At 42.9% G+C, this 576,716-nt stretch overlaps 3 protein-coding genes across 6 annotated transcripts; 1 reads left to right on the top strand and 2 right to left on the bottom strand.

Annotated features, from left to right (window-relative positions):
- The first annotated feature begins 5,600 nt into the window (after nucleotides 1–5,600).
- Nucleotides 5,601–7,421, top strand: LOC135549222 (anaphase-promoting complex subunit 13-like). Its single transcript, XM_064979250.1, has 2 exons — nucleotides 5,601–5,699; nucleotides 7,296–7,421. The coding sequence occupies exons 1-2, from the start codon at nucleotides 5,601–5,603 to the stop codon at nucleotides 7,419–7,421; spliced, it is 225 nt and encodes a 74-aa protein (XP_064835322.1).
- Nucleotides 7,422–15,491: 8,070 nt separating this feature from the next.
- On the bottom strand, nucleotides 15,492–257,696 carry LOC135550803 (rho GTPase-activating protein 32-like). Of its 4 annotated transcripts, XM_064981925.1 has the most exons (23): nucleotides 257,204–257,696; nucleotides 182,453–182,554; nucleotides 135,092–135,200; nucleotides 122,115–122,206; nucleotides 121,591–121,675; nucleotides 80,075–80,161; nucleotides 75,110–75,247; nucleotides 66,389–66,481; nucleotides 64,833–64,955; nucleotides 64,226–64,303; nucleotides 60,365–60,446; nucleotides 33,130–33,279; nucleotides 30,985–31,087; nucleotides 29,431–29,575; nucleotides 27,491–27,573; nucleotides 27,038–27,145; nucleotides 24,422–24,567; nucleotides 23,944–24,145; nucleotides 23,555–23,694; nucleotides 23,347–23,421; nucleotides 22,329–23,195; nucleotides 18,701–19,335; nucleotides 15,492–18,611 (listed from the first exon to the last, which is right to left on the bottom strand). In XM_064981925.1, the coding sequence occupies exons 2-23, from the start codon at nucleotides 182,527–182,529 to the stop codon at nucleotides 16,464–16,466; spliced, it is 5,766 nt and encodes a 1,921-aa protein (XP_064837997.1). In that variant the 5' UTR covers nucleotides 182,530–182,554; nucleotides 257,204–257,696; the 3' UTR covers nucleotides 15,492–16,463. The 4 variants fall into 4 exon arrangements, with proteins under 4 accessions (XP_064837997.1, XP_064837998.1, XP_064837999.1 ...); XM_064981926.1 differs by lacking the exons at nucleotides 64,226–64,303; nucleotides 64,833–64,955; nucleotides 66,389–66,481; ... (5 more) ...; nucleotides 182,453–182,554; nucleotides 257,204–257,696 and adding an exon at nucleotides 62,975–63,031; XM_064981927.1 differs by lacking the exons at nucleotides 60,365–60,446; nucleotides 64,226–64,303; nucleotides 64,833–64,955; ... (6 more) ...; nucleotides 182,453–182,554; nucleotides 257,204–257,696 and adding exons at nucleotides 57,719–57,793; nucleotides 58,419–58,466.
- Nucleotides 257,697–271,490: 13,794 nt separating this feature from the next.
- On the bottom strand, nucleotides 271,491–459,458 carry LOC135550804 (protein turtle homolog B-like). The gene is made up of 20 exons (XM_064981929.1): nucleotides 459,168–459,458; nucleotides 410,252–410,443; nucleotides 397,503–397,649; nucleotides 365,471–365,622; nucleotides 340,361–340,478; nucleotides 333,890–334,031; nucleotides 324,953–325,098; nucleotides 320,833–320,975; nucleotides 319,740–319,880; nucleotides 319,471–319,590; nucleotides 318,433–318,583; nucleotides 314,940–315,063; nucleotides 310,226–310,401; nucleotides 309,605–309,831; nucleotides 306,866–306,950; nucleotides 304,856–305,020; nucleotides 304,660–304,705; nucleotides 286,861–288,540; nucleotides 275,734–275,864; nucleotides 271,491–274,646 (listed from the first exon to the last, which is right to left on the bottom strand). The coding sequence occupies exons 1-20, from the start codon at nucleotides 459,229–459,231 to the stop codon at nucleotides 274,432–274,434; spliced, it is 4,365 nt and encodes a 1,454-aa protein (XP_064838001.1). The 5' UTR covers nucleotides 459,232–459,458; the 3' UTR covers nucleotides 271,491–274,431.
- Between the last annotated feature and the right edge of the window lie 117,258 nt (nucleotides 459,459–576,716).

Genomic DNA, 576,716 nt, shown 5'->3' on the forward strand with positions numbered 1-576,716 from the left:
CTCCTCTCTCTCTCTCCCAACTTTTCCATCGCCTTCTAGACAGTCTCTGGCTCTTCAGAGAGAGTGTGGGGAGCTGGCACAGGACGTACTGGACTGGGGACATGCACTTCAGGACAAGTGTGCTGCAGTATTCTCATCGCTACCACCTCTCTCTGGAATCTTTCATCGAATTCCTCCTCCGACTCCCATACAGGCTCTGGCACTCTCTGCTCGACCGCCAGCTCTATGTGCCCCTCCCAATAATCTTGGCGTTTCTTTGGCAGCAGACTGACGACACGCTCCTCGTGGCGAGTGCGAGGAACCAGCACAGGACATACCGGGCTGAGGAGGCGCACTGGAGATCTGGTGCGTGGAGCTGTCACATATGGCACCGGACTGATGACCCGCTCTTCAGCTTGAGTTGCCGCATACTTCTAGCCAACTCCATTCTCCGGAATCATTCCTCACACTGTTCCATTGACTCCCATTCGGGCTCTGGCATTATCCTTGGGTCGACTGACCACTTCTCTATCGTCTGCTCCATGTGCTCTGGCTCTCCCCGCAGCTCAGCCAGCCAGCCACCCCTTGCGCCCCCAAAAAAAAAATATTGGGGTTGTCCTTGGGCTTTCTGTGGACACGAACCCTGGCGTCGTTGCTCTCCTCCATTATTACCTTCCATCTGCCGCCAAGGAAGGGTCTCGCATCCACCCAACACTTCTTCCCATGTCTAAAACTCCTTTACCTCGTGGATACGCTGCTTGGTCCTCTTTTGGTGGGATATTCTGTCACGGCTGTCGTAAGAACGGGATCAAGGCGCAGCGGATGTTGAGTTCCACATATTTCATTCAAAGAGAAACTTAAACAAAATACATTAATAAACTAACAACTAAACGTGACTACATTGGTGCACAAACACAAAACGATATCCCACAAACACAGGTGGGAAAATATCTACTTAAATATGATCCCCAATTAGAGACAACGATTACCAGCTGCCTCTAATTGGGAATCATACAAAAACACCAACATAGAAAATATAAACTAGAACACAACATAGAAATTATAAACTAGAATACCCTCTAGTCACGCCCTGACCTACTACACCATAGAGAGACAAGGGCTCTCTATGGTCACTGCGTGACAATAAAGCTGGTTGAGAGAATGCCAAGAGTGTGTAAAGCTGTCATTTATCTAACCTTTATTGAACTAGGCAAGTCAGTTAAGAACAAATTCTTATGAACAATGACGGCCTACTGTATATTTTGATTTGTTTAACACTGTTACTACATGATTCCATATGTGTTATTTCACAGTTTTGATGTCTTCACTATTATACCACAATGAAGAAATTAGTACAAATAAAGAAACCCTTGAAAGAGTAGGTGTCCAAACTTTTGACTGGTACTGTAGTTGTGGTGGCAGCTGTAGAGAAGTACTTGGGTGTACGATATTTAACGTCAGAGGAGTTAGAGGGTGTGTTGAGTGGTGGTGTTCTGTCCTTTCAGGATGTTGGCCTGAGGTAGGACTAGATAGGTTTAAACAGTGGAGTAGGGTGGTGGGTTTTTAATGAGTGTAGGTTTAGATGATGGTAGTCTATTTGTTGATTTATTTCCCTTTTTCCAAGCAAAGTATAAGAAAATTATACTCCAGGCTAGTTGGTGGCGGTAATGCAACATTTATTGGACGCCAACTGCAGATAAACCATCGAAGAAAAAGCCAATCCCAAAAAAGAAGCAAAAGAACACCAACTGACCCACATTGTGGATGGAGTGAGGAAGCCCACTCCATCCATTCTATAGGTTTTTGATGAAGTTATCCTGTGAGAGCCTTCGTTCCCCAACCCATGCAGTGTGAGAAATGCAAAATATATGGTCATGTTTCAAGTATATGTAGATGGGAGGGGTATCATGTGCCAGCTGCAATTGTGGTGGTAAATGCTGCAATTGTGGTGGTGAACATGCAACTGAATTTCTGAAGTGTCCTTTTAGAATGAAGGAATCGGAGATATCAAGAATAAGAGCTGTCCAGTATGTTTCCTATCCGGAGGCAGTGAGAAGAGTGGAAGAAAGGAGTGAAGTTGAAATAATGGCAGAAGGAGTAGACACCAGAAAATATTCCATGTCAACAGGGGAATCCTGACATGTTGCATGTTTAGGTGAACTTTGTTGCATTGGTTGTCAACTGCACAGTGCAAACCGAGGAAATCTGAGAAAATAGGCATCGTTGTGAGTGCGGATTAGTTTTTTGGGGCATTTAAAAACAAAAGTGTATTTTGTATGATGTCGGGTTCCCCACACCCTGAAATTGATTATTTTGTTTTGTTGTCGTTTCAACACCCCGTACAGTGGGTGGCAGCAATAAACCAATAAGTGTTTGAGAGGAACCTCATGAGGGAAGTGGCAGGATATGATTGGGGGTCGGATAGACAAACACTGTTTATGTTGTATATGTTCAGGTCATCTTTGGATTATAGGTGCTTTGTATATGCATCGGCAGCCAAAATGGTACTACAGCGCCTGGATAGGATACAGTCAAGGGCCCTGAAATTGTGTGTGGGTGCCTTCAGGATGACACCTGCTAAGGCATTGAAGGTGGATAGTGAGGAACTGCCACTAAACTTGAATTAGCTTACTGGGCGAGGTTGAAAGGGAGTTCAGAAGGACATCCTGAGGTCATGGAAACTGGGGAATGCTGGGAGTGAGGAGTGGTAAGCAGAGGTTGTATGTGTGGACAACTGCTTAGAAAGTGGTATACAATAGACTTGGGGAGAGAGAGAGGGTCAGCAATTGCATTGGGGAACGTTTCGCCGTGGCTGTTTCCGAAACCAAGTGTAAATGTGGATATGATTGAGGGTTGGACATAATGGGGTGAGGATGTGAGCCGGTGTGTGGAGAGATATATAGAGAATCGGTCTTATTTGATTGTAAGGATATATACAGATGGTTCAAAGGATCCAGTCAGTGGTAGAGTGGGGGGCAGGGGTGTACAGTATATCCTAGAATTCAATGTTAGAGTAAGTAAGCTGTTAACTAATTATGTGTCAGTTTATGCGACCAAGTAGATAGCCGTGATTATAGGTTTGTGATGGATGGAAGAGGTGAAACCACTTGTTTGATCTGCTCTGATTCGGCTGCAGTGTTGAGTAGTGTGAAGACGGGGAGGTTGGGTAGGTGACACTTGTTTGTGGAGATGGTGCTGCTAATGGGATTGGAGAGGATGGGAGTGGTGGTAAACTTTTGCTGGGTTCCCGCCCATGTGGGTGTGGAGGGTAATGAGAAGGCTGCTGTGGTGGTTAAGAGAGGTGAGGAGAGAGGGGGTAGATATTCAGGTACTGCTGGGCCGCAAGGAAGTCAAGTCTGATCTGGGCAAAAGGGCTCGATCTTTAGCAAAAGGGAATGGGATGCTAGTAGTAAGGGGAGGAAATTTTATTGCGTGCAACGGTCAGTTAAGGAAGAGGTCTGGACCAGGGGATGTAGGAACAAAACAAGCAAAAGTTGCAGTAGAAGACAAGGACCGGTCCAATAATGCATTTCTTATTGGACTGTGTTTTGTGGACAAGGAGATTAATTTGGGAAATCCATTTGTAATATCGAGGACTGTGAAGAAAGCAGGTGACTAGAAGCAGCCTTGTTTTTTTGTGTCGATGAAGAACAGAGGAAGCGTGCACTGGATCTGGCAAAATTGTCCTTGTCAGAAGTAATGTATTGATCTTCGGAGCAGGGAGCCTGCAGAAGGCTTTATATCTGGAGTCTTGTTGAATATAGATGAGGAGTACCTTAGTCAGAAAATCCCAGGAGTGGTCAGTGCATGTCGCCTGACCCATATGGTAAATGGAAGAAAGGAGAAAAGCCTATCAATATTATTGCTGTTTGAGGAGACTCTATCTGAATGTGTGAAGCTTGGATGTGTGAGGTGTGCGGTCAGAGCATTTGTGTCCAAACCATTACAGTGTGGGAATTGTAAAGGATATGGTCATGTGTCAAATGTTTGAAGACTGGGGAAGTACTGTATTTCTAGAATCTGTAATTGGAAAATGTTGCAACCGTGGTGAGGATCATACTCCAAAAACGTTTAGTGCCTTTTTAGGGTGAAGGAGGTTGAGGTGTCAAGGATTAGGGCTGTGGAGCAGATCTCCTATGTGGAGGCGGTGAAGAGTCAGAGAGGCAACAGTGTTGAAGATATGGCAGTGGATGCATTGCAACCAGTTGCTAGTGTTTTAAGGCAAATCGAGTGATCTGGATACACTCATTGTGAAGAAAGTGGATTTTGTGTGGTCAATTTCTTTTTCGAAAGATTGTATGATATTTCATACGGCCCTAGCCCTCACTCTCCGATCCAACAGGTCCCAGATGTGCTGAATGAGATTGAGATCCGGGCTCTTCGCTGGCCATGGCAGAACACTGACATTCCTTGCAGGAAATCACGCACAGAACGAGCAGTATGGCTGGTGGCATTGTCATGCTGGAGGGTCATGTCAGGATGCAGAAAGGGTACCACATGAGGGAGGAGGATGTCTTCCCTGCAACGCACAGCGTTGAGGTTGCAGGCAATGACAACAAGCTCAGTCCGATGATGCTGTGACACACCACCCCAGACCATGACAGACCCTCCACCTCCAAATCGATCCCACGCCAGAGTACAGGCCTGGGTGTAACGGTCATTCCTTCGGCGATAAACACGAATCCGACCATCACCCTTGGTGAGACAAAAGCGCAACTTGTCAGTGAAGAGCACTTTTTGCCAGTCCTGTCTGGTCCAGTGGAGGAGGGTTTGTGCCCATAGGTGACGTTGTTGCTGATGATGTCTGGTGAGGACCTGCCTTACAACAGGCCTATAAGCCCTCAGTCCAGCCTCTCTCAGCCTATTGCGGACAGTCTGAGCACTGATGGAGGGAGTGTGCGTTCCTGGTGTAACTCGGGCAGCTGTTGTTGCCATCCTGTACCTGTCCCGCAGGTGTGATGTTTGGATGTACCGATCCTGTGCAGGTGTTGTTACATGTGGTCTGCCACTGAGAGGATGATCAGCTGTCCGTCCTGTCTCAGGCTTCGCACAGTATGGACATTGCAATTTATTACCCTGGCCACATCTGCAGTCCTCATGCCTCCTTGCAGCATGCCTAAAGCATGTTCACGCAGATGAGCAGGGACCCCGGGCATTTTTATTTTGGTGTTCTTTGGAGTCAATAGAAAAGCCTCTTTAGTTTCCTAAGTTTTCATAACTGTGACCTTAATTGCCTACCGTCTGTAAGCTGTTAGTGTCTTAATGACCGTTCCACAGGTGCATGTTCATTAGTTGTTTATGGTTCATTGAACAAGCATGGGAAACCGTGTTTAACCCCTTTACAATGTAGTTATTTGGATTTTTACGAATTATCTTTGAAAGACAGGGTCCTGAAAAAGGGACGTTTCTTTTTTTTGCTGAGTTTACCATAGAAGCAGCTCCACTCAGTATTATATTTTCCATAGATATTTTACTTTAGCTAGCTAAACATTTTGTTGAGACTTTGGGCATGCCACACCAGAACTCTGTTTGACAGGTTGTCTGCAACACAACAAATAAGGATACTTAATTGTGCAATCGTCACACTAGTCTATTAGCTACATTAGCGATAACATTCCGAGATGGATAGTGAAGTTCAGAGAGATGGCAGGGTTCTTGGCATAACAGATGATGCTTGGAGGGAAGACTGTCTAACTTATGAAGATGTCACTATCCCATTGGTAAGGAAAGCCTTTCAACAGTTACGTGTCTGGTAAGGTTTAGTTAGCTAACGCGTTACATATGTAGCTCAATGATTCATGAATAGCTAGCATAGCTATACAAGTCATACACCAGTTTTTATTATTTGTTCCTCAATCCAAATTACTGATGGCCAGTTATAAAGACTTGCCTGCCTAGGCTACTATAAACCCCCAAAGTATATTTTGGACTTCCTACCTAAAGCTTATACTAGGGGCACTGTAGCTAATGTTTCATGGACAACTGGTAACTGCCAAAATAAAAGGAAACACCAACAGTGTCTTACATTATTAGGGCATTGGTCCACCACGAGCCGCCAGAGAAGCTTCAATGCACTTTGGCATAGATTCTACAAGTGTCTGGAACTCTATTGGAGGGATGCAACACCATTCTTCCATGAGAATTTCAATCATTGTGTTTTGTTTATGGTGGAAACCACTGTCTCAGGCACCACTCCAGAATCTCCCATAAGTGTTAAATTGGTTTGAGATCTGGGGTGTATTCATAAGGTCTTGCAATGGAGACCGTTTTACTGTTCAGAACCAAATGGAACAAAACGTGGAGGGAATTTGACCAATAGAAATTATCGTTTTCATTGCAAAATGTTTTCCATTTGGAGTAAATGTTTTTTTTTTTTTGCAAAAGACTAAACGTTTTGCAACAGAATCGGCGTAATGAATACACTTATGGTGACACACTCCCTTTAATAAACCCCCTATGCTCCTTTGAGGCCCCTCTTTCAAAAGTCAAGCCACTGAGCTTGTCAAGCCATGGTAGCCAAAATAATTGGCAACTGGGCATTTTTATATGGGATGTTTTAATTGCTTAATTAATTCAGGAACCACACCTGTGTGGAAGGACCTACTTTCAGTATACTTTGTAGCCCTCATTTACTCAAGTGTTTTCTTTATTTTGGCAGTTACCTGTATAAACAGCTAGTTTAGTTCATTTTTAAAGATTTGTACCTTACCTTTACTTCAGCTCTGCATTGCTAAATATGTAGCTACAGTTCCCTGTGTGGATATCTTCCTTACAGGGTACTAGTGTAGGTAGCTAAGAATTTAACTAGTGTTTGACAACGTTGTGCCGCTGGAGGTTCGAGCCCTGCTTGGCTGCAAATGGAGGCATTATTCAGACTAGCCCTCAAGCACGATTGACCTTACATTTAATCCACAAATTGCCTAACAGATGCATATTACCAGTGTCTTCTCTCCCTGTTGGTACCCAATAGAGCAAATGCCATTATTTACCTTTATTTAACCAGGCAAGTCAGTTAAGAACAAATTCTTATTTTCAATGACGGCCTAGGAACAGTGGGTTAACTGCCTGTTCAGGGGCAGAACGACAGATTTGTACCTTGTCAGCTCGGGGATTTGAACTTGCAACCTTCCGGTTACTAGTCCAACACTAACCACTAGGCTACCCTGGCATGAGTCCTTTCTTACCTGCTTTCAGAAATCAGTTCATGAATAAAGTGCCTTTTAGGAATGTCTGATACTCATACTACTGTATAAGCCTGGACAATACTACTAGTTTGCGCTCGTGTGGTTAAGGCTTTTTTTACTTCCCTCCTGCAGAGTGAACTGCCTGAAGCTGAGCAAGACAATGGAGGATCAACAGAGTTGGTGAAAGAACAAGAAATTAAGTGGTCAGATTTAGCCCTTCAGATCCTGCACAAGAATACAACCAACACTGAGACTTAGCTACTCCTTAAATCAAGGGTGAGCAATTCCAGACCTCGAGGGCCTGATTGGTGTCACAGTTTTTTCCCAGCTAACACAACTGACTCCAAAAATCACCGAATCATGATCTTCAGTTTATAATGCAATTTTATTCATCAGCTGTGTTTGCTAGGGATGGAGAAAAAGTGACCCCAATCAGGCCCTCGGAGTTGCCTAACTCTGCCGTAAATGGATGCTGTGCCTTTTCCAATGTACCCGTGGTTGAACAGTTGTCTGTTTTCTGTATTGTCAAAATAAAAAATAAATTTATTTATGTAGTATTTTGTCATTCATGTCGAACGACCCACTTAAACCCATAATTAAACCCATAATTTCTTTCAGTTCAATAATCAAACCTGGATTGCGGCATCCCTGGACTATTTTTAGATTTTCTTCTTGACCTGACAGAAATAAATGTATTGTAAATGGAGTATAATGATGCAAAATAAACAGAAAATATAATTGTATACATCCACCCTCCAGTCAAAGGCAATGCATATTACAAGTGTGACAAATACAGGTGGCAAATACATAGGCATACCTTTGTAATTGGCTCCTTGCCTCTGGCATCAAACAGGGAAAATGCAATTACTGGTAGGTTCACAGAAATCTGTATGCCAACACAGCATTTAAGTGTTTATCATTAGTTCTACAGCCAAGACATACCAGGGAGCTTTTTGTTATGTGACATAGGCTCACAGGAATACATAATCTCCATCAAAAGTAGCATTGAACGTTCTACACTGCGATATTGGGAAAGGGGCTTATCTTGTCAGTTGTACAACTGAATGTGTGTTCCGCATTTAACCCAACCCCTCTGAATCAGAGGTGCGGGGGGCTGCCTTAATCGACATCCACGTCTTCGGTGCCCGGGGAACAGTGGGTTAACTGCCTTGCTCAGGGGCAGAACGACAGCTCTTTACCTTGTCAACTCGGGGATTCAATTCAGCAACCTTTCGGTTACTGGCCCAACACTCTAACAACTAGGTTACCTGGCACCCTACTGACAACATAGACACATGCTGAGTTATTTCCTGAACAATTTATTTTTGCTATATTCAACAATATAATACTCCATTTACTGACACAGATGTTTTCACATTCAAACACATTGTTTAGCCATTTACTGTGCCCCATAACAAAAGAGAGACAGGAATATTCAGTTTGTATCCATTTGAACATGTAGGGGAAAAGAGAACACCGTCACAAGCCAATGGGGGTTGCAACATATGGTCAAAGGCAATGTTCTTTCAAATTTATTCAGGCACAGTAATTTTCCGGTCTGCTGAGCGGCAAACTTGACAGAAAATTCAGTGAACTTACAGCAAGCGTTTATTGTGAACACTGAGGCTGTACCCCCTTTAAGTTAGTTTTAACTGTAGCCATGTAGGCTACTATGGTTATTTGATCATAATGTAGGCCCACCGTACCATCAAAAACAGAGAAAATGCATCCCATAACATTTTAACATGGAAATAGCTGTTCTATCATTAAGCCTACAGTAGCAGCAAATGTGTAGTGTTCAATGTAGGCTTATATTCCATGAGACTTTTGAAAGAAAAAAAATGCAGGGCTTGACTACCTGTTAATTTTATTTTTTTATTGAACCTTTATTTAACTTCATCCACTTGTCCTTTTATACAAGGTCGTGACTGAAAATGGTGTTGTTTGATGCAAGAAACCAAAATGAAATGCATTATTATTATTACAGAGAATCAGACAAATTATGCTGCCCTCTGCCTATTGGCTACTTAGTGTCACGCCCTGGCCTCAGTATTCTGTGTTTTCTTTATTATTGTGGTTAGGCCAGGGTGTGACATGGGTGATTATGTGTTGTCTTGTCTAGGGGTTTTGTAGATTGATGGGGTTGTGTTCAGTGTAGTATTCTAGGAAAGTCCATGGTTGCCTAGAGTGGTTCTCAATCAGAGGCAGGTGTTTATCGTTGTCTCTGATTGTGAACCATATTTAGGCAGCCATATTCTTTGGGTATTTTGTGGGTGATTGCTCCTGTCTCTGTGTTTTACACCAGTTAGGACAGTTTTGTTTTTACCACGTTTTCTTATTTTGTATATTGTTCACGTTATGTTTATTAAAGATGTTCAACCATAACCACGCTACATTTTGGTCCTCCTCTCCTTCCCAGGAAGAAAACCGTTACACTCTTGTAAGACTCTTGTAGGAAGCAATCATTCCCCTATTGCTGACGACAAAAGACATTTAACTGGGCTAATAACTCACTAACAAGCAAAGGATACGAACGAAATGCGCACACGTGACTACATGCAGCTCTCGCTTTGATCTAAAAACAAGCGCATCTACTCACGACCGCTCATGCTGTAAACACAATCCAATTCAAAGTAAATGGCACAGATGTATGGTAATTTTCTATTTGCATATAGACCTACTGCAGCTCTGATTGTTTATGCCGCACTGGTCTGTGTAGAGTACAGGCTGAGTAGTGCGTGTCAATGCAATAGAATCCTACTCGGATGCATTCTGCCTACAACAAAATCTCTTGCATAGTTATTTTGTTTCGGTCTGCTGTATTGAAAGTGGCTAATATTGCGTTGATTCGATCACAATTGCCACAGTAAAGAGAAACGTTAAGTGTTAACATGGAAAACTCTAGAACAGTGGTCACCAACCTTTTCTGAGTCAAAATGCAATCCGAGATCTACAGATATTTTGTTGCATGACTTAAACGTACACCTATGCAACATTAACCAATTAAAAACAGTACTGTAGCAATGAGGTTTGTGCAGTAAGCTATAGGCCCAATACATTGTCACTGTGTAACAGTACAACTGCATATTAGTTACGCTTGAATTGCCTTGCCAATGCATTGTTGTTCGTGACACTTTTTTTATATTATATTTAATAAAAAAAAAAATTGAGGTAGGCTATAATCACACTGGTAATATATCTGTTGTTGTATTACTTGTGAGGCACAGCTGAGTGAGCATATATTTAAATATTTTGCTGGGCTGATGGTGCTCGCATCTGATGGTCAATTTTAACTGAGGGAGAGCAGCAGATTTCAGGTCCGCCTCTCACCACCCTCTGCTCTCCCTTTCCTCCACTGACCAAAAAGGGACACCGTCTTCCAGCCGATGGTGAAACTCGAGTCACATCGCATTATTTCTGCCTCATGCACAAATTCATGTTGTTACCCCTATGAGAAAAGTTAAATATTATTCGATATTAAAACACCCAAGCCGCTAATAATAACGCAATCCTATAGATACACTTTCCTAATCATTCATTATTGCTGCAGTGCTTGTTTTAACTTGTTTTAAATAGGAAGAACACGCATTTTATGGTTCATAAAAGTGTTGAATACAAAGTGTTGACAGTGCTGAGTAAGAACTTAAACATGAACTCACTCATAAAAACAGCCGCTCTTTACTGTATTCGTTGACAGTCTCTAGTTTTGGTTTTAAACGTTTTGAAATCTCACAGTATCAATTTTGCTTTTTTAAAACGCCTTCTACCTTACTGCAGACACCGTAATCTGAGCCACCCGATTGGCCAGCGGTAGTTTTATAGTGCTCTCTGGACCCGCCAGAAAGGCAGAGTTTGCACCTTCACACACATGAAATGGTTCAACATGGTAACAATTCGCCTACCCGACGGGCAGGGCAGTTGAATCGGGTGTGCCAACAGCCCGAGACGAATAATACACATTTGTAAATAAACACAAGGGTTAACGTTTTTCTTTTTACGTAAATGTTTGGCAATTGACTAGGAATGCTTTGGAGATCGACGTGACCACTTCTCTAGAAAGTTGGGTGAAATTCAATCTCGTGCTTCTCTCTGTGGGTTGATATTTCCCATAGGACGGCGCATTGTCATTGTAAAATAAGAATTTGTGCTCTATCCAACAGCTCGCCAGTGTTGCCAATTTAGCGACTTTGTCTCTATATTTAGCGAGTATTCAGACCCCTCTAGAGACACTGTTACGGATACCAGTATCCTGTGTGTTTGTATCCTGTGTTCTTTTCTCTCCTTCTCCCCTCACAGGTGAAAATCATCATTCCCCAATCAGTCACCAATCCAATCATCAATCAGAAGACACTACTCCTCCTGTTTCCTACCCTATCACAGTTCCTTTCCCTTGGTTTAAAAACCCTGTCAGTTGTTTGCTCTAAAGCGCAATTTCTCTGTAAATGCCATGTCTGTAGGTCTCTGTGTTTCACGCTCTCTTTGTGTATTAACCTCTCTTTTGTTTGAGCACCTCCATAGCACTTTGTCCTCACCTGTGAGTATAGTTTCTGGTTATGGTGTTTGTTTGCTGGTGGGGAAAAGGGGAAACAAGACTAGTCGCCCGTGGGCATACACTACCCGTAGGTAGACTTTGTTAAATACATTAGTTAGAACTGGGCGGACCACCCACTGTATTTTTGGTTAGTTAGTTAGCTGTTGTTAAAGTAGACTAGTTTAGGTGTGTTTTTGAATACTTATTGTTTCTTTCCTTGGGTCCAGCTCAGCCCCTTTTCCTGCTCCCACCCCCATTACCGTGTGTTTTCAAATAAACCTGGAGTTTGACGGTAGATTTCAGTTGTCGTGGTTATTTCGTACACTTTGTCACCTATAATTTGCATGAGTTATGTTACGCGTCTCATTACCACCCCCCCCCTAGACTGTTGGGCCAAAAGGGATTCGTAACAGACACACACAAAAAAAATCGACGGGACAAATCTAGTGACCTTTTTCTGGTGTCATTGGAGACTGACGAAAGCACTTATCGTTCTTACTTTTCTCAACGAGCAGCGGGTGCTGCCGTGGGCCCCACCCTGTCCCAAAGCACTCAAAGGCGGCAAATTAATTGCGCATGCGGGAAGCTGCCGCTGGCTAATGTAAAATGTTCTTTGTCTAAAATAAATCACTGCATTTGACTCACACAGCCTCAGTCACTTACTCACCTTGTCCACTGTGTGTGTGCCTCTGTGACATAAGCTAAACATCTAGCTGGCTAGCTCATGTCTGTCTAAATTGTACACTTAATACAGAAAGGCGTGGGAATCAAACCCTGACTTCAAAGGCTGGTGGAAGCCGTTTATTGATGATACACGGACATACTGCCTGTATAAGGCTTATTTCTACACCAAACTTAGTGATGTAAAAAAACACATGACAACTCAGACAGTCAAAAGGCAAAGCCTTATAACAGTTCCACCCAAAACAAGCTGCAATTTATGGTTTAAAAAAATTTACTCTGCAAAAAAGGCTGAGGCCACCATGGCATTCATTGGCTATTGCTGAACACGGTTCCATGTTGGCATGTGATCACATCGGAGAAGCATGTAGAGCTGCTTTCTCAGACTCCACTGCTGCTAACCACTTCAAAGTGCACAAATTATTAATGGTGTTCAAGCATCATACTTTCTGAAAAAGTTGGTCGCAGATGTGGGTGATGTAAGTGTTTCTAAGTACCTGGAGGTAGTGACACCAAGCAGACAATTGTATCAACATTTCTGGGGCTTGAGTTGGAGGGAGGATGCCAAATGTATAGCCCGTGCTGTTGTGGCTTTCCTCGAAGTGTTGTCTTAAAGAGAAACTTCTGTGGATAGGGACCGACAATGCCTCTTATGGGGATTAACAATGGGGTCCATAAAGTGCTGAAAGAGGAGTATGGCCTCAAATATCTGGTTCTTATTTGCTGTGTGTGCCACTCTCTGCAGCTTGCTGTAAGTCGTGCTTCCAATGACACCATCCCCCGTAGTGTGGAGTACTTGGTACGAGAGACTTATAACTGGTTCAGTGTCTCCAAAGCGCAGGGGGGCCTACAAGGCCATATATGAGACCAACTTTGGGGAGAAACCTTTACAGATAACCAAGGTGTGTGCCACACGTTGGCTCTCCATTGAACCCGCGGTTTCATGCATTTTGAACCAGTGGGAGGAGCTTAGGCTGCATTTCGCAGTCACCAAGTCCAGTGAACACTGCTACATGGCTGAGGTTTATACTCCATGTACAGTGATCCTCAAAACATATTGTATCTGACTTTTTTGAAGTCAGTGCTGTGTGAGATACAGTTGGCCATCAAGGCTTTTGAGGGAGAGCAAGTAGATCCTCTTAAGCTACTTGACAGCTTGGTTAGCCTGATCAAGTCTGAGCAGCAGGGTGCTGAATCCACTGGCAAATGTTGATGTACTCAAAGGGCCAATAGATGGATACCTAAGTCCCAAACCGTACCATGGTTACCTTTTTGAGTCAAAGGCAGCTGAGCTCCACCTTGCGCCTGAGGAAGAAAACAATGTCCGAAAGCGGTGTGTAGACTTCACCATCTCCTTCACTAATGAGTTGAGGGTGAGACTGCCAGACAACATCAAAGCATTGCAGTATGTGTCAGTTTTCAATGTGGAGGAAACTCTAAAGCGCGATAAGAGCCCTGGAGAAATAGAAAGAATAGCCAAGCTCCTTGGCTACTCCCCTGCAGAGATAGACAAGATTGTCCAGCAATGGCATGCCATCCATCTTAGTAAATGGAATGAGACAAAAAACACACTGGGCTTCTGGAGTGAGATTTGGAAGTTCAGGGTTGCAGCTGATATCAACCCATTTCAAGAACTTGCCATGGCTGCTGTGTTTGTGTTGTCCTTGCCACACTCAAATGCTGAAGTCGAGAGTCTTCAGCCAGATGAGTGTGGTAAAAAGCAAACTTAGAAATCAGATGTCCTTGCAGACCCTTAACTCCATCCTGTACATTCAATATGGACTGAAGCTGTCTGGTGAGGCTTGCTATGAGCACCAGCTGCCTGATAATGTTTTGCACCTCATTTGCATATCACATCCTTACTCATTTGAGTTAGCTCCCTCAGTTGCTGGACCTGTCATAGAGAGAGAGCCTTGACCAAAATGACGATGACCCACTCTTTCTGTGAGCCAACACAGCCTGTGTGTGTTGGAGGGGAGTCTGGAAAAAAACAATTAACCTGAATTAGGGCCAGACTAGTTACCATAATTTTCTCAGATTGCCATTGACAGTTGTTTCTATTGTCTCTTTTTGGTCCATTTAGATGGTTAATGTAGATTGCATACAAAAAAAAATGTTATGGTTAAAAATATTGTTTTACTGTGACTTGTTGTAGGCTCCTTAGTGGACCATAAGGTTAAAAACCAAACTAAATAACAAAAAAATAAAATAAAAAACTATAACTCCTCCAGCGTGTCTCTTTTGGGTCACTTTTGCCAGTCCCAAGCCCAGATAAGAGGGTTGGAATTGTGACATTTTCCTTACTGAGGAGTCGGCAACACTGCAGCAGATACAGTGCGGGTATAGTCAACTACATGATTAGATTATTATGAACAAAAGAGCGAGATTATTTTTATTTGTCAAACAGCAGCCAAGCATCATGTTACCAGAATAAGACCCTCAATATTGGAAAGAAACAAACTCACTGGACTTTCACCACCCTGTGAAGTTCATCATTTATTTGTAGCCTAATAAACTGCATGCTTTCCCGAGTTGTAGTGGGAGGCCCACACACACACCATATCACTGGGTGACTCCACATGTACTTCTAATGGTCATTCTATAAATATTTGTGCATAAAAAGGCACTTCCACTTCTCGCATAATTAATTTTACAAATACAACACACCTTGTCTAGTGTACTTTGTTTTGTCGACATTTGGAAAGTTTACCAACAAATTTGATGTTTCCATCAGTACGTTTATCCAACGTACTTTACTCACATAAAAAAGTTAAATGGAAACCTGGTTTAAGAACTGCATTTGAAATTGAATGAGATTCATCCGAATCCTCTGTCAATTTGACTGTCTGTTGACAAATTGCACTGAAAGCAGACAGTTGATTCCGGAAAGGTTATCCCACTTTTTTTCTTCTTCAAAATGATCCCAAACATTTATGCTTTAAAATGACTTTATGGTTTTCGACTCTGGGAACATATAAAACAATATTTTTCACATACTCTGAAAATGAGTATATACATTATTAAAAAATGTACTGTAGTGAATTCACTTGCTCGAGCTGAGCAAGCATTTCAATTTGTGTGAAGTGTTGTAGAATATCAGTTTCTTCGAAAGAACACATTTTTCATAACTTTATTAAGTTAGTCCATTGAAGTTCTTTGCAATTGGCAGAAAAAAACAAGTCTACAAAACAAAACACATTGTAAAATAATAATTATTTTACAGCTTCCAAGGTAACATTGTCATTCTCATAACCAATCGTTAGCCCATACATGAGCAGGAATGCTTTCACGATCAAAAAGACTGCCAAAATGTTTTGTCCCTCTTACAATGAAGAACACGCCTCTGTACCAAAAAATTCCATTAGATTTAAATTCACTCTGCTTTATAGCAAAAATACATAAAATCTAAGAATGGTACAGTCAGAGCAAATAAAATATGAACATAACCCTACTGTACTAGGTGAAAGTACCCTGTGTCGTTCTAGTACTCTTGGGCCCGACCCCAATTCAGAGATGTTTGAAGACTGAAACATATTGCACAGCCATGTGTACAGAGACAGGAGGGAGGTCACGATGATTTAAACAGATTTTCTCCCACAACAACTTGTACTGTAACATACAGAAAGTACAATGGATACAGTGGTACATAGAACTGTTCTGTAAGTGATTGAAGAGTACATGCATTTCTAAAATGCAAACCTTCATCCCTGTTGTGCTGGAAATCAAACAAAAAAAGATCTATTTTTACACATTTAATTTTTTTTGCAATTCTGGTTTCACATACCTTTTGTTTATAATATCATAAACATTTCTATGATCTGCCACCATTTCAATGAGTCATGACCACGTGGTTTCTTAGAACAATTGAAGAAATTATGGTTAATTCAGTACATTCTGTAAAAAGTATTTTATAATTAGATTTTTACAATTCATAAAAAATACAGGGAAGAAAAACAATGTGAAACGGTCCAACAACAGTCCACTGTCCTGCAGAGGCTGTGGAACTTTGAATCTCGAGTTGAGTCACTTATTTGCTTCCTAAAACCTGGGCAAAAGTTTGTTTGACACATTTTTCTCACGTCTCTTCTTCATTCTGCATGTATTTCTGTCTCGGGCCTCTGCAGGGCCAGTTCAGCTGGGATGAAGGCACCCTGGCCCAAGGCAGTGGAGTACGATCTGTTGCTGTGGCTGGCCGTGAAGCCAGGGTTGGTGGGGAAAGAGCCCGAGGAGCCCCCACAGGGGTTTTGCATGGGGGCCTGTGGCTGAGGTAATGCTGCTGGGTGGTAGTCATCCATGTTGTCGTAGTGGGACTGCACCGTCATGGTGCTGTGTCTCTGCTGCCCACCGTGGGGCTGGTATGAGTATTCTCTGTCTGACTTGGGCATGGCGGCTTGGCTGTAGTGCTGCTGCTGCTCTCGGACGCATTGCGACCGCTCAGGCTTTGGAGGGGCCTGCGCTTTGACGGGGGCCGACTGTTGTTGCTGGTCATTTTTGTCCTGGTAACCAACGGGTGTTTTGGCCCTGTTCGGATGCCGGTCTGGATCGGACAGTTGGTAGCGAGGTTGGAAGCTCCGAGCTCCATCCCCTGGGTCGTGTCGACTGGGGTCCTGCTGATGGGACTGGTTGCGGGGTGGGTGTTGGACTTGGTGCGAGTGGGAGGCCTGGCAGGTCCTGGAGCTGCTTTGTTTGTCCCCAGTGGCGGTACCCTGACAGTGGTTCTCTGTCTCCATGTACATGAGGACGTCAGGGTCTGTCACCAAGTGTCGGGGAGCGTGCTGGGAGCCTGGCGGTACGCCGCAACACCCATCTTTACTCTCGGCAGACATCAGCACGGATTTGCTGGGGTCTGACTTACTGCGCAGGTGTAGGGTTTTGTACCCCTCCAGGTCGCCAGGCATGAACAGGCCTAAGTTGTCATACTGAGACATGACAGGACCCCTGACCGTCTGCCTTGCCCGGCTCTCCCTGCGGATGGAATGCATCCGGAGCCTTTCCGAATCCTCGGGGTCCCAAGCAAAGTAGAAGGCGGCTCCCTTGGAGCCGTGGCCCGGGGGCACATCTCTGCTGAACAAGCTTTGCTCCTTTCCAGGTGGAAGGACAGGGCGGGACAGGTAGTGGTAGCCGCCTGCCTTGCCCCCCGACCGGCTGAGGGTGGGCCCCAGGTCCCGGCTGCTGAACGAGTGTAAGTGCCGCAGCCGGATGGTCCCATAGGGGTCCACATCGTAGTAAGGGGTGTCCAGCGGGTTGGCACCAGGCGAATAGGGGCCGTAACGGTACTGCACCCGGCCATTCTCAAAGTAAGGCTGGAGCTGGGTGACGTGGTAGTCGGCCTGAGAGAACTGTTGCGGCTGCTGCTGATAGGCCTTGCACTGGTAGAAGGGCCGCTGGTAGTACAAGAGCTCGTCGTCCGGAGGAACCTCGGTCCGCTGGATGGGCACTGAACGAATGTTTGAGGGCACATGTAGCGAGTGCACCCTGCGGATGGCGGAGTAGACTGGGGCTCCCTCCATGGGACCATAGCCTGGGCTGGGGGAGATGTATTCGCCCCTCCTGGGGGGCCCGCGGTGCTTCATAGACTGGTGGTAGGACCTGGAGTGAGCATGGGTGTTGTAGCGGTGGTCCGTGCGGGTACTGTAAGGTATCTGAGGCTCCGACTTGGACACGTAGGAGAGGTGTGACGGAACACTGTCTGGCCGGTAGTGGTATGAAGGTTTCCCCACGGGAATGGCCCGTTGGTGGTAGTAGGCCTCCTTAGGAGGCTCCAGTAAGGCAGCCTCTCCCTTGGTGTGGTAGAGGTAGGCTGACTGGTGGGTGGAAGACTTTAGCGCGGGAGGATGGGTGAGGGCCTCTTCAGGGGTGGAGGCCTCTGCCAGGATGTTGTGGAAGATGGCAGGGTTGGTAGCCTCTGTGTGGCTGAGCACAGCAGTTGCCAGTTTGCTCTCAATGGAGCGGACGGGAGGCGTTGGCGGTGTTGGCCCATGGGCATGATGGCGGGTCGCAGGCTCCATGCGGGGCTCTACTGGCTTTATGGCCTCCCATGGTCTCTCCACTTGCTCGGCTGGGGTGGGGGCCACTCTGGTGTTAGGCTGGGGATGGGGCTGTGACTGGGCCTGTGGGTGAGGATGGGACTGTATATGAGGCTGTGATTTAGGAGGAGGCTGAGGCTGCAGAACTGCCACTGGCTGCTTCAAAGGTTTTGGAAGAGTTGGCGACCAGACGCTATCATTTACATGGACCTGAAAATGAACCAAAAACAATTCCAGTTGGCTATATAGTTTCTATTTCAAAGATATGCTGCAAATAAGACACATTTTAGGCAATTTACCTCAGGAGCAGGCTGTGGCAGGACACCCATCTCCTTGCTGCTGGGAGTGGTGGTGGAGGATCCAGTGCTGCTGACCGCTACCTGGCCCATGGCGGGCTGCTGCCTCTCTGGACACCTCCGAGTGGGGGACACATTGGCAGGTCTGGAGGGAGTGGTGATACATGGGTGGTGGGGGGATGCTGGTGGGGTGAAATCTATATCCTGTCTGGCTCTGGGAGGAGTGGAGGGGGACTTAGCACTGGCGGACGTACTGATTGACTGAAGGCTGGCTGACTGGCTTGGCTGTTTGTCATTAGGGGTGGTGGGAGGGAGAGAAGAAGAAGGGGGTGGTGGGGTGGTGGTGCTTAGGGTTGGGTTCTGGGCTACTCCTGTTCTGGGTCCCTTCTTGAGGGAAGTCTGGGGGAACAGGGCTGTGGGAGGGGTCCAGTCAAGGGAGTGTGAGGGCACCTTGGGCCTGATGGGGGACTGGGTCTGGGAGGACCTCTGGGTCAGGATGGAATACTGTTGGGCGGACTCTTCCAGGGCCAGCATGTGGGCAGAGTTCTTCTGAGGGGGCAAGGGAGGAAGAGGGGACACGGAGGGGGAGCTGAGAGGGCTAGGGGTACCCTTTGGAGAGTCCAGGCTAGCTACGGCTCCTGAGAGGGGGAAAAAACAGAAGGGAACTGCAGTGTGAGGAAAGAGAGAAGAGAAAGTATGCTAGAGGGAAAGAAAAAAGGCAGGCTTGGTCTTCAAGAATAGGAGAGAGGGGGAAGAGTTAAGCATGGCACTCGGGGCAACATAATGTGGAAAAAGTTCTCTGAGCTGAAATCCATGCAAGGTGCATGAGGTGGGGAAACTAAGCCTAGAAACAAAACAGGCATCATCGATCAAAGCATTATCAAACATAGACCTTATAATCTAGAAAGAAACATGACAATCATATATTTAAAGGGACAGTTCACCTAAATTACATATTGGTTTCCGTACCCTGTAAGCAGTCTTTAGACATGACCTCCTTGTCCACAGACTGCTTACGGCAGGGGTGTCAAACTCAAATACCCAGTGGGCCAAAATGTAAAACCTGAACAAAGTCACGGGCCAACATTGAACAAATTAACCTTTTAATATGGACCCAAACAAGTTTTGCTTTAACATTGAATATGGAACAAGCATCGCTTATTACCATACAATATATAATTTAATAGTGGAGACATGCAAAATCAAATTTCAAATGAAAAAACACATCAATGGCATTCATTTATTAAATAAATAAAATTTAAATAAAAAATTGTATGCCTCTTTTCTATTTGCAGCCTTCTGATTTAAATACCAAAATAAACTTTTTCCACTGGCTAATAATTTTACAAATAAAATGATAATAAATCAATCAACCATTCAAGCCCATGCCTTGTAGCAAGAAAAAGTGCATAAAGAAAACGTTAATAATTGCACACTGGTCTAATCTGATGTGCCCAAGCCAGATACCTGGCATCTCTTCTTGGATGCTAGTTCATCAATGTCTGGGCTCAAGCTCTGAGCTGAAGAAATCCTCAGTATCGAGCGAAGATGTTCATCAGTCAGACGTCTCCTGTGAGTTGTTTTGGTCATCTTCATCGAGGAGAAAAGTTGCTCGCATAGATAAGTGCTGCCGAACATGGAGAGCATCTGAGCAGCTTGGGTGCGGAGCTGAGGCATTGTGTCAGGGATGAACCGTGGAAACTGTGCGGCGCCCACAGCATCATACTTTGACTTCAGCGTGTCGTTGCACTGGAGTTCAATCAGCTCCATTTGGATGTTGGTTGGTGCATTTTCCACATCAACTGCGAAGGGATTACTAAGCAGTTCAAACTTGCATTTCTGGGCATCAAAGTCGGCAAATCGGCGGCTAAACTCAGCGGCGAGAACACTGAGTTTTTCAGCAAACTGTGCGCATGGGAACACGGCGGTAGAGATCTGCGCTTTTATGGATTGGCAGCAGGGAAAATGGCAAGGGTTTCCTTGCAGCATCTGATTCTCCCACAGGCACAGTTTAGTTTTGAAGGCCCTCACTGCAGCGTACATGTCTGTGATGATGCGCCCCCGCCCCTGAAGCTGCAGGTTCAGCGCATCGAGATGGCTCGAGATGTCACAGAGAAAGGCCAGCTCACACAGGAACTTTTGCTCCCGGAGCTCTGCTGTATCCTTCCCTTTGGTTTCCAGGAATTGACATATTTCCTCACGCAGCTCGAAACATCTGTTCAGTACTTTTCCTCTGCTTAGCCATCTCACCTCTGTGTGATACGGCACGTCTGCGTATTCCGAACCACACTCCTCCAGAAAAGATTTAAACTGGCGGTGATTTAGACCTTTGGCTCTTATAAAGTTAACTACCTGTGTTACTGTGGTCATAACATGTTCCATCTTTAGGGCTTTGGCACACAGTGCTTCCTGATGTTTGATGCAGTGGTAAACAGTTAGCTCACCTGCACAGTTCTCTTCCCGCATCTTCTCCCGAACCATGCCCACCAGTCCACTCTTTTTACCGCACATCGCTGGCGCACCATCTGTCGTTAATCCAATGAGTTTATCCCACGGCAGCTTTATTTCAGTTACACATTTGGAAACCTCCTCAAAGATTTCCTTTCCTGTGGTTGTGCCATGCATTGATTTGAATCCTAATAGCTCCTCCGTAACACACAGATTTGAGTCCACTCCACGGATGAAGACTGACAGCTGAGCAGTATCAGATGCGTCGCAGCTCTCATCCACAGCGAGGGAGAACGCAACAAAATCTATTCCCTTTTCCATCAGCTGGTCATACAGATTGGTGGCAAGATCACATGTGCGATCAGCTACTGTGTTCCTGCTCAGGCTCACGTTTGAAAATGCTTGTTTTTTCTCTGGGCATACGAGGTCACAAACCTTCATCATGCACTTTTTCATGAACTCTCCCTCATTAAAGGGCCGGGCTGATTTTGCGATCTCTGCTGCCACTATATAACTAGCCTTTACAGCAGCCTCGCTTTGTGATGTGGCTTTTTTAAACATATTCTGTTGTGAAACCAAGCTTCTTTTCATCTCCTCTACTTTCTGGCTCCTTTGAGTCATGTCCAGGTCCTTGTATTTGTCATGGTGTTTCGTTTCATAGTGTCGTCTAATGTTGTACTCCTTACTTACAGCCACGTTGACTCCACAAACAAGACAAACAGGTTTGTCTTTTACATATGTAAACAGATATTCTGCCTCCCACTTGTCCAGAAAGCTCCTGTTTTCTGCCTTTCTTTTCGCCATTTTTGGAAAGGGTTAGCTCGCTGACAGTTGTAGCGTCTATGTTGCTATGACTACTGTCACAGAGGAGAGAGCGTTTCTGGGTCCTGTCCTGATTGGCGCGCGAAAACAGCAGAGCATTATGGGATTCGTAGTATTAGTGGTGAATGCGCTGTATAATACCGGCGGGCCAGCTCTAGTAGTAATTTGGTATTGTCTCGCGGGCCAAATATAAATTACCCCGCGGGCCAAATTTGGCCCACGGGCCAGAGTTTGACACCCATGGCTTACGGGGTAAGGAAACTAATATATAATTTTGTAATTTGGGTGAACTATACCTTTAACATAAAAAAATAAACAAAGTGAATACAAATTCAATGTAGCGGCTGTATGCATCACTGACCTGGCTGTTCCTGGCTACTGGTTGCTGAAGGTTGCTGGGCAGTGCTCTCTTCTGTTGAGACTTGGCTCTCAGTGTTGATGTCATTGTCGAAGGTGGAGAGTTTACAGTGCAGCTCCATCTGGAAGGCCTCACTCAGCGACGGCTCCCCTGTCCTAAGCAGCACTGAGCCCATTAATGGAGGAGAATCCCTGGGCTGTCCCGAGGAGGGGGATGGGGGCTGGGGAACAACGTAGTTTTCTGTAAGCCTACTGGGAAACGCCCTGGCAAATGGCTCTGAAATGGCTAGAATGGTCGTCTTAAACTTTATAGGGGAAACAGCCTGTAACGGTTTGTCTGGGAAAGACACGGAGCAGGTCAGCTTCTTGCTTTCAGCTTTCTTTCTCGTGGCCGGGCTGAGGTCGGGTGACAGGAAGGGGAAGGTGAACGTCCCCGGGAAGGAGGGTGAGACAGGCACCGAGCCATTGTCAATGCTGCCTTGGCTCCTCTTTAGACTGGTGCTCTCACCCGCCGCGCCCATGGCTACATCACTCAGCCCGAGGGGGAAGGAGAAAGAGCCATCATGCAGGCTGCACTGGAACGACATGGGGTCAAAGTCCAACGAGGCCATGCCGATGTCGGGGAGGCTAAGGTCCACGTCTTCGTTGGCCAAACACGGAGGCGAAATGAGGGCGGGCACGCAGATGGGCCCCTCGTCCCCGTTGCTGTCCCCTCTGTCGTGGGTGGGGCCCCTGCTGTGGTCCTGGGTCAGGTTGTCGTAGAAGTTGCATTGCTGCCAGGTGTGGCTGTCCAGCAGGTCCCCATTGAAGGAGGCCGAGAGGGCATCGCTGCTGGAGCGGGGCCGCCGTGGACGGTACACCTTCGACTCTCCTATGGGGGTCGGGGAAATCATCAATTCAAAGACAAGTCACATTTTTTATTAGAGAAAATTATCTACTACTACATTACTACTTGGACCATAGCACAGACTGCCACTCAAGAATAGGCTCAGTCAGCCGAGAGGTGCCCCATGGAACATTACCTTCAACGTTGTGTAGCGAGGTGAGTGACTCCTCGCTTTTGGCCGATCGGAGCGTCCCAGTGTCCCCTCTGCCTCCTGAAACACACCAGACTGACATTAGTTTACATACATTAGGACAATCAAATATATATCCTACTTCAGTCTATTTGTGAGAAGGGTCAGAGAGTGATGGGTAGAGTTTGGGTGGAAAAAGGAAAGGGAATCTAACCTGCCATGGCCTGGAGTTCGTTGGGTTCGCTGGGGTTGCGGTGCAGCTTGCGCTTGGACATGGACGAGGACTTGCCCAGGTTGAAGAAGGAGCGCCAGCTGCCCACCGGAGACTTCTTGGACTTGATTGGGGGCCTCTTTCTGTAGGGGGTGAATGGAGAAAAGGAAAAAGTGATTTGGGACAACAAGTAGTCCTATGTCCTTTTGTAATCTGTGCTTAAAGAACACGACTCATATTTATGAAACAATATAACTATGCGTTCATGGTTTGATGGTACGACATTCCCATTTAAGTAGCGTGTCATTTATGCTTCCTCCATTTCCATGCTTTATACCTCATAGACAAACATCGTCTGTTAGAAAGATACCAGGGCCTCAGGACGTTCATACCTCTCAGTAGGGAACTCGATGATGGTGTGGAACTTGCCCTGCAGGGCTGCAGGGCCCTGCCCCACCTCAATGTACTTGCTGTCGGCTGTGACTGGGGAGTTGATCTGGGCCTGGGTCCGGGCCTGGGCCTCCTCCAGGGTCAGCAGCTTGGTAGAGGGGGATGACACCAGCAGGGACTTGGGCCGCGACAACGAGTTGTGTCCTAGGGGAGGAATTATCATCATGTACACTATGTTGTGGAAGAGACAAATGACTTGCATAAATGTGATTGTTCTGAGTAAGCTACTTTTTCTGAATGAAAGGAAACTTTGGGCCAGGGAAGACTTGGGTCAGGTAGATTCTATATGCACACAATTTTCTTGTGCATGACAAATTATGACAAAGAATCGCCACTGGCATATAAGAATCCTCCAGATTCATTTAGCACCACAGCACATAGATGAGTATAGATAACCTCCCAACAGATTGACATGCATACCTGCTCCCTCCCGTATGAGCGAGCTGAGCTTGGGGTTGAAGAGGACGTCTACGTGGTTCAGTATGAACTCCACCACCACCGACTGGATGCGGACCTCCATGAAGGCTGCCGTGCCGCTGAAGCAGGCTGACTCTATCTGCTTGGACCTGTGGAGACCGGTAGGGAAACAACACGGGGGATCGGCCATGGGGAAAGTCAACCAAATTCAAATGGTTTTCAATAAAGACTCATGCTTCAACAAAAAGGCAGAAGGGATGTGTTTTTGTGGCTTAAATTAAGTCATAACAGGCATTGTTGGTACAAGACTATAGTAGCAACTATAGAAACTTAGAGCAGTGGTTCAAGGTTTTTATAGTCCCGCACCCCTTCAAACATTCAACATCCAGCTGTGTAGCACCAGGTTCAGCGCACTCTCAAATGTCGTTTTTTTTGTGCCATCATTGTAAGCCTGCCACACACACACACACTAAACGATACATGTATTAAACATAAGCATGAGTGTGAGTTCATCATCACAACCCAGTTCATGGGAAGTGACAAAAATCTCTTATAGGACCAGGGCACAAATAATATTATTATTTAGCCATCTTACATATAAAACCGTATTTGTTTATCACAAATTATGAATAACTCAACACAGGTTAATGTGAAGGGTATGCTTGAAAGGATGCACATAACTCTCCAATACAACCCAACATTGCAGAGAGTCTCAGTGTTAAATAATTTTCCACACACAATCTGTGCCTGTATTTAGTTTTCATGCTAGTGAGGGCCGAGAATTCACTCTCACATAGGTACGTGGTTGCAAAGGGCATCAGTGTCTAAACAGCATGATTTGTCAAGGCAAGAAACGGAGTGCAGCCCTATCCAGAAATCGAACAATGGATTCTGATTAAATTCAATTGTCACAGAACCGCTTGTTGCAATTTCGATGAGGCTCTCTTGTTCAGATATCGGTAAGTGGACTGGAGACAGGGCATGGAAGGGATAACGAATCCAGTTTGTGTCGTCCGTTTCAGGAAAGTACCTGCATAATTGCACACCCAGCTAACTCAGGTGCTTTGTTATATCACATTTGACATTGTCCGTAAACTTCAGATTATTTGCACACAAAGAATAATACAATGATGGAAAGACCTGTGTGTTGTCCTTGTTAATGCAGACAGAAAAGAGCTCCAACTTCTTAATCACAGCCTTAATTTTGTCCAGCACATTGAATATAGTTGCAGAGAGTCACTGTGATCCTAGATTCAGATCATTCAGGCGAGAAAAAACATCACCCAGATAGGCCAGTCGTGTGAGAAACTCGTCATCATGCAAGCGATCAGACAAGTGAAAATTATGGTCAGTAAAGAAAACTAAGCTCATCTCTCAATTAAAAGAAAGTGTCAATACTTTGCCCTTTGATAACCAGCACACTTCTGTATGTTGTAAAAGTGTTACATCATTGCATAATGCAGAAAATACACAGGAGTTCAGGGACCTTGCTTGAACAAAGTTAACCATTTTCACTGTAGTGTCCAAAACGTCTTTCAAGCATTCCCTTGGTAGCAAAAGCCTCTCGGTGGATGCTGCAGTGTATGCAATTGGCGTCGGGAGCAACTGCTTGCACGTGCGTTACCACTACTATGTCTCCCTGTTATGGCTTTTGCGCACCATCAGGGCAGATACCAACCCATCTTGACCACCATAGTCCAATTGATGTCACAAAGCTGTCCAGTACTTTAAAAATATCCTCTCATGTTGTCCTGGTTTCCAGTGGTTTGCAGAAGAGGATGTCTTCCTTAATTGACCCCCCATAAACATAACGGACATACACCAGGAGCTGTGCCAGGCCCGCCACGTCTGTGGACTCATCTAGCTGTCATATATATAATTCACTGGCTTGTATGGGAAGCAGTAATTGTTTCAAAACAGCTCCTGTCATGTATGTCACTGATGCGTCATGAAACAGTGTTGTTTGTATTGTTTTTTTGGGCCTTTTCCCCCAGCACTGTCCTAGACCAGCATTGTCCTAGCCTCCGCGGCAGCAAGAAGAATTAAGTCCTCCACAACAGTATGGGGCTTGCCTGTCCTAGCCACTCGGTAGCTCGCTTCTATACCCTTCTTATTAATGGTATCTGTTGCTTTTATACATGTTTTACTACTCGAAAGTCGTCATTTTCTCGCTCAAAAAACTCCTGTGGCGTATATTTCAAAGGGTCATGTTTTTTTGTCATGTCTGCGCAAGAGTGAAGGTTTCCACAAGAGAGTGACAGTTAATGTGATTGGATGTTAACTACTTGACTAGGCTACCTGTATTTGACATTGTGTTATTACTTCGCTGAACACTTGGTTTAATTGTATTTTTTTGCAGTGAAACGAGGCTACTCAGGCGAGAAAAAAACCTCACCCAACTGTATAGCCCGTTGGAAAATATTTAATGTACCGTTGATAAAAAAAACAAAAACATTTTAAATGTGAATCACATTTTTATTTGGCGTTCCCAAGACGGCATTGCATACCCCAGTTTGGCAATACCTGACTTAGAGCAACTTCATGTACTCAATCTATCAATAATACTGAGATATGAACAATAACATGACTTTTAACAAGACAGTAACAAAGTTGTCTGACCTCAGTAGGTTGGGGGCCCAGACGATGGCCAGGTTCTTGCTGTGCATGTTGGTAACGTAACTGAAGGTGGCCAGATGAGACAGGTGCCTCATGAGGAACTCCAAAGTCCTGGGAACAGGATGGAGGATGAAGAACACAATTCATTTACACCAGTTCTACTTCATAGAGCCTCATTAGCTTCAGTAGTACTGTGCTATTGTTATAAAAACAGGCAGTGTATTTCTGAACCAGGTGAGGTGTTCTATGACTACTTCTATGAACTTCTGACCTAATTGTATAATCATACCATTCTAGAGCTTTATGAGTGTAATATAATAACCATCCACTATGTTTTTATAACACACATATTGTATATTATGACACCCTTCTGATGCAAAAAATATATATTGACATCCTGTTACGGAGACAGTACTGTGTGTGTTCCTGCAGGGGGCAGCCTGGCTCTGCTCTAACCTGTAATGCGGCGGCGGCAGCTGCTGGATGACATCATGTATTTTGATGAGCCGCTCCTCATCTGTAGCTGCGGAGACGGCCTCCTGTGGAGCGGAGAGGAATGAGGAAGACTGAGGGGAGGATGGAGGGAGTAGAGTGGTACGGGTCAGTGCCTCTGGGTTCAGAAGTGCTTACTGTTTGACACCTCCACCAAGTTAGTCGGCCAGGGGTGGTGCAGAGAGGAGGCACTTGCACAAAGCTTGGCTGAACCAAAGGGGCATAACGCTGCCTGCACTCCCTCCTCCACCCTTTCCTTCCCCGCTCTTCCATAGCAACCAGCAAACATTTACACACAGACTATTTGGTTTGGTGAGGGTTTTGATTTCAAGTCAGAGAGAGTGTGGTTTGTCTTATTTGTAATACTAGTTTAAAGTGGATGCCATGTGCTTAGGTTTTGGAGCGGGGTTCCTCCAAAAGTGTAGTGTTTGGTGAATTGAGAATGAGATCACTGAGGGGCCATGACTACCATGATATTTTGATTATTACAGTACTTATTACCCCTTAGATGAGTGACACTTGAACCTGGAAAGAGTCTTGAACATACCCCCCGCAGAGATAGAAAAATATACACTGAACAAAAATATAAACTCAACATGTAAAGTGTTGGTCCCATGTTTCATGAGCTGAAATAAAATATCACAGAAATGTCCCATATGCACAAAAAGCTTATTTCTCAAAAATGTGTTTACATCCCTGTTAGTGAGCATTTCTCCTTCATCAAGACAATCCATCCACCTGACAGGTGTGGCATAAAAGAGATGCTAATTAAACAGCATGATTGTTACACAGGTGCACCTTGTGCTGGGGACAATAAAAGGCCACTCTAAAATGTGCAGTTTTGTCACAACACAATGCCACAGAAATACAAGTTTTTTTGTATTTTACCCCCATTTTCTCCCAAATCTGGTCTCATCAATGCAACTCCCTACTTAGGAGGCGAAGGTCGAGACATGCATTCTCCAAAACTTGACCCACCAAACCGCGCTTCTTAACACCAGCCGCACCAATGTGTCAGAGGAAACACCGTCAACTGACGACCGAGGTCAGCCTGCAAGCACCTGGTCCGCCACAAGGAGTCGCTAGAGTGCGATGTGCAAAGTAAAGCCCCCCCCCCCGGCCTAACCGGGAACGAACCCGCGTCTGTAGTGACGCCTCGAGCACTGCGAGGGAGTGCCTTCGAGCGTTTTGCCACTCGGGAGGCCTTCAGATGTCTCAAGTGTTGAAGGAGCGTGCAATTGGCATGCTGACCGCAGGAAGGTCCACCATATAATTTAATGTTAATTTCACTACATAAGCCTACCACAATGCCAGTTTAGAGAATTTCGCAGTACGTCCAACTGGCCTCACATCCGCAGACCATGTGTATGGTGTAGTGTGGGCAAGCGGTTTGCTGATGTCAACGTTGTGAACAACGTGCCCCATGGTGGCAGTGGAGTTATGGTATGGGCAGGCATAAGCTATGGACAACGAACACAATTGCATTTTATCGATGGCAATTTAAATGCACAGAGATACCGTGACGAGATCCTGAGGCCCATTGTCGTGGCATTCATCCACAGCCATCATCTTGTGTCAGCATGATAATGCACTGCCCCATGTCGCAAGGATCTGTACACGATGCATATCTGTATTCCCAGTCATGTGAAATCCATAGATTAGGGCGTAATGAATTATTTGAATTGACTGATTTCCCTATATGAACTGTAACTTAGGAATTGTTGCGTTTAAAAACATTTTCAGTACATTTTGGACATGGAAATTCGACTCCAGCTCTGGACTGTGCGAAACCTAATAAATACCATCTAGCAACATGTTAGTGTGGGAAAGCGGGATTTGTTTATTTTGGGTGGAGAAGGACACTCAGGGAGGGTGCCTACGCTGTGCCAAGAGAAGGTGCTTACAGAGAATTTCTCGTAGAGCTGATAGGTGAGCAGGGGGTTGGGCAGCTCACGAAAGTAGAGCTTGCACAGGGAGCCTACACAGTGGATGTCCTGGATGTACACGTCTTTAGTCAGGTCGGGGATCTGCTCTGAATCAAACTCATGCCTAGTGGAGGGAGGGAGAAAAAGAGAGAGAGAGAGGGAAAGAGAATTGAGAGAGACATACATAAACCAAGTTTTTATCCACAGTTTTAAGCATGTGAAGTCTTGACATAGATCTTTTTATGTCAGTAAAATAAATAATGTGAGAAATGGAAGTGGAAACTCATTTATGCGTAAATATCTATATAATAACCACAATATCGAAGTAAACACAATGATTATGGTGTGTGGTCCTCCCACTACGACTCAGGAAACCATGCAGTTTACTAGGCTACAGATGGAATGAGTTATGATGAACTTCAGCGTGGTGAAAGTGCACAGTAATGAGCTTGTTGCTCCTTTTCAACAAATATTGAGGGTCTTATTCTGGTGACATGATAATCAATGCTTGACTGCAATTGACAAATATTCTCACTCTTTTTCCATAATAACCTTATGTAGACTAGTCTACCCGCATCTGCGAGCTGCTGGCACGTGCCAAGACCAGATGGGCACATTTCCTATTTATCGCAACAGTTTTTGTGGACACCAGGAAATGGCGGAGCTATTTCTGTATAGTGCATCTTTAACAAATGGAAATGTTGATTTTGAGGTGGTTCTTAAATCTCAATCCTGAGCTAAACCATGTAAATACTTATTGCCGGGTAAGGGTTATACTTATTAAAGGAGGGGGAAAAAGACAAGAAAGCCCCATAAATACAAAAAAATATATAAATTTCAGGGTTGGCCTCGAGGCGCCAAACATTCCATCCTCTTCCCTGTCCAAAATGTTATTGTTACAGGGTGAGCCGACATCGGGGTTCTCGGTTGGCGGAGTGAAAATGTCAGTTACTTGGACTGTTTCAGAGGACAAAACGAACAGCACAAAAATGTGATGGGAAAAGAAGAGTTTGGGCTCATCTTTTTCTACAAGATATGGTCAGTCAATAGGTTGACGAGGGACTTCCACACGCACGCACCCACACACATTGTTGTCGAGGGATGCCCACTGTGCCTACACAGAGGAAAATCCACATATCGCATGCGAAGGAAAAGATAATGGGATTTTTTGTTTACAGGGCCAGTAATCTTTGATGGAATTTTTTATGTGATGTATCTTTGGGAGTTGGGTTCCACCCCTTACTTCATGTGACGAGAGTTGTATTCATTGAACATGAACTGATATTGATTGAGTACAATGGCACCTGGTAGTCAAGGTCCATGGTGTTAACACGCTTTGTTTTCTCTCAATACCGAGGGATAAACAAATTCTCAGAAGTTGATGGCGGGTGTACACTTGAGATCACTTCTATGAATGCCCTATGAGGCAGACCCATGTTTAACGGATAGTGCTGCCAAATTTGTGTGTGTTTGACTGTGTGTGTGTGTGTGTGTGTGTGTGTGTGTGTGTGTGTGTGTGTGTGTGTGTCTAACCGTAGTTTCTGGATGTTGGAGGCGATTCCAGAGAGGCGGTACATGCCGTCCACCACGCCATGCTTCTCAATGAACTCTGTGCAGCTCTTGAGTACCTGGGGAACTGTAGAAGCAAACAAACACCACAATGTCAGAGAGTGAGAGTGTGAGAGAGAGAGAGGGAGAGAAAGACACCTTTAAAGGGCATCTCTACTTCAATCAATAGATGTGCACCGGAACACTGCAATAAATGTGCACCCTTTAATAATGTATAGACGCTTCCTTTCTAAAGAGCGTGCATATATTCTTCCTCAAGGGAACACCAGCTACGAGTGGTTTTGGACTGAGAGAATATGTGACGTTGTCTGATAAAGAAAAACACAAACTTCTGTTGAGTGTCCGAGATCAAGGCCCCAAAAGGGTCCTTATTTCCTTTCTCCATCACTGCAGCATAGCAAATCAATATCTTACCAACACTGGCTGTTTGTGAAAAAACACCTGCTGTTTCACCTTTGTTACTTCCTCTGGCCAGTGGTCAGCACAGAGCAGAGAGAGCAGTAGACTCGGTGGCTATCTGGATAAGATCATCAGATAACAAGTCATGGCCTGCTGCAAGGGCAGAGAGAGACACAGGGCGAGAGACAGGGCGATAGAGAGAGAGAGAAACTCTACTTGGAGGAGTTGAGACATGAAAAAGGGTAAAGCCAGAAAAGTTAACTTCTCTATTACAATAAAATAAATGTCTCAATGTGTTTTGGTGTCCATATGACCCATTCTGTTGGACCAAACCTCAAATGCAAATAGTTAGTTGAAACTTCTTGTCAGGGAGGAAGATGTGATCTCTGAACTTTGTTGGCGTGAGGCAGGGAGAGGTCATTTCACTCTTGCAAAAATCTGTCCAAAATAAGTCCAATGCATTTCTATGTGCTTATTTTGGACCAAAACTTGATGCTTGACCTCCCACCTTTGGGATGACTCCCACTGTTAAGGCGGAAACCTGCATCTCTTCAGTATATACAGATCGCGGGTGTAAATGGGAAGGTGCACAACAAAGCACAGAGGAGCGAAAGAGACAAGACCAAAAATACAACACGAGAATAAGCAGACAAACGCTTATAAAAACAAAAAATAACAAAACCTTGATATACAGGGATTTGGAATATTGTGTAAAAAAAACATTAGAATTAATCAAATGTATTTGATATATCGCCCAGCCCTACATGGGGCCGTGCATTATCATGCTGGATCATAAGGTGATGGCGGCGGATGAATGGCACGACAATGGGCCTCAGGATCTCGTCACGATATATCAACATTCCAGCAGTCAGCATGCCAATTACATGCTCCCTTAAAACTTGTGACAAAACTGCACTTTTTAGAGTGGCCTGTTATTGTCTCCAGCACAAGGTGCACTAGAGTGATGGTCATGCTGTTTAATTACCTTCTTGATATGCCACACCTGCCAGGTGGATGGATTATCAAGGCAAAGGAGAAATACTCACCAACAGGGATGTAAACAAATTTGTGCACAAAATGTGCCACTGTAATGCAGCTATACAGCACTGTGGTGGGAGCCCATTTGAACAGAGTAGAAGAGGGAGGGGAATGGGGGGAGAGGAGGTTGTTTGGGTGGTAGTAGTGCAGGCAGACAGAACAGACAGCTCAGGATGGATTTGGGAGCAAACAAAGCATGTGTTGCCAGATCCCTCTGGCTCCAGATCAGTAGAGAGGAAAAAATCTCCCTGTAACCACGCTACTGACCTGACCTTTACACCCTCTAAGTTGCCACGGTCGCCGTAGCAACCCTCCTAGGGCGCAGAGGGTGGTCGTGTTCATTCTGCATGCACGGACCGCAAAGCTGTAGGGCGTGAGTCAACAACAGCCCAACCCTGCTCTAGCCTCTACCGGAGTTGAGCTAAGCCCTGCTATACAGCCACTGTTAGGTGGCGACGAGTCGGACCCTTGTACCATAGTGTGAGTGACCATCATGCACAAAGGGTAACCGTAAATCCTGAGAACACCTCTCAGTATTTTAGTGTTTGCATGTGTGCGTTTCAAGCCTTCAATACCACAGTTGAGGTCAAAGCTGAAGAACTTCCGCATTTATGTGTCAGAGATTGAATGTACCTGTGTGTTTGTGAGAGAGAAAGAAAGGGAGTGTCTCACCATCGTGGCCCGAGTTGAGGAGGTGCTCCCCAAGGTCACAGCCAAACACCCTCTCCCGGAGGATGCCCCGCTGCTTCAGCTTCTGCTTGGTGGGCCTGGACTTCATGAAGGTGCGCAGGAACGTGATCAGCTTCCCGTGCTTCTTAGACACTGCCAGGAAAGAGAGACACACACATACAATATGTTTAACACACAATCACATGTTCAGCTGGTGTTGACCATCCATGTAACGTGAAATAACGCATTTAAAATGGTGAGCTGGCAAAGTGATGCAAACATACCAGTAAGGTGAGCTGCAAGACGTTGCTTTCATTAGATTATTGATTATTTTTAATCCAAGGTTATGCTGCATTTATGATCCAAGGTTCAATGGAAACATTTAACAGACCAGAGGTGTGTGTGAATAAGCCAGTCCCAACCAATACATTTTTTTATTATTCTAATGACTGTACTCAGCTTCATTCCTCAATTTAAATTTGAGGGCAACTGCAAACATCCTCCACTAGAATCACCACCTCAATATGAAAGACAAACCAAAACCCCTCATTAAAGACAATGGGTCTAGAAAAAGGTCTAAGCCTTTCAAAGTATGGGCCCAGTTGCTTTCTCCATTTGGAAAATTGTGAGAAAAAAACCTCAGCTTTCAGAGAGAACAATGGAGTTGGCATGCCTGCAAACTTTTGTTCACAAATCCTCCAATGCAAATTGTAGACCCCAGAGTCAAATTTCCCCTGAAAAAGTGGAGACACATTCTCCAACGGAGCAGAAATAAGCCGGCTGTATCGTCCGACAAGTTGGGGAATCAACTTTCCCTCTACAGCAAGGCTGCCTAATTCCAGTCCTGGAGGGCCAAAACATTTAGGTTTTTTGTTTCTACCTGGTAGTTAATTGCACTCCCCTGGTGTCCCAGGTCTGAATCAGTCCCTGTTTAAAGGGGGAAGATTAAAACCAGAAGTGTTTCAGACCTCCAGGACTGGAATTTGGCAGCCCTGCTCTACAGACTACAAACAAAATACGTAACCCTATTCCAGGGACAACTTTTCTGAGTGAGTCCACTCTCTTCACCACATAAATACCGAAAGTACTTTCATTTGTGTTTATATTGAGTACGAGAAGCACACCGCTTCTAAATCATGAACCATACTTTCTGCATTGCTAAATTCTCAGCTGATTGGAGCCAGAATTCCCCCTATGAGAAAGATAAAAATTCATTGGTGCTGAATCCCACCAAACTGCTGAGGCAGCTTTGTTACCAACCGTTGAGGCATCAAAAGGGCTTTGCATATCATGTAGGGCTGACAGAGCAATTGTATCAGCTTACATCAGCTGTCACTGTTATTTAGGAACCCACATCAACAGAAGCTGATGGGAGCGCAGGCCTGCAAGGCAAGAAAGACGTTCCAGTGTTGTCTGAAGACTTCTCTGCTCAATGTCAACTCTGCTGACAGTGAAGGGGCAATTCCAGAGACGCTCTTCGGAAAATCAAACTGATTGTGGGACAATGACGGGGTCATTGTTTAAGCTGTCTTATTTCACTGTAGAGCCTCTAGCCCTGCTCAATATATGTAGAGCCTCTAGCCCTGCCTAATATTGGGCTAGAGGCTCTACAGTGAAATAAGACAGTAATCACTAACCAGGACAGTAATGAACGAGGCATATTGATATTAGAGAGAGGCATGCTTAGCCAAGTGAACATATGGGTCCAGTGAGTGGTTGGGCTGACTGGAAACACGTCGAGTCAGACAGTTAGCAGGCCGATGTCAACACGCTAACAGTTAGTAGGCCGGGGCTAAACAAGTTAGCAGTTAGCAGACCGGTGCTGGCAAGCTAACAGTTAGCAGACTGGGTTAGCAAGCAAGCAGTTAGCAGGGGCTAGCAGTTAGCAGACCGGGGCAGGCAAGCTAGCAGTTAGTAGACCGGGGCTCGCAAGTTAGCCTTTGGGAGAGGTCGCGATGGGGGTAAGTCTGTTTTTGCCTCTTCGTGCGGTGACGTCGATAGACCAGTCGTGGAGTTAGTAGGGTTCCAAGTAGCTCTAGGTAGCTAGGAGGTTAGCAGAATGGGCCTTCAGCAGGCATCACGCCTGAGGGGCCTGTTGGAATTGTCGTTGAAGATTATGTCAGTATTCCAACCGTAGAGGATCGGCGGGATTCCGTGCCCCGTACTGGCAATAGAAGGGGTCCGGATATTGTAGCCCAGGAGTGGGCTTCAGTGGTAGCACAGGAGCCCTGTCCGGGCTAGCTTCAGGCTAATTGGTGCTTCCTCCGGGATGGGAATGCTAGCTAGGAGTGCTCACCAGAATTGCGGTTAGCTAGTTGCAAAGATCCAGATGAAAATGTTTGGAGTTTGCTGTAGGAATCTGGGCATATGGAGAGAAATAGGTCCATTATGCTCTGGTTTAAGTCACGTTGTTTGAACTGGCGAGAGCTTTCCAAGCTAAAGGTTAGCTGATGACCGCTAGCAATTGTTTGCTAACTGATAGCTGGTAGGTTGTTAGCTGGCTAGCTTCAGTTGAGGGATTCCAGATCCGAGGTAAATATAAATACATTTAGAAGTTAAGGTTTAGGAAAATATTTTTAAAAGATATGCGAAGAAAAAGATGTACACAAGGGACATGACAGGACAAATATATAATATATATAGAATAACCAACCATGTTGTTCCACCTCCTACATATGCGATGACATCACCTGGTTTAAACATCTCTAGAGACTATATCTCTCTCATCATTACTCAATGCCTAGGTTTCCTTCCAATGTACTCACATCCTGCCATACCTTTGTCTGTACACTATGCCTTGAATCTATGCTATCGTGCCCAGAAACCTGCTCCTTATACTCTCTGTTCCTAACGTGCGAGACGGCCAGTTAGTATAGCATTTAGCCATACCCTTATCCTACTTCTCCTCTGTTCCTCTGGTGATGTAGAGGTTAATCCAGATCCTGCAGTGCCTAGCTCCTCTCCCACTCCCCAGGTGCTCTCATTTGTGGACTTATGCCTTGGTTTCATGCATGTTAACATTCAAAGCCTACTCCCTAAGTTTGTTTTACTAAATGCTTTAGCACACTCTGCCAACCCGGATGTCTTAGCCGTGTCTGAATCCTGGCTTAGGAAAACCACCAAAAACCCTGAAATCTCCACCGCTAACTATAACATTATCCCCCAAGATAGAACTGCCAAAGGGGGTGGTGTTGCAATCTACTGCAAAGATATACAGAACTCTGCAGGCTTACTATCCAAGTCTGTACCCAAACAATTTGAGTTTCTACTTCTAAAAATTCACCTTTCCAGAAAAAAGTCACTGTTGCTGCTTGCTATAGACCTCCCTCAGCCCCCAGCTGTGCCCTCGATACCATATGTGAATTGATTACCCCCATCTATCTTCTGAGCTCGTGCTACTAGGTGACCTAAATTGGGACATGCTTAACACCCCGGCCATCCTACAATCCAAGCTTGATGCCCTCAATGTCACACAAATGATCAATGAACCTACCAGGTACAACTCCAAATCCGTAAACACAGGCACCCTCATGGATGTCATCCTAACTAACTCGCCCTCCAAATACACCTCTGCTGTTTTCAATCAAGATCTCAGAAATCACTGCCTCATTGTCTGCATCCGTAATGATCTGCGACCAAACAACCACCCCTCATCACTGTCAAACACTCCCTAAAACACTTCTGCGAGCAGGCCTTTCTAATTGACCTGGCCGGGGTAACCTGGAATGACATTGACCTCATCCCGTCAGTAGATGATGCCTGGCTATTCTTAAATAAGCATGCCCCATTCAAAAAATTTAGAACTAGGAATAGATATAGTCCTTGGTTCACTCCAGACCTGTCTGCCCTTGAACAGCACAAAAACATCCTGTGGCATTCTGCATTAGCATTGAATAGCCCCCGTGATATGCAACTTTTCAGGGAATTTAGGAACAAATATACACAGGCAGTCAGGAAAGCAAAGGCTGGCTTTTTCAAACAGAAATTTGCATCTTGTAGTACAAACTCAAAAAAGTTCTGGGACACTAAAGTCCATGGAGAATAAGAGCACCTCCTCCCAGCTGCCCACTGCTCTGAGGCGAGGAAACAATGTCACCTCCGATAAGTCCACTATAATTGAGAATTTCAATTAGCATTTCTCTATGGCTGGCCATGCTTTCCACCTGGCTACACCTGGTCAACTGCCCGGCACCCTCCACAGCAACCCGCCAAAGCCCCCACCATTTCTCATTTACCCAAATCCAGATAGCTGATGTTCAGAAAGAGCTGCAAAATCTGGACCCCTACAAATCAGCCGGGCTAGACAATCCGGACCCTCGCTTTCTAAAATCTCTTTTGTATCATCTGAGATTCCCAAATATTGGAAAGCTTCCGCGGTTATCCCCTTCTTCAAAGGGGGTGACACTCTAGACCCAAACTGCTACAGACCTATATCTATTCTACCCTGTCTTTCTAAAGTCTTCGAAAGCCAAGTTAGCAAACAGATTACCGACCATTTCGAATCCCACCGTACCTTCTCCGCTATGCAATCTGGTTTCAGAGCTGGTCATGGGTGCACCTCAGCTACGCTCAAGGTCCTTAAACGACATCATAACTGACATCAATGAGAGACATTACTATGCAGCCGTATTCATCGACCTGGCCAAGGCTTCGTTTCTGTCAATCACCACATTCTTATTGGCAGACTCGACAGCCTTGGTTTCTCAAATGATTGCCTCGCCTGGTTTACTAACTACTTCTCTGATAGAGTTCAGTGTGTCAAATCGGAGGGCCTGTTGTCCGGACCTCTGGGAGTCTCTATGGGGGTGCCACAGGGTTCAATTCTCGGGCGACTCTCTTCTCTGTATACATCAATGATGCTGGTGATTCTCTGGTACACCTCTACGCAGACGACACCATTCTGTATACTTCTGGCCCCTCTTTGGACACTGTGTTAATTAACCTCCAGACGAGCTTCAATGCCATACAACTCTCCCTTCCATGGCCTCCAACTGATCTTAAACATAAGTAAAACTAAATGCATGCTATTCAACAGATTACTGCCCGCACCTGCTCGCCCATCCAGCATCACTACTCTGGACGGCTCTGACTTAGAATATGTGGACAACTACAAATACCTAGGTGTCTGGTTAGACTGTAAACTCTCCTTCCAGACTCACATTAAGCATCTCCAATCCAAAATTAAATCTGAAATTGGCTTCCTACAGTGGGGAGAACAAGTATTTGATACAGTTCCGATTTTGCAGGTTTTCCTACTTACAAAGCATGTTCTACTGTATTATTGATTATGTTTTGTTTATTCCATGTGTTACTGTGTTGTTGTATGTGTCGATTTGCTTTATATTGGCCAGGTCACAGTTGCAAATGAGAACTTGTCCTCAACTAGCCGACCTGGTTAAATAAAGGTGAAGTAAAAAAAAAAAAACATTCATATTTTCAAGCATGGTGGCGGCTGCATTATGTACTGGGTATGCTCGTCATCAGCAAGGACTAGGGAGTTTATAATAAAAATAAACAGAATAGAGCAAAGCACAGGCAAAATCCTAGAGGAAAATCTGGTTGTCTGCTTTCCAACAGACACTGGGAGACAAATTCACCTTTCAGCAGGACAGTAACCTAAAACACAAGGCCAAATATACACTGGAGTTGCTTATCAAGACGATATTGAATGTTCCTGAGTGGCATAGTTACATTTATTTTGCTAAATCGGCTTGAAAATCTAGGGAAAAAAATAATGTAAAAAATAATAAGTGCTAATATTGTACAATCCAGACATGCAAAGTTCTTAGAGACGTACCCAGAAAGACTCACCAAAGGTGATTCTAACATGTATTGACTCAGGGGGTTGAATACTTATCTAATCAAGATATATTTGTGTTTTATTTTTCATATATATTTATATTTTTACAAATGTTTCTTCCACAATAACGTTATAGTATTTTGTATAGATTGTTGACAATGAAATCCATTTTAATCTTTGGAATCAGTAAAGGGGTGTGAATACTTCCTGAAGGCACTGTAGTGAGCAAGCTGAAGACCAGCATGCGGGTTAGTGGATCAGGGTGATGTAAAACTTTCCCAGCGGTTGCTGAAACCTTCTTATATCATGGTATGCATTTGAAAACCTAGAAAATGGCTGAGTCATAGTCAGCGGGGCAGAGAGCTGCTCCTCGGGTGGTTGGACACAGTGGAAGTCCCCGCGGTCCACAGCAAGTCAATTAAGAGCCAGCAGCCTCACCCTGAGATTTGCATGTGGAACTCTCGGATGCCAGAGGGGGAAATTTATGTGGAATTTTGATAGTTTGGGGAGAATTATTATTATTATTGTGTGGTTGACCGTAATGATATTTCACAATGCTCATACAGTTAGAAAATATTTTTACGACATTTTGAAAGGCAAACGTCATTAATTAGGACTTTTAACGTGGTGTAAGGAGCAGTATGAAATTATGCCAACATAATGCAGACGGAGGTAAGCAAACACGCGGGTGCTCGCGTGGACATGCACACACTCCGGTCAGAGTCAACACAAAGCAGCTACTGTCTGTTCTTTATCTTTACAACTTTCACAGTTAAGTGCCACTGTATAGGAAGCTAACAATAACATTACACATTGCACTGCATAGCTATCCTCTCAGTCAACATTGATCATTTCTCAAAACAAGAATAGACTGACAAGTTTCAGAAGAAAGTTCTTTGTTTCTAGCCATTTTGAGCCTGTAATCAGACCCACAAATGATGATGCTCCAGATACTCAACTAGACTAAAGAAGGCCAGTTGTATTGCTTCTTTAATCAGAACACCATTTTTCAGCTGTGCTAACATAATTGCAAAAGGATTTTCTTGTGATCAATTAGCCTTTTAAAATTATAAACTTGGATTAGCTAACACAACATGCCATTGGAACACAGGAGTGATGGTTGTTGATAATGGGCCTCTGTACGCCTATGTAGATATTTTAGTTTCCAGCTTCAATTGTAATTTACAACATTAACAATGTCTACACTGTATTTCTGATCAATTTGCTGTTATTTTAATGGACAAAAAAGGTGTTTTTCTTTCAAAAACAAGGATTTTTCTAAGGGACCCCAAACTTTTGAACAGTAGTGTATTTGTAATAAAGCAGCTTTCTTAACAACATTTTTGCTTCCCCTTCCCCTACATTTATGGAACATTCCCAAGATTATCCAGTGAAACATTTGGATCAGGATATCAGTAGGAAATATAAGCATCTGAATAAAACTATATATATTTCTGGCCATTTCTGGCCATATTTCACGCCATGACTGCTGCTGAACTAATGTGGAGAGGGAGAAAGAATAACAAAGGGGGAGAAGGACAGAGATGGAGACAACAGAGTGCGAGAGAGACAGCGAGTGAGAAGAAGTGGAGCCAAAGCTTGGACTGCGAGCTATCAAAACTGTTGAGATTGCAGGAGCGCACGTGTGACAGGCGATGGAGGCCCCAGTGCGCTCAGGGACCAGATGCGTGGTAAAGTAACCGTTACTCGCGTGTCTTGTAATCCAAGATGGCGTAGCAGTCAGACGTCTTGTCGTGTCCCTTGTATATACTGTTTTTTTTCATATTTTCTTCGCATTTCTTTTAAAACATTTTGCTAAACCTCAACATCTAAATACTCTCCTGCAACCTGCCTCACCCAATGTAGCGTGGATCTGCTTTTTTTTCTAAAATATTTATATTTACTTCGGATCTGGAATCCCTCAACTGAAGCTAGCCAGCTAACTACCAGCTATCAGGCAGCAAACCATTGCTAGCGGTCATCAGCTAACCTTTAGCTCGGAAAGCTCTCGCCAGTTCGACCAACGCGACTCTAACCAGAGCATAACGGACCTATTATTTTTATCCCCGGATTCCCACCGCAAACGGAACAATCACATCTGGATCTTCACAACTAGCTAACTGCAACCTCGGATGATTACTCCTGGCTAGCTTTTCCATCCACTTAGCCTGAAGCTAGCCCGGCCAGAGCTCCTGTGCTATCACTGAAGCATACTCCTGGGCTACAATATCCGGACCCACGACAAGTCTATCGATGTCACCGCATGAAGAGGCATTAACAGACTTAACCCCATCACGACGTCCCCCAAAGGCTAACTTTCGAGCCGTTGCTATCTGCTTACTTGCTAATTCGGCCTGCTAACTGCTAGCTTGTTTAGCACCGTTCTGCTAACTGCTAGCTTGTTTAGCCCCGGCCTACTAACTGTTAGCTTGTTAGCACAGGCCTGCTAACTGTCTGAATCGCCGCGTCCCCAGCCAGCCCAACCACTCACTGGACCCATATTTACTTTCAATCTCTTTTCAATTTTTAATTCGATTATACCTTCCGGTAACCTGCCTCACCCAATGTTATACGGAACCGCTATTATTTTTAGAACACATTCAAGAACATCCAGAAGCTATCCAGCTAACTAGCTACAAGCTATTTAGTCATTGTTAGCCACTGCTAGCGGCTATTACCTTCTGCACAGCCAGCCAGTTTTTGTTAGCTGGATAATACTCGCCGGTCTAGCTTCCCTGTCCCATCCACCGCTGCCCCCTGGACACTGATCACTTGGCTACGTAGCTGATGCATGCAGGACTGTCCATTAATCACGGTACTCCATTCTGCTTGTTTATGTTTTATCTGTCGGCCCCAGCCGCACTCAGGCTCTGTGTGTAGTCAATCCGACCCTCTCGGCCTATTCAACACCATTTTACCTGCTGTTGTTGTGCTAGCTGATTAGCTGTTGTTGTCTCACCTACTGTTTTAGCTTGCTCTCCCAATCAACACCTGTGATTACTGCATGCTGTATGTCTCTCTCAAATGTCAATATGCCTTGTATACTGTTGTTCAGGTTAGTTATCATTGTTTTAGTTTACAATGGAGCCCCTAGTTCCACTCTTCATACCCCTGATACCTACTATGTCCCGCCCCCCACGCATGCGGTGAACTCACCCATTACAACCAGAGATACAACCTCTCTTATCACCACCCAGTGCCTGGGCTTACCTCCGCTGTACCAGCACCCCACCATACCCCTGTCTGCGCATTGTGCCCTGAATATATTCTACCATGCCCAGAAATCTGCTCCTTTTATTCTTTGTCCCCAACGCTCTAGGCGACCAGTTTTGATAGCCTTTAGCCGCACCCTCATACTACTCCTCCTCTGTTCCGCGGGTGATGTGGAGGTAAACCCAGGCCCTGCATGTCCCCAGGCACCCTAATTTGTTGACTTCTGTGATCGAAAAAGCCTTGGTTTCATGCATGTCAACATCAGAAGCCTCCTCCCTAAGTTTGTTTTACTCACTGCTTTAGCACACTCTGCTAACCCTGATGTCCTTGCCGTGTCTGAATCCTGGCTCAGGAAGGCCACCAAAAATTCGGGGATTTCCATACTCAACTATAACATTTTCCGTCAAGATAGAGCTGCCAAAGGGGGAGGAGTTGCAGTCTACTGCAGAGATCGCCTGCAAAAGTAATGTCATACTTTCCAGGTCCATACCCAAACAGTTCGAACTACTAATTTTAAAAATGACTCTCTCCAGAAATAAGTCTCTCACTGTTGCCGCCTGCTACCGACCCCCCTCAGCTCCCAGCTGTGCCCTGGACACCATTTGTGAATTGATCGCCCCCCATCTAGCTTCAGAATTTGTTCTGTTAGGTGACCTAAACTGGGATATGCTTAACACCCCGGCAGTCCTACAATCTAGATGCCCTCAATCTCACACAAATCATCAAGGAACCCACCAGGTACAACCCTAAATCTGTAAACAAGGGCACCCTCATAGACGTCATCCTGACCAACTGGTCCTCCAAATACACCTCCGCTGTCTTCAACCAGGATCTCAGCGATCACTGCCTCATTGCCTGTATCCGCTACGGATCCGCAGTCAAACAACCACCCCTCATCACTGTCAAACGCTCCCTAAAACACTTCTGTGAGCAGGCCTTTCTAATCGACCTGGCCCGGGTATCCTGGAAGGACATTGACCTCCTCCCGTCAGTTGAGGATGCCTGGTCATTCTTCAAAAGTAACTTCCTCACCATTTTAGATAAGCATGCTCCGTTCAGAAAATGCAGAACTAAGAACAGATATAGCCCTTGGTTCACGCCAGACCTGACTGCCCTCGACCAGCACAAAAACATCCTGTGGCGGACTGCAATAGCATCGAATAGTCCCCGTGATATGCAACTGTTCAGGGAAGTCAGGAACCAATACATGCAGTCAGTCAGGAAAGCAAAGGCCAGCTTCTTCAGGCAGAAATTTGCATCCAACTCCAAAAAGTTCTGGGACACTGTGAAGTCCATGGAGAACAAGAGCACCTCCTCCCAGCTGCCCACTGCACTGAGGCTTGGTAACACGGTCACCACCGATAAATCCATGATTATCGAAAACTTCAACAAGCATTTCTTAGCTGGCCATGCCTTCCGCCTGGCTAATCCAACCTCGGCCAACAGCTCCGCCCCCCCGCAGCTACTCGCCCAAGCCTCTCCAGGTTCTCCTTTACCCAAATCCAAACAGCAGATGTTCTGAAAGAGCAGCAAAACCTGGACCCGTACAAATCAGCTGGGCTTGACAATCTGGACCCTCTATTTATGAAACTACCGCCGCCATTTTCGCAACCCCTATCACCAGCCTGTTCAACCTCTCTTTCATATCGTCTGAGATCCCCAAGGATTGGAAAGCTGCCGCAGTCATCCCCCTCTTCAAAGGGGGAGACACCCTGGACCCAAACTGTTACAGACCTATATCCATCCTGCCCTGCCTATCTAAGGTCTTCGAAAGCCAAGTCAACAAACAGGTCACTAACCATCTCGAATCCCACCGTACCTTCTCCGCTATGCAATCTGGTTTCCGAGCCGGTCATGGGTGCACCTCAGCCACGCTCAAGGTACTAAACGATATCATAACCGCCATCAATAAAAGACAGTACTGTGCAGCCGTCTTCATCGACCTGGCCAAGGCTTTCGACCCTGTCAATCACCATATTCTTATCGGCAGACTCAGTAGCCTCGGTTTTTCTGATGACTGCCTTGCCTGGTTCACCAACTACTTTGCAGACAGATTTCAGTGTGTCAAATAGGAGGGCATGCTGTTCGGTTCACTGACAGTCTCTATGGGGGTGCCACAGGTTTCAATTCTCGGGCCGACTCTTTTCTCTGTATATATCAATGATGTTGCTCTTGCTGCGGGCGATTCCCTGATCCACCTCTACGTAGACGACACCATTCTGTATACTTCCGGACCGTCCTTGGACACTGTGCTATCTAACCTCCAAACAAGCTTCAATGCCATACAACACTCCTTCCGTGGCCTCCAACTGCTCTTAAACGCTAGTAAAACCAAATGCATGCTTTTCAACCTTTTCGCTGCCTGCACCCGCACGCCTGACGAGCATCACCACCCTGGATGGTTCCGACCTTGAATATGTGGACATCTATAAGTACCTAGGTGTCTGGCTAGACTGTAAACTCTCGTTCCAGACTCATATCAAACATCTCCAATCGAAAATCAAATCTAGAGTCGGCTTTCTATTCCGCAACAAAGCCTCCTTCACTCACGCCGCCACACTTACCCTAGTAAAACTGACTATCCTACCGATCCTCGACTTCGGCGATGTCATCTACAAAATAGCTTCCAACACTCTACTCAGCAAACTGGATGCAGTTTATCACAGTGCCATCCGTTTTGTCACTAAAGCACCTAATACCACCCACCACTGCGACCTGTATGCTCTAGTCGGCTGGCCCTCGCTACATATTCGTAGCCAGACCCACTGGCTCCAGGTCATCTACAAGTCCATGCTAGGTAAAGCTCCGCCTTATCTCTGTTCACTGGTTACGATGGCAACACCCACCCGTAGCACGCGCTCCAGCAGGTGTATCTCACTGATCATCCCTAAAGCCAACACCTAATTTGGCCACCTTTCGTTCCAGTTCTCTGCTGCCTGTGACTGGAACAAATTGCAAAAATCGCTGAAGTTGGAGACTTATCTCCCTCACCAACTTCAAACATCTGCTATCTGAGCAGCTAACCAATCGCTGCAGCTGTACATAGTCTATCGGTCAATAGCCCACCAATTTGTACCTACCTCATCCCCATACTGTTTTTATTTATTTACTTTTCTGCTCTTTTGCACACCTATATCTCTACCTGTACTTGACCTTCTGATCATTTATCACTCCAGTGTTAATGTGCAAAATTGTAATTATTCGCCTACCTCCTCATGACTCTATTTTTTCTTATTTTTTTCTACTGTGTTATTGACTTGTTAATGGTTTACTCCATGTGTAACTCTGCTATGTTTTATCTTGGCCAGGTTGCAGTTGCAAATGAGAACTTGTTCTCAACTAGCCTACCTGGTTAAATAAAGGTGAAATAAATAAAATAAAAAACTAACATCACAGCAAACATCACGCTCCCTCTCGGATGCTGGCCCACACATCAACTGCCATATCCCAATCCATTAGGCTGGGTCGTTTCAAGGGATGCGTGCAGGCCAACCGTAGGTGCAAAACCACAATGTAGAAATTAGTTTGAGGTGCATTGTTTGAAACTTCTCTGAACTGATTTGATAACGTTATGCATCTACCTTTTGCTGTACTGTATTGAGATTGTTGCCAAGATAACAATGACAGGTTATACTGATGCCATGACACTAAACCCTGCATTTCCAAGTACAGTACAACGGATATCAAGTCTGTCGATTGATATCTTATCTACTTGCAACATTAGTCCAACAATACTACTGGAGAGGGATGTCGAGGAATCCAACTATTATGTCAACTTCATGCTCTATTTAGCAGAGCCTTTTTGCAACCTGCTCATGTTCAACAGGCTTGACCACTCCATTTACCTGCTCAATTACCCTCCATCCCCCCGTTTACAACCACATCAAGCACTTTTATAGAGGGGGGAGCATTGTTCTGCCATGAGCCAATGTTTACATTCTTCACCAAGGCAGGTCCTATGGTATTCCATGGGGAAAACTGATATAGAATATTTAGAAATGACACCATTGAGAGATGACAACAGTAACAGTATAATATGGACCTATCCAGTTAGCCCCCCAAAAAGCGTTAATTGCCAGTGGGAGCAATGTTGTGTCCAAAGCAAACAGTAGAATTGCATCTGCCATTAAATGTGGTCCTGGGAGACAGTGATCTCTGTTTGGGTATGAGAGCGCTGGAGCATGTCACAGCCAGGCCAGAATGGCTGATTGTTCTAAGCTGAATACCCCATTGGAGTAACAGAGAGTTCTGGCTGAGAGAGGGATGACATCAGCCAAAAGTGTGTGGTCTCACAGGACAACTATGCAAATGGTCCTTTAAGTCAACTAACAAATAGAGCAATATTTGTCTTGGGGGACCAGAGTGAGTTCATTCTGACGTCTTATTTTCAGGGAGTCCACATGAAACTGCTTTATAAGACATCCATCTCAGCCTTTGTAAGATAAGGTTGATGACATGCAAACTACAAAGCCCAATAGACCTCGAAAGGATCAATGTGGTATCTCAAAGCTATGAATCAATTTAATGCATGTCATTATATGATGTAATTGCCATGACTCACAGGAGATATCAAGGGTGTAAAGAAAACGCAACACTGTTCTTGTGAGCATAAGGAAATTCCGAAGGAGTCTTAACATAAATAGGTCTGCCTATAGGACACTTAAACCTAACTGCTGTTGATTATTATCAGACCCTCACAAATGACAGTCATTGAAAGCATGAGCAGTTTCAACCTGAGACATAGTTGTCTATTTCCCTCCCACTGAGTTTAATTAATCATTTTAGAGCAATTGCCAAAGGAATGTTAGGGCTGATTTGAGTTTCAACAACTGTGCTACTAGACGTAATTACATGACTGCCCACATCACGTAAATCGAATAAAAATAATTTCAGAGAAGATCAACAAAACGGCTTGAACTTTCATCGATTGACAACATAATTTCAGAATTTAGGTGAGAAAGCAGTGAATAAGTGACAAATAAACTGAATTTAGGGGCAAAGACAGTTCTAACCCGCCAGATACAATTGAAATACACACTATACTAGGCTACAAATTAAATCCCATACAGTAATACATTCTACAGTAATACATTCTTACCTGCGTTTCAGTGGGATTCTCCCTTTATGACAGGACTTTAAATAGGGGATCCAAGGTAAACTGTAGGCATTTCCTTACAGATGCTCGTACTGTGACTCCTTATAATTTGGTTAATACGACTAATTATTTCAAAAGACACCGCCGACAAAACTTCACTTGACAATCACAAAATGTAGGGCTACCCATGGACAGTGAATAGTAGTCAAAAATAGGATTAGGATAAGTGTGCTTCTCACTCCTCAGCGAGTCTACTATGAGTTCAATCGCCCCACAAGCAAACTTTCGTCACAGCATTCTTTCCTTTCAGTTAAACCAGCCCCCTCCCGTGTCAGTTTACAACCCAACTAGACCATTGAACTGAGAAGAGGGTTGCTGCGAACGGAGTGTGGGCGTGTAGAAAGGAGAGTAGCAGGCATGTGGAAAGGAGTGGGTGTGCCGAAAGGAACGATTTGGGCTTGTGGAAAAGACAAATAATTGTACATTTTCAGTTATAAAACTGATGATTGTTTATTTTTTATTAAAAGCACTTATGATGTGCTTACTGTGACTGTCACCCTGATAAATCAAATAAAATGGTATTGGTCACATATACATGGTTAGCAGATGTTATTGCGAGTGTAGCGAAATGCTTGTGCATCTAAACTCAGCAAAAAAAGAAATGTCCCTTTTTCAAAGATAATTCGTAAAAATCCAAATAATTTCAAAGATCTTCATTGTAAAGGGTTTAAACACTGCTTGTTCAATTCACCATAAACAATTCATGAACATGCACCTGTGGAACAGTCGTTAAGTCAAGCTTACAGACGGTAGGCAATTAAGGTCAGTTACAAAAACTTAGGACACTAAGGAGGCCTTTCTACTGACTCTGAAAAACACCAAAAGAAAGATGCCCAGGGTCCCTGCTCATCTGTGTGAATGTGCCTTGGGCATGCTGCAAGGAGGCATGAGGACTGCAAATGTGTCCAGAGCAATAGATTGCAATGTCCGTACTGTGAGACGCCTAAGACAGCGCTACAGTGAGAGAGAATGGACAACTGATCGTCCTCGCAGTGGAAGACCACGTGTAACAACACCTGCACAGGATCGGGTACATCCGAAAATCACACCTGCGGGACAGGTACAGGATAACAACAACTGCCCGAGTTACACCAGAAACGCACAATCCCTCCATCAGGGCTCAGAATGTCCGCAATAGGCTGAGAAAGGCTGGACAGAGGGCTTGTAGGCCTGTTGTAAGGGAGGTCCTCACCAGACATCTCCGGCAACAACGTCGCCTATGGGCACAAACCCACCATCGTTGGACCAGACAGCACTGGCAAAAAAATGCCCTCCACTGATGAGTCGTGGTTTTGTCTCACCAGGGGAGATGGTCGGATTCACGTTTATCAACGACGGAATGAGCGTTACACTGAGGCCTGTACTCTGGAGCAGGAACAATTTGGAGGGTGAGGTTCCGTCATGGTCTGAGGCGATGTGTCACAGCATCATCAGACTGAGCTTGTTGTCATCTCAACGCTGTGCATTACAGGGAAGACATCCTCCTCCCTCATGTGGTACCCTTCCTGCAGGCTCATCCTGACATGACCCTCCAGCATGACAATGCCACCAGCCATATTGCTCGTTCTGTGTGTGATTTCCTGCAAGACAGGAAGTGTTCTGGCATGGCCAGCAAAGAGCCTGGATCTCAATCCCATTGAGAATGTATGGGACCTGTTGGATAGGAGGGTGAGGGCTAAGGCCATTCACACCAGAACTGTCTGGGAATTTACAGGTGCTTTGGTGGAAGAGTGGGGTAACATCTCACAGCAAGAACTGGCAAATCTGGTGCAGTCCATGAGGAGGAGATGCACTGCAGTGCTTAATGCAGCTGGTGGCCACACCAGATACTGACTGTTACTTTTGACTTTGACCCCATCTTTGTTCAGGGACACATTATTCCATTTATGTTAGTCACATGACTGTGGAACTTGCTCAGGTTATGTCTCAGTTGTTGAATCTTATGTTTATACAAATATTTACAAGTTAAGTTTGCTGAAAATAAACGCAGTTGACAGTGAGAGAATGTTTCTTTTTGTTCTGAGTTTAGTTCAGACAATGCAGGAATATCAACAATTCCACAACAACTACCTAATACATATACATCCAAGTAAAGGGATGGAAGGGGAATAATAAAGGTATATTCCCAAAAAAGTATGTATATTCATGCATGTGTGTGTATGTATGTATATACAGTTGAAGTCGGAAGTTTACATACACTTAGGTTGGAATCATTAAATCTCATTTTTCAACCACTCCACAAATTTCTTGCAAACAAACTACAGTTTTGGCAAGTCGGTTAGGACATGAAGTAATGTTACCAACAATTGTTTACAGACAGATTATTTCACTTATAATTCACTGTATCACAATTCCAATGGGTCAGAAAATTTACATATACTAAGTTGACTGTGCCTTTAAACAGTTCGGAAAATTACAGAAAATTGTCATGGCTTTAGAAGCTTCTGATAGGCTAATTGACATAATTTGAGTAAAATAGAGATGTACCTTATGGATGTATTTCAAGGCCTACCTTCAAACTCAGTGCCTCTTTGTTTGACATGGGAAAATCAAAAGAAATCAGCCAAGACCTCAGAAGAAAAATTGTAGATCTCCACAAGTCTGGTTCATCCTTGGGAGCAATTTCCAAATGCCTAGAGGTACCACGTTCATCTGTACAAACAATAGTATGCACGTATAAACACCATGGGACCACGCAGACATCATACAGTCTCCTAGAGATGAACGCACTTCGGTGCGAAAAGTGCAAATCAATCCCAGAACAACAGCAAAGGACCTTGTAAAGATGCTGGAAGAAACGGGTACAAAAGTATCAATATCCACAGTAAAACGAGTCTACGAGCATTTCGCTACACTCGCATTAACATCTGCTAACCATGTGTATGTGACAAATAAAAATTTGATTTGATTTGATATTGACATAACCTGAAAGGCCGCTCAGCAAGGAAGAAGCCACTGCTCCAAAACCGCCATAAAAAAAGCCAGACTACGGTTTTCAACTGCACATGGAGACAAAGATTGTACTTTTTGGAGAAATGTCCTCTGGTCTGATGAAACATAAATATACAAATAGAACTGTTTGGCCATAATGACCATGGTTATGTTTGGAGGAAAAAGGGGTAAGCTTGCAAGCCAAAGAACACCATCCCAACATGAAGTACGGTTGGCAGCATCATGTTGTGGGGGTGCTTTGCTGCAGGAGGGTCTGGTGCACTTCACAAAATAGATGGCATCATGAGGCAGGAAAATGATGTGGACATATTGAAGCAACATTGCAAGACATCAGTCAGGAAGTTAAAGCTTGGTCGCAAATGGGTCTTCCAAATGGACAATGACCCCAAGCATACTTCCAAAGTTGTGGAGAAACGGCTTAACGACAACAAAGTCAAGGTATTGGGAGTGGCCATCACATATCTCTGACCTCAATCCTATAGAAAATTTGTGGGCAGAACTGAAAAAGCGTGTGCGAGCAAGGAAGCCTACAAACCTGACTCAGTTACACCAGCTCTGTCAGGAGGAATGGGCCAAAATTCACCCAACTTATTGTGGGAAGCTTGTGGAAGGCTACCCAAAATGTTTGACCCAAGTTAGACAATTTAAAGGCAATGCTTGCAAATACTAATTGAGTGTATGAAAACTCCTGACCCACTGGGAATGTGATGAAAGAAATAAAAGCTGAAATAAATCATTCTCTCTACTATTATTTTGACATTTCACAGTCTTAAAATAAAGTGGTGATCCTAACTGACCTAAGAAGGAATTTGTATTAGGATTAAATGTCAGGAATTGTAAAAACTGAGTTTAAATGTACTTGGCTAAGGTGTATGTCAACACATGTACGTATAGAATAAGAATATGTACATATAAATATATGGATGAGCAATGACCGAGCAGCATAAACAAGATGCAATAGATGGTATAAAGTACAGTACTCATATGGGATGAGTAATGCAAGATATGTAAACATCAGTATTAAAGTGGCATTACTAACTGACTTGCCTGGTTAAATAAAGGTAAAATAAAAATTTGGATATAAAAATATCTTTATGGAACAAAAGGAACATTTGTTGTCGAACTGGGAGTCTCGTAAGTGAAAACATCCGAAGATCATCAAAGGTAAAGGATGAATTTGATTGCTTTTCTGATTTTCGTGACCAAGTTACCTGATGCTAGGTGTATTTATTGTTTTGTTATGCTATCGATAAACTTACACAAGCTCTTGTATTGCTTTCGCTGTAAAGCATAATTACAAAATCTGAGACGACAGGGTGATTAACAAATGGCTAAGCTGTGTTTCGCTATATTTCACTTGTGATTTCATGAATATGAATATTTTCTAGTAATATCATTTGACTATTGCGCTATGCTATTCAGCGTTGCTGATGACAAATATACCAGATGCGGGGTGGGTGGTTCTAAGAGTTAAGTTCATGTTTAAAGTATCCCTATGTTTCTGTTATTACGGTGCTATCACTCTGTTATTAGTACGCCTGCGCGTTAGTCTCACCGCTGATGGACCTGGCCTGAGTGCAATGGCAACCATGTACTGTGGAAATACGGTTTAGTAAACGTTGTTAAACTGGAACCTAGTCCTTGTGTAATTTTAGGTTAATGGGGATAGGGGGCAGTATTTTCACTGTGGATGAATTGCGTGCCCATAGTGAACTGCATCCTACTCTGTCCTAGATTGCTAATATTTGCATATTATTATTACTATTGGATAGAAAACACTCTGAAGTTTCTAAAACTGTTTGAATTATGTCTGTGAGTATAACAGAACTCACAGTGCAGGCAAACTTCCAAACAGGAAGTGAAAGTCTGAATACATGTCTAATTTCAAGTCATCGCCTATCCACTTCCAAATAAGATATGGATCTGGTAGTACTTCCTACGCCTTCCACTAGATGCCCTCATTCAGTAGAACGTGGAATGGAGCTTCTGGTGTGAACTTTGACCGAATGGGAGGGGAAATAGTCACTGTCCCGACAGAATGCCATTTTCCTGTGGCGCATTTGTCTGCGAGTGTCACCATCGTTCCATTTGGCTGCAGATGAAAACGTATGCTCCGGTTGGAACGTTATTGGATATATATGAAAATAACATCCAGAAGATTGATTCTCTACTTAGTTTGACCAGTTTCTTCGACCTGGAATATATATTTTTGAAGTTTTCGTCCGAGTTCTCCTGGACCAACGTCAGCTTTTGGGCAAGTGAGCTGAAAGTGCTAGCAAATGCAGCAAATTGGACACTAGTATTGGACATTATGGAACAAAACAACGATTTATTGTAGAACTAGGACTCCTTGCACTGCATTCTGATGAAAGATCATCAAAAGTAAGGTAATATTTATGATGTTATTTCGTATTTCTGTTGACTCCAATATGGAGGAGAAATATATTTACGTCTGAGTGCTGTCTCAGATTATTGCATTTACGTTTAAAAACAATCTGACACAGCGGTTGCATTAAGAACCAGTGTATCTTTAATTATATGTAGAAAATGCATCTTTAGTCAAAGTATATGATGAGTATTTCTGTTATCTGGCTTAGCTTTCTATAATTCCTCCGGATATTTTGGAGGCATTTCTGAACATGGCGTCAATGTAAACCGAGATTTGTGGATATAAATATGCATATTATCGAACAAAACATAAATGTATTGTGTAACATGTCATATGAGTGTCATCTGATGAAGATTTTCAAAAGGTTAGTGATTCATTTTATCTCTAATCCTGCTTTTGTGACTATCTTTGGCTGGGAAAAATGGCTGTGTTTTTTTTGTTGATTTGGTCTAACATAAATATATGTTGTGTTTTCGCTGTAAAACATTTTAAAAACCGGACATGATGGGTAGATGAAAAAGATGTTTATCTCTCATTTGCTATATTGGACTTGTCAATGTGTTAAAGTTAAATATTTCTAAAGATTATTTTTGAATTCCCTGCGCCACCTTTTCAGCTGAATGGGTCATAGTAGGTGCGTGAGCACCCTCATTCCGCATCCAAGAGAATGAGGGCTGAAGTTTCTGAGACAATCTCCCCCAATCATTCCCCACAGGCCCAAACTACACAAGGTATCTGTGCCTCACATACTTTCACAGACCAGAGCATATGTGTTGGGAAATTGACCAAAGCCCCATTGGGAAAAGCATGACAAATATTACTGTCTCCTTCACACATTCCCCATTCTATCTCTCACTTTGCTTCTCTCATAGACACATCCAGCTCTTGTCTTGGCTCGCTTGCGCTCCTCACAGCTGCCCAAGTCACTCGATTGGTCCCCAGACAGGAAGCCAGCTCCAGCCCAGGGAGGAAGTAGGAGATTCAAAGAGTAGTGGGGTCAGAACATCTGGACAAACACCTGCCATACTAGGGCAGTCAGGCTGGAGAAAACAGCAGAGCTGAACACACTGTTGCTTAGACTTCAGTGTTTAAGTGTGTAGGGAGTTTTTCTAACCACGTGTTTCTACACCTCAGACTTCAGTGTTTAGGTGTGTGGATGACAGCACTTTGCGTCTCTCAGACTTCAGTGTTTAAGTGTGTGGATGACCAGATGCGAATATGCATATAATTCTCAGACTTCAGTGTTTAAGTGTGTGGATGACGTGCGATTTCTCTCAGACTTCAGTGTTTAAGTGTGTGGATGACGTGCGTCTCTCAGACTTCAGTGTTTAAGTGTGTGGATGACGCGTCTCTCAGACTTCAGTGTTTAAGTGTGTGGATGACGTGCGTCTCTCAGACTTCAGTGTTTAAGTGTGTGGATGACGTGCGTCTCTCAGACTTCAGTGTTTAAGTGTGTGGATGACGTGCGTCTCTCAGACTTCAGTGTTTAAGTGTGTGGATGACGTGCGTCTCTCAGACTTCAGTGTTTAAGTGTGTGGATGACGTGCGTCTCTCAGACTTCAGTGTTTAACTGTGTGGATGACGTGCGTCTCTCAGACTTCAGTGTTTAACTGTGTGGATGACGTCTCTCAGACTTCAGTGTTTAAGTGTGTGGATGACGTCGAACGTCTCTCAGACTTCAGTGTTTAAGTGTGGATGAATTTGCGTCTTCTCAGACTTCAGTGTTTAAGTGTGTGGATGACGTACGTCTCTCAGACTTCAGTGTTTAAGTGTGTGGATGACGTGCGTCTCTCAGACTTCAGTGTTTAAGTGTGTGGATGACGTTCGTCTCTCAGACTTCAGTGTTTAAGTGTGTGGATGACAAATCTCAGACTTCAGTGTTTAAGTGTGTGGATGACGTGCGTCTCTCAGACTTCAGTGTTTAAGTGTGTGGATGACGTGCAATGGCTCCAGACTTCAGTGTTTAAGTGTGTGGATGACGTGCGTCTCTCAGACTTCAGTGTTTAAGTGTGTGGATGACGTGCCTCTCAGACTTCAGTGTTTAAGTGTGTGGATGACGTGCGTCTCTCAGACTTCAGTGTTTAAGTGTGTGGATGACGTGCGTCTCTCAGACTTCAGTGTTTAACTGTGTGGATGACGTGCGTCTCTCAGACTTCAGTGTTTAAGTGTGTGGATGACGTCGTCTCTCAGACTTCAGTGTTTAAGTGTGTGGATGACGTGCGTCTCTCAGACTTCAGTGTTTAAGTGTGTGGATGACGTCGTCTCTCAGACTTCAGTGTTTAAGTGTATGGATGACGTCGTCTCTCAGACTTCAGTGTTTAAGTGTGTGGATGAGCGTCTCTCAGACTTCAGTGTTTAAGTGTGTGGATGACGTGCGTCTCTCAGACTTCAGTGTTTAAGTGTGTGGATGACGTGCGTCATCTCAGACTTCAGTGTTTAAGTGTGTGGATGACGTCCGTCTCTCAGACTTCAGTGTTTAAGTGTGTGGATGACGTGCGTCTCTCAGACTTCAGTGTTTAATTGTGTGGATGACGTGCGTTCTCAGACTTCAGTGTTTAAGTGTATGGATGTCTCTATTTCAGTGTTTAAGTGTGTGGATGACTCCTCAGACTTCAGTGTTTAAGTGTGTGGATGATTTACGTTTCAATCTCAGCGGACTTCAGTGTTTAAGTGTGTGGATGACTTTAGTCGTCTCTCAGACTTCAGTGTTTAACTGTGTGGATGACGTGCGTCTCTCAGACTTCAGTGTTTAAGTGTGTGACTTCAGTGTTTAAGTGTGTGGATGACTCAGACTTCAGTGTGCGTCTCTCTCAGACTTCAGTGTTTAAGTGTATGGATGACGTCGTCTCTCAGACTTCAGTGTTTAAGTGTGTGGATGACGTGCGTCTCTCAGACTTCAGTGTTTAAGTGTGTGGATGACGTGCGTCTCTCAGACTTCAGTGTTTAAGTGTGATGGATGACGTGCGTCTCTCAGACTTCAGTGTTTAAGTGTCTGGATGATTTTTCGTCTCTCAGACTTCAGTGTTTAAGTGTGTGGATGACGTGCGTCTCTCAGACTTCAGTGTTTAAGTGTGTGGACTGACGTGCGTCTCTCAGACTTCAGTGTTTAAGTGTGTGGATGACGTGTCGTCTCTCAGACTTCAGTGTTTAAGTGTGTGGATGACGTTCTCAGACTTCAGTGTTTAAGTGTGGATGACGTGCGTCTCTCAGACTTCAGTGTTTAAGTGGCTGGATGACGTGAACACACGTCTCTCAGACTTCAGTGTTTAAGTGTGTGGATGACGTGCGTCTCTCAGACTTCAGTGTTTAAGTGTGTGGATGACGTGCGTCTCTCAGACTTCAGTGTTTAAGTGTGTGGATGACGTGCGTCTCTCAGACTTCAGTGTTTAAGTGTGTGGATGACGTGCGTCTCTCAGACTTCAGTGTTTAAGTGTGTGGATGACGTGCGTCTCTCAGACTTCAGTGTTTAAGTGTGTGGATGACGTGCGTCTCTCAGACTTCAGTGTTTAAGTGTATGGATGACATGCTTCTCTCAGACTTCAGTGTTTAAGTGTGTGGATGACGTGCGTCTCTCAGACTTCAGTGTTTAAGTGTGTGGATGACGTGCATCTCTCAGACTTCAGTGTTTAAGTGTGTGGATGACGTGCGTCTCTCAGACTTCAGTGTTTAAGTGTGCGGATGACGTGCGTCTCTCAGACTTCAGTGTTTAAGTGTGTGGATGACGTGCGTCTCTCAGACTTCAGTGTTTAAGTGTGTGGATGACGTGCATCTCTCAGTGTTTAAGACTTCAGTGTTTAAGTGTGTGGATGACGTGCGTCTCTCAGACTTCAGTGTTTAAGTGTGTGGATGACGTGCGTCTCTCAGACTTCAGTGTTTAAGTGTGTGGATGACGTGCGTCTCTCAGACTTCAGTGTTTAAGTGTGTGGATGACGTGCGTCTCTCAGACTTCAGTGTTTAAGTGTGTGGATGACGTGCGTCTCTCAGACTTCAGTGTTTAAGTGTGTGGATGACGTGCGTCTCTCAGACTTCAGTGTTTAAGTGTGTGGATGACGTGCGTCTCTCAGACTTCAGTGTTTAAGTGTGTGGATGACGTGCGTCTCTCAGACTTCAGTGTAACCCTTCATCCAAGTCAGACAGTTTGCAGATGTCCTTTAAACTTGAGTTAAAAAGGCTAAAAACTATTCGGAGCTTTCAAAAGTAACTTTTTTTCCCAAATGCAACTCAATACAGTGGTGTATCCAACTGCAAAGGATCTCCTTCAATCTGCTCACTCTCTGAAATTTCAGAGGTAGAAATCTCAACCCAGTTCGCCAGCTAAAAGGACAGGAACCATTTTCTATGCAGGGGAGCTGGTGAGTGTATGTTTGAACATGTCAGGGTTCCTGTTAAGAATGTAGCCATTTCAGTGACCATGGAGAAGACTTGGCTCCTTACTGTTGCAGGACAAAGCTTAACGCTCCAAAGGATCCTTTCATAGCACCCGTCTTAAAGGGAGGACTTGAATAAATCAAGCCAGTCTAGACCCCAGCCACAGCCACACCCGAAAGTCTTTCAAGTTTAATCAAACAGAGTAGACAACTACAGCTGGCTGGTAACCAGATAGGGGGAACACTGAAGAGGTCTGAAGAAAAAAAAGCAGCAGGATCAACTCCTCAAAAAGAACCCTGATAAACCTAAATAATAAAAGGTAAATGACACAGCAACACATTCATTGGAAATAGTCTAGTAATCAGCTAATTAAGTCTAGTGCGAGTGAATCTGATAAAGGAGGGTACGTTACACTCTGACAACAGTGCTCAGGTTAGAGAGTAAGTGGATTTAGCTGTTCAAGTGAGTTTCCACGCATCAAAGAGAAGGTTCCTAAAGTATTTTTATAAACTTGATCAAAGCACTTGTGTTACATCATAGTGTGCACCAAGAACTAAGAATGAACTGCTGACTCTGGTCCTAGTGTAGTGGTATTATAGAGACTTGGTGAACAGACAGAGAAAGACAAAGTGCCTCAGCAGCGTGTCGTGTGCGTTAGTAGTGGGTTAGCTCTGGGGTGGTTAAGGCACACGTAGGGATGGACACATGTGTCTACCTGAGCTCAGGCTGTAGAAGTTTAACGGGTCGGTCACCCATGCACTGTCCTGCTTTACACTCTCCATCTCCAAATCTGTATGCCATTCACACGAACGGATGGATAGGCAGGAGAAGTGGGTAGGAACGGAGAGGGAGAGATCGTCCTGTTAGAGCAGGAACATGGCAGGAACAACAGCTTTTTTTCTGTTTCGAGACTGTCACTCAGTCAGATAGCTTGGCATCTGACACTTGTTGGAAGAGGCACAAAAGGACATTACGCATTATGTGTGCATTGGTTAAAGTTCAATTAATAATAATAATTAATATACAGGACATGAACCTTTCATAGTACATCATTGGGCAGTGAATACTACAAAACTTTGTTAGCAAATAAAATTATTTTCACTGTAAAAATTGGTGTCAGCCAGTACAAAGTATCATTAAGTGTTGCAATGACTATTGAATTTGACAACCAGGTGTGGAAGGAGGAAAATCAGTGTGGGTAAGAAAGGTGTGTGGCCCTTAAGTGCATCCTTTCTTCCTCCCTCCTCTAATCTGTGATTAAGCATGATTAGATAAGTGAACCCAAGGGCTCCATCACATGGTTTTCACCTGTCCAGTAATTTCTAATCATTGACTACTTCAAGGAAAGAAAGAAGGATGCACTTGAACGGGGCCTGTGTTTGTGAGAGGGATAGGGGGTGTATACCAGCACGCACAGGGTGGGAAGAGACTCCAGGAGGCAGGCCGTAGACCAGAGCAGGGGATTGCTGAAGTAGGGTAGGGGCAAAGGGGATGACAGTGAAATAAACAACAAGCTTAAACATGCATGGAGCAGAGTGAAGCCGTGCAAAAAACGACATGCAAATTTCAGGTGTTTGACCAATATGGAAACCCAATGAGTGGAGATCTAAAATGGGTGGGCAAGCAAATAGGAGCCATTTCCACAGAGTTGACTTTCTTTGTGTGCATTCAGGACAGTATAACAGATACAGCATGATGCATTATTTTATTTGCATAACACACAATCTAATATGCTTAGAAACATTGGCTTTACATTTTGTGCACCAGATAACATTGGGCCATAACCCCTAACAACATCTGAGACGGCATGATTATGGTGATGATGCTATTCCTCATTACGGATCCTATGGGGATCCTATGGGGTGTGTTGTTTTTTTGTCACCACTTCCCTGTATCCTTTGCCTTGATATTGTTCCCAGTAGGCCTTGCATGATTCTGCTCCTACCAGGCCTCCCACCTCAATTCCAAAGGGTTGGTTCTGACACTGAGTCATTGGGTGATTCACCCCTTGAATTAGAAGGGAATTTTTCAAGACTGATTTAGATAGGCTTAAGGTGTCTGTGGCTGATCGAGAGAGTACATGGGGCTGAGTCCAAAATGGTACCTCATTCCCTACATAGTGCTCTACTTTGCTCTGGCCAAAAGTAGAGCATTATAGGGAATGGGATGTCATCTCAGGATATAAGATATGAATAGGATGGGATACCATGGAAAGGGCTTGGCAGCCGGGTCATTCCGAAACATGACATAAGCTGCACTTTTCACAATCCATCTAAAAGTATTACCCATGTAAGAGGGGGTCAAAGTCCATGCATGATAGAGTTTCTATTATGCCTATCAGAATGTCGTGGCTGTACTTTCTGATTGTGATAGGGCTTTATGGTACACTCACGTGTTGAATGGCCGTGTTTGTTTTTGGACACTCATATGAGTGCGCTAGGTGGCTTATCTGTTTGCTCTGGCTACCTATAGATCAGCGATACGTGTTTGCATTGGATTAACATTGACATTGTGCAAATAGAGACATGAGACGCGAGTTTAGATGGTTATTCAAGAGCACGATAACTATGGATTTCATTTTTCAAGTTGTGAAACGTTGAGTAGTGGGAATTCTCACTGGACACTTCATACCAATATAAGATCATCACATTCAACTAAAGAGATCCATATTATGATCTAGGTCTTGTGTTTTTATTTTGCAGTCTAGTGTTGTGTTGAATACACAAGTCTCTTCAATCAATCCCTAGGTCTATACCGTCAATAAACTTTCCTTTTGGATTCACCCTATTGTATTGTGGAGTCAGCCCTGAAATGCATTTAAAAAGGCCAGTTAACATGAGAAATGTTTGGGTTGGTTGTGACTTCACTCATTCAGTGGTCTCTGCAATGACATGATAGGTGTTCCCTCACATTGCTCTGTGCTTTAGCCTCAGCTGGCCTAGTTGCCTGAGACAGACCGACACTTGTGTATAGCATCACCCTTACTCCTCCCCAGAGTGGCACTAGCACCTGCTGCAGCTCAGTCACCATGACACACCACACATCCCATCCACATCATCATCACACCACACACTTACAGACGAGATCACAGTTGGGAATCCCCCCCAATCTCACCAGACATTATCATATTCTAACGTTGATATGCATTTTCCATAACCAACTGCTTCCTGCTGTCATAAATATCAGATATATCTAGTTAGTAGTTTATAGTTAATAATGTCAAAATCACAACACATTTTTGATAAGAACTACTATATACTTTATCCACCAAAAACAACATAGCACCCAGTGGGAGCGAATGCTAGGAGAGTCACGGATGCCTCACTGTACCTGGTTTTGGCACAGAGAGGAAATACAGTACCTGGTTTTGGCAACGAGTTGGTGACGGACTGCGGCACCTTGTCATTTATCAGCTCCACACACTCACTGGGAAAGAAGCCAACCTGGGGAGAGAGGACAAAAAAAAACTTTTTACACACACACACAGAGAGAGAGCACAAGAGTGAGCAGAGAGGATGAGTGTGTGTGAAAATGAATGAATGAGTGAGTGAGAGCAGTACCACTAAAGACTGATAAACAGCCTTCAGCCACTTATATCAATATGTCTCTACTGTGCATCTGGCCTTTGTTGGAGACCTCTCTCTGGATTATGGAGTCCATAGGCAGTTGGTATAAACACATACTAAAAGGTTGGTGTGAGACCCAGGATGCCACTTGGAAATGTGCTGTGCTCGTTGCGGTGTTCAGTCAAGATCATGTGCTTAATTAGCTGCCCAAGCTATGGCTTTTAGGAATGGTCTGTGCCAGCTGAAGCGGAGGTAAAGGCCGGAGGGTGAGTGTGTGTGGGGCAATGTGTGTGTGAGACTGTGTTTACATGCTGTGTGTGTATCCCAAATATTTTATATCAGAAGAACATTTCCTTCTAGTCTATAATTGGACACTGGACAGAAGTCAAGAGCAGACTGTGATAGTTTAAAATCTCTACAGCAAAATATCCTTGTCGGACACAGATGTTAGTGCATCAGGTAGCCTAGCGGTTATGGCATTGGGCCAATAACCGAAAGGTTGCTGGCTCGATTACCCGAGCCAACAAGGTGAAAAAAAGCAAGGCACTTAAACCCTCATTTGCTCAAGGGGTGCCATACTACTATGGCTGACCCTTTAAAACAACACATTTCACTGCACCCATCCTGTGTGCGACAATAAAACATATATTTCTTTATATTATTTTTCAAATGAACATGAGTAAAACAAATTATTTCTAATTTAAAACAACTGATCCTTCCAGTGCAAATAGACATAGATGCCTCCAGGCTAGGGATGGACAGGTTTATTTGAATATGTTTAGGAATTGACGGTTTACTAACCCAACTTTACACAGGCTACTGTTTGGCCGTAAGGCCATGCCAAATAATTGAAGGATACCCCACAAACCAACCGTAACCTTCTCTTGTGAAGGCCAGACGTAAGAGAGAGAACAATGGCTAAACCTGGTCTTAAGTTCCAATGCTTCATCCCCCTGCCCAACCCCCCTCCACGCCACTCCGCCAACCACCAGAATGCCCGGCATCAGAACATTCCAGGCATTCCCGTGATTGGCAGATAGCAGGTTGATTGCCATGTCGGACTCCGCGAACACTGGTAAATACAACACAACTCACTAATAGCCTAACACATAACACACAGCTATCTGTGCGGGTCGCTACAATGTAATAAAACAACACACTTTTGAATGTAGTTTATATGATGTGTGCCCCATGAAATAGGCTTCATATACACGTAGCTTGTTTTGTCGGCCAAGGAAAGCGGCACCACAGTCAGACTCCATGTGTAGCAAGTGAAATGACGGATCACTAATACAACGCAAGATGGAATTAAAATTACGAAATTAAACATTAGCGAAGTGAGAAGGAGTGGGCTACAACAAGCAACCAAAATCGCAGCTAAATGTAGACTCAATTAGCCAGTGTAGCTAGCTTACTTTACACGGTCAAATGGGATGATAAATAACACTGTGGTTTGCTACAAGTTAGCTAGTGTATCAAGTCTGACGAGCTAGCTATTCTATCTTGTCCCTTTCCATTTCACACATACCTTCCCCTCCCCTGCAGCAGCAGAGCTCACACATACCGTCCCCTCCCGGTATGCTCAGGTTAAAAACACATGTAACATTTTTTTTTTACAAAATTACAAAAATAAAAATAAACCATGTATTTCGAATATATGGAAAAATGCATGATATTATTAGAATAGTAAAATTATTTCTAACGCCCATCCCTGCTCCAGGCTAAACTGTCTTCCTCAAGTCTTTGTGAGTGTTAAGAAATCTCCAGGCTGTATAATAGAATAATATAAATCTCCAGGCTGTATAATAGAATAATATAAATCTCTTAGGCTGTATAATAGAATAATATAAATCTCTTAGGCTGTATAATAGAATAATATAAATCTCTATGCTGTATAATAGAATAATATAAATCTCTATGCTGTATAATAGAATAATATAAATCTCTAGGCTGTATAATAGAATAATATAAATCTCTAGGCTTCACTTAATGAGTTTGGAGGAAGACATGATATAAATATTTTTGCGTGCTTTAATGAAGACGTGGGAAACTGCCAAACCAAAGCCATTCCCAGCAGAGCAATTTGACAAAACCCTTCTCTGTCATTATTGACTAATCATCTAGTCCCATCTCTGATTTACAAATCTTAACATGTGCGATACCTAACAAATCAGAGACCAGACTACACTAATAGACACTTTTAAAGAAGTATCTATTTGCTTAGGAGTATGTAACCTACACGCTTTGCAAAATAAATGGCTTCCATCTTGTAGTAAATGTGACTGATAAGAGGGTTGAATGTGACTATCATAGGGATCCAAGGTCCAGCTGTCTTGCAACTTACAAACAGTACTATGCTATATAAAGATGTGACGCATGCAGAGCACTCAACGAAAGAAGCTCACCCTTTCCATGGTTGGATTTTCTCTCTCCCTCTTTCTCTTTGGACCCTCCAGCTTTCTTTCTCCCCCCCCTCTCTCTCCTTGAGGCTCTGCAGGCAGGCTGATGTGTTGTGTCATACAGAAAGACGTGAGCTGCCTACCTGACCTTAAGCCACAGACTGACTCAGACTGCCTGTAGGATGACTGACTGCCCTCCGGTGGAGATAGCAGGGAGGACATTGACATTTGCTTTGTGCTAGCAGATACACAATCCAATCAATGCTCCACCATCTAGTGGAGCATTGACATACAATGGCATTTCCCCAAAATCCAGATTGGTTTCAAGGACCAACATTGTGTGTAATAACCTAGTTATGACATCATTGTTGAAGACCAAACATCATGGTATGCACCAGACCATGATTCTTGGTAGGAATGAGTGCCATGATTCATAATAATGAAAAAATAGACAGATAATACCTTTGACAAAACCAAGGAATCTTCATCTACTTGATATTCCAAAATCACACACAAATAATGTTCCCTCTCTTTAAAACTCAGCATATGCACCCCTACAGTACAACAAAGCAACAGGCAACAACCACCTCCCCAAGTTCCTAATTGTCCTTCTGCAGCGTTTAATAACAACTTGTTGTGAAGGCCCATCCAACATGGCTGCCCTCCCAGCTGGCCTGTGTCAGTATTTTTCCCCCGGGGCAGCGAGCGGCAATGTTATGGGTCAGCTATGACCAGAACACTGCTAGGGGTCAATGCTAAGGGCACAGGAAGTTCAGCTGGATTAGATCAACAGACAACACAAGATCAGGCTTTATTGTGACAAAGAAAGACTATTGATCACTTTAAATGGAATACTGGAAAACGTAGCTAGGCTAATATAATCACATCACATCGAGAACAACCACTCTGTGTACCCATTTTGTATGATACAATGAGTATAGTATGTCTGTCTTTAACTGATGAGATAGTCCATAGAGAAATGTTTAACCCAAATGAACAATGAGCTGATTTGGTCTTTTGTATATGGATAAATATAGTATAATTAGCTAAAAGGCCAAACCAAATGTGACTGAAAAGAGAAATTGATAGACACCAAAGCACAATAAAAATCCTGGCCTTGTGGAGACTACAGTAGATCAGTAGACAGAAGATGGCTTGGCATCCACTCATCTGTGCGCAACTTATAAACACCCTAGGTTCTAGACTGCAACACAGTAATTGTTTGTTTGTGTGTGTATGTGCTTCTGGGTCACAAACCTGAAAGCTGTGCTTGCCCCTCCACCATGTGGTGTCCTCTTTGGGGGGCATGTCAATCACTGACACAATGTCCCCAACCTGTCAGGGGAGGGAGAGAGATAGGAGGGAGAGAGAAAGGGGAAGAGAGGAGAAGAGAGGGATAGCTGGATCAGTCATTGCTAAAGAAGGGACTCACTAGTCATGCTGTGAATACATCTGTGGGGAAACATCATCCTACATATAGAGGTGGTGGGTATTATTTGCTAAGAAACGTTTGGGAACCACTAACTGCATCAGAGAGTATTTGTACAGAAGAATTGCATGTTCATTCAGATGTGTGAAAAGTAGTGTGTGAAAAGAGTCATGGAGAAACAACTCCCTTGGAACAACAATGTATTGGGGCATCTGTAGAATAGTAAATATGATGCAGATTACCTGCCATACAGCAAAGAACAACATAATCATAAAATATGTATGATTATTTATCACTGCTTCCAAGCACAGCCATTTATCCATGACATTCCCATTTGTATCTGCACATATGTCCATGTGAGTGTGTGTACATGCATTTGTATGTGCACGTGTTGTGTTTAAATGCGGTTCAGCTCTCCCTGTACTTGGCGGTCACCTCGAAGGAGAGCTCGTCGGCGGCCTGCGCGATGTAGCGTTTGATGACATGGGCGGCGGCGATGGCGGGTACATTCATGGAGGACTCCTCATGGACCAGTAAGTGGTTGCCCTTGTTATCAACCTGGAACACACACACACAATCAAGTTAGTGTCATATTTACTGTCTGTCACTGCACACATTACACTGGGTTGGTGAGTTACTGTTCTATTATACAAAGGTTGGGGCTAATCCTGGACGCTGACTGGTTAAAACTGCATTCCAGCCAGTGTTTATTCTACAAGTTACCACCAGCTAAAGCTATGACGTTTAAATGCCTATTTACTCTGTTCCATCTCACTGCGCAATCCACTGTCTCATCAGCCCAGCCAGGCAAGTTATAAACTTGATCTCCACTGTAAAAACAATCTAGACAATATATCCCATTTATTTTAGACTAGCAATTGGCAATTGTCTCTGACATTTGCAACATTGTTTCAGTATTGAAATTCGATCTCCAGCTGTCTCATAGTAGTAAACGTGTAGATGTCAGGAGTCGGGATAAAACAGACGGAGGGAGATTTACTCAGCCAGTCAAAGATCATGAAGAATCAGCATAATTTTTATGGATATATATACAAAGAAATGTCAATAGAAAACAGGTCAAATGAAACGAAGTGCAGCTACTGTAGTTTGCAGTCTTTCCAGCTTCAGTTTGAAGTAATTGTGTTAGCTGTGTCATTGGCTAGCGCCTCTGAACAACATTGTCCAACATTGTCCTGAAATAGCGCATCATTAGCTCATTGTATCCAAATAAATGTCACTAGAAAACAGCTTTAACAAATGCAAATTGCAGCTACTTTGTTGTTATTCTGACTAAAATGTTTGACGTAACTGTAAGTTAGCCATAATTGGCTAGCTAGTAAGCAAGGGAGAAGAATGTTGCCAGCCAGTATGGAAATAGAACATTTAGAACAAATGACTGGGTAGTGTCCATAGATACAGAACTTGGGTAGACGGCTTGGATAGCAACCCTAGATTTGTGTTGGACCTATATCTTGTGGAAGGATGACATAGTATGAATAAATCCAACAAAATAACGTTTTTAATGAAAACATATAAATCATTATTTGAATACGTTGGTACCCCGTCTAAGGCCTAACACTCATTCCAATATACCCAAACACCAGCTTCTCGGGCATTATCACTTAATTACGTGTGAGTGAATAAGGAAAGAGAGGAGCAGTAAGCATGTGTGCATGCAAGAAAATGGGAAACTACAGTATATGTTATGTGTGGTGTATTTGTGTAGAGCATGGCTCTCCAACCGTGTTCCTGTAGGTTCACACTCCAAACCCAGTTTTAACTGACCTGATTCAGCTTATCAACAAGCTATTTATTAGAAGCAGTTGCTAATTAATAATTTAGGGTTGAAGTGTAAACCTAGAGGACAGTAGCTCTCCAGGAACATGTTTGGAGAGCCCTGGTCTAGTGTGTGTGGGAGATTGATGGACAAACAGACACAGACAAGACAGACAGCATGAGACACACAGAGATAAACCTAGACAGAAGCTCACCTCCATCCACGTGAGGGCGGGCCCACAGTTGATCTTGTTGTCAGCAATCGCTGAGAAGCGGGAGAGGTAAGCCATCAGCATCTGGGAAACTGCCTGTGAGAGTGGAAACCAGGAACAGACAATGGGTAAAACACTTAAATAAAATACTAGTTCCACACAGTGTTGAATGACCTACAGCTACTAAAAAGGTAGTGTACAGTACCAGTCAAAAGTTTGGACACACCAACTCATTCAAGAGTTATTCTTTATTTGGGCTGTTTTCTACATCGCAGAATAATAGTGAAGGCATCAAAACTATTGAATAACATGTGGAACTATGTAGTAACCAAAAGTGTTAAACACAAGAAAGTATATTTTATATTCTTCAAAGTAGCCACCCTTTACCTTTATGACAGCTTTGCACAATCTTGGCATTCTCTCAACCAGATTCATGAGGAAGTCACCTGGAATGCATTTAAATTAACAGGTGTGCCCTGTTAAAAGTTCATTTGCGGAATTTCTTTCCTTCTTAATGTGTTTGAGCCAATCAGTTGTGTTGTGCCAAGGTAGGGTTGGTATACAGAAGCACAAGCAATGGACAGACAGGTGGAAATCGGTCCTTTGGTCTGATGAGTCCAAATTGTTGATTTTTGGTTCTAACCGCTGTGCAGAGTAGATGAACGGATGATCTCTGCATGTGTGGTTCCCACCATGAAGCATGGAGGAGAAGGTGTGATGGTGCTTTGCTGGTGACACTAAGGGATTTATTTTGAATTCAATGCACACTTAACCAGCATGGCTACCACAGCATTGCTGGTAGCCAAGTATTAATCTAACAGTAAATGTAATGTCTCAAAACATTGCAGTTGTAGCCTGTGCACTCGCAATGGCTGATGTGCATGTCACACGCTCTGTATTTAAAAGCCATAACAAATATAATGGTTGTAAAATAGTTGCTATAGAGAGAAAATTTATGTCTACAGAAAGCTTAGAACCTCCTCTCTTCAACAGTGACAACAGCTGTGTTTTTCCCGCAATTGGATTTTGAAATGTTGTAGCCTACAATCAGAATACTTTATTTTCTCCTGGAATGCAGGGGGAGAGGGAGTGAGTCTCGCTCATCAGAGAAGCAGGCCACAGCGAAACAGGCACGGGGCAGGGCAGAGACTTTAATTACAGGAATCATAATTAAGGCTCTGAATGAATAAAAAAATGTGTTAGGAGCACTGGTGCGCTCAACTTAAAAAAGTTAGAGGAGCACCACATAAAATGTAGGAGAAAATATATATTTTTTAAATTGATTGAGATACAACCTACATGAATTACAACCTACTACTTTTGAAGCAAATGTTGTGCTCTGTCAACTAATATGTAACCCTGTAAATGCATGCATTTATTATAAAAGCTAAAATGTTGATACAAATAGCTGTCATTGAAATTACAAAGCAATATTAGGTTTCTACATGGTGTAAAAAGCACTGTTTCCTATTGAGATGCATTGCATTGAAAATTGTACACGGTCTCTTTAAGAATGTCAGTGACGTTCTGAGTGACAACATGCAAATCGGTCATTTATTTTTATTTATTTACAATTTATTTAACCAGGTAGGCTAGTTGAGAACAAGTTCTCATTTACAACTGCGACCTGGCCAAGATAAAGCATAGCAGTGTGAACAGACAACAGAGTTACACATGGAGTAAACAATAAACAAGTCAATAACACAGTAGAAAAAAGAAAAGAAAAAGAGAGTCTATATACATTGTGTGCAAAAGGCATGAGGAGGTAGGCGAATAATTACAATTTTGCAGATTAACACTGGAGTGATAAATGATTAGATGGTCATGTACAGGTAGAGATACTGGTGTGCAAAAGAGCAGAAAAGTAAATAAATATAAACAGTATGGGGATGAGGTAGGTAAATTGGGTGGGCTATTTACCGATAGACTATGTACAGCTGCAGCGATTGGTTAGCTGCTCAGATAGCAGATTTTGAAGTTGGTGAGGGAGATAAAAGTCTCCAACTTCAGCGATTTTTGCAATTCGTTCCAGTCACAGGCAGCAGAGAACTGGAACAAAAGGCGGCCAAATGAGGTGATGGCTTTAGGGATGATCAGTGAGATACACCTGCTGGAGCGCGTGCTACGGGTGGGTGTTGCCATCATGACCAGTGAACTGAGATAAGGCGGAGCTTTAAATAGCATGGACTTGTAGATGACCTGGAGCCAGTGGTTCTGGCGACGAATATGTAGCGAGGGCCAGCCGACTAGACCATACAGGTCACAGTGGTGGGTGGTATAAGATCCTTTAGTAACAAAACGGATGGCACTGTGATAAACTGCATCCAGTTTGCTGAGTAGAGTATTGGAAGCTATTTTGTAGATGACATCGCCGAAGTCGAGGATCGGTAGGATAGTCAGTCTTACTAGGGTAAGTTTGGCGGTGTGAGTGAAGGAGGCTTTGTTGCGGAATAGAAAGCCGACTCTAGATTTGATTTTAGATTGGAGATGTTTGATATGAGTCTGGAAGGAGAGTTTACAGTCTAGCCAGACACCTAGGTACTTATAGATGTCCACATATTCTAGGTCGGAACCATCCAGGGTGGTGATGCTAGTCGGGCGTGCGGGTGCAGGCAGCGAACGGTTGAAAAGCATGCATTTGGTTTTACTAGCATTTAAGAGCAGTTGGAGGCCACGGAAGGAGTGTTGTATGGCGTTGAAGCTCGTTTGGAGGTTAGATAGCACAGTGTCCAAGGAATGGCCGGAAGTATACAGAATGGTGTCGACTGCGTAGAGGTGGATCAGGGAATCGCCCGCAGCAAGAGCAACATCATTGATATATACAAAGAAAAGAGTCGGCCCGAGAATTGAACCCTGTGACATAGAGACTGCCAGAGGACAGGACAACATGCCCTCCGATTTGACACACTGAACTCTATCTGCAAAGTAGTTGGTGAACTACTTTATGATCATTGAACTCCTGAAGAAGCTATTCCTTTTCCATTCTTTCTGTGCCCCCAAATGTTTGGGAGCATTTTCACTTTTGGATGAATAGCGTGCCCAGAGTGAACTGCCTCCTACTCTGCCCCAGATGCTAATATATGCATATTATTATTAGTATTGGATAGAAAACACTCTGTGGAGTTTCTAAAACTGTTTGAATGATGTCTGTGAGTATAACAGAACTCATATGGCAGGCAAAAACCTGAGAAAAATCCAACTAGGAAGTGGGACATCTGAGGTTTGTCGTTTTTCAAAGCTTGGCCTACCGAATACACAGTGTCTATGGAGTCAAGTTGCACTTCCTACGGCTTCCACTAGATGTCAACCGTCTTTAGAAACTTGAATGAGGATTCTATTATAAAGGAGGGGCTCATGAGACCTGTTTGAGTCAGTGGTCTGGCAGATTGTCTCAGGCTCGTGATGCACGCTCCCGACAGAGTTAGCTCTCGTTCCAGTGCTTTTCTTCAGACATAGGAATTCTCTCGTTGGAACATTATTGATGTTTTGTGTTAAAATCATCCTAAAGATTGATTCCATACATCGTTTGACTTGTTTCTACGACCTGTAACGGAACTTTTAGAGTTTTTGTCTGGACGAAGTGCTCACGCCTCATGAAGATGGATTACTGGGCTGAACACGCAAACAAGTGGCTATTTGGATATAAATGATGGACTTTATGGAACAAATCAGTCAGTTATTGTCGAAATGGGATTCCTGGGAGTGCCTTCTGATGAAGATCATCAAAGGTAAATTAATATTTATAGTGTTATTTCTAACGTCTGTTGACTCCAAAATGGCGGATATTTCTCTGGCTGGATTGGGCTCTGAGCGCCCTTCTCAGATTATGCTTTATCCGTAAAGTAAAAAAAAAAAATTCTGGCACAGCAGTTGCATTAAGGAGAAGTGTATCTTTAATTTTGTGAATAACACTTGTATCTTTTATCAATGCTTATTATGAGTATTTCTGCAAAATTGCCGGATGTTTTGGAATCACGTAATCACGTAACGCGCTAATGTAAACTGAGATTTTTGGATATAAATATGCACATTATCGAACAAAACATACATGTATTGTGTAACATGATGTCCTATGAGTGTCATCTGATGAAGATCATTAAAGGTTAGGGATTCATTTTATCTATATTTCAGCTTTTTGTGACTCCTATCTTTGGCTGGAAAAATGGCTGTTTTTTTGACTTGGCGGTGATCCAACATAATTATGTTTTTTGTTTGTTTTTTTTTCGGACACGATGGGTAGAAGTTGATATTTTATTTGCTGTATTGGACTTGTTAATGTGTGAAAGTTACATATTTCTAAAAAATATTTTTGAATTTCACGTGCTGCCTTTTCAGCGGAATGTTGTCGAGGGGTTCCGCTAGCGAAACGCCTGCGCTAGAAAGAATATACTGGTAAAGTTACAAGGTTGTTAACTTGCTAGATAATGAGGTAACATGACTTAACAAGGTGTTAATGGCCCACAAGTAGTTTAAGAACGGCTCATGACATGGTTACTCACTTTTTTCTCTAGGATACTCAGAAATAGCGATACAGCAAAGCATAACCTTTACAACAATTATTATCTGGGCAAAAAAACATTTTGCACAGCTAAATATTTAGGAGCACATGCGATCAAAATGGCCACACTAGAGCCATGATCATGAAGAAAACGCACTTTACTGTTTGACCAAATCATGGTTAGAGCCTCCTAAAAAAATAGGACATTTGGAGTGAAGTGACCATGTAGAATGTGCAGCTCACACCGAAGCGACCAATTAAACATGACTTGCAACAGCCAAGTAAAAGGGCCACAAAATACAACTAAATTATCGCAGTCTGGAGCCCTGGTGTGTGTGTCTGACTTGAGCATAGGCCAGAAAGACATGTTTGACTTAGCTCATAATGTAGCCAATCCTAATGATATTGAAAGGAGGTTGTTTCTAGTTTTTCATTGGCAACTTCTTGAGTAATGCACTATAGATGAGAGAAAGCGAGAACAAAAGGAAAGACTGAGTGGTGAGCGCCTAGCAGAGGAAATCAAACACTCCACTGGAGGCCGTTTGGAGAGGAGAGGGGAAGATGGAGAGGTTAGAGAAGGGGAGAGGAGCGGGGAAGAGGGAGGGGTTAGAGAAGGGGAGAGGAGTGGGGAAGAGGGAGAGGTTAGAGAAGGGGAGAGGGGGAGAAGGGGAGAGGAGTGGGGAAGAGGTTAGAGAAGGGGAGAGGAGCGGGGAAGAGGGAGAGGTTAGAAAGGGGGAGAGGAGAGGGGGAGAGGAGGGGAGATGGAGAGGTTAGAGGGGAGGAGGGGAGAGGGGAGTGGGGAAGAGGGAGGGGGGTTAGAGAAGGGGAGAGGAGTGGGGAAGAGGGAGAGGTTAGAGAAGGGGAGAGGAGCGGGGGAGGGAGAGGTTAGAGAAGGGGGGAGAGGGAGGCGGGGAAGAGCGGGGAGGGAGGTTAGAGAAGGGGAAGGAGGGGAGAGGGAGAGGGAAAGATGGAAGAGGTTAGAGAAGGGGAGAGGAGCGGGGAAGAGGGAGAGGTTAGAAAAGGGGAGAGGAGAGGGGAAGATGGAGAGGTTAGAGGAGGGGAGAGGAGCGGGGAAGAGGGAGAGGTTAGAGAAGGGGAGAGGAGAAAGGTTAGAGCAGAAGGAGAGGACAGGTTAGAGCTGAGCTCCTAAGAGAAGAGAGGAGAGGAGTAGGTGAGATTGGAGAAGGGGCGAGGAGAGAAAAGGAGAAGGGATACGTTAAAGGATAGGAGAAAAGAGGAGAGGTTAGGGGAGGAGAAGAGAGGTTGGAGAAGAAGAGAAGAGGTTAGAGGAGAGAAGAGCAGAGAAGTGCAGAGTGAGTCAGAGAGAAAAAGAGCAGAGCAGACCATTGAGGTGGTGGGCATGGGGCCAGGCCAGACGTGGAGCCAAATCCTTTCCTGACCCTCTCCGGGAGGTTCCAGCCCGCTGCCTGCCACATTGATTCCAGTACATGAGCTGGCACTGTGCGTACCCAATCAGAACAGAGTCCACCAACACACATACACAGAGGCCGAGTGTTATAGCCCAGAGGAAGGGGCCTAATGGGCGCAAGCTGACGACACATGTACATGACACAGACAGCTTAGCCCTGGTTTTAAAAGGACCATAGCCTCGGAGCATTTGTTTTCTTTCCACAAGATGTGTAAACATTTATAACCAGATCAGCCCCAACTTTACCCACAGCCAGGACAAATCTGGCCACGAGGAAACGGTGAAAAAAAGGCAATTTTATATGTGAAAGATAGCAAGACGTGTAAAATGACAAAGCATGTCAGAGGTTTAAAAAATATGTTTTTCATTAGAGACTTCACTGTGGCACAACCAGACAAAACAATGGCTAACGAGCTATCAGATCTGTCCAAATATTTAAATGAAGGACATATGTCACCTTGAGGGAGTTCAATAAAGACGAAGCTGTCAAGGATCTCTGGTTAAATCAAATTAGTTTCTAGTCAACCCTCATTTGTCAAATGTCACAGGGAGGGAGAGTACGTTGAAACTGACGCCATATTTAGACTCAATGACAAAGCAGGCCGCTGACTGAAAAAAGAAAAATAACAAAATCTGCTGAAAATAAAGCCCTGACATTCAAGTTATGAAAATAGTAGCAACAGTGCTACAATACTAAGAACTTGATTTAGAAGGTAAGTAAGCATCTGGTATAGAAGGCTTTCTGTACAGAGCAGCAGAGGAGGGCCTTGCATGGCCAGGTCTGGTTTGGGCTTAAAGGCTATAAAGGATAAGGAAAGGAAAGCTTTTCTTTGATGACCTGGATGCTTTCCTTGTTGGGGCTCCATTTGTTGGTTACTGTTGGTGATGAATACCCTGGCGCTTCCCACAAGACTTGTCCTATTCAGCGCACTAATCCAAAAGTGAGCCTTCTCCTCTGAGTGTCAGACAGGGTATGTGCCCCAAATGGCACCCTAGTCCCAATATAGTGCACTACTTTTGACCAGGGCTCATAGGGCTCTGGTCAGAAGTAGTGCAACATGTTGGAAATAGGGTACCATTTAGGACTCCGCCAGACCCTCTCTTCAGCCCCTCTCCTTCTTGTCAACATGACCAAGAAAACATAGACCAAGAGGGCTAAGACTCCAGGAAGACAAAGACTAGAGACCATGTGGTACCACAACAGTAAAGCCAAGCACAACCTCAAGGCCTTGAAGAGAAGGGAGGCTGGCTGGCTAACTGAATCAATAGGGAGACTGATTGGTTGATTAGCAGTGAGTTTCCTGATTTCGCTGAATATTCTTACCAACTTTGTACAGATTTTCTCTAAGTTCGTTTAGACTTAACGAGTCATGGAAGATATTGTATAAGGTAATGTCAGCTCATTTTGAACAGGCAATCTAGCTCCCCAAGTACTGGCCTACAAAACAGTGACAATCAAGTATTGGAATGCGCAAGCAATATGTTAGTTAGCATACTAGCTAGGCTAACACTATCCAAATACCTGCAGTAGTTAGGTACCAAAATATGCGCTTCAAAGAGGGGTCAGCAAAACAGCCTCTCGACAATAGTTAGTGACATTTTAATTCATGCCAATTTTCTCCTACCCCAATTAATCCTATAAGGACCTATGTGTATTAAATGCCTGAAGGCTACAATCAAATAATGACTGCTGTCTGAAATTACTGTACGCCAACTCTCTGCTATTACTTGTCCCAGCAGCCACGGACACGGATTAAACTGAAAGGTCCGACATCTCTTTCCTCCAAACACGACTGAGGTATTTCCACAGCCTTTTTTTGTGAAAACCCTAATAACCTGTTTTACCAGTAGTTTTTAGCACTGAACATCCCACTACAGAAGGACCTGTGCTTTCACTGTGGGCGTAGTAATCTGACCTCCTGAGATTAGTCAACGCGCAGCCCAGTGTTTCACATTACACTTGGGACAGCTGGAGAGAGAGGTTGTGTCTCAAATGGCACCCTATGCCCTATAAACATGTTGTGCACAAATTTTGAGCAGGGCCCAGATCTCAGATCTGGTCAAAAGTAGTGCACTATGTAGGGAATAGGGTGTCATTTGGGATGCACAGCAAAGTGGTGACTGTGAAGCCTAGTCAACCTACCTTTGTGGGAGTCTCTTTTTAGGGGCAGAGAGCATGAGTACCAGGGCCTTTTTCCATTTACTGAAGGACTGGATGATCATATGGGTAAGCATTAACAGCCACTCCATACTTCAAAGCCCATCAATTTAGCTGTGAAAATGTGCCACAGTTCAAGAGGGCTTTCTCTGGGAAAACAACTGTAAACAGAGTGAGCGAGTGAGAGTTCCTATCGCAGCCCAGCAGGATGGAGAGGTTTTCTAAAAACATAAAACAGACGATACAGCTGTGTCCTCTAAACACCAGGCCATTAGACAGAACGAAAAAAGAAAGAAAAAAAAACCTTGGCACAAATGGACACTAACAAATTTAGCCCATGAATCAGCCTGCAACGAACATGAGTTTGTAAAACAAGCAAATACAGCATTGACATTGTGCAGGTATTTCACTCTAGGACGGACATGGACGCAAAACTGTTCTCAAGTCACCCGTCCTTTGCCTCTTGCTTCTGTCTGAACACCATAATCTTGAAGGGGAAAGAAAAAATAGTCCTTAAAGTCGTGAGCTCTGAGGCGGTATTCAAAGTGGGAGACTGGGAGAGACCATTTGAATGGGGATATAGAGGTGTTGGGTGGGGTGGGGCACATTGGCTGTACTGAGAAAGACCGGGTATCTTACCTCGGCACGATCCCTCAGACTGTCGAATCGAGGCAGCTCAGGCAGCTGCGAGAAGCGGCGGTCATAGATGCAAAGGTGCAGGTGCTTGTCCAGGACACGGAAATCCTCATAGCTGCGCTTCACAATCCAGCTTCGGCTCTGCGGAGCAAAAATAGCAAGAGTGGGAAAGTGGGAAAGAAAAGAGAGAGAGAGGACGTTTCAAAACACAGGGGATATGCATGAGGCATGAGCCCCTGGCTGCTTTACTAGCCTGGTAACAGATACCCTCTGGGTGCCCCTCACGCCCAAATTCACAATCCACTGCTGGGACGGAGTTGCAAGAGGGGGAGTCTATGATTTTACGAGGGGGGTCGGACAGGGGATATTACCTTCCTAGCTATAATCCTGCTACAGTGACTCCCCACAGAATACTCCACTGTGGGACAGGGACCAGACATCTGTATGGTTCCAGATGTGGTATGGTTGTGGTTGCCCCAAGCAGAGCACCAGTCTGCCAATGTAAGGCAGTGCCAAAAAAACTGATTAAAGGATGGATGGTGGATAGCTGGCGGGAGGGATTGGAGAAGGGGATGAATCCAAATGGCTGGGATTATTAAGAGAGGCGGGTCAAATCTGGTGGAATTAAGAGAGAGTTGGACATTATATCCTTCTCGTCTCAACAGGGGAACATTTTAATCTGAAAAGGGGATCTCCTTCATTGGATGATGAACCCGGAATCTAGTACAGAACATCCAGTGAAAAACAACCCAGCTTTAATTATATCAGATTGGATGTACTGCTATTATTCAAACCAGACATACAGTTGAAGTCAGAAGTTTACATACACCTTAGCCAAATACATTTAAACTCAGTTTTTCACAATTCCTGACATTTAATCCTAGTATAAATTCCCTGTCTTAGGTCAGTTAGGATCACCACTTTATTTTAAGAATGTGAAATGTAAGAATAATAGAGAGAATGATTTATTTAATCTTTTATTTATTTCATCACATTCCCAGTGGGTCAGAAGTTTACATACACTCAATTAGTATTTGGAAGCATTGTCTTTAAATTGTTTAACTTGGGTCAAACATTTCGGGTAGCTTTCCACCAGCTTCCCACAATAAGTTGGGTGAATTTTGGCCCATTCCTCCCGACAGAGCTGGTGTAATTGAGTCAGGTTTGTAGGCCTCCTTGCTCGCACACACTTTTTAAATTCTGCCCACAAATGTTCTGTGGGATTGAGGTCAGGGCTTTGTGATGGCCACTCCAATACCTCGACTTTGTTGTCCTTAAGCCACTTTACCACAACTTTGGAAGTATGCTTGGGGCCATTGGCCATTTGGAAGACCCATTTGCGACCAAGCTTTAACTTCCTGACTGATGTCTTGAGATGTTGCATTCAATATATCCACATAATTTTCTCCATCATGATGCCGTCTTTTTTGTGAAGTGCACCAGACCCTCCTGCAGCAAAGCACCCCAACAACATGATGCTGTCACCCCGTGCTTCAGGGTTGGGATGGTGTTCTTCGGCTTGCAAGACTCCCCTTTTCCCTCCAAACATAACAATGGTAATTATGGCCAAACAGTTCTATTTTTGTTTCATCAGACCAGAGGAGATTTCTAAAAAAAGTACGATCTTTGTCCCCATGTGCAGTTGCAAACCGTTGTCTGGCTTTTTTATGGAGGTTTTGGAGCTGTGGCTTCTTCCTTGCAACAGGCTGGGAAGACTGAATCTGAAATAGGTAAGCAGCTTGGTTTGAAGAAATCAACTGTGGGAGCAATTATTAGGAAATGGAAGACATACAAGACCACTGATAATCTCCCTCGATCTGGGGCTCCACGCAAGATCTCACCCCGTGGGGTCAAAATGATCACAAGAACGGTGAGCAAACATCCCAGAACCACATGGGGGGGCCTAGTGAATGATCTACAGAGAGCTGGGACCAAAGTAACAAAGCCTACCATCAGTAACACACTATGCCGCCAGGGACTCAAATCCTGCAGTGCCAGACGTGTCCCCCTGCTTAAGCCAGTACATGTCCAGGCCCGTCTGAAGTTAGAGGGAGTTGAAAGTCCGTGTTGCCCAGCAACAGCCCCAAAACATCACTGCTCTAGAGGAGATCTGCATGGAGGAATGGGCCAAAATACCAGCAACAGTGTGTGAAAACCTTGTGAAGACTTACAGAACACATTTTACCTCTGTCATTGCCAACAAAGGGTATATAACAAAGTATTGAGATAAACTTTTGTTATTGACCAAATACTTATTTTCCACCATAATTGGCAAATAAATTCATTAAAAATCCTACAATGTGATTTTCTGGATTTTTTTTCTTCTAATTTTGTCTGTCATAGTTGAAGTGTACCTATGATGAAAATTACAGGCCTCTCTCATCTTTTTAAGTGGGAGAACTTGCACAATTGGTGTCTGACTTAATACTTTTTTGCCCCACTGTAGATACTTTTGTACCCGTTTTCTCCAGCATCTTCACAAGGTCCTTTGCTGTTGTTCTGGGATTGATTTGCACTTTTTGCACCAAAGTACACTCATCTCTAGGAGACAGAACACGTCTCAGGCGTCTGGAAATTGCTCCCAAGGATCAACCAGACTTGTGGAGGTCTGCAATTGTTTTTCTGAAGTCTTGGCTGATTTATTTTGATTTTCCCAAGATGTCAAGCAAAGAGGCACTGAGTTTGAAGGTAGGCCTTGAAATACATCCACAGGTACACCTCCAATTGACTCAAATGATGTCAGTTAGCCTATCAGAAGCTTCTCAAGCCATGACATCATTTTCTGAAATTTTCCGAGTTGTTTAAAGGCACAGTCAATGTAAAGGCACAGTCAAGTTTATGTAAACCTCTGACCCACTGGAATTGTGATAAAGTGAAATAATCTGTCAGTAAACCATTTTTGGAAAAATTCCTTGTGCCATGCACAAAGTAGATGTCCTAACCAACTGGCCAAAACTATAGTTTGTTAACAAGAAATTTGTGGAGTGGTTGAAAAATGAGATTTAATGACTCCAACCTAAGAACATGTAAACTGCAACGGGGTAATAACTTTGCATGTTTTATTGGTATTGCGAGTAAATCCAACAGGCATCATGCTCTACAGAATGGAACAGCTCCTAAATCGTCCACCATATCTAGCTTACCCGCTTGAACTGTGCTGGCTTGCCCTGGATAGCTAATTTTGGAATCCATTGATGAAGTGATCAATTTGCCGAAGCTATTTCTGGAGTACAACACGAGAAGTCGATAACTCCATACGTTAATTTAACTGATGATACATCAGAGGGGTAAATACATCAGAGGGCGGCTGGCACATGACAAAGCAAGGCTTTTTTTAATCTGAAGAAGAGGGTACTGAATCCAAAAGTGACAGGCAAATACAGTTGTGATGTAAACCTCAGGTAATGTCCCAAATGGCACCCTATTCCCTAAATAGTGCACTACTTTTGACCAGAGCCCTATGGGCCCAGGAGAAAAGCAGTGCACTATATAGGGAATAGGTTGCCATTTGGTACATGCGCTCGGTCAGCACCGGGCACACATGACTTGCCTCGCTAGGTCTCTGATGAGAGGGTAGCGTAACTGCCAAGTTGAGTAAAAGATTTGGAGGCACGGATGGTATGCCAAATATCTTCTCCAAGTTGTGTGTTTTGTTGCTACTCAACACCTCATGAGCATCATGGATGAGTCCAAATGGTGTGATTTCAGTGTCGCTCTCCTTTCCCACGAGACCCTTCTATTTAGTTGTTTGGTTGTTTCAGCTTCACTGTTCCCACAATTTTAATCATGACCAAATGGGTTTTCAGAAATGACTGAAAATGAGCCAATCACCTACTAGCTAACACATTGGACATTCATTTGGTGTTTGACAAGATTCCAAAGACAGAGGCTTTCCATGTGACTGTGTATTTGTGAGAGTGTGTATGCAAATGTGAGATAGAGTATGTGTGTGGGTACCAAAAGCTTGGACACACCTAGACATTCAAGGGTTTTTCTTTATTTATACTATTTTCCACATTGTAGAATAATAGTGAAGACATCAACACTATGAAATAACACATATGAAATCATGTAGTAACCAAAAATGTGTTAAGTCAAAAGTAGCAAACCTTGCCTTAATGACAGCTTTGCACACTCTGGCATTCTTCTCAACCAGCTTCACCTGGAATACTTTTCCAACAGTCTTGAAGGATTTCCCACATATGCTGAGCACTTGTTTGCTGCAATTCCTTCACTCAGCAGTCCAACTCATCCCAATCAATCTCAATTGGATTGCGGTCTGGTGAATGTGGAGCCCAGATCATCTGATGCAGCACTCCACCAGTCTCCTTCTTGGTCAAATAGCCCTTACACAGCCTGGAGGTGTGTTGGGTCATTGTCTTGTTGAAAAACAAATGATGGTAGCCATGCTGGTTAAGCGTGCCTTGAATTCTAAATAAATCCCTGACAGTGTCACCAGCAAAGCACCCCCACACCTGCTCCTCCATGCTTCAGTGGGAACCACACATGGGGAGATAATCTGTTCACCTACTCTGCATCTCAGAAAGATACGACTGTTGGAACCAAAAATCTCAAATTTGGACTCATCAGACCAAAGGACAGACTTCCACCGGTCTAATGTCCATTGCTCGTGTTTCATGGCACAAGCAAGTATCTTCTTATTATTGGTGTCCTTAAGTCATGGTTTCTTTGCAGCAATTCGAAGGCCTGATTCACACAGTGTCCTCTGAACAGTGTAAAATATATGTTCATTTGTTTAACACTTTTTTGGTTACTACATGATTCCATATATGTCATTTCATAGTTTTGATGTCTTCAGTATTATTCTACAATGTAGAAAATAGTACAAATAAAAACAAATAAAAATGAGTAGGTGTGTCCAAACTTTTGACTGGTACTGTATATGAGAAAGCACTGATTGAGGACACCGCAGCATAGCATAGCACCCAGATGATTACTCGGTCATACCTGGCAGTAGATCTGGACCAAATACTGCAGCTCCTTGGACTCAAAGCCATTCCGTGTCACTTCACTCTGTTCATCCGCAAGGGCCAACTGGAATACAGAGAGAAAGAGAAAGGTGAGCTCTTGGTGTTTTGGGTCAAATGGCAGAAGGGCGTAGATGTGGACAAATGACAGAAAATTCTGTTTAAATAATCCTTTAACCTTTCTCTAACCCCCCTTCTTTCAAGCTAGAACACCATCCCTCACAGCCCCTGACAATTAAACACAGCCCAGTGCTCCAATTCACAAAGCTTCTGAAAGTAGGAGTCCATTTTAGATCAAAATGAATATGATTATACGAACAGGTGGGAACATATCCTAGATCAGCACTCCTACGCTTTGTAAATACGAGCCCTGTACATTTGAACCTCAATCCTTTTTTCCCCTTCTCGCACTTCTCTCCACTTCTCCTGCTGTAGGACACAGAGAAGATGAACGTAATACCTGAAAGAGGTTGTTGTGGATGACAACAGAAAAGCTTAGAGTCCCAAGCCAGCCGTCCGTAACTGACATACATGAAGTGCCACAAATGCACTGGCTGGATAGGCTACTTGGACCTATTTATTCCAAATTATTGACTGAAATTAACCCATCAACATAGTGACTACATATACAGTGTGCTTAACTTCTTATTACAGGTGCATACCAGACAATGCACCCTGCACCATTAGCAAACTGTTTTCTATTGGGTCTTGTAGCTTAGTATCCGTTTAACTGCAAGATATTAATTGCCACAATGTTTGTTCTTCAAATTATGTATTTTATTAAAAAAAAAAAAAAAAGACATAAATAGCCCACATTATCTTGAAAAATAAATGAAAGGTTTTGTTTTTCCAGGTTTCCGTTTGCCCCAGTTCTTTAAAGTTCTCTCTCAAAATCACACTTTTTAAATAGAGACATTACATTGGATGTTCTAAGTCCACAACAATGCCTAAACCACGAGACCCTTTTTAAGGTTTGTGAAAAATCCGAGAAATTTAGATTTTTGGGTGTAGTTACCCTAGCTGTTTAGCGGTGGTTTTGCAGCAAAAGTAGAGTTTGTAAAACAAATACCCACTTGATTGATGCAAATAATCGCGATATCATTCTGCCAGGTAAATATAGGCTACTTTGTAGTTAACATTGAATTGAGAAGTTTTTTTTGGAAAGTCTTTCAATCTACCAGAAGACCGTTTTCATTAGCATCATCGCTAACAGCTACACAAAGTGGTAGACATGCGCACAGCACACACACAGACAGGGGCATTCTCGTTGCCTTTTCAGAAAGTTGCAGGAAATACGATTCACTGATGCATTCTGTTCAATACATTTAGTATATTGTTCAATTCCGTGAGGGCCCTAATTATCATATTTGGACCAGAATGAGGCTCTCCGCTACCTATTGTTACTGCAATGATGCTCCACCATCTTCACCGAATGTTCTTATAATTTATTTGCAGATAACTGCAAAAAAAGCAGTGACATACCAGTTGCCTATGCAAATTAGGAAGCCAAATGAACGGCTCTCTCACAGATTCAGTAGGCTACACTGACTGACGAGAGTCACTCACTTTAGCATCACTGTTTGGCAAGCCCCGACATCTTAGGAAAGGAAACCTAGGAAATCCTTTGGTTTACTTGTCCCGATGCGATACCATGCCATATAATTTATTAATGGCAAAGGGATATAGGATATGAACTTTATTCAGTCAGTTCAACACCATTTATAAACTAGTCAACACTTGCTGTTAAGTTATCAAAATGCATTAAATAGCCTTCTATGCGCCACGATTCCGTGTGGCTGGCTATGTGAAACACGGAAAATAAAAGTGTCAGAAAACAAAAATTAGGTTGTGGATTTCGACTCATCATTACCATTACCACTTACATTACATGGGATGTGCAAATTCCCTCCGTGTAAAGAAATTCTACTGCAACCAGAGATCTGTATATAATGTAATGACCTGACTAGATCATAAATGAACAATTGTCCAGACAGAGGCTTGAGTTTGCGAATTGACGGTTTATTAAACCAACTTTACACAGGCTACTGTTTGGGCCGTAGCACACGCCAAAAAGATGACAGATAACCCACAAGCCAATCGTGACCTTCTCTTGGGAAGCCCAGACGTAAGAGAGAGAGAACAAAGGCTGAACCTGGTCTTAACTTCCAATGCTCCAACCCCCCTCCACGCCACTCCGCCAACCACCAGGATGCCCGGCATCAGAACATTCCAGGCATTCCCGTGATTGGCAGATAGCAGGTTGATTGACATGTCGGACCCCGTGAACACCGGGTACTGGTCAGTACAACACAACCACCTCCTAGCCTAACACATAACACACAGCTGTCTGTGCGGGTCGCTACAATAATGATGAGACGCTCGTCTTCTCCCTAACAATGGGAGTCGTCTTAAAGGCAGAAAGCAGGTGACAAGCTTAGGTCCAAAATAAGCCCACAAAAAAGCACTGAGTTAATTTTGTACAGAGTGAAACCTCTCACTTGGCCTCTTCTTCTCTGCTGCATTTCCCTGTCATCGCTCACTTTGTGACTGACAGGTGCCTATACTCTCAATAGATCCCTAGAAGATGCATATAGTTCATTCTAGAGGAAGAGAGGGCTCGACGGACTATCAAATTGAAACTTAAATGAAAAGTAAACTATTTAATATAAAGTGGAAAACGTAGCCAGCTGAAAATGAGCCCATAACTGGCTGATTAGCCAGCGCTAATGGAAAACACTGGTAATACCAACTCGTTTCATGCACACCACCATTGTCCCCGTATCCCAAGAACACAAGGTAACCTGCCTAAATTACTATCGCCCAATAGCACTCACATCTACAGCCATGAAATGCTTCGAAAAGCTGGTCGTGCTCACATCAACACCATCATTCCAGACAACATGGACCCACTCCAATTTGCATAGCGCCCAAACAGATGAATCAATCTCGATTGTACTCCACACTGCCCTTACCCACCTGGACAAAAGGAAAACCTACAGTCGAAGTCTTTAAAACTCGTTTTTCAACCACTCCACAAATGTCTTGTTAACAAACTATAGTTTTGTCAAGTTGGTAAGGACATATACTTTGGGCATGACAAGTAATTTTTTGTTGTTGTTTACTGACAGATGATTTAACTTATAATTCACTGTATCACAATTCCAGTGGGTCAGAAGTTTACATACACTAAATTGACTGTGCCTTTAAACAGCTTGGAAAATTCCAGAAAATGATGGCTTTAGAAGCTTCTGATCGGCTAATTGACATCATTTGAGTCAATTGGAGGTGTACCTGTGGATGTATTTCAAGATCTCAGTGCCTCTTTGCTTGACATCATGGGAAAATCAAAAGAAATCAGCCAAGACCTCAGAAAAATAATTGTAGACCTCCACAAGTCTGGTTCATCCTTGGGAGCAATTTCGAAATGCCTGAAGGTGCCATGTTCATCTGTACAAACAATAGCACGCAAGTATAAACACCATGGGACCACACAGCCATCATACCACTCAGGAAGGAGACGCGTTCTGTCTCCTAGAGATGAGCGTACTTTGATGTGAAAAGTGCAAAACAATCCCAGAACAGCAAAGGACCTTGTGAAGATGCTGGAGGAAACAGGTACAAAAGTATCTATATCCACGGTAAAACGAGTCCGATATCGACATAACCCATAAAAAAAGAGTTAAATCAAAAGTAGCAAACCTTGCCTTAATGACAGCTTTGCACACTCTGGCATTCTTCTCAACCAGCTTCACCTGGAATGCTTTTCCAACAGTCTTGAAGGAGTTCCCACATATGCTGAGCACTTGTTTGCTGCAATTCCTTCACTCAGCAGTCCAACTCATCCCAATCAATCTCAATTGGATTGAGGTCTGGTGAATGTGGAGCCCAGATCATCTCATGCAGCACTCCACCAGTCTCCTTCTTGGTCAAATAGCCCTTACACAGCCTGGAAGTGTGTTGGGTCATTGTCTTGTTGAAAACCAAATGATGGTAGCCATGCTGGTTAAGCGTGCCTTGAATTCTAAATAAATCCCTGACAGTGTCACCAGCAAAGCACCCCCACACCTGCTCCTCCATGCTTCAGTGTGAACCACACATGGGGAGATAATCTGTTAGAGAGAAAACAGGCTATGTGGGGTGGCCAGTCCTCTTCTGGCTGTGCCGGGTGGAGATTATAACAGAACATGGCCAAGATGTTCAAATGTTCATAAATGACAAGCATGGTTGAATAATAATAAGGCAGAACAGTTGAAACTGGAGCAGCAGCACGGTCAGGTGGACTGGGACAGCAATGAGTCATCATGTCAGGTAGTCCTGGGGCATGGTCCTAGGGCTCAGGTCCTCCGAGAGAGAGAAAGAAAGAGAGAATTAGAGAGAGCATATGTGGGGTGGCCAGTCCTCTTCTGTGGTGATCCTAACTGACCTAAGACAGGGAATTTATACTAGGATTAAATGTCAGGAATTGTGAAAAACTGAGTTTAAATGTATTTGGCAAAGGTGTATGTAACCTTCCGACTTGAACTGTATGTAAAAATGCTGTTCATTGACCACAGCTCAGCATTCAACACAACAGGCCCCACCAAGCTAATCACCAATCTGCGGACCATTGGACTAAACACTTCCCTCTGCAACTGGACTACCTGACGGGTTGCCCCCAGGCGGTGAGGGTAGGCAACAACACAGCCGCCACACTTACCATCAATACGGGGGACCCACAGGGGTGTGAGATTAGTCCCCTCCTGTTCACCCACAACTGCGTGGCTGCGCACAACTCCAAGACCATCAAGTTTGCCGATGACACGACGGTGGTAGGACTGATCACTGATGACGATGAGGCAGCCTATAGGGAGGAGATCAGAGACGTGGCAGTATGGTGCCAGGACAACAACCTCTCCCTCATCGTAAGAAAGACTAAGCAGTTGATCATGGACTACAGGAAACGGAGGGGCGAGCACGCCCCCCATCCACATCAATGGGGCTGTAGTGTAGCGGGTCAAGAGCTTCAAGTTCCTCTGTGTCCATATTCGCTAAGAAATTTAACATGGTCAACACACACCCATAAAATTGTGAAGAGGGTGACATTAGCTCTTCCCCGTCAGGAGGCTGAAAATATTTGGCCCTCAAAAGTTATACAGCTGCACTATTGAAAGCATCTTGATTGTCTGCGTCACCACTTGGTACAACAACTGCAAGGCATCCGACCGCAAGGCGCTACAGCGGGTGGTGAGTACGGCTTAGTACATCACTGGGGCTGAGTTCCCTGCCATCCAGGACCTCTATACCAGACGGTCTCAACGGAAAGCCCCAAAAATTGTCAAAGACTCCAACCACCCACACCATAGGCTGTTTTCTCTGCTATCGCACAGCATGCAGTACCAGTGCCTCAAGTCTGGAACCAACAGGATCCTGAAATGCTTCTATCCCTAAGCCATAAGACTGCTAAATAGCTAATCAAATAACTCCCCGGATGACCTGCATTGACCCTTTTGTGCACTAATGCTCTTGCACTGAATCTATGCATATACACTGGACTCTACCCACACACTCACACATACTTACACAGACACTCCTGTCATGACATTGGCCTCTTTGAGTATAGGAACCCCATCCCCTCTCCCTGCCTCCCCCCTTTCTTCCTTCAACTAGGCTGCTGTGGTCAGAGGTCGTAAATTCCTGAGAAGACCTCATGGACACACAGTTATAGAGAGTAGTTTTTCATGGAGACAAGGAAATCCTTCCACCTTACAGAACTTGAGGTATGAACAAATTTCATGTTCCGGAGAAAGTGTAAAAGATCAGTGAAGAATCCAGCTATGAGCTGGTCCGTTTGTCACAACTTGGGAAGCTTATGGGAGACTGTGTGGCCACATTACCATAACGCTGTTTGTATAATAGCCCCAGATATGAGGTTTACATCTAATTGTTGTATAAGATGAATGAATAAGTATGATACTGTTTACACAATTTCACAATGTGATTTGACTGTTTAATGAAGGAAAACTCAAAAAGGGAATAAATCATTAATCAGAAGACTATTAATCAGATATGAAAATACCTGAAGGGTTATATTAGGAAATTATAACTTTGTAAATTTGAATACTTTCCTTGGTGTCCCGACTTCCTAGTTAATTACAGTTACATGATTATTATTTAATCACGTAACACTAATTACTGGAATCTTTTATAAAACTAAGTATTCAATTTAATGATAGTAAAGACATGACAATCCAAAACACTTACACGTACAGACACTACATACGGCCACACACACACATGCATACTGTGTGCACATGCATTCTTCCACATTTTGTTATGTTACATTCTTATTCTAAAATGTATCAAATCTTTTTTTTCCCTCTTCTATCTACGCACATAATGAAAGCAAAAACAGGTTTTTAGAAATGTTTGCATATTTATAAAAACAAAACAGAAACATCAAATTTACACAAGTATTCAGATCCTTTACTTAGTACTTTGTTGAAGCACCTTTGGCAGAGATTATAGCCTTGAGTATTCTTGGGTATGACGCTACAAGCTTGGCACACAATGTATTTGGGGGAGTTTCTCCCATTCTTCTTGGCAGATCCTCTCAAGCTCTGGTTGGATGGGGAGCATCGCTGCACAGCTATATTCAGGTCTCTCCAGAGATTTTCAAATCAGGTTCAAGTCCAGGGTCTGGCTGGGCCACTCAAGGGCATGCAGAGACTTGTCCCGATGCCATCAGACCAGAGAATCTTGATTCTCATGTCCTGAGAGTCCTATAGGTGCCTTTTGGAAAACTCCAAGCTGGCTGTTATGTGCCTTTTACTGGAGTGGCTTACGTCTGGCCACTCTACCATAAAGGCCTGATTGGTAGAGTGCTGCAGAGATGGTAGTCCTTCTGGAAGGTTCTCCCATCTCCACAGAGGAACGCTAGAGCTCTGTCAGAGTGACCATCGGGTCCTTGGTCACCTCCCTGACCAAGGCCCTTCTCCCCGATTGTTCAGTTTGGACAGGTGGCCAGCTCTAGGAAGAGTCTCGTTGGTTCCAAACTACTTCATTAAAGAATGATGGAGGCTACTGTGCTCTTGGGGACCTTCAATGCTGCAGACATTTTTGGATACCCTGCCCGAGATCTGTGTCTTAACACAATCCTGTCTCGGAGCTCTGGGGACAATTCCTGGCTTGGTTTTTACTCTGACATGACCTGTCAACTGTGGGACCTTATATAGACAGGTGTGTGCCCTTCCAAATCATGTCCAATAGAAACAGAATGCACCTGAGCTCAATTTCGAGTCTCATAGCAAAGGGTCTGAATACTTATGTAACTAAGGTATGTTATTTATTTTGAATACATTTGCAAAAATGTCTAAAAATCTATCTTTGCTTTGTCATTGTGGGGTAGTGTGTGTAGATTGATGAGTGGAAAAAATAATTTTATACATTTTAGAATAAGGCTGTAACCTAACAAAATGTGGAGAAAAGGAAGGGGTCTGAATACTTTCCGAATGCACTGTACATGGCTACCTCAATTACCTCTTACCCCTGCATATCAACTCAGTACTGGTGCTCCCTGTATATAGCCATTAGGGTTAGGCGTTATGCTGATTTTCGTACCATTTCTGTAACATACTGGGGTATACAGTATTCCTGGAAGTACACACAAGGGACTCTATGTAAAAATAAATATATAAAACTTTAAAAAATGTAATATCAAGCACAAAACAATTTAGTCAACAGGAGGGGACTGAATGTCTCTGCTGTAACCAAGAAGCTTGATCTTGACATCTAGCCACTAGCAAGTTAGCAAACCAAATGCATAGCTGGAGCCCTGAGCTGGATATATATATATATATTTGACACATCTTAGATTTCTTATAGTTTTTCTTAACTTTAGTGGCGCAGCATACATTTTTTTTACGGTATTGAAAATCATAAATCTTATTTTTATCTTTAATTCTGCATTGTTGGAAAAGGACCCGTAAGTAAGCGTTTCACCATTAGTCTACACCTGTTTATGAATCATGTGACAAATAACACATTTTATTTTATTTGCGCACTGGACCTGACAAACTTATTGATACATACAGTAGTAGGCCAACTTTACCATCAGTTATTTGCAATAATTTTATGCTGTAGGCTAAGTGTCATACATTCACATTGTAGGCCAAACACGTTTTTGTCGAATGCAGGGGGGGACATGGGAATTTCTTTCTAATTTTATGGAACATTCCACAGAGTTGCATGACATTTTCGCATAATTTATAGCTGAGAAAGCTAAGTAGTGAACAAAAACCAGTGGCCTCACTTTCTCAAGCCATTGCTTTGGCATGTGACACCTTACAACACTGACAACATCTATTGCTTAGCTACGCTGCAAGCACAATAAAATAGTTCCATTACTTCAATGCCAATTAGTGACCAAACAAGCCATTGTTTTCTTCCTAATTTAAAGCTACTTGCCTCTATATCTCCCAATCAATCCCTTGTAAATTCCTTTAGGAAGGACAAGCATATAAAGATGTAACACACAGAGGGGATTTAACACGATGTTGCTATTGCAGAGACCATGTTTAACAATCCACCATTGATTGCTAGACTATGTAGTGAATTGTATGGTTTGTGTGTTCCTTCATACACAGTGTACAGACCACAGACATACACAGCACAACAGTCTGTGTTTACCCCCATCATTGCATACAGACAGATTACAGATACACACAAACACAATCAAACTGAATGGCCCCCGCTGTCCTTTGTGCCTGAAGAGGTCTGCTACGTATCCTCCAGGCACCAGAACCCGATCCGCACCTCAATCCATCCCTGTGATTGACATGTCATTATGAAACGAGCTGGGCAATGCGTCCAAGCACTAACCTCCGAGAGCGAGTGAAAAATAATGGTATTGCATGTTTACACAGTTAAACACACACACACTGGGTTTGGTGGGGTCTTTGTGTAACGATGAGCAAAACAAACCTAGACCCTTCAGATTCCCTTATTGCTATGGAGTGGTAGACACAGCAGCCGCTTTAGACAATAGACAGCTCAGCTCTAGCCAGGTTAGCATAGAAGTTGTTAATACACTAATCCAGGTGCAGTGGGACTGGTGCAGGACCAAACCCAACACGGTACACAACAACAGAACAGAACACCGATCAGTAGTAAGCTGCCTTTACCATTCAGAGCAGAAATTTGTGCTGTTGATTTATAGGATAAACAGTGGTGCGCTTTATTTGAATCTGGGGCTGCCACTTGGTTAAATCTACCCTTGAATATGTGTGATACAATTCCAATTATGCCACTTTGACAGTGTTGAGGGCTGAGGGGCCTCCTCTAATGCAGCTGAACTGCTGTGGATATGGATAGTATAGATTGCATACAGCCAATAGGTCAACCCGCTAAAGTGGTGACGGTCATGATGTGGGCTGGCTAAGCTTGACAAACAGACGTGAATCATTTCAAACAGGTCACAAGATCAAAAAACGAGGCCAGGTTCAATATGCACCTCGATCCACACTGTTAGCCCACTTCAAAACAGACACATCATGGAAAAGGCCTCCATATTAGACACAATAGCAACAGAAGCTTACTCAAATGTGACCCAGCATTCAGACAAGGGACTCGAATCATGGGGAAATGCCATGGCTCTGTCAAACAGTCAATTTCACAGTGCGTGGATGGAGAGTCATCCTTGAAAAATGGCAAAAAACAACCATACACATCTATGGTCTACATTTTGAAGAGCTTCATTAGTGTCCTTGGCATTAGCCTCTAAGTTTTGGAATTAAATAACTACAGAAATAGCATCTTGTCAGTTCCACGTGATACGTCAGTAGGTGGTTGTGAGGGCCTTTTCACCTCCATCTATTGAGCCAGCAGGTTTACCGTCTGTACAAAACAATTGTCAAGGCTAAGTGTGGGACGCAAAATAGCAGGCTTGGTTTAAGTACCACTGTAGCTCCAGACGGCTTGGCACAGCCTACTGTTTGCAGCGACTCTTCCTCCCTCTCTCCTTCTTCAGTGTTTTCACTTTTGTTAGCTTCCATTCTTCTCATATCAACTCTCTCTCCCCATTTCTTCATCAGTGTTCTGTGTTTTCACTTTCGTTAGTTACCGCTCCAACTCTTTTTCTCAACCCTGGGGTCTAAAATCTCCAAACTGAAGTGGTACGTTTGCTCAATTAGTTCTACAGACAAAGAACCTTGAGTGAGCTCCAAGCTTGACAAAGAGCTACAGAGGAGAAAGTTGTTTGTTCTTTAAGAGCTTAGAAAGTGTGCTGATCAAACAATGTTCGGGGACGAGGGAGAGAGACAGAAACACACATGGAAGAGTTTTTTGGGTCTCATTAAAGTTGACTTAATGTAAGAGAGATGCTGGAAAACAGCTAACGGTAATCCCCGTCCGGTTTCTGTGGGCTCGTCCAAAAAAATGCATGGTAGTAGGAGAGAACATGACCTAGTTCTTCGTTCTCTGTAAGCAGAGTTCAATAATGCTGCCGCCTGCAGCATGACTAGCAAGAGAGCACGGCTGGGCTCAGGACAATGATACAGCTAGTTCTATATACCAACAGCAAGGCTTTTCTCAGTGCAGGGCAGGGGCAATGAAAACAAACCCCAAATGCAATCCCAAAGAGACAGTCATTTGAGTTGAGCAAAACATACTTCCCTGTTACTGCAGGAAGGTGTTAAGAGTTTGGACTTCTGAACAGAGAAAGGGTGAGTGTTGGGTGGTGGTACATACCAACTCAAGCTGTCATGCACATAGTACACATACAAACACAATTTGTTTCACACGCACGCACACACACAAATGGAAATGGTAGGCTACATGTACAAATGCACTTGCACACACATACACTGTCAAACAGACTGTGTGTCTCTCTCGCACGCACACACACACACACACACACACCCACACACACACACACACACACACCTCATTACCGATGGCGCTCAATGACAGTTCAGTGAACCGGGAGCGACACAGCAAACGGGTCTATTGTTCAGTTGGGATCCCTGCTGCTGAACCACACGTTAAAAACAACTTGTTCCACTCCGTAAAAAAAAGTGACTAATTCCAACACCCAGCCAGTGCATGTCTAGCAGTGAAATACTGACTTGTCCATTAAGACTAAATCCACCAGTGACAGAAGACCATCCACGGTGGCCTTGCTGCAGAGAGAGAGAGAATGTATGTGTGTGTGTGCAGACGTGGGTGAGCAGCTATTACGGCCTTCTAGCTCTGTAGTTTCTGAAGAATAAGCTCAAAGCTAACCCACCTGCTATATTTTAGCCTAAAAAAAGCTTTCACTGACATACAAGGACAAACTCAAAGGACTGTCTCCCAGCACTGAGAAAGGCGAGATAGACGAGAGAGAAAGATATAAAGAGGAAAAGGGAGAGAGGTCCTCTCAGTCAGTACTCACAGCATTAGAGACCCGTTGCCACTGCTTTGGTCATACAGCCTTTTGTTTGTTTCCCTTCACGGTGCCTGCCGGGGGCTGAACGCAGAAAGAGAGCCCCCCCTACTGAACACATACACACACTGAGTCCGTCCTCCCCCTTTAGCCTGGAGTATCCATGTCTCACAGTGTGTGTGTGTCTCAAAGTGGCAGGTTCCCCAGTCCCGCAAGCCTCTGTTCCCCTCGCGTCCGAGAAACAAATCCACTCTCCAGGATACAGAACCGTCTCCTTGCAATATCTCTCTGTGTGTGTGTGTGTGTGTGTGTGTGTGTGTGTGTGTGTGCGTGTGTGTGTGTGGAGTGCAACCCCTCCCTGTGTGGGATTCAGAGAGAGAGGAGGAAGGCAGTGGTAGCACCAGCAGCAACTGTAGAGCAGTGGTTTGTTGGGTTTGGAAGATTCCACGTCGGGACCTGTGTGTTTTTCATCCCATCGGTTTTGTTCTCTCTCTCGCCATCTCTCATCCCAGTGACGTTCTCTAGGTTCCCTTCTCTCCCTCTGTTCTTACTACTTGGTTAGCCCTTCCCCACAGCATATTTTACACTCAATTTGTCAGGCAGAAGTAGTAGTTGACGAAAAAGAGGTTCTCTTTCCTTTCTTTTTCCTGCCCTGCGCTAATCCGCTCTGTCCGTCTTTCAACCACATGCTTTCTCACTCTCCTCTTTTCCTCACTCGCCCCCTCCCCCATATCTCATTGGTACAGTCCCCAGGACAAAGCAAGAGGGTTGGAGAGAGCCAAAAGAAACAGAGGGGAGGGGTGTGTAGATGTGGTGGGGAGGAGGGGGATGCCCTTGCAGGAGAGCAGTTCTTTTCTCCAGCATGTGCAGTCTTTCAATCTTTTTCTTTCCTTTTTCCATTTATCTTCTGGCCTGTGGAGGGGCAGAGGATTAACAGCACAGTGCAGACCCCTCAGTGAGAATCTCCCTATCCCAAATAATAAGCAGAGTTGAGAGGACAGACACACACCAGCCTGTGATCAATCCCCCAAAAACTTGAATTATGCAACATTTACACTTGACTGTACATTTACATTTGTTATAAATTAAGAGATTTTGCAACCATGTTCTTTCGACCAATCGACTGCTAGAAATTTTAGAACATGTATTTTCCCATATACAGTGGGGAGAACAAGTATTTGATACACTGCCGATTTTGCAGGTTTACCTACTTACAAAGCATGTAGAGGTCTGTAATTTTTATCGTAGGTACACTTCAACTGTGAGAGACGGAATCTAAAACAAAAATCCAGAAAATCAAATTGTATAATTTTTAAGTAATTAATTTGCATTTTATTGCATGACATAAGTATTTGATCACCTACCAACCAGTAAGAATTCCAGCTCTCACAGACCTGTTAGTTTTTCTTTAAGAAGCCCTCCTGTTCTCCACTCATTACCTGTATTATCTGCACCTGTTTGAACTCGTTACCTGTATAAAAGACACCTGTCCACACACTCAATCAAACAGACTCCAACCTCTCCACAATGGCCAAGACCAGAGCTGTATAAAGACATCAGGAATAAAACTGCACAAGGCTGGAATGGGCTACAGGACAATAGGCAAGCAGCTTGGTGACAAGGCAACAACTTTTGGCGCAATTATTAGAAAATGGAAGAAGGTCAAGTTGATGGTCAATCACCCTCGGTCTGGGGCTCCATGCAAGATCTCACCTTGTGGGGCATCAATGATCATGAGGAAGGTGAGGGATCAGCCCAGAACTACACGGCAGGACCTGGTCAATGACTTGAAGAGAGCTGGGACCACAAAGAAAACCATTAGTAACACACTACGCCGTCATGGATTAAAATCCTGCAGCGCATGCAAGGTCCCCCTGCTCAAGCCAGCGCATGTCCAGGCCCGTCTGAAGTTTGCAAATGACCATCTGGATGATCCAGAGGAGGAATGGGAGAAGGTCATGTGTTCTGATGAGACAAAAATAGAGCGTTTTGGTCTAAACTCCACTCACCGTGTTTGGAGGAAGAAGAAGGATGAGTACAACCCCAAGAACACCATCCCAACCGTGAAGCATGGAGGTGGAAACATCATTCTTTGGGGATGCTTTTCTGCAAAGGGGACAGGACGACTGCAACGTATTGAGGGGAGAATGGATGGGGCCATTTATCGCGAGATCTTGGCCAACAACCTCCTTCCCTCAGTAAGAGCATTGAAGAAGGGTCGTGGCTGGGTCTTCCAGCATGACAATGACCCGAAACACACAGCCAGGGCAACTAAGGAGTGGCTCCGTAAGAAGCATCTCAAGGTCCTGGAGTGGCCTAGCCAGTCTCCAGACCTGAACCCAATAGAAAATCTTTGGAGGGAGCTGAAAGTCTGTATGGAGGAGTATGTATGGAGGAGTGGGCCAAAATTACAGACCTCTACATGCTTTGTAAGTAGGAAAACCTGCAAAATCATCAGTGTATCAAATACTTGTTCTTCCCACTGCATTGACACACCCTATGTGTTTTAATAAAATTAACTATATGATTGAGCTTGTCTGACAATTTAAGCTTCAGGTTTGATGCGTCAAGAGGTCACCAGAGATCTAGATAACCAGAAGGAATACATTTTTCACCAGACCCAACTATTCTCTCGCTTTTGCAGATTCTGCCATTACTCTGCTGACGTTGCCGGTAATAGGCTACAGGAGGAGTAGGCAACCTTTCTCATGTGAAATGCCAATTTATCTTACCATTTCTACCGATCTGCGTGCCAGTTATGGTTTTCATATACACATTTTTTGTGACAGTTTAATTTATAACGTCTTCGCATCTCAAAATCATTGTTGTGATTATTCAAAATTCTACCCAAATCTAAATGAAAATTATACAAACCTAAAAAGTTGCCATTGCCAACTACTTAAAAACAGCTTACAAAAAGCCAACAAATAAAAACATTGCAGGTAGAAAATGTCCTGACAAAAATATCCTATAAATCATATTGGCTACACATGGCCTGTGTGCAACAAGCTTGAATCAACATTGTATCAACTATTAACTGGGGCGGCAGGTAGCCTAGTGGTTAGAGCATTGGAGTAGTAACCAAAATGTTGCCAGATCAAATCCTTGAGCTGACAAGGTAAAAATCTGTCGTTCTGCCCTTGAACAAGGCAGCGAACCCACTGTTCCTAGGCAGTCATTGACAATAAGAATTTGTTCTTATTAACTGACTTCCCTAAAAAAAAATATATATATATATACACATATACATACACACACACATATACACACACATACACACACATACACACAGGCATTACTAATGAGATATGAGGTAACAACAGGTGTTAAAAAAAATGTTTGGTAGGTGTTAACCTTGTGTTAAGATGCCTATGATTAAAAAACAAAAAGCAATTATTGTGTTGAATTATGCTTGGGAAATAAAGATAGAGATGGTTTTACAAAGGTAGTGGTAATATTTCATTCAGTACAGAACATTGTAGACAGTTTAAATTACCCTATCCTGAAGCTCAACTTTCCCAATACCCAGGAATAAAAGGCAACTCTAAAATGTGCATTTTTGTCACACAACACAATGCCACAGTTCTCAAGTTTTGAGGGAGCATGCAATTGCATGCTGACTGCAGGAATGTCCACCAGAACTGTTGCCAGAGAAGTGAATGTTAATTTTTCTACCATAAGCTGCCTTCAACGTTGAATTTGGCAGTACATCCAACCGTCCTCACAACCGCAGACCATGTGTATGGGGTCATGTAGGCGAGCAGTTTGCTGATGTGAATGTTGTGAACAGAGTCCACATGGTGGTGGTGGGGTTATGGTATGGGCAGGCATAAGCTACAGACAATGAACACAATCGCATTTTACCGATAGCAATTTGAATGCACAGAGATACTGTGACGAGATCATTGTCGTACCATTCATCTGCCTACATCACCTCATGTTTCAGCATAATGCATGGCCCTATGTCGCAAGGATCCGTTCTCATCTGAGTGGAGAAGTGCAACTGAAGCACGAAATGTATCTGATGCCGAGAAGAAATTACAATAATAAGCATTTTACATCTGCGTTTACAAAACGCAGCAAGATATTTCTTGTGCGTTTTACATTTTTTCCTTTGTGAAAAACTCAGAATGCTGCATTAATGCGACCCCTAAATTTACCTTGCCAGTTAATCTAAGTAAGTGGCTGAATTAATAAGGGGCATCATATTGTGTTAGCTTTCTGTCGTGTTTGAGAAGTCAAAGCTCTTTGGATGAGTTATTTGTACAGCTGTACAGTCTCTTACACTGCACCAAGTACGAACAAACAAACTGCTGCCATTGACCTAAGGGAATTGCAGGCGTTTCAAATAATGCAGGGATTCGGTACGAAGAAGCATAAGCAACTTTTTGTTTGTTTGCCAGTGGAGGACTGCAGAGGTAGATGAGGTATTTGGAGTGTCCCTCCCACACAACAAACTTCACATGCTGGTATTTTTGTCAGGCTGTAGAAAAGGAGGCTTTCAAGTGCTGTTAACCTTTGGGGCTACACTGCAGTGCTTCAGAACAAACAGAGAGAAACATTGAAAGATATATTCAATATGACCAACTGGAAGGTAAGCTACTGTTCCAGGGCTCTACAGTGCTACAATTTTGGTAGAATATGCTCCAAAATATTTTGCTGTGCTACCTGGAATTGTAATTTGGAAGCACCACCAAAGAAAACACCCAGATAATAATTGTAATAATTACTTTGCTGTACCGTAGTCTCTTCAATGCCATAGAGAATAGACTGAGGACAGATTCGTGACAGTCCTGTTGAGCCATTACTACAAGGAAAACGGCTTGTTTCTAGACCAAACTTTTCAAATACTATGCTACCGGCATAATTTTTTGTTGTTGTAACTGTACTCCTAACATCTCTTTATATGCGCCTATATTTTTCAACTTAGGAGCACAAATGTCAGCCTGTATGGACTGGACGGAGATCGCAGCAGTAAGTGGATGAGATTAAGGATCGGGAGTGGAGTGTGAAAAATTGCAAAGCTGCTTATGAAACAAATAACATAGCAGTTGACTTACTCATTGTACACGCTGTTACTGCACACACAAGCACAGTGTCACGCAATGACACAAACATAGGCACACAGATGTGAAGGTACACAAAGACATGCGTATGTCAGAGGCTGGTGGAAGTCACTGTAGGAGGATGGGCTCTTTGTAATGGCTGGAATGGAATTAATGGAAAGGAATCAAACACATCCAACATATGGAAAAACATTTGACTCAGTTCTTTTTACTCCATTCCAGTCATTACAATGAGCATGTCCTCCTATAGCTCCTACAATACTCCTCTGGCATACACACGCACACAGCATGTCAAGATAGCACTGAAAACACTAGGACTGTTTCTGCTGCTGTGACGTCACTAAGAGTAGACTACATTGACAGGGCAGGCGGGCAAGCATTCATTGGGGCTAAAAAATTATTTACACCGAAGCTCCGAACAACTCGTCAATATGGTGCCACTGCCCTGTTATGCACGGAACTCTCCAGCAGCATAGTGCTATGCTGACTCTTTTGCAGCATGGTACTTTCCTAGTGTCCCCAGTAGTCACACACTGCAAATGACTGCGGTCTCCGTAATAACCGTTAGAATAGCAAAACTATGTGCTGCCATAGAAATAGAATGAACAGAACGGGCATCCCCGTTCTTGTCAATGATGGCATAATGGATGGCCTGGCGGCCATTGCAAGTGTACCCATAGGAGCAGAGCAGAAAGTAAAAAGCTGGACGTGTACCCATCAAATGTGGCGAACAGTACAGTAAATATAAAATTCACAAAATCAACAGTGTAATGTTAGGATTCAGTCTCATGTCAGTTGACCTTTGGTCTAATAATTTTCCCATAATCTCGAAACTGTTCCCTGCTTTTCATATTTCTTCTGTAAGAAACATTTCAATTTAGCCCTATCCATAGAGGCCAATTCCCACAAGTGTAAACGTTGCGAGTGTATCGTAACCTAATACATCAGATAATAATCACTGAGCTCTATTTTAACAGAGCCGTGCAGCTTTTTTGCCAAAACTTGAGGATTTTACATGTTGTGGTGGACACCTTCAAACACCTTGTTTCCGCGGAGTTGCAAATAAGCTAAATTAGCATGACAAGAACTGAATTAAATGTAAAGGCCTTGAAAATAAAAGCTCAGTGCTCTGTTGACATTTCACAGAGATATGCTTGTTTGTGAGAAATCTTTGAAAAAATAATTTAGCATTATTTGAAAAGTGTATACTTAAATATGAAAATAGCACGTCTAGTCTCAAAATCAATATCCATCATTCCTCTATATTGTTTTATGTCCTGCGGATTCGAGAAGGAAGATGACGAGCTCAACAGGATTGTGAGCCTGTCAGGTAGCCATCATTCTCGCACCACGTTCAGCCTAGCTGACGTAATGCTGTGTGCAATTTTCCTAATTTTGGACTTTTTCTCCCTCTGGCCTCTATTGATTTAGTCACCATAATTTTGGACATCCTACAAGTGTAAAAACATGAGATTTGCCCCATTGGTTTTCTTAGAGGGTTATCTACACAACAAATTATTGAACAAATTGGTCAAAATATTAGTTTTTGATTGGACACCCTAGTCCATGTTACCGCAGAAACGGACTCAACTGCACGAACACCCGGCTGTCCCGCCTTCAGTCAGCTGTTTGTAAAAAAATAAATCAATAAAATAACAGTTGACGGTTATTTTATTTTCATGACGGTCTTCATTCGTAACCGTCAGTTACACAGTAAATGTGCCAGTTCTAGGTAGCCTACATTAGATTAAGCTTTGCAGCAATGCTAAGCTAAGTGCACTGTACAGAAGGGGGGAGTTTCGCATGGGCACAGTTGGAGTGTGGACGTCCCAAGTTGTAGATCATGTACTGGGACAAGGAGACCCCCAGCTCCGCTAAAACCAATGACAACTGTGTGCTTTTTAAGTGATTGTTAAAGATGCACTAAGCAGAAATTGCTCCACCATTTCCTGGTTGCTAAAAATAGTTGACTAATTTCAGTTCACGTGACAAAACAAGCAAGTATAGTGTACATAATCATTATACCATCTAAACTGCTGTGAAATACATTTTCCACATTAACCAAAAATATTGTACTTTCAGCTGTTTGAAGCTGGTGTACAAAACCAAAAGTAAAAGACGCAAGAACAAAACTTAACAGAAAGCATAGAAATAACGCACATAGAACACATCTACTGCTTCGTAGACTTTCAATGAGAATGACAGATCTAAAACACACATTTCTATGTGAATTTGGTCGGGTAGCCCAAAATAGTTACATATTGCAGATTTAACTATTTGGTTGTAATTTCATCATCTCTTGAAAAGCATAGTCAGAACAATAAATTTTGGATTATTCCATGCAAAACAAATGCAACATTTAGCTCTATCATCAGCTTTAGGCATTTACAGCAAGTAACTGCATGCTTTCATGACCAGTAAATATCAACTGATCATGTTGAGGGAGATACGTGAGGGTAGCCTCACGATATGTCAATATTGGATACTATTAGTTGGATATTTGAGTGATACAAAATAAAAGTAAACTATACCTGACAAGTACAAGTGGTTTAGGTTAATTTCCCAAGTTCAACACCATAGTGCCCACAAAGCTCATCACTAAACTAAGGACCCTGGGACTAAACACCTCCCTCTGCAACTGGATCCTGGATTTCCTGACGGGCCTCCCCCAGCTGGTAAGGGTAGGCAACAACATCTTCCACGCTGATCCTGAACACTGGGGCCCCTACGGTGTGCGTGCTTAGTCCCCTCCTGTACTCCCTGTTCACCTACGACTGCGTGGCAAAGCACTACTCCAACAAAATCATTAAGTTTGCTGATGACACAACAGTGGTAGGCATGATCACAGACAATGATGAGACAGCCTATAGTATAGGCAGTGTGGTGCCAAGACAACAACCTCTCCCTCAATGTGAGCAAGAAAAAGGAGCTGATTGTGGACTACAGGAAAAGGAGGGGAAAACAGGCCTCATTAACATCAACAGGATGTAGTGGAGCGAGTCGAGCGTTTCAAGTTCCTTGGTGTCCACATCACCAACAAACTATCATGGTCCAAACACACCAAGACAGTCATGAAGAGGGCACGACAACAATTTTCCCCCCTCAGGAGACTGAAAAGATTTTGCATGGGTCCCCAGATCCTCAAAAAGTTATACAGCTGCACCATCGAGAGCCTCCGAACTGGTTGCATCAACACTTGGTATGGCAACTGCTCTGCATCCGACCGTAAGGCACTACTGAGGGTAGTGCGTACAGCCCAGTCATAGACTCACCCAAGTCTCGGAAGCAAGCGGCACCAATGTGTCGGAGGATACACTGTTCAACTGACGACTGGGGGTCAGCCTGCAGGCCCCCGGCCCCCCACAAGGAGTCACTAGAGCGTGATGAGCCAAGTAAAGCCCCCCCGGCCAAACCCTCCCGTAACCCGGACGATGCTGGGCTAATTGTGTGCCACCCTATGGGACTTCCGATCACGGCTGGTTGTGATACAGCCCGGGATTGAACCTTAGACCGATGCACCTCTCAGGAGGCCGAAATGGCTGGCTTTCTATGAAGCTTGCTCCTCCACTGTCCGATGATTAGGTGAGAATAGCGATTCACCGTTCAGTTTGAACCTATTAGAACCTATTAGAGCTCCTATTAGAGCTCCTCCTTCACTGTCCGATGATTAGGTGATAATAGCGATTCACCGTTCAGTTTGAACCTATTCGAGCTTCACATCTAGGAAGCTGGGACTGTGAGCAGTGTATCCCATTCCCCCCCTCTCTCTCTCTCTCCCGATAGAATCTTTAACAGACAGTGACAATGACCAAAAAACTCTTGGCTGAACTACAACAACCGTTGTCAGGTGGAATCACATTATTTGCAAAACATTTTCGCTTTCTACTTTCAATAACAATTTAATAAAACTCTGCGTTTAACTTCTTGAGTGTACGGGGCAGGATTTTCGTTTTTGGCAAAAAAAAACATAGGCATTTGAAACTGCCTATTTGTCAGGCCCAGAAACTAGAATATGCATACAATTGTCAGATTGGGATAGAAAACACTCTAAAGTTTCCAAAACTGTCAAAATATTGTCTGTGAGTATAACAGAACTGAAATTGCAGGCGGAAACCTGAGGAAAATCAAACCAACAATATACAATATACATTGTAATAAAATTATAAACAATAACAAATAATAATATAAAATGGCAGTAAATAATACAAAATTAATTACAAAAATAATAACAATAAAATGGTAAGTCAATAGTAGAATGTAATGTAATAAATATAAAAATATAAATATGGGAAATGAAACAATAACCTTATAACTAAATAACGGTCATCTTCACCATTACATCACTACTAGAACTATCATCATTACCACTACTACTACCACCACCATCACTAAACTGTTATCATTACCATTACCACCCATACCACTAATAGTAATAACAATAATAGTAATAATAAGTAAGTTACTGCTTACTATGCAGATGTTATTATTCAGTGTCCCTCAGGCTATTTGGCTGCAAGAGGAGCCATTGCGCCTTCGCCCATGAGTATTTTTAGTTTTGCCTCTGGGTTTAATAAGTTCAAATTTGGAGTAAATGTAGTCATTTCTGTGAAATAATGAATCTCTTTGTGAGGAATGTTTATCACAGTTAAGGAGAAAGTGCATCTCTGTCTCTACCTCCCCTGTCATGCAGTGACCCCATACACACTCCTCTTTGGATAGCCATGTCTTTTTATGTCTGCCGGTTTCTATTGCCAATCGGTGGTCATTTATATGTGTTTCTGGGGGGGGGGGGGGGGGGAATCATGATTTTTGTTTTTTGGAAATTTACTGCCAGGGCCCAATTATAGCAATATTGCTCTAGAATATTAATGTTCTGTTGAATACCTTCTTTGGTTGGTGATAGAAGTACCAAGTCATCAGCATATAGCAGGTATTTCACCTCTGTGTCAAATAGTGTGAGTCCTGGGGCTGGAGAATGGTCCAACATGTCTGCTAATTCATTGATAGAAATGTTGAAAAGATTTGGACTCAAACTGCAGTCTTGTCTCACACCTCGACGTTGTGAAAAGAATTCTGTTCTTTGGTTTTTTCTTTTTCTTTTTTTGTGTGCATTTATTAAGTCATACACCTTACCACCAAGCCCACTTTGGAGAATTTTGTAGAATAGCCCTTCGTGCCAAATAGAATCAAATGCTTTCTTAAAGTCAATAAAGCAAGCAAAGATTTTGCCCTCTTTTTTTTGGTGGACGTGTTAATTAATTAGTGTGTGTAAGGTGTATATATGGTCAGTATTTGACATTTACTTATTATTATTATTTTTCTCTAAGAAAGGTTTGAATTCAAAATGCTACAGAAAACCTTTCAAGTTAATTCTTACTCAAATTCCCCTGTTATTATTGGGGTCTGATTTGTCTCCACTTTTGTGGATAGGGAGATGAGCCCCTGGTTCCAGACATCAGGGAAGCAGCCAGAAGTTAAAACCATGTTGAACAATTTAAGCACAGCATTTTGCAACTCAGGTGTGCTGTTTTTCAGCATTTCATTTCTGATGTTGTCTAGACCACAAACCTTCTTTGATTGAATAGATTTGAGCTTTTCATTTAGTTCTTGTTGGGTTATTGGGTAATCTAATGGATTTTGTTTGTCTTTAATGACTGATTCAAGGATGTTCAATTTTTCTTGAATTTCTAATTCTGTTTTAAGTCTTTTTGTGGGATGTTTTTGTATATATTATCAAAATAAGTTTTCCAAATTCCTACATCTTGTATGGCTAATTCTTGTGGCTTTGTTGTGCTTAAATTGTTCCACCTCCCAGAACTGATTTTGGTCAATTGCATTTTCAATTTCATCAAGTGTCTTGTTGGTATAATTCAATTTATTGCGTTTCAGTGTTTGTTTATACTGTTTCAGAGTATTCATATCGTAGCTCTGGGTTGTTTTGCTGCTTTGTTGGTCACGGCCGTCAAAAGTGGACCAAAGTGCGGCGTGGTGAGCGTACATTTTCCTTTTATTTAAAATGTTGCCAACAAAACAACAAACAAAGAAATAACCGTGAAGCTTACAGGGCTATAGTGCCACTAACAAAAGTTAACTACCCACACTGAAAGGAGGGAAAAAGGGCTACCTAAGTATGATTCCCAATCAGAGACAACGCTAGACAGCTGTCCCTGATTGAGAACCATACCCGGCCAAAACATAGGAATAAAGAAACAGAATGCCTACCCAAATCACACCCTGACCAAACCAAAATAGAGACATAAAAAAGGCTCTCTCAGGTCAGGGCGTGACAATGTTTTTCGTTTGACATTTGTCTTTGGTGTTTTCTAATTGTTTTACATTCATTATCAAACCATTTGTCAGAAACATTTCATTTTTTTGTTACATTTCTTTGGTTTTCTCAAATTTGCTTTCAATGCCGCTTTTTGGAATATGCAGTTGATGTTTTGTATAGCTGAATTGACACCATCTTTATTGTTTTGGTATTGTGAGTTATTGAAAAACTGTATAGAGTTCATAATTTCATTTGAGTTCAACGTTTCAATGAATCTCTCTGCACTTGGAGCCCATCTGTACGATTGGTTTATGTTGTAGAGTTTATTGGGCTGTTTTTTAAAATTAATATTGCCGGTTAATTTCTTCAGTAACACGTTGATCTGACTGTGATCTGACAATGGTGTCTGTGGTCTGACAGTGAATGCACTAATGGAGGAGGGGTCAATGTCAGTGATCGCATAATCAACTACACTTGTCCCAAGAGCTGAGCAGTAAGTAAACTGACCTAAAGAGTCCCCTCTGATTCTACCATTAAGCATGAACAGGCCTAAGGCTCGACAGAGATGCACTAACTCCTTCCCATTGTTGTTCAGGATTGTTTCTATTATTTATAAAGGGCTACCATACAAGTGTGTCCAAATATGTGGTGGTTACCTCCAGCATCAGTGTAAATCAGGCTCAGAACCTGTTCTTGCATTGAAATCTCCACAAAGAAGCACTTTACCCCACTGCCTGAAATGTAATGATTTCTGTATGGAGATTGTCAAAAAAACTGATGAATCTGAAGGAGGAGCATAAACTGCACATATGTATACATCATTGTCACAATAGATTGTACCTTTGTTAAGTTGTAGCCAAATGACTGGTACCTTTTTTTATTTCATTCAGTGCTAAGTCTTACTTATGCCAAATGATGATTCCACCTGAGTCTTGGCCCCGTTTAACATTTTTTTTATGTTTGATTGATGGTAGTAAACTTTCTCTATAGCCTGAGGGAAACTGAGTATCTATGTCTCCACAACACCATGTTTCCAGCAGGATTAGGATGTCCTGTCCCTTGATGTTTTTAATCAATTCTGGATTTGTTGTTTTATAACCAAAATGTGAAGAGTATAGGCCCTGGATACTCCAAGAGCTGATAGTTAATGATCTCATTTATAATAAGTGATATTCACTGGTTTGTACATTGAAAAATCAAATAATAATAATTATGTATATGTCCATACACACACACACAAACACAATACCGGTGCCAATAAAATTAAGAATAGTTGTAAACAAATTAATAAGAATGGAATAAGTTTGCACAAAAATAAGTACAATGCAATCTGCAACCGTGTGTGTGTGTGTGTGTGTGTGTGTGTGTGTGTGTGTGTGTGTGTGAATTAAAGGGTCTGTCTAGCTCAGTAGTCTGCATATTAGTTGCAGTAGTTGGCACATCTCTCCAATCTCTGATTGTTCTAGGTGTCTTTTGCCAGAGGTTACCTCAGCATATGTAGGCTAATGATCTGAATGATACATGGTGTGGACTGCATCATGTGGTGTACTTCTCTGAAGGACAGTGTTCTGTCCGACCCTGGAGTAGTGGCCAGAGCTGTTTTGTGATGGGCCAGGTCCAGTAGAGCTGTGTTGTGATGGGCCTGGTCTAGTAGAGCTGTGTAGAGTTGTGATGGGACGGGTCTAGTCGTGCTGTCCTGAGGCGGGTCTGGTCTGGTAAATCTGTGCTGGGCCCGGTCTAGTAGAGCTGTGCTCCGTCTAAGCCATGCCTGGCTCTTTTCTCCTGGGGTTGGTGGAGGTACTGTTGTTTCAGAACGTGGGGCAGGAGAACTCTGTTGCTGGGGTGATGGGTGTGTGGATCCCTGCCAAGTGTTGCATCTTTTAGGTCCTTGGCAAAGGTTCTGATACTGTCCTGATCAAGACGTACATTATCATATAAGTGTTGACATGTCAGAGTGGGGTGGTGAGCCGTTCTGACGTTGAGCAGTGAGGCACAGTCCACAGTGATCTGTTGATTTATTTTGTCGATCAACTTTCCTGGGAAGTCTTTTCTTGGTAGGAGGGTGGACACAACTATATTGGTTGTAGGGAACATAGCCTGTGCCAGTTCTGCCACTCTTCTCACTGCCCCAGATACATTTTCACCTTTAGCATGAAGGTCGTTTGTGCCAGTGTGGATGATGATGTTGTCAGGTGTGTCAATCTTGGTCTGACTGAGTAGCTGCATTGCACTCTCAGCTGTAGGACACCAGAACTTATACACCTTGTGTCTAGGGAATAATCTTTCCTGGACTAAGAACTTCCCATTTGAATCAATTAGGATTGCAGTTGTGGGTGATTTTCTGGGTGGCGCAGACTGGGAGGCTGGTAAGTTGACCTGGGCTGGAGCAGATTGGGAGGCTGGTAGGTTGACCTGGGCTGGAGCAGACTGGGAGGCTGGTAGGCTGACCTGGGCTGGAGCAGACTGAGAGGCTGGTAGGCTGACCTGGGCTGGAGCAGATTGGGAGGCTGGTAGGTTGACCTGGGCTGGAGCAGATTGGGAGGCTGGTAAATTGACCTGGGTTGGAGCAGACTGGGATGCTGGTAAGTTGACCTGGGCTGGAGCAGACTGGGATGCTGGTAAGTTGACCTGGGCTGGAGCAGACTGGGATGCTGGTAAGTTGACCTGGGCTGGAGCAGACTGGGATGCTGGTAGGTTGACCTGGGCTGGAGCAGACTGGGAGGCTGGTAGGTTGACCTGGGCTGGAGCAGTGTCATCAGGCTGTGTGGTGAAGGCCATGCTGGTCTCAGGTTCTGATTGTGTTATGCCAAGCTGGTGGACATGTTCTCTAGATACAGAGGACACAATGACTCGCTGCCGGTTGAGGGTGTCAATGTACCTCTCTTTTTGTTCTAGCTCCTTTCTTGTTGTGCTCAGATGGTCTCTGAGGTCATCATTTGTCTGACTCAGCTTGTCCATTCTGCTTTCTAATTTAGCAATAGATGCTCTGCTCTCCTCCCTGAACTGTTTCATCTCTTCTTTGAGTTTCTGGATAGTGTCCTCCTCTTGAAGCTTGTTCTCTCTGAGTTCTATGACCTCTGCTTCGACTAGAGAGAGGGTGTCGTGGAAACGTTGCATAGCAGGTGTTCTTATTGAAATTGACATGTCCTTGACTCTGTCTGCTGCAGGTGAGGTAGGTAGAGGGACATTGAGGGCTTCCTGCTGGGTCACAGAGACCATTGGGGTCTGCTTTTCTCCATCTCCCTCCTTGACTTTTTCCTCAGTTTCTGAGATGATTTCAGCATCTGCTTTTAGGGCAGCAAACCTATTCTCAAAAGCTTGGAGGCTTGAATCATCGCCTTGTATCAATACAGTTCCATTATTATATAAGTTTACTGTTTGATATGTGTTTCTCTGGTCAGCTTCTTCAAAAATGCTGATCTGACATCCTTGGCTGATGCCCCTCTTTTTTGAGAAAGGAAAATGTTTGCAAATAACCTTTTTCCATATGTTCCCTCGATTGGTATTAAAAATTAAATTTGCTCTTGTTTTGTAACTGGTAAGATCTGCAAACAGGCATTCATGGTTCTGTCCCATCAACAAACCTTTGAAACTTTTCTTAGCTTTCTCTGTTTGGATGTCTGGTGGGTAAACAATTTCCATAGCAACGCTGGTGATGTTTGCTACAATGTTGCAATAGAAGCAATGTTTCTTGTATTATGGTCTCTTGTTTCTTTAGAGGACTGTTTCACTTTGTTGTCCTTTTTCTTTTCCTTTTTCTTCTGTCCTTATTTTGTCCTTATTTTGTCTTCCTTTCTTCTGTTCTTTTTGTTATTCTTTGATAGCTTGCTAGCTTCTTCCAGGAGAGTCCCTAGCAACTGCTTAGCAACAAGTAAACAATTCAGCTAGCAATTCAGCTAGCTAAGATAACTGTACAATTTTATGAAAAATAGTTACTTTTTCAAAAGCCTGTCTTTTTGGTTTGTTGCTTGTTTTGTCTTCTATTGAGTCTTGCGGTTTTCTTTTGATTTTTTCGATGTACTTCACTCTAAAAAACCATTTAAATCTCAATATATACAGGAGCTCATTTTTCAGCAGCTGCTCAATTTGGAACTTCGGAACTCTCTCTCTCTCTCTCAACCTCCCTCTCTCTCTCTCTCTCTCAACCTCCCTCTCTCTCAACCTCTCTCTCTCTCTCTCTCTCAACCTCCCTCTCTCTCAACCTCTCTCTCTCAACCTCCTCTCTCTCACTCTCTCAACCTCCCTCTCTCGCGCTCTCTCAACCTCTCTCTCTCGCGCTCTCTCAACCTCCTCCTCTCGCTCTCTCTCAACCTCCCTCTCTCTCAATCTCTCTCTCTCAACCTCCCTCTCTCTCTCTCTCTCAACCTCCCTCTCTCTCTCACTCTCTCAACCTCCCTCTCTCTCTCACTCTCTCAACCTCCCTCTCTCTCTCACTCTCTCAACCTCCCTCCCTCGCTCTCTCTCAACCTCCCTCTCTCGCTCTCTCTCAACCTCTCTCTCGCTCTCTCTCAACCTCCCTCTCTCTCTCTCTCAACCTCCCTCTCTCGCTCTCTCTCAACCTCCCTCTCGCTCTCTCTCAACTCTCCTCTCTCGCTCTCTCTCAACCTCCCGCTCTCGCTCTCTCTTCAACCTCCCGCTCTCGCTCTCTCTCAACCTCCCCTCCTCTCTCTCAACCTCCCTCTCTCTCAACCTCCCTCTCTCTCAACCGCCCTCTCTCTCTCAACCTCCCTCTCTCTCTCAACCTCCCTCTCTCTCTCAACCTCCCTCTCTCTCTCAACCTCCCTCTCTCTCTCAACCTCTCTCTCTCTCTCAACCTCCCTCTCTCTCTCAACCTCCCTCTCTCTCTCAACCTCCCTCTCTCTCTCAACCTCCCTCTCTCTCTCTCAACTCTCTCTCTCACTCTCTCAACTCTCTCTCTCAACCTCCCTCTCTCTCTCAACCTCTCTCAACCTCTCTCTCAACCTCTCTCTCTCAACCTCCCTCTCTCAACCTCCCTCTCTCTCAACCTCCCTCTCTCAACCTCCCTCTCTCAACCTCTCTCTCAACCTCCCTCTCTCAACCTCCCTCTCTCAACCTCCCTCTCTCAACCTCCCTCTCTCTCAACCTCTCCCTCTCTCAACCCCTCTCCCTCTCTCAACCCCTCTCCCTCTCTCAACCCCCTCTCTCAACCTCCCTCTCTCAACCTCCCTCTCTCTCTCTCAACCTACCTCTCTCTCTCTCTCAACCTACCTCTCTCTCAACCTCCCTCTCAACCTCTCAACCTCCCTCTCTCTCTCTCAACCTCCCCTCCTCTCTCTCAACCTCCCTCTCCTCTCTCAACCTCTCTCCCTCTCTCAACCTCCTCTCTCAACCTCCCTCTCTCTCTCTCAACCTCCTCCTCTCTCAACCTCCTCTCTCCCTCTCTCTCTCTCAACCTCTCTCTCTCTCAACCTCCCTCTCTCTCAACCTCCCTCTCTCTCTCAACCTCCCTCTCTCTCTCTCTCAACCTCCCTCTCAACCTCTCTCTCAACTCTCAACCTCTCTCTCTCTCAACCTCTCTCTCTCTCTCTCAACCTCCCTCTCTCTCTCTCTCAACCTCTCTCTCTCTCTCTCAACCTCCCTCTCTCTCTCTCTCTCTCTCAACCTCCCTCCCTCTCTCTCTCTCTCAACCTTAACCTCTCTCCCTCTCTCAACCTCTCTCCCTCTCTCAACCTCTCTCCCTCTCTCAACCTCCCTCCTCTCTCCCTCTCTCAACCTCTCTCCCTCTCTCAACCCTCCCTCTCCTCTCTCAACCTCTCTCCCAACCTCTCTCCCTCTCTCAACCTCTCTCCCTCTCTTAACCTCCCACTCTTGACCTCCCTCTCTCTCTCTCTCAACCTCCTCTCTCAACCTCTCTCTCAACCTCTCTCTCTCTCAACCTCTCTCTCAACCTCTCTCTCTCAACCTCTCTCTCAACCTCTCTCTCTCAACCTCTCCTCTCTCTCAACCTCTCTCTCTCTCAACCTCTCTCTCAACCTCTCTCTCAACCTCTCTCCTCTCTCTCAACCTCTCTCTCAACCTCTCTCAACCTCTCTCTCTCTCAACTCTCTCTCAACCTCTCAACCTCTCTCTCAACTCTCTCTCAACCTCTCTCTCTCTCAACCCTCTCTCAACCTCTCTCTCTCAACCCTCTCCTCTCTCAACTCTCTCAACCTCTCTCTCTCAACCTCTCAACCTCTCTCTCAACCTCTCAACCTCTCTCTCTCTCAACCTCTCTCAACTCTCTCTCAACCTCTCTCTCTCAACCTCTCTCAACCCTCTCTCAACCTCTCAACCTCTCTCTCAACCTCTCAACCTCTCTCTCTCAACCTCTCTCAACCTCAACCTCTCTCAACCTCCTCTCTCAACCTCTCTCTCAACCTCTCTCTCTCAACCTCTCTCTCTCTCAACCTCCCTCTCTCTCAACCTCCCTCTCTCAACAACCTCCCTCTCTCAACCTCCTCTCTCTCTCAACCTCTCCTCTCTCTCAACCTACTCTCTCTCTCTCAACCTACCTCTCTCTCAACCTACCTCAATCTCTCAATCTCCTCTCTCAACCTCCCTCTCTCAACCTCCCTCTCTCAACCTCCCTCTCTCAACCTCCCTCTCAACCTCCTCAACCTCCTCTCTCAACCTCTCTCTCTCTCAACCTCCCTCTCTCTCTCAACCTCCCTCTCTCAACTCTCTCTCTCAACCTCTCTCTCTCTCAACCTCTCTCTCAACCTCTCCTCTCTCAACTCTCTCAACCTCTCTCAACCTCCCTCTCTCTCAACCTCCTCTCTCTCAACCTACCTCTCTCTCAACCTACCTCTCTCAACCTACCTCTCTCTCAACCTACCTCTCTCTCTCAACCTACCTCTCTCAACCTCTCTCTCTCAACCTCCCTCTCTCAACCTCCCTCTCTCAACCTCCCTCTCAACCTCCCTCTCTCAACCTCCCTCTCTCAACCTCCTCTCTCAACCTCCCTCTCAACCTCTCTCTCAACCTCCTCTCTCAACCTCCCTCTCTCAACCTCCTCTCTCTCAACCTCTCTCTCAACCTCCCTCTCTCTCTCTCAACCTCTCTCAACTCTCTCTCTCTCAACCTCTCTCAACCCTCTCTCTCAACCTCTCTCTCAACCTCTCCCTCTCTCAACCTCTCTCTCTCAACCTACCCTCTCTCTCTCAACCTACCTCTCTCTCAACCTCCCTCTCTCTCTCAACCTCTCTCAACCTCCCTCTCTCTCTCAACCTCTCTCAACCTCCCTCTCTCTCTCAACCTCCCTCTCCCTCTCTCAACCTCCCTCTCCCTCTCTCAACCTCCCTCTCTCAACCTCCCTCTCTCAACCTCAACCTCCCTCTCTCAACCTCCTCTCTCAACCTCCCTCTCTCAACCTCCTCTCTCAACCTCCTCTCTCAACCTCCCTCTCTCTCAACCTCCTCTCTCAACCTCCCTCTCTCAACCTCCTCTCTCAACCTCCCTCTCTCAACCTACCTCAACCTCTCTCAACCTCCTCTCTCAACCTCTCTCTCTCTCAACCTACCTCCTCTCAACCTACCTCTCTCTCTCTCAACCTACCTCTCTCTCTATCAACCTACCTCTCTCTCTCTCAACCTACTCTCTCTCTCTCTCAACCTACCTCTCTCAACCTCCCTCTCTCTTCTCTCAACCTACCTCTCTCAAACCTCTCTCAACCTACCTCTCTCTCTCTCAACCTCAACCTCTCTCTCAACTCTCTCTCTCTCTCTCAACCTACCTCTCTCTCTCTCTCTCTCTCAACCTACCTCTCCTCTCTCTCAACCTACCTCTCTCTCTCTCTCTCAAACCTCTCTCTCTCTCTCAACCTACTCTCTCTCTCTCTCTCTCTCTCAACCTACCTCTCTCTCTCTCTCTCTCTCTCAACCTACCTCTCTCTCTCAACCTACTCTCTCTCTCTCTCTCTCAACCTACCTCTCTCTCAACCTCCCTCTCTCTCTCTCAACCTCCCTCTCTCTCAACCTCTCTCTCAACCTCCTCTCTCAACCTCTCTCTCTCTCTCAACCTCTCTCTCTCTCAACCTCTCAACCTCCCTCTCTCTCAACCCCTCTCTCTCAACCTCTCTCTCTCTCAACCTCCCCTCTCTCAACCTCTCTCTCTCTCAACCCCTCTCTCTCAACCTCTCTCCTCTCTCTCAACTCCCTCCTCTCAACCTCTCTCTCTCTCTCAACCTCTCTCTCTCTCAACCTCTCTCAACCTCCCTCTCAACCTCTCTCTCAACTCTCTCAACCTCTCTCAACTCTCTCAACCTCCCTCTCTCTCTCAACCTCCTCTCTCTCTCAACCTCCTCAACCTCTCTCTCTCTCAACTCAACCTCTCTCAACCCTCTCTCTCTCAACCTCCCCTCTCTCTCAACCTCCCTCTCTCTCAACCTCTCTCTCTCAACCTCTCTCTCTCTCAACCTCTCTCTCTCTCTCAACCTACTCTCTCTCTCTCTCAACCTCCCTCTCTCAACCTCCTCTCTCAATCTCCTCTCTCAACCTCCCTCTCTCAACCTCCCTCTCTCAACCTCCTCTCTCAACCTCCCTCTCTCAACCTCCTCAACCTCTCTCAACCCTCTCTCAACCTCCCTCTCTCTCAACCTCCCTCTCTCTCAACCTCCCTCTCTCTCTCAACCTCCCTCTCTCAACCCTCTCTCTCTCAACCTCCCTCTCTCAACCTCTCTCTCTCTCTCAACCTCCTCTCTCTCTCAACCTACCTCCTCTCTCTCTCAACCTCCTCTCTCTCTCAACCTCTCTCTCTCAACCTCCTCTCTCTCTCAACCTCTCTCTCTCTCTCAACCTCCCTCTCTCAACCTCCCTCTCTCAACCTCCCTCTCTCAACCTCCCTCTCTCAACCTCCCTCTCTCAACCTCCCTCTCTCAACCTCCCTCTCTCAACCTCCCTCTCTCAACCTCCCTCTCTCTCTCAACCTCCCTCTCTCTCTCAACCTCCCTCTCTCTCTCAACCTCCCTCTCTCTCTCAACCTCCCTCTCTCTCTCAACCTCCTCTCTCAACCTCTCTCTCAACTCTCAACCTCTCTCTCTCAACCTCCTCTCTCTCAACCTCCTCTCTCTCAACCTACTCTCTCTCAACCTCTCTCTCTCTCAACCTCTCTCTCTCTCTCAACCTCCTCTCTCTCTCTCAACCTCTCCCTCTCTCAACCTCTCCCTCTCTCTCAACCTCCCTCTCTCTCTCAACCTCCCTCTCTCAATCTCCCCTCTCAACCTCTCCCTCTCTCAACCTCCCTCTCTCAACCTCCCTCTCTCAACCTCTCTCTCAACCTCCCTCTCTCAACCTCCCTCTCTCAACCTCCCTCTCTCAACCTCCTCTCTCAACCTCCTCTCTCAACCTCCTCTCTCTCAACCTCCCTCTCTCAACCTACCCTCTCTCTCTCTCAACCTCTCCTCAACTCAACCTCCTCTCTCTCAACCTACCTCTCTCTCTCAACCTCCCTCTCTCTCTCAACCTCCCAACCTCAACCTCCCTCTCTCTCTCAACCTCCCTCCTCTCTCAACCTCCTCTCTCAACCTCCCCCTCTCTCTCAACCTCCTCTCTCAACCTCAACCTCTCTCTCTCTCAACCTCCCTCTCTCTCTCTCAACCTCCCTCTCTCTCTCTCAACCTCCCTCTCTCTCTCAACCTCCCTCTCTCTCTCAACCTCCCTCTCTCTCTCAACCTCCCTCTCTCTCTCAACCTCTCTCTCTCCCTCTCTCAACCTCTCTCTCTCCCTCTCTCAACCTCTCTCTCCCTCTCTCAACATCTCTCTCTCCCTCTCTCAACATCTCTCTCTCCCTCTCTCAACCTCACTCTCTCCTCTCTCTCAACCTCCCTCTCTCTCTCAACCTCCCTCTCTCTCTCTCAACCTCTCTCTCCCTCTCTCTCTCTCAACCTCTCTCTCTCTCAACCTCCCTCTCTCTCTCAACCTCCCTCTCTCTCTCTCTCAACCTCTCTCTCTACCTCTCTCTCTCCCTCTCTCAACATCTCTCTCTCCCTCTCTCAACATCTCTCTCTCCCTCTCTCAACATCTCTCTCTCCCTCTCTCAACATCTCTCCCTCTCTCAACCTCTCTCCCTCTCTCAACCTCTCTCCCTCTCTCAACCTCTCTCCCTCTCTCCCTCTCTCAACCTCTCTCCCTCTCTCAACATCCCTCTCTCCCTCTCTCAACATCCCTCTCTCAACCTCCTCTCTCTCTCAACCTCCCTCTCTCTCTCAACCTCTCCCTCTCTCTCAACCTCTCCCTCTCTCTCAACCTCTCCCTCTCTCTCAACCTCTCCCTCTCTCTCAACCTCTCTCTCTCTCAACCTCCTCTCTCTCTCAACCTCTCCCTCCTCTCTCTCTCTCCCTCTCTCTCAACCTCCTCTCTCTCTCTCAACCTCTCTCTCTCTCTCAACTCCCTCTCTCTCTCTCCCCTCTCTCAACTCTCTCAACCTCCCTCTCTCTCTCAACCTCCTCTCTCTCAACCTCCCTCTCTCTCTCAACCTCCCTCCCTCTCTCAACCTCTCCTCTCTCAACCTCTCTCAACTCTCTCTCTCTCAACCTCTCTCTCTCAACCTCTCTCTCAACTCTCTCTCTCTCAACCTCTCTCTCAACCTCTCTCAACCTCTCTCAACCTCTCTCAACCTCTCTCTCAACCTCTCTCTCAACCTCTCTCTCTCAACCTCCTCTCTCAACCTCCCTCTCTCAACCTCCCTCTCTCAACCTCCCTCTCTCAACCTCCCTCTCTCAACCTCCCTCTCTCAACCTCCCTCTCTCAACCTCTCTCTCTCAACCTCCCTCTCTCTCTCTCAACCTCTCTCTCTCTCTCAACCTCCTCTCTCTCTCTCTCTCTCTCTCAATCTCTCTCTCTCTCAACCTCCCTCTCTCTCAACCTCCCTCTCTCAACCTCCCTCTCTCTCAACCTCTCTCTCTCAACCTCTCTCTCTCAACCTCTCTCTCTCAACCTCTCTCTCTCAACCTCCCTCTCTCTCTCAACCTCAATGCTTAGCTATGAAATGCCAAATCACATTTACTCCTGAGGTGCTGACCTGTAGCACCCTGTTCAACCACTGGGATTATTATTTGACCCTGGTCAAATGTTTAAACATCTTCAAGAACGATCTGGTCTTAATGGCCATCTGCTGATGTACAAGGGCTTATAAATACATTTGATTGATTTATTTATTGAAAACAGTGATACATGCCATCTGAGAATGACAGGATTTGACAGGATTTGTTTGCACAGAAGTCAGTGTGGAAAACTTGTTCTTTATCCAATGTTGATTTTGAATGATGCAAATTATTTTTGTATTACCACTGTGAGATTGTGCTGGTTGGTGGAGCTCCTGGTGGAGAGGGAGAGTGGAGAGTCAATGCAGGATTCTGCCAACCACGATGCTACAGTATATTCCTGGAGTATCTCTCCTGTGCTAACAAGTGAGACAATGCTGACCTCTACTTGACGTGGAGAAGTATTACATCAACATTCATCATCACATACCAATCAGAGGGGATAAGTTACCAAGCTACTTCTGAGACACTATAACAGGATTCAGATGGTTCTTGTCCTCTTCCAGTGCTTGCAGATCTGTCCGTGCATCATTATCCATCTGTGTGTGTATGCATCGTGATTCCTGTGTGTGTGAGTGAATCATGATCTGTTTGTGTGTGTATCGTGATTTTAGTGTGTGTGTTCCATTATCGAGCAAGCCACACCACAACAGTGGAGCTCTGGGCTCCCCGGTGGTATTGCAGCACCTTCTGTGTGTGTTTCGCCTCCGCCTGCACTGGGAGGGAGCCATTGAGCCAAGCTCAGATAATACACCTCTCCTTTCACCATATGGAGATGCACTCAATAGAGGTTAGGAGTCAGCAGAGGTGGGAATTAGGCATTATGTATAACGGGTTTATGATGTAATATACATTGGGTAATAGTGCAGATGTGACTGGTGGAAATACCTCTCATGCTATCCATGCAGATTTGGTGTTTAATTTGCGAAAAACATTTTGATATAAAGGCATTGGATTAGGTTAGACGATTTGTATTACTCGCTGCTCCCCTCCTATTCTCAGTTTAGAATGGATGCTGAATATTTTTGCACAGAGTCAACAGAAACCAATATCAGATTTTCTAAGGAGAAATGCTTAGTAAAGCCCACCAGAAAAAAACAGGCTAACTTGCCAACTATTAACACAGGGTCGAGCTGTGCTGACAAGAAGAGACAACATAGCTAAAAATAATAATAGCATCCTCACCACATATAGCCTATTCCACCAGCATACACCAGAGTTCGACCGATAAATTAGGGCCGATTTCAAGTTTTCATAACAGTAATCGGCATCTTGGACGCCTATTATGGCCGATTACATTGCAATCCACGAGGAAACTGCATGGCAGGCTGACCACCTGTTACGCGAGTGCAGCAAGGAGCCAAGGTAAGTTGCTATCTTGCTAGCATTAAACTTATCTTATAAAAAACTATCAAGCTTAACATAATCACTAGTTAATATCATCAACTATGTGTAGTTACTAGGTTAACCAGCTTGTCCCACATTGCATATAATCAATGCGGTGCCTGTTAATTTATCATCAAACCACAGCCTACTTCGCCAAATGGGTGATTTAACAAAAGCACAATCGTTGCACGAATGTACCTAACCATAAACATCAATGCCTTTCTTAAAATTAATACACAGAAGTATATTTTTTTAAACCTGCAAATTTAGTTCAAATAAATGCATGTTAGCAGGCAATATTAACTAGGGAAATTGTGTCACTTCTCTTGCGTTCATTGCAGGCAGAGTCAGGGTATATGCAACAGTTTGGGCCGCCTGGCACGTTGAAACTAATTTGCCAGAATTTTACATAATTATGACATAACATTGAAGGTTGTGCAATGTAACAGCAATATTTAGACTTATGGATGCCACCCGTTAGATAAAATATGGAACGGTTCCATATTTCACTGAAAAAATAAATGTTTTGTGTTTGAAATGACATTTTTATTATATTATAATTAAGTCTATGATTTGATAGAGCAGTCTGACTGAGCGGTGGTAGGCAGCAGCAGGCTCATAAGCATTCATTCAAACTTTACTGTGTTTGCCAGCAGCTCTTAGCAATACTTGAAGCACAGCGCTGTTTATGACTTCAAGCCTATCAACTCCTGAGATTAGGATTAGCCCATGTTTAGCCCAGGTCCGCTAACTGCTACCTTGTTTAGCCCCGGCCTACTAGCTGTTAGCTTGTTAGCACAGGCCTGCTAACCGTCTGAATCGCCTCGTCCCAAACACTCACTGGACCCATATTTACTCTCTTTCTCTTTTCGATTTTTAATTTGTTTATACCTTCCGGTAACCTGCCTCACCCAATGTGATACGGAATCGCTATTATTTTTAATTTTTAGAACACACTCAAGAACCTCCAGAAGCTAACTAGCTAACTAGCTACAAGCTATTTAGTCATTGTTAGTTTTTTTAACCTGGATAACACTCACCAAATCCAGCTTCCCTGCCCCCTGGACACTGATCACTTGGCTACATAGCTGATGCATGCTGGACTGTCCATTAATCACGGAACCTCATTCTGCTTGTTTACGTTTTATCTGTCGGCCCCGTTGCCTAGTCAACGCCATTTTACCTGCTGTTGTTGTGCTAGCTGATGTGCTAGCTGTTGTTGTCTCACCTACTGTTTTAGCTAGCTTTCCCAATTCAACACCTGTGATTACTGTATGCCTCGCTGTATGTCTCTCTCAAATGTCAATATGCCTTGTATACTGTTGTTCAGGTTAGTTATCATTGTTTAAGTTCACAATGGAGCGCCTAGTTCCACTCTTCATACCCCTGATACCTCCTTTGTCCCACCTCCCACACATGCGGTGACCTCACCCGTTACAACTAGCATGTCCAGAGATACAACCTCTCTCATCATCACCCAGTGCCTGGGCTTACCTCCGCTGTACCCGCACCCCACCATACCCCTGTCTGCGCATTATGCCCTGAATATATTCTACCATGCCCAGAAACCTGCTCCTCTTATTCTCTGTCCCCAATGCTCTAGGCGACCAGTTTTGATAGCCTTTAGCCGCACCCTCATACTACTCCTTCTCTGTTCCGCGGGTGATGTGGAGGTAAACCCTGTCTGTGTCATGTACATGTGTCGTCAGCTTGCGCCCATTAGGCCCCTTCCTCTGGGCTATAACACTCGGCCTCTGTGTATGTGTGTTGGTGGACTCTGTTCTGATTGGGTACGCACAGTGCCAGCTCATGTACTGGAATCAATGTGGCAGGCAGCGGGCTGGAACCTCCCGGAGAGGGTCAGGAAAGGATTTGGCTCCACGTCTGGCCTGGCCCCATGCCCACCACCTCAATGGTCTGCTCTGCTCTTTTTCTCTCTGACTCACTCTGCACTTCTCTGCTCTTCTCTCCTCTAACCTCTCCCTCTTCCCCACTCCTCTCCCCTTCTCTAACCCCTCCCTCTTCCCCGCTCCTCTCCCCTCTCCCTCTTCCCCACTCCTCTCCCCTTCTCTAACCCCTCCCTCTTCCCCTCTCCTCTCCCCTTTTTAACCTCTCCCTCTTCCCCACTCCTCTCCCCTTCTCTAACCCCTCCCTCTTCCCCGCTCCTCTCCCCTTCTCTAACCTCTCCATCTTCCCCTCTCCTCTCCAAACGGCCTCCAGTGGAGTGTTTGATTTCCTCTGCTAGGCGCTCACCACTCAGTCTTTCCTTTTGTTCTCGCTTTCTCTCATCTATAGTGCATTACTCAAGAAGTTGCCAATGAAAAACTAGAAACAACCTCCTTTCAATATCATTAGGATTGGCTACATTATGAGCTAAGTCAAACATGTCTTTCTGGCCTATGCTCAAGTCAGACACACACACCAGGGCTCCAGACTGTGATAATTTAGTTGTATTTTGTGGCCCTTTTACTTGGCTGTTGCAAGTCATGTTTAATTGGTCGCTTCGGTGTGAGCTGCACATTCTACATGGTCACTTCACTCCAAATGTCCTATTTTTTTTAGGAGGCTCTAACCATGATTTGGTCAAACAGTAAAGTGCGTTTTCTTCATGATCATGGCTCTAGTGTGGCCATTTTGATCGCATGTGCTCCTAAATATTTAGCTGTGCAAAATGTTTTTTTGCCCAGATAATAATTGTTGTAAAGGTTATGCTTTGCTGTATCGCTATTTCTGAGTATCCTAGAGAAAAAAGTGAGTAACCATGTCATGAGCCGTTCTTAAACTACTTGTGGGCCATTAACACCTTGTTAAGTCATGTTACCTCATTATCTAGCAAGTTAACAACCTTGTAACTTTACCAGTATATTCTTTCTAGCGCAGGCGTTTCGCTAGCGGAACCCCTCGACAACATTCCGCTGAAAAGGCAGCACGTGAAATTCAAAAATATTTTTTAGAAATATGTAACTTTCACACATTAACAAGTCCAATACAGCAAATAAAATATCAACTTCTACCCATCGTGTCCGAATTAAAAAAAAAAAAAAACAATTATGTTGGATCACCGCCAAGTCAAAAAAACAGCCATTTCTCCAGCCAAAGATAGGAGTCACAAAAAGCTGAAATATAGATAAAATGAATCACTAACCTTTAATGATCTTCATAGGACATCATGTTACACAATACATGTATGTTTTGTTCGATAATGTGCATATTTATATCCAAAAATCTCAGTTTACATTAGCGCGTTACGTGCAGTAATGACTTGATTCCAAAACATCCGGCAATTTTGCAGAAATACTCATAATAAGCATTGATAAAAGATACAAGTGTTATTCACAAAATTAAAGATACACTTCTCCTTAATGCAACTGCTGTGTCAGATTTTTTTTTTTTACTTTACGGATAAAGCATAATCTGAGAAGGGCGCTCAGAGCCCAATCCAGCCAGAGAAATATCCGCCATTTTGGAGTCAACAGACGTTAGAAATAACACTATAAATATTAATTTACCTTTGATGATCTTCATCAGAAGGCACTCCCAGGAATCCCATTTCGACAATAACTGACTGATTTGTTCCATAAAGTCCATCATTTATATCCAAATAGCCACTTGTTTGCGTGTTCAGCCCAGTAATCCATCTCCATGAGGCGTGAGCACTTCGTCCAGACAAAAACTCTAAAAGTTCCGTTACAGGTCGTAGAAACAAGTCAAACGATGTATGGAATCAATCTTTAGGATGATTTTAACACAAAACATCAATAATGTTCCAACGAGAGAATTCCTATGTCTGTAGAAAAACACTGGAACGAGAGCTAACTCTGTCGGGAGTGTGCGTCACGAGCCTGAGACAATCTGCCAGACCACTGACTCAAACAGGTCTCATGAGCCCCTCCTTTATAATAGAATCCTCATTTAAGTTTCTAAAGACGGTTGACATCTAGTGGAAGCCGTAGGAAGTGCATCTTGACTCCATAGACACTGTGTATTCGGTAGGCCAAGCTTTGAAAAACGACAAACCTCAGATGTCCCACTTCCTAGTTGAATTTTTCTCAGGTTTTTGCCTGCCATATGAGTTCTGTTATACTCACAGACATCATTCAAACAGTTTTAGAAACTCCAGAGTGTTTTCTATCCAATAGGAGGCAGTTCACTCTGGGCACGCTATTCATCCAAAAGTGAAAATGCTCCCAAACATTTGGGGGCACAGAAAGAATGGAAAAGGAATAGCTTCTTCAGGAGTTCAATGATCATAAAGTAGTTCACCAACTACTTTGCAGACAGAGTTCAGTGTGTCAAATCGGAGGGCATGTTGTCCTGTCCTCTGGCAGTCTCTATGCCACAGGGTTCAATTCTCGGGCCGACTCTTGTCTTTGTATATATCAATGATGTTGCTCTTGCTGCGGGCGATTCCCTGATCCACCTCTACGCAGTCGACACCATTCTGTATACTTCCGGCCATTCCTTGGACACTGTGCTATCTAACCTCCAAACGAGCTTCAACGCCATACAACACTCCTTCCGTGGTCTCAACTGCTCTTAAATGCTAGTGAAACCAAATGCATGCTTTTCAACCGTTCGCTGCCTGCACCAGCATGCCCGACGAGCATCACCACCCTGGATGGTTCCGACCTAGAATATTTGGACACCTATAAGTACCTAGGTGTCTGGCTAGACTGTACACTCTCCTTCCAGACTCATATCAAACATCTCCAATCTAAAATCAAATCAAGAGTCGGCTTTCTATTCCGCAACAAAGCCTCCTTCACTCACGCCGCCAAACTTACCCTAGTAAAACTGACTATCCTACCGATCCTCGACTTCGGCGATGTCATCTACAAAATAGCCTCCAACACTCTACTCAGCAAACTGGATGCAGTTTATCACAGTGCCATCCGTTTTGTCACTAAAGCACCTTATACCACCCACCACTGCGACTTGTATGCTCTAGTCGGCTGGCCCTCGCTACATATTCGTCGCCAGACCCACTGGCTCCAGGTCATCTACAAGTCCATGCTAGGTAAAGCTCCGCCTTATCTCAGTTCCCTGGTCACGATGGCAACACCCATCCGTAGCACGCGCTCCAGCAGGTGTATCTCACTGATCATCCCTAAAGCCAACACCTCATTTGGCCGCCTTTCGTTCCAGTACTCTGCTGCCTGTGACTGGAACGAATTGCAAAAATCCCTGAAGTTGGAGACTTATCTCCCTCACCAACTTCAAACATGTGCTATCTGAGCAGCTAACCAATCGCTGCAGCTGTACATAGTCTATTGGTAAATAGCCCACCGTTTTTCACCTACCTCATCCCCACACTGTTTTTATTTATTTACTTTTCTGCTCTTTTGCACACCAGTATCTCTACCTGTACATGACCATCTGATCATTTATCACTCCAGTGCTAATCTGCAAAATTGTAATTATTCGCCTACCTCCTCATGCCTTTTGCACACAATGTATATAGACTCCCCTTTTTTGTACTGTGTTATTGACTTGTTAATTGGTTACTCCATGTGTAACTCTGTGTTGTCTGTTCACACTGCTAAGCTTTATCTTGGCCAGGTCGCAGTTGCAAATGAGAACTTGTTCTCAACTAGCCTACCTGGTTAAATAAAGGTGAAATAAAAAAATAAAATAAAAAAGGATTACAATACTAATGTGCCTATTAGAACATCCAATAGTCAAAGGTATATGAAATACAAATGGTATAGCGAGAAATAACCAACGCGACATAATTCATATAATAACTACAACCTCAAACTTCGAAACTGGGAATATTGAACCACCAGCTTTCATATGTTCTGAGCAAGGAACTTAAACGTTAGCTTTTTTTTTTACATGTCACATATTGCACTTAAACTTTCGTCTCCAACACTGTGTTTTTGCATTATTTACAACAAATTGAGCATGTATCATTATTTATTTGAGACTAAATAGATTATATTAAGTTAAAATAAAAGGGTTCATTCAGTGTTGTTGTAATTGTCATTATTACAAATATATATATATATATAAATTGGCCGATTAATCGGTATATACTTTTTTTGGACCTCCAATAAATCTGTCTTGGTGTTGAAAAATCATAATCGGTCGACCTCTAGAATACACCACATTAAACAAAGAGGTGGAGTCAAATGACCACTGTCTTCATGAACTGTGTCATCAGAAAAGACTAAGACTGGGTTATACACTCGAAACAACACCACTGTTTTCATTGCAATATCAATATAGTGTATCACAACCAAGGTTGGAACCTTATCTTCCACCACAGCACACCAGACGGTCCAACATTTTAGGAAAACATAGCAGCACCACAGTGCTCTGCTAAGTGTCTGATTACCTGGATTGTGCCAAAGTCCACATTCTCGTAGTGGAAGTGGGCGCACTCAGCCAGCATGGGGAAGTGGCCTTTGGTGAAGGACAGTCTGAAATACAGAGACGGACTGTGGTTAGGATGAAGGCCTTAGGCCTAGAGGTCTGATAGATAATGAAGAGAGTAAAGGAAGAGGGAGAGTGGAGAAGAAGAAAACATAGTACAAGAGAGGGGAGTTGAAATAGGGCAAAAATAGATTAAATCCAGTAGAAAGGGCAAAATTGAAGGAGAGTGGGAGAGAGACTGAGAGAGGGACATGTGTGAGGGTCACAGATAACAAGAGTGAGGAAGAGACAGAAAGAGATGTAGAGCGATATCTGAAGAGAGAAAAAGGTTGCAAGAGAGAACAGGGTGGGAGCCGGAAGAAAGAGAGCAAAATGGAGAGAAAAAGGATGATCGATAGAGAGAGATGTGTGGTAGATGTGAGGAGTTAAGGCGGTATCAGAAGGCCGATAGCAGGGTAAGTCTACTCAGTCAGATGGTTCACTCACTTCTTGACGTTCTTGACCTTCATGCTGGCCGTGCTGCTGCAGGAGCGCAAGAGGGGCTCGGCGCTCAGCACGGGGACCTCGGCACTTCGCGCCTGCATGTTGGAAAGGAAACAGACACACTCGTCAATATAGGACCTGTGACTTCACCTCTGACAAACAACTCCATATGAGTTGACCTGCATGCGAGAGAAACCTAGGGACAGTGCAAACCAAACTAAATTTGTTCAAAGAAACAATTCCAGGATGTAGTGACTGTTGTCAAAGTAGCTACTTAATATTTTTGTATTTTTCATGTTAATTGGATAGAAACAGTGAAAGAGTGGAAGAAAAGTTAGGAGAGTGTATTAGAAGGGCAGTCGGTTGGATTCAAACCTACCAAAGGCAAGACCACTCCAGGCCCCGACTAGCTACGTTTGACACAACATGGTAAAGTCTGACCCCTGACAGAGTCTAATCTGTGACCAAGTGAGGTTAAAACGTACTTGACAACATTACAGCAAGTCATCCTGTGTGGCTAAAGTCAACAAGGGAATACAGAAACACCAAGCTAACAGAGAGAGAGAGAGACCTAAAGAGCAGGAACCCAGACTTAAAAGAAATTGGAAATACAGACATTGTCATCCTACAAGAAACATGGTATAGAGACCACTGGTTGCTCTCTAGGTTACAGAGAGCTGGTAGTCCCATCCACCAAACTACCAGGTGTGAAACAGGGAAGAGACCCAACTCACTATTAAATTCATCAAAAAAGGAACATTTTAATTCTGTATAGAAATTAAGAAGGAAATTATCTCAACAGAGAAAAATGTCCTCATGTGTGCTACCTGTATATCCCCCCACTTTAACAATGACAGCTTCTCCATCCTAGAGGGGGAGATCAACCATTTCCAGGCCCTGAGACGTATTAGTCTGTGGCAACCTAAATGCCAGAACTGGACAGGAACCTGACACTCTCAGCACATATGGGGACAAACACCTACCTGGAGGTGACAGTATTCCCTCCAAGACACAACTATGACAAAACAACCACCAAAAATGGGTCACAGCTCTGTTGCACACTGGGTCTGCACATAGTCAATGGTAGGCTTCAAGGGGACTCCTATGGTAGGTACACCTACAGCTTAACCCTTGGCAGTAGTACTGTAGACTACTTTATCACGGACCTCAACCCAGAGTCTCTCAGAGAGTTCACAATCAGACCACTGACACCCCTATCAGATCACAGCAAAATCAGTCTACCCGAACAGAGCAATACTTAATCATGAGTCATCAAAGCCAAAAGAATCGCACAATATTAAGACATGCTATAGATGGAAGAATAGTAGTGTAGAAACCTACCAAAATAAAACAATTAGGCAACAAAACATTCAATCCCTTTAAGACAACTTCCTGGACAAAACATTTCACTGAAATAGTGAAGGTGTTAACCTTGCAGTATAAAGCCTAAACAGTATATTTGACCTTTCGGCTCCCCTATCAAATCTAAAAATGTCAAGCGGACAAGAAAATGAAAAACAATGACAAATGGTTTGATGGAGAATGCAAAAACTTAATCATAATCATTATTTTTTTTTTCTTAAATCTATCCAAACAAAATCATAAAGACCTAGAAAAAATGCATCAACACCTTCAGGTAGGCTAGTGGTTAGAGTGCTGGGCCAGTAACCGAAAGGTTGCTAGATAGAATCCCCGAACTGATAAGATAAAAATCTGTCGTTCTGCCCCTGAAAAAGGCAGTTAACCCACTGTAACTTGCCTAGTTAAATAAAGGTTCAATAAAAAAATAAAGGGTGAATCACTAAAACAATAAAGAAATACACTACAGAAAAAAAAGGAACATCACGTAAGAAATTAGCTCAACGTAATTGCGAATCCATAGAATCTAACCATTTCCGGGAAAATTGGAACACACTAAACAAACAACACCAAGAGTTATCTATCCAAATCAGAAATGTGAGGGTTAACCACTTCTCCAATCTTTTTGGCTGTAGAACAAACAGCAAAAACATGATGCCTCACGAGTGACAAACAAAGGCAAAGTCATCTCATGCTTTGATGATTTCAAAAAAGCTTTGGACTCAATTTGGCACGAGGGTCTGCAATACAAATTCTTGAAAAGTGGTGTTGGGGGGAAAACATACGACATTATAAAATCCATGTACACATAGTGTGCGGTTAAAATGGGCAAAAAAACATTTATTTCCACAGGGCCGTGGGCTGAGACAGAGATGTAACTTAAGCCCCACCCTCTTCAACATATATACAGTTGAAATCGAAGTATACATACACTTAGGTTGGAGTCATTAAAACCCGTTTTTCAACCACTCCACACATTTCTTGTTAACAAACTCTAGTTTTGGCAAGTCAGTTAGGACATCTACTTTGTGCATGACAAGTCATTTTCCAACAATTGTTTACAGACAGATTATTTCACTGACAATTCACTGCATCACAACTCCACTGGGTCAGACGTTTACATACACTAAGTTGACTGTGCCTTTAAACAGCTTGGAAAATTCCAGAAAATTGTGTCATGGCTTTAGAAGCTTCTGATAGGCTAATTGACATCATTTTAGTCAATTGGATGTGTACCTGTGGATGTATTTCAAGGCCTACCTTCAAACTCAGTGCCTCTTTGCTTGACATCATGAGAAAATTAAAAGAAATCAGCCAAGTCCTCAGGAAAAAAAAGTGTAGATCTCCACAGGTCCGGTTCATCCTTGGGAGCAATTTCCAAATGCCTGAAGGTACCACGTTCAACTGTACAAACAATAGTACGCAAGTATAAACACCATGGGACTACGCAGACGTCATACCGCTCAGGAAGGAGACGCATTCTGTCTCCTAGAGATGAACGTACTTTGGTGCGAAAAGTGCAAATCAATCCAACAACAACAGCAAAGGACCTTGTGAAGATGCTAGAGGAAACAGGTACAAAAGTATCTATATCCTCATTAAAACGAGTCCTATATCGACATAACCTGAAAGGCTGCTCAGCAAGGGAGAAGCCACTGCTCCAAAACCGCTATAAAAAAGTCAGCCTAAGGTTTGCAACTGCACATTGGGACAAAGATCGTACTTTTTGGAGAAATGTCCTCTGGTCTGATGAAACAAAAATAGAACTGTTTGGCCATACTGACCATCGTTATGTTTGGAGGAAAAAGGGGGAGGCTTGCAAGCCGAAGAACACCATCCCAACCGTGAAGCACAGGGGTGGCAGCATCATGTTGTAGGGGTGCTTTGCTGCAGGAGAGACTGGAGCACTTCACAAAATAGATGGCATCAGGAGGGAAATATGTGGATGGATTGAAGCAACATAAGACATCACTCAGGAAGTTAAAGCTTGGTCGCAAATGGGTCTTCCAAATGGATAATAACCCCAAGCATACTTCCAAAGTTGTGGCAAATTGGCTTAAGGATAACAAAGTCAAGGTATTGGAGTGGCCATCACAAAGCCCTGACCTCAATCCCATAGAAAATGTGTGGGCAGAATTTAAAAAGTGTGTGCGAGCAAGGAGGCCTACAAACCTGACTCAATTACACCAGCTCTGTCAGGAGGAATGGGCCAAAATTAACCCAACTTATTGTGGGAAGCTTGTGGAAGGCTACCCGAAATGTTTGACCCAAGTTAAACAATTTAACGGCAATGCTACCAAATACTAATTGAGTGTATGTAAACTTCTGACCCACTGGGAATGTGACAAAATAAATAAAAGATTCTCTCAACTAAAATAAAGTAGGGATCCTAACTGACCTAAGACATGTGAGTTAGGGACCTATGCTAAGACATTTTTACGAGGATTAAATGTCAGGAATTGTGAAAAACTGAGTTTCAATGTATTTGGCTAAGGTGTATGTAAACTTCTGACTTCAACTGTATCAACACATTGGCAAGAGCACTAGAACAGTCTGAAGCACCTGGCATCAACCTACTAGAATCTGAAGTTAAATGTCCAATGTTGGCTGATGATCTGGTACTTCTGTCCCCAACCAAGGAGGGACTACAGCAGCACCTAGATCTTCTGCACAGATTCTGTCAGACCTGGGCCCTGACAGTAAATAATGGTGTTCCAAAAAGGTCCAGTTGCCAGGACCACAAATACAAATTCCAATCTAGCCCTAGAGCACAAAATCCAGCAAAGAGCCATTCAATTCTACAACCACCTAAAAGTAAGCGATTCCCAAACCTTTCATAACAAAGCCACCACACCTACAGAGAGATGAATCTGGAGAAGAGTCTCCTAAGCAAGCTGGTCCTGGGGCTGTGTTCACAAACACAAACAGACCCCACAGAGCCCCAGGATAGCAACACAATTAGACCAAACCAAATCATGAGAAAACAAAAAGATAACTTGACACATTGGAAATAATTAACAAACAAACAGGAGCAAACTAGAATGCTATTTGGCCCCAAACAGAGAGTATACAGTGGCAGAATACCTGACCACTGACACGGTCCAAAAATTAAGACAAGCTTTGACAATATACAGACTTAGTGAACATGGCCTTGCCACTGAGAAAGGCTGCCGCTGGCAGACATGGCTCTAAAGAGAAGACAGGCTATGTGCACACTGCCCACAAAACAAGGTGGAAACTGAGCTGCACTTCCTAACCTCCTGCCCAATGTATCACCACATAGAGACACATATTTCCCTCAGATTACACAGACCCACAAAGAATTAAAAACCCAATCCAATTTTGATAAACTCCCATATCTACTGGGTGAAATATCAGTGTGCAATCACAGCAGCAAGATTTGTGACCTGTTGCCACAAGGGCAATCAGTGAAGAACAAACCCCATTGTAAATACAACCCATATTTATTTATTTTTCCTTTTGTAGTTTAACTATTTGCACATCATTACAACACTGTATAAAGACATAATGACATTATTATTTTGTGTACCGTTTACTGTTCATTTTTTATTTCACTTTTGTTTATCTATTTTACTTGCTGTGGCAATGTGAACATGTTTCCCAAGCCAATAAAGCCCATTGAGAGAGAAGAGAAAGTTTGGTCTTTTTCTAGCTGATTGCAGACAAAAACCGGGAAGGCGATAAGCAGATAAGCATGAGGCAATGAGTTTAGAGACAGGAGCCAGGTGGGCCGGTGTACAGATAGCATCATGTCAGGCCTGCAGTAGCTGTGAACGGGAATGTATAATCGCTTAGCCTGTGTGCCAGTCTCTTTCTATTCTTTCTGCTTTAGCCGACTCCAATGTTATTGCTGTTTGGCATCGAAAATGATTCTGCTTAAGCAAAAACAGAGTGACAAGCAGGCTATTAAGAACTACTCGGAGCAGACAAACACTGGTAGCGACCTCTTCAGTGCTTCCCCAAGGGGAGAGGCTTATCAAGTCTAGCTAATACATTCTCAGAGGTTCAGCTGTACCTATAAAATATTCAACTGTGTCTTGAAGAAGGCGAGGGCTCATCAAGACTTGCTAAATAAAGGAATACAGTGCAGGTGTTGCCAAATTTCACCTGGGTTGTTGGATATTATGCAGTCACCTATGTCAAATTAAGTGACGATGAATGGGAAGGATTCTGCTTATGTATTGCATTTAGGCGTTATCAACATATATTTATTGACTAACTACTGGTAAATTAGTTAGTCAATAACTTGCAGCATGTCCATTTATTCATGTAGGTCTATTTTTTTTTTAAATAAATTGTACTTTCATTTCACCACTGAAAACACATTCTCTTTTGCAATAAGACCAAACCAATGTTCTGTTAACAATGTGCCCTCAGTCAATCGTTGTGGCACGTCGAGAGCTTGGCAGACTTATTTATCGATTCATCCTCTGAATTGCAGGACACCACTGCCTGCCACGCATGTCGGCTCCTGCCATTTGGGCACACTGTGACAGCTAACGCCAACTAGCTTAGTAATTTGAACACTGCGACCCACTGTGACAGCTAACGCTAACTAGCTTAGTAATTTGAACACTGCGACCCACTGTGACAGCTAACGCTAATTAGCTTAGCATTTTTTTATCAAATCAAATTTTATTTGTCACATGCTTTCGTAAACAACAGTTGTAGACTAACAGTGAAATGCTTATTTATGGGCGCTTACCAGCAATGAAGAGAAAGAAAAAAAAGAAATTAAGGGCCCATAGGGTTCGTCAAAAGTAGAGCACTATATAGGGAATAGGGCGCCATTAGGGACCCAGTGTGTCTTCTCCACTGTATAATTTTTTTGTGGTTCCAAAGTGCGAGTGGTGGGGAACATGTCATGTTACCATGGAGACAGCCCCATTTCAGATAGCACCACTGATGCTGCTGAATGCAGCTGAAATAACTGAATTGAACTGCAGTTGAAATAACTGAATGAGTTTAGGTACCATATGATTAATGGAGACTTTGGTATATTATACATTGAGATAATTATACAAAAAAAATGGATTGCTTGAATATGACAAGGATTACATTAATTTATTAATATAATAATAATTTGATTAATATTGAATAAATCTGATTTTAAGTGGTTGGTTTAAACAATACAATGTCTTCATTACAATTATTCTTAAGTTTAGCCAACATATATAATTAATGTACATGCTATTAAGTGCTGATACATCCCCACTACATTTAAAGTTATTTTACATGATGTACAAGAGAGACAAAATCATAATTTCATGAATGGGAGCCAAGACTGGATGTTGTTCCAGCATTTCAGTTTCATATAATGACATTTCCCTAACAGTTAAGACAGTTCATTTAAGGAGACTGAGATAAGACTTTCCAGAGACAACGAGCCCCAACCAATCGAGTCTTTGAAATGACTAAATAATAAGAAGAGCCTGTCTACGGTCCAATATTATAACACAGTATTATTTTCTAAATAAGTGTCATTGTCACGTTCTTTTATGCTGTCATAACTCATTTTTCTGATTTTGTTTGTCTTTCAGGTTCTTGTTCATTGTTGAACTCAATGATGTCTGATTGTTATAGTTGATACACCAAAAAAAAGGGGGAGCCTTGTTATCTAAGAGGTTAATGTTTGATTAGCGTTAATACTGTTGGGATCGCTCGAAGCTAGGATGCATTGATGCGTTGTGTGTGTGTGTCATGGACGCTATATACTGTATGCGCATACAGTGCAATCGAAAGTATTCAGAGCCCTTTACCTTTTCCACATTGTCTTACGTTACAGCCTTATTTTAAAATTGATTAAATCTATATTTTTTCTCCTCAATCTACACACAACACCCCATAATGACAACGCGTTAACAGTATTTTACCATTTTCTGCAAATGTATATTTACAAAAAAACGTATTTTCATAAGTATTCAGACCCTTTGCTATGAGACTCGAAATTGAGCTCAGGTGCATCCTGTTTCCATTGATCATCCTTGAGATGTTTCTACAACGTTATTGGAGTCCACTTGTGGTATATTTCAATGATTTAGAAGAAAAAGAAACGCACACCTATTAAGACGAGGTGCTGGCTAGCGGAGTAGAAAACTTAAATAAAAAAGAGCCGCACTCTAGGAGCTCAGATGCAATAATTGAATTACCAACGTTCCAACAGCCAAGCTGTCTTCATCAGGGTATAATTATTATTTATTATTATTATTATACCCTGATGAAGACAGCTTGGCTGTCGAAACGTTGGTAATTCAATTATTGCATCTGAGTTCCTAGAGTGTGTGGCTCTCTTTTATTTTCAAAATTTCAATGATTGGACATGATTTGGAAAGGCACACACCTGTCTATTTAAATTCCCATGGTTGACAGTGCACGTCAGAGCAAGAACCAAACCATGAGGTCAAAGGAATTGTCCGAGAGCTCAGAGAGAAGATTGTGTCAAGGCACAGATCTGGGGAAGGACACCAAAAAAATGTATGCAGCCTTGAATGGCAAGGTCCCCAAGAAAACAGTAGCCTCCATCATTCTTAAATGGAAGAAGTCTGGAACCACCAAGACACCGCCGGGCCAAACTGAGCAATCGGGGGAGAAGGGCCTTGGTCGGGCAGGTGACAAAGAACCCGATGGTCACCATGAAGGAGCGCCAGAGTTCCTCTGTGGAGATGGGAGAATCTTCCAGAAGGACAACCATCTCTGCAGCACTCCACCAATCAGGCCTTTATGGTAGAGTGGCCAGACGGAAGCCACGCCTCATTAAAAGGCACATGACAGCCCGCTTGGAATTTGCCAAAAAGGCACCTAAAGGACTCTCAGGCCATGAGAAACAAGATTCTCTGGGTCTGATGAAACCAAGTTGCACTCTTTGGCCAAGCATCACATCTGGGGGAAACCTGGCACCATCCCTACGGTGAAGCATGGTGGTGGAAGCATCATGCTGTGGGGATGTTTTTCAGCGGCAGAGACTGGGAGACTAGTCAGGATTAGAGAAGAAACGGTATGAAAATTTTATATCACAATTATAGTGACACAAATTATCACGGTTATCAGTATTATCGTGGTATTAAGCTATTATACAAGCTATTAGCAAGTTAGACAGACAAACCATTACATTTCCCCCCATTCCGAAGTCCCCACATCATGCATTGAGCTAAAAGTTAACTTATCTTGCACTCGCTATAAAGTGGTGGTCACGAAGAAGACTCAAGTGATGTCCCCTTTTCGTAGCGTTTTTTTTGTGCATTTTCTGTAAACAGGGTGACTATCTTTGATTAAGTTTCCCTCAGCACTCTTGTAAAACCCAAAATATGACCACACTTCAGATTTGGTCCTCTTAGAAGTGTTTTCACACGAAACAAAACCCATGCTGCGCCTGCGTCAGACTGTTGCTAACTTTGGTTGATACTGGACAGTATTTACCGTGAGTTTTTCAAACCGCGGTCATCAAACACGGTTTTAATAATTACAATTTGAAACGGTAATACAAACAGTCAGGAATTTTGCACACCTCCCCAATTACAGGTGTGCCAAGCTTGTAGTGTCGTACCCAATCGCTGCTAAAGGTGCTTCAACAAAGTACTGAGTAAAGGGTCTGAATACTTACGTAAATGTAATATTTCAGCTTTTTTATATAACTTTGCAAACATTTCTAAAAACCCTTTATGGCTTTGTCATTATGGGGTATTGTGTGTATAATGAGAGGGGGGGGATGAACAAGGCTGTTCAGTAGGAAAATATGGAATAAGACAAGGGGTCTGAATATACACACACACACACACACACACACACACACACACACACACACACACACACACACTGCTCAAAAAAAATAAAGGGAACACTAAAATAACACATCCTAGATCTGAATGAATGAAATATTCTTATTAAATACTTTTTTCTTTACATAGTTGAATGTGCTGACAACAAAATCACACGAAAATGAAAAATGGAAATCAAATTTATCAACCCATGGAGGTCTGGATTTGGAGTCACACTCAAAATTAAAGTGGAAAACCACACTACAGGCTGATCAAACTTTGATGTAATGTCCTTAAAACAAGTCAAAATGAGGCTCAGTAGTGTGTGTGGCCTCCAAGTGCCTGTATGACCTCCCTACAATGCCTGGGCATGCTCCTGATGAGGTGGCGGATGGTCTCCTGAGGGATCTCCTCCCAGACCTGGACTAAAGCATCCGCCAACTCCTGGACAGTCTGTGGTGCAACGTGGCATTGGTGGATGGAGCGAGACATCATGTCCCAGATGTCCTCAATTGGATTCAGGTCTGGGGAACGGGCGTGCCAGTCCATAGCATCAATGCCTTCCTCTTGCAGGAACTGCTGGCACTCCAGCCACGAGGTCTAGCATTGTCTTGCATTAGGAGGAACCCAGGGCCAACCGCACCAGCATATGGCCTCACAAGGGGTCTGAGGATCTCATCTCGGTACCTAGTGGCAGTCAGGCTACCTCTGGCGAGCGCATGGAGAGCTGTGCGTCCCCCCAAAGAAATGCCACCCCACACCATGACTGACCCACCGCCAAACTGGTCATGCTAGAGGATGTTGCAAGCAGCAGAACGTTCTCCACGGTGTCTCCAGAGTCTGTCACGTCTGTCACGTGCTCAGTGTGAACCTGCTTTCATCTGTGAAGAGCACAGGGCGCCAGTGGCGAATTTGCCAATCTTGGTGTTCTCTGGCAAATGCCAAACGTCCTGCACGGTGTTGGGCTGTAAGCACAACTCCCACCTGTGGACATTGGGCCCTCATACCACCCTCATGGAGTCTGTTTCTGACCGTTTGAGCAGACACATACACATTTGTGGCCTGCTGGAGGTCATTTTGCAGGGCTCTGGCAGTGCTCCTCCTGCTCCTCCTTAAACAAAGGCGGAGGTAGCGGTCCTGCTGCTGGATTGTTGCCATCCTACGGCCTCCTCCACGTCTCCTGATGTACTGGCCTGTCTCCTGGTAGCGCCTCCATGCTCTGGACACTACGCTGACAGACACAGCAAACCTTCTTGCCACAGCTCGCATTGATGTGCCATCCTGGATGAGCTGCACTACCTGAGCCACTTGTGTGGGTTGTAGACTCCGTCTCATGCTACCACTTGAGTGAAAGCACCGCCAGCATTCAAAAGTGACCAAAACATCAACCAGGAAGCATAGGAACTGAGAAGTGGTCTGTGGTCACCACCTGCAGAACCACTCCTTTATTGGGGGTGTCTTGCTAATTGCCTATAATTTCCACCTGTTGTCTATTCCATTTGCACAACAGCATGTGAAATGTATTGTCAACCAGTGTTGCTTCCTAAGTGGACAGTTTGATTTCACAGAAGTGTGATTGACTTGGAGTTACATAGTGTTGTTTAAGTGTTCCCTTATTGTATGTACATATATATACATATATACACACACACACACACACACACACACACACACACATACATATATATATACACACAGTACAGTCAAAAGTTTGGACACACCTACTCATTCAAGTTTTTTTTGTTTGTTGCTATTTTCTACATTGTAAAATAATAGTGACGACATCAAAACTAAGAAAAATCATATATGTAATGATGTAATAACCAAAAAAACATTAAACAAATCAAAATGTATTGTATATATGAGATTATTCAAAGTAGCTTTAGGAAAGAAACACGAGCAATGGACATTAGAACAACAGAAACATGTTCTTTGGTCTGATGAGTCCAAATTTGAGAATTTTGGTTCCAACCGCCATGTCTTTGTGAGACGCAGAGTAGGTGAACGGATTATCTCCACATGTGTGGTTCCCACTGTGAAGCATGGAGGAGGTGGTGTGATGGTGCTTTGCTGATGACACTGTCAGTGATTTATTTAGAATTCAAGGCGCAGTTAACCAGAATGGCTAACCCAGCATTCTGCAGCAAAACACCATCCCATCTGTTTTGCCCTTATTGGTCCTATCATTTCTTTTTCAACAGAAAAATTACCCCAAACACACCTCCAGACTGTGTAAGGGCTATTTGACCAAGAATGAGAGTGATGGAGTGCTGCATCAGATGACCTGGCCTCCACAATCACCCCAACTCAACCCAATTGAGATGGTTTGGGATGAGTTGGACCGCAGAGTGAAGGAAAAGCAGCCAACAAGTGTTCAGCATATCCAGGAACTCCTTCAAGACTGTTGGAAAATAATGTCTCATTCAGCTGGTTGAGAGAATGCCAAGAGTGTGAAAAGCTGTCATCAAGACAAAGGGTGGCTACTTTGAAGAATCTAAAATATATTTTGATTTGTTTAACACTTTTTTGGTTACAACATGATTCCATATGTGCTATGTTCATAGTTGTGATGTCTTAACTACTATTCTACAATGTAGAAAATAGTAAAAATAAAGAAAAACCCTTGAATGAGTAGCTGTGTCCAAACACACAGCAAAATGATCAATTTCTCTGGTTTTACTATTTATAGGTATGTGTTTGGGTAAAATGAACATTTTTGTTTCATTCTATAAACTACTGACAACATTTTTCCCAAACTGCAAATTAAAATATTGTTATTTAGAGCATATATTTGGTCTGGTCAAAAATATGCAGTGTTGTCAGACCTCACAGCTTTCGGGTGTCTTGGTATGCTCTCCACCAGTCTTTCACATTGATGTTGGGTGAATATGCCACTCCTGGCACAAAAATTCAAGCAGCTCAGCTTTGTTTGATGGCTTGTGACCATCCATCTTCCTCTTGATCACATTCCAGAGCTTTTCAATGGAGTTCAGGTCTGGAGACTGGGCTGGCCGTGACAGGGTCTTGATCTGGTGGTCCTCCATCCACACCTTGATTGACCTGGCTGTGTGGCACGGAGCATTGTCCTGCTGGAAAAACCAATCCTCACTCAGAGTCAGGGAACATTGTCAGAGCAGAAGGAAGCAAGTGTTCTTCAAGGACAACCCTGTACGTGGCTTGATTCATGCGTCCTTCAAAGACAAATCTACCCAATTACAGCCATGCTGAAGCACCCGCAGATTATCACCTATCCTCCACCAAGTTTCAGTGGGTGCGAGACCTGGAGAAGCCTACAAGCCACAGTGTCTCACCCCCACTGTGAAATTTGGTGGAGAATATGTGATTCTTTCTCCAGGAGTGGCATAAAGTCACCCAACATCAATGTGAATGTCTGGTGGAGAGCATGCCAAGACACATGACAGCTGTGATTGAAAATCAGGGTTATTCCACCAAATATTGATTTCTGAACTCTTCCTAAGTTAAATCATTAGTATTGTGTTGTTTAAAAAGGAATATGAACTCATTTTCTTTGCATTATTCGAGGTCTGACAACTCTGCATCTTCTTTGTTATTTTGACATTTTCTGCAAATAAATGCTCTAAATGGCAATATTTATGTTTAGAGAATAAAACAAACATTTTCATTTTACCCAAACACATACCAATAAAAAGTAAAACCAGAGAATCTGATAATTTTGCAGTGATCTTAATTTTTTCCAGAGCTGATTATACACACACACACACACACACACACGTTGTAATGGGTTTGTGTGCACGTGTTTGTCTCTGTGTGTGTACATTTATGTAGTATGTAAATGTGTGTGTCTGCCAGTGTTCTCCATCTCACCATGGCACTGATGGTCTCATCCCAGTCAGGTCTTTCTCGGGGGTAGACAAGGCGGGTCAGCTCAGGCACTATGTCATCCTCCTCTGGGTGACGCCCTGGCCTCAGGCCCCTAGAGCAGAGTGAGAGGGAGGGAGGGTGAGGGAATTTGAATTTCAATTAAATATATTGGCTCAATATTAGAGAGCGAGAGAGAAGGAGCAAGAGACTTTCTGCTCTTATCACATTAGCAAAAACACTTTCTGTGATAAGAACCCCACCAGTCCTCCCAGGCAAGTCTTCAGATTAAAAACATACACACCCACACCAGGGTGCCTTAGAAGTTGTGGCTTCCATATTGAGTTGACAATACATGACCATATAATATCAGTGTATGAGTGTCAGTTATAAGGCACCCTGGAGGTTGGCACTTTGATCAGGGTGTGTTAATGGATGCACCATTTACATTAGAGGAGATGTCATAACCTATCAGTGGGCACTGAGAATGAAACTCACATGCACGCGCACAGTGTGTGAAAGACACATGTAGACACATCAGGGTTAGGGCGTAACACTGCTCAGGGGTCCGGGGCAAGTAAAACTAATTGCAGGACAAGCAGATTTTAGATTTAAGTAATTTTATATGTTTTTAATCACGCAAAAAAAAATCACAAAATCAAACAATAAGGCTACTCTGATCAGAATGACGAAGGTGCATAAATATGGAGGAACAGATATGACCTCATTGTTTAAGTACTACCTACAAAGATTTTAAACTACGGTTCAATATGCCAATGAATCAGCACAATACAATTTTTTGTTTTTCCAAATTGCCGCCGCCTTGGAGCTAGAATAAGGATCACGTTTACTGTGCTAACGCAGATACATACAGAAAAAGTTAATGAAAAGCACTATTACACTGCGAACTTAGCAAATGTGGTAAGTACATGGTGGCCACCATCTTTATGCATATCTGCTATTGGATCAAAGTGTCCTCCAGATGAGATGTGTTGCACACTGTCCTCCCACTTGCCCACTGTTTTGACAGATCAAGTGCACAGCCTTGCACAAATGTTTCCCCCTGGCACATTTTCTGGCTAGCACTTGCATTGCCTTCATTGTTGTTTTCCTTACAAATAACAACTTCACATGTGTGCGTGCGTTCCTATCAAAGTAAGTGCCTTATTTTCTGTATATTGTGTTGTTGTTTCAACTGTAGCAAACAGTATGTATGTATTTACAGTTTTATTCACATGTTTTCAAGTACTGGTGCCAATACAAAATACTTTAAGGTTGTACATTTTGTGGTTTCTGTCAGCAAAGAGTGACCTAAATATGACTGCGTGAGTTATGTCAATCGTTCCTCAGTTAGCGCTACTTTTATTTTTTTATTTCACCTTTATTTAATCAGGTAGGCTAGTTGAGAACAAGTTCTCATTTGCAACTGCGACCTGGCCAAGATAAAGCATAGCAGTGTGAACAGACAACACAGAGTTACACATGGAGTAAACAATTAACAAGTCAATAAGAAAAAAAGTAGAAAAAAAGGGGAGTCTATATACATTGTGTGCAAAAGGCATGAGGAGGTAGGCGAATAATTACAATTTTGCAGATTAACACTGGAGTGATAAATGATCAGATGGTCATGTACAGGTAGAGATATTGGTGTGCAAAAGAGCAGAAAAGTAAATAAATAAAAACAGTATGGGGATGAGGTAGGTGAAAATGGGTGGGCTATTTACCAATAGACTATGTACAGCTGCAGCGATTGGTTAGCTGCTCAGATAGCACATGTTTGAAGTTGGTGAGGGAGATAAAAGTCTCCAACTTCAGGGATTTTTGCAATTCTTTCCAGTCACAGGCAGCAGAGTACTGGAACGAAAGGCGGCCAAATGAGGTGTAGGCTTTAGGGATGATCAGTGAGATACACCTGCTGGAGCGCGTGCTACGGATGGGTGTTGCCATCGTGACCAGTGAACTGAGATAAGGCGGAACTTTACCGAGCATGGACTTGTAGATGACCTGGAGCCAGTGGGTCTGGCGACGAATATGTAGCGTGGGCCAGCCGACTAGAGCATACAAGTCGCAGTGGTGGGTGGTATAAGGTGCTTTAGTGACAAAACGGATGGCACTGTGGTAAACTGCATCCAGTTTGCTGAGTAGAGTGTTGGAAGCAATTTTGTAGATGACATCGCCGAATCGAGGATCGGTAGGATAGTCAGTTTTACTAGGGTAAGTTTGGAGGCGTGAGTGAAGGAGGCTTTGTTGCGGAATAGAAAGCCGACTCTTGATTTGATTTTCGATTGGAGATGTTTGATATGAGTCTGGAAGGAGAATTTACAGTCTAGCCAGACACCTAGGTACTTATAGATGTCCACATATTCAAGGTCGGAACCATCCAGGGTGGTGATGCTCGTCGGGCATGCGGGTGCAGGCAGCGATCGGGTGAAAAGCATGCATTTGGTTTTACTAGCGTTTAAGAGCAGTTGAGGCCACGGAAGGAGTGTTGTATGGCATTGAAGCTCGTTTGGAGGTTAGATAGCACAGTGTTCAAGGACGGGCCGGAAGTATATAGAATGGTGTCGTCTGCGTAGAGGTGGATCAGGGAATCGCCCGCAGCAAGAGCAACATCATTGATATATACAGAGAAAAGAGTCAGCCCGAGAATTGAACCCTGTGGCACCCCCATAGAGACTGCCAGAGGACCGGACAGCATGCCCTCCGATTTGACACACTGAACTCTGTCTGCAATGTAATTGGTGAACCAGGCAAGGCAGTCATCCGAAAAACCGAGGCTACATTGTCTGCCGATAAGAATATGGTGATTGACAGAGTCGAAAGACTTGGCAAGGTCGACGAAGACGGCTGCACAGTACTGTCTTTTATCGATGGCGGTTATGATATCGTTTAGTACCTTGAGTGTGGCTGAGGTGCACCCGTGACCGGCTCGGAAACCAGATTGCACAGCAGAGAAGGTACGGTGGGATTCGAGATGGTCAGTGACCTGTTTGTTGACTTGGCTTTCGAAGACCTTAGATAGGCAGGGCAGGGTGGATATAGGTCTGTAACAGTTTGGGTCCAGGGTGTCTCCCACATTGAAGAGGGGGATGACTGTGGCAGCTTTCCAAACCTTGGGGATCTCAGACGATATGAAAGAGAGGTTGAACAGGCTAGTAATAGGGGTTGCGACAATGGCGGCGGATAGTTTCAGAAATAGAGGGTCCAGATTGTCAAGCCCAGCTGATTTGTACGGGTCCAGGTTTTGCAGCTCTTTCAGAACATCTGCTATCTGGATTTGGGTAAAGGAGAACCTGGAGGGGCTTGGGCGAGGAGCTGCGGGGGGGGCGGAGCTGTTGGCCGAGGTTGGAGTAGCCAGGCGGAAGGCATGGCCAGCCGTTGAGAAATGCTTGTTGAAGTTTTCGATAATCGTGGATTTATCGGTGGTGACCGTGTTACCTAGCCTGCAGTGTGCAGCTGAGAGGAGGTGCTCTTGTTCGCCATGGACTTCACAGAACTTTTTGGAGTTGGAGCTACAGGATGCAAACTTCTGCCTGAAGAAGCTGGCCTCAGCTTTCCTGACTGCGTGTATTGGTTCCTGACTTCCCTGAACAGTTGCATATCGCGGGGACTATTCGATGCTATTGCAGTCCGCCACAGGATGTTTTTGTGCTGGTCGAGGGCAGTCAGGTCTGGAGTGAACCAAGGGCTGTATCTGTTCTTAGTTCTGCATTTTTTTGAACGGAGCATGCTTATCTAAAATGGTGAGGAAGTTACTTTTAAAGAATGACCAGGCATCCTCAACTGACGGGATGAGGTCAATATCCTTCCAGGATACCCGGGCTAGGTCGATTAGAAAGGCCTGCTCATAGAAGTGTATTAGGGAGCGTTTGAAAGTGATGAGGGCTGGTCGTTGACTGCGGCTCCGTAGCAGATACAGGCAATGAGGCAGTGATCGCTGAGATCCTGGTTGAAGACAGCGGAGGTGTATTTGGAGGGCCAGTTGGTCAGGATGACGTCTATGAGGGTGCCCTTGTTTACAGAGTTAGGGTTGTACCTGGTGGGTTCCTTGATGATTTGTGTGAGATTGAGGGCATCTAGCTTAGATTGTAGGACTGCCGGGGTGTTAAGCATATCCCAGTTTAGGTCACCAAAAAGAACAAACTCTGAAGCTAGATGGGGGGCGATCAATTCACAAATGGTGTCCAGGGCACAGCTGGGAGCTGAGGGGGGTCGGTAGCAGGCGGCCACAGTGAGAGACTTATTTCTGGAGAGAGTAATTTTCAAAATTAGTAGTTCGAACTGTTTGGGTATGGACCTGGAAAGTATGACATTACTTTGCAGGCGATCTCTGCAGTAGACTGCAACTCCTCCCCCTTTGGCAGTTCTATCTTGACGGAAGATGTTAGTTATAGTTGGGTATGGAAATCTCTGAGTTTTTGGTGGCCTTCCTGAGCCAGGACTCAGACACGGCAAGGACATCAGGGTTAGCAGAGTGTGCTAAAACAGTGAGTAAAACAAACTTAGGGAGGAGGCTTCTGATGTTGACATGCATGAAACCAAGGCTTTTTCGATCACAGAAGTCAACAAATGAGGATGCATGGGGACATGCAGGGCCTGGGTTTACCTCCACATCACCCGCGGAACAGAGAAGGAGTAGTATGAGGGTGCGACTAAAGGCTATCAAAACTGGTCGCCTAAAGCATTGGGGACAGAGAATAAGAGGAGCAGGTTTCTGGGCATGGTAGAATATACTCAGGGCATAATGCGCAGACAGGGGTATGGTGGGGTGCGGGTACAGCGGAGGTAAGCCCAGGCACTGGGTGATGATGAGAGAGGCTGTATCTCTGGACATGCTGGTTGTAACGGGTGAGGTCACCGCATGTGTGGGAGGTGGGAGGAGGTAGCAGGGGTATGAAGAGTGGAACTAGGGGCTCCATTGTGAACTAAAACAATGATAACTAACCTGAACAACAGTATACAAGGCATATTGACATTTGAGAGAGACATACAGCGAGGCATACAGTAATCACAGGTGTTGAATTGGGAAAGCTAGCTAAAACAGTAGGTGAGACAACAACAGCAGGTAAAATGGTGTTGACTAGGCAAGAATGGAGTACCGTGATTAATGGACAGTCCAGCGTGCATCAGCTATGTAGCCAAGTGATCCGTGTCCAGGGAAGCTGGATTGGTGAGTGTTATCCAAGTAAAAAAAAACTAACAATGACTAAATAGCTTGTAGCTAGTTAGCTGGTTAGCTTCTGGAGGTTCTTGAGTGTGTTCTAAAGATTAAAAATAATAGCGATTCCGTATCACATTGGGTGAGGCAGGTTACCGGAAGGTATAAACAAATTAAAAATCGAAGAGATAGAGAGTAAATATGGGTCCAGTGAGTGTTTGGGATGCTGACGGTTAGCAGGCCTGTGCTAACAAGCTAACAGTTAGTAGGCCGGGGCTAAACAAGGTAGCAGTTAGCGGACCGGGGCTAAACAAGGTAGCAGTTAGCGGACCGGGGCTAAACAAGCTGGCAGTTAGCAGGCCGAAACAGCAAGCAAGGAGATAGCAAGGGCTAGAGAGTTAGCCTTTGGGGGACGTCGCGATGGGTTGAGTCTGTTTATTCCTCTTCATGCGGTGACATCGATAGACCGGTCGTGGGTCCGGGTATTGTAGCCCAGGAGTATGCTACGGTGGTAGGTATTGTAGCCCAGGAGTATGCTACGGTGGTAGCACAGGGGCTCTGGCCGGTCTAGCTTCAAGCTAAGTGGGTGGAAACGCTAGCCAGGAGTAATCATCCGGGGTTGCGGTTTAGCTAGATAGCTAGTTATGAAGATCCAGCTGAAAGATGTTCCGTTTGCGGTGGGAATCCGGGGATAAAAAATAAATAGGTCCGATATGCTCTGGTTGGAGTCGCGTTGTTTGAACTGGCGAGAGCTTTCCGAGCCAAAGGTTAGCTGATGACCGGTTAGCTGAAGAACACTAGCATAGCTGGTAGTTAGCTGGCTAGCTTCAGTTGAGGGGTTCCGGTTCCGAAGTAAATATAAATACTTTAGGAAAAATAGCTACATTGGGTGAGGCGGGTTGCAGGAGAGTATTTGGAAGCTGAGGTTTAGCAAAATGTTTTAAAAGATATGCGAAGAAAAATATGTAAAAACGAAAAAAGACGATATATACAAGGGACACGACACGTCTTAGTGCTACACCATCTTGGTCTATGTGTAGCCTACGAGTAATGTAGCCTACATTTTCCGGTTTGGATGATTGTGTTTTGCAGTCGCTACTTCTGTGAATATCTGAAAATTGCATCCAAAAATAAGCTGGTAACATTCAGGGCATAACTTTGTAAGGACTATGTTAGCGCAAAATGTTTGTGAAACAAACAGTGTTGCCAGATCAAACGCTGACTGTTGCATCAATCGAAATTGGACGTTCTACATAAGCTCTCTAATCACAGCGTACACTGCAGGGACTACTGTAGAATGATCACACCCGTTTGTTGGTACGTGTCAAAGGGTTAAGGGGAGAAACCGATTCCAGGGAAGTGATCTCCAACATCAACCAACAGGGCGACAACATCAGTCCCTCTAACCACGTCCACCAATCTGGTCTAGAGGTCAACCGATTGTGACTTTTCAACGCCGATACCGATTATTGGAGGACCAAAGAAAAAGGCGATACCGATTACATTGGACGATTTATTTATTTATATATATTTATAAATATATATATATATTTATTTAAAAATATAAATAAATATATATATATATAAATAAATATATATAAATAAATATATATAAATAAATAAATATATATAAATAAATATATATATAATTATAAATAAATAAATATATATATATAAATATATATATATTTATTTATAAATATATATATATTTATTTATATATATTTATTTATATATATTTATTTATATATATTTATATATATATATTTATATATATATATTTATATATATATTTCTTTATATATATTTATTTATATTTATATTCATTTATATTTATTTATATATATTCATATATATTTATATTTATTTATTCATATATATATATATATATATATTTATTTATATATATTTATTTGTAATAATGACAATTACAACAATACTGAATGAACACTTATTTTAACTTAATATAATACATCAATAAAATCAATTTAGCCTCAAATAAATATAATACATCAATAAAATCAATTTAGCCTCCAATAAATAATTAAACATGTTCAATTTTGTTTAAATAATGCAAAAACACAGTGCTGGAGAAGAAAGTAAAAGTGCAATATGTGCCATGTAAAAAATCGAACGTTTAAGTTCCTTGCTCAGAACATGAGAACACATGAAAGCTGGTGGTTCCTTTTAACAGTCATCAATATTCCCAGTTAAGAAGTTTTAGGTTATAGTTAGAGGAATATTTCTCTCTATACCATTTGTATTTCATATACCTTTGACTATTGGATGTTTTTATAGGCACTATAGTATTGCCAGCCTGATCTCGGGAGTTGATAGGCTTGAAGTCATAAACAGCACTGTGCTTCAAGCATTGCTAAGAGCTGCTGGCAAACGCAGGAAAGTGCTGTTTGAATGAATGCTTACGAGCCTGCTGCTGCCCACCACCACTCAGTCAGACTGCTCTATCAAATATCAAATCATAGACTTAATTATAATATAATAAAAACACAGAAATATGAGCCTTTGATCATTAATATGGCAAAATCCGGAAACTATCACTTAGAAAACAAAATTAATTACGGTCTTGGTTAGGAAGAAATGGTCTTCACACAGTTCGCAACGAGCCAGGCGGCCCAAACTGCTGCATATACCCTGACACTGCTTGCACAGAACGCAAGAGAAGTGACACCACAATATTGCCTGCTAACATGAATTTCTTTTAACTAAGTATGCAGGTGTAAAAAAATATATACTTCTGTGTATTGACTTTATGAAAGGCATTGATGTTCATGGTTAGGTACATTAGTACAACGACAGTGCTGTTTTTGCAAATGTGCTCATCACCCGTTTGGCGAAGTAGGCTGTGATTCGATGATAAATTAACAGGCACCGCATTGATTATTTGCAACGCAGGACAAGCTAGTTAAAATAGTAATATCGGGGGGACAAAATGGCGCCGTAGAGAGAACACTGTGTTTCAGCGAGCTCTCGTGGCTTTCGTAAATTTATATTCTTACATTAATCTCCTAGCTTGAAAAAGTGGTAGAATTGGCTAAATAAGTTACCATATAATGAGTCTTGACGACTATTTCGCAAAAATCTCCGACAACATGCCCAATAGAACTACTAAGAAGTCGACCAAAACCACCACCCCTGTGGATGTGCATGAGGAGCTAGCTAACGTTAGCGAAGCTAACACCATTGCAGATCCTGGCACAATGAACTTGATTATTCAAAGGATGACTGATAACATTACTAAAGTGATCGATGCTAAGATAAGAATGGTCTTGGAAGCAATAGCAGGCCATTCAGCTGAAATACAGAGGGTTGTGGAACGTGTTGAGGCGGAGGGAAGAATTGCTGCAGTGGAAACTTCAACTACATCTATGGACGCTAAGATAAAAGCACTTGAGAAACAGGTGCGCGAAATGGCGGAGCACATTGACGACTTGGATAATCGAGGACGCAGATGCAATATTCGTGTTGTGGGACTCCCGGAAAAATCTGAAGAAACACGTTCAGTAAAATTCTTTGAGGAATGGATCCCTGGCTACCTACAAATGGACACTAAGGCTGGTCGGGTGAAGCTGGACAGAGCCCATCGCTCTCAAGCACCGATACCCGGTCCCAAATCAGCGCCCACGGCCGGTGGTTATAAAGTTCCACAACTTCAACGACAAGCAGCGTGTCATGGATGCGGCTAGAAACATCGGCTCTGATGGTAGTCAACATAAAGGTCCAAAGGTCTCATTCTTCAATAATTACTCCACAGCGGTTGTACGAAGACGCAAAGCGTTTGATGAGGCGAAGGCTCGACTCAGGAGAATGAAGATGGACTACGCACTGTTGTACCCGGCCACATTGAAGATTATGGTCAACGGATCACCTAGAAAGCTTTACACACCTGAAGAGGCTGCTGCGTTTATTGACTCTCTCGGGTAAATAACTTCAAGCTGCACCTCCACAGTATTGAATAACTTTGTTTATTTTTGGTTGAATCTGATCATGAAACAGTTGTGTGAGTCCTCACGTGCTCCGGATCAGTAATATTCGTATCTTTATTATTTTTCTTGCTAAAGTAATAGCCGCTATAGCTCAGGCTGAGATATGTGTGAATCCATATTGGTGCCCAAGCTTGGTTTTTGGTGGAAGAGCCTCAATTTTCTTTTATTGATTTTCTTTTCCATACATATAAAGGATGAGGCTATAGAGCGGCAATGCGGACTTAGGAGTCTACTTGGAGAGTTGAAATCCCCTGCATGTTAGCTAGTGGGAAAACCCCCTTTTGGATCTTTACATGTTTAATTTTTGGGTTTAGTATAGTTCGAGTTCAGGGTTCATATAGTTTGTTTATGCTCAATGAGATAGAGGAGAGTTCAACACATGGAAAAAGGTACCACCCCACTTTTACAGTAGGATCCAGTCTGGATATTGAATGGTCAAGATACAATGGCAGGTAATAGACTGTGTGTATGTACATGGAACATTAGAGGGAGCCATAACCCCATTAAAAGGAAGAAAGTTCTGTCTTTTAAAAAAAAAGAAAATATTGACATTGCCCTGTTGCAAGAAACTCATTTGGATGATAAGGAGCACCTGAAATTACAACAAGGGGGGTTTGGTCAAGTGTTTTTCTCATCATTTACCTCCAGAAGTAGAGGTGTAGCAATTCTGGTGAAAAAGAACTTACCACTTAAGGTCTTGAATTGTGTGAAAGATAAATGTGGTCGCTTTGTTATAATTAATGGTACAAGGGCAGAACATTTCCATAATGAATATTTACTTCCCCCCTGCTCACCCCCCTGATTTCCTCACTAAGGCGTTTCTAGATTTTTCAGAATTAAACTCGGACACTGCAGTGAAAAGGAGATTTTAACTGCTTGCTGAACCCCCTTATTGATAGGTTTCCCAGCGGTATAGCTTCACTCTCTCCTCAAGCTAAGTCACTTAAAGCTATTTGTGATGATCTGGGGTATGCGGATGTCTGGAGAGCCTTTCATCCCTCCAATAGAGAGTTCACTTTTTTCTCTGCACCTCATGGATGTAAGACAAGAATAGATTATTTTTTTATGCCCAGGACGTCTTTGCAGTCTGTTTTATCCACTAGGATAGGAAGCATAGTCATATCTGATCATGCTGAGGTGATCCTGGACATAAAACTCAACGGGGCATTCAATCGGTCAAGACATTGGAGATTGAACACAACCATTCTTAAAGACCATACATTCACATCATATTTTATTACAGAGTTTAAAGCGTTTTTCTTTATTAACTCTCAATCAACAGATAACTCTTCGCTCCTTTGGGAGACCTGTAAAGCGTATGCCAGGGGTCTGATTATGTCATACACAGCTACTAAGAGACGAAAAAAGCGGAAAAAGCAAAACATGTTAGAGGGTGAATTAGGAACTAAAGAGAAGGACTATATTAAAACGCCCACTCCTGCCCTATTAAAGGAAATATCAGTCATTAGATCAACGTTAGAATCTCTCCTAACACAGGACGCTGAAAAGAAAATGAGATTTGTCAGGCAAAAGCTATATGAACATGGCGATAAGCCAGGAAAGTACGTGGCATACCTAGCTAGAAAGAGGGCTGACTCTCAGTCAATTGCTACTATTACTGACCCTGATGGTAATCATTTATATGAAAATAAATTGATAAGTGACTCATTTAAGAAATTTTATACAAACCTTTATGCCTCAGAACTGCCAAAGGATGCACGCAAATAAATGTAGAACTTCTTTTGTAAGATTGAGCTCCCTACAATCTCCGAAGAGCAGAGGTCCCTCCTTAATGCCCCTATTACCAAGGAAGAGATCATGTTCGCAATTAAGAATCTGCAAAATGGTAAGGCCCCAGGACCAGACGGGTTTTGTAGTGAGTTCTATAAAGAGTTCCATGACCTGATCCTTGAGCCATTGCGTGATATGTTTAACCACTCATTTTCAAATGACCAACTTCCTCAAACGCTGAGAAGCCAACATTTCACTTATTCTCAAAAAGGGAAAATGTCCAGAGTCTTGTTCTTCGTACAGACCAATTTCCCTCCTGAATGTGGATAGAAAATTGCTTTCTAAAATCCTAGCCACAAGATTAGAGGACTTACTGCCACTAATTGTGAAAGGAGACCAAACTGGCTTCATTAGGGGCCGTAAGTCATGCAACAATGTTAGGCGGCTTCTTAATGTAATTCAAGCCTACAAACAAAGTGCTGTGGATGGTCTTGTGCTCTCCCTAGATGCTGAGAAAGCATTTGATCGTGTGGAGTGGTCTTACCTATTATTTGCTCTAAATAAATTTGGTCTGGGGGACAACTTTATAAAATGGGTGAAAGTTTTATATGATGACCCTCAGGCTGCTGTCCTTACTAAATGGGCTAAGGTCAAATAGCTTCTCTATACACCGAGGTACCAGACAGGGCTGTCCTTTATCCCCCCTCCTCTTTGCACTCGTTATGGAACCACTGGCCGAGGCCATCAGGGTAACGCCTGCTATACAGGGGCTGCTCATTGGTGATGTTCACCATAAAATAAGCTTGTATGCTGATGATGTCCTGATATTCATCTCTAGTCCCGAGACTTCAATTACATCTCTTATTAATATTATTGAATTATTCAGCGAATTCTCAGGCTATAAGATTAACCTTACTAAGTCAGAGGCTATGCCACTTGGTAGCCTACACTCGGTACCTAATACTTCTCCCCACTTCCCTTTTAAATGGTCTCCCTCAGGTTTCATGTATCTGGGGATATTTGTAACTCCAAAATTCCAGCTAATGTACAAAGCCAATTTTGTTCCCTTGTTTGATACAATAAGACTGGATCTGGAGCGCTGGAACTCTCTCCCGGTTTCTTGGTTGGGTAGAATATCCCTTTTGAAAATGAACATCTTACCTAGGCTACTTTACCCAATTCAAATGATCCCAGTATTACTCTCCAATACAGTAATAAAGGATGTAAATGGATGGCTAAGTTCCTTTATATGGAGTAAAAGCAAGCCAAGACTTAAGATGGCAATATTGCTGCTGTCAAGTTCTATGGGCGGCTTGGACCTGCCCAATATCAGGTTCTATCAATGGTGTGCCCACCTTTGTTATATTTCTGACTGGATCACAAATGATGACTCCTCTATTTGGTCACTGCAATAATCTCGTTACACTTAACACACTCAAAGTATGGAGGTCAGTTCAACGCTTCCTGGGTAGGTCCAAACTAACCTCTGCTCTTACCCCAATTCTTAATAACCCAGATTTCAGTCCAGGATTGCTGGATGCTCGTTTTAACTTATGGCTTAATAAGGGCATACGCAGGCTAAATGACTTATTTGCTGATAAGATTTTGTTGTCATTTGAGCAGATGGTCAAGAAATATCGACTCCCAAAGCAGGACTTTTTCCGCTTCCTACAAGTAAGACATTATATTCTGAAGAGCACCACCTTAATTTGTAATCCTGATATGTCTGTCATTGAAAAAATGCTTTTTCTCCCACAAAGGAAAATGTCTGTAAGTCTGTTTTATGATACTTTAAGGTCCTTTTCTGCTGTCAACACACAGTGTGAAACAAGTGTAGGAGAAAGAATTGTCTGTTACTATTGACGAAGAGACGTGGGAGGACATTTGGAGATATGCAAAAACAATATCTATATGCAACCGTACTAGAGCAATCCAATTAAGAATAATACACAGATTGCATATATCCCCAAATCGCAGACATGCTTTTAGCCCCACTTCCTCTTCCCCTCAGTGTCTTAAATGCAAAACTGATACAGGCACCCAAACACATTACACATTTATGGTCATGTACCAAAATACAAAGATACTGGTCTGGTGTTCTGCAAGAAATTGAAAAGATCCTAGGGGTTGATCTAGAGCTGGACCCAGTTTCTTTATTGTTAGGTCTCCCTAGTAGGCATGTTACTTCTGTGGGTAAAAGGAGGCTTTACAACATCCTTACTTTCGCAGTGAGGAAAAACATCCTTTTACAGTGGATTAGTGATAAGGTCCCTTCTATTAAAGATTGGCATAAGATACTATTTGAATGGGTGCCTCTGGAATATCTGACATGTACATTCCATTCTAAAACAGACCAGTTCTACAAAGTATGGGAACCTTATCTAAATTACCTAGAACCTGATGTATTAGCTATTATGCTGCAAGGATTCACTTAGAATGGCGGGGATCTATGTATTTTAGAACTACACTGTACGTTCCAAGTGTGGAACCTAACCTCTTGGTTTAAACTGAGCTTTTTTTGTTTAATTTCTGTTTGTAAGTTTGTTTAAAATGTATGTATTGAGAGAGGCAATGATGGTGATTTGTTTTTGTTCTGTGTCCCTTGTCTCTGTTCTTGTATCTCTTAATTTGGGTGAAAACTGTGAAATTCCAATAAAAATACTATTACAAAATAGTAATATCATCAACCATGTGTAACTAGTGATTATGTGAAGATTGATTGTTTTTTATAAGATACGTTTAAATACTAATGAGCAACTTATCTTGGCTCATTGCTGCACTCGTGATACAGGTGGTCAAGCCTGCCACGTAGTCTCCTCATGGAATGTCTTCGGCCATAATCGGTGTCCAAAAATGCTGATTACTAATTGTTATGACAACTTGAAAATCGGCCCTGCCGATTAACCGGGGTACCTCGAGTTTGGTCCTCCTTCAGCTGGCAGACCGTGCCCTCTGTCCCCAATTGAGGACCGCCTTACAGCGGGATTTCCGCGATTTCAGACCACCGAGCCAACGGAGGCCCTAGTTGCCCTTCGCAGAAAACCCTATCTTCGAGGCAGCCAGTGCCGGGGGCACCAGTTAGTCAAGCTAATTGAGGTAGTATGTACATGAATGTATAGTTAAAGTGACTCTGCATAAACTTATTTTTTATTTTACCTTTATTTAACCAGGTAAGCTAGTTGAGAACAAGTTCTTATTTACAACTGCGACCTGGCTAAGATAAAGCAAAGCAGTGCGACACAAACAACAACAGAGTACCACATGGAATAAACAAACGTACAGACAGTAACACAATAGGGAAAAAAAGAAAATCTATATACAGTGTGCAAATGGCGTGAGGATGTAAGGCAATAAATGGGCCATAGTAGCGAAGTAATTACAATTTAGCAAATTAACACTGGAGTGATAGATGATCAGATAGTGATGTGCAAGTGATGTGCAAAAGAGCAGAAAAGTAAATAAAAAACTATGGGGATGAGGTAGGTAGATTGGGTGGGCTATTTACAGATGGGCTATGTACAGCTGCAGCGATCGGTTAGCTGCTCAGAAAGATGATGTTTAAAGTTAGTGAGGGAAATATAAGTCTCCAGCTTCAGCAATTTTTGCAATTCATTCCAGTCAGTGGCAGCAGAGAACTGGAAGGAAAGGTGGCCAAAGGGGGTGTTGGCTTTGGGGATGACCAGTGAGATATACCTGCTGGAGTGTGTGCTACGGGTGGGTGTTGTTATCGTGACCAGCGAGCTGAGATAAGGCGGAGCTATACCTAGCAAAGACTTATAGATGACCCGGAGCCAGTGGGTCTGGCGACGAATATGTAGCGAGGGCCAGCCAACTAGAGCATACAGATGGGTGGTATAAGGGGCTCTGGTGACAAAACGGGTGGCATTGTGATAGACTGCATCCAGTTTGCGCAGTAGAGTATCGGAAGCTATTTTGTAAATGACATCGCCAAAGTCGAGGATCGGTAGGATTGTCAGTTTTACGAGGGTATGTTTGGCGGCTTGAGTGAAGGAGGCTTTGTTGCGAAATAGGAAGCCGATTCTAGATTGAATTTTGAATTGGAGATGTTTAATATGAGTCTGAAGAAGACTTTACAGTCTGGCCAGACACCTAGGTGTTTGATGTTGTCCACATATTCTAAGTCAGAACCATCAAGAGTAGTGATGCTAGTCGGGCGGGTGCAGGCAACGAACGGTTGAACAGGATGCATTTGGTTTTACTAGCGTTTAAGAGCAGTTGGAGGCCACAAAAGTAGTGTTGTATGGCATTGAAGCTCGTTTGGAAGTTAGTTAACACAGTGTCCAATGAAGGGCTAGATGTATACAGAATGGTGTCGTCTGCGTAGAGGTGGATCAGAGAATCACCCGCAGCAAGAGCGACATCATTGATATATACAGAGAAAATAGTCGGCCCGAGAATTGACCCTGTGGTACCCACATAGAGACTGCCAGACGTCTGGACAACAAGCCCTCTGATTTGACACACTGAACTCTGTCTGAGAAGAAGTTGGTGAACCAGGCGAGGCAGTCTGAGAAACCAAGGCTGTTGAGTCTGCCAATAAGAATACGGTGATTGACAGAGTCGGAAGCCTTGGCCAGGTCGATGAAGACGGCTGCACAGTACTGTCTTTTATCGGTGGCGGTTATGATATCGTTTAGTACCTTGAGCGTGGCTGAGGTGCACCTGTGACCAGCTCGAAAACCGGATTGCACAGCAGAGAAGGTACGGTGGGATTCGAAATGGTCAGTGATCTGTTTATTAACTTGGCTTTCAAATACTTTAGAAAGGCAGGGCAGGATGGATATAGGTCTATAACAGTTTGGGTCTAGAGTGTCACCCCCTTTGAAGAGGGGGATGACCGCGGTATCTTTCCAATCTTTAGGGATCTCGGACAATACGAAAGAGAGGTTGAACAGACTGGTAATAGGGGTTGCAACAATGGCAGCGGATAATTTTAGAAAGAGAGGGTCCAGATTGTCTAGCCCAGCTGATGTGTACGGGTCCAGGTTTTGCAGCTCTTTCAGAACATCTGCTATATGGATTTGGGTGAAGGAGAAGCTGGGGAGGCTTGGGCAAGTAACTGTGGGAGGTGAGGAGCCGTTAGCCGGGGTAGCCAGGAGGAAAGCATGGCCAGCCATGGAGAGAAACTTATTGAAATTCTCAATTATTGTGGCTTTATCGGTGGTGACAGTGTTACCTAGCCTTAGTGCAGTGGGCAGCTGGGAGAAGGTGCTCTTATTCTCCATGGACTTTACAGTGTCTCAAATCTTTTTGGAGTTAGAGCTACAGGTTGCAAATTTCTTTTTGAAAAAGACAGCCTTTGCTTTCCTGACTGACTGTGTGTATTGGGTCCTGACTTCTCTGAAAAGTTGCATATCGCGGGGGCTATTCGAAGCTAGTGCAGTCTGCCACAGGATGTTTTTGTGCTGGTCGAGGGCAGTCAGGTCTGGAGTGAACCAAGGGCTATATCTGTTATATCTTAGTTCTAACATTTTTGAAAGGGGTATGCTTATTTAAAGATGAGGAAATTACTTTTAAAGAACAACCAGGTGTCTTTGACTGACGGGATGAGGTCAATCTCCTCCCAGGATACCCTGGACAGGTCGATTAGAAAGGCCCGCTCGCAGTGTTTTAGGGAGCGTTTGACAGTGATGTTGGGTGGTCGTTTGACCGTGGACCCATAGCGTATGCAGGCAATGAGGCAGTGATCGCTGAGATCCTGGATTTAAAACAGCAGAGGTGTATTTGAAGGGCAAGTTAGTCAGGAGGGTGCCCATGCTTATGGATTCATATGATAAACAGAGATCTCATGTCAGATGATGTGGAAGTAATATCAGGTTTATCGGCTTCACCTAAAGCCTATTCTCATAGGAAATTGCTAAATACCACCAAGTGCTAAAAGTCAGTATTTGGACTATGTGTATAAAATTCTCAATAATGTATGTGATATCAACAGAGGTATATTTTCTGGGTGTCCTAAATATTGACTGGTTGTCATCAAGCTATCCACTCAAAGAGAAACTTCCAAGATGTCTGCAATTTGGTTCCGGTTTTCAGTCAACCTACCAGGGTATTTACGAACAGAAAAGGAACTAAATCATCCGGGTGTATTTACCATATCTTTACAAATGCTGTAGAAATCTGCTGTAAAGCAGTATCCACACCCATCGAAGGTAGTTATCATAATAGCCATACCTAGAAAGACCAATGTCTGAGCCTTCATATTCATGCATTTCGGACCAAATAATGAAAGACGAGCACTGTAGTTTTGAGTTCCACAAAGTTGGTGTGGTGGTAAGGGGCCAGGGTTCCAGTCTAGAAGCATGGTTTCTACTGCTCCTACAGTTTGCTTCAGTACTGATATTTAACTGATGCCCGGCCCAGAAAGACCATTTCCATTGACGGCCTCAAAGAGAAGTCAGATTTGAACATTCCTAATAAGACACTTTAGTCAGCAACTTTGCGCACAAAACATCCATTGAATTAATCAAATAATTGTCACGAGGCAGATTTTTTGTTCCCATCACTCTCAGACGAAGATATTAACATTTTATATTCATCCAATGTCTCGTGTTTTTGGATGACGTGATGATGTCGTCACTGCACCCTGTGCTGAGTGCTAATATGCATGTGGTGTTGGTCCGTATAAACCAGATGCAACCCAGATAAATGGTCCATGAATCAGCATATGCAAACGTGAGTGGATTACCTTGAAAACAGCAGTCAAACATATTGGACGCAGTCTCCAGTTCTTGTTATACCTCAGTGTATGGAAGAGGTGAAATAAGGACAAGCCGCCTGGTACCGACAACATGGATGGTAAATTCCCGAGGTTGGTAGCGGAATACATAGCGACATCTTCAATTTAAGCTTACAAAATGGTGTGTGCCCTCTAGCCAGGCAAAGGTCATTCTGCTGCCCAAGAATATCAAAACCAGCCTGTTACCGGTGCTTAGCAATCTTTTTTTTTTATGGTGCTTGACCAATGTAATTTTACAGAAAAATTGTCAACGGACTTTCAGCATGCTTATAAGGAAGGGCACTCAACATGCTCAGCACTGCGGCCTCCCGGGTGGCGCAGTGGTTGTCTCATCGCGCACCAGCGACTCCTGTAGCGGGCCGGGCACAGTGTGCGCTAACCAAGGTTGCCAGGTGCACGGTGTACCCTCCGACACATTGGTGTGCGCTGTGTTAAGAAGCAGTACGGCTGGTTGGGTTGTGTATCGGAGGACGCATGCTTGACTTTCAACCTTCGTCTCTCCCGAGCCCGTAAGGGAGTTGTAGCGAAGAGACAAGATAGTAGCTATCTACAAGAGAGAGATACCTATCTACAACAATTGGATACCATGAAATTGGGGATAAAAAAGGGGTGTAAAAAAAATATATATAAAAAAAAAAAAAAAAAACATGCTCAGCACTGACTCAAATGACGTGATTGGCTGAAATAAATAGATATTAAGAAGATTGTGGGAGGTACTTTGTTAGACTTTAGTGTAGTTTTTGCTATTATTGATCATAACCTATTGCTGAGAAATGTAGGTATTATGGACTTACATTCTCTGCCCTTTCATGGATTGAGAGATACCCATCTAATAGAACAAAGAATAAAGCCTGCAGAGTACTCACGCAACCCAATTAAACCTCATCTAGATCTATTATTGAATAATGTGGCGATTGAGCAAGTTAAGATTAAACTGCTGGGTGAAATCCTTTATTTATTTTATTTATCTAGGCAAGTCAATTAAGAACAAATTATTATTTACAATGACGGCCTACTGTGGAACAAGGAAAAGGCATTGCTCTGCTTTCTTGACATCTCAATCAACCAAACAGGTCCTACAGGCCCTATTTTTGTCACACCTGGACTAATGCCCAGTTGTGTGGTCATGTTCAGCAAAGAAAAACATATGCAAATTGCAGTTGGTCCAGAACAGAGCAGCATGTATTGCACATAGATGTACAAGGAGGGCGAATGTATTTATGAGAGGTATTGACATGTTGAATGCACTGAGCTCTCTGTTTGAACTACTGGCAAACAGCTTGGACACCCATGCATACCCCACAGGACATGCCACAAGAGGTCTCTGCACGCACAGTCCCCAAGTCCAGAATAGGGCTGGGCCATATGGGCAAAATATAGCACAGTATTTAAAATTACATTTAAAAAAATCGTTTTTGAATAATTAAAGTTCTACATGAGTAGATTTATGAGTAGTGAATGATCTTAGGGTGGCAACACATGCATAAGTGATTTCAATGAGTCTTTCTCCATTCTGATTGTTTTATACTGTTCAATTCAACTACAACCAAAACAAATTTCAGCACTTTTTTAATTTCAAAATTTCCTGCACTCAATTGCAGTGGTGGAATAAAATACCCAATTGCCATACTTGAGTAAAAGAAAGTTAATAGATAATTAAGTAAAAGTGAAATTCACCCAGTAAAATACCAGAGTAAAACTCTAAACGTATTTGGTTTTAAATATACTTAAGTATCAAAGTAAATGTAAAATATACTTAATTATTATATAATTTCAAATTCCTTGTATTAAGCAAACCAGATGGCACCATTTTATTTTCTTGTTATTTTTTTAATGTATGGATAGCCAGGGGCACACCAACACTCAGACATAATTTACAAACAAAGCATGTGTTTACTGAGTCCTCCAGATCAGAGGCAGTAGGGATGATTAGGGATGTTCTCTTGACAAGTGCGTGAATTGGACCATTTTCCTGTCCTGCTAAGCATTCAAAATGAGTACTTTTAGGTGTCAGGGATAATGTACGATGTAAAAAATACAGTATTTTCTTTAGGAATGTAGTGAAGTAAAAGTTGTCAAAAAAAATAGTAAAGTAGAGATACCAAAAAAAACAACTTAAGTAGTACTTGAAAGTATTTTTACTTAAGTACTTTACTGCCATGTGGCGCTGCATGATATGGGCAAATAATCTAGGACTTATTTTAACCTAAATGTTGCAATTGCGATTTGACTTGTGAATTAGAGCAAAACTGTTGGAATCATGGAAATAGAATGACTATTCTAATTCTAGTTAGAATATAAAAGTGGGCACTTTGAAGACAGTGTTTGAGATGACAACGAATTAAAATGCAGGGAGGCGTTATCATGACAGGGTAGGAACTAAAGTGTTCATAAGTGTTTCCTATGGGACCCTATAAGCTTTGGCTACATTGCATTTCTTTTGATAAACATCAAATGCGCTCATTGAGTGACAGGGGGCGTGGCTAGGTCTGTGTGGAAAGTGGCACAGAGAGAAAGAGCAGAGAGCGATGACTCAAGTAGCGAAGTAAACTATAACAATTGACATTACACATGGCGTATCACATTTAACAAACCAAACATTCAAATACCGGGATAGATGGTAGAGTAAAAAATCCAATACCAGTATATCATAAAATACGGTATGCCGCCCAGCCCTAGTCCGGAACAGACTATGGAAGGTGCACAGTACTAAATAGAGCCAAGACTACATGGAATTCTATTCCACATCAAGTAACTCATACAAGCAGTAAAATTAGATTTAAAAACACCTTATGGAACAGCAGAGACTGTGAAGCAACACAAACCTATGCGCATACGATAGCATACGCACTATACACATGTGGTATATATGTGGTAGTGGTGGAGTAGGGGCCTGAGGGCACACAGTCTGAATGTTTTGCAATTCTTTTTCTTTTTATAAACTGCCATAATTTTACTGGACCCCAGGAGGAGTAGCTGCTGGGGATCCATAATAAATACAAATACAAATGACATGCATGTCAATCTCTCCTGGTTTAAAGTTGAGGAGAGATTGACTGCCTCTGTTCTGGGACCGATGAGTGTCGGAATGGTATGCCAACTGCTTGAACAGACAATTCGGTACCTTCAACACCTCGCATAAAGACGATTGGTCTTTATGTGAGGTGTTGAAGGTACCTAATTGTCTGTTCAAGCAGTTGGCATACAGTTCCGACACTCATCGGTCCAAGAACAGAGGCCAGGAACAAAAAAAGTATTAAATAGAGTCAAGACTACATGGAACTCTGCCACCCTATTATGAAGCATACATAACACGGATATAACTTGACATAACGTGATGCAAGTCAAGCATTCAACGACACATCATTGGTACCCATGAAACTGCCAATTCAAGTTCAGATAGGAGTCGTGATTAAATTGATATTCTTTCAGAAATGCTCATGATACACATACTAGGCTACTTCTAACATTTTTACATCTGAGACAGTAACTAACTACCATGATGATGTAGGCTAGCGTATATTTAAGTGATAATGCTGAGAAGCCGGTGTTTGGAGGATATATTGTCAAACACCGGCTTTGAGGGCATTATCACTTTTATAAAACGGGTTACCACATATTCAAATAACGATTGACATATTTTCGTTAAAATCGTTATTTTGATGAGATTATTCACACTATTTCATCCTTCCACAAGATATAGTCAGGTCGGCTGGTCTATGGTTCTATTGGTTCGGTTGTCATAGACGCGACCCAGTTCAGCCTTTGTCTTTTTGTTCTGTATGTATGGCCACGACCCAGTCGTTAGATCTAAATGTTCTATTACCATACTGGCTGGCAACGTTCTTATCCCTTGCTTGCTAGCTAGCCAGCTACGGCTAACTTACACAGTCACGTCAAAGTGCAGCCTGAATAACAACAGTAGCAGCATTTGCATGTGTTAACTTCTTGACGCTACCCATCCCTTTAGCGGGATAATTGTCATCAACAACCGCTGAATTGCAGAGCGCCACATTCAAATAACATTACTAAAAATATTTATATTCATGAAATCACAAGTGCAATATTGCAAAACACAGTTTAGCCTTTTGTTAATCCACCTGTCTTCTCAGATTTTGAAAATATGCTTTACAGCGAAAGCAATCCAAGCGTTTGTGTAAGTTTATCGATCGCTAGACAAAAGATTATGTACACTTAGCATCAAGTAGCTTGGTCACGAAAATCCGAAAAGCAATCAAATTAATCGTTTACCTTTGATGATTTTTGGATGTTTTCACTCACGAGACTCCCAGTTACACAATAAATGTTCCTTTTGTTCCACAAAGATTATTTTTATGTCCAAAATACCTCCGTTTGTTTTGCGCATTATGTTCAAAGATCCACAGGAAAGAGCGGTCATGACAATGCAGACAAATTCCAAATAATATCCGTAATGTCCACAGAAACATGTCAAACGTTTTTATAATCAATCCTCAGGTTGTTTAAAATATATAATCGATAATATATCAACCGCAACCGTCTTTAACAGTAGGAGAGGGAGAGGCAATGGCTGCCCAAACTCTGTTACGCGAGCAAAACTCATGCGAACACCTGATGCGATGTTATCTTTCTCATTCATTTTTCAAAATAAAAGCCTGAAACTTTGTCTGAAGACTTTTGACACCTTGAGGAAGTGATAGGAAAAGGAATCCGATATCCCTTTAAATGGAGCAAAGGCAGGCTATGGAACATGGATTTTTCAAAATAGAAGCCACTTCCTGGTTTGATTTTCCTCAGGGTTTCACCTGCGGTATCAGTTCCGTTATACTCACAGACAATATTTAGACAGTTTTGGAAAGTTTAGAGTGTTTTCTATCCTAATCTGTCAATTATATGCATATTCTAGCATCTGGTCCTGAGAAATAGGCCATTTACTTTGGGAAGGTTATTTTTCAAAACATAAAATTAGTGCCCCCTAGCTTCAAGAGGTTAAGCAGTTTTCAAGTGGCACATCCATAACAATGAGCTAATGAGGCGCGATTTCGTCTGGAATAGAAAATGTGCTCTCTCGTAAGGACATTGCTGTTCAGAGTAGCTAGCCAACAACACATCTAACTTTTCAAACTGAAGCTGGAAAGACTGCAAACTAGATGCACTTTTTTTCAATTGATGCCAGATGATTCATGATTTCGACTGGCTGAGAAACGCTGCCCGCCTTTCTGTCTTGTCCCGACTGCCGACGCGTTCATTACTATGAGACAACAGGAGATCGAATTTGAATATTGAAACAATGTTGCAAAAGTCAGAGAAACAGACAGCAAGGTTTATACAAATCTACAGCGTTGAAAACTAAATGTTAGTCTAAAAGAAATGTAAGATCATTTCTAAATGCTTTTTAAAGTGGAGATCAAGTTTATAAATTGCCTGGCAGGGTTGATGAGACATTTGATTGCGCAGTCAGATGGAACAGAGTATATAGGCATGTAACATCATAGATTAAGCTGGTGGTAACTTGTGGAATAGACACTGGCTGGAATGCAGTTTTAACCAATCAGCATTAGACCCACACGTTGTATAAAGAATAATTAAACCACAACAAACTCCATTTACATCTACAGGCCTTCAAGATGTTTGACTTCTGAATGACTTTTGGACCAATTTAGTGTATGTGGTGAAAACACAGTCAATCAATTCCAATGTCTTGGCCTGCTGCCTGGTACTAATACTGATCATATCATAATATAATATCATTATATCCTTCTACACCAGCACACACAAAACTGCTGATCCTGTTTCTGTAAACTGAAGGTAGACCAACCAATTTCTGGGAAAGAGAAACAAGCACAAGTCCACCTCTCCTACCTACCCCATGCCACCGCTTGACCTCAAACACACGCAAAACAGACACGAGGGAGAGAGCTAGAGAGAGAGGCCCTGGGAGCAGCAAGCTTCCTGCTGCATTATGACAGAAAGACACCAGCCTATTGGTAAAATCACAACAAGGATGACAACGCCATAAAGGATATCATAGAATACGCCCAGTATGATGCTCGTGGGGCTGTGTCATAGCAGTGCCTCCATTGTCTTGTGACACACACAAACACTCCAAGGAGGTTGTTAAATCAGTCGGGCCAATAAAAGGGGTTAGAAAATGCTTCATGAATCATGCAAACATCTCCAAGGAGGTGGGCCCAGAAGGTCATTAACAGTGTTGATTACAAACCCAGGGCCGGGCCGGGGAGAGACCGAGAGAGGGGGACAGAGGAGGGCCAGGGAGGGAAAGCGAGGGACAGAGAAAGGAGACACAGGAAACTGTCCCGAGACAGATTGAGAAGAGAGTCACGGTTGGTTCAACCTGAGAAGAGGCACACATGCTAAATTGTAATTATTTTTCCTCTATGGCCTATTTATTGCATTACCTCCCTAATCTTCTACATTTGCGCGCACTACACATAGATTTTTTTGATTGTGTTATTGACTGTACGTTTGTTTATGTATAACTCTGTGTTGTTTTTGTCGCACTGCTTTGCTTTATCTTGGCCAGGTCGCAGTTGTAAATGAAAACTTGTTCTCAACTGTCCTACCTTAAAAAAAAATATTTAAAAAACACAAGCACAAACGTGCACCCCCATCCCTGCATGGGGCGGCAGGGTAGCCTAGTGGTTAGAGCGTTGGACTAGCAACCGGAAGGTTGCAAGTTCAAACCCCCGAGCTGTCAAGGTACAAATCTGTCGTTCTGCCCCTGAACAGGCAGTTAACCCACTGTTCCTAGGCCGTCATTGAAAATAAGAATTTGTTCTTAACTGACTTGCCTGGTTAAATAAAGGTTAAAAAAAAAAAAAAAACACACACTCAACACAAAGTCTCTAGTTGCTCTCAGGGGATTGTGATCTTCATAACATTTCACTACCTTGAGTCAGAATATTGTCACAACATGAAATGATCAAATGCATCTGGACCAAATCAAGTGAACCAAATGGCCTCAACTTCAGAAAGCCAAAAGGGTAGGAGATGGGAGGAGGAACCACCCAAGTATAAGTGAGTGGTGGTGCTTTGCTGGACTGCAGCTATATAGGGGGCTGAAGAGCTGACAGTTTGCTCTGACTGGGATGTCACACATCTGGTAAACAGGTCATGTTGTTGTGATTTACAGCAGTGTTCCTCAATCTCCCATCAATGGACTGGCGCCAGTCCATGAGATGTTGCTGGCCGGTCCCTGAGATAGAATTACACTAATTTAGTCAGGTCTAGTGATAGTTTTGATGTAAGCGCTTCCCCTAAGTAGGAAAAATGCTTGCCGGTACCCGGATCAATGACAAATACTGATCTAAAGCTCAAGCCACCAAAACAACTCACGAGTGTGGAGTTGAGTACACAGACTTCGGGCCCTATAAAATCCGTTTAATTATTTTTCCAAATTCTGTTCTATCCTTTTCTGTTTCCTCTGTTTCTGTTTTTTTGTTGGTTGTAATTACCCTTTAATTCTCGTGTGCACCTAGCAAGAGGCTGTTGTTTAGCTGAATATTTTAGGGCACGTGATGGTAGTTTGCAAAACAAAAACCCGCTGAATTGATGCAAATAATCATGATATCATTCTGGTAGGCAAGCAAAGGCTACTTTGTAGAGAACATTTATTTGAGAAGGTTTTTGTGAAAGATTTAAAATCTACCAGAATACCTTAAATTAGCATAATTGCTAACGGCTACGCACCTCACATACATAGGGCTGGGCAATGTGGCCAAAATATCAGATCACGGAATACAACATTTAAAAAAAACTAAATGATATTTGTTTTGAATACTAAATGTTCCAAATTTGCTTTGAGTAGTGTGTGTCAGTACCAGTCAAAAGTTTTAGAACACCTGCTCATTCAAGGGTTTTTCTTTATTTGTACTACTTTCTACATTGTAGAATAGTGAGGACATCAAAACTACGAAATAACACACACGGATCATCAAATCAAATCTTATTTGTCACATACACATGGTTAGCAGATGTTAATGCGAGTGTAGAGAAATGCTTGTGCTTCTAGTTCCGACAATGCAGTAATAACCAACAAGTAATCTAACTAACAATTCCAAAACTACTGTCTTATACACAAGTGTAAGGGGATAAAAATATGTACATAAAGATATATGAATGAGTGATGGTACAGAGCAGCATAGGCAAGATACAGTAGATGGTATCGAGTACAGTATATACATATGAGATGAGTATGTAAACAAAGTGGCATAGTTAGTGGCTAGTGATACATGTATTACATAAAGATGCAGTAGATGATATAGAGTACAGTATATACTTATACATATGAGATGAATAATGTAGGGTATGTAAACATTATATTAGGTAGCATTGTTTAAAGTGGCTAGTGATATATTTTACATCATTTCCCATCAATTCCCATTATTAAAGTGGCTGGAGTTGAGTCAGTGTGTTGGCAGCAGCCACTCAATGTTAGTGGTTGCTGTTTAACAGTCTGATGGCCTTGAGATTGAAAAACAGCTTCTGTCTCTCGGTCCCAGCTTTGATGCACCTGTACTGACCTCGCCTTCTGGATGATAGCGGGGTGAACAGGCAGTGGCTCGGGTGGTTGTTATCCTTGATGATCTTTATGGCCTTCCTGTAACATCGGGTGGTGTAGGTGTCCTGGAGGGCAGGTAGTTTGCCCCCGGTGATACGTTGTGCAGACCTCACTACCCTCTGGAGAGCCTTACGGTTGTGGGCGGAGCAGTTGCCGTACCAGGCGGTGATACAGCCAGCCAGGATGCTCTCGATTGTGCATCTGTAGAAGTTTGTGAGTGCTTTTGGTGACAAGCCGAATTTCTTCAGCCTCCTGAGGTTGAAGAGGCGCTGCTGCGCCTTCTTCACGATGCTGACTGTGTGAGTGGACCAATTCATTTTGTCTGTGATGTGTATGCCGAGGAACTTAAAACTTATTACCCTTTCCACTACTGTTCCATCGATGTGGATAGGGGGGTGTTCCCTCTGCGGTTTCCTGAAGTCCACAATCATCTCCTTAGTTTTGTTGACGTTGAGTGTGAGGTTATTTTCCTGGCACCACACTTCGAGTGCCCTCACCTCCTCCCTGTAGGCCGTCTCGTCGTTGTGTCGTCCGCAAACTTGATGATTGCGTTGGAGGCGTGCGTGGCCACGCAGTCGTAGGTGAACAGGGAGTACAGGAGAGGGCTCAGAACGCACCCTTGTGGGGCCCCAGTGTTGAGGATCAGCGGGGTGGAGATGTTGTTGCCTACCCTCACCACCTGGGGGTGGCCCGTCAGGAAGTCCAGTACCCAGTCGCACAGGGCGGGGTCGAGACCCAGGGTCTCGAGCTTGATGACGAGCTTGGAGGGTACTATGGTGTTAAATGCCGAGCTGTAGTCGATGAACAGCATTCTCACATAGGTATTCCTCTTGTCCAGATGGGTTAGGGCAGTGTGCAGTGTGGTTGAGATTGCATCGTCTGTGGACCTATTTGGGCGGTAAGCAAATTGGAGTGGGTCTAGGGTGTCAGGTAGGGTGGAGGTGATATGGTCCTTGACTAGTCTCTCAAAGCACTTCATGATGATGGAAGTGAGTGCTACGGGGCGGTAGTCGTTTAGCTCAGTTACCTTAGCTTTCTTGGGAACAGGAACAATGGTGGCCCTCTTGAATCATGTGGGAACAACAGACTGGTATAGGGATTGATTGAATATGTCCGTAAACACACCAGCCAGCTGGTCTGCGCATGCTCTGAGGGCGCGGCTGGGGATGCCGTCTGGCCTGCAGCCTTGCGAGGGTTAACACGTTTAAATGTTTTACTCACCTCGGCTGCAGTGAAGGAGAGTCCGCATGTTTTCGTTGCAGGCCGTGTCAGTGGCACTGTATTGTCCTCAAAGCGGGGAAAATTTTATTTAGTCTGCCTGGGAGCAAGACATCCTGGTCCGTGACTGGGCTGGTTTTCTTTTTGTAGTCCGTTTTTGTAGTCCTTTTTGTAGTCCTTTTTGTAGTCCGTGATTGACTGTAGACCCTGCCACATACCTTCCGGAGACACCTGAAACCCCACCTCTTCAAGGAATACCTAAGATAGGATAAGTAATCCTTCTCACCCCCCCTCCCCCTTAATGATTTAGATGCACTATTGTAAAGTGGCTGTTCCACTGGATGTCAGAAGGTGAATTCACCAATTTGTAAGTCGCTCTGGATAAGAGCGTCTGCTAAATGACTTAAATGTAAATGTAAATGTACCTCGTGTCTGAGCCGTTGAATTGAGATTCTACTTTGTCTCTATACTGACGCTTAGCTTGTTTGATAGCCTTGCTGGGGGAATAGCTGCACTGTTTGTATTCGGTCATGTTTCCAGTCACCTTGCCCTGATTAAAAGCAGTGGTTCGCGCTTTCAGTTTCACGCGAATGCTGCCATCAATCCACGGTTTCTGGTTTGGGAATGTTTTAATCGTTGCTATGGGAACGACATCTTCAACGCACGTTCTATTGAATTCTCACACCGAATCAGCGTATTCGTCAATGTTGTTGTCTGACGCAATACGAAACATATCCCAGTCCACGTGATGGAAGCAGTCTTGGAGTGTGGAATCAGCTTGGTCGGACCAGCGTTGGACAGACCTCAGCGTGGGAGCTTCTTGTTTTAGTTTCTGTCTGTAGGCAGGGATCAGCAAAATGGAGTAGTGGTCAGCTTTTCCAAAAGGAGGGCGGGGCAGGGCCTTATATGCGTCGCGGAAGTTAGAATAACAATGATCCAAGGTTTTGCCAGCGCAATCGATATGCTGATACAATTTTGGGAGTCTTGTTTTTAGATTAGCCTGTGGAGCCTATACCCTCTCACTTGGAATCATGTAACCCAAAAAGTGTTAAACATGTCCAAATATATTTTATATTTGAGATTCTTAATTGCCTTGATGACAGCTTTGCACACTCTTAGCACTCTATCAACCAGCTTCACGAGGTAGTCACCTGGAATGTATTTCAAATAACAGGTGTGCCTTGTTAAAAGTTAATTTGTGGAATTTCTTTCCTTCTAAATCCATTTGAGCCAAACAGTTGTGTTGGGGTGGTATACAGAAGACCAAGTCCATATTAAGGCAAGAACAGCTGAAATATGCAAAGAGAAATAATAGTCCATCATTACTTTAAAATGTGAAGGTCAGTCAATCTGAAAATGCAAAGTGAAAACAGCATTGTTGTATGTGCTGCATTTACCATGCAGACTGAACACAATTGTCTCGTGGTCGAGGAACAGAAAATGCGCTCCTTGAGTGACGGGGCGGGTCTTGGTCTGTGGCGGGTCTATATCGCCCAACCCTACACAGACAATTCTTGTTGCCTCTTCAAAATGTTCCAGGAAATACAAATCACAGATGCATTCGGTTTGTGCCTTATGATAAACTTCTGCAAATGTATAAATTGGAACTGCTGAATCCTATTTTAATGTCTGTATTCCGTTATTCCGTCTGTGCTCTCTGCATCGCAGATTTATATAGGGCCCTAAAGACTCCACAGACCTTCTTACATCAGAGACATCAGTCAGGAATTTAAAGCTTGGTCGCAAATGGGTCTTCCAAAATGAACAATGACCCCAAGCATGAGGTCAGGGCTGTGATGGCCACTCCAATACCTTGACTTTGTTGTCCTTAACCTGTTACATCTATGGGGGCGCTATTTCATTATTGGATAAAAAAAAACGTGCCCGTTTTAAGCGCAATATTTTGTCACAAAAAGATGCTCGACTATGCATATAATTGACAGCTTTGGAAAGAGAACACTGATGTTTCCAAAACTCCCAAGATATTGTCTGTGAGTGCCCCAGAACTGATGCTACAGGCGAAACCAAGATGAAACATCAAACAGGAAATGAGCAGGATTTTTGAGGCTCTGTTTTACATTGTCTCCTTATATGGCTGTGAATGCGCAAGGAATTAGCCTGCCCGATCTATCGCTTCCCCAAGGTGTCTGCAGCATTGTGACGTATTTGTAGGCATATCATTGGAAGATTGACCATACGAGACTACATTTGCCAGGTGTCCGCCCGGTGTCCTCCGTCGAAATTGGTGCGTCATCTTCAAAGGCACGTCTTTTTCCAAGCGATTCACAGGAGAAAGTAGACATTCACGAACGATATATCAATGAAGAGATATGTGAAAAACACCTTGAGGATTGATTCTAAACAGCGTTTGCCGTGTTTCAGTCGATATTATGGAGTTAATTTGGAAAACAGTTCGCCATTTTGATGACTGAATTTTCAGGGTTTTTTGGTACCCAAACGTGATGTACAAAACAGAGCGATTTCTCCTACACAAAGAATCTTTCAGGAAAAACTGAACATTTGCTATGTAACTGAGAGTCTCCTCATTGAAAACATCCGAAGTTCTTCAAAGGTAAATGATTTTATTTGAATCCTTTTCTGGTTTTTGTGCAAATGTTGCCTGCTAAATGCTACGCTAGATGCTACGCTAGCTATCAATACTCTTACACAAATGCTTGTTTTGCTATGGTTCAAAAGCATATTTTGAAAATCTGAGATGACAGTGTTGTTAAGAAAAGGCTAAGCTTGAGAGCTAGCACATTCATTTCATTTGTGATTTTCATAAATAGTTAGCGTTACGTTATGCTAATGAACTTGAGGCTATAACTGGATACAGGTTTTTTTCATAGCCAAACGTGAACAAATCGTAGCGATTTGTCCTACACAAATAATATTTTTTGAAAAACTGAACATTTGCTATCTAACTGAGTCTCCTCATTGAAAACATCTGAAGTTCTTCAAAGGTAAATGATTTTATTTGAATGATTTTCTTGTTTTTGTGAAAATGTTGCTGGCTGAATTCTAGGCTTATAACTATGCTAGCTATCAATACTCTTACACAAATGCTTGTTTAGCTATGGTTGAAAAGCATATTTTGAAAATCTGAGATGAGTGTTGTTAACCTCTTTAGGCAACCCGACGCGCTTGCGTCCCACCTTGCCAACAATAAATGCAAATGCGCTACACCAAATGCTAATAGCACTCGTTAAAACTCAAACGTTCATTAAAATTCACATACGGGGTACTCAATTTAAGCTACACTCGTTGTGAATCTAGCCAACGAGTCAGATTTGAAAAATGCTTTTCGGCGAAAGCATGAGTAGCTATTATCTGATAGCAGGCAACACGCCGAAATACCAGAAGGGGACGTAAACAAAGGAATTAGCGTAGCCGGCGCTACACAAAACGCAGAAATAAAATATAAAACATTTATTACCTTTGACGAGATTCTTTGTTGGCACTCCTATATGTCCCATAAACATCACTATTGGGTCTTTTTTTCGATTAAATCGGACCATATATACCCTAAATATCGATCTATGAAAAGTGTGTGATCCAGGAAAAAACAGCGTTTTAAAACGCAACGTCATTTTTTAAAATTAAAAAAGTCGACGATAAACTTTCACAAAACACTTCGAAATACTTTTGTAATCCAACTTTAGGTATTAGTAAATGTTAATAATCTATCAAATTGATCACGGGGCGATGTGTATTCAATAGTTCCACGTCTTGAACTCATGGTCGAAAATTTCTCCTCCAAAACATCCTGTCGGAGACCGGAAGGAATGGACTCTCTCTTACTCGTTTGACCAAGAAACAAAGCCCAGGCAATTGACAAGACTGGCGACATCGTGTGGAAGCTGTAGGACTTGCAATCTCAGCCCTATGTAATTTGGTTTCCCATAAACAATACATGCAAGAGGCGCATTGATACTTTTTCCAGTTTTCAGTGATCAGTTTTTCTTGCGCTTTTCGATGAAACACAGGCTCTGTTATAGTCACAGCCGTGATTTAACCAGTTTTAGAAACGTCAGAGTGTTTTCTATCCACACATACTAATCATATGCATATACTATATTCCTGGCATGAGTAGCAGGACGCTGAAATGTTGCGCGATTTTTAACAGAATGTTCGAAAAAGTAGGGGGTAGGCTTAACAACAAAAGTCTAAGCTTGAGAGCAAATATATTTATTTCATTTCATTTGCGATTTTCATGAATAGTTAACGTTGCGTTATGCTAATGAGCTTGAGGCTATATATAGGATCCCGGATTGCTTGACGCAAGAAGTTAAGCAATTTTGCAACAACTTTGGAAGTATGCTTGGGGTCATTGTTCATTTGGAAGACCCATTTGCGACCAAGCTTTAACTTTCTGACTGACGTCTTGAGATGTTGCTTCAATATATCCCCATAATTTTCCTGCCTCATGATGCCATCTATTTTGTGAAGAGCACCAGTCCCTTCTGCAGCAAAGCATCCCCACAACATGATGCTGCCACCCCGTGCTTCATGTTGGGATGGTGTTCTTTGGCTTGCAAGCCTCCCCCTTTTCCTCCAAACATAACGATGGTCATTATGGCAAAACAGTTCTATTTTTGTTTCATCAGACCAGAGGACATTTCTCCAAAAAGTACGATCTTTGTCCCCATGTGCAGTTGCAAACCGTAGTCTGGCTTTTTTTAAATTGCAGTTTTGGAGCAGTAGCTTCTTCCTTGCTGAGCGGCCTTTCAGGTAATGTCGATATAGGACTCGTTTTACTGTAGATAGATACTTTTGTACCCATTTCCTCCAGCATCTTCACAACGTCCTTTGCTGTTGTTGTGGGATTGATTTGCACTTTTCGCACCAAAGTATGTTCATCTCTAGGAGAACTCTACAAAGAGAGACTACTACACCAATCGGAATTTGACAATCTTTCCAACAAACAAAAGGAGCAGCTTTTGTTTAAATTGAGGCAAAATTTTTATGAACACCGAGAGAAAGCTGGCAAGTTGGTCTCAACAGCTTCGACAATCCGCTGCTAGCAGCACCATACCTGAAATCTGTGTTGCAGTTGATTTAACTTCTACCAATCCCAAAGAAATCATCAATTTAAGCAATTATTTTCTGCTCTTTACTCGTCAGAGGCTCTTTCTTACATCTCGTATGCATGTATTTCTAGACAATCTGGACGTCCCCTGCCTCAATTCAGATGTGCAAACCAACATGGAGTGTCAATAAGTGATGAAGCTACTCTGGCAACCCAGTCCATGCAGAGCAGTAAAGCCCCTGGGACTGATGACTTCCCTATTGAATTTTATTAAACCTTCTCCTCTAAATTATCCCCTATTCTCAGCTCAATGTACAATGAAATCCGTTCTAGTCAGAAACTACCACAGACACTTACCCAGGCGACAATTTCGGTTTTGCTTAAAAAATACAATAATCACCTAGACTGTGGCTCATACCACCCTATAAGCCTTTTGGGCTGTGATTATAAAATTCTCACTCAGGTCTTCTCGTGCCGTTTAGAGACAGTGATGCATAATATAATTAACTCTGACCAAATCAGATATCTCTCAGGTAGGCAATCTTTCTATAATATGCGCCGGCTATTTAATGTAATGTTCTTTATCCTCTACAGCCAGAGGTTGTCATCTCTTGATGCTGAAAAGGCTTTCGACCGAGTTGAGTGAAAATATCCATTTACACTATTAGAGAAATTTGGGTTTGGCCCGTCATTCCTTTCCTGGATTAAGATTTTGTACTGGCTTCTGTTCGCACCAACAATGTTACCTCCAGCTACTTCCCTCTGCACAGGGGGGCCAGGCAGGGTTGCCGTTTCCCCATTTCCTATTTGATATGGCTATTAAGACTCATGCTATTGCCCTGCGGGCGAAGGAGAGGATTAAGGGAATATTAAGGGTCAACATAACTCACAAGGTGTCCTTATTTGCAGACAATCTTTTATACATCTCTAACCCTGTGGAGCCTATACCCTCTCACTTGGACATGCTACAAGGTTTTGGGACATCCTCTGGTTATAAGTTAAACCTAACAAAAAGTGCGCTCCTCCCCATTAATCAGTTGCAGAAGGAATTGGGTACGCCAATTTCCCATTTAAGGTGGAACATCAGGTATTAAAGGTCACACGCTCATTTAAGGCTCTGTTTAAACATAACTTCAAAACAGTCCTGTAGCGCACTAAGCAGGATTTCATAAGGTCGCATTAATTCTGTTAAGATTACTGTACTACCTAGGTTTTTGTACTTATCCCAAATGATTCAAATGTTTCTGCCGAAGTTGATGTTCAAACAACTGGACAGCTACATTTCCAACTTCATTTGGAATAAGTCAAATCCACAAATGAGAAAGGCGGGCTGGGCCTTCCCATAATTTTTTTACACTACTACCGATCAGCAAATATTGTGTTGTGTTGGAAGATATTTGCTGGTTTCTACATTTGAAAACAAGAATGGCCCAACTTGAGCCATCATGGAGTTACAGTCAAGCCTTCCAACTTCTCCGGTCTCTCTCCTGTGCTCCCCAATGACCATGAAGCTTGGCACCCATGTTTTGAACTTCATTGTTAAGAGCTCACTTAAAATCTGATCCCAATTCCTAAGACACTTTAGCCTTTAACATGCAAGTGTCTTCTATCCATTAACATATAAATCATCTCTTCCCAGCCACAGATTGACACAGCATTCCAGTTCTGGCATAGGAATGGTCTGGTGTTTTTTTGTGACCTATTTGTTGATAACACATTTGTCTCAGTCCATAATATTCTCTATACCCACTTTAGACACCTGCAAATTCGCAGCTTTGACAAAAAACATTTCCCTTAATTTCCACTCGAGCAAATTAAGTGTCCAGTTGAGAGGTGCTTAGATCTTAACCCTTATCTGAAGGGCACAATCTCCAGATTATATGACATAATACAGAATATTAATCCACCTTCCTTTGCAAATACAAAATCTGCATGGGAGGCAAGAGAAAGGTGGCGAGATACCCGATGATATATAGCAATAAAGTATTGAACGTATCCATACATTATTTTGCATAAGGCATGAGCTTATTCAGTTTAAGGTTTTGCACAGTCTCCATTTCTCAAATGACAGATTTGCAAAATTATACCCAAATGTTGACCAAGTGCTTGAGATGCCACCAGAGTCCAGCGACTGTGGGACAAATGTTTTGGTCATGCCAATCTTTGAGTGGCCTCTGAGACCCCATTTTTTAGGCACACTCACATATGTGTAATACAACTGTTAGCCCTAACCCAGTCACTGCCATTTTTGGGGTACTTCCCCTAGACCAGAATGCTACCACTCATCAGGCAAATGCAAAATGCCTGCTAGCTCGCTGCCTTGTCCTCTTTCACTGGAAGTCTGCAAAGCCTCCTTCCTTTATGCAGTGGGTTATGGAGGTGATGTCATCTCTGCCTCTGGAGAAGGTTATGTACACTGTGCATGGGTCCCGACAAAAGTTTGATTTAGGCTCTCCACTTATTAATGGGAACCAGGTTGTCTTTTACTTAGTGTAACTTGCATAGTTTCGGTAGAACATGTCTGTTCTAGTGGTGCTGATAAGAATTTTGAAAGAAACAAAAACAATGGAGAAAAAAGTTCACTGTTTCTGATTTTCTTTCCTATTTGCATGCTTTTCAACCGATCGCTGCCTGCACCCGCATGCCCGACGAGCATCACCACCCTGGATTGTTCCGACCTTGAATATGTGGACACCTATAAGTACCTAGGTGTCTGGCTAGACTGTAAACTCTCCTTCCAGACTCATATCAAACATCTCCAATCTAAAATCAAATCAAGAGTCGGCTTTCTATTCCGCAACAAAGCCTCCTTCACTCACGCCGCCAAACTTACCCTAGTAAAACTGACTATCCTACCGATCCTCGACTTCGGCGATGTCATCTACAAAATAGCCTCCAACACTCTACTCAGCAAACTGGATGCAGTTTATCACAGTGCCATCCGTTTTGTCACTAAAGCACCTTATACCACCCACCACTGCGACTTGTATGCTCTAGTCGGCTGGCCCTCGCTACATATTTGTCGCCAGACCCACTGGCTCCAGGTCATCTACAAGTCCATGCTAGGTAAAGCTCCGCCTTATCTCAGTTCACTGGTCACGATGGCAACACCCATCCGTAGCACGCGCTCCAGCAGGTGTATCTCACTGATCATCCCTAAAGCCAACACCTCATTTGGCCGCCTTTCGTTCCAGTACTCTGCTGCCTGTGACTGGAACGAATTGCAAAAATCCCTGAAGTTGGAGACTTATCTCCCTCACCAACTTCAAACATGTGCTATCTGAGCAGCTAACCGATCGCTGCAGCTGTACATAGTCTATTGGTAAATAGTCCACCCATTTTCACCTACCTCATCCCCACAATTTTTATTTATTTACTTTTCTGCTCTTTTGCACACCAGTATCTCTACCTGTACATGACCATCTGATCATTTATCACTCCAGTGCTAATCTGCAAAATTGTAATTATCCGCCTACCACCTCATGCCTTTTGCACACAATGTATATAGACTCCCCTTTTTTTCTACTGTGTTATTGACTTGTTAATTGTTTACTCCATGTGTAACTCTGTGTTGTCTGTTCACACTGCTATGCTTTATCTTGGCCAGGTCGCAGTTGCAAATAAGAACTTGTTCTCAACTAGCCTACCTGGTTAAATAAAGGTGGAAAAAAAAGAAAAAAAAATGTAACTTACTTTTATAGATGCCTTGGTGGATGGATGGTTTGGAGGGAGGAGGGAGGGAGGGAGGGAGTGAAGGGTATGATGGATGGATGTACTGTTTTTGTTATTATATGTGAAACTCTATAAATAAAGTGACAAAAAAAGGAGAAATAAGAAGTGGAATAGAGAGGGACAGAGATGGTATGGAGAAAGACCATAAGAGCAGGTCCTAAGCAGAAAGGTGGAGGTGTGTGTATGTGCCTGAGAGCACCTTACTGCTTTCTTCCCTAGGGGAAGAATATCAATATGCAAGAGCCCTAGACAACACTATGATGTAGATGAAATTTACTGTCAGTCTCTCTCACTGAAAGAGAACACAAACCTGCGCTGTCTACCTCTCCTCTCTTATATGTTGCAATGTTGGGCAAATATCTAATGCATGCTAAACTGATGCTGCCATGGTAACCCTTGCACAGACATACAGGATTTGGACTCAGCACAGAGAGAGAGTGTAGTGGGGCTGAATGGGCTGCTGGACTGTAATCCTCAGAAAGGGACAATTCCAGTAGACCCCCTTGTTAGAGCCAAATTCCCGTACTGTCAGTCTCACTATAAATGTTTATGATTTGCATAAATGGAGTCAGGAAATATTGACGTATTAAATATAACATGAATTATGGAGTATGGTTGATGAACTCATATTTTTGGTATTTAAAAGCAATAGTCTCTCTCTCCTGGGCACACCCCTTTTTTTCTACATGTTCCCCTTCTGGGTTTGGCCGGTGTCGGCAGTCATTGTAAATAAGAATTTTTTTCTTAACTGACTTGCCAAGTTAAATGACCACTAATACTTGGAACTAAGAAAGCTGCTACTAGTCTATACTCTTTTGTTTACCATTTAAATCTGATCGCTTTGACTTTGATCATGGATGGAAAATACATTGTTTTTAAACTATTGAAGCTTTTGAGTCTACTTTGTTTGCTTTGTAAGTGCGTCTTAAAGTGGCATCACATACAGTGCCTTCAGAAAGTATTCATATGGGCGGATCTAGAATGTTGGCTGTCAGAAGTATAACAATGTAAACTTACTTTTAATTAATCTGTCTGGATATTTCAAGACATGACATATGGGTATAGTGAGATACCCAATGGGCTGGACAATTCTCTTCTCATCACTCATCCTGAAAAAATGTATATTAAAAACTTGGAAATCAATTCAACTGCCATCATTAAAACAGAAAAATCGAATTATTTTGTTATTAAAATATTGAAATAGCTTTGGAGAACGAGAAAAACTAAATTGGTACAATTTAAGGCCATTTGGCAAACAATGCAGGCACTAGAGATGGAGGTGTGAGCGTGCAGGTCTGGTAGAGGAGATGAGATGTTTGAGTACGTCTGTTGTGTATGTTTGTATTTGGTGCGTAACTCACATTGTTGCGTTACAGCCTGAATTCAATTTTTTTATTTATAAAAAAACAACATTCAAAATAAAATACAGGAATATCTATTCACACCCCCGAGTCAATACATTAGAATCACCTTTGGCAGCGATTACAGCTGTGAGTCTTTCTGGGTAAGTGTAACAGCCTTGCACACATGGATCAGCATTGGAAATTAACACGTACCACTCACAGGTAGATTTTGTCATTGGCGGGTAAGAATATCTATTTCACCAGCCATGTTGGCAGGTGGAAACAGAGCATGTGGGAACAATTGTTTTTTTATTGTTTTTATTGTCTTTTTTTATCCAAAGCCCACATGTAGAGAAGTTGGTTGTATTGACAAGGCTACTAAAGTGTGACTTTGTCCACGTGTTTCTTGGCCAGTTATATAATTTTGTTCACAGAGCCATGCTACCACATGAAAACAGACACACTGATCTACACACAAAACCCCATAGTGTCAGTGGAATTATGTTTTTAGAAATGTTTACAAATTAACAAAAATGCAAAGCTAAAATGTCTTGAGTCAATAAGTATTCAAACCCTTTGTTATGTCAAGCCTAAACTTCAGGAGTAAAATGTGCTTAACACTAGAACCGCTGGGCGTCGACGGATCCCCATTCAAGCTAATGACTGCAACATTACAACAGTATAATTCATATATTTCATACAGTGCATTCGGAAAATATTCAGACCTCTTCCCCTTTTCCACATTTTGTTACAGCCTTATTTTCAAATGGATTAATACTTTTTTTTTTTACCACAATCTACATACAACACCACATAATGACAAAATGAAAACAGGTTAAGAAATGTTCGCAAATGAATAAACAATTAAAAACAGAAGAACCTTATCTACATAAGTATTCAGACCCTTTGCCATGAGACTTGAAATTGAGCTCAGGTGCGTCCTGTTTCCATTGATCATCATTGAGATGTTTCTACAAATTGATTGGAGTCCACCTGTGGTAAACCATGCAGTACAAGTAAGTTGTCAAAGGCCAAAACAGCAATCATTCACTGTGCGTAACATGAAGCCTTCAAATAGGAATTCAAATGCCCTGAGAAAGGAAATGAGTTCCCAAAACAAAGTACACTCAAAAAGCTGAATTGATGAGCATAGGTTGCTGAAGGTGGGAGGCCGCTTATCCTCTGCCGACCTGTCAAGACGAAAAACATCCTCTCATCATCCCACGGACACACCATGTCGCCACTCTGCTGGTTAGACATTATCACGAGCAAGTGGCTCACCGTCATTTTTCAGATGGAGCTATTCAAGCAGCAGGATTCTAGATCATTGGGAGCAAAGGTCTGGCCTCTGGTATCATCCACAAGTGTGTCACTTGCCACAAGGTTAGAGGGAGGTTAGTTGAGCAAAAGACGGCTGACTTGTGTGCAGACAGACTCGCACCGAGCCAACATTCACCAGCGTTGGACTTAATGTGTTGGACTATGGAAAGACCTAACTCGTCGCACTAGTGGTAGTGCAGACCCCAAGTGCTGGGCGGTACTCTTCACATGTAAGTCTATTGGAGCAGTCCATATTGAGCTCATCGAATCCATGTCCACATCCAGCTTCATCAAGGCGTTTTTTCTCCATCTGTTGTCCAACAAAAGTACTACGCTCTGATCAAGGTACAAACTTTATAGGTGCCAGCAAGGAACTGGGAATCGACACAAATGACTCAGAACTGAATAAATACCAAATAGACAAGGGATGTACTTGGATATTTAATCCCCCACACACGTCTCACATGGGTGGTTCTTGGGAGACACTCATTGGGGTTGCCAGACGCATCCTGGATGGTATGCGGTTTCAGACGGGCTCCACTCCTCTCACGAGGTCTTGAGCACTTATGTCTGAAGTTTTGGCAATAATCACTGCGAGACCCCTAGTGTCAGGGACATCCTGCGATTCAATGTTACTGACACAATCAGCACCTTCTGGATGCTTCCATATGAACAGTGAACAATTTATTTAAAATAAAAAAATCTCTTCTCATATTATATATATATATATATATATATAGTATGGATAGAGATCCATTATCTATATATACAGTGCCTTGCGAAAGTATTCCAATGTTGACCTAAATGACTAATGATGATAAATACAATCCACCTGTGTGTAATCAAGTCTCCGTATAAATGCACCTGCACTGTGATAGTCTCAGAGGTCCGTTAAAAGCGCAGAGAGCATCATGAAGAACAAGGAACACACCAGGCAGGTCCGAGATACTGTTGTGAAGAAGTTCAAAGCCGGATTTGGATACAAAAAGATTTCCCAAGCTTTAAACATCCCAAGGAGCACTGTGCAAGCGATAATATTGAAATGGAAGGAGTATCAGACCACTGCAAATCTACCAAGACCTGGCCGTCCCTCTAAACTTTCAGCTCATACAAGGAGAAGACTGATCAGAGATGCAGCCAAGAGGCCCATGATCACTCTGGATGAACTGCAGAGGTCTACAGCTGAGGTGGGAGACTCTGTCCATAGGACAACAATCAGTCGTATATTGCACAAATCTGGCCTTTATGGAAGTGGCAAGAAGAAAGCCATTTCTTAAATATATCCATAAAAAGTGTTGTTTAAAGTTTGCCACAAGCCACCTGGGAGACACACCAAACATGTGGAAGAAGGTGCTCTGGTCAGATGAAAACAAAATTGAACTTTTTGGCAACAATGCAAAACGTTATGTTTGGCGTAAAAGCAACACAGCTTTTCTTCAGCAGGGACAGGGAAGATGGTTAAAATTGATGGGAAGATGGATGGAGCCAAATACAGGACCATTCTGGAAGAAAACCTGATGGAGTCTGCAAAAGACCTGAAACTGGGAAGGAGATTTGTCTTCCAACAAGACAATGATCCAAAACATAAAGCAAAATCTACAATGGAATGGTTCAAAAATAAACATATCCAGGCGTTAGAATGGCCAAGTCAAAGTCCAGACCTGAATCCAATCGAGAATCGGTGGAAAGAACTGAAAACTGCTGTTCACAAATGCTCTCCATCCAACCTCACTGAGCTCGAGCTGTTTTGCAAGGAGGAATGGAAAAAAATGTTCAGTCTCTCGATGTGCAAAACTGATAGACATACCCCAAGCGACTTACAGCTGTAATCGCAGCAAAAGGTGGCGCTACAAAGTATTAACTTAAGGGGGCTGAATAATTTTGCACGCCCAATTTTTCAGTTTTTGATTTGTTAAAAAAGTTTGAAATATCCAATTAATGTCGTTCCACTTCATGATTGTGTCCCACTTGTTGATTCTTCACAAAAATACAGTTTTATATCTTTATGTTTGAAGCCTGAAATGTGGCAAAAGGTCGCAAAGTTCAAGGGGGCTGAATACTTTCGCAAGGCACTGTACATGCATACATACACGAACACACGCTGCACATATATCAGGGAACATATCGGAATCGGCCGATACTAGCTAACATCGGTCGATCTGCAAAACAGATGTCAAAGGTGATGTGCAAACCTATATAAATGTAGGTACGTGCCGTAATGACGCCACCAAACATTTTGCGCTACATGTGCAACACAGCATTCGTAACCTAGTCCACAATGTCCGCTGTGTGGCTCGAGCAGTCAACAAGTCAAGCAGTCATTTGAAAGAGTAAGAAAAGACCAAATCCATCAAAGCCAAGATAATGGAATTCATTGTCCTTGACAATCAACAGATCTCGGTCGTGGGTGAATTTGGCTTTCGCCAACTGGTCGAGCACCGGTAACAAGCTACAAAGTGCGCTATTTTTCAGATGTTGCACGGAAGACAAGCAGCTGAAAATGACCAGCCAGTCGGGCTTGTGGTTAAAACCTTTCCCAGTACTGACAAAAAGGTCAGGAAAGTAGAACTAACAATTGTCACGCAGGGGACTGCTGGTGTTTTTGAGAACTACTGAACGTAACGCGCCAATGTAAACTCAGATTTAAAAAAAATATAAATATGACCTTTATCAAACAAAACATACTTGTATTGTGTAACATGAAGTTCTATGAATGTCATCTGATGAAGACCAAAGGTTAGTGACTCATTTTCTCTATTTCTGCTTTTTGTGACTTCTCTCTTTGGCTGGAAAAAATGGCTGTGTTTTTCTGTGGCTTGGTGGTGACCTAACAATCGTTTGTGGTGCTTTCGCTGTAAATCCTTTATGAAATCAGACACTGTGGCTGGATTAACGAGAATTATATCTTTAAAATCGTGTAAAATACTTGTATGCTTGAGGAATTTTAATTATGAGATTTGTTGTTGTTTTGAATTTGGCGCCCTGCACATTCACTGGCTGTAGAATCGGCTTCCTATTTCGCAAAACAAATCATGCTGCCAAACATACCGTCGTAAAACTGACCATCCTACCGATCTGACTTTGGTGCTGTCATTTACAAATAGTCTCCAACACTCCACTCAACAAATTGGATGCAGTCTCTCACAGTGCCATCCGTTTTTTCACCAAAGACCCATTTACTACCCACTACTGCGACCTGTACGCTCTTGTTGGCTGGCCCTTGCTTCATACTCGTCGCCTAACCCACTGGCTCCAGGTCATCTACAAGTCTCTGCTAGGTAAAGACCCGCCTTAGCTCACTGGTCACCATAGCAGCACCCACCTGTAGCACGAGCTCCAGCAGGTATATCTCACTTGTCACCCCCAAAGCCAAATACTTCCTTTGGCCGCCTTTCCTTCCAGTTCTCCGCTGCCAATGACTGGAACGAACTGCAAAAATCACAGAAGCTGGAGACTCATATCTCCCTCAATAGCCTTAAGCACCAGCTGTCAGAGCAGCTCACAGATCACTCCACCTATACATATCCCATCCAACTACCTCATCCCCATACTATATTTATCTTGCTCTTTTGCACCCCAGTATCGCATTATCGCATTATGTTGTCCAGGTCGCCGTTGCAAATGAGAACTTGTTCTCAACTTGCCTACCTGGTTAAATAAAGGTGAAATAAGTAAAGGCGTCCGCATACTTTCCATCCGAAAGTTAGGAACAGTTTGTGCATATTATAACGACATTGTGAAGTTTTTGTTCATTTGTCTCCGTCAAGGTTTTTTTCGGGCAAGCCAAAGTCGGTAGCCGAAGTCTACGCTCTTCCATCGGTGATTGGGCAACAGCAGAAATTCTACAATGCCGTGAGTGCTGTCATTTAACGAGAGACGAATAGTTTAAGCAAATGTTTTCACTTGAGAAATATTGCACCAAACATCTGAGTGAAATGTTAAATTAAATGTTAAATTACGCAACTAAGTAGTGATGCACCGATATGACATTTTTTGTCCGAAACGATATTTTCCTTGCCAAAAACCACTATAGATATTTGAAATTTTAACAGCCTTTTAAGCATTATAGTACAGTTAAATAGATAACACATACATGGACGCAGCAGTCTAAGGCACTGCATCTCAGTGCAAGAGGTGTCACTATAGTCCCTGGTTCAAATCCAGGCTGTATCACATCCGGGCCGTGATTGGGAGTCCCATAGGGCGGCGCACAATTGGCCCAGCATCGTCTGAGTTTGGCTGGGGTAGGCCGTCATTGTAATTAAGAAATTGTTCTTAACTGACTTGCCTAGTTAAATAAAGGTTACACACACACACGGACCAAAAAATGATTTTGTTGGCATTTACGCATGTCCCCATTACCGGTAATACAAATCAAAACCTATTTCTTTCACTTACTTGCTGTGCTGTTTCATTGTTCAGTCACTTCATTCTCAACCAGGATTTCATCATAAGTTTCAGCTCTGTTCGTTGCCTCTCTTCCTCGTTGTGCACTGTTACTGTGTCCATTTAAATCTTGTCCAGTTGTGTATGTAACATTGCAATTTGTTTTTATGAATGATTCAGTTATCTTAGATTAATTCTGACAATTTTGAGGCAGTGCCCAACTCGCCAGGGCATCTCAAGTTGGACAAACAGTACTATTGCTACTTTGTTCTCCTTTTTCATGTGAAAGTTTTTTGAGGAAGTATGTGAGCACACTCGTTCGGTTCACCTAACGGAGTTCGGCTAGGCATCAGCCGAACCGAAGCATGCTGACCAGGGTTTGGAACCAAAATAACTTAAATCGTTTTGTTTTGAACAGAACCATTCTGTTTTTTGTTCTGTTCCACTGTTCCGACCAGAAAGTTCTGCACCGTTTCAAATGCAAAAAAAGTAACTTTTTATAATCGTTCCTTTCTATTCCTTTTTTAAACCTCAAATAATAATACATATATAAATATATTTTACATTTAGCTACTTCACCAATGGATAGAGCAGCTTGATATGGGATGGGCAAGCTATGTACATGCATTGGACAGACAAGTGTAGAGATGTGACTGAAAATGTTGTGGGTGAGGAGAGCGCTGGGCATCTTGTTATGACATGCATTATCTGAATTGTACCCACGGAGGAGCGACTTCTATGAAGGAACTTTGAACTTCAGAGATTTGGCTTAAATAACATTGGACCAGAACTAGCCTTTGATCATGACTCAGTTCCATGCCACATACTCTCAGCTGGAGCTAGACCAGGGTTCGCTAGCTAGCGAACAAGCTTGTGTGTGCAGAGCGGCACCATAATTCAAATATAAAACACAATTTGTAGTTAATGTGAAACGTTACCTATTGTATCCTTAACTAGCATTGAAAAAGTTAATTGATTCTTATTAAAAATCTCTCCCCCTAATTCTATCATGCTTGTAACGTCAGTAGCTACAATAGACTAAGCTTCGGAGGGAGGGGAGGGGCAGGTAGCCTACACACACAGGCAAAAATGTCTCTATTTTGTCTGTTCTTTTCTCTGAACCGGTTCCAATCCCTGATGCTGACGGCTTAACAATCAATAGCCACACACAAACAGGCCAGTGTAGCAGGGAGATAGCGGGGTCATCCTATGAAAAGTGCTGGTCTGATGAGAAAGGGAGCCAGCTGAGTATCTGAAAGGGAAGGTAGAGAGAGGGGATGAGTGTCACAATGTAAAGCATGCAGCCAGGCAGTGACTGGCTGGATGACTGGGGAGCACATTGTGCATCACGTGTGTCTGTCAAAGGCAGGCAGAGGAGTGGGTGATGGGAGACACACCAGTCCAGCATCTCAATGGTGCTTCCTCTCCTCTGCTCAGCAGCAGTAGAGTTGTGGATGTGCTTTACCATCTAGCTAGCAGCATGGCTCTGCTCAGAGACAACAAGCCTTCCAAAAACCTCGTTGGGCTAGGTGGGACGCAAGCCAACATCCGGTGAAATCCCAGAGCGCGTAATTCAAAATACAAAATTCGTAATATTAAACATTCATGAAAATAGAAGTGTCTTACATCGTTTAAATTGTTAACTTCTTGTTAATCCAGCCGCTTTGTCAGATTTCAAAAACGCTGTACGGCGAAAGCACACCATGCGATTATCTGAGGACAGCACCCCGCATACAAAAAAAGCAGAGGCGTCACGAAAGTCAGAAATAGCGATAAGATGAATCACTTACCTTTGAAGATCTTCCTCTGTTTGCAATCCCAAGGGTCCCAGCTACATAACAAATGGTCCTTTTGTTCGATGAAATCCTATATATCCCAAAAGAGTCAGTTAAGTTGGCATGCTTGACTGAGTAATCCACCAGATTCCCTCGTTGAAAATGCATACAAACGAATCCCAAAAGTTACCAATAAACCCCACAATACTACAGCCAAAATGGGAGCCAGCTAATTTTTCAAAAAACAAGCATGATACTCTTTCTAAAGACGGTTGACATCTACTGGAAGCCCTAGGAACTGCAATCTGGGAGATATTTCCATTTTAAATGGTGTCACTTCAACAACAACAAAAATTCCCGGATAGATTCTCCTCTGGTTTTCGCCTGCTAGTTATTTTAACAGTTTTGGAAACTTTACCGTTTTCTATCCAATACTAATTATATGCATATCCTAGCTTCTGGGCCTGAGTAACAGGCAGTTTACATTGGGCATCATTGATCCAAACACTGCCCACAAGCCTTAATAAGTTTCAAAGGAAGATTAATAAGTGAGTGAGTGAGTGAGTGAGTGAGTGCTAGAGCTGGGTGATATTGCCAAAATATCATATCCCGGTATTTTTCAGCATTTTATATTTTTGAATAACAATTCTCAATTTCTGCATTTCCTGCACTCATTTGAGAATTTCCACACTGCCACAAAGGGCTGCACGATATTGACACATTTTTTTGCCTTATTTTTAACCAAATGTTGCAATTGCAATTTGACTTGTGATTTAGATCAAAACACCTGATTGAACTGTTGGAATCATGGAAATATGTTTATTCTAACTATAGTTAGAATATAAATAATAGTAGGCACTTTGAATACAGTGTTATTTGACATGAAAATGCCAGGGATACGTTTTTGTGACAGGGTAGGAACCAAAATGATGGTCAGTGTTTCCTAGGGGACCCTATAATTTTTGGCCACATTGACATGTTTTTTTCATGTAGCCAACATATTCATGCTTTGCCTATAGATGTTGATGATACTGTTGCACAAACAACATGCTGATTTAGGCCTACACCAGCACTTTTTTCAGGCTGTATTAGCTATCTGTTTGCTCTGACTCAGTACATTTTTTTAGCTAGCTTACCAACTAATTAGCATTAGCAGCTAACATGACTTGGCTAAAACTTGCTAAGTAAAGAAACACAAACAAAGAGTGGATTTATATTAAGAAGCCAAGTGGAAACAACACTGTCATCAACATTGCTGCATGTGCTGCATTGACCATGCAGATTGAATGCAAGTGTCTCGTGGTCAAGCAACAACAATTGCGCTCGAGCGACGGGCAGGGCTAGATCTGTGTAGAAAGCGGCATGAGGAGAGAGTGGAGAGGGATGACTCAAGTAGCAGTGTAAACTATAGAAATGGACGTTACACACGGAATATCACATTTAATAAACCAAACATTCAAAATACCGTTATAGAAGGTAGAGTAAAAACCCAAACCGGTCTGTGCATCAATACCTGTATATAGTAAAATACAGTATGATTCCCAGCCCTAGTATGGCTCTATAATAGGCTCTGAAAAACTGTGTGAATGCCTTCCTACACTACCCTACAGTATGTGCGTATGCTACATTGACTGGGTTGGAATGTGTAGCTTATGCTATCCTATGCTTTTAAGTGGGAATTGGTCCAGCTGAAGCTGATAGATGACGTAGCTGAAAGCTGATATATTAGCCAAAAGAGCAGAGGTGGTAATGCTGTAGCATGCTAGCTCTGTCATTAAGGAAATATGAACAAGGGTTCCCAGCAGTGATGGTCCGTAATGGCTGCACTGCATACAGCATCAGTGACTCTGGTAAGCCAGTCAGGAAATTGATGATTGCGAACGCGCCCCCTTAACCTAACCTACATCACTCAGGCACGTCTGCCACTGCCTCCCTCTGCCTGTGCTCACACTGGTGTAATTTATCCTTAAAGTGAGGAGCCAGGCAAGCCACACACGAGGTAGCGCAGACACACACATACAAACAAACTCGTGCAGGGCCCTCTCAGTTAGACACCCCGACAACATTACACACAATGTGGAATACAGTCACAGCCATACACGTGTTCAACATTGTAATAAAACACAAACACCAAAAATCTTATAGTAGCCAACTAACATATTACACAGCTATTTGCATGCTGTAACTGTAAGGACACACACACGCTTGTACTCTTACTGTACAAACAAAAACAGATACAGCTCCACCTGCTATAAAACTAGAGTGGGGTTTGAACAGCTTCCCCTGGCCAGATTGCTATGGGACCGACTAGAGTAGTAGAGGTGAGTGTGTGCTATGACGCTAGGTCTTACCTGTCAGAGATGTCATGGCTGGCTGCTGCCGTGGCTCCGAGCAGTCCTAGAGCTGCACTCCCCAATGCTGCCTCCATGATACTGGCTCACTGCAGGAGTAGCCTGCCAGAGAGGGAGGAGAATGTGGAGAGGTAGGTGAAGAGAGAGGGGAGGGAGAGAGATGGTGTGAAGAGGAAGGTAAAGGGGAAGATTGACAAGGGACAAAGATAAGAGAAGATTAGAGAGAAAGAGAAGCAGTTGTGTGTGTGTGTTTGTAGCCTGGGGATTATATCCAGCAAGCAGCAGAAGAAATGCATTTAACCCCCGCTATTCTGGAAGAGCAACTCCAACAAGTTACAATAGATAGCTATGGAGCAGGTTTTCTGTTAGGAAATTGTGGCACCAGACATTTTAAAAAGCAGTATTTTAATTTACCTGACAAGCATATGGGTGTGTAACCTAATTAGGGTGTCCACCCACGGTGGTTAGAATGATAGAAATAACATTTAGAATATGGTCATTCATATTAACAGAACATGCAAGTAGAGGACGTAACGATGCCCGGTCCCTTCTTACCAAATTCTGAAGATAGAATAACTGTCCACATGTACTTTTCCTCAGCCAACAAGACAAGTAATGAGCAGCAAAAGCACTAGCTTATGTCAATCTACTCTCCCCCATTGTTTAAAAGTTAACCTATTCTATTGGTCAGCTTGTCGAGAAAGAAATAGCCTATTCCAAAACAGACTCTCGGATAGTTGCCTTACCGAGACAATAAGACCACACCTTGTGCTGTGGACAATAAAAGGCCACTTTAAGGTGAGTATATTTCAGTGTGTAATAAAGGCCTTTTGTAGGGGAAAACAAATTTTGATTGGCTTAGCCTGGCTCCCCAGCGTGTCGGCCTGGCTGCCAAGTGGGTGGACCTATGCCCTCCCAGGCCCACCCATGGCTGCACCCCTGCCCAGTCATGTGAAATACATAAATTAGGGTGTAAAAAATGTATTCATCAATAAAATCTTTGAAATTATTGCGTTCATATTTCAGTTCAGTATATTTAAGACACCTGGTAATTCCATCAATTACGAGGCTAAAAAGCATTATTCCTGTCTGGTCCAGCGACAGTGGGTTTGTGCCCATAGGCCGGTGATGTAAGGCAGGTCCTCACCAGACAACAGGCCTACAAGCCCTCAGTCCAGCCTCTCTTAGCCTATTGCGGACAGTCTGAGCACTGATGGAGGGATTGTGTGTTCCTGGTGTAACTCGAGCAGTTGTTGTTGCCATCCTGTAACTGCCCTGCAGGTGTGTTCAGATGTACCGATCATGTGCAGGTGTTGTTACACGTGTTCTGCCACTGCAAGGACGATCAGCTGTCCGTCCTGTCTCCATGTAGCGCTGTCTTAGGCGCCTCACAGTACGGACATTGCAATTTATTGCACTGGACACATCTGCAGTCCTCATGCCTCCTTGCAGCATGCCTAAGGCACGTTCACGCAGATAAGTAGGGACCCTGGGCATCTTCATTTTGGTGTTTTTCAGAGTCAGTAGAAAAGCCTCTTTTGTGTGCTAGGTTTTCATAACTGTGACCTTAATTGCCTACCGTCTGAGGAAAAGGGATGCTTCTTTATTTGCTGAGTTTATAGACAGGGAAAACCAGAACCAAATTAATTGAGAGGTACGAGGTATTTGAGGTAGATATGTACATGAAGGCAGGGTAAAGTGACTAGGCATCAGGATAGATAATGGTAAGACTAAAATAAATAACAGTCACAGCAGAATATGATGTGTAAAAGTGTGCGTGGGTGAATATGTGTTTGTGTTGTGCCGGTATGCATGCATATGTAGTGTATGTGAATGTGTGTGGGTTGTGTGTGTGTGTGTGTGTGTGTGTATATAGTCTGAGTGAGCATTCGGTCCGTGCAAGATAGGGTCAGTGCAATTTAATTAACTATTTAGCTTTCTCGTGGCTATTTAGCAGTGTTATGGCTTGGGGGTAGAAGCTGTCTCAGAGTCTGTTGGTTCGAGAGCTGGTGCTCCGATACCATTTGCAGGAAGATCGTCAAGTTAATATTCCGTTTATGGCAGGGGTTCCCCAACTTTTTTGGCCCGCAACCCCATTTTGATATCATCTGAAAAAGGTGATGTAATGTAATCAATGGCCAATGTTTACTTTTTAAATTTGGGCTATGACCGTCTATTACAAATCAGTGTGACAGTACTTTTGACAGAAGGAATTATGGTTTGAAGTGACAAACGCTTCAAAAGGTATTGGGAAGTTGGAAAGCAGTAGCGCTAAGTGAGTAAAATCACTGAGGAAACCAGGAAAAAAAGGCCATATTACAACCTTTGTTGTGATAATTAGGTTGTTTGCTCTATAACCTGTTAGTTCATATGCCTTGCCAATGCCTTGCCCAAGACAATAAGAAAACACAGTGGCAGAAAAATTCAACCACACCTTTGTTTCATCACAAAACCGGAGAGAAACATCTGTCCGGTGAAGTCAGCAAAGCATATTGCATGAAACAGTTACATGACCTTCAGCATAGTTAAGGATTAAGACATTTTCAGACTACTAACCAACTATTGGTTTAGAACCACGGAGAATTACCGCAAGTCGCAAAGAAAACAGGAGCTACCTCAACTACTCCAGAATAATTTCAACTTAAATATTTACAGTGAATTCGGTAAAGTATTCATACCCCTTGACATTTTCCACATTGTTACATTACAGCCTTATTCTAAAATGAAATAAATACAAAATCCTCAATCTACACACAATACCCCATAATGACAAAGCGAAAATCGGTTTTTAGAAATGTTTGCTAATTTATAAAACGTGTTTCCATTTCTACAGATTGATTGAGTCCACTTGTGGTAAAGTCAATTGACTGAATATGATTTGGAAAGGGATACACCTGTCAATGAGGTCTCACAGTTGACAGTGCATGTCAGAGAAAAAACCAAGCCATGAGGTTGAAGGAATGGTCCGTAGATCTCCGAAACAGGATTGTGTCGAGGCACCGATCTGGGGAAGGGTACCAAAAAAGTTTTGCAGCATTGAAAGTCCGGAAGAACACAGCGACCTCCATAATTCTAAAACGGAACAAGTTTGGAACCACCAAGAATCTTCTTAAGAGTTGGCAGTCCGGCCAAACTCGATCAAATGGGGAGAAGGGCCTTGGTCAGGGAGGTGACCAAGAACCCAATGGTCACTGACAACGCTCCAGAGTTCCTCTGTGGTGATGGGAGAACCTTCCAGAAGGACAACAATCTCTGCAGCACTCAGCCAATCAGGCCTTTATGGTAGAGTGGCCAGATGGAAGCCACTTCTCAGTAAAAGGCACATGACAGCTCACTTGGAGTTTGCCAAAAGGCACCTAAAGGACTCTCAGACCATGAGAAACAAGATTCTCTAGTCTGATGAAACCAAGATTGAACTCTTTGGCCTGACTGCAAAGCGTCACGTCTGGTGGAAACCTGGCACCATCCCTACGGTTGAAGCATGGTGGTTGGTACCCTTCCCCTCATGCTGTGGGGATAGTTTTCAGCGGCATGGACTGGGAGACTAGTCAGGATCGAGGGAAAAATTAATGAAGCAAAGTACAGATCGAATATCCCTGGAGAGACCTGAAAATATACGTGCAGCGACGCTCCCCATCCAACCTGACAGTTCTTGAGAGGATCTGCCGAGAAGAATGGGAGAAACTCCCATAATACAGGTGTGCCAAGCTTGTAGATTCATACCCAGGAAGACTCAAGGCTGTAATCGCTGCCAAAGGTGCTTCAGCAAAAAGTACTGAGTAAAGGGTCTGAATACTTATGTAAATGTGATTTCAGTTTTCATTAGTAACACATTTGCAAAACCTTTGACATTATTGGATAGTGTGTAGATTGATGAGCGGGGAAAAAACAATTGAATCCATTTTAGAGTAAGGCTGTAACGTAACAAAATGTGGGAAAAGGGGTCTGAATACATTCTGAATGCACTGTATACATAATCAAAATCACCTATGCTTAGTCTAATACAGTGAAAATTAAAAGATACCAAACATAATTTAGTCCAATCAACATAAGCTAAATATGTGGCTTTTCTTGGTTCTGATGCATGTGTGTGTGTGTGTGTGTGTGTGTATGCAAGTAGAAAAAAACATGTTGGCTGACCCTAGTTGTAGAGAAACGCCAATGCCATCCTCCTCTCTTTCATGTTGACGAAACGGTCTATAACTGTCATACAGTAAACGCTTTTAGCTTTTGTTGTCCTAGGCTACCTAGCTAAATTGCTTGCTCGCTAGCCTAACTTCCTTTCATGGGCAACGATGAGCCAGCTATTTAACATTAGCCCACTACATATTGAACTTTCATCCTCTCAGGCCCGGGGCACATTGTTTGAAGTTATGGTTGGATCAGTATCCCTGTTATAATCATTGGCCAGTACGGAGAATGAAGAAAAACAACAAGTTTAAATCCCTATCTCAATCCATGGCTAATTTAGGAAAGGGACAATTTTAGCTAGCTTGCCACCGGAAGACGACACAACAAGAATAAGACAATTCATGGTGTTTCTGTCAATTACGTTTTGCTTTTGATGTAATTGGTTTGAAGCCAAATCCAAACTGGTTTCCCTTGACACTTTTTCTTGGTGAGCCAGGTCCATTCACAGTTGTGTTCGCTCAGTTTAGATCAACACTGATTGCCTATTTTTTTTAATACTTAGCTTTTTATCAAGGGATGCCAAATGCTCGCTGGCTTTCCTTGCATTCAACACTACAGACAGCTTCAGATAGATGGGCTACACATAGAGACAGAGGGGGCGCTGTGTTCTCCAGTGAGATATATTCAGCCTCTTGCGACTTGAAGGAAAATTATGAAACACAGATGACAAATAAAATATTACACATGTTTTTGTTGGGAGGGATCCTTACTTCCCTTGGCATCCAAGAATGCATACCACTGTTCAAATCATCATCAGGCAATCATTTTGAATGATATTCTGTGTAGAAAATAACATTGTGTAGAAAGGTCGCTAATTTGAATCCTGGAGCCGTCTAGGTAAAACATATGTTGATGTGCCTTGTGCAAAGCACCTAACCCTAATTACTCATTTACAGCCGCTCTGGATAAGAGCATCTGCTAAATTACTAAAATGTATAGTATGTGTGTGATAGAGACCAAAACTGAGAATGTATGTGTGTGTCAATGTGATGGAGAGAATGCATGTGTCACACAGAACATTTATATTATCAAAAGGATTGTGTGTGTAAGAATGGATGTGATGTGCATGACAGAAAATGTGTCAGTGTGTGTGTGTGCTTGCTTGTGTGTGTGCGCCAGTGAGGCAGGCAGGCAGCGAGGGGCCAAGCGGACTGGGCTTCACACAAATACCTGACGCAGCAGAATCCCCATAAAGTGAACGACCTTGCCGGAGGACAGTGCATCTGCTCCTCCAACAGCACCCCATTCCATGGACACAGAATCTCAATACACACTGGATGTCTGGATTAACACCACTGGGAGTACAGAGGGTGAGGGGAGGTGTCGATCGAAGAATGGGACGAACAAAGAAATTCAAATCTCTGCAGATGACTTTGGGAGTACATTGCATTTTGGATAATTAAATATGCAGTGGCCATGCGAAGGCACACTGGTTACTCTTCAGGAAAATCAAAATCAATACTTGGATGATCCCCTCAGTTAAAAGAACGTAATACAATATATTCACAGGGATTGAGAAAGAACTGTGTCAGATGATATTTAGTTGACATCCCTGGTAATACAGTAGGCCTATATTCATAGGGAAAGAAGTGTTAGAAAACATAGAAACCATCTGATTCGCAATTACCTCATCTCAAGTAAGAAGCAAATTTATCTCTGATGTTGTCATCTTTAATTGACGTCCCTGCTAACACAGCAGGCCTATGCAGAGCAATAGTAAAGCATCAACTCCGGCATGGCTCATTGGTCAAAACCTATGGGTAATGGAATGTTTTTTTATTATTGGATGTTTTATTTTATATTTTATTTTATTTATTGGATAAACTTTGATCAGCTCACGCCACTTTTTGTGAATTCTGAAGTCTCTATGTAATCAAAACAAGCACAGATCTCAGAGTTCATAAAGGTCATGCTAACTGACTGATATCTCATTGAAAAAAATGTATAACATCTCCTAAGCCTGTGTTAACCTCAGACCTTATTTTTGGTGTTTATCCCAAAACCCCATTCTTTCCACATTCATTTCCCCCATAGGAAGGGCTGAGCGAACCAGAGGTAACTAATTACTGTTCTTTTAGGACTACAAACTGGTGAGCTCTATACCCATTGAGAAGTGTTTTGAAGCACAGAAACTTCTGGTTCGTAATGACCACCAGTCACTGTCTCAAGTAAGAACGATTTTCTCTGAGATTGTCATCTTCAGTAGATGTCCCTGGCATTTAATCATGTCTGACGAGCCAATTCTCCCCTTCACTCTAGCCCTCTATCCAGCTGGAAATTAGTCAGACCTGACATTTGCATTACGATACCCGCCGTTTGCCATTTAATGAGAAGGAAATCACGCTACGGTTGGGCTAATTGGGTGACTCAAAACTGATCCATACAACCTCTTGTATATTTCTGGCCTACTCACCGCCTTTAGTGCTTTTCAGAGAGCTTAAGATTGTGTTTGCGATCTTATAAACAGTATTTGGGAAAATGTTGTGCGGTTTGCTCTAATCAGACCATCATTCAGTGGAATGAATATAGAAGGTGGGAGGCACAGCTAAAATGCCATGAAGAGAAAATAGTTGCCGTTTCTGAAGCTACTCAAAGATGGCTATTCAAACATTTTAATATTTCAACACACGGACAGGGAAATATCACCAATTAGACAGTATATGGAAATAAATGGCTGCAGCATAGGGCTTACAGTGTTTGATAGGCAATGCAAAGACATGATATGATGCCATCAGATCCTTCACTGTTGATCCTTCTTCGAACAAGCCTCTCCCTGACAAGTGACAGACTAAGAATGAATATCCTGCGATTTCTGAACGTCTCACAAGAAAGAGGGTTGACACCCACCATCTCAGATTTTTCTGAAATTGTTTTGGTTGTTAGAAACAGATAAGATTAGCATTCCTGTGACATTCTGTTGAAATATAATTTGACCTCTGAGAAATTAAGCTAATTGATTGCACCCAAATTGGCCATTTTAATTTATTTGATTAATATAATGAATGAGCATAGTACCTAATATCAGGAATCCAAAGAGATGGTCCAAAGCCACCCACGGACCCTCCAAGCCAACCCACCGCAACAACTGGTACACTGGATGATTTCTCTGTTTGACAAGTAGTATGGAACTGTGGCTGAGTATTGTTTCTTCATCCGATAAATGTATTCCCAGTGAATTCTGTGTTGTCTTTTCCCCTGTTCAGAGAATTTATTTAGGTTTATGTCCCATCTTACAACCTGATATTACTGTGTTTTAACCACTAGATGGTGCTGTTGCTGCTATTCATTTTTTACAGAATTACCCCCCCCCCCCTCATTGCTAAAGGGATAGTTCACCCAAAGCACACAATTATGTATTGGTTTCCTTACCCTGTAAGCAGTATATGGACAAGGTATGACATCAGCCCATGCTTAGGTTTTGTTTAACTGGCCACCGTTTGAAATGCATTTCTTGTATAGCATTTGTGGCATCACTCCAATGCTAGTCAATGGTACATATGAGCTTTTTTTGTGCTTCAATCCCCCCAAGAATCACCTAACTCACTGAGAGTTAGGGATGCACAATATATCGGTGAGCATATTGGAATCGGTCGATATTAGCTAAAATTGCCAACATCGGGCCCAATGTCTAGTTTAATGTCGAAGGTGCAAAACCGATGTCAAAGCTGACGTGCATACCTATGTAGATGACGTAATGACGCCACAAAAATACAGCGCTACACAGAAAAACACTAAGCACATACTTCCAACAACTAAACGAGTTGAAGTCGAGCAGTCATTTGAAAGTGTAAGAACTTTTCAGAGAGAGACAACATCCATTAACTTCTTGACGCTACCCATCCCTTAAGCAGGATAATTGTCATCAGCGACCGCTGAATAGCATAGCACATCAGTCAAATAATATTACTAAAAATATTCATAATCATGAAATCACAAGCGCAATATTGCAAAACACAGCTTAGCCTTTTGTTAATCCACCTGTCGTCTCAAATTTAGAAATTATGCTTTACAGCGAAAGCAATCCAAGCGTTTGTGTAAGTTTATCGATCGCATGACAAAACATTAAGTACACTTAGCCTCAGGTAGCTTGGTCACGAAAATCAGAAAAGCAATCAAATTAATCGTTTACCTTTGATGATCTTCGGATGTTTTCACTCACGAGACTCCCAGTTACACAACAAATGTCACTTTTGTTCCATAAAGATCATTTTTATATCCAAAATACCTCCGTTTGTTGGCGCATTATGTTCAGAAATCCACAGGATTTATTATCCGCAATGTCCACAGAAACATGTCAAACGTTTTTTTATAATCAATCCTCAGGTTGTTTTAAAAATATATAATCGATAATATATCAACCACAAATATCTTTCACAGTAGGAGAGGGAAAAGCAATACCTATCCAAACTCTGTTGCACGAGCAAAACTCATGTGACCACTTGACGCGATGTTATCATTCTGGTTCATTTTTCAATATAAAAGCCTGAAACTATGTCTGAAGACTAACACCTTGAGGAAGTGATAGGAAAAGGATTCTGGTTGATATCCTTTTAAATTGAGCAATGGGAGGCTATGGAACATTGAGTTTTCAAAATAGAAGCCACTTCCTGCTTTGATTTTTCTCAGGGTTTTGCCTGCAATATCAGTTCTGTTATACCCACAGACAATATTTTGACAGTTTTGGAAACTTTAGAGCGTTTTCTATCCTAATCTGTCAATTATATGCATATTCTAGCATCTGGTCCTGAGAAATAGGCCATTTACTTTGGGAACATTATTTTTCCAAACATAAAAATAGTGTCCCCTAGCTTCAAGAGGATTTATAATGCCAAGACAATGGATTTCATTGCCCTTGACAATCAACCGTCCTCGGTCTTGGATGATGTTGGATTTCGCCGACTGGTCGAGCCCCAGTACACTATATGTCAGATGTTGCCCTACCGGAGTTACACAGTATTGTTGAATCGCACATCCATGAGCTACATGCTATGGGCGTCAATGCTATTAGCTTCATGACTGACATTTGGACCAGTGATGTGAGCCCCATGAGCATGCCGAGTCTGACAGCACAGTGAGTGTGTCAACAAGGATATTTGATTACCATCCAAATAGGTCCACAGACGATGCAATCTCAACCACACTAATGTAACCCATCTGGACAAGAGGAATACCTATGTGAGAATGCTGTTCATCGACTACAGCTCGGCATTTAACACCATAGTACCCTCCAAGCTCGTCATCAAGCTCGAGACCCTGGGTCTGAACTTCCTGACGGGCTGCCCCCAGGTGGTGAGGGTAGGTAACAACATCTCCATCCGGCTGATCCTCAACACTGGAGCCCCACAAGGGTGCGTTCTGAGCCCTCTCCTGTACTCCCTGTTCACCAACGACTGCGTGGCCATGCACGCCTCCAACTCAATCATCAAGTTTGCGGACGACACTACAGTGGTAGGCTTGATTACCAACAATGACCGGACGGCATACAGGGAGGAGGTGAGGGCCCTCAGAGTGTGGTGTCAGGAAAATAACATCACACTCAACGTCAACAAAACTAAGGAGATGATTGTGGACTTCAGGAAACATCAGAGGGAGCACCCCCCTATCCACATCGATGGGACAGTAGTGGAGAGGGAAGTAAGTTAAGTTCCTCGGCGTACACATCACGGACAAACTGAATTGCTCCACCCACACAGGCAGCGTTGTGAAGAAGGCGCAGCAGCGCCTCTTCAACCTCAGGAGGATGAAGAAATTCATTCGGCTTGTCACCAAAAGCACTCACAAACTTCTACAGATGCACAATCGAGAGCATCCTGTCTTGGCTGTATCACCGCCTGGTACGGCAACTGCTCCGCCCACAACCGCAAGGCTCTCCTGAGGGTAGTGAGGTGTGCACAACGCATCAACGGGGGCAAACTACCTGACGTCCAGGACACCTAAACCACCCGATGTCACAGGAAGGCCATAAAGATCACCAAGGACAACAACCACCCGAGCCACTGCCTGTTCACCCCGCTATCATCCAGAAGGCGAGGTCAGTACAGGTGCATCAAAGCAGGGACCGAGAGACTGAAAAACAGCTTCTATCTCAAGGCCATCAGACTGTTAAACAGCCACCACTAACACTGAGTGGCTGCTGCCAACATACTGACTCAGCTCCAGCCACTTTAATAATGGGAATTGATGTCAAATATATCACTAGCCACTTTAACCAATGCTACTTAATATCATGTTTAGGCATAATATATTAGGAAAGTTGAGAAATAAATATAGTAGGCCTAGCCTATAGAAAGCTGATGAAATCCTATTTTTAGTAGAGGACATCAACCTGTTTCCTCATGCAATTGCCTAGCCTATAGAAATGTTGTGCACCATGAAATCAGAGTGACAGTGTGAAGTACCAGGCAATTAGCAAGGTCGGTAGGCTACTAATGACCATCAGCAGCATCAGGAGAAGCCTAATTAACGTGACTAAACGGTCACATGGAATGATGGCCTACCCTGGCCAAACACCAACGATGCTGGCCGATTTGCGCCGCCCTATTGGACTCCCAATCAGGGCCGGCTGTGATGCAGCCTGGAATTGAACCAGTGTCTGTAGTGACGCCTCTAGCACGGAAATGCAGGGCCTTAGACCGCTGCGCAACTCAGGAGCCCAAAGTTTCCCACAGTTGTGTCAAGTTGGCTGTATGTCCTTTGGGTGGTAGACCATTCTTGATACACACCGGAAACTGTTGAGCATGAAAAACCCAGCAGCGTTACAGTTCTTGACACAAACCGGTGCACCTTGCACCTACTACCATACACCATTCAATGACACTTAAATATTTTGTCTGGCCCACTCATCCTCTGAATGGCAAACATAACCAATCAATGTTTCAATTGTCTCAAGCCTACACAGATAAACACAGATTACAATCTACACAGATTTAAGTGGATTTAACAAGTGACATCAACAAGGGATCATAGCTTTCACCTGGTCAGTCTGTCATGGAAAAAGCAGGTGTCCTTAATGTTTTATACACAGTGTATATATACAAAAACACACACTCGCACTACATCAACAAAAGTATGTGGACACCTGCTTGTCGAACATCTCATTCCAAAATCATGGGCTTTCCACTAGATGTTGGAACATTGCTGCAGGGACTTGCTTCCTTTCAACGACAAGAGCATTAGTGAGGTCGGGCACTGATAGCAGGAGATAAGGCGTTCCAATTCATCCCAAAGGTGTTCGAAGGAATTGAGGTCAGGGCTCTGTGCAGGCCAGTGAAGTTCTTCCAAAGCAATCTCGACAAACCATTTCTATACGGACCTCGCTTTGTGCATTGGGGCATGCTGAAACAGGAAAGAGCCTTCCCCAAACTGTTGCCACAAAGTTGGAATGCACAGAATAATCTAGAACGTCATTGTGTGCTGTAGCGTTGGAACTAAGGGGCCCAGTCCCAGACCATTATTCCTCCTTCACCAAACTTTATAGTTGGCACTATGCATTCGGGCAGGTAGTGTTCTCCTGGCATCCGCCACACCCAGATTCGTCCGTTTGACAGACGGATGGTGAAGCGTGATTCATCACTCCATAGAACCTGTTTACACTGGTCCAAAGTCCAATAGCGGAGAGCTTTACACCACTCCAGCCAACGCTTAGCATTGCACATGGTGATCTTTGGCTTGTGTGCGGCTGCTTGGCCATGGAAACCCATTTCATGAATCTCCAGACTAACAGTTTTTGTGGTTAAGTTGCTTCCAGAGGCAGTTTAGAACTCAGTAGTGAGTGTTGCAACCGAGGACAGATAAGTTATACAAGCTACGCACATCAGCAGTCCCGTTCTGTGAGCTTGTGTGGCCTACAACTTCGCGGCTAAGCCGTTGTTGCGCCTAGATGTTTCCACTTCACAATAACAGCACTTACAGTTGACTTGGGCAGCTCTAGCGAGGCAGAAATTTGTTGAACTGACTTGTTGGAAAGATGGCATCCTATGACGGAGCCACAATGAAAGTCACTGAGCTCTTCATTAAGGCCCTTCTACTGCCAGTGTTTGTCTTTGGAGATTGCATGGCTGTGTCCCTGATTTTACACAATTGTCAGCAACGGGTGTGGCTGAAATTGCAGAATCCACTAATTTGATGGGATGTCCACATACTTTTGTATACATAGTGTAAGTGTGCTTGTATGTGTACCGTAAATAGTAAGCATTCTCAATTATGCTTTTCTTTTATTGACAATTTAATAAAATAACAAGAATGAACTTTACGTATACTGCAACTGACAATACATGATGCATTTAGGTTGGACATGGTTTTTCAATGGCCCTTTGATTGGTCTATAACCTCCCCACAGATGTAACATGGGGCCTAATCAAACACAGCCATCTCTGACAACAAATCATCAATTAAATCCTTCCATCTCCGCTCATATTGTCATGCAGCAGGTAGCTAGCATTATCATGGGGTTCACTCTGGGGAGTGACCAGGGTTGCATATTTTGGGGAATATTCAGAGATAGAAACTTTGTGGGTATTAACAGAAACATATGGGAATTAAAGGAAATATGCAAATTAATATTAACACCATTTAAATGTAATGTTTTTTGCATTGGATATATTTACCATAGCATATGGAGACCGAAACATAAACCTTTTACCTTATCATAAGTAGACATAGTTACAAATGATTAAATCCTTCCAATAGAAGTTTTTTAAAACTATTTAGTTACGAATCTGACTAAGTGTTGACTTCACATGGGATGATTTCACTGAACAAAAGGGAATATTGAATGATTCCCAATGATCTAATCGCATCTCCCAAAAACATTTAACATATATCTGTGAAATGGTAGTCTAGAAACTAAAGCTTTGGTTGTCTTCCTCTCAGGCTTCCAGTTCCTCTCCCTGGACCACCTCTTGAACATCAGACTCTGGGGCCTCATCGTCACGGTAACTTTCCAACGTTGTTGAGGATGGCTCATTTTTCAGGCTCAAAAAGTCTCAAATTCACCCGGATGGCCACCAATTTTTCAAACTTTGTATTGGTCAGCCTGTTGCGTGCTTTGGTGTGTGTGTTCCCAAACAAGGTCCAGTTGTGCTCTTAGGCAGCTGATGTTGGTGAGATATGGAGGATGGAGGAGACAACAGGAGAAAGAGCCTCAGATCCACAAAGTCCCTTCCACCAGGTGGCTGTGAGATATGTTGGAACGACTGCCATATTGCATCTCCATCCCAAAGCCCTTGCATGGTAGTGTACTTCACCAGACTGTCAAGAACCTTCCTCTTGCCAGCATACCTGGGGACCAACATGTACGCTGCTGCGTTTATGGGCTTCAGGCAGAAGTCTTCACGCTTTTTGAAGCATTTCAGAACTGCAATTTCCTCTACTTGGAGCAACCGTGAAGTGGGCAGTGCAGTACAGATTTCTTCTCTTACATCTGCAAACAGAGTCTGAACATCAGACCGGATGGCATTGTCTCCCTCAATCTGTGCAATGGCTACTGCTATAGGTTTCAGGAGTTTCAGGCTGCTTACCACACTCTCCCAAAATACATCATCCAGGAGGATCCTCTTGATGGGGCTATCTATATCGGCAGACTGTGATATGGCCATTTCTTGGAGAGACTCCTTCCCCTCCAGGAGACTGTCAAGCATGATGACAACAACACGCATACATGCCCACTCTGTGAGTGGGTGTTGCTAGGAAGCTTCAATGTGGTGCTCTAATTCTTCTCACTTTGCTTGGTGAGGTAAATTGCTGCTATATGACCCTTCACATACATAATAATTTCCTTGGCTCTCTTGTAGAGTGTATCCATTGTTTTCAGTGCCATGATGTCCTTGAGGAGCATATTCAATGCATGAGCAGCACAGCCAATAGGTGTGATGTGAGGGTAGGACTCCTCCACTTCAGACCAAGCAGTCTTCATGTTTGCAGCATTGTCTGTCACCAGTGCAAATATCTTCTGTGGTCCAAGGTCATTGATGACTGCCTTCAGCTCATCTGCAATGTAGAGACCGGCGTGTCTGTTATCCCTTGTGTCTGTCCTCTTATAGAATACTGGTTGAGGGGTGGAGATGTAGTTAATTATTCCTTGCTCACGAACATTCGACCATCCATCAGAGATGATTGCAATACAGCCGTCTTTCTCTATGATCTGCTTGACCTTCACTTGAACTCTGCATCCAGCAAATTAGTAGATAAAGCATGTCTGGTTGGAGGGGTGTATGCTGGGCAAAGAACATTCATAAATCTCTTCCAATACACACTGCCTGTGAGCATCAGAGGTGAACCGTTTGCATACGCAGCTCAAGCAAGACATTCATCAGCATTTCTCTGACTACATTCATCCATTGAGTCAGACACTTCTCATTCCAGGAGGACCATGAGCTGTTGCTATCGATAAGATGTCTGATTCAACATTTTCACCTCAAATAGAAGTAGAGGGACTTTTGTCAGAGGTTGCTTGTGAGTGCTGAGGGAACTTTATGTACTTGGTCAGATGATTCTGCATCTTTGTTGCATTCTTCACATATGATTTGGCACAGTATTTGCAAATGTACACAGCTTTTCCTTCTACAATAGCTGCAGTGAAATGTGTCCACACATCAGATTAATGCCACGGGCACTTCCTGTAAAGATTAGGAAAAAAACAAGTAAAACAAACAACAATTCCTTGTACAGATAAAAACCTAGATTAAACTCCTTTGTAAGATAAATGTTTTAAAATGAAACATGTATGGAAACAGGTGAATTAACACTCAGTCGGCAGGCTCAAGCAACCGAAAACACACATGGTAGCAAAAACTAACTAGCAGAAATTGTTAACAAGTTAGAAATGATTTAATCACACTTTGCTGTAGCCTACTATTTACTAGTTAACAAAACATGTATGTCATAAAATATATTCACCCCACCCAGTATTGTAATCAAACCTTACCACAGTTGATGCAAGTTTCACATCAATATTACAAGGTTAGGAAGTAGGAAAGTGACCCAAAGCCTGTCAGAGACCCTAGATGTGTTGTCATGAGAAGCAAAACTGGGTAATAGGCCTACTGTATACCCAACCTGTTTATGGAGAATACCACTGTAGCTATAAATCATGGTTGTGTTACTTTGCTTGCATTTCAAACTGCTTTTCTGGGGTGTTTGATCAAACGATTACGGTTGGGATATGGGAGTTGATTGATGAGAAGCTGGACATCCCCATATTTTCCGTATAGGTCTGCTGTCTCTCTCACAGGTACGGCCATTAAAATACGGATTATAGTTTATCAGCCAGCAAAACCACAAAAATGCTTCATAATGCAATGATTGATAACGTTGATTATCCACCTACTCCGTTTATGAATTCAGAGCTCTCCAGACATGTTCAGACTTGCCTGGATATGTGTTGCTGCAGACACTCCAGCACCAAAACATTGGAAATAAATAGTCTGGTTGATAGAGTCTGATGTGAGGAGGGGTAGGACCTACGCTGACAAATAGATCTGGGACTACTGGCTGACGGGAAGCCGGCTGCCCCAGAAATAACTAAATAAATAAATGAATGGATGACAGAGGGACCAAGTGGAGAGTCTCCCAGGCTTGCACAAAGACCTGCAAGCTTAGTGGATTAACAAAGAGGACCTTCCACTCAAAAAAAATAAGTTTTGCTCCTGGGGCTCCAGTGGTGATTGGGCACTAAAAGGAAGTGTCGTAGAGGTCACACTGTGTGAGCAGCACGGAATCTACCGACCCCCCCCCATGGCACCTACTATAATACAGGAGGAGTGTGTTTCAGCTTTAGTCACAGAATGTCAGCCAACATGTAATTGCAGCGAAAGCTTGTCCACACCTTGCAATTATCTCCAGTACACTCCTCTGGGAGCTTTGACTCGGTCACAGAACGGATACACAGGGAGGGGATGAGGTGATGACTAAACGAAAACCGAGTTAACAACATTTTCATTTTATGAACGCTAAACCCACGCAAGCAATTCATTTGAATAATAGACAATTAAAATGTGATTGAGTTGATGAAGCCCATCAGGTGGAAACAAACATCACAGTCTAGTACAGATTTTAATTATTCAGATTGCCTTATTCTCCCCGTTTCGTCATTGGATAAATTGTGAACTATTAATGAATTGGGATGTCAGCCACCTTAAAACCACTCAGAGGTCAAAAAACACAATTAAAAAAACAACAAAGGTTCGTAAATACCTTCGGTTGCCAGTGAGTGAAATGCATCTTCTTTATGTCCTCTGCAGTGCATCTGTGCAATGGCTCAGCGACTTTGCCTAGAATGACTCATTGCCCCGAGGAGTGTTGTGCAGGGGCCTGTTGCCACTGTGCAGTGGGAATGAGAGGATTTTAGCTGAACTCCGAGTCAGGTCACCACTGTAGGTGACCTGCAAACAGACAAGTACAAATCAATAAGTGATTATTCAATGGCGCCTCGCATACGTTTCCTGGTGCGCCTTGCTGATGTTGTTTGCCAGATAAGCTACATTTGATGCTTGCCTACCACTGTGATATCTCTCACCTGTTTTGATAAAGTATATAACTGGAGATGGGCTACCACCCTCCCTATGGTCACTGATAGGATATTTCCCTGCTTGTTTCTTCCTCATTACCTTCACTCTCACTTTGATTAATGAGGCAGAGCTAGCATGCCAATGCTGATCCTGTTAGTTGCGGGCTAACACTACGCTAGCTCAACAAGCTGGATAAGGACACCTATTTGTAGACAAGCCAGAGACGGCGAGGAGATGCCTGTAGGCATGCCTCCTCTATGAGACTTGGGCGCTGCCATCTTCTTTAATGAGTCACAGCATACAAGATAGAGAGGGGAAAAGTAGGACAGCTGCCGTGAAACTACATGTAAAGAAAAGGCATCCATATTCATGAGTGTTTTTGAAGTGTGTATTTTGATACTCGACATCCCTGGGTTATACATTGTGCATCATGCTTAGGTGTGGGGTCTTTGGTGTGAGGTAATAGCGAGTGCACAGTCAAGGTCTGATTCATCCAAAACAAGAGTTGTGTGGGGATGTTCTGGCACCAGTCACTCGCAGAGCCAACAGCTGAGACAGCACAGCATTCCATTGCCCCCATGCATTCTGAGGGAGCGCCTTGAAGCTAAATCACTAGGTCACCCAAATTCTTGATCACATTTGTCTGGGTTTATATTAGAGGTCGACCGATTGTGATTTTTCAACGCCGATACCGATAATGATTATTGGAGGACTAAAAAAGCCAATACCGATTAATCGGCCGATTTAAATAAAATAAAATATTTGTAATAATGACAATTACAACAACTTATTTTAACTTAATATAATACATCAATAAAATCAATTTAGCCTCAAGTAAATAATGAAACATGTTCAATTTGGTTTAAATAATGCAAAAACAAAGTGTTGGAGAAGAAAGCAAAAGTGCAATATGTGATATGTAAGAAAGCTAACGTTTCAGTTCCTTGCTCAGAACATGAGAACATATGAAAGCTGGTGGTTCCTTTTAACATGAGTATTCAATATTCCCAGTTAAGAAGTTTTAGGTTGTCGTTATTATAGGAATTATAGGACAATTTCCCTCTATACCATTTGTATTTCATTAACCTTTGACTATTGGATGTTTTTATAGGCACTTTTGCCAGTGTAACAGTATAGCTTCTGTCCCTCTCCTCGCTCCTCCCTGGGCTCGAACTAGCAACAACAACAACAACAGCCACCATCGAAGCAGCGTTACCCATGCAGAGCAAGGGAAACAACCACCCCGAGGCTCAGAGCGAGTGACGGTTGAAACGCTACAAGCGCGCGCTAACTAGCTAGCCATTTCACTTCGGTTACACCAGCCTCATCTCGGGAGTTGATAGGCTTGAAGTCATAAACAGCGCAATGCTTGACGCAAAAAGAGCTGCTGGCAAAACGCAAGAAAGTGCTGTTTGAATGAATGTTTACACGCCTGCTTCTGTTTACCACCGCTCAGACAGATACTTAGATACTTGTACGCTTGTATGCTCAGTCAGATTATATGCAACGCAGGACACGCTAGATAATATCTAGTAATATCATCAACCATGTGTAGTTAACTAGTGATTATGATTGATTGTTTTTAATAAGATAAGTTGCTAGCTAGCATTAAACTTATCTTGGCATACTGCAGTCGCGTAACAGGCAGTCTCCTTGTGGAGTGCAACGAGAGAGAGGCAGGAATGTTATTGTAAATATATATTTTTAAAAACTCTGCAAATCGGCGCCCAAAAATACAGATTTCCGATTGTTATGAAAACTTGAAATCGGCCCTGATTAATCGGCCATTCCGATTAAATCGGTCGACCTCTAGTTTACTTCATGCCAACATAGCGACTCATTATGGCTCATTCCCAGTGTACATCATAAGGACACCCCTTAAGTGTGACCAACAGTGTAGCATTGTGTAAATCTGTTTGGGATTTGGGAACCAGGGATAATGAAGGTGATATCTGTGGCGTAGATAGTTTGAGCTGTGACTCCAAACATTCTAAAATATGGGAGATGAAATGGGAGGATGAGACACACAAGGACTGTGCAAATCTCCAGGGCTCTGCCGTTCGGCTCCCACACTGACAACCACAAATCCTCGTGGGCTTCCAGTGCTGTTCAAAAGGTACTGGAAGCTTATATCCCCAACAGCCCTAATATGACAGGACAGATGGAGAAAAGACACTATCTGGCTACTTATCAACCAACTGTTGGCAATAGCTAGCAAGGCAAAAGAACAGAGAGCAGTTTTCATTTTGATAACATTTCATTGTTTTCAGTTGGTTATGCATGTTCCCTGAATACAAATTAGGGGACATATATTCAACATTAGGGATGGGCATTCGGATTTATTTCAGCATTTGATTACTATGATATTCTTTGGGTTATCGGGATGGTCGAAATACATGTTTTAAAGAAAATATATTTTTAAACTTCATTGGAGACTTGCTCGTGACTTGAGAGCACCAGTCCGCTGCGCTCTGACAATCTGTGTGTGGCACAGAGGGAGAAAGTAGCCAAACAGACTCGCGCTAGTAAGAGAAACGTGTTGCTGCCATAGGTTACAAATCATACCATCTGGTAGTACCTTTCTTGACTGCGTCAAATCGTAAAGAAGCTAGCTAGCTACTAGCCAGCTAACGAAAGTAGCAAGGCTAATTGGGGGCTATTTTGCTGCGCTCCCTGTCCAATGTCTACAACAACTCCATTCATTCGAAACAGCCTACCTGTTGGATGATCATTGTAGCCTTCTCATTTAGCCAATTTAATTACGTAATTTGAATTATATTTTGCATTGATTAGAAATCTCCCACTTCACCTGCTACACATGGAGTGTGACTGTAGCCCTGCTTTGATTGACCACAATAACAAGCTACACATGTGAAACATGTCTAGGCCACTGGTGCGTTTTTTTCTTCTTTTTTTTTTAAATGGGGCGGACAAACAAAAACTTTTGTTTTCTTAATGTCAAATGTAATGGTTTATCCTTGAATGCTATGAAGCAATGTAACATAGATCATTTTATAACATTTTAGATAAATATAAAAGGGCTGTTTTTTTTTCAAAAAAAATGAATACTCTCCCAAGTAATCGAATACCAACATCCGTTCCGATATTTGTATAACCGTGCCCATCCCGAATTCAAATGACACTGTTTGGTACCCATGAGCCATTTGGCACTCATGGATAACTCCCACTTACCTAACTTCTTACGGTAGGTTAGCCTGTAGCCTATAGGCCTGGGTGGCCACACATCAGTATCATCACTTGTTTACAAAATTAACCTCTGACGACAAACAAGAGGGAGGAAGTGAGCCTGTAAGCAGTGCGTTCAGCAATATTCAAAGAAAGGAGAGCCTAACCAGGTTAGCATTAGCCGTAATAATGCCAATGAGAATGATAACTGTTCATTTTCAATGAGTGGCGCAGTGCATTCTGGTTCAAGGACCACATTCCTACCAGGAGTGAATGGGATTCAATTGGGCGCTAGCTCAACAACCCATCATTAGGAGAAATTACGTGAACAAGATGCACAAAATTAAAGATAATCTCACATCCCTGAAAATAACTTGTTCTTCGTAATATCATATAGCTTTGAAATCGTGACAATGTACTTTACAGGAGAATAAGTTGTTTTGACTCATTCCTTAACTTTTTAGGAAATACCTGACGAATGGTTTAGAACCATGTGATGCAGCATGACAACATGAACATGATTGGTCAACAATCCCCATGCTCCGAGCATTAAGCATTTCTACATTCATCTTTACTGTTGTTTAGGGTCTAAGAGGGTCTCCATTGTGAATAGTCAGTGAAACACTGTTGGTGCACTTGGGATTAAATACGTAATGGATGCAAGTCACCTACAGGTACAGAATAATGTAGTCTGGCATTGAGAGTCTGGCTTGTAAATGTACAGGATTACTGTCCACCCACAGTTTACCCCTTTGAAATTAATTAATAAAGACGGAAAAATAAAATTTCTGAAGAAACTCTTCCCATGTGTATAAGCATGTGAATAAGGAAATCAAGAGATGGGTTGAAGAATAAAAGGAGGGGGTTGTGCGCTACCGCCGGCCTACTCTAGATTTAATTCAAAAGAAAAGCACACAGAGGCTCGGGGTGAGACTACAGGAACTGAGTCTTCATTCCACTTGAACAGCTCCTTAATTAAGGCCCATGTGAAACAGGATGGCACACAGAGAGCGAGGCTGCAAAATTAGCTCCAGTACCAGTGGAAATCTTGACAGAGGATCTGATAAAGGCAATGCTGCTCTAGTGTGTTGATAAGGCCAGAATGGTTTCTCTTTTTCCATTGCTGGATCACCAAATCTGATCATTAAAATGATTGAAAGCAAACACGTAAAACATAGGCGTAGTTGGAAAAGACCAACAGTGTTTTAATGCACAAACACACACGTCAATGCCTCCAGATCATTGAATGATATATGTTTGCAAGGGGTTAGGGGGTGAAATAGTCATTTAAGCTAAAATATGTCAACATCAAGGGATATGCTGATATGTTGGAGCAGTCAAATGAAAAACAGGAGACACATGAGGGAACAACCCCTCTGCACCATTGTATACAATTCTCGTTAATCTAGCCACAGTGTCTGATTTCAAAAAGGATTTACAGCGAATGCACCACAAACGATTATGTTAGGTCATCACCAAGTCACAGAAAAACCCAGCCATTTTTTTCCAGCCAAAGAGAGGAGTCACAAAAAGCAGAAAGAGATAAAATTAATCACTAACGTTTTATGATCTTCATCAGATGACACTCATAGGACTTGTTTTGATAAAGTTCATATTTATATTGTAAAAAAATCTGGCATTGGCGCGTTACATTCAGTAGTTCTAAAACATGCGGTGATATTCCAGAGAGCTACATCAATTTACAGAAATACTCAAACATTGAAAAAAGATACGACTATTATACATGGAACTTTCGATAAACTTCTCCTTAATGCAACCGCTGTGTCAGATTTCAAAATAACTTTAAGGAGAAAGCAAACCATGCAATAACCTGAGGCCCATTATCAGCAACTATCACTCATGTGTTCCAATGCCACGTTGTCTTAGTTAATCCAAGTTGATTGTTTTAAAAGGCCAATTGATGGTTAGAAAACCCTTTTGCAATTATGTTAGCACAGCTGAAAACGGTTGTCCTGATTAAAGAAGCAATACAACTGGCCTTCTTTAGACTAGTTGAGTATCTGGGGCATCAAAATGTGTGGGTTCGATTACAGGCGCAAAATGTCCAGAAACAAAGGACTTTCTTCTGAAACTCGTCAGTCTATTCTTGTTCTGAGAAATGAAGGCTATTCCATGCAAGAAACTGACAAGAAACTTAAGATCTCGTACAACGCTGTGTTCTACTCCATTCACAGAACAGCACAAACTGGCTCTAACCACAACAGAAAGAGGAGTGGGAGGCCCCGGTGCACAACTGAGCAACAGGACAAGTACATTAGTGTCTATAGTTTGAGAAACAGGCGCCTCACAAGTCCTCAACTGGCAGCTTCATTAAATAGTACCCGTAAAACACCAGTCTCAACGTCAACAGTGAAGTGGCGACTCTGGGATGCTGGCCTTCTAGGCAGAGTTGCAAAGAAAAATACATATCTGAGACTGGCCAATAAAAATATTAAAACGGGCAAAAGAACACAGACACTGGACAGAGGAAGATTCGAAAAAAGTGTTATGGACAGACAAATCTAAGTTTGAGGTGTTCGGATCACAAAGAAGAACATTCGTGAGACGCAGAAAAAATGCTGGAGGAGTGCTTGACGCCATCGGTCAAGCATGGTGGAAGCAATATGATGGTCTGGGGGTGCTTTGGTGGTGGTAAAGTGGGAGATTTGTTGAGGCAAAGGTCTGCAAGGCTGTAATTGCTGCAAATGGAGAATACTTTGACCAAAGCAAAGTTTGAAGGACTCAATTAGTATTTAAATTAAAAACAATTATTTATAACCTTGTCAATGTCTTGACTATATTTCTTATTCATTTTGCAACTAATTTCATGTATATTTTAATGGAAAACAAGGACATTTGTAAGTGACCCAAAACTTTCGAAAAGTAGTGTATATTCTGAATGCCTGTGTGCAACAGACATTCATGGTGCATGACAGATGCCGGGATGGAAAGAAAGATAAGTTGCATTTAGATGGGAACACATTTTAATGCAATCTGTCACAATGCTCTTAAACAGTATATCTCTGACTGATGTAAACTTTTCTCTCTCTATTGTTAACATGAAATCAATACTGGAGTGTGCTGTAGTGTGACAGCCAAATATACTATTTTATCATTTCACACAGCCCTCCACAAGCTGTCGGCCTGATCAAGTGCAATTTCAGTGTTAAGTTTATTGACTCCTAACCTGATATGTATGGCTTCTTCACAGCCCTATTTGTACATACCTTTTTTCAATATTAATTTGCTGTAGAAGGAGAGTCAAGAGTAGAAGCTGGGCGAGAGTGCAGGAGGGGTGCTGACTGTGGTGAAGATGGCTCCCCTGGGAGTGCTACACCGACACATTGTGCTGCTCTGCCAATGTGTTTTGAGAATGACAAGTATGAGGTACATACAAAGTAGATTTCACTTACATTACAATTTTAATTGTTAAGTACACCATTACTTTCGCTGTCAGTTAAGTTTTTAAAAATATTGCCTGAACATTGCAAGGGATGTAGGAACTGCAAGAGGGAGAGTGAAATGCATATTGAGAGTGAGCAAGAGAGACAAATAGAAAGAACTAAAGGGAAGAAAAAGATGTAAAGCACGAGAGTGAAAAAAAGCTTGAGACCAAGAAAGAGAATGAGTAAGATAGCGGGAGGATTCGCCCAGCCGGGCAGCAAATCAATGGACTTTAGTGGAGCAAATGTGGAGAACCGTGCAGTATACCAGGGGGCACTCAGATGGTTTTCACTTGACCAGCCGGTTGGCATGGGCCCGGGGCACAGCGTGCCAGTTAAGTGTTACAGCCTCTGATCAGAGGAACACAGGGAGCCACGCCAAACAACACTCAAGAATGAGAAGAGTAAAGAGAGGCACAGCGACGCTCTTAGCGCACGCTGTAAAGAGGGGGTTGCTCTAGGCATGAAGACCTGGTGTGAAGTTTCTCTGTAAATGGCTTTCAAGCAAAGAGGAGCAGACGTGAGGACTGTTTATTTTACGATGGACTTCCTACTAATTGAAGTCACAGATCCAAAAGATGATGCAATCTCAATTGCATGTCACACTGCCCTCTCCCACCTGGACAAGAGGGGAAATATGAGAGAATGCTGTTCATAAACTATTGCTCAGTGTTTAACACCATCGCCCCCTCCAAGCTCATCACCAAGCTGGGCACCCACCACTCTCTGTAACTGGATCCTGGACTTTCTGATGGGTAGGCCCCAGATGGTGAGGGTAAGCAACAAGACCTCCGCCACGCTGACCCTCAACACGGGGCCTCTCAAAGGAGTGTGCTTCATTCTATCCAGTACTCCCGGTTCACCTACGACTGCGTGGCCACACATGACTTCAACGCTATCAAGTTTGCTGACGACATAGCGGCGATAGGACTGATCATGGACGGTGATGAGACAGCCTACAGGGAGGGAGGTGTGGTTCCATGGCAGTGTGGTTCCAAGACAACAACCTCTGCCTCAACATCAGTAAGACCAAGGAGCTAATCGTGGACTACAGGAGAAAGAGAGGAGAGCATGCGCCCATCCAAATCAAGGGGGCTGAAGCACTTCAATTTCCTTGGTATCCACATCACTAAGGACTTAAATGACTATTTCACCCCCTAACCCCTTGCAAACATATATCATTCAATGATCTGGAGGCACTAAGGACTTAACACACGCAGTCATGAAGAGGGCACGAAAACACCTCTTCCTCCTCAGGAGGCTGTAAAGATGTGGCATTGGCCCCTCAGATCCTCAAAGCGTTCTACAGCTGCACCATCGAGAGCATTTAGACTGGCAGCATCACCACTTACGGCAAATGCACCACCCTAGACCGCAAAGGGCAACGGGGTGGCGCAGACAGCCCAGTACATTGCTGGGGCTCCCTGCCATCTAGGACCTCTATATCAGGCGGTGTCAAAAATGGCCTGAAAAATTCCCAAAGACTCCAGCCACCCAAGCCATAGACTATATACTCTGTTACAGTTCGGGCAAACGGTACCGGAGAGTCGGCTCTCAGATCAAAAGGCTCCGAGACAGCAGCCTATGGCTTGGGGTAGAAGCTAAATAGTTATCTAATGTTTACCCGGGCTACCTGCACTAACTCTATGCACACTCAAAACGACACACCGAGTGCACAAAACATTAGGAACACTTTCCTAAAACATTAGGAACACAGGAACACTTTCCTAAAACATTAGGAACACTTTCCTAATATTGAATTGCACCCCCTTTTGCCCTCAGAACAGCATCAATTTGTCAGGACATGGAATACAAGGTGTCAAAAACAATCCACCGGGATAATGGCCCATGTTGACTCCAATGCTTCCCACAGTTGTGTCAAGTTGGCTGGATGTACTTTGGGTGGTGGACCATTCATGACACACACGGGAAACTGTTGAGTGTGCAAAACCCAGCTGTGTTGCAGTTCTTGACACAAACTGCTGCACCTTGCACCTACTTCCATACCCCGTTCAAAGGAATTTTAATATTTTGTCTTGCCCATTCACACTCTGAATGGCACACATACACAATCATTGACTCAAGGCTTAAAAACCTTCTTTAACCCATCTCCTCCCCTTAAATCCACTTTAATCAGTGTAGATTAACAGTTGATATCAATAGAGGTTTGTAGCTTTCACCTGGTCAGTCTGTCATGGAAAGAGCATGCCATGTTTTGTACACTCAGAGTACACACTATAAACACACACACTGCATACCCACTCATACCGAAACACACACACTTTTAGACTCACCATATGCTGCTGCTACGCCATGCTTCATTTTGCTATTATTATCACCACCATCATCTATTAGAGGTCGACCGACTATAATTTTTCATCACCGATATCGATTATTGGAGGACCAAAAAAAGCCGAAACTGATCAAAATCGGCCGATTTTTATACAGTGGAGCAAACGTATTTAGTCATCCACCAATTGTGCCTGTAATTTCCATCACAAGTACACTTCAACGATTTTTTTTTTTAAATCACATTGTAGGATTTTTTATGAATTTATATGCAAATTATGGTGGAAAATAAGTATTTGGTCACCTACAAACAAGCTACATTTATGGCTCTCACAGACCTGTAACTTCTTTAAGAGGCTCCTCTGTCCTCCACTCGTTACCTGTATTAATGGCACCTGTTTGAACATGTTATCAGTATAAAAGACACCTGTCCACAACCTCAAACAGTCACAATCCAAACGCCACTATGGCCAAGACCAAAGAGCTGTCAAAGGCCACCAGAAACATAAATTGTAGACCTGCACCAGGCTGGGAAGACTGAATCTGCAATAGGTAAGCATCTTGGTTTGAAGAAATCAATTATTAGGAAATGGAAGACATACAAGACCACTGATAATCTCCCTCGATCTGGGGCTCCACGCAAGATCTCACCCCGTGGGGTCAAAATGATCACAAGAATGGTGAGCAAAAATCCCAGAACCACACGGGGGGACCTAGTGAATGACCTGCAGAGAACTGGGACCATAGTAACAAAGCCTATCATCAGTAACACACTACGCCGCCAGGGACTCAAATCCTGCAGTGCCAGACGTGTCCCCTGCTTAAGCCAGTACATGTCCAGGCCCGTCGGAAGTTTGCTAGAGAGCATTAGGATGATCCAGAAGAAGATTGGGAGAATGTCATATGGTCAGATGAAACCAAAATATAACTTTTTGGTAAAAACTCAACTCGTCGTGTTTGGAGGACAAAGAATGCCGAGTTGTATCCAAAGAACACCATACCTACTGTGAAGCATGGGGGGTGGAAACATCATGCTTTGGGGCTGTTTTTCTGCAAACGGACCAGGACGACTGATCCGTGTAAAGGAAAGAATGAATGGGGCCATGTATCGTGAGATTTTGAGTGAAAACCTCCTTCCATCAGCAAGGGCATTGAAGATGAAACGTGGCTTGGTCTTTCTGCATGATAATGATCCCAAACACACTGCCCAGGCAACGAAGGAGTGGCTTTGTAAGAAGCATTTCAAGGTCCTGGAGTGGCATAGCCAGTCTCCAGATCTCAACCCCATAGAAAATCTTTGGAGGGAGTTGAAAGTCCGTGTTGCCCAGCAACAGCCCCAAAACATCACTGCTGTAGAGGAGATCTGCATGGAGGAATGGGCTAAAATACCAGCAACAGTGTGTGTAAACCTTGTGAAGACTTACAGAAAATGTTTGTCATTGCCAACAAAGGGTATAACAAAGTATTGAGATAAACTTGTTATTGACCAAATACTTATTTTCCACCATAATTTGCAAATAAAATCATTAAAAATCCCACAATGTGATTTTCTGGATTTGTTTTCTAATTTTGTCTGTCATAGTTGGTGTACCTATGATGAAAATTACAGGCCTCATCTTTTTAAGTGGGAGAACTTGCACAATTGGTGGCTGACTAAATATTTTTTTTGCCCCACTGTATACATTTGTGATAATGCCAATTACAACACTGAATGAACAATGAACCCTGTTATTTAACTTTAATATAATACATACATCAAATCTATTTAGTCTCAAATAAATAATGGAAACATGTTTAAATAATGCAAAACCAGTGTTGGAGAAAAAAGCAAAAGTGCAATATGTGCCATGTAAAAAGCTAACGTTAGAGTTCCTTGCTCAGAACATGAGAACATATGAAGGCTGGTGGATCAATATTCCCAGTTCTTCAATATTCCTAGTTAAATTTTTTGGTTGTCGTTATTTTAGGAATTTTGACGCGTCGACTATCCCCCATTTGTATTTCATATACCTTTGACTATTGGATGTTCTTATAGGCACTATAGTATTGCCAGCCTAATGTCGGGAGTTGATAGGCTTGAAGTTAAACAGTGCTGTGCTTCAAGCATTACTTAGAGCTGCTGGCAAAACGCAGGAAAGTGCTGTTTGAAAGAATGCTTACGAGCCTGATGCTGCCTACCGCCGCTCAGTCAGACTGCACTATCAAATCATAGACTTAATCAAATAAAACAAAGAAATACGAGCCTTAGGTCATTAATATGGTCAAATCCAGAAACGATCATTTCGAAAACAAAACGTTTATTCTTTCAGTGAAATACTAAACCGTTCCGTATATTATCTAACAGGTGGCAACCCTAAGTCGAAATATTGCTGTTATATTGTACAACCTTCAATGTTACGTCATAATAATGTAAAGATTCTGGCAAAGTAGTTCACAGATCGCAACGAGCCAGGCGGCTCGTGGTTGCACTGAACGAAAGCGAAGAAGTGATAATTTCCCTAGTTAATATTTTGTTAAACCATCACCCGTTTGGCAAAATTGAAGTAGGCTGTGATTCAATGATAATTAATGTGGTGCCTGTTAATTTATATGCAACGCAGGACAAGCTAGCTTTCCTACTAATATCAACCATGTGTAGTTAACTAGTGATTAAGTGAAGATTGATAGTTTTTTATAAGATAAGTTTAATGCTAGCTAGCAACTTACCTTGGCTCCTTGCAGCCACAAGATCCTTATGACACTGCACTCGAAAGGTGGTCAAGCCTGCCACACAGTTTCCTCGTGGATTGCAATGCAAATCGTCCATAATCGGCATCCAAAAAGCCCAATTACCGATTTGTCATCAACCTCTACCAGCTATCCTGATGCCTAGTCACTTCACCCTGCAGTGCCATGTACACTACCATTTAAACATTTGGGGTCACTTAACTTCTTGGAACTCTAGGGGCGCAATTTCATTTTTGGATGAAAAACGTTCCCGTTTTAAACAAGATATTTTGTCACAAAAAGATGCTCGACTATGCATATAATTGCTACTGTTTGAAAGAAAACACTCTGACGTGTCCAGAAATACAAAGATCTTCTCTGTGCGTGCCCTTTAACGTGAGCTTCAGGAAAAACCAAGATGAGATGGCATCCAGGAAATGACAAGGATTTTTGAGGCTCTGTTTGTCATGATCTCCTTATATGGCTGTGAACGCAAGAGGAATGAATCAACCCTCTCTGTCGTTTCCCCAAGGTGTCTGCAGCATTGTGACGTATTTGTAGGCAGATCATTGGAAGATTGACCATAAGAGACCACATTTACCACCTGTCCGCCCGGTGTCCTGCGCCGAAATTGGTGCGCAAAAGTCACCTGCCAGGATTTTTCCAAGGAATACAGAGAGGAAAGCAAGCTTCCACGAACTGCATGTCAATGAAGAGATATGTGAAAAAACACCTTGAGGACTGATTCCAAACAACGTTTGCCATGTTTCGGTCGATATTATGTAGTTAATCCGGAAAAAGTTTTACGTTGTAGGTAACTGCATTTTCGGTTCGTTTCAGTAGCCAGGCGCAATGTAGAAAACGGAACGATTTCTCCTACACACAGACGCTTTCAGGAAACACTGCGCATTTGGCATGTGACTGAGAGTCTCCTCATTGAAAACATCAGAAGCTCTTCAAAGGTAAATGATTTTATTTATTTGGTTATCTGGCTTTTGTGAAAATGTTGCGTGCTACATGCTACACAAAATGCTATGCTAGCTTTGCATACTCTTACACAAATTAGTCCATTTCTATGGTTCAAAAGCATATTTTGAAAATCTGAGATGACAGTGTTGTTAAGAAAAGGCTAAGCTTGAGAGCAAACGCATTATTTTAATTTTATTTGCGATTTTCAGAAATCGTTAACGTTGCGTTATGCTAATGAGCCTGAGGCTTTAGTCACGATCCCGGATCCGGGATGGGGAGTTTCAAGATTAAGAAATGTCCTTGTTTTTGAAAGAAAAGCGCATTTTGGCCATTAAAATAATATCAAATTGATCAGAAATACAGTGTCGACATTCTTAATGTTGTAAATTAATATTGTAGCTCGAAACAACTGATTTTTTATGGAATATTTACATAGGCGTACAGAGGCCCATTATCAGCAACCATTACTCCTGTGTTCCAATGGCATGTTGTGTTCGCTAATCCAAGTTTATAATTTTAAAAGGCTAATTGATCATTAGAAAATCCTTTTGCAATTTTAGCACAGTTGAAAATGGTTGTGCTGATTAAAGCAGCAATAAAACTGTCCTTTAGACTAGTTGAGTATCTGGAGCATCAGCATTTGTGGGTTCGATTACAGGCTCAAAATGGCTAGAAACAAAGGACTTTCTTCTGAAACTCAGTCTATTCTTGTTCTGAGAAATGAAGGCTATTCCATGCGAGAAATTGCCAAGAAACTGAAGAGCTCATACAACGCTGTGTACTACTCCCTTCACAGAACAGCGCAAACTGTTTCTAAAATGGGAAGAGGTATGTCAATGATAGGGTGTTGTTCTGCCTTCTTGACATCTCAGTTGTCCAGACAGGTCCTACAGGCCATAGTTGTCACCCCTGGACTACTGCCCAGTTGTGTAGTCATGTGAGGCAAAGGGGACATAGGTAAATTGCAGTTGGTCCAGAACAAAGCAGCACGTATCGCACTTAGATTTACACGGAGGGAAAGTGACAGTAACACACACATGTCAGCCTCTCTTGGTTCAAAGTTGAGTAGAGATTGACTGCATCACTGTTGGTCTTCACTGGAATCCTTTTATATATCTTGTATTGCAGGGCGGCAGGGTAGCCTAGTGGTTAGAGTGTTGGACTAGTAACCAGAAGGTTGCAAGTTCAAACCCCCGACCTGACAAGGTACAAAGCTGTTGTTCTGACCCTGAACAGTTAACCCACTGTTCCTAGGCCGTCATTGAAAATAAGAATGTTTTAACTGACTTGCCCAGTAAATAAAATTGCAATTTCTCCTGACTTCCACACATAGCCTACAAGCCACTAATGCAGACTTTTGGAACATCTACATTTTAAAAAGTCTAATAAATCCATGTAAATGTCATGACAGTCCTGTGAGGATCCAAATGGGTCAGATCAGCTTGGCAATGTATGACAGTAACCAGACCCCCTCTCACCCACAGAGGGAAGGAGTGAGCTGGTGGGGGGGTTGACAGCTCACACCCTGTAATAAATTAAAGGAAAGGAGAGAGAACATCCCTCTCCAAATTTCACAGCAGAATGTGATTTGTCTACACAGGTCTCCCGCCAAAACTCTAGCGAAACATGGAAAAAATAGAAATAACTTATTTACATAAATACACAGACCCTTAGCTATGAGACTCGAAATAGAGCTCAGGTGCATCCTGTTTCTACAACTTGGGAGTCCACCTGTGGTAAATTTAATTGATTGGACATTATTTGGAAAGGTACACAACTGTCTATATGTGACTCACCACCTGGATTTGGTCTTATGCAGCAACATTTGAAATTGTGTTTTTTACATGGGATAAAAGTAGAGACTCAGAGCTACAAAATGGTATATCATACACTGCATTTTTGAGGAACAATGGGAAAGTAATTTTGTTTTGAAAGTTGATACTCACTTTTGAGAAAATGGCATTTGAATGTTTTGGTATTTAGTAAAGAGCTCTTTTGTCTACACCCATTCAGCATCGTTCACACACTTAACTTCTTGGATATAGGGGGCGCGATTTTAATTTTTGGATGAAAAACGTTCCCGTTTTAAACAAGATATTTTGTCACAAAAAGATGCTCAACTATGCATATAATTGACAGCTTTGGAAAGAAAACACTGACGTTTCCAAAACTGCAAAGATATTGTCTGTGAGTGCCACAGAACTGATGTTACAGGCGAAACCCAGATAAAAATCCAATCAGGAAGTGCCGCATTTTTTGAAACCGCCTCATGCCAATGACTCCTTATATGGCTGTGAATGGGCCACGAATGAGCTTAGGCTTTCTGTCGCTTCCCCAAGGTGTCGACAGCATTGTGACGTATTTGTAGGCATATCATTGGAAGATTGACCATAAGAGACCACATCTACCAGGTGGTCGCTTGGTGTCCTCCGTTGCAATTATTACATAATCTCCAGCTGCTGTATTTTTCCATTTGCTTCTGATGAGAAACCAACTGTCACGACTGATATATTATCGAATAGATATGTGAAAAACACCTTGAGGATTGATTCTAAACAACGTTTGTCATGTTTGTCGATATTATGGAGCTAATTTGGAAAAAAGTTTGGCTTTGTAGTGACTGCATTTTCCTGTCTTTTTCTTAGCAAAACGTGATTAACAAAACGGAGCTATTTCGCCAACACAAATAATCTTTTTCGAAAAAATGAACATTTGCTATCTAACTGAGAGTCTCATCATTGAAATCATCCGAAGTTCTTCAAAGGTAAATGATTTTATTTGAATGCTTTTCTTGGTTTTGTGAAAATGTTGCCTGCTGAATGCTAGGCTTAATGCTATGCTAGGCTATCAATACTCTTACACAAATGCGTGTGTAGCTTTGGTTGAAAAGCATATTTAGAAAATCTGAGATGACAGTGTTGTTAACAAAAGGCTAAGCTTGTGTATCAATATAGTTATTTCATTTCATTTGCGATTTTCATGAATAGAAAAAGTTGCATTATGCTAATGCTTTTTAGTTGAAGTATTTTTCTGTCGATTTCTCAGCCAAGCAGGATGAACAAACGTGACGTTTTTCGCCTACAAAAATATTATTTTTGGAAAAAAGGAACATTTGCTATCTAACTGGGAGTCTTCTGAGTGAAAGCATCTGAAGTTCTTCAAAAGGTAAATTATTTAATTTGGTGGCTTTTCTTATTTTTGTGAAAATGTTGCCTGCTGCCAGCACAGCCTAACATAGCATTATGCCATGCTAAACTTACACAAATGCTTGTCCTGCGTTGGCTGTAACGCATATTTTGAAAATCTGAGATGACAGTGTTGTTAACAAAAGGCTAAGCTTGTGTTTGAATATATTTATTTCATTTGCGATTTACATGAATAGGAAACGTTGCGTTATGGTAATGCGCTTGAGGCTATGATTACGCTCCCGGATACGGGATTGCACGTCGCTAGAGGTTAAGCTTTAGCCTCAACCATTTTGTGTTTCTCTCTCGGAGCGTTCAGAGCTCACACTTGACTCTCTGGCCGGTTATTTGTTTAACCTGTTGAAACTAGGGGCGCAATTTCATTTTTGGATGAAAAACGTTCCCGTTTTAAACAAGATATTTTGTCACAAAAAGATGCTCGACTATGCATATAATTGCTCCACGATTATAAAGATTCGAAAGAAAAACACTGACGTGTCCAGAAATACAAAGATATTTTCTATGCGTGCCCTAGAACGTGAGCTTCAGGCAAAACCAAGATGAGACGGCATCCAGGAAATGAACAGGATTTTTGAGGCTCTGTTTTCCCTTGTCTCCTTATATGGCTGTGAATGCGAGAGGAATGAGAATGCCCTTCCTGTCGTTTCCCCAAGGTGTCTGCAGCATTGTGACGTATTTGTAGACAGATCATTGGAAGATTGACCATAAGAGACCACATTTACCACGTGTCCGCCCGGTGTCCTGCGCCGAAATTGGTGCGCAAAAGTCACCTGCCACTATTTTTCCAAGGGATACAGAGAGTAAAGCAAGCTTCCACGAACTGCATGTCAATGAAGAGATATGTGAAAAAACACCTTGAGGACTGATTCCAAACAACGTTTGCCATGTTTCGGTCGATATTATGTAGTTAATCCGGAAAAAGTTTTACGTTGTAGGTGACTGAATTTTCGGTTCGTTTCGGTAGCCAGACGCAATGTGGAAAACGGAATGATTTCTCCTACACACAGACGCTTTCAGGAAACACTGCGCATTTGGTATGTAACAGAGTCTCCTCATTGAAAACATCAGAAGCTCTTCAAAGGTAAATTATTTTATTTATTTGGTTATCTGGTTTTTGTGAAAATGTTGCGTGCTACATGTTATTCAAAATGCATTGCTAGCTTTGCATACTCTTACACAAATTAGTCAATTTCTATGGTTCAAAAGCATATTTTGAAAATCTGAGATGACAGTGTTGTTAAGAAAAGGCTAAGCTTGACAGCAGGCGCATTATTTTCATTTTATTTGCGATTTTCAGAAATCGTTAACGTTACATTATGCTAATGAGCTTCAGGCTATAACTGTATACAGGTTTTTTTCATAGCCAAACGTGAACAAAACGGAGCGATTTGTCCTACACAAATAATATTTTTTTGAAAAACTGCACATTTGCTATGTAACTGAGAGTCTCCTCATTGAAAATATCCGAAGCTCTTCAAAGTTAAATGATTTTATTTATTTGGTTATCTGGTTTTTGTGAAAATGTTGCGTGCTACATGTTATTCAAAATGCATTGCTAGCTTTGCATACTCTTACACAAATTAGTGAATTGCTATGGTTCAAAAGCATATTTTGAAAATCTGAGATGACAGTGTTGTTAAGAAAAGGCTACGCTTGAGAGCAGGCGCATTATTTTCATTTTATTTGCGATTTTCAGAAATCGTTAACGTTGCGTTATGCTAATGAGCCTGAGGCTTTAGTCACGATCCCGGATCCGGGATGGGGAGTTTCAAGAAGTTAACTCTGGATAACATGAACACAGGCTAACCTGCTCTGCTGGCAACAATTCCATTACGCTTTTTCCCACCAATGTTTATTTACACCGGCCATATTCAACGGGTGTTGTACACTTTAGCTTAAGACATATAGCTACCTAGGTAAACAATGAACCTAGCTAGGTAAACAATGTAAAAGATCACACACACACACAAACGTCACGTAACGCCAGCTAACATTAGCTAGTTAAACAACAATGAACAGTGCCAAATCACGTCGTTACTACCCTGAGTTAATCTGCTGGGAGCTAACCAAGCAGGTTCAATATTAGCTAGCAATGTTAGAGCCTAATGTTAGCTAACAAACAAACAAAGCAAACAACTTTGGTATACAAATAATGTCATACATGTAACGTTAGCTAGGGAGCCAGTAAACTTTAGCTTAAGACATGTAGCTAGCTAGCTAGATAAACAATTAACCAAGCTAGGTAAACAATGTGTAAGATCACACACACACGTCACGTAACGTTAGCTTACAAGCCAGCAAGCTAACATTAGCTAGTTATTAAACAACAATGAACATAGTGCCAAAAAATGTCATTACTGCCCTGCATGAATCTGCTGGGAGCTAACCAACCAAGTTCAATGTTAGCTAGCTAACATTAGGCTCTAACTGGCAAAGCAAACGGTTCTGGGATACGACTAATAACGTCATACACGTAACGTTAGCTAGGGAGCCAGGCAGCTAACATTAGCTAGCTGGGTAAAAGTAGACTTTAGCTTGAAATGAAACCACTGTCAAAATTATAAACGTGTAATATCTGAAAATGTTGCTAGCTGGACTATCTTACCCGTATAAATCATCATGCATGATGGACACGTCTCTATGTCACAGATGCCATGCCACGGTTGCCCTTAGCCTGAAGATGTAATCCGGAGACAGGTGTTTTCTCCATCTCTTTAGCTATCATACTCTAATTCCACTGATTTCAAAACTCAACTCTCCAGAACAGTAGAGAGAAACACTTATGCAGCTCTACTAAACAATACATTAAAAAAGCTGCGTTCGAAAGGATTACCAACACATACTGACCAGCTCAAATAGACAGCCTTCTATATGGCAGACCAATCCGAACTACTATCTCGGCATGTCGAGCCCACTCATTATCTCAGCCAATCATGGCTAGTGGGAACATTGCTGGCATTTTCTGTGGCTTAACCAACAAGGCTCATAATTTAACAATTTTATTTGTATTTACAGATTGCGTACAAGTTTGTTATTAAAACATCTTAGGGATCAGGCCCCTTTTTCTCCATTTCCGCCTGAATGACGTGCCCAAAGCAAACTGCCTGTAGCTCAGGCCCTGAAGCCAGGATATGCATAGCATTTGTACCATTGGAAAGAAAACACTTTGAAGTTTGTAGAAATGTTAAAACAATGTAGGAGAATATAACAATCGATATGGTAGGAGAAAATCCAAAGAAAAACCCACCTGATTTATTTTTTTTGAGACCATCCTCTTAGAAATGCAAGAAAGCTCTGATTGTAAAATAGCTCCCTGGATGCAATGGCTTCCACAGGGTGTCAGCAGTCTATGTTCAAAGTTTCAGGCTTGTAACTTCAAAAACAAATAAGAAAAAACTGTTTTTGTATGAGGACAGTCTTGAAAATCCGTAAGCACCTTCTAAAATCGATTTCCTATTGAACATACTACTTTCAGAAATAAATATTATAGTTTGATTACATTTTAGGGTGTCTGAGGAGTAAATACAAACGCATTTTGACTTGTTGAAACAAAGTTTAAGGGTAGATTTTCAGATCCCTTTCTCTTCAAGTTGAAAGAGTGGATTACTCAAATCGATGGTGCCAACTATACAGACTTTTTGGGATATGTCCAGCCCACGCATTATCTCAAACAATCATGGCTAGTGGAAAGGTTGCTGTCTTTTTCTGTGGATTAACCAACAAGGCTTGTAATTTAACAATTTTATTCATATTTACAGATGACAGAAATTTACTAACTTCTTGGTGACAGGGGGCAGTATTTTCACATCCGGATGAAATGCATGCCCAAATTCAACTGCCTGCTACTCATCCCCAGAAGATATGCATATTATTAGTAGATTTGGACAGAAAACACAGATCATACAGTCTTCAATTTCAATCGATTATTTACGTTAAAAAATACCTAAAGTTGTATTACAAAAGTAGTGAAATGTTTTGGTAAAGTTTACAGGTAGCTTTTGAGATATTTTGTAGTCATGTTGCGCAAGTTGGAACCGTTGTTTTTCTGGATCAAACGCGCCAAATAAAATGGACATGTTGGATATATATCAACGGAATTAATCAAACAAAAAGGACCATTTGTGATGTTTATGGGACATATTGGAGTGCCAACAAAAGAAGCTCGTCAAAGGTAAGGCATGAATTATATTTTTATTTCTGTGTTTTGTGTCGCGCCTGCAGTGTTGAAATATGCTTTTCTCTCTTTGTTTACCATGGTGCTATCCTCAGATAATAGCATTGTTTGCTTTCGCCGAAAAGCCTTTTTTAAATCTGACATGGCTGGATTCACAACAAGTGTAGCTTTAATTTGCCATCTTGCATGTGTGATTTAATGAAAGTTTGATTTTTACAGTAATTTATTTGAATTTGGAGCTCTGCATTTTAATTAGTTAATCATACAAATGTGATTTTCTGGATTTCTGTTTTTGATTCAGTCTCTCACAGTTGAAGTGTACCTATGATAAAAAATTACAGACTTCTACATGCTTTGTAAGTAGGAAAACCTGCAAACTTGTTCTCCCCAGTCTATATGGAATACAAATGGTAGAGAGAGAAATAGTCCTATAAATACTAGATTAACTACAACCTAAAACCTCTTACTTTGGAATATTGAAGTCTCATGTTAAAAGGAACTACCAGCTTTCAAATGTTCTCATGTTCTGAGCAAGGAACTTAAACGTTAGCTTTTATACATGGCACATATTGCACTTTTACTTTCTTCTCCAACACTGTTTTTGCATTATTTAAAACAAATTGACCATGTTTCATTTATTTGAGGCTAAATTGATTTTTAATGATGTATTGTGTTAAGTTAAAATAATTGTTAATTCAGTATTGTTGTAATTGTCATTATTACAAATAAATTAAAATACATGACCGTCCATGTCAGAGCAAAAACTAAGCCATGAGCTCTGAGACAGGATTGTGTTGTGGCACAGATCTGGGGAAGGGTACCAAAACATTTCTGCAGCATTAAAAAGGTCCCCAAGAACACACTTGATCATTCATAAATGGAAGTTTGGAACCACCAAGACTCTCTCTAGAGCTGGCCGCTTGACCAAAATTGAGCAATCGGGGGAGAAGAGCTTTGGTCAGGGAGGTGACCAAGAACCCAAAGGTTACTCTGACAGAGCTCCAGAGCTCCTCTGTGGAGATGGTTGTCCTTCTGGAAGGTTCTCCCATCTCTGCAGCACTCCACCAATCAGGCCTTTACAGTAAAGTGGCCAGACAGAAGCCACTCCTCAGTAAAAGGCACATGACAGCCCACTTGGAATTTGCAAAAAGGCACCTAAGGACTCTCAGAGCATGAGAAACAAGATTCTCTGGTCTGATGAAACCAAGACTGAATTATTTGACCTGAATGCCAAGTGTCACATATGGAGGAAACCTTGCCCCATCCCTATGGTGAAGCATGGTGACAGCGTCATGCAGTGGGGATGTTTACAGCCGCAGGGACTGGGAGACTAGTCAGGATCGAGGGAAAGATGAACGTAGCAACATACAGAGTGATCCTCGATGAAAACCTGCTCCAGAGCACTCAGGACCTCATACTGGGGTGAAGGTTCAGGTTCCAACAGGACAACGACCCTAAGCACACAGCCAAGACAACGCAGGACTGGCTTCAGGACAAGTTTCTGAATGTCCTTCAGTGGGCCAGCCAGAGCCCGAAATTGAACACGGTCAAACATCTCCGGAGAGACCTGAAAATAGCTGTGCAGCAACGCTTCATCCAACCTGACAGAAGAACGGGAGAAGTTCCCCAAATGCATGTGTGCCAAGCTTGTAGCATCATACCCAAGAAGACTCAAGGCTGTAATTGTTCCCAAAAGGTGCTTCAACAAAGTACTGAGTAAAGGGTCCGAAAACGTATGTAAACACAATAGCAGTTTTTTTATTTTTTAATACATTTCCAAAAATGTTTAAACCCTGTTTTTGCTTCATCTGTGATTTTTTTTGTCCTCTGACAAATCAACTGTAAATTTCGGTGTTCCTCAAGGTTCCGTTTTAGGACCACTATTGTTTTCACTATATATTTTACCTCTTGGGGATGTCATTCGAAAACATAATATTAACTTTCACTGCTATGCGGATGACACAGGTGTACATTTCAATGAAACATGGTGAAGCCCCAAAATTGCCCTCGCTAGAAGCATGTGTTTCAGACATAAGGAAGTGGATGGCTGCAAACTTTCTACTTTTAAACTCAGACAAAACAGAGATGCTTGTTCTAGGTCCCAAGAAACAAAGATATCTTCTGTTGAATCTGACAATTAATCTTAATGGTTGTACAGTCGTCTCAAATAAAACTGTGAAGGACCTCAGCGTTACTCTGGACCCTGATCTCTCTTTTGAAGAACATATCAAGACCATTTCAAGGACAGCTTTTTTCCATCTACATAACATTGCAAAAATCAGAAACTTTCTGTCCAAAATTGATGCAGGAAAATTAATCCATGCTTCCGTCACTTCTAGGTTAGACTACTGCAATGCTCTACTTTACGGCTACCCGGATAAAGCACTAAATAAACTTCAGTTAGTGCTAAATACGGCTGCTAGAATCCTGACTAGAACCAAAAAAAATATCATATTACTCCAGTGCTAGCCTCCCTACACTGGCTTCCTGTCAAAGCAAGGGCTGATTTCAAGGTTTTACTGCTTGTTTTACAAAGCATTACATGGGCTTGCTCCTACCTATCTCTCTGATTTGGTCCTGCCGTATATACCTACACGTACGCTACGGTCACAAGACGCAGGCCTCCTAATCGCCCCTAGAATTTCAAAGCAAACAGCTGGAGGCAGGGCTTTCTCCTATAGAGCTCCATTTTTATGGAACGGTCTGCCTACCCATGTCAGAGACGCAAACTCGGGTTCAACCTTTAAGTCTTTACTGAAGACTCATCTCTTCAGTGGGTCATATGATTGAGTGTAGTCTGGCCCAGGAGTGGGAAGGTGAACGGAAAGGCTCTGGAGCAACGAACCGTCCTTGCTGTCTCTGCCTGGCCGGTTCCCCTCTTTCCACTGGGATTCTCTGCCTCTAACCCTATTACAGGGGCTGAGTCACTGGCTTACTGGAGCTCTCTCATACCGTCCCTGGGAGGGGTGCGTCACCTGAGTAGGTTGAGTCACTGATGTGATCATCCTGTCTGGGTTGGCACACACACACACACACACCCCCCCCCCTTGGGTTGTGCCGTGGCGGAGATCTTTGTGGGCCATACTCAGCCTTGTCTCAGGATGGTAAGTTGGTGGTTGAAGATATCCCTCTAGTGGTGTGGGGGCTGTGCTTTGGCAAAGTGGGTGGGGTTATATCCTTCCTGTTTGGCCCTGTCCGGGGGTGTCCTCCTGACCCCTCCTGTCTCAGCCTCCAGTATTTATGCTGCAGTAGTCTATCTGGAGTACTTCTCCTGTCCTATTCTGTGTCTTGTGTGAATTTAAGTGTGCCCTCTCTAATTCTCTCTTTCTTTCTCTCTCAGAGGACCTGAGCCCTAGGACCATGCCTCAGGACTACCTGACATGACTCCTTGCTGTCCCCAGTCGACCTGGCCGTGCTGCTGCTCCAGTTTCAACTGTTCTGCCTTATTATTATTGGACCATGCTGCTGGTCATTTATGAACATTTGAACATCTTGGCCATGTTCTGTTATAATCTCCACCCGGCACAGCCAGAAGAGGACTGGCCACCCCACATAACCTGGTTCCTCTCGGTTTCTTCCTAGGTTTTGGCCTTTCTCGGGAGTTTTTCCTCGCCACAGTCCTTCTACACCTGCATTGCTTGCTGTTTGGGGTTTTAGGATGGGTTTCTGTACAGCACTTTGAAATATCAGCTGATGTACGAAGGGCTATATAAATACATTTGATTTGATCTTTATGGGGTATTGTGCGTAGATTGAGGGGGGGGGGGACAATTTAATCCATTTTAGAATAAGGCTGTAACCTAATATTTGGAAAAAGTCCAGTGGTCTGAATACTTCCTGAATGCACTGTATGTTTTGATTTTTAAGGCTGCATGATGTGACTAATAATGATTTGAAAAAAGTTGCATTAAAAGGCATGAGCTCTGCATTGTGTTTTGTGCAGGCTATACACACTTCATCAGTCCCTCATAAACCAAATTGACAAGAATTTCCCGGCGGAGACCCCTTCCTGTGGCTATAATACCCCCTGAAAAAAATCCATGTCTTTTGCGGACAGTGGCCATTTTGCCCTTGGGCTGAATATAATAATTGTATTTCCCTTCTCCCTGCGTGCTGCAAAACATGGCTCTCTGTCACGTGATCGGGTCTTTCTCACAGGCTACAAGTTAAGACAGACACATTGGGGACGCAACTGTGCGCATCCTTATCCAATTCCGAGGTGCATGTTGAAGATATTGGAAGAACTGTCCACATTTACTTTGTCAGCCAACAAGATGACTAGGCCTAACAAACAGCAAAAGCACTATCCTATGTCAATCTACTATCCCCATAGTACAAAAGTTGACCCATTTTATTCTGTGCGAGAAATAAATATTCCAAACATAGTCTGGAACAGTTGTTGGATGCGATAGATCCCAAATTAATACAACCCCTAGCATTAAAAAAAACATTACGCATTGAGGCAGATCCAACAGATAAGAACGATTAGCTTAAAAATGTTGATAAACTATTAGGCTATTTCTTCACATGATAAGCGCAGCAATGCACACATGGCAGTAGGCTATAAGCGCGAATGTTCCATTAGCGGGAAAACACAGAAGTGACCACAAATGTAATTATGCATGTAATGGCCATTTTAGTTGTGAAACAAACCTTATCAAAACATAGGCCTATGATTTGAAAAAGTCTGAAAAAAAGGTATGCATTGTTTCTGGCCTTACGCTGGGCATCATTCACAAGTGATAATATATAATTCACAAGTAATATGCTAATATTGTCACCCATCAGACTATTCTGGATGTAATCATGTCTTTACTAAATAATATATGTGTGAAATTTGTTTTGATTTATAATGGACCATTATTATGCACTGGTCTCAAAACAAGGGCAGGGGAAAAAAATACATGTAATCTACGCACTTAGTGAATGGAGGACGCTTTTCCCGTGGTTAATTTTCATGCCAGCCAGGTAGGTAGGCTATACTCCTGTTGAAAAGACAAGCAATGTGCATAATATTAAGTTGAGAAATAAATATAGTAGGCCTAGCCTATAGAAAGCTGATGGGATCCTCCTCGTTTTAATAGAGACCATCACTCTCTCCATCTCCTCATGCAATTGCATAGCCTATAGAAATGTTGTGTACCGTGGATTTTCAATTAGATTGCATTGATGTCAGAGTGATTAGAGGGACAATCGAGTGCTGAGTACCAGACAGCTTTTTGGTAGGCTACTAATGACCATCAGCAGCATCAGAGCTTGGAGAAGCCTAGTTAACATGACTAAACGGTCACATGGAATTTGATTAACTTCGACTCGTGACCGCTGGTGTGGCAGTAATACAGTCACCATAACAGCCATATGTGTGACATTTTATGTAGTTCAGTCCTTGACTAGTAATGTTCTGTTCTATGTATTATGTCATGTTTCATGTGGACCCCAGGAAGAGTATCTGATGCTTTTTGCAGCAGCTAATGAAAATCCTAATAAATACCAATACCATATACCCCTGCACAATGATCTGGTACTCCCTGTATATATCTCCATTCTTGTGTATTTTATTCCTTGTGTTACTATTTTAAATGTTTTACACCGCATCGTTGGAAAGGGCTCGTAGGCTGCAAGCATTTCACGGTTTAGTCTACACCTGTTGTATTCCGCGCATATGACAAATACAATTTGATTTTACTTGTAGTGAGATTTCAATTAACCAAGCAGACTAAACCCAGCATCTCTTTGAGTCATTGAGTTCAAGTGATGATATTCTATTTGTTGGTGCTTTAGATCGTACAAAACAGTCAGGGGAACAGGAAAGGGGTTCTTTCAGAATAATGGAATTTCCTCAAATTTGTCTCAATATGGCCATCTGACAAATTAAGACCAAAAGACCAAAGCTAGAAAAGCAAACAGAGTGAGTAAACCAATGAGCGGTCGCTTTGACTGCCTCGGTCAATGATGAATAATTAAATAACTATATTCTAATTACTTTGAGCCACAAATCCATATTAGATAAAGGTGAAATTAGCACTGGTCTCTTCCCTCAGGCAAGGCATTGTAGGCGTACAACTGGCAATTGCTCCAGGATTCCAATCACTTCACATTATGATAAACCAAAGTCAACAACAGCCATGTAAAAATCCCTTCAAAATTGATCAGGAGCCAAACAGTAAGTATAATGGATTACATTGTTAAATACAAAGCAAAAGACCATGAAAATCAACCAGTACATTTGAGAATCAAATGCTGGCTGGGTTGCAGGCCTATTCACTTCAGCTTGAACTCTGTTTCTTTAGCACAGCTTGTGCAGTGCACAAACACACCAAACCAGGCCAACTACAACAAAAAATATGTATGGAGAGAATATGGAATTCATTAACACCTAAAAAATAAATGGGCTAAAAGCAGTCAATAGTGCTGAGCAATTAACCAAAATGTTGGTTATATTTTGTTTTTCAAACAACATGTCTTCAATGAGTGTGTACATACACACTTCAATGAGTACATACACACTAATAATTCAATATTAAACTGATTATGGCAGAAGGCAGAGTATGGCATTCGTCATGTAAACACCTAACTCTGCTTATCTTAATCGGCGTAAGGTCATAATCAAAGCATATGCTGATTAAAACATCTGGTTTTCTGAGCAACCTTTTCTAAATATAGGGACATGTAGTAAACAACTTAAATAGGAGTTCCCTCTTATGCGAGTGAAGTTTGGAAAAACAAGTCTATGCAAAAATAAACTTCTAACACAGTGACCAGGTTATTTTGATTGCCAATTTTCAGCATTAATCAAAAGTCCCATCAGTAGCCTGATTTAAGATGTGTCCATGTATACAGGATTATTAGGGAAATCGTTCTTGCAAAGCATGTAAACTTTTTAAAATTATATTAACCTGAATATCCACAATAATAGCAATTATTTGAATCCATTTAGGGTTTTTTTTCTATTTGAACTCAATGCTCAGTTTCTCTAGAGATAAATCAGATCAAGCCCGAACTGTGAGATAGAGTAGGGAGTTGTAGTTTCCAACTGGCCAATATTCTACATAGTTTAGCACAGATAGTGGTAATTAACTACAATGACCATAATCCATTGCGTGACTACGGTCTGTGTGTTTTTTTTACGCCTGCTACGTTAGGTTAGTGTGGTGCAGACACGGAAAGAAAAGAGAAGATTACAAGATCGAGAGGGTTAGAGAACCATCTCTAGCTGAAAATAGATTATCTAAGTTGGTATCCAGTTGTCATAAAAGTATACCTTATTAACTTTGAAGAACTACTAAAATAGTGATTTTTGTCAGCAGCACCTCTATAGAGAACAGATGACTTATAAACAAATGTAATATACACAACGGAAATATTTCATTAAAGTACAGTAATGTGAATAAATTATTGTTAATAAGTGGTAAGTAGTAATGGGCAGTCTACCCTCAAGGGACTTTTATGAATAGTTGTATTCTGTATTGTTATCGAAACCGAAGTGATTATTTTTTAATAATTAAATCAAAATTATCTCAAAAAGCACTAATTACTCAGCACTAATGCAGCTTTGCACAGTCAGACATTTCCTTTCCCCTGATGGCGATGAGATAAGACTGGGCCCATCAGTTTTGCGATCTCTCCTTGATCGAAAGAAACGTTTTGGAGCATTGACTGGAAAAGAGTGATTGATCACTCTCAAAAAGGTTAGCAAAGGCCCTTTGGCATCAAAAGAAAAAAAACTTGACGTTAATGTGAAAAATATTACAGATGACTCAAAGAATGTGATATCCATGCTGAGAGGGGCTTGGGTTGAAGATTTTACACTGCACTGCTATCCATCTCTGCTTCCCTCTCGTACCCTGCTAGGGATGTCCCGATTCTGTCAGGCGTGGTTTCTCTCAGGATTTAGTACGTGCTTAAATTCTCCCTGTATCATAGGAAGCCGGCTCCAGCATGTTTCTCCAGATGAGAGTATGAAAACTGAAAATGAGCCATTGGTTAAGTGGTGGGTTGGCACAATTTCTCACAGGTCACAGACTGCAAATGACTGTTAGCGCAGCACAAAATCAGCTTAATGTCTGATAGGTGTACACATATTGGTACATTTTGCTGCCGTCTAACTGACCCACATTAACCGGTTAAAAACGTTCAAGATAGTACTTTTTTTAAAACCTTTATTTAACTAGGCTAGTCAGTTAATTAAGAATATATTCTTATTTACAATGACGGCCTACCCCAGCCAAACCCGGACGACGCTGGGCCAATTGTGAGCCGCCCTATGGGACCCCCAATCACGGCCGGATGTGATGCAACCTGGATTCAAATCAGGGACTGCAGTGACACCTCTTGCACTGAGATGCAGTGCATTAGACCTCTGCACCACTCAGGAGCCCAATGACATGACCAAAATAAAATACAAATGTATGCATACAAGGAATGGATATTTTTCATTAAGACCTTAATTGAAACAGGCAACATTAAGAAGCCTATCGGATTATACAGCCAAGATGATTATTAAAGATGCAACTATGATAAAACAGCCAATATTGAATATTGAAAATTAAATTCTACAACAGTAGTAGCCTAGGTTTTCCAATCTAACCTATTGGTAAATTGTACAAAATAGGCTTGTCCAACAATTGGAAAAGTATTGTAGCATCAAACAAAGCTGTTTGAGTAGCTGCGAGCTCTAGCGGCCCGAAAGGTGATATTCCGCTCCACCGAGGCTCTGTGAATGCTATACGAACTAAAATACGTGAAAAGTTAATTCTACAACATTATGAAAATTAACCTATAACATGTTAAATTTGTTCCGACTATCGGTTAACATACCTAGAGCCTGCACAGTCACAAGTGCATTGAGTTACCGAGTGGAAGTTGCGTGTTTGACATATTGCTCATCACTTTGCCAAGTTGTTTTGCGCTTACCTGCACGCCTCCTCTTTAATTTCCACCGAACATAACTGGCACAAATAAAGTGATCGGCATATTACAAGAGAGGCCTTGGGAGGACTAAAACACTTGCTATAATGCATGAGAGCTGTCCTGGGTAGAATTCATACCACATTAAAGTAGAAGATTCATGAGTGGACACAAATAAAAACTGATGAATTACTGTATATTCTCAGATGCCACTCAGTGCCATACACCAGGGAAATCTCTGTTACAAGCAAGCACTGTAGCCTATATTATGCTACAAATAAAAAGGATTGCCAACAATATGTTGCAGTAACTACACAGTAAGACCTCAGGCCTACACAGTCATGGCTTTAGAGAAATACAGTGCAGTGAAAAAGTATTTGCCCCTTTCTGATTCTCTATTTTTGCATATTTATTTATACTGAATGTTAGCAGATCTTCAACCAAAACCTAATATTCGATAAAAGGAACCAGAGTTTATGAAAAAAAAAAAGATAATTATTTTATTTAACAAAGGTATGCAACACCCAATTACCCTGTGTGAAAAAGTATTTGCTCCCTTACACTCACTAACTGGTTGTGCCACCTTTAGCTGCAATGACTGAAAACAAACACCAGATATTTTTGCAGTTCGTTCCGGTCATTGGCAGCAGAGAACTGGAATGAAAGACAACCAAAGGAGGAATTGGCTTTGGGGGTGACCAGTGAGATGTACCTGCTGGAGAGTGTGCTACGAGTGGGTGCTGCTATGGTGACCAGTGAGCTGCGATAAGGCGGAGACTTGTAGATGACCTGAAGCCAGTGGGTTTGGCGACGAATATGAACAGAGGGCCAGCCAACGAGAGCATACAGGTCACAGTGGTGGGTAGTACATGGGGCTTTTGTGACCAAACGGATGGCACTGTGATAGACGGCATCCAGTTTGTTGAGTAGAGTGTTGGAGGCTATTTTATAGATGACATCACCGAAGTCGAGGATCGGTATGATGGTCAGTTTTACGAGGGTATGTTTGACAGCATGAGTGAAGGGTGCTTTGTTACGATATAGGAAGCCAATTTTAGATTTAATTTTGGATTGGAGATGCTTAATGTGAGTCTGGAAGGAGAGTTCACAGTCTAACCAGACACCTAGGTATTTGTAGTTGTCCACGTATTCTAAGTCAGAGCTGTCCAGAGTAATGACGCTGGACGGGCGAGCAGGTACTGGCAGTGATCGGTTGAATAGCATGCATTTAGTTTAGCAGTTGGAGGCCACAGAAGGAGAGTTGTATGGCATTGAAGCTCGTCTGGAGGTTAATTAACACAGTGTCGAAAGAGGGGCCAGAAGTATACAGAATGGTGTCATCTGCATAGAGGTGTACCAGAGAATCAACAGCAGCAAGAGCAACATCATTGATGTATACAGAGAAGAGAGTCGGCCCGAGAATTGAACCCTGTGGCACCTCCATAGAGACTGCCAGAGGTCCGGGCAACAGGCCCTCCGATTTGACACACTGAACTCTGTCAGAGAAGTAGTTGGTAAACCAGGCGTGGCAATCATTTGAGAAACCAAGGCTATCGAGTCTGCCAATGAGGATGTGGTGATTGACAGAGTCGAAAGTCTTGGCCAGGTCGATGAATACGGCTACATAGTAATGTCTCTTATCGATGGCGGTTATGATGTTGTTTAGGACCTTGAGCGTGGCTGAGGTGCACCCATGACCAGCTCTGAAACCAGATTGCATAGCGGAGAAGGTATTGTGGGTATTCGAAATGGTCGGTAATCTGTTTAACAACTTGACTTTCGAAGACCTTAGAAAGACGGGGTAGGATAGATATAGGTCTGTAGCAGTTTGGGTCTAGAGTGTGTCCCCCCCCTTTGAAGAGGGGGATGACTGCGGCAACTTTCCAATCTTTGGGAATCTCAGACAAGATGAGTCAAAAGTTTTAATTTTTGGACGACATGGGTCCCATTATGCCTGTCAAAAACCAAACACTCCTTCGCTCATTCTGCCATGACTGTGCATCTTGCCATTTACACACACCCGCCTACCAAGCTCCTCCTCCTGCCTCACAATAAAGATGAGCTCACCTCTCTGACAAGTGGTTTCAACTTGGTCATATGGACACCGAAAGGCATTGAGACATTTTACTGTAATAAATAAGATACACTTTTCATCTAAATTCCTCAAATTGCATGCAGAGCAGACACTACTAAAACAGTAGAATAAATTACCACTCTCACGGGGTGGTCGCGAGAGTACTCAGGTAGGTGTTTAGGGGTTTCCATTGGTGCTACTACAGTGGAAAGTCCAGACCAGGTCTCCACCGTGCACATTCCCCCCGAATATGCCGATTTGGCTCTCGCCTTCTGTAAAAGGAAGGCGACTCAATTACCACCCCATCGACGGGAGGGATTGTGCGATCGATCTCCTGGTAGACGCTGCATATCCCAGGAGTCACGTGTATCCCCTGTCGCATGCTCAGTTTGTTGCGCCACATACTGCTAGCTGTACTGCTAGCAGCATTTTAGCCAGACTGTTATAATAGCTTTCTAGGCTGTGTTTAATAAATGTGCAATAACCATAAAAACACAATTGAAAACTCAGTCTTATTCTGAGAAATAAGGAAGGCCACTTGGTTTCAACATCTAAACAATGTGGAGAGGCTAGCATGCTGTTCAAACAGTTGGAGACAAACCGAAGGGTGTGTTCACAACAATTCAACTGTTCTACCTTGTTAGCTAGCAAATAGATCCAAGTTGGATAAACTGGAAATATAAATATTATCATCTGGCTACTCACTAGCAGGTGAGCTTGTGCTTGAGAGATGGTTTGTGTTAATTTTCTATAATGCCTGCTAAAAGTTAGTCATTATGGTTAAATTTTTAACAAGCCGGCCATTTTCATAGACTTGAAAGGCAGATCATTAATTATTGAAAAAAGTAGGTTCAACTATTTAAATTAAATAAATTAGTGGTTCTGTGGAAGGCTTATATTTAGCTTAGGTATAATTTCACGAGCCCTTAATTCATTAGATTATTCCTAACTGTTTGAAATGCAGTGTATTTGAACTCTAAAATTGTACAACAAAGGCTATTTAGAGAAAAACATCAAATCGAGACATCGTGAAACGCCCATAAAATTAAAATAAATAAAAATTACAAATTTCATCGAGATATGATTTTTAGGCCTTATCATCCGGCTCTAAAATCGGTCAGATTACGTCATTTGTGGAATGCACCTCTCCTATCCTTTCAGAAAATTCCCTGTGTAACACAGTGCTAATTGTGCATTTTCCCAGGAATGGGAAATGTAGAAATCAATAGACATATCCTTAGTTTTGTATGAATGTCTCTCAAAGAACAGTTCTGATCATTCAACTTCACGTCAAGCCAGAGGAACTGAAGAGATCAGGGCTAGCCTCTAAAGAGCATTCTCATGTGGCTCCATGCTCGAGTGAACATCTTGGTCTGATAAAGTGTTCCATCTATCAGCACCACTGTAAATAAATCTGATCCCTTTGCCAGACTAAGCCCTAAACCAGTGGTCTGCCCCTGGGGTATGACCTGGGACCACATTTTTAACATTTCAGCACTAGCTTTCTCACGTACTCAGAAGATAAAAAAATAATATGATAAGTATAGCCTGACGGCAATGGACTTTTTTTTTTTTTTTTTTTTAAGTATGATAACTATGGCTTATTTTCCCTCAACTAAGAATAGCCTAATTATGAATTCAAGTTTGATAGGGTACTTCAGGTGCACAAAAATACTTAGTCATTCATCAAATAAGCAATGGATTAAACTTTACATTTTGTTCAGCATTTCCCGTGTCGTCATTTATTTTTGTGTAACAAAGAGTAGCTATGGCTGATTTGCATAGCTAAATTGGTCAGTCAATGGTTAGGTTAGTTGTTCTCAAAGTGAATAGAGATCTAATTACTAATCCTGCTATTCAATGCACTCTAGGCTGTGTTATACAAATGGCATGCAACTAGACTGTAATTGTGTTAAGCCGAATGGACTTCACATCAGTAAATGCAGGATGAGAGCTGGTGGACCACTTGGATTTTTGTTCAAACACTAAAATCAAAGCTCTGAGGCTCTCAGTCAATATGTAAGAGATACACAGTGTAGGGCTATCTTGAAACCAGTGTTGTAATGACACATATTCTGAGTCACTATTGAGTTTTAATACAAAAAAGTCCAAGCCGAAGTCCGAGGCATCAGCCCTTGAGTACAAATGAAGTAGGTAGTGATAGTCAATATGGATCATTTCCCATAGTTAGTTACAGTATGTAGGCTATGTATGATACAAATAGCCTAATGCATTTTTCAATCACTTCTTTGTTTTCATACTGCTCATGAGTTTGAGTCCAGCAATCTAGCATCACTGACTTTATCCGACCCATCGGTCTACAGAATCCAAACCAATTCTCTACATGTGTCTGGGATTAGCGGGCTCACTGATATCCAGCCACATCCAGACAAGCTGCCTCATCAAAACAGCACCCGCAGTGGCAGATAACAGGATGGCAACTGACTGAGTGAATGAGAGTGAGGGTGTTTGGCAACTGCAAGGGGCTATGATGACAAACATATTGAATTGCAGTAAAAGCAGGTAGTTTGATATTTTCCATTACAGGGCCATTTGGTTGATAATTTCCAACAGACATAATGGCTAAATTGCAGACAGATTACGGAGGTTGTTTTTAGCCTACAGACACAGAGTACAGAATATCAGATGGCTTGAAACTACCATCCAGCAACCCTGTTTGAGATTGAAGAAGCTTCTAGTTATTACCAGTTCTTCCAAGAACGATGCACACTCCATCCATACCAAATGTAGGTTTTCCAATGGGCTATATATGTTAAAAAGTGAGTGCCATAACTCTGAATTTCTTCCAGGGGTGGAGGGGGAAATATCCTCATACACTCCAATAAGACTGCCACTGGCTTGATGGCTTCTGGCCCTGGAGATGCATTTTAAAACAGCCTATGGGGATGTAGCGCCTCTTTAAATTGCACCAATGCCAAAATCCACCTCGCAGCTTCCTCCAGCCCCTTAGTCACGGCACATCCATTCCCGCGCACAACAAAACACGGCACCATTTGCATTTCAGTCAAATTAGGAGCAGTAGGAAGAATAATAAGCCCTGGTTGTCAGGCTTGGGACTCTTCTCCACTGATGACTCATCGCTCAAATTGCCTCTTCTCCCCACAGCTGAAGGATCAGGCACAGTGTAGCTTGCTTTGAATAACGGTGCTGTTGGAAACCCACTCTGGAAATTACAAAGGAACAGATCCTCTCAGATAAAGCCTTCTATTTGAGTGGAGGGAGGGACTGGGGGAGGAGTTGAAAGGGACCATCACAGGCTCATTCAACTTGAGAAGCGCTTCAGGTGGGAGCAGAGCTGAGCCACTTGTCTTTCACTTCAGGGGGGGGGGGGCAGCCAGTTCCTCTTCATTATTATGAGCACCTTACTTCAACGGTGCTACCATAAGGAAATTATGATTAACCTACTTCTGTAGGCAGTGTCGAGTGCAATCCTATCAAAAGCTACAATTAGAAACCAGGTAATGGCATCGCCACTCAAAAGAAAGAGACCACCCTCCTATGACATACTGACAAGTATCTCTGCCGAAGACTCTGCTGAAAGCTGAGAATACAAAACACATGGAATACCTCGTTCTGTATAGGTGTTTTGAATACACACCAAAAAGTGATAGACGGTAAGGTAGGCTAATAGATGGAGAGTACACTGGGTCAAGCTGGTATGATAGTTCTAAAAGGAGACATAGCAAGTGAGTGAGGAAAGAGATATGATTGTCTTATGGAAATGGAGCGGATGAGACTATTTTCCAATGATGTTCACAAGAGACTTGACTTTCTAAACTCATGACAGAATTTAGGACTAATTTCTCAGCATCATCCTATCCACATTCAAATCTAAGTGTGTGAGTGAGGATGCCATTGCCCAGAGGTGTTGCTGTCCTACAGTTGACCTTTTAGAAGGGAGTGGAATGGATTCCAAACCAGAGAAGGAAAGCCTTCAGACAGAGGGATTACTAATATCCTGGCAGATATTAACAAAGCAAAAGAAGTAGATTTATTTATGACTAATTCCATCATTAACTAACCCAAGTACGCAAATGATTCAGGATACGGGCAGGCTACGAAAGAAGTCCCCAAATTTATTAGCAGAAATCTCAAACACAAAGGAGACTTAAGCCGACTGACTGGGACATTTGACAATTCATTCCTTAAAAAATATCCTCCCATGTTAGGAAACATTAACTTCTTGTTTTCAAACGGTCACCTAATTCAAATCCTCTAGGGCAGCACTATTTTCATTGTTTTCACCAACAGCAACATCAGTACTAGAACTATGTGACAGTCATAACTGGACCGCCGAGGAGAGTTGCCAAAGCATGTAAGCTTATGACAGTCACTTCAGTAGACCTGCCAAAGACAAAATGAAAGTAGCATGTGCATGCCTAAAATACATTGGAGAGTAATTAATATGGCTGCAATGTGCAGTGGCAGCACGTGACAGTCCATTTATCCTTAAGCTAAAACAGATAGAGATTAGAGAAAGTGTGTGTGTGGGTGTGTGGTAGGGTTGTAACTTGGTCTGACACCATGCCCAAACCGGATGCATCGCTTCCGCGAGCGTTGCAAAATAAATTTACACATACATGTTTTTCAATCATTGCACCCACACTGCTTGCGAGCGCCAATGAGCATCTGCGTTGCCAGGCGCTAAATTAGAAGTTGATTCTATTGTTGACACAGAATGCGCTGCAAGTCCCACCTCTCCCTTTGGTTTTTAGAAGCATATAACCACGTGCCATCATCAGGAACATTTACCCAAGTGGGTAATTGAAAGATGAACTGAAGTTGGTTGTGGTAATGCACCTTATTATGAAAGTTAGTTGTCAATCGCCATAAAGTCCAAAGAAGAAAAATAAGCCTTGAAGGAGGAGAGAACTGGACATGAGTCGGTTGACCGTTTGTGTGTGGATTAATTGTCGGAGTAGAGGACCTTGTGCATTTCAGGTAAAATAAACAAGTCGATGTTTATATCCAAGGACAAATTAGCTAGCTAGCTAAATAGGACATATTAGCTAGCAACTGCAAGCTACCTACATTTCCATTAATGTTTAATGCTATTCGACCTGTTTTGATATTTCAACCTGTGTGTCGTGATCGCGTTTGGTGTGGGGGGACAAAATCTATTTGCGCATGGTGAGGGAACAATGTAGGGTTGGGTATTTTAATGTATGTTATGTCTCTCCCTCGTTGCTGGAGATTCTTAATGAGTAATTTCCAACTGCTCTTCTCTCCCTTCTATATCCCAGGAGAAATGGTCACAACTACTTATGACTAGAGGTTGACAAATTAATCGGAATGGACGAATAATTAGGGCAAATTTCAAGTTTTCATAACAAATCGGAAATCGGCATTGTTGGACACCGATTATGGCCGATTACATTGCACTCCACACGGAGACTGCGTGGCAGGCTGACTACTTGTTACGCGAGTGCAGCAAGGAGCCAAGGTAAGTTGCTAGCTAGCTAGCATTAAAATTATCTTATAAAAAAACAATCTTCCAATAAATCACTAGTTAACTACACATGGTTGATGATGTTACCAGTTTATCTAGCTTGTCCTGCGCTGCATATAATCGATGCGGTGCCTTGTTAATTTATCTAATCACAGCTTACTTTGCCAAACGGGTGATTTAACAAGCGCATTCCCGAAAAAAGCACTGTCGTCGCACCAATGTGTTCCTAACCATAAACATCAATTCCTTTCTTAAAATCAACACACAGAAGTATATATTTTTTAAACCTGCATATTTAGTTAATATTGCCTGCTAACATGAATTTCTTTTAACTGGGGAAAGTGTGTCACTTTTTCGCGTTCTGTGCAAGCCGAGTCAGGGTATATGCAGCAGTTTGGGCTGCCTGGCTCGTTGAACTGTGTAAAGACCATTTCTTCCTAACAAAGACTGTAATTTGCCAGAATTTTACATAATGATGACATAACATTGAAGGTTGTGCAATGTAACAGCAATATTTAGACTTTGGGATGCCACCCGTTAGATAAAATATGTAACGGTTCCCGTATTTCACTGAATGAAAACGTTTTGTTTGACCATATTAATGATTTAAGGCTCGTATTTCTATGTGTTATTATATTATAATTAAGTCTATGATTTGATAGAGCAGTCTGAATGAATGCTTACGAGCCTGCTGCTGCCTAACACCGCTCAGTCAAACAGCACTTTCCTGCATTTGCCAGCAGCTCTTTGCTGTGCTTCAAGCATTGCGCTGTTTATGACTTCAAGCCTATCAACAACTCCTGAGATTAGGCTGTCAATACTATAGTGCCTATAAGAACATCCAATAGTCAAAGGTATATGAAATACAAAATGGTATAGAGAGAAATAGTCCTATAATAACTACAACCTAAAACTTCTTACCTGGGAATATTGAAGATTCATGTTAAAAGGAACCAGCAGCTTTCATATGTTCTCATGATCTGAGCAAGAAACTTAAACGTTAGTGTTACGGATACAGTTATCCTGTGTGTGTGTGTGTATCCTGTGTGTGTGTTTCTTTTCTCTCCTTCTCCCCTCACAGGTGAAAATCATCACTCCCCAATCAGTCAACAACCAATCATCAATCAGAAGACACACCTCCTCCAATTTCCGGACCTATCCCAGTTCCTTCCCCATGGTTTAAAAACCCCATTTGTTTGTTCTAGAGCTCAGCTCAGCTCAGCTCAATTTTAATGAGTAAAATTGCTCTTCTCTCCCTTCTATATCCCAGGAGAAATGAATTTTTCTCTGTAAATGCCATGTCTGTAGGTCTCTGTGTTTCACTCTCGCTTTGTGTCGTAACCTCTCTTCTTTTGTTTAAGCACCTCATAGCACTTTGTCATCACCTGTGAGTATTGTTTTTGGTTATGGTGTTTGTGTTTGATTGCTGGTGGAAAAGGGGGAAACCAAGACAAGTCGCCCATGGGCATACACTACCCGTAGGTGAACTTTGTTAAATACACTAGTTAGAACTGGGCGGACCACCCACTGTATTTTTTGGTTAGTTAGTTAGCTGTTGTTAAAGTAGGCTAGTCTAGCTTAGGGGTGTTTTTGAATACTTATTGTTTCTTTCCTTGGGTCCAGCTCAGCCCCTTTTCCTGCTCCCCCCATTACCGTGTGTTTATAAATAAACCTAGAGTTTGACGGTAGATTTCTGTTGTCGTGGTTATTTCGTTCACACTTTTCCTTTGTCACAATAATAATTTGCATGAGTTATGTTACGAGTCTCATTACCATCCCCCCTAGACTGTCGGGCCAAAAGGGATTCGTAACAGTTAGCTTTTTTACATGGCAAATATTGCACTTTTACTTTCTTCTCCGACACTATTATTTAAACCAAACACGTTTCATTATTTACTTGAGACTAAATTGATGTATTATATTAAGTTAAACTAAGTGTTCAGTCAGTATTGTTGCAATTGTCATTATTACAAATAGATATAAAAAATATTTTTTATTTTATTTATTCGGGTGATTAATAGGTATCTGCTTTTTTTAGTCCTCCAATAAATCTGTATTGTAAACTCATAATCGGTCGACCTCTACATTCAGACCACACACTTCAGTTTCACTCAGAGCACTTATTTACAGTACCTTCAGAAAGTATTCACACCCCTTGACTTGTCCCACATTTTGTTGTGTTATAGCATGACACACAATACCCCATAATGTCAGTGAAATTATGTTCCTAGAACTTTTTACAAATTAAAAATGAAAAGCTGAAATGTCTTCAGTCAGTAAGTACACAACACATTTGTTAAGGCAAGCCTAAATAAGTTCACATAATAAGTTGCATTGACTCACTCTGTGCAAATAGTGTTTAACATGATCTTTTTAATGACGACCTCATCTCTGTACCCCACACATACAGGTAATTGTAAAGTCCCTCAGTCGAGCAGTGAATTTCAAACACAGATTAAACCACAAAGACCAGAGAGGTTTTCCAATGCTTCACATAGAAGGGCACCTATTGATAAAAATAAAATTAAAATAAAAAAGTAGAGCCACCTGAGTGGCGCAGCGTTCTAATACACTGCATCGCAGTGCTAGAGGCGCTACTAAAGACCCAGGTTTATTCCCGGGCTGTGCCACAACCGGCCGTGGCCGGGAGTCCCATAGGATGGCGCATAATTGGCCCAGCATCGTCCGATTTAGGGGAAGGTTTGGCCGGTGGGGCTTTACTTCGCTCAGATAAAATACAAAAAGCTGACATTGAATATCTCTGAGCCTGGTGAAGTTATTAATTACAATTTGGATGGTGTATCCATATTCCCAGTCACTACAAAGATAGTCGTCCATCCGAACTCAGTTGCCGGAAAGGAGGGAAACCGATCAGGGATTCCACCATGGGGCTAATGGTGGCTTTAAAAAACAGTTCCATAGTTAAATAGAGGATTCATCAACAACATTGTAGTTACTCCACAATACTAAGCTAAATGACAGAGTATTCCAAAAGATACATCCTTGTATGAATAATGCAATTAAAGTAAAACTGAAAAAAATATGGAAAATAAATTAACTATGGCCTGAACATAAAGAATTATTTTTGGAACAAATCCAACACCACATCACTGAATACCACTCTACATATTTTCAAGCATGGTGGTGTCTGCATCATGTTATGAGTATGCTTGTCATCGGTAAAGACTTAAGTTCCCTCTAAGCTGCGCGTGTGCAGAAGAAAAATCAGCCTGTGCAGTGAAGCACGACATTGAAGTTCACTTAACTAAGTTGGAAAACTCTAGGAAGTTAACACTACCAACATTCCCCTTTAGTGAGGGAATTGTGATCAAAAAACGCAATATTAGCCACTGTCAATGCAACATACCAAAACAAAACAAACTAGTATTCAAAACTATGCAAGAAATTTTGAACTGGACTGTTTACACAGCATGAGCGGTCGTGAGTAGATGTGCTTGTTTTGAGACCAAAGCGAGAGCTGTATGTACAGTAGCCACGTGTGCACATTTGTTCATATCCTTTACTAGTTAGTGAGTTACTAGCACAATTAAAGATAATTTGTCATCAGCAATGGGGGAGTGATTGCTTCCTACAAGAGCACAAAACATGCATATTAATAGACATATTTGAAAAGCAAGTCAGTTAAACAGCTTTTTTTTCCTCTTAAAGGGGCAGTCTTGTATTTTGAGACAGGATTGAATAAGATTAGTAGCCAACAGGCAGAAGATAGCATTATTACAGAGAATCAGACAAATTATGCTTTGGGAATAATAATGCATTATATTTTGTAAAGTGGTTTATTGCATCAAGAGGAATACATATGTAATAATGTTGTTCATTGACTACAGCTCAGACTTCAACACCAATGTACCCTCCAAGCGCATCATTAAGCTCTGGGCCCTGGCTCTGAACCCCTTCCTAAGCAACTGGGTCCTGGACCTGCTGACGGGTCGCCCCCAGGTGGTGAAGGAAGGAAACAACACCTCCAATACACAAGTCCTCAACACAGGGGCCCCACAAGGCTACGTGCTCAGTACCCTCCTGCACTCCATGTTCACCCCACGACTGCATGGTCACACACATCCAACTCAATCAAGTTTGCAGACACAACAACAGGACTAGGCTTGATTACCCAACGATGACGTGGCAGCACACAAGGGAGGTGAGGGACCTGGCGGAGTAGTGCCAGGAAAACAACATCTCCCTCAACAAAACGAAGGAGCTAATCATGGACTTCAGGAAACAGCAGAGGAGCACACACCCATCCACAACGATGGGACCTCAGGTGATAAGCTTTAAGTTTCTCGGAGTACACGTCACTGACAATCTGAAATAGTCCATCCACACAGACAGTGTGATGAATTAGGCGCAACATACCCTCTTCAACCTCAGGAGGCTGAAGAAATGTGGCTTGGCCCCTAAGACCCTCACAAACTCCTACAGATGCATAATAAAGAGCATCCTGTTCGGCTGTATCACCGCCTGGTACGGCAACTGCACCACCCGCAGGGCTCTCCAGAGGGTGGTGCGGTCTGCCCAACGCATCACCGGGGGCACACTACATGCCCTCCAGGACACCTACAGCACCTGACGTCAAATGAAGGCCAAAACATCATCAAGGACTAACACCACCCAAGCCAAGGCCTGTTCAACCCGCTAACACCCAGAAGGCCATCACTAGCCACCTACCACCCAGTTACTCAACCTCTGAACCATAGAGGCTGCTACCCTATGCACATCGACATGGAATCACTGGTCACTTTAATAATGTTTACATACTGTTTTACTCACTTCATGTGTATACAGTACCAGTCAAAAGTTTGCACACACCTACTCATTTCACTTTATTATTTATTTTTACTATTTTCTACATTGTAGAATAATAGTGAAGACATCAAAACTATGAAATAACAAAAAAAGTGTTAAACAAATTTGAGATTCTTCCAAGTAGACACCCTTTGCCTTGATGACAGCTTTGCACACTTGGCATTCTCTCAATGAGCTTCATGGGGTAGACACCTGAAATGCATTTCAACTAAAACAGGTGTGCCTTGTTAAAGTAAAATTCTGGAATTTCTATCCTTCTTAATGCTTTTGAGGCACTCCATTGTGTTGTGAGAAGGAAGAGGTAGAGTTGGTACACAGAAGATAGCCCTATTTGGTAAAAGACCAAGTCTATATTATAGCAAGAACAGCTCAAAAAAGCAAAGAGAAACAACAGTCCATCACCACGAAGATATGAAGGTCAGTCAATCAGGAAAATTTCAATAAGTTTGAAAGTTTCTTCAAGTGCAGTCGCAAAAACCATCAAGTGCTCTCATGAGGACCGCCACAGAAAAGCTGCAGAGGTTAAGTTCATTGGAGTTAACCGCCTGAGAAAACAGCAATTAACTGCACTTCAGATTGTTACTTGAACTCTGAGGTGCAGACGCATCAACATAAACTGTTCAGAGGAGACTGCATGAATCATGACATCATGGTCAAATTGCTGTGAAGAAACCACTAAAGGACACCAACAAGAAGAAAATAATTGCTTGGGAAAAGAAACATGAGAAATGGACATTAGAAAGGTGGAAATCTGTCCTTTCGTCTGATGAGTCCACGTTTGAGATTTTTGGTTTTAAACGCTGTGTCTGAGATGCAGAGTGGGTAAACAGATGACCTCCGCATGTGTGGTTCCCACCGTGAAGCACGGAGGTGGTGTGATTGTGCTTTGCTGGTGACACTGATTTATTTAGAATTTAAAAGGCACACTTAACCAGCATGGCTACCACAGCATTCTGCAGCGATATGCCATTTCATCTGGTTTGCACTTACTGGGACTATCATTTGTTTTTCAACAGGACAATGACCCTAAACACACCTCCAGGCTGTGTAAGGGCTATTTGACCAAGAAGGATTGTGATTGAGTGTTGCATCAGGTGACCTGGCTCGATAATCACCTGACTTCAACCCAACTGAGATGGTTTGGGATGAGTTGGACCGCAGAGTGAAGGAAAAGCAGCCAAAAAGTGCTGCGCATGTGGGAAATCCTTCAAGACTGTTGGAAAAGCATTCCAGGTGACTACCTCATGAAGCTGGTTGAGAGAATGCAAAGCTGTCATCAAGGCAAATGGTGGCTATTGAAGAAACTCAAAAATAAAAATATATATAACACTTTTTGGGTTACTACATGATTCCATTTGTGTTATTTCATAGTTTTGATGTATTCACTATTATTCTATAATGTACAAAATATTACAAATAAATAAAAACCCTGGAATGAGTATGTGTCCAAAATTTTGACTGGTACTGTAAGTATTCAGACCCTTTGCTATCAGACTCGAAATTGAGCTCAGATGCATCCTGTTCCTGTTGATCATCTTTGAGATGTTTCTAAAACTTGGAGTCCACCTGTGGTAAATTCAAATCGATTGGACATGATTTGGAAAGGCACACCTGTGTCTATATAAAAGGTCTCACAGTTGACAGTGCATGTCAGAGCAAAAACCAAGCCAGGAGGTCGAAGCAAGTATCCATAGAGCTCCGAGACAGGATTGGGTCGAGGCACAGATCTGGGGAAGGGTACCAAAACATGTCTTCAGCATTGAAGATCCCCAAGAACACAGTGGCCTCCATCATTCTTAAAATGGAAAAAGTAATCACTAAGACTCTCCCTAGAGCTTCCTAGACTCTTACTAGAGCTGGCTGCCCAACCAAACTGAGCAATCGGGGGAGAAGGAACTTTGTCAGGGAGATGACCAAGAACTCGATGGTCACTGACAGAGCTCCAGAGTTCCTCTGAGGAGATGGGATAAACTTCCAGAAGGACATCTCAGCAGCACTCCACCAATCAGGCCTTCATAGTTGAGTGGCCAGACAAAAGCCACTCCTCAGTAAAAGGCACATGACAGCCTGTTTTTTTTAAATGTAAATGTTCCAATGCGTGCATCAGAGGCTTGTATGCTGCTTGTATGACTGGAGCCTGGAGATGGTCAACATGTTTATAACAACTAATGGTCAATTACAGTGAGACCGCCAGTCTTTTGCATGACAATAATCAGCTGACAAAATTAAACTACCACAGCAATAATCTCACACAATTTCACTGATCTCCTCACTTAGTAACTAAACAACTCTCCCAAACGTAGAGCCGGTGCACTTTTTCCACTCGTGTTAAGTACTTTGACTTTTCAGTGTAATTATTCTATAACTGAGTAAAACCTGCAACCCTAAACACATAGCTAAACACGTAGCTAGGGGGGCACAAATGCATGCCGATGTGATCCCTCACTGAAAACATCAGCATGATAACCTAAGGAAAAACATATAGTGAAGACATGGAACATAGATGACCAATCCTCAATTACTCTAGCTTCTAGATCGTTATATTTTTAAAAAAGAGCAAAAGTATAACTATGAGGGGAGTGTGAATGTTTCTCAAGCCTTGCTAAAAAAGCGAGCTGAAATTCCTGCCAACAGCATGACTGGATGCCTCCCCTGCACAGGGAGCACAATGTCTGGGATTGTGAGTGTTAGTGGAAGATCCTGCTCAGGTATCGGTTCTGTGGCTCTCTAAGCACTGCCACACAGTTTCACACCATGTTGCCAATCCAGGCCCTGAATGAGAATTCCCTTAGTCAATGCTGCCGCCTCATTATTCCCGCCTCTCCATTGTAGGAATACCCTGGCAGCTTTCCAACCTCCCCTCTCAATGCAGGAATTGTTTACGGGGGAATGGAATCCCGTTAGGGAAATCCATGGCATCCTCAAAAGCCGGTGTATGTACAGCCAGGGAGGCTGCAGGGAGAGCGAGTTAGCAGTTCCGTTAATGTGTGGGGTCGGGGCCAGGGACACTGAGCTATGCCAGTTATGTAATTAATGAACATGCAGAGGGGAACCACAATGGGCGCTGCGGCCCACACAATGCTCCTCCAGCAACCGGGGCATCCAGCATTGAGAGGCCGAAGACAAACAAGGAGCCCTTTGAGACTGTATGCGCACTCACAGACATAACAAGTGTACAAAGGAGTGTGGTTGGTTGTGTAATATGAATGCAGGGCTGTTTAGAGCCACTCCATTTTGAATATCTAGAACATCTGATTAAACTCAAGCTTATGTCCACTAGTTTATGCTTGTTTGTTAACACCTTCATTCCTTAATTTGCCTTGGTGGTTGCCAAGCTACCTAGCCAGGTGATGGAAACATTGAGATTATTATTTTTTAAATACAAGTTAGCAATTAGAGGGATAAAAAGGCCGTTATTTACAGAATTGTCTGCTGGTGTCAGCTAGCAAAAAGCAGGTCAATTGAAAAGGGTTGTGTTTAAGTCAGACAGGGTGTTCTCACCTTGTTAGCTAATAGCACCTCTTTTCAGGGCCAGGAAAACATATCAAACGGAAGCCTTTGGACAGAGAGCAGCACCAGAATAGAACAGAAGTGCCCCACAATTCCGAGTGGAGAGCTGACGTAGTCTTTGAAAAAGTGCCATGTCAGGTCTGTTTAGAATGCTGTGCGTGCCAAAGAGTTTCCAAAAGCATAGCACTTCAGTCATTACGACACCAGACAAAACATAGCGTAATTGCGGACGCCACAAAACGCTGAAACTAAGCAGAGGAAGTCCCTCAAGTGATTGGGCTGCCACACAGTTAGGTGAGCTCCTATTGTTGAGGCGCATGTATATCGCCTTGTTGTTCTTTCGTGATCTCTCACTCTCGTTCCCATAAGACTCCTCTCACTCTTTCTGCTCATTTACCAAGTATCTCAGGTCAGGCTGCAATGCGACAGGCCAAGGTCAAGAATCCGTCAATAAATCCTTGTGTCTCGGTGGCTACGCACAATATACCCCCATCCCTCCTATGGCCTACAGGAACCCCGGAGTGCCAGCTAACGAGGCTCTGGTGGCTCCTCTGCACACCTTACTCTCAGCTAACTGATGAGTAACAGCCAGTCACCTGTCTGTCTATCTAACCACGACACAGACACCACTATGAATGTCCTATAATGATTATGCGAGCATCCTGATATTTACCTAAAACTGAAATCACATTTGTTTCACATTTATTAGGGACTGTTACTTAGAGTTCAGTTAATGGGAAGGCTAGATGAGCTGAATGGCCTGTTCTCATAACACAAATGCTTTTAGCTTATGTTTTTACGACAGCAGCCCTTTTAAAATGAGGAACAATCATCTGCTACACAAACATGGCATCTATAATAAATGTAATGGCAAATGTGTTCAGTTGAGAGGATTAGTACCGCTTCTTTCAGTCTACAGGACTGCAGCAGTCAAAACACGATGATACAAAAAGTAGAGCAATGAGGCTGTTGTGTAAAATCACCCACTTGTCTGTCTTTTCTCACAAATGTGACAAGCTTAGACGAGACTGTGCAATGCTCCAAATTGCCACATCCATTTCACAGAAATAAAAAAATTCTAATTTTGACAAAGCTTAGTTTGAGTAATGCTTGTTTGAGAGAAACCTGAACTCACGCTGAAGGGGTTGAAAGTAAGATTTGTCACCATCTAGCCTAATACTTAACCTAAGTCATACCCTGTACATTTTCATTATGTTCTAAATAATCTTGAATAATTTATTATGTTTACATTTGTATTTCTATGGACTAGGCATAGATAAGATCTGTTAGATAATCACACCATGATTCTTGAACCAAAAATATTGAGATCCGCTAGTGGGATGCAAGACCGATATTAAAAAGGAAGCTTGACATTTAGTAGCCTATGTAAAAAAAAAAAAAAAAGGAAAGAAAGACAAGTGTAGTATATAGCCCAAGTGTTCGCTGTTTCTACATAAACAATTAGGGGGCTTTTCCCAGGTAAATAAGAAAATGCAAACAAATGCTTCAAGCTTACTGAAAAAGTCAGACATCTGCTACAATGGCAATGTCTAACCACAAAATACTGATACCTGGAAACAAGTAACCATTCATGGTCATAACACAAATATTAAGAATAAAAAACTTTAAAACCCTTGTTTACTTAGAGAACCTACAGAATGAACTGGCTTTACAATACTAGCTAAAATCTAGTGACGAGAAGAAAAAAAATAGATAGTTACAGTTGAAGTTGGAAGTTTACATACAGCTGAGCCAAATACATTTAAACTCAGTTTAACAATTCCTGACATTTAATCAAAAAAAAAAAAATCACTGTCTTAGGTCAGTTAGGATCACCACTTTATTTTAAGAATGTGAAATGTCAGAATAATAGTAGAAAGCATGATTTATTTCAGCTTTTATTTCTTTCATCACATTCCCAGTGGGTCAGAAGTTTACATACACTCAATTAGTATTTGGTAGCATTTCCTTTAAATTGTTTAACTTGGGTCAAATGTTTTGGGTAGCCTTCCACAAGCTTCCCACAATAAGTGAATTTGAATTTTGACCCATTCCTCCTGACAGAGCAGGTGTAACCGAGTCAGGTTTGTAGGCCTCCTTGCTCGCACATGCTTTTTCAGTTCTGCCCACAAATTTTATATGGGATTTGGGGTGGCCACTCCAATACCTTGACTTTGTTGTCCTTAAGCCATTTTTCCACAAGTTTGGAAGTATGCTTGGTTTCATTGTCCATTTGGAAGACCCATTTGCGACCAAGCTTTAACTTCTTGACTGAGGTCTTGAGATGTTGATTCAATATATCCACATAATTTTCCTCCCTCATGAGGCCATCTATTTTGTGAAGCGCACCAGTCCCTCCTGCAGCAAAGCACCCCCACAACATGATGCTGCCACCACCGTGCATCACAATTGGGATGGTGTTATTCGGATTGCAAAGCTGCCCCTTTTCCTCTAAACATAACCATGGTCATTATGGCCAAACAGTTCCATTTTTGTTTCATCAGACCAGAGGACATTCTCCATAAAGTACGTCTCTGCCTGGCCGGTTCCCCTCTCTCCACTGGGATTCTCTGCCTCTGACCCCATTACAGGGGCTGAGTCACTGGCTCACTGGTGCTCTTTCATGCCGTCCCTAGGAGGGGTGCGTCACTGACGTGATCTTCCTGTCTGGGTTGGAGCCACCCCTTGGGTTGTGCCGTGGAAGAGATCTTTGTGGGCTGTACTCGGCCTTGTCTCAGGATGGTAAGTTGGTGGTTGAAGATATCCCTCTAGTGGTGTGGGGGCTGTGCTTTGGCAAAGTGGGTGGGGTTAAATCCTTCCTGTTTGGCTCTGTCCGGGGGCATCATCGGATGGGGCCACAGTGTCTCCTGAACCCTCCTGTCTCAGCCTCCAGTATATATGCTGCAGTAGTTTGTGTCGGGGGGGGCTAGGGTCAGTTTGTTATATCTGGAGTACTTCTACTGTCTTATCCGGTGTCCTGTGTGTATTTAAGTATGCTCTCTCTAATTCTCTCTACCTGGCATGATGACTCCTTGCTGTCCCCAGTCCACCTGGCCGTGCTGCTGCTCCAGCTTCAACTGTTCTGCCTGCGGCTCTGTAATCCTGACCTGTTCACCGGACGTGCTACCTGTCCCCAGACCTACTGTTTTCAACTCTCTAGAGACAGCAGGCATGGTAGAGATACTCTTAATGATCGGCTATGAAAAGCTAACTGACATTTACTCCTGAGGTGCTGACTTGCTGCACCCTTGACAACTACTGTGATCATTATTATTTGAACATGGTCATTTATGAACATTTGAACATCTTGGCCATGTTCTGTTATAATATCCACTCGGCACAGCCAGAAGAGGACTGGCCGCACTTCATAGCCTGGTTCCTCTCTAGGTTTCTTCCTAGGTTTTGGCCTTTCTAAGGAGTTTTTCCTAGCCACCGTGCTTCTACACCTGCATTGCTTGCTGTTTGGGGTTTTAGGCTGGGTTTCTGTAGAGCACTTTGAGATATCAGCTGATGTACAAAGGGCTATATAAATACATTTCATTTGTAAACTTCTGACCCACTGGGAATGTGATGAAAGAAATAAACTGAAATAAATCATTCTCTCTACTATTATTCTGACATTTCACATTCTTAAAATAAAGTGGTCATCCTAACTGACCTAAGACAGGGAATGTTTTACACTGATTAAATGTCAGGAATTGTGAAAAACTGAGTTTAAATGTATTTGACTAAGCTGTATGTAAACTTCCGACTTCAACTGTACTTCAGCTATCCATCTATGGGGGTGGTCAAACTTGGCACTTTGCATAATGGAAATGAGGCCACGATAACATAGGCCTTGGAGGCATATTCTGGTAATGGGAATTGTAGGGTCTTAATCAAATCTGCAATACGGGGAACGCGGATGGAATCAATGAAAATAAAACAGAATTCAACAATATTCACAAATGTATTGAACTTATTAGTAAGCAATTAACTAAATGTATTGAACAATTATTAAGTTTATATCAAGAGAAATGAATAAAAATGCATCAGTGCATACCCTGCAACTTTCTGAAGAGGCAACGTGAATTCCCCATCTGTGTGTGTGCGGTGTGCACAGCTTTCACTTTGTGTAGCCGTTAGCGATAAAGCTAACGAAAACAAATATTCTGGTAGATGGGAAGGCTTTCCCAAAAACCTTCAATTAAAATGTTAACTATAAAGTAGCCTATGCTTACCTGGCAGAATGATATCATGATTATTTGCATCAATCCAGTGGGTGTTTGTTTGCAAACACTACCATCACACTACAAAAACACAGCACACTGCAAAAAAAAAAATGCCAGACCTCAAATGTGGTCCCCTCATGTGGTTTAAGCATTGGTTTTAGACTTAAAACTAATCAATTTAGTTGTTTTAACAAATAAAAAACCTGGTGAAAAAACAAGGGGCAATGTAAACCTGGAAAAACAAAAACGGAATTTATAGGGCTTTAGAATAAGACAGGTTCGGTGTGCCTCTCCTGATACAAAAGGGGAGGTGATACCTCCACTCAGTATCCAATGCTACTTTAAGAGGACAGGTGGTTAACCATTGAGATCCCTAGTTGTTGGCCAATAATAATGATAAGTGTGTGCTGCACTTGCCACTGGTTCCATTGACCAGTTAATGCAGGCAATTAACATTTTCTCAATTCTACAAGCCTGTTGTTAAATGGAAGCACTGAAAATCTTGAAGACACGACTTGAAAAAAGTTGAGGAAAGATGCCCCTGATCAAAAAAGGTGATACAGGGCAGAGCTCAACATCTTCCACAGAAAGTCTTGTTCCAAATAATTGACAAATAAGAACAGGCCACTGAGTCCATTACATTGGATTTAGAAGGGGTAAACTCGTGATTGGTGTATCCACATATCTCAAATATTGCAAATTTGAGCTGACATGACAAGATTATTTTAGATTCTCCAATGTCATAGAATAATTGAATGTTAATAGAGGGACATGTAGTAGAACAGGCAGTGTGTCCTTTTATTTTAATAAAGCTGAAGTTACTGACAGGGAGAATTTGACAGTCATGTTCCGTGGATTAAACATATTTTTCGAGCTTAGGAAAATAGGCAATTTGTCCAACTTCATAAAAATCTAAATTCAAGCCAACTAAGTCTAAAATCTTATCATTCAATTTACACCACTTCATCTGAGCAGTAGTCTACTCCCAGTGCTTGGACAGTTGGGCTAACAGCTCACTGAGGCGATGACGTTGCATCTTATTTTTCTTAGTATTAAATCAACCATGGCAGAAGGCATACTGAATAGAGGGGGGAATTGAGTGGCTGATACCCTACAGGCTCTATACACACTCACTAGACTCTACCCACACACTACTACACTGACATTCCAACACACACAAACGCATGTTGACGCCACACACACACGCTGCTGCAACTCTGTTTACAATAAACTCAGTAAAAAAAAAAAAAGAAACGTCCCTTTTTCTGGACCCTGTCTTTCAAAGATAATTCGTAAAAATCTAAATAACTTCACAGATCTTCATTTTAAAGGGTTTAAAAAACATTTCCCATGCTTGTTCAATGAAGCATTAATGAAAATTAATGAAAATGCATTAATGAAAATGCACCTGTGGAATGGTCATTAGGCAATTAAGGTCACAGCTATGAAAACTGAGGACACTAAGGAAGCCTTTCTATTGACTGAAAAACACCAAAAGAAAGATGCCCAGGTTCCCTGCTCATCTGTGTGAATGTGCCTTAGCATGCTGCAAGGAGGCATGAAGACTGCAGATCCAGGACAATAAATTGCAATGTCCGTTGCTGTGAGCGCTACAGGAAGACAGGATGGACAGCTGATCGTCCTCGCAGTGGCAGACCACGTGTAACACCTACACAGGATTGGTACATCTAAACACACCTGCGGGACAGGTACAGGATGGCAACGACAACTGCCTGAGTTACACCAGGAACGCACAATCCCTCCATCAGTGCTCAGACTGTCCGCAATAGGCTGAGAGAGGCTGGACTGGGGGCTTGTAGGCCTGTTGTAAGGCAGGTCCTCACCAGACATCACCGGCAATGTCACATATGGGCACAAACCCACTGTTGCTGGACCAGACAGGATTGCTCTTTACTGACAAGTTACGATTTTGTCTCGCCAGGAGTGATGGTCGAATTCACTTATATCATTTAAGGAACACAGAAACCTGTACTCTGGAGCGGGATCGATTTGGAGGTGGAGGGTCTGTCATGGTCTGAGGCGGTAGGTCACAGCATCATCGGACTAAGCTTGTTGTCATTGCAGGCAATCTCAACGCTGTCCGTTACAGGGAAGACATTCTCCTTCCTCATGCGGTACCCTTCCTGCAGGCTCATCCTGACATGACCATCCAGCATGACATTGCCACCAGCCATACTGCTCATTCTGTGCGTGATTTCCTGCAAGACAGGAATGTCAGTGTTCTGCCACGACCAGCAAAGAGCCCGGATCTCAATCCCATTGAGCATTTCTGGGACCTGTTGGATAGGAGGGTGAGGGCTAAGGCCATTCCCCCCAGAAATGTCTGGGAACATGCAGGTGCCTTGGTGGAAGAGTGGGGTAACATCTCACAGTAAGACCTGGCAAATCTAGTGCAGTCCATCAGGAGACGACGCACTGAAGTACTTAATGCAGCTGGTGGCCACACCAGATACTGACTGTTACTTTTCATTTTGCACTGTCCCACAGTTGACAGTGCAAGTCAGAGCTCCGAGGATTGTGTCGAGGCACAGATATGGGGAAGGGTACCAAAAAATTTCTGCAGCATTGAAGGTTTGTTCAGGAACACATTTCATTTCTGTTAGTCACACGTCTGTGGAACTTGTTCAGTTGTGTCTCAGTTGTTGAATCTTGTTATGTTCATACAAATATTTACACATGTTATGTTTGCTGAAAATAAACACAGTTGATAGTGACAGGACGTTTCTTTTTGTTCTGAGTTTATATCCTGATTGCCAAGTCACTTTCACCCCTACCCACATGTACATTGCATTTGGAAAGTACTCAGACCCTTTGACTTTGCCCCCCAAAACAATTTATGTTACATCCTTATTCTAAAATGGATCCAATTGTTTTTTCCCCTCAATCTACACACAATAACGGCAAAATCGGAAATAGGTTTAGACATTTTTGCTAATTTATCAAATTTAAAACATACATAGCTTATTTACATAAGTATTCAGAAGTCTCTGAATGTCATTGAGTGGCCGAGCCAGAGACCGGACTTGAACCCGATCTAATATCTCTGGAGAGACCTGAAAATAGCTTTGCAGCGATGCTCCCCATCCAACCTGACAGAGCTTGAGTGTAACTGAAGAAAAGAATGGGGAAAAACTCCAAATACAGGTGTGCCAAGCTTGTAGATTCATACCCAAGAAGACTAGAGGCTGTAATAGCTGCCAAAGGTTCTTCAACAAAGTACTGAGTAAAGGGTCTGAAAACTTTGTAAATGTGATATTTCCGGGGGGGTTTTAGCAAACATTTATAAAAACCTGTTTTTGCTGTGTCCTTGAGGTATTTTGTGTAGATTGATGAGGGAAAAAACTATTTAATCAATTTTAGAATAAGGCTGCAAAGTAACAAAATGTGCAAAAAGTGAAGGGGTCTGAATACTTTCCAAATGCACTGTACATAATCAATTACTTCGTACCCCTCCACATTGACTCAGTAATAGCACTCCTTGTATGTAGCCTTGACTGTTTTTGTGTTTCTATATAGCAAATGTTTGTCTTACTTTTTAACTCTGCATTGTTGGGAATGGGATTGAAAGTAAGCATTTCACTGTAAAGTCGACACCAGTTGTATTTGGCACGTGACCAATAAAATGCATTTGATTTTTGATTATGGCCCAGTATCATCTTAGTCATTACGGCTGATGTGGCATTGGAAATCCAACAAAGATTTACTAGCGCCAGTCATGTCGCTTGGTAGTTTCCCTTGGTTTTGATCACATGATGTGGTCTTTCAAGAGTAAGGAACTCCTTGTTAGTTAGGGTCAAAGTTTAGGGAAGCCTTGGAAACTTCAGTACATCACGTAAAGATCTTAAGGAGGGCCATTACACTCCACTAAGGACAGTGTTTTGTGCACAAGTTGGTCATAGCAATGCAAGGAATTGTCTAACCATTTCTCATGCACTTCTCCGCCAAAGATTATATATATCAGTGAACGCACTTTGGGAAGCCTAAACATTTTCATTACATTCTGAACCAATTTCACTCTGTAAAATTTTGATGTGCTACTCTCGAGTGCTTTGCAGACTGACTTGCTTTTAGGGTGCGAGACAGATTGATGCCATGGACTAGATTAAACTGTAGGCTATGGATGGAATCTCTACGTAATATCAAAGGGGTATAATAAGGGAAGATAAACAATCATATAAATAACAGGTTGACCATGAGCAAAAAGGCTACTACATATTCATTAACTTGATTAAGCAGAGATGTGTTTTGGATGATTAAAGGAGAAGTTAGCTTTTTTTTTTTACAACCGAATGGCAAGTGTTTGCTAGCACATGTGTAGGTTTGTTTTCTTCTTGTTAGCTTTGATGCATGCTTATGGTATTGATCAGACTGCCCTTACGGAACCAACGGTTATATTTACACAATAATATGATAATTGTGGATAGTCAGAGTAGTATAATAGTTTGTTTAAAACATTTACATGCTTTGCAAGATGAACAATTTCCCAAATAATCATGTTTACATGGACACATCTGAAATGAAGCTACTGATGGGACTTTCGTTGCCTAAACATCGGACCATTAGCATGGTTACTCTATGGATATCAGTCAATGTCATCGCTAAAAAAAATACAATAGTCTTTACAAAGCAGAATGTTGAATAAAATTATATTTACACTTACTTTACCGGTTGTACATGCTGTTTGTCCTTTTTGGAATAGGAGGCGGAGATAGGGTATAAAGAGGAAAGTGTGATTTACCCAACTTTTTGCAGCACAGGGAGGTTCTTTATCTTGTATTTTCAATCGATTGACACAGAGTACCACATTATTAGTCATAATACCCATAAAACCTAGCGGTAAAACAAGGAAATGATTCCAATCGTTTTTTCACCATGCATTTTCCCATTGAGGATTTTAGAAATGCTTAAAATAAGGGCTGTGTATGGTGTAGGCTTCCCCTGGCGTGATATGTTGATAACTGTGTAAATCACTTTAGGACAAAGTGACTCAATATATTTGCCTGCACTTACCCCCCAAAAACGAAATGACATTTAGCTGCTAAGGTGGCTATCACAAAGAACTACAAATGCTATGATGTGGACGAGACTTACGAATCAAGAAAAAAGGTTCTCTCTGGATTAACTATATAATGTTGGCTAAATGTAGTAATGAATAAATTGGGAAAATTTCATTAAAATGGACAATTCTGTGAACTGTCTTGTGCAAGTTTGAAATTGACACAATACCTGTTAGCATGCAGGAGCTTGCAGGGATTTGTAGTCTTGCATGGTCTACTTTTATGCTAATTAACATTTGAGCATAAATCTGAGAGTAAATATTTAATTTCACCTTTATTTAACCAGGTAGACCAGTCGAGAACAAGTTCTCATTTACAACTGCGACCTGGCCAAGATAAAGCAAAGCTGTGTGACAAAACAAATGTACAGTCAATAACACAATAGAAAAAGTCTGTACAGTGTGTGCAAATGTAGTAAGATTAGGGAGGTAAAGCAATAAATAGGCCATAGAGGCTAAATATTAGAATTTAGCAATAACACTGGAGTGATAGATGTGCCGATGATTATGTGCAAGTAAAGATATTTGGGTGCAAAAGAGCAACAAGAAAAATCAATAACAATATGGGGATGAGGTATTTACAGATGAGCTGTGTACAGGTACAGTGATCAGTAAGCTGCTCTCACAGCTGATGCTTAAAGTTAGAGAGGGAGATATAAGACTCCAGCTTCAGTGATTTTTGCAATTCGTTCCAGTCATTGGAATGAAAGGCAGCCAAATGAGGTGTTGACTTTGGGGATGACCAGTGAAATATACCTGCTGGAGCGTGTGCTACGGGTGAGTGTTGCTATGGTGACCAGTGAGCTGAGATAAGACGGAGCTTTACCTAGCAAAGACTTAGATGACCTGGAGCCAGTGGGTTTGGCGACGAATATGTAGCAAGTGGCAGTCGACGAGAGCATACAGGTCGCAGTGGTGGGTAGTATATGGGGCTTTGGTGATAAAACGGATGGCACGGTGATAGACTACAGCCAATTTGCTGAGTGTTGGAGGCTATTTTGTAAATGACGTCGCCGAAGTCAAGGATCGGTAGGATAGTCAGGTTTACGAGTGTATGTTGGCAGCATGAGTGAAAGAGGCTTTGTTGCGAAATAGGAAGCCGATTCTAGATTTAATTTTGGATTGGATATGCTTAATGTGAGTCTGGAAGGAGAGTTTACAGTCTAACCAGACACCTAGGTATTTGTCCACAAGTCAGAACCATCCAGAGTACTGACGCTAGTCGGGCAGGCGGGTGCGAGCAGCAATCGGTTGAATAACATGCATTAAGTTTTGCTATCATTTAAGAGCAGTTGGAGGCCACGGAAGGAGAGTTATGACATTGAAACTCGTTTGGAGGTTTGATAACAGTGTCCAAAGAAGGGTCTGATGTATACAGAATGGTGTCGTCTGCGTAGAGGTGTATCAGAGAATCACCCGCAGCAAGAGCGACATCATTGATATATACAGAGAAAAGAGTCGGCCAGAGGACCCTGTGGCACCCCCATAGAGACTGCCAGAGGTCCGGACAACAGGACCTCCGATTTGACACACTGAACTTAATCTGAGAAGTAGTTGGTGAACAAGGCGAGGCAGTCATTTGAGCAACGAAGGCTGTTGAGTCTGCCGATAAGAATGTGGTGATTGACAGAGTCGAAAGCCTTGGGCAGGTTGATGAAGACGGCTGCACAGTATTGTCTTTTATTGATGGCGGGTATGATATCGTTTAGGACCTTGCGCGTGGCTGAGGTGCACCCATGACCAGCTCGGAAACCAGATATCATAGTGGAGAAGGTACGGTGGGATTCGAAATGGTCGGTGATCTGTTTGTTAACTTCGCTTTCGAAGATTTTAGAAAGGCAGGGCAGGATGGATATAGGTCTATAACAGTTTGGGTCTAGAGTGTCTCACCCTTTGACGAGGGGGATGACTGTGGCAGCTTTCAAATCTTTGGTGATCTCAGACGATACGAAAGAGGTTGGTACAGGCTAGTAATAGGGGTTGCAACAATTTCTGTGGATAATTTTAGAGAGAGGGTCCAGATTGTCTAGTCCAACTGATTTGTAGGGATCCAGATTTTGCAGCTCTTTCAGAACATCAGCTGGCTGGATTTGGGTGAAAGAGAAGTGGGGGGGGGGGGCTTGGCAAGTTTCTGCGGGGGGTGCAGAGCTGTTGGTAGGGGTAGCCAGGTGGAAAGCATGGCCAGGCGTAGAAAAATGCTTATTGAAATTCAATTATTGTAGATTTATCGATTTTGACAGTGTTTCCAAGCCTCAGTCCAGTGGGCAGCTGGGAGGTGCTCTTATTCTCTATGGACTTTATAGTGTCCCAAAACTTTTGGGAATTCGTGCTGCAGGATGCAAATATCTGTTTGAAAAGGCTAGCCATAGCTTTCCTTAACTGCCTGTGTATATTGGTTCCTAACTTCCCTGAAAAGTTGCATATCGCAGGGGCTATTCGGTGCTAATGCAGTACACCACAGGATGTTTTTGTGCTGGTCAAGGGCAGTCAGGTCTGGAGTGAACCAAGCTCTATATCTGTTCTTAGTTCTACATTTTTTGAATGGGGCATGCTTATTTAAGATGGTGAGGAAAGCACTTTTAAAGAGCAACCAGGCATCCTCTACAGATGGGATGAGGTCAATATCCTTCCAGGATACTCGGGCCAGGTCGATTAGAAAGGCCTGCTTGCTGAGGGGTTTAAGGGAGCGTTTAAAAGCAATGAGGGGTGGTCGTTTGACCGTGGACCCATTACGGACACAGGCAATGAGGCAGTGATCGCTGAGATCCTGGTTGAAGACAGCAGAGGTGTATTTCAAGGGCAAGTTGGTCAGGATGATATCTATTTGGGTGCCCATGGTTATGAATTTAGGGTTGTACCAGGTAGGTTCCTTGATAATTTGTGTGAGATTGAGGGCGTCTAGTTTAGGTCACCTAACAGTACGAACTCTTACGATAGATGGGTGTGCAATCAATTCACATATGGTGTTCAGGGCACAGCTGGGGGCTGAGGGGGGTCTATAACAAATAGAGCCAAATATATTGATTAAAGGCACCTTGTCCAGGAGAGATTTACATGGTTATCAAAACATCACACCAAAACATGTAACACAGCCCTTATTTTAAGTGTTTCTAAAATTCCCTATTGATAAAAATAATGGTGTAAAAACGATTGGAACCATTTACCCGCTAGGTTTTTGGGTATTATTACACCTCCACTGTGGGGCTCTATTACACAATATGTAAACCATATGGGAATGTAGTCGACCTAAGCATGTTACCTCACCTGGCAGTTTGATTAGTCACAGTGCGAATTGCATCAGTATTGAAAATAAAAACGATATTGACCAACATACTCTAGGTCAGGTTGCTACACTACTCTGTGGATATTTTGTCTCACATTCCTACCTGTAAAACTACCAACCACACGGACAACCGGTGAAGTAATATTTTATTCACTCTTTTGCCTTGTATTGGTCGTGAGAGTTAACTTTCCTGTTCCAAACGCTAATTTCTGCCTACATAGAATTCTTTGCAATTCAACATTGGGTTCAGGCTAGGACTTTAGATAAATGCAGAAAATCGCCAATCCAAATAAACGTTATACCACAGTAACCATGGTGTTTTTGCTAAACGTTTTTGATTCAGATTTCGGACATAACGTTAAAGTTGTATGTGAAAACAATTTCTAGAGATCCATACTTGGTTTTCCAAAACTCACTTCACTCGTGCATGAAAGGGAAGCTTGCGCTACTGGTTTTGGAACACGCACAGATCAAATACACCGTTGGAACGCCGATTAAACTGTTCACATGTCCTAATAATTAAAAATATTATTCCGAAAACCAGGTTTTTTAAATTGGCGTATGTTTACTTTGATTTTGACATTAATACGTTTAAGAGAGTAATGTGTTTACATAACTATTTCCATACTCGGACTACTGCCTTAATCAGTTTAATATGGAATTATTGGTATTCATGTAAACGTTTGATAACGTTAACTGAAGTGACAGAAATGTTTGTTTACCGGTGTGTTTGATGAGATGTTTTTCGGGTTATCACTCTCGCATTCACCACAGTTTCCTCCTCCTGGTGTCTTCCACGCCAGCTGCAGAAACACAGCTTGATCCCTTGGAGCCAAAACACCGCATTATAAAACAAACCAAAGACGCTAGATATTGTATATAGCTAACGTTAAGCTGGTTAGGTAAATGTTTCCTGAACAACAACGTTACGTCCCATTAAAAAAAATATCGCCTCAAATTCGCTGTCCGTGTGTTCAAAAAATCCCGCTGGAGATGGCTCGTTGGCAATGTTCAAACAGCTGTTATCGTGTTTAAGTAAAGCTAAACTGCCTTAAAAAATGTGATGGTACTTCACAATGAGAAAATATTGACTGAAATTCCCTTTGCAGCCAGTTGAAGGACAGTTTTATAGGTAAACTTTATCAAACTGGAGGCTCGCACTAAAACATTCGAACCACCACTTCCAGGAGAGAATCCGAGGACATCGTGAACGAGCAGAGGCGTACTGTTCGTGACTGTGCGCGCTCTCGTGGAATGAGCGCACGTGGATTAGATTTAACATGCTCGGTCTCTCAGGACATTGCTCATCAATCAGATTGCAATTTTGGAAAACACTAAGTACGTTTGAAACCCAGCTCTGAAACTATAATCTTTGTAGTGTATATTTACTCTACTACTCTGCCATCCTCTGGTGCTTGTCTGTAATGGCATCCTCTAAAGGTTACCATAATTTACACTGTTGTGACAGTACACCACACCAGTGACTGGCCACTACACCAAATTGCCTCAGGAAAAGCTTAGTCTGGGGCCCCAAAAGCAGGTGTCCGGGGGCAAATAAGAGGCATGCTACAGTACAAATGACGGGGAAAAAAACAAATTGATTTGTTACGTTTCTATTATATCAAAATACAAAACATATCTGAAGCAGAGTAAAGGTTACATGAGACTTTAGCATCTGACAATGTAAACTCAATAAATTATGCATAGTCAGCAAGGCATGGGTGAGAGGGAAAGGGGCCTTTAATTGGTACTATTATCCAATACAACACTACATTGGGAAGCAGGGTACACATCTCAGTAGACATGAATTGCTACTTCCCATGAGCCTCTGGCTAATCAATAGCTAAGAAACGCTCAACTCCATTCTCTTATATCCAGGCGAAGTTGAGTTTTGATAACTGATCACAGGATTTGGTAGCAACAACATTGAGTCACCATCAGTCGATTCTTGTAAAAATGTAAATTCTGAAAACGCTTACCTGGACCTATGTTTGTCCTGTACATCTGCGGTCCTTCCGCAGGGTGCTAAAATTCATACTTTTGATAAAAACGTGTATCGAATACAACCACCGACATTTTCCTCATTTGCATTTCTCATACTACTTACTATGTCAATTGAGATTCAATTGGCACATGCACATAGAGTACCACAGTATGAGTCATAATACCTAGCTGTCAAACAGGGAAATGGTTCCAATCGTTATTCGACCATTCATTTTCCCATAGGGGATTTTAGACAAACTTAAAATAAGGGCTGTGTTTCATGTAGGCTTACCCTGGCATGACGTTTTGATAACTGTGTAAAACTTCTATCAATATATTTGGCTCTATTTATTCTCAGAAACGAAAATGCCAATTAGCATTAAAGTCGACATCATGCAAGACTACAAATCCCTGTAAGCTCTTGCACATCCTCTCTTTGACGCCTTTGCTAACAGGTAATGTGTCATTTTAAAACCCAATACCTGTTAGCAAAGGCGTCAAAGAGAGGATATCCATTCTGGAGCAATTAGGGTTAATTGTCTTGCTGAAGGGCAAATCGACAGTTGGCGTGACTCGAACTAGCAACCTTTCGCTAACTGGCCCAATGATCTGACCGCTAGGCTCCCTGCCACAATGTACAGCTGTGTCTGTCGCTATACTGCCTTGAGGGGCCCCCTGGCCTGGGACTGGCGGCTATGCTTCTGGTTGGCTGCTGGTGGTGGTTGAGGGACCAGGGTCTTCCTTATTTATTTTTAGTAAGTTATTTAATATGTTTAATAGTTTAAATTTAGTTAACACACTGCCAGAACTTGAGGTAGGCCTATACAAGAAACAGCCAATGACGCCTTTTGTCCACATTTTAAACAGTCTAATAAATCAATTTAATATATACCATCACATAAATAATATATTGTTTGTAGGAAATTAACAGTAGGAAATTAAAAACTTAGTTTTGAAAGGCCTCTGAAAGCAAAAGTTGGATATTTTATATCAGATGACAAGGTTGAACTATAGCCTAACAGGCACATGGGATTCAGTTCCTTGTGCTTGACTACAAGCATATAGAATGGTGCTGGATTAGATAGCTGCCGTATTACGGGCTCCTGATCAATTCTGCTATTTTGTGTGTGTTTTTTGAGCTGATCTTAACTTATTTTGTACATAATGTTTGCACCATCAGAACAGCAATCACTAACCTCGATTTGGATGAAGATTTTTACTTCAATGAGTCATCATCGCAGGACATACTGCTTACCCCGTACCAGGCCCTAATCTCTGAGATGCATAGAAGAAAGAGGTGACGTAAGGAAGGCCGACGTGCGGGCACTTAGACAAAACTATGTCGCCTCTATCCTCCATTTTATTGGCAAACATACAATCACTGGAGAAGAAACAAGACGAGCTTGGTTCTAGATGATCCCATCAACAGGGCCTGAAGAACTGTAATATCCTTTGTTTCTCTGATTCGTGGCTGAACAAGGACATGGATAATATACATCTATCTGTTTTTTATATGCATCAGCAGGACAGAACTTCAGCTTCGGGTAAGGTAAAGGGGAGGTGTGTGTCTCTTTGTTAACAACAGCTGGTGCACATTCTCTAATATTAAGGAAGTCTCAAGGTTCTGCTCGCCTAGAATACCTCATGATAAGCTGTAGACCATACTATTTACCAAGGAGTTTATCTATATTTTTCGTAGATGTTTATTTACCACCACAAACCAATGCTGGCACTAAGACTGCACTCAACAAGCTGTATAGCGCCATAAACAAACAAGAAAATGTTCATCCAGAAGCGGAGCACCTAGGGGCCGGTGATTTTAATGCAGGGGAACTGAAATCAGTCTAACTGCATTTCCACCAACATGTCACCTGTGCACCTTTACTCCACACACAGAAATGCATACAAAGCTCATTCTCGCCCTCCATTTGGCAAATCTAACCATAACTGAATCCTTCTGATTCCTGCTTACAAGCAAAAACTGAAACAGGAAGCACCAGTGATGCACCCAATACAGAAGTGGTCCGATGTAACGGATGCTAAACTACAGGACTGTTTTGCTAGCATAGACTGGAATATGTTCCAGGATTCATCCGATGGCATTTTAGAGTTTACCACATCAGTCACCATCTTCATAAGTGCATCGACGACGTCATCCCAACAGTGACCGTACGTACATATCCCAACCAGAAGCCATGGATTACAGGAAGCATCTGCACTGAGCTATAGGCTAGAGTTGTCACTTTCAAGGAGTGGGATACTAATCCGGACCCTTATAAGAAATCCTGTTACGACCTCCGACGAGCCATCAAACAGGCAAAGCGTCAATACAAGATTGAATCCTACTAAGCCAAATGCATTCTATGCAGGCTTCGAGGCAAGCAACACTGAGCCATGCACGAGAGAACCAGTTGTTCCAGATGACTGTAGTGAATGTGAGTAAGACCTTTAAACAGGTTAACATTCACAAAGCTGCAGGGCCAGACGGATTACCAGGATGTGTATTCAGAGCATGCGCTGATCAGCTGGTAAGTGTCTTCACTGACATGTTTATTGCTAACATGACTCACATTAACACCATCATCCCAGACACTCTGGAACCATTCAATTCGTATACCGCCACAACAGATCCACAGATGATCTCAATCTCGCAATCTCTATTGCATGCCACACTGTCTTCTCCGACCTGGACAAAAGGACACCTATGTGAGAATGCTGTTCATTGACTACAGCTCAGCTTTCAACATCATAGTGCCCTCCAAGCTCATCACTAAGCTAAGGACCCTGGGACTGAACACCTCCCTCTGCAACTGGATCCTGGACTTCCTGATGGGTCGCACTCAGGTGGTGAGGGTAGGCAACAACACATCCGCCATGCTGACTCTCAACACGGGGGCCCCTCAGGGGTGCCTGCTTATTCCCCTCCCGTATTCACTGTTCACCCACGACTGCGTGGCTGTGCACAATTTCAACACCATCATTAAGTTAGCTGATGACACCGGCGATGTTGAGACAACCTTAAGGGAAGAGGTCAGAGACATGGGAGTGTGGTGCCAGGACAACAACCTCTGCCTCAACGTCGCCAAAGACAAAGGAGGATTGTGCACTACAGGAAATTGAGGGCCGAGCACGCCCCTATTCACATTGATGAGGCTGTAGAAGAGCGGGTTGAGAGCTTCAAGTTCCTTGTGTCCACATCACTAAGGATCTATCATGGTCCTTACTCAACAACACAGTCGTGAAGAGGGCACAACAATGCCACTTTTCCAATCCAGGAGCCTGAAAAGATGTTGCTTGGGACCTCAGATCCTCAAGTTCTGCACCATTGAGAGCATTTTGACTGGCTACATCACCGCTTGGTATGGTAATTGCTTGGCATCTGATTGCAAGGCACTACTGCAGTTAGTGCGTACGTCCCAATACATCACTGAGGCTGAGCTCCCTGCCATCCATGACCTCTTTACCAGGTGGTTTCAGAGGAAGGCCCTAAACATTGTCAAAGACTCCAGCCACCCATGTCATAGACTGTTCTGTCTGCTACCTCACGGCAAGTCTAGAACCAACAGGACCCTGAACAGCTTCTACCCCCAGGCCATAAGACTGTTAAATAGTTAGTCCAGGTAGCTATTTGGTTAACTATTTAACTAACTGCACTGACCCTTTTAGCACTAACTTTTTTACTGCTGCTACTGTTTATTATCTATCCTGTCTAGTCACTTTATTCCTAGTTATATGTGCATATCTACCTCAATTACCTCGTACTCCTGCACATCGTTTCTGTACTGGTACCCCATGTATATAGCCATGTTTTCATTACTCATTGTGTACTTATTATCACTTTTATTAAGTGTTAATACTTTTCTATTATTTCTATATTTTCTTTCTCTCTGCATTGTTGTGAAGGGCCCGTAAATAAACATTTCACTGTTAGTCTCTACACCTGTTGTTTATGAAGCATGTGACACATAAAATGTGATTTGATAAAGCAATATCGAATTGATGTGGATGGTTCTGCTGCTTATGTTGTGAAGACAGCTGTCTACCTGATCTTACATGATTGATGTGATTTTGTTGCTGTCCGACTATTCTAAAGAACAAGGTGTAGCCTAGCTTGGCCTAATTATTTCTTCATAATTTTGACTTTAGCTGCTCGTTGCACATTGCCTTTTATCAATCTATGCACTCCATAATCTGGGTACAGGTATAGTGTACTAAATGATGACTGACGACCATTCAAACATTAATGCATTGATGATACTAGCTACTTTTGAAGTTATTAGCCCTAATTGTAAAAAATAAAAAATAAATAGGGGGCCCCTGAAATGTTTTCATCCACCCTGTGGCGAAAGCAAAGCTCTGCGCCTGGTTGAACCTATCCAATCCTTTGATATACAAGTGCCTGTTGGGGCCATCCTGCTCCATTATCAATCACAGACAACAAGAAACATGTTTTTACATAACAAGTATCCCCCATAAAGCTGCATGGGCTGTCACACATTCTTGATGTCTTTGTCTCGTTCCTCCGTGACTGAATCAGAATTTCAAAAACCCAAAACATACATACAGTGGCAGCTAAGAATGACTTTGCCACTCTGTGCATTTCTGAACACAATTATCCAACTGATTGATTAATTACAATTCATGTTACAGTCATGTGAAGCAGGATGACAAGTTTTCGTTTATGATGGCATGTGTAAGTAGTATGCACTTTCTAAAGCTTTCCATACATTCCTGGGGGAGACATTGGTCTGCCCAGAGAGCACAGAAGAAAGGGTGGTAAAAACAGAAAAACAGTATGACGCAAGGCTTTTGTTCAGCACCATATACAGTACATGTTTGTTTCTCTCTTTCACATAAAAGGAAATGTATCAGGGAAATTCATACCAATAATACCAGAAGATGAGGTGCAATTAACCCTCTGGGTGCCTCTTGTATTTGTGAATTATTTATGCAGAAAAGCTAATAAATAAGTTGTGTCAGTAAACAAAAATATTAAGTATATGTTTGTTCATTGCCAAAATGTCTAACCACAATGTACAGTTTCAGGACAGTTCTACAGTAGACTACAACATTGTTTGTTGGTTAAAAAAAAAATGTTATTCACAAGGTGTGTGAAGCAAGGAGTTAAAAACCTCTTAAGGATCTGCCCCTTTTTTTCAATTTTCGCCTAAAATGACATACCCAAATCTAACTGCCTGTAGCTCAGAACTTGAAGCAAGGATATGCATATTCTTGATATTGTTTGAAAGCAAACACTTTGAAGTTTGTGGAAATGTGAAATTAATGTAGGAGAATATAACACATTAGATCTTTTAAAAGATAATAACAAAGAAAAAAAAGCGTTTTTTTTGTATATTTTTTTTACCCATCATCTTTGAAATGCAAGAGAAAGGCCATAATGATTTTTTCAGCCCAGGCGCAATCTATATTGTACGTGCAAAGTTTTAGACTGATCCAATGAACCATTGTATTGCTGTTAAACATTTTGTATCAAGACTTCCCAAATGTGCCTTATTGGTTTATTTATACATTTTCGAGTTCATAACTGTACACTTTCCTCAAACAATAGCATGATATTGGACAGTGCAGTTAGATTATCAAGAATTTAAGCTTTCTGCCATTATCAGATATGTCTATGTCCTGGGAAATGTTCTTGTTACTTACAATCTCATGCTAATTGCATTTATCTATGTTAGCTCAACCATCCCACGGGGGACCCACCAATCCTGTAGAGGTGTTAACTCACCACCTAAAGCACCACAAAATGGATTGATAATAGCACCAGTTGTTGTCAGAATGTGTGCAATGGAATTACAAAGTCAATATGCCCCACTTATGGGTCTCCAGAAAATGTTACTGTCATCTTTATAGTCTGCTGCAACTCTACTAATCAAATCTTTGCACCTATTGAGAGCTAGAGGCAGAACATATACATTTCACCATAAACAATGTGGCTAAATTGGAAACACACTTACTTTGCTGTCATAAAAACATTAGGAACCCCTAAAATTGTTTTTCAAAGTAGCATTGAATATCTGTTACGTACACATACGCTGTAAAATATCTCTGATTACGCAATCTGATGACGAGAGGAATATAGATTACACATACAGTATATTGTAATCTGCTGCTATACAGAACGCAAATGAACACCTGCATGAAAACGTTCCCTCTTTCCAAAAGCCAATTGAGTCTAAGACAAGATACATGGTTCTTGAGCGGGCCAGCAGTAACATTTGGAGTTGAGGATCTGTGGCAGTCTTGGGAACAGACTGGTATAGTGATGGACCTATTGTAGTGCCACATAGTTATTCATTATTTCCATTGGCCAAGCTAGCCATGTTAGCATATCCCAAGATCAACTTGTCAGGAATGATTCATTGCAGGTAAAACTAAGTAAAGAATTAATTCCAGTGCTTTCCAGTTATGCTTAACAATTTGTAAAACCCTCTATCTTTATCTTAGTCTGTAATAAACCAATGACACTTGCACCCTTTTTTTGTTATTTATTTTGTTTTGTACAGAACTGAAATGGTTTGCCTCAAAGGCATTTCTGTGTCAGTGGAATATAAATATTATTTATTTGTATGATTCTGTTTATCTAAAAAAGCAACAAGTGGATATAAAAATAAAAACAACATTAAATAATACACCATGAAAACCATTGACACCAAATGTATTCTATATTTGTTTGATTTACAATACTGAATAATTAAAACTCATTTGTAGTATTTAGAATAATTCAGTCACTCACATAGAAATCTAGTGGTCTGCTACTTGTCACAATGTACCACTGAAACAGACTGTACACTACTCAGTTCCCACTCACTCTGCAATGTACTCTGTGTATCATATTCTCATGTACAAAAAATATATATGACAAGGTATGCTTTTTTTAAAACATTATTTACACTGCGTTTGCTGTAGTCTTTTGAGTCTAGCACATTTTTCTTTATTTAACTAGGCAAGTCAGTTAAGAACAAATTCTTATTTACAATGACAGCCTAGGAACAGTGGGTTAACTGCCTTGTTCAGGGGCAGAAAAACAGATTTTTACCCAGTCAGCTCAGGGATTTGATCGAGCAACCTTGCAGGTATTGGCTCAATGCGCTAACCACCAGGCTACCTGCCACCCCAAGTAACTAGTAAACCCACAAGGTTGATTGTATTTCATACTGTACATAATGCTTGGCCTCGACTTGACTGTGTACAGTACAGTACTGTGCAGTGTTTTCAAATGTCATTTTCTTGGGGTGGCATGATGCTTTGGTATTTTGTTATACAGCTATGTTTTGGTTTTTACATAATTTGGTGTGAAACTCAGATTAGCATATGGGAGATTACCAGTGTTCTATTCAAAATAACAACATATAATAAGTGTGCTCCACCAGAGGGAGTAAAATTCTGAAAATAATTATTCAAATAAAACACTGTCCTTGAAAACTTGTGTTTTAGCACCAGAGGTTCTTACTCTACAGACCATTTAATGAATTAGGCATAGAACAACCATCAAAGACCAAAATACATAGGGGCTTTAAAATGCTCTGTAAAGCTCTATTCTCTGTTATGAAGTAGTATCATTACTCCTTGGGGAAAGCAAACCACAACCGCGCTCATATCTTAGTTCAAACCAAATAAGAAGTAAGGACCAAACATCTCCTCTTCCATAGAGCAGACAACTATGATGACAGTTCCTCTTACAAGGTGTTACTTTGCCAACCCCTAAGTTGCAAACAATATGATCGATATTAGATGACCTCTGAGTATGGTCCAGATACACCAGAAAAAAAGCTATTGCTATACTTCACAGACAGTATCATGTCATTGTTAACTGTAAAATGTACAGCTGTACAGTTTAGATGTGGGCCACTACATCATGTAACTGCTTGTATATCTCCTGAAGTCATTTACACAAATGCCCCAAATATCTGTGAAAACATAAAGGGAAATCCAAGTTACACATGATTGAGTAGGTGAAGTAATGCACTGTATAATCAGTTTAGCTTTGGTCTTTTGTAGCTCAGTTGGTAGAGCATGGTGCTTGCAAGTGCCAGGACAGTGGGTTCAATTTCTGGGACCACCAAAATGTAAAATAAAATGATGCACACATGACTAAGTTGCTTTGGATAAAAGCGTTTGCTAAATGGCAGATATTATATAATTATTATGATACAGCCAAATCAGAGTGTATTCACACACAACACACAAACGCTTGATTATTACATGTCATACTAATATTCAGAGTCATGAAATGTCCAAAAAATTTATCTATACATATTATTATTATTAAAACATTTAGACTTGACTTGAACTTTAAGAACGCATTTCAGCATTATAAATGGTACATTGATTAGTCCGTGGCATGATTAGGCACCAACTTTTTTTGTCTTATTCGCTGAACTCAGCAAATATATTAGGCTAGCATCATATTTTCGCCAAAGTTAACCAATCGTTGGTCCACAACCCCTTGAATGGGATGTGATTCTATCCAGGCGATGACATTTAAATCATTCCAATTCTCTCCAGAGCCACAGATTTTCAACCTCTGCCCATTGTGATATAGAATAGTACTCTCTGCTTCAAATCCCAACTCTGGGAGAGGTGGATCAATGTATGTGCTTTGATTGCATCTTAATGTTGGCAAAACGCAATTATTTTATTCAAAGGTTCAGGTTAGTCGGTTTTGTGATTTCTAAATCCTTCTCATGTGACACCACTCTGCACTCAAGAGCAACACTCCACTGACTCAATATGGCGATATATGTATAATATTCCCCAAAATATTGATGATTATAATGACCTCTATATTAGTGTTCTTGTTTTTTTACTTTTTATTTTATTTTTTACTTATCCTCTCTTCTCATATATATTAAGTATAGTATATGCATTCCCTCTTTTCACAGCAACATTCAGAAACTTTAACATGCAATGATCTCTCTGCTATACACTATGTACATTTTATATATCCATTGCACATTAAATGGTAAATATATTTATATTTTTAAGAGGGACATTCTACTGCTCCCCTTCCTTCTTGCTTTACAGTATTTTCTTCATGTTTAACTCTTTCAAAAAATCTGCCTGTGTGCACATCTCAAAAAGTATATTTTTTCAGATGTCTCATGTCTTAGGCCTTGGGAAAGCCATTCATTTTTAAATAACTACATTCTGAAAAATAGCAAAGGGCTTATTCCCTCTATCTGGAGATTTATGGTCAATATTTAAACTTTTTTTTTGAATGCTGGTGATTATTAATGTGGTTGCTGAAAGCAAGAGCACTACTGTTATTCTACATACTTATTTCGTTATGAGCTACTTATCAACTTTGGAGAAATGTTTATCATCCTCTCTACATTCAGCTTACATAACAGACACATGTACAGAAACAACAGAATATGACGCACAGAGCCCTTGCCAGCCTTGGGGATATTCTACAAATATCTACAAAGGGTCCGTCTGAGTGGAGAAGGCAAAAGACCAGTTTGCATTATTCAGATTTCTGCATTATTCTGCTGATACTTTAAGGGCCACAATATATTGTAAATGTAAATGTGTAAATATAAATACATTTGAAGTCAGAATTTTACATACACCTTAACCAAATACATTTAAACTCAGTTTTTCACAATTGCTGACATTTAATCCAGGTAAAAAATATGTGTCTTAGGTCAGTCAGGATCACTTCTTTATTTTAAGAATGTGAAATGTCATAATAATAGTAGAGATAATTATTTATTTCAGCTTTTATTTATTTAATCACATTCCCATTGCGTCAAAAGTTTACATACACTCAATTAGTATTTGGTAGCATTGCCTTTAATTTTTAAAAACTTGGGTCAAATGTTTTGGGTAGCCTTGCACAAGCTTCCCACAATAAGTTGGGTGAATTTTGGCCCACAGAGCTGGTGTAACCGAGTCAGGTTTGTAGGCCTCCTTGCTTTCACACACTTTTTCTATGGGATTGAGGTCAGGGCTTTGTGATGGCCACTCCAATACCTTGACTTTGTTGTCCTTAAGCCATTTTGCCACAACCTTGGAAGTATGCTTGAGGTCATTGTCCATTTGGAAGACCTATTTTCGACCAAGCTTTAACTTCCTGATTGATGTCTTGAGATGTTGCTTCAATATATCCCCATAATTTTTCTCCCTCATCATGACATCTATTTTTTGAAGTGCACCAGTCCCTCTTGCAGCAAAGCACCCCCATAACATGATGCTGCCACCCCCGTGTTTCACGGTTGGGATGGTGTTCTTCGGCTTGCAAGCCTCCCCCTTTTTCCTCTAAACATAACGATGGTCATTATGGCCAAACAGTTCTATTTTTGTTTCCTCAGACCAGTGGACATTTCTCCAAAAAGTACCATCTTTGTCCCCATGTGCAGTTGCAAACCCTATTCTGGCTTTAATAGGGCGGTTTTGGAGCAGTGGCTTTTTCCTTGCTGAGCAGCCTTTCAGGTTATGCCGATATAGGACTTATTTTACTGTGGATATCGATACTTTTGTACCTGTTTCCTACAGCATCTTCACAAGGTCCTTTGCTGTTGTTCTGGGATTGATGTGCACTTTTCGCACCAAAGTACCTTCATCTCTAGGAGACTTCCTGAGCGGTATGACAGCTGCATGGTCCCATGGTGTCTACAATTGTTTTTCTGAGGTCTTGGCTGATTTCTTTTGATTTTCCCATGATGTCAAGCAAAAACGCACTGAGTTTGAAAGTAGGACTTGAAATACATCCACAGTTACACCTCCAATTGACTCAAATGATGTCAATTAGCCTATCAGAAGCTTCTCAAGCCATAACATAATTTTCTAGAATTTTCCAAGCTGTTTAAAGGCACAGTCAACTTAGTGTATGTAAACTTCTGACCCACTGGAATTGTTATACAGTGAATTATAAGTGAAATGAACTGTCTGTAAACAATTGTTGGAAAAATGACTTGTGTCATGCACAAAGTAGATGTCCTAACCGACTTGCCAAAACTGTAGTTTGTTCACAAGAAATTTGTGGAGTGGTTGAAAAACTAGTTTTAATGACTCCAACCTAAGTGTATGTAAACTTCTGACTGTGTACTGACCATGATCATTCAATCGGTTTCTTTTTGCTGACTGGGATGATGGTTCAATTCAGTGAAAGAATTGTGCCATTGTAAATCAGAACTGGTTTCTCTCATAAACAAACAAAGCTAAGTGTCAATAAAATATTACTTGAAGAAGTTCCTTTAACTTATGTTTACTTAAAAAGTAAAATGGGTATCTGAAAGAGCCTTAGGTTTTCAAAGATGATAGATACCCTATGATGCTTTTGGTAAACCAGGCCCAGGATAATAGTTGAGATTTGAAACTCTTTGAGTTACCGCGACAATGATATTAATGCCCTAAGGCAGTATTGTTCCTTACCTGAGCCACTACCAATTGCTTTTGTGCAAGTAGTCACCCGTGTGAAAAAGTACTCTACATAAATATCATTTTCATATATGAAATCCAAAATATCCGAAAAAATATATCCGCATATATGTAATTGCATGCATATATTGTCCAATTTATTTAAAATATATACTTTTTCATAATACATTGTGCAATATATGCTATAATTGAATGTAGAATATATTTTTATATATTTAATATATGTTCTATAATAGAATATGTTCCTTGCATTTTGGATTGTCATATTTATATAATTCTTCCGAGGGAGGGTTTGAAAATAAATGCCAACAACTTGCATTGCTAAATAATCAGCAGATACATATTTTTTTGTTAAAAAAATTGCCATAACAAAGCACTTTGATTTTGATTTAACGTGTACATTTTTTTAAATTGAAGCTTACAGTGTCGATAAATCCTGTTGGATCAGCACAAATGAAGGAATATTTCAAAATCATCAGTCTATGAAGGGAATAGTATGCTAATTATTTAAAGTATCAGCCTATACTGTATGTTAACATGCACAGTAATACTTTGATATTAAACTGATTATGGCAGTAGGAAGATTATGCCATAGTCATGTAAACACCTTATTCTGTATATCTTAATCATCATAAGGTCAAAATCGAAGTAAGCATAAGTCGATTAAAACTATTGTTTTCGGGGAATCTTTCAAATTATTAGGACATGTAAACACCTTAATCGGTGTTTCAGCAGTGTATTTGATCTGCATGCGCGAGCACCATCCGAGTGAGCCTCCCTCTTTAGAGCGAGTGAAGTGAATTCAGAATAATTGTTTTTTTGTTGTTGTTGACCTTTATTTAAGGTCAGTTAAGAACAAATTCTTATTTTCAATGATGACCTAGGAACAGTGTGTTATGGGCAGAACAACAGATTTGTATCTTGTCAGCTTGGGGATTTGAACTCGCAGCCTTCTGGCTACTAGTCCAACGCGCTAACCACTAGGCTACCCTGCCAACCCAAATGTATGTATGTGTCTGAGAAGTAGTTTTCACATAGAAACTTTATATGTCCGAACTCAGAATCAAATATGCTTCCCAAAAATAACATGGTCGCTGTGGTAGAACGTTTATTTTGATTGGCGATTTTCTGCATTTATCAGAGTGCCATCAGGCAGTCTGATTTCAGATGTGTCCATGTAAACAGGATAATTAGGGAAATCGTTCTTCTTGAAAATATGTCATTTTTAAAATCAAACTATTATATTAATCTGACTATCCACAATAATCATATTATTGTGTGCATGTAACCGTACTCAATGTCATGTGTTTACAAGTGCAACGTGGGGGATTTACTGATAAATAGAATATCCTGATCCTGCCGACTACGCAATGTAACACTCAGGTTCAGTTTAGCCACAAATTGATAATAAACCATCCAAAAAGTCCTGTACTGTCAAACAAAAGTCAAGAAATTGTGGCCATTTGACACACTTGTTCCTCAGTTGAGGTTTCTCACTTGAAGTCCAACAGAACAGACTGTAACCTGGCTCCATAAAACCATCGTAGAATAACTTTGAGAGTTTCTTCTTTAGAAATTTTGCTCGTCTTTCTTTCAACTCTTTAAGGTACATGACTAGGCATCCACAATATGTAATCTGTTTATGATGTAAAATACATATGCAGGCAAAGTATATAAATTCTACACGGCAAAAAATAAACATAATATGAGCATTGGTATCCATGATTCAGACTCTCTTGGACTCAATGTACACATCCAGCTTAAGAAGCACCAAGATGGATGTTGAAAGGCGTATGGTTGTTTTGCACCAACCTTAAAACATCAAGTATGATCAATTACAGTATAATTTCATATATGTGGTAGCTGTCATTCCTCTGAAATTACTAATCTCTCTGCAAGTAGAAATACCACTTTCAGTTTTGGTGAGTTTGTTAGCACCTGAAGTTGCAACTCTTAAAGGAAAACTCCAAACAAAAACTATATTTTGATATTTGTTTCATTAGTCCATTGTTGACAAAGTGAAGTGACAACAATGAAGTAATGAAACAGATACCAAAAATCTTTTTTTTTTTTTTTTTGGGGGGGGGGGGGTACCTTTAAGTGCCTTTATTGTACAGTATCAATAATATACCCAATGAGGGAAATGTGTTAATATACCCAAATCTAAGTGCCTGCTTTACATAATTCAGAGAAATGTCAAACCAACAGTGAACCAAACAGTTGAACCAAAACACATGAGCAATTGGACTCCAGTGCACAGCAGCTCCTGTGTTCCTACATGTATGGGTGAAACCATTCCAAACACACCTCTCATTTTCTGACTATCACCAGATCAACCCCCCATTGCCATGACAGACACAGCTCAGCCTTGACGAGCCTAGATATGTCTATATCGACATGATAATACAGAACAATTTATAAAAAAGCACCCTTCAATGACAGGAAAACACATTTAAGAAAATAAAAACTTTAGCAGCTCTGCGTAGCCATAATTCCACAAGAAGCTCCTCCATTGATCTTTCCGAAGGAAAATAGACAAGTGTCGACATTCTTCTCATCACAGCCATGTGGAATTCCAAGCACACAAAGACAAAAAGATGCCAAGGCTACAAATAAAGCAAATGGCCACCAAAGGCAGTTACTTTCATGAACAATTGAGAACAAAATTACTAAAAAAGACCCCCAAAAAATAAACAAAACTGAAGGGGGCAACCAGAAGAAGCCCTATAAAGGCCATCATAAGCCCCTTGTTCATCGAATCAGGCCCATATGAATGAAAAAATACTATAGTATACTATGGCACAAAATCCTATCCTCCTCTCATTACAGTACACGTGATGTTTTTATTGATTAAGGAAGTTGTAGTATTTTTGGCATTACTATAGTACTTTTTAAATAGGATATGGAGCCCTCGGAACTATTCACAACGCTACATAAGTATATTAGTACAAGTTAAGATGGCATCAAATAAAGAGAAAAACAAACATTAATTAGCAAAATGGCAAAAGACAAACTTTTGCTCCAGTGCAAACTCCTTCCCAGACGATGACACAACCAAAGTCCAACCTGAATAGTAACTGTATTGTGTAGAGTGTGTGAGGTTGTATGCCTTGAGAGATGTACAGTAGCCTAGAGTGTAGTACCTGTTCTGTTCAAATGGAGCATAAACCCAATGTAATCCCTTCCCCTCACCCTATTCAAAATAGATCTATGAGCTTTTGTGCTTACTTTATGACAGATCTTCCCCATAAGGGGATATACTCACCAGTCCTTTATGGGGTTAAGGGAGAATAAAATTGAATGAATGTTTATAAAGAATAACTAAACTGTACAATTATCTTCTAAACGATTCCAAGAGAATACTTGATGATGGATACTGTATGTCCACAACATATCAAATATGTGAAGCATAACATGCTCCATTTCCCTAATAGCCATTATGAACACTTCAGTTATGGTGTCAAAAGACCAGAGCCCAGGGATAGATTTTTGATCTGCATGATATCATTCTACAACTTATAGTAGACCTACATCGACCTAATCAAATGTTGGTATATATTGTTACTGTCACGTTCTGACCTTTATTTCCTTTGTTTTGTCGTTATTTAGTATGGTCAGGGCGTGAGTTGGAGTGGGCAGTCTGTTTGTTTTTCTATGATTCTGGGATTTCTATGTTTCGGCCTAGTATGGTTCTCAATCAGAGGCAGGTGTCATTAGTTGTCTCTGATTGAGAATCATACTTAGGTAGCCTGGGTGTCACTGTTTGTTTGTGGGTGATTGTCTATGTTAGTTGCTTGTGTCAGCACAGGTCTCATTATAGCGTCTTATTCGTTTATTGTTTTGTATTCAGTGTTCAGTGCTTTCTTTAAAAATCATCATGAACACATACCACGCTGCATTTTGGTCCGCTCCTAATGCGATCGTGACAGTTACCAATTGGATTTTCACATTTGGAGTTATTAAAATTGTGTCAAATTTCAACCAAACCCTGCTAAAATAAGTTATAAGATCATTAAAAAAATACACGCCAATACAGTTGTGTTCAGCTAGCTGAGCCTCGTTGTGGTGCCATGTCCTGTGCTCTGAGGTATATTTTGTAGGATCTGAGTGAGAACCCTGTGTGGATGGGAGAGTCTCTGGGAGGTGATCGAGGGCTAGCAGAGTGAGGCAGGTGAGGATACTCAGGTGAGCAAGGTGCTGTAAACTGAGACCTTACTAGGCTTCATGGACCGTATTTACTATGGGCTACGCCTGTACTGAAGTATAAAGATGAGATAGAAAGTGAAAACCTCAGACGGGTCCTTTTCCAAATGGTTCGAACATTTGTTTCAAAGTAATCTGTTGTAGCACACAGTATTGCTTCCCTCAAATTAAATGTTTTGCACTGGAGTAAAAATTTGGAAACATTGGATAGCCACTGTTTTACTTTCAACTTCTTTTTAAAAAGGAACTTAAATCCATTGATTGATGCTGGGGAATGAGCAACGCTTTAGACTGAGAGGTCATTTTCCAGGTGGGGTTTTGTGGCATTTTGAGGGAAGAGTGTAACCTGACTCCCCCAGTGTCAGAGGAGAGTGGCATGGTCTGGGTCCATGTTATCCATGCTGGCCAAAATGGCCTTCCGGTCCTCCCGGGGCGGGCGGCGGTACAGCAGAGCGGAGAAGCGGGCATACGGGTCCTGTCTGACTGGCCGTTTCTTCTTCTTGCGGAGGTAGAGAGCTTCTTCGGGCTGGAGTACCTGAGAGGTGTAGTCCTGCTGGGTCTGAAAGGTGGAGACACCTGGAGGATGGGGATAGCGACATACAGGTCAGAGGTGAGCGAGCCCTAGGTCAGGATAAGAGGGCAGAGGTGGAGAGTAAGTGTCCTGGGTGCTATCAGACAGACATTGGGACGGAAGGTGAGGCATGCAAAACACACAGGAAACCATGGGTCAGAAAAAAGGGTGGTTGAATTAGAGAATGAGCTCAGTTCCAATCCAAGGCAAATACTTTACACCGTACCACTCACCACACCATACCACCACAATATGGTTATTTGCGCACAATACTCTAGGAGAGTAGATACTTCCCAATCAGCAAAATGTAAACGTTACTCGGGTTACATCATCATAACGTCCCCATCCTCAATAATAATAAATTAACACATTTGGATAGCTACAGTAGGATTTAGGTTTAGCAAATGCGAGCTAGCCAACAGTCCATAAATGCATTTCAATGTCAGATGAATGACACTATTGGTTTGAATGTTTCAAATTCATTAAAGGGCTTCTACAAAGTAGCACCTACATGTTTGGGACCAAAATAAGGTAGTTGTTGGGCAACAAAAAAATTCTTACAATGGTTCAAATAAGTTAATGAGTTAGAAATGCAACATGAATAAGTGAGACGTTCAATTGCATGATTCAAAAGATAAATTGTATTAACTGATCATCTACAGTCATTTGATACCTGTGTAAGTATTATTAGAAATTATGTCATGACTATGGTGAAAGTTGGTGTCAAAGTTAGGTTTCTGGAGAACTGCAGAACTCATTGAGGGAACTACCTTGGTGTTACCACCACTACGGCTGGGTATCAGAGATGGGGAAAATATCACACCATGGTACCTTAATCACACCATAGTGGCGTGCCGCTGAGTAGATAGCATCGTATGATGCATATATGTAATTTGATTGGCGCCTGTAAAAGAGAAAGTCCTTGTTAATCCTGCTGTGGTGAAGTCTCTAAAAATATATATGGCTACTGAAAACAAATCTGAGTCTGCCAGACACAATTTCTGTCATAAGAGCGGTATGCCACAAAATGTGCATGTTATTCAATCATTGTCTTATGTCAGGACCATATAACCACAACGCCAGAGGACTCACCTGTTTTTCTTCTGGACTTGGAGTTGTTGTTGTTGACCACCATCATCTTCTTGGCCTTTTTAATACGTTGGTACCTCAATGCATCAAACCTCTCAGACCCCGCAGGGGCACTCGGCTCACCTCGACGATTTCTGAACAAAAAAGGAGGGAGAAGACACGTAACCCTGAGGAACATCTGTCTACTGGACCTCTCTGTCTGCATGAGAGGCCCTCAAAGTCCAAGGATCAAACCTTATGAGTTCTGCTTCACATTACCTAACGTTTGGAGCAATGTGACACACCTGAGGTTTCTGACTGAACAAAGCCAATAGTTCGGCCAAACGAAATCAAGAGGTATGTTTGTGTGACTTGAATCTAGGGTGTTCCTGTATTTTACACTATCTGTTAAAAAATATAATCATCCTTGTAACAAAGTTGTGATGCGTCAATTTATTCCAAGGTGAGGTATACAAGATTATTACAGTGCTTAAACATTTAGAAAAAAATATTTGCACATGTTATTTTCAGAGGGGAGTGAAAAGATATATATATAAAAAATTAACCATAAAAATGGAATTTGATTTCAAGCTTAAGTGTAAAGAGCAACACTTTCTTATGGTTTATTTTACCATTTTTATTCTGAAAAGAACAGTTGCAAATCTGAAACAATATTGTCATTTGTAGAACATGAACGAGTATCCCTATCCAGATACCGAGGCACCTTAAAACGGCAGCCCACAAATTCTGTCACCAACACACCAGTTCCTCAAAAGACACGAAAACAAATAGCATTACAAAGGGGCTGTCCTCCAGCTGTGCCTGCAGAGAGAAATTGAAGGCTTTTAAAAGAGGGGGAAAATCACAGCTGAGCGACAAAGCATCATCAATATGTATTCATAGACATGGATACTGTCTACAATGGGCTTCACCATGCTGACAGGGAGAGATGGCGGGAGGGGAAAATGGCTACTTGGGAACAGTCACATTACGAAAAATGAGCCAAAACCAAAACGAAGCACTCGGACAACAAATGTAACAAGAGTTTATTCAGATATTTGTTTTTTGGGGGGGAACTGAATATAAATATTTAGCGATGGCATGCATGGCAGTTTGCACATGGAACAGGACTTTAAAGGGGAATACTCTGAAAAGTGGTCAGGTATGGCTCAGTTGGTAGAGCATGGCGTTTGCAACGCCAGGATTGTGGGGCTGATTCCTGGGGCCACCCATACTTAAAATGTACGCACATATGACTGCATTTTGCTTTGGATAAAAGTGTCTGCTAAATGGTATATATTATATTATTATATAAAAGCACTTCATAGGACTGTGGACCTAAAACCAGGGGTGCTTGGTCCCCCTCACACCCTGGGCTAATGCTACTTTCCCCACAATATCAAGAAAGTGTGTCAACAGTTGTGGAAGGACACTTGCTTCACATGGTAGTGAGAACTGTTCTGCAGTCCAAACTTACAAGTGTAATTAGGTTATTTGCATGTTTTGAAGTTTAGGGAGTTTCGACTGCCAATCATATAAAATAGTATGGATAGTATAGGATAGTATGTCTACTGCTTGAGAGGAATGCTAAGAATGTAACAAGTCAAAGAGGACATAACAAAGTGCCCATTGCCACAACCCACAAGACTAGACTAGAGAGACAAGCTACTACAGTCTGGACAATCTATAATATAACATTGGGTAGGCTTAGAAAAAGGCTATTACAATTGTAATTGTCTTTGTCAGATACATATATATTTCCTCTGATATCTACTGCTTATTCTTAATGAGGACACAAAAGAAAGCACCAAAAAGTAAGGACAAGTGCAGCTAAGCTGCCAAAGTAACACCATAATACATAATGCTTCTGTGGTCAAAAGAACAGATAACATTTTTGTCAGGGCCTTGCTTGTGCAAGGACTTTCTTTCAGCTTTTTATATGTACCTGTCAGCTGTCATGGTTATTAACCAAAACATTCATCGAAAAATGTTATAATAGTGTTGTTAGCATTCATCTCAAGCATGCAGTTGTGTCAGTGATACAGTGCCTTCAGAAAGTATTCACACCCCTTGACTTGTTCCACTGTTTTTTTGTGTTACAGCCTGAATTTTAAATTGATTAAATTGAGATTTTTTTTTGTCACTGGTCGACACACAATAGCCCATAATGTGAAAGTGGAATATTTTTTCTGAATATTTACAAATCATTTAAAAATGAAAAGCTGAAATGTCTTGAGTCAATAAGTATTCAATCCCTTTGTTAAGGGAAAGGGATACCTAGTGAGTTGTACAACTGAATGCTCTCAACTGAAATGTGTCTTCCGAGAGGTGTGGGGGGCTACCTTAATCAACATCCACAGTGCACAGGGAATAGTGGGATACCTGCCTTGTTCAGGGACAGAATGACAGATTTTTACCTTGGGGATTTGATCCAGCACCCTTTTGGTTAGTGGCCCAACGCTCTAACCAACAGGCTACCTAGGGCAAGCCTACATAAGTTTAGGAGTAAAAATGTGATTAACAAGTCAAATAATGAGTTGCATGGACTCACTCTGTGTGCAATAAAAGTGTTTACGTTACTTTTGAATGACTACCTCATCTTTGTACCCCACACATGAAATTATCGGTAAGGTCCCTCAGTCAAGCAGTGAATTTCAAACTCAGAGTCAACCACAAAAACCAGGGAGGTTTTCCAATGGCTCACAAGGAAGGGCACCTGTTGGTAGATGGGTAAAAAATAAATAAAAGCAGACATTGAATATCCCTTTGAGCATTGTGAAGTTATTAATTACACCTTGGATGGTGTGTCAATACACCCAGTCACTACAAAGATACAGGTGTCCTTACTAACTTATTTGCCGGGAAGAAAGGAAACCGCTCAGGGATTTCACCATATTTTCAAGCATAGTGGTGGCTGCATTATGTTGTGGGTATGCTTGTAATCGTTAAGGACTGTGGAGTTTTTTTTTCTGGATAAAAAAAAAGGAATGGAGCTAAGCAAACAGGCAAAATGCAAGAGGAAAACATGGTTCAGTCTGCTTTCCACCAGACACAGGGAGATTAATTCACCTTTCTGCACAAGGCCAAATCTATACTGGAGTTGCTTACCAAGAAGACAGTGAATGTTCCTGAGGGGAAAAGTTACAGATTTGACTTAAATCTACTTGAAAATATATGGCAAGACCTGAAAATGGTTGTCAAGCAATGAGAGCTTGAAGAATTTTGAAAATAATAATGGGCAAATGTTGCACAATCAGGTGTAGAAAGCTCTTAGAGACCTACCCAGAAAGACTCACAGCTGTAATCGCTGCCAAAGGTGTTTGTACAGTATTGACTCAGGAGTGTGAATACTTACATAAATAAGATAGTTGTAACGGCTTTCTTGGTGTGAAAGAGAGTCGGACCAAAATGCGGCGTGGCTATTGAGATTCATGTTTAATAAAAAAACAACTAAACACAACCACTACAAAACAAGAAACGTAACACGAAAACAGCCTATACTGGTGCAAAGTAACACAGACAGTAACAAGGACAATCACCCACGACACACTCAAAGAATATGGCTGCCTAAATATGGTTCCCAATCAGAGACAACGATAAACACCTGCCTCTGATTGAGAACCACTTCAGACAGCCATAGACTAAGCTAGAAAACCCCACTAAGCTACAATCCCAATACCTGTGAAAAACCCCAAGACAAAAACACACCACATACCAAAACCCATGTCACACCATGGCCTGACCAAATAAATAAAGAAAACACAAAAGACTAAGACCAGGGCGTGACAGAACCACCCCCCAAGGTGCGGACTCCCGCCGCACACCAAAACCCATAGGGGAGGGTCCGGGTGGGCATCTGTCCAGGGTGGCGGCTCCGGCGGGGGACGTGGACCCCACTCCAACAAAGTCTTAGTCCATTTTCCTCGCGTCCTTAGATAGGCGACCCTCACCGCCGACCTTGGCCTAGTAGCCCTCACCAAGGGCCTCACTGGACTGAGGGGCAGCTCGGGACTGAGGGGCGGCTCGGGACTGAGAGGAAGCTCGGCACTGAGGGACAGCTCGGGACTGAGAGGAAGCTCGGCACTGAGAGGAAGCTCGGCACTGAGAGGAAGCTCAGGCAGGTAGTTGGCTCTGGCAGATCCTGGCTGGCTGGCGGATCTGGAAGAGTCTGGCTGACTGGCGGATCTGGAAGATCCTGGCGGATCTGGAAGATCCTGGCTGACTGGCGGATCCTGGCAGAGTCTGGCGGATCCTGGCTGACTGGCGGGTCTGGAAGATCCTGGCTGACTGGCGGATCTGGAAGAGTCTGGCTGACTGGCGGATCCTGGCTGACTGGCGGATCTGGAAGATCCTGGCTGACCTGGAAGAGTCTGGCTGACTGGCGGATCCTGGCAGACTGACGGCTCTGGCTGCTCCATGCTGACTGACGGCTCTGGCTGCTCCATGCTGACTGACGGCTCTGGCAGCTCCATGCTGACTGACGGCTCTGGCAGCTCCATGCTGACTGACGGCTCTGGCAGCTCCATGCAGACTGACGGCTCTGGCAGCTCCATGCAGACTGACGGCTCTGGCAGCTCCATGCAGACTGACGGCTCTGGCAGCTCCATGCAGACTGACGGCTCTGGCAGCTCCATGCAGACTGACGGCTCTGGCAGCTCCATGCAGACTGACGGCTCTGGCAGCTCCATGCAGACTGACGGCTCTGGCAGCTCCATGCAGACTGACGGCTCTGGCAGCTCCATGCAGACTGACGGCTCTGGCAGCTCCATGCAGACTGACGGCTCTGGCAGCTCCATGCAGACTGACGGCTCTGGCAGCTCCTTGCAGACTGGCAGCTCCTTGCAGCTCTGGCAGCTTCATGTAGACTGGCAGCTCTGGCAGCTCCTTGCAGACTGGCAGCTCCTTGCAGACTGGCAGCTCTGGCTGCTCCTTGCAGACTGGCAGCTCTGAATAGGCGGGAGATTCCGGCAGCGCTGTAGAGGCGGTAGCCTCTGGCAGCGCTAAACAGGCGGGAGACTCCGGCAGCGCAGGAGAGGAGGAAGGCTCTGGCAGCGCTGAACAGGCGGGAGACTCCGGCAGCGCTGTAGAGGAGAAAGGCTCTGGCAGCACTGGACAGGCGAAGCGCACTGAAGGTCTGGTGCGTGGTGCTGGCACTGGTGGTACTGGGCCGAGGACATGCACAGGAAGCCTGGTGCGGGGAGCTGCCACCGGAGGGCTGGTGTATGGAGGTGGCACAGGATGGGCTAGACCGTGAAGGCGTACTGCAGATCTTGAGAGCAGGGCTGGCACAGGACGTGCAAGGGAGGTGCTAGGGAGGTGCACAGGAGGCCTGGTGCGTGAGGCTGGCACAATCTTCACCAGCCAACTAACACGCACCTCAGGATGAGTATGGAGCGATGACCCAGGTGCCATCAAATCCCCGACACGCTCCGTCGGGTGAATTCCATGCCTAAAGCATCAACACAGCAACTCCCTCATAACTCTCTCCTCCAATTTCCCCATTAACTCCTTCACAGTCTCTGCTTCGCTCACCTCCAACACCGGCTCTGGTTCTGGTCTCCTCCTTGGCTCCTCACGATAAACAGGGGGAGTTGGCTCAGGTCTGACTCCTGACTCTGCCACACTCTCCCTGAGCCCCCCCCCGAGAAATTTTTGGGGATGACTCTCGGGCTTCCTTCCACGCCGCCATGTTCGTTTCTCCAACTCCATTCTCCTATAACCTTACTCGCACTGCTCCATCCAATCCCAGGCGGGCTCCGGCACGCTCCCTGGGTCGACCGCCCACCTGTCTATCTCCTCGCAAGTCGTATAATCCAGACCTTGTTGCTCCTGCTGCCACTGCCTGTCACCAAACCGCTTGGTCCTGTTATGGTGGGTGATTCTGTAACGGCTTTCTTAGTGTGAAAGAGAGTCGGACCAAAATGCGCCGTGGCTATTGAAATTCATGTTTAATAAAAAAAACTAAACTAAACTAAACACAAACACTACAAAACAAGAAACGTAACACGAAAACCGAAACAGCCTATACTGGTGCAAAGTAACACAGACAGTAACAAGGACAATCACCCACGACACACTCAAAGAATATGGCTGCCTAAATATGGTTCCCAATCAGAGACAACGATAAACACCTGCCTCTGATTGAGAACCACTTCAGACAGCCATAGACTAAGCTAGAAAACCCCACTAAGCTACAATCCCAATACCTGTGAAAAACCCCAAGACAAAAACACACCACATACCAAAACCCATGTCACACCCTGGCCTGACCAAATAAATAAAGAAAGACAAAATACTAAGACCAGGGCGTGACAATATTTCTGTATTTCATTTTCAATAAATGAAACTGTCTCTCATGAGGACCACCACAGGAAAGGAAAACCCAGAATTACCTCTGCTACAGAAGATACGTTCATTGGAGTTTACTGCACCTCAGATTGCTGCCCAAATAAATGTTTCACAGAGTTCAAGTATCAGACACATCTCAATATCAACTGTTCAAGGGATACTGTGTGAATCAGGCCTTTGTGGTTGAATTTCTGCAAAGAACCCACTACTGAAGGACACCAATAATAATAAGAGACTTGCTTGGGCCAAGAAACATGAGCAATGGACATTAGACCGGTGGAAATCTGTCCTTTGTTCTGATGAGCCCAAATTTGAGATTTCTGGTTCCAACTGCCGTGTCTTTGTGAGTAGGTGAACGGATGATTTCCGCATGTGTGGTTCCCACTGTGGAGCATGGAGGAGGAGGTGTAAGGGTGCTTTGCTGGTGACACTGTCAGTGATTTATTTAGAATTCAAGAGACACTTAACCAGCATGGCTACCACATCATTCTGCAGTGATACGCCATCCCATCTGGTTTGCCCTTAGTGGGACTATAATATATTTTTCAATAGTACAATGTCCCAAAACATACCTCCAGGCTGTGTAAGGGCTATTTCACCAAAAATGAGAGTGATGAAGTGCTGCATCAGATTACCTGGCCTCCACAATCACCCGACCTCAACCCAATTGAGATGGTTTGGGATGAGTCGGACAGCAGAGTGAAGGAAAAGCAGCCTACAAGTGCTCAGCTTATGTGGGATGTCCTTCAAGACTGTTGGAAAAGCATTCCACATGAAGCTGGTTGAGAGAATGCCAAGAATGTGTACAGCTGTCACGAAGGCAAAGGGTGGCTACTTTTAAGAATCAAAAATCAAAAATATATTTTGATTTGTTTAACACTTTTTTGGTTACTACATGATTCTATATGTGTTATTTCATAGTTTACGTCTTCACTATTATTCTACAATGTAGAAAATAGTAAAAATAAAGAAAAAACACGGAATGAGTAGTACTGTTTGACTGGTACTGTATCTAAAAAAATGTTTTCAATTTGTCATTATGGGGTTGTGTGTGTAGATCAGCGTTTCTTAAAGTATGGGTTGCGACGGGACCTGTTAATGGTGGGTCGCGACGTAAATGTATAATTATATAATAAATTACTGGAATTGACTTGGCCAAGAACAACTGCAGCTCTCGGTTCATTGCGATCTCTGTTTAGCAGCGGTCTCTGCTCAGTTTGGCAGCTTCTTGAGTGGGGGAGGTATTGGGAGAAGCCCGTGTGCTTCGCGGTTTACCGGATCTTTTTCCTGCAGTTTTCCGTTCAAGCCACTGACTTGTTATTCCCACTCACCATCACTCACCGCTGTAATGAAATGGACTCATGCTAGCCACAAGTTCTGACTGAGCTCAATCGTAATGAAACGCAAATACAATAATGACTTTATGTCTCTTTCATACAAACTTTGAGAAATAACGAGGAGCTCCCACTGTGTTTTGTGTGGGGAAGTGCTTAGTAATGAGTCTCTCAACGAACAAATTAATTAAACGACACGTCCTGACCAAACATCCAGGCACAACATAACGGTAAACCCAGGGTGTTATTTCAGAACAGGGCAGAATGCTTCAGGCAATTGCTTCGAAAGTGGAAAAGTAAGTCAACTAGCAAGGCATTGTTTTCATTTTATAAGCAGAAATAAGGGAGTACTATCTCATAGTAGTAGATATGAGTTTCTCTTTCAAACAATCCCCTGGCCTTGTAACGTTACACAGCTAATAGCTAACGTTAGCCAAAGCAAGGTAACATAAACTCACCCCATTCCGTACAAATGTGCGTAACCACGACATTCAATCGAGGCTACAAAGAAAACTAATGAGACTGTGTTGACTTCAAAATCGGGGGTGTGAACTAGGTTTCTATTCAAAGCGTTGATCGACATGGTAATGGCTCTATAGTTCTATAGTATTGGAGAAAAGTTGAATAAACGGACCCTCCGTTACATCGGGACATGTCATGTCGCAAAGTACAGCACACATAAAGCAACTATTTATGTCTTACAATCTCTCTCCACCAGGGGTAGCACTTCTCTCATCCTTTAAAATCAAGAAATGGTAAGGGGGGAGACCTAGTCATTGCATGCGATCATCATTGTCAAAGCCGCGGTTTACTTTACTAGATCACTTTAGCACCGCCCTATAAACTGCCCTTCAAATTCGACACAAACCTTCAAATAGTCATGTAATGACACGTTATATAAACTCTTTATAGTGTTTTATTTACATTTTAGAGGCGATAAGGTGATAAGTTGGACAGATCGAGTGAAAAAAGCCATTTTCCCACACGACATCTCTCCTTCTCACTATCACGCAGTGTTTAGGTCATGTAATTGGTTCTGTTGGAAAGGGGAGAAATTGTGTTTTACAATGGTATTGACATTACAGTTGATCTGGAAGTATTATGTTTTTGGGGGGGGGGCGCTAAAATAAGGGCAATTGTACGGACCAAGGCAATGTACGAGTTTATGTGAGTTTACGTTAACTAGCTCCTGATAGTGCAACCCTAAGAAACAGTACAGATGAAGATGAAAAAGTATCAGGCCTTCTGTACAGTTTACTGTATAAATTATTGTTGGAAACAAGTCTAGCTTGGAACTGTTGCTGTTAAAATACAACTAATATTTTTTAAAGTACAGAAACAGTGTCAATGCTGACCATGACCTCAGTGTTGCACTGTCAAAAACTGAGCCCACCTCTCATTAGAACTGTGTGTATGTGTGTGTTTTCTGGTCTACATCTGTTTGATGTGATCAATCAGTTTATTCCAGTTCAGAATAAAACATATGTATTTTAAAAGCAACCGTTCCAACCTAGACATTCTATCAACAATAATTTATACAGTAAGATGTACAATAGGCCTGATCATTTTTTTTTGTACTGTTACTTAGGGTTGCACATCAAAAAGCCTGTGTGTGTGTGTTCTGTTATACATCCTGTGTGATGTGATCAATCTGTGTATTCCAGTTAAGATTGAAATTATTTATTGTACTTTAACAGTTCCAACCGAGACAGGTATGTATTAGTATGTAGGAGTGTTTTTAATGGGGAAAAATAATCATGAAAATATATTTATGGGTATTTCATTGTTATTTGTTTTTGTCTATATTGCATTTTTTTTGGCAGAAGGGCTAAGAAATGTACCGATATTTACGTATAGTTGCATATTTTACTAAGCTTGGGTCCCAGGAAAACACAGCATTTTTCATTTGGTTTCCAGGCGGAAAAAGTTTAAGAACCCTTGGTGTAGATGGTTGAGGAAAAACATCCATTTTGTTTTCAGGCTGTAACACAATAAAATGTGGAATAAGTCAAGGGGTATGAATACTTTCTGAAGGCTTTGTATGTGTCTAACCTCCAAATCAATTATCATAAAGGGTGACATATGCATGTTTATGTCAGAATGCATACATTATTGCAGACTGTAGGACTCAAAATGCATAGTACTTTGAAAAAAGGAAAAAAAGGAAATGCAAGTTGATTTGGAGTAACAAACTAAACAAAGCAAGACCGAAAGAATCGTATTCCCCTTTAAAGGACGAGGTGATTCAAAGCCCCACCTGCTGCCCCCCCCCCCCCCCCTTCAGACATGGATCCAACCCTTACCTATTGTGGTGTAGAGGACCTGGTCACAACAACGCTGCCCAGATAGCTGAGATCAATCAAAAACAAAGCAGGTAAGACTCCAGGAGCCATCAAGAACCACCAACTGCCTCTAATCAATAATGATGGAGACATTGCAACACATGAAAGCGGACAGATCCCTGCAACACGCTTCGCCCAACAAGCCTCCCTGGCAGTCAGACCAGGGATGTCCTGGGAGCAATGGAGGGGTGGGTGAGAGATGGGGTTGGGGTGGAAGGTTCAGGGAAGAGGCAGTTCATGCAGTCAGGTTACTAAGGACGAGGATGGACCCCCCTGTGCCTGCTGAGATGGACTCTCATAAAAGTACCCTCTGCATGATAAATACCGAGTCCTAAAAGGCCTAAGAGTTAGACACAGCAATGGTGTTTGTTTTGTCTGAGAGTCAATTGGGATGCACATATGGGACTCCTCCTGTTGGGTGAAAACAGGGTAAAGCATGACACACATGGAAAACCAGGGATCCTGTGGTGATGTCCCTCTGATTCCAGGCTTTTAGGGGCTTGTATCAAACAAACTGCACAATGCATTTGAAATGGTTTAGATAATAATGGCAATTTCTCCAAAGACTTACTGTAGCCCCGAAAGGTCTGTAAGGTAATCTGTGAAGCAAATCATTTCTCTTGTTAGGTCACAAAGGAGTTGATCCACCAAGTCCGAATTTAGAGGAAAATTAACAATCGGGATTTGTCAAAAGACAAGTTTGGTACAGTGCTTCACAGATTCAATGGAAAGATGTTTGAAAGTTGATGTCTGACATGAAAAGCAGCATTGATCGAGTTGAAAACATCAGAACTCCCAAATAAAATAAATCTATACAGCAAAATTACATTGCAATGAATAATGTAAGAGTCCCTAGTCAATTTATCATCATAAATTCTATCCTTTGATTAAGTCATTTGTCAAGAAAAAAAGAAAAAATATATATTGATATTTCACTCTAAAAACTGACAGTTGTATGTAGTCCAACCCAAATTTTCCTGACAAGTGCATTTAGCTTTTAAAAGTAGAACCAAAATTGTCTTCAATGTAACTGCATTCAGAACTCAAGGTGCAACCTAACAAGTTAAAGCAATTGGTAATGGGGCAGATAACAAGTAAATCCCTCTCTGAAGGCCTAGTGCACCTACCCTGAAGCTGAAAACTGGGGTGGAGAGGGCTCGGACGGAAGGACCTCCTCCTCAGTTCTCCTCTGGGATGGTATCTGCCCAATGGGATCACTTGGGATCTGCCCAAACATGTTGCTGCTTTCCATGGGGGGTGATGGGGACTGAGACGGGTAGCTTGTGGCTGAGGTGGCAAAGGCCATGTGGGAGCGGAAGCTGGGACTTGCCCTCTTGCTAACCTGACCATGGGCGGGAGAGGAAGAGGGAGACGACCTCCGAGAGAAGCTGGCTGAAGAGGGGGGAAGCAGGGTGATCTCAGACATCTCTGGAGGTATGGAGGGCTGGACGAAGCTAGGACGGGGACGCGGTCGCACTAGAATCTCTGGGGAGCCCTCGTGGGAACTAAGTGGACTCTGGGTGAGGGGCGAGAGGCGGGAAGGTTGGAGGACCATCATGCTAGGCTCCATTCTACGAGCCTGCCTGGGGCTGAGCCGGGGGGTAGGCTCAAACCACCGGGTGTCCAGGCTACTGAATGTGCTAGGGCTGCCCATGAGGGCTGTTGGGTCGGGGTAAGGCAAAACCGGCACACCCATACTGTAGCTTATGTGTCTTAGCTTCCCTAGACTCTGAGCCTCTTGCATAGCTAAACACTTGACTGGAAGGCCCTGAGGCTTGACCTTGCTGGGAGACTTGCCTGGACAACTCTTTGAGACCTCCAGCTGCAGAACACTGGGATAGCAGGGCACCTGGAGAGAGGATGGCTGGAGAGCGCCAGGGGGAATAACATGGGGAGGAGGAAAGAAAGGTTCCCGGTGGAGATGCAAAGGTTGGTGGGGTGGGAAAATGAAGTGGGGCCTTTCCAGATTTGCAAAGGGGAAATCGGGTCTGTGCCTGATCTCCGGGGAGTGAGAGGAAGAGGTAAGCGTCAGGGGAAGGGGGCAGCTTGAGACGGCATAGTGATGAATATCTCCTTCCCCCATCTCCTCAGGGATGCAGTGCTGACCAAAGGGCCCTTCGGGGTGGTAAGGTGGTGATGACATGACAGAGCTCAGAGGGCTGGTGTCTACCATGTAGAAAGGGGGTGGAGGGTCGGGTTCCCCAGGGCTGCCAAGGTACCCATAGAAGTGATCGTGGCTCTGGGGGAAGGCTCTGTGGTGCAGGGAGCCTTGGATCTGCCCCGTGGCCTCAAACCGACTGCTCTCCATGATGGTCATACCTTCCATAGGTCTCTGAAAGCGGGGACTGTAGGCTGGTGGCTGCAGGTAAGACTCCTGGCTGGAGATGGGGGAGATTTGGTGAGGTCGAAGGGTTGCCATGACGGGGGGCATGGGCCCGGGATCATCGTTCTCCTCATCCGACTGGCGGAATTCGGGATAGCGGTCTGACTCTTCAACGAAGGGGAAGCCCTCAATTCGCCGGGGCTTGATGGAAATCATCTCCATGTCGCTGGGGTCCATGACGAAGCGTCCATCAGGGCCTCGGCTGATCAGCTCAATGGGCGTGGTTGCCTCCATTTCATACTTGGAGACGCTGTACTTTTTGCTCGTTATTGCTCGCTTGGTTTTCTTGTACAGGGAGAGTTCTTCCTTCTTCGCAGAACTCGGGGGGATCTTCTTCAGGCTCATGCTATGCCCGTCCTCAGAACACTCTGATGGTTGTCCCATGGAACGCATACTCTCCGGACTCACCTTACCAGAGGAGGACCTGAGAAACAATGGAAAGACAGAAGGCCAGTCAATGCCTGCTCACCTACCTCCTTTAACATGACTCAGCAAACAACCAAACTAAGCACCTCTGTCGATGCCCTTACTGCCAGGCAACATTTTAACTGGAAATTACGATGGAATAAATAAAATAAAGTCTCCAATCAGAGATGACACATGTATCCATAAAAAATGCTTTTTTTTAAAGAGCCAAGCTCTGACTATAAGTGTTTCTTATTTAGGTAACAAAATAAATATTGTCATAATTGTTTATCTGAATAAGTTTAGTTTGAGCCTGAAGTTTAAATGGGGATTACAGACACTGCTACGATGCGCAAATGATTTGATCTGACAAGGCAGTGATTGAATGTTGATTATGCTGATTATGAATAGAGGATGGAAATGGAGGGACCATGTGCAGCAGTAACTTAAGAGTTTTGGACTGCTCTCCTACGCAACATTATAAATAAATTGTTGAGTCATAGGTGCATGATCTTGGTATGGAGTCAGATGACCCACTGAGTAAAGTATATTTTATGTGCAGGGTTAAGTCTATGGTGTCTATTAACTTTCCATTTGCTCAACCGCATCACTTGGAACAGCTCAACAGGAGACTGTGCCGATTATAAATCATGTCTGCCTGTTAGTTTCTGATTGAGTAATATTTTCATTGTTCAGTCATGGTAGTGTAATTAATGTGAAGTCAGTCACATTAATTAAGTGTCTGTCAGTGGAATAGCAATGCTTAATGTGTGTGTTGTATCACCTGACATTTCCATTTACTTAGATTTTAATAAACCTCTTGATAGTCATTGCCTCTGGTTGGTTCTAACATGCCCCCCCCTCCCACACATTCCCATTGCCCAGACACGGCCATCTTGATGACTCAGGTGACCATCTTTTGCAGAGTGGGCATCTCTCCCTTTTCCCCTCCTTTTTTCTCGATAAGTCTTGTTATTACTCAAACTTCCCTGGACCACATACTCTCGAGCCTTGTTCTCACTATATTTATATGTGGTGTTGACATGCATGTTATTTGTATTTCAAATTGTGATTTGAATTTAAGAATATCCACTTAGAATACAGTTCATTCTAAGGTTCTCATTGTAGAAATTGGACTACGTGTTTGTTATTAGTTGTATGGGTTTTATTCATTAGGAAGATATTTGAAAGCCCATTTAGTCAAGAGAGTATTTATGTTATACCAAGAAATGAGGAACAACAAGCATTTTCCAGAAAAGAAAAGAGAAAAATCTGGACGATATGATAATACTTTATTCAGAGTACCAAAATACAATGTAAGGCTGAGGCTTTTCAGTCTCTCTATTTTGCTGAATCACTAAGGCCTAGCTGTGCTTGTGATGGCTGCGGTGGCAATGGAGGGGCTGAGTTTCTAAGGCAACTGACAGTCGAGGACCCGCATTGAAAAGCAATGACGTTCTCATTCTCTGCTACGTATGAGGCGCGTACGTTCTCTCTCCGCAGAAGGCACTGTCTGTCGTGGTGCAGAGTCTTCAAGTAGAGTGTGTGTGACACAGGCAAACACATCTGACGCCACTGGACGCAGAGCACAACCCACATTCAAGATTCTTCCAGCAAGCTATTCAATATCTACTACTCATGTGGTTCATAATATCTAAAACTATATCAACAAGTTGAATACATAGAAATAGCTATTACAAGCAATGCTATACACATACTTCAGTCTAGATAGAACTGTAATATGCTGGCTTGTTTGTTTCTATAAAAATCACTTTTCAATATAGTATGACATTTACTGAATGTGCCATTTTTCATGTTAAGATTGTCACCGCTCATATTATTACGAGACAAAGATGTATGAACACTGGTTATAGCATGACTTTTAGCAGTACAACAGATGAGGACAATAAACGTATGTAAAAGTGAGAACCTCATAAGGGTTCTCCTGGTCATATAGATTCACTGGTTTGATTACAACGCTGTAAAATTACAGGTGGTCACATATACAACATTATACTTCTAGTATGTTACTGTATGTACTGTATATAATGTGCCATGTGCTTTTATACAGTAACATGAGCACCATTTGGCACCAACACTGTATGTTTACCATTACACCAACTCACTCTACTAAACTTAACACTAAATACTCTTGACTTTTCAAGGAATCCAACAGAATAGCTGAGAAGAAAACAGCAAAGCATAGAAAATAGTAACTTCTGGAGAAAATAACATTGTGTTGAATTAACTACGTATCACATGAAATCAATTCACAAAGAAAATAAGAAAGGGTTTCATGTTTGGACAGGGTTAAGTCAAGCTCAGGTGTGCAGGGGCAGGTTCATCACAAAGAGATTCAGGGGCTGCTCGGCTGCAAACAATCTGGAAGGACACAAGGTATATTCAGCTAACACTTTTTGTGACATACCAACATGAGGGAGATTTCTACAGTATGCTGTCCATTCTAGCAAAAAAAAAAGGTGCTATTGTTATTGACAACAAAGTAACAGTGAAAAAACTTGCTTGTCTAAAGATAGGACAAACTCGTGAGAAACCACAGTGAAATTTGATGAGATTAAATATTTAGGTTGAAACTGACATAGAACAACTATGTATTGTGTGAATACGTTCTGCAGACAGCCACATTAACATTTCCAAAAGTAGAAAATTAATTCTGTAAAAATTAATTTTACTTTGGAAAGCCTTTGATGAAAGCTTGCATGCTTGTTATAATTTTATTTATTTCACCTTTATTTAACCAGGTAGGCAAGTTGAGAACAAGTTCTCATTTACAATTGCGACCTGGCCAAGATAAAGCAAAGCAGTTCGACACATACAACAACACAGAGATACACATGGAGTAAAACAAACATACAGCCAATAATACAGTAGAAAAATAAGTCTATATACAAAGTAAGCAAATTAGGTGAGATAAGGGAGGTAAAGGCAAAAAAAAAGCCATGGTGGCGAAGTAAATACAATATAGCAAGTAAAACACTGGAATGGTAGCTTTGCAGTGGAAGAATGTGCAAGGTAGAGATACAAATAATGGGGTGGAAAGTAGCTAAAAAAATACAGTAGGGGGAGAGGTAGTTGTTGGGGCTAAATTTTAGACGGGCTATGTAGTTCGTGCCAGTCATTTGCAGCAGAGAACTGGAAGGAGAGGCGGCCAAAGGAAGAATTGCTTTTGAGGGTGACCAGAGAGATATACCTGCTGGAGCGCGTGCTACAGGTGGGTGCTGCTATGGTGACCAGCGAGCTGAGATAAGGGGGACTTTACCTAGCAGGGTCTTGTAGATGACCTGGGGCCAGTGGGTTTGGCAACGAGTATGAAGCGAGGGCCAGCCAACGAGAGTGTACAGGTCACAGTGGTGGGTAGTATATGGGGCTTTGGTGAAAAAACGGATGGCACTGTGATAGACTGCATCCAATTCATTGAGTAGGGTATTGGAGGCTATTTTCTAAATGACATCGCCGAAGTCGAGGATCGGTAGGATGGTCAGTTTTACAAGGGTATGTTTGGCAGCATGAGTGAAGGATGCTTTGTTGTGAAATAGGAAGCCAATTCTACATTTAACTTTGGATTGGAGATGTTTGATGTGAGTCTGGAAGGAGAGTTCAGTCTAACCAGACACCTAGTTATTTGTAGTTGTCCACATATTCTAAGACAGAACCGTCCAGAGTAGTGATGCTGGACGGGCGGGCAGGTGCAGGCAGCAATCGGTGAAGAGCATGCATTTAGTTTAACTTGTATTTTAGAGCATTTGGAGGCCATGGAAGGAGAGTTGTATGGCATTGAAGCTCAGCTGGAGGGTTGTTAACACAGTGTCCAAAGAAGGGCCAAAAGTATACAGAATGATGTCGTCGGCGTAGAGGTGGATCAGAGACTCACCAGCAGCAAGAGCGACATCATTGATGTATACAGAGAAGAGAGTCGGTCCATACAGAGAAGAGAGAGTCGGCACCCCCATAGAGACTGCCAGAGGTCCGGACAACAGGCCCTCCGATCTGACACACTGAACTCTATCAGAGAAGTAGTTGGTGAACCAGGCGAGGCAATCATTTGAGAAACCACGGCTATCGAGTCTGCTGATGAGGATGTGGTGATTGACAGAGTCGAAAGCCTTGCCCAGGTCAATGAATACGGCTGCACAGTATTGTTTCTTATCGATGGCGGTTAAGATATCGTTTAGGACCTTGAGCGTGGCTGAAGTGCACCCATGACCAGCTCTGAAACCAGATTGCATAGCGAGAAGGTATGGTGGGATTCGAAATGGTCGGTAATCTGTTTGTTGACTTGGCTTTCGAAGACCTTAGAAAGGCAGTGTAGGATAGATAGGTCTGTAGCCGTTTGGATCAAGAGTGTCCCACCCCTTTGAAGATGGGGATGACCGCAGCTGCATTCCAATCTTTGGGAATCTCAGACGACACGAAAGAGAGGTTGAACAGGCTAGTAATAGGGGTGGCAACAATGTCGGCAGATCCTTTTAGAAAGATAGGGTCCAGATTGTCTAGCCCGGCTGATTTGTAGGGGTCCATATTTTGCAGCTCTTTCAGAACATCAGCTGACTGGATTTGGGAGAAGGAGAAATGGGGAAGGATTGGGCGAGTTGCTGTGGGGGGTGCAGTGCTGTTGACCGGGGTAGGGGTAGCCAGGTGGAAAGCATGGCCAGCCGTAGAAAAATGCTTATTGAAATTCTCAATTATAGTGGATTTATCGGTGGTGACAGTGTTTCCTATCCTCAGTGCAGTGAGCAGCTGGGAGGAGGTGTTCTTATTCTCCATGGACTTTACAGTGTCCCAGAACTTTTTTGAGTTTGTGTTGCAGGAAGCAAATTTCTGCTTGAAAAAGCTAGCCTTGGCTTTTCTAACTGCCTGTGTATATTGGTTTCTGGCTTCCCTGAAAAGTTGCATATCACGGGGGCTGTTCGATGCTAATGCAGAACGCCATTGGATGTTTTTGTGTTCTGGATGTCTGGAGAGAACCAAGGGCTATATCTGTTCCTGGTTCTAAATTTCTTGAATGGGGCATGCTTATTTAAGATGGTGAGGAAGGCATAAAAAAAAAAACAGGCATCCTCTACTGACGGGATGAGATGAATATCCTTCCAGGATATTCAGGAAAACAGCAGGTGTATTTAGAGGGCAAGTTGGTTAGGATGATATCAGAGGTGTATTTAGAGGGCAAGCTGGTTAGGATGATATCTATGAGGGTGCCCGTGTTTATGGCTTTGGGGTGGTACCTGGTAGGTTCATTGATCATTATAATACATTTATAATATGTCCATCTATGTAGGAAATGTAGGACATTTTCTTAAAAGTGACTCAAAATGGCTTATTTAGTAAGTATGATTATGAGAGTAATTATAAGATAATAATAAGGGGGCCATACATTCTTATGACAAGTCTTATGATGCATTCTAACAGCATAATGGATTACACCTGCACACTTCAAGTAAATTGTTACCGGAACTTTCAACCCACAGTTAAATTAAGAACTGAATGATGTTGACATTTTTATGGCAACGTATTTGCTATGTTTAAACCACAATCTGTAACTTTCATTCCCAGTCAAAAGTGCTGCCCATGCATGTACAGTCCCAGTCAAAAGTTAGGACACAACTACTCATTCAAGGGTTTTTCTATATTTTTACCATTTTATACATTGTAGAATAATAGTAAAGACATCAAGACTATGAAATAACACATATGGAATAATGTAGTAACCTAAAAAGTTTTATATTCATATTTGAGATTCTTCAAAGTAGTCACCATTGCCTTGCCCAGATGAGGTAGTCATGATGTAGTCACCCAGAATGCATTTCAATTAACAGGTGTTCCTTGTTAAAAGTTAATTTATGGAATTTCTTTCATTCTTAATGCGTTTGTGTCAATCAGTTGTGTTGTGACAAGGTAGGGGTGGTATATAGAAAAGAGCAGAGAAACGACAGTACATCATTATTTTAAGACATGAAGGTCAGTCAATACGGACAATTTCAACAACTTTGAAAGATTCTTCAAAAATCATCAAGCGCAATGATGAAACTGGTTCTCATGAGGACCACCATGCAGAGTTGTCTCTGCTGCAGAGGATAAGTTCATTAGAGTTACCAGCCTCAGAGTTCAAGTAACAGACACATCTCAACATCAACTGTTCAGAGGAGACTGTGTGAATCAGGCATTCATGGTCACATTTCTGCAAATAAACTACTACTGAAGGACACCAATAATAAGAAGAGACTTGCTTGGGCCAAGAAACACAAGCAATGGTCATTAGACTGGTGGAAATCTGTACCTTAGTCTGACGAGTCCAAATTTGAGATTTTTGGTTCCAACCGGCATGTCTTTGTGAGAAGCAGAGTAGGTGAACGGATGATCTCTGCATGTGTGGTTCCCACCGTGAAGCATGAAGGAGGAGGTGTGATGGTGCTTTGCTGGTGACACTGTCTGTGATTTATTTAGAATTCAAGGCACACTTAACCAGCATGGCTACCACAGCATTCTGCAGTGATACGCCATCCCATCTGCTTTGCGCTTAGTGGGACTGTCATTTGTTTTTCAACAGGACAATGACCCAACACACCTTCAGGCTGTGCAAGGGCTATTTGACCAAGAAGGAGAGTGATGGAGAGCTGCATCAGATGACCTGGCCTCCACAATCACCCGACCTCAACCCAATTGAGATGGTTTGGGATGAGTTGGACCGCAGTGAAGGAAAAGCAGCCAAAATGTGCTCAACTCCTCCAAGACTGTTGGAAAAGCATTCCAGGTGAAGCTGGTTGAGAGAATGCCAAGGCACACCTGTTAATTGAAATGCATTCCAGGTGACTTACCTCATGAAGCTGGTTGAGAGAATGCTAAGAGTGGTGAAAGCTATCATCAAGACAAAGGGTGGCTATTTGAAGAATCTCAAATATACCATTTTGATTTGTTTAACACTTTTTTGGTTACTACATGATACTACATAGTTTTGATGTCTTCGCTATTATTCTACAATGTAGAAAATAGTCAAAATAAAGAAAAACCCTTGACTGAGTAGGTGTGTCCAAAATTTTGACTGTATATGTAAACTGTGTGGGTGGGTCTTGACATATGTCACTGCCACAGAGTTATTTGCATTATGTGGTAACCTAACCTTCCCCCAAACTAAAGACTTCTAGGGGTGTTTTTGGAGTTGGATAGCCCAGACTTCAAATAACTGTGGGAGTAATTTGCACTTTTGATAGGGAAAGAAAGTTACATTTGCCCAAACTCCCCACACATTGTACACATTGATGCAGGGACAACAGGTTTGACTAGAAATTAAAGTAACAGATAATGGGGGCAGTAAAAGCAAATTGTCATAATTACTGAATAACTGTCGACTTCTGTTGAATATCAATCTCATTTGAAGTAGAAAAAAAGAGACTCCATTTTCCAATGGTCTCCCTAATGTAATCAATTAACCAAACCCATTGCTTTCCAGTTGTTGTACACCAGACCTGTTCCCTTTATATAGTCATCCCAAACTTAAAACACCATTGGTCTACCTGTGCTAGGTTTTAAACAGGTCAGACCAGAGCATGGGATGCTATGCCTGTGAGCTTCATGACAAGTGGCATTATGTTCCTCTAATGTTGCTGTTATATTCTCAGGAGGGAAGTTAGGGGGTGGGACGTGAGGAGAAGCAGCAGCAGCTGACCAATGAAACCCACGAGATGGGAAGAGAGAATACTGGGTGTGTAGGCCCAGTGGAAATCCTCAATGGGACAGTCGTCTGTCGATTCAAAGGAGAGTAAACAACCACACTGGAGTGGTTTCATCTTACATGTCCAGCATGGTGGTCAGCATCGGGGGCAATTGGTACCATTTCGGGAAAACTGAATACAATGGCCTCCTGTGCAATGTTGAATCAGACACTTGTGCTATTCATATACAGTGTGTGTACAAATCATTAAGAACACCTTCCTAATATTGAGTTGCACCCCCTTTAGCCCTCAGAACAGCCTCAATTCTTCTTCGGGGAATGAACTTAACAAGGTATCGTAAGTGTTTCACATGGATGCTGGCCCGTGTTGACTCCAATGCTTCCCACAGTTGTTTTAAGTGGACCGGATGTCCTTTGGGTGGTGGACCATTCTTGACACACGGGAAACTGTTGCATGCGAAAAACACAGCAGCATTCAAAGGCACATCAATATATGTTTTTAAAGAGCAAGTGTTCTTAATGTTTTGTACACTCAGTGTAATTCACTGTAGTTACACCACTTACTGTGGCTTAGTGGTTAGAGCGTTGGACTAGTAACCGGAAGGTTGCGAGTTCAAACCCCCGAGCTGACAAGGTACAAATCTGTCGTTCTGCCCCTGAACAGGCAGTTAACCCACTGTTCCCAGGCCGTCATTGAAAATAAGAATTTGTTCTTAACTGACTTGCCTGGTTAAATAAAGGTAAAATTAAAAAAATTATATGTCAATTTGAATTTGGAGCAGTCTGACCGCTAAAAATCCTTCTCAGTTCGCGGTGCTGTCACGCTACGTTTGCACGCACCTCGGGGAGACCATTAATAGTACTGGTCTGAATTGCTAGTTGGCCCAATTTGGGAAAATTTCTGAGATATCGGGATCTAGGGCTTTCGTCTTGATTCAGATGTATTTAAATTCAGCTCAACAGCTTTCTCAAAGGGCACTTTCTACCCACGTCACCCTCTGCTGGACATCTAAGACTATGACTATCTCCGTGGACCATAAAGCAAGTATGACTCCAGGTAGGTTGCTTAGTGTGTATCTTTTTACAGCTGTATCTATTCAATAATTCTGCATCTCCTGTGAGTGAACCGTGAAGGAGCTTAGGGCCCCAATTGCTTGAACCAGCATGTGACCGTGCAACTGTGCCCAGCACACGAAGCATGCGGCCAAGCCAGCCAGCAGCACACTGACTGAGGGGCGGGCTGAACAAGGTGCAGGTAGCCACACTCACTGAGGGCTGGAAGGCGGGGGCTGGTAGCTGCTGGCGTCTGGCCCCTCACAGTAGGGCTCTATGCCGGGCAATGGGCTAAGAGGAGTCCTGCGGTGGGAAATACAACAGAGACGGGAGAGGAGGAAGAAAAAGAGGGGAGAAGAGGGAGGAGGAGGAATGCTGTCAATGAGTCTCCAGAGCTTCCACATGTCCAAACAGAGAAAGAGAGAGAGAAAGAGAGTGAGGGATGATAGAGGAGAGACAGAGAGGAGGGAGGGAGAGAGAAAGAGATGGTCAGAGAAAAGGAGTGAGTGACAGAGGGTGTGTGGGTAGGGATAAAAAGATGGAGAGACAGGGAGACAGAGAGAGGGGGAGAAAGAGATACAGTCAGAGAAATGGGAAGAGAAACCTGGGGATAAGCTGATTCAGAGAAACAAGCAGAAAGCAAAAGGGAGGCAAGACAGAGAGAAAATGGAGGAGAGGAGATAGAAGCAAGAGCTAGAAACAGAGAGGAATAAAGAATACAGGGAGGAGCGAAAGACAAGAAGATATTTGTACAATGCACGTCTGACAAGCTCTCCATTTATTAGGCACAATGAGTCATTCAGCATACCATTAGACACCCATACATGCTAGGACTACATACTGAGTACTGTGGAAGTAATGCATTTCAGAGAGAACGGGGGTATCCCTCCGTCTGGCTTTGGTAGCAGTACCACACACACCCTTGTTCCTATGTCTTTTGGGAGACATTTCCAAACCTCCTTCACTTTCAACCCTAAACCAATTAGCAGTTAATAGTTCATATTGGTGGGATGGAGAATAAGTAAAGGAGTGTATATATTCATGTATATATACACACACACTGCTCAAAAAAATAAAGGGAACACTTAAACAACACAATGTAACTCCAAGTCAATCACACTTCTGTGAAATCAAACTGTCCACTTGGGAAGCAACACTGATTGACAATAAATTTCACATGCTGTTGTGCAAATGGAATAGACAACAGGTGGAAATTATAGGCAATTAGCAAGACACCCCCAATAAAGGAGTGGTTCTGCAGGTGGTGACCACAGACCATTTCTCAGTTCCTATGCTTCCTGGCTGATGTTTGTGTCACTTTTGAATGCTGGCGGTGCTTTCACTCTAGTGGTAGAATGAGACGGAGTCTACAACCCACACAAGTGGCTCAGGTAGTGCAGCTCATCCAGGATGGCACATCAATGCGAGCTGTGGCAAGAAGGTTTGGGGGTTGTGGTGGGGGTTGTGCTTACAGCCCAACACCGTGCAGGACGTTTGGAAAAAGTTTGAAATATCCAATTAATGTCGTTCCACTTCATGATTGTGTACCACTTGTTGTTGATTCTTCACAAAAAAAATACAGTTTTAAATCTTTATGTTTGAAGCCTGAAATGTGGCAAAAGGTCGCAAAGTTCAAGGGGGCCGAATACTTTCGCAAGGCACTGTATATATACACACAGTTGAAGTCGGAAGTTTACATACACCTTAGCCAAATACATTTAAACTCAGTTTTTCAAAATTCCTGACATTTAACCCTACTAAAAAAATTCCTTAGGTCAGTTCGGCTCACCACTTTATTTTAATTAAGAATGTGAAATGTAAGAATAATAGTAGAGAGAATGATTTATTGCAGCTTTTATTTCTTTCATCATTTTCCCAGTGGGTCAGAAGTTTACATACACTCAATTAGTATTTGGTAGCATAGCCTTTAAATTGTTTAACTTGGGTCAAACGTTTCCGGTAGCCTTCCACAAGCTTCCCACCTTAAGTTGGGTGAATTTTGGCCCATTCCTACTGACAGAGCTGGTGTAACTGAGTCAGGTTTGTAGGCCTCCTTGCTCGCACACGCTTTTTCAGTTCTGCCTACACATTTTCTATGGGATTGAGGTCAGGGCTTTGTGATGGCCACTCCAATACCTTGACTTTGTTGTCCTTAAGCCATTTTGCCACAACTTTGGAAGTATGCTTGGGGTCATTGTCCATTTGGAAGACCCATTTGCGACCAAGCTTTAACTTCCTGACTGATTACTTGAGATGTTGCTTCAATATATCCCCATAATGTTCCTGCCTCATGATGCCATCTATTGTGTGAAGTGCACCAGTCCCTCCTGCAGCAAAGCACCCCCACAACATGATGCTGCCACCCCCGTGCTTCATGTTGGGATGGTGTTCTTCGGCTTGCAAGCCTCTCCCTTTTTCCTCCAAACATAACAATGGTCATTATGGCCAAACAGTTCTAAGGCTAATCCAGGTGAGAAATTTCTCATACAACGCTGTGTTCTACTTCCTTCACAGAACAGCGCAAACTGGCCCTAACCAGAATAGAAAGAGAGGGAGGCCCCGGTGCACAACTGAGCAAGATGACAAGTACATTAGATTGTCTCGTTTGAGAAACAGACACCTCACAAGTCCTCAACTGGCAGCTTCATTAAATAGTACCCGCAAAACACCAGTCACAACGTCAACAGTGAAGAGGCAACTCTGCGATGCTGACCTTCAGTTGTGCACTGGGGCCTCCCACTCCTCTTTCTATTCTGGTTAGAGCCAGTTTGCGCTGTTCTGTGAAGGGAGTAGTACACTGCGTTGTACGAGATCATTAATTTCTTGGCAATATCTCACATGGAATAGCCTTCATTTCTCAGAACAAGAATGGACTGACCAGTTTCAGAAGAAAGTTCTGACCATTTTGAGCCTGGAAATCGAACCCACAAATGCTGATGCTCCAGATACTCAACTAGTCTAAAGAATCAAGTTTTATTGCTTCTTTAAATCAGTACAGCAGTTTTCAGCTGTGCTAAAATTAATTGCTAAAGGGTTTCTAATGATCAATTAGCCTTTTAAAAGTATAAACTTGGATTAGCTAACACAACGTTCCATTGGAACACAGGAGTGATGGTTGCTGATAATGGGCCTCTGTATGCCTATGTAGATATTCCTCTAAAAATCTGCCGTATCCAGCTACAATAGTTATTTACAACATTAACAATGTCTACACTGTATTTCTGATAAATTTGATGTTAATGGACAAAAAATAACTTTTCTTTCAAAAACAAGTACCTTTCTAAGTGACTGCAAACTTTTGAATGGTCGTGTGTGTGTATATATATATATATATATATATATATATATATATATATATATATACACACACACAGTACCAGTCAAAAGTTTGGACACACCTAGATATTCAGGGGCTTCTATATTTGTACTATTTTCTACATTGTGGAATAATAGTGAACACATCAAAACTATGAAATAACATATGAAATTGTCATGACGTTGGCCTCTTTGGGTATAGCAAGCCCCATCCCCCTCTCCTTGCCTCCCCCTTGCCTCCTTCAACTAGGCTGCTATGGTCAGAGAGATGTCGTAAATTCCTGAGGATCTCCTCATGGACACGCAGTATAGAGAGAGTAGATTTTCATGGAGAACAAAGGAAATCCTTACACCTCACAGAACTTGAGGTACGAACTAATTTCATGTTCCGGAGAAAGTATAAAAGATCGGTGAAGAATCCAGCTACGAACTGGTCCGTTTGTCACAACTTGGGGAAGCTCATGGGAGACGGTGTGGCCACATTACCATAACACTGTTTATATAATAGCCACAGATATGAGGTTTACATCTAATTGTTGTATAAGATGAATGAGTGAGTATGATACTGTTTACACAATTTTACAATGTGATTTGACTGTTTAATGAAGGAAAACTCAAAAAGGGGATTGTAGTTAACTAAATCAGAGGACCGCCCCTGAGCCCAGTTAGGGTCAGGAGTCCTGGGACAGCCCCTTTCTGCCTTTAGAAAAATAAAACACTTGGGTTTTTGATCAGCAGACCGAGCTTACCTCAATAACGAGATGGCTAAAGGTTGCAGACCATGGTTTTCTCCATTAGGGGAGGACAAAGGATGTGGACCATTGCTGATTCTTTTAACCATACCACGTGGTTAAACTCTTAGACTATCGATACCGACAGAATAAGCACAAGTCTTTGATATTAATTACTAGTCCGCAGCTAGGATTTCGGTATCATTGAACGCGAAGAACGACAACCGCCAAAACATCCACTCTATAACGAAACGAAGGAATGTCACTCTGAACTAACCACTATAACCACGACGGAGAGAGAGAGGGAGAGAGACGGACAATTCTACAAAAGAAACAAACTTTTCACAAGACGACACACCGAGCGTAAATATATGTATTGATTGCAATTGTTCCCGAATGAGTGAGCGTTTATGTGCAAAGGATTAGCATTTCAATTGTTGTAATTATCACTCTGTAGTGACTTCTGAGTCAGCCACCACTTCCCCTTTTACATTTACATTTAAGTCATTTAGCAGACGCTCTTATCCAGAGCGACTTACAAAGTCTAACAAGCCACCATGCCGGTTTAGCCCACTAGGGCACATTCTCCTATCATTTCTTGTAACCATATTTACAGTTTTTTTATGCATTTCTGTGATTTACTTAGTAATAAATAAATTATTTAAGAGAATTGACTCATAGTGAAGACTGGGTTCGTGCAGATAACCAACAATTTTCGACGTTTGGAATGAGACTAACGTGAGAAAGTAAATAATTCATTAAATCGAAGACTAATTGATCTGAAAAGTTATTTTAGGAAATGATAACTTTGTAATCTGAATATTTTTCCTTGGTGCCCTGACTTCCTAGTTAATTACATTTTCAACTGATTAATCATGATCGCATAATACTAATTACAGAGAATCTTTGATAAAAGTAGTAACTAAAAATGTGTTAAACACATCAAAATATATTTTAGATTGTATATTCCTCAAAGTAGCCACCCTTGCCTTTTTGACAGCTTTGCACACTCTTGGCATTCTCTCAACCAGCATCACCTGGAATGATTTTCCAACAGTCTTGAAGGAGTTCCCACATATGCTTGCACTTGTTGGCTGCTTTTCCTTCACTCTGCTGTCCGACTCATCCCAAACCATCTCAATTGGGTTGAGCTCAGGTGATTGTGGAGGCCAGGTCATCTGATGCAGCTCTCAATCACTCTCCTTCCTGGTCCACACCTCCGGTCCTTACAGAGACTGGAAGTGTTTTGGTTCATTATCCTGTAGGAAGACAAATGATAGTCCCCCTAAGCGCAAACCAGATGGGATGGCGTATCACTGAAGAATGCTGTGGTAGCCATGCTGGTTAAGTGTGCCTTGAATTCTAAATAAATCACTGACAGTGTCACCAGAAAAGCTCCCTCACACCATCACACCTCCTCCTCCATGCTTCACTGTGGGAACCACACATGCGGAGATCATCTGTTCCACCAGTCTGCGTCTCACAAAGACATGGCAGTTGGAACCAAAGATCTTAAATTTGGACTCATCAGACCAACGGACAGATTTCCACCAGTCTAATGTCCATTGCTTGTGTTTCTTGGCCCAAGCAAGTCTCTTCTTATCATTGGTGTACTTTAGTAGTGGTTTCTTTGCAGCAATTTGACAATAAAGGCCTGATTCACACAGACTCCTCTGAACAGTTAATATTGATATGTGTCTGTTACTTGAACTCTGAAGCAATTAGTTGGGATGCAATTTCTGAGGCTGGTAACTCCAATTAACTTGTATTATCCTCTGCAGCAGAGATAACTCTCGGTCTTCCTTTCCTGTGGTGGTCCTCATGAGAGCCAGTTTCATCATACCGCTTGAAAGAAAATTATGTATTGACTGACCTTGAATGTCTCAAAGGAATGATGGATTGTCGTTTCACTTTGCTTATTTGAGCTGTTCTTGCCATAATATGGACTTGGTCTTTTACCAAATAGGGCTTCTGTATACCACCCTTAGCTTGTCACAACACAATTGATTGGCTCAAACGCATTAAGACAAGAAATTCCACAAATTCACTTTTAACAACGCACACCTGTTAAAAGGGTCAAATGGAGTCCCAAGACGAGGGCTAAAGACAGGAATCACAATGAAGTGGCAGCTTTTGGAAAAATAACAGGCTACAGTGATACATTGGATACTTACCTGTTACTTTTTTTTTACCTCTTATATGACATTTAAAACACCACAACTTTACAGAAATAACACATTATCTTCCCCTAAAATGTTGGTTGTACGTCCTGTTGCAATGTTAGTACCACTACACCAGGCGTTCAACAAAAAATGCTCTGTAAGTGAGTGGATCAAAATATATTATACTTCCATGGAATGCAGCTCAACGATATATGCTTGTTCAGTTCTCAAAGCTCGCAGAAGGAATGAGTTTGAGAAAGAGAGAATCTATGTGCAATTAAGATGCTATTTCAATGAGGCCACAGTAGCCAAATGAGGCCCTTGGAAAGATCTGAGGGAGAACCATTTGTCCAATCCAACAGTCTGTCAAACCTCTGAAGCACCGCCCTCAAATAATTATCAAACGTTCTGCTTTTAATGTCAGGGATTTTTGATTGATGTCTCTATGTAGGATTGTTTTCTTTTGATACTAAAAGACTTGGGTTGCGTCTCAAATTACACCCCATTCCCTTTATAGTGCACTACTTTTTTTTTTACCAGCACCCATATGGCTCTGGTCAAACGTTGTGCCCTATATAAGGGAACACACACAAAGACTTGGTTGCTAGATTAGACACCAATGTTTGTGAACACAACCTCTCCGTGACCAAGAGATATTGATCGTTCAGTCCCACTGTTATTAGGAAAACAAGGTCAACAACGATGAATTGAACTTCCTGGGCCGTGACAAAGACAAGCTTTGTGTACAAGCTCAACTCTACTAGTCCATTAAAATTACATGAATGAAAACAGGTAGCTGAAAGTGTTTTCTCTCGGAAATTGGGAATTATCGACAACATGATTTGAATTTGGTAAATGTTTATAAAATGAGTTGTATTTTTTCAATATCATATTGAGCATTTACTGTACGCAACAAGTATCGTTCCAAATATGATCGTTAAAAAGCAAGTATGAGCTTTGCTGAGATGAACTACGGCTAATAGCTAGCTACACAGTGACCGCGCCTTGTCCGTCAATATCTGGCCAATCGCTGGCCAGTGATTGGTAGTCCTGCCAATAAGCTTTCTCTATTTGATGGGCGTGTCTGCCAGAAGCCTTGAGTTGTGATGCAATGCACCCTGCCCTTGATTTGCATAATTTGCAACGAAGTAAGAAAAAGAGAAAAGCGTTGTTGGCTTAGGTTTACTTACGGAGTTTCCACACTTTTTCTGCAGTGTGTTATCGAGAGAGGGGGGTCTGAAAAAGAGGTGGGGGGGGGTTAATTCAATGTTTAATTTGATGTCAATTCAAAGAAATGTCAAGAGAGCTCTATATTGCTTTATCAGCTGTCAAATCATGTGTATGTGTGTCTGTCTGTAAATCCTTGTGTGTCTCTATATGTCTCACCTCTCCTCCTCTTGAGCGTTCGTCGGCGCTGCTTGTTGACGAAGCAGGCTGCCAGTGTGCTAAAGAGGACAGCAGCTGCCAGGAAACAGATGGTAGCCACGATGCCAGCCACCACCGGCCGCGCCAGTCCCCCCTCATCCACCAATTCCGGGGGTGGGAAGAAGTCTGGGGGAGATGAGGGTGGGTGTGAAAGAAAGAGAGAGAGGAGCGTGAGGGGAGAAAGAGTGTTTGGGGGAGTGTAGGATAGGAAGAGGGGGAGGGGAGAGAGGGGGGAAGAGAGAGGGAAAGAGAGTGAGAGTGAGACATGACTTGTCTGCGAGGAGGCTATAGCCTTGGAGAGGTCTTTGACCCAAAACAATACCGTGACCGATATCCACCCATAATAATAAGTATATTCGCTTCATATTGGTATAGTAAACTAAGCATATTGGAATATTAGAAAGCAAATATTTCCAGTCTAGCCATTAAACATGCAATCTTGTGAGCAAGAAAAGTGTATTACATTGTGTAAATGACTTGAGTAACTCTACATAGTCTTTTGTACTAGGCTTGGACTTTAAGGAGAATGTAACTGATTACTATGTATGGGAGGGCCTGACATCTGAAGGCCTCTATCAGTCACCACACCAACTGTATGTGAGTCCGTGTGTGTGAGTCCGTGTGTGTGTGTGTGTCTAGCTGGCTCCTGCCAATCACCACACCAACTGGCCATCCAATTCACCTGATTCAGCGACTCATCATTTATTGTCCTGAATCGATAGACACTTAATGGAAATGGATTAGGAAACTCCTTTCCTCATCTACTATCCTTTTATGACCACAGACTGTCTAGATGACTGGATAGTGAATATGTTCCCGCCCTCCTCATTTTATCCTGGGGAGAATTTGAAATATCAACATTCAGCAAGACTGTGATCAAATACTGTTAAAATATTGTAGTACAATTATTTCATCAGGAGGGGGCAGCAAAGTACTTCCAAGTTAAGGAAGTAAATTTGTGAATTCTGGTGGAAATTACAAGATTATGTTATAATGCTGTAATTGCATCAAATGGTTGTTTTATGCAACAGAATAAAGGGGTTATTGTGTTCTACTGAGGATAGGCCTCTGGAAGATTTACGATGTCTTTGGGTGATACCGCATTCCAGAGCATGAGTTAATGTTTCTGTTCTACAAGGTACCATGGAGAGATGGCTCCAGTATGGAGTTTGATTCGTTTTGAAGAAATCTTAAGTCTCTCCTTTTGATTACAATAATTCCACCACAAAATTTTTTGCAGCTCTGGCGATGCTTTCACAGTTGCTCACAGTCACAATTTCTGTGACGATATATTCCCTGTGACCTCCACACCAGAACAACATCACAGTATTTCAACCTGACAGCACTGAAGATGGAAATCTTATGTGGAATGTCCATAGGAGGAATATGAACAGGGTTTTTGTGATGTCATATTTTTCAGTCTGTTCCAGGAAGTATTCGTGCCTGGTCCCAGAGCTGTCTTGCTAACTCCTATGGTCATTGTCACGTTTGATAAGAGTGTGCAAAGCTGTCATCAAGGCAAAGGGTGGCTATTTGAAGAATCTCAAATAAAATATATTTTAAATTGTTTAACACTTTCTTGTTTACTACATGATTCCATATGTGTTCTTTCATTATTATTCTACAATGTAGAAAAAAGTAAAAATAAAGAAAAACACTTGAATGAGTAGGTGTTCAAAAACCTTTGACCAGTAGTGTATATTTTGTATGATCATTTTATACAGATGTGGGATTTAAATTGGTCATTAAATTACCACTCCACCAAATTACATGAGATTTTTTTTAACAAGATGAATCCCTACAATTATTTCCCCATTTGCTTTTGTTTTGTCATGTTTTCAGTTAATGTCTGCCATATCTCAATTTTAGTCTGCCACTTGCCTCATGCCTCTGTCTCTCAAATCCCAGACATGTTTTGTGTGATGAAGGGGTGTCCATAGACATTTATGCGGAGGTGTGTTGTTCACTCACCTGTACTGGACACTCCTACTGTGTTACTGGGCTCGCTGACCAGTTCCTCCATGACTGCTATGACCCGGAACTCATACCATGCCTCCTAAGTCACACACACCAGGGAGATGAGAGTAAGACAGGGGCAGAGGAAACACTGTATTTGTGTATGTTAGTGAAACATCTGTTTAATGTTGAACTCTGTCATTCATGTTGTAGTCTGTCCAATTCTTCTTAGAGTCAATAAAAACGATTGTTTACAAAAAAGAAACCAGTTTGTTCGTTTTAGGAGGAAATCCACAAGGAAATCTACCTGTCAAAGTGGGCATGAAAATGTTTCGCATCACTAACTGTATTTTAGCAAAGAAGTAAAAAGGCAGAGCAACAAATAGACAGTCCCTCGTGGTCCAATTACCTCAATAGCTTGAGTAAAAAGCGAGCTGCAGGAATGTGCTACAGTATAGGTGTAATGAGTGATAGAGAAGTGTGAGTGGGTGTTGGGAGTCATGCTAGAATAAAGTACCTGCATAGAATGTGACCGCGTTCCAAATGGCACCCTATTCCATTTATAGTGCTAATATGGTATTTAGTATCCTACTTGAGCCATGTTCAAAAGTATTGCACTATAAAATAAATAGGTTTCCATTTGGGATGCGTCCTGTGACTGATGGCTGAATGAGACAAAAAAAACACACTAAACATTTCACGCCAGGAGCGCAATCCGACATACAAAGGAATACATTTCTATACTTTAACACATCACTCTCCCCAGATGGTGTACTTATGTGAGACTAAGCATGCATTCCAAATGGCACCCTAAACCCAATACAGTGCACTTATTTTAACAAGAGCCCTATGGGGGAATAGGGAATTTGGTACTATTTGAAAAGCATCCTAAAATGTTTTGACTTCTTTGAGATATCAGATAGGCTTGGGCTGACAAGGAAGATAAAAAAAGTCATTTTCATATACACTGAGCATTCAAAACATTAGGAACACCTTCCTAATATTGAGTTGCACCCCATTTTTCCCCCAGAACAGGCTACATTTTTCGGGGCATGGACTCTACAAGGGGTGGAAAGCGTTCCACAGGGATGCTAACCCATGTTGACTCCAATGCTTCCTACAGTTGTGTCAAGTTGACTGGATGTCTGTTGGGTGGTGGACCATTCATGACACACACAGGAAACTGTTGAGCATGAAAACCAAGCAGCGTTGCGCATGGCATCTACTAACATATCCTGTTCAAAAGGCACTTAATTATTTTGCCTTGCCCATTCACCTTCTGAATGGTACACATACACAATCCATGTCTCAATTGTCTCGAGGCTTAAACATCCTTCTTTAACCTGTCTCCTCCCCTTTATCTACACCGATTGAAGTGGATTTAACAGGTGACCTCAATAAGGGATCATAGCTTCCACCTGGTCAGTCTATGTCATGGAAAGAGCAGATGTTCCTAATGTTTTGTACACTCAGTGTAACATTATATAGTTGGTCCTTTGAAGAACACATTTAAAAAAAACACCTGACTCCCATCCCCAATCATCATACACTATATATACAAAAGTATGTGGACACCCCTTCAAATGAGTGGATTCAGCTATTTCAGCCACATCCGTTGCTGACAGGGGTATAAAATTGAACACACCGCCATGCAATCTCCATAGACAAACATTGGGAGAAGAATGGCCTTACTGGAGCTCAGTGACTTTCAACATGGCACCATCATAAGATGCCACCTTTCCGTTTGTCAAATTTCTGCCCTGCTGGAGCTGCTCCGGTCAACTGCAAGTGCTGTTATTGTGAAGTGGAAACGTCTAGGAGCAACAACAGCTCAGCTCCGAAGTGGTAGGCCACACAAGCTCACAGAACAGGCCCGGCGAGTGCTGAAATGCGTAGCCTGTAAGAATCGACAGTCTTCGGTTACAATACTCACTACTGCGTTCCAAACTGCTTCTGGAAGCAATGTCAGCACAAGGACTGTTCGTCGGGAGCTTCATGAAATGGGTTTCTATGGCAGAGCAGCCACACACAATCCTAAGATCACCATGCACAATGCCAAGCGTCGTGAGGAGTGGTGTAAAGCTCACCACCATTGGAGTCTGGAGCAGTGGAAACATGTTCTCTGGAGGCAGTCCGATAGACAAATCTGTGTTCGGCGGATGCCAGAAGAACCCTACCTGCCCGAATGCATAGTGCCAACATAGTGCCAACCTCGCAGTGAAGGGAAATCCTAACGCTACAGCATACAATGACATTCTAGATGATTCTGTGCTTCCAACTTTGTGGCAACAGTTTGGTGAAGACCCTTTGCTGTTTCAGCATGACGATGCCCCCATGCACAAAGCGAGGTCCATACAGAAATGGTTTGTCGGAATTGGTGTGGAAGGACTTGACTGGCCTGCACAGAGCCCTGACCTTAACCCCATTGAACATCTTTGGGATGAATTGGAACGCCGACTGCGAGCCAGGCCTAATTGCCCAAAATCAGTGCCTGACCTCACTAATGCTCTTGTGGCTGAATGGAAGCAAGTCCCTGCAGAAATTTAGTGGAAAGCGTTCCCAGAAGAGGGGACCAACTCCATATTAATGCCCATGATTTTGGAATGAGGTGTTCGACGAACAGGTGTCCAACACCATAGTGTTGGATGAAGGTGTGTTAATGAGCTTGGCTGGAATTAAAGCATGCGCCCACACCAGCCATGCGGATAACTGGCTACCCGTCATGTATGCAACAGTGTTTATACAGTAAGCTACCTGAATGAGGTCTCTGGCTAGCAGGTCTGTCTCTCCAGCGGGGATGGCATCGTCCAGGACATCCCACCTCTCCCCTAGGCGGAACTCCATGACGTAGCGCTCGATTGGAGCTGTGTGGTTGGCCGGCGGGATCCACATGAGCAAGACGCCCTGCTGCGTCCGATTGGCTATGAGGCATCGTGGTGGGGTAAGCAGCACCAGGGGTTCAGGTATACTTATAGGAAAAACTGGACAGAGAGAAAAAGGGAGAGAGAGAGTGAGAGGGAGGGGGAGAGATGGAGAGTTGGAACGAGAAAGAGCGACAGAGAGGTTAGAGAGCTGTATTTCAAATGCAGTAGCAGTGTAACTGCAATTGTTGGTACAAGTTCTTTAGAAAGTCTATGAGCAACTTTTAAACCACAACACATTGCTACTACAGCTGCTGCCACAACACCACTGTCTACATCACTATTAACAACAAAACCACACATCATTCAATTAATTACCATCACAACTTTTCCCTTGCTGCCATCTTGTACTTACAACACACAGTTCTGTTGTGTTCCCGCCAGGTAAGGTCACTCTTGCCTCACTCTCTTAGGTCATATACTGTAGGTCAGAGGTGAATACCGTAATACTTACCTAGTGTGTTCACAGTGATGACCTCGCTGAAGGGGCCCGTGCCCAGCTTGTTATGTGCAAGGACACTGAACTGGTAGGCAGTCTGGGGCTCCAGGCCGGGCACTACCAGCCATGTCTGGCCAGAAGGCACGGCTATAGACAGCCAATCATGTGGGCCCAGCTGCTCCCTCTTCACCCTGCAAGGTGGAGGGGGACGATAGGAGAACAGGCATGGGAGAGGGGATGAGGGAAATACACATAGGAGTGGATATGGAGAGGGCCGAGACTTTTAGTCAATGCACTCTGTCATTTCAGTAACGGTCAATTCTATCCTGTCAGTTCTGTAAAAAGATTTTGTCCGGTCAATTCAGTAACAGGATTTCTGGAAGGACATTTCAGTGACACTTCATTGCAGTTGCAGTCAGTGGTGTCATTGTGTCTGTATAATTTCAGTACGATCATTTGTTAGAACATTTCATTTACAGAATGTCATTTCACAGTATTTCAGTCAAATAATTTCACACAGTAATACAGTTGATGGTGGTAAGCCCATGCTGCGCTCAGCCGTGCAAATTCCCATTGAAACTAAAGATGGACCATGCGTTAGATTCAACACCACCACTTTTCTGACTTTCACTGCAACAGATCTCCCTGAAAAAGTCATATGGGTAAATGAGTTCTTCTACTTTCCAGAGGGTATGCATGGCATTAGTCTCCATTCGTTTTGTAACATAGTGTAGTCCTAAATAGATAGCAATGTATGAGACCACTATGGGACCGTGGGTTTATCTCACTATAAACAGGGTTCAGAAAGATAACACTATACAGCAACATGTATATCAACCTGAGGGGGGAGTCATGATCCTCGTATACAATGTATTTGTGTCATGTAATATGTAGGCATAACTCTCCCTAACGGACATGCATGTATAAGCTGCATGATGGTGTACATGATAGAGGCTGGGGGTTAGGGAATGTGATAAATCACAATGTGCTTACTTTGTGCTGACGGTCAAAACGCCTCTCTGTGATTTACAGCAAATGCCACGCGCAGGTGTTCCCAACTTTCCCAATCCCGGGAAATCATTACGCCATCCTAGGGGGCATCTAGTGACTCTCAGGTCTTGGCCATTGTGCGTATGTTAAGTGACATGATAGCTGTCGTGTGTATATTATGATGCATTCACTATGAGGGTGTGTATATTATGATGCATTCACTATGAGTGCGTGTATATTATGATGCATTCACTATGAGGGTGTGTATATTATGATGCATTCACTATGAGGGTGTGTATATTATAATGCATTCACTATGACGGTGTGTGCGTGTATATTATGATGCATTCACACGTGTATATTATGATGCATTCACTATGAGGGCGTGTATATTATGATGCATTCACTATGAGGGCGTGTATATTATGATGCATTCACTATGAGTGCGTGTATATTATGATGCATTCACTGTGAGTGCGTGTATATTATGATGCATTCACTGTGAGTGCGTGTATATTATGATGCATTCACTGTGAGTGCGTGTATATTATGATGCATTCACTGTGAGTGCGTGTATATTATGATGCATTCACTGTATGTATATTATGATGCATTCACTGTGAGTGCGTGTATATTATGATGCATTCACTGTGAGTGCGTGTATATTATGATGCATTCACTGTGAGGGCGTGTATATTATGATGCATTCACTGTGAGGGCGTGTATATTATGATGCATTCACTGTGAGGGCGTGTATATTATGATGCATTCACTGTGAGGGCGTGTATATTATGATGCATTCACTGTGAGTGCGTGTATATTATGATGCATTCACTGTGAGTGCGTGTATATTATGATGCATTCACTGTGAGTGCGTGTATATTATGATGCATTCACTGTGAGTGCGTGTATATTATGATGCATTCACTGTGAGGGTGTGTATATTACTTCACCGTCAGTGGGTTTATTGTGCTTCGTTGTCTGTTATGGTTGTGTACATTATGCTTGTTGTCAGTGAGTATATTACCGTATGAAATGAATATTTTCATTGTCAGTTTGTATATCACGGTGCACTGCCTGTCAGTGTGTCCATAATGTATTGGCATATGGTGGCAGTCATTGTAATGGATTCACTAGCCTGTTATGTGCAGTAAATCATATGGTGGCAGTGTAATAGTAAATGCATTCATGGTGTAATAGGATATGGTGGCTAGCCTGTCAGTGTGTCCATAATGTACTGGCTGTCAGTGAGTAAATCATATGGTGGCAGTCATTGTAATAGGATATGGTGGCTAGCCTGTCAGTGTGTCCATAATGTACTGGCTGTCAGTGAGTAAATCATATGGTGGCAGTCATTGTAATAGGATATGGTGGCTAGCCTGTCAGTGTGTCCATAATGTATTGGCTGTCAGTGAGTAAATCATATGGTGGCAGTCATTGTAATAGGATATGGTGGCTAGCCTGTCAGTGTGTCCATAATGTACTGGCTGTCAGTGAGTAAATCATATGGTGGCAGTCATTGTAATAGGATATGGTGGCCTGTCAGTGTGTCCATAATGTATTGGCTGTCAGTGAGTAAATCATATGGTGGCAGTCATTGTAATAGGATATGGTGGCTAGCCTGTCAGTGTGTCCATAATGTATTGGCTGTCAGTGAGTAAATCATATGGTGGCAGTCATTGTAATAGGATATGGTGGCTAGCCCGTCGGTGTGTTTGTAAAGTGGTCGCGGGGGGCTGTTTGGGGGCGGTCCCATTTTTGCTTAGCACATGAGACCAGTAAAGACTGTACATCCTTCCCAGTGAGGCAAATTCATTTTTTGTTTTGGGGGGGGGGATTTCAATAAGTGGAGGAGAAGCTCTGTTTACAAAACAGAAATCCTTGAGTGATCAGCATTGTTTTGTGTGTGATCAGCTAACTCTTGAATATCTAGTATTGTGGTGTAATGAACTGACAGTTGTGTTGTTGATGACGATCGAGGCCAGATGATGTCATGAAGATTTGTGGCAGTAATTCCAGTGTGTTGTAAACAGATCCGATGGCACACCTTGCCTGCTGCTAATATAGCAGCTAAAAGACAGCATTTCTAAAGGAATCAGTCATCTCACGAGTTCCCTTTCAGGCAGAAAATAAACATTCAAATATTTCCACTAAATATGATGCATCTCAGTACTAGCACAATGGATATGTGATATTGTAAAAACCTTGTTTAATGTGAAGCACAGGCATATTAATGAACTTACTGATTACACACACCATTCTATATTGTACTTAGTTTACTTTATTTAATAGATATATATTTTGTTACTCCTTATCTCCCTTTTGTTATGGGCTTTGAGCCGGTTCGTGACAATAGCACATGAATATATCATTACTTTTTTAGAGGATCACAGTATTTAAAGCACGCGCTTATTGCCCAGTACGCTTCTCGCTAATTGTTCTCCTCGTTTCTTAATATGATACTTCATTTTCACTTTTAATAACAACTCCCCCATCTAGGGATCATAACAGTCTGACAGTTCTTCTCGCTGGTTTTTATCTGTGGTCGTTAAGTAAGGGGCAAGCCCATTTGCTGTGTGTCTGTTTGGGAGTAGGAGAACGAGCTGATGACAGTGCAGAATGTCCTGGGGCAGGTCTGGTTTGGACTGGTTTGGTCTGCTTTGGTCAGGTCTGGTTTGGACTGGTCTGAATTGGTCTACACTGGTTTGGACTGGTCTGGTCTGCTGTGGACTGTGAGTGAAGTGGTGGTGATCTATAAGGAGCTCAGTGGATGCTGCTTCAGGGTCAGTATTCACAAAGCATCTCAAGAGTGCTGATCTAGGATCAGGTCCCCGCTGTCCATGTAAGCTTATTTATTATAATCTGAAAGGCAAAATGGATCCTAGATCCGCACTTCTACTCTGAGAACCTTTATCAATACAGGCCCAGTAGTACTAAGTGCGATGCTTGGTGATAATGTATACTTTTGTAGTGACGCTAAGAATTGAGCATGTAGATGTTATAAGCATGATTATCTGGTGAATACCATTTGAGGAATCAATGGGTGAAAAGGATTGGTGATAAAGTAAAACTATTGTTGATACAGTTTCCCGTGCTGTATTTGCCCTGTTCTGAACATCGGTGTGTAGCTACAGCACATTTCCATGACAGTCAACTGAAAATATTAGTAATTTGGTGTCTTAAATAGCTTGAATTAGGCATTTTGTGCTTGTCTCAATCCAAACTTATTGGAGTTGACTTGGGATGACTTGAACGGCATGTTACGCTAAGCGGTCCCCTCTCTCGTATTATCCCTACTCCTTCCCATCCGCTCTGGGTAACAGTTGACCTTTTTTAAGGCACAGGTCTAGGAACAGCCTACCCCTCCCCAAACCTGAACCTTAAAACGTGAGACTGAACTTGACTGAACTTGATAGTGTCAAGGGACAACTTCCCCCCCACTACCCCATCCATCCCCCCTATCCCCAGCCAAGGTGAAGCAGCCTCCCCTAGGCAGAAGAGCAGCAGAAGGGGGCAGAGAGGAGCTTGGTTTCCCAAAAAACTGTTGGGCTACATCCCGATTTTCCACCCTTTTCAAGACCTGTGCACTTCTCCTCTCCCTGTCATCTACTTCAAAGCACTGTATTGGTGTGGAAGCATTGCCTGGAGTGAGAAGGGTAGAGAATCGGGACGTAGCCTTAGAGGGAAAAAAGTTTGAAGAAAGAAGAAGCAGGAAGCAAAGCATGCTGGGATGACTCACACATGGCCATACCAGACTGATAATGTCTGCTCAAAGCCGCCGTCGTAGCCAGCCTCCCATGACACGTTGGCCCAGGTGGTGGAGACCGCCGCATGAACGTTGGCCGGGGCGTGGGGGCTTGTGCCTGGGGAGGGGAGGAGTCAAGTAGAGAGTGGCAGTAGTGAGGAGAGTGGGAGAGAAAGAGAGTGAAACATGAATCATCACACACACACTTGAGTTGGCCTGGAAGGAAGTCAGCTCTTTCTGATATGTGTAGGCTTTATGTGATTGTGTAAAGACTACAGTCAGGTGGTAGGCCTCTGAGTGGTTGTGTAAGTAGGCCTCTGAGTGGTTATGCAAAGAACAAGCTTAGGCCTGTGAGCCAGCTGGACCTGATCAGAGCCATACGGAGTGTGTAAGTGTGTGTATGTATGTGTGTGTGTGTACGTGTGTGCTGCCAACTTCTCTACACCTCCATACAGGTGACTCTTGGCAGAACTCGGGAGATTATATAATTTCATAGTGAGACAATAATATACTGTAGCCATGTACTGTAACTACAGTCATTCTTATGTAGTCTCTTGTGACTGACAAGCTAGCTAGCTGGATTGGTTATGGCTCACTAGATTATCATTACATGACAAGTTGGCTCGGGTTTGCCCCATTCCAAGTCCACATATACTTTAATAACATCTTAAAATGGTCACCAGTGAGGTCAGACTTGAAAAATAATTAAAACCCTCTTCCCTTTCATCCTTCAATCACACATCAGCATCTGTCATAAGAGGTGTGACCTCGTATGGTCATGTCACTTCGTAATGACGCCAGATGTTATCACCAAAACGTTTCAGCAGACAAAAGGATGTAGGGGTTGGAAGGCAGACAAATTGCCCAGGAAGCAGTGGAGGCTGCTGAGGGGAGAACAGCTCATAATAATGGCTGGAACGCAGCAAACGGAATGGCATCAAACACATGGTTTCCATGTGTTTGATATATTTGATACCATTCCATTAATTCCGCTCCAGTCATTACCATGAGCCTTTCCTCCCCAATTAAGGTACCACCAACCTCCTGTGCCAGGAAGCCTTTCTGCTGTCCAAGAAAATGGAGGAGAATGTTTCTTAATTGGTTGACCTTGTAACCGTAGAACGTCAGAATGTCTTATAGCAGTCCTGCTATTGTCACACCCTGACCATAGTTTACTTTGTATGTTTCTATGTTTTGGTTGGTCAGGGTGTGATCTGAGTGGGCATTCTATGTTGGATGTCTTGTTTGTCTATTTCTATGTCTGGCCTGATATGGTTCTCAATCAGAGGCAGATGTTAGTCATTGTCTCTGATTGGGAACCATATTTAGGTAGCCTGGGTTTCACTGTGTGTTTGTGGGTGATTGTTCCTGTCTCTGTGTTTGTTGTCACCAGATAGGCTGTATAGGTTTTCACGGTCCGATTGTTGTTTTGTATTGTTTAGTTATTTCATGTCTAGTTCATTTAATTAAAGAACATGAATAACCACCACGCTGCATTTTGGTCCGCTTCTCCTTCTACAGACGAGAATCTTTACAGCTATGTTGTGTATGCGATAGACGATTTCAGAAATCTCTAGCCATGTTCGAACAAATGTACAAAATATTCCCTACAACTTACACACGAAAATGTGCTGAAAGGTAAAGGAGAGGAATGATTCAGCCATAATCTAATCACCCACCAAATACATGAAAACGCATTTCATTGGCCTATTGAACATCTTCGAATTGTGCTATTTACTGTTGCTTGACCATTGAATGCAAGAATGCTAAAGAAACAGTGGCCTGATTACCCCATCTGTAACTCTAGCACCTATGCACAACAACCTCCACACAGGCAATATCATTGGCCAGCTAACTGAAGACTGAGTGGTCTTTCTACATAGCCAGCTGCAGCTAGGAACACTAAGACTGTTCCAAAAAGCATCATTAGTAATTGGATGGCCTAGACACAACAAGTGACAGTTAATCTATCGGTTGTCTTTATTTAGCAGACAAACTAGAGTTTTCAGCAGTGGAAAAAATCTCTGTGTCTACTTCCCTAATCCGGCGAGCTCAATTTGCTCATTTGTGATTTGCGGATATTGGCGCACCACGTCTTTGACCTTGCAAATTGCTCTTTGCACATGTCCCCCAGGTGCTTTGGCTGACATGTCGAGCTTTGGAAAATTGTCAGTGGTTGACTCTTGGATGCCGCCATCACTGCAGCTCTGCAAAGCCCTGCCTCTCTTCACTACCCTTTCAGAGCACACAAGGGTCGTAATCATTTAGGCATGCAACGGTTTTGCAACAGATAATGAAAATGAGTATTTTGGATTGGTTACCTTTGGACGTGATGTTCTAGTATTGGACTACTTCTACTAGACTAGTTATATTGTAGATTCAAATTTAACTAGATTGAATCGCCATGGTGTTAAAAGGCCCATTGCAGCCGTTTTTATCTCAATTTCAAATAATTTAACAATGAAGTACCTTACTGTAATAGTTTTCCATAAAAATAAGGCAAAAACTATTTCTCAAGCAATAGTTTTGCTAGGACTGTCTGGGAGTAGTCTGAGTGAGGGGCCTAATTGGAGGACCATAATGCGAGGGATATGTAACCTGAAAACTAGCTGTTATTGGCAGAGAGCTTTGGAACTCTCTTAGTCTATTTAAGTGATAATGCCTGAGAAGCCAGTGTTGGGATGATATATTGGCATGGGTGTTGCCAGTCTCAAGACGAAGTGGAGGGCCGGCAAACCATGCCAATATATCCTATAAACATCACTTTTATACAACGGGTTACAAACATATTCAAATAATAATTGACATATTTTCATACTATTTCATCCTTCCACAAGATATAGCCCCGACCCAAATCTAGGGTTGCTACCCAAGCTGGCTGGTCGTTCATCCTATTGATTTGGTTGCCCTTGCTTTCACCTGTCCAATCGTGTTAGAGCAGGGATAACTTTGAGGACTGCTTGACATTTTCAAGCAGGGCCCATGTGAATGGTGATAAGGCTTGTAATTTATAAATGTCAAACTGAACTCTGTGTGTGTGTCTCAGACCTGTGTTAAAATACTACTGGGTTCAAAGACATTTGGATATTAAGTATTTGGATATTTTTTATTTGAAAAACCAAGCAGTTGAATATTGGAATGATGTTGTAAATACACTTGAAAAATATTTGGAAGTACTCAAATACACAGTATACTGTATATAAAATATTTAAATACTCCCATGCATTTGAACCAGGTATGTTTGGTATTTGAAATCATGTATTTTGAAATAAGTATTTGAAAATACTTTCAAATAATAGGCTATTTATAGGAAAGTATTTGAAAATACTTAAATACTTCCAATAGAAGTAGTTGATTCGGGCCACAAGATTTTAAAATAAATATTTTAATAACAAATAATCAAATCTGCACTTATTTGAACCCAGATCTGATGTGTTTGTATGCGTGTGCCTATGCCTGTTCCTGTGTGCGGCAGAGTGGCTCATACCAATAACTAGGAGGTGTGTGCTGGCAGTGATGCTCGTGGCGACGTTGGTGGCCACACACTCCCACTCCCCATGGTCCTCCTTGCTTAGGGACTTGAACTGTAAGGTACCTGAGGGGAGGACATTGTGCTTGCTTTTGCTGGGCTTCCATACCTAAAAAGGGAGAGGAGAAGAAGGTTGAGTCACTCATCTCACACCACATACTGTACTGGTCCTAGCAAGAAAGGACATTATCGTCCACCCACATAGCTTCCAGACAGACAGTAGATTCGTAGACAGACACATAGAAAGACAGACTGACAGAGAACAGAAGACTGATAGAAAAAAAGGACAGACAGACAAAAAGACAAACAGTGACACACACAAACAGACAGGTAGATTAGTAGACAGACAGACAGGCAAAACAGAAAGACTAACACCTTTAAAAAATTATCCTTCCTCAGTCACTGTCACTGTTGTAAGAGACTCATCCTTCCTCAGCTATTCATATAACTAAAATGTTTGGCATCGGCATCACAACAGTAAGGGGAGACAAACAACTGCAAATCACATTGTTTTCAACAGGAGAGATTAAGAAGCTCCGTAATCAAGAGACAATTTAAGGTTAAGGCTAATGAGTTTGTTTCAACTGATAATGCCACCATTAAAATGCAATTAAAACATTGGGATTTCTAGGAGCCAGTTTGATTGCAATCTTTTCTCATTCTTTTGGCAAACATGGAAAAGAAGATGACTCCAATATCAACAATCGTTAGGAAGTAAACACAATGGGGGGGAGCCTTATGGTAGTAATAACCACCCCTCATCATTACTCAATAATGGTCACCTAACATCACTTGGGGAATTAGTGACACCGAGTAGCTTCGTTACCATTAACTCTCAATGCCAAATATATTGTGTGAGTGTACAGCAACGTGCTACCCAATACCCAGAACTTTAGAGTGAAGGGATAGAGAAGAGGAGCTGTAGCTCTGTCCTATTATAAAGTAATAGACCAGGCCACAACATGAGTGCTTTGGGTGGTGGTGGGGGTCGTTTACCTTCCTCCATGTGATGTTGGGATAGGGAAATTCTCCCTCAGCCGCACAGGGGATGACCAGTTCTCTCCCAGCCTCCTGCCTGTACTCCCCTCCGGGAACAATCGAGAACTTGGGGGGATCCTGCCCAGAGAAAGTGTGAGATTAGGCCTGAGCCTGGGTGTGGTCGCTAGGCTAACTTGCAGCATGCTAGTCTTCTTATAGAAAATGCATAATCACTGCTATGTTAACTAGTATGCTACACTAATTAGCGTTAGCATCAGCCTGCATACCTTTAGCACCAGGGGTGTGGGATCGGACCAACCCTCAGAGCCCAGGGCATTGTAAGGCATGCAGGTGTAGGTGCCCAGAGAGTTATCCGTCACCTCAGTCACGCGGATGCTCCCGTCCTCCATTTGGCTCCAACCAGGGTACTGAGGGAACAAAGAGGGGCTAACACTATGACATTGCAATGTTTGTATGGCTGAGCTCTTCAGTGGCACATCACTATCCCATCATCCTGCAAAGAGGAGCTGAGAAGAATTTATCCACCCTTAGAAGCCTGAAACTAGGAAACTTAGTCACTAGTTTAATGCACATGTGAAGTGTAGAAAATACCCACTAAAGTAGCCCTGCAGTTAGCTCAGTTCATCACCTTTGTTGCAGTTCAAAGCTTGAGGGGATTTCCCAGTCTGCCATCCCCAAGCCGGGTAGATGTTGCCCTTCTAGGCACTGTCAGCTTACCCCTTAGCCCTAAACTTAACCATTAGGGGAAAACACAAAACTGACTTTAGATCAGTGTCTTCACCCTACTTAACTGGGCTGTATTCAGTTCTCAGAAACCCAGAACTAAAATATTCTGTAATTGCGTCAGATGCTCGATGAAGTTCTGGGGGAGTTCGATGTATGAGAAAAGATACTAATGAGACTAGCAAATTCTCCACCCCTCTAAATAGAGGTTTTGGGAACGTCTACGGCCCAAATGTCCCCTCTTCCAAAATTCGAAATCGTAAATTGTCCAAATTGTTAAGTGACGAAGAATATGCGCATTGGAACAACGTTCCTCATTAGTCGTCGCATCCCACAGTCTGTTGACAGACGCTACGATAACATACCATCCTATGCGTCTGTCCACAAGTGATTATGTATTCAGTGATGTCAAATATTCTGAACATTACAGATTGAAATAGAACTGACACCATCCCTTATCCTACCTAACAGATAATCATATTGGTTCTACACAATACATTTGTCTCTGAACATTTTGGCTCATATTCATTAGGAACTAAACGCAAGCAAAGCTACTGAAACAGAGAGGGACTTTTTTTTACCCATTGCAAAACATTTAGCTCCGGTGTGCTCTAATGAATACGACCCTCGACTCACCTTCTCTATCCGGAGAGGGTTGCCATCTTTGGTCCACTTGACCAGTGTGGCGGGCGGGTTGGCGTCCACCGGGCAGCGGATGAAGCCTGGCAGGCCGATGGCCACATAAATGGCAGGTGGCATGTCTTTGACACGGGCAGGGTCTGGGGCGAGAAATGTTTTTATTGGACATAGGAGAGATGGTGGGAAAAGTAGAGAGTTTGTCACAAAGGCATTGGGCTAGATTGGAACCCACGATGACACGGGCAAACATACAATGGTGTAGGCAGTGGCACTAACCTTTAGCTGGACCATCCAGGTCACAAGATAAATATCATACTAAAACATTTTTATAGTAGAGTAACATTGGTAGTGATTATGGGACCAGTACTTCAGCAGGAGCCAGGAGAAATAACACGGGCTGTCGTAACATGATAAACTGTGTGCTTCTGTAGCAGCTGGTCTGAGAGCAGTAGCTGTTCATGTGGAGCTTGTGTGTGTGTGTGTGTGTTTAGAGTAGATGGGTAAACACTGACTAGTGAACAGGGAAATACGTTTTTAGTATGTCAATTCATTTCACAAGGAAGGAGAATCTGAGACAGTCACATATGTAGAATGGAATCAATGTGTGGATAAAAATGAGTTTAGAGAAGGCTGTCCTCTTTAGTATTCAGACAGAGGCTTCCATGGCTGAGGCAGTCTGTCTGGAGTCACGGCTAATTTAACTTTATCCGGCAACAAGGATAGACAACAGGAAAGAGGAGTTAGAACTGAAAGTCAATACAGCAGCTTTTAACTTTGAACAACCCCGGAAGCAGGAGAATAGTAGGGGTGCTTAGCAAAATTATGTCAAAGTGGGCCGTTTCAAGGAACCATATACCCTATATTTTTACACTTTGGTGGCTGTGTAAGCAGGTCAGCTCAGTCCAACTTGGTTTGGCTTGGCCCAGTTCAGCTCAGGTGTGTGAAAAGCCCTATATAGTGACAGATTCGCTACTACACCCCTTACATTACAAAACGGCAAAACGTTTCCACTAGATAACACAGTCACAAAGTCAAATTGCTTGATCATAAGAATGTATTAAAACTAAAATGAGCTTTTTGGTCTTAATTTAAAGGTTAGGCATAAGGTTAGCAGTGTGGTTAAGGTTAGGGTTCGGTTTAAAATCAAGTTATAAGAAGATACATTGTAGAAATGGCCTGGGTTTGACTTTGTGGCTGTGGTAACTAGTGACAACCCCACAAACCAAAAAACTTGTCTGCACTTCCCATTCTTTCCCGCTGTGCGATCTAACCTTTTACCGGACAAGTCTCAGGCTGTGTCGGTTCTGATGGATAATATCTGTGGCCTAATGGCAGATTCAGACATTGTCATCTGCTCAAAGCCCTGTACATATGGCCACAAAGCCACGCTCCACAAAGAGCTAATGGATATCCGTCCGACGGCTGGTGCAGCTCAGAAAGGAACGGTTTAGAAAAAAAAACAATGCTTGGCGAGGTGCCACAGTCTATTTATAGGAAAGATGAGGGAGGCAGCGCCACTCTCGATACAGCTAGCATACACACACACTCACATCCACGCATGTATTTCTCTCTCTCTCTCTCTCTCACACACACACACACACACACACACACACACACACAGCCTGTAATCTTGTCGTAGTGCTGCAGTGCCATCAGTGGTCTATTGGGGCCGCTATCGCCCACGCTGCATGTCTGCCTGCTTCCCTGCCTGCCTGGCGTCTGGAGCTGACGTCACTGCAGAGGAGAGGGTTTCCACAGAGGATGATGTCACCTCTCCCCCCCCCTCCTTCTCTCTTTCACTCTCCCTTTCCCTCGCTTTCTCTGGTTCTGTCATACGCACACAGCACCGAAACAGCAGGTAGCGGTGGACAAATTTGGTCTGTGCGTGTGTGGCGTGTGTTGTGGCATGTGTGAGTGTGAGCATTAGAGTGTGTGTGTTTGTATGTGAGTGTGTGTGGCTGCTTCCATGGTACTGCTCTCCTGGGGCAGAAAGGAAGACAAGGAGGGAGAAGAGAGAGAATAGGAGCGATAGAAGGATAGGGCGAGAAAGATTAGGTTGACAATGTGGATTCAGAGAGGTAGGAGATGATGAGAGGAGAAACAGAAAGAGATGCCTCTTGCTAGGCCATCATTGTAAATAAGAATTTGTTCTTAATTGACTTGCCTAGTTAATTAAAGGTTAAATAAATAAAAATAGACAGCGAGAGAGAGATTAAGAGATGGAGAGAGAAAGAATATCCTGGTAGTTCAGTCTATCGACATCCTACCACCCTAAAAACCCTGGAGAACCAGTAGTTATCACACTATACCACTACTACTCAGCTCCAACTCTCAACAAAGACCTCAGTGGCAGCCGAGCAGACAAGAATATCATCCAAGGTCTAAAAATAGAACAGCGCTAGATAGCTAGCAATCCCTTGCACTCTGCATCCTGGCTCGAGCAGCGACTTGCTTTGGGAAAAGTAGTGGTCACTACTTGAGAGAAAAAAGCTCCCTCTATCTCTATGTTAAAAAAGTGTCTGGTCTCTGAAAGCAATGGTGTAATGCTTCCTCCCTCCCTCATGACTGGTAATGTTTTCTCCTGCTTGGGCCCTGAGAAGAAAAAAAAAAATCTAATTTAGAGCTGTGTAGGAGGAGATAGAGCGGGGGAATGCAAAATGTCTGTTGCCTTGGCTACCCAGACGAGTCACTACCCACCGACATGGGGCCACATCTCTGTGGTGGATGGATATTACCGGTGCGCAACATTCATCCTCGCCTCCATTCATTTAGATTACAATACATCTGATTTACCTCGGGGGAATGACAGGGCTGGAGTTTTTGAATGTCACAACTCATGAGTGAAAGGTGGGTTGCGTGTAATATTTATTAATTCTGATCAAACACAAAGCCTGTGTGACTGAAAACGAAAGAAAGAGAGCATTTAATGCGAGGAGAACATTGGTGAAAGTGACTCAAATGACTTTGAAGAAGAGTGACTTCAAGGTCACGGTTTCAATTCTAACCAGCAGGGCTCCCGGGAATTGTGTGTGTGTTGGGGTTTAGAGACAGTGTGTGTAGTGGTTAAATGGGATCCCGGTTAGGGCTAATATGCCCACTTGGCATATGGGGTGGGGGGGGTCTGAAATTGTCTCGGAGACCACACACCAGTGTAACCTCCAATTCATCTCAATTACACAGTGCAGTGGATAGAGAGAGATGGGTTCTATTTAACTAAGTCTATACCAGGGTTCCCCAACTGGTGACATGATTTTATATCAATAGTGATTTTTATTTTGGAAATCTGTTCCAAAGTATTCCCATGCATAACAGAGAGATATATGTGATCATATATAAATGAAAGCTAGGTTTGAAATTATTATGTTCTTGTCAAATATTCTTCTTGTGGTCAATTTGCAGTCTAGAATTATTTGTAATTATGTTCCAGCCCCCTGACCATCCGCTCAAGAAAAACAATCAGCCCGCGGTGAATCTAGTTGATGATCCCTGGTGCATACCATGGCCAGATATCGTGCCATATTTCCTGTAAAGCTTTATCGTCCATTAAATGTATATACAGTAATATGGAAACAGGTAATTGGCTTGTGATTCATAGGGTGGTTACGTAGTATAACACTCATTAAGTAGAGAACAGCATCAGCAGGACTAAATGTACACAGTTGCAGTGGGACTGCTCAATAGCACAGCTGCAGGTTCAAGTTGCTCTTATAAGCACAGATCTAGAATCAGTCAATCAATGTCCTAAATTCGGCTGATGAGTAGAATTAGAATTGTTAGAGTAGGATGGATCTTGCTGTAGTGTACACCCAGTAGCTCAGTGTGCTCTGATGAACACAACCCACATCTTGACAAGCGCAGGGTGGCAGGTAGCCTCGAGGTTAGAGCGTGCCATAACCGAAAGGTCGCTGGTTCGAATACCGTAACCGACAAGGTGAACAATCAGTCGCCGTGCCCTTGAGCAAGGGCTGCTCTACAATGGTGACTCTGGCCGTGACCCCACTCCCTGCAGGTGTCTCAGAGGGATATGCAAGAAAAACATGTGTAACAGGACAAATTATTATTATGATAAGGGGTAGGGGGTATGGGTTGACTGTAGAGGATAGGGCGAGACACTCACATTGCACTGTGAGCTGGGCCGAGGCGGATGGGGGCCGGCCCAGGCTGTTGCTGGGGCTGCAGGTGAATCTCCCAGCATCCTCTGGCTTCACACTGCCAATGATGAGTGAGCCGTCCACCAGAATACTGACCCTGTCCCTCAGGCCACTGCAGAGGAGTGATGGAGCGAGAGGGAAGAGCATCAAAGTAGCGTCTATAACCACATCATTGACTCAATGGGTCAAATCTTAACTTCCACAACACGCATTTTTACCTATTCGTGCATTAATGTCAATGGGAAACTTAAAGTTCAAATTCAACTTAAGTGGAAATTAGGATTTGCCCCAATGACACAGACATATGTGTGACTTTGAAAAATAATGCTGAATATTGTTGATGAAATAAGCCACATCCTCAAAGCATGTGCAGCTGGCTGGAGTGTTTACGGCTATATTCAATCTCTCCATATCCCAGTCTGTTGTCCCAAAAGATGTCCACCCTTGTTCCTGTACCAAAGAAAGTGAAGGTAACTGAACTAAATTACTATTGACCCGTAGTTAACGACCATATCACATCCACCTTACTTGACAACCGAGACCCACTACAATTCGCAAACCCGCCCCAACAGATCCAAGGATGATGCAATCGCCATTGCACTGCACACAACCCTATCCCACCTGGACAAGAGAAAGACCTATGTAAGAATGCTGTTCATAGAGTACAGCTCAGCCTTGAACACCATAGTGCCCTCCAAGCTCATCACTAACCTCGGGGCCCTGGGTCTGGACCCCGCTCTGTGAAACTGGGTCCTGGACTCCCTGATGGGCTGACCTCAGGTGGTGAAGATAGGCAACAACACCTCCGCCACGCTGATCCTCAACACTGGGGCCCCACAGGGGTGCGCGCTCAGCCCCTCTGTACTCACTGTTCACCCATGACTGCGTGGCCACCCACGTCTCCAACGTATTTGCTGATGAAATAACAGTGGTAGGCCTGATTATAAACAATGACAAGACAACCTACAGGGAGGAGATGATAGTCCTGGCAGTGTGGTGCCAGGAAAATAACCTCTCCCCCAACATCAACAAAATGAAGGAGCTGATTGGGGACTAAAGGAGACAGCAGAAAAAGCACGCCCACATCCACATTGACAGGGCCGCAGTAGAAATGGTCAAAAGCTTCAAGTTCCTCGTCGTGCACATCACTGAAGACGTGAAATGGTCCCTTCACACAGAAAGCGTGGTGAAGAATGGGCAGCAGTGCCTCTTCAACCTCAGGAGGCTGAAGAAATTTGGTTGACCCCTAAGACCCTCACGAACTTCTACAGACGCACCACTGAGAGCATCCTGATGAGCTGTATCACCGCTTGGTACGGCAATTGCACTGTCCGCAACTGCAGGGGCACACTACCTGTCCTCCAGGACATCTACAGCACCCGGTGTCACAAGAAGGCCAAGAATATCATTGAGGACCTCAGCCACCTGAGCAAGGGCCTGTTCACCCCACTACCATCTAGAAGGAGGAGATAGTACACGTAGGTGAATCAAAGTTGGGACAGAGAGACTAATAAACAGCTTCTATCTACAGGCCATCAGACTGTTAAACATTCACCACCAGCTGGCCTTCGCACAATACCCTGCCCTGAACCATAATCACTGTTACTAGCTGATTACCACCCACCATTAAAGTGAACACTGGCAACTTTATTAATGTTTAAATACAGTTATACTCGCTTAATATGAATATACTGTATTCTAGTCATGGCTCATCCTATACAAGTACCACACCTTTTCAATGCCATACTGTCTATACAAACCATTATATACAGTGCATTCGGAAAGTATTCAGACCCCTTCACTTTTACCAAATTTTGTTACGTTACAGCCTTATTCTAAAATTGATTAAAATTGTTTTTTTCCCTCATCAATTAACACACAAATACCCCATAATTATGAAGCAAAAATAGGTTAACAAGTGTTGGATTTGGGGTAAACATTGTTATACACAAAAGCATAGTATATAAAGGAGTGGAAGAGACAGACTGGTTTTTATGTCAGAGGTTAATGGTTCTCTGTAGAAAGACAGATGGCTTTGGAATGTGTTGGGTGGATGGGAGGAGGTCACAGGATTGCTATAGGGAAAGAGGATGGACATCTGTGGATTAGGCGAAGGAGGGGTTGAGGTCAGGTCAGATCCCCTGAAGGGTGAAATTATGGTTTATTATCCTATTACCCTCTTCCTGTCGAACCTTAAGATGTAAGGATTGGCGAGAAGGAGGAGTGCCTGAAGTGGAGTATATACACTTGTAGTGGTGGAAACATGTCTGTCTAAATACAGCTGTGTCGACCCTTAAACTTGGTTAAGCTTCTCTAGTGTCCGTGAGTTATTTACTCTGAAAAATTAGAACATAACACAAGCAACGCCTCATTCTCACCTAATTCTCTCATTCTGAAAATTAACCACATAACGTACTGTACTGTAGAGGGAAAACATTAGTTCACAGATAGTAGTGCGTTCGTTAGCTAGTTAACGAGTTAGGGAAACTAGTTAGCTAGTTAACATTTCACACAGATTGCCAGGGTCCAGTAAGCAACTAACGCGCTATAACTTGAAGAACGGCAAGGAGTCATAACGTTACCAGTTAATACTATAGTGAATTGGTTAGGTTAGTAACGTTAGCTCATCTCATGTTGTAACGTTAGCTAGCTGACTTTATTAGCCAGCTAATTTTCACACCATGAACTCAATTATTTGATCAGTTCAGTTGGATAATGTTGCTCAACATTTCTCTGGCAAACTATAACGGATAATTCGAACCAGCTAGCATGATACTTAACAATGCTAACAATACTTGCTCCACCACACTTTCTCCCTCACCTCAATTTTTTCAAATTCCAGTTTTCGGTTACAGCTCATGAAGTAAGCTTCATCAACTTCTCACCCCTGTTTCGTGGTCAGGCTTCTCACCTACCTCTTCGTTATCGTTCAGGGGACGCGCTGCTGTAAATTAACTGGCAAACTGCCTTTCCAAGCCTCTTTCAAGAGTGCACGCTGATGCTGCAACTAGAAATTTGTTTTTTTTCTCTCTTCAGTCGCATGCTGCTTCCTGTTGTTATGTGAACGATTAGCTGAGCATTGGATACAGCCAGTATTGCTCCAAACGCGCATCAATCGTTCGCTTACAAGCAAATGTGCACCACTCGTTTACATACAGCCAGTAGTCATCCAAAGCCCCTCACGCCCAAACAATTCTCATCGGATCTACACAAATCATGAAGGTCACTTATTTTGGATTCAAAATGGAGAATTTCGACAAAGGTGACTCGTTTGCATTCCTGATAAAGGCCTGATTGGTGGAGTGCTGCAGAGATGGTTGTCCTTCTGGAAGTTTCTCCCATCTTCACAGAGGAACTCACCTCCCTGACCAAGGCCCTTGCCCCGATTGTTCAGTTTGGCCAGGCGACCAGCTCTAGGAAGCGTCTTGGTGGTTCCAAACTTCTTCCGTTTAAGAATTGTGGAGGCCACTGTGTTCTTAGGGACCTTCAATGTTGCAGACATTTTTTGGTACCCTTCCCCAGATCTGTGCCTCGACACAATCCTGTCTCAGAGCTCTAAATCAAATCAAATTGTATTGGTCACATACACATGGCTGGCAGATGTTAATGCAAGTGTAGTTCCGACAGTGCAGTAATATCTAACAAGTAATCTAACAAATTCACGATGACTGCCTTATAAACACAAATCTAAAGGGATGGATAAGAATATGTGCATATAAATATATGGATGAGTGATGGCCATGCGGCATAGGCAAGATGCAGTAGATGGTATAGAATACAGTATTGATAAGATAATTTTGTTCTGTCATTCAATTAACCGATAATTCTCACCTTAACAAGTATATACAGTTGAAGTCGGAAGTCTACATACACCTTAGCCAAATACATTAAAACTCAGTTTTTCACAATTCCTGATATTTAATCCTAGTAAAAAAAAATGTTTTAGGTCAGTTAGTTTATTTTAAGAATGTGAATTGTCAGAATAATAGAAAAAAGATTTATTTCTGCATTTATTTATTTCATCACAATCCCAGTGGGTCAGAAGTTTACATATACTCAAATAGTATTTGGTAGCATTGCCTTTAATTGTTAAACTTGGGTCAAACGTTTCTGGTAGCATTCCACAATAAGTTGGGTTAATTTTGGCCCATTCCTCCTGACAGAGCTGGTGTAACTGAGTCAGGTTTGTAGGCCTCCTTGCTCGCACACACTTCTTCAGTCCTGACACACATTTTCTATGGCATTGAGGTCAGGGCTTTGTGATGGCCACTCCAATACCTTGACTTTGTTGTCCTTAAGCCATTTTGCCACAACTTTGGAAGTATGCTTGAGGTCATTGTCCATTTGGAAGACCTATTTTCGACCAAGCTTTAACTTCCTGATTGATGTCTTGAGATGTTGCTTCAATATATCCCCATCATTTTTCTCCCTCATCATGACATCTATTTTGTGAAGTGCACCAGTCCCTCTTGCAGCAAAGCACCCCCATAACATGATGCTGCCACCCCTGTGTTTCACGGTTGGGATGGTGTTCTTCAGATTGCAAGCCTCCCCCTTTCTCTTCCAAACATAACGATGGTCATTATGGCCAAACAGTTAGATTTTTGTTTCATCAGACCAGAGGACATTTATCCAAAAAGTACGATCTTTGTCCCCATGTGCAGTTGCAAACCGTAGTCTGTCTTTTTTATGCGGTTTTGGAGCAGTGGCTTCTTCCTTGCTGAGCGGCTTTTCAGGTTATGTCGATATAGGACTCGTTTAACTGTGGATATAGATACTTTTGTACCTGTTTCCTCCAGCATCTTCACAGGGTGCTTTGCTGTTGTTCTGGGATTGATTTGCACTTTTCGCACCAAAGTACATTCATCTCTTGGAGACAGAACGCGTCTCCTTCCTGAGCGGTATGATGGCTGCGTGGTCCCGTGGTGTTTATACTTGCGTACTATTGTTTGTACAGGTGAACGGGGTACCTTCAGGTGTTTGGACATTGCTCCCAAGGATTAACCAGACGTGTGGCGGTCTATAATTTTTTGTGGAGGTCTTGGCTGATTTCTTTAGATTTTTCCATGATGTCAAGCAAAGAGGCACTGAGTTTGAAGGTAGGCCTTGAAATACATCCACAGGTACACCTCCAATTGATTCAAATGATGTAAATTAGCCTATCAGAAGCTTCTAAAGCCATGACATCATTTTCTGGAATTTTCCAAGCTGTTTAAAGGCGCAGTTAACTTAGTGTATGTAAACTTCAGAAACACTGGAATTTTGATACAGTGAATTATAAGTGAAATAATCTGTCTGTAAATAATTGTTGGAAAAATTACTTGTGTCATGCACAAAGTAGATGTCCTAAGCGACTTGCCAAAACTTTAGTTTGTTAACAAGAAATTTGTGGAGTGGTTGAAAAACAAATTTTAATGACTCCAACCTAAGTGTATCTAAACTTCTGACTTCAACTGTATATATGTGTATATGTATGTGGAGGTCTACAATTTGAGTGTACAAAACATTAAGAACATCTGCTCTTTCTTGTTAAATCCACTTCAATCAGTGTAGATGAAGTGGTAAAAGGCACATGACAAAATAATTGTGTTTTATTTATTTTTAATCTTTATTTAACTAGGCAAGTCAATTAAGAACAAATTCTTATTTACAATGATGGCCTACCAATAGGAAAAAGGCCTCCTGCGGGAATGGGGGCTGGGATTAAAAATCAAAAATCAGATGAAATTATAGGACATAACACACATCACGATAAGAGACACCACAACACTACATAAAGAGAAACCTAAGACAACAACATAGCATGACAGCAACACATGAAAACACAGCATGGTAGCAACACAACAAGACCACAACATGTCAGCAGCACAACATGGTAGCAGAACAAAACACGGTACAAACATTATTAGAGGAGGAGCGACCCAGGGATGTGTGTGCTTTGGGGACCTTTAACAGAATGTGACTGGCACAATGGGGGTTCTATGTGGAGGATGAGGGCTGCAGTAGGTATCTCAGATAGGGGGGAGTGAGGCCTAAGAGGGTTTTTATAAAAAAGCATCAACCAGTGGGTCTTGTGACGGGAATTTGTTCTTAACTGACTTCCCTAGCTAAATAAAGGTAAAAAATAAAAAAATAAAAAAAATAAAAATTTACTCTGTGAAGCCTTTGGGCTGCAATCTGAGATGCAGTTAACTCTAATGAACTTATCCTCTGCAGCAGAGGTGACTCTGGGTCTTCCTTTCCTGTGGTGGTCCTCATGAGAGCCAGTTTCATCATAGTGCTTGATGGTTTTTGCAACTGCACATGAAGAAACTTTCAAAGTTCTTGAAGTTTTACGGATTGACTGAGTAATGATGGACTGTCATTCCTCTTTGCTTATTTGAGCTGTTCTCGGCATAATATGGACTTGGTATTTTACCAAATAAGGCCATCTTCTGTATACCATCCCTACCTTGTCACAGCATAACTGATTAACTGAAATGCATTAATGGAGAAATGATATTCCACAAATTAACTTTTAATTGAAATGTATTCCATGTGACTACCTCATGAAGCTGGTTGAGAGAATGCCAAGTGTGTGCATTTCTTATGTGTTATTTTATAGTTTTTACGTCTTCATAATTATTCTACAATGTAGAAAATAGTAAAAATAAAGAAAAACCCTGGAATGAGTAGGTGTGTCCAAACTTTTGACTGGTACTGTATATATACATTGAACAAAAATATAAACTCAACATGCAACAATTTAAAACATTTCACTGAGTTAGAGTTCATATAAGGGTTGAGTTAGAGTTCATATTCATATCAGTCAATTGAAATAAATTCATTAGGCCCAAATCTATGGATTTCACATGACTTGGGAATACAGTTGTCGGTCACAGATACCTTAAAAGTAAAGGTATGGGCATGGATCAGAAAACCAGTCAATAGCTGGTGTGAACATTTGCCTCATGCAGAGCGACACATCTCCTTCGCATAGAGTTGATCAGGCTGTTGATTGTGGCCAGTGGAATGTTGTTCCACTCCTTTTCAATGGCTGTGTCCGAAGTTAATGGATATTGGTGGGAACTGGAACACGCTGTCGAACACATTGATCCAGAGCATCCCAGACATGCTCAGTGGGTGACATGTCTGGTGAGTATGCGGGACATTTTCAGTCCAGTTGAAACCAAGATTCATCCGTGAAGAGCGCACTTTTCCAGCATGCCAGATGCCTTCGAAGGTTACGACGCTGAACTGCACTCAGGTCAAGACCCTGGTGAGGACGACGAGCACGCAGATGAGCTTCCCTGAGGCGGTTTCTGACAGTTTGTGAAGAAATCCTTCGGTTGTGCAAACCCACAGTTTCATCAGCTGTCCGGGTGTCTGGTCTCAGACTATCCTGCAGGTGAAGAAGCCAAATGTGGAGGTCCTGGGTTTGCGTGGTTACACGAGGTCTGCGGTTGTGAGGACGGTTGGAGATATTGCCAGATTCTCTAAAAATGACATTGGAGGCGTCTTATGGTAGAGAAATTAACATTCAATTCTCTGTCAACAGCTCTGGTGGACATGCAGTCAGCATGCCAATTGCACACCCCTAAAAAGTTGAGAATTGTGTGGCATTGTGTTGTGTGTCAAAACTTCACATTTTAGAGTGGACTTCTATTGTTCCCAGCACAAGGTGCACCTGTGTAAGGATCATGCTGTTTAATCAGCTTCTTGATATGCCACACCTGTCAGGTCGATGGATTATCTTGGCAAAGGAGAAATGCTCACGAACAGGAATGTAAACAAATTTGTGCAAAACATTTCAGAAAATTAAGCTTTTTGTGCATATGGAAGATTTCTTTCTTTTCTTTCTTTTTAGTTTTGGATTGTGTGTGCATTGGCTTTGAGCTAGAAACACAAGCATTTTGCTGCACCTGCGATAAAATATGCAAATGACCTTTGATTAGAAATATGGATTTACATACAAATGTTTAGTAGGTGCAATGTCCAATTGGCATAGTGTCACGAATTCCACCGCAACTGCTGCTCATTCCGTGCACCATTTCCAGATGTATACCCCATCGGCCTCGAGGCGTCGCTGAACCTTCTCATTATGCACACCTGATTCCAATTCTCCTGATTAGTAATTGTATAAATGTGCCCTCTGTTCACCATTGTTCCCATGTCCGTTCCTCTGTGAGTACGTGTGCTTTGCTATTTCGGCTCGCTTGCTGCGTGTATTGTACACTTGCTATTACGGGTCTCGTCCCGTGTAGTGTGTTGCGGGACTCGTCCCATGTATTTATTAGAGGTTTAACCTCGCTCTTTTGTTTGGGTTACATCCCTGTTTTTGTATACGTGTTTGTTTTGGGCTTCGTCCCCTTGCCTTTCATGGCATGTGATATTAACCCCCTATTACGTATTCCTGCGTCTGTCTGCAATTATTTATTCAACGTGACATATAGCTTGTTAAATACGGTACATTTTCTAATATCATTGTGTATTAATACCATTGTCTCAACTTCCCTGGGCTCCAATAACAAACTGCCTCATATTGAAACAAGGGCTCTTCCCTTGTCTCTCCTCCCTCCACTTAAACATTTAATTCTCTGGGAGTGTGGCGGGTGAAAAAGTGTACAGGCCACGCATGAGTGGATGTGGGATTGCTGGGGGCTAGGTAGAAGTCCCGTAATCATAGCTAGTGGAGCGTGGAACGGCACAAGCACTGTGTCACTAGATATTCCTGTCACTAGATATTCCTGTCACTAGAGACAAGGAGGGGTGGTGAAGAAGAGGTGGTGTTGGTGAGGGGGTCCTCTATCTATTGCCTTCTACCTTTTTCCATCACTGTCTTTCTTTTCCCCAGTTGTACGGCATGTGTTTAGGGTGGTGGGGGATAGGGGATGGAACAGTAATGAACCCGATCATAACTTTACTTCTTGAAGAAGACGTTGTCGTCCTCCCAGAACCAGGTGTAGGTGAGGTTGCCAGGGTAGGCCTCGGCCAGGCAGTCCAGCTTGGCGGCCTGGGATATGTTCACCGTCAGATTCTGGGGAGGGGAAACGATGAACGGTGGCCCTGGAGGGACACAAAGCACAAAACGGCAATTAGTTACATTCACTTTTTAAAATATTTTTTTTACATGTACTCAAACACATTAAAAAGGAGAAGATATGAGAAAAAAATATATAGTTCAAGTCCTTGCTTTAGTTCACATAGCATTTCGTTCCCTTACGATTTTAGTAAGTTCCTCAGTAAACCACGGGTTCTCTCTGCCCTTCATCCTGAATTTTTTTTAAAGGGACACGCCTATTGCATACATCCTGGAATTGTCACGGATCCCCCTGGTACTGCTGCTCATTCCATTCACCAGCTATGGAGGTCAACGTCACCAGCTTTCTAGGATTCACTGAACTGGATCCTTACCACCGACCCGGACTGTCTTCGTCTCATTACACACACCTGGTTCCCATTCCCCCTGATTAGTATGTTTTATATATATATATAAAAGAAACGTCCTCTCACTGTCAACCGCATTTATTTTCAGCAAACTTAACATGTGTAAATATTTGTATGAACATAGCAAGTTTCAACAACTGATACATAAACTGAACAAGTTCCACAGACATGTGACGAACATAAATGGAATAATGTGTCCCTGAACAAAGGGGGGTCAAAATCAAAAGTGTCAGTCAGTATCTGGTGTGGCCACCAGCTGCATTAAGTACTGCAGTGCAACTCCTCCTCATGGACTGCACCTGATTTGCCAGTTCTTGCTGTGAGATGTTACCCCACTCTTCCACCAAGGTACCTGCAAGTTCCCGGACATTTCTGGGGGGAATCCTATCCCTCACCCTCCTATCCAACAGGTCCCAGACGTGCTCAATGGGATTGAGATCCGGGCTCTTCGCTGGCCAAGGCAGAACACTGACATTCCTGTCTTGCAGGAAATCATACACAGAACGAGCAGTATGGCTGGTGGCATTGTCATGCTGGAGGGTCATGTCAGGATGAGCCTGCAGGAAGCGTACCACATGAGGGAGGAGGATGTCTACCCTGTAATGCACAGCGTTGAGATTGCCTGCAATGACAACAAGCTCAGTCCGATGATGCTGTGACACACTGCCCCAGACCATGATGGACCCTCCACCTCCAAATCGATCCCGCTCCAGAGTACAGGCCTTAGTGTAACGCTCATTCACTCATTTTTGCCAGTCCTGTCTGGTCCAGTGACAGTGAGTTTGTGCCCATAGGCAACGTTTTTGCCGGTGATGTCTGGTGAGGACCTGCCTTACATCAGGCCAACAAGCCCCCAGTCCAGCCTCTCTCAGCTCATTGCAGACAGTCTGAGCACTGATGGAGGGATTGTGTGTTCCTGGTGTAACTTGGGCAGTTGTTGTTGCCATCCTGTACCTGTCCCGCAGGTGTGATGTTCGGATGTACCGATCCTGTGCAGGTGTTGTTACACGTGGTCTGCCACTGCGAGGACGATCAGCTGTCCATCCTCTCTCCCTGTCTTAGGGGTCTCACAGTACGGACATTGCAATTTATTTCCCTGGCCACATCTGCAGTCCTCATGCCCCCTTGCAGCATGCCAAAGGCACGTTCACGTAGATGAGCAGGGATCCTGGGCATCTTTCTTTTGGTGTTTTTCAGAGTCAGTAGGAAGGCCTCTTTAGTGTCCTAAGTTTTCATAACTGTGACCTTAATTGCCTACCATCTATAAGCTGTTAGTGTCTTAACGACCGTTCCACAGGTGCATGTTCATTAATTGTTTATGGTTCATTGAGCAAGCATGGGAAACAGTGTTTAAACCCTTTACAATGAAGATCTGTGAAGTTATTTGGAATTTACAAATTATCTTTGAAAGACGGGGTCCTGAAAAAGGGACGTTTCGTTTTTTTGCTGAGTTTATGTGCCCTCTGTTCCCCATTGTCCTTGTCGGTTTGTGTTCCCATATCCGTTGGTCTTGTGAGTACCTCTGCTTTGTTGTTTTGGCTTTCGTGCTACGTGTATTGTGCACTTGTAATTTTGGATCTTGTCCCATGTAGTGTTATGACAGGTCTCGTCCCTTGTAATTATTAGAGGTTAAACCATGCTCTTTTGTTTGGGTTACATCCCTGTGTATTTTATATACACTACCGTTCAAAGGTTTGAGATCACTTAGATATTTCCTTGTTTTTTAAATAAAAGCACATTTTTGTCCATTAAAATAACATCAAATTGATCAGAAGTACAGTGTAGACATAGTTCATGTTGTAAATGACTATTGGAGCAGGCAACGGCTGATTTTTAATGGAAAATCTACATAGGCGTAAAGAAGCCCATTATCAGCAACCATCACTCCTGTGTTCCAATGGAACGTTGTGTTAGCTAATCCAAGTTTATAATTTTAAAAGGCTAATTGATCATTAGAAAACCCATTTGCAATTATGTTAGCACAGCTGAAAACTGTTGTCCTGATTAAAGAAGCAATAAAACTGAACCTTCTTGGTCAAATAGCTCTTACACAGCCTGGAGATGTGTTGGGTTATTGTACTGTTGAAATACAAATGATAGTCCCACTAAGCGCAAACCAGATAGGATGGCGTATCGCTGAAGAATGCTGTGGTAGCCATGCTGGTTAAGTGTGCCTTGAATTCTAAATAAATCACAGACAGTGTCACCAGCAAAATACCCCCACCATCACACCTATTTCTCCATGCTTCATGTGGGAATAACACAAGTGGAGATCATCCGTTCACCTACTCTGCGTCTCACAAAGACACGGCTGTTGGAACCAAAAATCTCAAATTTGGACTCATCAGACCAAAGGTCAGATTTCCACTGTTCTAATGTCCATTGCTTGTGTTTCTTGGTCCAAGCAAGTCTCTTCTTCTTATTGGTGTCCTTTAGTAGTGTTTTTTTGCAGCAATTCAACCATGAAGTCCTGATTCATGCAGTCTTCTCTGAAAAGTTGATGTTGAGATATGTCTGTTACTTGAACTTTGAAGTATTTATTTGGGCTGCAATTTCTGAGGCTGTTAATTCTAATGAACTTATCCTCTACAGTAGGAGTAACTCTGGGTCTTCCTTTCCTGTGTCGGTCCTCATGAGAGCCAGTTTCATCATAGCCTTTGATGGTTTTTGCAACTGCACTTGAAGAAACTTTCAAAGTTCTTGAAATGTTCCGGATTGACTGACCTTCATGTAATGAAGGACTGTCATTTGTTTATTTGAGCTGTTCTTGCCATAATATGGACTTTAACCAAATATGGCTATCTTCTGTATACCACACCTACCTTGTCACAACACAACTGATTGGCTCAAACGCATTAAGAAGGAAAGAAATTCCATAAATTAACTTTTAACAAGGCACACCTGTTAATTGAAATGCATTCCAGGTGACTACCTCATGAAGCTGGTTGACAGAATGCCAAGAGTGTGCAAAGCTGTCATCAAGGCAAAGGGTGGCTATTTGAAGAATCTCAAATATAAAATATATTTTGATTTGTTTAACGCTTTTTTGGGTTACTACATGATTCCATCTGTGTTATTTCATAGTTATGATGTCTTCATAAAGAAAAAAATAAATAAAGAAAAACCCTTGAATGAGTAGGTGTGTCCAAACTTTTGACTGGTACTGTATATATATGTATTTTACCCCCTTTTTGTCCCCAATTTTGTGAATGTTTCATGAGCTGAAATAAAAGTTCCCAGAAATGTTCTAAATGCACAAAAAGCTTTTCTCATAAATGTTGTGCACAAATTTGTTTACATCCCTGTTAGTGAGCATTTCTTTGCCAAGATAATCCATCCACCTGACAGGTGGGGCATATCAAGAAGCTGATTAAACAGCATGATCATTTTACAGGTCCACCTTGTACTGGGGACAATACAAGGCCACTCTAAAATGTGCAGACATGCTGGAGAAGTGTGCTCTTAACGGATGAATCCCGGTTTCAACTGTAGCAGGCCGATGGCAGACAGTGTGCATGGCGTCATCTGGGCGAGCTGTTTGCTGATGTCAACTTTATGAACAGAGTGCCCCATGGTGGCGGTGGCGTTATGGTATGGGCAGGCATAAGCTACGGACAACAAACACAATTGCATTTTATCAATGGCAATTTAAGTGCACAGAGATACTGCGAGGAGATCATGAGGCCCATTGTCGTGCCATTCATCCGCCTCCATCACCTCATGTTTCAGCATGATAATGCACAGCCACATGTCGAAAGATCTGTACACAATTACTGGAAGCAGAAAATGTCCCAGTTCTTCCATGGCCTGCATACTCACCAGACATGCCACCCATTGAGCAGTTTGGGATGCCCGGATTGACGTGTACGACAGGGTGTTCCAGTTCCCGCCAATATCCAGCAACTTCGCACTGCCATTGTAGAGGAGTGGAACAACATTCAGCAGGCCACAATCAACAGCCTGATCAACTGCATGAGGCAAATGGTGGTTTTCTGATCCACTCTCCTACCTTTTTTTTTAGGTATCTGCGACCCACATATGCATATCTGTATTCCCAGTCGTGAAATCCATAGATTACGGTCTAATACGTTTATTTACATTGACTGATTTCCTTATATGAACTATAACTCAGTAAAATCTTTAATTGTTGCATGTTGCGTTTTTAGTTTTGTTAAGTGTAATAACCTTACCATGCTCAAAGGGATATTCAATGTCTGATGTTTTTATTTTTTATTACCCATCTAACAATAAGTGCCTTCTTTGTGAGGCATTCGAAAACCTCTGTAAAGAATCAGTGTGTATCGGATCGGACAAAGTCAGGCGTAGGACACAGAACTGAGTAAAAACTTAACTTTACTCGAAATAAACCAACAATAAATTCCCCACTGGGAAACACACCAGCTCACAGAAGTACTGACCACTTCACAACGAATAAACACGCACAACAACCATGGGGAAAACAGAGGTTAAATGATGAACATGTAATTGGGAATTTGAAACCAGGTGTGTAAAACAAAGACAAAACAAAAGGAAAAGGAAAATGAAAACTGGATTGGCAATGGCTAGAAGACCAGTGACGTGGACTGCTGAACGCTGCCCGAGCAAGGAGAGGGACCGACTTCGGCGGAAGTCGTGACAACCTCCCTGGTCTTTGTGGTTGAATCTGTTTGAAATTCATTGCTTGACTGAGGGACCTTAGTAATCGTTCGTGTGTGGTAGAGAGATGAGGTAGTCATTTAAAAATCATGTAAAACACTATTATAGCACACAGAGTGTGTCCATGCTACTTATTATGTGCCTTGTTTAGCACATTTTTACTCCTGAACTTATTTAGGCTTCCCATAACAAAGGAATTGAATACTTATTGACTCAAGACATTTCAGCTTTACATTTTTTATTAATTAGCAAACATTTCTAAAAACATAATTCCCCTTTGACATTATGGGGTATTGTGTGTAGGCCAGTGACACAAAATCTCAATGTAATCCATTATACATTCAGGCTGAACACAACAAAAAGTCAAGGGGTGTGAATAGTTTCTGAAGGCACTAAGTGGAATAGTGGAGTGAGAAATGAGGGAAAGATGACCTATGATATCTTATTAGTAATTTCAGCTCATTTCATCTGCCTGCACCAATGGAAAATCCTCAAATTCATGTCATAACGTGTGCGTACACACAAACATACTCAGCACACACAAACATACATTTGAGTAATTTAGCAGATGCAAAGCTGAGCTGATTGCAGAGTCCATAATACAAAGCCCCCACACACCCACACAGTCCATCCTCCTCCTTAAGCCAGCTTGGTGATTTTGGCTGGCAGCCTAATATGGTAGTTCTGATCCAGAGCCCAGGGCCTGAGCCTCTATCAGGGGAAGGATTCTTATCTGCAAACATGTGTCTGTGTATGGGTGTGTGGGTGTGTATGGGTGTGTGTGTGTATGGGTGTGTGTGTGTATGGGTGTGTATAGCAGGGGCACAACTGGAAACGCTGCCTGCTGCAGATTTGCTTAGTTGATCTGGTGGCGATCGGATTCAGTGGCTTTCCAACAGGGACACCAAATTAGCATAATCCCTATCCCCAGAGTCATTTGCCAAAAAAAAGCCACCACCTTTAAAACATGCATCATCAGACAGACAGACAGACAGACAGACAGACAGACAGACAGGCAGAGAGCTTGTTAAAGCCTTGATCCTCAGACATGCTCCATATGGCAGCCAAATAGCTCCTGTAGTGGTAGACCACACACACTTACACGTCTTCATGCACATACGTACACCTGTCCACGGACACATATACCCAGCAGAGAACGAACACAAAGACATACATACTGTACATGTCGACTGATATACACACCTGCCCACTGATGCACGTAGGTATACATGCACTTACTTACATCCACACACAGACACAAACACATAGACGTTGAGTTGTGGTGAGGCTACCTTGGACAAGCAGGCGTGTGGTGTGGACAACCTCCCCCTGGATGCTGTAGGCTCGGCAGGTGTATGCCCCTCTGTCCTCGCGGCTGACCAACAGCACCGTCAGACTCCCATCAGACACCTGGGGAGGGAGAGGACACCATAAAATTATTATTATTGATTGAATACTGTACTTTCTGATATTACTTCCTGGCATAGGGTACCATCAATATGGCCGCCGGTCCACTAATCAGGGAACATTGACTTAAATAGGGATTGACATTCTAGAAGAGATTCTATGACTGACATTGGACACTCACATTCCCTTCCATATTTTGGATCACTATCTGTACAACAATAAAGCACTGCAATTGGCACTAAATAACACCCATGTTACAAAATACAAAAGCCCATGTTCTGTTGTAGGCTAGCCTGTGTTGGGTTGGTGTGGGCTTGGTGTGGTCTAGCCTGTGTTGGACTGGTGTGGGCTAGCCTGTTTAGGGCTGGGGTGGGCTTGGTGTGGGCTAGCCTGTGTTGGGCTGGTGTGGGCTTGGTGTGGGCTAGCCTGTGTTGGGCTGGTGTGGGCTAGCCTGTTTTGGGCTGGTGTAGGCTAGTCCCTGTTGGGCTGATTTTTTAATTTTTAATTTCACCTTTATTTAACCAGGTAGGCAAGTTGAGAACAAGTTCTCATTTACAACTGCGACCTGGCCAAGATAAAGCAAAGTAGTTTGACACATAACACAGAGTTACACATGGAGTAAAACAAACATACATTAAATAATACAGTAGAAAAATAAGTCTATATACAATGTGAGGAAATGAGGTGAGACAAGGGAGGTAAAGGCAATAAATAGGCCATGGTGGCAAAGTAAATACAATATAGCAATTAAAACACTGGAATGGTAGATTTGACAGTAGATTAGTGTGCAAATTGATGTGGGATTGGTGTGGGCTAGCCTGTGTTGGGCTGATGTGGGACTGGTGTGGGCTAGCCTGTGTTGGGCTGGTGTGGGACTGGTGTGGGCTAGCCTGTGTTGGGCTGGTGTGGGATTGGTGGGGGCTAGCCTGTGTTGGGCTGGTGTGGGCCTGGTATGGGCTAGCCTGTGTTGGGCTGGTGTGGGATTGGTGGGGGCTAGCCTGTGTTGGGCTGGTGTGGGATTGGTGTGGGCTAGCCTGTGTTGGGCTGATGTGGGACTGGTGTGGGCTAGCCTGTGTTGGGCTGGTGTGGGACTGGTGTGGGCTAGCCTGTGTTGGGCTGGTGTGGGATTGGTGGAGGCTAGCCTGTGTTGGGCTGGTGTGGGTCTGGTATGGGCTAGCCTGTGTTGGGCTGGTGTGGGATTGGTGGGGGCTAGCCTGTGTTGGGCTGGTGTGGGATTGGTGGGGGTTAGCCTGTGTTGAGCTGGTGTGTGATTGGTGGGGGCTAGCCTGTGTTGGGCTGGTGTGGGATTGGTGGGGGCTAGCCTGTGTTGGGCTGATGTGGGATTGGTGGGGGCTAGCCCGTGTTGGGCTGGTGTGGGCTAGCCTGTGTTGGGCTGGTGTGGGCTAGCCCGTGCCCACCGAATACTCAAATTGGGCCAATGGGGTCATGTTTTCTGGGAATAAACACTGGACCAGGCATTTAACCAGTTGTATCATTACATCATATAATACATAATTTCTTATGAGTGTAACAATTAGTGTTATCGTTTTATTTGTATACATGTATGTTCATGAATGAGTACAGGATGGGACACAACTTGTTGTCCGACAAGAAACAACATTTAGGAGATCAAGTCACACTACACTACTTCCATAGTGGTGCAACGCACATCCTGAGCAGAAAGCTAACGTTTTCAATCTCACTGTAGCCATTCATTAATTACATTTGACAAATTCCTAAATCATTCCACCGTTATTTATGTTGTAGTTGTAAATGAGAACTTGTTCTCAACTAGCCTACCTGGTTAAATAAAGGTGAAAAAAAAAGTTATGTACAGACAGTGGTTTTTACAAAGCCATTTACTCAATAGAGCCAGAGTCATTCATTCTCACATTCACCCCCTCAAATCTAACGGACCAATTAAAGGCCAAGTACAGTGGTCTTGATATCCATATGAAATCATTTCTAGATAACATTAATAGTTCACCCAGATAATAGGAAAAGTTTACCCACATGTGTTACTGTACATGTGGTAGACGTGTTACTGTACATGTGGTAGACGTGTTACTGTACATGTGGTAGATGTGTTACTGTACATGTGGTAGATGCGTTACTGTACATGTGGCACATGTGTTACTGTACATGTGGTATATGTGTTACTGTACATGTGTAACATGTGATTAGAGGTCGACCGATTATGATTTTTCAACGCCGATACCGATACGGATTATTGGAGGACCCAAAATGCCGATACCGATTAATCGGCCGATTTTTAAAATTAATTTCTTTGTAATAATGACAATTACAACAATACTGAATTAACACTTATTTTAAATATAATACATCAATAAAATCAATTCAGCCTCAAGTAAATAATGAAACATGTTCAATTTGGTTTAAATAATGCAAAAACAAAGTGTTGGAGAAGAAAGTAAAAGTGCAATATGTGCTATGTAAGAAAGCTAACGTTTCAGTTCCTTGCTCAGTCCAAGATGGCGTAGCAGTCAGATGTCTTGTCGTGTCCCTTGTATATATCGTTTTTTTAACATATTTTTCTTCGCATATCTTTTAAAGCATTTTTCTAAACCTCAACATCTAAATACTCTCCTGCAACCCACCTCACCCAATGTAGCGTGGATCTGCTTTTTTTTCTCTAAAGTATTTATATTTACTTCGGATCCGGAACCCCTCAACTGAAGCTAGCCAGCTAACTACCAGCTATCAGTCAGCAAACCATTGCTAGCAGTCATCAGCTCTCGCCAGTTCGAACAACGCGACTCTAACCAGAGCATAACGGACCTATTATTTTTATCCCCGGATTCCCACCGCAAACGGAACATTTTCATCTGGATCTTCACAACTAGCTAACTAGCTAACCGCAACCCCGGATGACTACTCCTGGCTAGCGTTTCCATCCACTTAGCTTGAAGCTAGCCCGGCCAGAGCTCCTGTGCTACCACCGAAGCATACTCCTGGGCTACAATATCCGGACCCACGACCGGTCTATCGATGTCACCGCATGAAGAGGCATAAACAGACTTAACCCCATCACGACGTCCCCCAAAGGCTAACTTTCTAGCCCTTGCTATCTGCTTGCTTGTTAATTCGGCCTGCTAACTGCTAGCTTGTTCAGCCCCGGTCTGCTAACTGCTAGCTTGTTTAGCCCCGGCCTACTAACTGTTAGCTTGTTAGCACAGGCATGCTAACTGTCTGAATCGCCGCGTCCCCAGCCAGCCCAACCACTCACTGGACCCATATTTACTTTCAATCTCTTTTCGATTTTTAATTCGATTATACCTTCCGGTAACCTGCCTCACCCAATGTGATATGGAATCGCTATTATTTTTTATTTTTAGAACACATTCAAGAACCTCCAGAAGCTAACCAGCTAACTAGCTACAAGCTATTTAGTCATTGTTAGCCACTGCTAGCGGCTTTTACCTTCTGCACAGCCAGCCAGTTTTTTTTTAGCCTGGATAATACTCGCCAGTCTAGCTTCCCTGTCCCATTCCCCGCTGCCCCCTGGACACTGTGATCACTTGGCTACATAGCTGATGCCTGCTGGACTGTCCATTAATCACGGTACTCCATTCTGTTTGTTTATGTTTTATCTGTCGGCCGCACTCAGGCTCCGTGTGTAGTTAATCCGACCCTCTCTGCCTAGTCAACGCCATTTCACCCGCTGTTGTTATGCTTGCTGATTAGCTGTTGTTGTCTCACCTACTGTTTTAGCTAGCTGTTAGAGCCGATTTGGACATATTTGTATAAAAGACCGAACATATGGAGCTCCATGTATATTTGTGTAAATATATTAAAGATGAATGTAAATGATGAAATATTAGGTACATACCTTTATGATTTATATTTACCTGATTGAGATATATTCATTTGTTGTTAGTGTAACTCCCCTCTTGCCTATTCATTGTATTGTGGTAGGTGTGTAAGGATAAAGGCAGGAAGTTGGGCCTTTGGGAGGGGGAGTCCTTGCTAGATGCAGGAGCGGTATTTTTTAATTTTACTAGGCAAGTCAGTTAAGAACAAATTCTTATTTTCAATGACGGCCTAGAAACAGTGGGTTAACTGCCTGTTCAGGGGCAGAACGACAGATTTGTACCCTGTCAGCTCGCAGATTCGAACTTGCAACCTTTTGGTTACTAGTCCAACACTCTAACCACTAGGCTTCCCTGCCGCCCCGGCATACAGACAGGTCATAATATGTATTTTCCATATCAAGTATTCTATTCTTTAAGTTGATTGGAGAAGAATCATTTATTTGTTAGATGTAAGAAGAATAAACATTTTTGTTGCACCATATCCCTGGATGTCATTGAATGTTTGGCCGTTTGGAAACTTTGAGTGTGGACTGTATGCGTACCAAACAACCCCGCTTCAGGCTTGGGCAGTGGCTATGGTAAAGACGAAAGGAAGCCACTACAATCAAGTCAAAAAACTCAGTGAAGGATTACTATCGGAAGGAAATCTCCAGTTCGGACACACTCTGGATATTGTTGTATTTGTAATTGCATTCGGATCTTAAGGACAGCTCGCTTGGAAGGATTTGAACTCCTAGAATTCGCCAGCCGTGAGTAACCACTGCAAATGAATGAGCTGCCCTGTTCAATGCGATCGTTTGATCATGCATATTATGGAAGTGCAAATGTGCTTTTAATTGGAATGTTTGATAAACTTGGGAATGGAATTCAAAACACAGCGTTGTGAAAACATTGAAGAAGATTAAGTTTGGGAAACACTGAGATCCTACGCACAATGTAGCCTAATCTTATGTCTATTTGGCCTAACGTGGAAATGCAATGCATCAACGCAACGAATGCAATCTAAGGATCTAAAGATTCTGCGTGTTTAAACTTCATTAAAGGGACAACTTATAATGGGATGAAACACTTCTGATTACTGTATGCCTCGCTGTATGTCTCTCTCAAATGTCAATATGCCTTGTATACTGTTGTTCAGGTTAGTTATAATTGTTTTAGTTTACAATGGAGCCCCTAGTTCCACTCTTCATACCCCTGATACCTCCTTTGTCCCACCTCCCACACATGCGGTGACCTCACCCATTAAAACCAGCATGTCCAGAGATGCAACCTCTCTTATCATCACCCAGTGCCTGGGCTTACCTCCGCTGTACCCGCACCCCACCATACCCCTGTCTGCGCATTATGCCCTGAATATATACTACCACGCCCAGAAATCTGCTCCTCTTATTCTTTGTCCCCAATGCTCTAGGCGACCAGTTTTGATAGCCTTTAGCTGCATCCTCATACTACTCCTCCTCTGTTCCGCGGGTGATGTGGAGGTAAACCCAGGCCCTGCATGTCCCCAGGCACCCTCATTTGTTGACTTCTGTGATTGAAAAAGCCTTGGTTTCATGCATGTCAACATCAGAAGCCTCCTCCCTAAGTTTGTTTTACTCACTGTTTTAGCACACTCTGCTAACCCTGATGTCCTTGCCGTGTCTGAATCCTGGCTCAGGAAGGCCACCAAAAATTCTGAGATTTCCATACCCAACTATAACATTTTCCGCCAAGATAGAACTGCCAAAGGGGGAGGAGTTGCAGTCGACTGCAGAGATAGCCTGCAAAGTAATGTCATACTTTCCAGGTCCATACCCAAACAGTTCGAATTACTAATTTTAAGAATTACTCTCTCCAGAAATAAGTCTATCAATGTTGCCATCTGCTACCGACCCCCCTCAGCTCCCAGTTGTGCCCTGGACACCATTTGTGAATTGATCGCCCCCCATCTAGCTTCAGAGTTTGTTCTGTTAGGTGACCTAAACTGGGATATACTTAATACCCCGACAGTCCTACAATCTAAGCTAGATGCCCTCAATCTCACATAAATCAACAAGGAACCCACCAGATACAACCCTAAATCTGTAAACAAGGGCACCCTCATAGACGTCATGCTGACCAACTGGCCCTCCAAATACACCTCCGCTGTCTTCAACCAGGATCTCAGCGATCTCTGCCTCATTGCCTGTATCCGCTACGGATCCGCAGTCAAACGACCACCCCTCATCACTGTCAAACGCTCCCTAAAACACTTCTGTGAGCAGGCCTTTCTAATCGACCTGGCCCGGGTATCCTGGAAGGATATTGACCTCATCTCGTCAGTTGAGGATGCCTGGTCATTCTTTAAAAGTAACCATTTCACCATTTTAGATAAGCATGCTCCGTTCAGAAAATGCAGAACTAAGAACAGATATAGCCCTTGGTTCACTCCAGACCTGACTGCCCTCGACCAGCACAAAAACATCCTGTGGCGGACTGCAATAGCATTGAATAGTACCTGCAATATGCAACTGTTCAGGGAAGTCAGGAACCAATACAAGCAGTCAGTCAGGAAAGCAAATGCCAGCTTCTTCAGGCAGAAATTTGCATCCTGTAGCTCTAACCCCCAAAAGTTCTGGGATACTGTGAAGTCCATGGAGAACAAGAGCACCTCCTCCCAGCTGCCCACTGCACTGAGGCTAGGTAATACGGTCACCACTGATAAATCCATGATTATCAAAAACTTCAACAAGCATTTCTCAACGGCTGGCCATGCCTTCCGCCTGGCTACTCCAACCTCGGCCAACAGCTCCACCCCCCACGCAGCTACTCGTCCCAAGCCTCTCCAGGTTATCCTTTACCCAAATCCAGATAGCAGATGTTCTGAAAGAGCTGCAAAACCTGGACCCGTACAGATCACCCGGGCTTGACAATCTGGACCCTCTATTTCTGAAACAGGCAATCTCTATGGGGGTGCCACAGGGTTCGATTCTCGGGCAGACTCTTTTTTCTCTATATATATCAATGATGTTGCTCTTGCTGCGGGCGATTCCCTGATCCACCTCTAGACGACACCATTCTGTATACTTCCGGCCCGTCCTTGGACACTGCTATCTAACCTCCAAACGAGCTAGAATCGGCTTTCTATTCTAGAATCAGCTTTCTATTCCGCAACAAAGCCTCCTTCACTCACGCCGCCAAACTTACCCTAGTAAAACTGACTATCCTACCAATCCTCTACTTCGGCGATGTCATCTACAAAAGAGTTTCCAACACTCTACTCAGCAAACTGGATGCAGTTTGTCACAGTGCCATCCGTTTTGTTACTAAAGCACCTTATACCACCCACCACTGCGACCTGTATGCTCTAGTCGGCTGGCCCTCGCTACATATTCGTCGCCAGACCCACTGGCTCCAGGTCATCTACAAGTCCATAAAGCGCCGCCTTATCTCAGTTCACTGGTCACGATGGCATCACCCACCCGTAGCAAGCGCTCCAGCAGGTGTATCTCACTGATCATCCCTAAAGCCAACACCTCATTTGGCCGCCTTTCGTTCCAGTACTCTGCTGCCTGTGACTGGAACTAATTGCAAAAATCGCTGAAGTTGGAGACTTATCTCCCTCACCAACTTCAAACATCTGCTATCTGAGCAGCTAACCGATCGCTGCAGCTGTACATAGTCTATCGGTAAATAGCCCACCCAATTTTACCTACCTCATCCCATTTATTTACTTTTCTGCTCTTTTGCATACCAATATCTCTACCTGTACATGATGATCTGATCATTTATCACTCCAGTGTTAATCTGCAAAATTGTAATTATTTGCCTACCTCCTCATGCCTTTTGTATATAGACTCTCTTTTTTTCTACTGTGTTATTGACTATTACTCCATGTGCAACTCTGTTGTCTGTTCACACTGCTTTGCTTATCTTGACTAGGTCTTAATTACAATTGAGAACTTGTTCTCAACTAGCCTACCTGGTTAAATAAAGGTGAGAATTTTTTTTAAAAAAAAGCAAACATATGAAAGCTGGTGGTTCCTTTTAACATGAGTCTTCAATATTCCCAGGTAAGAAGTTTTAGGTTGTAGTTATTATAGGAATTATAGGACTATTTCACTCTATACCATTTGTATTTCATTAACCTTTGACTATTGGATGTTCTTATAGGCACTTTAGTATTGCCAGTGTAATAGTATAGCTTCCGTCCCTCTCCTCGCTCCTCCCTGGGCTCGAACCAGCAACACAACGACAATTAGCGCACGTTAATTAGCTGGTCATTTCACTTCGGTTACACCAGCCTCATCTCGGGAGTTGATAGGCTTGAAGTCATAAACAGCGCAATGCTTGACGCACAGCGAAGAGCTGCTGGCAAAATGCACAAAAGTGCTGTTTGAATGAATGTTTACGCGCCTGCTTCTGCCTGCGACCGCTCAGTCAGATACTTAGATGCTTGTATGCTCAGTCAGATTATATGCAACGTAGGACACGCTAGATAATATCTAGTAATATCATCAACCATGTGTAGTTAACTAGTGATTATGATTGATTGTTTTTTATAAGATAAGTTTAATGCTAGCTAGCAACTTACCTTGGCTTACTGCATTCGCGTAACAGGCAGTCTCCTTGTGGAGTGCAACGAGAGAGAGGCAGGTCGTTATTGCGTTGAACTAGTTAACTGTAAGGTTGCAAGATTGGATCCCCTGAGCTGACAAGGTGAAAATCTGTCATTCTGCCCCTGAACAAGGCAGTTAACCCACCGTTCCTAGGCTGTCATTGAAAATAAGAATGTGTTCTTAACTGACTTGCCTAGTTAAATAAAGGTATATATTTTTTTTAATAAATAAAAATTGGCAAATCGGCGCCCCAAAATACCGATTTCCGATTGTTATGAAAACTTGAAATCGGCCCTAATTAACCGGCCATTCCGATTAATCGGTCAACCTCTACATGTGATACTATACATGTGGCACATGTGTTACTGTACATGTGGTACTGTACATGTGGTAGATGTGTTACTGTACATGTGGTACTGTACACGTGGCACATGTGTTACTGTACATGTGGTACTGTACATGTGGCACATGTGTTACTGTACATGTGATACATGTGTTACTGTACATGTGATACATGTGGTATAGCGAGACCAGGTCGACAGACGTAGTAGTAAGTGAGATGTGGTGTGTGTGTGTGTGTGTGTGTGTGTGTGTGTGTGTGTGTGTGTGTATATGTCTGCATGCGTATGTGTGCTTGAGTGAGAGTGTGTGCTTCCCACGCAACCGTCACCTTTAGTTCCACCAAAGACTAACAGTACTTTCAACAACCAATCAACCACCTGTTACCCAAAAGAAAAGCGGGCCATATGACATCACCATCTTACATTACGAAAAGAAATACAGAAATAATTAATATATTTATATGGAGAGAACACACTCCACTACCACCCTTCTTCAATGCATAATGTGACAGAGGTGTACCATAAGCTTAACCAGAAAATCCAACAATCTACATAAAATACTCTGTTTATGTCAAAGTGTAAGAAATATTCTGTTTAAGATAAATATAAAAATGCATAATTAATATAGTCATTGCATAAGTATTCAGCCCCTTTATTTAGGCAAGCCTCAATGAGTTAGGAGTAAAACGTGGTTGAACAAATCACATAATAACTTTGGCTCACTCTGTGTCAAAATCGTTATAAGGAGTAGACCAGGATGCAACATGGTATGTTTCAACAACGCAGCCACTGCCAGCTAGCCTACTCCAGCAGTACTGTATCGTTTCAATCATTTTAGTCAATAAGATTCTTGCTACGTAAGCTTAACTTTCTGAACATTCTGAACATTCGAGACGTGTAGTCCACTTGTCATTCCAATCTCCTTTGCATTAGCGTAGCCTCTTCTGTAGCCTGTCAACTATGTGTCTATCTATCCCTGTTCTCTCCTCTCTACACAGACCATACAAACGCTCCACACCGCGTGGCCGCGGCCACCCTAATCTGGTGGTCCCAGCGCGCACGACCCACGTGGAGTTCCAGGTCTCCGGTAGCCTCTGGAACTGCCGATCTGCGGCCAACAAGGCAGAGTTCATCTCAGCCTATGCCTCCCTCCAGTCCCTCGACTTCTTGGCACTGACGGAAACATGGATCACCACAGATAACACTGCTACTCCTACTGCTCTCTCTTCGTCCGCCCACGTGTTCTCGCACACCCCGAGAGCTTCTGGTCAGCGGGGTGGTGGCACCGGGATCCTCATCTCTCCCAAGTGGTCATTCTCTCTTTCTCCCCTTACCCATCTGTCTATCGCCTCCTTTGAATTCCATGCTGTCACAGTTACCAGCCCTTTCAAGCTTAACATCCTTATCATTTATCGCCCTCCAGGTTCCCTCGGAGAGTTCATCAATGAGCTTGATGCCTTGATAAGCTCCTTTCCTGAGGACGGCTCACCTCTCACAGTCCTGGGCGACTTTAACCTCCCCACGTCTACCTTTGACTCATTCCTCTCTGCCTCCTTCTTTCCACTCCTCTCCTCTTTTGACCTCACCCTCTCACCTTCCCCCCTACTCACAAGGCAGGCAATACGCTCGACCTCATCTTTACTAGATGCTGTTCTTCCACTAACCTCATTGCAACTCCCCTCCAAGTCTCCGACCACTACCTTGTATCCTTTTCCCTCTCGCTCTCATCCAACACTTCCCACACTGCCCCTACTCGGATGGTATCGCGCCGTCCCAACTTTCGCTCTCTCTCCCCCGCTACTCTCTCCTCTTCCATCCTATCATCTCTTCCTCTGCTCAAACCTTCTCCAACCTATCTCCTGATTCTGCCTCCTCAACCCTCCTCTCTTCCCTTTCTGCATCCTTTGACTCTCTATGTCCCCTATCCTCCAGGCCGGCTCGGTCCTCCCTCCCGCTCCGTGGCTCGACGACTCATTGCGAGCTCACAGAACAGGGCTCCGGGCAGCCGAACGGAAATGGAGGAAAACTCGCCTCCTGCGGACCTGGCATCCTTTCACTCCCTCCTCTCTACATTTTCCTCCTCTGTCTCTGCTGCTAAAGCCACTTTCTACCACTCTAAATTCCAAGCATCTGCCTCTAACCCTAGGAAGCTCTTTGCCACCTTCTCCTCCCTCCTGAATCCTCCTCCCCCTCCCCCCTCCTCCCTCTCTGCAGATGACTTCGTCAACCATTTTGAAAAGAAGGTCGACGACATCCGATCCTCGTTTGCTAAGTCAAACGACACCGCTGGTTCTGCTCACACTGCCCTACCCTGTGCTCTGACCTCTTTCTCCCTCTCTCTCCAGATGAAATCTCGCTTCTTGTGACGGCCGGCCGCCCAACAACCTGCCCGCTTGACCCTATCCCCTCCTCTCTTCTCCAGACCATTTCCGGAGACCTTCTCCCTTACCTCACCTCGCTCATCAACTCATCCCTGACCGCTGGCTACGTCCCTTCCGTCTTCAAGAGAGCGAGAGTTGCACCCCTTCTGAAAAAACCTACACTCGATCCCTCCGATGTCAACAACTACAGACCAGTATCCCTTCTTTCTTTTCTCTCCAAAACTCTTCAGAGTGCTGTCCTTGGCCAGCTCTCCCGCTATCTCTCTCAGAATGACCTTCTTGATCCAAATCAGTCAGGTTTCAAGACTAGTCATTCAACTGAGACTGCTCTTCTCTGTATCACGGAGGCGCTCCGCACTGCTAAAGCTAACTCTCTCTCCTCTGCTCTCATCCTTCTAGACCTATCGGCTGCCTTCGATACTGTGAACCATCAGATCCTCCTCTCCACCCTCTCCGAGTTGGGCATCTCCGAGCGCGGCCCACGCTTGGATTGCGTCCTACCTGACAGGTCGCTCCTACCAGGTGGCGTGGCGAGAATCTGTCTCCTCGCCACGCGCTCTCACCACTGGTGTCCCCCAGGGCTCTGTTCTAGGCCCTCTCCTATTCTCGCTATACACCAAGTCACTTGGCTCTGTCATAACCTCACATGGTCTCTCCTATCATTGCTATGCAGACGACACACAATTAATCTTCTCCTTTCCCCTTCTGATGACCAGGTGGCGAATCGCATCTCTGCATGTCTGGCAGACATATCAGTGTGGATGACGGATCACCACCTCAAGCTGAACCTCGGCAACACGGAGCTGCTCTTCCTCCCGGGGAAGGACTGCCCGTTCCATGATCTCGCCATCACGGTTGACAACTCCATTGTGTCCTCCTCCCAGAGCGCTAAGAACCTTGGCGTGATCCTGGACAACACCCTGTCGTTCTCAACTAACATCAAGGCGGTGGCCCGTTCCTGTAGGTTCATGCTCTACAACATCCGCAGAGTACGACCCTGCCTCACACAGGAAGCGGCGCAGGTCCTAATCCAGGCACTTGTCATCTCCCGTCTGGATTACTGCAACTCGCTGTTGGCTGGGCTCCCTGCCTGTGCCATTAAACCCCTACAACTCATCCAGAACGCCGCAGCCCGTCTGGTGTTCAACCTTCCCAAGCTCTGGATAAGAGCGTCTGCCAAATGACTTAAATGTAATGTAATGTAAATGTTTCCATCCTTTATTTTGGAATAGAAAACTTCAAAGAACAAAAACAACAAAACTAACAACCGAATCGTGACGCTAGAATAATGCTCATAGGCAACTATACATAGGCAAGATCCCACAAAGCACAATGGGAAAATGGTTACCTAAATTTGATCCTCAATCAGAGACAATGATAAACAGCTGCCTCTGATTGGGAACCATACTAGGCCAACATAGAAATATAATTCACCTACAGTGCCTTGCGAAAGTATTCGGCCCCCTTGAACTTTGCGACCTTTTGCCACATTTCAGGCTTCAAACATAAAGATATAAAACTGTGTTTTTTTGTGAAGAATCAACAACAAGTGGGACACAATCATGAAGTGGAACGACATTTATTGGATATTTCAAACTTTTTTAACAAATCAAAAACTGAAAAATTGGGCGTGCAAAATTATTCAGCCCCCTTAAGTTAATACTTTGTAGCGCCACCTTTTGCTGCGATTACAGCTGTAAGTCGCTTGGGGTATGTCTCTATCAGTTTTGCACATCGAGAGACTGAATTTTTTTCCCATTCCTCCTTGCAAAACAGCTCGAGCTCAGTGAGGTTGGATGGAGAGCATTTGTGAACAGCAGTTTTCAGTTCTTTCCACAGATTCTCGATTGGATTCAGGTCTGGACTTTGACTTGGCCATTCTGGATACCTGGATTCTGGACACCTGGATATGTTTATTTTTGAACCCTTCCATTGTAGATTTTGCTTTATGTTTTGGATCATTGTCTTGTTGGAAGACAAATCTCCGTCCCAGTCTCAGGTCTTTTGCAGACTCCATCAGGTTTTCTTCCAGAATGGTCCTGTATTTGGCTCCATCCATCTTCCCATCAATTTTAACCATCTTCCCTGTCCCTGCTGAAGAAAAGCAGGCCCAAACCATGATGCTGCCGCCACCATGTTTAACAGTGGGTATGGTGTGTTCAGGGTGATGAGCTGTGTTGCTTTTACGCCAAACATAACGTTTTGCATTGTTGCCAAAAAGTTCAATTCTGGTTTCATCTGACCAGAGCACCTTCTTCCACATGTTTGGTGTGTCTCCCAGGTGGCTTGTGGCAAACTTTAAACGACACTTTTTATGGATATCTTTAAGAAATGGCTTTCTTCTTGCCACTCTTCCATAAAGGCCAGATTTGTGCAATATACGACTGATTGTTGTCCTATGGACAGAGTCTCCCACCTCAGCTGTAGATCTCTGCAGTTCATCCAGAGTGATCATGGGCCTCTTGGCTGCATCTCTGATCAGTCTTCTCCTTGTATGAGCTGAAAGTTTAGAGGGACGGCCAGGTCTTGGTAGATTTGCAGTGGTCTGATACTCCTTCCATTTCAATATTATCGCTTGCACAGTGCTCCTTGGGATGTTTAAAGCTTGGGAAATCTTTTTGTATCCAAATCCGGCTTTAAACTTCTTCACACCAGTATCTGGGACCTGCCTGGTGTGTTCCTTGTTCTTCATGATGCTCTCTGCGCTTTTAACGGACCTCTGAGACTATCACAGTGCAGGTGCATTTATACGGAGACTTGATTACACACAGGTGGATTGTATTTATCATCATTAGTCATTTAGGTCAACATTGGATCATTCAGAGATCCTCACTGAACTTCTGGAGAGAGTTTGCTGCACTGAAAGTAAAGGGGCTGAATAATTTTGCATGCCCAATTGTTCAGTTTTTGATTTGTTAAAAAAGTTTGAAATATCCAATAAATGTCGTTCCACTTCATGATTGTGTCCCACTTGTTGTTGATTCTTCACAAAAAAATACAGTTTTATATCTTTATGTTTGAAGCCTGAAATGTGGCAAAAGGTCGCAAAGTTCAAGGGGGCCGAATACTTTCGCAAGGCACTGTAGATGAAATAATAGGCGTTGGGATGATTTTTTATGACAAACCCTTCCTCTTTCCCCCATAGATACATACAGTAGGGGCAATACCAAAATAATGTCAGTGATCTAATGATTCTGTCTCTTCGTAGCAAAGTCTGCAGAGGTGAGATGGTTGTATGCCCCATATAAGGTGCACTCGGAAAGTATTCCGACCCCTTAACTTTTTCCATATTTTGTTACATTATAGCCTAATTCTAAAATGGATTAAATAGTATTTTTCCCTCATCAATCTACACACAATACCCCATAATGACACAGCAAAGACATTTTTGGGGGGGAATTTTTCCAGATTTTTTAAAAATAAAAAACATTTACTTAAATATTCAGATCCTTTAAACAGTACTTTGTTGAAGGACCTTTGGCAGAGATTACAGCCTCGAGTCTTCTTGGATATGACGCTACATGCTTGGCACACATGCATTTGGGGAGTTCCTCCCATTCTTTTCTGCAGATCCTCTCAAGCTCTGTCAGGTTGGATCTCCAGAGATTTTCGAATCAGGTTCAAGTCCGGGCTCTGGCTGGGCCAATCAAAGGACATTCAGAGACTTGTCCCGAAGCCACTCCTGCTTTGTCTTGGCTGTGTGCTTATGGTAGTTGTCCTGTTGAAAGGTGAACCTTTGCCCCAGTCTGAGGTCCTGCGCACTCTGGAGCAGGTTTTCATCAATGATCTCTTTGTACTTTGCTCCATTCATATTTCCCTAGATCCTGACTCGTCTCCCAATCCCTGTCGCCGAAAAACATCCCCACAGCATGATGCTGCCACCACCATGCTTCAGAACTTTGAAAGTTTCTTCAGGTGCAGTTGCAAAAACCATCAAGCACTATGATGAAACTGGCTCTCATGACCGCCACAGGAAAGGATAAGTTCATTAGAGTTAACTGCACTTCAGATTGCAGCCCAAATGTTTTTTGTTTTACCTTTATTTAACTAGGGAAGTCAGTTAAGAACAAATTGTTTATTTTCAACAACAGCCTAGGAACAGTGGGTTAACTGCCTTGTTCAGGGGCAGAATGACAGATTTTTATCTTGTCAGCTCAGGGACTCGATCTTGCAACCTTTCGGTTGCAACCAACGCTCTAACCACTAGACTACCTGCCGCCCCAAGTAACAGACACATCTGAACATCAACTGTTCAGAGGAGACTGTGTGTATCATGCCTTCATGGTCAAATTACTGCAAAGGAACCACTACTAAAGGACACCAATAACAAGAAGAGACTTGCTTGGGCCAAGAAACACAAGCAATGGACACCGGTGGAGTCCAAATTTGAGATTTTTGGTTCCAACCTCTGTGTCTTTGTAAGATGCAGAGTAGTTGAACGGATGATCTCTACATGTGTTGTTCCCACCGTGAAGCATGAAGGAGGAGGTGTTATGGTGTGGGGGCAATTTTCTGGTGACATTGTCAGTGATTCATTTAGAATTCAAGGCGCACTTAACCAGCATGGCTACCAGAGCATTCTGCAGTGATACACCATCGCATCTGGTTTGCGCTGAGTGGGACTATCATTTGTTTTCAACAGGACAATGACCCAACACACCTCCAGGTTGTGTAAAGGCTATTTGACCAAGAAGGAGACTGGTGGAGTGCTGCATCAGATGATGCCTCCACAATCATCCAACCTCAACCCAATTGAGATGGTTTTGGATGAGTTGGACCGCAGAGTGAAGGAAAAGAAACGTGTATAAGTGTATCAGAATATTTGGGAAGTCCTTCAAGCTGGTTTAGAGAATGCTAAGTTTGTGCAAAGCTGTCATCAAGGCAATGGGTGGCTACTTTGAAGAATCTAAAATATATTTAGACTTTTTTAAGACTTTTTTGGTTACTACATGATTCCATATGTGTTATTTCACATTTTTTAACAATGTAGTAAATAGTAAAAATAAAGAAAAACCCTTGAATGAGTAGGTGTGTCCAAACTTCTGACTGTAAAGTATTCAGACCCCTTGACTTTTTCCACATTTTGTTATGTTACAGCCTTATCCTAAAATTGATTCAATAGTTTTTCCCCCCTCAATCTACACACAATACCCCATAACGACAAAGCAAAAACAGGTTTTTAGAAAATTTGGTTAATTTATTCAACAACAAAAAAGCTGAAATATCACATTTACATAAGTATTCAGACCTTTTACTCAGTAATTTGTTGACGCATCTTTGGTAGCGATTAAAGCATCAAGTCTACTTGGGTATGGCACAACAAGCTTGGCACATCTGTATTTGGGGAGTTGGCATTCAGGCCAAAGAGTTCCATTGTGGTTTCATCAGACCAGAGAATCTTGTTTCTCATGGTCTGAGAGTCTTTAGGTGCCTTTTAGCAAACTCCAAGTGGGCTGTCATGTGCCTTTTACTGAGGAGAGGCTTCTGTCTGGCTACTCTATCATAAAGGCCTGATTGGTGGAGTGATGCAGAGATGGTTGTCCTTCTGGAAGGTTCTCCCATCTCCACAGAGGAACTCTAAAGCTCTGTCAAAGTGACCATCGGGTTCTTGGTCACTTCTCTGACCAAGGCCCTTCACTAATTTCTCAGTTTGGCCAGCTCTAGGAAGAGTCTTGGTGGTTCCAAACTTTTTCCATTTAAGAAAGGGAAAGGGGGGTACCCAGTCAGTTGTACAACTGAATGTCTTCAACTGAAATGTGTCTTCCTCATTTAACCCAAGCCCTCTGAATCATAGCGGTACGGGGGGCTGCCTTAATCAACATCCAAGTCTTTCGGCGCCCGGGGAACAGTGGGTTAATTGCCTTGCTCAGGGGCAGAATGACAGATTTGTACCTTGTCAGCTTGGGGATTCAATCCAGAAACCTTCCGAATGATGGAGGCCACTGTGTTCTTGGGGACCTTCAATGATGCAGACATTTTTGGTACCCTTCCCCAGATTTGTGCCTCGACACAATCCGGTCTTGGAGCTGTACGGACAATTCCTTCGACCTCATGGCTTGGTTTTTGCTCTAACTTGCACTGTCAACTGTGGGACCTTATATAGACAGGTGTGTGCCTTTTCACATCATGTCTAACCAATTGAATTTACCACAAGTGGACTCCAATCAAGTTGTAGAAACATCTCAAGGATGATCAATGGACACAGAATGCACCTGATCTCAATTTTGAGTCTCAAAGCAAAGGGTCTGAATACTTATGTCAATAAGGTATTTATGTTCTTTATTTTTAATACAAAAATACAAAAACCTGTCTTCGCTTTGTCATTATGGAGTATTGGGTGTAGATTGATGAGGAAACGAAATATTCTTTAAAGTCAAAACTGTGTAGAAATGATAATGTACCTACATTTATACAAGTTTATTGACTGTGTCCAGCTCGCTAATAATCACCTAAAGGTAAACAGTCAGGGATTATTGGAAATTCCAAAAATTATGGTTAAAGGACTATCTTTTGCAAATTTTGACGGCAAGGAAATATAACCAATTATCAGAGCGGCCCCCCGGATCTCGTTGAAGACCAAATGTGGCCCCCGGGCAAAATGAGTTTGACACCCTTGATATACAGCAATATTTCAAGCTTTCTGTGATTTTCAAGCAGATTTTCCTTCACTTTGAAAATGTGAAGTAAGTTGTGGGTCAGTAGGAAAATGTTTCAGTTTAATTCCTTTTTAGATGTAGTGTAGTTTTAAGGCAGCACAATGTGACAACTTTGCAAGGGGTCTGTATGTAGACTTTGGCTGGCGACTGTATGTAGGATCTATAGGATTATCCAATCAGGTGTGAGCGTTTCATGTGTAGCTGGTTCAGCATCAACCCCCACCTGGCTCACTAGTCTTTGACTTATAATCTTTTAATACAATGTTGCCCCATTCCAAAATGACCCCATGGCTTGCTCCCTACCCCTATGAACTTCGTGGTACGGTAAATCTGACAGGATTGGATGGGTGGTGGATGTAAGTAATATGGCACAAAAGGGTGGATGAAATGTAAAAAGAGGATGAACAAGTGGAAAGGGAGGATGGCTATGTAGCCCTAGAGGGGAGGAGGAGGACAAACAAGGTAGTGAGTTGTCTCTTCCTGTTTGTAACAGGTCACAGGAGATGAGAGTGGAGGCTGCAGCCATGCAGTCCTCAATCAGAGGGCCCACATAGGCAAAGAGATGGATGACTAAATCTACCTTGAGGGGGAGTCTTACAACTGGGAAGAGGGAAGGAAAGCAGGAAGTGTGTGTAAATAGTCTAAAGCGGTCACCTGTCCTTAATCTACACTGATATGAAAAAACCCAGGATGTGTGTAAGTGATAGGTGTTGGATACTTTGCTTGCACCAGTTCAGTGTGATCATCACTGGATGTTCTGGGGTTTTCAGATCAAAGTAGAGCTGCTGATACAAGGACAAAGAGCGAAATAAAGGCCATATTACCTATGCCTCAACAGCCCTCTCTCTCTCTCTCTCTCTCTCTCTCTCGTGCTCTCACACACACACACACACACACTTTTACTCTCCTCTTTTCTCTGTGCATGTGTGTCTCAGGGAGCGGAGATAGAAAGCAGCTGAAAAGAACACATAAACACATAAACAAACACACAAACACACCCACACGGGAGCACTCCTCCACTCCTATCCCTCAAAAGTCAATGGAACAAACACGGTTGTAAGCTCTGTCAAAACCAGTGTTCATTCGTTCAGCTCTCCACCACGACATATATCTGATGCAGCGTCAAGGAGGGCAAAGTCCATTTTCTTATAATTTACACTTCAAACTACATTAACATTCAGCGATGCTTGCTAGTGTCATGTAATTACAGTCCCCCCAGGATTCCTCAATTGTTACATGTCATGCTAAATCAACAATTCCCCACATAGTATGCGAGTGCTTGCACATTTGACCAATCACTGCACTATTTATGCATAAAACAGTCCAACCATCTAAATTCTATTGCATAAAATTACCCATCACAGCAGTACAAAGAGGGCTCACTATTTCAACCAATCACTATACATTTACCATATAATAAAGTTCAATCAAGCCACACGTCAACAAAGGTTTTCCCTCATCAGAGCATTTTCGTGACAAATTTGACAAAATCACTGCATATTGCACCTAACCTCTGTTGCTATTCAGAAGCAAAAGGAGGTGAATAGGGAAATCGCTCAAAAGCTAAGGACCTGTAGGATCATAGACATGACTTTCTCGAGCGAAGGCCACATTTGGACGCAACATCACCTTAAAGTCGCCTGGTCAGAACTGAGTACCGGATAACGCGTGGAGATCCCCAACACGTTTAGCGGAGGCTAAAGCGAATGATCTCCTCTAACCAAGGCTGCCTGTGCCAACGGGGAGCTACTGGTGCACCAGAGTGTTGATGCATACCACTACTGACATATTGTTGGTTCTGACCACTACTGACCACTACTGGGCCATGTCCAGTAGGCTGCGAGATGCATCCAGGAACTCATCAAAAATAGCCCATTGGAATGGTAGGCATTGGCACTGGCACTGGCAAAAACACACTGTGTCCCATACTTTTTCAGAACCAGGAAATACCAGCTGTACCATCCGTCCTGGATCTTTGACATAGGGACCACTCGGATTGCTATTCTAACTACTTCTCTGATAGAGTTCAGTGTGTCAAATCGGAGGGTCTGCTGTCCGGACCTCTGGAAGTCTCTATGGGGGTGCCACAGGGTTCAATTCTTGGACCGACTGTCTTCTCTGTATACATCAATGAGGTCGCTCTTGCTACTGGTGAGTCTCTGATCCACCTCTACGCAGACGACACCATTCTGTATACTTCTGGCCCTTCTTTGGACACTGTGTTAACAACTCTCCAGGCAAGCTTCAATGCCATACAACTCTCCTTCCGTGGCCTCCAATTGCTCTTAAATACAAGTAAAACTAAATGCATGATCTTCAACCGATCGCTACCCGCACCTGCCCGCCTGTGCAACATCACTACTCTGGACGGCTCTGACTTAGAATACGTGGACAACTACAAATACTTAGGTGTCTGGTTAGACTGTAAACTCTCCTTCCAGACCCATATCAAATATCTCCAATCCAAAGTTAAATCTAGAATTGGCTTCCTATTTCGCAACAAAGCATCCTTGGCTCATGCTGCCAAACATACCCTTGTAAAACTGACCATCCTACCAATCCTCGACTTTGGCGATGTCATTTACAAAATAGCCTCCAATACCCCACTCAACAAATTGGATGCAGTCTATCTCAGTGCAATCCATTTTGTCACCAAAGCCCCATATACTACCCACCATTGCGACCTGTACGCTCTCGTTGGCTGGCCCTTGCTTCATACTCGTCGCCAAACCCACTGGCTCCATGTCATCTACAAGACCCTGCTAGGTAGAGTCCCCCCTTATCTCAGCTCGCTGGTCACCATAGCATCTCCCACCTGTAGCACACGCTCCAGCAGGTATATCTCTCTAGTCACCCCCAAAACCAATTCTTTCTTTGGCCGCCTCTCCTTCCAGTTCTCTGCTGCCAATGACTGGAACGAACTACAAAAAGCACTGAAACTGGAAACACTTATCTCCCTCACTAGCTTTAAGCACCAACTGTCAGAGCAGCTCACAGATTACTGCACCTGTACATAGCCCACCTATATTTTAGCCCAAACAACTACCTCTTTCCCTACTGTATTTAATTAATTAATTAATTTTGCTCCTTTGCACCCCATTATTTTTATTTCTACTTTGCACATTCTTCCATTGCAAATCTACCATTCCAGTGTTTTACTTGCTACATTGTATTTACTTTGCGACCATGGCCTTTTTTTGCCTTTACCTCCCTTATCTCACCTCATTTGCTCACATCGTATATAGACTTGTTTATACTGTATTATTGACTGTATGTTTGTTTTACGCCATGTGTAACTCTGTGTCGTTGTATGTGTCGAACTGCTTTGCTTTATCTTGGCCAGGTCGCAATTGTAAATGAGAACTTGTTCTCAACTTGCCTACCTGGTTAAATAAAGGTGAAATAAATAAATAAATAAAATAAAATTGCCTGCTTCTGGAGACGGGCAGATATATCCTCCCTCAAAATGGGCGCTTAGGCCTCGGGAATAGTCAACGTGAGGATGCCACCGAAGTGTGGGGTATGCACAACAAATTGTAGCCTGTACCCTGACGTCATTGTTCACATGATCCAGGGCGACACTGCAAATGCGCGCGATTGGTCGGAGCAGACAGCGAGCCTCCAGTGAAGTGCCATCTGAAGGGGCGGGACGCCAACTCATGGACTGGGAGAGATTGGTTATTTTTCCATTTCCACTACTTTTGACAACCATGTGTCTGAACGTGGAGAAGGGACACTTTTCATTGAAATCACCTGCAGGAGACAACATTTTTGATACCCGTGAACACTGATGAACTTAGGGGTTTATGTGCCAAGGTTTGCCTAAAGCCTGGCCCATTCTGGGTACAAGGGCTCCGGCGATCAGTGACATATCTCAAGTGGCAGTACCACCTGAGGGTACTGTTGTCACAATGAGCCTCACTCGGTTTAGGTGGTAAGATGCGTTCCGGTAACCGGCTGGCACCCAGCACTTGGCCTCACGCATTTAACAATAGACACTGGGAAAATAACTTTATCATGGAGGTTACCCAACCGACCAGTCATAGGCACTGGTAACAAAGTGCCTTGTAGCATGGATGGGAATGGGACAGACGGCTCTGAAAAATGGACCCCTTCGGTGGTAACAGGCAGGGGCAATTCATAATCCAATGGAATTCCCAGGAATCACCTACAGGGCCCATAATCTATATCAATAGACACCTCATAGGGACTAGTGAGCTACAGGGAGGACTCGGCAATGGTCACCTATGGGGGAGGGGTGCTCCCTTGTGGACAGAGATTGATATACGCCTTGGACCGCGTGAACACCGTGGAGCACAGGGTACCAGGGGGCATTAAACATGGACAAGCTTCCAACACACGTTGTGCTTCCGTGAGACTATTGCCTGCATGAAGACCTGTCCCTTTATGGGCACAGAGGGCTCTGGCATTGGCTAACGTAGTAACCTGTTTGCTGTAACAAAATGTGTGGACACTGTCGTCATGGCAATGTTTTTGTAGATCGGCACAGCTGCTCTGGGCCTACTTCCTCATCGGAGGAGCATGGAAGCCCCTCTATCTCTACTCCCTCCAACTCAAGGAAATGAAAATAGGAATGGGGTTGCCATATGCCGGGGGAACGCTAGTAAGCTTCATTCACCGGAAGTTATGATGATAGCCGACATTAGCCAGGAGGCTCATTAGTCTAAGCTAGGCTAGTTAGCCTCGTTGACCAAAGCACGGTCCATTTAAAATAACCAAGCGACTTCAGGCTACGTATAGTAAACAAGACAGCTACACAAGCAACTCCACCATGGGGAGGCAGGAATAGCTAATAATATCTAGCTCGCCTCGGCAAGTTATCCAACCTGGCTAGAATGCTATGCAGTGCTCATTAGCTAGCCTGGTCTCGAAAGTGTACGTAGGACCGGATCACTGAGGTGGGACCCACACCCTTCTGCGAAAAGAGACATGCGGTGCTTAACCAAGGCAGACACAGGCGGCTGGGAGATACTCACAAAATCTGGTCGCCCTCTCTCTTTGAGTAGCCTCCTGTAACCAGCAACAGAGCGCTCTGGAGCCCGGAAGACATTTGACCTGACCAACGACCCAAACCATCATCCACGTCCCGCAACTCAGACTCAGACGAGGTACGAGCACCCAGGAGAGGAAGTCACTATCAGAAACACCAAACTCCCGAAAGAATGCTTCACAATTGACAAAAGAACAAGCGCCACTGACTCGTAGAGGAACAATGCCAGCCGTCCCCTAGTCTCACACACAAACTGATTCAAGCGAGGGTAGCTTGAGCATGCACCGTGCCGAGACAAACAAGACAACCAATGTGAGTATCTTTTGATTCCTTGGGGCATCGGTGCGAACCCAACCCGGCTTGTTAGCCTTTGTCGTTTAGGATGCATTAGTCATCTTACTTATTGCTATAGCCAGGCCAAGCAATTAGAAGAATAACTAATTGTTAGTGATCAGGAAACTTATGAGATTCTTATGATATCTCAATCTCTTCATTCAAAGACTCAATCATGGACACTCTTACTGACAGTTTTAGCTGCTTTGCGTGATGTATTGTTGTCTCTACCTGCTTGCCCTTTGTGCTGTTCCCTGTGCCCAATAATGTTTGTACCATGTTTGTGCTGCTACCATGTTGTGTTTTTATTTTATTTCACCTTTATTTAAGCAGGTAGGGAAGTTGAGAACAAGTTCTCATTTACAACTGCGACCTGGTCAAGATAAAGCAAAGCAGTGCGACAAAAACAACACAGAGTTACACATAAAGAAACGTACAGTCAATAACACAAAAGAAAAATCTATGTACAGTGTGTGCATATGTAGAAGATTAGGGAGGTAAGGCAATAAATAGGCCATAGAGGTTAAATAATTACAATTTAGTATTAATACTGGAGTGATAGATGTGCAGATGATGATGTGCAAGTAGAGATACTGGGATGCAAAAGAGCAAGAGGGTAAGTAATAATATGGGGATGAGGTAGTTAGGTGGGCTATTTACAGATTGGCTGTGTACAGGTACAGTGATCGATAAAGCTGCTCTGACAGCTGATGCTTAAAGTTAGAGAGGGAGATATAAGACTCCAGATTCAGAGATTTTTGTCATTCATTTCAGTCATTGGCAGCAGAGAAATGGAATGAAAGGCGGCCAAAGGAAGTGTTGGCTTTGGGGATGACCAGTGCAATATACCTGCTGGAGCGCGTGCTGCGGGTGGGTGTTGCTATGGTGACCAGTGAGCTGAGATAAGGCGGGGCTTTACCTAGCAAAGATTTATAGATGACCTGGAGCCAGTGGGTTTGGCGATGGATATGTAGTGAGGGGCAGCCAACGAGAGCATACAGGTCACAGTGGTGGGTAGTATATGGGGCTTTGGTGACAAAACGGATAGCACTGTCATAGACTACATCCAGTTTGCTGAGTAGAGTGTTGGGGGCAATTTTGTAAATGACATCGCCGAAGTCAAGGATCGGTAGGATAGTTTTACGAGGGTATGTCTGGCAGCATGAGCGAAGGAGGCTTTGTTGCGAAATAGAAAGCCTATTCTAGATTTAATTTTGGATTGGAGTCTGGAAGGAGAGTTTACAGTCTAACCAGACACCTAGGTATTTCTAGTTGTCCACATATTCTAGGTCAGAACCGTACAGAGTAGTGATGCTAATCGGGCGGGACGGTGCGGGCAGCAATCGGTTGAAGAGCATGCACTTAGTGTTGCTACCATGTTGTTGTCATGTTGTGATGCTACCATTGTGACCACTCTCTCACTCTATGTGCCAAATTCTCTCTTTGCTCTTGTTTTCCTTAATAGGATGTCGGTGGGCGGAGCCGGAGGGTCGTCAGCGAAATGGGACACACCTGGGCTTGGGTGTGTCCCAGGATAAATTCACCTCTTCCCCATGCAGACACAGATTTTGGTTGTTTTTGTCATTTTTTTCCCAACCAACGTGGAGATAAGGTATAACAAAATATATTTATTTAACTAAAGTCAACTAAAGTGGTTGTGTGCATAAATGTGATAATAAGGGGTGTTGAAAGGTGCCAACGCAAACAACCAAAAACAGCCACAAAAATGCCAAAAACTGGTCAGCCAAACACATGCATTTCACTACACCCCCAATAACATCTGCTAAACATGTGTATGTGACATAAAATTTGATTTGATTTTAGGTGGGGCAAACACATGAAGTGGTGAAGTGGGGGTCCTACCTTGTACTTGATGCTGTCCTCCAGGGGCTCACCCTCCCGGAGCCAGTTGATGGAGGGCATGGGGTTGCCGGAAGCAACGCAGCTCAGGGTGATGCTGCCGCCTTCCTTGGCCTCAACGTACAGTGGCGGCGTGTCCGTGAAACTGGGGGGAGCTGTGAAGAGGACAATATAAAATAAACGGTGAGAAAAATGTTATGGGCAAATATCAGAAGGGAAAATCTCTAATGTTCCAATGTTGTATGTGTTCTAAATCAAATCAAATTTTATTTGTCACATACACATGGTTAGCAGATGTTAATGCGAGTGTAGCGAAATGCTTGTGCTTCTAGTTCCGACAATGCAGTAATAACCAACAAGTAATCTAACTAACAATTCCAAAACTACTGTCTTATTGTCACGCCTTGGTCTTAGTATTTTGTGTTTTAGTTTATTAGTTAGTCAGACCAGGGTGTGACATGGGGTTATTATGTATTGTGTTTTCGTATTGGGGTTTGTAGTGTCTGGGATTGTAGCTGATTAGGGGTGTGTGTGTGTGTTAAATAGGTTGGCTGCCTGAGGCGGTTCTCAATCAGAGTCAGGTGATTCTCGTTGTCGCTGATTGGGAACCGTATTTAGGTAGCCTGGTTTTCGCTTTGTATTTCGTGGGTGATTGTTCCTGTCTCTGTGTAGTGTGCACCAGTCAGGCTGTATTAGGTTTCACGTTCTGTTTGTTGTTTTTGTATTTATTAGTTATTCGTGTATAGTTCGTTCGTTTGTCTTCCTAATAAACATGAGTAACTTACACGCTGCATTTCGGTCCGACTTTCTTTCAACAAAAGAAGAACGCCGTTACAGAATCACCCACCAAACACGGACCGAGCAGCGTGTCAACAGGCAGGAGCAGCGCAAAGAGGAGCCGCGTATTAAGGATTTCTGGACATGGGAGGAAATCCTTGACGGAAGAGGACCCTGGGCTAAACCAGAGGAGTGTAGCCGCCCTAAAGTGCAGCAGGCGAAGAGGAAACAGGAGCTACACGAAAGGCAACAGAAGCAGCTTCAGTGGGAGAGGCTACACCATTTGGAGAATTGGACATGGGAGGAGGAACTGGACGGAAAAGGACCCTGGGCTCAGCCTGGTGAATATCGCCGCCCCAAGGAGGAATTAGAAGCGGCTAAAGCGGAGAGGCGCAAGTATGAGGAGGCAGCACGGCGACGTGGATGGAAACAGGAGCAGCCCACAATGGAATATAGTATGGATATAACGACGTGGGAAGAAATAGACAGGTGGGCGGCCGACCCAGAGAGAGTGCCGGAGCCCGCTTGGGATTCACTGGAGCAGTGCGAAGAGGGCTATAGAAGAATGGAGTTGAAAAGAAAGTCACGGCGGCGCAGAGCGAAACCCGAAAAGCAGTCCCAAATTTTTTTTGGGGGGGGGGGCTATCAGGGAGTATGGCTGCGTCAGGTAGGAGACCTGCGCAATCTCCCTGTGCTTACCGGGGGGCTAGAGAGACCGGGCAGGCACCGTGTTATGCAGTGGTGCGCACGGTGTCCCCAGTGCGGGTGCATAGCCCGGTGCGGTATATTTCAGCTCCGCGTATCGGCCGGGCTAGATTGAGCGTCGAGCCAAATGCTATGAAGCCGGCTCTACGCATCCGGTCTCCAGTGCGTCTCCTTGGGCCGGCTTACATGGCACCAGCCTTGCGCTCGGTGTCTCCGGTTCGCCTACATAGCCCAGTGCGGGCTATTTCTCCTCACAGCACTGGCAGGGCAACCGAGAGTATTCAACCAGGTAAGGTTGGGCAGGCTCAGTGCTCAAGAGCTCCAGTGCGCCTGCACGGTCCGGTCTATCCAGAACCACCTCCACACCCCAGCCCTCCAGTAGCAGCTCCCCGCACTAGGCTTCCTGTGCGTGTCCTCGGCCCAATACCACCAGTGCCAGCACCACGCATCAGGCCTACAGTGCGCCTCGCCTGTTCAGCGCAGCCAGCGCTTTCTCCCTCTCCTGCGCTGTCGGAGTCTCCCGTCTGTTCAGCGGTTCCAGAGCCTTCCTCCTCTACAGCGCTGCCGGAGCCTCCTGTCTGTATAGAGCAGCCTGAGCTGCCAGTCTACATGGAGCAGCCAGAGCTGTCAGTTTGTATAGAGCAGCCTGAGCTGCCAGTCTACATTGAGCAGCCAGAGCTGTCAGTTTGCATAGAGCAGCCTGAGCTGCTAGTCTGCATGGAGCAGCTAGTCTGCATGGAGCAGCCAGAGCTGCCAGTCTGCAAAGAGCTGCCAGTCTGCATGGAGTTGCCAGTCTGCGTGGAGTTGCCAGTCTGCAAGGAGCTGCCAGTCTCCATGGAGCCGCCAGAGCTGTCAGTCAGTATGGAGCAGCCAGAGCCGCCAGTCAGCATGGAGCAGCCAGATCTGTCAGTCAGCATGAAGCAGCCAGATCTGCCAGTCAGCCAGACTCTTCCAGATCTGCCAGTCAGCCAGACTCTTCCAGATCCGCCAGACAGCCAGACTCTTCCAGATCTGCCAGTCAGCCAGACTCTTCCAGTCAGCCAGACTCTTCCAGATCTGCCAGTCAACCAGACTCTTCCAGATCTGCCAGTCAACCAGACTCTTCCAGATCTGCCAGTCAACCAGACTCTTCCAGATCTGCCAGTCAACCAGACTCTTCCAGATCTGCCAGTCAACCAGACTCTTCCAGATCTGCCAGTCAACCAGACTCTTCCAGATCTGCCAGTCAACCAGACTCTTCCAGATCTGCCAGTCAACCAGACTCTTCCAGATCAGATCAGACTCTGCCAGAGTCAGCCAGGATCCGCCAGTCGGCCAGGATCTACCAGTCAGCCAGGATCCGCCAGTCAGCCAGGATCTGCCAGATCTGCTAGTCAGCCAGGATCCGCCAGTCGGCCAGGATCCGCCAGTCAGCCAGGATCCGCCAGTCGGCCAGGATCCGCCAGTCAGCCAGGATCCGCCAGTCGGCCAGGATCTGCCAGTCAGCCAGGATCCGCCAGTCAGCCAGGATCTGCCGGATTCAACTTCCTGGCTGGGCTTCATCTCAACGAACATTTCCAATGTATATATTACTGTTAATACTTGCAAATGGCAAATAAACTACTTGAAATTGAAGTTTGGACCAAAATATGACCTGTGTTTAACCGAATAGCCCAAACCCTGGTCAAGTTTTATATTAACGTTCAGTAATAAACCATTTATAAAGGCATATACAAACAGTTTGTGCACCATTTATTAATCATTACTCCCACAAGGATCCCAATTTCAAACTCTTATAAAAAATATGGGATCTTATACAGTTTCTTGCCATAGCCTTCTGTGACTTTAAATAATATTTCTCTCAAAGCTGTGTTTCCAGAAGAATGTGTCCAGAGATTTGGTCAACTCCATCAGATTAGTCTAAAATCTTAAATTAATCAGGAATAACCATGGTCAGCTATACCATAAGGACCCCTTATTCATGTCTTCACTACATGTAGTAGTAGACCCTTCCTGCAGTCAAATGACAAAATCGCCCTCTAGTGGCCTCGGGTGGAATGTAGTTAATAATTCATAAATATAGTTTTTTTTAGACCTGCAAAAAATTTGGTGTTTATATGACAAACAGTTTTGTTATATTACAGTCTGCTGTGAGCTACAGTACCAATCAAAAGTTTGGACACACCTACTCCTTCTAGGGTTTTTCTTTATTTTGACTCTTTTCTATATTGTAGAATAATAGTGAAGACATCAAAACTATGAAATAACCAAAAAAGTGTTAAACATTTTAGTTTTGAGATTCTTAAAAGCACCCACCCTTTGCCTTGATGACAGCTTTGCACACGTTTTGTTGTTGTCAGAAAATAGAATGTGACATTTGAAAGATACAGTTTTTGTCTTTTTGGAAATTGAACTCAAATCTTACTGCTGGCAATGACATAAGAACACCCCCCCCCCCCCTACCCCGCATCCTCCACATGCGCCTTTGATCAAGCTCATCGTTTATAGGAAAAGTGAATGGGAAAAGAGGTTTGAAGTTTCCTCACCTGTCTGAGTCTTTTTGGAATAGTAATTAGTGACATTTTATTTCAGATATTCAAATCTCATATTCCCCAACATGGGGACAATTCGGGGAAAAGTTGAGAGAGTCCCGTTTTTCAAGAATCCCTGATTTATAGGAAAATGTTAGATATATTTCCATAAACATTCTGTGTTGTGTGCTTATTATTTTATCATTGATATGATCTAGGTCATTTTCAGAGCTAAGAAGCATCAGGTACTGCTGGAATGTCTACGAATGTCATGCTCATCTTATGAGAAATTACACTAGTTACTCAAAACCTTTATAAAGTATTTATAAAGTATAAACAGCACTCGCTTTAGATGGTTTATAAATGTAGGAGGAATGATTAATAAATGACCATCACACTACTTACAGTTGAAGTCGGAAGTTTACATACACCTTAGCCAAATACATTTAAACTCAGTTTTTCAAAACACCTGACATTTAATCCTTGTACAAATTCCCTGGCTTATGTCAGTTAGGATCGCCACTTTATTTGAAGAATGTGAAATGTCGGAATAATAGTAGAAAGCATGATTTATTTCAGCTTTTATTTCTTTCATCACATTCCCAATGGGTCAGAAGTTTACATACACTCAATTAGTATTTGGTAGCACTGCCTTTAAATTCTTAAACTTGGGTCAAACATGTTGGGTAGCCTTCGTCAAGCTTCCCACAATAAGTTGGGTGAATGTTGGCCCATTCCTCCTGACAGAGCTGGTGTAACTGAGTCAGGTTTGTAGGTCTCCTTGCTCGCACACGCTTTTTCAGTTCTGCCCACACATTTTCTATGGGATTGAGGTCAGGGCTTTGTGATGGCCACTCCAATACCTTGACTTTGTCATCCTTAAGCCATTTTGCCACAACTTTGGAAGTATGCTTGGGGTCATTGTCCATTTGGAAGACCCATTTGCTACCAAGCTTTAACTTCCTGACTGATGTCTTGAGATGTTGCTTCAATATATCCACATACTTTTCTTCCCTCATGATCCCATCTGTTTTGTGAAGTGCACCAGTCCCTCCTGCAAAGCACCCCCACAACATGATGCTGCCACCCCCGTGCTTCACGTTTGGGATGGTGTTCTTCGGATTGCAAGCCTCCCCCTTTTTCCTCCAAACATAATGATGGTCATTATGGCCAAACAGTTACATTTTTGTTTCATCAGACCAGAGGACATTTCTCCATGTGCAGTTGCAAACCGTAGTCTGGCTTTTTTATGGCTGTTTTGGAGCAGTGGCTTCTTCCTTGCTGAGCGGCCTTTCAGGTTATGTCTATCTGACTTGTTTTACTGTGGATATAGATACTTTTGTACCTGTTTCCTCCAGCACCTTCATAAGGTCCTTTGCTGTTGTTCTGGGATTGATTTGCACTTTTCGCACCAAAGTACGTTCATCTCTAGGAGACAGAACGCTTCTCCTTCCTGAGCTGTATGATGGCTGCATGGTACCATGGTGTTTATACTTGCATACTATTGTTTGTACAGATGAACGTGGTACCTTCAGGCGTTTGGAAATTGCTCCCAAGGATGAACCAGACTTGTGGAGGTCTACATTTTTTTTCTGAGGTCTTGGCTGATTTCTTTTGATTTTCACATGATGTCAAGCAAAGAGGCACTGAGTTTGAAGGTAGGCCTTGAAATACATCCACAGGTACACATCCAATTAAACTTCTGACCCACTAGAATTGTGGTACAGTAAATTATAAGTGAAATAATCTGTCTGTAAACAATTGTTGGAAAAATTACTTGTGTCATGCACAAAGTAGATGTCCTAACCTAACAAGAAATTTGTGGAGTGGTTGAAAAACTAGTGTATGTCAACTTCCGACTTCAACTGTATATAAATGCCTTATAAATGGTTTATTACTGAAATGTAATATAAAGTGTTATCCACAACCCTTTTGTTCATAGCCAGATTAAACAAAAATTAAGCTAATCCTAGCTAATCCGGCCAAATTCATGATTGTGTTAATTATTCACATACATACAAAAGGAGGCCTTGAAAATTCCAAAACACAATCTATGCAAGTTGTGCTCATCTACCTGGTGCAAAAGAGCCACTTACTCAATCAGCAATGAATCTTCTGTGAACACCATCTCCAGACATTTATAGCCTCTAAGTGTACTGTGTATGAGCCACTACCGCTAGCCACTTCCACTCACTTTCCCCATCCTCTACTCCTCTGGGATGTTTTAAGTGTGAATACTTTCTCTCCCTCTTTCCTCTCTCCTCTTTCCTCTCTCCTCCTCTCCATCTCTCCAGGGCCCATTCATTACTTGCTTCTGTTTTAGGACCAAAACTACGGCCTAGACGTAACCCAAATCTCTCGAAGTCCCAATTTTGCTTTGATAAGTCACAGAACAAGGGGCGGCAGGCAGCCTAGTGGTCAGAGAGTTGGACTAGTAACCGAAAGGTTGCAAGATCGAATACCCGAGCTGACAAGGTAAAAATCTGTCGTTCTGAACAAGGCAGTTAACCCACTGTTCCTAGGCCATCCTTGAAAATAAGAATTTGTTCTTAACTGACTTGCCTAGTTAAATAAAGGTAAAAAAAATATGAGAAGTCAGTTAGGCCCTAGTTATAACATTAATATATATGGTCACTATGGACATGGGTTATGCTGTCTTTGTCACTACTATGGTACACTTATATAACACTTTCTCAAAGGTTTTCATTCATTTTCTGCATTAGCCGCACCCCCCGCCTCAACTCTTTAAATGTTGTCAATATGCTGCCTTAATTTTCTGAAAGAGGGAGAGAGAGCGAGAGAGGGAGAGAGAGAAAGAGATGGAACTAAATTACAGCACATTGGGCAAGAGAATAAAAACACATTCATCTCTGAGTTTTGTTCAATGTATTCAATACTACAGTAACGCCATAGTGCATAATAACCTTCTGCTCATCTTTTTGCAACAATATTCCATTTATATCATACCATGGGACATTTTGCTTTACAGAAGCTTTAAACATAAATTGTTAATTTGACTAACTACAGAATTGCACGTTAATGAACACACGGTTTCTGTAATACCCAATTACAGGCGAAATGCGGATGAAAACAAGTCATTGTGTGAAAATCTCAATTTAAATTACACAAAGGCAATGACTGGACTGAACATCTTTACTGTGCATTTTAGTAGTCAACACAATGCTTTTCAAAATATTTATTGGATTTCATGGTTGAAATTACAAAATAATTTCCAGGTCACACAACATTTTGGGAAGAATGCTTCATCCACTAACATTTCGGAAACGCCCAACTTTGTTGTGTGTTTGAAAAATGTATAGCGTACATATTTAAAAGTTACGTTTGAGAGACCCCTGTCTTCCTGATGTTGGAAAGTAACAAATATCAAAAAACACAGTCTTGAAAAATGGGACAGGAGAAGAAAATATCTGGGGCCTCAAACATAGTTAAATATTTACAGAAAAAAAGTAACAAAGTGCACTGCACTCTCCTACAGAAAGACTGCAGTGATCACCAGATGAGATACTACCTCTATGGAATCGGATGTAGTGTACTTCAGGGCCTCACACTAGTCAACTCCTTAGTTCAATAATGCATGTGCTGAAACCTTCACCTGGCCTTGACTCTACTGCTGGGGAACACCTGTGTGACAGTTTGCCCCAGTGACCACACTTTTAGATGTATCATGGGGTAACAGTCAGGCATGATGGTATCAGAGCCAAAACAGATGCCATGAGGCCTTAACAAAAGGACGTAAAGGCATGGGAAGATGGACTCTAGGTAATTACTGCCCATTTTACCTCAATACTGTGTGGGAATCATAACATTCTGCCACTGTCAACACAGTGTTACACATCTGTGAATGACTAACTTATTCTTTAGGCAGTTCCCAACCCAGGTAGCTGTAGTATCACAGATACTAACTATAGTATTATCCAGACAGTTCTCAATTCCATGACATCCTTTGGATCCCACTGTCCCCGTGGGACTCGTGCCTCATGTTCTAATGCAACCAACAGCACCTGGCCAGGAGCTAATAAAGCAGGCAATTAAGAGCGCACAGCATCTGTCCATCCACTGGATCTCTGTATCTCCACTAGCCTGCTGCATTGAATTTTTCTTTAACAATACCTTGGCTTTACCCCTTAGCTACAACTGGTGTTATACTGCAGAGGTTGGCAGTGAACTACGGTGCGTGCTGGTTTTTGTTTCAGTCCAGCACTACCTCACCTATTCAAGTCTAAATTGAATGAGCAGTTGATTAGTTGGATCAGGTGTTTAGTGCAGGTCAGTATTCACATCTCGGGTACCGAAGTAGTGGTGCACTAGTATGGCCAAACCTGAAGCTATTACAATTCTTATCTTTCTTTCTCCCTTTCCTCCCTTTCTGTGTCACATCAGGTCAGCAACCACAGCACAGCCACGCATCATGCTGCTGCTCATAGCCTCTCCTCTTCTCTCTGTCCCTCCTTCAATGTGACAATATTGCATTAGTGGATGAGAGAGAGAGAGAGAGAGAGAGAGAGAGAGAGAGAGAGAGAGAGAGAGAGAGAGAGGGGGAGAGATGCTCGATTAGACATAAACATGTACAGTGCATCCATATGCAGTAGCTAGGGCTTCAACTAGGACCTTAAAAATAAACTGGAGGCCACTGGAGGTGGCCAGTGTGGGAATTAAACCATTTCGCTAATGGACGTGGCAGTGTTTCCAAGTGCACCTTTTAAATAGTCTGATGCCTTTTGCAATAATACACCTCCACATGAAAAAGTGTTATTAATAGTAAACAAATAGTTGTATAATAGTAGTAGTAGTAGTAGTAGGACTGTAGTAGTATTATACCATGGAGCAATATCTGAAAGTGGATCCTGATGCTAACTGGATTTTTCATTGCAACAGACACTACATCTGGCCAAACAACATAACTAGTACTCTGAATCCTCCAAATGGTTTGAAATGGGACAATAAAGGATATCTTTAATGTCTGGCCTAGCAGGATAATGGCTAGTTTCATAGTCTGGCCCATAGCAGGCCTTACCATCTGCATCGGCCCACTCTCTCTCTTAGTGTTCAGACTCGGAACACCTGGCATTCTTTTAGTTATTCTCTAAAGCTACATCTGAATGCTGGGGAGAGACAAAGCAATCTTTCCAGGCTTCATACACATTTTGACATATGGAATTTCCTGGCTTTCCATGAATGCTCCATGAATTTAAACCAAATGGCTATAACCAACCGTTAGTGTAGTCTCTATGTACGTATAAAAAAAGTATGCACAATGTGGTATTGACACTGGGAGGCTGCTCTCTGATCCCATGTACCATCTCCTGTCATTGAGCAAGGCACTTAATCCCCCACAAAGTAGAATACCTGTTAGGCAACTGTATATAACACGTGGTCAACCCTCAGTCTGGAGAGCTAATGGGTGGGCAGGCTTCAGATCAAGCTCACCTCACACACATCAGATCCTGTTTATCAAGGTTTCTAAAATGTGGTTTGTTAGAGGACTGGAACTTAGCTCTTTTGGAGGATGGTTGATCACCCTAAATGTATAACATTGCAACAACATCCAAATGTTTTATGCCTTTTGAAAGAATTCACTCATTTAATATATCGAGAATCAAATGGCTATGGTAGGCTACAAATCTTATTACTCAGCTGAAGCAAGCCTACACATTTTATTCAGTAAATTTACCCAATCTGGTTTCTCTTGGCCTGAGAGTCCTTTAGGAGCCTTTTAGGGGCAAACTCCAAGCGGGCTGTCATGTGCCTTTTACTGAGGAGTGGCTTCCGTCTGATCACTCTACCATAAAGGCCTGATTAGTGGAGTGCTGCAGAGATGGTTGTCCTTTTGGAAGGTTAACCATTTCCACAGAGGAACTCTGGAGCTCTGTCGGAATGACCATCGGGTTCTTGGTCACCTCCCTGACCAAATCATGTCCAATCAATTGAATTTACCACAGGTGGACTCCAATCAAGTTGTAGAAACATCTCAAGGATGATCGATGGAAACAGGATGTACCTGAGCTCAATTTCGAGTCTCACAGCAAATGGTCGGAAAACTTACGTAAACCAGGTAGGCCAGTTGAGGACAAGTTCTCATTTACAACTGCGACTTGGCCAAGATAAAGCAAAGCAGTGCAACAAAAAACAACAACACAGAGTTACACATGGGATAAACAAAAGTACAGTCAATAACACAATAGAAAAATCTATATACAGTGTGTGCAAATGGAGTAAGGATGTAATGCAATAAATAGGCCAAAAGTAGCGAAGTAATTACAATTTAGCAAATTAACACTGGAGTGATAGATGTGCAGATGATGATGTGCAAGTAGAAATCCTGGTGTGCAAAAAAGTAAATAAAAACAATATGGGGATGAGGTAGGTAGTTGGATGGGCTATTTACAGATGGGCTATGTACAGCTGCAGCGATCGGTAAGGAAAGGCGGCTGGAAAGAAAGGCGGCCAAAGGAGGTGCTGGCTTTGGGGATGACCAGTGAGATATACCTGCTGGAGTGTGTCATGACTGTCCTGACCAGGTCAGGTTACAGGATACCACAACCCTACTACAGATTATCTCTCAACCCCAACAGAGGAGGAGAGATCTAGGGGTCTGAAGATGTCGGTTGTTTTATGACCCCTCACGCCCCTGGTAAATCTCAGGCCACAGACAAATTCCTTTGTCCTGTTACTTTGGAGAACCAGCCTCAGAACATTAAACATGAAATAAAGGGACTTTGGAACAATGGTTTCCGTCAGCCACAATGGTGGTCATGACGATAGATGGAATATGAAAATGTATGCCATTTTTGTTTTGTCATTAAAGGTTAATAGATGACGTTATTACGAAAACATTGTAATGTGAAGAGTTTTCCTATTATATGTTTGATGTTTATACATTGTACGTTGCATGGAAAATATCCAAATCAAAGAGAATGTTTTGGGGAAGATGAAATGTTAAGTTTGTTGTCTAAAATTGGATTTGAATCAAACTTGGTACGCCCAGAGAATTGCCGTAAAGGAGGTTACGCCCACTTCTGACCCAAGGGTATAAAACCTGTGAGTATAGAATTTACGACAAGACTACGTGACCCAAGCTGCAGCAAGGTCTAAAAAGTCAACGAACCCAGAACGCAATGCAAGTTTGAAGACAAAGAAATAATTTTCTACCCAAGCTATGGATGAGTAGCTGTGTCTAAGCAGGTGAATTCAAGTCAAACCACCTAGCCATCTCCCATCGAATCGTGGTATCTAAAGGGTTTCATTCCTATATTGTGAGCTCTGAGCTACAGAGATGTCAGAAGACCCCTTCCAGAGCAAAGGGTGAGGGAACAGACTCCTAAGCTAAAAAGGACACTGACATCGGGAGGACGCTCAGAGAGGTGTGCCGGAGTAGTGCGTCATCGAACAGCGGAAGGCCTACGCAGAGAATCCTTGGAGATCATCCCCAAGTAATTACATCATTATATTCTGACCCATAAGAGCGGCAGTTTGGGGCAAGGCTTGGGTTGGAATAGCATAGCTGACAAGTTCACCCAAATGTATATTTTTCTTGTGTACTTTCTTTTTTCTCTCTCTTTTGAAATCCCCATTGTGGGTAACACGTGCCATAGTGTGTTGGCCCGTTATACTTAGTTCTAATCAATAGCCTATAATGCATTTTGTCTATGTGTATCATTTTAGCTTTTTAGTAAATAAATATTCAACTAAGATTGGTGTGGTACGAACTCATTGGTGAGACCCGGGTCCATGCAGATTCACGGGCTATACGACGTTCAGAGCGAGATTGGTAGAGGCAACTGGTTAATTAGCGGCTGTTGTAAAATCGATATTCTGATATTCTTTGAGTTAATTTGGGAAATAGAAACTCAATAAAATCTAGTTTTCCCATGGTGCCCCAGGTTAATGAGTTAATAATTGCTTGATTCAGTTAATCACGCAATTAGAAACTTTAATCATTCGAGGAACAACAGTCGTGACATTAACTAATACAACGTCACGACAAGTGTGTGTTACGGGTGGGTGTTGTTATGGTGACCAGTGAGCTGAGATAAGGCGGAGCTTTACCTAGCAAAGACGTATAGATGACCTGGGGCCAATGGGTCTGGCGACGAATATGTAGTGAGGGCCAGCCGACGAGAGCATACAGGTCGCAGTGGTGTGTGGTATATGGGGCTTTGGTGACAAAACAGATGGCACTATGATAGACTGCATCCAGTTTGCTGAGTAGAGTGTTGGAGGCTATTTTGTAAATGACAGTTTTACGAGGTTATGTTTGGCAGCGTGAGTGAAGGAGGCTTTGTTGTGAAATAGGAAGCCGATTCTAGATTTAATTTTGGATTGGAGATGCTTAATATGATTCTGGAAGGAGAGTTTACAATCTAGCCAGACACCTAGGTATTTGTAGTTGTCCACATATTCTAAGTCAGAACCGTCCAAAGTAGTGATGCTCGTCGGGCGGGAGGGTGCGGGCAGCGATTATGACCATACACCGATTAAGATAAGCGGACTAAGGTGTTTACATTACTAATACCATAATCAGTTTAATATCGGATTATTATTCTGCATGTATATATAAGCTTGGTTGTGTCTCTCTGTCCAGGAGGGACAGCGGGGGTCCGTTTTGTCGGGAGACGCGCCAATCTGCTCCGATCCCAATCTTCAAGCCCCGGGGCAAAGAGGATTTTATTTCTGAGATAAAATTGGGATTTGCATTTGTTTTGTGAGTAAAGCACCCCAAAGCGATCTTCCTCGCTTTTTTCGTTTTTGCGTAATTAGCTGCGATGGTGTATCAGCATATCGGTTTGTTTCCTGTAAATTTGTTTCTCCATCTCTATCTCTCATTTCGGCATCCCTGCTTCCCAAAGCTTTCAGGTAGACAAAGGCGCAAATTTGCATGGTCTCTTTATATCGTTGTACTCATAATGCCGGCTGTCTATTAACGTTGTAACATATCCCCCCGATAGTTTGAACAATGGGTATTGTCCCACACTGTGAGTGTGAATTTCAGACAGATATGTATTCTGAACTATCTGCAGGGTCAAATGTGTGAAAGCAGTTCGATACTATTACTGTATGATGCAGCACTGGAGCAGTACCAAAACAGTTGTTAGCTTTTCAGACATACTGTACCTACAGTGCAATGTCACCGTTTCATGAGTTCAACTTCCAGCAACTAGCAACCACAGGAGCAAAACTACTCTTTCTAGTGACCAGTAGGTAGATTTGGGACTTTATTAGCAGTAGACTGTCAGTGACAAGTTTCGTCAGATTCTCTATATCATGTTATGATGAGTGCATATTGAATATCTGCATTGATCCTGCTGCGCACATACACACACATCTACACTTCAGCATATGCACTTTGTCTTGACATGGCATTTCTGTGTGAGGATGTACGTGTCAAGGTCAAGTCAAAGTTGTTTCGACACAGAGATTCGTATTCTGACAATGGCACACACATATACATGCATGCCTTTATACATTATTTACAATGAAGCATTGTCACGTGAAAGAATGCACACACACACACACAAACTCTGAGTTCCCCTTCACAAATAAAAGCTTATTGTATTACACTGCTCTCTCTTTTGTTACACTCACCATGGTTTCGCTGTAACGGTTTTCTTTACTTGAAGGAGAGGCGGACCAAAACACAGCGTGGTGGTTATTCATGTTTTAATTTATAAAGACACTATACATGAATAAACTAACAAAACAAGAAATGTAAAAAAAAAAAAACAGCCCTATCTGGTGCAAACACAGAGACAGGAACAGTCACCCACCAACACACAGTGAAACCCAGGCTACCTAAGTATGATTCTCAATCAGAGACAACTAATGACACCTGCCTCTGAGAACCATACTAGGCCGAAACATAGAAATACCCAAATCATAGAAAAACAAACATAGACTGCCCAGCCCAACTCACACCCTGACCATACTAAATAATGACAAAACAAAGGAAATAAAGGTCAGAACGTCCCCCCCCCCAAGGTGCGGACTCCGGCCGCAAAACCTTAACCTATAGGGGAGGGTCTGGGTGGGCGTCTGTCCGCGGTGGCGGCTCTGGCGCAGGACGCGGACCCCACTTCACCAACGTCTTAGTCCGCCTTCTTGTCCGCTTCCGTGGCCTCCTAACCACGGTGACCCTACTAAATGAGCCCACTGGACTGAGGGGCAGCTCGGGACAGAGTCTGGGAGCCGCTCGTGCTGACAGAGGGGCCGCCAGTCTCGGGACAGAGGGGCGGCCGCAGTCAGCCAGGGGGACAGAGTGGGGCCAGGGGCCGCCAGTCAGCCAGGGGGAAAACCAGGGGCGGAAGCTCGGGACAGAGGGGCGGAAGCTCGGGACAGAGGGGCGGAAGCTCGGGACAGAGGGGCGGAAGCTCTGGACAGAGGGGCGGAAGCTCTGGACAGAGGGGCGGAAGCTCTGGACAGAGGGGCGGAAGCTCTGGGCTGAGGGGCTCTGGCGCCTCTGGGCTGAGGGGCACTGGCGGCCCCTGGCTGACTGGCGGCCCCTGGCTGACTGGCGGCCCCTGGCTGACTGGCAGCACTGGCGGCCCCTGGCTGACTGGCGGCCCCTGGCTGACTGGCGGCACTGGCGACCCCTGGCTGACTGGCGGCCCCTGGTTTTCTGGCGGCCCCTGGCTGACTGGCGGCCCCTGGCTGACTGGCGGCACTGGCTGACTGGCGGCCCCTGGCTGACTGGCGGCCCCTGGCGGCCCCTGGCTGACTGGCGACCCCTTGCAGACTGGCGGCACTAGCGGCTCCTTGCAGACTGGCAGCACTAGCGGCTCCTTGCAGACTGGCGGCGCTGGGCAGACTGGCGGCTCAGACGGCGCTGGGCAGACTGGCGGCTCAGGCGGCGCTGGGGAGACGGGTGGCTCAGGCGGCACTGGGCAGACTGGCGACTCTGATGGTGCTGGGCAGACGGGTAGCTCAGATGGTGCTGGGCAGACGGGTAGCTCAGATGGCGCTGGGCAGACGGGTAGCTCAGATGGCGCTGGGCAGACGGGTATCTCAGATGGCGCTGGGCAGATGGGTAGCTCAGATGGCGCTGCGCAGACTTTCGACTCTGATAGCGCTGGACATGTGGGAGACTCCGGCAGCGCTGTAGAGGAGGAAGGCTCCGACAGCGCTGAACAAGCGGGAGACTCCGGCAGCGCTGGAGAGGAGGAAGGCTCCGGCAGCGCTGGACAGGCGATGCGCACTCTAGTCCTGATGCGTGATGCTGGCACTGGTGGTACTGGGCAGAGGACACGCACAGGAAGCCTGGTGCGGGGAGCTGCCACCGGAGGGCTGGTGTGTGGAGGTGGTACTGGATAGACCGGACCGTGCAGGCGCACTGGAGCTCTTGAGCACCGAGCCTGTCCAACCTTACCCGGTTGAATGCTCCCGGTCGCCCTACCAGTGCGGCGAGGTGGAATAGCCCGCACTGGGCTATGCAGGCGAACCGGGGACACCGTGCGCAAGGCTGGTGCCATGTATGCCGGCCCAAGGAGACGCACTAGAGACCAGATGCGTAGAGCCGGCTTCATGGCACTTGGCTCAATGCTCACTCTAGCCCGGCCAATACGCGGAGCTGGTATGTACCGCACCGGGCTATGCACCCGCACTGGGGACACCGTGCGCTCCACAGCATAACACGGTGCCTGCCCGGTCTCTCTCGCCCTCCGGTAAGCACAGGAAGTTGGCGCAGGTCTCCTACCTGGCTTCGCCATACTTCCTGTGTGCCACCCCCCAAGAAAGTTTTGGGGCTGACTCTCAGGCTTCCATCCGCGCCGCCGTGCTGCCTCCTCATACCAGCGCCTCTCCGCCTTCACTGCCTCCAGCTCCTCTTTGGGGCGGCGATATTCTCCTGGCTGAGCCCAGAGTCCTTTACCATCCAGTTCGTCCTCCCATGTCCATTCCTCTTTGAGCTGCTCCTGTTGCCTCTTCTCCTGCTGCACCTTGGGGCGGCTACACTCCCCTGGTTTAGCCCAGGGTCCTCTCCCGTCGAGGATTTCTTCCCAAGTCCAGAAGTCTTTATTTCGCTGCTCCCCGTTACCACGTTACCACGCCGCTTGGTTGTGGTGGGTGATTCTGTAACGGTTGTCTTTACTTGAAGGAGAGGCGGACCAAAACATAGCATGGTGGTTATTCTTGTTTTAATTTATAAAGACACTATACATGAATAAACTAACAAAACAAGAAATGTGAAGAAAAAAAACCAGCCCTTTCTGGTGCAAACACAGAGACAGGAACAATCACCCACCAACACACAGTGAAACCCAGGCTACCTAAGTATGATTCTCAATCAGAGACAACTAATGACACCTGCCTCTGATTGAGAACCATACTAGGCCGAAACATAGAAATACCCAAATCATAGAAAAACAAACATAGACTGCCCACCCCAACTCACGCCCTGACCATAATAGATAATGACAAAACAAAGGAAATCAAGGTCAGAACGTGACATTCTCAATGTTGAATGGCACTACGGTAATGGGTAACAATACTGTATGGTCCATGCAATCATTCCGCTGACTCTCTGTTTATGAGCTAAATCCCATACATTGAGCTCGGGGCCTGGGATCATAGATTACACCTTATATTCAGATAGAGAGAGCTAAACCCAATTCATCAGGGACATAAGACCAGCTAACCAATCCTTGTCTGGCACAAGCCTGAATTTGGGCTTATGGGTCAACAATGTCATCATCACCCATCTAATGTTTTTTTGTGCCTTGAATGTGACTTCAAATTTCATAATTTTCCCTTGTTAAGATTGTGAATGGCCAAGGGTATGTTACTTAGCACGAAACATTAGCCTATGCACTGTGTGTTGTATTTGGGAAACAAAACCTCCCTATTGAACAGGATTTAATGGCTAAAGTTGTTACACCCAGCTAGATGTATTTAGCTCCATTGAAATCCCCTAGATTCGCAGAAATCTCCCTAACTATCCCTAAACAGTACCTCCTCCATAAATGCCTTATATGATATGACGCTGTACTTATTATGAAGTCAGTCACTTCTGGTCATTCATAACACATGCATAAATGCTTAATGATGCAAACACTATTGTATTAACACTTAGGGAATTATCAATAACAGCTAAATCATTTAAATATTAAAGACATTTTTAAACTATACATTTCCTTCTTTAAAAAAAAAATGTTCTACAAAGTTCCAAAAAGTCCAGCAATGCAATTACATTGAACATTACACAGGGATATTAATAGTGTAGCTTGTCTCTGAGCTGGCAGGGACAAGCTTCACTACTCTCTGCCTACTGGAGGTCCTGCATGTTGGTTCTAACCTTAAAAGTAACAACAAAGAAAGTTATCAGGTCTGTTAGGAAATCACTTTGTCACACCATCTGGATAAGGGCATTTCTGTGCTGTGCCAGACACTCTAAATGAGGAGATGTGGAACTCCATTCGATCTGTATTATTATATTCCTCTTTCATTTACAAATCTCATGACGTGACTATGAGACTTGGCTGTATCTAGGGGGATTTTTATTTAGCTGAGCCTGCTAGCTAGCTAAATTTTGTTAGCTAGCTAGCTAGCAATTATTGTGAAGTCACCAAAATTATTTGAAAGAACGTGTGAGGTAGCTATGTAATCTAACGCAACACTTAACTACTATATACAAATTACGATAAATAACTTTGACTAACACCGTTCTGTACACATTTTGCGTAACAGCGGCATTCTAACTAGGCTGCAATGAAAACTAATGGGACTGTAGCGACTGTGTTGGCATCAAAATCCGGGGTGTAAACTAAGTTTCTGTTCAAGCGTTGATTGACATGGAAATGTACCAATAGTATCGAAGAAAAGTTTTAAAAAACTGACCGCTCTGACGCTGTACGTTATGCCTCTTTCCACCAGGGGTAGCGCTCCTCTCGCAGATTAAAAACAAGAAATTATCAATGTTGAGCATAATGGTGAGTGTAAAGTTAATTAATTGAGTTCACCAATAGTTAATTCAAACAATTGGGCTCCCGAATAGCGCAGCGGTCGATGGCACTACATATCAGTGCTTGAGACATCATTACAGACACGCTGGTTCGAATCCAGGCTGTATCACAACTTGCCGTGATTGGGTGGTGCACAATTGGCCCAGCGTCGTCCGGGTTTGGCCGGTCTAGGCTATCATTGTAGATAAGAATTTGTCATAACTGACTTAACTAGTTAAATGTAATTATTAAAAAAATATATATGTTCATTTTTGACATCATCACTGTGAGCCATCATGACTCTCAAAAACCGTGACAGCCGCAGATTACTTGTGAAGATAAATTTAGTGCATGAAGGTCTCGTCATTGATTTTGCTGGAAAGGGGATAAATTGTGCTTTACAATGGTATTCATATTGCAGTTGACCTGGAAGTATTACATTTTGGGGGCGCTAAAATAAGGTCAAGTGTACGGAACACTGCGATGTACAAAAGGTTAACTTACTAGTTTTTCGCTGTCCAATGGCACCAAAAGTGGGTATTTGATTTACAAACTACACAAGAAACTCCGCTAACTAAACAACAGTTGAGAATTAAAGGGCAACTACACTCAAATATCAACGTTTCATAGATTTTTCACAGACATCAAAAGTCGTCCCCTGATGTGGTTTAAGCATTTTTGTGAACACAGAAAATCAAATTTAGTTTTTTTTCTATTCAAAAAGTATGCACAAACTGGTGATATCCAAAGCCTGGGAAAACAAAACCAAGAAAATATGACTTATAAGAAAAAAAAGCGGCACTTTAGAGTGTGTGTGTCATCCTGCAGCACAGCATTTTGGGGAAAGTTGAGGTCAGATCTAATATTGGCTATACACCCAATAGGGAAAGAGGTTGAGCCATCCTAAGAAATGTTTTAGATGAATATAATATCATATATACAATTTAGCAAATGCTTTTATCCAAAGAAACTTACAGTCTTGTGTGCATACATTTTTACGTGTGGGTGGTCCCAGGAATCAAATCCACTATCCTGGCGTTGAAATGCTCTACCAAGATGCATGACAAGGTTAGAAATGCTTTATAAAGCCTCAATTTAATATGATTAATAAAGCCTTTATTAAGCGGTGCTTATGCCACCCTTGATAAAGTACAGGTTTATGTCATATTTGAGTTTGACATACTGGGTTGTGTCACAATTTACAATGGTGGTTATTTCACACAGTTATGCCACATTTATGAACACTTTATAGATCATGACATACGGTCATAGATGATTTGTGACACATTTATGTAGTGTTTATAAAGGGTTTATGAAGCCTTTATAAGCTGCACATCATTTTAAAGCAGGACCCAAATGGTCATATGTCCGAACTCAGAATGAAATAGATTTCCCAAAAATAACATGGTGGTAGAACGTTTATTTTGATTGGCAATTTTCTGCATTTATCAGAGTCACCTTCAACTAGCCTGTTTTCAGAAGTGTCAATGTAAACAGGATTATTAGGGATACCGATCTTGTAAATCATGTAAACATTTTCATCTACCTATTATATTAATTTGAGTATTCACAATAATCGTATTATTGTGTGCACGTAAATGTACCCAATGACTCATACATCTTTCACTCATGTTTAATTCCTCTTTTTTCATATTCTACATATCTATAGTGATCTTATAATGGATCTGATCTGCTTACATGTGTAATCCAGAAGCTTTTTTTCCGGTCATTTGGCTACCATCAGCACCAATTGGCTACCATCAGCACCAGGGGCCATGGTGGGGCTAATTTCACACACTCACTATGGGCCAACATGGTTGACATGGGCTACCCAAGGAGGAGGTGAATGAATTCAAAACTATGCATTTGTAGTGTGTGGCAGAAATATTATTTGTTTACAGTTGTACCAATTTTCCAAAGGTAGGAAAAATGTATTGATTAAAAGGAATACCAAATGTTTTTGTTGTAGGCCCTACATTGCAGAAAGATGCTGAGTACTGTATTGCAGTGTAAACCCACTCTTTAGACTGAACCACAGACAGAGAGGGACAGAACAACAGATTGACCCCATCATCAACTGCTCCTGTCTGCTCCATGTGTTGTATAGCAAGGTGGATGTTGTGGCTGGATTTGCTTTGTTATCACAGGTTTCTGAGCAAATCTGTCAGGAGATTGCAAGGCATCGATTCTCTACACACAAATGAGAAGCATTATCAGTTGTGTGTTGTGTTACTCTATATAGTCAATGCTTTGAATGGGCCAATAAACATCTGCACAGAAAGAGTAGACAAAGGACAATCACAAACATCAATAATGTCACGATTCCTACCGAAGGTGGCTCCTCTTCATGTTTGGGTGGCGGTCGTCGTCACCGGCCTACTAGCTGCAACCGATCCCTTTTCCCTTTTCTGTTGTTTTTGTCTGATTAGTAACACCTGTTTCTTGTTTCGGTTTAGATGAGCTATTTAAGTCGGTAGGCCCGCCTGCTCTTTTTGCAGGCTTATTTCATTTCCCACTGTGTTATTTTGTGGTAGTGCATGTTGTTTTTGGGTTTTCCCTCCGGACTGGTTAGGTCCTGGTTTTGGGCATCTGTGTATGTGCGCCCAGTATCTCGGTGAGTACTATTTTTCCGGTGCGTAATAAAGCGCTATACTGTACCTTCTGCCTCCTGTGCCTGACTCTGCACCCACTACGCCCAGTGCATTACAAATAAACAAAGCTCTACTACAATATGGTAGGCTATACTGTACCTTCTCAGCAGTGAGGCAATCGGGAAACACAAGAATAGAGTAGAATAAAACAGGGTTTTGTTAGACTAGAATTCCACTGTTGGTTCTCAACATTTGTTAGAAGCATCAAAGAACTACTAGAGGAGCTATATATGAAGGATGTCCTCCCGAAGAGAACAGCCAGTTCCTTATTTCTTAGTTTGGAGCGGGTTTAAGTGCAACCAAAGAAACGGGGAAGAAGCTTTGACATGTTAGCTCTTTGACATCAAACGCAGTGGAGGATAAAAGAGTTTCCATTCATCCTACAACACAGACAGTGCATGACTGCACTTCCAGTCTGATTCATAGACACAGAGCTCCAAAAAAGCAACAAAAAAGTGTACGCTCTCAGATCTATTCTCAGATCTCTCAATTAAAAGGATAGTTCACCAAATCTGACAACTTTGATTTTGGGTGACTACACCTTTAAGAGGCTATCACTATGCTCTTTGAGTGTGGTACAGTCTCAAAGTGTGCTGCTATAACGTTTTCATAACAACTAAGCTGCAGACAAGGAAGGAAGAAATCATTTGTTTGAATGAGAGGGGTGGTTTAACTGGTTTGTTCAGTCTGCCTGCATGTGCAGTGAGTATTGGTCCCTTCGACTTTGTAGCGTGACGGTGCAGAGAAACCTCCCACTCGGTGTGAGGCGTCATGTTCTGATGATGTGGCAGCACTGCTCCAAAGACACTCCAACACCATTACTTTTCATTCCATTTCTTTCTTTCCATCCTCCCTTTCAAGTTGTTCTTCATGTTTTAACTGAATGTTGTTTTATGCAGTTGGTCTATTTTAATATTAAAAGCTCCTCATGTGTCGCCTTGTCTCCTCTATTATAAGACGTAAATAAAGTTGGTTATTATCATCATTGTAAATCGCTCAGTCTTTATACTTTTTTCTCCTTTTACATCATAGTTGCAAGGAGCATAATGTAGAGTTTTGGGCCTTTTCTCCTCCAGTCCGGGCTGTTTCTTTAATCCTAAACAGTGGCCAAGGGGTCATGGGTTAATCTGTTCAGAGGCGTAAGAGGAGACAGAAAAATATGTTTTTTTTCCAGAGAGCTATGAGAGAGAGAACTAGAGATGAAATGAATGCAGCAGACAGAGAGAGACAAATAGAATGAGATAGAGACAGAGAGCGAAAGAGTGGGAGAGCGGGAGAGAGGAAAGATATAGAGAAGCTGTGCAGCTTATATGCAGACCTCTGCTGCAAAGGAGGGATGGAGGATGAGAGGGGGGAGCTGGAGGAGCTATTTGAGGGGGTCAATGGACCAAGCCTTGGAGATCTGAACCCCCCCATCCCATTCAAATCAAAAGCTTGGGAGGAAAAAATCCCCAACTCTACACAGAGAAGCATCATTCCCACCAACCCCTCTCCCCTTCCCCCTTTCAACACTAAGCTCACACCTTGGTTGACAGGGTGCGTGAGGGTGTGAGGGCGAGGAATATCACAGGAACTTGAACAGCAGTATCTACATCAGCATCACAATAGCCCAACCGATTGCCACTCAATGCTATGGATGCTAACCTGGCTCTAACCTACTCAGTTACTCAGCGCTACTGAAGCTAACTGCTAATTAGCAACTTCCCCAAATAGCCTCCTGACAACAGAGACCACCAGCGCACAACAGGCAGCGGCTGCCGCATTATCAGTATGTGCCAGCTCCAAACCCCGAGAGAGTTCTGGCAGCACAAGGCACCATAAATATATTCATGACGTTACGTAAGGCATTTCCTGTGTCATTTGAAGGCATAAGGAAGGCAGTCACGATGTTGGAAGGGATGGTAATGAGCTCTTTGAGTGGTATCTCCTCAAACATTCAAAAACACAGAGCTGTCAGCCCGGTGCCGGTTTAAGGGCTTGGAGTTGATTCCATTTAATTACTTGAAGATTGAAGTCTCCATCCAGTCCCGGTGGTTGCAGTACCAAACATGGGACTCGATAAAGCTGCTCGATAGTGTGTGCGTAGATTACACAACTCCTTTTGGGTTGGTTAGTCTTTCGTACTGTATCTTGAGATATTTTGAGATATTTTGCACTTCAAGAAACAGGAAATGCAGGGTAGCATGGTAGCAAAATAGTTGAACCAACAACCAAATTTCACGTGATCTTCACCAATGTCATGGAGCCACTCTTAACTATCCGCATCTTGAGAAAACCTTGGGAGCTTGGATATCCATACATCCCAAAAGATTTCCAAACCCCACAATGGATATTTATGACTTTGCCACTGCTACAGTGGGTTAGTGTTGTAAGAGGCGGCTCCACATACACAAATAGGCCCGCAGGCACTGCAAACACACACAGGAGAGTGCGTACACACATTCACAGACAGACACAAACAAGGGCACATGCGCATAAGCACACACTAGCAAGCACACATGTGCAGGCACACACACACACACACACACACACACACACACACACACACTGGCTGGCTGGCTACAGTGAATTCCGGTTAGGGCAGTGTCCACATTTCATCCATTGATCTGATCTTGAAACTAATCTTACTGATCAGGGTCATGAGGAGTTGATGCTGAGGTAAGCTTTTCTTTAGACAAACACAGAATTCAAGGACAGCAACATAATAATCAAGGGCCCTGTTTTGTCTAAACTGGTTACCGAGATCAGTTAAAAATACTTCCAGCACACTGAGGCGGCATGATTGAACTCTGGCAGTTTAGTTTTTGTTTCACACAGTGGGACACTTTATTGAGCACACAAATCATCAAAATGCATTCGGGCAGTGACAACAAGGTTATTACATGGTAGCTGGGTTGCTGAAATACAGTGCCTTCAGAAAGTATTCACAACCCTTGACTTTTCACACATTTTGTTGAGAGACAGCCTGAATTAAAATTTGATTAAAAAAAAAAATTGTCACTGGCCTACACACAATATCCCCAGAATTATGTTTTTAGAAATTAATAAAAAATGAAAAGCTGAAGTGTCTTGAGTCAGTAAGTATTCAACCCATTTGTTATGGCAAGCCTAAATAAGTTCAGGAGTAAACATCGGCTTAACAAGTCACATAATAAGTTGTATGGACTCACTCTGTGTGCAATAATAGTGTTAAACATGATTTTTTTAATGACTACCTCATCTCTGTACCCCACACATACAATTATCTGTAGGGTCCCCCAGTACAGCAATGAATTTAAAACACAAATTCAACCACAAAGACCAGGGAGGTTTTCAAATGCCTCGCAATTTTAAAAAGCAGACATTGAATATCCCTTTGAACATGGTGAAGTTATTCATTACACTTTGAATGCTGTATCAGTACACCCGTCACTAAAACTCAGTTGCCGGAGGGGAAGGAAACCACTCAGGGATTTCACCATGAAGCCAATGGGAACTTTGAAATAGTTACAGATAGTAAAAAACTGAGGATGGATCAACAACATTGTTGTTACTCCACAATACTTAGGAAGCCTGTACAGAATAAAAAATATTCCAAAACACGCAAAAATATGGCCAAGAAATGCACTTTATGTACATTATGCTTTGAATCTATTCTTCTGTGTCCAGAAACCTGCTGCTTTTACTCTCTGTTCCGAAAGCACTAGATGAGCAGATCTTTTAGCCTTTAGCCGTACTCTTATCCTACTCCTCCTTTGTTCATCTGGTGATGGAGACGTTAACCCAGGCCCTGCAGCCCCCAGCATCACTCCCATTCCCCAGGCGCTCTCATTTGTTGACTTCTGCAACCGTAAAAGTATTGGTTTCATGCATGTTAACGTTAGAAGCCTCCCCCTAAGTTTGTTTTATTCACTGCATTAGCACACTCCGCCAACCCGGATGTATGAGTCGTGTCTGAATCCTGACTTAGGAAGGCCACCAAAAATCCTGAAATTTCCATCCCTAACTATAACATTTTCCAACATTTTCCGACAAGATAGAACTGCCAAAGGGAATTGCCAATCTACTGCAGAGATAGCCTGCAGAGCTCTGTCATAATATCCAGGTCTGTGCCCAAACAAATCAAGCTTCTACTTTTAAAAATCCACCTTTCCATAAACAAGTCTCTCACCTTTGCTGCTTGTTATAGACGCCCCCTCAGCCCCCAGCTGTGCCCTGGGCACCATATGTGAATTGATCAGCCCCATCTGTCTTCAGAGTTCGTACTTTTAGGTGACCTAAACTGGGACATGCTTAACACCCCGGCCATCCTACAAGTGAAGCTAGATGCCCTCAATCTCACACAAATCATCAAGCAATCTACCAGGTATAACATGAAATCTGTGACCATGGGCACCGTCTTAGATATCATCCTGACCAACCTGCCCTCTAAATACACTTGTACTGTCTTTAACCAGGATCTCAGCTATCACTGCCTCATTGCCTTGCGTGCGTACCGGGTAAGCTGTCAAACGACCACCCCTCATCACTATCAAACGCTCCCTAAAATACTTCATCGAGCAGGCCTTTCTAATTGACCTGGCCCGGGTATCCTGGAAGGATATTGACCTCATCCCATCAGTAGAGGATGTCTGGTTGCTGGTCACGAGTGGAGGACAGAGGAGCCTCTTAAAGAAGAAGTTACAGGTCTGTGAGAGGCAGAAATCTTGCTTGTTTGTAGGTGACCAAATACTTATTTTCCACCATAATTTGCAAATAAATTCATTAAAAATTCTATAATGTGATTTTCTGGATTTTTTTCTTCTAATTTTGTCTGTCATAGTTGAAGTGTACCTATGATGAAAATTACAGGCCTCTCTCATCTTTTTAAGTGGGAGAACTTGCACAATTGGTGGCTGACTAAATACTTTTTTGACCTACTGTATGTAGTGAGGGCCAGCCAACGAGAACATACAGGTTGCAGTGGTGGGTAGTATATGGGGCTTTGGTGATAAAACGGATGGCACTGTGATAGACTACATCCAGTTTGCTGAGTAGAGTGTTGGAGGCTATTTTGTAAATGACATCGCCGAAGTCAAGGATCGGTAGGATAGTCAGTTTTACGAGGGTATGTTTGACGGCATGAGTGAAGGAGGCTTTGTTGTGAAATAGGAAGCCGATTCTAGGTGTAATTTTGGATTGGAGATGCTTAATGTGAGTCTGGAAGGAGAGTTTACAGTCTAACCAGACACCTAGGTATTTGTAGTTGTCCACATATTCTAGGTCAGAACTGTCTATAGTAGTGATGCTAGACGGGCGGGAGGGTGCTGGTAGCAATCTGTTGAAGAGGCCACTGAAGGAGTGTTGTATGGTGTTGAAGCTTGTTTAGAGGTTTGTTAGCACAGTGTCCAAAGAAGGGCCGGATGTATACACAATGGTGTCGTCTGCGTAGAGGTGGATCAGAGAATAATTGAATAATAATTGACAGATTTGAAAGCCTTGGCCAGGTCGATGAAGATGGCTGCACAGTACTGTCTTTTATCGATGGCGGTTATGATATCGTTTCCGACCTTGACCGTGGCTGAGGTGCACCCATGACCAGCACAGAAACCAGATTCCACAGTGGAGAAGGTACGGTGGGATTCTAAATGTTCGGTGATCTGTTTATTAACTTTAGAAAGGCAGGGCAGGATGGATATACTGTAGTTCTATAACAGTTTGGGTCTAGAGTGTCTCCCCCTTTGAAGAGGGGGATGACCGTGGCAGCTTCCAATCTTTGGGGATCTCAGACTACACAAAAGAGAGGTTGAACAGGCTAGTAATAGGGGTTGCAACAATTTCAACTATGACAGATATAAATTCTCTGACAACCCTAAGATTCCTAGATGCCCTTCCAGAGTCCATCCACCTACCTAAGGATGTCAGAGTACAAAAATCAGTTAACCACCTAACTGAGGAACTCAATTTAACCTTGCGTAATACCCTAGATGCAGTCACACCCCTAATAACAAAAAACATTAGTCATACTAAACTAGTTCCCTGGTATACTGAAAATACCCGAGCCCTGAAGCAAGCTTCTAGAAAATTGAAAAGGAAATGGCGCTACACCAAACTGGAAGTCTTCCGATACAATGCAGTATCGAAGAGCCCTTACTGCTGCTCGATCATCCTATTTTTCCAACTTAACTGAGGAGAATAAGAACAATCCAAAATGTATTTTTGATACTGTCGCAAAGCTAACTAAAAAGCAGCATTCTCCAATAGAGGATGGCTTTCACTTCAGCAGTGATAAGTTCATGAACTTCTTTGATGAAAAGATCATGATCATTAGAAAGCAAATGATGGACTCCTCTTTAAAGCTGCATATTTGTCCAAAGCTCAGTTGTCCTGAGTCTGCACAACACTGCCAAATCAAATCAAATCAAATTTTATTTGTCACATACACATGGTTAGCAGATGTTAATGCGAGTGTAGCGAAATGCTTGTGCTTCTAGTTCCGACAATGCAGTAATAACCAACAAGTAATCTCACTAACAATTCCAAAACTACTGTCTTCTACACACAAGTGTAAGGGGATAAAGAATATGTACATAAAGATATATGAATGAGTGATGGTACAGAGCAGCATAGGCAAGATACAGTAGATGGTATCGAGTACAGTATATACATATGAGATGAGTATGTAAACAAAGTGGCATAGTTAAAGTGGCTAGTGATGCATGTATTACATAAAGATGCAGTAGATGATATAGAGTACAGTATATACGTATACAAATTAGATGAATAATGTAGGGTATGCAAACATTATATTAGGTAGCATTGTTTAAAGTGGCTAGTGATATATTTTACATAATTTCCCATCAATTCCCATTATTAAAGTGGCTGGAGTTGAGTCAGTGTGTTGGCAGCAGCCACTCAATGTTAGTGGTTGCTGTTTAACAGTCTGATGGCCTTGAGATAGAAGCTGTTTTTCTGTCTCTCGGTCCCAGCTTTGATGCACCTGTACTGACCTCGCCTTCTGGATGATAGCGGGGTGAACAGGCAGTGGCTCGGGTGGTTGTTGTCCTTGATGATCTTTATGGCCTTCCTGTAACATCGGGTGGTGTAGGTGTCCTGGAGGGCAGGTAGTTTGCCCCCGGTGATGCGTTGTGCAGACCTCACTACCCTCTGGAGAGCCTTACGGTTGTGGGCAGAGCAGTTGCCGTACCAGGCGGTGATACAGCCCGCCAGGATGCTCTCGATTGTGCATCTGTAGAAGTTTGTGAGTGCTTTTGGTGACAAGCCAAATTAATTTCTTCAGCCTCCTGAGGTTGAAGAGGCGCTGCTGCGCCTTCTTCACAACGCTGTCTGTGTGGGTGGACCAATTCAGTTTGTCTGTGATGTGTATGCCGAGGAACTTAAAACTTACTACCCTCTCCACTACTGTGCCAGGACCTAGAATCAAGGGAGACACTCAAGTTTTTTAATACTATATCTCTTGACACATTGATGAAAAATAGTAATGGCCTCTAAACCTTCAAGCTGCATACTTTCAAGCTGCATACAAATTCATATTCCAACTAAACTACTGAAAGAGCTGCTTCCTGTGCTTGGCCCTCCTATGTTGAACATAATAATATCCACCGGATGTGTACTAAAAGTGGCAGTAATAATGCCTGAAAAAGCCAAACCTTGACCCAGAAAATATAAAAAACTATCGGCCTATATCGAATCTCCCATTCCTTTAAAAAAGCTGTTGCCCAGCAAATCACTGCCTTCCTGAAGACAAACAATGTATATGAAACGCTTCAGTCTGGTTTTAGACCCCATCATAGCACTGAGACTGCACTTGTGAAGGTGGTAAATTTCCTTTTAATGGCGTCAGACCGAGTCTCTGTATCTGTCCTCGTGCTCCTAGACCTTAGGGCTGCTTTTGATACCATCGATCACAACATTCTTTTGGAGAGATTGGAAACCCAAATTGCTCTACACAGAAAAGTTCTAGCTTGGTTTAGATCTTATCTGTCAGAAAGATATCAGTTTGTCTCTGTGGATGGTTTGTCCTCTGACAAAGCAACTGTACATTTCGGTGTTCTCAAGGTTCCGTTTTAGGACCACTATTGTTTTCACGACATATTTTACCTCTTGGTGATGTCATTCGGAAACATAATGTTAACTTTCACTGCTATGCGGACGATACACAGCTGTACATTTTGATGAAAACATGGTGAAGTCTAAAAATTGCATGTTTTTCAGACAAAAGGAAATGGATGGCAGAAAATGTGTTACTTTTAAACTCAGACTAAACAGAGATGCTAGTTCTAGGTCCCAAGAAACAAAGATATCTTCTGTTGGATCTGACAATTAATCTTGATGGTTGTATAGTCAACTCAAATAAAACTGTAAAATACCTCAGCATTACTCTGGACCCTGATCTCTCTTTTGACGAACATATCAAGGCTGTTTCAAGGAAGCTTTTTTCCATCTACGTAACATTGAAAAAATCTGAAGCTTTCTGTCCAAACTGATGCAGAAAAATGTATCCATGCTTTTGTCACTTCTAGATTAGACTACTGCAATGCTCTACTTCCCGGCTACCCAGATAAAGCACTAAATAAACTTCAGTTAGTGCTTAACACGACTGCTAGAATCTTGACTAGAACCAAAACATTTTATCATATTACTCCAGTGCTAGCCTCTCTACACTGGCTTCCCTTTAAGGCTACGGCTGATTTCAAGGTTTTACTGCTAACCTTCAAAGCATTACATGGGCTTGCTCCTACCTATCTTTCAGATTTGGTCCTGTCGTACATACCTACACGTACGCTACGGTCACAAGACGCAGGCCTCCTTACTGTCCCTAGATTTTCTAAGCAAACAGCTGGAGGCAGGGCTTTCCCCTATAGAACTCTATTTTTATGGAATGGTCTGCCTATCCAGGTGAGAGACGCAGACGCAGACTCGGTCTCAACCTTTAAGTCTTTATTGAAGACTCATCTCTTCAGTAGGTTGGTCCTATTATTGAGTGTAGTCTGGCCCAGGGGTGTGAAGGTGAATGGAAATGCACTGGAGCGACGAACCGCCCTTGCTGTCTCTGCCTGGCCGGTTTCCTTTCTCTCCACTGAGATTCTCTGCCTCTAACCCTATTACGGGGGCTGAGTCACTGGCTTACTGGTGTTCTTCCATTGTGTCCCTAGGAGAGGTGCGTCACTTGAGTCGGTTGAGTCACTGACGTGACCTTCCTGTCTGGGTTGGCGCCCCCCTCACGTTCATGCCCTGGGGGAGATCTTTGTGGGCTATACGTGTCTCAGGGTAGTAAGTTGGTGTTTTGAAGATATCCCTCTAGTGGTGTGGGGCCTGTGCCTTGGCAAAGTGGCTGGGGATATATCCTGCCTGGTTGGCCCTGTCTGGGTGTATCATCGGACGGGGCCGCAGTTTCTCCCGAACCCTCCTGTCTCAGCCTCCAATATCTATGCTGCAATAGTTTATGTGTCAGGGGGCTAGGGTCAGTCTGTTATATTCTCCTCTTATCTAGTGTCCTGTGTGAATTTAAGTATGCTCCCTATAATTATATTTTTCTCTCTTCTCTCGTAGGACCTGAGCCTTAGGACCATGTCTCAGGACTACCTGGCCTGATGACTCCTTGCTGTCCCAGTCCACCTGATCATGCTGCTGCTCCAGTTTTAACTGTTCTGCCTGCGGCTATGGAACCCTGATCTGTTCACTGGACATGCTACCTTGTCCCGGACCTGCTGTTTTCGACTCTCTCTCTCTCTCTACCACACCTGCTGTCTCAAACTCTGAATCATCGGCTATGAAAAGTCAACTGATATTTGCTCCTGAGGTGCTGACCTGTTGCACCCTCTACAACCACTGTAAATATTATTATTTTACCCAGCTGGTCATCTATGAATGTTTGAACATCTTGGCCATGTACGGTTATAATCTCTACCTGGCACAGCCAGAAGAGGACTGGCCAACCCTCAGAGCCTGGTTTCTCTCTAGGTTTTTCCTAGCCACCGTGCTTGCTGTTTGGGGTTTTAGGCTGGGTTTCTGTATAGCACTTTGTGACATCGGCTGATGTAAAAAGGGCTTTATAAATACATTTGATTGATTGATTGATATTCACCTTTCAGCAGGACAATAACCTTAAACACAAGGCCAAATATACACTAGAGTTGCTTACCAAGACGACATTGAATGTTCCTGAGTGGCCTAGTTACAGTTTGGAGTTAAATTAGCTTGAAAATCTATGGCAAAACTTGAAAATGTCTGTCTAGCAATGATCAACAACCAACTTGACAGAGTTGTTGGAATTTTAAATAGACTAATGAGCAAATATTGTACAATCCAGGTGTGCAAAGCTCTTAGAGACTGACCCAGATAGACTCACAGCTGTAATCGCTGCCAAAGGTGATGCTAACATGTATTGACTCAGGGGTGTGAATACTTACATAAATTATATATTTCTGTATTTCTAAAAACATGTTTCCACTTCGTCATTTTGGGGTATTGTGTGTAGATGGGTGAGAAAACATGATATTGAATCCATTGTGAATTCAGGCTATAACTCAACTAAATGTGGAATAAGTCAAGGGATATGAATACTTTCTGAAGGCACCGTATCTCAGCAACCCAGCTACCATGTATGACTTAGTAGAACTCTAAATCTTGCCCTTGTCAGACCCAAGTCAAATATGTATTTCAAATATTTCACATACTTGAGGTGGACTTGAAGCAATGGAGTCCAAAAAGTGCAAACTCTTAATGTCAGGCAAGTCTCTCAAACAGTATTTGGAATAAGTATACAACCCAGGCCTGTCCTACACAAAACATCCACCACAAGAGAGTAAATCTACTCTGTAGACAAAACAGAATCAATTATACCAAATCAAACCACCCACCACAAACAACAGAATCGCCTTCATCAAAGACCCATTGACGAAGCCAAACTGACTTGTTATGTTGATAACTAAGGTCTCATTATAGGACATTCAACCCACCCACAGCAGTAAGGGCTGGGGTGTCCAGTCAGCAGACGGCTGCTGTAATGAATCCATTTCAGTTAGTCTAGCAGAGGCGTGACAGTTGGACAGTGGTAGAGCGGAGGGACCTGGGGCCTAAATGACTGGCTCCTCTCCAGAGCTCTGGGTAAGTCATACAGCGCTGATGACACTGAGCTAATGTGCTGTGACCAGGGACCAGGGGAGGCTGCGTGTCTGACTGAGGTGTCTGCTAACACAGCGACAGGTGTCTGTGTGTGTGTGGAGGGGTGGGCGTGCAATTGTGTGTATGAGAGAGTGATGGACTGGGTGCGTGTGTGTGCGTGTGTATGTGTGTGTGTGTGTGTGTGTGTGTGTGTGTGTGTGTGTGTGTGTGTGTGTGTGTGTGTGTGTGTGTGTGTGTGTGTGTGTGTGTGTGTGTGTGGAGGGGTGGGCATGCAATTGTGTGTATGAGAGAGGGATGGACTGGGTGCGTGTGAGCTTGTGACGTCCACCTAACTCACCGTTTACTGTGAGGTGCACCCAGCTGCCGTTGTGAAAGGTGTTGTACTGCTGCTCCAACATCAGGACCTTACACTCATACCAGCCCTGGTCGTCTGAACGCACCTTCTCAATCCGCAGAGAAGATTTTCCGTGCAGACTGGCTCGGCCTGGGGGGGGGGTAGGAAGGAAGGGGAGAGAGATTAATAACAGTGGTCAAACCAGGAAACATAGTATTCAGTACGCTATAATCCATAGTACACTCTTAGAAAAAAAGGTGTTATCTCAAACCTAAAAGGATTCTGAGGCTGTCCCCATAGGATAACCCTTTGAAGAGTCCGTTTGGGTTCCATGCAGAACCCTTTCCTCAGACGGTTCTACATGACACCCAAAAGGGTTCTACCTGGAACCAAAAGGGGTTCTCCTATGAAGAACACTTTTGGAACTTTATATAATCCTCCCTCTACTGTATCATATAGACCAGGTTTTCCAAACCACCGGGCCTGTACCTTTATCTTCTTCTTTCTAGGGCACGGGATGGGTATTCCATTAACTACATTACCTTCCATTAGTCTGTGAGCCAGTCAGAGCCAGTAGCTCATATCTTACTCCCTGAAGCATTTTTGTGAAAAAAGTAATTACCCACAACATATGCTGGTTGGATGGACTGGACACGCATCAAGTCTCAAACATTATTACAGTAGCCACATTACACTATACTTACAGGAGCAAGCTTACATGGACATGATATTCAATAATACTGTCCATTTTAGCACATTGACTAACTATGATTTACATGAGAAGTTTGAACAGAAGTGAGGTGAGTAAATAGCCTATGGTCAAATAACTACAGTAGGCTAATAACAAATGCCCCTTGTTTCTTTAGCCAACTAAAATCAGGGATAGCTCCCAGGGATTCAAGAATGGTGAGTGGAAATGGTGTTAGTATTCTCCCAAGTGACATTTGCTTGCTAAATAGCTAATCAATTTGCACGCCAAATGAAAAGAAGGGACCCTGTATATACTGTTGTGCTCTACAAAATCTGAAGAAATACCGGTAAGTAGATGTGCTTGTTTTATTTTGGGTGGCAGGTGTGCCGAGTGCCATTGCTAACTCTTCCAAACACCCCACCAGACGCATAGAAATGGAGCACAGAAACACAAGAGCCTGCCAAATCTGAATCCATCATAAAACTAAGACTACAGGGGTTGTGTAGCAGCCCAGTGTCACAGCAGCTTTCACTCTTTACAGGTCAAACAGTGAAAGGGGGGGGGGGATATTTATGATTTTGCTCTTGGCAATCTGGCAACCCCTCATAACAGATGGCGGCCGACGATATGGGCTAAACAAAGGGCTTTGAAGGCACAATGGCCCACAACATCAACATTATCAAAGTCCTCCACGGCTCATTGTGCACTCCCCAGTGTCAATGTTTTTGAGTGACTTCCGTTATGTAACACATGTTATATCACATTAAGTAAGGGCAAATAGAAAATAACTATTAATAGGACAGCTGTGACTTTATTCCTAGCCTGTGTGCAAATGTGCAGGTCTGTTTCTATCCATCTGCTTTTGTCATCATAACACCACATGTCCATCTGTACTCATCTTTGTCTATCAGTGTATGTACAGTGCCTAACTTTTTCCACATTTTGTTACGTTACAGCCTTATTCTAAAATGGATTAAGTAAATAAAGATCCTCAGCACTCGAAATTGAGCTCAGGTGCACCCTGTTTCCATTGATCATCCTTGAGATGTTTCTACAACTTGATTGGAGACCACCTGTGGTAAATTCAATTGATTGGACATGATTTGGAAAGGCTAGTTAGTTAGATCTAAGTATGGTGATTTGTGTTTAAGGTCAGAGAGAACTCCCATTTGTTTCTGTAAAATAGAACATGACTGTTTCTCCTAGAACTGGATTGTCCTCCATTAATTGGAAGTCAACTGTAACTTGTTTGAGTCTATATAAGGTCAACAGTTGACAATGCATGTCATAGCAAAAACCAAGCCATGAGGTCGAAGGAATTGTCCATAGAGCTGCGAGACAGGATTATGTTGAGTCACAGATCTGGGGAAGGGTATCTAAACATTTCTGCAGCATTGAAGGTCCCCAAGAACACAGTGGCATCCATCATTCTTAAATGGAAGAAGTTTGGAACCACCAAGACTCTTCCTAGAGCTGGCCGCACGGCCAAACTGAGAAATCGAGGGAGAAGCGCCTTGGTCAGTGAGGTGACCAAGAACCCGATGGTCACTCTAGAGTTCCTCTGTGGAGATGGGAGAACCTTCCAGAAGGACAATCATCTCTGCAGCACTCCATCAATCAGGCCTTTATGGTAGAGTGGCCAGACGGAAGCCACTCCTCAGTAAAAGGCACATGACAGCTTGCTTGGAGTTTGCCCCTAAAAGGCCCCTAAAGGACTCTCAGGCCCAGAGAAACAAGATTAGGTAAATGTACTGAGGAAAATTTGTAGGCTTGCTTTAGCTGAATAATAAGATTTGTAGCCTACCATAGCCATTTGATCTTTGATATATTAAATTAGTGAATTCTTTCAAAAGGCATAAAGCCAAGATTGAACTCCTTGGCCTGAATGACAAGTGGCACGTCTGGAGGAAACCTGGCAACATCCCTACGGTGAAGCATGGTGGCGGCAACATCATGCTGTGGAGATATTTTTCAGCGGCAGGGACTGGGAGACTAGTCAGGATTGAGGGAAAGATGAACGGAGCAAAGTACAGGGAGATCCTTGATGAAAACTTGCTCCAGAGCACTCAGGACCTCAGACTGGGGTGAAATTTCACCTTCCAACAGGACAACGACACTAAGCACAGAGCCAAGACAACGCAGGAGTGGCTTCGGGACAAGTCTCTGAATGTCCTTGAGTGGCCTAGCCAGAGCCCGGACTTGAACCAGATCAAACATCTCTGAAGATACCTGAAAATAGCTGTGCAGCGAAATTCCCATTCCAACCTTACAGAGCTTGAGAGAGTCTACAGAGAAGAAAAACTATCCAAATACAGGTGTGCCAAGCGTCATACCCTAGAATACTGTAATCGCTGCCAAAGGTGCTTCAACAAAGTACTGAGTAAAGGGTCTGAATACTTATGTAAATGTGATATTTCAGTTTTGCTTTGTCATTACGGGGTATTGTGTGTAGATTGAGGGAAAAACTATTTTAACAATTTTAAAACAGGGTTGTAACCTAACAAAATGTGGAAAAAGTAAAGGGGTCTGAATACTTTCCGAAGGCACTGTACATGCATATGTGTTTATATCTGTATGTACTGTTTGCCTGAATGTCTATATCGGAGTTTCTTTATTTTTCTGTGTGTACCAATGCTTTATATATACACTCGATGACTGTGCTGAATCCATCGTGCCTCCATCTTGGCACTCCCCCACCCTTGTAAAAAAATATTTTGGAAGGCAAGTTGAGGCAAGTAACACTGAAGCATGCATGAGAGCATCAGCTGATCCGGACGACTGTGTGATCACGCTCTCCGTAGCTGATGTGAGTAAGACCTTTAAACAGGTCAACATTCACAAGGCCGCAGGGCCAGACGGATTACCAGGACGTGTACTCTGTGCATGCTCTGACCAACTGGCAAGTGTCTTCACTGACATGTTCAACCTGTCCCTGACTGAGTCTGTAATACCAACATTCAAACAGACCACCAGAGTCCCTGTGCCCAAGAATACTAAGCCTACTCCCGGGTGGCGCAGTGGTCTAGGGCACTGCATCCTTATCCTTGTCTCATCGCGCACCAGCGACTCCTGTGGCGGGCCGGGCGCAGTGCGCGCTAACCAAGGTCGCCAGGTGCATGGTGTTTCCTCCGACACATTGGTGCTGCTGGCTTCCGGGTTGGGTGTGCGCTGTGTTAAGAAGCAGTGCAGCTTGGTTGGGTTGTGTTTCAACCTTCGTTTCTCCCGAGCCCGTACAGGAGTTGTAGCGATGAGACAAGATAGTAATTACTAACAATTGGAACCACGAAATTGGGGAGAAAAGGAGGTAAAAAAAAAGTTGTAAAAAGTTTTTAAAAGAATACTAAGCCTAAACGAATACCGACCTGTAGCACTCACGTCTGTAACCATGAAGTGCTTTGAAAGGCTGTTCATGGCTCACATCAACACCATTATCCCAGAGACAAGATACCCACTCCAACTTGCATACCGCACCAACAGATTCACAGATTTTGCACTCAAAACTCCCCTTTCCCACCTGGACAAAAGAAACACTTATGTGAGAATGCTATTCATTGACTACAACACCATAGTGCCAACAAAGCTCATCACTAAGCTAAGGACCCTGGGACTAAACACCCTCTGCAACTGGATCCTGGACTTCCTGACAAGCCGCCCCCAGGTGGTAAGTGTAGGTAACAACACAGCCGCCACGCTGATCCCCAACACGGGGACCCCTTAGGGGTGCGTGCTCAGTCCCCTCCTGCACTCCCTGTTCACTCATGACTGCATGGCCAGGCACGACTCCAACACCATCATCAAGTTTGCAGATGACACAACAGTTATAGGCCTGATCACCAACAATGATGAGACAGCCTATAGGGAGGAGGTCAGAGACCTGGCCGTGTGGTGCCAGGACAACAACCTCTCCCTCAACATGATCAAGACAAAGGAGATGATTGTGGACTACAGGAGAAGGAGGACAGAGCACACCCCCATTCTCATTGACGGGGCTGCAGTGTAGCTGGTTGAGAACTTGAAGTTCCTTGGTGTCCACATAACCAACAACCTATCATGGTCCAAGGACACTAAGACAGTCGTGAAGAGGGCATGACAAAGCCTATTCCCTCTCAGGAGACTGAAAAGATTTGGCAAGAGTCCTCAGATCCTCAAAAGGTTCTACAGCTGCAACATCGAGAGCATCCAGAATGGTTGCAACTGCTCGGCCTCCGACCGCAACGCACTACAGAGGGTAGTACGTCCGGCCCAGTACATCACTGGGGCCAAGCTTCCCACCATCCAGGATCTCTATACCAGGTGGTGTCAGAGGAAGGCCCTAAAAATTGTCAAAGACCCCAGCCACCCTAGTCATAGACTGTTCTCTCTGCTACCGCACGGCAAGCAGTACCGGAGCGCCAAGTCTATGTCCAAAAGGCTTCTTGTTCCAAAACAGCTTCTACCCCCAAGCCATAAGACTCCTGAACAGCTAATCAAACGGCTACCCAGACCCCCTTTTACACTACTGCTACTCTCTGTTTATTATCTATGCATGGTCACTTTAACTCTACCTACATGTACATATTTCCTGAATGACCTCGACTAACCGGTGCCCCCACACATTGACTCTGTACCGGTACCCCTGTATATAGCCTACCTATTGTTATTTTACTGCTGCTGTTAATTATTTGTTACTCTTATTTTCTATTTATTAACAAAAATGTTACTTATCTATTTTTTACTTAACACATTTTTCTTCTTAACTTCTTAAAGCATTGTTGGTTAAGGGCTTGTAAGTAAGCATTTCACTGTAAGGTCTATTACACCGGTTGTATTCGGCGCATGTGACAAATTCAATTTGATTTGATTTATCATATTCTCTATGAAGACAGTCAAATGCAGACCCAAGTCAATGGTGTTTGAACTGAGGTCTCATTTAGGCCCAGAATGTGGTGTATGACAGACTCTTTGTAGCTCCTAATGGAACAAGCCAAACACCATAGATAAATGTTCCTCTCTCATACAAAGTGGAAATGCCTTCCTGCCAATACACAAAGCCTTTTCATTGGCTTGGGGTGGCTAGACGGCACGACACCGAAACAAAGATGCACCTTGTTGGCACGACAGACGGAGGGCCGCCCTTCGCCCAGAGGAAGCAGTGCCCCCTCAGTGCCCTCCATGGTGAAAAAAGCAGCAGTCCAATCTACAATGGGCACAACTCAGACCTCTGTGTGAATAAGAAGTGCTATTGATTCCTAGCCTTGACGCTGACCCTCATTCTGTTCCGGCGCTGTTCCATCCTCACTGTGTTCCATTGTAACTCACAGTAGAGGGAGGCAGAAGTCAGTTTGCGGCGACTAGAGCTTCGGATCCAGCAGTGGCATTAATTGAAAAGGGCCCCTGTTCAGTAGCTACTGCAGCGCAGCAGGGAAAAATTGGCTGAAGTTTAAAGCACGGGTTGTCAATCTCTGTGAGGGTTGTCAAATGTAATTTGTACCGGGGTACGAGGAGCTGTCTAAAAACAGCAACGGGGAAGATTGTAGAGGAGAAGCATAAATCCTTTAAAAGGTATTCCAACAATAAAAAAACGCCTATGATCTCGAGCTGGCTGGAAGCTATTTTAGAAGATTGAAAATGTTCTACCACCTTCAATTATTTGTCTCTTGATGCACTAAAACACTGTCCATATGATTTAAGTCTTTGATCCAGTAAAATGTTATTAATCACAATCAATTGGTTAATGTATCACTTCGATGCCATTTAGCCATATAATAATTCTGTTGACTATTGTTCTCTAAATTATTATTTACACTGAACAAAATTATAAAAACAACATGCAAAGTCTTGGTCCCATGTTTCATGAGCTGAAATAAAATATTAAAGAAACTGTCCGTACTTCACCCATTGAGCATGTTTGGGATGCTACGTGCACGACAGCATGTTCCAGTACCCGCCAATATCCAGCAACTTTGCACAGACATTGAAAAGGAGTGGGACAACATTCCACAGGACACAATTAACAGACTGACTAACTCTATGCGAAGGAGATGTGTCACGCTCCACGAGACAAATGGTGGTCACACCAGATACTGACTGGTTATCTGATCCAGAAAACCAGTCACGCCATTACTTTTTTTTAAAGGTATCTGTCACCAACAGATGCATATCTGTATTCCCAGTCTTGAGAAATCCATAGATTAGGGCCTAATGAATTTACTTCAATTGAATGATTTCCTTGTATGACCTGTAACTAAATAAAATCTTTGAAATTGTTGCACGTTGCGTTTATAAATTTTTACTGTATAGTTTGCAGCTTCAACCTAATCAAGTAGTCAGCAATACATAAAGAGGCATACTTTGCCCCCAGTGTCCCTGTTGTAGATTCCGATGTAACCTAACTGACAGAACTGCTCAGACTTTGGCCTGATGTAGAAATCCTCAACCGCTCTCATTTACATTTACATTTAAGTCATTTGGCAGACGCTCTTATACAGAGCGACTTACAAATTGGTGAATTCACCTTATGACATCCAGTGGAACAGCCACTTTACAATAGTGCATCTAAATCATTTAAGGGGGGGGGGGGTGAGAAGGATTACTTTATCCTATCCTAGGTATTCACACTCATTAACATTTACTTTGAGTACAACCATTAAAATAGCATATTCTGCCCCTGGCAACGTCTGATAAACTACCAGGTTTCATTTGAGCTTTTCGAAAACGGACATGCTCAGTAAATTACCACACGCCTTTTCTGTGGTTGCTCCGTATCGATGCTGTAATGTTCCAATCGCCCAGATGAAGAAGACAAAAACACATGGTCCGACACACTTTGACCCATCACCTCTACCGTTACGCACTTCTGGTCTGGAGGCCTTTCAACTTCTGCTCCTGTTTGAAGTGCAATGGCATACCACCTGGGTGGGTATTCTCCCCCAACCGATTGTCCACAGGCTATTGAAGTCAGCAGAGCTATTCTGAGAGGTTGTCTGTCCTTTTCCCAAAGGGCAGTGATTGTCTAAAAGCCATTGCTGAGTTTCACGCGCTTAATACAAATATATTAAATAATAAATAGGATATTTCTCCAATTTACATGATTCAGATTAATAAAATCACCTTTGTTGGAACACATCTTTCTCATGATTATGGATTCCTTTCCTTTGCTCTTATTTCCTGTTATTATAAAGAGTCTTGATTCTCAGAGACTGACATGGAGGCCAGAGTCCTATAGACTCTCTATCTATACTGAACAAAAATATAAACTCAACATGCAACAATTTCAAAGAATTTACTGAGTTGCAGTTCTTATAAGGAAATCAGTCTGCTTAAATAATTTCATTATGCCCTAATGTCACGCCCTGGCCTTAAAGAGCCTTTTTATTTCTCTATTTTTGGTTAGGTCAGGGTGTGATTAGGGTGGGCATTCTAGGTTTTCTGTTTGTATGTGGGTGTGTTTTTTTTTCCCAATCGGAGGCAGCTGTCTATCGTTGTCTCTGATTGGGAATCAGATATAAGTTGTCAGTTTCCTTTTGGGTTTTGTGGGACCTTGTCTTTGTTTGTTCCTTTATTGCACGACTAGCTTTATGTTCGGTTTGTGGTCATTGGTTTTCCCCGGTGTTACATTTTCAAACAAAGAGAGAATGTACACCTACCACGCTGCACCTTGGTCTGGTCATTTGTCATCCGACGATGAGCGTAACACCAGGCCCACTCATCCAGGCCCACCCATCCACCCTCCCAGGCCCACCCATCCACTGGGGAGTCAGGCCCAGCCAATAAAAATGAGTTTTCCCCCATAAAAAGGCTTTATTAGAAACAGAAAGACTTCTCAGCACCCCCTTAGACAATCCCGCAGGTGAAGAAGCCGGATGTGTAGGTTCTGGGTTGGTGTGGTTAAACGTGGTCTGTGGTTGTGAGGCCGGTTGGACGTACTGCCAAATTCTCTAAAACGACGTTGGAGGCAACGTATTCTCTGGCAACAGCTCTGGTGGACATTCCTGCAGTAAACATGCCAATTGCACGCTCCTTCAAAACTTCAGACATCTATGGCATAGTTTTGTGTGACAAAACTACACATTATAGAGTAGCATTTTATTGTCCCCAGCACAAGTTGCACCTGTGTAATGAGCATGCGGTTTAATCAGCTTCTTGATATGCCACACCTGTCAGGTGGATGGATTATCTCGACGAAGGAGAAATGCTCACTAACAGGGATGAAACAAATATGTGCTCAGAATATGAGAGAAATAAGTTTTTTATGCGTATGGAACATTTCTGGGATCTTTTATTTCAGCTCATGAAACATGGAACCAACACTTTATATGTTGCGTTTATATTTTGTTCAGTATATAATACAGTATGTCTCTGTTGAAACCATGTGACATCAAACACGCAAGTGACTTGCTACTTAGCTGCTCAGTCAGCTATCTGGCTACAGTGTTAACTATTCTGCTTCATGGCTGGATTATCGGTCATAATCAGTCGTTTATAATACAATATAAAGAAGGCATTCATAGCAACTGCCTCCGACTCCAAATCCTAGAGATGTTGCTGTGGGAGCCTGGCTCTGCATTGTAAAGGCACTTTAACAGAAACCTCCACTTTGTCTGATGCAGACTACAGATAATCATTTGACTGGCTCCCAACCAAAGGGATTATAGTGTGCTAATCATATATGTCATATTAACATTATAATGCATCTAATGGGAGTGATGTTATTTAAGGGATCAAAGGGAAGCAGATTGTTTTCCACTGTGATCATTCTAGGATACCTTTAATAGCGAAATATATGACCTAGGAACAAATGCACCTGTAAAATCAATGGAGTTGTTTATTATCCATTTTAAAGGGAGACATCTTTGTATCTTCACCCTCATTATACATTGATCTATTCTATCAATAAGAATTGAAGCACATTTTACACCCATTCATTATATCTAATAACACCTGTCAAAGAACAACAATATTATGGTCTCATAGCTAAAGCAGAGATCAGCCATTTGCACCTGAGAAGGGGATATTTCTTACAGAGCATTTGATTCCCACTGTGGGTGTAAGGGGAGGGTTGTGAGAGTGTGGGAGTTGATGTTATGTGCTATACAGAGACAACCTCCCCTAGACTGCAGTGAAAATCCCAAACGTGCTCCGTTCCTTACACACACTCGATCTTGTGAATCTGAAAACACTTTAGCCTCTCTGATCATTTGAAAGTGTTTTTTTTTTATTGAGACAGACAAATGATATGGAAGAGGGAGATTCAGAGTAGCGGTGGGGCCGGGATTTATATACAGTGGGGCAAAAAAGTATTTAGTCAGCCACCAATTGTTCAAGTTCTCCCACTTAAAAAGATGAGAGAGGCCTGTAATTTTCATCATAGGTACACTTCAACGATGACAGACAAAATGAGAAAAAAATCCAGAAAATCACATTGTATGATTTTTAATGAATTTATTTGCAAATTATGGTGGAAAATAAGTATTTGGTCACCTACAAACAATCAAGATTTCTGGCTCTCACAGACCTGTAACTTCTTATTTAAGAGGCTCCTCTGTTCTCCACTTGTTCCCTGTATTAATGGCACCTGTTTGAACTTGTTATCAGTATAAAAGACACCTGTCCACAACCTCAAACAGTCACACTCCAAACTCCACTGTGGCCAAGACCAAAGAGCTGTCAAAGGACACCAGAAACAAAATTGTAGACCTGCACCAGGCTGGGAAGACTGAATCTGCAATAGGTAAGCAACTTGGTTTGAAGAAATCAAATGTGGGAGCAATTATTAGGAAATGGAAGACATACAAGACCACTAATAATCTCCCTCGATCTGGGGCTCCATGCAAGATCTCACCCCGTGGGGTCAAAATGATCACAAGAACGGTGAGGAAAAATCCCAGAACCACACGGGGGGACCTAGTGAATTACCTGCAGAGAGCTGGGACCAAAGTAACAAAGCCTACCATCAGTAACACACTACTCCGCCAGGGACTCAAATCCTGCAGTGCCAGACGTGTCCCCTTGCTTAAGCCAGTACATGTCCAGGCCCGTCTGAAGATTGCTAGAGACCATTTGGATGATCCAGAAGAAGATTGGGAGAATGTTATATGGTCAGATGAAACCAAAATATAACTTTTTGGTAAAAACTCAACTCGTCGTGTTTGGAGGACAAAGAATGCTGAGTTGCATCCAAAGAACACCATACCTACTGTGAAGCATGGGGGTGGAAACATCATGCTTTGGGGCTGTTTTTCTGTAAAGGGACCAGGATGACTGATCCGTGTAAAGGAAAAAATGAATGGGGCCATGTATCGTGAGATTTTGAGTGAAAACCTTCTTCCATCAGCAAGGGCATTGAAGATGAGACGTGGCTGGGTCTTTCAGCATAACAATGATCCCAAACACACCGCCCGGACAACGAAGGAGTGGCTTCGTAAGAAACATTTCAAGGTCCTGGAGTGGCCTAACCAGTCTCCAGATCACAACCCTATAGAAAATCTTTGGAGGGAGTTGAAAGTCCGTGTTGCCCAGCAACAGCCCCAAAACATCACTGCTCTAGAGGAGATCTGCATGGAGGAATGGGCCAAAATACCAGCAACAGTGTGTGAAAACCTTGTGAAGACTTACAGAAAACGTTTGACCTCTGTCATTGCCAACAAAGGGTATATAACAAAGTATTGAGATAAACTTTTGGGATTGACCAAATACTTATTTTCCACCATAATTTGCAAATAAATTCATTAAACATTTTCTGGATTTTTTTTCCTCATGTTGTCTGTCATAGTTGAAGTGTACCTATGATGAAAATTACAGGCCTCATCTTTTTAAGTGGGAGAACTTTCACAATTGGTGGCTGACTAAATACTTTTTTGCCCCACTGTATATGCTGAGGTGTAACGATGTGGGCTGAGAGTCGGAAAGCAAGTTCAGGGAGTGTGTGTTTTAATAAATAAACACAACATAATACAAAAATAAGAAACACAAACAATGCAGACATGACACAGAAACAATGACGCCTGGGGAAGGAACCAAAGGGAGTGACATTGTAACGGCTGTCCTCTTCGTCTGAGGAGGAAGGATCGGACCAATATGCAGCCTGGTAAGTGTCCATGTTCATATTTATTAAACTCAGAACACTAAGACCAAAATAACAACAACAAAAACTAGACCAACACGAAACAATTCTGTCTGGTACAGAGACAGAAAACAACTACCCACAACTCAAGGGCGAAACCAGGCTGCCTAAGTATGGTTCTCAATCAGAGACAACAATTGACAGCTGCCTCTGATTGGGAACCATACCAGGCCAAACACATAGAAATACAAACATAGAACAAAACATATGCCCACCCCAACTCATGCCCTGACCAACTTAAAATAGAGACATAAAAAAAAGGAACTAAGGTCAGGACGTGACAGACATATAAAGGGCAGGTAATCAAGGAGGTGATGGAGTCCAGGTAAGTGTCATAATACGTGTAACGATGGTGACAGTTGTGTGCCATAACGAGCAGCCTGGTGACCAAGAGGCCGGAGAGGGAGCACACATGACATGAGGGGTGACGTTTATGTGCTGCATGTTGCAGCGTTACTTGCTAGACCAGCCTCGGGCACGATTTCAGAGTAAATTTAATTACTATAGTAATTGCCTAAACAGCTTTACTTTGAATTCATGCCCAAGGCTGGTCTAGCAGGTAACATATAGCATAAAGAAACTACATTGAGTGTACAAAACATTAAGAACACCTGCTCTTTCCATGACATAGACCGACCAGGTGAATCCAAGTGAAAGCTATGATCCCTTATCGATGTCAATTGTTTGTGTCAAAAACTGCAACGCTGTTGGGTTTTTTATACTCAACAGTTTCCCTTGTGTATCAAGAATGGTCCACCACCCAAAGGACATCCAGCCAACTGGATACAACTGTGGGAAGCATTGGAGTCAACATGGGCCAGCATCCCTGTGGAACGCTTTCAACACCTTGTAGAAGAGGGGCTGAATAGGTGTACAAAATGACTGACAAAACTGACCAATGGCAACAAACTGTGACACCTGTGGTTTGGGGCTAATGAAGAGGGAGAGGTGTTCTCTTACCGGCGTACTCCGGGTCCACGTGAGGCGGGTGGAAGCGGAAGTTGATGAAGAAGGGGATGGGCACTCCGAACTTGAACCATTCCACCACATAGGGCTGGCCATTCAGGGGGTGGGCCACGTCGCATCCCAGGATGACGTTCTCTCCAGCGTGCGCCGTCACAAACTGGGGCTCCTCTCGCACGCCGTGGGCACCTGGGAAACGGAGAGGGGGCGGGCATTGTGAGTATCCTTGTAAAAGCTAGGAACAATACTTAATTGTGGTGAAATAACCAACCGAAAGCAACCTTGAAGAAAAAGGGTCATCTTTTATTAGCATACCATCCACATTGTGTCTTAGAGTTCCAACATCAACCACAAACATTTTGTTTGTTTTTTCACATGTAAGATAAGAAAGCCTCCTTGAAAATGTTCATGAAGTACAATATTCACAAAACGTGATATACAGTGGTACATCTAAATGACACTGATTGGGCCACAGAGCCTTATTCAACCATAAGGTCTTCTTATTTGTTAGAACATCTGCCTTTTAAGTAGCCTCCTCCACTTCCACCATCCTGCTTTACTTTTTCTCTCACGTAGAGAGCACCCTGTTTGTGATGACAGAGAACTACAGGTGTCATAACTCAAGGTGGCGACAACAAATTCCATCCTGAGCTAAGACCAATAGTTTTAGGAATGGAATATAAAGGACATAGCTCTGTGTGTGGGAAAAAAAACTGTGCACTTTGTCTTGATACCATCACCTGTTGCTGCCGTGGCATGAGGCTTTCTATGAGTCTGAGACACTCACTTGAGAAAGATAAGGCACACGCTCACAAAAACACACAGACACACACACACTGTACATTTACTGGACTTTCATTACATGCTGTAAAATGTGAATTAACATCTCTTAACTTCCTTATTTACTTTTTACAAGACATACACCATATGATCAAAGTATGTGGACGCCTGCTCGTCGAACATCTCATTCCAAAATCATGGGAATTAATATGGTGTTTGTCCCCCCTTTGCGGCTATCACAGCATTCACTCTTCTGGAAATGTTTCCACTAGATGTTGGAACATTGTTGCGGGGACTTGCTTCCATAGAGCAACAAGAGCGTTAGTGAAGTCAAGCACTGATGTTGGGCCATTAGACCTGATTCGCAGTCGTCATCCCAATTCATCCCAAAGTTGTTCGATGGGGTTGAGGTCAGGGCTCTGTGCAGGCCAGTCAAGTTCTTCCACACCGATCTCGACAAACCATTTCTGTATGGACCTTGCTTTGTGCAGGAGGCATTGTCATGCTGAAACAGGAAAGGACCTTTCCCAAACTGTTGCCACAAAGTTGGATGCACAGAATTGTCTAGAATATCATTGCATGCTGTCGTGTTAAGATTTCCCTTCACTGGAACTAAGGGGCCAACCAAACAATGAAAAACAGCCCAAGACCATTATTCCTCCCCCACCAAATTTTACAGTTGACACCATGCATTCCGGCAGGTAGCCTTCTCCTGGCATCCGCCAAACCCAGATTAGTCCGTCGGACTGCTAGTTTGTGAAGCGTGATTCATCACTCCGGAGAACACGTTTCCACTGCTCAAGAGTCCAATGGCGGCGAACTATACACCACTCCACCCGACGCTTGGCATTGCGCATGGTATTGCGCATCTTAGACGTTCACAATAACAGTACTTACAGTTGACTGGGGCAGCTCTAGCAGGGCAGAAATTTGACAAACTGACTTGTTGGAAAGGTGACATCCTATGACAGTCCCACGTTGAAAGTCACTGAGCTCTTCAGTAAGGTCATTCTACTGTCATTGTTATATATGGAGATTGCATGGCTGTGTGCTCGATTTTAACACCTCTCAGCAACTGGTGTGGCTGAAATAGCCGAATCCACTAATTTGAAGGGGTGTCCACATGATTTTGTATGTATAGTGTAATTCTGCAGACACTGACAGGGAACTTGACATTGTTGGTTTATTAAGATGAAGCTGTGTGTACATATGTCCACAGGACTATCTGTTCTACCAGAGCATTGATCCTCTACTAATTCATGTATGGCTTGGCTTTACAACCGGAAGTGAAGTGTTCTTTCATTTTACCAGTCAATACGGCTAATCAGATGGTGGTCTGCTCACCTCTGTGGCCCATAGGGATGCTTGGGATTATTGGGTTTGTCTTTGAGGTTGACCCAGTGCCAGTGGGTTGTTATAGGAATGCTCTACATACATGTTGCTCTCCAGCTGGTGTCTGCTGGTTTTCGTTTCTCCCTGGAACTTAATTATTGATCTGTTACTGTAACATAATAACCAATGTCTCACCAACTCCTAATTCCCGCTGCTGGGAGGGGGAAATTCACTTTTATTTCCTGGCTAGAATAGGAGTAGGCCTATAGTCAGGGGCCTCGGTGAATGCAACAAATCAAGGAGCAGAGGAGACAGTGACGCTTGTAAACCTTCAAGTTTCCACATCACATTCTGCACTACTGTATGCAAACAATAGAGTGAAAGGAAGCCAGCAGCCAGGAAAACTATGTGAAGTACACTTTGTTGAGGAGAGACTCAAGGATATTGTTGTATGTTACAAATGACTTAACTCATGTTTACAGCAAGAGGCAGGGAAAACGTTTACAGCAAGAGGTTTGAAGCAGGGAAAAACAGTATGAGCTTTTCAAGTGTATATTAAGCCCATATTCAGAGTAGAGGTCGACCGATTAATCGGAATGGCCGATTAATTATGGCCGATTTCAAGTTTTCATAACAATCGGAAATCTGTATTTTTGGGCGCCGATTTCCGATTATAAAAAAATATATATACATATATATATATATATATATTTTTTATACCTTTTATTTAACTAGGCAAGTCAGTTAAGAACAAATTCTTATTTTCAATGACTGCCTAGGAACTGTGGGTTAACTGCCTTGTTCAGGGGCAGAACGACAGCTTTTCACCTTGTCAGCTCAGGGGTTCCAATCTTGCAACCGCACAGTTAACTAGTCCAACGCTCTAACCATTGCACTCCACGAGTAGCCTGCCTGTTACGTGAATGCAGTAGAAGCCAAGGTAAATTGCTAGCTAGCATTAAACTTATCTTATAAAAAACAATCAATTATAATCACTAGTGATACCTACTAATCCTGTTTAGCAGGCAATATTAACCAGGTGAAATTGTGTCGTTTCTTTTGCTTTCATTGCACGCAGAGTCAGGGTATTTTCAACAGTTTGAGCAGCCTGGCTCATTGCAAACTAATTTGCCAGAATTTTACGTAATTATGGCATAACATTGAAGGTTGTGCAATGTAACAAGAATATTTAGACTTAGGGATGCTACCCGTTAGATAAAATACCGAACGGTCACGTATTTCACTGAAATAATAAACGTTTTGTTTTCGGAATGATAGTTTCCGGATTTGATCATATTAATGACCAAAGGCTCGTATTTCTGTGTGTTATTATGTTATAACTAAGTCTGATTTGATAGAGCAGTCTGACTGAGCAGCAGCAGGCCCGTAATCATTCATTCAAACTGCACTTTCGTGCATTTTGCCAGCAGTTCTTCGCAAGCACAGCGCAGTTTATGACTTCAAGCCTATCAGCCAAATGGCTGGTGTAACCAATATGAAATGGCTGGCTAGTTAGCTGGGTGTGCGCTAATACTGTTTCAAACGTCACTCGCTTTTAGATTTGGAGTAGTTATTCCCCGCGGCTTTTGTGGAGCGATGGGTAACGATGCTTTGAGTGTGGCTGTTGTCTATCTGTTCTTGGTTCGAGCCCAGGTAGGGGCGAGGAGGGGGACGGAAACTATACTGTTACACTGGCAATACTATAGTCCTATATGAACATCCAATAGTCAAAGGTATATGAAATACGAATGGTATAGAGAGAAATAGTCCTATAAATACTATATTAACTACAACTTAAAACCTCTTACCTTGGAATATTGAAGTCTCATGTTAAAAGGAACCACCAACTTTCATATGTTCTCATGTTCTGAGCAAGGAACTTAAACGTTAGCTTTTTTTACATGGCACATATCTTACATGGCAGACATTTTTACATGGCACATATTACTTTCTTCTCCAACACTTGGTTTACATTTGTCACGCCCTGGTCTAAGTATTTTGTGTTTTTCTTCATGTATTGGGTCAGGCCAGGGTGTGGCATGGAGTTTTTGTATTGTGGTGTGTTTTGTCTTGGGGTTTTGGTGTGTATGTATTTGGGATTGTAGCTAGTGGGGTTATCTAGCAAAGTCTATGGCTGTCTGGAGTGGTTCTCAATCAGAGGCAGGTGCTTATCGTTGTCTCTGATTGGGAACCATATTTAGGCAGCCATATTCTTTGAGTTTACCGTGGGTGATTGTCCTTAGTGTCTTGATGTCCTTGTGCTGTGTTAGTTGACACCAATTTAGGCTGTTTCGATTTTCGTTTATTTGTTTTGTAGTGTTTTGTATTGATTCGTGTTACGTTTGTTTTATTAAACATGGATCACAATAGACACGCTGCAGTTTGGTCCGACTCTCCTTCACCATATGAAAACCGTGACAGAATCACCCACCATAAACGGACCAAGCAGCGTGTCAACAGGCAGAAGCAGCCCAAAGAGGAGCTGCGTATTAAGGATTTCTGGACATGGGAGGAAATCCTTGATGGGAGAGGACCCTGGGCTAAACCAGGGGAGTGTAGCCGCCCAAAGGTGCAGCAGGAGAAGAGGAAACAGGAGCAGCCCAAAGAGGAGCTGCGTATTAAGGATTTCTGGACATGGGAGGAAGAACTGGACGGAAAAGGACCCTGGGCTCAGCCTGGTGAATATCGCCGCCCCAAGGAGGAACTAGAGGCGGCTGAAGCGGAGAGGCGCTGGTATGAGGAGGCAGCATGGCGATGTGGATGGAAGCCCGGGAATCAGCCCCAAAAATTTCTTGGGGGGGGGGGCTATCAGGGAGTATGGCTACGCCAGGTAGGAGACCTGCGCAAACTCCCTGTGCTTACCGGGGGGCTAGAGAGACCGGGCAGGCACCGTGTTATGCAGTGGTGCGCACGGTGTCCCCAGTGCGGGTGCATAGCCCGGTGCGGTATATTTCAGCTCCGCGTATCGGCCTGGCTAGATTGAGCGTCGAGCCAAATGCCATGAAGCCGGCTCTACGCATCTGGTCCCCAGTGCGTCTCCTTGGGCCGGCTTACATGGCACCAGCCTTGCGCTCGGTGTCTCCGGTTCGCCTACATAGCCCAGTGCGGGCTATTCCACCTCGCAGCACTGGCAGGGCAACCGAGAGTATTCAACCAGGTAAGGTTGGGCAGGCTCGGTGCTCAAGAGCTCCAGTGCGCCTGCACGGTCCGGTCTATCCAGTACCACCTCCACACCCCAGCCCTCCGGTAGCAGCTCCCCGCACCAGGCTTCCTGTGCGTGTCCTCGGCCCAATACCACCAGTGCCAGCACCACGCATCAGGCCTACAGTGCGCCTCGCCTCTCCTGCCCTGTCGGAGCTTTTCTCCTCTCCAGCGCTGCCGGAGCCTCCTGCCTGTTTGGAGCAGCCAGAGCTGCCAGTCTGCATGGAGCAGCCAGAGCTGCCAGTCTGCATGGAGCAGCCAGAGCTGCCAGTCTGCATGGAGCAGCCAGAGCTGCCAGTCTGCATGGAGCAGCTAGAGCTGCCAGTCTGCATGGAGCAGCTAGAGCTGCCAGTCTGCATGGAGCAGCTAGAGCTGCCAGTCTGCATGGAGCTGCCAGTCTGCAAGGAGCTGCCAGTCTGCAAGGAGCTGCCAGTCTGCAAGGAGCTGCCAGTCTGCAAGGAGCTGCCAGTCTGCCAGTCTGCCCAGCGTCGCCAGTCTGCCCAGCGCCGCCAGTCTGTCCAGATCTGCCAGTCAACCAGACTCTTCCAGATCTGCCAGTCAGCCAGACTCTTCCAGATCTGCCAGTCAACCAGACCTTCCAGATTCCAGACTCTTCCAGATCTGCCAGTCAACCAGACTCTTCCAGATCTGCCAGTCAGCCAGATCTTCCAGATCAGCCAAGGATCTGCCAGATCTGCCAGTCAGGCAGGATCCGCCAGTCAGCCAGGATCTGCCGGAACCACCAGCAAGCCAGGATCTGGTAGATCCATCAACCTGCCTGAGCTTCCTCTCACTCCCGAGCTTCCTCTCACTCCCGAGCTTCCTCACCTCCCTCCCGAGCTTCCTCTCACTCCCGAGCTTCCTCTCACTCCCGAGCTTTCCCGAGCTCTCACTCCCGAGCTTTCTCCCGAGCTCACTCCCGAGCTTTCTCTCACTCCCGAGCTTTCTCTCACTCCCGAGCTTTCTCTCACTCCCGAGCTTTCTCTCAGTCCCGAGCTGTCCTTCAGTCCAGTGGGGTTCTGGGTGAGGACTACTGGGCCATGGTCGGCGGCGAGGGTGGTCTATCCAGGGACGCGAGGAGAGGGGACTAAGACATTGACTGAGTGGGTTCCACGTCCCGCGCCGGAGCTGCCACCATGGACAGACGCCCACCCGGACCCTCCCTATTGTTTTGAGGTGCGTTCGGGAGTCCGCACCTTAGGGGGGTTCTGTCACGCCCTGGTCTAAGTATTTTGTGTTTTTCTTCATGTATTGGGTCAGGCCAGGGTGTAGCATGGAGTTTTTGTATTGTGGTGTGTTTTGTCTTGGGGTTTTGGTGTGTATGTATTTGGGATTTTAGCTAGTGAGGTTATCTAGCAAAGTCTATGGCTGTCTGGAGTGGTTCTCAATCAGAGGCAGGTGCTTATCGTTGTCTCTGATTGGGAACCATATTTAGGCAGCCATATTCTTTGAGTTTACTGTGGGTGATTGTCCTTAGTGTCTTGATGTCCTTGTGCTGTGTTAGTTGACACCAGTTTAGGCTGTTTCGGGTTTCATTTTGGTTTATTTGTTTTGTAGTGTTTTGTATTGATTCGTGTTACGTTTGTTTTATTAAACATGGATCACAATAGACACTCTGCAGTTTGGTCCGACTCTCCTTCACCATATGAAAACCGTGACAACATTATTTAAACCAAATTGAACATTTGGTTTCACTATTTATTTGAGGCTGCATTGATTTTATTGATGTTTTATATAAATTAAGTTAAAATAATTGTTAATTCAGTATTGTTGTTATTGTCATTATTACAACATTTTAAAAAATCTAAAATCGTCCGTTTAATAGGTATCGGCTTTTTTGGTCCTCCAATAATCGCTATCGCCGTTGAAAAATCATAATCGGTCGACCTCTAATTCAGAGGCATGAAAAGCTTCAACAGTCACCTTGGCTGGAGGTCAACACAAAAGAATAGCTTAATTACCTCACTTTACACTAAACAGAGGATGATTATCATATAATTCCGTTGTATTTGGCTACATGTCGGATGAACCCAAAACAGCTTCATTCTGGGCAGTCGGAGGCTGCTCAAAATGCTTCTTCAGTACAGAGAAATCCTCTCATTCTGTCTTTTTAAGGTATGGAAGTCAAGCACTTACATTGAACGCTGTAACTATAACAGGCATATTTACGGTTGCCGAAACATTGCTGTAATGTTGGATGATGGTTTACTATGTGGATCTGTGTGTGTTCTTCTTGTGCTTGGAATGGGCGGATAAATAACAGAGGCTGAGGGAGAGAGCGTATACCCAAGACTCCCCCTGCCTCCCCTACATAGCCCAGCGCTACGGGTTGATTGGATGCCGGTGACATCACCAGCGAGCGAAAACAGGCCTCTGGAAGGTATGACTTCACTGTTTATATTGATGAGAGAGAGGGAGGAGAAACATTAATAAGCTCCTCTTCTCTTCCATGAGGATTTTGCCCGGAGTGGGACGGTCAAACACTTTAATCTTTGAGCTGCAAGAGGGAAGAGTAGAGCATATCCTTCCAGAGAGGTTCACAGACAGCCTATAGAGTGGGCTCTGTTTGAGCATGGCTGCCTGTGTTCAAGAAGATGAGATGTCCTATCACTCTCGGCTGTAAGGTCGACATTTGGACAGCTGTCACTCAATGGTGTCTCTGTCCGAATTGAATGAGCCCAATCCAAATGTCCTTTATCAGTCCAACCATTTTAAGAGTACAGTATTTCATTATGATTATATTAATAGCTACAATTTATCAAAGAAACCATTCACTTCTGAACTGTTCCTGAACTGTGCCTGAAGTTTGAAGCACCCTCAATCACGCTCCTCGAGAGATTAGAAGTATACATTAAATATGCAAGACTTTCCAAACTCATTGAGAGAGACCATTGTTGAATATTAAAGTCCATATGCTAGCTTGCACTGAATACAAAGAATTCTTAAGTTCAGGAAGATGAAATAGTGGTAGATGGCGGAGAAGTTGAACTGAAATGTAAACTCTACAGTCTACACTGTAAATGTCCTTACCTCTAGAAAATACTTATGTTGGGAGTTTAAAAAAAGAAAGAAAATAACTTTTTTGAAAATTAACTTAATTGCTCAAAATTAAGTGGGTATTAATCTACAAGTTAAGTGGGTATTAACCCAAAAGGTGTAAACTAATTTGATGATATAGCATATTCAAAATCTATTAATTTAGAGAAACACATAATAGGGTAGTAAAACTACACTGAACAAAAATATAAACTTAACATACAACAATTTCAAATATTTTACTGAGTTACAGTTCATAAAAGGTAATCAGTCAACTGAAATATATTAATTAGGCCCTAATCTATGGATTTCACATGACTGGGAATCCAGATATGCATCTGTCGATCTCAGATACTTTAAAGAAAAGGTATGGTCGTGGACCAGTCAGTGACCACCATTGGCCAAATCTCCTTGGCATAGAGTTGATCAGGCTGTTGATTGTGGCCTGTGGAATGTTGTCCCAATCCTCTTCAATGGCTGTGCAAAGTTGCTGGATATTGGCAGTACCTGAAACACACTGTTGTACATGTCGATCCAGAGCATTCCAAACATGCTTAATGGGTGACATGTCTGGTGAGTATGTAGGCCATTGAAGAACTGGAACATTTTCAGCTTCCAGGGATTGGATACCGGTTCTTGTGACATGGGACTGTGCATTATCATGCTGAAACATGATAACAGTATCTCTGTGAATTCAAATTGCATAGATAAAAATGCAGTTGTGTTCGTTGTCTGTAGCTTATGCCTGGCCATACCATAAACCCACCACCACCATGGGGCACTCTGTTCACAATGTTGACATCAGCATACCGCTCGCCCATACAACACCATACACGTGGTCTGTGGTTGTGAGGCCGGTTGGACGTACTACCAAATTCTCTAAAACAACGTTGGAGGTTGCTCATGGTAGAGAAATTAACATTCAATTCTCTGGCAAAAGCTCTGGTGGACATTCCTGCAGTCAGCATGCCAATTGCACACTCCCTCAAAACTTGAGCATTGAGTTGTGTGACAAAACTGCACATTTTAGAGTGGCCTTTTATTGTCCCCAGCACAAGGTGCACCTGTGTAATGATCATGCTGTTGAATCAGCTTCTTGATACGCCACACCTGTTATGTGGATGGATTATCTTGGCAAAGGAGAAATGCTCAGTAACAGGGATGTAAACACATTTGTTCACAACATTTGAGAGAAATAAGCTTTTCATGCATATGGAACATTTAGGATCTTTTTTTCAGCTCATGAAACATGGGACCAACACTTTACATGTTTGGCATTATTATTACCTAACCAAAAAGTGCCAGAGAAGTAGTGGCAGCCAATAGGCTGAGCGCTCAAAGATCAAAGGCAGCACGACTCAGTTTTAGATCAATAAAGGGAAAATTTGCAAAACCATAGAAACTGGATTCATTGTGCCTGACTGTGCAATTATCACACGTAGGGAAGAGAAATCCAGCGGGACACACGCCGTGAAAGAGAATGAAATGTGAAATAGTCCGTTAGCGGTGTTTAACTTATGCAGTAGAAGAAGAAATGGGAAATTTTATATGGAATTGCTTCACCTCCTCGGCCAGACTAATTGCGCTGCTCATCTGTGTATGTCGACTGTCAAAAACCCAAATATCATGGTGGCTTGAGAAACTAATGAAGCACAGAGGGAAGGGCAGGATTTGACCTACTTGGCTCACATGCCCTCCAACGAGTATCACTCACTCATTCTCAATTCAAAGAAGACTCTGCCGGGGTGCACAAAGAGCATCTAATTCTTCCTGCATCACTGCTAGAGTGTAGTCATGGCCTTATTATCATGCCATGAATTCATGTCTATTCAAGTCTACGTATCTAAAGGTAACGGTTACATTGCTGCTTGTAACATCAAAGTGAGTTCTGATACCTGTGAGTTTTATTCACAGGACCAAGTGAGAGAGTGTTTTTTGGGTTCAGGTATGATAGTACCATTTGAAGGAAACCTTCATTGAGTCTGTCTAGTGTGCACTGCTCGCTAACAGTTTACCTCTCTGCAAGCTAACTCCCTGGTACACCGTCTCTGCCCTGTTGCCCTACACCCATCTCTCCCCCAGAACGGACTCACATGCCAGTTTATTAGGTACAGCCATATAACCATATAGTACCGGGTCGGACCCCCCTTTGCCTCCACAACAGTCTGAATTCTTTGGGGTATTCTACAAGGTGACAGAAACGTTCCAAAAGGATGTTGGTCCATGCTGACACGATGGCATCATGCAGTTACTGCAAATTGGACGAAGGTACCTTCATACTGTGAACAGCCCATTTCATCCGTTGTTTTTAGCTGATAGGATTGGAGCTGGGTGTGTTTTCAATAGCCCATCTGTGACAAGTATGGCCGAGTTGTGTGCAATGGTGTAAAGTACTTAAGTAAAAATACTTTACAGTACTACTTAACTCTTTTTTGGGGATATTTGTACTATTTATAGTGTTGACTACTTTTACTTTTACTTCACTACATACCTAAAGAAAATGATGTTCTTTTTACTCCATATTGGACCATTTTCCCTGACACCCAAAAGTACTTGTTACATTCTGAATGCTTAGCTGACAGGAAAATGGTCAAATTCATGCACTTATCAAGAGAACATCCCTAGTCATCCCTACTGCTTCTGATCTGGCGGACTCACTAAACACACATACTTCGTTTGTAAACGATTTGTTTGTAAACGAGTGTGCTCTCGGGTGTTCGTACATTTTAAAATCAAGAAAATGGTGCCACCTGACATGCTTAATATAAGGAATTTGAAATGTGTGCTTTGGGTGATACCCTTATGCTGGCTGGGTTTGCAAAAGGGGAGTTAGTATATACATTTGTATAGTGTTTAGTAGTGTCAAACTTGACCACTCAATTGCCAATCTTTAAGCCCAACAAGAGTTTAGACCAGTTGTGCCAATTACTGGTCAAGGGCTAATAGTGTCTGGAGATTTTGCTTAGTTAAGTAACTAAAGTCAATGTTTGGCCAAACTTTAAAATTGAATTTGGTTGTCTTCATATTGGACATCTCATAGATTGTTGTACATTGAAGATTTGTGACGTACTCAACATTTCGACTGATGTCATGTCATGCAACCATGCATTCTTCAAGTCATTCCACTACAAGTATCACACCCTGACCTTAGAGAGCCTTTTTATGTCTCTATTTGGTTTGGTCAGGGTATGATTTGAGGTAGGCATTCTATGTTTTGTTTTCCATGATTTTGTGTTTCTATGTTTTGGCCGGGTATGTTTCTCAATCAGGGACAGCTGTCTATCGTTGTCCCTGATTGGGAACCATACTCAGGTATCCCTTGTTGTTTTGTTGGCGACATATTAAAAAAAAAAAGTACGCTCACCACGCTGCTGGTCTTCTTCCAGCAACAGCCGTGACAACAAGGTACGTGTTCCCTAAAATCCTTGTCAAAGGTGATTCGGACCAATACCTCCAACAGAAACCACTGAGTGAAGAACCTTATGAGGCCAAACATTGTGGCGCTGTCAATAAAAGGCACACACTGCATTAGTGTCCATTCATCGTGCCTCTCCACTACCTGCTTTCATTGATGGTATTGATGCTCATCATATGTGCCCTAACGACTTTCTTCATAATACAAATCCACACCCTTTCAGTGCTCCTCTGCTCTCAGAGTGCAGACAAATCCTATCTCACATAAGCTCCAATAAATAACCATAGAATAGCATGTTAGCATTGATGGACCTCTAATTACGAAAGAGGGGAGGAGGCAGTGCATAACTCAACCACGCAGCGTCGATTAGCATTTTAGAACCTGATGAGAGGCTGCTCCTTTGTGCAGGTTGATTACTTCACCTTAACCTGTTCACCGCTTCTGCAGCAGTATCCTTTATGATGGATATTGCTTCTGACAGCTCTGTTAATGCCATCTCCTTGCCCCCTTCCCTCTACTTTGCCCTGTGGTCCCCCCTGATATCTCATTTCCCTATAATGCTCATAATATGGTGTGCATGACTTCACTTTGTAGTTGCCCTGTTGATTCATGGTGCCTACAATCCTTGGAGGACCTTGGTGACTCTGTTGATAATAAGACATTGGACTAAGGTCAGACAGAGGGGTTTTCATATTCTGGGAACTTCTGTTATCTGGTTTCTAAGCTTTACAGACCATCTGAAGCTTTACAGCAAAGTCAGCAGGTCAGAAAACATTGCAAAAATGTATATAATGAGATTTGCCTTGAAAAAATCAGTATGGTGAAAAGGTTTGACAGTAAAATAGAACTCTTACTCCCCACTCTAATTTGCATATAGCGCAATTTATCACCATCAAGCCTAGGGAATTGTGAAACAGTGAACAGTATACCATCACCTGCTGATGAATGTAAAGGCTTGGGACTGCCGAGACAGTATGCACAAAACCGGAGCATGCAATTATCAGGCGCAATTAAAAAGATTGCAAATGAACTGTATAGCTCTTAAACAGAGTTTGTACTTATTAGGAGTCAAATGTATTCAGGAGGCAACAGGGAACCTTCATGCAGAAATTTCAGAGGAAGTGGCATTTGAACCTTTTGCCTGCTTACACTTAAGATCTCACCACGGAGTGTCTTTGAAGAGGACAAAGTAACTGGGTCTGATTTTGAGACTCTTACCCCCTAGTGTCTGGCTGGAATTAAGGCCAATAGAGATGCACTGACAGTCCCGATTCTCCACCTTCTTCCTGAAGTGTGCACTCACAGACTATCGTGCATGGATGCATACACCAACCTTATGCTTTTAAATCCATGACAGGAGTGTGCAAGTGCACTTCTGGAAAAGGGTAGAGAATCGGGAGAGTCAGTGCAACTCTATTACCATACAGAAATGATATAGATGCTCTCTGCAGAGACATCACAGCAAAGGGTTTAGGGTGAGTACGGCTAATCCAGATAGTTTGTTAGTATTTGAGGTTTAATAAAAAACTTAATCAGCAAACATATGAAAATAGGTGATGAGGAATCTATTGCTTCACTGAAGATAGTAATAATCTACTAAATTCATTTTTGAAATATGGTTTGTCTTTGGGAGTACTAGGCTTGTGAGGGTTATTGTTAGGCTTCTGTAACTACTTTCACATGGACCTGTGATTTTGCGACTGTTAGCCTGGTGGGCACAGTTAGCATCTGTGTCTACCACTTAAAGACACTTTATTCTGCAGGGACTTAATCCACATTATGTGATTAGGTTGTACACTTTTCTGACTGAAAGAGAACAGATAAAATCAATGGCATGTTTTGGAAAATCTTGGAAAATGTACCAGAGTTCAGTTGACTAGAGTACTCTGCTCACTGAAGAAGATAGGTTAGCATTCAACAACAAAATGTTAGCCTAATCAGGCCCGAAATCTGTGAGTACAAAATTTAAATCCAACTGTAACTGACAACAAGGAGATTTCTCAAAATATAATGAACAGATATACTCTCTGAAGTATTAGGCTTGGAACACATAACAAAGCATGAGTGACAAATAATTGTTGACCTAACTGCTTACTGTTCTACAACATTAAAGGAGACAATTACTCTAAGAGCGCAATTACCAAGCGCTCTATGATTAATGGTTGTACCGTATTCACCTTGGCATGTCTAGGCCTGACATCCTGGGTTAAATTTGCTTGACTCTTTCAAAGGTAAAATGCTTGCTTTTCTTCATCATTAAATGCTATTATTTTTCACAAATTTGTTTACATCCCTCTTAGTAAGCATTTTTCCTTTGCCAAGATCATCCATCTGCCTGACAGGTGTGGCGTATCAAGAAGCTGATTAAACAGTATGATCATTACACAGATGCACCTTGTGCTGGGGACAATAAAAGGTCACCCTACAATGTGCAGTTTTGTCACACAACATAATGCCACAGATTTCTCAAGTTTTGACGGAGCGTGCAATTGGTATGCTGACTGCAGAAATGTCCACCAAAGCTGTTTCCAAAGTCGCCTACTATGTCGTTTTAGAGAATTTGGCAGCCCAGAACTTCCACATCCGACTTCTTCACCTGCGGGATGGCCTGAGACGATCCACCCGGACAGCTGATAAAACTGCACAAACTGCCAGAAACTGTCTTAGGGAAGCTCATAATTCTCACCTGGGTCTGGACCTGATTGCAGTTTGGTGTTGTAACCAACTTCAGTGGGCAAATGCTCACCTTCGATGGCCACTGGCACGCTGGAGTAGTGTGCTCTTCATGGATGAATCTTGGTTTCAACTGTACTGGGCAGGTGGCAGACAGTACGTACGGCATCGTGTGGTCAAGTGGTTTGCTGATGTCAACGTTGTAAACAGAGTGCCCCATGGTGGCAGTGGGGTTATGGTATGGGGCGGCATAATGAACACAACTGTATTTTATCGATGGCAATTTGAATTGATCCTGAGGCCCTTTGTCATGCCATTCATCCACCATCATCACCTAATTTTTCAGAATTATAATGCATTGCCCCATGTCACAAGGAACTGTATACAATTCCTGTAAGCTGAACATTTCCCAGTATGCAGGCCAGTACCATGGGCTGCATACTCACCAGACATGTCACCCATTGAGCACATTTGGGATACTCTGGAACAACGTGTATGACAGTGTGTTCCAGTTCATGCTAATATCCAGAAACTTTGCACAGCCATTGAAGAAGAGTAGGACAACATTACACAAGCTACAATCAACAGCCTGATCAACATTATGCGAAGGAGATGTGTTGCACTGCATGAGGAAATCCATATATTAGGGCCTAATGAACTTATTTCAATTGACTGATTTCCTTATATGAAAGGTAACTGAACACATCTTTTTGTTGCATTCTGCATTTATATTTTTGTTCAGTATATTTCAGAATCTAGACATACTCCAACTTTTAGAGCATGCTAAAAGCAGTATAATGATAAAGATGTTGTCTGTATCATGTACGGTTCACAGATCATAGGGTCTTACAGGAGGGCATGTATAGGTCACTTTTATGATTTTCAAAAAGAAAATTGTGATACAAATGTAAAAATCATGTCAAACATTCTTTCTCCCAATTAAGTTTCTGTGAAAATTTCTAGAACAATCTGTGAAACCCCAAAATATTTTTGGGCTATCCTGCAGTGGAATCGCCTATTTCAAACATTGCACTGTCAATGTCAACCAGGGAAGTGCTTCTGACTGTCAATAGAGGGACACCACATACTGTCAATTGTGGTTGCTGTGCCAATACATTACCCTCATAAAGCGTAATTTAACATCAATATCCTTACAACAAGCCATTTGAGCAATTTAGTCAGTTAGCCTCAGTGCAACCACTCAACATATTTTCCACTTTGCTGGCTGAGCATTTCTAAAATACAAAATATCAATCTGTATGGTAACCCAAGTGTAACCCTTATCTCTTCAGAAATTACTAGTGTTTGGTCAGCCTGAATCTATAGATAGTATATCAAGATGTGGCATGGCATGAGAGGGCAGCAAGGAGGTAATTTCAATTACGCTGCCCGTGCTCCAACAGGGGCGCAGCCGGCCAGCGGTCTCCGTAATGGTAGCGAAAGGGGTCTCCCAATCAAGGATGTGACTTTGCTTGGCTGGTCACAGCCGTTGATTGGGTCATAATGGAGTGCCTGTCACGCCTCTGTGAAGGTCACGTCAGTTGGGGGAACGGGACGAGGGAAGAGAGGCAGTCCAGAAACCGTGGGAGTCTAAATGGAGAGCCAGGTTATAGCGGGACTTCATTCTCTTTCTCTCTCTGTTCATCTCAGACTCTTTTTCATTCTCTTTCTCTCTCTGTTCATCTCAGACTCTTTTTCGCTCAGCCGTTACACACACACACCATGTCACAGGCCATCCCTTTGGCTCAAACCTCTATCACAGCCATAAACGGCTAAAAGTGTGCCTCATCAGCATGCACTCTCTGCCAGCGTCCAGGGAGGGGGAATTGCAAATCCCACAATGGTAGAGATAAACACACTCTCCTAAATGAGATTATAAAACATGATTAGATCTATGGCAGACGAAGAGCACAAATCCCATATTGTTGGCAAAATGTTGACCGTGTCTTATCCTCATAGTCTGCAACTTTTTCTTGGAGGAAGAGGAGCTCATTCTTAATCCTCCACATGTGGCACATGGAAACAACTTTGCTAACTTTAGCCCGGTGGCAGAAGCAGTATCCCTTAGGGTTGGACGGTATCCAAAATACGGTATTACTAGAAGTGCAGACAAGGGGTGCTATTTAAAACAATATATATATATATATATATATATAATTTGTGGGGGTCGCACCAAACATTTTAGGCAACAGGGATCTTGATCCAGGAGGGGATTGAATGTCTCTGCTGTAACCAAGAAACTTGATCTTGATATCTAGAGTTAGCAAACCATAGGTGGAGCCCTGAGCTGGATATGTTTTATTTGACATATCTTAGATGTCTTATAGTTAGAACTTATTGTTATGCCCCCCCCCCCCCCAAAAAAAAACTATTGAAAATCATATGTCTGTATTCCAAAATACCCCGGTATACGTAGCCCTGAAGACATGGACCACCCAATCAGCACAGCATAGCACACCGGATCCTGAGGTCAGACAGAAACAAGGAGAGGAGTGAGGAGGGTCCTGGAGAGAAAAGAACATCATGATTCTGGTCTGTTACTTGTAGTCTGGAATAAAAGTAGTAGAACCCTATCATAAGTATTCTTACGCCCCCCTGCTCCTTTTCTCTGCCAAACTCTTCTCTATATTTGTTATTTGAATCTTGTACTGACGGTGTGCAAATCCATGCTGTAATATAGCAGGACTACAGCAACATGGTAGATACAAAATATGTCATTTCATGTACTAGCAACTTTTGAAGAACAGAATATTTACTCCAGTAATATACAGTTTGGGTTTGTAAACTAGAGCTCTGCTGTATAATACAACATAGCTGTGATTCAAAAAACCCAGCTCTCAGTACAGTACAGTTACTGCTGTTGCCTGATGTATTACCGCCATGCCGACAGTCATGAGTCAATTCCACGTGACCGTTGAGTCATGGTAATCTCCTCTTATGCACTCTGGGCATTCGTTGGTAGTACCCAACTCGCTAACGATCCTAAGGTCGCTAATTGCCTGACACTCAGAGCTCTATTGTCCCTCTTCACCACACTGAAATCACAAATCTCATCAAAACAGTATCTTGCTTTTAAAACTCTCCTTACTGAAACTGATCAACTTGAAGAAAGACGTTCAACAACAGGTTGAAACTGAGTGGAAAACATGGAGGTTGTTTCAAAGCCTAACACAGCGTAATGGACAGCACTTTCTAAGGTGATGATTAGCCTAATTCAAAACACTCATTAGCATGTTGGAGGTTACACATACAGTCCCATTCGAAAACTATTCAGACCCCTTGACTTTTCCCACATTTTGTTATGTTACAGCCTTATTCTAAAATGTTTTAAATTGTTTTTCCCCTCATCAATCCATACACAAAACCCCATAATGACAAAGCAAAAACAAGTTAAGACATTTTTGCTAATTTATAAAAAATAAAAAAACAGACAATTTGCATTTACATAAATATTCAGACCCTTTATTCAGAACTTTGAAGCACCTTTGGAAGCAATTATAGCCTTGAGTCTTCTTGGGTAGGACGCTACCAGCGTCGCAAATCTGTATTTGGGGAGTTTTTCCCAATTTTCTCTGTAGATCCTCTCAAGCTCTGGTTGGATGGGGAGTGTGGCTGCACAGCTATTTTCAGGTCTCTCCAGAGATGTTCAATCGGGACAAATCCGGGCTCTGGCTGGGCCACTCAAGGACATTCAGAGACTTGTCCCAAAGCAACTCCAGCGTTGTCTTGACTGTGTGCTTAGGGTCATTAGTCCTGTTGGAAGGTAAACTTTTGCCCCAATCTGCTGTCCTGAGCGCTCTGGAGCAGGTTTTCATCAAGGATCTCTCTGTACTTTGCTCTGTTCATCTTTGCCTCGATCCTGACTAGTGACGTGATGCTGGGCTTTCCAGACGTGACGCTTGGCATTCAAGCCAAAGAGTTCAATCTTGGTTTCATCAAACCAGAGAATCTTGTTTCCCATTGCCTGAGAGTCTTTAGATGCCTTTTGGTAAACTCCAAGCGGACTGTCATGTGCCTTTTACTGAGGAGTGGCTTTCGTCTGGCCACACTATCATAAAGGCCTGATTGGTGGAGTGCTGCAGATATGGTTGTCCTTCTGGAAGGTTCTCCCATCTCCACAGAGGAACTCTAGAGCTTTGTCAGAGTGACCATCAGGTTCTCGGTCACCTCCCAGGCCAAGGCACTTCTCCCCCGATTACTCAGTTTGACCGAGAGGCAAGCTCTAGGAAGAGTCTTGGTCGTTTCAAACTTCTCCATTTAAGAATGATGGAGGCCACTGTGTTCTTGGGCACCTTCAATGCTGCAGAACCCACACAATCCTGTCTAAGAGCTCTACGGACAATTCCTTTGACCTCATGGCTTGGTGCTCTGACATGCACTGACAACTGTGGGACCTTATATAGACAGGTGCGTGCCTTTCCAAATCATGTCCAATCAATTGAATTTACCACAGGTGGACTCCAATCAAGTTGTAGAAACATCTCAAGGATGATCAATGGAGACAGGATACACCTGAGCTCAATTTCGAGTCTCATCGCAAAAGGTCTGAATAGTTATGTAAATAACGTATTTCTGTTTTTATTTTTAATACATTTGCAAAAACTTCTAAAAACCTGTTTTCGCTTTGTCGTTATGGGGTATTGTGTGTAGATAGCTTTGGATTTTTTATTTAATCCATTTTAGAATAAGGCTGTAACGTAACAAAATGTGGAAAAGAGGTCTGAATATTTTCCGAAGGCACTGTATGGCGTTAAACAATCCATAGCTTACTGCATATTATATGCATGGCAAAAAAAATCATTATTAACTGATTTAAGATGTCTTTGGTATATAATTGGTCCAGCCTATACTCTGAAATTAAACAAATTCTAGTCATCACTTTTTAGTGTGGACTGTACTATTATGCAGACTGGATGGACTAGTTGACTTATGCTATGCTCCAAACTTTCTACCCATGAGTCTTAGAGAGAATGTATAGGCCCAGGCTATGCTGTTGATTCACTGATTGTGCAGGGCAGCTTAAAGAGTTAACTACAATTATAGCGAACATGTAAACTCAGCAAACAACGTCCTCTCACTGCCAACTGCGTTTATTTTCAGCAAACTTAGCATGTGTAAATATTTGTATGAATATAACAAGATTCAACAACTGAGACATAAACTGAACAATTTCCACAGATATGTGACTAACAGAAATTGAATAATGTGTCCCTAAACAAGGGGGGTCAAAATCAAAAGTAACAGTCAATATTTGGTATGGCCACCAGCTGCATTAATTAAGTACTGCAGTACATCTCCTCCTCATGGACTGCACCAGATTTGCCAGTTCTTGCTGTGAGATGTCACCCCACTCTTCCACCAAGGCACCTGCAAGTTCCCGGACATTTCTGGGGGAAATGGCCCTAGCCCTCACCTTCCGATCCAACAGGTCCCAGATGTGCTCAAGGGGATTGAGATCCGGGCTCTTCGCTGGCCATGTCAGAACATTGACATTCCTGTCTTGCAGGAAATCATACACAGAATGAGCAGTATGGCTGGTGGCATTATCATGCTGGAGGGTCATATCAGGATAAGCCTGCAGAAAGGGTACCACATGAGGGAGGAGGATGTCTTCCCTGTAACGCACAGACGGACCCTCCACCTACAAATCGATCCCGCTCCAGAGTATAGGCCTCGGTGTAACGCTCATTCCTTTGACGATAAACGCAAATCCGACCATCTCCCCCGGTGAGACAAAACCGGGACTCGTCAGTGAAAAGCACTTTTTGCCAGTCCTATCTAGTCCAGCGACGGTGGGTTTGTGCCTTTAGGCGACGTCGTTGCCGATGATGTCTGGTGAGGACCTGCCTTACAACAGGCCTACAAGCCCTCAGTCCAGCTTCTCTCAGCCTATTGCGGACAGTCTCAGCACTGATGGAGGGATTGTGCGTTCCTGGTGTAACTCAGGCAGTTGCTCAGGCATCCTGTACCTGTCCCGCAGGTGTGATGTTCGGATGTACCGATCCTGTGCAGGTGTTGTTACACATGGTCTGCCACTGCGAGGACGATCAGCTGTCAGTCCTGTCTCCCTGTAGTGCTGTCTTAGGTGTCTTACAGTACGGACATTGCAATTTATTTTCCTGGCCACATCTGTAGTACTCATGCCTCCTTGCAGCATGCCTAAGGCACGTTCATGCAGATGAGCAGGGACCTTGGTCATCTTTCTTTTGATATTTTTCAGAGTCAGTAGAAAGGCCTCTTTAGTGTCCTAAATTTTTATAACTGTGACCTTATTTGCCTACCGTCTGTAAGCTGCTAGTGTCTTAGTGACCGTTCCACAGGTGCATGTTTATTAATTGTTTGTGGTTTATGGTTGAACAAGCATGGGAAACAGTGTTTAAACCCTTTACAATGGAGATCAGTGAAGTTATTTGGATTTTTACAAATTATCTTTGAAAGACAGGGTCCTGAAAAAGGGATGTTTCTTTTTTTGCTGAGTTTATTTGATTTTGAATACCCTTGAAATCTAGGCTGACATATTACCTTGAGCTACATAATATCTCACCACCGTGCATTTCCATATCCTCCTCTCTCTCCTTCATTCCTTTCTCGAGCGTGCAGAGAGAGCGTCTGTCAACAGTTTAATTAAGTCAGTTTTGTTGTGAAAACATGTTACTATCAATGTTCCAGAACAGATTACACTTGGTTTCCCAAATTAAGCACTGGGAAGCAGCAGGAACAGAGATCGGGTGGAATATCACCTGTCGCGCAGGGAGAGAATACATGCTCCTCAAAATTTGGTTGATAAGTCACTCTGGATAAATGTTTCTGCTAAATGACTACATTCAAAAAATATATATTCTTCTGGCCACCACTGGGTTTACCTTCTACTGCTAGGGGGAGAGATGTCTCTGAGTAGGTGTGGAACAATGGCTCAATCCCAAATACATTCCTAGACCCCAGGATCTATGTGCTTGTGGAGATCTAAGAGGATGTAACATGTATAATCAATATCATAATAGCTCCACCTTGCTCTAAAAGGCAAGGTGGAAGTTTCACCATACTGCTTCTACCAATCATAACCCTTCAGATCTACACAAGTTCATAGGACGTAGGGTCTAGGGGTCAACTTGGATTTGGGCTGATCAATACACACCCATTTGGTTCAGAGTAATCCAAACAACTGAGACCAACTGATACTAGTACTAGGGCTGGGCAATATGGACAAAACATCATCATGCAGTATTTCCCATATTTTTGACGGTATGAGAGTATTTGATGTTTCTGAATAATAAACATTTATGGGTAGTGCTCGACCCTAGGATGGCAGCAAATTAATTATGGACAAAACCAACAGTGAAGTAATCCTATTTGAATTGAAATCCTGTTTTCTTGCCTCAAACTTTGGTACTTGACTAATGTCTGACTTTGTCTAGTTATTTGTTACATTCCAGCATCCGTTTGACCAAATTTCTATCAGCATGTTAAATGTGTAACCAGAGGGGAAAAAACTTGAGACCACCTTTACTCCACACACAGAGACGCGTACAAAGCTCTGCTTCGCCCTCCATTTGGCAAATTTGACCATAATTCTATCCCCCTGATTCCTGCTTACAAGAAAACATTGAAGCAGGAAGCACCAGTGACTTGGTCAATAAAAAAGTGGTCAGATGAAGCTGATGCTAAGCTGCTAGCACAGACCGGAATATGTTCCGGGATTCTTCCGATGGCATTCAGGAGTACACCACATTAGTCATTGGCTTCATTTTTATTTTTATTTTTTTTCACCTTTATTTAACCAGGTAGGCTAGTTGAGAACAAGTTCTCATTTGCAACTGCGACCTGGCCAAGATAAAGCATAGCAGTGTGAACAGACAACACAGAGTTACACATGGAGTAAACAATTAACAAGTCAATAACACAGTAGAAAAAAAGAGTCTATATACATTGTGTGCAATGTAGAGGCATGAGGAGGTAGGCGAATAATTACAATTTTGCAGATTAACACTGGAGTGATAAATTATCAGATGGTCATGTACAGGTAGAGATACTGGTGTGCAAAAGAGCAGAAAAGTAAATAAATATAAACAGTATGAGGATGAGGTAGGTAAAATTGGGTGGGCTATTTACCGATAAGACTATGTACAGCTGCAGCGATCGGTTAGCTGCTCAGATAGCAGATGTTTGAAGTTGGTGAGGGAGATAAAAGTCTCCAACGTCATCGATTTTTGCAATTTGTTCCAGTCACAGGCAGCAGAGAACTGGAACGAAAGGTGGCCAAATGAGGTGTTGGCTTTAGGGATGATAAGTGAGATACACCTGCTGGAGCGCGTGCTATGGGTGGGTGTTGCCATCGTGAACAGTGAACTGAGATAAGGTGGAGCTTTAAATAGCATGGACTTGTAGATGACCTGGTTGCCAGTGGGTCTGGCGACGAATATGTAGCAAGGGCCAGCCGACTAGAGCATACAGGTTGCAGTGGTGAGTGGTATAAGGTGCTTTAGTAATAAAACGGATCGCACTGTGATAAACTGCATCCAGTTTGCTGAGTATATTGGAATCTATTTTGTAGATGACATTGCCGTAGTCGACGATCGGTAGGATAGTCAGTTTTACTAGGGTAAGTTTGGCGGCGTGAGTGAACGAGGCTTTGTTGCGGAATAGAAAGCCGACTCTAGATTTGATTTTAGATTGGATATGTTTGATATGAGTCTGGAAGGAGAGTTTACAGTCTAGCCAGACACCTAGTTATTTATAGATGTCCACATATTCTAGGTCGGAACCATCCAGGGTGGTGAAGAAATCCCGCGAAATGCTTGTGCTTCCAGTTCCGACAATGCAGTAATAACCAACAAGTAATCTAACTAACAATTCCAAAACTAATATCTTATACACAGTGTAAGGGGATAAAGAATATGTACATAAAGATATGAATGAGTGATGGTGCAGAGCAGCATAGGCAAGATACAGTAGATGGTATCGAGTACAGTATATACATATGAGATGAGTATGTAAACAAAGTGGCATCGTTAAAGTGGCTAGTGATACATGTATTACATAAGGATGCAGTAGATGATAGAGTACAGTATATACGTATACATATGAGATGAATAATGTAGGGTATGTAAACATTATATTAGGTAGCATTGTTTAAAGTGGCTAGTGATATATTTTACATCCTTTCCCATCAATTCCCATTATTGAGGTGGCTGGAGTTGAGTCAGTGTGTTGGCAGCAGCCACTCAATGTTAGTGGTTGCTGTTTAACAGTCTGATGGCCTTGAGATAGAAGCTGTTTTTCAGGCTCTCGGTCCCAGCTTTGATGCACCTGTACTGACCTCGCCTTCTGGATGATAGCGGGGTGAACAGGCAGTGGCTCGGGTGGGTGCTGTCCTTGATGATCTTTATGGCCTTCCTGTAACATCGGGTGGTGTAGGTGTCCTGGAGGGCAGGTAGTTTGCCCCCGGTGATACGTTGTGCAGACCTCACTACCCTCTGGAGAGCCTTACGGTTGTGGGCGGAGCAGTTGCCGTACCAGGCGGTGATACAGACCGCCAGGATGCTCTCGATTGTGCATCTGTAGAAGTTTGTGAGTGTTTTTGGTGACAAGCCGAATTTCTTCAGCCTCCTGAGGTTGAAGAGGCGCTGCTGCACCTTCGTCACGATGCTGTCTGTGTGAGTGGACCAATTTAGTTTGTCTGTGATGTGTATGCCGAGGTACTTAAAACTTACTACCATCTCCACTACTGTTCCATCGATGTGGATAGGGGGGTGTTCCCTCTGCTGTTTCCTGAAGTCCACAATCATCTCCTTAGTTTTGTTGACGTTGAGTGTGAGGTTATTGTCCTGACACCACACTACGAGTGCCCTCACCTCCTCCCTGTAAGCCGTCTCATCGTTGTTGGTAATCAAGCCTACCACTGTTGTGTCGTCCGCAAACTTGATGATTGAGTTGGAGGCATGCGTTGCCGCGCAGTCGTGGGTGAACAGGGAGCACAGGAGAGGGCTCAGGAGAGGGCCCTTGTGGGGCCCCAGTGTTGAGGATCAGCGGGGTGGAGATGTTGTTGCCTACCCTCACCACCTGGGGGCGGCCCGTCAGGAAGTCCAGTACCCAGTTGCACAGGGCGGGGTCGAGACCCAGGGTCTCGAGCTTGATGACGAGCTTGGAGGGTACTATGGTGTTAAATGCCGAGCTGTAGTTGATGAACAGCATTCTCACATAGGTATTCCTCTTGTCCAGATGGGTTAGGGCAGTGGGCAGTGTGGTTGAGATTGCGTCGTCTGTGGACCTATTTGGGCGGTAAGCAAATTGGAGTGGGTCTAGGGTGTCAGGTAGGGTGGAGGTGATATAGTCCTTGACTAGTCTCTCAAAGCACTTCATGATGACGGAAGTGAGTGCTACGGGGCGGTAGTCGTTTAGCTCAGTTATCTTAGCTTTCTAGGGAACAGGAACAGTGGTGGCCCTCTTGAAGCATGTGGGAACAGCAGACTGGTATAGGGATTGATTGAATATGTCCGTAAACACACCAGCCAGCTGGTCTGCGCATGCTCTGAGGGCGCGGCTGGGGATGCCGTCTCGGCCTGCAGCCTTGCGAGGGTTAACACGTTTAAATGTTTTACTCACCTCGGCTGCAGTGAAGGAGAGACCGCATGTTTCCGTTGCAGGCCATGTCAGTGGCACTGTATTGTCCTCAAAGCGGGCAAAAAAGTTATTTAGTCTGCCTGGGGGCAAGACATCCTGGTCCGTGACTGAGCTGGATTTCATCTTGTAGTCCGTGATTGACTGTAGACCCTGCCACATACCTCTTGTGTCTGAGCCGTTAAATTGAGATTCTACTTTCTCTCTATACTGACGCTTAGCTTGTTTGATAGCCTTACGGAGGGAATAGCTGCACTGTTTGTATTCAGTCATGTTACCAGTCACCTTGACCTGATTAAAAGCAGTGGTTCGCGCTTTCACTTTCACGCGAATGCTGCCATCAATCCACGGTTTCTGGTTAGGGAATGTTTTAATCGTTGCTATGGGAACGACATCTTCGAAGCACGTTCTAATGAACTCGCACACCGAATCAGCGTATTCGTCAATGTTGTTGCCCTTGCTCGGATTTCATCAACCTTGTTGTCAAGAGCCTGGACATTGGCGAGAAGAATGCTAGGAAGTGGGGCACGATGTGCCCGTCTCCGTAGTCTGACCAGAAGACCGCCTCGTTTCCCTCTCTTACGAAGTCGTTTTTTTGGGTCGCCGGCTGGGATCCATTCCGTTGTCCTGGTTGAAAGGCAGAACACAGGATCCGCTTCGCGAAAGTCATATTCTTGGTCGTACTGATGGTGAGTTGACGCTGATCTTATATTCAGTAGTTCTTCTCGACTGTATGTAATGAAACCTAAGATGACCTGGGGTACTAATGTAAGAAATAACACGTAAAAAAACAAAAAACTGCATAGTTTCCTAGGAACGCGAAGCGAGGTGGCCATCTCTGTCGGCGCCATCTCTGAACACTAAGGTAACCTGCCTAAATGACTACCGACCCGTAGCACTCACGTCTGTAGCCATGAATACTTTTGAAAGGCTGGTCATGGCACACATCAACACCATTATCCCAGAAACCCTAGACCCACACCAATTTGCATACCGCCCAAACAAATCCACAGATGATACAATCTCTATTGCATTCAACACTGCCCTGGACTAAACACCTCCCTCTGCAACTGGATCCTGGACTTCCTGACGGGCCACCCCCAGGTGGTTAGAGTAGGTAACAACACAGCTGCCACACTGATCCTCAACACAGGGGCCCCTCAGGGGTGCGTGCTCACACCCCTCCTGTACTCCCTGTTCACTCATGACTACACGGTCAAGAATAACTCCAACACCGTCATTAAGTTTGCCGATGACACAGCAGCGGTAGGCGTGATTAGCAATAACGACAAGAAATCATATAGGGAGGAGGTTAGAGATTTGGCCATGTGGTGACAGGACAACAACCTCTCCCTCAACATGATCCAGACAAAAGGAGATGATTGTGGAGTACAGGAAAAGAAGGACCGAGCACGCCCCCATTCTCATCGATGGGGCTGTAGTGGAGCAGGTTGAGAGCTTGAAGTTCCTTGGCCTCCACATCACTAACAAACTAACATGATCCAAGCACACCAAGACAGTTATGAAGAGGGCACGACTGAAAATATTTGGCATGGTGTCAGGTCCGCAAGGCACTACAGAGGCTAGTACATCACTGGGGCCAAGCTTCCTGCAATCCAGGACCTCTATGTCAGGCGGTGTCAGAGGAAGGCCCTAAAAATTGTCAAACACTCCATTCACCCTAGACATAAGACTGTTCTCTCTGCTACCACACGGCAAGCGGTACAGGAGCGCCAAGTCTAGGTCCAAGAGGCTTCTAAACGGCTTCTAACCCCAAGCCATAAGACCCCTGAACATCTAATCAAATGGCTACCCTAACTACTTGCATTGCCCCCCACCCTCTTTTACGCTGATACTACTCTCTGTTATTATCTATGCATAAGTCACTTTATTAACTCTACCCACATGTATATATTATCTCAATTACCTCGACTAACCGGTGCCCCCTCACATTGACTCTGTACCGGTACCCCCTATATATAGCCTTGCTATTGTTATTTTACTGCTGCTCTTTAATTATTTGTACTTTTTATTTCTTTTTTTTGTGTATTTTTATTAAAACTGCATTGTTACTTAAGGGCTTGTAAGTAAGCATTTCACTGTAAGGTGAAATGTTGTATTCGGCGCATGTGACAAAAACAAAATGATTTGATACTGACTACCTCAAATACACAGAAGCGTATATGGCAGACCAATCATGGAATTATAGATATACCTCTCCTTAATGCAACCGCTGTGTCAGATTTCAAAAGTTTACGGAAAAAGCAACACAGGCAATCTGAGATGGCGCTCAGTACAGAAGCCAAATTAGCTGCCATGTTGGAGTCAACAGAAACCAGAAAATACATGATAAATGTTTCCTTACCTTTGATGAACTTCATCAGAATGCAGTCCTAGGAATCCCAGGTCCACAATAAATGCTTGATTTGTTCGAAAATGTCTGTTATTTATGTCCAATTAGCTACTTTGGTTAGCGCGTTTGGTAAACGATTCCAAAGTCACAAAGCGCGTCCACTATAACGTGACGAAATGTCCAAAAGTTCCGTAACAGTCAGTAGAAAAATGTCAAACGATGTACTGAATCAATCTTTAGAATGTTGTTTACATATCTTCAATAATGATCCAACCGGAGAATTAGAATGACTTCAAATGAGCGGTGGAACGCAGGTGCTTCCCCTGTGAACGCGCATAGTGAATGCATGGTCAACTCGTGGCAGTGGTGACTATTTCCTGTGTCATTCGACCCCCCCCTTCACATTAGAGTCATCGGTTAACTTCTTGAAACTCCCCATCCCGGATCCGGGATTGTGACTAAAGCCTCAGGCTCATTAGCATAACGCAACGTTAACGATTTCTGAAAATCGCAAATAAAATTAAAATAATGCGTTTGCTCTCAAGCTTAGCCTTTTCTTAACAACACTGACATCTCAGTTTTTCAAAATATGCTTTTGAACCATAGAAATTGACTAATTTGTGTAAGAGTATGCAAAGCTAGCATAGCATTTTGTGTAGCATGTAGCACGCAACATTTTCACAAAAGCCAGATAACCAAATAAATAAAATCATTAACTTTGAAGAGCTTCGGATGTTTTCAATGAGGAGACTCTCAGTTACATAGCAAATGTGCAGTTTTTCAAAAAAATATTATTTGTGTAGGACAAATCACTCCGTTTTGTTCACGTTTGGCTATGAAAAAACCCTGTATACAGTTATAGCCTGAAGCTCATTAGCATAATGTAACGTTAACGATTTCTGAAAATCGCAAATAAAATGAAAATAATGCATCTGCTCTCAAGCTTAGCCTTTTCTTAACAACACTGTCATCTCAGATTTTCAAAATATGCTTTTGAACCATAGAAATTGACTAATTTGTGTAAGAGTATGCAAAGCTAGCAATGCATTTTGAATAACATGTAGCACGCAACATTTTCACAAAAACCAGATAACCAAATAAATAAAATCATTTACCTTTGAAGAGCTTCTGATGTTTTCAATGAGGAGACTCTCAGTTACACACCAAATGCGCAGTGTTTCCTGAAAGCTTCTGTGTGTAGGAGAAATCGTTCCGTTTTCTACATTGCGCCTGGCTACTGAAACGAACCGAAAATGCAGTCACCTACAACGTAAAACTTTTTCCGGATTAACTACATAATATCGACCGAAACATGGCAAACGTTGTTTGGAATCAGTCCTCAAGGTGTTTTTTCACATATCTCTTCATTGACATGCAGTTCGTGGAAGCTTGCTTTACTCTGTGTATTGTTTGGAAAAATACTGGCAGGTGACTTTTGCGCACCAATTTCGGCGCAGGACACCGGGCGGACACGTGGTAAATGTGGTCTCTTATGGTCAATCTTCCAATGATCTGCCTACAAATACGTCACAATGCTGCAGACACCTTGGGGAAACGACAGAAAGGGCAGACTCATTCCTCTTGCGTTCACAGCCATATAAGGAGATCATGACAAACAGAGCCTCAAAAATCCTTGTCATTTCCTGGATGCCATGTCATCTTGGTTTTGCCTGAAGCTCACGTTAAAGGGCACGCACAGAGAAGATATTTGTATTTCTGGACCCGTCAGAGTGTTTTCTTTCGAACAGTAGCAATTATATGCATAGTCGAGCATCTTTTTGTGACAAAATATCTTGTTTAAAACGGGAACGTTTTTCATCCAAAAATGAAATTGCGCCCCTAGAGTTCAAAGAGGTTAAAGTTCTATTGACTGTTGACATCTAGTGGAAGGCGTAGGAAGTGAAAACTCATCCATATCTCGCTGTAATTTCAATGAGAGCTTGGTTGAAGTTCTGCCACCCCCAGAAAAAAAACAGAAATTTCTCCGGTTTTTGCCTGCTATATGAGTTCTGTTATACTCACAGACATGATTCAAACAGTTTTAGAAACTTCAGAGTGTTTTCAATCCAATACTAATAATAATATGCATATATTAGCAACTGAGACTGAGGAGCTGGCCGTTTACAATGGGCACCTTTTCATCCAAGCTACTCAATACTGCCCCTGTAGCCATAAAAAGTAACACCGCATATGTTCAATTGGTCGGATTACCAGAATATAGTTAATTTCCCCCCAACTTCTGATGTTCCCAGAATCTCTGTTAACCAAGGGGTTTTCAAAGGTACCAATTGTATAGCTTACTCTTACTCCGTTACACTAACCCCCATCTAACCTCACCCCACAGCGACCCTAGCATTCGAGCTGAGCCCAACTCTGGAGCACCAGTGTGCTAGCTTGGTATATATATACACTGCCTCCCTGAACTCGCCTCTGACTGGGCTTGGACCAGGCTCCTCTACCTCGCTAACATACGTGGCTGCCAGTTTGACAACGTACAAACCACACAAAGTTACCAATTGGATAGCTCCATCTGTGACACTTCAAGCTAGCAGTGGAGTGAGGTTAAGGTGGATTTTCAGTTAGTAAAGTAACATGAAACAATAACTGACCACTACCAATGGCACACACATAATCAAGGCCAACACAAACATACTCCTTTAACTCTGGCCCTGACCCTGGCTGTGAGCCTGTTCAGGTTCCGTGTAAACAGAAAAAGAGTGATGTAGAGGTCTGCTCCTGTTGGTGCTCTGGGACTTCTCAGTGTGATAGAGTAGCTCATGTATCCAAAAGCCAACCCGCACTACCACAGGTGTGTGTGTGTGTGTGTGTGTGTGTGTGTGTGTGTGTGTGTGTGTGTGTGTGTGCGTTTCCAAAATATGTGGCGTGTGCAGGATAAGTGTGTGTGTACAGTTATGTCCAGTTAAACACTGTGCCAAAGAGGTTAGGAACCTGAGAAGAGAGGCAGACAGACACACTTGTACACATTCTGCCTGCCACAGTCACAAACCCAGAACTTTCAATACAGAGAGTAGGGATGGTGAAGCCAAGAGAGGAGATTGAGCTGACCAAAGAAAGCAAAAAAAAGACAATGGAGAGAGAAGATAAGAATAGGGATAGGCAGGATGCGAGGGGCTGATCCATCAGCCGTGGCCTTCTGGGAGTGACAGGGAGCGTCCGGAGTGCGTCACGGCTGGTGACAGGGGCCTGAGCAGGGAACAACTGATGATGTTATTGTGTACTCTCACTCTCATTTGGCACATGGACCAGAGGAGGAACTGCATTCAACTACTGGGCCCATCTACAGCACGGAAGAGAGATCAAGATGGATAGGTGGAGCGTGAGGTGGGGGGATGGATGGATGAAAGTTGCCGACATACTGTAGTATAGATCAATTTCTAGAGAATGACAGGAAGATGTGCATCACTTACTGCACACATCAATTCAGACTAATATATATGCATCATGCACTTCAAGGTGCATCTGTTCAAGAGATATTCTACTACTGCTTCTATACTGTAGTATCTCATACGCCAATGGAGAACCAGTCTTATTCTATGATGTCCGGTCAAATATACCATAGTGTCCCTTTCTGGAATACAGAACCGTGTTTTATACAATCCAGACTATCTATGGGTGAATTGGAGGGCTCCGGATCTTTGCCGAGGGTAGGAGGCAAGCTCATTTCTCGGGCTGAGTGCAGTGCAGCGGGGCTGGGCCATGGTATCTCATGGCCTGGGTCCCATGAATGTTTAATGGGGCTGGAGTAGCCGGCATGGAGGAAGCTGACTGCGCTGCATCAGTGGCCAGCTGTAAAATGAGGGGAGGAAGCGGCCGTGGCAGGGGGATTGGGGGACTGAGGAAGAGGCACAGCACTGTGCATGCAAACGTTCTGCATATGGGAAGACATGGTGCCAAAATGCCCTGTGCAAGCTACACACCACACCACACCACACAAACACACAGATATACACAGAGATACTGTACAATGCAACATGCACATACAGTTGAAGTTGGAAGTTTACATACACCTTAGCTAAATATATTTAAACTCCGTTTTTCACATTTCCTGACATTTAATCCTAGTAAAAATCCCCTGTCTTAGGTTAGTTAGTATCACCACTTTATTTTAAGAATGTGAAATGTCAGAATAATAGTAGAGAGAATTATTTATTTCAGCTTTCTTTCATCACTTTCTCAGTGGGTCAGAAGTTTACATACACTCAATTAGTATTTGGTAGAATTGCCTTCAAATTGTTTAAACTTGGGTCAAACGTTTCCGGTAGCCTTCCACAAGCTTCCCACAATGAGTTGGGTGAATTTTTGCCCATTCCTACTGACAGAGCTGGTGTAACTGAGTCAGGTTTGTAGGCCTCCTTGCTTGCACACGCTTTTTCAGTTCTGCCCATAAATTCTTTACAGGGTTGAGGACAGGGCTTTATGATGGCCACTCCAATACCTTGACGTTGTTGTAAATAAGCCATTTTGCCACAAATTTGGAAGTATGCTTGGGATCATTGTCCATTTGGAAGACCCATTTGTGACCAAGCTTTAACTTCCTGACTGATGTCTTGAGATGTTGCTTCAATATATCCACATAATTTTCCTGCCTCATGATGCAATCTATTTTGTTAACTGCACCAGTCCCTCCTGCAGCAAAGCACCCCCACAACATGATGCTGCCACCCCCGTGCTTCACGGTTGGGATGAAGTTCTTTGGCTTGCAAGCCTCCCCCTTTTCTCTCCAAAATAATGATGGTCATTATGGGCAAACAGTTGTGTCCCCAGTCAGGTCTGTCCTGCTCCTGTACCGTCAGTCCTGCTCCTGTCCCACGCATCAGGCCTCCAGTGCGCCTGCACAGTCCAGTACGTCCTGTGTCCCCTCCCCGCACTCGCCCTGAGGTGCGTGTCACCAGCCCGGTACCACCAGTGCCGGTACCACGCATCAGGCCTCCAGTGCGCCTCCACAATCCAGAGCTTCCGGTGACAGTTCCCAGTCCAGAGCTTGTGGCGACGTTTCACAGTCCGGGACCTCCTGAGACAGTCGGCGGTCCGGGACCTCCTGAGACGTTCTGCGGTTCGTGACCCCCTGAGACGGTCGGCGGTCCGGGACCCCCTGAGACAGTCGGCGGTCCGGGACCCCCTGAGACGGTCGGCGGTCCGGGACCCCCTGAGACGGTCGGCGGTCCGGAACCTCCTGAGACAGTCGGCGGTCCGGGACCTCCTGAGACGTTTTGCGGTTCGGGACCCCCTGAGACGGTCGGCGGTCCGGGACCTCCTGAGACGGTCGGCGGTCGACCCCCTGAGACGGTCGGCGGTCCGGGACCTCCTGAGACGGTCGGCGGTCCGGGACCTCCTGAGACGGTCGGCGGTCCGGGACCTCCTGAGACGGTCGGCGGTCCGGGACCTCCTGAGACGGTCGGCGGTCCGGGACCTCCTGAGACGTTCTGCGGTTCGTGACCCCCTGAGACGGTCGGCGGTCCGGGACCCCCTGAGACGTTCTGCGGTTCGTGACCCCCTGAGACGGTCGGCGGTCCGGGACCCCCTGAGACGGTCGGCGGTCCGGGACCCCCTGAGACGGTCGGCGGTCGACCCCCTGAGACGGTCGGCGGTCCTGAGCCTCCAGCAACGGTTGGCGATCCAGCGACGGTCGGCAATCCAGAGCCTCGAGCGACGGTCTTCAGTTCAGAGCCTTCAGCAGGTGTTCTCAGTCCAGAGACTCCTGCGACGATACACGGTCCGGTTCCTCTGGCGACGATTCGGAGCCTCCTGTGACGATCTGAGGTCCGTTGCCTCCGGCAACGACACACGGTCCGGTTCTTCCTGCGACGATCCCCGCACCAGAGCCGCCATGGAGGAAGACGTCGTATCTGCAAACGGAGTGGGTACTTTGCCCCGCACCAGAGCCGCCCCCCAGTCGGTAGATGCCCACCCGGACCCTCCTCTATTGAGTAAGGTTTTGCGGTCGGGGGGGGTACTGTCCCACTCTGGTCATAGAGAGCTGTTTATTATCTGTTGGTTGGGGCGTGATAGTGACTAGGGTGGGTCATCATAATTAATGGTTTATGTTGGCCTGGTATGGTCCCCAATCAGAGACAGCTGTTTATCGTTGTCTCTGATTGGGGATCATATTTAGGCAGCCATTTCCTCATTGTGCTTTGTGGGATCTTGTCTACAGATAGTTGCCTGTGTGCACACCAGTAGCTTCACATTTAATTTGTGCTTGTTTGTTTTATTTGGTGAGTTTCTATTAATTAAAATATGTGGATCTCTACGCACCCTGTGCCTTGGTCCATTAATTTTGACGAGCGTGACACCAAACTGTTTAAAGGCACAGTCAACTTGGTGTATGTAAACTTCTGACCCACTGGAATTGTGATACATTGAATTGTAAGTGAAATAATCTGTCTGTTAACAATTGTTGGAAAAATTATGGGTATGCACAAAGATGTCCTAACCAACTTGCCAAAACTATAGTTTGTTAACAAGAAATTTGTGGAGTGGTTTAAAAACGAGTTTTAATGACTCCAACCTAAGTGTATGCAAACTTCCGACTTCAACTGTACACTCCCACTCAGGGCTCACGCATGCACGTGCGCATCCACACACACACACACACACACACACACACACACACACACACACACACACACACACACACACACACACACACACACACACACACACACACACACTCCAATGAGCATTGCTCTGCCTAGCAAATGGAGAAAAGCATTGATCGAAGTGAGTGCATGCAGTTCAAAAGCTCTTCCAACTGCCTTGCCTGCCTGCCCACCTTTCTGTCTGTGTGAGTGACGGAGAGTGGCTGGGCTCACAGAGCGATGACAGAGCCAGCAGCGTTGCAGTGGTCTCTCCTTGTGTTTGTTTCTGTGCGTGTGTCTCTGTGTGCGCCTGCCCAGGACTCTGATGGGAAAAATAACACTGACAACCCGGGATTCCTCTGAGAGAGAAAAAGGGCTAGAGACAGGCAGATGCCTCCAGCTTCTGTCAACCTCTGAAAGAAGGACACAGTGTATCCCACTGACAATGACAGCATTAAGGTGATTCGCACTTCCGAGTCACAGTCTGGAGTGTTGAATGACGAATGTCTAAAATAATGACAATGTTGTGCCTGAGGTTGGATGAGGCTAATGTGATCCCCAACCTGTGTGGGATCAAATCCCGGGCTCCACCAGTATTTACACTATGTTCCCTCTATTTGTCTCCCAGCTCCTTCTGTCTCCCAGCTCCTTCTGTCTTCCAGCTCCATCTGTCTTCCAGCTCCTTCTGTCTCCCAGCTCAATTCTGTCTCGGCTATCAATAAAACTGAAAAAAATAATATATATATATACATATATACATACAGTACCGGTCAAAAGTTTGGACACACCTACTCATTCAAGACTATGAAATCACATATGGAATCATGTAGTAACCAAAAAAGTGTTAACAAGCATGGCTACCACAGCGTTCTGCAGCGATACGCCAACCCATCTGGTTTGCTCTTAGTGGGACTATCATTTGTTTTTCAACAGGACAATTACCCAACACACCTCCAGGTTGTGTAAAGGCTATTTGACCAAGAAGGAGAGTGATGGAGTGCTGCATCAGATGACCTGGCCTCCACAATCACCTGACCTCAACCCAATTGAGATGGCTTGAGATGAGTTGGACTGCAAAGTGAAGGAGAAGCAGCCAACAAGTGCTCAGAATATGTGGGAACTCCTTCAAGACTGTTAGAAAAGCATTCCAGGTGAAGCTGGTTGAGAGAATGCCAAGAGAGTGCAAAGCTGTCATCAAGGCAAAGGGTGGCTACTTTGAAGAATCTAAAATTTTAAATATATTTTGATTTGCTGAACACTTTTTTTGGTTACGACATGATTCCATATGTGTTCTTTCATAGTTTTGATGTCTTCACTATTATTCTACAATGTAGAAAATAGTACAAATAAACAAAAACCCTTGAATGAGTAGGTGTGTCCAAATTTTGACTGGTACTCCTATATATATTTATTTTAAAGTATTATTTTTTCTAAACCCCCTTGTCCATAGACCTGTACCATAGTGTTCTGTGGGGCGTTTCAGACTGGTCTATCAGATAGTTCTAGTACATCAATAATCAGTTCTCAAGTATTAGTTTAAATTCAAAAGGTCATCAATGGCAGAACACCAAAGCCCACTAGCCCCTGATATAATTTTTTTGGGGGGAGACACTGGCCTAAGATCAACAGGTGTCTAATTGTAATGTGAAACAAAGCTCCCTCCAACATCAATATATTAACACAAGTTTGTGCACAGACAGGACATCGCAAGATGTTTCTAAAATAGGATTTTCATGGAATGCAGTTTTGTTCTACCGCATTTCACAATTTTGTTACCACCACAACCAAAGCCCGGAGCAAATGAAGCACACAGGCCAATTAGGTAGTGAACACTAGCGTGGAATTCTAATCAAGGGCTCTCAAACTGCGGGCATGGAGGATAAGATGTCTTAATCTTCTTATTCTGCGTATGGACAGCTGCCGCAGAGTAGATAACCCCGGGCTAGAGGTAGTGGTGGTGCTTGACTGCACATACTCCCAAAAACAGGTAGTATAGTGTGTGGGACTCCGTGTACAGTATGATGGCGAGAAGTACATGCTCCTGGATATAGGCGTGGCCGCTGCCAAAGAGGTGTAGATTACAGTCAATTAGTGGGCAGCCATGCTTGGGGAAGTGTTTTTCTAAATTTGCAGCAAATGCCAGCCTCTGCAAAATTCAAATGGAGGCTTGGAGTTGTGTGGCTTTTCATTGCATTGATGCATATGAACCCTCACTCATAAGCTCTAATACACACACACTTCACAAAGGTGCATGCACGCCAGACAAACAAATCTACAACAGTCGCCCCTCAGCACACAGACCTATGTACCCACTTCCGCACATACCGACACATATGAACACTCGTACACATCTTTCTATGCACGCATGTCATATGCACACACCAACAGAAACAACTTGGATGCACACACTGAGCCGTCACATTCACGCAATCCCAGGAGAGTATGCTCCTCATCCAATACGGCAGATCATTGACAAAGAACTTGGCTGAGGGACAGACAGACTACAGAGAACTAGGCTTTCAACTTCTGGACAAACATTTCAGCTGTATTTACATTTTAGTCATTAAGCAGATGCTCTTATCCAGAGTGACTTACAGGAACAATTAGGGTCAAGTACCTTGCTCAAGGGCACATCAAGAGATTTTTCAAATATTCTGCTCAGGGATTTGAACCAGCAGCCTTTCGGTTACTGGCCCAACGCTCTTAATCATTAGGCCGTTGCTTTATGATGTACAGCTCCATTACCTCCAATACTTTAGCCTTAATCGGCAAATGGGTGTTTATTTTTTATTTTTTATTTAACCTTTATTTAACCAGGTAGGCTAGTTGAGAACAAGTTCTCATTTGCAACTGCGACCTGGCCAAGATAAAGCATAGCAGTGTGAACAGACAACACAGAGTTACACATGGAGTAAACAATAAACAAGTCAATAACACAGTAGAAAAAAAATAGTCTATATACATTGTGTGCAAAAGGCATGAGGAGGTAGGCAAATAATTACAATTTTGCAGATTAACACTGGAGTGATAAATGATCAGATGGTCATGTACAGGTAGAGATATTGGTGTGCAAAAGAGCAGAAAAGTAAATAAATAAAAACAGTATGGGGATGAGGTAGGTAAAATTGGGTGGGCTATTTACCGATAAGACTATGTACAGCTGCAGCGATCAGTTAGCTGCTCAGATAGCAGATGTATGAAGTTGGTGAGGGAGATAAAAGTCTCCAACTTCAGCGATTTTTGCAATTCGTTCCAGTCACAGGCAGCAGAGAACTGGAACGAAAGGCGGCCAAATGAGGTGTTGGCTTTAGGGATGATCAGTGAGATACCCCTGCTGGAGCGCATGCTACGGGTGGGTGTTGCCATCGTGACCAGTGAACTGAGATAAGGCGGAGCTTTACCTAGCATGGACTTGTAGATGACCTGGAACCAGTGGGTCTGGCGACGAATATGTAGCGAGGGCCAGCCGACTAGAGCATACAAGTCGCAGTGGTGGGTGGTATAAGGTGCTTTAGTGACAAAACGGATGGCACTGTGATAAACTGCATCCAGTTCGCCGAAGTCGAGGATCGGTAGGATAGTCAGTTTTACTAGGGTAAGTTTGGCGGCGTGAGTGAAGGAGGCTTTGTTGCGGAATAGAAAGCCGACTCTAGATTTGATTTTCGATTGGAGATGTTTGATATGAGTCTGGAAGGAGAGTTTACAGTCTAGCCAGACACCTTGGTACTTATAGATGTCCACATATTCAAGGTCGGAACCATCCAGGGTGGTGATACTAGTCAGGCGTGCGGGTGCAGGCAGCGAACGGTTGAAAAGCATGCATTTGGTTTTACTAGCGTTTAAGAGCAGTTGGAGGCCACGGAAGGAGTGTTGTATAGCATTGAAGCTTGTTTGGAGGTTTGATAGCACAGTGTCCAAGCACGGGCCGTAGTATATAGAATGGTGTCGTCTGCGTAGAGGTGGATCGGGGAATCGCCTGCAGCAAGAGCAACATCATTGATATATACAGGGAAAAGAGTCGGCCCGAGAATTGAACCCTGTGGCACCCCCATAGAGACTGCCAGAGGACCGGACAGCATGCCCTCCGATTTGACACACTGCACTCTGTCTGCAAAGTAGTTGGTGAACCAGGCAAGGCAGTCATCAGAAAAACCAAGGCTACTGAGTCTGCCGATAAGAATATGGTGATTGACAGAGTCGAAAGCCTTGGCAAGGTCGATGAAGACGGCTGCACAGTACTGTCTTTTATCGATGGCCGTTATGATATCGTTTAGTACCTTGAGCGTGGCTGAGGTGCACCCGTGACCGGCTCGGAAACCAGATTGCACAGCGGAGAAGGTACGGTGTGATTCGAGATGGTCAGTGACCTGTTTGTTGACTTGGCTTTCGAAGACCTTAGATAGGCAGGGCAGGATGGATATAGGTCTGTAACAGTTTGGGTCCAGGGTGTCTCCCCCTTTGAAGAGCGGGATGACTGCGGCAGCTTTCCAATCCCTGGGGATCTCAGACGATATGAAAGAGAGGTTGAACAGGCTGGTGATAGGGGTTGCGAAAATGGCGGCGGTAGTTTCATAAATAGAGGGTCCAGATTGTCAAGCCCAGCTGATTTGTACGGGTCCAGGTTTTGCTGCTCTTTCAGAACATCTGCTATCTGGATTTGGGTAAAGGAGAACCTGGAGAGGCTTGGGCAAGTAGCTGCGGGGGTGTGGAGCTGTTGGCCGAGGTTAGAGTAGCCAGGCGGAAGGCATGGCCAGCCGTTGAGAAATGCTTGTTGAAGTTTTCGATAATCATGGATTTATCGGTGGTGACCGTGTTACCTAGCCTCAGTGCAGTGGGCAGCTGGGAGGAGGTGCTCTTGTTCTCCATGGACTTCACAGTGTCCCAGAACTTTTTGGAGTTGGAGCTACAGGGTGCAAATTTCTGCCTGAAGAAGCTGGCCTTAGCTTTCCTGACTGACTGCATGTATTGGTTCCTGACTTCCCTGAACAGTTGCATATCACGGGGACTATTCGATGCTATTGCAGTCCGCCACAGGATGTTTTTGTGCTGGTCGAGGGCAGTCAGGTCTGGAGTGAACCAAGGGCTATATCTGTTCTTAGTTCTGCATTTTTTGAACGGAGCATGCTTGTCTAAGATGGTGAGGAAGTTACTTTTAAAGAATGACCAGGCATCCTCAACTGACGGGATGAGGTCAATGTCCTTCCAGGATACCCGGGCCAGGTCGATTAGAAAGGCCTGCTCACAGAAGTGCTTTAGGGAGCGTTTGACAGTGATGAGGGATGGTCGTTTGACTGCGACTCCATAGCGGATACAGGCAATGAGGCAGTGATCGCTGAGATCCTGGTTGAAGACGGCGGAGGTGTATTTGGAGGGTCAGTTGGTCAGGATGACGTCTATGAGGTTGCCCTTGTTTACAGATTTAGGGTTGTATCTGGTGGGTTCCTTGATGATTTGTGTGAGATTGAGGGCATCTAGCTTAGATTGTAGGACTGCCGGGTGTTAAGCATATCCCAGTTTAGGTCACCTAACAGAACAAACTCTGAAGCTAGATGAGGGGCGATCAATTCACAAATGGTGTTCAGGGCACAGCTGGGAGCTGAGGGGGGTCGGTAGCAGGCGGCAACAGTGAGAGACTTATGGAATATATTCAGGGCATAATGCGCAGACAGGGGTATGGTGGGGTGCGGGTACAGCGGAGGTAAGCCCAGGCACTGGGTGATGATGAGAGAGGTTTAACTCTGGACATGCTGGTTGTAATGAGTGAGGTCACCGCATGTGTGGGAGGTGGGACAAAGGGGGTACCAGGGGTATGAAGAGTGGAACTCTGGGCTCCATTGTAAACTAAAACAATGATAACTAACCTGAACAACAGTATACAAGGCATATTGACATTTGAGAGAGACATACAGCGAGGCATACAGTAATCACAGGTGTTGAATTGGGAGAGCTAGCTAAAACAGTAGGTGAGACAACAACAGCTAATCAGCTAGCACAACAACAGCAGGTAAAATGGCGTTGACTAGGCAGGGAGGGTCGGATTAACTACACACAGAGCCTGAGTGCGGCTGGGGCCGACAGATAAAACATAAACAAGCAGAATGGAGTACCGTGATTAATGGACAGTCCAGCATGCATTAGCTATGTAGCCAAGTCATCAGTGTCCAGGGGGCAGCGGTGGATGGGGCAGGGAAGCTGGACTGGCGAGTATTATCCAGGTAAATAAAAACTGGCTGGCTGTGCAGAAGGTTTAAGCCGCTAGCAGTGGCTAACCATGGCTAAATAGCTTGTAGCTAGTTAGCTGGTTAGCTTCTGGAGGTTCTTGAATGTGTTCTAAAAATTTTAAATAACAGCAGATTCCGTATCACATTGGGTGAGGCAGGGTGTAATTCACCCCAGCTGTTCCTGCCAGGTAATATTAATAATTTTCCCCAGCCATTTTACTGGGGATCTAGCACTGATCAATGGCATATTGAAATTAATGTAACGCATATAAACTGTAATGTATACCATAAAACATTGCAATACAGAAGACTGTGATGAAACTGATTTGATCTCTGATGGAGAACATCACAACATTTTAATCCATGCACTTCTCTGACTCTCAATTACTGGGTACTGGGTAGGCAAACAATTGTCACTTGGGTCCATGGCACCAACAGAGAATGAATCAATGTTCACCTATGTGAAATCGACAACAGCGCTCTAAAATCCATGGACCCTGGCAGGACCTGGCTGTTATATTATATTTTGTCCTCCTAATACATAGTCCCCACTGTAGAATCCCTCTCTGCTGGTGTGATCTCAAACAAACACAATCATAGAGGAGCGTTACCTTACCAACCTGGCCCTCCATGGGGGCCCTGGGGGCCTGGGTAGTGACCTCATAGTTTAAATGAGTTCAAAGGCATCACTGCAGCAGAGGCAAGATGGCCAACCCTCAGTGCATGGCGTTTCACAACCCATATCAAGCTTGTCTCCATCAAGGCAGGGCAGTTCAGCAGCTGTGAGGAGAGTACTCACGTCATCAACAGCCAAGCAGTCAATGAACTGAAAAGCCATGAAAGACGCTTATTTGAAACAGGGTCTGGGACTTCTCACCCTTGAAAACGCCAAAGCCTTTGCCACAACAATTAATATTCTGGACAATATGCCTGATCTGTATTCTCCCTTTGCAGCCTTTGGCCCCAGTGATTACAAGCTTGGACGGCTTAAATGTGACCTGCGACAAGAGGAGATGTTTCGCAAACATATGAGAGCGCAAATGCTCCTCTAAACAAACACACTTTCAGTCGACTGCGAGTCAGGTAATAGGCCTGTACTGTAGCAACTGCGGCTCCAAGTCCAATCCCACCACAGGTTTTTGTGGGCCGTGGAGTGGGCCTGTCGATGCATATTAGGACAAGTATAGCATTAACATGCCGATCAATGGCTCCCAACTATCAGCTCCTGTCTCCATCCTTCATGAGATCAGTACACAGGGCCAAGAGATTACCCGCCCGTCTCCCTCCACACAAAAACAACAGCGCACCCAGACTCCTCTACTCCACCTTCCCTCCTGGCTGATACATCATTTAAGGCATGCAGGAAGTTACAAGGTGAGGAAGTCCTTTTCCCTGTACAGACTTGAGCTTTTCCCAAAAGACTTAAGCGGTGGGACGTCAAACACTTGAGCACATGCACGCATGCATGAAGCCACTAATCTGCCAGAATAAAAACTAAATGTGGATTCCTGTCTTCTTTTGCTGTGGAAAGCCATTGTTTGGAGTGCAATATATTTTTAAGAAATTGAATGCCACAGCTTTGTCCTTTGAGACACGAGACACTTGCTTGACCTTGAGGCAGCACCCCTGTCTGCATAAGACATCTTCCAACAAGGCAATAGCTAATCATATAAATCATACTAACAACATGAAACACTGAGACAGGGCTACATGTGCTACCTTATCGGTCAATTAGCAATTGTCTACTCCAAATGGTTAGACGTCCAGCAGACATGGAGAGGGGAAATAGACAGGTAAAATAGTGTGTATTATGCACCACTGCAACATGAATAAAACAGAAATGTACTTTGTTGCAAATGTGAACTGGGTGGTTTTCAGTGTTGACAAGACACACTGACCTTACTACTACACTAAAGCTCTGTGGAGTAGAATCATGCATAATTGAAGATGTTCCACAAGGCTCCCACCCATCTTCATCTGGAGCATCTTTCACCAGTACTCTCTAGCATCAGTTGGTCCAGAAGGCACCTCAACCAAAGAAACTGGTTTCTCTCAGTGACCCAAAATGGAGTCTGGATCCCAGGGGACTTAGGACCTGAGGCAATCTTTCATATTCCAAATATCAGCTGATTGATGTCTGAAGGTTGGTGACTTTTATCGAGCACGGCATTTGCCCTGGGCGAGATGGGAGGCTGCAACTGTACTTCCCATCAAGCTCAAACAGGGTGAAGGACTTCCTTTAGCGGGACATGGACTCTATCAAAAGCATATTAACATGCTAACAAGCATAAACAACCATGAACTAGAGGAAAGATGAAAAGTAGCTTTATGTGTTACTGCTCTATGCTCTTAATGCTCTACCAAATTCCTTAAGCATCTTTTTAAGATCTATTTCAAGAAAATCTTTATAAGCAGTGACCCACATCTCTCCATAACGGACTTCTTTCTCATACTGGTTAACTACTTACCAGAATATACATCCCATTAGATGCATAGTAGCATAATAAAGAACCATGTGCAAAAATATCTCTACAAAAAGGTATTGAAGAACCTATGAACTTATGCAGGTTCAAATACTGGCCAAGGCCTCACTCTTCGAGAGCTACTTCTAAGTACGACCGCCAAGCCAGAGCACCGGTTTCCCCAAAAACATTTTCTACACTTTTGATATTTTTTCAAAAGTCCACTGTTGATACAGTCCCAAAATATTTTGGATGTTAGCCGTTAAGTTTTCAAGATATTGGACTTTAAAGAAACAAAGTGTCACCGGCCACATAATAATACTAACAAGTTGAGCATCAGGTACCAGAGTAGGTGAAGGTACCACGTTCATCTGTACAAACAATAGTACGCAAGTATAAACACCATGGGACCACGCAGCCATCATACCGCTCAGGAAGGAAACACGTTTTGTCTCCTAGAGATGAACATACTTTGGTACGAAAAGATCAAATCAATCCCAGAACAACAGCAAAGGACCTTGTGAAGATGCAACATTTTGAACAGAAACTAAATGTTTCATTGGATCAGTCTAAAATTTGCACATACACTGCTGCCATCTAGTGGCCAAAATATAAATTTCACCTGGGCTGGAATAATACATTATGGCCTGTCTCTTGCATTTCAAAGATGAAGGAACAAAGAAAATACAAAATTACGTTTTTTTTTCTTTGTATTATCTTTTACCAGATCTATTGTGTTATATTCTCCTACATTCCTTTCACATTTCCACGAACTTCACAGTGTTTCCTTTCAAATGGTAAGAAATTGTATCAAATGGGCCTGATTTACAGGCAATTAGATTTGGGTACGTCGTTTTAGGCAAAATTTAAAAAAAAAGGGCCGATCCTTAAGATTAAGTGCCAACCACTGGTACCATTAATGCTAGTTTGTGATAGTTTGACCACCAGAGGGCATCTTTGAGAAGCATTTGATAGCCTTCAATAGTGGCTGTACTAGAGAATTTAAAACCTATTTTTGTAAGAGCATACTATATGGGACTGATTTTAACTTCTTGAAACTCCCCATCCCGGATCGTGACTAAAGCCTCAGGCTCATTAGCATAACGCAACGTTAACGATTTCTGAAAATCGCAAATAAAATGAAAATAATGCGCCTGCTCTCAAGCTTAGCCTTTTCTTAACAACACTGTCATCTCAGATTTTCAAAATATGCTTTTGAACCATAGCAATTGACTAATTTGTGTAAGAGTATGCTAAGCTATCTTAGCATTTTGAGTAGCATTTAGCACGCAACATTTTCACAAAAACCAGTTAACCAAATAAATAAAATCATTTACCTTTGAAGAGCTTCGGATGTTTTCAATGAGGAGACTCTCAGTTACATACCAAATGCACAGTTTTTCCTGAAAACGTCTGGAGAAATCGCTCCGTTTTGTACATCACATTTGGCTACCGAAACGAACCGAAAATTCAGTCACCTACAACGTCAAACTTTTTCCGAATTAACTCCATAATATCGACCGAAACATGGCAAACGTTGTTTGGAATCAATCCTCAAGGTGTTTTTTCACATATCTCTTCATTGATATATCGTTCTGTGGAAGCCTACATTGACACCTGGTAAATGTGGTCTCTTATGGTCAATCTTCCAATGATATGCCTACAAATACGTCACAATGCTGCAGACACCTTGGGGAAACGACAGAAAGGGCAGACTTACTCCTCTCGCATTCACAGCCATATAAGGAGACAATGGAAAACAGAGCCTCAAAAATCCTGCTCATTTCCTGGATGCCGTCTCATCTTGGTTTTGCCTGAAGCTCACGTTCTAGGGCACGCACAGAAAATATCATTGCAGTTCTGGAAACGTCAGAGTGTTTTCTTTCCAAAGCTACCAATTATATGCATAGTCGAGCATCTTTTTGTGACAAAATATCTTGTTTAAAACGGGAACGTTTTTCATCCAAAAATGAAATTGCGCCCCTAGAGTTTCAACAGGTTAAGAATTGTTGCTTAATTAATTAGATTAATATTATGGTGTTTATATTCCAAGAAAAACAAAAATCCCCTGGGTCTCCAATAGGATGGAACGGAAAGTATGGCGCTGTTCAACATGACGGTTGTAGACTACAGTGCTGGGCTTTTTAGCTAAAGAATCCCCATGTCGTGTAGGCACGCGGAAGACCAGGATTCAATTCCCCGACGGGTAGGAAGGAGTAGCCTGTCCTTGTAAATTATATAATTTGTTCTTAAATGTTTCCATATGTGTTATTTCATAGTCGTGATGTCTTCACTGTGATGTCTTCACTATTCACATTGTAGAAAAGGAGTAGGTGTGTCCAAACTTTTGAGGCCATCAAGATGTTTTGGATCGAGAAAACAAATACATTGATCATCTCAACAAGGTTTTACCCGTGGTCGTGGAGCTGGGTGGAAGTGCAACAAAAATTTAGTTTAAATGATATATCTGTGAGAATATCCAAGGGGCTTTTATGTAATTCTAAATTAATAATAATAATAATAATAGCTTATTTCCCATTATTTCGTTTTCAAATAACGTAAAATGAGCGAGAACATGGAAATGGATGTAAAAATGTATCACTAGCACTTTAAACAATGCCACTTAATATAATATAATGTTTACATACCCTACATTACTCATCTCATATGTATATGTACAGTGTGGCAAAAAAGTATTTAGTCAGCCACCAATTGTGCAAGTTCTCCCACTTAAAAAGATGAGGCGTGTAATTTTCATCATAGGTACACTTCAACTATGACAGACAAAATGAGAAAAAAAATCCAGAAGATCACATTGTAGGATTTTTTTTAAATGAATTTATTTGCAAATTATGGTGGAAAATAAGTATTTGGTCACCTACAAACAAGCAAGATTTCTGGCTCTCACAGACCTGTAACTTCTTCTTTAAGACGCCCTCTGTCGTCCACTCGTTACCTGTATTAATGGCACCTGTTTGAACTTGTTATCAGTATAAAAGACACCTGTCCACAACCACAAACAGTCACACTCCAAACTCCACTGTGGCCAAGACCAAAGAGCTGTCAAAGGACACCAGAAACAAAATTGTAGACCTGCACCAGGCTGGGAAGACTGAATCTGCAATAGGTAAGCAGCTTGGTTTGAATAAATCAACTGTGGGAGAAATTATTAGGAAATGGAAGACATACAAGACCCCTGATAATCTCCCTCGATCTGGGGCTCCACGCAAGATCTCACCCCGTGGGGTCAAAATGATCACAATCCCAGAACCACACGGGGGGGACCTAGTAAATGACCTGCAAAGAGCTGGGACCAAAGTAACAAAGCCTACCATCAGTAACACACTACGCCGCCAGGGACACAAATCCTGCAGTGTCAGACGTGTCCCCCTGTTTAAGCCAGTACATGTCCAGGCCCATCTGAAGTTTGCTAGAGAGCATTTGGATGATCCAGAAGAAGATTAGGAGAATGTCATATGGTCAGATGAAACCAAAATAGAACTTTTTGGTAAAAACTCAACTCGTCATGTTACTGTCCAATAAACTGCATGCTTTTCCGAGTCATAGTGGGAGCACGACACACTGTGACTATTATCATACGACACCTAGTTTACTTCGATATGATGGTTATATAAATATTTGTACATAAAGGCATTTCCACCACCATTTCTTGCATAATGAATTTTACCGACACCATGTCGAACGAACCATATTATCTGTCTGCATTTATAAAGTTGCACCAATCTCACGCGCTCACTCACACAGACACATACACACCTTATACCGAACCTTCACAATGAAATTGATTGCTTTAAATTGGCTGTCTCAGCATTCCTATTTTTGGTTAATTAGTAACTAGTGTTAAGATTTCTGTGAGGTCATCAACAGTCGCCCACTCTCTCCAATCTCCTCTTTTGCAATGTGTATACATACCACTGAAGTATTTTTTTTTTTTTTTTGCAATGGCCCTGTGAGGCAGTAAAAGTATTAAGAACTGAAATCTCTAACATTATGCCAAACTAAATCTCTTCCTGTGTGTTTACATTCTTTACCCTCCCCGGTCTGCACACACGCAAGACATATAGCCCACTCATGCAAGCACAAATACATGGACGGACAGACGGACGGATGGACGGACGGACCGACCTACCGACCTACCTACCTACCTGAGAAACGATCCTGGGGGCAAGTGATGTTCCAACCCACCCCTTGACCCAACACAACCTGGCCACTCTGCACCTGTGCCATGTGCATTATGGTGGAGCGCCAGAGTGGCATTTAACTCACAGCTTAATCATAATCAGTTTTACAGGGGGAAAGCGCCATCCTGTTAGTGGGCATATGCTCATATCATGGTTAAAGACTCACTATTCCCTCAGGGGGGCTATGTGGGGGATGTAACAAGTGGAGTGTGGATACTAGCAGCCGATTGCTATGCACCCCTCCAGGCCTCCATTAACAACGCTCTCCATGCTCCCACGCCCCCCACTCTGTCATCCCATATTGCTTAGAGCCAGCCAACTTAAATGGTGTTGGGGGGTGTTGAGTTTGTGTGGGAAATAGGGAAATAGGTGGAAGGAGAGACAGACAGACAGAGGAAGCGAGTGAGGCAGAGAGGAAGATAATTTAGAGAAAGCACCTGACCAAATAACGGGGGAGAGATGGAGGGTGCGTGTGTGTTATGGGGGGGGGGGTGCACAGACAGAGAGAGGAGCAGACAGAAAGACAGTAGATGAGACTTAAGACGGAGACTTAAGACGGGGAGAGAGTAACAGATTAATGGGGGGGCAGAAAGAGAGAACTTGTGTCCAAGGTTATCGCTGGCCAGAGTCGTTTGCCAGCTGACAGCTTGAGAGTGTTTGGGCAGAAGAACGTAGTACAGCCAGCTTCTGCTGGTGTGTATGTGTGTATGTGAGTGTGTACAGCTCTAGAGCTCAGTGACTGTCTGTCTGTAACGCCGAGACGGGGAACATATGCAGAGGAGCGCAAGAGCGGCAGAGCAAGGTGACAGACAGTCAGTCCTCAGTCGTCCAGAGGCATATAACACCAGCAGCACAGCGCCACTCACTGTACTGTCCTCGTCTTCTTGGCAATGACAACCATCTGCTGCCTGCCTGGCTGATACTGCATTGAATGGGACTACATGTGAAAGGAAGATATACTACTATTGTAATGAATGCTGTAGGATACGTGTAACTATTATCTCCATAGCAGGAAAGGCTAACTGTCAAAGTAAACTCGACCTCTTGATTATTAAACCAAAAATGTACTGTCAACTATCAATGGATATATGCAGTATAAACTTACTTGCACATGTTTCACCATACTTCAACATACTGTACAATGTACCATGTTGCAGCAATTTGATAATATCAAAGATCCCTCCACCCAGTGGACAAATATGAAAGTACTGGGCTAATTGAGTCCATATAAGAGACCGGCATATTGGGATGAAAATGTGTCCATTTATCACTTTACCTGTTTTGGCAAGACATTATGTATTACCATAGTTGGTAGCACAAACATACAAGTAGGTCTGCATTTTGCGATGAAGGAAGTCAAAAGAAAACTCTACAGGACGGGTGTTTTAGAATCTATAACACACTGAACTAACCATGCGTTTTTAAACATACAAAAAGCTATAGACCAGTTAATATGCTTACTGTAGCTTACAACACTATTGAGAATCAGGATGGTGCTTTGCATGAGCCTCTGCAGCTACCTACAGAGGGTTAATCAAATTTATAGCAGCATGACAATCCATGCCCAAAACATATTATTAGATATATTAGTGATATATATCATGATTAGTGCTGTTAATTTCTTATTATCCACCCCCATTATCCTAATTTAGATACTGGACATGGAGTGGCTATTCATAATTAAAATAATTTGTATTACTTTTCCTCCTAATTTGTGCTTATATCATCATTCAACCAAACGTAACATATCATACTAAATGGAGTGTCTTGGATTTACGTACAGAATAATAGTAAATACTCTGAGACCATTTTGCAACATGACACTTCGAAACAGGTGCAAGCACTTCAAACACATTGAATATCCAATTTAATCATCTCAATTTTCGTCCTTCTGTTAATTACTTGTGGACAACATTTACGACAGGCAAACAACCAATCATTCTGAAAGCCATATACCCTTTTAAACATATCCACAATAAAACTTAATCAGCAAGCAGTATAACATATTGCACTTCAACTCACCTTGAGCTGCCGTTCCTCGGGTGCAGAATACACTTGCTATCAAAGTGACCACATACCAAATCATAGTACTATTGCCAACCAGAAAGAAACCTCATCATATCTCAAAGTGTCCCTTGCAAGAAACCTTTCATTGCGGAGCCCCCAGGTCAATAAACGCGCTATCTGCTGCTGTTGATATCATTTTTATCATGCCCTGCACCATACTGCTGACTTTTTCACCGGCGCTTTCCTTCTCTCTATCCCTCCCCTGCACTCCTTTCGCATCCTCTCTCGCTTAGACAGAGCACCTGCAACACTGAGAGGAGAGCAGACGGGTCTTGATGGCAAATCTAACATGAAACCAAGCATGACAATTTAGCTATTAGATCCGCCTCCGCATTATTTTTATTGGTGAGTTTGGGAGGGTTTGGGGCGTGGATTGGTTTCCCCACTGTCGCTCTGGAGGCACTACCAGAATACCAGACGAGCCCTGTTTCAAGGTGAGTTGGAGCGTGAAGTTGTACAAGAGCCGCAGAATCATGCGCAATAACAGTGATAGGTTCTGGATCGAATATGCAAGTTCCTCTATCTAAAACATAATTGCTCTCACTAACACGAGCGGAGAGTTAGGATTCCAAATATGTCTTCCATCTTTATGGGACTTGATGCAAAAACAATGAGGCGACTTGCAGGTGCAACCTGCGCGCGCTCCTACACTCTTGACGGTGAGCGGTCCACGGTGCTACTTTATCATACACTAATCGTTTATTGACACAGACTTTCATTAAAATATGTTCTACTGATTCATGGCGTTCAGGAATATTGGATTACTTCCTACTATAATTCAATATTGCCATCAACCGAAGCGCAACATGCGTCATTCTGATATAGCCCTGAGTAGAGCTACGCCAACGTCTAACGATACTGCCAATAAGTCCGTGAAGAACACATCTCGATAGTTTATCTCCTGTTTTCTGAGGATAGTTCCCCTTTCCATAGGTCAAATTGTCATTGCTTGCGCACAACTATTCTGTATCTCCACCGCAGAAATAGCTATTCTAATAGTTAGCCCACGAGTCGTAGGCTATTACACTTTTGTAATAAATTATTAACCATTGGTGTAATTACAACATTATTTGTTGAGCTTTTTATTGTGTTGTGTGTACTATACCATATGATTGGTTAATGTCCTATGTAGGCTGTTCTAAAGGCTTTATGAATGCATATCTAGCCGATTACCATTGTGGACAGAAGATTTCAGAGGTACATTATATTAGTGTCGCCTACATGCAGAACACACTTTGAAACGTAAACACGTGCCAATTAATCTGGAGTAATGAGGTTTTTTTTTACTCGTGAGGGTTTAAATACCATCATAAGAGCTTTAAATAATATATTTTTAGTCCAGTGGATTTGATTTTAAACCACATAATACACAATTTCTAAACTATTGGGAGAAGATATTAGTATTAAAAGTGTTAAAACAATAAGTAAGGAAGTCATTTGTGTATGATTTGCAAAGTAGCACTATGCAAACAACAGTAAATCCTTCAGTCGTAATTATGGACACTTTCTTCCGTAGCTCGTAGGCCTCGTACAGTGGGAATGGTTTGCTATTTCAAACTTTTTTAATGGAAGCATTGGTGGACTGCCAATGCTTTCTGACCCTCAATTATGCCAGCCTCTATATGACATTTTACAGCTGGGCAGCACTCAGGTTGACACTTAACCAAGATGCACTGTATCTCTTATCTTCAATGTTTATTTCTACATGCTGGGCCCAATAATTCTTTGGCATCAAAATGCACTTGGACAGGGGATCGTGGACAAATAAAGTTTATTGCATGATAATATATTATTTTTTATTGCCCTACAAAGCTACAGCCCTTTCAACTAAGTGACAAAACTAAATATTTTACCTAATCAATGTAAACGTGTCATTATGTAAGATTTACTCTTGCACACTGTTAGCATAACGTGATTGATTGATTGTACAGTATAAAGCCATTTAACAAGGTCTGAACTTTTAAAGGAATGATTAATATTCTGCTGGTTGCCTAATGATACAACCCACTATCACAAATTATCATGCAATAGACAAATTACTTTAGAACATTTGTGACAGACACATTTTTTGTGTCCACCACACAAATGTGTATACAGTGCATTTCAATCACAGATTAACCTAACGTAGGATGTGAAAAAGAAACGCCTGAAACTAGATTCCCAACATATGGTGTTGATGGCAACAACAAAAAAACTGTCGGAAGGTTCTCTTCCGCACTGTTCAACCAATCCAGTAAATGTGGACGAGGATTTAGGATGGATTGTCGTCTTGGTAATGTCTAAAAGCGGAAGTCGCGTCACAGGCTCTCTTTACATTTCCCCAGAAAACCGGAACATCCAGTTGTTGGGGACTGAGCAGTGGTTAATCACAGATAAAGGTAGTAGGTTACTTAAGACAAAAATGATAGAATCAAGGTTGGTCAGGGAGGATGGGTGGATGTGTAATGCAAAGGTTTAGCAACCCAAGCATTGCATGTTTGAATCACATGATAGACCACTTTAGCACGCTATTAATGTTTCAATCGGTGATGTCACTCGCTCTGAGACCTTGAAGTAGTTGTTTCCCTTGCTCTGCAAGGGCTGCAGCTTTTGTGGAGCAATAGGTGAGAGGCAGTTGTTCATGTGTTCAGAGGATCCCTGGTAGGGGCAAGGAGAGGGAAGGAAGCAGTACTGTTCCATAAGTTAGCCCTAACCTTAACCCTTTAACTACTTAGCTAGAATGTTACCTAAATGTTACCCCAAACCTTAACCCCTAGCCTAGTTAATGTTAGCCACCAAGCTAACCTAGCTAGCTAACATTAGCCAAACCAAATTGGAATCATTATGAAGAAAATCGCATCCTGGACATGAATGAGTTATGAAGAAGAAAATAATGTGGTGGACACGAAAAAATTTACTTTTTCCTTTGATTCTCACAAATGTTGAATAAGTAATGTGTCTTTTTCATGATAATTTGTGAGTGTAATAATCAACAGTCAGGGCCAGAGTTATGGGCTGGCCTTAGGGGGCCTGGCCCGCCCTACTGTACTTCCTTGCATGTCCAAATAAAATACTGAAATATTGATAATTTATTTGATCAAGACGCGCGCCTTTAGAAAGACACATCAATCTCAGAGAAAGTGTCAGAGCGAGCGAAACAGTGCACCTCTGTCTCAGTATGTGTATACCAGGGATGGGCATCTTTGATGGGGGTTTATTTGTTTGTTTTATAGTTAATTTTTTGCAAGTCTACCAATTTTGCCATGTGGTTATAGAAAATGTTGCTGTTTTAAAGCGAGTTTGCTGCAATTCTACACATTTTGCCATGGGGCAGAGATAAGATTTAGTAATTTTATGATTTCATTTTTATAACCCCCCCCCAAGAAAACAACAACTATTTGCCCATCCCTGGGGAACACAATGTACAAAAAGAGACTAAAAGAGTATGGTATGTCGTACTATTTCTGTCCAGACAGCATCAGATACATGGGCTACATATAGTAAGACAGAGGGGCGCCGTTCTGCTTGCTCTGGTGCTTTCTCCATTGAGATTAAGAAGAGAGGAAGAGATGAAGCGAGAGGGCTCACTCTCACCAAAATCTGTCCAGAATAAGTCCAATGCGTTTCTTTGGGACAACAACTCCCACTGTTCGGATGCTGGCGCGTCTCTCTTGCCAATTCTTGCGCATTCATTGTTTCATTGTGTGAATTGTTTGCCCTTTGTTTATTTTGATCAATTTCCCATTACATGTCACCAGTAGGCTTAGTAAATGTACCTGTAATCCCCGGAAGTTGGTTCCATTCTTTTCTGTTAATGCATGTGTCACGTTCTGACCCTAGTTATTGTGTTAATTGTTTGTTTTAGTTGGTCAGGACGTGAGTTGGGTGGGCATTCTATGTTTTGTGTTTCTAGGTTGTTTTTCTGTGTTCGGCCTAGTATGGTTCTCAATCAGAGGCAGGTGTTGTTAGTTGTCTCTGATTGAGAATCATACTTAGGTAGCCTGCGTTTCACTGTTTGTTTGTGGGTGATTGTTTCCGTGTCTGTGTTTTACACCACATTGTACTGTTTTTGGTTTTCGTTATTTTAACGTTTATTGTTTTGTATGGGGTGTTCAGTTTATGTGTTTAAATAAAGACCATGGACACTTACCACGCCGCATATTGGTCCTCCAATCCTTCTCGCCTCTCCTCTTCAGACGAAGAGGAGGAAAACCATTACAGAATCACCCACCAACCAAGGACCAAGCGGCGTGGTAACAGACAGTGGTAGCAGCAGCAGCAGGAGCAACAGCAGCAAAAGCAGCAGCAGGAGAAGCAACAGAAGCAGCAGAGGAAGCGGCAGCAGCAGCAAAAGCAGCAGCAGGAGAGGCAACAGTAGCAGAGGAAGCAGCAGCAGGAGAGGCAGCACTATCTGGACTATACAACTTGGGAAGAGATAGACAGGTGGGCGGTCGACCCAGGGAGAGTGTCAGAGCCCGCTTGGGATTCGCTGAAGCAGTGTGAGGAGGGTTACAGGAGAATGAGGTTGGCGAAACGAGCACGGCGGCGCGGTAGAACGCCCGAAAGACAGCCCCAAATATTTCTTGGGGGTGGCACAGGGAGAGTGTGGCAGAGTCAGAAGTCAGACCTGAGCCAAGTCCCCCTGTTTACCGTAAGGAGCCATGGATGGAATCAGAGCTGTCGGCGAAGCTGAGGGCTGAGACTGAGAGGGTCGAGGAGTTATTGGACAGACTGGAGGAGAGTGAACGGATGGAAGATGAGGAGAAAATTGAGGAGGTGTTAATAGAATTGGAGGAGAGTGAAGAGAGAGAGCTGTTGATTTGGCGTAGTATGCAAGGCATTCGCCCTGAGGTGCGTGTTCCCAGCCCGGTACCACCAGTGCCGGCACCCCGCACCAGGCTGTCTCTCCGTCCCATCAATACAGGTGCTCCCGCCTGTCTGGCGCTACCTGAGTTTCCGCCCCTCAGTCCAGAGGCGCCAGAGCCCCTCTGTCCAGCGCTGCCAGAGCCTTCCTCCTCTCCAGCGCTGCCGGAGTCTCCTGCCTGTCCGGCGCTGCCAGAGCTTCCGCCCCTCAGTCCAGAGGCACCAGAGCCCCTCAGCCTAGAGGCTCCAGAGCTCCTCTGTCCAGAGCTGCCAGAGCCTTCCTCCTCTCCAGCGCCGCCGGAGTCTCCAGTCTGCCCAGCGCCGCCTGAGCTGTCCGTCTGTCCGGAGCTGCCAGAGACTCCCGTCTGTCCGGAGCTGCATGTTGTTTTAAAGCTAGTTTGCTGCAATTCTACACATTTTACCATGGTGCAAAGAGAAGATTTAGCCATTTTAAAACTCATTTCATGCAAATTCTTTAATTTTAGAGTTAATTTAGTGCAATTCTACTCATTTTGCCATGTGGTGGAGAGGAACATAAGCAGTTTTACAGCTTTATGTCCTGCAATTCTACACATCCAGACTCGCATTAACCATGTCCAATCCAAAGTTAAATCTAGAATCGGCTTCCTATTTCACAACAAAGCCTCCTTCACTCATGCTGCCAAACATACCCTCGTAAAACTGACTTTCCTACCGATCCTTGACTTCGGCGATGTCATTTACAAAATAGCCTCCAACACTCTACTCAACAAACTGGATGCAGTCTATCACAGTGCCATCCGTTTTGTCACCAAAGCCCCATATACTACCCACCACTGCGACCTGTATGCTCTCATTGGCTGGTCCTCGCTACATATTCGTCGCCAAACCCACTGGCTCCAGGTCATCTATAAGTCTTTGCTAGGTAAAGCTACACCTTATCTCAGCTCACTGTTCACCATCACAACACCCACTCGTAGCACGCGCTCCTGCAGGTATATTTCACTGGTCATCCCCAAATCCAACACCTTCTTTGGCCGCCTTTCTTTCCAGTTCTCTACTGCCAATGACTGGAATGAATTGCAAAAATCACTGAAACTGGAGACTTATATCTCCCTAACTAACTTTAAGCGTCAGCTGTCAGAGCAGCTTACCAATCGCTGCAGCTGTACACAGCCCATCTGTAAATAGCCCATCCAACCAACTACCTACTTCATCCCCATATTTATTTTTGTTTTTCTGCTCTTGTGCACACCAGTATTTCTACTTGCACAACCTCATCTGCACATCTATCACTCCAGTGTAAATTGCTAAATTGTAATTACTTTGCCACTATTGGCCTATTTTTTGCCGTACCTCCTTACTACATTTGCACACACTGTATACAGATTTTTCTATTGTGTTATTGACTGTACGTTTGTTTATCCTATGTGTAACTCTGTTGTTTTTGTCGCACTGCTTTGCTTTATCTTGGCCAGGTCGCAGTTGTAAATGAGAACTTGTTCTCAACTGGCCTACCTGGTTAAATAAAGGTGAAATAAATAAATACAAATTGTGCCATAGGGTGGAGAGAAATGCTAGCAGTTTTTTATATGATCTGATTGAGATTGACGAAGAAAACCAATGGGTTCTCCCTGGGCTCTAATTCAACCTTGCTTACAATAAATTTGGATAGCTGACCACTAGACGAATTTGACAATTAAAAAACTGTTAGTTGACATGGGCTAATTGAGTGACATAACAGGAGAAAAACTGTTGAAGCACAACAAAAATTTGAAATTGCAACTTGTGTATTCTACTATTCTACCTCTGTTTTGAGGGGGAGAATTGATCCAAGGGCCTTCAAAACCGCGGGCCACCAGTTGGTCATCCCTAATGTAGTCCATACCAATCTGGGGAATCACAGCACACCATGCAAGCAAGCAAATAGTTCATGCAATTAATTTCACACAAATTTCACATTCTGACATTCACAAATGTCAGAATGTCAGAATTTAAGTAAAAGGCAATCATTGTAAACAACACACAGCACACGTGATTAAAATGCACTCATTAATAGGCATGATATAAAATAATAAGACCCGCTGATTAGTAATATACAAATAATGGCAGTACCTAGTTTGATAAGAGTCAGTGTCAGTTGTTGAAAGTATTAATTACAGTAATTTACCTACTTCTCTCATTATTGGAGTGGAAACGTTGTTTGCAGAGTTCACAACCTGCCACACTTGCGAGAAACAAGTTTTGATTTATTTCATAACCATGATTTACAAGTTTTTTTAAACATTTTTTCATTGTCTTTTGTTTTGAGTGCTCCATGTAAGCAATGAGCATGTTCCTGGTTTCTCGTTAAGGGAGCATACGGCTGAGAACACATAGAAGTAGGCCTACCTGGCCTGCTGCATGTAAATGTAAGAAAGTGCCCATTTAGGGATATCTCATTTCTGATCGTCTTAACTCACCATGTCCACCACTAATAAGCTGAGCTTCTCTTGTCATTTTTTTCTTCACCTCACTGAAAATGTCAGCAAAGTCAATTTTTCTTACCTCCATTGCAATTAATAATAGTTCCTCACAGTATTTGAAAATTCTTTACAACACTCTCCCGGCCGCGATAATCACCAAGCCTCGGTGTGAAAGAGCAAAATATCATGATCTGATTATCCCATATATCCAATGGAAATGTCATTAAAAAAACAGCTGTCTGTCCTGGGCCCACTGGCAGAGAAACTCTGAGGAACCGGAATAGGCTAGTTGATACAATGTTGCAAGTTCTCTAGGGACAGCTTCAGGCCAGACCCATGCTGATTGATTTTATACAATATTGCACTTCACTAGTGATAGCTCAAGTCAAGACAAATAGAAAGGGAGGCAGACAAACAAAGTAGAGAGATAAATGCGATTGAAAGAACCTGAATTTTCATCAGTATGTTTTCTACTGTTTTTATTTGTTGGCTTTAGGCCTACAGTGCTTTTTCAGAAAGTATTTACACCCCTTGACTTTTTCCACATATTGCAGTGTTACAGCCAGAATAAAAAATGTATACAATTTAGAGTTTTTGCCACTGGTCTACACAGAATACCCCATACTGTCAACGTTAATTAAAAATGAAAAGCTAAAATGTGTTGAGTCAATAAGTATTCAACCTCTTTGTTGTGGCAAGTTCAGGAAAAAAATGTGCATAGCAATGATGATCAACCAACTTGACAGAGCTTGAAGAATTCTGAAAAGAATAATGGGCAAATGTTGCACAATCCAGGTATGGAAAGCTTTTAGATATTTACCCAGAAAGACTCACAGCTGTAATCGTTTCCAAAGCTGCTTCTACAAAGTATTACCTCAGGGGTGTAAATACTTCAGTAAATTAGATATTTCTGTATTTCATTTTAAATAAATGAGCAACATTTTCGAAAAACAAGTTTTCACTTTGTCATTATGGGGCATTGTGTGTAGATGGGTGAGAAAATAAATCAATTGAATAAATGTTCAATTCAGACTGCTGTAACACAACATTTGAAATATTTTGGCAGAGGCTGGTGCTCTCGCATTAGTTGAATTGCAACTTTATTCAGATTTTGATGATTTGCCCTGTGACAATGATTGAGAAACAAAAACGTTATTATTTAAATTACGAAAATCCATGAAAATGTGCATATAAAAATAATCATAACTGGCATGCAGATTAGTGATCTGACATGCTGTATTGTTCACGCCACGCTGCTCGTTCACTCCACACTGTTCGTTGGTAAGAGAATGCCCCCTTCTACCTCTCTCAACTTGTTGACAGGTGTTTGGCTCACTGCCCCGCAATTTACTACTTGCTTCTACAGCACCACCTTGCGAGATGGTCATCTCCCGCTCGTATAGTGTATGAAAAAGTCCTCCGTTTTCTCTCTGTTTGTCGTATTGGTTTGTGACTACAGGCTAGCTAGGCTAATTGGGCTTCCGTGTCTCTATTAACAGGAATTTAGAAAAAAATTTGCTATAAACCACAATGAGTTCGCAAATACAGCTCGCACCTCTCCTCCTAAAACAAGCCCGTGAATTGGCAAACACACAACCAGCACACACTTGAGTCATCACACATTCATATTCAGCTCTGACAGTAATATCACGATATGCCCCCCTCTACATTTTCTTTAATATTATCTATGGACATAGATAGTGGAACCCCAGAATTAAATAGTGGAACCTCAGCTTAGCCGAAGTTCCAGGGAAATGACTTGTGATTTTCTTCCCCATGAGAGTTTTTTTTCTCCAGAATCTTCCCTTGCTGAACATAGTCAGCACAAAATAATAACAGCATACCACTACCAATGAACCGGGCTATTGTGACTTCCCCTCTCTCTTTCTTAACAGCATTGGTTAATTGAATAGGGTGTAGATGAGACCCTGTGGTCACATCAAACATGATTACGACTTTCCACTCAGACACATCATTACTTTTGTTTTTCACTACCTTCACCCTCTTCACTGTCTCAACACTAGAACTGCCACTGCCGTCTGCAGCGCTTATAGCAGGGCCTTTCACGGTCTCAACACTTGCCACGGTCTGCAGCGCTTATAGCAGGGCCTTTCACACTAGTCTCAACACTAGTACTTCCACTGCCGTCTGCAGCGCTTATAGCAGGGCCTTTCACTACCTTCACGGTCTCAACACTAGAACTGCCACTGCCGTCTGCAGCGCTTATAGCAGGGCCTTTCACTACCTTCACGGTCTCAACACTAGAACTGCCACTGCCGTCTGCAGCGCTTATAGCAGGGCCTTTCACTACCTTCACGGTCTCAACACTAGTACTTCCACTGCCGTTTGCAGCGCTTATAGCAGGGCCTTTTCCTTCACGGTCTCCTTCACTGCCGTCTCAGGGCCTTTCACACGGTCTAGAACTGCCACTGCCGTCTGCAGTCTGGACACGTGAACTGTCACTGTGTCGCTTATAGCAGGGCCTTTCACTACCTTCACGGTCTCAACACTAGAACTGCCACTGCTGTCTGCAGCGCTTATAGCAGGGCCTTTCACTACCTTCACGGTCTCAACACTAGAACTGCCACTGCTGTCTGCAGCGCTTATAGCAGGGCCTTTCCTCTTCACGGTCTCAACACTAGAACTGTCACTGCTGTCTGCCGCTTCACGGTCTCAACACTAGAACTGCCACTGCTGTCTGCAGCGCTTATAGCAGGGCCTTTCACTACCTTCACGGTCTCAACACTAGAACTGCCACTGCTGTCTGCAGCGCTTATAGCAGGGCCTTTCACTACCTTCACGGTCTCAACACTAGAACTGCCACTGCTGTCTGCAGCGCTTATAGCAGGGCCTTTCACTACCTTCACGGTCTCAACACTAGAACTGCCACTGCCGTCTGCAGCGCTTATAGCAGGGCCTTTCACTACCTTCACGGTCTCAACACAAGAACTGCCAATGCTGCCAGCAGCGCTTATAGCAGGGCCATCCTTTTTTCTTTTACTTTTCACCACAGACCATCCAGGTCCATGACTTTCATCATCCCCACCCGTACCATCAGAACTATCATCCATGTCGACCACAGTCCAGCATCCTACCACAATATAGAACGATGGATTCTATTTCGCTTCCTTATTTGAAGTTGAACCTCGCCTCTGCCTCCTGTCCTATTTCTCAATTGCCTAAATAGCTGCCAATCAGCTAACGAGCCAGTTTGTCTAGCCTCGGCCCAGGCTTAATTTCTTATCAAGAGGTCTGAGAGTACAGGAGAGTAGCATGGGTTAGTTCGGGTTTTTGCATCTGAGACACATGAAAGTGGCATGTTTATCATCCAGAGAGGTAAAACTGGATGATAAAAATTCAAGTGTCAAACAGTATGCAGCTAGTAGAAAAAAGCTCTGAATAATATAGATCATGAAGGAATGCCTGGGGGAGAATGGAAAAAAAAAAACATCTTCACAATTATACGAGGGTTAAAGTTTTTCAATTTGGTATCTCTAATCCAAGCAATAGGGCAGTGGTCGCTGATATCATATGCAAAAACACCACTAGCCAAATACTTATGAGGATGGTTAGTCAGGATGAGGTCAATCAATGAGGAGTTTTCTAGGTTTTTCACAATAATCCGAGTGGATTTCTTTATCAGCTGAGTCAAGTTGTACTCAAGATGGACATTCTTCAACTCATCTGAAGCATGTGTAATCCAATCAAGATTTAGATCTCCTAACACAACCAGTTCAGATACCAGAAATGTTTTAAATAATCAGAAATAATCTCACCAACCTCCGCCAAAGCAGCTGGGGTAGACCGCAGCAATACATATGTGCATATTTTGGCTTATGGACACTTTTATAACCAACAGCCCACATATTTTGGGGACAGAGATGCTAAGACAGCATGATGCCACAAGAGAAGATCTTACATAAATAGCAACCTTTTTGTCTATCACATCTGAAAATGTTCTAGTCCGCAATGGTAACGTACTTACCATAATCAAATTATTCAGCCAAGTCTCTGAGATAACCAGAACATCTGTGCTTGTGTCATGCACCCAGACATCCAGAAAGTCCAGTTTAGACATCAGGCTTCGTACACACATTTATATGTAAAAGTTAAACCCCTCTGCGAGATTTGCAAACAGCAGGAGCATTAATGGCGACACAAGAGTCAATATAACTGGATAAGTTAGCCACAACAGGCTTCCAGATTGGATACAAAGATGCAGAGCTAATAGTAGAATTCAGATAAATGTACACCTGATTGCTGTTGACAATACCCCTATGCTTATAAGCAAACACCACTAGCCAAATACTTATGAGGATGGTTAGTCAGGATGAGGTCAATCAATGAGGAGTTTTCTAGGTTTTTCACAATAATCCGAGTGGATTTCTTTATCAGCTGAGTCAAGTTGTACTCAAGATGGACATTCTTCAACTCATCTGAAGCATGTGTAATCCAATCAAGATTTAGATCTCCTAACACAACCAGTTCAGATACCAGAAATGTTTTAAATAATCAGAAATAATCTCACCAACCTCCGCCAAAGCAGCTGGGGTAGACCGCAGCAATACATATGTGCATATTTTGGCTTATGGACACTTTTATAACCAACAGCCCACATATTTTGGGGACAGAGATGCTAAGACAGCATGATGCCACAAGAGAAGATCTTACATAAATAGCAACCTTTTTTGTCTATCACATCTGAAAATGTTCTAGTCCGCAATGGTAACGTACTTACCATAATCAAATTATTCAGCCAAGTCTCTGAGATAACCAGAACATCTGTGCTTGTGTCATGCACCCAGACATCCAGAAAGTCCAGTTTAGACATCAGGCTTCGTACACACATTTATATGTAAAAGTTAAAGCCCTCTGCGAGATTTGCAAACAGCAGGAGCATTAATGGCGACACAAGAGTCAATATAACTGGATAAGTTAGCCACAACAGGCTTCCAGATTGGATACAAAGTTGCAGAGCTAATAGTAGAATTCAGATAAATGTACACCTGATTGCTGTTGACAATACCCCTATGCTTATAAGCACATGTAGCAAAATGATAGCTTGATATAAAGCTATAAATAGCATAGGTGGAGATAACAAAATTGGGTTCCTTACAGGAGCTAACAGAGCTATGAATGAAAATTAAATTAACAAGCACATAATTACTATTTACAATACACCTATGGGAAGCTGTGGCGGAATGAAATCGCTGCGATTTAATGGGAGTAAATACCTTTGAGGAGCATGATTTGATCAGTCATTGCCTCAGCGCTGCCTTGTATTTTTTGGACAGGATCCAGGCACCCAAATGATTAGGGTGGATCCCATCCTCCTTATAGAGCATCCTCTGCTTCCAAAAGGTGTCAAAGTTGTCTACAAAAGCTAAACCTAAGGAGCTGCAGTAGTGACGTAGCCAGTTGTGAAGTGCTAATAGCTTGCTAAAACGTTCACTAACTTGACCCAGCGAGGGCACAGGGCCAGAAATGGTAGAACGTGTTTTGGTATCCAGCAGACTCAATAAATTCTTCCAAATCCTGTTTCAGACATTCCGAGCTAACATTCCTAAAGTCATTAAATCCCACATGGACTACAAATCAAATCAAATTTCACTGGTCACATATACGTGTTCAGCAGATGTTATTGCGGGTGTAGTGAAATGCTTGTGTTTCGAGCTCTGACAGTGCAGTAATATCTAACAAGTAATATCTAACAGTTTCACAACATATACCCAAAATACATGTTAATCCAAGTAAGGAATGGATTCAGAATATATACATATGTCAGAGCAGCATTTGACTAAGATACATTGGCATAGTATAGAATATAGTATATATATATATATATATATATATATATATATGATGGGTGATGTAATATTAACACACAATTAAAGTGACTAAGATACTGTAGATTAGTATACAGTACAGGTTACACATATGAGATGAGTAATGCAAGATATGGAGACATTATTAAAGTGGCTAATGTCATTTCCTTAAAGTGGCCAATGATTCCTAATCTATGTCTATAGACAGCAGCCTCTGATGTGCTGGAGATGGCGGTTTAGCTTTGATATACTTGTACTGACCTCGCATTTTGGATGAAAGCGGGGTGAACAGGCAGTGGCTTAGGTGGTTGATGGCCTTGATGATCTTTTTGGCCTTTCTATGGAATTGGCTGCTGTACGTGTCCAGGAGGGCGGGAAGTTTGTCCCAGGTAATGTGTTGGGCAGACTGCACCACCCTCTGGAGAGCTTTGCGGTTGTGGGCAGGGTAGTTGCCGTACCAGGCGGTGATACAGCCCGACAGGATGCTCTCAATTCTGTAAAATGATGCTCTCAATTGTGTAAAGGTTTGAGGGCTTAAGGTGTTAAGCCACATTTCTTTAGCCTCCTGAGGTTGAAGAGGTGCTGTTGCGCCTTCTTCATCACACTGTCTGTGTGGGTAGACCATTTCATTTTGTCAGTGATATGTACGCCGAGGAACTTGAAGCTTTCCACCTTCTCCACTGTGGTCCCATCGATGTGGATAGGGGGGTGCTCCCTCTGCTCTTTCCGGAAGTCCACGATCATCTCCTTAGTTTTGTTGAGTGAGAGGTTATTTTCCTGGCATCACACTCCCAGAGCCCTCACTTCCTCCCTGTAGGGTGACTCATCATTGTTGGTAATCAAGCCTACTACTGTTGTGTCGTCTGCAAACTTGATGATTGAATTGGAGGCGTGCTTGGCAACACAGTCATGGGTGAACAAGGAGTACAGGAGTAAAGGAGGCGGCACAACTGCATCAATCTCTGTGTGCTGACAGAACGGTGGGGAGGGATTTTGCTCCAGAAACTGAGATGTTACCATAGAGCTGCCTAAGACAACAGTTGGCGAGATATCTGCCCATTCCCATGCCTCGAATGATTCAGGTGAACCGTCGAGGACCTGCAAGAGGTGGAATCTTGCATGCCTGCAACTCTTGGCAGCCGGTTCGAGATTCCCATAACCAACAAAGTGGAAAGCTACAGTGCAGTTAGTAATATTAAGTTACACAATTTCATTTTTTCAAGTTATTATTATTATTTATTTTTTATTATTGAATATTCGAAACATACAATACACTTGCAGTGAAGCCGCTCAACAACTAAATCATACCAGTCATCGAACAGAATCCCATTCAGAGCGACACACAGAAACGTCCAGGGTCCAATGCCCTGCTCAAGGGCAAGTTGACAGATCTCCCACCAGGCCAAAAAACGTGAACCTGAACCCTCCAGGATCCCCCCACAGTTCCCCAATAGCTGTCCCTCCCACAGTCCCCCCCAAGAAGAAAAATAAAAAATACAATTAATTCCATTCCCCACCCCCAAGAACCCCCCAATGCACCAACAACTAAGAGAATGAACTAAAGAGAAAGACAGAAAACAGAAAACAACAATGCAAAAATAATAATAATAGTAATACATTTAAAACAAAGGACATCAAGGACAAATGAAATCATAACAGCAATGCCAACTGTAAATGTTTGTGTGCATGTCTGGCACTATACATACATACATTACATGTATGTGTGTATTCTTGTATGTGTTTATTTGAATGAGAGTGTGTGTATATGCATGTGTACAAACACCTGCACGGCATCAGCATCAGGCAAACCGGCATTAGTTGTAAAAACACTGCCCCTCAGTGTCTTTCAAACGTACTTTATGTATTATTCTGCCTTTTTTAAAACTTTTATCTTTGACCATCATTCTATCTCCCGCACAGCACAGCAACTCCACTCCCACTTGTCTCCAATTCCACATCCCAACCCTCAGCTTCCCTCAGCCCATCCCATCTATCTCTGCTGGCCACCCACTTCGGGTTTCTACGCAACACATATCTTTCAACTATGCCGTGATGTTTAACGTACAATTTCAATCTATCTAATCGAATAGAATCCATAGAATGCGAGTTGAAGAAAAATACTTTAACTAAGAGTATTAGTAATTTACTGACCCGGTCTCTCCAGATCTCCTAACAGTACTATTTCTAGGGTCAATTTTACATCAATGCTATGCATTTTCAGAGACCAGAAACAGGCTACCTGAGAGCAATACCAAAATAAATGGTCCATTGATTTTGTATCCTCACAACAAAATCTGCAGAATTTCGATGATTTTATGCCCCAAATATTCAACATTTTGTTGATGACAAAAATTCTATATAATAATTTTAGCTGTAAAGCACAAAGTCTTTAATCTTGCATTGTTTTATGTATCAACTCATACACCCTGTACCATGGAATCGGTACATCAAAAATCTCTTCCCAGCTATTTTGCAATCTGTATAGCACAGTTGTCAACACCCTGGTCCTCAAATTGAAACTGGTATACTTTCCTATTTATGCTATTTTTATTCCACTGCCAGTTTTGATCCTTTATATTGGGCAGACAGACCAGTTCCCTAACTCCTCCCGCTGCCACCTGCCTCCTCCATTTTTGAGCTAATGCTGTAATCAATTGGTTGTACTCTTGGATTGAGCAGACCTTCCCATACAATTCTGATAACTCCATGAAGGACATAACTCTACCCTTACAATTTACAATATCATTTAAGAACAAAATACCCTTTTCAAACATCTTTCCCATAAATACAGGTATTTTATCAACCAGCACATTTGAGTTCAGCCGTATTATTTGTTGTAATATTTGTTCTATCTTTTCAGAGGATGAAATTGAAATTGTAGCCAATGCTTGTTTGAAAAAGAGAGATACTTTGAAAAAAGTATAATTATCAATTAATCGAAAATGAGATGGCAATCTGCACAAAGGCAAAAAGGCAATTTTTTCTTATTAATCTACTTGAGAACCATTTAAGGTTCAAGTAGAACTTTCGAATAAGTGAAGCTTTTAGAGAGAGGTTTAGTGCTTTTATATTTAATAATCTCAACCCACCCAGTTCATATTCATTATATGCAGTGGGGCAAAAAAGTATTTAGTCAGCCACCAATTGTTCAAGTTCTCCCACTTAAAAAGATGAGAGGTGCCATTAATACAGGTAATGAGTGGAGGACAGAGGAGCCTCTTAAAGAAGAAGTTACAGGTCTGTGAGAACCAGAAATCTTGCTTGTTTCTAGGTGACCAAATACTTATTTATTTTCCACCATAATTGACAAATAATTTAATTAAAAATCCTACAATGTGATTTTCTGGACTTTTTTTCTCATTTTGTCTGTCATAGTTGAAGTGTACCTATGATGAAAATTACAGGCCTCTCTCATCTTTTTAAGTGGGAGAACTTGCACAATTGGTGGCTGACTAAATACTTTTTTGCCCCACTTGTCACGAATATTACCGAAGGTGACTCCCCTTCTTGTTCGGGTGGCGCTCGGCGGTCGTCGTCGCCGATCTACTCGCTGCCACCGATCCTTTGTTCTGTGTTCGTTTGGTTTTGTCTAATTGGTTTCACCTGTTCCTTGTTTGGTTGTTAGGGTGGGGTTATTTAAGTTCGTTCAGCCCGCTTCTGTTTGTGCGGGCTTGTTCATCTGTATGTGTTAGAGTGGTTAGTGTTTTCATTTGGGTTTCTCGCTGTCCTTGTATTTTCACGATAGGGTATTTTTGTTCTGTAGTTATACCTGGTTTGGTATACTATGTTTGTTCCTGTGATTATTTTTGGACATTAAAGCGTGGTTTTTCCCGCATCCTTTGCTCTCTGCGCCTGACTCCACACCTATTCACTCATTGAGCGTTACACCACTGTAAATAGACATGTTTTATTTTGTCTGGTTTAGCGTCCCAGATAAAGCGAAATATTTTTTGCTCATATGATTTGAAAAACGAATCATCAGGAGTAGGCAGCACCATAAGAAAGTGAGTAAACTGAGATATGACTAAGGAGTTAATCAGGGCAATTTTTCTAATAAATAGACAGGTATTTACCTCTCCATGGTTGCACGATCTTGTCTATTTGACGAGTTTTCTATTGAAATTCATTGTGGAGAGCTTATTTATATCTTTTGTGATATGAATACTGAGTATGTCTACTTCACCATCAGCCCATTTTATAGGTAAGCTGCAAGGTAATGTAAAAGTTGTATTTTTTAAGGATCCAATACGTAATATTGTACACTTATCATAATTAGGTTTTAGTACAGAAAAGTTATCTAGATCTTCAATGAGACATTGCAGAGATCTAGCTTGCGGACATAACATAAAACTTGAGTCATCGGCATACATGGACACCTTTGTTTTTAAGCCTTGGATTTCTAATCCTCTAATGTTGTTATTGGATCTGACTTTAATACAGTGCCTTGCGAAAGTATTCGGCCCCCTTGAACTTTGCGACCTTTTGCCACATTTCAGGCTTCAAACAAAAAGATATAAAACTGTATTTTTTTGTGAAGAATCAACAACTAGTGGGACACAATCATGAAGTGGAACGACATTTATTGGATATTTCAAACTTTTTTAACAAATCAAAAACTGAAAAATCGGGCGTGCAAAATTATTCAGCCCCTTTACTTTCAGTGCCTCAAACTCTCTCCAGAAGTTCAGTGAGGATCGCTGAATGATCCAATGTTGACCTAAATGACTAATGATGATAAATACAATCCACCTGTGTGTAATCAAGTCTCCGTATAAATGCACCTGCACTGTGATAGTCTCAGAGGTCCGTTAAAAGCGCAGAGAGCATCATGAAGAACAAGGAACACACCAGGCAGGTCTGAGATACTGTTGTGAAGAAGTTTAAAGCCGGATTTGGATACAAAAAGATTTCCCAAGCTTTAAACATCCCAAGGAGCACTGTGCAAGCGATAATATTGAAATGGAAGGAGTATCAGACCACTGCAAATCTACCAAGACCTGGCCGTCCCTCTAAACTTTCAGCTCATACAAGGAGAAGACTGATCAGAGATGCAGCCAAGAGGCCCATGATCACTCTGGATGAACTGCAGAGATCTACAGCTGAGGTGGGAGACTCTGTCCATAGGACAACAATCAGTCGTATATTGCACAAATCTGGCCTTTATGGAAGAGTGGCAAGAAGAAAGCCATTTCTTAAAGATATCCATAAAAAGTGTCATTTAAAGTTTGCCACAAGCTACCTGGGAGACACACCAAACATGTGGAAGAAGGTGCTCTGGTCAGATGAAACCAAAATTGAACTTTTTGGCAACAATGCAAAACGTTATGTTTGGCGTAAAAGCAACACAGCTCATAACCCTGAACCCACCATCCCCACTGTCAAACATGGTGGTGGCAGCATCATGGTTTGGGCCTGCTTTTCTTCAGCAGGGACAGGGAAGATGGTTAAAATTGATGGGAAGATGGATGGAGCCAAATACAGGACCATTCTGGAAGAAAACCTGATGGAGTCTGCAAAAGACCTGAGACTGGGACGGAGATTTGTCTTCCAACAAGACAATGATCCAAAACATAAAGCAAAATTTACAATGGAATGGTTCAAAAATAAACATATCCAGGTGTTAGAATGGCCAAGTCAAAGTCCAGACCTGAATCCAATCGAGAATCTGTGGAAAGAACTGAAAACTGCTGTTCACAAATGCTCTCCATCCAACCTCACTGAGCTCGAGCTGTTTTGCAAGGAGGAATGGGAAAAAAATTCAGTCTCTCGATGTGCAAAACTGATAGAGACATACCCCAAGCGAGTTACAGCTGTAATCGCAGCAAAAGGTGGCGCTACAAAGTATTAACTTAAGGGGGCTGAATAATTTTGCACGCCCAATTTTTCAGTTTTTGATTTGTTAAAAAAGTTTGAAATATCCAATAAATGTCGTTCCACTTCATGATTGTGTTCCACTTGTTGTTGATTCTTCACAAAAAAATACAGTTTTATATATTTATGTTTGAAGCCTGAAATGTGGCAAAAGGTCGCAAAGTTCAAGGGGGCCGAATACTTTCGCAAGGCACTGTAGCTAGCATTTCGATGGCCATAACGAATAGATATGGTGACAGCCGACACCCTTGTTTAACTCCTCTTGACAATTCAAAACTCACTGAGATGTAGCCGTTATTTACTATTTTACACCTGGGGTTGCTATACATTATTTTTACCCATTTTATTAGAGAATTACCGAAATTGAAAAAAAATCAGTCTTACTTTATCAAATGCCTTTTCAAAATCCGCTATAAATACCAGGCCTGGCTTCTTAAATGTTTCATGATGTTCTATTATTTCTAGTAGTTGTTGTATATTATCTCCAATGTATTGTCCATGTAAAAACCTGTCTGATCAGGATGAACAATACCTGGTAAAACCCTTTCATCACAACATTGAAGTGTAAGGGGCCTCCAGTTTTTTAGATAGACTGGGTCTTTTTATATGCCATCTTGGTCTTGTTTTAATAATAGAGAAATCAGACCTTCCTGCTGAGTAATAATTATACAACATTTTAAATGGACACTTTCAAAATTAGATTAGGATATAGGCCAAGGACTAGATAAAATGCATTTTTACCTGGAGTTTTTCCTTATCGTGGGGTACTACTTTCACCACTTTTAGTCTTGAAGTCTTTGGTTATTTACTACACTACTTTACTCACTCTGTTAAGCACACGTGAATCCTTAAAGAGATGGATGGGACTACGGTTTAAGAGTGTGTGAACAATGCTTAAAAGGTGTAGACAAAGAAGAGCTCCCCAGTTATCAAGTACCAAGGTAAGACCCAAGTGCAGACACAAGTGAAGTAACAATGTTTATTGTAACAACAGCGGCAGGCAAACGACATGTCAAGGCAGGTAGGGGTCGATAATACAGAGTAGAGGCCAAGGTACACGGCAGGCAGGCTCATAGTCAGGCGGGTGGGTACAGGGTCACTTTCTAAAAAGTGGGGTTACAAGCTTATAAACTTTCAAAGCAGAATTACTTTCCCATTGTTCCTCAACTGCAGTGTATGATATCCCATTTTGTAGCTCTGAGTCTCTACTTTTATTCAATGTGTTAGAGATGTGAGAATACAAAAATCTAAGCCTTGTGTCATTACAAAGAGGAAATGTAAAAACTTCTGTGAAGTCTTTTTGACACATTCTTTATTTTTGTGATCTTGATTGTATTTCACTATCCCTGAAGCTGATCTAGCTTTGATCCTCGTTTGCAGATGGGTCTTCAATAGTATTGTGGATAATTGTGCTTCCTTCAAAGAATTAAGAGTTAAATATAGATTGAATTCCTGGTACTGGTAGAATTATCAGAAGTCATTCATAAAATAAATTATGTCAAGGTCAGGAACACAGGCTTAGGCCCAGACTGGGAAGCTTTTAAGCAATTGAGGAATCATTGTGTAAAAAAAATCAACAGAAAAGCTAAATCTGATTATTATGTAACCGCTCTTTCAGATTGTAATGGGAACCCGGCTATATTCTGTAAAACTGTCAAATCCCTGAAGGGTTCTCACTACCGAATCACCATTTTATTTCAGCGGGCTCTCTCTTTGAAAGAACTTCTAAGCCTATTCACAATGATATTGAGCTGGATGCTGATAGGGCAAACTTGTTAAATCATCAGAGAAATGATAGTTAAAGCTTTTCTTTTAGGCTATTTACAGAAAAGAACTCATGGATGCTTTGCTAGCAATGGACAACAAGAAATCTACAGAAGCTGACTAATTGGATCCTGGTCTGCTTAAGTGTGCAGTGCCCATCATTGTTGCTCAATAACTCACATTTTACATTGTTATCAGAAAATATACCAAGAGCATGGAAATCAGCTCGTGCTGCAGCCACTCCAAAAGGGCGGGATAGTAGGGATCTTAATTATTGTCACCCTATTTCAAGGCTTCCTTGTCGAGCTAAGATTCTCGAATCCTTGGTAAATATAAAACTTTGGGCTTTTTTTAATTCTGAGAAATGTATTTTGAATGTAAACCAATCAGGATTTAGGCCTGGGCATAACATTAACCAATTTAGTTGCGGATAAGGTTGGCTCTCCTGCCTGTTCGGGCGGTGCTCGGCGGTCGTCGTCACCGTCCTACTAGCCACTACCGATCCCTTTTCGTGTATCTGTTGGTTTTGTCTGATTGGTTTTACCTGTGTGTTGTTTAGTTAATTAGTGTCTGTATATGTAGTAGGTTGTCCCGCCCTCGTTTTGTGCGGGATTGTTATTTGTGTATTCATGTCAGTCGGTGTATCTTGTGTTGTTATTCTCCGGTCTGTCTTTATCTTGTGTTGGATTGTTCACCCTGTGTGTGTTGGGTTGACCGTGTTTCTTGTTCGCCGGAGAATAAACTATCTGCTCTCTGCACCTGATTCCACCCACCTTGTTAAGACGTGACATCCGTTTTGTCACCAAAGCCCATATACTACCCACCACTGCGACCTGTATGCTCTCGTTGGCTGGCCCTCACTACACATTCATCTTCCAAACCCACTGGCTCCAGGTCATCTATAAGTCCTTGCTAGGTAAAGCCCCACCCACTGGTCACCACAGCAACACCCATTCGCATCACACGCTCCAGCAGGCATATTTCACTGCTCATCCCCAAAGTCAACACTTACTTTGGCTGCCTTTCCTTCCAGTTCTCTGCTGCCAATGACTGGAACGAATTGCAAAAATCACTGAAGCTGGAGTCTTATCTCCCTCTCTAACTTTAAGCATCAGCTGTCAGAGCAGCTTACCGATCACTGTACCTGTACACAGCCAATCTGTAAATAGCACACCCAACTACCTAATAATATGGTTACTTATCCTTTTGCTCTTTTGCACCCCAGTATCTCTACTTCCCCATTCATCTTCTGCACATCTACCACTCCAGTGTTTAATTGGTATATTGTAATTATTTTGACCTCTATGGCCTATTTATTGCCTTACCTCCCTACTCTTCTACATTTTCACACACTGTACATAGATATTTCTATTGTGTTATTGACTGTAAGTTTGTTTAATTCTGTTGTTTTTGTCACACTGCTTTGCTTTATCTTGGCCAGGTCACAGTTGTAAATGAGAACTTGTTCTCAACTGGCCTACCTGGTTAAATAAAAGGTGAAATAAAATAAAAAAATAAAAAGGAAGTGGTTTTAGACTCCTGCATCATTACTGAAAAAGTTCAGATTTGGACACATCTTTGCTTAAGTATGCAGCGCCCATCATTGCTGCCTAGGTAATACACATTTCTTATTTAACTTGATAATTATCCACCCATTTCCAGGCTCCCTTATCTTGCGAAATTACTAGAATCATTGGTCAACAAACAGCTACATTATTTTCTATCTGTAAATGGTATTCTTAATGTTAATCAATTTGGATTCAGACCTAAACATAGCACTACTACGGCTACCGTGCTTGTGGCAATTTATATTGCAAATGCCTTAGTTGATAAAAAAAAAAAATTCTGCCATGTTTGCAGACTTGTCAAAAGCTTTTGTTACTGTAGACCATGTTGTTTTGTTGTATAAGCTGTCCTCGATACGGTTGTGTATGGTTTGCCAATGGTTGCATAATTATCTCAATGACAGAACTGAAGCCATCAAGGTAGATGGGTTCAAATCTGAGTTCTTTGAGTTATGTAAATTGGTGCCTCAAGGTTCGATATTCGGCCTACTACTGTTTATAGTCTATATATACAGGGCATTCGGAAGTATTCAGACCCCTTGACTTTTTACACATTGTGTTACTTTACAGCCTTATTCTAAAATGTATTAAACAGTTTTTTTCACTCATCAATCTACACAATCTACATACCCCATAATGACAATGCAAAAAGTTTTTTAGACATAAAATATGATAAAATAAAAAATATCACATTTATATAAATATTCAGACCCTTTACTCAGTACTTTGTTAGAGCACCATAGGCCGCGATTACATCCTTTTGTCTTCTTGGTTATGACACTACAAGCTTGACACCCCTGTATTTGGAGAGTTTCTCCCATTATTCCCTGAAGATTCTCTCAAGCTTTGTCAGGTTGGATGGGGAGCATCGCTGCACAGCTATTGTGAGGTCTCTCCAGAGATGTTCGACCGGGTTCAAGTCCGGGCTCTGGCTGGCCCACTGAAGGACATTCAGAGACTTGTCCCGAAGCCGCTCCTGCGTTGTCTTGGCTGTGTGCTTAGGGCCTTTGTCCTGTTGGAAGGTGAACCTTCGCCCGAGTCTGAGGTCCTGAGCGCTCTGGAGCAGGTTTTCATCAAGTATCTCTCTCTGTACTTTGCTCCGTTCATCTTTCCCTGGATCCTGACTAGTCTCCCAGTCCCTGCCGCTGAAAAACATCCCCACAGCATGATGCTGCCACCACTATGCTTCACTGTAGGGATGGTGCCAGGATTCTTCCAGACATGACGCTTGGCTTTACAGGCCAAATAGTTGGTTTCATCAGACCTTCATTTTGAGTCTCATAGTAAAGGGCCGGAATACTTATGTAAATTTGCAAAAAATTCTAAACTTGTTTTCACTTTGTCGTTATCGGGTATTGTGTGTAGGTTGATGAGGATTTATTTTAATTTGATCCATTTTAGTATAAGGCTGCAACGTAACAATGTGGAAAAAGTCAAGGGGTCTGAATACTTTCCGAATGCACTGTATTTTTTATGTATTTTTTTTATTTAACTAGGCAAGTCAGTTGTGAACAAATTCTTATTTACAATGATGGCCTAGGAAGAGTGGGTAAACTGCCTCGTTCAGGGGCAGAACGACAGATTTTTACCTTGTCAGCTCGCGATTTGATCTAGCAACCTTTCTAACCACTAGGCTACCTGCCTCCTCACTGTAGGAGGTCCCGTGGGAAAACACGTGCCCGCCTATGGAAATCAAATGCCCGTCCAACTGATTCGTTGTGAAATATTCATAAGTTTAGCTTCAACTGTTCCCTTGATGTTTTTGGATCTCGGCTCTTAATGGTGCTACTCATTATTTATCACCGTATGCTTTAAAAATAGATGACAAAAGATAATATATACACTAGCATTCAAAAGTTTGGGGTTGCTTAGAAATGTTGTTGTTTTCATACATGTTGTTGTTGTTTTCATACATGAGATGAGTTGCAAAATGAATAGGAAATAGTCAACACGTTGACAAGATTATAAATAATGATTTTAATTAAAATTATAATTGTGCTTTCGTCAATCCTCCATTTGCAGCAATTACACCCTTGCAGACCTTTGGCATTCTAGTTGTCAATTTGTTGAGGTAATCTGAAGAGATTTCACCCCAAGCTTCCTGAAGCATCTCCCACAAGTTGGATTGGCTTGATGAGCACTTCCTACGTACCATGCGGTCACGCTGCTCCCACAACAGCTCAATAGGGTTGAGATCCGGTGACTGCTAGCCACTCCATTATAGACAGAATACAAGCTGACTGTTTCTTCCCTAAATAGTTCTTGCATAGTTTGGAGCTGTGCTTTGGGTCATTGTCCTGTTGTAAGAGGAAATTGGCTCCAATTAAGTGCCGTCCACAGGTTATGGCATAGCGTTGCAAAATGGAGTGATAGCCTTCCTTCTTCAAGATCCCCTTTACCCTGTAATAATCTCCCACTTTACCACCACTAAAGCACCCCCGGACCATCACATTGCCTCCACCATGCTTGACAGATGGTTGTCATATTTTCATTTTTTCTGCGTCTCACGAATGTTCTTCTTTGTGTTCCGAACACCTCAAACTTAGATTTGTCTGTCCATAACACTTTTTTCAAATCTTCCTCTGTCCAGTGTCTGTGTTCTTTTGCCCATCTTAATCTTTTATTTTTATTGGCCGGTTTGAGATATGTCTTTTTCTTTGCAACTCTGCCTAGAAGGCCAGCATCCCGGAGTCGCCTCTTCACTGTTCACGTTGAGACTGGTGTTTTGCGGGTATTATTTAATGAAGTTGCCACTCGAGGACTTATGAGGCGTCTGTTTCTCAAACTAGACACTCTAATGTACTTGTCCTCTTGCTCAGTTGTGCACCGGGGCCTCCCAGTCCACTTTCTGTTGTGCTTAGATCCAGTTTGCGCCTGTTCTGTGAAGGGAGTAGTACACAGCGTTGTATTCGCATGGAATAGCCTTAATTTATCAGAACAAGAATAGACTGACGAGTTTCAGAAGACAGTTCTTTGTTTCTGGCCATTTTGAGCCTGTAATCGAACGCACAAATGCTGATGCTCCAGATACTCAACTAGTCTAAAGAAGGCCAGTTGTATTGCTTCTTTAATCAGCACAACAGTTTTCAGCTGTGCTAACATAATTGCAAAAAAGTTTTTCTAATGATCAGTTAGCCTTTTAAAATAATAAACTTGGATTAGCTAACACAACGTGCCATTGGAACCTCCACAGGAGTGATGGTTGCTGATAACGCGCCTTTGTACGCCAATGTAGATTTTCCATTAAAAATCAGCCGTTTCCAGCCACAATAGTTATTTACAACATTAACAATGTCTACACTGTATTTCTGACGAATTTGATGTTATTTTAATGAACAAAAAATGTGCGTTTCTTTCAAAAACAAGGACATTTCTGAGTGACCCAGAACTTTTGAACGGTTGTGAAAATATGAATTGGCATACCAAATATGCCCAGTAAGTACATGGTTGGCATTTGCCAAAGTGAGAGATGGTAAATTCCAGAAGTCCATTATGGGTATCACAATAGCCATGGGAAAAAAACATTATTTTGGGGGTGGGTTTACACAGTTGAAAATTACAGAACTTTATCATGTGCCATAAGTCTCTGTACTATATCCACATACAGTTGGTGGAAGAATATTTACCAAAAGCTTTTCCTTTCCGAGTGGCACTCTAAAAGCTTGCTCCCCTAACAACCCTGTAAGTAAGAGCAGTAATATTACAACCCTTATTGCCTGCCTTAATGCATCCCCATATGCCCAAACCCCTAGTACATTATGGTGTACAAGAACCCTAGACACAGAGCCTGAAGCATTGTCACGATTCATCAAGACAACATGACTCACATCCCCACATCCCAAGGGCCAGACAAATAAGTCCTAAAAAACAGTAGGAGCACTTCACATCCAAGTCCCTACAGCCATAGTTGAGCAAGTTGAAAATATAATTCCAAAAAGACTCCAAAATATATGAGCCACTTCCACAGACTCTAGATCAGCACTCATACGTTGGAGTTTGTGTTCTTTACAAAGTGCTTGGCTGTAAGCTGAGCCATTGTCCTCAATAGGACTGTTGCTACAGCCTCACTGCTTTGCCTTGTGTGAAAATGTAAGAGACAGACCATGGGAAACAACAAATATAATACCAGTCAAAAGTTTGGACACACCTACACACCTAGGGATTTTCTTTAACTTTTTTTACATTGTAGAATAATAGTAAAGACATCTGTCCTGGATATTGTGTGTGTCTTTCTGCGTGTGTGTGAAGGCGGGCTGCTTGTCAGTCTTTGTGCTCTCACCATGGTGGGCCCTCTGCTCTCCTGGGTTTTGGGAAAAGGTTGGTCAGGGGGAGAGAGCCAGCAGACGACATAAATTGCTACCCTCAACGCCAATCCGGAGTGTCAAACACAAGGGAGGCCCATAAGAAAGAGATGTATAATGCCTATTTGAGAGGGGATGCATTTTCAAGGTCAACTTATACAAATGTTTGTTTCTTTAAAGAAATTACTATACATAATGGGATTTCAAGGTATTGTTTGTTCGTGGTTAAACATTCTCATACTGCTTTGTCATTTATCTTAAGTCCCATGTCAGTAAAATGAGACCTCCAAATATAAACCTGAAGAACAAATTTGATACCTTCATGTTACCATGACAATATAATTAGTAGAGGCTTTAATATGTACAGTACGTGCATTAAAAAATACTAATCTGCAAAGCCCACAACGGGCATTTTAGAACTGAAGAACTTTTGTCTCTTCGTGTACCTGCAGAAGACAATAGATAGGTCTGTGTTTTTCCTCACCATGAAAGGATTTGCATATTTCGAAAGGACAGCGAAAGAGTCGCTTGCGCGACTGTCACTTATACACACTCAGGGATCCATTTGGGTTGTCCTGCGCTTTGTAAAATGTTAACTGCAGTTGACTCAACAAATGCAAATGAGTTGGGCACAGGCTCTGTGGTTATTGGGTATTGTAAGACATAAAGGGAGGGCCGATAAACAGCTTTCCGGCTGGCTGGCTGAAGCTAAACCCAGTGCCCCCATGCTTGCAAGGGAATCTGTTACAACAGGAATGGAGCCGTGACGGCTCTGTGCTCCTCTTATTGAGCTAGTTGGTGTTCCCAGAATTCCTGCAGTTTGGGCTCTGACACAATGGAATTTGTTCACAGACTATACAGTAATGGTCTTCAGTCTTTTACTCCCAGCCCTGTTTGTTCTCTTTTTCTATGTCTGTTAACATTCTAGTTTTAGTTACTCCTCAAACATCCTAGCACCGTTCAGAGAAATAAATGACAAATTAATCTAACCCAGCCCATGTGGTCGATGGCCTTGATCTATGATCAAGAAAGGTAATATAATTCTCATTCCGGCATTTTTTGAGTTTGGCTGGTACCCTTGTGTACACGCTGAGTATTAGAGAGTAAGACGACTGGAACTTCATGCTGAAAGAGTATTACATTGAAGCATTATAAAATGTTTCTCTTATTGAATTAGTCATTAAACTACAGATGCCACCTTTTGTACTCTGAACAGCCTTTGCAGAGAACCAAAAACAACCAAAACACCTTAGAGGTAGACTTGCAGATATTGAGATGAGTGAGATGCAGGACTTCGCTCTCACACAGTCACACACTATCTGCGCATGGGCATGGGTTTGCATCACGCTGTTACAGCATGATAGCTAGTGGACCAGCAGCTGAGAAGTTGAGTGCTCCCACTTCAACACTTAGTGGTTCCAGAAATAAAATTGGTTACATACATGTGTTTAGCAGATGTTACTTTGGGTGTAGTGAAATGCTTCTAAATTGACCTGCTATGCTGTTTACTTTCTGCATCTACTTCATATCACTGAGTCTACCTTTTAAGTAGTCAATAGGGTGAGTTTGGAACACTATTGACTTTTGTAAATGTCCACTGTGTGTACTCTAATGTACATTTGTTAAACCCTTTGGTTTGGTTATGGGGACAGGGTAAGTTGAGCTGCCTTGGGGTAAGTGGGTGAACATGTCCTGCGACAGTGAGTGATGGTGCTGGTAGGTCAAAGTTGAATTACATGGTATATTGTATATATCTTAAATATATGCCTACATTCAGATATACAGTTGAAGTCGAGGTTTACATACACCTTGACAAAATACATTTAAACTCGGTTTTTCACAATTCCTGACATTTAATCCTAGTAAAATTTCCTGCCTTAGGTCAGTTAGGATCACCACTTTATTTTAAGAATGTGAAATGTCAGAATAATAGTGGAGTGATTTTATTTAAGCTTTTATTTATTTCATCACATTCCCAGTGGGTCAGAAGTTTACATACACTCAATTAGTTTTTGCTAGCATTGCCTTTACATTTTTTAACTTGGGTCAAACGTTTCGGGTAGCCTTCCACATGCTTCCCACAATAAGTTGGGTGAATTTTGGCCCATTCCTCCTGACAGAGCTGGTGTAACTGAGTCAGGTTTGTAGGCCTCCTTTCTCGCACACGCTTTTTCAGTTCTGCCCACACATTTTCTATGGGATTGAGGTCAGGACTTTGTGATAGCCACTCCAATACCTTGACTTTGTTGTTCTTAAGCCATTTTGTCACAACTTTGGAAGTATACTTGGGGTCATTGTCCATTTGGAAGACCCATTTGCGACCAAGCTTTATCTCCCTGACTGATGTCTTGAGTTGTTGCTTCAATATATCCATATTTCTTCCCTCATGATGCCATCTATTTTGTGAAGTGCACCAGTCCCTCCTGCAGCAAAGCACCCCCACAACATGATGCTGCCACCCCCGTGTTTCACGGTTGGGATCGTGTTCTTCGACTTGCAAGCCTCCTTACTTTTCCTCCAAACATAACGATGGTCATTCTGGCCAAACAGTTCTATTTTTGTTTCATCAGACCAGAGGACATTTCTCCAAAAAGTACGATCTTTGTCCCCATGTGCAGTTGCAAACCGTAGTCTGGCTTTTTTATGGCGGTTTTGGAGCAGTAGCTTCTTCCTTGTTGATCAGCCTTTCAGGTTATGTCGATATAGGACTCGCTTTACTGTGTATATAGAAACCTTTGTACCTGTTTCCTCCAGCATCTTCACAACGTCCTTTGCTGTTGTTCTGGGATTGATTTGCACTTTTCGCACCAAAGTATGTTCATCTCTAGGAGACAGAATGCGTCTGATGGCTGCGTGGTCCTATGGTGTTAATACTTGCATACTATTGTTAGTACAGATGAACATGGCACCTTCAGGATTTTGGAAATTGCTCCCAAGGATGAACCAGACTTGTGGAGGTCAACAATTTTTTTCTGAGGTCTTGGCTGATTTCTTTTGATTTTCCCATGATGTCAAGCAAAGAGGCACTGACTTTGAAAGTAGCCCTTCAAACTATAGTTTGTTAACAAGAAATTTGTGGAGTGGTTGAAAAACTAGTTTTAATGACTCCGACCTAAGTGTATGTAAACTTCCAACTTCAACTGTAGATCTCTCTGTTCAATATCACTTATCCTTCCATTTCTTGACCAGTTGTCTGGGACAGGAATATTATTTAAATGTACCAATTCATAGACAAGTTCTCTGCATTTTGGCCACTAAGCCCCTGAAAACTGGTCCGCTAGATTTTTGATATGTTTAGCAAGCTCAGACTCCATATCATCCGACAAGACTGTGTGTCTCTGCTGCACTGTCATGACCTTTCTTTCGCACAGGTACATGTTCACTTGATTTTTTTGTCAATGTACCTCCAGTGTCATTCAGTCAATTTTTTCCATCCCTTGCTGCTGCTCCAATGGACTTCTTTCCTCCTCTAACTTCCTTCGCTGCTCATTCAATAACCTCAAATGGGAGCTAGACCCATGCTTGTTTTACGTTTGTATACATGGGGCACGATGTATGCTCTGTAACAATAAAAATCCACTATCTTGAGTTCATATACATGACTCATTGCAAAAATACTATGCACATTATGCATAAAACAGACAGAATGTAAACATTGGCTCAACTTACCCCAAGACAAACTATTAGCCCACACAACTAGGATGCACTTTAATGCTAGTTTTAGGACCTCATATTATAACCTATAGAGACCCCAAGTAATATATATAAACATCTTCAAATGATCTACTTTGGTTTAGATTTAAGCATTACAAAACCTATAACACTGTCAATTAATTTGACTTTGTGAAAATCCGTTTTTTGGAACTAACTTTCTTCCTTCACAGACTCCATGAACTGATGACCTCTTTCTAAATAGTTGTTCACATGATTAATATTGTTTAGGGTTTCTTAGAAACGAGGTGGCTCAACATCTCAACTTACCCCACTCTCCACTACTGGGGAACCTGTTGTGAGAAGACAGGAGTTGTGGAATTTGAGTGTGCATATTGCCAAAATGCAGCAGACATTCTACTGGGAGGAAGAACATTTACGTTTTTCTGGAATGCTTGCTTCCAGCCGTACAATAAACTTCCACTAGCCACTCCTCATAGCAGAGAGCTCACAATAAACACATGGATTCCAAGAAGGATCAATGCGGTGTTTTAGCGATGAACAAAATGTGTTCGCTTCAGAAGTGGAAAAACTGGTTGCAATGACGCCATGGTCGCAATGGTCTGGTTGTATACTGTTGTGTAAGGACATTTTGCTGACGTATTTTTAGGTTATACATTTGAGTAGATTATTTTCTGCCACGTAACCTTGATTAAAAATTAAGTGGAAAAATTTCATAAATCCGAAAATCTCAGCGTGTCAGTTGCTGTCCCTTAATGCCTTCTGACTTTAGAACAGACAACTCTCGCTCTGTCTGAAAACAGAAAGGGCAACTTTTAGAAACTTTTCAAACAATCAAGCCAAGCCCAAGTAATTCCTTTCATTATGTCTGGAGCTGAACAAATAATTGCATATCTGATGGTTGGCTTTGCTCCACATTCGCTTGGCACATCTTTACCCCCCCCCCCTTTTTCCTCTGTACCCAGGGTAGACTGGCATGGAACACACTGTGTGGCACTGGATTTTTTTTAGGGGGGGTTGGGGGGGAAAGAGGGGTGAGGGTGAGTTAACTAGGTCAAATAGAGAGTGGGCCTGTCTCACACTCCCACCCCCTCTGCCTATATCGAGAAGTGTAGGGGTTGTGAGTGTGTTTGTGTGTGCCACCCTCCCACCCATGACGTTTTTGGATTAATACACTCTGTTGGGATACATTGGGGATTCAGTACTTTGAGCTCTACAACACTCCTGATGAATCCACATTGGATAAGTGCAACACAGTTTACCAGTACAGATCACCAGTTCAATCGATTCAAATTTGAGTTGATTGGGACAACCACATGGCCTGGTTTAGTACACATATCAACAGTCGATAATCCAAGCCACTGCATTTTGGAATTTAATACAGTACATGGCTTTGTCATTTGGGAAACATTGAGAGTGCTGTTTTTTCAACAATGCTACATGACTGTATCTGTATGCCTAGTGGGCTCTGTGACAGTGGTTTAAAAAGCCGGAGTGAGCCAGATTGGTCTTGGAGCACTGTGCAGAGTGCACAGCTGCATCTGTAGATCTTATTTGTCTGTCAGCGTTTGACATGCTGAGTTTGACGTACCGGGTTAGTTTCTAGTCTTGACTGTTTCTTGGCTGACCGATGTGTCTCAGGCTGTGTTATTTCGGACAGAGGAGAGACAGACAGAGAGACAGACAGACAGAGAGATAGAGAGAGGAGAATAAAACAATGAAATTAATTTTGAAAAAAAAGAGTGAAATAGCAACAAACACATCTACAAAACATTGGCCTTATCTCTCCTCCAGACATCCAAGCCACTGGGCTTTCAGACAGGCACCATGCCAAAAGGTAATTCCTCTCTATCCTCTACCATATCCAACGGTGTCCCTTCCTGCTCTCCAAAAAGACTGTTCACTTCACACTAGATTTGAACCCTTGGTCAAGACTGCCCTCTTTTTTTTGTGTTTTTTTGTTGTTGAATTTTACCCCTTTTTCTACCCAATTTCGTGGGATCCAATTGTTTAGTGGCTACTATCTTGTCTCATTGCTACAACTCCCGTACGGGCTCGGGAGAGATGAAGGTTGAAAGTCATGCGTCCTCCGATACACAACCCAACCAAGCCACACTGCTTCTTAACACAGCGCCATCCAACCCGGAAGCCAGCCGCACCAATGTGTCGGAGGAAACACCGTGCACCTGGCAACCTTGATTAGCGCGCACTGCGCCCGGCCTGCCACAGGAGTCGCTGGTGCGCGATGAGACAAGGATTTTCCTACCGGCCAACCCCTCCCTAACCCGGACGACGCTAGGCCAATTGTGCGTCGCCCCACGGATCTCCCGGTCACGGCCAGTTAAGACAGAGCCTGGGCACGAACCCAGAGTCTCTGGTAGTACAGCGCCCTTAACCACTGCGCCACCCGGGAGGCCAAGACTGCCCTCTTTATGCTGTCATAAGCTTACAGAGAAAACAAAAGTCATATCATAACCGTGTCAACATAGGTCATTAGGATGACTACTAACACTGACATGGCCAAATTCAGCAGTTGGCAAGCTTGCTCGTAGCTAGCAGGTTGCCTAACTCACAAACTGACCGCATATTGTGACTGTTGTAATTAACTAGCATTAGTTGATTATGACAGCTGATAATATGGCAGGGAGGCATGCATGCCAGCATAGAGTTCTATATGAAGTGCTACCAAAGGCCGGGGTCAATAATACCCTGGATCTTATAATCATTTGCACATTTTGAAGTACTTTAAACCCCAAACCATCCTGAGCTAAGGTGAAGGCCAAGGAATCGCTCTAGTCCCAACATCAAGGACACCTGCTTTTTCCATGACATAGACCGACCAGGTGAAGCTATGATTCCTTATTGATGTCACTTGTTAAATCCACTTCAATCCGTGTATATGAAGGGGAGGAGACGGGTTAAAGAAGGATTTTTAAGCCTTGAGACAATTGAGACATGGATTGTGTATGTGTGCCATTCATAAAGGTAAATAAAATAAAAAGGATGAATGGGCAAGACAAAATATTTAAGTGCTATGGTCGTAGGTGCCAGGCCAGTTCCTAATGTTTAGTATACTCAGTGTACATTGCAATGGCTCCTTAGGCGGCTTATACAACAAGACAGAAACTACTTTCAGTCCATGGTGCAATCATACACAGTCAATTGATTGATTTGTCAATGCACACTATCAATAGTGTCAATAAAAGGACAAAAGCTGTGAATTGGAACCACAACACTTCTCAATCCACAAGCGGTCACTCAGAACACGGCTGATATCACTCAACACACCATAAGACACAACCATTCACGGGCACAGCATTCAAGAGGATTGGACTCTATTCTAAGTAATTCTTCCATTATGCAAATGGTCCCGGTGCACCACCGGCAGGCTCCAAACTATAGAGTAATCCTTTCCGGATCACAAGTGATTTTTACAATTTTAGTGTAATGGCCAACTGCTGCGGCCAGCCTTCTCCACATGTTTACAGTCACGTCATCGACATCTGTTACCCAGAGGGGACTGAAAAATAAGCTCTGGACCGTGCATTTCCTCAATGAAAACCTGCTCCAGAGCACTCAGCACCTCAGACTGGGGTGAAGGTTCACCTTCCAACAGGATAACAACCCTAAGCACACAGCCAAGACAACACAGGGGTGGCTTCAGGACAAGTCTCCTATTCTTCTCTGCAGGCCCTCTCAAGCTCTGGATGGAGAGTGTTGCTGCACAGCTATTTTCAGGTCTCTCCAGAGATGTTCGATAGGTTTGAAGTCCGGTTTCTAGCTGTGCCACTCAAGGACATTCAGAGACTAGTCCCGAAGTCACTTCTGCGTTCTCTTGGCTCTGTGCTTAGGGTCGTTGTCCTGTTGGAATGTGAACCTTCAACACAGTCTGAGGTCCTGGAGCAGGTTTTCATCAAGGATCTCTCTATACTTTGCTCTGTTCATCTTTGCCTCGATACTGACTAGTCTCCTAGTCCCTGCAGCTGAAAAACATCTCCACAGCATGATGCTGCCACCACCATGCTTCACCGTAGGGATGGTGGCAGGTTTCTTCCAGATGTGACTCTTGGCTTTCAGGCCAAAGAGTTCAATCTTTCATCAGAGCAGAGAATCTTGTTTCTCATGGTCTTAGAGAGTTTAGGTGCCTTTTGGCAAACTCCAAGCGGGCTGTCATGGCCTTTTACCGAGGAGTGGCTTCCATCTGGCCACTCTACCATAAAGGCCTGATTGGCGGAGTGCTGCAGAGATGGTTGTCCTTCTGGAATATTCTCCCATCTCCACAAAGGAACTCTAGAGCTCTGTCAGAGTGACCATCAAGTACTTGGTCATCTCCCTGACCAAGGCCCTTCTCCCCCGATTGATCAATTTGGCTGGGGGGCCAGCTCTAGGAACAGTCTTGGTGGTTGCAAACTTCTTCCATTTAAGAATGATGGAGGCCACTGTGTTTTTGGTGACCTTCAGTGTTGCAAAAATTGTTTGGTACCCTTCCCGAGATATGTGCCTCGACACAATCCTGTCTCGCATCTCCAGACAATTCCTTCGACCTCCTGGCTTGGTTTTTGCTCTGACATGCACTATCAACTGTGGGACCTTATATAGACAGGTGTGTGCCTTTCCAAATCACATCCAATCAATTGAATTTACCACAGGTGGACTCCAATCAAGTTGTAGAAACATCTCAAGGATGATCAATGGAAACAGGATGCACCTGAACCCAATTTCGGGTCTCATTGCAAGGGTCTGAATACTTATGTAAATAAGGTATTTCTGTTTTTGTTTTTTTGTTTTATAAATGTGCAAACATTTCTAAACTTGTTTTCACTTTGTCATTATGGGGTAGTGTGTGTAGATTGCTGATAATATTTTATTTATTTAATCCATTTTAGAATGAGGTGGAAAAGGGGTCTGAATACATTCCGAAGGCACTGTTTGTTCACTCAGTATGCATGTCAATTTGAATTGATGCATGAATACCCACAAATCCAAATGTATGGAACTAAAGTGTGTCCATCATGGTGTCTGTGTACATGGTGATTATAAAATCACGCGTTCTGTCTCAAAAGGCCTCATATCCCTCCACACAGAGGAAACACTACTGGCTGTTTGTGAAAACAGAGTGACTGCATCCCAAATGGCACCCTACATTATCTCCTGTATAATACCCTATATTGGAGCAGAGTCCTATGAGCCCTGGCAAAAAGTACTGCACAATATAGGCAATAGGGTGCCATTTGAGATGCAGACACTCAGTCTAGATGTAACAAAAATCTATTTTCATCAGTCCAGACATAAAAGCAACAACCTTGGCTGAATCCCAATTAACCCCCTTTCCCCTCGACCCACCATTTGTGTGTTCACTCGCACTTATGCCATATACACAAGTGTCTCAAAGCTGAGGGAGTGAAAATGATGATGGGTGTCGGGGCTAATTAGACCCTCGGATAACCACTTTGACCGAGCCAACAATGCTGCCGGCATCAGAGCGAAATGGAATCCCATAAGGCATCGTGTTATTTTTGAGTTTCACACTAAAGAATGGAGAGGAATTAATGGGATTCACTACCTGTCTCATCATTCTCCCTCAACCTGACAGAACATGGATTATGTCCCGATGACCATTCAAGGCAGAGTTTATATGACACCACTGCTGAACATGAGACCTGGTCCTAGAACTGTATGTGCTGTAGCCACAATAGTGTCAGGAGTTGGCTAAAGCACAGAAATGAGCTACAGATAGGACTAGGCTAGTGAAGTAGTAAGACAAAGAGAGGATTTCCCAGACAGAGAATAAGCCTAGTCCTGTACTATAAAACAAGCTGTTCTTATGACAGGACTAGACTTAACCATGTATTTGGGAAAGTGGCAATTCTGTGCAAATGCTTGGTTCTTGTGGAATGGGTGAATAGTATTTTGACCCAGGTTTCTTATATGCGGGCTGGAGGCTTCCCGAGCGTCACTGCATCATGTTGTGTTAAGTCACAATGACAAGGGAGTAGAGAACTGTCTGTTCGTGACAAGTGTGTGGGCCAAGCTGGATTACTGTAGAGGGTAGAGGGTTGTCGTATTCCCTCAGTGTGGGTACTCGCATACGCTCAGGAGTATGGAGTCATGTACTCTCTCTCTGTGTTTGTGTGTGTGTGTGAGTATACATACTTTTGTATACTGTATATATATGTGGACACCCCTTCAACTTAGTGGATTCGGCTATTTCAGCCACCCCCCCGTTGCTGACAGGTGTATAAAATAGATCACACCTCCATGCAATCTCCATAGACAAAAACATTGGCAGTACAATGACATTACTGAAGAGCTCAGTGACTTTCAACGTGGCACTGTCATAGAATGCCACCTTTCCAATAAGTCAGTTCATCATATTTCTGCCCTGCTAGAGCTGCCCTGGTCAACTGCAAGTGCTGTTATTGTGAATTGAAAACGTTTCGGGGGCAACAACGGTTCAGCCGCGAAGTGGTAGGCCACACAAGCTCACAGACCGGGGCCGCCGAGTGCTGAAGCGCGTAGCACATAAAAATCGGCTGTCCTCGGTTGCAACACTCCAAACGGCCTCTGGAAGCAACGTCAGCACAAGAACTGTTCATTGGGAGCTTCATTAAATGGGCTTCCATGACCGAGCAGCCGCACACAAGCCTAAGATCACTATGCGCAATGCCAAGCATCAGCTGGAGTGGTGTAAAGCTTGCCGCCATTGGACTTTGGAGCAGTGGAAATGTGTTCTCTGGAGTGATGAATCACACTTCACCATCTGGCAGTCCGACGGACAAATCTGGGTTTGGCGGTTGCCAGGATAACGCTGCCTGCCCGAATGCATAGTGCCAAATGTAAACTTTGGTGGAGGAGGAATAATGGTCTGGGGCTGTTTTTCATGGTTCGGGCTAGGCCCCTCAGTTATAGTGAAGAGAAATCTTAACGATACAGCATACAATGACATTCTAGATAATTCTGTGCTTCCAACTTTGTTGCAACAGTTTGGGGAAGGCCCTATCCTGTTTCAACATGACATTGCCTCCGTGCACAAAGCGAGGTCCATACAGAAATTGGTTTGTCAAGATCTGTGTGGAAGAACTTAATCGAACACCTTTGGGATGAATTGGAACAGCGACTGCGAGCCAGTTCTAATCGCCCAACATCAGTGCCCGACCTCAATAATGTTCTTGTGGCTGAATGGAAGCAAGTCCCCACAGCATTGTTCCAACATCTAGTGGAAATCCTTCCCAGAAGAATGGAGGCTGTTATTGCAGCAAAGAGGGGACCAACTCCATATTAATGCCCATGATTTTGGAATGAGATGTTCGACGAGCAGGTGTCCACATACTTTTGGTCATGTAGTGTACATGACGGTTCAAGGAAGGTAAAGTGCACCGGAAGGGATGTCACTTCTGAACAGCCATAGTGTACTAAGCCTCCTCTACCTGCTCTCATAGAAATTATACACTGCGTAACAGAAGCCTCTGGAAAAGTATATATTGTCAGTCTCTCTCCCTTATGGGTAAAACACGTTTTTATTTACCCCATAAATTCTCAGATAGCTTGTTACTGTATCAGGGAACAGCACAACAGAAGACTCCAGAGAATTATCCCAATGTGAAATTATTCCTCAGGATAATCCTGCTTTCCTTGTATGGAATCCACTGATATCAAATCCATTGATAAATGAAAAAAGTAGATAGGTTTCAACAATAGTGCTGTTAGTTGTCAGGGGCTTTCAGATCCGTGGTCACAATGGAGAGTAGACCAGGGTCATGCTCATTCGGACAAGCAATGGAAAATTATTGAAAACAAAAAATTTGAGTTTCCTATTGGAAAAGTCCAGGTAGTTGCTCCCTGTTTTAGTTTGTTTTCTTCCCTTTGGTGCCTAATGAACGCAACCTAAAAAAGGAAGCCATTTCAGACTATTAGGATGTGGCCACTGTGTTAGAGAGGTGCAGGTATTTTCTCTGTTTACACTCCCACCCTTAACACAGAAACACACACATTTCCCACCCCATCCCACACACTCCCCAGCCCTGGGCCGATCCCTTTACAAAGCTGCCACAAGAGGCAGTGTGCTGTCACCAGTCCAAGATGAATGGATGGTTCCTAACTCACTCGCCTATATTACTGGATGAGCCACCACTAATTGGAGTTTATTTAGGAAGGGATCTTTAAATGCAAAAAATGCTGAGCCACAGAAACATGTAAGAGGGAAAAGATGGGACTGTAGACAAATTGAAGGGGCGATAGTTAGACACAAAGAGAGAGTGGAAGGAGAGAGAGGGGGGTGCTGAGATACAGAGCGTGCAGTACAGAACAAGAGAGAGAGGGGAGGAAAGTCAGACACAGAGAGGGAGCGAGAGGAGAGGAAGAGACAGGAATTGAGAGAGCGGGAGAGAGAAAAAAAGAGGGAGGAAGGGGATTGGCCAGTTTAAAGCAGTGAGATTACCTCGTGAAAGCCTAAAGAAGGGAATATGGGGCAGAATGTGATAACATCTCTCTTGTGACCTCAAACCAAGGAGAAAAAGGCCTATGAAATAGAAATGTGAACACTCCCCTCATCTCTCTTAACACCAGCAGAGCGCTACATTTGTAACAACAGAGAGTAGGTCTATTTATTTTGAACATTGTAGATAACTCATTATATTTCTGACTATGTTGAGAGATGCCTTTGGATACGATATAGTGAATATTGCAATAAGGTGGACTTTATTGTCAGTGGTAATTCCATCAATCAGTCTTCAACTCTAGTTTTGCTATGCTAACAAATACATTGATCTCTAACTCATTCATCACACCAAGTGAAGCCAAAACAACAGTATATAGCAGGGATCATCAACTATTGTAGATTCAGCTGCAGGCCAATTTTGTCTTGAGAGGATGCTCGGGGGGATGGAACAGAATTACAAATAATCTGTAGACTGTAAGAAGCCCAAACACATATAATATTAGACTAAAACATGATAATTTCAAACCTTGCTTACATTTTGTATACAATCACATTAGTGATGCACGGGTTGACTCATAACCCGCAGTCCCCTCGGTTATATCTGTGGGTGGTAAAAGAGGATGATAGCAGTGCCGGCTAGGTTATGTGTGATGATTGTGAGGCACCATACAAATTCGACAGTCACAAGACTGGGACTTAAAGTACAGTGGCTTGCGAAAGTATTCACCCCTTGGCATTTTTCATATTTTATTGGCTTGGAATTAAAATAGATTTGGGGGGGAGGGGTTGTTTATTGAATTACATGCCTACCACTTTGAAGATGCAAAATATTTAATATTTAAGAAATAAGACAAAAAAACTGAACTTGAGCATGCATAACTATTTACCTACCCCCAAAGTCAATATTCAGTAGAGCCACCTTTTTGCAGCAATTACATCTGCATGTCTCTTGGCGTATGTCTCTGTAAACTTGGCACATCTAGCCACTGGGATTTTTGCCCATTCTTCAGGGCAAAACTTCTCCAGCTCCTTCAAGTTGGATGGGTTCTGCTGGTGTATAGCAATCTTTAAGTCTTACCACAGATTCTCAATTGGATTGAGGTCTGGGCTTTGACTAGGCCATTCCAAGACATTTTAAATGTTTCCCCTTAAACCACTTGAGTGTTGCTTTAGCAGTATGCTTAGGGTCATTGTCCTGCTGGAAGGTGAACCTCCGTCCCAGTCTCAAATGTCTTGAAGACTGAAACAGGTTTCCCGCAAGAATTTCCCTGCATTTAGCGCCATCCATTATTCCTTCAATTCTGACCAGTTTCACAGTCCCTGCCGATGAAAAACATTGGGGTCTCGGGGTGAAAAAAGCTACCTTTTAGTCTCATCTGACCAGAGTACCTTCTTCCATATGTTCGGGGAGTCTCCCCTTTTGGCGAACACCAAACACGTTCGCTTATTCTTTTCTGGCCACTCTTCTGTAAAGCCCAGCTCTGTGGAGTGCATGGCTTACAGTGGTCCTATGGACAGATACTCCAATCTCAGCTGTGGAGCTTTGCCGCTCCTTCAGGGTTATCTTTGGTCTCTTTGGTCCCTCTCTGATTAATGCCCTCCTTGCCTGATCCGTGAGTTTTGGTGGGCAGCCCTCTCTTGGCAGGTTTGTTGTGGTGCCATATTCTTTCCATTTTTTAATAATGTTTTTAATGGTGCTCCGTGAGATGTTCACAGTTTCAGATATTTTTTTAAAACCCAACCCTGATCTGTATTTCTCCACAACTTTGTCCCTGACCTGTTTGGAGAGCTCCTTGGTCTTCATAGTACCGCTTGCTTGGTGGTGTCCCTTGCTTGGTGGTGTCCCTTGCTTGGTGGCGTTGCAGACTCTGGGGCCTTTCAGAACAGGTGTCTATATACTGAGATCATGTGACACTTAGATTGCACACAGGTGGACTTTATTTAACCAATTATGTGACTTCTGAAGGTAATTGGCTGCACCATATCTTATTTAGGGGCGTTATAGCAACTAGATGGAAGCATTCATTCTATCGATGTATTACATTATTCTGGTGAGCAAGGGTTTATTTAGTATTTTAGGGCAACATATAATGACAGAGAATCTGCATTTTTATAATTATAGACAAGTTGACTAATAAAACAAAGCCTACCAAAATGCAAATGCAAAAATCAGGCCCCAAAGAAGTCCTGCACCCCCTGTCAAAAAATGATTACTCATTTTCTATATTAGCGGGTTGGGTGTGGGCCTCAGATTACATCATATCACATATAGTCGGGCGGTTAAAGATGGGTTATTAGTAGTTGCGGGCGGGTGCAGGTGTACAAACAGCTGACCCGTGCCCCACTAGATCACGTATCTCTCAATTATGCGTGGGACTACTTGGGAGCAGATTTCCAAAATTAAAATCATTTGGGGCAAATTTCCTGGTGTTTGTACAGTCGTGTCCTGGCTACCAGTTGGGAATTCTAGTGTATAGAGTGCCTGATTCAAAGTTGGCAGAGTTAGCTTTTTGGGCTTCAAGCTCTTCTCCGAAAATAACAACTAGAACCCGCCAGGCACCAGCTCCTCCCCCAATCCGAATTAAAGGACTTCTTGATGTTTACTGCAGAGTTTTAGGAAGCAGTAATCTGGGGGATCATGGGTAGGGAGGTTAGCACTGGTAAGCCTGGGTTGTGATCTATCACTTGGCAAATATCAGTGATCATAAAAACCTGTTGAAACATGCCTCCAAAAACGTGATTACACAGCTTTGGCATGGCTTTCTTTGGTTTGAGTGGGCCAATGCCCTCGTTGGTCAGTAGCATGTGTTGACCCTGTTGATTCCAATTTAAACAGGGATATGCTGGTATTAGCTTAATCTTAGCCCAAATCAGCACCTAAACCAAGGGGGACTGATTTCAGTAGTGTTGGCCCATGTAAGGCTTGTATTCTAGGCTTCTTTGATAGACAGTATATGTGCCCTTAATATTACCATTGATAATCTCCAGCAGATTGGCGATAGGGCAGTTCGGGCAAATGCTTGGTGGTTCAATCCATATTTAGGCTAGTGGATTAGTTTCATCTGAGAGAGAACCTGTTTGCCGGTGTGTCAGAAATGCCTGGGCCGATTTCTGGTCCCAGTTCGCTCCTGATCACATGATCATTTATACTGTATTACACTTTATTTGAAGAATCATCACAACTGAGGAATTATACATTCTAATGGAGTGATGAAAAACAGCAGGGTATCTACTGTATATGAAAGAACACCGGCCGTGTTGCCCTTCGGTATAAATAAATGTTTCTCCAAATCAATTAATTGTTTTCTAGACAATTAAAGTGCTACGATAAAATGTAAAACGTTACCCCTTTGAACAATTAAAGACATATTTACATACATCTTAGGGTGGACCTTTCTTAATGCATTTTCTATTTAGTGAACCACCAAATCTCATAGTGATCATGACAGTAATAATTTAAGCTAGCAATTTGATACATTTATCAATTTCTTCTGCTGTTGAACACAATTATTACCACTGCATGTGAATGAAGGATCAATAATTAATACCTGAAAGAGGCTTTAAGCTTTCTGTTTCGGGCGGGGAAGTTAACCTAATGTCAAGCTGTCGTGGGACTTTATTGGATCTTTGTATCCAAGTGCGTGACAAAGTGATGTCTGTGGCTACTTTTGGCAGGGATTTGACCGCTGCTCTGAAGGCAACACATTGTCAATTGTTTATAATATCTCTATCTAATCTGTTTGAACAGGAGGAAATTCAAAATCTGCACAGACGATTGGTATTCTCTCCAGTCAGCTAGAAGTATTTGTGTGTCAGTATCCCCCCTTTTTAAACATTGGCGCAGTAACCATAAGTGATAACTGAAGTATGCATAAAATGCATCTGATTTTGATGTTACACCTGCTCATAACATAAGCCTATGTTGAGTCTCAGGGTAACAGATATCAAACACTGTACATAGGCCTACTATATGTATGCATTCCTATTTTCCTGCCTGTCAAAGCCTATGTAATTCCTCCCTCCTTCATCACTACAGCAATGTAATTGCTTGGCTGTGCCAGCAGAGGATGTATGAAATACTGCATAGCATTTCCAATGATTTCATCACTGCCAGAGAGAACAGGCAGTGCAAAGGAATGGTCAGTGGATAGGTCTATAGTGGGGCTGAATTCAAGGGGCTGCAGTGCACGAAAAGCTCACTTTACAGGCGAAGTGAATTGGCCTCACTGCCAGAACAAGTGTGTTAAGTGTGAATTATATTTATAATAGATAACAAATAGCTGCAGTTTCATTGGACCAGAAAAGTTGGATATTGGATAAGTGAAGTTTTTACAACTTGCTGTAGCTGTTTGAATACTTGAGAAACTGAACCCTGAAGCAAAAATGCATCAGCTTCAATAAGAGTTGTTGTATACTTTGTATGTGTTGGTATATTTTCTTTCATCATCTATCAAGATGTTTTTTATTTTGCTATATTGAAATAATTTCATATTACATTTACTGTAAACATTCACATGACTGGATACACATTTTAGTTATCTTACACTACAAATTTCTACACTGATCTAACCTTACCTCAACATATCCAAGATTGAATTTGATAATTCTCCTCCTCAGTGAGAAACCAAGGCTGCATTTAGAGAAGCAGCCCAATGCTGGTCTTTTTTCTCCTCACTAATTGGTCTTTGGACCAATCATACTAGCTCTGAAAAAGAACTGATGTGATTGGTCAAAATACCAATTAGTGGAAAAAATATCAAATTGTTTTGACTGTCTAAACGCAGCCTAATTGTATGTGTGGGCCTGTTTCTGAAACAGTCCGACACTTATCCTATGGATTTACAATTAATAAATTACTGGACACTACCCCTCCTTCCCCTCATGTTATTGGGCCATATACAGTACCTGTCAAAAGTTTGGACACCTACTCATTCCAGGGTTTTTCTTTATTTGTACTATTTTCTACATTGTAGAACAATAGTGAAGACATCAAAACTATAAAATAACACATAGGGAATCATGTAGTAACCAAAAAAGTGTCAAACAAATCAAAATATATTTCATATTTGAGATTCTTCAAAGTAGCCACTGTTATTCTACAGTGTAGAAAATAATAAAAATAAAGAAAAACCCTTGAATGGGTAGGTGTGTCCAAACTTTTGACTGGTACTGTATGTCTCCATGGAGATAAGATACCTTTTCTCGGCCCATTTGAAGGGTAATGAGCCATCCAATGTGATAGCCATGGCATGAGATGGTATTTTCCCCAAGATGGACTTTCTCCGCTCACCTTTAGGATTTAAGCATAACAATACGTCCAGGCTCTGCCCTGTCGAACCGCTTCTCCGCTCATACCATATTATCTATACCCTTGAAACTGAAGAGGCACGTAATATTGCCATTTCCTTGTTGCTTGTTTTGAATAATGCTGACACATTCATTCCCCAACAGCCCTGCTCTTTAGAAATGGCCATGCAGTGCTATGCCCCCGAGCATAGGATTACCTGTCTTCAGTTTCTTTCTAACTACAATTTGTCAGGTTCTTGAGTTGATTTGTAATGACATACAATGTCATTGGAGAGCTCTTTGTGACAAACCATGATTCAGTATGGAAGGGAGTAGAATACATAAGGTAGTTATCCCCTCACAGGAAGACACACTGGACTTGGCTGTTTTGAGAAAACCTGACACTGATCTTACACTGTCATTGTGCCTCAATGGGGGAAAACAACTCTTTAGCTACTGGTTCATTTTACCTCACCATCTAGCGTAAAGTCCTTTTGGATGGGCAATTCACAGAGCATGTAAAGAGCCATCCCAAATGAGGTTGCCCGTTAGTCGTACTACAAATAATGTTCGGCCTTGATGGTCAAGTCCTGGCAGTATTTTTCCACTGCTGATTAATTCCAGCACTTCGGTTTTTTGTCTTTCTAGGCCTCGGCAATAGAGAGAGTGCCAAAGGCTCTCAAAAGGGAGCAGCCCGGGCCCTTATTTAGGACATGGGACTAAGAAGACACCCTTGGAGCAGTCCATTCCAACAGTCTTTTGGATTTGAAACTCGCCAAAAGATCAGATTTTACACAAGCTCTTTCTCACAGACCTGTAGTTTGAGGACCTTTTAAAAGACCTTACTCTGCCACTTGGTTGGTTAGACTCCACTGAGTGCAATTTGGAGAGACTGTTGGAAGTACAGCCTACATTTCCAATACAGTACATACACTAGCATCAGAGTTGAGCTCTTTTGATTGAAATGCAATGTTTTACATACCACATCCTTTCCTTAAACTTTCAAACCAACAGTGGATGGTAATATCTATCAAAATGTGTGTACACTCTACCTCCATGTAATCACAGAGGAGCAGCATTCAATGTCGACTGTTGCCACTCAAATCCATCTCTTCAGACACAGGCATAACTTGGAACGAAACAGGCGTCATGTGGCTCTCTCTGTCCCACTTGCAGTAGTTTTTTTTAAGATATTGAAATGATTACCTCTCATGCTAGAATTAGTCGATCCCACTCAGGCATACACACTCGCTTTTTCTGCAATTTGACCTTTCTAGTGTTCAAAGTACATTAATAGATGTGTGTTCAATGTGTTAGCTGTGGTTCTTCTATGGAGCAAGCACGCCACCTCACGTGTGTGTTCATTTGTTTTCTCTCACCAAGAAACAGGGAAAGCTCGTTGGGATTAGAGATCTGTCTCATTTCAGTGGTGACATTTCTCAACCACGGCGAAGCCAAAGCTGCCAATTCATTCGAAGATGGCTGATAAACTGAACTCAGGACGATCGTTCATGCATAACGTTGTTGCTTAATGAGAATACTCTGGCCCAGAATTCACTACAGTTTAAACATTTTGACTTCACATTTAGGTCTGGACTTTTTATATACAGTACCAAAACTAAGTTTCTCAACCAGGAGTCAAAGGATCTGGTTTACTGTTGGTGGCAATTGTCACTGTTGGTGACAATGTTCATCGTTTTACTATTTCTTTATTTTGGAGATTGCACCCTGAAAATCTTAAAATGGCTCATAGATTATAATATATGTTGTGTTAACCTCATTTGCTGAAGTTGTCCTAATATAGACACTGTGAACTTGATTCCCATTTCAAATCATCCACTAATATTTTATAACTTATGAGTGCTGATACATGTCAGTTGATGCGAGTGGTATTTGGTGCCAGTCTGAGCCAGGAGGTTGGATCCCACACTGTTGACTGGGTGGTTGGAGGTGTGAGCACCAAGAGAAAGGTTGCAGCTGGCCATGTGGCGCTGACATACTGTCGACAGACTGAGTCGTGTACCAGTAGGCCTATGTGTTACTGACAAGAGCGTGATGTGCACAATAAGAGATGAACATACAGTGCATTTGGAAAGTATTCAGACCCCTCCACCTTTTCCCCGTTTTGTTACATTAGTCTTATTCTAAAATGGATTCAATTGTTTTTTTCCTGCCTCATCAATCTACACACAATATCCCATAATGACAAAGCAAAAACAGTTTTTTTTTCAAATGTAAGTATTCAGACTTTGTCTGTACTTTGTTGAAGCACCTTTGGCAGCGTGTACATCCTTGTGGTATGATGCTTCAAGCTTGGAACACCTGTATTTGTAGAGTTTCTTTTTCATTCTTCTCTGCAGATCCTTTCAAGCTCTGTCAGGTTGGATGGGAAGTGTCGCTGCATAGATATTTTCAGGTCTCTCTAGAGATGTTAGATCGGGTTCAAGTCTGGGCTCTGGCTGGGCCACTCAAGGACTTATCCCGAAGCAACTCCTGCGTTGTCTTGGCTGTGTGCTTAGGGTCCTTGTCCTGTTGGAAGGTGAACCTTCAACACATGTCCTGAGCACTCTGGAGCAGGTTTTCATCAAGGATTTCTCTGCTCAGCTTATCTTTCCCTCAATCCTAACCAGTCTCCCAGTCCCTGCTGCTGAAAAACATCCCCACAGCATGATGCTGCCACCACCATGCTGCTTCACCGTAGGGAGGGTATTTAAAAAAATTATAATTATTATTTAACCAGGCAACTCAGTTATTTGTTTTATCACTGCCACAGAGAACAGGCAGTGCAAAGGTCTATACTGGGGCTGAATTCAAGGGGCTGCAGTGCAAGAACAAGCCTAGTTTCCTCCAGACGTGATGCTTGGAATTCAGGCCAAAGAGTTCAATCTTGGTTTCATCCAACCAAAGAATCTTTTTATCAGGGTATGAGAGTCCTGTAGGTGCCTTTTGGCTAGTAACTCCAACCGTGTTTCTGCTCAGACATGCACTGTCAACTGTGGGACCTTATATAGACAGTTTTGTGCCTTTCCAAATCATGTCCAACCAATTGAATAAACCACAAGTGGACTCCAATCAAGTTGTAGGAACATCTCAAGGACAATCAATGGAAACAGGCTGCACCTGAGCTCAATTTTGAGTCTCAAAGCAAAAGGTCTGAATACTTATGTAAATAAGGTATCTGTTTTTAAATAGTTTATTACATTTGCAAACATTTCTAAAAAAAACGGTTTTTGCTTTGTATTAATCGGCTATTGTGTGTAGATGGATAAGGATACTGTTTTATTTCATCCATTTTAGAATAAGGCTGTAACGTAGCAAAATGTTGAAAAGGTGAAGGGGTCTGAATACTATCTGAATGCACTGTAGAATGATGGGAGAATATCCTTTAACTCGTGGGACAGCCTTTTCCCCCATATTTGCTGGTTAGTGATTCAAGGAGAGGGACTGGACAAAGGTTCAAGCATGTTGCTTTCACCTATCAGATACCCTTCAGATCAGTGATCATGACGGAAAGGATTACAATAGAACTATTCATGACTTAAGTAATATAAGGTAACATGGGCTATCCAAATAAAGTGTTACTGCATATAATGATAGGCTGTGACAAAAGGACTACAGGAAACATTTCACCTATGAAGCACATGACTTCCTCTGCTTCTATTTTGAACACATGATTCTTTCTGAGGGACTGTGTAGGATTAGTGTTGACTCTGAGTGCAGTGGGGAGAGTACGATAACGTACCTGCTAGAGACCGGTTGTGTTGGCCCCTTTGTCAGTGGCAGTCAGGACAATAAAAGCTGCACCATGAGTGGCAATGCAGGACATTCATGTTGACTGGAACCACTCCCTGGGGATATCGCTACCTCACAGCCCGAGTCCACAGCACAGTGCAATGGAACCACACACGCATTAACTGACTAATGACATGGGACAGGTTAAGTTTGAATGATTTTGTGATGTAAGGTTATGACAGCCTTACTGGTAGAACTTCCGTAAACTTACATATGTACCATTTGGTACCAGGTACCATTTGTGTTGAGTTATTTGCGGTAAGTCACTGTCTAGAAAGTATCCATTGTTGCAGATAAATATTAGGTACTGTAAGTACCAACCTAAACCAGGCTGTGAAATAAAGTGCAATCACAAATTCTTATCAAGGAATACTCAATAGAAGGACATTTTTTAAGAACACCTTGAAGACACCTTCTTTGGCCAATGCCCACTTCAAATCTTGTCCTGGAGGCAGAACTGAGCGATTTTCCCCGTAGATAGGCCAGCTGCAAAGTCAAAATTGGCTTTATTGTAAAAATTCACAAAAACAACAATTAGCTTTTTGGTTTTAATTTAAGGTTAGGGTTAGTAGTGCGGTTAAGGTTAGTGTTAAGGTTTAAAATCAGATTTCACTCAGAAGAGCTGCCTCCAGAACACGATTCATGACAAAAAACGCTAACCTGCTAATTGGACTGAAGAGGTAAAGGTCTTGACAGTAAGAACAAAAAGCATATGAAATAAATACTGTGATTTAGGGGTGAATCCAAACTTCCCTGTCAAATTTTCACTTAGCCACCCATTCAAAATGCAAAAGGCATTTGAGCTATCTTTTTTGTCAGGTGCATGTTAACAGTCGGATAAGATGAGAAAAAATAAGAAGGAACCCGCACACTGCTCTCGATCGTATCACTGATCTTTAATAAGCTTTAAGTATGGGCCTCATGGCCTTCATCAGAGCTTTTGTGAGTTTTACACCCTTATGTAGACCTAGCCACACCCACATACAGTGCCTTTTCTTAACAACACTGTCATCTCAGATTTTCAAAATATGCTTTTGAACCATAGCAAATCACTAATTTGTGTAAGAGTATGCTAAGCTAGCTTAGCATTTTGAGTAGCATTTAGCACGCAACATTTTCACAAAAACCAGATAACCAAATAAATAAAAAACTTTGAAGAGCTTGATCTCAGTTACATAAATGTTCAGTTTTTCCTGAACATAAATCGCTCCGTTTTGTACATCACATTTGTAAACCAAAACAATGAAAATTCAGTCACCAAAAGTCAAAAGCTGCTTTCCCTCAGAATCCTCAGCAGGAAAAAGACTCACCAATTTCGACGGAGGACACTGGGCAGACACCTGGAAAATGTAGTCTCTTATGGTCAATCTTCCAATGATATGCAGTGGCCCCTCATTCCTCTCGCATTCACAAATTAAGGAGAATGATGAAACGGAGCACTCAAAAATCCAAAATTCAAGGTGTTTTTGGTTGCCTTCATTATATGCACCTTCATCTTGGAAGTTTGCTCTGTAGCTCCCCGTTTTGAACTAGGGCACCCACATGCAATATCTTTGCTGTTCTGGAAAATTCACACCATTTCAGCTATCAAATATGCATAGTCGCAGCATCTTTTTGTGAAAAATATCTTGTTTAAAAGGGAACGTTTTTCATCCAAAAATGAAGACCAATCTGAACTGAATAATTTGCGACCTTTTGCCACATTTCAGGCTTCAAACATAAAGATATAAAACTGTAGCTACACATTTTTTGTGAAGAATCAACAACAAGTGGGACATAAATCATGAAGTGGAATGAAACATTTATTGGATATTTCAAAAAAATGTAACAAATCAAAAACTGAAAATTTGAGATGTACATCAGTGATTTTATCTGGCTGGTTTTGTGAAAATGTTGCGTGCGTTCCAGTCATGGCAGCAGAGCTGGAAGGAAAGATGACCAAAGGAAGAATTGGCACAAAATGCTATGCTAGCTTTGCATGAGACTCTTACACAAATTAGTCAATTTCTATGGTTGACAAAAATGGCATATTTTGAAAATCTGAAATGACAGTGTTGTTAAGCAAAAGGCTAAGCTAGATTTAAATTTGGATTGAGAGCAAAGTCGCAGTTATTTTAATTTTATTTGCGATTTTCAGAAATCGTTAAGCGCATTTAGTTTTACGCATTTTATGCTAATGAGCCTGAGGCTTAGTCACAATCCCGGATCCGGGATGGGGAGTTTCAAGAGGTTAACTTGGCTATCGAAGACCTTAGAAAGACAGGGTAGGATAGATATCTGCAGGTGGCCAAATACATAAAATAGAGTATACAGAAGCAGAACTCTATCAGAGAGAAGTTTGGGTCTAGAGAGTGTCCCCCCTTTGAAGAGGGGGATGAAAGCAGGGTGAGGATAGATATAGGGTAGCAGCTTTCCAATCTTTGGGAATCTCAGACGATACGAAAGAGAGGTTGAACAGGCTAGTAATAGGGGTTGCAACAATTTCGGCAGATAATTTTAGAAAGAGAGGGTCCAGATTGTCTAGCCCGGCTGATTTGTAGGGGTCCAGATTTTGCAGCTCTTTCAGAACATCGGCTATCTGGATTTGGGTAAAGGACATTTTATCATTAATACCTTTTAGGAAATAATGTCTGGAGGGTGATAATCCAAAAACATTCTCTTTTACTCAGATGTTAATTTATATCTCCTCCCCTGTCTGATATCTTAACTTTCTCTATGCCACAAAATGTAAACGTATGGTTTAGGTCATTAAAATGTACTGCGACAGGATAATCCCTGTCGTTTCTCCTATTTGAACTTTGATGGTCACTGATTCTCTGTTTGAGAGAATGAGAGGTTTTACCTACATAGCACAGCCCACATGGACATTTAACAATGTAGATTACATGGGTGGTGGAGCACGTAATAATGTCATTTATTTGGAACCGTTTTCCTGTATGTGGGTGGCAGAAATATTCACACCTCATCATATTGCTGCACTGTGCGCAACCTCTGCATTTATAGCTACCATTTGGAAGAGGGTGTAAAAGAGCCTGGCTGGTTTTCTTTTTTGGCTGGCAGTTGGCATGGACCAATTTATTGCGTAAATTGCGACCTCTCCTATATACAATAAGTGGTGGATTCTTAAATTCAGCAGGCAAAGCTGGGTCCGATGATACAACATGCCAGTGTTTCTTGACCGCATCTCCTACTTTTTGCGAGTTCAAAGTATATGTAGTTGTGAACATTACAGGGTGTTCTTTAGCTTGAACAGGTCTTTTTTGTAGCAGTTCATGTCGTGCTTTCAGCAATGCTAAATGAAGAGCTGGAGAGAGCTGGAGAATATCCTCTTAGAGCTGGAGAATACCCTCTTATTAGAAACCTATTGCGCATCTCCACAGCTTTTTCCAGATAGTCCTCTGTGGAGTGGCAGCTGTCCCCCTTTAATAGAGTATTTATGTCTGTTTCTTTTCTATACAGAGTTGTAAACAGTGTTCCATTCGATTTCTCAATCCATATATCGAGGTAATGAACAAGTTGAGATTGGGGTCAATGTCATTTGAGGAATGTCATAAAGTCTGACAGCTCTTTTCCCGTTCCTCCCCATATGCAAAAAGTGTCGTCAATATATCAACACCACTTCAAGACTTCATTCAAATATGGAATTTCATTTTCATTATTAACTAAACGTTCTTCAAAAAGACCCACATAATGGTTAGCGCAACTCGGAGCAAATGTGGAGATAGTATTCATCATCAGACCTGAAGTAGTTATACGTCAAAACTTATTCAGCCAGCTGTAGAATAAAGTTGGTTGGTGGGTATTCGTTAGTATCTCTGTCTCTCAAAGAGTGAGCTAGGGCTGCCAGCCCCCCCATCTGGGGAATGCCGGTATATAGACTCTCAACATATAATGTGACCAAAACACAGTCTTCTGTTAAACCCGTTATTGGTGAGATCTTGTTTATGAAGTCTAGGCAGAATTCCTCTGTCCAGTGTTCTTTTGCCCATCTTAATCTTTTCTTTTTATTGGCAAGTCTAAGATATACATTTTTTTAAATTTTACCTTAATTTTACTAGGCAAGTCAGTTAAGAACACATTTTTATTTTCAATGACGGCCTAGGCACAGTGGGTTAACTGCCTGTTCAGGGGCAGAACGACAGATTTTGTACCTTGTCAGCTTGGGGATTTGAACTTGCAACCTTTCGGTTACTAGTCCAATGCTCTAACCATATGGCTTTTTCTTTGTAACTCTGCCTAGAAGGCCTGCATCCCAGAGTCACCTCTTCACTGTTGACGTTGAGACTGGTGTTTTGCGGGTACTATTTAATGAAGCTGCCAGTTGAGGACTTGCGAGGCATCTGTTTCTCAAACTAGACTCTCGGATGTACTCGTCCTCTTGCTCAGTTGTGCACCGGGGCCTCCCACTCCTCTTTCTCCTCTTTCTATTCTGATTCAAGCCATTTTGTGCTGTTCTGTGAAGGGAGTAGTACACAGCGTTGTACGAGACCTTCAGTACGAATCTTCAGTACGAGACCTTCAGTTTCTTGGCAACTTCTCGCATGGAATAGCCTTCATTTCTCAGAACAAGAATAGACTCACGTGTTTCAGAAGAAATATTTTATTTTCTGGCCATTTTGTAATCGAACCCACAGATGCTGATGCTCCAGATACTCAACTGGTCTAAATAAGGCCAATTGTATTGCTGCTTTAATGAGCACAACAGTTTTCAGCTGTGCTAACATAATTGCAAAAGGGTTTTCGAATGATCAATTAACCTTTTAAAATTATTAACTTGGATTACCTAACACAACGTTCCATTGGAACTTCCACAGGAGTGATGGTTGCTGATAATGCGCCTCTGTACGCCTATCTAGATATTGCATAAAGAAAGCAGCTGTTTCCAGATACAATATTCATTTACAACATTAACAATGTCAACTCTGTATTTCTGATCTGTTTCATTTTAATGGACAAAAAGTGTGATTTTCTTTCAAAAACAAGGAGATTTCTATGTGACCCCCAACTTTTGAACGGTAGTGTACATGTGTTTGCTTATTATGGCTTTTTGATATTCCTCAGTGAGGGTGCTGCTAAAACAGCCCCCTGGGTACCATGTGGGAGAGAAATAAGTTACACATGTCTGGCTGCATGTTCTTCATTATATGAGACACAAGTGGTGATTTTCGATTAGTCATCTGACAGGTGGTCTATCAAGCCAAGCCAATCCTCCTTACGCTGCCATAGAGATTGGCCTTTAGTCGCTGCAGGTAGGCCAGTCATCAAAGACTAAGCACTCATGTCACCCTTCGTAAGCACTGGTGGTCTGAGATGACATCTGGCTTCATAAACGGGTCAGGGGTTTAGTCAATCAGCCCGGCAACTCCAACACTAGCTTTGTCCCAAATGGCACCCGATTCCCTTTTTTTTTTACTTGGGCCCATAGGGTTCTGGTCGAAAGTAGTGCATTATAGAAGGAATAGGGTGCCATTTGGGACAAATCCACAGCTCTTTGACAACCAGGGGAAAGGTGTTAATTTATGTTGTCTCCAGCTTTGGACTCACTTTATGGTTAAAGTGACAGTTCACCCAAATTACAAAATTACGTATTTGTTTCCTTACAATGTAAGCTGTCTATGGACAAGGAACAACAGCATTTGATTTTGTTTACTTGGCCAGTGTTTCAAATGTTAACTCTTTAGCATTTCTGCCACAAGTCCAATGCATGCCATGTCGAAATCAACCTAAAGTTTTTCAATGTATTGTGTAACTCAATTAAATTATATATAAAGCATTTGGACGTAAAGTACAGAAATGGTTATATAGGTACCATTGACTTGCATTGAATTTGTGACAAAAATGCAAAAAAGTTAGCATTTGAAACAGTGGCCATACCTTGTCCATAGATGGCTGTGATGGGTGTGTAAGCAATAGGGTGAATGCACTTTGAAGTAAATCTCAGCTCAGTTTAAAGTACACCCAAGAAAAACTTTTATTGATCATAGTGATTCAGGAGTATCATTGAAAGAGGTTAACATGCCCCATCAATATTAGACAATTATACTGAAAGCCCTTAAATTGCTACAATAAGTAAATCAAATCAATAATGAGAATAGTCAGATTAACCAATACATAACACGCCGTGGTGGCATAGCAGGAAGATCGGCTTACCGTGCACCAAGAGGCTATGAGTTCAAATCCCAGGTGAAGACTGTTGAATAATAATTACTGTTTAAATGAACATGTACAGTACGTCAAAGTGTGTGAAATATGAAAGTTGAAAATATTGTGTGAGTATCCCGAACCTTGCCAACAGATGAAGAGCTATCAGTGGTTCCTCAATCAGGATCTTGATTGGCTTGGAACAGTAACAAGGTGTGGGGAGAAGGCTTATTAAGTTCCATCAGGCAATGTTCTGACAACTGATACATATAAATGTTCTCATGAAATATGTCTAGAACATTAATATCTTATGGTATGATTGGTGGGTTGTTGATGGAATATTTGCCTAACCCTCATAAAATGGGACACTTGAATATTCTTGCAACATCCCATGAAACGTGTCTAAAACATTAATATTGTATATTCTGGGAACATGGTAACCACGTTCTGGGTATGTTCTGTTTTACATTAAGGAACATTAATGTTACATTAACATTCTCTGAACTGTAACACCAAAAACATGCTAAAAAGGTTCTCAGAAGGTTTTTGCAAACATAGAATGTTTCCCCTAACAAACGGACACTAACAATCAAACATCAGGGGAACATTACGTGTAACATTACAGCCACACACTGTCACGGCCGTTGAATGAAGAGGACCAAGGTGTAGCGTGGTGCGCTTACATATTCCTTTATTTATATGATGTTGACAAAAACAATAACCAATCCAAAAACAACCGTGACGCTATAGTGCCAACAAACAAAGAAAACTTCCCACACTGAAAGGAGGGAAAGGGCTACTTAAGTATGGTTCCCAATCAGAGACAACAATAGACAGCTTTCCCTGATTGAGAACCATACCCGGCCAAAACATAGAACATCACAACCTGACCAAACCAAATAGAGACATAAAAAGGCTCTCTAAGGTCAGGGCGTGACACACACAAGCCTAAGATCACCAAGCACAATCCCAAGCATCAGCTGGAGTGGTGTAAAGCTTGCCGCCATTGGACACTGGAGCAGTGGAAACGCGGTATCTGTAGTAATGAATCACACTTCACCATCTGGCAGTTGGATAGACGAACCTGAGATTGTCGGATGCCAAGAGAACACTACCTGCCCAAATGCATAGTGCCAACTGTAAAGTTTGGTGGAGGAGGAATAATGGTCTGGGGCTGTTTTTCATGGTTCAGACTAGGCCCTGTAGTTCCAATGAAGGGAAATCTTAATGATATAGCATACAATGATATTCGAGACGATTCTGTGGTTTTAACTTTGTGGCAACAGTTTGGGGAAGGCCTTTTCTGTTTCAGCATGACAATGCACCATGCGCAAAGTGAGATCCATACAGAAATGGTATGTTGAGATCTGTGTGGAAGAACTTGACTGGCCTGCACAGTGCCCTGACCTCAACCATCGAACACCTTTGGGATGAATTGGAACGCCAACTGCGAGCCATGCCTAATCGCCCAACATCCTTGCCCGACCTCACTAAGGCTCTTGTGGCTCAGTGGAGGCTGTTATAGCAGCAAAGGGGGAACCAACTCCATATTAATGCCCATGATTTTGGAATGAGATGTTTGACGAGCAGGTGTCCACATACTTTTGGTTATGTAGTGTATCAATGTGTCTTCAGAGCACATGAAAGGTGTGTGTGTGTGGACAAAATCAGTGTTTGGGGGTGTAGGGGGTGGTAGCGGTCTGTGTGTAGTGGGTGCTCTCTACATTTCAAGTAATTTCAAGGAGAGTGAGATTGAATATCTGCATCACCAGACTTCCTGTACAGTAGCCTACAGACTGAGCCCTCTTGCGCTCTTATTTTCCCCCTCCAGTTGTGCTGAGTTGACAGAAGTGGGCACCATCAGAGAGTGGTGACGCCTCCTGCCCTGGGTATTGTAATTACAATTCTCTCAGCACACATGGTGCTGCTGCCTTAGCCCTGCTGGTCATTTGGGGCTGTGTCTGAGGCAGAAGTGTGCTGCTGTGAATCTCAAACACCTCGCTGTTCTGCTGCACTATCAGCACATCTCAGTTCTACTGGACCCGCTGAACCCTCAGCCCTGAGGATAGTGAGGAAAGAGTTCTTCAGTCCTGGTCCTGGAGACCATCGTAACTAACACACCTGTTCACCTCATCAAGGGCCGGGTTGAAAAGCTGAATGATTCAATTATCTAAGGGCTTGAACCAAGTGTGCTACTGGGTTAGAACAAAAGCATGCACACCCTGTAGGGCCTCCAGGGACTAGCATGAAAGGGATTTGGCTGGAGTTCCCCAAAAATGGTGAAAAGCAAAATGCTATGGATTACTGCTAACAACGTCCATCTACACCCTGAAACAATCCCTTTACGATAGATATGCAGAATTAAACATTCATGCTAACCCCCAGAAACTCATCTAGGTAGATCTGAAAGAATTGGATAGACATAAGCAACTAGGCACAAAATTCCACCCAGCCCATACGGGGCAAGGGAAGCAATTATCATATTGTAGAAATCCTATTCAACCCTTTCAGATCTACATGAGTGTCTATGGGGTAGAGTGTAGGGGTCAATTTGGAATTCAGAAATAGTGCATGGAGCTAAGAACACCTGTGCACAGAAATCATTCCCCTTCTCCCCCATCCCTCATTTAGTGCTCTCCCCCACTCTTTCCCTCTCTCCCTCCCATCCCCATCCCTTGTTTAGTACTCTCCTTCTCCCCCCTACACTGAGACTGTTGTCAAGCCTGGCTAGTCCCCGTGGATAAACAGGGTCCTGTGTATAATTTGATTTGTGCCACCGCAATCCACTCTCTCCCGTTGTTGGGCCGGCTTGTGATATGCCAGCAATGTTAATAACTCTGTCTGCCGGTTTAGCATTGGCTCCCCGTGAGTGATTAACACTGCATCCCAATGTATTGGAACACATTACCACATCTCCCGGCGCATAATTACAGTTTAATGTGGTATGTGTTTTCGCCATTGTGTTTTCTTTGGACCTGACAAAACACGATCTCTTCTCTCTGCTACCGCTAATAAAATCGTCATTTGGTTGAGCTATTGTGAAGCCGAAGTGCATTTAAATGTGGCTTAATTTAAAGTAGGGGCTATTTAGTCTGGGGAAAGTACTGAAAACCCTAGAAAGTTATGAATTTGTGTAAGCCTCAGCTTTACACCAAAGATAAGGGAATAAATGAATGAACTACATGTTAGCAGGTCCAAGCTGAGCATACATGTACTGCAATACAGCTAACAGCCAGATTCAGAAAGCCAGTTGTCTTCCACTGTCAGGGGCTGTATATGTGTCCTCGGGGGGCACACAATGAAGCGATTAATGACAGACTCTTTTGGCTGACACTGCATGGATTCATGGCATTTCACAAGCAAACTCCAGATAGGGCCCCAATTGGACATGCACATGTAACTGCAAAAATAAAGGAAACACAAACATAAATTGTCTTAATAGGGCGTTGGGCCACCATGAGCCAGAACAGCTTCAATGCACCTTGGCATAGATTCTACAAGTGTCTGGAACTCTATTGCAGGGATACAACAACATTCTTCCACAATAAATTCCCTAATTTTGTGTTTTGTTGATGGTGGTGCTAAAAGCTATCTCAGGGGTTCAACTGGGTTGAGATCTGGTGACTGAGATGGCCTTGGCATATGGTTTACGTTGTTTTCATGCTCATCAAACCGTTCAGTGACCACTCTTACACCGTGGATGGGGGCATTGTCATCCTATGGGGCATATGCATGGTAGCCAAAATAATGGCCAAATACATGGCCTGCCCAGCATTTTATACATGATAGGATGTTAATTGCTTAATTAACTTGTGTTTCTATCATTTTGGCAGTTACCTGTAGTTAGCGTATGTAAATAGTCTCTTTTCCATGTTATGAATAAAGTTCAATACTTGTGAATGATCTGTGCTAAATTTTAGTGTTTTGAAAATGTTTGGCTCATAATCACGATGCCAATATCAGCCTTAAGACAATTATTTAACAGTTAATTGCTGTTTTTCGAGTGATTTAATTTGCAATGATTTGGATTCAAGGTTTCTCAATCAATATACTGCCTAGAAAAGATAATTGGATTTCACTGTATTTCTCCATCTTCTAGCTAGATGGACAAAGGCAGAGACAATTCATTTAATATAGATGAAAATACCCTCAAATTAAAGCTGAGAGTCTGCACTTTAACCTCAGTCATTGTATCATTTCAAATCCAAAGTGTTGAACTACAGAGCCAAAACAACAAAACATGTGTCACTGTCCCAAAACGTTTTGACCTTACTGTACTGTATATTATGTGAGTTCCCTGGACATGCATCCAGTATTTTACAATAAATGAGGTGAAGCTCTGTCATAGTCAACATTGCTTTAAGAGCCCTAGAGTGCCTTCTATTAGGGCCTTGGATCTTAGCTGGGGACTTCCAGCAGAAATCCATTCTCATTTTCTCATTGGAGAGCGGGGCAATAATTTTTATTTTACCTTTATTTAACTAGTCAGTTAAGAACAAATTCTTATTTTCAATGACAGCCTAGGAACAGTGGGTTAACTGTCTGTTCAGGGGCAGAATGACAGATGTGTACCTTGTCAGCTTAGGGGTTTGAACTTGCAACCTTCTGGTTACTAGTCCAAAGCTCTAACCACTAGGCTACCCAGCCACCCTGATTAATTGGGGCCCCGCATGCTTTGCGGCCACGGTTAATGTTTTATGGTGGTGCTTAGGCTTAATTGCTTCCGTGGGGAAAGCCTGAGTGGCCAGTTCATTTGCATCCAAAGTGAAAATAAGGGATATCGCCGCAAAACCAGAGATTACAACTGACTAAGTTAAGAAAGCCCCGTTGTTAAGAGGCAACTTCAGAGCAAAAGCAGCCAAAGGATCACAGTGGTGATATAGTACCAGGAAGAGAGGGACTGGGGCTGTTTAGAAAGGGGATATTGGGTCAAACATTAAAAGGAATGTAACAAAGCAGAAATGATTTCCCGGCGAGACAAATATTTGTACTCTGTATTCTATTTTTACAGGCTGCCCATTCAAAATCCTCGATAGCACAACTTCATGGAGTATATTTAGGACCGGAGGTCTAAGTATAGGACTTTCTGAGGTGGTAATGGTCAGCTTTGAGGGCAAAATGTACTTACATTATCACAAAGCCTCTTAATTTTCCAAACATGACTGTTTTATGTCATCAACAGTCAAAAAAGTTTGAAAATTATGAAATGACAACATACTGTACAGTAGATGCATTCGTTAAGCAGCCCATGGAAAGCTATACTTTTGGTATGTGTCAATTTCTTGCACAGGTCACACTACTCATGAGGTGTTTGTCAGCTGTCACACAGTGAAGAGAAGTAGAGAATTTAATATGACTGTAACATAGACACTGGGAGTTGAGAAGCAGGTGGTAAGTTTAATATAACAAATAACATGGACTGATACGGTGTGGCGTCTAGACAACAGAAACAATACTGCCTGGGAAAGGAACCTAAGGTAGTGCCAGATAAAGGGAAAGTAATGAGTGAGGTAATGGAGTCCAGGTGTGCTTAATTATGAAGCCCAGGTGTGCGTAATGATTAAAGCCAGGTGCGCGTAATGATGGTTCCCAGAACCAGTGGTTGGTAAACCAGAGACGTCGAACGCTGGAGCAGAGGAACGGGAGTAGAAGTGACAATGACTTATTATTAAATGTGAGCATTAACACTTTGTGCCCCCTCATCATAAATGACTTAGTTGAAAATGATATCTTATTATACTGTATAAATACAATCAAAGGGATCATATAGATTCACAATGTGACTAAAACATTCAAAGAAGTGATATCAAATCAAAATCAAATTTATAGGTCACATACACGTGTTCAGCAGATGTTATTGCGGGTGTAGCGAAATGCTTGTACTGCTAGCTCCAACAGTGCAGTGATATCTAACAAGTAATATCTAATAGTTTCACAACATATACCCAAAATACATGTACATCTTAATAAGGAATGGATTCAGAATATATACATTTATGCCAGAGCGGCATTTTACTAAGATACAGTGGCATAGTATAGAATATAGTATATACATATGAGATGAGTGATTCAATATTAACACACAATTAAAGTGACTAAAATATCGTAGAATAGTATAGAGTACATTTTATACATATGAGATATTACAGTGGGTAGGGTTTCATTTCCTTAAAGTGGCCAGCGATTCCTCATCTATGTCTATAGGCAGCAGCCTCTGATGTGCTGGAGATGGCTGTTTAGCAGTCAGTGGTGTAGTATAGAATACTATACAGTATATACATGTGAAATGAGTGATGCAATATGTAAACACAATTTAAAAGTGACTAAGATACAGTAGAATAGTGTGGAGTGCAGTTTATATATATGAGATGAATAATACTAGATACGGAAACAATATTAAAGTGGCTAGTGATCCATTTCTAAAAATGGCCAGTGATGTGAAGATGGCACTTGAGGGAATGGCTGCCGTCTTACCGGCTCTTAACCAACCATGCTATTTTGTTAGTTTTTTCGCGTTGTTTGTAACTTTTGTACATAATGTTGCTGCAACCATCTCTTATGAACGAAAAGAGCTTCTGGACATCAGAATTACTTACCTCAGATCAGACAAAGAGTTTTTCTTCAATGATCTTCCGATGGGAGGGAGATACTGCAAACACCCGACCAGAACCCTGATACCCGGCATTCGCTGGAGAAGGAAACTGAGATTTCTCAGAAAAAGATTGGGGTGGTTTGTAAGGATCAGGCGACGAGTGGCTAATCCGCCTTTGCCTTCCATCCTGCAAGCTAATGTTCAATCGCTGGAAAATAAATGGGACGAACTGAAAGCACGTATATCCTACCAACGGGATATTAAAAACTGTAATATCTTATGTTTCACTGAGTTGTGGCTGAATGACGACATTAAGAACATACAGCTGGCAGGTTATACACTATCAGCAGAATAGAATAGCAAGCTCTGGTAAGACACAGGGCTGGGGCTTATGCATATATGTAAACAACAGCTGGTGTACGATATCTAAGGAATCCTCCTCATTCCTGCTTACAAGCAAAAATTAAAGCAGGAAGCACCAGTGACTAGATCAATAAAAAAGTGGTCAGATGAAGCAGATGCTAAACTCCAGGACTGTTTTGCTAGCACAGACTGGAATATGTTCCGGGATTCTTCTGATGGCATTGAGGAGTACACAACATCAGTCACTGGCTTTATCAATAAGTGCATCGAGGACGACGTCCCCACAGTGAATGTACGTACATACCCGAACCAGAAGCCATGGATTACAGGCAACATTCGCACTGAGCTAAAGGGTAGAGCTGCCACTTTCAAGGAGCGGGATTCTAACCCGGAAGCTTATAAGAAATCCTGCTATGCCCTCCGACAAACCATCAATACAGGACTAAGATCGAATCATATTACACCAGCTCTGACGCTCATAGGATGTGGCAGTGCTGGCAAACCATTACAGACTACAAAGGGAAGCACAGCCGAGAGCTGCCCAGTGACACGAGCCTACCAGACGAGCTAAATAACTTCCATGCTTGCTTTGAGGCAAGTAACACTGAAACATGCATGAGAGCATCAGCTTTTTCCGGACGACTGTGTGATCACACTCTCCGCAGCCGATGTGAGTAAGACCTTTAAACAGGTCAACATTCACAAGGCCACATGGCCAGACGGATTACCAGGACGTGTACCCGAGCATGCACTGATCAACTGGCAAGTGTCTTCACTTACATTTTCAACCTCTCCCTGTCTGAGTCTGTAATACCAACATGTTTCAAGCAGACCACCATAGTCCCTGTGCCCAAGAACACTATGGTAAGCTGCCTAAATGACTACCGACCCGTAGCACTCAGGTCTGAAGCCATGAAATGCTTTGAAAGGCTGGTCATGGCTCACATCAACACCATTATCCCAGAAACCCTAGACCCACTCCAATTTTCATACCGCACCAACAGATCCACAGATGATGCAATATACCTGTATATTGCACTCCACACTGCCTTTTCACACCTGGTCAAAATGAACACCCATGTGAGAATGCTATTCATTGACCACAGCTCAGCATTCAACACCATAGTGCCCTCAAAGCTCATCACTAAGCTAAGAACCCTGGGACTAAACACCTCCCTCTTCAACTGGATCCTGAACTTCCTGGCGGGCTGCACAAAGGTGGTAACGGTAGGTAACAACACATCCGCCACGCTGATCCTGAACACGGGGGCCCTCAGGGGTGCAGGCCCAGTCCCCTCCTGCACTCCCTGTTCACTCATGACTGCACGGCCAGGTACGACTCCAAAACCGTTATGAAGTTTGCTGATGACACAACAGTGGTAGGCTTGATCACTGAAAGTGATGAGACAGCTAATAGGGAGGAGGTCAAAGACCTGACCGTGTGGTGTGACGACAACAACCTCTCCCTCAATGTGATCAAGACAAAGGAGATGATTGACTACAGGAAAAGGAAGTCCGAGCACGCCCTCATTCTCATCGATGGGGCTGTAGTGGAGCATGTTGAAAATCCTCAAAAGATTTTACAGCTGCACCATCGAGAGCGTCCTGACGGGTTGCATCACTGCCTGGTATGGCAACTACTCGGCCTCCGACCGCAAGGCACTACAGAGGGTAGTGCGTACGGCCCAGTACATCACTGGGGACAAGATTTCTGCCACCCTGGACCTCTATACCAGGCGGTGTCAGAGGAAGGCTCTAAAAATGGTCAAACACTCCAGCCACCCTAGTCATATACTGTTCTCTCTGATACCGCATGGCAGGCGGTACTGGAGTGCCAAGTCTAGGTCCAAGAGGCTTCTAAACAGCTTCTACCCCCAAGCCATTGTGATAAAGTGCATCTCGGTGAGAGGTGTAGGAGTCAGGCGCAGGAGAGCAGGGATTTTCTTTGAGAAGCGTGTTTAATGTAGAGATCTGTACACATAGTCCACCAATACAAAAATTGGCGCAGATAAATGTCCAACCAACGCGCTCGGAGGAAAACAAACTCGTGTCAGTACACGGAGGAACAACCACAGTCCCGACCCTACATACACATGCGTCAAATGCGAAAATAATAAACCGCCTAGAATACCGAACGCTATACTCACAAGCTTAATCCTGCATGAATTACGGCAGGTAACAGGTGCCCTATATACCCACAGAAATCAAAGCAATTGAAACCAGGTGTGAAAAGGAACACAGACAAAACAACCAGAAAAAGAAAAAGGGATCGGTAGCGGCTAGTAAACCGGCGACGCCGAGCGCCGAGCGCCGCCCGAACAGGGAGAGGAGTTACCTTCGGTAGAAGTCGTGACAGCCATAAGACTTCTGAACAGCTAATCAAATGGCTACTATTTGCATTGCCCCTCCCCCCCTCTACGCTGCTGCTACTCTCTGTTATCATCTATGCATAATCACTTTAATAACCTACCTACATGTACATATTATCTCAACTACCTCGACACTGGTGCCCCCACACATTGAGTCCGTACCGGTACCCCCTGTATATAGCCCCGCTATTGTTATTTACTGCTGCTCTTTAATTATTTGTTTTTCTTATCTCTTACTTTTTCGGGGGTATTTTCTTAAATCTGCAATGTTGGTTATGGCTTGTAAGTAAGCATTTCACTGTTGTATACCTGTTGTATTCGGCGCATGTGACAAATAACATTTGATTTGATCTAATGATTCTAATCTATGTCTATAGGCAGCTGCCTTTGATGTGCTAGTGATGGCTGTTTAGCAGTCTGATGGCCTTGAGATAGAAGCTTTTGTTTTCAGTCTCTCGGTCCTAGCTTTTATGCACCTGTACTGACCTCGCCTTCTGGATGATAGCAGGGTGAACAGGCAGTGACTTGAGTGGTTAATGTCCTTGATGATCTTTTTGGCCTTCCTATGGCATCGAGTGCTGTAGGGTGGGAAGTTTGCCCCCGGTAATGATTTCGGCAGACCACACCCCCCTCTGGTGAACTTTGCAGTTGTGGGCGGTGCAGTTGCCATACAGGATGCTCTCAATTGTGCATCTGTAAAAGTTTATGAGGGTTTTAGGTGTTAATCCACATTTCTTTAGCCTCCTGAGGTTGAAGAGGCGCTGTTGCGCCTTCTTTACCACACTGTATATGTGGGTGGACCATTTCAGTTTGTCAATGATGTGTACGCAGAGAAACTTGAAGCTTTCCACCTTCTCCACTGCGGTCCCATCGATGTGGATGGGGTGGTGCTCCCTCTGTTGTTTCCTGAAGTCCACAATCATCTCCTTAGTTTTGTTGAGTGAGAGGTTATTTTCCTGGCACCACACTCCCAGAGCCCTCACCTCCTCCCTGTAGGCTGTCTCATCGTTGTTGGTAATCAAGCCTACTACTGTTGTGTTGTCTGCAAAATTGATGATTGAGTTGGAGGCGTGCTTGGCCACGCAGTCATGGGTGAACAGGGAGTACAGATGGGAGCTTAGCACACAACCTTGGGGGCCCCAGTGTTGAGGATCAGTGAAGAGATGTTGTTTCCTACCTTAACCACCTGGGAGCGACCCGTCAGGAAGTCCAGGATCCAGTAGCACATGGCGGGGTTCAGACCCAGTGCCTCGAGCTTGATGATGAGCTTGGAGGGTACTATGTTGTTGAATGCTGAGCTAGAGTCAATTAACAGCATTCTTACATAGGTATGCCTCTTGTCCAGATGGGACAGGGCAGTATGCAGTGTGGTGGCGATTGCATAGTCTGTGGATCTATTGGGGTGGTAGGCAAATTGAAGTGGGTCTCGGGTGACAGTGAAGGTGGAGGTGGAGGGACAACATACTAAGATAGGGAGAGATTGAATATATCTGTAAACACACTAGCCAGCTGGTCTGTGCATGCTTTGAGGAGGCGTTTTGGGATACCATCTGGGCCGGCAGCCTTGCAAGGGTTAACACGCTTAAATGTCTTACTCACATCGGCCACGGAGAAGGAGAGCCCACAGTCCTTGATAGTGGGCTGCATCTGTGGCACTGTATTGTCCTCAAAGCGAGTGAAAAAGGTTTTCAGCCTGTCCGGAAGCAAGACGTCGGTGTCCGCGACGTGGTTGAATTTCCTTTTATAATCTGTGATTGTCTGTAGGCCCTGCCACATACGTCTCGTGTCTGAGCTGTTGAACTGGGACTGAACTTTGTCCCTATACCGACATTCAGCCTGCTTGATTGCTTTATATTTCCAGTCTTCTTGCCCTTGCTAAATGCGGTGGTTCGCACTTTCTGTTTATGATTGGGGTAGGTTTTAATACAGTGGGTACACCATCTCCTATGCACTTCCTGATAAACTCATTCACTGTATCGGTATATGTGTCAATATTATTTTTTAGATTATTTTCTGAAGCTACTCTGAACATATCCCAGTCCGCGTGATCAAAACGATCTTGAAGCGTGGATTGCGATTGGTCAGACCAGTGTTAAATAGTCCTTTGAGTTTCTGCCTATAGGAGGAGCACGATGGAATCATGGTCCGATTTTCCGAATGGAGGGCGGGGAAGGGCCTTATATGCATTCTGGAAGGTATTATAACAATAGTCGAGAGTTTTAGCAGCGCGAGTACCACAATCAATATGTTGATTGAATTTCTGGAGCCTTTTCCTCAAATTGGTGTCACGGATCCCTCAGGAACTTTCATTACGCACACCTGGCCCCTATTCCCAGTGATTAGTAATTGTATAAGTGTGCCCTTGGTTTACCAGTGTCCTGTCCTGTATTGTTACTATGTCTGTTGGTGCGTGTGAGTACCTGTGCTGTGTGTTTTTGCTTTCGTGCCATTGTGGATTGCGCAGATGATTACAAGTCCCGTCCCATGAGTTAATCATTGTGTGCTTGTTTTATTTATTTGAGGTACTCCTCGCTCTTTTGTTTCTTGTTTCAACCCTGTGTTTTGTATAATGTTTTTTTGGTGTTCGTCCCAATGCCTTTACACGGCACGCTGTAATTTGGGTGTAAATAAAAACCCTATTACGCATTTCTGCGCCTGTCTCCCGAGTCAATCATACCGGTGTGACAATTGGCATTGTTAAAATGCCCAGCAAGAATAAATGCAGCCTCAATATGTGGTTTGTGTCCATGGGTCACTGGCTGTCATGTCCTTGTTTCCAAACCCAGATCTTATGGTGGCAATGTCAGGGTAGGTATAATATTTTTATGTAGGGTATCTGTAGGTTGATAAAGTGTCCATAACTGTTAATAACACTTCCTTAGCTAATAACAGCAGGTAATACACAGCCAAGCTTCAGGTGTTTCTGTCAGAAGTTGTGTCGTTTGAAAATTGCAAGGAATTGTTGGCCTGCTCAGTGAAGAGCCGAGAGATGTTTTGGGACATACGCAAAAACTTTGAACATGGTCTCTATAAGGACAGTCCGAGTAAGACAACATCATGTCATCTCTGTTAGTTGCGTAAAAGCACAGCAAAGTATATTCATTTCCAGCAACCAATGCCAAAAGTTGGTTAATGCAGGTCCACTATCTGGCAGTGGACACACTAAAGTGGTCGAATGGCACCTAGGCCAGATGGATAATGTAAGAGGACAAAATGGTTTGGTGAGAGATGGAGCGTAGACCGACTGACTCCACATTAGTGTGCTGTTAGGCACCACGTTGAACAGTAGCAACATTGTGCTTATTTATGCAGAAAAACAAAAGCGCTTATAGGATTATCCTGAGACACAGTGGGCTAACATGACCCTGTCAGCCCACATTGTGCTCCTGTCCATATGTGCTAGGACTAAGGAGCTGTCCTCTAATTATCTCTATGTCTGTGGGTGGGCCTGAATCTAGTGAATGTAATGTTGGGGAGGCTTGCATAATAAACTAACTAATAAAAAAAGTTATGCCCCTTTTTCCAGACCCTGTCTTTCAAAGATAATTTGTAAAAATCCAAATAGACCTTCATTGTACAGGGTTTAAACACTGTTTCCTTTGCTTGTTCAATGAACCATGAACAATTAATGAACATGCACCTCTGGCTTGGTCGTTAAGATACTAACAGCTTACAGACGGTAGGCAATTAAGGTCACAGTTATGAAAATGTAGGACACTAGAGGCCTTTGACTTACTCTGAAAAACACCAAAAGAAAGATGCCCAGGGTCCCTGCTCATCTGCATGAATGTGTCTTAGGCATGCTGCAAGGAGGCATGAGGACTGCCAGGGCCAGGGAAATAAATTGCAATGTCCGTACTGTGAGACGCCTAAGACAGCACTACAGGGAGACAGGACGGACAGCTGATCGACCTCGCAGTGGCAGACCATGTGTAACAACACCTGCACAGGATCGGTACATCCAAACATCACACCAGCGGGACAGGTACGGGATGGCAACAACAACTGCCCGAGTTACACCAGGAACACACAATCCCTCCATCAGTGCTCAGACTGTCTGCAATAGGCTGAGAGAGGCTGGACTGAGGAGGATCTGTCATGGTCTGGGGTGGTGTGTCACAGCATCATCGGACTGAGCTTGTTGTCATTGCAGGCAATCTCAACGCTGTGCGTTACAGGGAAGACATCCTCCTCCCTCATGTGGTACCCTTCCTGCAGGCTCATCCTGACATGACCCTCCAGCATGACAATGCCACCAGCCGTACTGCTCGTTCTGTGCACGATTTCCTGCAAGACAGGAATGTCAGTGTTCTGCCATGGCCAGTGAAGAGCCCATATCTCAATCCCATTGAGCACATCTGGGACCTGTTGGATCAGAGGGTGAGGGCTAGGGTCATTCCCCCTCAGAAATGTTCGGAAACTTACAGGTGCCTTGGTGGAAGAGTGGGGTAACATCTCACAGCAAGAACTGCCATGAGGAGGAGATGCACTGTAGTGCTTAATGCAACTGGTGATCACACCAGACACTGACTGTTACTTTTGATTTTGACCCCCCCCCCGTTGTTCAGGGACATATTATTCCATCTCTGCCAGTCACATCTGTCTGTGGAACTTGTACAGTTTATGTCTCAGTCGTTGAATCATGTTGTGTTTATACAAATATTTACACATGCTAAGTTTGCTGAAAATTAACACAGTTGACAGTGAGAGGACGTTTCTTTTTTTGCTGAGTTTATTTCATAAAATCATTGTCCCCTGGTGGCGGATGGGAAAAGAAGACTAACGTCATCACCATCCACAACATTTCATCACTGCAATATGCCACACATGTGCGATACATTTTTCTATGTGCGATTCCAATGCAATTTCAAATACTATCCAAGCTTTTAAGTTTGCTGAAAATAAAGGCAGTTGACAGTGACAGGAGTTTAGTCATCACTGAGGTCAGTTTTGCATCCACTGTCAGAAGTAATGCAGCAGCTTAGATATGCAGTTTTAGAAACTGTTCTTCGTCCTGTAAACATTACATGGCAACGTAGGATTTTTTTTATAGCGCACAGGGCTGTGGGCCAGGAGGTTGTAGGTTCGCAGACCACTGTGGACAAGAGTAGGGGTGGAAAGAGCTCTGTTATAGTAAAAGCATTGAATGAATCTATCATCTATTTGAAAAAATAGCCTTTTATTAACATTTCATGCAATTATCCATAATTTTACATATTAGCAGAATCTTTTTTAATACCAAACAAATTACAGGCTAAGTATGGACAGAGAGCTAGGCCTGTGTTTTCTTAACATATTTCTCCAATGCCAAATCAGTGTCTTGTTTGTAACGAAACTGTCCCCATTTGCAAATAATTAAATCTGAGACATCATTCGGAATCTGAGCATGATACTTTAAAAAGTTAGGCCTACCTTTCCACTCCAGACAGAGTAGGCCTAACGGCGCATACAAATGTAAGTTAACTTACATTGGCTACTCTTCTTCCATGGTTTAACCCAACGAGTGAAGGTCACAAGTGTTTTTCTAAAAGGTGTCTGAGTTTAAACATCTTCTATTGTACAGAAAATGAAAAGCTTAATCAATTGATAGTGAGAGAATTAGATTACTTCCCAAGCAAAGTTTTAAAAAATCTCCTCAGCTATAGAAGGCTGTAGCTCAGCCTCTGAATGTCAAAGAAACAGAACAATGATATCCTCATATGCATCCAAGTTACTTCTTTCACGGGTATTTTAAAGCTTGTTTCTAGCATACAACCGAAGTGCTGTTGTAGATCACTTTATATAATCGGATGCATTTTATTTTCTTCCAAATCTAAAGCTCACAAGGGGGTAGGCCTGTGCTTATTTTGTTGCCATTTTCTTTAATAAAAGGCATATGGTATACTCTCTCATACCCCCTCAATTTGAGTTTTGGTTTTTACTTAAGAGCCCTTCAATGACACGGATGTTGGCTATTTCAAGAGTGCATTGTGGGTGGAGGAATCTATGGATATAGCAGCCTATAGCCTAATTTTGTCTGTCAAACAGGTGGGCCTACCTCCTTCCTAAAGAGAACAACATAGGCTCCAACACAAATCTCTTGTTAGTAAAGACTAATTCAAATTAAGATGGTTTAAATGAATTATGCCTACTAAAATGTGCCTACTATGTGCTGTATATTTCCGATTGTTTGTTCCACGGTTGCTGCTTCAAGTTTCAGCACCACAATGTAAGTTACTCGAATCTGGATTATTGTGAGGTCAATAACTTTGATAAAAACAATATTTGTTTTTAATCAAATCTATTATTGTAGTAGCAAGCTATCAAAGTTGACCTCCGGTCCTCCTCATCTTCACGCTCTCCTTCTCAAACTGAACAGAACATAGGCCTAATCAAAAATAATTTTCTGAACAAACTCTCCTCCTGATGCCACCATAGGCCTACAGAGCACAGCCATTGATTAGGCAGCACACAAAACAAGTTGTTGATCAGCAAGAGTAGAGCAGGCCGGGCTCAGGGTTGGACTATCCAGTGCCGTGTGTAATGCAGCCTAGTTTATTAACACCATCCCAGCAGCTATCTTAGAAACTTTGCTCTGTGCTTGTCTGAGCATGCACTTCGTAGCTTATAGCCTATGGATCATTTCATTGAGACCACACTAAAACGCTTATAGGCTCACTTGATATCGCACGCCCTGCGTAGAATCAGAGATCAGCATCAGGCTCACATTGATATATATAGCCTAATAAGCAACTAATTCTAAAACACTGATAAATATTGATATGTCATCAATTACATGACCATTCCCTGGACTATATTTTTAAAAAGACTAAACCCTCGCCTTGACTGAAATTTAAAAAGCATGACACTCCCCCATTTTCCTCCAGCTAGCTTTTTGACATTTAAAAAAAAATGTATTTCACCTTTATTTAACCAGGTAGGCTAGTTGAGAACAAGTTCTCATTTACAACTGCAACCTGGCCAAGATAAAGCAAAGCAGTGCGACACAAACAACAACAGAGTTACACATGGAATAAACAAAAGTACACTCAATAACACAATAGAGAAACTTTATCTAAAATCAATCTGGCGGGATCAAAATGATGACAAAATGTTTTCCTACAAATTATTTGCCTCCTTTTGAAATGTCATTGTCCTTCCTAGCCACTGTAATGCACTTTTGACAAAATCATTGACAGTGCATCGAGTAGAACGCTCAGTCGGCATCAGTCCAGAACAAATGTTTAAAACGATATTGTGACAAAACGTGCAACTCATAAATAGGCTGACTGGTCGTTGTTGATTATCAGGCCTACAACCGTGGTGTCATCAGCCAACTTGATGATGGAGTTGGTGTCGTGCAAAGCCACACGGTCCTGGGTCCAGGGAGTACAGCAGAGGACTGAGGACACACCCCTGGGGACCCCTGTGTTAAGAGTCCGTGTGGAGGAGGTGTTGTTGCCAATCCTCCATCTCCATTCAAGAGCCAGTGGGTCCTCTCATCGCTCAAGGTAACACTAGGAGCGGGTGAGAAGAAGTAATTTCCTGTATGAGTTGGGGAAATCTTTTTAGTGAAGGATTGGTTTATTACAGCACACCATCCATCTCAATGGCTATGAATGACTATGAATTCTTACGCAGTCAGGTCATTCTATCACCAAAGTAGGATAGGGCCCAGTGGATTTTGGTGGTGCTTCTGAGGTGGGTAGCATCTCCATTTGCAGAGTATACAATTATCTTTTAAGTGCAAAAAGTCTGTCAAGAGAGATGACTGAGCGAGTTAGTTCATTCTCAGATCGTGTGAGTTAATCAAATTTGAAAGAGATAGAAATTGGCCTCAATTTCATAGGATGAAAGTGAATCAACAAAAATTAGCTTTGTCTTCGTTCACAAACAAACATTTACATTACATTTAAGTCATTTAGCAGACGCTCTTATCCAGAGCGACTTACAAATTGGTGAATTCACCTTCTGACATCCAGTGGAACAGCCACTTTACAATAGTGCATCTAAATCATTAAGGGGGGTGAGAAGGATTACTTATCCTATCCTAGGTATTCCTTGAAGAGGTGGGGTTTCAGGTGTCTCCGGAAGGTGGTGATTGACTCCGCTGTCCTGGCGTCGTGAGGGAGTTTGTTCCACCATTGGGGGCCAGAGCAGCGAACAGTTTTGACTGGGCTGAGCGGGAACTGTACTTCCTCAATGGTAGGGAGGCGAGCAGGCCAGAGGTGGATGAACGCAGTGCCCTTGCTTGGGTGTAGGGCCTGATCAGAGCCTGGAGGTACTGCGGCGCCGTTCCCCTCACAGCTCCGTAGGCAAGCACCATGGTCTTGTAGCGGATGCGAGCTTCAACTGGAAGCCAGTGGAGAGAGCGGAGGAGCGGGGTGACGTGAGAGAACTTGGGAAGGTTGAACACCAGACGGGCTGCGGCGTTCTGGATGAGTTGTAGGGGTTTAATGGCACAGGCAGGGAGCCCAGCCAACAGCGAGTTGCAGTAATCCAGACGGGAGATGACAAGTGCCTGGATTAGGACCTGCGCCGCTTCCTGTGTGAGGCAGGGTCGTACTCTGCGGATGTTGTAGAGCATGAACCTACAGGAACGGGCCACCGCCTTGATGTTAGTTGAGAACGACAGGGTGTTGTCCAGGATCACGCCAAGGTTCTTAGCGCTCTGGGACGAGGACACAATGGAGTTGTCAACCGTGATGGCGAGATCATGGAACGGGCAGTCCTTCCCCGGGAGGAGAGCAGCTCCGTCTTGCCGAGGTTCAGCTTGAGGTGGTGATCCGTCATCCACACTGATATGTCTGCCAGACATGCAGAGATCCGATTCGCCACCTGGTCATCAGAAGGGGAAAGGAGAAGATTAATTGTGTGTCGTCTGCATAGCAATGATAGGAGAGACCATGTGAGGTTATGACAGAGCCAAGTGACTTGGTGTATAGCGAGAATAGGAGAGGGCCTAGAACAGAGCCCTGGGGACACCAGTGGTGAGAGCGCGTGGCGAGGAGACAGATTCTCGCCACGCCACCTGGTAGGAGCGACCTGTCAGGTAGGACGCAATCCAAGCGTGGGCCGCGCCGGAGATGCCCAACTCGGAGAGGGTGGAGAGGAGGATCTGATGGTTCACAGTATTGAAGGCAGCCGATAGGTCTAGAAGGATGAGAGCAGAGGAGAGAGAGTTAGCTTTAGCAGTGCGGAGCGCCTCCGTGATACAGAGAAGAGCAGTCTCAGTTGAATTACTAGTCTTGAAACCTGACTGATTTGGATCAAGAAGGTCATTCTGAGAGAGATAGCGGGAGAGCTGGCCAAGGACGGCACGTTCAAGAGTTTTGGAGAGAAAAGAAAGAAGGGATACTGGTCTGTAGTTGTTGACATCGGAGGGATCGAGTGTAGGTTTTTTCAGAAGGGGTGCAACTCTCGCTCTCTTGAAGACGGAAGGGACGTAGCCAGCGGTCAGGGATGAGTTGATGAGCGAGGTAAGGGAGAAGGTCTCCGGAAATGGTCTGGAGAAGAGAGGAGGGGATAGGGTCAAGCGGGCAGGTTGTTGGGCGGCCGGCCGTCAAAAGAAGCGAGATTTCATCTGGAGAGAGAGGGGAGAAAGAGGTCAGAGCACAGGGTAGGGCAGTGTGAGCAGAACCAGCGGTGTCGTTTGACTTAGCAAACGAGGATCGGATGTCGTCGACCTTCTTTTCAAAATGGTTGACGAAGTCATCTGCAGAGAGGGAGGAGGGGGGGGAGGGGGAGGAGGATTCAGGAGGGAGGAGAAGGTGGCAAAGAGCTTCCTAGGGTTAGAGGCAGATGCTTGGAATTTAGAGTGGTAGAAAGTGGCTTTAGCAGCAGAGACAGAGGAGGAAAATGTAGAGAGGAGGGAGTGAAAGGATGCCAGGTCCGCAGGGAGGCGAGTTTTCCTCCATTTCCGCTCGGCTGCCCGGAGCTCTGTTCTGTGAGCTCGCAATGAGTCATCGAGCCACGGAGCGGGGAGGGGAGGACCGAGCCGGCCTGGAGGATAGGGGACATAGAGAGTCAAAGGATGCAGAAAGGGAAGAGAGGAGGGTTGAGGAGGCAGAATCAGGACATAGGTTGGAGAAGGTATGAGCAGAGGGAAGAGATGATAGGATGGAAGAGGAGAGAGTAGCGGGGGAGAGAGAGCGAAGGTTGGGACGGCGCGATACCATCCGAGTAGGGGCAGTGTGGGAAGTGTTGGATGAGAGCGAGAGGGAAAAGGATACAAGGTAGTGGTCGGAGACTTGGAGGGGAGTTGCAATGAGGTTAGTGGAAGAACAGCATCTAGTAAAGATGAGGTCGAGCGTGTTGCCTGCCTTGTGAGTAGGGGGAAGGTGAGAGGGTGAGGTCAAAAGAGGAGAGGAGTGGAAAGAAGGAGGCAGAGAGGAATGAGTCAAAGGTAGACGTGGGGAGGTTAAAGTCGCCCAGGACTGTGAGAGGTGAGCCGTCTTCAGGAAAGGAGCTTATCAAGGCATCAAGCTCATTGATGAACTCTCCGAGGGAACCTGGAGGGCGATAAATGATAAGGATGTTAAGCTTGAAAGGGCTGGTAACTGTGACAGCATGGAATTCAAAGGAGGCGATAGACAGATGGGTAAGGGGAGAGAGAGAGAATGACCACTTGGGAGAGATGAGGATCCCGGTGCCACCACCCCGCTGACCAGAAGCTCTCGGGTGTGCGAGAACACGTGGGCGGACGAAGAGAGATAGGAGTAGCAGTGTTATCTGTGGTGATCCATGTTTCCGTCAGTGCCAAGAAGTCGAGGGACTGGAGGGAGGCATAGGCTGAGATGAACTCTGCCTTGTTGGCCGCAGATCGGCAGTTCCAGAGGCTACCGGAGACCTGGAACTCCACGTGGGTCGTGCGCGCTGGGACCACCAGATTAGGGTGGCCGCGGCCACGCGGTGTGGAGCGTTTGTATGGTCTGTGCAGAGAGGAGAGAACAGGGATAGATAGACACATAGTTGACAGGCTACAGAAGAGGCTACGCAAGAATCTTATTGACTAAAATGATTGAAATGATACAGTACTGCTGGAGTAGGCTAGCTGGTAGTGGCTGCGATGTTGACACTACACTAATCAAGTCGTTCCGTCGAGTGTAATAGTTTCTACAGTGCTGCTATTCGGGGGCTAGCTGGCTAGCTAGCAGGTTGATTGCGTTACGTTACCTTAAAAGAACGACAATAGCTGGCTAGCTAACCTAGAAAATCGCTCTAGGCTATACAATTGTCTTAGATACAAAACGGCTATAGCTAGCTAGCTACGATCAAACAAATCAAACCGTTGTACTGTAATAGTTTCTACAGTGCTGTTATTCGGGGGCTAGCTGGCTAGCTACGTTGACAATAGCTGGCCAGCTAACCTAGAAAATCGCTCTAGACTACACAATTGTCTTAGATACAAAGACGGCTATGTAGCTGGCTAGCTACGATCAAACAAATCAAACCGTTGTACTGTAATGAAGTGAAATGAAAATGTGATACTACCTGTGGAGCGACGCGGAATGTTGACCGGGAATGTTGACCGGGTAGTTGAAGTTCAATTCGGTAGAGGTTGGCTAGCTGTTGGCTAGCTAGCTAGCAGCATCTCCTACGTTAAGGACGACAAATAGCTGGCTAGCTAACCTCGGTAAATTAAGATAATCACTCTAAGTCTACACACTCTAAACTACACAATTATCTTGGATACGAAGACAGCGAAGACAACTATGTAGCTAGCTGACACTACGCTAATCGATGTTCAGTTGAGTGTAATAGTTTCTACAGTGCTGGTGGACAGTGGATGTTAGCTAGCTGCTTAGCTAGCTGCTGGGCAGATAAGACGACGAAATCGATAATTATGCAATTATCTTTGATACAAAGACGGCTATGTAGCTAGCTAAGAAGAAATTGCTAAGATTAGACAAATCAAACCGTTGTACTATAATGAAATGTAATGAAAAGTTATAAAAAGTTATACTACCTGCGGACCGAAGTGTAGATGCGACCGCTGCTCCAACCCGGAACCGGAAACACTAATGCACTACCCCACAAAAAAAGGATGACATTGATGGTACTACTGATTGCCTGCAAAGGCAATATTAACACCTTATAGTCAAACCACAAGTCTAATGAAACTTATCCTAAATTAAATCTGGACTCTTTGGGACTCTGATGACTGATATTATCAGAGCTCACTACATGGAAGGGGAAGAATACAGGTCTACATCACTGGGGCTGGAACAACACCTGATCTGTTGAAACATCTGAATGGTGGATGATCATGTATGTCAGCATGCCACCTGTCAGCTAGTTTTTGAAAGGCTTCCTGGCTATGACACACATGAAGACATGAAATTGGATGACTCATTCATCATTGTCTGTCAAAAGTTTAACTGAAGTCAACTATTTTCGGACAAGCTGCATATGCAAAAAAGGCAAACATTGGGCGTGTTTGGACCGAAAATGATCTCCGTTGTCCATCATTCATCACCGGATGACTCCCATTGAACATTTTCAGACAGAAAATCTATGTGCGCTGTAGCCTCAACCTCCATGGCTTGCAACTGTGCACACCGTCAAAAACAAAGTAATGACACTGAGAATGTGTCAACACTGTGGCTCAAACAATGACTGTCCAATTAATGATTCAGTAATGCCAAATGCCAAATGTCAAATGCAAATACCTAGTTTGGTGCAACAAGGCATTAAGTAAAGCTGTAATATGTGAATTCGGTTGGGGCGACCCAACCAAATTCACAAAGAAATGTATGTTATAGATCTGTCATTCTTTTTGATAGCAAGTGTAAGAAGCTATCTGTTCTATGTGCACTATTTATATTTTTCACGTTCTTATGTTTAGTTTTGGCTTACTTTCGGTATTGTACACCAGCTTCAAACAGCTGAAAATATAATATTTTTGGTCATGGAAAATATATTTCACAGCAGTTTAGATGGTACAATGATTCTCGACACTACTGGCTTGTTTTGTCACAAAAACTGAAATAGGGCGAACTATTCAAATTTTTGCGACCTTTAAATGCTGGAGCGATTTCTGCATAGTGCATCTTTATGTAACTACCATCAACAGTATAGATATTATAAACCCATTATCCACAATACCTCACTGATTCCACCTTGAATATTACAGTAACTATTATGATGCCATGCCTTTACCCTGTTCTAGGTCTTAATCTTGTGAAGAACCATGTATAGGAAATGTGTGATAAGAGAAAGGAATTTTGCAAAGTCAATCGGAGCTGCTAAGCTCCCAAGCCAATTAGACACGAGATAGTGACATTGACGGATACCTCTCAGAATTTTTAAGGATGTTAATGCATGCATGAGATACATCCTACTCTGCAGTCCTAATGAAAGTTGTTTGAAGGGGTAAAGCCATCCTCTGGCTAACTCCTAATAATATGTGATACCTACGCTCCAAATGTACATGACATCATCAAACATGGTTCAGGACTTTCTCAGGGGAAGAGGGTTGACATGACATCTGCTTAACGAGCCCTCACAAAGACCGAACACTCCAAAACAAACCACTGGTGACCCCATATTTCCCATAGGGTAGTTAGAGATTTCCCGGTACTTTTGTATACTTTTTAGCCAGTAGTTCTGAAAGTAGCACTCACGAGCCAAAGGGGGTCCCTGAAAGATTGCATACCATGTCACATATGTGCAGTTATGTTCACCAGGTCATTGCTTTAAAAAATAAAATACCTTTATTTAACCAGGTAGGCTAGTTGAGAACTAGTTCTCATTTACAATTGCGACCTGGCCAAGATAAAGCAAAGCAGTGCAACACAAACAACAACACAGAGTTACACATGGAATTAACAAAACATACAGTCAATAACACAATAGAAAAAACTTATATATACAGTGTGTGCAAATGAGGAATGATAAGGGAGGTAAAGGCAATAAATAGGCCATAGTGGCAAAATAATTACAGTTTAGCAATTTAACACTGGAGTGATAGAGACTGGAGTTATAGATGAAGATGAATGTGCAAGTAGAGATACTGGGGTGCAAAGGAGCTAAAAATAAAAATAACAGTATGGGGATGGGGATGAGGTAGTTGGATGTGCTATTTAAAGATGGGCCATGTACAGGTGCAGTGATCTGTGAGCTGCTCTGACAGCTGGTGCTTAAAGTTAATGAGGGAGATATGAGTCTCCAGTTTCAGTGATTTTTGCAATTCGTTCCAGTCATTGGCAGCAGAGAACTGGAAGGAAAGGCAGCCAAATGCGGAATTGGCTTTGAGGGTGACCAGTGAAATATACCTGCTGGAGCACGTGCTATGGTGACCAGTGTACTGAGATAAGGCGGGGCTTTACCCAGCAAAGACTTATAGATGACCTGGAGTCAGTGAGTTTGGCGACAAATATGAAGCGAGGGCCAGCCAACGAGAGCATACAGGTCGCAGTGGTGGGTAGTATATGGGGCTTTGGTGACAAAACGGATGGAAATGTGATAGACTGCATCCAATTTGCTGAGTAGAGTGTTGGAGGCTATTTTGTAAATGACATCGCCGAAGCTTTCTCTCTCTGCTGTGTTCACTGAGTCGTTGTGCCCGCCTTGCATCCTCATTGGATAATGCTGGCCAGGCCTCTTGCTAGCTATCACTCTAATGCGAGGGGCTGAAGCTATTTGGCTAGAACTCAAATCGAGGGGGCATGCCCACGTGGGGGAAAATGGCCCCAAAGTACCGGAGCATGTCTTTAAGGGGAGGACACACACTCTAGGAGAGCAGTCATCTTCATTATCCCCGCAGAGCCTGTTGGCGACACTGCGTGTCACTTCCTCATGTTAGGACGCTCCATCTCCTCTGATCCTTCCCTGATCAGAGGCACAACTTGGAATATCAATGAAGCAATTGATGCCTCCCTGAAGGGGCTCCGCTGCTCGGGCCAACCAGGTGCAAATATTGCACTGTCACTCTCTTGAATGGAGGCGGCAGAGGGCGCAGTGCAGGGCGCAGCTCCCATGTAGTTAACGAGAAATAATTGGAGAAATGGACCAGAGAGAAGAGGGGTAGGGCGCGCTGGAGGACGGCGCTAAGAGTTTAAAATCTAATCATAGACCTGTCAACATGTATTAATGTGAGTGGATGGGAGCTGAAGGAAAATCAAAATGCAGACAAGAGAAAAGAATGGTGTCTCCAGTGTCGGGGAGATATACTGTAGGAGGCAACACTAGCCAGAAGTGGGCCACAATAGTTTTTTCCTTTAAGGAGGTAAGGCATCTTATTAAGTGTATTGCCAATCTTTGTTTGCATGTGAAAAAACAAAAAACAAAAACAACTGAGCAGAATATATTATTGTTCATTGGAAATAGCCCAAGTGGCCACACAGGTCGGCCTATGACGTCTTCGATAACAGTTCACATACTCAAAATTAGAGCAGTCAACACTGATGAGAATTAGAGTGTAGCACTTAACAAATGGCACGCTGTTCCCTACGCAGTCCACTATTTCCACCAAGACGGATCAAAAATTAAACCACAGATCATTATAAGGGTGCAGGAGAACTTGTAAATTGGCTACAATAATTACAATAACTTTTCAAGCGCCAAATTGACTAAATGTCTGATTTTCAAGGTAAAATTGAATTTCTGAGCTCCAAATTCAAGTTCAAGCAGGCTACTTCAAGCCCCCTTGTATCATTTAAAATTGCAGGTCTAACATGGAAAACGTGTATTTGTCATGTTATTTCATTACCAGATCATATTGTCAATAAGCCCACTAGGCCATGTAAGTCATTATATCCTGAATAATGTATAGGAATAGCATTGGGTGTTGTGCAATAGTCTATCCTACACAATTGGGCACAGTAGACTCTGTGTCCAATCCGAGGCACTAAAACATATGAAAATATGCAGACAACAACGGATGATCAACATCAATTTGCTATGGATATTAGATCCAACGTGGATCCAAGTACAAATGCCTTTACTGGCGTAACAAATGAGACACCCAATATTTTGGACATTCCACCTTTTTTCCAGTACTTGGGCTGTTGTTGCGTCACATGCGCTGTCACAACAGCTGTTCATCACTCCACTCTCATCTGGAAAATTCCTTCCTGGATCAGATGATGATGTGTGAAAATATCACGTCTTAATTAAATCAGCTGGACACCAAACGCTCATCCAACAAGTAATATGTATAATTGTTGAAGAACCATGTTAATGACAGTATTAATTTAGATTTTAAGTATCAAGGTAAGGTGACTGTTTCAGTTAAAGCATTACATTTTGCAATGCATACATTATTTTGGATTTGTGTGCCCATGAATACTGTTTTCACCGAGTAACATACATATTTACATTGCATTTCTGAGATCTCAATACGAAAAAGTGTCTGACTGCTAGATCCAAAATTCTTACAGGGTTCAATGTCCAATTTTTTATACCCCCTTTTCTACCCAATTTTGTGGTATCCAATTGTTAGTAGTTACCATCTTGTCTCATCGCTACAACTCCCGTACGGGCTCGGGAGAGACGAAGGTCGAAAGCCATGCGTCCTCCAAAACACAACCCAACCAAGACGCACTGCTTCTTAACACACCGTGCATCCAACCCGGAAGCCAGCCGCACCAATGTGTCGACGGAAACACCGTGCACCTGGCGGCCTGGTTGGTGTGCACCGCCCACAGGAGTGGCTAGTGCGCGATGAGACAAGGATATCCTTCCTGGCCAAACCCGGACGATGCTAGGCCAATTGTGCATCACCCCGTGGACCTCCCGGTCACGGCCACACGGCCTGGGCTCGAACCCAGAGTCTCTGGTGGCACAGCTAGCACTGCCCTAGACCACTGCGCCACCTGGGAGGCCTTTGACATCTAATTCAACTGATTATTGCTTAATATATGATGTAAAGACAACATAAGCTGCCATAAACGCAAGGAAAGAAAAGTAATGTTTTATGTCATATGATTTTGGACAAATTCATCAAGATGAACCATGATAATGGGTTAAAAAAGGTATCATGTGAACGGGTGAATTTGATTGAATATACTGTAGCTATGTTCCCCCTTATAATGCATCTTAATGACATGAAAAAAATTGTCTGATTAATATGAATAATATTCCTAATGGTTTGGATTGGATGGACACAGGGCAAAATGGCAATTGTGACACTTAGTTGCTTTCATTTGAATTGCAAAGCCATTGCAATAGACCAACGCAACTCAAACTCTCCCTCTCATTTTAATTCCTGAATTTTCACAAGAGAGATGTAGAATGGCACATTTTTCCCCCTCGGTCAGATACTTCTTATGAGCATTGTACTGTACAGTAATGCTGTCTTGGAGTGATTATGGTAATGCAATATTCTATTAGCCACCATGTGCTGTGTCTGCCTCGAGTGAAGCTTGTCATTAATTTGTATGAAGGCTGGGTAAATAGCATAGTTGGGGTGGAATAAATCTAAATAAATGTGTCTCAAACACGACTGAATGGGTTACGCAAACAAGGTGCAATACAAACCATGTCTGTTCAGACATGGTTTGTATTGCATTACTGCTGTTCATTCCTTTGTCAGCAGATCTTAAAGGAACAGCTATGATAACGGAAGGGAGAACCATTCTAGTCTCTTCAGTAGTGGCTATTTTAGCACAGAAATCTTGGTAGGGCAAACTTAATTGTATTTTTTGCTGCATGCCAGCAAAACCACTACACAACACAACACTAAACAATATATTAAAGTAAAGTATTCAGACCCCTTGAATTTTTCCACATTTTGTTACATTTCCGCCTTATTCTAAAATTGATTAAATTGTCCCCCTCCCCTCAGAGGAACTCCAGAGCTCTGTCAGAGTGACTATTCGGGTTCTTGGTCACCTCCCAGACTACTTATGACGACTTTGCTTAAATTGCCCTGCCAATGCATTGTTGTTTGGACCATTATTTTTCAATTATAGCATACAGACATGAAACACAAAAACAGAGTCAATAATGCCTGGGGTAAGAACCAAAGGGAGTGACAGATATAGGGGAGGTAATCAGGAAGGTGATGGAGTCTCATGAGGCGCAGGTGCGTGTAAAGATGGTGACAGGTGTGCGTAATAATGAATAAACTGGCAGCATGCCCAGTGTTGAGCCTATTGGGCCTTCAATGTGTGACAGGCTTGTGATGGTGAAAGGACAGCAACCATAATACAAGGGAACTCATATTGGTCAGATATTGCACTTTTTGTAAAACACAAATGGCCAGTGGTGTAGTGGAGGCTATACCCACTTTGCTTTTCAGTGGACATTGCCTATACTCACTTCTTAATCTGTACAGTTGTGTATCAAAGTAGTGTAGTGGAAGTATATGACTTATGTAGTACAATAGAGAAATCATGCACAAAGTAGCCTACACAATCGCAAAGCACGTGAAATATATTCCCATACCAGCAGCACACAGCTTAGTTTCAGCAGAACTAAACTGGTTGATGCATGGAGCAGCTCACAGAAGAACGACATCGGTAGCTGGTAGGTAGTTAAACATTTTCAACATATATCTACCAGTAAATGTTAAGGCAACTGAGTATGCAAACCAGGTATTGAAAAAGTTTGGTCCTCAGTCTTGGTTAGTAGGCTATTTGCAATGCTCAATTAAGTCATCATGCATCATGAACATTTCTAAAGGCTTTCCCAAAAAAACTTCCCAATTAAATTAACCTCAATGAAGCCCGAACTGACTGAAATATATAATGCTGATTTGTATCAATGGGGAGGGCATTTTGTTTTGCTCAGTTGAATTAATTTCCCTCTGGTTGCGCATTTAACATGTTGATAGAGATTAGGTAAAACTGATTTAAGTTTCCCTGCATTAAAGTTTGGCCACTAGGAGTGCCGCCTCTGAGTGAGCGGTTTCCTGTTTGCTGATTTCCTTATACAGCTGACTGAGTGTGATCTTAGTGCCATCATCTGTCTGTGGTGGTAAATAAACAGCCATGAAAAGTATAGTTAAAGGGCAACTTCATCCTCCAAAAATATATTATTTTCCCAGACCATAATGGTCTGCTGAAGTGGTTTAAGGATTGTTGTGGTCTTAAAACATCACTTTTTATTTTATTTTAAAAAGTGATTTTGAGAGTGAAAATAGTATTTCACACATAGGACGCCTTTCCTTCACACAGGACCCATTTCTCCAGGCAACACTACGTCACTGCATAGGGCCGATGGAGAGACAACAGTCACACAGCATGATGTTAAAGGATAAGCAGTCGATTCACTCAGACAAAATAAGCCAGTAGGTCCCAATCATAAGAATACAAAAACACAACTATTAGGTTAAGCATTTCCCAATTGAAATGTACAACTATTACTTCCCATTGCAAAAACATTTCACGTTTAGCACACAAAGTAACCGGTGATCTAAAGATTAAATGCAACAATGATTCACACAGAAGTTATTTTCAAAGAGATGGCTAACAGCATGTGAGCTGCAATACAAAAACACAGTTCCACTCACCAGATGATCATTTGAAACTTAACTTGTTGAAAGTTTATTCTTAAAGCGACAAGGTAACAAATTAGCAACAACATCCTCTTCAATAACACCTGCTGCAGCCGTTGCAAACTAGCCCACAGCAAAAGCTAGCAGGCTTGACCGTGGGAAAACTACTACTCGCTATTACACAGTGGCCTGTTAGCTTTCGAAAAGGCAGTTTCCATACGTTATTGTAAAAAACAGTCCCACCCATTACAAGTTAATGTGATTGGTTCATTCCACTGTCACTCCAGAATGTTGCCCATATTGTCACGCCCTGACCTGAGATATCTGTTTTCTTTATTATTTTGGTTAGGTCAGAGTGTGACGAGGGTGGGTATGCTAGTTTTTGTATTGTCTAGGGGTTTTGTATGTCTAGGGGTTTTGTAGGTCTAGGTAGTATGTATGTCTATGGTGGCCTGATATGGTTCCCAATCAGAGGCAGCTGTTTATCATTGTCTCTGATTGGGGATCATATTTAGGTACCAATTTCCCTTTTGTGTTTGTGGATTCTTGTCTATTGTCTATGTGTAGTTGCCTGTCAGCACTCATTTGTATAGCTTCACATGTCATTTAGGTTAGTTTGTTCAGTGTTCATTCTTATAATATTAATGAATGTATGCATACCACGCTGTACCTTGGTCCGATTCATACGACGAACGTGACACATATACAGTTGAATGGCAGAAAACAAGCATCTGATGTCCTCGCCAATGTCTGACTTAGCTAGCTAGATTTATCGCCCCAGAAACCACCAAAGAAAAATCCTGATGGATATGTTTTTCTCTTCAGTGTTACCTTTTACATTCTAGCAAAAACGGAAGAGATTAAATCAGAACATTGAAAATAATAATTATTTGTATTTTATAAATACTGTGCCTTTCTCTGAAAGCATAGAAGGCCCTCATTGTTCACCACTGTTTGGGTTAGTAATAATTTGTAGAGTGGATTTATTTGCCTTCAACATGCATTTTTTCACCATTCTGATTATCTACAGAATCCATATGTTCTTCTGAAAGATGAACACAGAAATACAAGAGATTTTGTTGTAGACAGAAAGCATCAGAGTATGATTCAATTGCATTGACTTGCACTACTCAGCCCGTACTCTACACAGACCGGTGTGGCATAAACAATCAGAGCTCACTAGGCCTATATGCAAATAGACCATTGCCGTATATGGATCTGTGCCATTTACTTTGAACTGGACTGTGTTTACAGCATGAGCGGTCTTGAGTAGATGCACTTGTTTTGAGATCAAAGTGAGAGCTGCATGTAGCCACGTGTTGATATTTTGTTCATATCCTTCACTAGTAAGTTATTAGCCCAGTTAAAGATCATTTTCAGTCAGTAATAGGGGAGTGATTGCTTCCTGCAGGAGCACAAAACGTAAGCGAGTCAGGTAAAGATCTTCTCTCTTTTTTTGGTCTTAAAGTTGCAGTTTTGTATTTTGAGAAAGGCTTGAATAAGCTAAGTAGCCAATAGGCAGAGGGTAGCATAATTTGTCTGATTCTCTGTAATAGTGGTATGGGAATGATAATGTATTTTATTTGTAAAGTGGTTTCTTGCATCAAACAACATTTTCAGTCACCTTGTTGTCACCTATACATGGGGAGTCAAGAAGCAGGTGCAGAATGAGAGTTTAATAACAATAATGCTAGGCAAATGAACAAAACGGGGGATGCATACTGAACAATAAAACAAACCAATACTGCCTGATTACCTAGGCTATTGAGGGCTAAATAAGGGGAAGGTAATCAAGGTGATGATGAAGTCCAGTTGTGCGTAATGATGCGGAGCAGTTGTGCGTAATGATGTGGAGCATGTGTGTGTAATAATGGTTGCTAGGGTCTGTGGTTAGTAGACTGGCGACGTCAAGCAGAGGGAACGGAACTATATGTTACACTTGTCTGAAGAACAAGTGGATAAACAGGTTAATGTCAAGCCCTACATGTTTTCTTTCAAAAGTCTCATGGAATGTAGGCCTACATTGAACACCACACATTGGCTCCTACTGTAGGCTGAATGATAGAACAGCTATTTCCATGTTAAAATGTTATGGGATGCATTTTCACCATTGTTTTTGATGGTAGGTCATTCTGGTGGGCCTACATTATGATCAAATAGCCATAGTAGCCTACAAGGTCACTGTTAAGACTGTAACTTAAAGCGGGTACAGCCTCTGTGTTCACAGTAGACATGCGCTGGAAGTTCACAGAATTTTCACAATGTTCAAGTTTGCGCTCAGTGCTCCAATAAATTTGAGGGAACATTGCTGGAGACACATTGCAGTTTTCTGTAACATTTGCTAGTGAATAGTGGTAGTGTGGTTGTTAATTAAATAACTGCTTCGCCTCAGGTAGCCAAGATGGTTATCTAGTCAGCTAAGGTTGTTTACAGTTAGCAACCATTTGCTACTGTGACACTGACTTTTCCTGAACCTGTCATAAAAAATAACAAGGTTTCTGTAGTTGTTTACATTTTACATAACATACATCTATGTGTATCTACTTTCGATACATATTGTTGAGTAAACTACATATATTTGTCATGTTTAGACAGCAAACTTTCTCCTTTATCTTCACTCTCCTTGCACATTTGCACGTTTTGCTATTTAGCAGATGCTCTTATCCGTCCGTACCTCTTCCATTCCAGCTAATGCCACTTTACATGGATACAATACATTTGCCACAGTGAAGCAAATGTCAGGTGATTTGCATTGATTTATTGACTCCTTACCATCTTGCTTTCGGCATATGATTACCACAGCCAGCATGGGTCTGGAAGGACACTGGTGGGAGAAAATGGGTTTGGGAGAGCGAGGCAGAGGCACTGCCATTCACTATACCCTATGAGTCATTGAGTGAGTGTACTGGCCTAATCCACCCCCAGCCATTGGTCTTGACCAATCTCCCAATGTGCTGGATCCAGAGGGGGGACAGGTTCCCGGGGGATGGCAGGTGGCAGCACATGGAGCCCTGGGGGGCAGACAAACGAACAAGGAGGGTGAACTCTGTCATGCGAGGTTTGCTCTTTTTCCTCAACTTTCAGTTGGTTGTGTAACACAGAGTATGTTATTGTTGTACCACCTCTGCCTGGGCTTTTGTGGAACAGTCTATTGGATTCTTGCCTCTGCACTGTTTTGAGTCCCTGTTGCGACTTTCGTTCTCCTGCTATATTGGTGGCAGTGGAGGGATCATTCCAGTGGTCTCACGAGGTGTTGGGGAACATACACTTGTGCGAGTTTGAGGCTCATTGCTGGCTTCTTTCTGGAGGGGGAATACTGTAACACAATATACATGTGTAGTAGAGATGAAACGGTATGAAAATGTAATATCACGATTATAGTGACCAAAATTATCACGGTTATCAGTATTATCGTGGTATTGTTCAAATGTGCTGAAAATGTTCAGAAAGTACTGATACACACACTGAAATCATTTCACCAAGTTTTATATTGAAAACCAACAAAGAACAAATATAATTAACAGCACTATGCACTTTTTGTCTGCATAAACAATAAAATAATAACATGAACATTAAAAATGGCACCATGTGGCCATGAGGTAAAAGTTTCCCTAGTGCAGGTTTTAATGAACACAACCTTAAGTAAGCAAATCAAATGCGCATATAAAAGCAACACAAGTAAAGCAATGTGCATGTAAGAACAATACAACCATATGTAAACAAATCAAATGAACAGCACTGATTGTATGTCCGTTCTCTCCGTCATAAAGAAATAAGGTGCTGCTGGCCTAACATCCTGTATGCATGCATCTCTGTTCACTTGTAAATGTTCAAATGTAAAAATGTCAGCATATTTACTTTGTCCGGTTTAAGTAGTGATCTGCGAGGGGAAACCATGTGCACGCTTTCACTGAACACTCTCTCTGATGGCACGCTGGTTACTGGGATGCACAAAAGCTTCCTGGCAACCCTGGCAAGGTGAGGCAGCTCTGATGCCCTCCACCACACCTGTGGATCCTCTCCTGCTGGAATGGGTGGCAGAGACAGGTAGACCTTGATCGGAATCTGATCCTCTTTACCTCAACAAGGCAACAGATCTTTCTCAGCAACCCAGCCAGGCCTTCCCCTCTGATGCCGCTATGGTGGTGTTGGAGGTGCTGCTGGTGCTTTGTGGTTCTTCCCTGACTTGTGCAGCTGCCATCTATAAAGCTCCTTTTTAAGCGGGGGTCAATGAAACAAGCCATGTGCATGACTCTCTTTGCCTTCTCTGTGTATCTGTTGATAAGGTCTTCTCTCATGACCATTTTCATCCCCTTGGTCAGGGATGGCTCCGTATCCTTTTCCACCAGAACATCACACGTGATGTGGTCCAGGACAGGCTTGATGGCTGACCGTGTCACTTGTGTCTCTGAGGCAAGTGCACCTGTAAACTTGCTCAGAGGTTCAAGGAGCTGGCACCGTTGCTCCATGACACTTATGTCGGCATCCTTGGCCATCAGATGCCATGTTCCTCTTTCTCCAGCCAGTGTCACACAGACTGGCTGCTGTTGGTTGAGGAAAGGCTCAAGCATCTTGTATGTAGATCCCAATCGGGTCACCACATCATGGATCAGAGCCTTCTGTGGCATTTTGAGGGCAGCTTGCTTTTCTCTCAGTTCTCTCCTCTTCCAGCTCTGTGAGAAGCCTTGGACCAGATGACGGCAGGCCTTGACTGCTGTGTCAACTCTCTGAATTTTCAAAGCCTTTGAGATGACCAGGTTCAAATTATGGCCAAAGCACCCAAGCCACAGATCTGGGAACTCTTCAAAAGCCTTGATCATGTTTGTTGTGTTGTCTGTGGTTATGCAGACCAGGTCTTTCTTGTTGATCCATTTCTCCAGGCAGTTGGATTCCAGTTGCCAGTCTGGGGTGAGGTAATGGATAGTGAAGCTGATGTAGGGTTGACCACTGGTCCAAAGGTCAGTAGTTGCAGCAAACCATGTGCCTTGAGCCAAACATTTTCCAACATCAGCTTTAACCTGGTTGTACAGGTTTGGGATTTCAGTCTTGGAAAAGAGTGTTCATGATGGCACTTTATAGTGAGACCACGGCAACCTTCATCAGCCTCAGAAAGCCAGGCCTCTCAACAATTTGAAATGGCACCATGTCCATTGCAATGTTATATGAAAGGGCTGCCATGAGGTCTCAAGCTTTTTTTGATGTGGGTGCATAAGCAGCCTGCCTTTTTAAATGTTTGCTTGAGTGTATGTCACAACTGTAGATGAGCAGAGACCAGTAGCATCACTAGTTTTGCCTGCTGCACGCCCACTCTGTAAACAAGGGAATAGAAAATGTATTATTATTGGTGGTGTTACATTATAATTATTCTCACTCACTCACTCACACACAGTCTATCTCTTGTGTTGCATTCGAGTATATCCACTGACCCCATGCACAATTTACATAAACACAAATGAGTCTGGTATAGGAGTCTATAGTGTTTCTCCTGTTGGAACACCTTTACAACCAAGATGACTGCTGGATTTGAAATGAACAAAATATGTTGGTTGGGTGACAACTACATAGTGTGTTATCATGTGCAATGGGCGAGTAGAGTCTGCAGACACACTACGCATACAGCAGCTGAACAACGTGTAGTATTTTTTACAAGAGTAGGTAACACTGAAAGCCTCAGTTTACATTATTGACAAGCTATTAGCAAGTTAGACAGACAAACCATGACATTTTCCCCCATTCGGAAATCCCCACATCATGCATTGAGCTAAAAGTTAACTTAGCTTGCATTCGCTCTTAAGTAATGGGTGGTGGTCACGAAGACGACTCAATTGTTGTCCCCTTTCATAGCTTTTTTTGTGGTGCATGTTCTAAACAGTCCTCTTAGAAGGCTGAAAAATCTCCCGAACTTTCACTGCCTTTTGCCACATTTTCACACACCACAAAACCCACGTTAAGCCTTCGTCAGACTGTTGCTAACTTTGGTTGATGCTGGACAGTATTTACCGTGACTTTTTCAAACTGCTGTAATCATCCATAATGCGTAGTAGCCACGGTTTGAGTCCCCATTGCAGCTCTCTCTCTCTCTCTTCCGGTACAGTATTACTTCTACCTTGAGCCTGTGGAGTGATCTTGCAGAGGCCTTCATCCTGTGGGAGCAAAATAGGTTCACATTATAACATTCATAAATACATCATACACTTGAAGTCGGAGTTTACATACACCCTAGTCAAATACATTTAAACTCAGTTTTTCACAATTCCTGACATTTAATCCTATTAAAAATTCCCTGCCTTAGGTCAGTTACGATCACCACTTTATTTTAAGGATGTGAAATGTCAGAATAATAGTAGAGAGAGTGATTTATTTAAGCTTTTATTTCTTTCATCACATTCCCATTGGGTCATAAGTTGACATACACTCAATTAGTATTTGGTAGCACTGCCTTTTATTTGTTAAACATGGGTCAAACATTTTGGGTAGCCTTCCACAAGCATCCCACAATAAGTTGGGTGAATTTTGGCCCATTCCTCCTGACAGAGCTGTAGTAACTGAGTCAGGTTTATAGGCCTCCTTGCTCGCACACCCTTTTTCAGTTCTGCCCACACATTTTCTATAGGATTGAGATCAGGGCTTTGTGATGGCCACTCCAATACCTTGACTTTGTTGTCCTTAAGCCATTTTGAATCAACTTTCGAAGTATGCTTGGGGTCGTTGTCCATTTGGAAGACCCATTTGCGACCAAGCTTTAACTTCCTGACTGATGTCTTGAGATGTTGCTTCAATATATCTATGCATTTTTCCCTTGTGATGGCATCTATTTTGTGAAGTGCACCAGTTCCCTCCTGCAGCAAAGCACCCCCACAACATGATACTGCCACCCTCGTGCTTCACGGTTGGGATGTTGTTCTTCGGCTTGCAAGCCTATCCCTTTTCCTCCAAACATAATGATGGTCATTAAGGTCAAACAGTTCTATTTTTGTTTCATCAGACCAGAGGACATTTCTCCAAAAAATATGATCTTTGTCCCCATGTGCAGTTGCAAACCGTAGTCTGTCTTTTTTATGGCGGTTTTGGAGAAGTGGCTTCTTCCTTGTTGAGCAGCCTTTAGGTTATGTCGATATAGGACTCGTTTTACTGTGGATATGGAAACTTTTGTATCTGTTTCCTCCAGCATCTTCACGAGGTCCTTTGCTGTTGTTCTGGGATTGATTTGCACTTTTCGCACCAAAGTACATTAATCTCTAGGAGACAGAATTTGTCTCCTTCCTGAGTGGTATGACGGCTTCATGGTCCCATGGTGTTAATACTTGCGTACTTTTGTTTGTACAGATGAACGTGGTACCTTCAGGCATTTGGAAATTGCTCCCAAGGATTTTTCTGAGGTCTTGGCTGATTTCTTTTGATTTTCCCATAATGTCAAGCGAAGAGGCACTGTGTTTGAAGGTAGGCCTTGAAATACATCCACAGGTACACCTCCAGTTGACTCAAATGATGTCAATTAGCCTATCAGAAGCTTCTAAAGCCATGGTACCATTTCCTGGACCTTTCCAAGCTGTTTAAAGGCAGTCAGATTAGTGTATGTAAACATCTGACCCACTGGAATTGTGATGCAGTGAATAAGTGAAATAATCTGTCTGTAAACAATTGTTGGAAAAATTATTTGTGTCATCCACAAAGTAGATGTCCTAATCAACTTGACAAAAGTATAGTTTGTTAACAATACATTTTTGGAGTGGTTGAAAAACTAGTTTTAATGACTCCAACCATAAGTTCATGTAAATTTCCAACTTCAAATGTATATTTACAAATATCGTAAATATGTAAAGAAATAGTTAACATTATTAGTGCAGAGAAACTAATGGGAATTAATACATTTTGTATTCGTCCATTTGAAGTAGTTGCCAGCTAGAAACTATTTTGAGTGGGCCATGAGCGATGACTCATCACCTTTTTCATCAGAACCATGCAGAATAACAGCGACTCCAGACATTCTTTCCAAACTCCCTTAACCAGTCATGTACGCACCACCGACTGACCCACACCTGATGTAAATGCTATACTCCTCTCTGTCCTTCAAGCATTGTCAACTCCTCACACCCATTCATAACTTCTACGTGTTGTACCCACTACATTTTCAAATCTACTCTAGCTGATGTCTTGGCGTGAGTCACCCACTGAATCCAGCTGTTCCTACATGAAATAGAATAAAACTGGCAGCCTCCTACTGTATTGTGCTTGGACTTTAATCCACCTACAGTGAGTGAGTCACCATACCCCCCACATACTCATCCAATCCCCTTGTCGTGTACAGAGTAGGTGTAGGAATCAAGGACTCATCGAGAAGCCACCAACTGTGAATCAGTCAACAGCCCTGCCTCCCTTTGGCACACGGTGGTCATCCATGCCTCAATATGTGGCTGACTCATTTGGAGACTGAAGCATGGCCGGTGTTTGTTCCCTGGCGTTGCCATGGTTTCCAGCATGTTCATCACTGCACTCCCTACTCGATCTCTCTCTCTCTCTCTCTCTCTCTCTCTCTCTCTCTCTCTCTCTCTCTCTCTCCATGTTTTGCTGACTCCACACCAAGCAGAGTGAGGGAGATGACTAACTCACAGCTCTGTATGTGAAGGGTACACAGGTGGTCCCACACAAAAAAAAAATCCTCTAAACACCATTTTTTAAACGTTGAAGCTTGTATAGAGTGGAACACAACTTTGGTAACAGCTTGATATAACGATATCATCTCACACTTCTTTTTGATTAATTTGCAAATTTGAGAAAATACTCCTTAACTTAGGCCTAATTAGGTTGTTAATTCATCTTTAGATGCTGATATAAAAAGTACAGTTCAAGTCTTTGATTCAGATTACAGAGTTAGAATATAGAAAATGTAGGAAATAATGCATGAAAACAGGACCAAATGAAATAGTCTTCAATCTATCATACTTTATCTCCAAATCTGCTCTGCATACTAGATCTGGTCTGTACACCATTGTTTTCACCTGTGTATACATAATTTAAGTGGACTGGACAGGTGAAATAATGTAATGACCTTATCGCACTTTAGAGGATGACTTTGCTTAGCTTTTGGTTTGCGTAGCTTTTCTGTATTGTGTATAAAGACTGTCAATACAATATGAAACCTATTCTAAGTTGTAATTTAAAAACATAATTGACCAGGGATAAATCATGCGTTCCACAGAAAGTTATTTAACATTTGCTTAATAACCAGATAATAATAACAGGTGTCCTGGGTAATATCATATACAGGTACATTAGCTGCCTAAATAAAGGGAACGCTTGACTAAATGAGAGCTACAAAGTATATTGAAAGCAAGTGCTTCCACACAGGTGTGGTTCCTGAGTTAAGCAATTGCCATCCCATCATGCTTAAGGTCAAGTATAAACATCCCAGTTGCCCATTATTTTGACGAACGACCATGGCTAGAAGATGAGAACTCTGAGACTTTGAAAGAGGGTTCTTAAAGGAGCATAGGGTGTTTAAAGCAGTGGAGGCTCCTCAGAGGATGAAGGGAAGGACCATCCTCCTCAGTGAATTTCATAAAAATAAAAATAGTAAAATATTTTTAAGTCATCCATTTTAGATAAAACTATACAAAATATATGAATGTGTCAAATAATTGATTAAAACACATTGTTTTGCAATAAAGGTCTACAGTAGCCTTACCAGCACATTGTAGGGTAGCACCATGGTGTAGCCAGAGGACAGCTAGCTTCCGTCCTCCTCTCGGTGCATTGACTTCAATACACAACCTCGAAGGCTCATGGTTTTCACCCCCTTCCAGACTTAAACATTAATTATGACAACTTCCCGAACGACATCCTCCAACCTATCAGATGTCTTGCAGCATGAACTGACATGTTGTCCACCCAATCAAAGGATCAGAGAATGAATCTAGTACTGAAATCATACTCTACAGCTAGCTAGCACTGCAGTGCATGTGGTGAGTAGTTGGCTCAAAGAGAGACAATAGTTGAACAGTTTTGAACAAATTAATTTCTTCAAAAATGAAGGAGAATCAAGAGAGAGAAAGCAATATATTTAATAATTTTTTCCCCCTTTCACTCACTTAGCTAGCAAATGCAGCTTGCTAGTTTAGCCTACTCAAACACCCAGCTCAAACAGAGGGATGCTATGTTAGCTAGCTGGCTATGATTAGCCAACACGACACTGGAACTGAGTGCTTTTGGTTTTACTAATTTATTGCCACCAGGGCCCGCCGGTATAACTACAAAACTGTTTACTGACTCTACACTATAATTTTACTGCATGATTGCAGCGGGTTTACAAACATGTTACATTGATGAACTATGTTGACCATTGCGTATTACGTTACTTTAGATAATATGGTGACAACGATGCAGGCTGTGTAGAGATTATGATATGGTTTGGCTTGGAAAGGTTTTTCGCCTGGTCACATACATCTGATGTGTTGTGCATTGAAATTCACAATTGAAGGGAGAAGGTGAGAGGAGGTGAGTGCATAGATGTGAGAAGGAATGCAATGTGGCTGCTATGAAAGTGAACTGTGTTTACCTGTGATCAGGGGTGTATTCATTCTGATATTCTGTTGATTTTTTCTTTCTTAAACGGAAGCAAACAAAATGAAACGGGGGTAAACATGCCTGAATTATTTGTCCAATAAACTCTTGTTTGCAACTGTTGGACTAATAATTACACCATAGGTCAGCTACATGCAGGCAAGAGTGTGCAACTATACAAAATATATTCACATGTCAAATAATTGATTAAAACACATTGTTTTGCAATGAAGGTCTACAGTAGCCTCACCTGCACATTGTAGGGTAGCACCATGGTGTAGCCAGCGGACAGCTAGCTTCCTTCCTTCTATTGAATGTGTCACCTCAAATTTTCTCTCAACCTGTGTGCACCTATGTTGTAAACTTTAATTCATAGGCTGGGTTGTTGCAACCTCATGATGGGTTTAGGGAAATTCTAATATCATGCAGTAGCCTAAACCTATCGATGTTACATTGAACTGGGTGAATGGAATATGAATGTCATCCAATACGCTGTAATAGAAATAAGGCCATGGTCATAATATATGAAAGTCCTCATCTTAAATGGCACTGACCGCCACTGGTCTAAGGTGTGTGTGTGTGTGTGTGTGTGTGTGTGTGTGTGTGTGTGTGTGGCTCAGTCACCAGATCTCAACCCAATTAAACACTTATGGGAGATTCTGGAGCGGTGCCTGAGAGCATTTTCCACCACTATCAACTAAACACCAAATGATGGAATTTCTTGTGGAACAATGGTGTCGCATCCCTCCAATAGAGTTTCAGACACTTGTAGAATATATGTCAAGGTGCATTGAAGCTGTTCTGGGAGCTCATGGTGGCCCAACGCCCTATTACGACACTATACTTACTGTATGTTGGTGTTTCCTTTTATATTTTATTTCAAATGTTTTGACAAACAAAAGACTACAGACAAAAACAATAGACTACCAAACACTCACATATTGTATATGCATTTCAACAAACATTAATGACATCACACTTGCTCAGACCCACATGTTCCCACCCTTAAGACTCCATATGACTTCATATTGTGTTTGTCTGTAGCCAGATTATTTTCTATATTTCAATAATAAAGCATTTGATTCTTCCATTCTCTTAATGTTGGAGTATCATTTGAATTCCTGTAAATAATAGCTTCTTCAATATAAGTAACGAAAATAATATTGTCCAACACCGCACCCTCATATGCCATGTCTTGAAATATGCAGATTGACGGATTAAAAGTAAACTTAAATTGTTAAACTTCTGACAGCCAGCTTTCTAACTCTGTGTTTCCTTTATTTTAGCAGTTACCTGTAGGTGTTAGTGATCTTGTGACATCATGACATGGAGGTAAAGGTCATGACTGTCATACTGTTGGTGACGTACTGTACCTACGCACTTAAAGTGAGTCACACTATTCATGCAGTTTTTTTTCCCACTAATGAGTCCCATGGCAACTCTTATGTAACGTGAGAGTTTACATTGATGAGTGTTGTTTTCTTGGCACATATTTTTCTCTCGGAGTCCACAGACTGGTGGTCTTAGACTAAACATTTAGAGAAAACACCGCAAAGAACAAAGTGTATAAACACTGTACAAATGCCCACGTTCTAATTATTATCATAGTCAGCCTGGAAGAGTGAAGACAGGTGTGCTTTTCTGAAAAGTGATGAGTCAACACTTTTGAACATTACAAACAATGGATAGCGATGTGAGCCATGTGTTCCGTGCTCAGAAAAAAAGCTGTGTTACACACATCTGCAGTCCCATGCACTTCAGCTCATTGATCTGTCCAAGCCCTCAGTGGTGGAAGGACAGAGGCTGACAGTGCGTGAACAATGGGGCTGGCGCACGTGTAGGGCTTGATGATTTCCCCCGTGAGAGCCGTTGTAGCCCCGTGGAAACATTGGAGAACATGAAGAAACATGAAGAGCCTTGCATTCAGAGCCACTTAGTGGTAACCTTGTGCTCACAACAAGTGTGTAGTAGAACACTTTGCGTCCCCAGAGAGAAAGGTCGTAAGGCTCTATTTCATAACAATGGGGCCCAGGGGGGATTGAATTGCCTGGCAACACATGTTGGCAATGGAAACTAACTTCAGGTTAGGGGAATGGAACAACAGTGAGCGATTACACAATGTCATAAAATCCATTGGTATTTGTGTTAGCAAGGTAAATATATTCATCAATGATAGCTGGTGTGTGTGTGTCTGAGAATTGGGGGCACCATTAAAATGCAACACCTAAAAACTTCCACAGTAGTTAGTTCTAAATCACTGATCATCCCTGGGATATTAAAAGGAAAAGTATACCTAGTTTGAATGTTACATGGTTTTTCTGCATCTCTGAGTGATGGTCTATCGCTTCCCTGGGTCATTTCATGTTTTCATGTGTATCTGAGTTATTGGCGTTCAAGCATGCAGAAATCCGGCCAGTATGACGTAGCACAGTGATAAAGTCACTCATTACACTGGAATTTAATCGGAATACAACATTTAGATCGCGAAAAAGTCTAACATACATGTCAGATTTCATTACTGGCTAATGTCATAACTCGGGAGGATGTCTTCTCTCGAATGAGCCATTGATCATATTTTTGCGACTTTCCTACCTCGAGAAATGTGTAATTTAATAGAACATTTTTTTCTGTCTGCCTATTTAGTCCAGGGTGCATTGCATGGTGCCATTGCCAGAAATATTTTAGAAAGGAGATAATAATCCAAGGAATGAAGGACCGTTTAACCACCCCACACAGCAGACTGTCGAACAATCGCGTTCACGTTGTTATGCTGTGTCACACGGTTGCTAAGATAATCGTCACGTAGTCCCTTCTCAAGGTCAGTGTAAATGTCAAGAAACTTGCCTATTTTCTTCAAGTATATAATGTCACGATTCAAAAGCTATACGATACTATAGATAGCAAGTTAATTATCTCACCTCTCAGAAAATATTTGTTATGTTTTACTTCTTGTTGTTGGAATTTATGTTGTTCATGTTGGGTTTTTGTTCATGTTGGGTTTTTGTTGAAAAAATGTTGGGTTTTTGAGCTCGCGCACAATAGACTCCCGTTCTCTCCTTAAAGGAGAGTGCTCCTTGTCCCAGATTCACCCAGAATAGACCACGCGGCCCATTCAGGTAACATGGGCAAAGTTTCCCATCTCATCAAAAGTGTATCTGCCGTTGCGAATATTAGAGGCACATCAATATGCAGGTAGAACATAGTGAGATTGTAGACTCATAAATTGATAGTGCAGTTTGCTTAGGCAATTTTACAGCTAACTAGTTATGTTAGATGATGATATTGTCTTTAGTGTTATTGTGTGTAGCTACGTTTGCTAGCTAGCTAGCCAGCCAACCAGCCCATCCATAGAGTGCATTGCATTGTGGATTTTGTAGTTGATTTTTAGCTACAAGAGATTTCAACAAGGATTTTTCATGTTGCTACCAACCTTATAATAATGCCAAAATGAAACATTTGTTCACAAAAAATATTGTTCTCACATATTAGTGTTATTTAACACTGTAAATTAGAAATGGGTGGTTTTTGGTGTATTTTTCCTTTATCTCCAAAAAAGGAAAAGCAAGAGGTTGGGAAAGGTAGATTTCTCACTTTTACTACAGCTTTAAAAAGTAGTTGCCTCTGCTAGCTACTGTACATGGGAATTTGTGACTGCTGACATCACCTAAGTCTGTGCCTCATTCTCACACTTCAGAAGTGTCCTGGACGGCAGCCCATTGAAATTCATTGTGATTCTTCTGACACCCTGATTTTAACACAGATTATTTTCACCTGTTGACAGACGTAACGCAATTACATCATCTAGTTGCACAGCAGATTGATTTACAAAGTTAAACTTAAATTGATAGGCTACAGTATTTAATCTGTACACTTCCTAACTAGGGATGGGACGATACAAGTATCGCAATATTTTTTCCACGGCAAAAGTTAAAACACGAAGCAGACTTTACTATTTGGTCCTTTAAAAACCTTCTGTATGAATAATATAGTGTGCTATAGCTTGGAAAATAAATACATGTGACTCTGGATGACAACATAGGGCTGTTTTTCTCACGTAATTAAATCTGCTTGGTTTGTTTCCTTGCCACAATACTAACGAATATTGCGATACTGGTATCATCTGGGCCCCATTGCTAACCACATATAGTGTGTACTCCGCACTCTGGTCGAAGGAGACTCTAGTTTCGGCTTACATTGTTATCTAAGTTGAGATGAAAGCCTATGGCAGAAGCTAAGAAGACCCCAAAGCTCTAGGTAAGCGGTTGGAAGTAGGTCCTGACTCTCAAGTATCATTCAAGATCACCTGGCACTTGCTAAGGAGTTGCTGAAGTCTTAGCTACATTCCTAACCTGGCCCCTCATCCTACAATGGCCATCTAGCCATCCTCCGCTTATGTAAATATTTATATTTCGGACTATGATGTTGCTCGTTCTGATATTTCTTTCTTTAAATGTTTTTGATTATGTGTGTATTGATTGGATCATTCTGATTCAAGATGGCATAGCAGTCAGATGTCATTTGTCCTCGTCTTGTCGTGCCCCGTGTATATATATATATATATATATATATTTACATCTTTCTTCGCATATCTTTTATATATTTTATTTTCCAAAAACTCAACTTCAAAACACTCTCCAAATGATTATTTACCTCAAATCTGAAATTCACAATAGAAGCTAGCCTGAAGCTAACCAGGAGCTAACCAGAAGCTAGCCAAAAGCTAACCAGGAGCTAACCAGGAGCTAACCAAAAGCTAGCCAGTTTACTGGCTAACGTTAGTATTTAGCTAACCATGGTTGATGGTCATCAGCTATCCTTTAGCTCGAAAAGCTATCGCCAGTTTTGTACTTCGCGACTCAGACCAGAATATACCGGACCTATTTTTCTCTCTATATCCCCGGATTTCAACCGAAAGCTCTGAACATTTACACCTGGATCTCGCAGCTAGCTAGCTGCTATCCGTGTAACTATTGGCTTATGTCGGTCCCGGAGCAAACTTCAATTATTCCGGAGCTAGCCAGCTGAAGAGTTCCATCAACTACTCCTGGGCTACTATCACCTATCCGGACCCATTTTTCTGCCGATGCGGAGCCCCACCGGGCCTTCACGACTGGACTACCGACGTTATCTGCACGAGGAAGTTATCCAACTGGCTCCTCCGTCGCGACGTTACCTGAACGGCCATCTGCGGCCCGCTAATCGTTAGCTGTCTTATCAGCTGCTATCTGAATAGGTCTCTCTGACAATTTTTCTTGGGTCACTATAACTATAACTATTTTGCCAATTGGATTGATCCCCTCTACCACACGGAACCCCACTAATCTACTAACGGAAATGCACGAAGTGGCTAAAAACAGAACACCGTCCTACGCTAGCTTGCTACCGATGGCTAGCTGTCTGAATCGCCATTAACCCAACCATCCCCACTACTAATTGGACCCTTATGATCACTCGACTAAGCATGCCTCTCCTTAATGCCAATATGCCTTGTCCATTGCTGTTCTGGTTAGTGTTTATTGGCTTATTTCACTGTGGAGCCTCTAGCCCTGCTCATTATACCTTATCCAACCTTTCAGTCCAACCACCCACACATGCGATGACATCACCAGGTTTCAATGATGTTTCTAGAGACAATATCTCTCTCATCATCACTCAATACCTAGGTTTACCTCCACTGTATTCACATCCTACCATATCTTTGTCTGTACATTATACCTTGAAGCTATTTTATCGCCCCCAGAAACCTCCTTTTACTCTCTGTTCCGGACGTTCTAAACAACCAATTCTCATAGCTTTTAGCCGTAACCTTATCCTAGTCCTCCTCTGATCCTCTGGTGATTATAGAGGTGAATCCAGGCCCTGCAGTGCCTAGCTCCACTCCTGTTCCTGAGGCGCTCTCTTTTGATGACTTCTGTAACCGTAATAGCCTTGGTTACATGCATGTTAACATTAGAAGCCTCCTTCCTAAGCTTGTTTTATTCACTGCTTTAGCACACTCTGCCAACCCGGATGTTCTAGCCGTGTCTGAATCCTTTCTTAGAAAGACCACCAAAAATTCTAAAATCTCCATTCCGAACTACAGCGGCCAAAGAACGGCCAAAGGGGGCGGTGTTGCAATCTACTGCAGAAATAGCCTGCAGAGTTCTGTCCTACTATCCAGGTCTGTACCCAAACAATTTGAACTTCTACTTTTAAAAATCCCCCTTTCTAAAAACAAGTCTCTCACTGGTGCCACCTGCTATAGACCACCCCCAGCTGTGCTCTGGACACCATATGTGAACTGATTGCCCCCCATCTATGTGGTGAAATAGGTGAAATAAATAAATAAATAAAATCTATCTTCAGAGCTCGTGCTGCTAGGCGACCTAAACTGGAACATGCTTAACATCCCAGCCATCCTACAATCTAAACCTGATGCCCTCAAACTCACATAAATGATCAATGAACCTACCAGATACCACCCCAAAGCTGTAAACACGGGCACCCTCATAGATATCATCCTAACCAACTTGCCCTCTAAATACACCTCTGCTGTTTTCAATCAAGATCTCAGCGATCACTGCCTCATTGCCTGCATCCGTAATGGGTCAGCGGTCAAACGACCTCCACTCATCACTGTCAAACGCTCCCTGAAACACTTCAGCGAGCAGGCGTTTCTGATCGACCTGGCCGGGGTATCCTGGAAGGACATTGACCTCATCCCGTCAGTAGAGGATGCCTGGTTATTTTTTTTGAATGCCTTCCTCGCCATCTTAAATAAGCATGCCCCATTCAAGAAATTTAGAACCAGGTATAGCCCCTGGTTCTCTCCAGACCTGACTGCCCTTAACCAACACAAAAACATCCTATGGCGTTCTGCATTCGCATCAAACTGCCCCCGTGATATGCAACTTTTCAGGGAAGCTAGAAACCAATACACACAGGCAGTTAGAAAAGCCAAGGCTTGCTTTTTCAAGCAGAAATTTGCTTTCTGCAACACAAACTCAAAAAAGTTCTGGGACACTGTAAAGTCCTTGGAGAATAAGAACACCTCCTCCCAGCTGCCCACTGAACTGAGGATAGGAAACACTGTCACTACCGATAAATCCACTATAATTGAGAATTTCAATAAGCATTTTTCTACAGCTGGCCATGCTTTCCACCTGGCTACCCCTACTCCTGTCAACAGCACTGCACCCCCCACAGCAACTCGCCCAAGCCTTCCCCATTTCTCCTTCTCCCAAATCCAGTCAGTTGAAAGAGCTGCAAAATCTGGACCCCTACAAATCAGCCGGGCTAGACAATCTGGACCTTTAAAAAAAAAAAGATCTACCGAAATTGTTGCAACCCCTATTAGTAGCCTCAACCTCTCTTTCGTGTCGTCTGAGATTCCCAAAGATTGGAAAGCAGCTGCTCTTCAAAGGGGTGGGACACTCTTGACCCAAACTGCTACAGACCTATATCTATCCTACACTGCCTTTCTAAGGTCTTTGAAAGACAAGTCAACACACAGATTACCGACCATTTCGAATCCCACCATACCTTCTCCGCTATGCAATCTGGTTTCAATGCTGGTCATGGGTGCACCTCAGCCATGCTCAAGGTCCTAAACGATATCTTAACCGCCATCGATAAGAAACAATACTGTGCAGCCGTATTCATTGACCTGGCCAAGGCTTTCGACTCTGTCAATCACCACATCCTCATCGACAGATAGCCTTGGTTTCTCAAATGATTGCCTCGCCTGGTTCACTAACTATTTCTCTGATAGAGTTCAGTGTGTCAAGTTGGAGGGCCTATTGTCTAGGCCTCTGGCAGTCTCTATGGGGGTGCCACAGGGTTTAATTCTTGGACCGACTCTCTTCTCTGTATACATCAATGATGTCGCTCTTCCTGCTGGTGAGTCTCTGATCCACCTCTACGCAGACGACACCATTCTGTATACTTCTGGCCCTTCTTTGGACACTGTGTTAACAACCCTCCAGACGAGCTTCAATGCAATACAACTCTCCTTCCGTGGCCTCCAATTGCTCTTAAATACAAGTAAAACTAAATTAATGCTCTTCAACCGATCGCTGCCTGCACCTGCCCGCCCGTCCAACATCACTACTCTGGACGGTTCTGTCTTAGAATTACAAATACTTAAGTGTCTGGTTAGACTGTAAACTCTCCTTCCAGACTCACATCAAACATCTTCAATCCAAAGTTAAATGTATAATTGTCTTCCTATTTCGCAACAAAGCCTCCTTCACTCATGCTGCCAAACTTACCCTTGTAAAACTGACCATCCTACCGATCCTCGACTTCAGCAACGTCATTTACAAAATAGCTTCCAATACCATGCTCAATAAAATGGATGCAGTCTATCACAGTGCCATCCGTTTTGTCACCAAAGCCCCATATGCTACCCACCACTGCGACCTGCATGCTCTCGTTGGCTGGCCCTCACTTCATACTCGTCACCAAACCCACTGGATCCAGGTCATCTACAAGACCCTGCTAGGTAAAGTCCCCCCTTATCTCACCTCGCTGGTCACCATAGCAGCACCCACCTGTAGCACGCGCTACAGCAGGTATATCTCTCTGGTCAACCCCAAAACCAATTCTTACTTTGGCCACCTCGACTTCCAGTTCTCTGCTGCCAATGACTTGAACGAACTGCAAAAATCTCTGAAACTGGAAACACTTATCCCCTCACTAGCTTTAAGCACCAGCTGTCAGAGCAGCTCACAGATTACTGCACCTGTACATAGCCCATCTATAATTTAGCCCAAACAACTACCTCTCCCCCTACTGTATTTATTTATTTATTTATTTTGCTCCTTTGCACCCCCATTTTTCTATCTTTTTTCTATGTTGTTGTACGTGTCGAACTGCTTTGCTTTATCTTGGCCAGGTTGCAATTGTAAATGAGAACTTGCCTACCTGGTTAAATAAAGGTTAAATAAATCAAATTTGCATTGCTAGGTATTACTGCCCTGTTGGAGCTAGAAACACAAGCATTTCGCTGCACCTGCGATACATCTACAAATCTGTGAACGCAACCAATAAACTTTGAGATGATGGTCTCTTTCAACCTCACCCTTTCCCTGCAATACATTCCCAGATCTTTGCAAAAGATAGGACCTTTGTAATCAACAAAAAATAACAAATACTGTCCTCCGTCCATAGATATATCTTCAAATGTACAGTGCATACAAACACAGAGGGGAAGACGTGGTTTAACGAGTATTAGAACTCTACTTCTAAGTGATATGGTTCTTTTCCACACAAGTTAAATGTTGGGGAAGGGGACTAAAAAATATCTGGCCTTGATTCAGTGGTTAGGGTCAACTCATACCCATTCCATTCATCCTTTTTCACAGCATCTAAGCAACTAATGGGGGCTTCAAACACAAGCAGGGTTATGCACTGAGCTAGTAAACCAGTAATCACTGGCAAAGGTTGCCTCCTAGTGTAGACAGACAAAACCACTCATAATATGACATAACTGAGTGGACATCATACAGTATTATCTACAGAAGAGTATTAGGGCTAAGTGAAGATATACATATATAAACCGACGGGTGGTGGTAGTTGGATTATAATTTTTTTGCATGATAATACTTTCAAAAAGTGCCAATATTTTGAGAATTAAGTAAAAATTTAATTTTGTGAAATAAAGTAAATTCGCAGTTATATTTCAAGACTAATGTAGGGGATTTGGTTAATTGCACGTCTCCCTGGCTTCCTGTTGCTGTGGTGCCAATGTTGAAATGCCCCAGTTAGATGACCTGGTGAAACTGTACTGTAGAATTTGGCTTTAGTAAGAAGGAAATCCTTGCTCTTTTAGCACATAATAACCATATTATTATAAGTATTAGAAACTGGAAAAGGTTGTGCCATAGACAGTAGCTGTGTGTGGGTAAAATCACAGAGGAAGCCAAGCCATATAATGTTGGTGAAGTCCACAAAGCAAATATTGCATGTAACAAACAATTATATCAAATTGTATTTGTCACATACACATGGGTAGCAGATGTTAATGTGAGTGTAGCGAAATGCTTATCACCTGCAGCATGGTCAAGCAAGTTAATGTTTGACAGTTTACTAAACAACTACTGATTATATGACCACAGGTCGGTAATCTGTTTGTTGGGGGGTGTTGTAGGCTGTTGTAGGTTGTGACTGTAGGCTAGGGCTGCATTTCAAACTCACACCCTCGTCCACTTGCCCTCGCCTTATGCCCTTGGGGGAATCCCCGCAGCCATATTTGTCGTCGGTCCAAATGATTAGCCAGACAAGGGAAGATTGCAATGTAAGCCCCTCAGCCCTCGTTTTTAATGGGGTTTGCGAGTGTACAATTATGTTCACTTCTGAGCCTGAAACGCATCAATATGGAGTCAACATACAAGTGTAAGTAAAAACAAATGTAAATAAGATAGAAATTGTGCTACTAATGCACACATACTTTTCGTAAAAGTAAATATGTTTTTGTTTGGTTAGCTTTTGGAAATTGTAGTATTAAAACATTTTCCTTCAGTAGTTCCTGCTTGGCAGGCTAACGTTACTTAGCTAATTAATTTGCTAGCTATCATACAGTAGGCATATATTAACTGTATCATTATTATAATATAAGGAGACATGCAATCATAATTGATCAGTCGATATAATTGAGAACAAGCATCAGAAATCACACGATATGAATCAAACAGTGGGGTGCTGCCTGACCCACTAGTTGGTCAGATGGTTCAAATCAACATTTCATATCGTAATTTCCGAGTAGGCGGTAATGATCATTTTTATTGTGCTGTAACTGAAACTAGAAGATCTTCTGATGTCCTTTCCCTTCGTCAAAGGTACATAATGGATTTTTAAAAGTGTTGTTAACCCCGGGATAGCCCACTAATATGACCCATAGTAGGGAAGAACAATTCTTGAGTGCAATTCCATCTACAGTACATCTACACCACGATATTGACATCACGTTGATTTGAACCTTCTGACCAACTAGTGGGTTCAGGTGGTGCCTCACTGTCTGATTCATATCACTTGATTTCTGATGATAGTTGTTGATTAAAATCGACTGATTGCAATTGTATCGGGTGATAAAGCACCCACAAGCTACCAGTGGATGAAAACACAATCGTCCCGGGACTAAGGAGTGATGAATTTCCGGGAAGGATGGTCCATTTCAAATTCATTCCTTCCTCCCTTGCCGCTTACCCTGCAAGTGTAAATTCGTCAGACGTCATGATACGTCATAAGTGTCCACTTCATTTGAGGGCTGAGGGGAGAGGGTGTGTCTGTTAAGTGTTTGGAATGCTGCCTAGGTGAGCACACAAAAATAACGAATTCTCTTGGGATCCTGGAGTCCCACGTCAAGCTGCTCTCCAAATTCGCTGCAAAACCACTATTTTACAGTGCATTATAAACATATAGTGGGCCACTAGATTGAATACCTTGACCTGTAGGATAATAATATGTTACAGTGGGCAAGTGGAAGTAAATTATATGCATATCCAATGGCTGCGGGAAGAATGAACAATTAAGCAGGGGTTTTACCAGTTGTAAGTGACCGTGGGAGGAGAGGAAAGTCAAGGACCACTCCAGTATGCACAAACCAGTTAATCTGCAGTGCTGTTTGAAAATATTCATAGACGGAGTCTCCCTTTCTTGAAATAATCATTGATCTGATATTACTTTGTTGGTAGCCTAGCATAACATCTCCTTTCACTATCTATCTATCTATCGGTTTTCAAAGAGGGAGGAATGAAGGATGCATAGGTTATCCCAAAACAAGGACATTGTCTCTGTTATAGACTATTTGTTATACCGCTCATTTTGGCTACCACTTGTTAACCACATAGAGGCTAGTGGCTAGACCTGTTGGCTGTTTTAATAATGGGGCAGCAGGTAGCCTAGTGGTTAGAACGTTGGACTAGTAACCAAAAGGTTACAAGATCGAATCCCCAAGCTGAAAAGGTAAAAATCTGTAGGCAGTTAACCCACTGTTTCTAGGCTGTCATTGAAAGGCTGTCATTGAAAATAAGAATGTTCTTAACTGACTTGCCTACTTAATTAAAGGTTAAAAAAAATTTTAAATAATAATAATGGAACGTAAAATTACTGTCTCAGACGGGGCTTTAACCCAAATCCCTGTGCCCCTGCTCCGTGGCTATGCAAGGTCCATGACAGGGGTTCGGGGCAGCCCGCATAATCATTCTCTGTGACCTACATTCACAAGATAATAAACATAGGCCTAGGAGATGGCAAATACAGTTCAATGTTGTGATGCAAAAAATACTAACAAAATGCATAGCACTCAGAATTAAAAGGGTTTTACCAGGTATTGTTTTCATTTTTTATTTCACCTTTATTTAACCAGGTAGGCTAGTTGAGAACAAGTTCTCATTTACAACTGCGACCTGGCCAAGATAAAGCATAGCAGTGTGAACAGACAACAACACAGAGTTACACATGGAGTAAACAATAAACAAGTCAATTACACACTAGGAAAAAAATAGTCTATATACATTGTGTGCAAAAGGCATGAGGAGGTAGGCAATAAATAGGCCATAGGAGCGAATTGTTCATCTCGATCAGACAGGTTTTTTACATGGACGATACATTAGAGATAATATACGACAACTATTAGAAATAATAGAACATCATGAAACATATAAGAGGCCAGGAATGGTATTTATAACAGATTTTGAAAAGGCATTTGATAAAGTAAGACTGCATTTTATTTATAAATGCCTGGATTTTTTTCAATTTCGGTAATTCTCTTCTAAAATGGGTAAAAATAATGTATAGCAACCCCAGGTGTAAGATAGTAAATAACGGCTACTCCTCAGAGAGTTTTGAATTGTCAAGAGGAGTTAAACAAGGGTGTCCACTGTCACCATATCTATTTGTTATGGCCATCTAAATGCTAGCTTTTAAAATGAGATCCAATATCAACATTAGAGGATTATAGAAATCCAAGGCTTAAAAACAAAGGGGTCCATGTATGCCGATGACTCAAGTTTTATGTTAAGTCCACAAGCTAGATCCCTGCAATGTCTCGTTAAAGATCTAGATAACTTTTCTGTACTCTCTGGACGGAAACCTAATTATGATAAGTGTACAATATTACGTATTGGATCCTTAAAAAATACAACTTTTACATTACCTTGCAGCTTACCTATAAAATGGGCTGATGGTGAAGTAGACATACTCGGTATTCATATCACAAAAGATATAAATAAGCTCTCCACAATGAATTTCAATATAAAACTCGTCAAATAGACAAGATTGTGCAACCATGGAGAGGTAAATACCTGTATATTTATTAGAAAAATTGCCCTGATTAACTCCTTAGTCATATCTCAGTTTGCTCACTTTCTTATGGCGCTGCCTACTCCTGATGATTCGTTTTTCAAATCATATGAGCAAAAAATATTTTGCTTTATCTGGGACGCTAAACCAGACAAAATAAAACAAGCCTATCTATATAATGAATTTGAATTGGGTGGGTTGAGATTATACCCAAAATGTCCATTTATGAAGACCGTCAGATCCAGGAAAAAACTCTGTTTCAAAACGCAACGTCATTTTTTTTAATTAAAAAAGTTGCCTATAAACTTTGACAAAACACTTCAAACTACTTTTGTAATCCAACTTTAGGTATTAGTAAACGTTAATAATCGATCAAATTGATCACGGAGCGATCTGTATTCAATATCAGCAAGTCAACAAATCATGGACGATTTTCTCTCTTCCATAACTTCCACCGGTGTGCTCGATGACAGGAAGTGCCTATTTCTCATTACACCAAGGATTAACTTCAACCCAATTCCCAACACTGGCGACATCGTGCGGAAGCTGTAGGAACTGTAAACTGGACCGTATCTATTTTTTTGTCTTGCCATAGACAATACAGAGACTGGCGGAGTGATATTTTTTGTGTGTTTTTTTGTGAACATATTATATGGTATAGTCACAGACATGATATAACCAGTTTTAAAACCTTCAGAGTGTTTTCTATCCACACATACTAATTATATGCATATACTATATTCCTGGCATGAGTAGCAGGACGTTGAAATTTTGCGCGGTTTTTAACAAAAAGCGGAAAAAATTCACACGCTCCTTAACAGGTTTTAAGGGCTTGTAAGTAAAGATTTCACTGTTGTATTTGCGTGCATGTGACAAATAAGATTTGATTTAATGATCATGCTTTTTAATTAACTTCTTGATATGCCACAAGTGTCAGGTGGATGGATTATATTGGCAAAGGAAAAATTCTCACTAATAGGGATGTAAAGAAATTTGTGCACAACATTTGAGAGAAATAAGGGTTTTGTGTGTATGGAACATTTCTGGGATTTTTTTATTTCAGCTCATGAAACATGGGAACTACACTTTACATGTTGCGTTTATATTTTTGTTCAGTATAGATCATTTAAAGATTTGTTATATACACCAGTTGGGGTCTCTAAGCTTCATTATGAGGTCCTAAATCTAGCATGAAAGTGCATCCCTGTAACTGTGTGGGCTAATGTAGTCAAAACGTTTGCTTTGGGGTAACTTGAGCAAATTTAAGTGTTTTCTTCCAAGGTGAAAAGCAAGGAATTATCACTGAGATGTGAGGTAACAACAGGGCCAGGCCTATGTTAAAAGTTTTTTTTTAAAGTACAGTGTTTGTTAGGTGTTAAGCCTGTGTAAACAGATCCTTAAAATGTTTTCTTTAACTAAAAAAGGACCCTCTCTCACGGCTCTACTATATTTCCCTTGACAGAGTGATGCTGAATGAAAGTATGGCTCAACTTACCCAACTCTAACCTACTCCCATGTCTGAATCAGTCAGAAAGAGAAGAAACCAGAAATGTTTTGTTTCTCCAGGAGTGTAATTGAACAGTCCTGATCTACAACAAGGATTATGGTTGCAGTCTAGCCTGAAGAGGGCAGCATTTCCCTACAGAAAGGACAACTATCAGCAAGGACATACAAGTGCAAAACTGTAATGCTGCCTGAAATCAAAAAACAAACAAACACAGAGACACAGTGGCAAGGAAACACACCCTAGATGGGAAGTAAACTTGAGAGGAACCGGACTCTAGAGGGGAACCCCATCATCCATCTGGATTGGCCAGGTAAGGAAAATGTTCGGTCCGTTTACAACTGGGCCAAACATCATGTCAGTAGGTCATGTAGAGAAAGATCTGATTGATTTCTTGAGAGATCAGTTTCAAATGCATGTTTCTGTTTTGATTGATGAAGACACTGTTTTTAAATGTGAATGTGATGCCCGACAGGCTCTAAGCCAATGGTAAACAAGTTGAGCCACTGAATAAAAGGCATACAAGAAAAGGTGCGGCAATACTATGCTACTCCACCTATACATTACATCCCAATACAGAAGTGTGTCTCAGGAAGAGAAGTGGAGAAAGACTTCAAATAGACAAAATAGGCTCCACTTAACGCGGTAGAGCTTTGAAGCGAAACACTAAAGAGCAAAGAAGAAAGAAGAGAGTGCAGACAGGCAGCTCAATACATCTAGGGGCTGTTGCTGTGTCTAAAAAGCTTGCCTGCCAGCAAACTGTAGCCTGGCGTTTTGCTCTATGATTCTTCTGCTGTCATGTTAATTTAATGGGTGCTTTGCCTGTTTCACAGAGGACTGACTTTAAGTGACTGTGGGCAGGTGTTTTGCACTAACAGGTACACTGTGAGCTGTACAGGGTGACCTGACAGGGCAACTAAACTAAGAGTTCCCTGGGCCAGGCTGTCATTAAAGCATTTAGCCGAGAGAAAAGGTTGGGTGGGTCTCCAAGGGAAGGGAGGGAGGCATTGCATTGGTGTTGGTGCTACTACAGCCTTGACTGGATAGAATAGAGGAAGTACTTTAGAGGAAAGTAAACCTTATTGTGAGTATGACAAATAACATCAAAACAAAACTGATACATAAAAGCTCGGATAGTATTTGAAATTGCATGGGAATTGCTCATAGAAAAATCTATCGCACGTGTGGCACATCTTTGAGGAATAGTAGTGGATGGTGATGACAATGATTTTTAGGAAATAAACGTCCTCTCACTGTCAACTGCGTTGATTTTCAACACACGTGTAAATATTTGTATGAACATAACAAGATTCAACAACTGAGGCAAACTGAACAAGTTCCACAGACATGTGACTTACAGAAATGAAATAATGTGTCCCTGAACAAAGGGGGAGTCAAAATCAAAAGTAACAGTCAGTATCTGGTACGGCCAACAGCTGCATTAAGTACTGCAGTGCATCTCCTCCTCATGGACTGCACCAGATTTGCCGGTTCTTGCTGTGAGATGTTACCCCACTCTTCCACCAAGGCACCTGTAAGTTCCTGGACATTTCTGGGGGGAATGGCCCTATCCCTCAGCCTCCGATCCAACAGGTCCCAGACGTGCTCAATGGGATTGAGATCTGGGCTCTTCATTGGCCATGGCAGAACACTGACATTCCTGACTTGCAGGAAATCAGGCACAGAACGAGCAGTATGGCTGGTGGCATTGTCATGCTGGAGGGTAATGTCAGGATGAGCCTGCAGGAAGGGTACCACATGAGGGAGGAGGATGTCTTCCCTGTAACACACAGTGTTGAGATTGCCTGAAATGACAACAAGCTCAGTCCGATGGTGCTGTGACACACCGCCCCAGACCATGACAGACCCTCAACCTCCAAATCAATCCCACTCCAGAGTACAGGCCTCGGTGTAACGCTCATTCCGATCATCACCCCTGGTGAGACAAAACCGCGACTCGCCAGTGAAGACCACTTTTTTGCCAGTCCTGTCTGGTCCAGCAATGGTGGGTTTGTGCCCATAGGCAATGTTGTTGCCGGTGATGTCTGGTGAGAACCTGCCTTACAACAGGCCTACAAGCCCTCAGTCCAGCCTCTCTCAGCTTATTGCAGACAGTCTGAGCACTGATGGAGGGATTGTGCTTTCCTGGTGTAACTCGGGCAGTTGTTGTTGCCATCCTGTACCTGTCCCGTAGGTGTAATGTCGGATGTACCAATAATGTGCAGGTGTTACACGTGGTCTGCCACTACGAGGACGATCAACTGTCCATCCTGCCTCCCTGTAGTGGGTCTCACGGTACGGACATTGCAATTTATTACCCTGGCCACATCTGCAGTCCTCATGCCTCCTTGCAGCTTGCCTAAGGCACATTCATGCAGATGAGCTGGGACCCTGGCATCTTTCTTTTGGTGTTTTTCAGAGTCAGTAGAAATGCCTCTTTAGTGTCCTAAGTTTTCATAACTGTGACCTTAATTGCCAACCATCTGTAAGCTGTTAGTGTCTTTACGACCGTTCCACAGGTGCATGTTCGTCAATTGTTTATGGTTCATTGAACAAGCATGGGAAACAGTGTTTAAACCCTTTACAATGAAGATCTGTGAAGTTATTTGGATTTTTACAAATTATCTTTGAAAGACAGGGTCCTGAAAAAGGGAAGTTTCATTTTTTGTTGAGTTTAGATACTCCACATTAGCATGACACTCCAGATGATTTTCTCCATCATTCCTGAAATGCCTGTGATTTTGCACGCGCCCACACTCCCAACAAATGGACATCAACAAGTGACGAAAATATATAGGGAAGGGAATGTTTTGACCTAATATGTTGCAGTTGTCCTCAGCAGCAGGTGAGTGAAGTGTTTCACGCTGCACTCCCACACATTGTAAGGGCAGGAGGCAAACTGGCAAAGCCATAACTTAATTACTTTAAAAACAGTTCATTTAAAGGCAGAAGGGAGATATAGATCATGCATGCATATGCCTGATTAAGTCATTGTGTGTGGTGAATGGCCTTGACGTGACTCATTCTACCTCTGTCATTTCAGAATGTTCACAGTACCTCTGACTACAATGAATATGACATGATACAGTAGACTAAAGGAAAATCCTCAACCGTGCAGTTTGACTTTGGTAGTGGGGGGCATCTAATGGAAATTATCTCACTCTTCTGTCACCACCAGATGTCACAGGAAGGCCAAAGAGATCATCAAGGACAACAACCACCCTAGTCACTGCCTGTTCACCCTGCTATCATCCAGAAGGCGAGGTCAGTACAGGTGCATCAAAGCTGGGACCGATAGACTGAAAAAGAGCTTCTATGTCAAGGCCATCAGACTGTCAAATAGCCATCACTAGCACATTAGAGACTGCTGTTCTATATACATAGACTTGAAATCTCTGGCCACTTTAATATTGTTCAAATATTTTGCATTACTCATCTCATTATACTGTATTATATCCTATTCTACTGTATCTTAGTCTATGCCGCTCTGATGTTGCTCGCCCAAATATTTATATATTCTTAATTCCATTCCTTTACTTTAGATTTGTGTGTATTGTTGTGAAATTGTTAGATATTACTTGTTAGATGTTACTGCACTGTTAGAGCTAGAAACACAATCATTTCACTCACCTGCAATAACATCTGCTTAACACGTGTATGTGACAAATAGACATGAGAGAATTAGTGCTTCTGACAGGGTGGTGTCATTGTGAAGAACTTTGTAAAATAGAATGGGATGATTGAGGGATAGATGGGTGTGACTGAGAAAGAGAGACCGACTGGAAACAAACTGGTTGAATCAACGTCGTTTCCATGTAATAAAAATGAAGTTAGGGAATTTTTGTCCATTTTTACTCAACTTTGAACTTCAATCCAATGTTTTCATGTTGAATTTGCATTAGTTGACAACTCAATCAAAATGTAAATTAAAACTAGACGTTGAACTGACGTCTGTGCCAAGTGGGGAGAGACAGAGACAGATGTGGGGTTGCTTACTTAGCACAGACACTTGTGTCATGGAGCTAAAAATTGTGTGGAAAATCCTCTAGTAGTCCACAATGGCTCCAGAGCTGTTATGGGTCTAGCCTGGACTGTCAGCATTCCTCCCAAATCTCACACTCCTCGATCCACATTTGCGCAATCTTTCTCATTCCGTTCCTCATCTCATCCCTTTTCTTTCACAGTGTTGTGAGTCAATTAAAATATGTCAATGTTTTATCAAATAGAATGATGACTACTTCATTTACCTGAAAAATAGGCACAGACAATAGTCACAGTATTTTAATGAACTCAAATACATTAACTGGAGTGGCATTAGCTAAATGGTATGAATTTGTATTCTTCAAATTATAATTTGAGTTCTCACACAACATGGTATTATCTAACTTTATTCCAATATCCTTTGTACTTACAATTGGAATGCGGGTGGAAGACATGTGGGAGTAGTTTACACCCTATCTGTTTTTATTGGTCTGTGATGTTTTCATACTACTTTGAATTGTGCCAGGATAAAGAGTTGTCTTCATAAAATTGAAGGCTTTGTAAAACTGGATACTACACAACCGAAGAGGAGGTGGTGGGCTCAGCCCTAGAAAAATACAGTTTCACATGTATTGAAATACACAGTACATTTTTATCTCAATCCCACTTTTTCAGAATGAATAGCAACTATATACTTTGTCAGCAGAGTAAATATAATGATAAACTGCAATATCGGCCACAATGTCATACAACTGCACAACAAATAGAGAGTTAATTTATCTTCAAAGTATAGTCAAACTATTCAGGACAATGAACTTACATCAGTGCCATAGACTGTCTTACCTAATCCACAATTATTTAAAATATGATTACTTTGCAACAAACAACTAGGGTATGGATACTAAAGTTGTGTCGACCAGAAAGCAACACCATTTCTCAGTCTCTTACATGCTCTACTAGCCCTATAGCGTACACGTTTCCTCCCAAATGTTACGCATACATTTATAACCAGACAGGCTGAATTTATGACGAAAAATTGCTTTCCAATAACCAGAGGAGCATACCTAGCTAACAAGCAGACGATCTCAGTGGTTTTGCACGTTTGGGGTTTATTTACAAAGAGGTGAATCAACTTTCATAAATTGTGGTGGGTACACATTCAACTTACAGCAAAACACAACAAATGAATTAGTGAAATGTAATGTGAAATGCTGTTTAAATATAGTCTTTTCAAATGCTTTTACGTTTTCGTTGGATAAGAGTGCTATTTCATGGAAAAGCTTTATGATAATGTACCAGGGCAAAGCATGGCAAACACTTCTTAACTATGGTCTCAGCTAGAGAGTCTTAAAAAAGAAGAGAATAAAACCTTTCACTTTATTAGCTATATTTGTCATCCAAGGCCTCTGCTATCTATGCTACAGTACACCTCTAACAAGACAATGATTGAAAACAACATACCCATGCTATATTCTCATCAGCATGAGAAACCAGACAATTTATGTCCTGAAATGTCTATGAAACGATAGTCTTGGACAATGTGTCATTTACAGTGGATGGGATGATTGAGTGAGCCACTCACAATCCTAATCCACATGAGATCGAGGCGATCTAAAATATATCCATGATAATTAGCATTAGCTCAGCAGGTCTCTCGCCATGGGTAAGCAGAGAGGGGGATGGGGAAAGGGATAATGCAATGGAGCAGACCCAAGTGGTACTGTAGCCTAACATACTGTACTGGAGCATCTGCAAGCATGGCAGGGGGCCAGTGCCTATCTCTCTCGCTCAAGCCGACTCGCCTCTCCGTGCAGATGTCAGCACGTCACATGCCCTGGATATGAGAGGAGGCGAGGGAGGGAGGAGGGCTGCCCGAAATCTGTCTCTGCGCCACCAGGGGAGTGGAAAGGGTACACAGACTACACACCATCGTTCTGATACAGGACACTCCCTCCCAACCAATGGCAGCCTTCCATCCTCGGCCAGACTGGCCAAGTGCACGCCTGGCATGCTGGGGTGGTGGAGAGGGGGACAACAGCTGTGGGCGGTGGGAGAGACAGTCGCTCAGTCCTGGCAGGCAATGGAGGGACAGGTGGGAGGTGCTCATCCAAACGATCACTCGCATGTGTGAGGGGTTGAGCGGATCACCCTGGTCAGAGCCTCGCTCTTACATCACCTGCCAGAAATCCCAGGCATGGCAGCAGCTCTGGCTACTTGATAATCTACTTGTAACTAATGCCTGAAAGCGAGTAAAGTCAGATGGTTGGAAGATAGGCACTTGGGGCTTATAGATAAAGGAATTTTCAGGAAGTCCCCCTTTGACAGAAAAAATATAATCCTGCATGACAGTGTCTGAATGTTTGTTTCAAATGATACTGTGAAATTGGGGGAACATGAAGGTAAACTGGGATTAAACAACTGCCAAAAATAAAAAGAGTTCTACATTTTCCATGTGCCAAATAATCCTTTTTCTACTGCTCCGTCTCCTTCAAGAAGAACACATGAGGACAGACTGAGACATTTGTCTTTCCTTCTTTTATTGAAAATAAAATCCCTATCAATCCCTGCTTCACCATAAGAGCTTTAAGATGAAAGGTGTAAGAGGTTTAGGCCTTTAATTCCCTGGAGAAAGCTCCTCTTATGTCCTTGGATATTACTACCTAAGAGCCTTGGTGTCTCCTCCATGTCACAAAGCACAGAGCATCCGATTGAATCAGCTCCCTTTAATCCTGCTTAATTTAGGTACGTAAACCACAAGGGTTTAACATTCCTATGACCCTGCCACCCAAATGAATTAAGGAATTGATTCTCTCCTTGTTGGCCTTCAACTAGATTCAGCTAAGACTACATTGAGACACTTCGCTCTTGAATATTAGATGAAGGAAGTCATAATATTATGCTCATAAGGTCCCCTCCCTTCTCATCAATTTCTCCCTTTCTCAGTCACTCTTTAAATTTCTCCCTCCTCCCCTTTCTCACTTTGCCTCCATATCTGTCACAATAGCCACCTCACTCTGATATTAACTTATTTCTCTCTGTGCTTCATTTTCTCGATAGCCCTCTCTGTATTTTATTTTTGATCCACATCTTACCTCCCCTATCCTCCCTGAGGGGTTTTGAGGTACGGGGGTGAGAGCCAGCCGCAGCTGCCTCTTTCTTCCTCTGGCTGGGTCTCGGCCTGGGTGTGGAGGCATGCTGTCAGCTCCCATTACCTAATTGGAATTGAGATGCAGCTGGCCAGGGTTTCTGCCTGCACTGCACTCCTGGTGGAGAAGCTCAGGGCTCCAGCGCCCACTTTGCCTCAGGTTCACCTCACACATGGGGGGAGTCAGGGGTGCATCCCCTGGGCTGTGTGGTTGAAAAGCAGCCAAGGCCAGTAGATGGAGGGAGAGAGTTCAGACCACCAGCTAGCTATATCTAAGGTCAGCACTGTTTAATTGATATGCTTGGTCACGGTGCACTGTCAGAATTTATACATACTAGCTTACTTTATGAAACACTCTAGGGGCTTATTGTTGAATCTATACTGAACAAAAATATAAACGCAACATGCACAATTTCAAAAGTTACAGTTCATACAATGCCTTGCAAATGTATTCACCACCCTTGGCATTTTTCCTATTTTGTTGCATTACAACATGTAATTGAAATCGATTTTCATTTGGATTTCATGCAATGGAAATACGCAAAATAGTCCAAATTGGTGAAGTGAAATAAAAAAAACTACTTTTTTCTAAAAAAAAATAAAAACGGAAAAGTGGTGAGTGAATGTATTCACTGCCTTTGCTATGAAGGCCCTAAATAAGATCTGGTGCAACCAATTACCTTCAGAAGTAGCACAATTAGTTAGATTGCACACAGTTGGACTTTATTTAAGTGAAGCTTGGTGGTGGCAGCATCATGATGTGGGGATGTTTTTTATCGGCAGGGACTGGAAAACTGGTCAGAATTGAAGGAATGGTGGATAGCACTAAATACAGGGAAATTCTTGAGGGAAACCTGTTTCAGTCTTCAAGACATTTGAGACTGGGACGGAGGTTCACCTTCCAGCAGGACAATGACCCTAAGCATACTGCTAAAGCAACACTCGAGTGGTTTAAGGGGAAACATTTAAATGTCTTGGAATGGCCTAGTCAAAGTCCAGACCTCAATCCAATTGAGAATATGTGGTATGACTTAAAGATTGCTGTACACCAGCGGAACCCATCCAACTTGAAGGAGCTGGAGCAATTTTGCCTTGAAGAATGGGCAAAAAACCCAGTGGCTAGATGTGCCAACCTTATAGAGATATACCCCAAGACTTTCTGCTGTAATTGCTGCAAAAGGTGGCTCTACAAAGTATAGAATTTGAGGGGGTGAATAGTTATGCAAACTCAAGTTTTCTGTTTTTTTTGTCTTATTTCTTGTTTGTATCACAAAAACAATATTTTGCATCTTCAAAGTGGTAGGCATGTTGTGTAAATCAAATGATACAAACCCCCCAAAAATCTATTTTAATTCTAGGTTGTAAGGCAGCAAAATATGAAAAATGCCAAGGGGGGTGAATATTTTCACATGCCGCTGTATAAGGAAATCAGTCAATTGAAATACATTCATTAGGCCCTAATCTATGGATTTCACATAACTAGGAATACAGATATGTATCTGTTGGTCACAGATAACTTTTTTAAAGGTAGAGGTGTGGATCAGAAAACCAGTCAGTATCTGGTGTGACCACCAGAAATGCAGCACAACACATCTCCTTCACATAGAGTTGATCAGGCTGTTGATTGTGGCCTGTGGAATATTGTCCCGCTCCTCTTCAATGGCTGTGCGAAGTTGCTGGATATTAGCGGGAAGAGGAACACGCTGTTGTACACGTCAATCCAGAGCATCCCAAACATGCTCAATTGGTGACATGTCTGGTGAGTATGCAGGCCATGGAAGAACTGGGACATTTTCAGCTTCCATGATACATGTACAATTCCTTGCAACATGGGGCCTTGCAATATCATGCTGAAACATGAGGTGATGGTGGCAGTTGAATGTCATGACAATGGGACTCAGGATCTCGTCACTGTATCTCTGTGCCATCAAATTGCTATCGATAAAATGCAATTGCGTTCATTGTTTGTAGCTTATGCCTGTCCATACCATAACCCCACTACCACCATGGGGCACAATGTTGACATCTATAAACTGCTTGCCCACACGTGGTCTGCGTTTGTGAGGCCGGTTGGACATACTTCCAAAATCTCTAAAAGTACGTTGGTGGTGGCTTATGATAGAGAAATGATCATTTAATTCTCTGGCAACAGCTCTGGTGAGACATCTGTGGCATTGTATTGTGTGACAAAACTGCACATTTTAGAGTGGCCTTATATTGTCCCCAGCACATGGTGTATCTGTGTAATGGTCATGCTGTTTAATCAGCTTCTTGATATGCCACACCTGTCAGGTGGATGGATTGTCTTGGCAAAGGAGAAATGCTCACTAACAGGGATGTAAACAAATT

Source organism: Oncorhynchus masou, chromosome 12, assembly GCF_036934945.1.
Source record: "Oncorhynchus masou masou isolate Uvic2021 chromosome 12, UVic_Omas_1.1, whole genome shotgun sequence".
In the NCBI taxonomy this organism is placed as follows: domain Eukaryota; kingdom Metazoa; phylum Chordata; class Actinopteri; order Salmoniformes; family Salmonidae; genus Oncorhynchus; species Oncorhynchus masou.

Excerpts from the sequence above, each read along its gene's own strand:
- LOC135550803 (XM_064981925.1), bottom strand. The coding sequence starts at position 182,529 with ATGGAGGCAGCATTGGGGAGTGCAGCTCTAGGACTGCTCGGAGCCACG. Across the intron at positions 135,201-182,452 it reads AGCCATGACATCTCTGACAG|GGGCCTGAGGCCAGGGCGTC; the intron begins GTAAGACCTAGC and ends ACTCTGCTCTAG. Across the intron at positions 27,146-27,490 it reads CTGCCGCCGCCGCATTACAG|GACTTTGGAGTTCCTCATGA; the intron begins GTTAGAGCAGAG and ends TCCTGTTCCCAG.
- LOC135549222 (XM_064979250.1), top strand. The coding sequence starts at position 5,601 with ATGGATAGTGAAGTTCAGAGAGATGGCAGGGTTCTTGGCATAACAGAT. Across the intron at positions 5,700-7,295 it reads AAGATGTCACTATCCCATTG|AGTGAACTGCCTGAAGCTGA; the intron begins GTAAGGAAAGCC and ends TCCCTCCTGCAG.
- LOC135550804 (XM_064981929.1), bottom strand. The coding sequence starts at position 459,231 with ATGATTTGGTATGTGGTCACTTTGATAGCAAGTGTATTCTGCACCCGA. Across the intron at positions 325,099-333,889 it reads GACAACGTCTTCTTCAAGAA|TGGCCTGAGGGACAGGGTCA; the intron begins GTAAAGTTATGA and ends ACTCCTCTGCAG. Across the intron at positions 305,021-306,865 it reads AGTAGGAGTGTCCAGTACAG|ACTTCTTCCCACCCCCGGAA; the intron begins GTGAGTGAACAA and ends CATCTCCCCCAG.